We start from the raw sequence: 576,716 nt of genomic DNA, 5'->3' as shown, positions 1-576,716 counted from the left end.
TCAGTTAGCAGGATAAAGAGGCATGTATTCCACTCCTCTTTTCAGTATTGGCTTGAAAACCATAAAGGTTCCTGAAACCAGGGAAGAAGTTTGTAATGCAGATCCAATGAAGTGTCTTGTCTTCTGTAAACCTGACACACATTTGTGTCTGATTCAAACCTTCTTCTTCTGTTCCTTATTCTATAAATGGTACATCTGACACATAACTACCGGAAACCTCTAGTTTATGGTTTGACTGCTATGGTTTGTTTTACGGTGCATTACACTGAATTTGTCAGCCATTGTCTTATCTGACATTCCATGACCATCCCAGATATTTTCTAATACCTAAGGTTGCTAATGTTGAATGAGTGCTTTTACAACATGAGTACAGACTTGTTAGGATCTGTTTTTGCCTCCTACCCTCCCCAGGCTATAAATATTTTTCTCATAAACCATTGTTTTGTGCTATTTCTTACCCAAATTTCCACACTTGTTGCTATTACAAAATGTTGAGGGACCATATACATTGTACCCACACACATACATACACTTCCCTCTAATTCATGATGAGTTCTTGGTCCTCTTTGCAATGTGTGCAATTCAAAGTGTGTGTGTGTATGTCCCTTGAACTTCTTTCAGGTAGAGCAGGTAGGCAGTTCCTCCCTTGTCCCAAATCCTTTGCATCTCTTCAGCACCAACAGTTTCAAACTCTCACAACCAGTGGTAATTTCCTGTCTCTTTCGCTGGCTCCCAGTGAGATAGTGAGTACACCAGCTGGATGCAAATAGATTAGCACAGATTGGAGACCTAGACCTTGTAGTGGACGCATCTTATCCCTCTTTGGTTCAGCTGCTGAGTTATACCAGGCTGTCTCCAAACTCTCACTGAGTTATAGTTGGCTCAGCCTTCAGATGGTGACTATGATATGTCATGCCAGGTGGTCTGCCCACAAGGAGAGCTTCCTGTATAGCTTTAAAAGAGCTACTGAGCATGTTTAATGCCGCACCCCAGATTGTGGATGTTTTTGCTTCCTCTGGCAGTGTCATTTTGCCCAACTCTGGCAAGTCTGTAAACACACAGAGGCCCCAAAAGTAAACCAATAAACTGTGTCTCCACCTCACTATTTCTTCCCTTATTTACACCACTAAATGCTGAAATGCATGAGTGCGGATAAACCATTTGGCTGTTATTCTGCATATGAGAATGTTGGCATGAGTACCACAGTTTCTCTTTATGAAGAAACAAGTGTATCACTTTAGTTGTATATAAACAAAAGTAATTTAAAACATGGGCTCAGTTCAGTAATCCTTATTCTCATGGATGAGGCATTGAGAGAATTGGGTTTTAATCCTGGTTTGCTGTGTGACTGAGGCCTGGTCTACACTTGAGGGATAGTTGTAAGTTATGCAACTTCAGCTACGTGAATAACGTAGCTGAAGTCGACATACTTAGACCTACTCACCGCGGTGTCTTCACTGCGGTGAGTTGACTGCTGCCACTCCCCTATTGACTCGCGCGGCGGTGGAGTACAGGAGTTGATGGGAGAGTGCTCGGAGACTAGACGTGATAAATCGACCCCCGCTGGATCGATCGCTGCCCGCCAATCTGGTGGGTAGTATAGACATACTCTAAGATAACATTTGAAATAAAATTTCAAGCAGATTGCTGTGTTCATTGAAATAATACTGTTGCCTTTAAACATTTACATTTTTTTGTACTGTTATATATTGGATTGTAAGATTTAATAAAAATAGACTTTGTGGAGTTGTATCTTCTCATAAAAAGAACTGGTACATCTTGCACTGTTTTATTTTTAGGTATGTGTCTTTCACAAGTTGCTGCAAAATTATTGACAAGGGTTGTCACTTTCACTGCTGTTTCAAAAGATAACATGTTTGGGCTATGGTGAAAACAAATTACAGCCCCTTATCTAGAAAAAAAACATCTTTTAATGCTGCTGATACACAGAAGTGGGGCTATGCAGCTACTGAGGCTTCTCCCTCAAGTGGTTATTTCTCCCTCACTGATGTAGGGTTTTTTTTTTTTTTAATTGCTTGTGACTGCTCTCCCTTCTCCAGTTAGGAGTCCCTAGCCCATGGCTAAATCAATTGCTATTTGCTCTGAGCATTCTACAGAGGGAGTGTGGAAGGGGAAAATTATTCCCTAATTAACAGCCAAGGAATAATTTTAACGAGGAGGCCTGTCAGCCTGAAAACAGAACTCCTTGTGTGACAGCTGTGTTTTGTTGCTCAACTGTGGACAATAATAGTTCATTGGGCTACAGATTCTCCCAATTGCCTTTTCATTTTCTGTTTTGTGCATGTGTGTGCATTAGTGGGGGTTATTAATGAGAAGTGGTTATTGGGGTTGCTAAAAGGAAGTGTCCCCTCCCACACCTGGAAGTCTGGTCTGAAGCTGAGTTGAGACTATGTGGGGTAGGGCCTGAAGAAGAGACAGTCCAGGATGTATATAGGGAGTAGTGGAGTCAAGGAAGCAGAATGCTTACTTGATAAAGCTTTCTCCAGTCCCAGGCATTAGTGCAATTCCTCAGCAGAGTATGATTCGGAAGTGCAAATCATTGGTAGCTATAGCTGTATTCAGGCAAATCGAATCTCTGATTCCATCCTAAAAATCAGGATCGTTCCATCAAGCTAATTTGCCACTTGATAAATTGGGAACTAGTTCTCAATTGTGCAAAAATCACTATAAAATCATAATTGTATAACCCCCCAGTGTGTAATTATGGTCCATTTTGATAATATTATTTGGGGTGTGTTGAATCTGTAAACACAGTGCATGCATTTACAGTGTCAAGTATCAGGGTGTAGCCGTGTTAGTCTGTATCTACAAAAACAACAAGGAGTCTGGTGGCACCTTAAAGACTAACAGATTTATTTGGGCATAAGCTTTCGTGAGTAAAAACCTCACTTCTTCGGATGCATAGAGTGAAAGCCACAGCAAGCCTGGTGGCTGAGCTTTGTGACTTTGTCCTCACCCACAACCACTTCAGATTTGGGGACAACTTATACCTTCAAGTCAGTGGCACTGCTATGGGTACCCGCATGGCCCCACAGTATGCCAACATTTTTATGGCTGACTTAGAACAACGCTTCCTCAGCTCTCGTCCCCTAGTGCCCCTCCTCTACTTGTGCTACATTGATGACATCTTCATCATATGGACCCACGGAAAGGAGGCCCTTGAAGAATTCCACCTGGACTTCAACAATTTCCACCCCACCATCAACCTCAGCCTGGACCAGTCCAAACAAGAGATCCACTTCCTGGACACTACAGTGCAAATAAGTGATGGTCACATAAACACCACCCTATACCGGAAACCTACTGACCGCTATACTTACCTACATGCCTCCAGCTTCCATCCAAGACACATCACACGATCCATTGTCTACAGCCAAGCCCTAAGATACAACCGAATTTGCTCCAACCCCTCAGACAGAGACAAACACCTACAAGATCTTTATCAAGCATTCGTAAAACTACAATACCCACCTGGGGAAGTGAGGAAACAGATTGACAGAGCAAGACGGGTACCCAGAAAGCACCTACTACAGGACAGGCCCAACAAGGACAATAACAGAACACCACTGGCCATCACGTACAGCCCCCAGCTAAAACCTCTCCAGCGCATTATCCACGATCTACAACCTATCCTGGAAAATGATCCCTCACTCTCACAGACCTTGGGAGGCAGGCCAGTCCTCGCTTACAGACAACCCCCCAACCTGAAGCAAATTCTCACCAGCAACTACACACCACACCACAGAAACACCAACATTACAAAATGTTGAGAGACCATCCCTGTAGCAAACCTCGTTGCCTACTCTGTCCCCATATCTACTCTGGCAACAGCATCAGAGGACCCAACCACATCAGCCACACCATCAAGGGCTCATTCACCTGCACATCCACTAATGTTATATATGCCATCATGTGCCAGCAATGCCCCTCTGCCATGTACATTGGCCAAACCGGACAGTCCCTCCGCAAAAGAATAAATGGACACAAATCGGACATCAGGAATGGTAACATACATAAGCCAGTAAGTGAACACTTCAATCTCCCTGGTCATTCTATTACAGATTTAAAAGTCACTATCATTGAACAAAAAAACTTCAGAAACAGACTTCAAAGAGAAACAGCAGAACTAAAATTCATTTGCAAATGTAACACCATTAATCTGGGCTTGAATAGGGACTGGGAGTGGCTGGCTCATTACAGAAGCATCTTTTCCTCTCCTGGAATTGACACCTCCTCATCTATTATTGGGAGTGGACTACATCCACCGTGATTGAATTGGCCCTGTCAACACTGGTTCTCCACTTGCGAAGTAACTCCCTGCTCTCCATGTGTCAATATATAATGCCTGCATCTGTAACTTTCACTCTATGCATCCGAAGAAGTGAGGTTTTTACTCACGAAAGCTTATGCCCAAATAAATCTATTAGTCTTTAAGGTGCCACCAGACTCCTTGTTGTTTTTGCATTTGCAGTAAATCTCTGCAACTACACTTCCAATTAATTCTTTTTAATGAAAATACTTGGTATATTGCAAATTGATTGCTTTTCTAAGTTCAATGCTATGGTAATTTTTCTTTTAGCACCTAAAGAGTTTGGTCCACTCTTAAACACTAATTGCTTACAATTTTTTTAAAACTGAAGCCATTTTAAAGTTAACTTAAACTTGGTAACTTCTTAGCTTTTCTCTTTGCCAACATAAAATTAGCTTAAACAAATTATGCTCAACAAAATTCCTCTCTTTAGGCCTTGGATAACACTATTTCAGTCTAAAGATAATTTTAATGACTGAATTACAAACCATCTGAAAATAATGGTTTAATAGAGGTGCAAGCTAACCCGTAGAAATGGTAATATTGCAGTGGGTTTTGCTATACATATATAATGGCAAAAATAATCACGAGCTTCCAAAGTATACCACAAAGCAGTTGGTAACTACATGCCTGTACACTAACAATATTATTTGTTTTTTTTCTCTAGTTTCTCTGCTTGAAGAATATAAGAACATTCCTTTCAGCATGTTGTGAGATATTTGGGATGAAGAAAAGTGAACTTTTTGAAGCATTTGATTTGTTTGATGTGCGAGATTTTGGAAAGGTAATTTAAAATTTCCTGTTTACTAATATCTTCTTTTTTGGCTGGATAAAGTGGTTATTGGGTAATGCTTGCCATTAGTTTTATATAGCAACTACCTTGATGCAAAAGAGAGGTTTGGTCTGGTTTTGTTTTTTTCACACTTGTGTTGCATTTTTCTTTTCTTTAAGTCATAGTTGACAGAGGCCACCTGCCTGGATGTTTTAACCATTGTGTCCTTTAGATCTGCTCAGAGCAGACAACCCAGTGGCTAGAATTGCAGTGGCCAATGTACACTAGCACTTCCCATCATTGGTGCTACTGGTGATGCACTAGTGCTAGCACTGTTGGAAGACTTTAGGGGAAAAATGTAGTGTAGGAGAGGCCAAAGAGGTCAAACACCTAATGTTCTACTGATGGATTCACCTCTTGGTTCCTCTCTTGGTTTGGCTTGCTCACAAGGGCTGTTCCGTTGGGAGCAAGTTACAGGCAGAAAAGGAGCAATGTTATGGGGCAGTGAAGGACCATACAGTGGATTGGTGTCCTAAGGGAAAATGTGCACAGCTGGAGGAGCAGGGAGTAGCAGTGGTGGGTGATGAGAAGAGGAGTCTGGGCTGACTGTAAAGTCAAGTCACTTGGCGCTCCATATCTTTTGGGGGGAGCCTCCTATCCCATGCAGGCTCTCAAACTCTTGGAGTGACTCTACCTTCCTCTCCAGCAGTGGGACTTAGGAGGGGGAAACAGTAACTCTCAGACCCTTCATCCCCACCCCCTTGTGGTGAAGGGAAAGGGGTGGTAGGCAACTCCAGACTTGAATTCTGTTCCCCCACTTCTAGTTGCTTGAAGCCACTGTGTTGTCTGTGGGCCTGCAAATTGTAAGGCTTGGCACTTAGAGGAGTAATGGGAAGAAGAAAAGGATGATAAGAGTGCCTAAGCATGGGGAGGGAGAGAAAAGTGAGGTTTTTGTATGAACAACAGGTGGTAACAGTAGTCAGATGACATGACAGTGGAAGTGGGATGTCCCTAACCTGCAGCATCACCGTCTTTGCACCTATAATTTTTTTCATTGTCTAGGCTGGCAGAAATGGATGTACATTTAGTACAGACACTCTGTCTTTTCTCCAATATTTTCAAACCAGACTATCAGACAGCAGGAACATGCTGTGGCAGGCAAATGTCCTGGTGTTCAGGACTACGGTCTGTGGGAACAAATCTGTTCCGTACAGTTAGTGTGTCATAATGGATATCCCAATTGCATGACAGGACAAGCAGTCTCTGAAGTCTGGGGAAAGGATATAATTGCCAACTGTGTCCACAAATAGCAGGTTCATTTTAATAAGAAATACAGACATTAAGATTGTATACAGTGGAATTGTTTGAGCAAAGCCCTCTTTTGATGATTACATCTGAATGAACACTACATGCAGGCCCATGCCAATGTTCTAATAGGCAATTTAATGCCAAGACAGGTCAGTTTGGTTATAATTAGCACTCCCACAAGCTACTACATTCTCTACTTGTGCCACTCACAAAGGTGCAATTTGTGTTCTGCCTTTCAAAAACCAAATAAAGCCTTTTCGTCTGGTCCTTACAACTGAATGTTCATTGTTCAGTATAAATGAGGCCCAATTTATCACCATATGTAGGACCTGGCTTTTGGCAAGTATGGTTTGATAGATTCATGTAGCCAAATGCTCACTGAAAATAGTAATCTACATAACATAGTTCCACCATGTTGGCTCTTCATGTACCTTTGGATTTCTTATGTTTTTTCTACATTTTTTGCCCTAAAGCAAACCTTACAAGTAGTCTTCCTTTTGCTTGCTTTCTTCATAATAGCACATTTACCTTGCTATTTGGTGATGGAAGGACTTCTGTGCACAGGCGAAGTAGATATGACCAAAGGGATAGGTATTTAGTATAGGAGGAGGGTAGGAAAGAGAGAAGGGGAGGGTGAATGAGAGACAGAGAATAGAGGGTCAATGAAGTAAAAGAAGGGGCATGAGAGAGGGGAAAAAGAGGGTTGGGAACTGTGAAGAGGAAAGCTTGGCTTGAGAAGGAAGAGGATAGATGAGGGAAGATAATGGGTAAGAAGGATGTGAGAGATATGGGGTTATGAAGGAGTTAGGCTGGTTGAGCAGAAGGAAGGGAGGTGCTCCAAGTGTAGATATATCCATAGTTAAAAGGGGGGAGGGATAGCTCAGTGGTTTGAGCATTGGCCTGCTAAACCTAGGGTTGTGAGTTCAATCCTTGAGGGGGCCACTTAGGGATCTGGGGCAAAATCAGTACTTGGTCCTGCTAGTGAAGGCAGGGGGCTGGACTCAATGACCTTCAAGGTCCCTTCCAATTCTAGGAGATAGGATATCTCCTTTAATTTAATTTAATTTAATTTAAAAATAGTGGTGGGGTGCCACAAGCCAGGGGCCCTTCCAGTCTGGAACTGCTTGACAACTCTGGCATCTTTTTTTTTCAAACAGTTTTAAGTTTTAACTCTTAAATCTTAAAACTTATCCCTCCCTTGGGGGGGGAGGGATGGATAGCTCAGTGGTTTGAGCATTGGCCTGCTAAACCCAGGGTTGTGAGTTCAATCCTTGAGGGGGCCACTTGGGGATCTGGGGCAAAATCAGTGCTTGGTCCTGCTAGTGAAGGCAGGGGGCTGGACTCGATGACCTTTCAAGGTCCCTTCCAGTCCTAGGAGATGGGATATCTCCATTAATTATTATTATTATAATTTATTATTATTAACTCCCTCACCCTCCTTGTCTGTTTAACATGTGACAAAGCTCCAAAGTACCATTTTTACTGCTATGAGACTGAGACACAATGATGATTAGTTACTGTGGGCTACTCTGAATTATAAAGAGCTATGTATGTAAACCTGTGATTAGTTTTTCTGTGTGCAAAAGCTGACTTTCTCTAGTGTATTGTTTGTAACCTCCTACATACTTGTCTGCTCTCTGCCGTTGCCAGCATGTATTCAGCACGGATTTCTACTTCTGAGTCAATGCATCACTCCCCTAGTTTAACAGAAGAGCCTATAATTATCTAAAGATCATGCCATATTAAAAATATTCCAAATCAGAACAAATATCACAGTAATAATTTCCCCTTTTTAATATCTGAAGATACAATATTTCCATTACTTTTTATACATTGCACTTTATAATAGACAGGAGGCCTGATTCTTATTTACACTAAGGCCCCTTTAAGCTGCCTAAGGCTACGTCTATACTTACCTCCGGGTTCGGCGGTAAGCAATCGATCTTCTGGGATCGATTTATCGCGTCTTGTCTAGACGCGATAAATCGATCCCGGAAGTGCTCGCCGTTGACGCCGGTACTCCTGCCTGCCGCGTGTGGACCCGTGGTAAGTACCTTGTAGTTCGAACTAAGGTACTTCGACTTCAGCTACGTTATTCACGTAGCTGAAGTTGCGTATCTTAGTTCGAACTGGGGGGTTAGCCCTAAGTGATGTAAAGAGTAAAGTGTAAATAAGAATCAAGCCCATGGGGTTGCTTTCTGGTCCTGGTGATTGAAGTGGCTCACTGAGCATATCTAACTACTTTTGTTTGATCGTTTGTGCAATATAAAGAGATTGGCAAACCAAGCAATTCCACCTGTCCTTTTATGCTACTGTACATTTTTTGCCATACTAGGAATAGTTAAGATATAGCATTGTACTTCCAGTCTTTTTCTTTCAAACTTGTTATATTGCCTATTCAAAAATACCAAAGATTTTTTCTTGGTTCTGTGAACAGCAGAGGAATTAAAACAAAAAGTCTTTTAACAGCTACTGTTGCAGTGACTGCTCTACCAGGTATTCAGTTGTTTGCTATAATTTTAGGGTCCTTATCTAGACCTTTGTGTCAAGCCTTTGCTACTTGTTTAAATAGGCTAAAAAGTGCTTTATGATAGAGTAGCATTACTGTTGATTTCTAGTTAGTTGTTGAGAGAGATCCTGGTTCACATAGTTACTCTAATATGACCATAAAGGGCCTGATTTTTAAGACAGCCACTAATCTTGAAGGAAAATTTTTGCAGATTCAGTTAGTTACTGGTGCAACATTGTACCTGTGAAATAACATGCTGGATTGAGGCCTGTCTCAAAAATGTAGCTCACAATGTATCAATGGCTATTTGACACATGGCTTTTGTGGTTTGTGCTTTGTAAAGTTGTGTTCCAAAATAAACTTTTATCTTATGTAAAACGGAAATAGAATAATGTAAGCTGGCATTTGCAGAGATACTATCTCTTTCATGAAAGATTTTAACTATTGCATTTCTCTTCTCCCAACTCAAAATTAGCCTTAATAGTACATCATTTCTTTTATGTATATATTGTAGTGAACAACATGTGCTAGGTGCTGTACAACATATAGGAAGGAAGAGATAATTCCTGTCTTTACAGTATGTGACAATTTCATCGTCTGTGCTGCTCAGTGTCAGGGGCCTAACAATGTCTGAAAAGTCAGCAATTCCTGCTGTGCATGCATGCAAACATGCTTCCATAGTCTTAGTCAGATTAGTGACTAGTGACAAAGGCACATGGGGTTATTTAATGAGACTTGCCTCCCTTGAGTAATAACAGCTGTTTGAGCAAAAGTGGTGCTGCTAAACCAAACAGCAAAGATAGTGTAATACTTGCAGTGGCTTTGTGTGATGGGCATCTTTCCAGCTTCACCATTACTCTGTTTGCAGTTCATCTGTTTTCACTGCATGCAGGAATGAAAGCTTGTCACACGTGACTCGAGGTTGCTGTGTGCTCTCTCTAGTGGTAGATAAATTGACTTGTGTTTAACTAGGCTCTTTAAATGCCTGGGGACATAGTCGACTTTCTAGAGCAGATAGTGAATTTGAAACCATTAAAAAGGAGTGGAGCACTGGAAAAATATCACATATAGTGTAGTCTCAGGGTTGTAAAATGTGTAGGAGAGTATAACATAGTGTGAGATTTGAGCTAACAAGAGTAACAGAATATGCTTTATTGGTTTGGAAACGTCTCCAGTTACTAGAAGCAGTGGTGATGAGAAGGAAGCTTTCCTCTGATTAGTTTGATTTTTCTGTGGTCAAACCAATTTTCTTAAATTAATTATTTTTTCTATATATATAAAATTTTTTGTATACATTCCCAACCCTACAGTCTTTACTCCCACAAATCCCTTTGTGAATTCAGTAGGAGTTAGGCACGTGCAAAGGGCTGCAAGATAAGCACCACTGGATTTTCCTGTTAGTCATCAACTAAAAAAATTCCATTATGTTTTCTTTATTTTAAGAACCATTTTCTGAATCATTCTCCCCGCACATGTACATAGTTAATAGGAGTTTTGTGCACAAACAGAGAGAAGGTTGGTAGTGGTGTGATCACTCTAGTTTTGAGAAGATTTCTAGTTTAAAGAGGATCTTTTGGACCATAGGCATTTTCCAGACTGCTGGCCAAATGAGTGATTAGGTGGATGTGTGTATATTTCCACAGCTTCTAATGCACTAAAATCTTAAAGTAGATATTTGAGTTAGAAGAAACTGTAGTGCAATGCTGACCAATGCTTAATGCTTTTAAGGGGCTAAATTCAGATGTGTAAGTGAGGGCAACTCCACAAGCCCCACGTGTCTTGATTTTCACGAACTCCTTTTATTTAAGGAACCACTCTGGAAACCACATACTGTACAATCACAGATGTATTGAGTTTTTGTTGCTTGTACTGCAATTATATTTTTATAGTTGTTGAATTTTTAAACTTATTGTAATAGAAAAAATGTAGTCCGTTTTATACTATGGGTTTCCATGTTACCCATTTAAGCAAACAAATTAGGAAGAACATGTCAGATGCAAATGAATAATTGATTCTAAGGAAACGGATAAAAAGAGGAGAAACAAAAAGGAGACCTGGTGATTAGCATTTGAAATATTCCACAGTTGTGCAGTTATTTTATTAAGATCCTATTTTTTAAAATAAGTGGTGGGATATGACTTGTATGTCTAGTATTGCCTTTTTGTCCTCCCATGGAAAAAAAGGTTTTATAGTTTTGATCTTTTCCCTCTTGTATGTTTCAAGTCTTTCCCCTTGTTTAGACAATGGCAGCCACAGATGGTGGGTGCTAGCTGTAGCTGGATACTTCCTCCATGTTTTCTTCCCCATATAGCTATAAACTCCAGTAGCAGATGTAGTGCTGTCAGGGGCAGCCTGCATCCAATCCTTTAGTATACCAGGCTGTAACTACAGTACTTAAAAAAACTATTTGGTGCTTTTTAACTACGGTGAACAGTTGTTACAAACTGTTAGGTATAACAGTAAAACTAACACAGGTAGGAGCAAGTGAACTGTTTTTTGAACCCACTATGACATAATGAGATTGGAAATTTGACTTGAACCCTAATGTTATTGAACTTGTGTTCTGCTTTGCAGTGACTGTGTGTGTGTGAGAGAGAGCGAGAGTGTGAGTAGTGAGGGGAATGGAGATTAAAGTTCCTAAGGAAAAAGTTACGTGGATGAAGCAGAGAGTGAACAGCATGAAAAACATATACCGATGCCTTAATGCTGGGATCAAGGTGAGGGGAGTATTCCAAATACATAGCACAGATTTCCCTTTATTATTTTTTAATCTGAATCTGCCTTGAGGGGGGAAGGATTTTAAATTGCAGGAAAAAAAGAAGGTTCTTGAACTAGTTCAACAAAATCAGAAAAAAATAAGTTGAGACAGTTGCCAAGCCTCAAACTCCACGAGATTCATCCACTTCTAATCACAACTACCTATTCTTCTAGTAGATTTCAGTGCTGTGTATAGCTTGCTGATGTAGCATGAAAACCTCCACCCCCACGCACATTGGTGCCAGGCAGTGTTTTCATTAAAAATTCCATCTCCAAGACTCATTTTTCACCAACCCAGGACTGTTGGGTTCTTCCTCTCTATATCTGTGTGCCAGAATCAACAAATAATTTTGATACTTGTGCCTTCAGTTCTGCCAGAATTACATAGTCCTCTAGCATCCCCAGTCTTTGGTGTGTCTTGTGTCTCAGCAATTGCAGCTGTCATAGCTTCTCAAAGGTGATTTCAACCTACTATAGGACTCATTTGATAAAGAATAGCTCTGTGATGAAATGGGAACCTAAGGCCTGCTGTAGTCAGTGGGAGTCCTGTTGACTGGAGCTATCTTTACTCTGGTCATAGGAAGTGTAAGGAATAGAGAGCTGATCACAGGTGTGCTCCTTGCTTCAAGCAGAGCTCAGTTTTCTTACCTTGTTTAAATCAAGTCTGTAAAGTTAATAAGTTGGAACTTATTTTCATAATAGGTATTTGATAACATGCTATTATACAAGATTTGTGAATGACATCAAAAAGAGCAAAAGGGCATTAGATTTACTAAGCAAAAGTGGTGTAAACAAGTATTTGATCATTCAAAATGCTATATAAGAGCTAGGTTTTATTAAAAAGCATATAGTTCAGCTTCCAGTGCAGCTACATCCTCCATCACACTCAAAAGGCTCATTTGCACAAAGTACACAGCAAAGTGCTCTGAATATACTGAATGTGTAAGCAAGAGTCTTGTACTATATGGTCATTTTAGCTACTCTGTCACTGTTAAGGAAATCCTGACTCTGATTCAGCAGAACATCATGAACAAGCTGAAGTATCACGTTCCAAGTGTGTTGGAATTCCACCAAGTATGTGTTCAAAAGATTCCAGGAAGAGCAGACAGATGTGAGTATTCACATGCCAAAATCTACATGGCAGCTTGATGGTTATAAAAACAATGAAATTCACAGACAAGAACTAAATCTCAGTATATAGAAATCAAGTGCAGTTCAGGAGTACAATGATGTGATAGTCCACCACTGTCTTGGTCTCAGGAGGCACCTGTCAAATATTAGGACAGCATCGCAAACTGTGCTGAAGGATGCTTGAAAGATGTGGACACTTGTATAGAAGCAGCTGCTGTCATGTTTCAGGCCCTTCAGTGGCCTCTGGGGATGTTGTGACATCAGGCTTGCTACAAAGCTCCAGATCTATAGAACCATGGTTATACCACTCTATTGAATGGAAGTGAAACGTGGGCACTGAAGAAATCTGAAGAACACAGGACTGATGTGTTCAATTCTTGTCATCTTTGTCAGCTATTCCATGTCAAGTGGCAGGAAAAGAACAGAAATGAGGATATTCAAAGCTGAACCCAGCAACCACCTCCCTGAGCACTTGTTCAATTTAGGCAGCTTTGTTGGTATGGACATATTAGAATGGAAGACAAATGAATTTTGACGTGTGTGTACCATGGAACGCTGCTACACAGCTGACGATCACATGGGTACCAAAAGCTTTGGTAGCATGACAAGAGTGCCAGTGATGAACATGAACTAAATATACAGCCAGAATATACAGCCAGACCACCCAAAGTACCTTGCCAGAGATCAAGCCGAGTAGTGCTCGATCCGCAAGGAGGCTACATCCCTTTAGGATTTGCTATGATGATGACAGTCTTGTACATAGTTCTATATTTTTATTTAATGGTTTATGTATAAGTGTGTGTGAGTGTGTGTGTGTGTGTGTGTGAGAGAGAGAGAGAGAGAGAGAGAAAGTAAGGTAGGGAATGTGGCAGTGCATCAGAGAGAATTGGGTGGAGCACAGAAGTTTGATAGAACTGTAAAGAAGCTTGTGGGATGTGGCCCTTCTTTGTAAACTTAAACACAATGAAAATACACCCTGCTGTTAGTAATGCCTTGTGGATGTTCAAATAATACAGTTAATAATACCTAATTATGCTATTTAGTAAGTCCTGGACTATACACACATTTTGTATCAGTATGAAGAAAATCACCCTCCTCACTGAAATAGTTATTAATGTAGTTATACCTGGTATTACTTTTCATTGTGGTGGAAGTGCTGAAATGTGGGGAAATAGTTTGGAGAGAGTGAATTTATAAAGATAATGGAGTCATACAAAATATATACACCTCTACCCCGATATAACGCTGTCCTCGGGAGCCAAAAAATCTTACCACGTTATAGGTGAAACCACGTTATATTGAACTTGCTTTGATCCGCCGGAGTGTGCAGCCCCGTCCCCCCGGAGCACTGCTTTACCGCGTTATATCTGAATTTGTGTTATATCGGGTCACGTTATATCGGGGTAGAGGTGTATTATGTATCTCCACTAAAAACAAGATCCCAGTTATTTTAGAAGTGGATGTAGAAAAGTGGCTTGGTGGTTTGCTTCAGAAATTAGTTTTTTAGCTCAGTGATTTGAGCATTGGCCTGCTAAACCCAGCGTTGTGAGTTCAATCCTTGAGGGGGCCATTTAGGGAACTGGGTTTTAAAAAAAAAAAAAACTGTCTGGGAATTTGTCCTGCTTTGAGCAGGGGTTGGACTAGATGATCTCCTGAGGTCCCTTCCAACACGGATATTCTATGAACATTTTCGCAAGTAGTTAGCCTTTTTTTTTGTCAAATTCCTAAATTTTTAGGCTTCTCAAATGTAGTTATGGCTCAGAATTTTATTTTGATAGTTTATCAGTGAGATGTACTGATTTGTCTTGCCACATCACAAAATCATTAGGCAATCTGCAGGTGTTTGAGGTCTAATGAAGAGTTCTCATCCAGGCAGTGAAATGTTCTTGTCAGTATCTGAGCCCTTTAGGACTTTTATAATGTGGACTTTTGTTCAGTTAGATTCTTCTCAGTAAACATGACCTGCTGTCTGTGGAGCCTGGATTAATGGAAAAGTGAGCTTCCAAGCTCTCGTTTCCTGCCCATGTGTCTCTGTTGCTATAGTGATCTTACCAAAATGTTATTCAGCAATGACTCAGGTATCCTGCAGGGTAGGGTAGCATTATGAAATTCTGTTTGGGGTGAGGGAAATATTGAAAAACAGGTCTTTGTTTTTGGCTTGAATAGATTTAAAATGGTTAAAGGGGATACTTAAAGTCTGACCTAAAATTAAAATGTTGTTAAAATAAACTTTATAAAACCTATAGAAATGTTTCAAAAATTTAAAAAAAAATGTAAGTTTTGTTTTGTTTTTCATTTCCTGTAGTATTTGAAACCTAAACATTGCAGCACTAAGAAACTGAAAGTGAAACTGATTGTAAGCAAACATGAAACTGAAAAGAGAAATAAATAAAAGGTATTTGTGGTTGACAAGTACACTGGATTTTCACAATTCTTTCATTTTTTACAATTTAAGGTTGTGTAGGTACTTCAAAGGGACAATACCAAATTAATATCATATGTTGTAAACAATTGTCAAGAAATGTTTGTTTACAATATGTGACATGTGAGTAAATCTTTTTCTTTGTTTTAGCAATTTGTTTGCTATGAGGAATTGGAAGCCTCATTTTAATGTAACAGGGAACACTACATATAGGGTAAAATTTTCAAATATGTATGTAAACTTGTGTTTCACACTAATTCATATTACAGGTTTTGCACTTTTGTTGACCCAGTAACTGTCCAGAGACCTGTTCTTTCACATCAACCCAGCAAGTTAGGGATGCTGAGCCTAGGATGATGAGACTTCCAAGATGAAAAACTAAGGGCTGGTCTACACAGGGGGGGGGGGCAGGGGGGAGGTCGATGTAAGGTACACAACTTCAACTATGGGAATAGCGTAGCTGAAGTCGATGTATCTTATTTCAACTTACCTCGGGTCCTCACGGTGCGGGATCGATGACCACGGCTCCCCCGTCGACTCCGCTACCGCCTCTCGCCCTGGTGGAGTTCTGGAGTCAACGGGAGCGCGTTCGGGGATCGATATATCGCGTCTAGACAAGACGCGATATATCAATCCCCAATAGATCGATTACTACCCGCCGATTCGGCGGGTAGTCTGGACGTACCCTTAGACAATTTCATGGCAGTGGAGCAGAGCAGGCAAAAGGAGGGACTGATGATAAACTTTTCCACCCAGTATTTTGGTCACAGTAACAGTTGATGTAAAAACAAACCAACCAGTTCCCCCTTTCCTCTGCCTTTGAATCTCCTTACATCTGCTGACTTGGCTCCCTAGCTTCTCCTCTTGCCTCCCATATGTTCTGAGGTTGCAATGAAACTGGCACAAACTTCTGGTTTCCCTAGAACCTAATAGATAGGGACCTATCAAATTTGTGGCCATGAAAAATGCGTCACGGACCGTGAAATCTGGTCTTTTGTGTGCTTTTACCCTATACTATACAGATTTCATGGGGGAGACCAATGTTTCTCAAATTGGGGGTCCTGACCCAAAAGGAGATTGCGGGGGGGGGGGGGTCGCAAGATTTAGGGTTAGGGGGATTGCGATATTGCCACCTTTACTTCTGTGCTATCTTCAGAGTTGGGGTGCTGGAGAGTGGCGGCTGTTAGCCGGGCGCCCAGCTCTGAAGGTAGTGCCCTGCCAGCAGCAGCACAGAAGTAAGGGTGGCAATACCATACCATGCCACACATACTACTGGGCTGCTGCCGGCGACGGCTCTGCCTTCAGAGCTGGGCTCCTGGCCAGCAGCCGCCAATCTCCAGCTACTCAGCTCTGAAGGCAGTGTCGCCGCCAGCAGCAGCAAAGAAGTAAGGGTGGCAGTACCATACCATGCCACCCTTACTTCTGTGATGCTGCCTTCAGAACTAGGCACCCAGAGGCTGCTGACTGAGGGCCCAGCTGTGCAGGCAGCAGCGCAAAAGGATGGCAATACCATATCACGCCATCTTTGATTCTGCACTGCTGCTGGCGGAGGCTCTGCCTTCAGAACGGGGCTCCCGGCCAGCAGCTGCAGTTCTCCAGCTGCTCAGCTCTGAAGGCAGTGCCGCTGCCAGCAGCAGTGCAGAAGTAAGGGTAGCAGGACCGCAACCCACCCCTCCAATAACTTTGCAACCCTCCCCACACAACTCCTTTTTGGATCAGGAGCCCTACAATTACAACACCGTGAAATTTCAGATTTAAATAGCTGAAATCATGAAATTTACTATTTTTAAAATCCTATGACCGTGAAATTGACCAAAATGGACTGTGAATTTGGTAGGGCCCTACTAATACAGTATCATGGGACTAGCTCAGTAAACTGGGACCCCTCATCACCATAGTTGATCTAGTTGCCTCACAAATACCTGTGACTTGACTTTAGCCCAAAATGCTAAAGTTGCTGAGCTACTGACCTTGTGGCAACCTGTGCTTTGATATCAGACCAGAAAACTATATAGATGGTCTAACCCATAGAAGCCTTTGTCCTGAAATCTACCCAACAAATTAGAGGTGATTGGCCACTGACTTTATAGTGGCCTGTCCTTGAAATCAGACCAGCAAAGCAGAAGTGTAGAGCCATCATATATGCAGAAAAGTGGTTAAGGTACAGAGGAGCATTGGAGAGTGCAGAAGCTTCCCTTCCCCTCGCTCCCCTGGGATTGGGGAGGCTCAGTTCCCTTAAATCTCTCTCTCCTCATGCCTCTTTAGGTGGGGGAGTTTCAAGTGGTAGCATCAGTAGGAAAGGGTGCCTCTCAGGGAGGTTGGTAGGGCTCCAAGGCCTACCTGCCAGTAGCACCAGTATCTATTTAATGGAAGAAGAACTGTCCAAGCTGTGATTTGCCAATTTGTCTTCTCTCTTCTCTTTTTCAGGTATTTCATGGTAATTTCCACTCCTCTCAAGGGGGCAGAGAGTGGAAGTAGGGAAGCTTGTTGCCTTCAGTTTTCCCCTATTTCAGTGGGAAAAGGGACACCTTTTTACTCTTCTCTATCCAGGGAAACAGAACAGCCTTGTCAGTTCTATCTCCACTCCTTTCCATATTGGATTGTGGTTGTGGGAGCAGTGTTGCCCCTCTACACAGCTCCATGCTCTTTGTGTGTGACTGGCCATAGGGGGTACTGATTCCCCTCTGATATGCTTGTTCTGTTCTCCCTGTTGTGTCTCCTGTGCCATGTCTTATAGCACAAAGATGCTAGAATGTCACTTTGCTACAAGATCTCAACATCCATGATGAAGTATAACCATTAAAACTAGTGGGCTCCCCCCCCCCCCCGGTTGCTTGTGACCCAAGCAGAGCATACATTGTACAGTGAGGAAGATTACCATGCTTTAGGGCTTTACCCAGGCGGGGCTGAACTCCTCCTCTGAGGTGCCCTCTGTTGTCAGTTCTAAATCTTTTGTGTTTTTCATTTAGATACTAATTTTCCATAGCGGTGCCTTTTGGTAGGGTTGACTGCACATCCTTTGTAGATCATGAGAGAAGATTTACTCATGTTGCTGGAAAGTCATGTATTGGTTCAGGGCTCTCTTTGTGTTCAGAATTTATATTCGTGTCTCTGGTGAGGGTATTTCGTGAATGGTTTGGATTCCATTTTCAATATCAGGAATATTAAAATCTAATGTTCCATTAAGCCAGCTGGACTCAAACTTTTCAGTTGATTTTTGAGTGCTGGGCTAGTATTGCACACTCAGAAGCAAGACATTCTACTATTAAATGATGACAAAACCATGGCTCCAGAAAACGTTCAGTCATCGTGCATAAATTCAAGCAGGCTGAGAGCAATCCTCTGTGCCTTTGTCTATTATTCTTAGTGCCCCATCTTATGTTGCTTAAGAAGTAATGGGCAGCAGACTCTGATGTGCTTGGATATTGACACACTTTAATGTAGAGGATAATTAGGCTTGTAAAGGACTTGAAAAATGATGCCTACAAGCCAGGGTGAAAAATATCTGCTCTGCAATGTACGTTTAAAGGAATAAAACGTTTTCTTTGCTGTGTACTATATTTCATTGCAACATTGTCTAGTCAATGTTCTATTTTAATGATTTTAAAATATGTGACTTACCGCCTTGCTCTGCCTTTGTTAGACCTTCTTTCTCTTCATGGCTTTGCTCAGTTTTTCCTCTTTTCTATAATATGTCCTTGTCTCCCTCAATCCTTTATCTGTTTCTTTCTCTTCAATGTACTGTCTACCTCCTTTCTTATATTTTCTGTCTCTCCTTTCTTTTTCATTCCCGCCATGTGCATACATTAACATGCATGTCCCCTAACCAACACTGTGGGGCTTAAAGATTTTTACCAGATTTTGAATAGTCAGAGGGCCTAACCCTCAGAGCCAAAGACTGATAGAAAAGATGGGGACTCCCAATGTCCAAGGAGATGCCTGTGAGAAGCCAATTCCCTTCTCAGTGATACATTATGGACATGATTTTCAGAGGTACTGAACACTTGTTGCTTCAACGGAAGTCAGTGGAAGCTATGAGTGCTCAGTATCTTTGCACTTTAGGCCTATATAACTAGAAGATACTTCACAATGGATTAAAGTGTCAGAATCTCTACTACCGATGCAGCACCACATCCTACATTTGAGAGAATGACTCTTCTCTTTTGGAATAGATTCCCTTTTGCTTCCTGTGTCAATTCACAGAGCATGGAGTGAGTGCAAGTGCAGTTTATTTTGGAGAGACTGTATTCTTTTCATAAGCAAGGTTGGGACTAGCTTTTCAGTACAAGTACATTCTGGTTTTGCCCTAACTTAACTCAGATTGAACCAACTCATTGCAATGTTTTAGGTCTGTTCCTCTGTTTGAGAATTTTTTAGCAAAGTTTGCAGAAGAGGATCTGACAGTCTATCCAAACTTCTCTTCTGGTGGTGCTATTTTCCTGTGTTGATTGGGGAGACTTCCTGCTGTCCATCATCTCTCAGTAGGCCCCGGCTGAAGAGGCCCACCTCCCATCTGTTCAGGATCTGAGCTCAGGAACTCTGCAAGAGCAGGGCTTTGGTTCCTCCTCCTTCAGCTTGCACCATAATTGGGGACATAATTTCTCCAGACTCAGAAGTCAGTGCATAGTGTACAGAGCTGATATCCCCAATTACCTGACTCTGACTGTATTACAGTGATATGGGCATTACAATGCTTACAGGCTGTTCTTGTGGATAATATCCTTGATGTCTGATCCATGATGTCTGTTACTTGTAAGCCTCACAAGGTCTAACATGGGTGTTCACTCCATGTCTCCATGCAGAGATCTTTGGAGTTCTTCTGTCTTTGAAATCAATAAAGCATGCTGAAATGTCAGAGCAATTTGTTAAAAAAAATTGCATGCCAAATTCTCCTGTAAAACAAATTATAAAACAAAAAGAGCACACAGTTTTTTTTATTATGCTAATAGTAACACCTAGCATTTATGTTGCTTTACAGACATTGATCTCCATAACATTCCTATAGGTAAGCAAGTAGTAGTATCCCCATTTCACAGAGGAACAAATGGGAAAACGGAGGCAGAGGGAAATTACGTGACTTGTTCCCACAGAAGTTGGGAATTAAGAGCGCAGTTTTATGTAAATACTGAAGCTTAATTTGTGATAGAGAAATAGTGAATTAATAAGCCAATTTTGAAAAAAAAATCTGTAAACAAGCCTTAGTGACATTAGGTGTAAGGTATTATGATACTGATTCCAAGAGTAAAAGCCAATAGAGTATTAAACTTGGTGTCCTCTTTAGAATGGGCACCAGTTTTGCTACAATGTGTCAGGTGTGCCAGGCAGAGTAGTTTAATCCTAATATAGTATGTAATTGCACACGTCCAGACAGTCTTGAATGCAGCACTTACTTAATTGAAGTATTGTTTAGGGAGTTGTTAGCTCTTGCTTAGCTGTGTCTCATCTGATGTGGAATGCCTTTCCTCTATGAGTAATCTACTGCATGAGTAACATATGCTCTGACAAACGTCACTCCATGAAGTGGCTATCTCTTAAAAAGGGGATTAAAACACAAAAACATTTCTCATTTTAACTAACACTGCCTAGACATAAATAAAAAATTAAGATTTTCTTTTTGCAAAAAGTAAAAACTAAAAGCCAGGCACTATCTAGAGCTAGGCAACCTAGAGACCATTATTTAGTAGAACTGAGTCTAAGTATTGCCTACCAAATCCTTTTTTCTGCAGCTGTTAAAGTGTAGAATTCAATTAATCTGACACGGGTGATCTGCAAAGCGTTTTAAAAATAATTTGGCTTGTGCTCTTTTTGCTCTTTTTAATATATTAAGGGGGCCAGGATGACTTTTTAAGCTTATTTTTGTTTGTTTCTGCTTTACCTTAGAAATTCCAAGTCTTGTCTTCTCTAATTCTTGGAGGACTTCCTGGGGGCTAGATCTTGTATGTTGTGAACTTTCACATCATAATTGAAAGGGGTTGTGTGTGCTGAATCTCTAACAGACATCCGAGGCAGGATTCCTAGCTATGCCTGAGAAGTACAAAGCGCGTATTGAGAGAGGGGTTGCGAAGGCTGCTACAGTTGCACAGCATGCAGGACCAGAACTCACTGTTCTGAGTTACAGCAGTTCTCTCCCCTCCTCACTGCTCTAACACCATCTGCTAATGGCACCAAGGGGCCAAAACCAGAGTTGGGTGTTTGTACGTTGTAGGGGGTGTTGGCGCCGTGGCCCCTTTGCTCTGGCCATAGCCCTTTTTCCTTGCTACGCTGGCAGCAGGAAAGAAGAAGAACACAAGATTCTAGTGGATGATTCTTCTTGCACTGGGGCTGGATAAACAAACAAACAAACAAAAAACAACAACAAAAAAAGCCCAAAGCTCTGTTATCATCCAAATAAGTTCTCAGACATTTGCCCTTATGAGTTACACCTGTGCATGTACAACTATAGTAAGGCATTTATCTATGCCATGCCAAGAGTCCTAGATTGTCATATCAGAGATAACCAATCACTACCTTTACTCTGCAGCTAATTTGCACACAACAATATCATTGGTTGTATGAGGGAGACTGCATAGATGGTGGAGTACTTGGCCTAACTGCCACAGCTGGGCGACAGCGTGGGCTTTCAGTTACTGTACTAGTAAGCAGCATAAATGTTTTGCATATAATGACAATGGATGGGTAGTCAACTTGTTTAAATTTCAGCACAGTTGGAGAAGATTCAAACTTTAGGTTAATGTAATATTCAGTCTTCCCAAGAATGATAATTCTTTCATGCCACATTAGTATTTTATTTTTGGAAACAAACTGCAAAAATATGATGAGAAAACTCAGAAAAGTCTCAGGACACAAACACACAGTTTCCTTGAAATGTGTAGTACATGATGCCACTTAGAGCAAAATTTATTTCTTGGAGCACAGTATTTATACATTTCTAGAAGGTGCTATGCTTTGCACATTTTACACGTAGCTTTGGCTATTTTTTTAAAAGTAGGGTTAAATAAGGTTTTATTCATGGACATGGATATATCTTAAGTTGAATATGAGCAGCAGAAAACATTTTCTACTGTACATCTACTGTAAGTGACATTTGACATAACTGTTTAGGAAAACAGTTGAGAGCTAATCCTCTTGCATATATAATTAATCCTCCAAAAGTCTACTTCATGGGTTATTTAAAATCTTAAAAGCTTTAAAGTGTTTCTAATATATAACTGACTTGAGCAAAAGTACATTAGTAGCATCGTACGAGTGAATGCTGTGTGCTACCTACAGTAGCAAATTGATGTTAGAAAAGAAATTCTGTGCACGATGTTATCCAGCTTTCACCAAACTGTATAAATGAGTTTAGGGAATATTGGCTGATGGTGCTCTTATGGGAGAGAGGAGTAAAAGTATAATGTAGGTCACAGTGAAACAAGGATTTAGAAAGTTTACTTCCAATATTTGCTTCAGAAAAACCCACAATTCAGTTTCTTGTGTTGGTAGTTTGTTGTTCAGAATTTCAAAACCGGTCCAAAGCTTATGGACAAACATATTCATTATAGATAATGTTTACTCAGAAATTAGGGGAGGTTTATTTTCTAGCACTAGGTAAAAACAAGAGAACAGATTTTTAATTCTGCTATTTATTGGTTTGCGAGCAACGGGACAGGCCCTTAGAGGAAGAGGATTGGCAGGGGCGGCCTCAGGGGTCCTGTTACCAGCAATTAGAAAGGTGACAACCCTAGACTGAATTCTGCCCTCAGTTACACAGATTTGTGGCAAGTTCTGTTGAAATGAATGGGAGTTGTACCCATATAATTGAGGGCAGGAGAGGATCCTGTGAGTCTGATTCTGATCTAATTTAAAATGAGTTTATTCCACTGTAACTACATTGATTTCAAAGAAGTTAGTCCTGATTAATAATTTTAAATGACATCAGAATCAGGCCCTAAATGCTTAGATTTAAGTAAGGAATGTGAAAGTACTAGACAGCTTTCTTCAATAACGATGAGAGACAACGTATAGTCACTTTGCACCATGAGAGTGAATAATGTGGAGAATCAGTTGCAGTATAAACTTGAGAATTTTGGGTATTGATTTGGCATTCAGGCAATACAGCTGCTTCTGGTGTTAAGGATTTACTGGCAGCTATTTTTGAGATGAAATTTGATCCTTCTTTACAAACAGAAAAAGTTTAATCAATACTAGTGAAGATGAGGTTAGGTTAGACATCCCCGTTTAGTGTAGCTTCTGATAAATTGGTATGTATTTTTGATCAAGAGCGCATACTTGCACCCAAGAAAGGTATAAAGCAAGATTTTTATTTGAAGAATAAAGTTTATATTTTCAGATCTATCTTATCAAATGCAGATTTGCAGGCAGAAAATAAATATTGTAAAATCTGATTTCTCCTCAGCTGGAATGCAACTAAATTATCTTTGATTTTCTTGGATGCTGTTTTGTCTTCTGGGCATTATTATAGGATTTCCATTTTATTTTATTTTATTTTATTCAACCTGAATATTTTTAATTAATTGTAACAAAAAGCTATGTTACAAAGAAGAGTTCAGTTACATACGTGTGTGATGGGCTTGACTCACCAATTCATAAGCTTGCAAGATATCTTCACCAGTGAGACAATTGCCCTGGGGAGGTGGCAGATGACAGTGTTGTCACTTCCCTGTTTTGGAAGGTTTGCTATAGGAGGGAGAGTTGAAGTTCTGGATGGGACCCCATAAGAGCACTTAATCAGTGCATCTATAGAGTGCATGCTGTGGCAACCTTATGCTGCTGTGCCCTCCCTCTAGGCTAATATTCCATCCCTGGGGGCTCCATAGCCGGTTATGCCAGCAGTCGCCAAGGAATTAATTTGACCCAGCATCTGTCTAACATTGATTCAAATGTTTGTGCTCATACTAGGTAGCATGCCTGGCTCATTTATAACATTTTTAGTAAGCAGTCTGAATCACTGCAAATGCAAGCTCTGGGCTGGGTCTCCTCATCACTCCCACAACACATTGAGTCTTTGCAGTGTTCCACAGCCACCGGGATAGGCACTGTTGTTTCTGCTTTATACAAGGCAAGACTCTTGTTCCTGTTTCATTAAAACCACACTGGCAATAAGAGCATGTGGAAGCAAGGGACTGCTATGTAGAGGGTTCTCATGGGAGAGAGTTGCTGTGCTACGTTCATGTGGAGTACTGTAGCAGGTACTTTAGGAGAGCTAAAGGCGCATCCTAGCCACCCATGGTAACTATTACTATATCCTTGCACAGCTCAATTTGTTGCAGTCGTACAACTTGCAACTCCTCAAGGGCTCCATTTGTCTTTGGACTTTACGGTTCAGTCTCAAGATATCTGCAACTGGTTTAATTCCATTTACCCTAAACAATTCAGCAGAAAACAAGATCTATAGAAATCCTTGCAGTGGGAAAAGCTTATGGAGACCGTATTAGTTTTCAGGTCTTTCGATCTTTTTGCTTCCATTATCAAGTGTCTTTCCCATAATTTTGCACCCTGACTACGAAAATTTCTTAATAAAATAAAGTGATAAATTAAGTTTTCTGTGTAAGAGGTCTATTAAAACACAGCAATGATGTTTTCTGCTTCCTGAAAAAATTTGAGGTATTCCTATCCAGCAAACGTTAGATAATTTAATCAAAAGTTTGTAAGGAGTTACACAGGACATAAACATAGAAAAGAGCTGGAATACTAAACGCTTGATAGTAAAATGTCCCTTGGTTATGTGGATTTTATGGAGCAGTTGACATCTCTATTTCCTGTTTCTTGATGGAGATCTATACTAATCCCATCCTCCACACATACATAAGTATTAATGTAATTCAGGAACGGCAGACGCCACAACCAGAGAACATTCTGACATAAAAGTAACAGTTTTCACATCCACTTCATAGGGATTAGATTAACGATATATTCAATTTTGAAGCCTGGAGTTAATGCAGAAATTTAGGGCAAAGACCTTTTTAGTGGACAGAGCACCTCCTGCAAAAGGCTGGGCACAAAATTGAATGGGAGCTGAGGATATCCAGCACTTCGCAGAAGGTCCTTCATTTGAGGTTAGCCGGTATTTAGATCTTCTCATTGTTCTGGTCTTTGTGGGAACATTTCATTTCTCTCGAGACACGATACTCCACCTGTGCCTTGCACAGTTGCCTAAATCCAGTAGTTAGTTTACCAGTGTTGTCAATACCAAATTAACAATACCCCAGTAATAAGAGTGTTGAGTTCGAAAGGGTGGGCGTGGAATATAAACTGGTCTCTCCCTTTCTAGGTTGCAGCTTTGCTAGTGGTTCCCTGGTGGTTCTGAAGATTAACACCCTATTAGTCTGTATGAAATGAAAACGAAGGAAAGAGGAGAAATTAAGAAAATAGCAAGACACAGAAAGGAAAAGTATGAGGAGAAAAAGGCAGAATCGGAGCAGAGGGGAGAATCCATTATTATTAATAATTATTATTTGTATTATTGTAGTGACTCGGAGCCCTAGTCATGGACCAGGATCCCATTGTGCTAGGCACTGTACAGACACAGAACAAAAAGACCTATGCAGTGAGGATCTACAATAAATTGTGATGATAAAGGCATAGATGTTTTGATCAGTTAAGACTCATGTAAGCTAGGAAATCAATGTTATTGATGATAGTTTTCCAAATGATTCCTTCTGAACTGGAACTGAAAATGATTCTGATGGTTGTGGAAACCAGACAAAACCATTTCCGATACCATTTTAGAAAGACTTGCTGTCTTAATTGTATGTTTTTAAATGATTTTGCCCACATTAGCACTTGAACTGTTTTCTACGGTGGTTCAATGGGAACAGTTGTTGAAAACCATTTTAAGCTATGTTTCAATCCCCTAATAGGCAGAACTCTAATATTTGGTGTTAGATGGCTACTTCACTACTTGAACATAATTAATATTGGACCTGATTCTGCAATCCTTATTCATGTTGAATATGCTTTAGTCACGAGTCACCCCACTGAACTCAATGGAACTGTTCACAAAACCAAATTATGCTTATTGTAAGCGTTGTATTGGGCCCATTATATTTTTATTTTATATTCTGTTTCTACTCCTCCATGTCTCCACTCTTCAAACTGTGTAGTAAATACGTCAGGGGAATCTCTTGAATTGATCATTAATGGTTATTTTTGAATGAACTATGCATTTTTGATTCATATATATTTTAAATTAGAAATGAGGAAAAAGCTGAATCCTGGTGTAAATCTATTTTGTAATGTTAGGTAAAATGTTGAAAGCAAGGTTAGCATTTTCAAAAGTGCTATGAGCTGTGTGCAATTTCATTAAGCCTGCCTTGGCTTTGTGCAAAAGAATCAATTTGACAGAATGCCACAAACCGTCTGATGGCTTTACATTGATCGGTGTGAGTTCATCACACATTGGGCAGACAAATCCTCAGGGCAAAATCCTCTTCTGTGTGAAGCTTCTCATGGCCTGAGGATCCTGGTGCATTAGCAGCCCAGCGAATCTCATTTGGAATCCTTTTTCTTTCCTGCTCTTCTACTACTGTTAATAGGCTGTGGGAGGTTTTTGTAGAGCCATGCTCCACCTGTTCATGGTGTTAATGTCAGTAGGCCCATGTGATATACATCACCAAGTGTATTGTTCTAATAGCCATGCAGGATGGACAACTGAGGTAATTTCAATGGGCAAAGACCAAAAAAAATCACACTGCACCATGCAAACAAAATCTCAGCTCTTTGCATTATGTTTGTTCAGAAAAGCACTGGGCTGAGGACTGAGCCTTGATCTCAATGTAAATGGGAATAGATCTAGAACAGCATAGTTAAGCTGTAACAATGTAGTACCCAGTGAAATACAAATGGATTCAAAAGAGCTCTGTTTCTACCTTTTCAGTTTTCTTTCTCTTTTCCTCTTCATTCTCCTTATTTGCTTTTGTTTCTCATTTTTCTCCCTTTTATCTAGGGTTGCCAATTTTGGTTGGATGTATTCCTGGAGATTTCATCACACAACATAATCTTTAATTAAAGATTAATCTTTAATTCCTGGAGACTCCCGGTCAATCCTGGAGGGTTGGCAACCCTACTTTTATCTCACTCTTTCCTCCCTTGTTTCCTCTCTCTTCCTCCCTTGCACTTGGCTCCCTCCACTTCACCCCAGTAAGAAGGACCAGAATATTTCTTCCTGTGTCTAGTAGGCTTTTATACAATTCAGCATTGCGGTGACTTAGTGCTTTAGTCAAGTTTTGGAATCAATCCATTCCTGAAGTGAATATCGTTGAATGTGTGCAGTACAAGAGATTTCTGTTCTGATGGAAACAGAAGTGGGGAAAAATCAATGTTTGTTAAAATAAAAAGGGAAAATCTGTTAACTAAAGGATTTTTTGGTCAAGCTTGTAAAAGCATATTACAAACAGTGTAGAGTAAACACATACATACCAGTTGTTGACAATGTCTTTGAAGTCTTGGCACTGGACTGTTTCAATGATCTTACTTAGCATTCATTCATTCGTAGACCTGCTTTATTCTTTAACACATCTATTGTTTTTTTATGTTTGAAATTGAATATGTAGCAATGAATAGCATGAATCTGGGAAGTTTTAATTGCTTATTAACATGCTCCCCTCCCCCCAAAAAACAGTTAGAATATAAAAATCTAATCTGCTCAAGCTGTTGCCACACTTCCTGACCACGTTAACTGTATAATTGAATGACTGACACATATTTCAGTATTGCTCCCTAGTTAAATAAGACCATTATCATCTTCATAAATAATTCTTATTAGCACAGTTTATAGAAATAGAAAATGTTCTCATTGCAAACAATGTTTAATAGATTGTACCCCAAAGGGTTTCACATACAGTTTATATATTTCGTTTGAGCAAATGATGTATTAGCAGTTTGATAGCCATATATTTTCCCAGCAACCTTAGATGAAGGTTCTGTGTCCCATTACCAACCTCCTGAGACAGTCAGTCCTCTCCCTCATGTCTTGCTTTTCACAGAAACAGAAAATTATTGCACTTACCCATAAAATATATATTATGCTAAGAAATGGTCTTCTACAAAATGTCACTATGTATAATATGTGTGTGTGTGTGTGTGTGTGTAATTTTGATTTGCCTATATTGTATTTACCACAGTATGAATATTTAAATATATATTTACATTAAGAATTCAAAATATCCATCTACACTTGAAATGAAAACTGAAGTGGAATAGTCTCCTATCTGAAGCACATTTTGTAAAGGATGGGGTAGCAATATTAGAATTCTATCTTACTTTACTTTTCCGTGTTCAGAAATTGGCTTTGTAAGTTTGATCTGCCCTAACTCTCACCTGCTGTTGCAGTTCTTAAAATAACAGCAAACATACCAGTTGCCAGGAATTATCACCATGGACTATTGCACACTGTTGCAATAAAAGATTCTTGTTGTTTATGTCATCAAAACTAACATCCCAAGTAAGTTTTTTACTTCTAGGGGAATAAAGCCAGGGGATTTTATTGCCCCTGTGTGGAGCGGTGGAAGAATTGTGCTAGAATGGATGTGAAGAATGTTTTTGAAAATAAAATTCTAAAACCCACCAATGATGATAACCACCCCCCCCCCCATCAAATAAATGGGTGGGGAGGAGTGGAAGGGGGAGGAATTCAAAGAGGATGGCATCCATGTATCAAGTCACAAGGTAGTGTGCGTGTGTTCTTCCGCTAATTTCACTACATGAGTCACACTTGAAAGAGCTAGAGATGTCACATGATCAATTTCTGATGTATTTTGTTTTTAAAATATGATGTGCACAAATTCCAATAGTTAAATGCAAAATGGTATCAAAATGAGAGAAGGATTCTGTTGTGCCTGTACTGTTTTTACTTATATTAAAACACTTTCATGTTTCAATATTACTAGCAGGGCTTTGGAGCTGTGCTCCGGCTCCGCTCCAGCTCCAGGCAAAAACCTGCAGCTCCACTGCTCCGGAGCTGCTCCATGCTCCAGCTCTGGGCTCCGCTCCAAAGCCCTGACTAGAAATGAGTTTGGTCCAGTGGTTTCACAGAACCAAATAGCAGTGGTGTATAGAACAGATGTGAGTTAAAAACAGCAATAATTCAAAATCTACTACTCTGCATTTCCTGGTCTATCCTGCTTTTTTGTTGTTGTCATTGGATTGTACGCTCTTCTGGGAATTGTCTGTCTTTAATTTTCATGTCATATGCAGCATGAGCACAGTCTCAGTATAAAACAAAATACTGATACTAAGATACTAACCAGCACAGCGATTGTCTTTTGTAAGTAAGAAATTACACCTTATTTGTCTAGCTTCAGCTTCCAGCCGTATGCTCATGGACAGTACAATGCTCTGTTTGTTTTTATTACAACAGTGCTTAAAGTAAGGTCGCCATTCTTTAAACAATATCTAAACAACCTTAAGGCATTGTAAAGATTCAGAAGATATGCATAAGAGTCAAAACCACAAAAGCAGACAGGAAACTGCTGTAAAAACTCCCCTCCCCCATTACTTTCTTTTTTTAAACATCTCAGCCTTTTGGACTGAAAAAGAACTCTAGAGATCAGCAAGGATATACTGTTTCATGCAGTTTGGATTATCTGAGTCTCATACAACTGTCTAGAGAAGCTTTTGTACTTTAAAACTGGCAATCTTAATCTTGTCACTTGAAAATGGAAATAGATGTTAAGCACAACTTTGTTAATGAGTAAAATATATATATTGTTCATAACTGGATACTGATTTATTAATGGTTTACTCATAGTGTGTTTAATTTAGTCCTGTTCTGTTAAAATTGTAGCAGAACACTCAGTGTTGTGCATTTTTCAGCTTTTTCATAATTATAATGGTGAGCGTAGCCTTCCCAAGCTAGCTTGAATCCAGCTAGTGCAGGTAGCAATAACAGTGAAGACACAGCAGTGCAGGCTTCAGCATAGATGGTATAAGCCAGGGGTGGGCAAACGTTTTGGCCCGCGGGCCACATCTGGGTGGGGAAATTGCATGGAGGGGCAGGGGGTTGGGGTGCGGGAGGGAGTGTGGGGTGTGGGAGGGGGTGCAGTGTGCAGGAAGGGGCTCAGGGCAAGGGGTTGGGGCAGAGGAGGGGTGTGGGGTGTATACAAGGGGGCTCAGGGCTGGGGGTTGGGATGCAGGAGGGGTGCGGGGTATGGCAGGGGGTTGGGGTGCAGGCAGGGGGCTCAGGGCAGGGAGTTGGGGTGCAGGAGGGGTGCAGCGGGGGCTCGGCAGGGGATTGGGGTGCAGGAGGGGTGTGGGGTGTGGCAGGGGGCTCAGGGCAGGAGGTTGGGGTGCAGGAGGGGTGCGTGGTGCATCGGGGTTGGGGTGCAGGCAGGGGGCTCAGGGCAGGGAGTTGGGGTGCCGGAGGGGTGTGGGGTGTGGCAGGGGGTTGGGGTACAGGCAGGAGGCTCAGGGCAGGGAGTTGGGGTGTGGAGTGCAGCAGAGGGTTGGGGTGCAGGCAGCGGGCTCAGGGCAGGGAGTTGGGGGGCGGGGTGCAGGAGGGGTTCGGGCTCCAGCCCAGTGCCGCTTACTTGGAGCGAACGGTTCCCCGTTCCCGGCCAAAGGGAGCTTCGGGGGAGGTACCCACAGGCAAGGGCAGCGTGCAGAGCCCTCTGCTCCCCCTCCCCCAGGGGCCACAGGGATGTGGCGCCAGCCGCTTCTGGGAGCGGTCCGGGGCCCGCGGCACCATAGGAGTGGCAATCCCACGGACCGGATCCAAAGCCCTGAGGGGCCGGATCTGGCCCACAGGCCGTAGTTTGCCCACACCTGGTATAAGCCCAAAATGCACCCCGGGTATGTATGTGGCTCACTAGTTCATTCTGAATTTCACACTACGTTGTCGTCACTGCTAGCTTGGGGTGGGCTTATGCTGTGTAGACATATCCCTAGAGTGGATGTTAAGTTCCAGGGTGAAAGGTTTAAGTTTGGAGAAAAATGCTTCTTCTCTATGCAAGATGTCATTGAAGAGATTGTTGGAGAAAACAGATGCCAGACGAGACTTCTCCAAGTCAATGCAGATGTTGTGCAGGCTGCCTAAGAGATGTCGTAATTCAGAGTCCTTTTTATTTTCTTTTACATCCTTCCCGGCCCAATGTTAGAGCACAGGGTGAAAACCAGTCTCTTCCATTCCTCTCTGTCATCTGCTGCTGCTTCCATTTGCTGTATGGTGTTGGGATTGACTATTCAGCCGTCTCTGTTAAGGGGGGTTCTTAAGGCTGCTCTTGGACACCCTCGTTTCCTTGTACTAGTTGGTTTCCACTTGACAGCTTCGTCTGATTGTGGTGGACTGCTGGTTCGTGATTTCTTGGATCTCTTCATTGTTAATGAAGTCTTTCTAACCAATACCCAGAATCTTTTTTAGACCTTTATTTTCAAGGGTGTCTAGTTTTCTGTTTGATGTTTTAGTCGCTGTCCAGCTCTCGCAGTCATATGTTGCCACTGAGATTGTGTTTGAATTGAAAATTCTCACTTTTGTTCTGGGGCTGTGTGTCTTTGATTTCCCTACATTGCTGAGTTTAGTAAATGCTGAGGGTGCCTTTCCTATCCTTGATGTTGCTTTCTTTTTGAGATCTCTGTTAGGTTAATATGGTGCTGCCCAGGTAGATGAACTGTTCTACGTTCTTGATATTTTTGCCTTCTAAAATGATGTTACTGCTTGACGTCTGGGTTTCAGAGGTGTTTGTTTTAGCATAACGAATTTTGAGCCCTACTTAGCCTGCTATTTTTGCCAGGTTGTCAGTCTTTGTTTGTAACTTTTTGGGGGTGTTGCTCAATAGTGCAGTATCAGCAATAAAGTCTACATCTTCTAAGCATTTGCCATCTACTCATGCTGTCTCCGGTGTTTGTGCTGCTAATACACTTCTTTGTTATCCAGCCTATGGCAGAGCCAAATACAGTAACTCCTCACTTAATGTCCTCCCGCTTAATGTTGTTTTGAAGTTACGTCGCTGCTCCATTAGGGAACATGCTCATTTAAAGTTGTGCAGTGCTCCTTTATAACGTCGTTTGGCTGCCTGCTCTGTCCACTGCTTGTAAGATCCTGTGGAAGAGCAGCGACTTTACAAGGGAGCATTGCACAAGTTCCTCTTCTCCGCCTCTTCCCCCTCCCTCCCAGCGCTTCCCCCACCTGTTTGGCGGCGCTAAGGACTTTCTGGGAGAGAGGGGGAGGAGCGGGGATGCGGCGTGCTCCAGAGAGGAGGTGGAGTGGGGATGGGAAGAGGTGAGCCTGGAGTGGAGCGGGGATGGGAAGAGGCGGGCCTGGAGCATCCCCCGGCAAAGTCGGCGCCTGTTCTTCTGGGGGGAAGCGGCCGCTGCTGCTGCGCAAGGCGCTTCCTAGCGTCCTTGACTGCAGCGGGTTGTGCCTGTGCGGGGTAAGCCAGGGGCACTTCCCAACCACAGTACAGTACTGTACAGTATATAATGCCTTTTGTCTGCCCCCCCAAAATTTCCTTGGAACCTAACCCCCCGCATTTACATTAAATCTTATGGGAAAATTGGATTCGTTTAACATCGTTTCACTTAAAGTTGCATTTTTCAGGAACATAACTACAACGTTAAGTGAGGAGTTACTGTAGTGGAGATAAAATGCAGCCCTCATTCATTCAAGTGTTCACATTGAACCACTCTATTGTCTGATTGTCCACACTTATGTAGCACTTTGCATATCTGTACATGGCCTTGATTATGTTGATAACTTTATCTGGGATCTGTAGGACTGAAGAGCATTCCAGAACGTACATCTGTGTAGGCTGTCAAATGCCTTTTGAAAATCAGTTAAATTGATGAAGAGGGGAGCATGCCATTCTATACATTTTTCTATGATGGAATCCTTCTATCATGATGCAATCATTATCAGAAACAAACAAAAAAAAGGTGATCTCACTGATGAACTGGAGGGGAGTACCCTTTGTAGGGAAAGCCTTTTGTGGGGAAAGTGGTGATACTACACAGGATGAAAGAGGCAGTGGAAGAAGGTTAGAGAAGAACAGGCTGGATTCAGGTCCAAGAGATCCTGTGTAGATCAGATATACACTTTAAGGGCCATGATAGAAGAATGAAGAACTTGCCCTGTATTAATTTTGAAATATCATAATATTAAACTAATAATAAATATTAGTTTGAGAAATCCTCTGTCTCAACGGATGTGTCAGTTTCTCTGAAGGATCCTTGCAAATAAAAGCTGGAGTCAGATTTTTGAAAGAACCACAAGCATCTTGTTCAGTCATAGCTCTGCCATTGCCCTTTGTGTCAAGGCATTAGGCATCTGGCTTGTATCTAATATCATTGGCAGGTCTTTCTCAGTCACAGAAGCCAGGGCTCAGTGTGCAGTTAATGAATTTTTCTACCATGCCCTTATGAGCTGGCCACACTATTTTCTTTCCTTACCAGCAGTCTTATGTGTAGAGAAGTTGGCTGCCCATTGTTCTCCAGGTACATCTCAGGCAGAAGACAGGGAAGAGAGAGAGAATAGATATAGTTGAGTGGAGATCTGAGGCTGGATGTGAAGGAACGGAGGCTTCAAAACCATACTAAATGAGGCAGAGCTATTGTTGCTGATGAAATAGCTAGCAACCCACTATGAATTGGTGGTCATTTATGCAGAAAGTGTACAAATTTAAGACTAAAATCCTCCTCTATTTTGCTGCTATCAGAGCTCAACACCTGGTGCTCATGTATTGTTTTTATTTGAATGAGTTAAAATGTACCATGAATCTGTAAATGGTTTTAATTACAACTTTTTTCTTTAATAGTTCAAAAGTGATTGGAATTTCTTTAAAGGAAGTAGTTAATAAAGAAGGGAATGTGCATAATCTACTTATGTTCCATTTGTCATTTTAACTAAAGAGTAAATAGGAACAAAACAAAACTAGAGAAATCAAAAAGAGATTGTAAGGTGAGGGACAAATGAAATGATATGAAGGAAGTACAGACAGTATTAGAAACTGTTGTATGTTTGAAATAATGCTAAAAAAATGTTCATGTACCACATGAGGCAATATTGCTAGTAGAGCCTGAGAATCAGGACTGCTGGAGTCTATTCCTAGATTTGCCAGTAACTTATTGTCTGGGGTTCCTGATTTAACCTCTGTGCATCTCCATATACCCATGTAGAATTCAAGTACCATTAATCGTGTTATTTGACATTATCAGATTTGCATGGTTGGTGTTCCACAATTTGTATTTATTTATGTGTTTAAGAGCTGCTCTTGCACCAAAGTGAGGATCTGGTATTATGCTCACTATTTTTTTCTTTTTAAAACGATTTTTACCCAGATCCACATATCTTCTGTGTTTGTTTTTCAAAGAGCCCTTGTCCCTTTCCTCTTCCCCAAAGAATTGTGGTTGGATTGAAAGTAGGTTGAATTGGCACAGTATGCTAAGTCTTACATTATCAGGGAAGACAGACGGAGAGAAGTTTTCAGCATAAGTTAGCAGCAGCCTTTGCTGAAATAATGTGCTCTTCACATCAGCAGTTGAGTAGTCACTATGGAGTTATTTGGCTACAAGTTATTTTTCACATCTGTTAGCTAAATTAGAGATTCGAATGTAAAAGTAACACTTCCTGGAGAGGACTATGGGTCCAAAAGTCAACAAATGGAGTACAATAATACATGAATATATTTTTCCCCTTCTGTGTCAGATAAAATGTTGACCCAGTATTGTTTATGATTTGTAAAAGGAAACTCCAGCCTTCTTCCTCAGAGCAGCAGTCATAAATTTGAAAAGATAACAATTGTTTCTCAGCATGAATCAACTGAGAATGTATAAGTAGCGCAATTTGGCATTATCTTTTAAAGCTGCATGCTCCTGAGATGTGCAAAATGGGAACATTTCTCTAACTTTTTTCCCAACACCTTACGTGAGTGAACAGGACAGAACGGAGATGTGAGATTGAGTGGCAGCATTGGCTGTGGTCGCTTGCATGTTATCTGCATAAAGTGCATAGGAGGTCCTCAGACACTAGGGGGGATGAGGGTTGTATAAGTAGGTCGATCTATAGCTTGTAAACATCTTTGTTTCTTCACAGGCATTTGATTTTTCCGTTTTATTTTAGTTATTCCAGTGTATCAAGCATCTGACTAAAGCTCTAAACATAAAAGTATACATCCAAATAATCTCTTCCCATCAAACAATTATTTTCCTCAAACCACTGAACATCCCTAAGAATCTCCCTCCCACCATATAAAAGCAACAAACTCTCCCTATAGACCACTTGCTCCCTTTCAAACTCCCCCCTCAGGAAAAACCTAGGAAAACAGATAGAATGTAATGTGTGCCCTAAACATTAACACATCTGGGCTGAAGGAGAGGAAAAATTTCCAGAGTTGAAGGCTGTTCAGTGAAACGATTTTGCTCGTTTAAACCAGAGAGCTGTTTCTTGAAGTACTTCATCTGATTGCAATTACATGAGGAGAGAGGTGGTCTCTTGGTAATCAGGACCTAAGTCATTTAGAACCGCAGTTGTGTTTTTTACCTATAAAGTGTTGATTGTAGAGCAAGCAGAAGTATAATATGTTCCTTATCTAAAACATTGATTGCATATTAAACAGATGGGTAGATTCTTTGCTACTTGAAGTTTGAGTGGTCTTTGTGCATAGCCAGGAGTCGCGCCAGAGTTTTTGCCGCCCTAGGCGGCAGCTCTCCTCCTCTGAGCATTCAGGGGGCCTGGGGTCTTCGGCGGCGGGGGTCCTTCCGCTCCGCGTCTTTGGGGCACTTCGGCGGCGGGTCCCGGAGTGAGTGAAGGACCCGCCGCCGAGTTTCCGCCGAAGCTCTGGAGCGGAAGGACCCCCCGCCGCCGAATTTCCGCCAAGGGCGGCAAAATGCCGCCCCCCAAATCCTGCTGCCCTAGGTGACCGCCTAGGATCGCCTAGTGGAAGCGCTGGCCTTGTGCATAGCCCCATGAGGAATCCATGCATGAGGTGACTAAGGCATGGGTGATTGTTGTCAGGTTTGTAAGTAAAGAATGCTACATCCTTGCCAAGCACTGATGGGGAAAATGTGCTCCTGGCTGGGTAACAGAGAGCAGGTATGCTTGCTCAGTTGAAGGAGCACATAGCAGCTATGCCATTTTTTCTGGTGCAGACATCATTACCTGGGTTTTAGTGGTCTGACGCTCAACCTGATGACTCTCACCCATGCACTGACCTTGGCCTGACACTGGATAAGTCGTTCAACTGCATTGACTGGATCTGATGGAACTGAGATGTAGATCTGGGTATTAACTACATAGTGGAGTCATCGCTATTCCCTGTGACATCTTCAAATATAAATGGTCTGAGTAGGGTGACAGAATAGAGGTTTGTGTGAGAGTGTTACCCAGGGCAGACAGTTACCTAGTACTAACCTATAGAAACAAAACAAACAAACAAAAACCCACCCAAAACCACAGGGCACAACAAGAGGAAGTATCAAAAAGAGACGAGTGTATCAGAGGCTGGGGTCACTGCTCCAACCATAGACAGGAATTGAGGCAGTGGATGGGCTGTGTTGTACTCCTCTTGCCTGTCTGAAGATTGTGGCAAGTAGGGGTGACTTCCCAGTACCCTTGCAGTTAACTGCACAAATCCCAAGTTATTCAAGTTTTATGTGTGATGGAAATGGTGAAATTACTTATAAAATAGGGGAAAATGTATATTTACCTTTTATCTTCTCCTGAATCCAATGGTCAAAGAGGTTTTGCTCAAAACTTAAAAAAAAAAAAAAAACCCCAACATTTGGGCAAAGACCGTGGTGTTTCAGAAAGAGTAAAAATAGGTTTGTAAGGGAAATGTTTTGCAATGTTAACCATAGCAGTCGCTACTGAAATGGCTGCTGCATTACTGTCTGTCTGTCTGTCTGTCTGTCTATGCTGATTAAACTCATTTTAGGGGAAGAATTAAGGGTCAGGGCTTCAAAAAGCTCAGCATGTAATCTGGCCATAAATTACATAATGGTTGTTGCAGGGTGCTGGACATTTGTGAAAATCTCACGCTTATTTAAGTGCCTAAATAGGAACCATGCTACTTTGAAAATCTGACCCGATCTGTTCGTTCCAACTTGTTGCAGAATAACTGTACTTTTAGTCAAAGCTATTAAGATGTCAATGCATTAGACAACTTGCAGTTTATGAAATTACCACAAACAAACATTTAATTTATTATATAGCTAAAATACAGTATTTATTACAAACATGGGTCCAATCCTGAAAACAACCCTGAGTGTGTAGAGCTTACTATCATGTCTAGTTATATTGACCTCAGTGGGCCTACTCAGCATAATAAACACAAATCTGTAGTGTTTGCTGGATTGGGCCCAAAGATTACAGTCAACAAAAGCATTTAATTGCTGAGATACTGTAAATAGTAAATGAACACAGATTAATTGTACATATACTCTTCATGTGTGGCCAGGTGCTTCAGTGTATTTAAACTGTTGCCTGTTTAAAGGATGAATGTAGACTCAGTATTACATTGCAATATGGTTTATTTTTATAGCCGTCTTCTTAAATATCAGTGGGAAATGGTTTTAAGAAGACACTCTAATTCTGTATTTGAAGTGCAGGACTTGTAGGTTGACTGTGTTGTTAAAAATACACCACCATCAACACAACAACACTCATATTTGCCTTATCATAGTACAGTTAAACTAGGAGAAATCTCCATGACTGGAGAAAGATGAAAAAGAGTCACCCTACAGTACTGTTGCTATAACAACACATAGGAATAGCTGATGTGACTTAATGAGGAATATTGCTGCAGGAAGTTACAAAATAACATTTCAACAGAGGATACAGATGTGCATACACAAACAGCTAACAAGTGAATGGCTTCTTAACCCATTAATATACAGCTGTTTAGCACGTGTATCCAAGTTATTGCAGTTTTTGGTTTTGAATCAGGTGAAACAATAATAAATACTAAGTCCCCAAAAAACTATTGTCAGAGAACTTCATGAAGTAAAAGATAATGTTTCGTGCAAACCCATTCACTCTGCCAACTATGCTTGAAATATATGAATCAGGAAGACATCACCCACTGGGGAACACTCGAGGATACACTTCCTTTTGGAGTGTCCTGTGTTTGAATTTCATGCCCTATTTTGCATAAACTCACCATGCACTGAAAAACAGTCTTGGGTGTTATGCTCTAGAAATGAGAGTTTGGCTTTGATGTGACGAAGTGCTTCTGAAGCGGTGCATAACCTCATACTCAAAGATTTAGAGTTGCTTGTAAAGGAAATGTAGAAATAGCATACCGGCAGAGCTTCCTCTTCATTTGTTTGACTGTCTCTTTCTCTGAAGGCTCCCATGTTCTGCTAGAAAAGTGTCAGAAGGGGTTTTTTCTCTTGTGTAGTGAGCTGTAGTAAACTTAGCCTAATTAAATCTTTTCACCCAAAAACCTCACACACAAATATTGAAGTGTTTTAAAAAAACAACAGATCTAGGTTGTGCATTTGTGAATCAGCCCTGAATAAGGGGCAGTTTGTAGCTGCACTGTCCCCGGAGGGATCCCCTGAGTCATTGTGCCTCCCCAGTTATACTGGATGAATAATTTGTTACAGCCCTTTTAAGGGTATAACTTACTTCTTCCCCACACCTCCTGCAGTCAACCAGCTCAGAGTTATGACTCTGCTTTCTTCCGGCCTATTCCCCACCCACTTGTCTCTGAGGGGAGCAAAGTCCCATGCACTCCTGTTGTTGTTTATTAGTGTTGCGGTAGTGCTAGTAGCCCCAGTCCTAAATCAGAGCCCTGTTGTGTTGGCCATTGTACACACACAGAAAAAAAAGATGGTCCCTGCCCGAAAACGCTTACAATCCAAGTTAGCACCTAGAGCTAAAATCCAGCTAAGTCCAGTTGTGCAATGTAGCCTATTGTGCGTATGATTTGCTGGGAGGAAGTATTCTTCTGGGGAAGAAAGCTGAGAATCCTAAAAGATTCCTTAATTCCAGTTAAACAGAATATTCAGTTCCTCTGAAAAATAAGAATGAAGGACGGAGATAATATGAAATACAGCGTGAAATACAATGTAATGGGCATTAAAGATAGGGCACATTGTAATCCATGAGTGTGGAGCCTCTTCTAAGATGTATTGTAGCTTCCTGCACAACACTTTGAATAACCTACTATCATATGAAATATTGTAAAATCAGAAAATGTTGTGTGTGTATAGCAAGTACTTCTAACGAGCTAGTTGGAGAAGTTCTGATGAAAAAATTCTCACTGGAATTTGCACAATTGTCTAAAGTGAAATGTTTCACAGAGGTAGTATGATTTCAGCAAAGCTCTGATAAGGGCCACATCCCAGGCAAGTGTTCTGAGCTGTAGAGTTTTCTCTCTCTCACTGTCTCATGTTGAAGCTCTTCTACTTTGTATGTACAAATATTCATGGGTCTGAGAGAGAGAAACTGACTCTCTAGCCTGGTGTTCACAGCTCTACCTGATCTGGAGCAGAAATTTGAACCAGGGTCTCCCACATCTCAGGTGAGTGCCCTCACCACCTGACAGTTGGCTATTCTTGAGTGGGTGTCTCCCTTTGACCTGCGAAACCTTCTTGACTAAAGCTTAATTGAAGCCAATGGTTTCATGAAAAGCTTTGGTTTCAATGAATCAGCATTTTCTGATGAAAGAAGTTTTGTCAAACATTTCTCAACCAGCCATACTTACTAGCTATGGAGGTTTTTTTAGCTGCAGTGTGTGCAGTGAGTTGATAACTACTGTGTGTGTTTTAGCACATTGTTTTTCTCTCTAAACATTGCATTGCTGTTCTGTTGTGGGTGATGAGGTCTTAATTTGCAGTTTTATCAGCAGGCTACTGTACTAATTATTTGTGGAGGGTTATGTCCAACCAACGCCAGGTTTATAGAATGTGGCATTCCTAGAAATATATTAAATATATTTCCTCTGATATGTAAGGCTTAGCTTAATATGGACTAGACAATCAGCCCAATTCAGTCCTGGTGTAACTGGGTGCCGCTCTTATGGCTTCAATGGAGTTGCGGGCATTTACATTGGGTCTCATTTGACTCAATTTTTCTGGAAAACAATAATTTCTAGCCTTACAGTCAACAGTCAGTGCTCAAAGTGGGAGAACTTATGCGTGACAGAGCAATCTAAACTGGTGGGCAGACCACAAGGTGGCCTTGTATTGCAGATGACTGCAGAATAATTCCACACATACTATCAAATTAACTCTCCCTCTTTCCCCCGTATCCTTCTCTTTCTTGATGTATGTTCTTGAGCACCCTCCTTAAAATGAAACTCTAAGAACGTTTTCATTTTCTAGAGATGAGCTGGGACTTGCTTCCTGTCTGCTGCCAACTTCTTTAGCAGAAACACGTTAAGAATGATTTGTCTTATGGCTCCTTCTTCTGGTCAGTTGGTGGAATAGCTGGAATGAATATTCTTTTCTTTCTTGGTGGCTAAAAAACAGCCTTCTCATGGCGGTCTTCAGGATAACATCTAGTAAACATTTCATTCATGTCTAAATGCAAATTGAACCTGCTAGTTATGGATTTAAAAATATTATTTTATTGTTACTCTGAAATCTATTTAAATTGTTTAAACTTACTAACTCTTTATCAAGAGCCCATTTCTCCACTCCCCCACCCCGACCCTCCAAAAGTGCTAAAGACCTACTCTTGGGAGCTGCTGAGACCTTGGGAGTTAAGGGTATGCAGCACTTTGCAGGGCCAGATCCGGAGTGCTTACTATCTGTGGTGTATGATGCAAATTAAGCAGGATCTCATTACAGAATTGAAAAATAGAGTATAAAGTATGATATAGTTTCTGTTCCAGAACTAAACAAATATTTCTGTTCCCTTTTTCTGCAGGTCATAGAAACACTATCAAAACTTTCTCGCACTTCTGTGGCATTAGCAACAGGAATAAGGTATGACATTAGTGCTACTAAACTTCCATTTTATCATTTATAAAACAAGTACTGTAACATTTTCCATGATATACAATTAAAAGAAATATGATCTCAGTTGCACTGTTTTAGCCTTCTTTTTTCTGTGCTTCTAATTGTATATAGAGGTCCATTCTTGTCTAGAGTAGCACTACCAGTAGTTCTGACGTTAAAACTCTACATGTTTAAATGAAATTCTTATCACATAGCCTGCAAATCGGAGCTCCCTCATGCTGAATCTCCAGTGTGCTAATTCACGCTACTGTGCAATGTGCAGTGAGATTTTACATTTTCCAGAATTAAGAGCTGAAGGTGCCTCCTTCCCTTCCCCTGTCATCACCCGGAAATTTGTTTCTACCTTTTTTGCGGGTTTGTCTGAATTCTCTATATTTAGAAGTAAACAGCTATGTTAAGGAACAGCCATTTGTGCTGTTGTTGTATCTAAAGACCGATATCTATTTTTGTATAAAACACTTGCTTTCAAGAGTTTAAAATTTGTCTGTTCAAATTCACTTTGGAATGGAAATAGCAGCTTAAGTCTCACTCCCAGCTTTTTAAACCATATTTGAAATATATATTTGGCTCTTTATAAATAGTTGTAGATAAAACAAAAAATAAGTTATTAAAACATTTATTTCTTTTGCATGTAAACAACTTAAAATTTGAAATTGATCAAATGGCTTGTCTATAATATATAGTCCAGTTGCTCTTAATATTTTGACAAAAATATTTGTTTTAAAACAATATAACTTGTGACAAATAACTTTTTCTAAGGAATTGTATTGGGTTTCTATTGATAACCTGTTGTATGTGTGTACTCAGTTATACAGCATAAAGGAATTGTTGTGCATGTTTTAAGTATGTTATAATGAGACTTCCTCACAAGGTATTTACATATGTTGTGAACTAATACTCCTGCGTAGGGCTCAAAAATGGCACTCACCAGTGGCTATTGAGATGCTTTCTCTTACAGTATTTGGGGCCTACCTCGTTAGTTTAAAAAATATTAAAGCTCTCTTTCAAATAATAATAAACATATTTACAAGAATTATGGCTGAGAAGATAACCTTCCAAATGTCAGCTGAATGTAAACCAAATTCAGATGTTTTCCTGAGCCAGTAGGCAGCTCCCAGTGCCTCTGGTGCAGCTGAGAGATTTCTCAAGCAGCAGCAGAGCAAAATTTACAAGGTTCTACTCAATTTTCGTTACTGCTCTTTGGAACCCTATGGGCAGTAGTTAAAATATCAAGAATATCAATTTCATGCTACTGCTTGGGAAAGCTGTAAATGGCAACAAAGGCAAGCCTAGAGTTTTTAATGCCTAGGGAGGATCAGAAAAAGGAGAGCCTGGGGAAGAGACCTCCCCCTCCCCCCCTTGCAATAGCTGGGGAGTAATGAATGGGGAAAAGAGACAGAAATCTCCATTTCCTTTCCAGCATCTTAGGGGGTAAGAAAGAGAGTATGGAGTTTCATGTTCATCTGATACCTGTGAGTCAGAACTTGACACAAAGGACGGAGCCCTCAAACACATGACATTCTGGTAGAAATCCCTCTTCCTAGCATTAGGCACAACATGGCTGTGCTTCTCACCAGCTCATTCCCATCTCAAGGCCACTTTCTGGTGGGGCCCTCACCTTACATCCTTATCTTTAATGCTCTAACTATAAACTTACGAACTACAGGATAGTTAAGCTCTGGAATAGGCTTCTGAGGGAGGCTGTGGACTCCCCATCTTTGTATGTTTTTAAGAACAAGTGGGACAAACACTTGATCCTGCCTCAGTGCAGGGAGCTGGGCTTGATGACCTCTCAAGGTCCCTTCTATGATTCTGTCTCTGTCTGGTTAGTAGGCCAGCTAATAGGTGTCTGGTGAATTTTCAACATTTATCTGCTCCTGGTATTCAACACACTGGGACAGTTTGCCTCCTCCCAATGTACATTCTTCTACCCACCTCACCGTTAAAACTGAAAGAGCGTAGAGAAAGAGAAGGAAAGCAAGAAATACAGGGCATCCCCTAAAGCAAAAGAAATTTCCTCCAATAACTCAGACATTATTAGGCACCTCATGGATGATGACCTGGGTTCCCTCATTGGACAAGTAACCAAGGATCTCTGAACTTTGAACTGTCTGTGGAGCCTACTAGGGCATTTTCTGCCTCTCCTTTTGGTATGTTTGCTGAGGAGCATTAGGCCTTCCACATGGTGCTAAGGCAGAAGATGAACTGGTGAATGGCCAAAATTACAGAAACACAGTTTACGGTGGGGAAATAATTATATAGTAAGGGTCAAAAACTGCCTTATAATGCACACAGATGGCTCCCATAGATGTCAGTGATACGAGCCTCCTGTGTACATAGCCCACTGCCTATTGTTTCAGCCCTGTAGCAACAGTGCAGGAAACAGACAGGTGAGAGCTCTGCTGCTGTCCTGCCTCATTCTCTGCAAAGGTAGCAGGAGCAGCAGTGTTGTGCAGATTCCTCTTAACACTCTGTGTAAGTGTTTGCCGCGGGGGCACGGAGGATCTCACCGGCCCATGCACTGCAGAACACTCTCCAGCCACAGGATTTTTTTCTTCCTTTTTCTTCAGGGCTTCACTTTTATTTCTTCAAACCAAAATTGTTGAACTTGTGTTATACAATCAACCATGTCCTTTCCACCTGGGGGTCTTCTACAAAGGCCTATCTGCTCCCTGTAGGATTGCGCTTCACAGGACATCTGCTTAGAGTCTGGGCGAACCCCCTGACTCCCTTCTCCATCTTAGCCTGCCTGCTCCCTACAGATTTATGCTCTACATGCTGTCTTCCTCAGAGTCATACGTATCAAACTGGGTTATTTTCCTTGATCCAGGGACTCCTGCAGTTCTCAACTCAACTACTTGCTGGCTTTTACAAGGACCAGGTGATGTTCCAAGTTATCACCTGAACCCTGACCTCACAGCCTCAGCTGGAAGGCAGCTGATTAATCACAGGTGAGGCTGGGCCCAACTCCCCTAAAAGGCCAGCCACCCTGTGCCCGACAATAAGCTTCAAAGCCCCTCTGCTCGCCCCCTCCTAAAATTAGAATGGCATTTGGATACTCCCACTTTGACAAACTAGGAGCCATAATTATACCTTCTCTCACCTTCCCATGCAGCCCACACTTTGACTTGGTCACTTTCAAGCTTTTCAGATTCAATTCTCGATCATCACATTCACCCACCCAAAATATCAGAAGTCAAGGCTTTAAAAATAAACGAACAAAAAATCCTTTGAAAATCATGGAATTTAGACTTAATTGTAAATACAGAGTAGTTAACACTTGCTTTTAAAATCTCTGATTTATATTCATGATTACATGTAACAGTTCCATCCTGTATGTGTGGCAATTTTTTTTTAATTGTTAACTCATATAAACCACAATATCAAGGGAGAAAGAGACACACACACACAGATTGACAGACATATTAATCCAAATTGAAATTTCAGCAGCATACCACCCAAACTGAACACCCAGGCTGGTTCTGTCTTTGATTAATACTGTTGTCTTTTGTCTCTCTAGGCCATTCCCCACAGAAGAAAGTGTTGATGATGAAGATATCTACAAAGGCCTTCCTGATTTACTAGAGTATGTTGTAAATCTTTAAGCAGAATGAAAGCTTTTAGTTTTCTGATATGTAACTATTATTTAAATGACGTGATGAAATACACTGTTCTAAAATAAGTTATTTTATCTGATTGACTAAGGATTGATTAGAAAGGAAGAATTAATTGTCCAGAAAAAAGCTCCTTAGTTTAATGATTGATTTTCATACATATGAAAATAAGATTTCATGAGGGGGTCTGGTGATGAATTGAAGTATCAGTGCACTCTCTAGAATTATTTGTTTGTATCATCAGAATGCTTACGTTAAATGACAGCATCAGTGAATGCTTTTCCCTGATCCTGCAGATAATTATGTGTATATGTATTTTTATTCATGTAAGTAGTCCCACGGAACTCGTCACTTGAGTAAATTTCCACATGCAGTTAAGGGTTTGCAGGATGCTTGCTGTTTTGGGCAGAGTCCATTGCTGTACAAGGGAAAGTCAAAAGAAAAAGGGTTTATATTTTAGCCATCCCGCTTCTTCTGTTTGAGTAGCAGAGCAGGCTATAACAGACCTTGACATTCTCTCACTTTACAATGACTAAAATCTTGTGAAAAATCCAAATGACGTATAAATTTAGCAGTTAAAATCCCCGAGTCTAACAATTTACAATGCAGAAAATCATACAGCTCTGCCAAAATTTGTATTTATAGCAATATTATTAAACACAAAATCTTAATACAAAGGGATAGAAATATGATTTCAGCAAGAACAAGAAGTTTGGTATTACATACAAAAGTTACCATTTAAGATTTATAGTTTTTTGCAATATGTGCATCAGCATTAAAAATACACCTCTACCCCGATATAATGTGACCCGATATAACACGAATTCGAATATAACTCAGTAAAGCAGTGCTCTGGAGGGGGTGAGGGGGGGCTGCTCACTCCGGCGGATCAAAGCAAGTTCGATATAACGTGATTTCACCTATAACACGGTAAGATTTTTTTGGCTCCTGAGGACAGTGTTGTCCTCAGGAGCCAAAAATCCTGAGGACAACACTGGGTAGAGGTGTATAGTTCCTAAATATGCTTCTAAAATAGAAATCTATTACAGTATTAGGTGCAATAGCCTCTATTTTGATGCACTGTTATAGGATTCACATGTAAAAATTTACAATGGATTTATTTCGGATTGGTTATTATGTCAGGTAGCAGGTACCATATACTGGATTATAATAGTTAGACGCTCTCTAAAATATAGATCTGAAACAATTGGAAGAAGTATGTATTTCATAAGAAATATAAATAGTTCGAGAGAGCTGGGGTTTCTCCCTAACTAGTGAAGTTTATTTTACAAGAATAATTCCACCTTAATGATCTCTCTCTGGGTCCAAATGGTGTTGGAGGAACTGACAGTCCCATTTAGTACATGGGGATTCACTCGTTTTAGGATAGATTTTAATTTGACCTGACGCTGAGGCCCATCTGTAACTTAGGTAGCAAGAACTCAGTGCCCCATTTTCTCCTTAGAAACCTTACTACAAGTCCTGTCATGGTTCGAAACTTAATTCTTTTTCTTCAAACTTGTGTTAATTTTATAAAGTCAGATTTTAAATGTGTTGAGGTTAAAAAAAAAATCTTATTGATTGTATAGTCCCTTTGTGGTTTAGTTCAGTTTGAGAGTTCTTTTTCATTCATCTGTTTTAGATTTACTGTAAAAACCCAGACACTTGGTAAATTCTGTTTCCTAGTGTTGACTCTATAATCCCTGTTCAATACACTGATCCTTTATGTTGTTGCTTTTCCTTTTTTTCTTTTAGTGAAAGTGGTGGCGATGAGGATGAAGAGTTATATGATTGTGTCTATGGAGAAGATGAAGGTGGGGAAGTATATGAAGACTTAATGAAAGATGAAGCAGCACATCAACCTGTATGATTTCTATTTTTTGAGTGACTACAGACATATAAAGAAATAGTGGTAGTGTGAAAGTAAAATTTTTACTAACATTCATTAAATAACTGTTAGCTGTTTTCACTAACACTGTAAGTAATTTTTTTAAAATTTAGATATTTCAAATTTGCTTTGTTGTTATGGTTGAGTTCACATTTGTGTGCAGTAACCATGTAACATATGCAGTGGATCATAACATTATCATCCTGCTATGAAATCCAACATTCTCTTACATATAAAGGGTCAAAGATTCACTCTGGTAATTCTTTCTGTGAAAGAAATACTAACATTATTTCAACAGTAAAAAGAGAACATTAAAATAAATTGTTATTTAGTTAAGATCCAGTTAGGTATGGATATTAAGATTTGTTAGCTACTTGAGTTAAGACCATTTGAAAAAATACTCAAAAGAATGCTACTTAAGAAAAGAGAAAAGAAAAGTGTTCCCCATATAATTTTGGCCATTTTGCAACATTAGTCATGAACTAGTTAAATAGAGAGCTAACATGTATATTGTACATGTAGATATACATGTGTGTCAGTTTTACAAAACTGCCATGAAAATTTACATGCCCATGCACAAAATTTAGTCAATAGCTATATTTAATGGACTGGTAATTGGGAGGGGTGTGATGTCAAAACCTGTTCTAATAACTTACTATCCATCTCTTTACAAGCATTCATTTGGCTTACCTGCAAAACTTTAGTGTGCTATTGTGATGACACACACTTTTTCAAGGAAGTTGCGTGTTTTAAGGTGGAAGCTCACCATCTACATTTTCAGATTGAATTCCAGTGATATAGTAACTTGGAGAAGTGAGAAAATGAAAAGGTCTGAAGGTTGTTTTCCTGTGTTCTGCTGCTATAAAAGCAGCAAGTTGTAGGTATCTTGTGTGGTTCATACAATGTGTTTTTGTTGTGATCCTGAGAATTTACCATTATGTCGTGAGAAGACTATTTCCTTGGAAAGATTTTTTGACTTGTTTCAATATGATTCATGTAAGTCTAGACTCTGCCAATTACTATGCATCTTAATGACAGTTTAAGAGCATCATCACTTTTTCTAACACATTTTTATACTAAGCACATTTTACTTTAAGGTACTGATGTGATGCAAGTTTCTGAAAGTAAAATAAGTGATGTGTAAAATATTGTGAAACTTGGGAGCTTCAGTTTGTAGTGGTTTATGTTTTGTTTAGATTTGATCAATTCCTGAGGTTTGAGTTTTAGGGTACCAAAACTCAGTTAAAAGTACAAGTTTTGCATGATTTCAATATATAACCATAAGTCAGATCAAGCAATTGGGCCCAGTTGTTTGCTTGAAATGTGTGTGAACTATAGTGGATCTTTCGATGATCTTAGTCTGAGTTTGCAATGAAACTCAGAACCATGTGAATTTCAGGTATCATTATGGATATTTCTCCCAGTCCTAGCAGTTGATGACGCCTGACATATTTTCCACTTTGCCAACTCTCTGTTTCTTTCTTGCCTATTACAAATGAAATACCATCGGGTATGCAGCTTTAGTGGACATAACTGGGTGAGTTTAGGAGGGAATGGCAGCCGTAGTCTGAATTTGCTTGTGGGAAGAAAAAATAATACTAAAGATCTAAAAATGTTTAATATTAATTTCCTAATTAAAAAGAACAGTAGATTAAAACATGCTGCATTATGTCTACATATTTTTATACCTGATATGGTAAGAATGGATGTATTATGTTTGTTTCACTGGCATTGTATATCTTTGTTGGATTTGATGACTGTCTTAGTATGTAATCATTTATTATTAGATTTGCAAATGTGATGCACAGTAACATTACACATTGGCACAATTCTTTCATTTGAGTCCTTTAAATGAAATTCACTAGCATAGAGGACTTAGAGGTGACTTGCAATTGCAAATCAATTTTAAAAGAATGAAACTGCTTTAGAAATGTGTGTTTGGTGTTCTAAATAGTTAGAGAAGAATAAGTATCAGTTTAAAATGATACCTTCCTTTTTTATTTGATGTGACTGCCTCACAATGTAAACTAAGGTACCTAAGTTTCCTGTGCCAGCAGACTGCTGCCACAGAACAATTTTTTCAGTGTACTGAGCAGACTGTTGTTGTTTTTTCCCCCACCCTTTTTAGTCCCTTTGACCATTGTCATTACTTCCTGCATTCAAATTCCAAGATATTGTAGCATCTGCTATAGATGGCAAATTGATGTGTTAAATAGTAACACTCACAAAAAGAGCCCGCTTGGGCAACCCTAATTTGTGTTGTGTGAGCACTAACAGACAAGATCAGTCCTGTTGACTCAGGCTCTTCATTGGGGCTGCTCTCATGAATTAGTGCTCAGCAACATAAATAAGGGTTGGTCCCAAGCTATACAAACCGCTTTTGGAAATGTACTACAGTGCATACACGTTTTATTTACAAAAAGCTCACAAAGAAGAGATTAAAGATAGACTCCAATCAAAATAATAATTTGAAACCCAAAAACTTGTTTAAAAGGAACTGACATGGGTAAAGTGTGACACTCCCTCCAATACAAACCTTTGATAGCAAGGAAATACCACGTTTTGGGACAGCTCTTAATCATAACTTAATGTCCATACACCAGGTTGCCACTGACTGTGACAGACTCTGCATCCTCACAGAGAACTTCATTCTGCCTCAAACTGATAAGGAAATGCACCAAACACAGCATCTTCCCCACACTATCTAAATCTTTCTCACTAGGCTGAAGGAAATAGGTTTGAAGGAGGGATTTGCAGGAAGAGAATGAAGTGGTTTAGTGTGTGGGAGGGAGGAGGCAGATGTAGGGAACTACTTGAAAGAAGGCGTGGAGTGATAGGCAGGGGGGAAAAATACACAGACGACATGAAGGGGTTGGGGAATAGTAGTGTGACTTTTTGTGTCTGAGTGAGTGTCATTGCTCTTTAGTAACTAGACTATGGAGTGGATGTAGACTTTCTACTATGATCAACAGCTATAGGAGTCTTCCTTTAGCTCAAGGGTTAGAGGCTAGTGTGCTTTTTTTAAGCTAAAGTCTCAGGGTTCTAGTCCTGACTTCCTCTTTGTGAAACAAATATATCTAGTAATTGTCTTTGTCTGCTGCACATGGATTCATTACAGTAGGCAATGAGCTGAGATACAGGCAGGGCAACAGTCATGAAAATCCTTGGAGATGTGAATGAGGAGCTTGGATAGAATTTGGAAGGAAACAGGGAACAGGTGGGAAGACTTTAGGGGAGACAAGTTACATTATTATTGTTTTATTATTTGCTGAGGTTTTTTGGGTGTGGAGAATCCAATCATGACAATGACATGCACGATAAATGTCCATGCAGGAGCAATCCAGGAATTGTGTCCAGTCCCCAAGCTAGCCAACACCTGCCCAAATGTTTCTTTAAGAATCTTTCGAAACACATTATTTCATATTTGTCTGTATCCTGGAAAAAGAACTCTGATACCTTGGAATTCTGAACTCCAGCGCATGCATTTTGTGCTCAGCCTTAATAAGCCCGATGTTGCATTGGGCCCATGATGTTCAAATCTAACACGATCACCAGCTTCTGCTCTGTGTGATGCCCCAACATGCACTATAATGCTGATCTCACACCTGCAGGAAACTGAAGCAGGCCTGTTAGGGTGAGGCAATCCCAGAGTCCTGTAAAGAACAACAACAACAAAAAAATACAAAGATTGCAGGATAGAGCCCTAAAATCCAGCTACTGTCCTTGACTCAGAACAGATTATGAATATGGGCCTAAATGCAAGTTCCTTTCAAGGAAAAGGTCAAAGGAAAAATTATAAACAAACACAAAGAGTTAGATGCGAGCCCATTACTCACAGCAGTTACTGGCATGAGAGTCTCATTGATTTTAACTATTATGAGTAACTTCTCACTGTTGTGAATAAAGGCCCAAATTAAATAAATATGGATCTATATTTCATCTTAATCTCATTATATTATTTTTAAAAGTATATAAGAAGGATTAAGTTATTGTTTACCTTAAAATATAACATACTGAATGCCAAATTTTATCAAAGTTCAAGGACTACTAAAATTCTAGAAGTTGTGAGCTAATTGCACTTTTAAAAACTATTCCCTTTGTAGTTGTTACAATCTTTTGAAGCTGCAATACTGAGAAATTTCCAACAAGCAATGTGTCTTAGTAGCCAAGCAGTAAACAAATAAGAGTTTGTTGTACAAGAGGTGTCCACAAATGAATTAAACTTAACTTGCTTCTAATTGCAGAAATGTACTGAAAATGACATAAGAAGCTGTTGCCTTACTGAAATAAAACAGACTGAAGAGAAATACACTGAGACTTTGGAGTCAATAGAGAAAGTAAGCCACTGAACTTTATGCTAATAGAATAGTTATTTATATAGTAATAATGTAATTGTATAATGGAATAGAGAATATATTAATCCAGTCAATGTTTACTTTTCTTAACAGTTTTTCATGGTGCCATTGAAAAGGTTTCTGTCAGCATCAGAGTTTGATATAGTGTTCATCAACATTCCTGTAAGTAATCGTATACTTAAAGAAAAAGGCAGAGAATTTGTGTCTGGTTATCATTTTGTGCAGTCACATGCCATTGAACAAAGTGATGACTTGAAATGTGATGTGCAAATTCCCCTCAAAGCTTTTTTGAATATGCAGTAGGATACTGTACATCTTAGTGAAAATGATTTTAGACCTTATCTTTTTATAGTTACTGTGAGGGAAAAAAATGTTGCATACAGCCACAGTAGATTGTCAGCAATAGTATGGACCAGATATTCCACTGGTATACATTGGAGTATATTTGTTGATTTATACCGACTGAGGATCTGGCACTATAACCATACAGTAACTCTTAGAAGATCTGTTATATGCAAGTATTTTATTGATTGAATTTAAGTTAGACATTAACCATGTATGAATTTCCTCACATCCTTCTATGCATAATAGAGAAACATAGATCATATTTTGTGTAGATAAGATGGAAAACCTCTCTTCAGAAATTTACAAAGCACATGACCATCATCAGCCTTATACTTGAGCGTTGAATCAGTGTAGAGAATGTTTACACAGTACTTTGATTTGCAGGAATGCTTCTGAAGAGACTTTATAGCAAGCTTGCAGATTCTCACTGGTATCTGCCCTCGATGTGTTGTCACTGAAGACATTTAAAAATCAATATAGCTTACAGCCTTATACTCAGAATTTGACAGGGAAAGTTGTAAAAAAAAAATAAAAAAATTCTGTAATCTAAGAAACTTCCTATTGAGTTGAAATGTGTTGAGGTTACCTGTGTGAACTCCATATGCTTTGGGAAATCGCATTTACTTTTGGAGACTTTGCAATCCAGCATACTCACAAAAGAGGTGCAATTCATACTTTTTTAACTTGGTGCTGATAACTTACAGTTGCAGGAATTTAGTAACTATCTTAGGCCTGATCTATGGCCTGCTGTACATTACACAGTTACTTCGATGTAAGTCACCTTGTGGGGACCTATGTATGCATGTGTCTACACTTGAATTTGTCTCTGGCCAATGTAAGCACCCTGTTTTAAGGAGGAAGTAAAACCACCTCCCCAATTGGCGTAGAACCATGGTTGCCTGACTGAGGTCGACACAGTGCGAGTATTGGAACCTTTGTTGAACCTGGAGGTCCTCTAGCAGCTGTCTCATAATGCCCCATTCCCTGCGACAGTGATCGCTTTGGCCGCAATTTTAAACTCCATTGCCCAGAAGTCAGAGAGACCAGAAGCCTCCCTGCCCCCTTTAAAGCCGCCTGTGTGTTTTTTGGAATGCCTTTCTCGGATTGCCCACCTTGGTAAGCATACCTAGTAGCTCACCCTTCTTGCGTGCAACTGCCTAACTGACCACTCTGGCTCCACATATTAAATGCACCGCTGCCTGGAGTAGACAGGAAGTATTGGATCTCCTGGATCTGTGGGGAGAAGAGACTATGCAAGCATCGCTATGGACCAGCCACAGAAATGTGGACATCTACAAGTAGATTGCATGAGGGATGCAGACAAAGGGGTATGACAGGGACCAGCAGCAATACTGCATGAAACTTAAGGAATTTTGCCAGGGAGGCCACAAAGCCAGGGAGGCCAACAGTAGATCTGATGCTGTGCCAGAGACCTGCCGCTTCTACCAGGAACTGCATGTCATAGTTGGTGAAGACTCCACAGACTACTGTGGTTACCTCAGAGGAGTGTGAGAGACAGACCCCTGCCATGAACAGTGAGGAGGAGGAGTATGGAGTGCAGGGAGGAGAGTCCAGCCTTACTGCAAATCAGGACCTGTTTAAGACTCCTCCACAGTGTAGCCAGTCCTGCCAGGTGAACGTGAATGAGCCAAATGAAGGGGAAGGGAATTTGAGTAAGTTTGTGCATGCATTTTTCCTTACAATTTTTACCCTTAAAGATAGTGCCTGGCCCATCCCCAAGTGAACAAGAAAAAAGCATTGACTATTCACTGTTTTACTCATACAAGAAGTGATAGAGGTACTACAAACAGTGGTAGAATTGGCATGTGCTTTCATTCCCCCATGGATTAAGTGGGGCCATGTGGAGCACTTTGTTTACATGTCTAGGGATGTGCCTTTTATCCTTCTGAGCGATCTCAATACAAATTCCATGAAGATACTCTGCAATCCTTTCCTCAGGTTTTTAGGGATGGCTGTCTTCTTTCTTCCTCCATGGCAGGACACTTTCCAATGCCACTCTGCGATGAATTCAGCTGGCACCTTTACAGTCAACAGGCTTGAGGTGTACGGGCCTGGGTGGCTTCGGGATGCCAGTCACAGCTGTGTTCTCTGTGCCTTTGTCACCTTCAGGAGTGAGATATCAGCTAAAATCACCACCACCTGTGAAAAATAGTGCCAATATTCAGTGCCATTGCTCTATAGCTGTAACCATGGAAATAGAGACTGAAATTTTATAGCTTCATGCAATAGAAAATCCTTCCCCCGCCACCACCTTTAGCAGGCCATACTCCGTTTGTGCTGACGTGACCCAAAGCTTAAGTGTTAAAAGTGTCCATAGGAATAAGGGTAGGGAGTTTTGAAACATATGGTTCCCTTTCTGTTGTGACTGTAAATCCAGTGGTACCTGCCTATTTTTATCAGCAGCTTCTGGGCATGGTGGCCTTGAGAGGGTGCCCCTTCCACACCTGCAGAACACCTAACCCTGATGAGGAGGAGAAAGAAGAGGAAATGTTGCATTGGACCACGAAGAAAGGACTTGGGGGGTCAATATGACCAACAGAATGGGAATTGACAGGCAGAAAACCAAATGCTGCAGATCTTGGTTAACCTATATGTCCACCCTTTTCATTCTTGGAGAACTCCACAGTCACTGCTTCCTACACTCCCAAACATACCACATGGCATCACGGAGTGCATCAGTATCCTTACCACTCCATGCCAGGGAACAGCTAGGAAAACCACAGCTTCACATACACAGATTGTGAATCACAGTCTTTTTATTTGTAGCCCCAGTGGTCTATATCTGTGCACTCAAATGGACATAAATATTTAAATCCTTTCTAATTTTAAATTATCACCCTGTTAAGTTATGTTAAACATTTGTGTAATGTTGCCTGTAGTTATTTTTGCACATTGATTTTCTGCACAGTTTTTCCACCACTCAGTAAAGTTCAGTTTGTGGAGAATGAAATTTATCTTTCTTAGTTCACAACAAATATTGCAGAATGCATAGAGATAGTCAAAGCAAACTGTAATTGTAAATACACATCTAACACCACAGTATTCATAATTTCAGGAAAATACCTAGTCGTGTTTATAATTGTACAGCAAATGCTATACAATTCTTAACAGCACCAAAGCTCCAGGCCCAGAGAACACTGCTGTGGCTGACTGTTAAAATGCTCTTTCAAAGCCTCCCTCAGCAACACAAAGCTATATGGGTAAGAATTGTATCCACTTCTGCCCTCTACCCTGGTGGCAGCTTTGCCTCACTAAGGGCAGGTCTACACTAACCCCCCAATTCGAACTAAGGAACGCAACTTCAGCTACGTGAATAACGTAGCTGAAGTTCGAAGTACCTTAGTTCGAATTTACCTCCGTCCAGACGCGGCAGGCAGGCTCCCCCGTCGACTCCGCGGTACTCCTCTCGTCGAGCTGGAGTACCGCAGTCGACGGCGAGCACTTCCGGGTTCGACTTATCGCGTCCAGACAAGACGCGATAAGTCGAACCCAGAAGTTCGATTTGCTTGCCGCCGAACTACCGGGTAAGTGTAGACCTACCCTTATATTATGCAGGACACAGCAAGCAGCTATAACCATTGGGATATTTTTCTTACTGAGATCCAATCTAATGAGTAAATACTACCAGTGCCCCTTCAATCTAGAAAAAGCATGTTCAACTGTAATTTTGCATCTGCGGAGCCAATAGTTAATCTTTCCTGGCGGTATTGAGGTGGACAGTGTATGACTTCATGAGCCAGAGGTGCAAAGGGTAGGCTGAGTCCCCCAGAATCACTATCAGCATTTCAACTTCGGCAATGGTAATCTGCCAGCAGGGAAAGAATGTCCCTGCTTGCAGCTCTCTGAACAGCCTGTGTTCTTAAAGATGCGAGCATCGTGCACCTTCCTTGGCCACTGGTGATCCATCAGTGTTTGCATAACCAGAGAAAAATAGCGCTTTCTGTTGATGTATTCTGTAGCAAGGTGAGCTCATGCCAAAATAGGGATAAGCATGCTGTCTATCGCCCCAATGCAGTTTGGGAACCCCATTGCTGCAGATTCATCCACTATTTCCTGCAGGTTGCTGAGAGTCACAGTCCTGCACAGCAGATGATTAATGGTCCTACAGACTTGTATAACAATGGCCTCTCACTATAGATTTCCCAATTCCAAAATGATTTCTTCACTGACTGGTAGCAATCTGGCATTGCAGCTTCCAAATTTTGATCACCACTCAATTCTCCACTGAGGGGTGAGCTCAGCACACAGATCCAGTGATGTGGGCTTTTGCACCCAAAAGGTCTGCAGCTACTGCTCCTCATCCTAAACCTGCTTTATGATGTGATCCCACCAGTCAGTGCTTGTTTCCTGGGCCCAGAGGTGGCGCTCTACCATCTGCAGCTGCTCTATGAATACCAACAACAACCTTGAATTGTTTTTCATTATGCCCCTCAGCGAACTGTCCTTGAAGAAATCCTCATGTCGCCCCATTGTTGTGGTACTTCCTGCAGGCCTGCAAAGACAGGAGAATCATGCATCCTGTAGAGGGCAGACACTGAAAAGTGCTATAGAATCATAGAATATCAGGGTTGGAAGGGACCACAGGAGGTCATCTAGTCCAACCCCCTGCTCAAAGTAGGACCAATCCCCAACTAAATCATCCCAGCCAGAGCTTCATCAAGCCTGACCTTAAAAACCTCTAAGGAAGGAGATTCGACCACCTCCCTAGGTTACCCATTCCAGTGCTTCACCACCCTCCTCGTGAAAAGTTTTTCCTAATATCCAACCTAAACCTCCCGCACTGCAACTTGAGACCCTTACTCCTTGTTCTGTCATCTGGTATCATTGAGAACAGTCTAGATCCATCCTCTTTGGAACCCCCTTTCAGATAGTTGAAAATAGCTATCAAATCCCCCCTCATTCTTCTCTTCTGCAGACTAAACAATCCCAGTTCCCTCAGCCTCTCCTCATAAGTCATGTGCTCCAGCCCCCTAATCATTTTTGTTGCCCTCCGCTGGACTCTTTCCAATTTTTCTGCATCCTTCTTGTAGTGTGGGTCCCAAAACTGGACACAGTACTCCAGATGAGGCCTCACCAATGCCGAATAGAGGGGGATGATCACATCCCTCAATCTGCTGGCAATGCCCCTACTTATACTGCCCAAAATGCCAATAGCCTTCTTGGCAACAAGGGCACACTGTTGACTCATATCCAGCTTCTCGTCCACTGTAACACCTAAGTCCTTTTCTGCAGAACTGCTGCCTAGCCATTCGGTCCCTAGTCTGTAGCAGTGCATGGGATTCTTCCGTCCTAAGTGCAGGACTCTGCACTTGTTCTTGTTGAACCTCATCAGATTTCTTTTGGCCCAATCCTCTAATTTGTCTAGGTCCCTCTGTATCCTGTCCCTATCCTCCAGCGTATCTCCCACTCCTCCCAGTTTAGTGTCATCTGCAAACTTGCTGAGGGTGCAGTCCATGCCATCCTCCAGATCATCAATGAAGATATTGAACAAAACCGGCCCCAGGACCAACCCTTGGGGCACTCCTCTTGATACCGGCTGCCAACTAGACATGGAGTCATTGATCACTACCCTTTGAGCCCGACGATCTAGCCAGCTTTCTATCCACCTTATAGTCCATTCATCCAGCCCATACTTCTTTAACTTGCCGGCAAGAATACTGTGGGAGAGCGTATCACAAGCTTTGCTAAAGCCAGTTATCTCATCATAGAAGGCAATTAGGTTAGTCAGGCATGACCTGCCTTTGGTGAATCCATGCTGACTGTTCCCGATCACTTTCCTCTCCTCTAAGTGCATCGGAATTGATTCCTTGAGGACCTGCTCCATGATTTTTCCAGGGACTGAGGTGAGGCTGACTGGCCTGTAGTTCCCCGGATCCTCCTCCTTCACAGGTTTGGGGGATTTTTTAAAAAGGCACAAAAATTTTGGGGTATTGCTGGATGGAGAAAGTTACATCATGAGAACTTGACCTCTAGCTCCAGAGATCCCTGGGAAAGTCATTTCTTTCCCACAACACATTGTGAATGTTTCCCAAAAGGCATTGTGCCGGACGGTGGCATGTGGCACATTGGGATACAGACTTGTGATGCACCGCACTTTACATCGACACAAGCACACCTAGTGAGTATGCATAGCACTTATGTGAGCAGCCAAATATGCACATGAGTGATGTGCTAGCTTCAGTGGCTGTTCGCTGATGTAACTTGCGTCAAACACAGTTTATGTGTAGACATGGTCTAACAGTATTTCTTGAGTCCTTTAAGGAAAATAATGGGCCACTTCACCATGATTGGTCCCTTGAAATATGTGTTTACTACTTAGACTAAACTATCTGCTCCACTGTTTATTTAGCTGTTACATTCTGAGTACGTTTCCAAGACCTGAAGAAGAGCTCTGTGTAAGCATGAAAGCTTGTCTCACTCACCAACAGAAGTTGGTACAATAAAAGATATTACTTCAGCCACCATGTTTCTCTGATTCCATGGCAGTTTAGTTAAAGTCCTGCACAAGTCTGGGAAAATGTATCCCTATTTTAATATATTCACCTTGAAGCATTTCTATATATTGTATTTGTAGCTCTGACTGTTATCTTGTACTGTCATTAGGTACTGTTTTTTATATACTGGTCTTGAACTGAAAATCTTAAAATTTCTGCTGCAGTATAGCTTGTCTCAAATATTTCTTCAGCATCCTTGTCTTATTCCTGTGCCATTAGTGGTCCATTGTATCAAGAAACTCATTGCGATTGCAGTTAACTTAGCACCAGGATGCCACTAATTGACCAATGTAATGTACAAAACTGTTTTTTCACAGCTCAGGGAAACGAATCATTACTTTTGTCTTGTCACTAAAACATTGACTTGACTTGCTTAATTTTAAAATTATCATTATAAAATGAAGATGAACTAACAGTGCACATTTCAAATTGGAATAAATTAGCCTTTAATAGGTCTCTGAGTTTAGTTTCCCTTGTCATGTTGTATGGAAGATCCGGCATTTCAAAGCAAATGTTGAAAGTAGCAGCTACTCATAAGTGATCTGTGTCTTAGTTTGTTGGAATTAACAGATATACATGGAGACACTAATCTTCATTCTGGAAGTTATGGGGTTCTATTTGCATTTTAATTTTTTTCTTATATTACTGTTTTTAAGGAATTGGTGAAAACCCACAGAAGTCTAATGCAGGACATTTTTGACTCCATTGTAAACAAAAATGACCAGAACCTGTATCAAATTTTTATTAACTACAAGGAAAGGTAATATTTATACACTAACTTTTACATACTTTAGTGATAACCTACACTCAGTCCATTGAAGTGTTTCTCTATGATTAAATACTCCATAAGCATTTATATAATTGAACTGGATATCCATGGGTAACAGCATCAGTATATGTAATGGGCTTTGAATGTGGAAAGTACCAAGGAAGTGCTATTATTATTTTATAGAATGGATTGTTCATTTTCCTCCAAGTGTTTTTGTCACTGCTTTTTCATTTAAAAATAGCATCCATATTTTATATGAAATCATATAACTTATTTTGCACAGCTTCTGGCATAAAAACTATCTTCGAATGCTTTATAGAGCTAAACAATACAGGTACAGAGATAAAATAATCAGAGATGGGGAGAGAAATAAAATAAGGCAGAAAGATACAGGCAAGGCATTCCAGATGGCAGAAAGGAGGACAGAAAGAAGGGTAAAACAGGCTGAGGAGAAGAGAGGAGAGTCTGAGGGGGTCCATAGAAGGTGTTAATGAAGTCACTTCTGAACTGGAAATTGAAATAATTGGGGAGCCAACTGAGTTGTTTGAGAAGTGATGCAGTCACACTATGCTTGTGAGAAAGCAGGTATAAGCTAACAGAAAATGCCTGAATCTGGAAAGCTGGATTTTGGGGAGATGATGGGAAAGGAAGTTGCCATAATCACATTGAGTGGAAATGAAGCCATATATGAAGGTTTCAGTAGAGGAGGAGCTTATGGCAGTGGTATGTGTGTGTGGGTAGATGGTGACAGACTGAGGGAAAGGGTGATTATTGGAAGGATATGGGCAGTGAAGGCAAATGGCAGGTCTGAGTGTAGAGGGGAACTACAGGAGCAGGAGTTGGGTCTCAGGATGCTCCTTTTCTCCAAAAGAAGCAATGTAACTTAAGGAAGCTGAGAGGAAACTACAAGTTTATTTTGTCAAGGGAGGAGAGATACTGGGTCTAGCTCTATTTGTACTGCAGTATAGGTTTAAAATAATAATTAAAGGTGAAAGATGTGCAGTTAGTATCATCACTTTTGAAGTGGAAGCTAAGGGTATGTCTACACTACGAGAGTAGTTCGATTTCACTTAAATCGAATATGTGGAATCGATATTGCAAAGTCGAACGTGTGTGTCCACACTAAGGACAGTAATTCGACTTTGTGAGTCCACACTAACGGGGAAAGCGTCGACATTGGAAGCGGTGCACTGTGGGCAGCTATCCCACAGTTCCCGCAGTCCCCGCTGCCCATTGGAATTCTGGGTCGAGCCGCCAATGCCTTCTGGGTAAAAAAATGTGTCGAGGGTACTTTTGGGTAACTGTCGTCATCCGTCCGTCACTCCCGCCCTCCCTCCCTGAAAGCGCCGGCGGGAAATCAGTTCGCGCACTTTTCTGGTCAGTGACAGCGTGGACGCCACAGCACTGCGAGCATGGAGCCCGCTGCGACCATCGCTGCAGTTGTGGCCGTTGTCAACGCCTCGCAGCTTATCATCCACCTTTCCCAGAGGCAGATGCAGATAAATCGGGCGAGGAGGCTACGGCACCGCGGTGAGGGCCTGAAGTCTGAGAGTAGCACAGGCCTGTCAGAAAGCATGGGACCCAGTGCCAAGGACATCATGGTGGCAATGGGTCATGTGGATGTTGTGGAACGGCGATTCTGGGCCCGGGAAACAAGCACGGACTGGTGGGACCGCATAGTGCTGCAGGTCTGGGATGAATCCCAGTGGCTGCGAAACTTTCGCATGCGGAAGGGGACTTTCCTTGAACTTTGTGAGTTGCTGTCCCCTGCCCTGAAGCGCAATGACACCCGGATGCGAGCAGCCCTGACTGTCCAGAAGCGAGTGGCCATAGCCCTCTGGAAGCTTGCAACGCCGGACAGCTACCGGTCAGTCGCGAACCACTTTGGCGTGGGCAAATCTACCGTGGGGGTTGTTGTGATGCAAGTAGCCAACGCAATCGTTGAGGTACTGCTCTCAAAGGTAGTGACCCTGGGAAATGCGCAGGCCATCATAGATGGCTTCGCCGAGATGGGATTCCCAAACTGCGGTGGGGCTATAGATGGAACTCACATCCCCATCCTGGGACCGGACCACCAGGCCAGCCAGTACATCAACCGAAAGGGCTACTTTTCAATGGTGCTGCAAGCACTGGTGGACCATAGGGGACGTTTTACCAACATCAACGTCGGATGGCCGGGCAAGGTTCATGACGCTTGCGTTTTCAGGAACTCTGGTCTGTTTAGACGGCTGCAGGAAGGTATTTACTTCCCGGACCACAAAATAACTGTTGGGGATGTGGAGATGCCTACAGTGATCCTCGGGGACCCAGCCTACCCGCTAATGCCCTGGCTCATGAAGCCCTATACTGGCACCCTGGACAGTGAAAAAGAACTCTTCAACTACCGGCTGAGCAAGTGCAGAATGGTGGTGGAGTGTGCTTTTGGACGTCTCAAGGGGAGATGAAGAAGCTTACTGACTCGCTGTGATCTCAGCGAGACCAATATCCCCATTGTTATAGCAGCTTGCTGTGTGCTCCACAATCTCTGTGAGAGCAAGGGGGAGACCTTTATGGCGGGGTGGGAGGTTGAGGCTAATAGCCTGGCTTCTGATTATGCCCAGCCAGACAGCCGGGCGATTAGAAGAGCCCAGCGGGACGCGCTGTGCATCCGGGAGGCTTTGAAAGCTAGGTTCCTGAGTGAGCAGGGTAACCAGTGACTTTTCAGTTTGTGTACAGAGAAGCTGAACCTGCCCCCGTTTCTTTACCCAGTTAATGTTGACTATCCTCTCCAGTTACATACCCCCTTCACCCCCTTCCAAAAAAATAAAATCACTTCTATTTTGTTAATGAACACCGTTGTCTTTATTACTGTTTTCGCGGGAATGTTTTAAACCTGGGACGCAGACTGTGGTGGGGAGCGGGTGTAGTGTAGTGATGCAAATGACGCTTCTAAACTCCAGGAATGACAGGCTCCGCGGTGGTGGACTGGTTGTTGCAACGGAGCCTCCACCCCTCCTGATCGGGACTGTGTGTATGTGGGGACTATGTGACTTTGTGGCAGGGGGAGGACGGTTACAGATCCCCTGCTGTGTGGCTCTTTGATACAGGATAAGGACCGCTGCATAAGATCTCTAACTGCCTCCCCCGCCACAAAGTCACAGAGCAACCCCCCCCCCCCCCCGAACATGAAAACCACCTCCCATACTGACCAGCGTAACTGGTGACTGCACTGTGTATGTGCCCTGCTGCTGGACCTGCCCCCGCCTCTGTACCCTGCTAAAGGTGACTGTCCTGTCCAATTACCAACCCCTTCCCCCCCCTTCAGACAGACTCTCCTCCAAAAGAACATGATGGAAACAGTAATTAACAGAAACGTATTTTTTATTAGCAACTACACATGAAACTGGGGGGTGAAACTTGGACGGGGGCTTGTGTGAGGCGGGAAGGAAGGGACTTGTCAAATTTTGGGGAATGAGAGCCTTCTAGTACTAGAGCAGTCTGCAGGGGTGGAGTGAGAGTTTTCATGGACTCTGCTGCCCCTCCTTCTTTGGACTTTGTGTGAGGGGGGTATGGGACTTGGTGGCGGGGGAGGGCGGTTACAGATAGACTGCAGCGGGGCTCTGTCCTCCTGCCTCCGTTCCTGCAGAACATCCACAAGGCGCCGGAGCGTGTCCGTTTGCTCCCTCATTAGTCCAAGCAGGGTTTGAGTCGCCTGCTGGTCTTCCTGTCGCCACCTCTCCTCCCGTTCCATGTGTGATGGGTGCATTTGGGACAAGTTCTCCCTCCACTGGGTCTGCTGTGCTGCCTGGGCTCGGGAGCAGCCCATAAGTTCCGAGAACATGTCTTCCCGTGTCCTCTTCTTCCTCCGCCTAATCTGCGCTAGCCTCTGGGAGTGCGATGCCAGGCTGGGTTGGGAGACAGTCGCATATGTGGCTGTGGGAATGGGAAAAAGGGAGTGAATTCCTCAGAAAGATAAATTTAGTTGTGAACAAAGAACATAGTCTTTCTCTGTGAACAAGACCATGCACAGCACCTATCACATGCGCACTCAGGACAAGGTCGAATTTTCGGTCCTCGCATTCAGTGCCTGGGGTCTTGCACTGCAGATCTGAGAAGCGGGGCAGGACACCGAAATTTGTGTAGCAGGCAGACATGGTAAGCCGTAGACTTGTGGCTGCTTAAAACTTTAATAGTAGCACTGGCCTCCTTTCACATTGAAAGCAATGACAGTCCCTGCTGCCAGCAATCTGGCAAGCATGAACTCTGCCCCTGTCCCACCCCCTCGCGGCTGTCCCAGGGAAAGATCCCTGTATGCCGCCCCTCTCCCGCCTCCACCGCGTGGCTGTAAACCGGCGGTTACAGTTCTGTAAAGGAACGGGCAAGCAGTCCCAATACTAACATTCCCCTACCTAATTCAAAGCAGGTCACCATGAGCGACATCACCCTCATGAGGATCTCAGACAGCGATAAAGAAAGAATGCTTCGGGAAAGCCTGCAAAGACCAGGGCCGTATGCCGCCATGCTCTGCAGGGCAATGATCCCGGAGTACTTGATTGTCTCCTGGTGCGGGAACATTTCATACCACGGAGGACCCAATAAGGCCGCTCTCCCCAGGAACCTGATGCAAAGGCTTTCCAATTACCTACAGGAGAGCTTTGTGGAGATGTCCCAGGAGGATTTCTGCTCTATCCCCGGACATGTAGACCGCATTTTACTGTAGCTGCACTGGCAGGGACTAAACAGTAGAGCGGCTTGGGCAGAACAATCATGCAAAACCGGACATTGTTAGGTTTTTTTTGAATAGTTGCACTGCCCAGGACTGAAACGTTAAGCGCCTAGGGCAAACTAATCATGAGAAACCCATTGTTGTTATTGTTAATATTCCTGTTCTGTTAAAAATAAATGTTTAGATGTTTAAAACACTTACTGGTTGATCCTTCCCCTGATTCTGTGTCCGGGTTAACGGCTGGGGACGGTTGGTAGGGGATCTCTGTAAGGGTGATGAAGAGATCCTGGCTGTCGGGGAAATCAGCGTTGCAAGCGCTGTCGACTGCCTCGTCCTCCTCATCTCCTTCCTCATCGTCCCCGTCCGCTAACATGTCCGAGGAACCGGCCGTGGACAATATCCCATCCTCCGAGTCCACGGTCAGTGGTGGGGTAGTGGTGGCGGCCGCACCTAGGATGGAATGCAGTGCCTCGTAGAAACGGGATGTCTGGGGCTGGGATCCGGAGCGTCCGTTTGCCTCTTTGGTCTTCTGGTAGCCTTGTCTCAGCTCCTTGATTTTCACGCGGCACTGCATTGCATCCCGGCTGTATCCTCTCTCTGCCATGGCTTTAGAGATCTTCTCGTAGATCTTTGCGTTCCGTCTTTTGGAGCGCAGCTCGGAAAGCACGGACTCATCGCCCCACACAGCGATCAGATCCAAGACTTCCCGATCAGTCCATGCTGGGGCCCTCTTTCTATTAGATTGCACGGCCATCTCTGCTGGAGAGCTCTGCATCGTTGCCAGTGCTGCTGAGCTTGCCACAATGTCCAAACAGGAAATGAGATTCAAACTGGCCAGACAGGAAAAGGAATTCAAATTTTCCCGGGGCTTTTCCTGTGTGGCTGGTCAGAGCATACGAGCTCGGACTGCTGTCCAGAGCGTCAACAGAGTGTTGCACTGTGGGATAGCTCCCGGAGCTATTAGCGTCGATTTCCATCCACACCTAGCCTAATTCGACATGGCCATGTCGAGTTTAGCGCTACTCCCCTCGTTGGGGAGGAGTACAGAATTCGAATTTAAGAGACCTCTATGTCGAACTAAATAGCTTCGTGGTGTGGACGGGTGCAGGGTTAATTCGATGTAACGGCGCTAAATTCGACATAAATGCCTAGTGTAGACCAGGCCTAAGGCTAAACAGAAGATGATCAAGAGGGAAAAAAAGATTAAAAATAGAAGGCAAGAACTGAGGCTTGTAGATCCCCAAAGATGGAGCTTGCAGTTTAAAGAGGAGTCACCTCTAAAGATTTAGAACAGTTTGAGAAGAGTGGAATGAATTGTTGCTGAAGGGAACAGGAAGTTCCTGGTACAAACCTGGATTCTTTTCAGTAGCTTTACAAAAATCAACCAGTGGCTACCATGCTGATCTCTGACTGCTGTTAAGAATTTCTTGCATTTACATATGTTAGCTATTATCTTGACCCAAAGCCTCATGGAATGTAAACTCAATAGAAGCTGTTAAATCAGTTTGCAAAACCTACTGTTGCTGTAAAAAGAGTGGATGTAATTAATCCTGGGCTAATCCTATGTAACAGAATTTATTCATTGCATCCTTTGAAATCTATCTCTTAACGTTGTAAATACTAATGGCTCTGGTGCTGTTAAGGAGCAGTTACATTGCTTTGGAGCCTGAAACAAATGCTTTATTGTGTCAGTGTATGCATGTCAGTGTTAAAGTGAATTGAAATGATTTTACAGCATCTTGATTATGATCTTTAGTATTTTTTAAACATGCACCTGATCATATTCTTGGGGAAGCTTTGTAATACATATTTAGGGCCAAGTTATTATGTTTGGATATGTAGGTACAGCTCCCAATTGAAGGGAAGAATGTGACCCATATATTTGTTTGTGAAGTGTGAACAAAGACTGATTCTGTTTTTTTTTAAAAAAAAACACACACACTCTCCTGCTTGGTTTTTTTTCTCTTGCTTTGGTTTAGAATGGTTATTTATGGGCAGTACTGCAGTCAAGTGGAGACAGCCATATCCTGCTTAGACAACATCTCTAAGACAAAAGAAGATGTTAAATTGAAGCTAGAGGTACTGATATTTATTTTTTTATATACAAATATATATCTGCCATCCCCCCAAAAAAGAAAACTGTCCATTCTGACATGTGGGTCTATGAGTTTCTTTTCTTTTCCTTTTTAACTGGAGTAACTGATCAAATTAACGTGTCAGGTAGAGACAGAAGAGGTTGAATCCTGGTCCCACTGAAGTCAGAAGAAGTCTTGCTAATGACCTCAGTGGGGTCAGGATTTCACCCAAGAAGTGGTTTTGTCAATGAAACACTTTTTTCTCATAGTGTTTTAGGTGAGCGTGAAGGTAGCTGAGAGTAAAATATGTTAATGTTATAATTAGAATAACATTTAAAGACTAAACTCTGCCCCTAGGCACATCTCTGCACAAGCGATCATGTGTAAGACGCACCACCCCAGATGTTCAGACAACCTTGGAAGCACAGTTCCTCTTTGGATAATCAGCTACAGCCCTTTATAGGGCACAGCATACTGCCCATCAACTTTGGTGGGGAAGTGAATGTGCAGGGTGGGAGTTTGATGATCCCACCTGTAATAAACAGGATTTCTAGTTTTTAGGTTTACTAGTCACCTTCAATCCACACAGTTGTCATGCCTGTTGTGCTATTTATGCCTACATCTAATAAGAAAAAGAGTCTTCTATTTACCTGCAGTGTTGCACTTGAACTACCTGCTGGGCACTAGCCAGAGTGATTCCAACTGCTATCTCTGTTGCTCTTATAGACACTCACAGCTTCAAATCAACAAAACTCTGTGTGGTTTCTTATCTCTAATTACAGTGTTTATACCATAGTCATCTGAACACCTGAAGAATAGGATCTGGTTCTGGATCCAGATCTTGGAAACCTCAGAAATTCAGGGGTTTTGGTTCAGCTTATCACTATGGAGATGTTTTTTTCCTCATTATGGTGGTATTTAGTATCCTAATATCTGGGTGATCTGGCAAACTTATATGTCTACTTAAAAAAATTAGGAGTGTACTTTGTATCTTATTTTTATTTTGCAAGAATCACAGTTCAATCTTTTATTTTATTTTTAAAAACTAGGAATGTTCCAAGAGGGCCAATAATGGGAAATTTACTTTGCGGGATCTTCTAGTGGTTCCTATGCAACGAGTTCTGAAATATCATCTGCTGCTGCAGGTACTTTATTTTTGAAGTTTAAAGTGATTAAGTGCAAAGCTGTGATGGTTTATCATCAGAGGATTGTTATAATGAGGGTTCAGTGTCTTTATTAAAGGACAGTGATTAACATTTTTATTGACTTGAATTGCGACTTAGCTGTCTGGAAGTTAAATCCAGTGCAGTTCAGCCTTCTCTGTGGTGATCATTCCACACAGTTGAAGCATATCTGCGAATAACAATCACTCTTCATTTAATGGCTTATTTAAAAGTTAGTGGTGGCAAACTATGAGAATGGTGGTTTTGTAATGTAGACCACTACCCCCAAAGACTAAGCTGAACGAGACTATACCATACTTTAAGATATTTCCCTGCTATAGTAAATTATAATAAAACCATATTTATTTTGAAATGCTTCTTGTTATAACCCACAAAGCTCTTGGCTTCCACAGTTAGTCCTATAATGAGGGTGGAGAGTCTTATAAATTTAATTTGATAGCTGTTCCAGGAGACTCATTAGTTCAGCAGCAAAGAAATATATTACTGTATTAGATCGTCAACCTTGCTGATGCTTGTAAAATGTCATTTTAAAAAGAGCTACTACCTTTATGTGAAGCATAATTTTGACTCTGCAGTGCTTTGTGTAATTCAAACTTATTACATTTCTTGAAATATATCTATATAAATGCAAGTCATCAATATTCTGTTCAACAGAAAATCATGAAAAACAAACAAACAAACCAAAGCTGATGACAGAACCACTTTCTTAAAACATTTGAGACCTGAACCAAAGCAATATAATCAAATTGTATATTATGAAAAAATGATATGAAAGATTATGTCACTCATAGTGTTTTAAAGTGTGAGGCATCATAAAACTACAATCAGGTATGTAACGGGGTGTCAAAATATATTACAGTATTTTCAGGAGAAAAATATCCACAAAAATTGCTAGAAAAACTGCACTTTTAAGTAGAAGCATCTATTCCCACCATTTTCTAGTATTTTAGCAATATATTATTTTTGGTTACAACATATAGTCCTCTTCTTATTTCTCTCTGGATTTTCTTTTTTGCTTTTAACTAACCCATTAATTTTTCTAGATTCTAGAAGGGCTATGTATCTTTTAAAATATAGCAAATAGCTTAACATTCTTATACTGTCAAGATATGTCATCCACATTCAAGTCTATAAAATATTATATAAATGCAGCTAATCTTGTACTTAAGAGTAGTGACTATCTCATTATGCTTAGTCACATATTTTAGCTAAAGCTTTTGTTAGCATATATTCCTACTTCATCTTTGCAAACAAACTCATATTTTGGAGTTTCGACTATTCATGTTATTGCTAGTAACATGAAAACTATCTAATATTGTTTGCCTGGGCTTTCAGCACAGACTACCTCTCAGGGAATTTTGTGCCAAAAATTGTTAAAGGTATACACATAATATTTTAAAATTCTGCAAATTTTATTTGTCAATAAATAAATGTGGCTCCAGCATGGCAGTGGGGAGCACAGGCCAGTGGCTGCATTGAGGTGGGAGATCACCCTGAAGCCCCCACCTCCCCCAGTACAGGGATTCGGCAGTGAGGCTGCACCTGACCCTGACACAGTGCAAGGGCTGAGCCTGCCTCAGAAACACCCCAGGACCCTGCCTCTCTGCGCCAGGCGCACCGGGTGTGGGTGGGCAGGCTCAGCCCAACAGGATCCAAGTTTGGAGGGGCATAGTGTGGGGGGAACCTGGTGTGGGGTGAGAGGTTTCTGGGCAGGGTAATCTGGGTGCAGGCGGCTCAGTGGGAGATCTGGATGCACAGGGACTTGTTGGGGGGTTCTGGGTGCAGGGGCAATGGGACTCTGCAGTGGATCCAGGTGAAGATGGTTGGGACTCAGCAAGGAGGGTCTGGGTGTGGGGGCTCAGTGGGGGGACCTGGTGCTGTGGGAGTGGGGGTCCAGGTGTAGCTGGTTGGGAATCAGTGGGGTGGAGGTCTGAGTGTGGGGGGCTCGTCGGAGGGGTGCAGGTGTAGTGGGGTAGGGCTTGTCAGGGTGAGGGTTCAATGGGCCTGCTTAATGGGGGAGCCCCAGCTGCTGCTGATGCAATGCTGCATGTTGGGCTCCTGCTTCCCCCCATGATTCACCTATCCCGTTTTCTTCTCCATCCCCTCCCCTCACTCCCACATTCCCCTCCCCCTGCCCTATTTCACCCCCTTCCTTCCCCACTGCCTCTTCCCTCCATCTCCCCCTTTCCTCATTTCTCCACCTCCCCCTTTCCCAGCCCCACCGCTGGCACTCACTGTTGCATAGAAAACAGAAAGGCTGCCAGCACACAGAAGAGGGGAACGACTGGCACTAGGACCCAGGAGGCGGTGTTCAGCTGTAGAGTCAGCGGAACCCAGACACAGCCTCCTTCAGCTGGGCAGCTCTGCGCTTGCAGAGATGGGGGAGGGGCAGTGGCACGTAACCCTGTGTACCTCCCCCTGCCTCACCTCTGTTTGGTGGGGAGCAATCTCCCCCAAACACCTGTGCCCATGGTTGTACCCCTTCTTCCCCCCCATGCGTCTTCCATTTGCTTCCTTGCCGTTTTCTGCATGGAAGCACAGGAATTCTGCGGGAGGACAGTTTTCTATAGGCGCGCAGTCACGCAGAATCTCCCCAGGAGTAACAGATATGTACAGTAAGGATCTGAGTGGTAAATTTTAATTCTTACCAGAATAGAATTAGCTTTTACTGACTGTTCATTGTCAATATTGTTAGTATTTAGGAAGAACAGTGCTCACACTTAACACTTGCCATTTAACTATTTGTGGTAATCCCTAGTTGTGATACGTATAGGGAATCATAGAGAAAAATAAATAAATTCTAGGGCTGTTATCTATTTAAGGCAAAATTGGCAAGTTTTTAAGAGTGATCAGTGCACAGTAGTCATTTTATTTCAGTGATAAATGTGTAAACTGATTGGCAGCTGGCTGAGTGAAAAGTTGTTATAAGAAATATCCCTTCATTTTGCCAAATAGGAACTGGTGAAGCACACTACTGACCCAAATGAGAAGGAAAATCTGAAGCTGGCACTTGATGCAATGAAGGTAAGTGTGCCATGGCAGGTAGATGTTTACATCTTCGCTGCCAGTTAAAATGGTTGGGGCCTTTTTCAGAATACACAGGCATGCAGAAGTGAAGTTCACAGTATATTTTCTGCTGAAGGAGGTCCTGCAATTCACAATAGAGCTAGCAAATATTTGTTAACTAGCCACAAACTCTCGTGTAAGGAGGCTAAATCAAGGATATTGCCACAGGCTTTTAGTAACTAAGTCAATAGGTTTTATATGGTATGGAGTAGAGATGGCTGGCTTCTATTTACTTGTAATATCCTAACTTTTACATTCTGTCCCATAGTTTTCAGCCTCCTAACCAAAAAATTTGCCTTTCCCAGTTTTACTAGTCTTTTACAAAATGGGTAAAACTTCCATTACTGCAGATCACCTCAAATTTTGGTTAACAGTTTCCAAGTGAGATAAACACAATTCTCTTTCCTCACAACTTGTATCCTAGTAATGTCTTTGTTGCCTTAGGCTAGAAGGCGTTAATATCTCTCCTAGTGACCATTACTCCACATGCTACTGCAAATGGCACAAGCAAGTGCTTTTTAAAATAGCAGTATCTCCTTACATGTTTGGTGCTGTATCCCTTGGCAGTCTGCAATTCCCTCTGCAACTAGCTGTACTCTCTTAGTTTCCTTTTCTTCTGACGCTGTGCACTGAGTTCAGTTATTGTTTTCGTTATATTTTCCCATTCTATCCTTTTCCTGGTTAATATGTTAGAAAATTGTTCCATTTAGCACAGATTTCCTAAAAATTTTTTGCTCCAAGATATTACAGATTATATACTGCTGAGGACACACAAATGAGAACAAACACCTTATGTTGAATAGAGAAAGATAAGCGGCAAATTTACCAGCACATTCAGTGCACAAATATAGAAGATATACCAGTCCACGGCTTAAGATCATACCTAAACTTTTTCCAGATCCCAACACATAGGCGCAAGAGATTTATTTCCCAGTGTCAGTCAGGCACATTATTGTTCATGGGACCTGAGAAAGCTGGCTGTTGGCATGCTATGATATACCTTCTGTTTTGCTATTCAGACATTACTGCCCTCTTATTGTATGCCTGGGTCTTGAAGTTGTAGATATTTGGGCACCCTACTAAACCTAGCCATGATTACTGCATATAGGAGCAATTAGAGCCTCGACGTGGTTACATCTTTTACGCAGGCCTTGGCATCAGATCTCTGAAATCATGTGCAAATATCAAGACCAAAGGAGGTATCCCAATCCCTGACTGAAAGAAGCACTCCACCTTTAACTTAAACGCTGGTTCCTGTAGGTGGAGATGACATTCCTTATTTAGCTATTACATTTTTTTTAGCCCAGCTGATAGCAGTGCTTCTTTGTGCCTGGCTGATTTGGGGTAGGTCGCTCTCAGTCTCTCCAATTGGAGCTCTTTCACTTTGGATAAATAATTAAATATTTTTTGGAGCACAGCCATGAACCTGAGTCTCCCATATCCTAGGTAGTTTCCTGAACCATTGGGCTGTTGGCTATTCCGGGAGTCTTTTGCCAAAAAATTCCGAAGGTCTAGATTTCCTCTTAGTGCAGAATGTGAATATTTTTTTAATTCTCAAAATTTTTACAGGATGAGAATATCATTTTCTGCCCAGCTTTAATAGAGACAGTTTTTTAAAAGCTTGCATACTTCGGCAGGTATATCAGCAACTTCTGAACACTTAAAATAACGTTTTAAAAGCCTTATTTTGCAGATTAGGCAAAATAAGGAAGATAAAGACAGTTGCTTAAAATAATGTATTGGAATTTTTCTGACTGAAATATTCCCCCCTCCTTCTTTTTTTATGCTTTAGGACTTGGCTCAATATGTAAACGAAGTGAAGAGAGATAATGAATCCCTCCGTGAAATTAAACAGTTTCAATTATCAATAGAGAATTTGGTATGTGATAGGTTATATTTACACCCTTGTTTATCCCAGCTTTTCACCATTGTTCTACTTTACTGAAATCTACTGCTCCTTACCATCTTATATAATACTAGAAGCCTGGGTAAAATTCAGGTATGTGTATGTGTTGTTCTTTTGGCTGGCCTGGAATGATATCTGTATACAGTGACTTCCTATCCATTTCCTTAGATGCATGCAGCTAAATCAATTTTGTTGCGCAGTGCCCCAAGTCCCTTGGTGGGTGAATAAAAGGAGTTTATTTATGCCTTATCATCCTTAGTAGGACCAAAAAGTGCCAAGTTCTTTTTGACTCTTGGACAATCTGGCTTTGTAGTATAATGACCAACTGACACTTGAATGTCAGATATTATCTTTACTCTTTCGCTGGCATATATGTTAAATGATGAATTTATTTCCTTTTTTGTTTTTAGAACCATTCTCTCTTAATGTATGGAAGACCACAAGGTGATGGTGAAATAAGGATAACTACATTAGACAAACGTGCAAGGCAAGACAGGTGAGAATATAGATCCAGTACTTGGGTTGCTAAAGACAGAATTGGTATTAGATAAATGCTTGTAAAATACAGCATGGCATATGCCTGTGAAATTTGGTGTCAGTTCAGGAATTCTTGTGCATACATCCTCCTTTCAGTATACACACATAGCTCCTATTAACATTAATGCCAAGGAAGTAAATTTTCAAAGTGGTTCATGAGAAGTTAGCCATTACATTAACATCTAAATCCCTATGCACCTCTTGCAGAAGTACTTTAAGTGGTTCATGTTTTGTTACCCAATAGTTTAATTGCTAACATTCAAAATCGTAAGTGCTCCAGGCAATGTTTTATATGATATTGTATTATTTTAAAAGGATTAGTGTACTGGCATACAGACAATTTTTTTTAACCCTTTATATATTATGTTTTCATAGGCATATCTTCTTATTTGATTTAGCTGTAATTGTGTGCAAACGGCGAGGTGATAATTATGAAATGAAGGAAATAATAGATCTTCAGAAGTACAAAATCACAAATAATCCCACTACTGATAAAGAAAATAAAAAGGTAAATGTTTATAATACTACTATATACAAAATATATGCCACTATTAAATATTTGAAATCCGTAGGTCTTGAGTGTATGAAATATTCTGCAACCACTCTTCAGCAATTTGTATATATATATTTTTTTAAATTTTAAAGCCATATAGTATCAAAAACACACTGGACATTGTGGTTTAAAGTAGATGACTATTAAAGGGCTTCAACTATGTTAATTTCTGATGTAATGAAGGGATATGAATGAGCCATTATTAAACTGAACAGAGGTGCAAAATAGTATGACCCCATTTTTCTGAACTCAGGGTTGGTGTTATACGATGAATATAAAAATATTGTCTTCTTTCTGTCTGAATATTAAATTGTTAATCAGTGAATTGCAATACCTTTCACACAGTGGTCTTATGGCTTCTACCTCATCCACATACAAGGACAAAATGGGTTGGAATTTTATTGCAAAACTAAAGATTTGAAGAAAAAGTGGCTTGAGCAGTTTGAAATGGCACTGTAAGTATATACTTTTCTGTTATGTAAAATCATTTCCTTAAACAGTATATAGGACTATTTTAAACAATGCTTTAATATGCATTTTAAATCGTAACAATAATTCTGCACATGCAAGGAAACTATTTTATTTGATTTTTTAAAAACAGAACTCATAGCTGACATCTACAATGTAAGAGTATTTCCCTGAAACGCTTCTAGGAAAAGATAGAGGGCACTCTAAGCTATGTTTTGCTTCTAGCATAGCTGGTAAGATTGTTTTAAAAATACAGTCTGAAACACCTAGGGAAAATATTAATTGTTTTAGCAATAAATATTTAACATAATGGTGACTGATTTTTCCATCTTTATTTCTTGGTACATTGAAATACATTTTAAGAGATATGGGGATGTTGGCTTTTTTCCTAGTGGCTTTAAACTAATTTATTATGTAGCATTTGGATCAAGTTGCTTGGTTTATTAAGTTTGATTTCCATTGCTTGCTTGACATTGTGTGTGTGTGTGTGTGTGTATGTGTGTGTGTGTGTGTTTCTAACGTAAAAAAATAGCATGAATATGTTAGACTTCTCAAAAAGTAATGTATCAGAATATACCACTTCAGATTGTATTATAGTTATGTGCTTTCAGCTTTATTTTTATTTCCGATTCTGTTGGAGAAACAAACATGGGTATTGGTACTGAAAGTATTCTGATTAAATTTAAAACACAGGAACAAAGAAATCAGGTGGAAAAGAGACAGTCACTGCATTTTTTTTAAAGAGGGATACAGAGGGATATTCCCCTAAGAATGGTGAAATTAACAAAGACAGGGTATCACTTTATATTAATTTTTGGTTGAGTGAAAGGGTTGTCGTTAGCTGCACTCCATTGAAACACACTTACAACCTTAATTCCTGTTAATTATATTTTTTGTTTAATTTTTTCCCTTTTTTCTTTTAATGAGAGCCAAGAGTTTAAATTGGGTAGCATAGAAGGAATGCAAGAAGAGAGCCTTGCTCTGCCATATGTTCTGAGGCCCACCAAATATGGTTTCCCTTCCTGCTGACATTATCAAATCCGTAGGAATATGTGTGCTAGTGGGAGTTGTTCCTGGGTGTGATAGGTGGGGAGCAGAGAGGCTTTTAATTGGCCAAGTACATCGAAAACTAAGCTCTTTGCCATGTCTCTCTGGTTTCCTGCATATACTGCCTATGCTGTCATTGTTGATATTTCTTTATATTTAGATAACAATAAAAGTATCCCTATTAAAAGCCCTCAACATCCTAATAAATTAGATTTATAATGAAAAATAATGCCCACCCTGCCATAATTATACAAATAACGATTAGCTCAGCCAGCCAGCTAACAAATCAAAGCAGTAAAACAGCCTCCCCCACACACACCCGTCCCCAGGAACATATCTACAGCCTTGTCCCAGAACCTTTCCTGGTTCCCTGCATGCCTTTTTCATGTCCCCTCTCCCTATTCCCCTTCTCTGTGCTATTGGGATTCCCTGCACCCTCTTCATCCAATTCCCACCAGTGTCCTCCCCCAAATCCATGTGTCCCTCCTCTTGCCTGCCTCAGAGGCACCCTGCCAATACTGGGAAACATGGTTCCGTGCCGCATTTTCCTGTGACCCTCCCTCTTGCCCCATCCCAGGCCTATGCTCCCTTTCCCTCCCTTACCCCTTCCCAAACTTCTTTGCAGCCATGTTAAACCTGATTTCCAGCACCCCCATATTGTGATTCAACTAAAGAGCACAATGACTCCACTTTAAATGCCAGTGTATTTGATGCTGTGCAGGGACTTATTTAATTTTGGCCAATGTTTGCATGAAAGTTTTGATGTTTTCATATCTTCAAATTATCCTGTTTCTCTCTCTGTGTATGATGAGCTAATGCAATCACACATACTTATAAAAGTGGTAGGTGTTAGCCAAGGCACAGCGCTACTCATAATAGTGCTTTGGGAAAGGTAATTTATTGTTCCTGATTATCATAAATGATCAGAACACAGGGCTTGGAAGTTCAATGAGTTAATACAATAGCCTTTCACCTGGGTTCCCTTCTGGCCTAGGTCACCAGTGAAAATGAGATTTGGTGGTCTCAGCCTTGTCCCTTAGGATATTTGTCCACCTCATAAACCCACACCACAATTTAACACTATTCCACATGATTGGCAGTCGTAATCTAGAGCAGCACAGGGCTGGAATAGTAGGATTACTGCAGGTCAGGGCTGAGTTGTATTAGCAGAACTGAATTGTAACCTTGCATAGTAACATTCTTTGCTCTAGCCAGTATTATTGCTCCCTTATTTGTAGAACCACTAAAACTCACTAGATTTAAAAGAACTTGCAGCATTTAATCAATTTTGTAATCTCATACCTTTTTATTTTTTTCGTTACTTGTGGGTTTTGGCTTTATAGAATATCTCCCAAAAGTTGCACTCCCCTTGGTAGGATCCCTGATTTCCTACTTCCATGAGTTACCTCAGCATGTAGTGTGCTAATGAAATTATAAATGCTGAAGTGTGGAGTCTGCCTTTGGGAATAAACTAACCCCATTGTTTTTCCATATTGTTTGGTGAGTCTGTTTTTTTTCAGTTGTATTTCCTACTCTATAGGGTGTCTATTAAAGTTTGATTCTGTTCTGAAAAAATTACTATAATAAAATGACAGTTTCTTCAGCACATTCAGAATTGTAGTTGCTGACTTAACAGGCAAAGCATTTTAACTATGTATTTAGGACTGCAAAATCAACACAGCTGAAAAGGAGTGAGCTGGATTCTTTCCTGTACATCAGAAATAGCATTTTACTACCTTTCACTCAGTTATATCTATGCAAACCCACTGCCGTCTGAGAAGCTTCCTGAATGAAGATAGGGCTGCCCAGGTCTTACTATAAGAACCTAATTTGTGAGGAAATTCAGATCTCATTTACATCAGTTTAAATTAAGAACAGGGCCCAGTCTACCCTAGAAAAGTTTTACGGATATAACTGTCCATTCAGTTTAAACTAAACTAAAATATTTATGTGAGCCCTAGCGTGGAGGCAGAGGTACTGATACAAAGGTCCCTTATGTTGGTATACCTTATTTTGCTTCCCAAGTTAGAATAACCTATATTGGAATAAGCACATTTATAAGCTTTCTAGTTGACAAGCCCTAAATATACTGAAGTGTCAATAGAATTAAGCCTGATCTATACTGGTGTAACTGAGATCAGAATTTGGCCCTCTGTGTGCAGAGCCTGACATTACTGATGAAATATATAATGGAAAGAACCCGACTTCTCTCTCAGAAACCTAGGCTGAATTTGTAAGACTGGAAGAAAATGAGCAGATCTCATCCGGAAAACACTGAGGAAAAAATAAACATGGAACCCTGCATTGTCACTTTTCAGATTAGAACAGCTCTTTACGTAGAAAATTGGGAATACTTTTTATCCCCATGAGGATACTACAAACTCTAGGCCTGATCTATGGTAATATGACAGGTCATCTTGTGGGGGAAGCTTGAGAGCAATGGGCACTGCTGCAAGAAGATATAAAATACATTAAGATATTTTTAACTACTTCCATGTATGTGGCAGTTCTCCTGTCACTGTGTCTGTATTTACTGTTATTCTGAGACTATTATTTTGTTTAGAAAAATGGCTAAAATCTATGCACCTCAACTTTTATTACCAATAAGAATTTCCTAAGTATTTTTAATAAGAGAGCTAGTACAGATGCTCTACATCCTCAGTGACGAGATAAACTGCAACACCACAGCACTAAATTTGATGCTGTTGACCTATTCACACTAATCTACAAAATTGAGGCTGGCTCAGCTGGCCTTGAATCTAATGTATTGTGTACAACCTTTCAAAATTGTCAGTTAGTTCGGGGTGCTGGATCTTCTTGGCAGCATTAGAAAGAAGTGGGCCACTGGGGCAGCACACTAAAAATCACAATTGGCCTCCTAAAGCTGGAACTTTTGATAGACTAACATGCATGATGAGTTTGTGAGAGTGTTGCACGTGAATAAATGTAACTGGCAAAGAGTAGTCTGATGTGCTTTTAACAGTAGCTTTTCCATTTTGAGGGGATTAGGGTTCTCTCTATATATCTGCTTAACTCTCATTGATATTAATGGGAATTGTGCACGCACAGGGGGAGAACAAAACCATATGTTGTGTGATGGGTTTCCCCCAGGGTGCCACCTGGAATTAGGGTACCATTGAGCCCTCTGACCCACCAGCCTGGGCTCCCTCTCACACTGTGCTGCTGTGACAAGCTGCAGACACGTTCCTGTCCTTACACTTCCTCCAGCATTCACACAGGTAGGGACATACCCAGCTGCAGTTACATGCAGGCTCTCTGACTAGCCACTACACGAACCAACAGTAGAAAGGCTAAAGCCCAGGTAACTCTCAGCTCCCCAGGCACGCACACGCCCCTGGAGCATAAACCCAAAATTATGCCATCTTGTGGTATACAGGGAACGGTACAGCGTAAGCTCATAGAGTTCGCCTCCCCCGCCAACTTCACTCCAAACTCACTGGTTTAGATTAAAACATAAAATAAATGTATTCACTACAAAAGATAGATTTTAAGTGATTATAAGGGATAGCAAACAGATCAAAGCAGATTACGTAGCAAATAAACAAAAATGCAAACTAAGCTTAATATACTACATAGATTGGCTATGAATTAGCAGATTCTCACCCTAACTGATGGTACAGGCAGACTTGTAGATTCTAAAGGCACAAGCTGCTTTAGTCTTAGAGCTTGGGTTTCTCAGGTCTTCATATACAGGTCTTCATGAAGAAATCCCTTTAGTCTTGGTCCAGCACTTTCCCCAGTTCAGTCTTTTTTCCTCAGGTGTTTCCAGGCGTCGTCTTGTGTGGGGAGTGAAAAACAACAGATGATGTCAGTCCCTGCCTTATATAGTTTTAGAATATGGCAGGAAACCTTTGTTTCAAAACTTGGCTCCCAGACCAGTTTGTGGAAAAATACTGACATCCCAAGATGGAGTCCAGAGTCATGTGGTCTGGTCCTATGCCTTTGCCCTCTTATAGCAGCCATTGTTTACAGGGTGGCCAAAACGCCCACAGGAAGGTTAAGCTATTCCACAGTCCATTGTCTTTACTGATGGGCTATCAGCCCTGTCTGGCTTCTTCATTGTTTTACCTGAAAGGCTGGCTGTGGGTGTTTTCCAGAGTAAGCCCATTTGAAATACAGATTCCTAGTCAATATTCATAACTTCAGATACAAAAATGATACAGGCATACAAATAGGATAATCATATTCAGCAAATCATAATTTTTCCAATGACACCTCACCATAACTTATCTTGTACAAAATGCATCATAATTATGCCCTAACCATATTATAATATTACTATGATGAATATGGGGTGCAGTGTCACATGTTGTTTCAACAAAGTTGTGCTCCTTAAAAGCAGTTCTAATAAATCCAGTCAGTTGGTGTTTTGTTTTTGCAGCTGTGTTAGTAATTTTGGATTAGATTATAGCTATGTAGTTTAATGTGTACTGTTGTTTTTAAAAGAAAAAGTGCTACAAAAAGTGTTTAGTATACACAAAGTGGTAGGCTACATGCAATCTTCAGCATGCCTAATAATGTAGATGTTAATGGAAAGGCATTACATATCTAAGAAACTGTTGATACTGTGTTCAGCCAAATTATTACATGACATACAATGTAAGTATAGTAAAAGTAATAATAGTGAGCTTTGACCTAAGAGATAAGATCCACTGTTTCTTGTTATGCTTATAAAGCTAAAGTGTGAAGGCATTTTTTTTCTAGAATACACCAATTCCCCATCTAGTCCATTATCCTTCCTCCAATAGTGACCAGTGCTAGTTGATTCAGTGAAAATGTTAAATTCCCCATGATGCACCTAATAATTATGCAAAAGAATACAACATGCAGAGTTAAGATCCCTTCTCGTTAACAGTCAGTATTAAGTTTGTGCTACAAAGCAGGAGAGTCGATGGCTCTTTCAGCTTTATTCTAGCTATTTCTACTGCAGATGCCTTTCTTATTCTTACAAGCTAATTTCTTCACATAACCCTGTGGCAATGAATTCCAAAAGTTAACTGTGCTTTACTTAAAATGTTTTTCCCTTTTTATCAGACTTAAATGTGCTTTTCTTTATAATTGTATCAAGTTATCCTCTTGTATTCATAGAATCATAGAAATGTAGGGCTGGAAGGGGCCTCGAGAGGTCATCTAGTCCATCCCCTACACTGGGGTGAGATTAAGTAAACCTAGCCCATCCCTGGCAGGTGTTTGTCTAACTCGTTCTTAAAAACTTCAAGACCTGGTATTGTGCAACCGCTCTTGGTAGTCTATTCCAACTGTGACCCAGACCCTGTTAATTGGCTGTACTGGACTCACCTGATATGATCCAGGGGTGATGGGCCTACTCCACCCACAGGGATCAGCTACATAGTGATAGCAAGGCAGGGATGCACAATATTGATTTATATTGGCATTAGATTTTCTGTGCTATTCAGTGTTCACTTCTTAATGCAGAACTTATTTGCATTCTTTGACCACCACTGTGCACTGAAGTGTTCACAGTGACATCTAGATATTTTCCCTGAAAGACTACAATTGCATACTAGATTTACACATTGAGTTAGCAACTCAGAACCCATCAGTGTAACTACAACATGCAAAATCTTGCACTCCCGTCTGTGCTGAATTTCATCTGTCATCCTGATGTCCAGTTTGCTAATTTCATTAGGTCTTATTGTAGTTTCTCATTGCCTTTCTCACTGCCTAATCTACTGTAAATTTTTCCATCAGCAAACTTCAGCTTCACTATTCAAACCTTCTTTCAAGTCATTAAGAAATACGCTGTATAAAACAGTGCTGCACGGGTTCCAAGATGTATAGAGCCAAAGAATATTGCAGTACCTCATGTAACATTGTTATCTTCAACATTCTCCAAATCCATTGAGTCCTATATGCTAAGATCATCAAATGCTCTTTGTGGTGAGGAACGGTAGATTTTGAATTATAAGTGCTGTTTTGAACATTGTAGTGATTAGGGTATATTATGGGCCAGTTGTCCCCATGTGTAGTATTAATACGAGTCCAAAATAAATGTGTTTATGTTTTTACATAAAACTGACTTCATCTTATGCAGGACCCGCTTAGTATATTAACCATTTCACAAGACTATGGAATCTTGTTCCAGATAAGCCTAAAACTGGATGTTAAACTGTTTCTTTGTCCTAGGAAGAATCAAATATTTCACTGAGCTATCTTAAATCTCTCATTTTGGGCAGCATTCTTAAATATTTGAAAGATGTCTCTCTCATGAAAGAGAGTTACTGGATGTTGTGCTTTTAATTTTAACAGTGCCGTGTCCAGTTTTTGGGGTGATAATAGGTTCTTAAGTAGTTTGTGCTGCAGTAGAGGTATGATCTAGTCTGCTGGTTTTTAAAACTCATTCTTTAATTTGGACACCAGCTGTCATTCTCTAACACAAGAAAGCCAGAACAGTCCATCTGAATGGAAGAAAACAATCCTGAGATTCATTGACACACAAACCTGATAAATATGTGCATCACACCTTGCATAAGCACACACCTACATTTTAAACTAAGAAAGCTGCATAATGCATGGATATAGTCCTTTGGTTACCTAGAGTGGTTTTTTTATGATTATTTTTTAAACTAGTACTAGAGACAGGGTAAATGAAAATGATTCTCCTATCTATTATTATATCTCCATTTCCCAAATTTGCTTTATGCTCTGTGACTAATGACTTATTGGTCAAAGCCAACTCAGATAGACCTGCTCCCTCAGATACTGCATAAATAATGCATATGCATTAAAACTCCTTCTGAGAGACTATTTGAGCTGTGACATATTGAACACTGACATACTAAATTAAAGCTGTTGCTATCAATGCATTTTAAAAGCTTTAGCTACACACTGCATTTCCCAAACAGTATTTCACTTTTAACAAACTGGATCTAAGTTCACTTAGTTTACCAAAGCAAAACACAAATATGCCTGTCTGGATATCCTTGATATCCTGCCTGTTTCCTGAAGTGGTATGAAATGGAAGAAGGAATTGTGTTGTTTACCTCTGTAGGTATAGATGTTATTAATCTGAGTCATGCATTACAGCTAATGTACCACAAATGGTACCTTATTTGAAAAAACAGGAATCAATGGGGGTAGAGGAGGGGCCACAGAAAGAGAGCTCAGATGTCTTCCCAGTGGCAGAATAGAGGGTAGGGATTAAAGTGGCCCAGGCTGCAGCTACGTGCTGTGGAAAAAGGGAGAAGCTCATGTTGGCTTCACTGCCTGCTATCCAGTCCTGAACAGTACTTCCCTCCTGTGCCCTGTATCACCATCTGCTTGCCTAGCATCTCCAGGTTTGTCAGTTTTGTGGATGCATGGCCTCCTGGCATTTTGGGGACAAGGTAACAGGTGTTGTAAATGGACATAGTGCGCCTTCCTTCCCCACACCATAAGTCTTCTTAAAGATGATGCTTCTTGGAAGGATCAGCATCCTCTTGTCTTCAGGAAGTTCCTGGTGCACCTAGTGTTTCTGCTGGTCCCACACCGATAATGTAAAAAGGGGCAGGGTTATTTCTTCAAAATGGAAAATTTAGGCGATGGCCCTAAATTACCTGAACTCAAGCTAAGTGTTAGTTTTACTCACTAAAACTGTGGGGAAGAAAGAGGTGTTTTAAGTTCTTGAGTTACACATAATTTTATCCCCAACATTACTAAAAATGTAGTCTAGAGCTGTGGTTCTCAACTGGGGGTCAGTGGCCCCCGGGGGACCATGAGAGAATTTCAGGGAGTCTGCCAGAATAAACCAGAGAGCATACAAAAAATAAAAACTGTTTCACCTTGCATTATTTGGACACATTGCTTTTTTTTTTTTTTTTTTTAAACCAGAGAACATGTTAATTTTCCTGCATGATATGCTGAAACCTGTTGGCTTCAGCAGGGCCGGTGTAGTTAGGGAGTTGCAAGCAGGACAATTACCTGGTGCTCCACGCCACAGAGGGCCCTGGACGGCGGGGCTTGGGCTTTGGCTTCAGTCAAAGCCTGGGCGGCAGGGCTCAGGCATATTAATATTTGACCATAATATTTAGTTTTTTTATTTTGTACTTATATTATCCTTTTCTTTTTTATATTATATAGGTGCGTGGGTTTAACTGTATAACTATCAATTTAATACACCTTTTAATCTACTAGATATGCAGGAAAACAATTGTTGTGGCACAAGTGGGCCGTGGATAGCATGTGGAGGGTCGGGGGGGGGGGACGGGGACGACTCAGAAGGAAAAAGGTTGAGAACCCCTGGTCTAGAGAAACAAGAAATGGGAGGCCAGATCTTAATAATTGTCTCCCTTGAAGCAATCTGGGAATTTGACTCTCACTGTTTTAGTCACATAGGGTTCTTTCCATGCCTTAGTGGACACCAGAGTTAAAGACCAGCAAATAATTTTGATTATTAAAGAAAGGGGTGGGGAGTAAAAATAAGTACAATCCAAACAGATACAAATAATAAACAACGGTTACTTCAATTACAATTATTTTGTCTGTCTGTGGAGAGCTTTCAACAGGAATCCTACCTTTGTGAGTGGGTCTATACTGTCGGAGATTCTCTTCTCTAGGTAAACTAAAATGAAAGCATGTTAATTCCCAGAATCAATGGGAAATGGAATTTTGTTTAAGGGTTGGTGGATCCTGTTTGATTTAACATGGATTACTTAAACAGTTAATAAATGGGCAGTGGTTAGTAATCTTAACTAAGTCCTATGAAAGTAAATAAAGTTTTACTTCAGTTATTGAAAAGAAGCCCTTCAAGGAGAAATCTTGAGCAAATTAATTAATATTAAGAATCTTACACTATTTCTTTGTGTTTAACAAGATTAGATGTTGTCTCCTCTCCTGCAATAATCTAAACAATCTGGAGACTCTGTAAATGTCTTAAATTGCAATAGCATTTCAATATTCCAGTAAAATGATTAAAAGAAAAAATTAAATCTATTCTCTTGACAGTGTTTTTGCAAACTTTGTCTAACCAGTGATGAAGTCTCAGTGATGTTATAATGTAGAAACCACGCTGGGCTGGAAGGTTGCTTCTTTTAATGCTGTATTTTAGCTTCTTTTATTCTTCTGAGCTGTCTTGTTGCTGATGCTGTTCGCTTGCTTGCTTGTAGAAGTGTCTGCTTGAACAGGCAGAGCTGTGTTGAGTGTATGTATGCTGATGGCTCCATTCAGAGAGATTTATGCCCTTCTCTCATCTCTAGTCTTACTGAAGGTGGAGGGTGCGCTTCTTTCAGAGGCTTGGTTAGATTCAGATATCAGCCACTGTCACCTCTGATTGCCTGAAGTTCCTCAGTCCATATCTGGGGGTCTAATTAATATTCCTGATTTTTCAAAAGTGCTGAGCACACAGTAGCTCCCACTGCAGTCAGTGCTAACTTTCTGGGTGCTCAACACTTCGCAAATAAGGTTATTTACTTATTTAGGTGCCAGAGTATGATTGAGGTACCTAACTTAAGGCAGCCATTTCTGAAAATCTTGGCCCTTGGAAAACACCTAGTGCAGATCTAGATAAATCGCCTTGTTTCTTGCAGTGATACCTAGTATTAAGATAATAAGAAAGACCAAACGGAATGGAAAGTTTTGTTGTCTTTGGATATCAGGTTGTATGATCTGTATATGCTGCCAAAAATGATAGATATAATATCCAACTTCATATATCAAACACACTTTAAACTGCTTGAGCAGCTTATGCTGAGTGTGCCAACTCAGTATTCATCATTCACACCAAAAACGTTCACAGTGTTTTAAATTTGCATAAGCAAAACACAAACTGCAGAACAGAGCTCTTAATTGAGACGGTCTGACACAAGGTTGAGGGGTAGAGCAGAGTTCAAGGCAATGAGCTCTTTTTAACTCCCTGTAGCATTTCTTCTTCAATACTTGAAACAGTTTTAATTCACCACAGACTACTTGCTTGATACTTCATATAAATACTTATTTGATATGCCACTAGGGCTCACTGATTGGCATGTATTAAATATGATTCTTCTCAGTCAAGATTTAATCAAGTGAAGTGGCACAACAGTTAAAAAAACAAGATGTAATATTTTTGACAATGATTTTATTGATATGCAAATATCTATTAACTTCTTGAAATCAGATCCCAAGTTTCAGAGTATTTTCTGCTGAAACAATTAGCCTGACTTACTGGAGGAGCTGATGTGGAATATGTGTTTTTCAAAACAAAAACAAACAAAAAAAGCTAAATCATACCCTCCTTTGTAAATCTGACTAGGAAGAAAAAGTTGACACAACCTCAGAAAATCCCACCACAGCATCTCCTTCTAGGAGAGAGTTTTGCAGGCAAGTGTGGGGGGCAGGAGCCTAGCCCTCCAATCACACAGATGCCGCCAAAGATCTATTGGGAACCCAATCCTCAACCGTAGGTCATCCATATTTGAGGGCTTGCTGCAGCTCCTGTGGTCTTCCTATCCATACAGTAGCATGGTTCCCTGAGTCTCCCATGAGTGCAGGCTGCCATTGGGGTAGACAACTTTGAGTGGTCCCAACTGAATGGTATCCATATAGAAAGGAGGGGTCTTGGATGATGTCTCTGAGGTTCATCTTCTCTCTACCATGTGGGTAGTGGCTAGATTAGGTCAGTGTTTACACTGCTTTCATCCTCTCTGTACCTCTTAGCAGAAGAGATGGCTTATTCCACAATTTCTAGGTCAGTGGCTGTTTTTCTTGATATCCTGTTTCCATTTATGGCTACTTAGGATCCATGCTGGGTCATTCTGGGTTGCCTCAGCATTTATTTAATTTTAATTGTGAAGTATTTGTGTTTAGTTTTGTCACCTAGATTTGCTGTGATCTTTGCAGTACGACATGTGATTGCTCCCTTCATGGAAATCTGATACACAGAAATGTCCAAGGGACATATACCCTCTTTCTCTATTTTGTTCTGCAATACATTTTTCCTTGTATTATGAAGAAAATAAATTAGATTGAAGTTATTTGGAATCTTGGAGGGAAAAGTTGAGTTGTTAATTATGTGCCCCAGAGAAGCAATTTTTCAAGATTAATTGAAATGTTTTTAAGCAAAACCTCCACAATGGCCTTGACTGAGAGAGGTGAGAATCTGTACAGGTTTTAAGTGCGAAAACCTAGCTAGTATTGAAAAGCTGCCAGAGAAGCAATTAAAAGAAATGGCCCTTAAATGTGTGAGAGAGGTAGAGAACCAGTCACTGAGTAGCAGAGGACAGCACACGGCCAGCAGTTTTTGAACTAAAATCCTAACTGGTACCATTAATGGTAATGGTAAATAAGTTTTTAAACCCCAAGTAAAATAAGAGATAATATCTTCTTCATGCCCATTCAATACCTGGTCTTGCTCCTCTGCCCTCCTGCAGAGATATGAATTGTGATGTGGACATTTATCCACCACAAACTGGACTGAGGACCACAATTATTTTCTCATAGGCTGTGAGAGTTGTTGGATGGAGAGTAACTTTTGGTCATTAATAGCCTGTCAGACCTATAACAAGAGTTCAGAGGCTTCTTTCTTCCAGTGCTTTCTATTCTAAGACATTCACTTCTTTCTTTCGCTATTATATCATGTTATTGTCACTTTTGTCATTCCCCTTTTGAAATTTTAAGTTTCATACATCTGTAAGAATTTAGGAAGATTAATTACGGACATATCACTTTGCTTTACATACGTCTTACCATATTTCTTTTTATGGCAGATATGTAGGCAGCTGATATTCTTTGTTTGTAATGAGGGCTTTAGTGTCTAGTCCTTAAAGAAACAAATTTTCTTTATAATTTTGTTTGCATTATTTTTTGTAAATACTTATTTTAATAGCCTCATCCAGAACAATTTCAGACATGTAGCAAACAAAAGATCTTTAAGTCTGTCATGCTAATATTGAAATCTGTAGACTGAAATTCCTTCTCAGGAGTCTCTACTAGAAATATAACATGATTGGAGACATTTTCAGTATTTCAGAACTTTTGCAATAGGGATATGAGCATTTATATTTTTAGATACATGACCTTTCAGAGCAATGAAGACAGAGATTTTGATGTCCTTATTCCCACATTGTGGGGGAAGCCAGAATACTGTACGCTTCAGCCCTTTCCTTATCTAGCCTGTTGGGTCATGCTATCAATAATAATTACATATTTAGGATAGTGCATACTGGAGATATATAAGATGGAGTGTTAAGGCTGCAAGTTTAGTAGTAGTCTTGGTGCAATTTATTTATAAGATTTAGTGCAGAGGAAGTTTAAATTGATGGTAAGGAAAAGCATGTTTGTGCCTAACGTACTAGAGAAATTATTCAATAACAATTAATCTGTTTAGTCTGACCTCCCATTATGAAAGGTATTTGGTATTTTTTTCTTGTTGAAAATAAACATAAACCTAAAATTGACAATAAAAACTTAAATTGCCACTATGGAAGCCAAATGCTACTGTACTCCATCACTATTAGAACACTGTTCTCATCTTATGTTCACAGTATCTCAGATTATGGCCTTATTTAAGCAAAGAAATGTCATAACATGGCTGATCTGATATAGCTCTTGTACCGCTTTCATTGTGGCATACATTATGGAAAAGTTGTTGGACCTGAAATTTTCAAACTTGGGTGCCTAAAGCTAGGCACCTAAATAAGTGGCTGGATTTTTCTGGGTTCCTGAACATCAACAGCTCATATTGACTTGAGTATCAATGTTTTCATTTAGGCATGCATTTTTGAAGAAATTGCTTGGAGTGTCAGAGTTTGGAAAGTACCTATTCCCAGGTTATTAGAATATTCTCAGTATTTGAACCACTCTCCCACTTTGCCATGCCAGTGGGATAAGAATACATCATACTCACATTTGCATTTGTATTTCAATCAGCTATATTTTGTATATACATACATCATCTATAATTCTGAGGTCTTTGTTGCATGAAAAACTGAAGCAAAAGATTATGAATTGGAATAGTAGAAAAGAACAAACACATTATATTAGGCATTGAATGTTAAGTGTTAGCATGTTTTGCTGTCTCACCCAGTTTTCTTTCATAACCATGTTTAGACTACTGTATTTTTAGACATGTTTATCAATCAATTGGTGTAATTTCTCTTTCAGCGATGGCTGGGTATTTTGAAGTGGGTATTGATGATGATGAGAATTTATTCCATATTGTGTAGGCAGGTGAAGAATTAGAGTGTGTCCCTCTGACAGAGTAGTCCTGAGCTGCTTAAATAACCTATGGTATTACCTCCAGTCTCTCTCGCCCTTAATGTAGGGCAAAGTGATTGCTGGGAGAAACTCAGGTTGCAGAAGCTTGAGGGACTAAGTAACACTTTCTGACATGGTTTGGAAAGTGGCTGAGTTTTATGTGGGTGGCTAAGGACAGCATGGCCTATTCATTTGATTTCTCTCCTGACAGGTAAGGTTCAAAGAGCACAGGTAGTACTCAGTATCTGGAATTATAATTATTCTAAAGTGGCAGTATTTCACACAAGTATGATGTTGGCAAAAAGACTTAACACATGAAGCTCTGGTGGTATGAGGGTTTTGTCATGTGCAATATCTGGGAAGCTGATAGTACAGAACTATGAGAACTATGCAGGAAATGGATTTGTTCAAAGACTAAGGCTTTGGAGGAGATAATGGAGATTCTGATCCTAGAACAATTATTTATATGGTTGATGGAGAGGAGATTATCTGAATGACAAGGGAGGATAACAAGACAAGTATGTGAAGGTCCCCTGGGTTGATCAGGTAGCAGTGAATTGGTCCCAGTGGGGCTAATGTTCAGTAAGTCACTAGGGGAAAAAAAGGCTTTACCAAGAAGGCTGAGGGGCAGCCCAAGGCCATTAAAGCAAAGACGGGTGGAAGAATAAAGTTGGGAAGCAGAATGCAGCGATGTGCTGAAGAGAGCTCTCAGGCACTAATAGTTGTCCTTTGGAAAGTTTCTGCTGCTGATTGAAATGAGAATTGGGATGATTTCTCTGTTTATGGTTTCATCCCTTTTTTGTAAGTTGCTAATTCATCCCAGCAGGAGATGACATCCCTGGGACTCTTAGAAGACTAAAAACGAGGAATATTTTTCCTTTAGAGTGCACCAAATTACCAGTTATGTTTTTAAATATATTCCCAAGGTGGAATATCTTCACACCAATCTGCAAGGGTGTGTGTGTGTGTCTGAGAGAGAGTGAGAGGGAGAGAGAGAGTATGACATACTCTGTTGTATACTATATACTCTGTACATTTTTCAAGACCAAAATATTTCGAGAGACTGCAGTTTAATATGTTTATCAATTGATATTTCTTCTTTCTTTTGTTGTGGCTATTAGAGGGCGTGTTTGTCTAAATGAGAACATTAGAAACATGGCTCATTCCTTCTCTTTATAAGAACATGCACTATTACTACATAGGGCTCACAGAGTAAGGGAGAAATGTGTGAGCCCCCTTTAAAAACACTGATCTCATGTCACTGGTAAAATTTTGTGTAATCATATGATATACTATATAGGACGTAAAGCAGGGGGACTTAATGTTGGACACCTCACAGACACCCTATTAAACAGTTTCATAATAAGGCTTCCTGAAGTCAGGGGAGATGGCCTACCTTAGCATAACATTGAGGTTATCCTGGAGGAAACTTTCCAGCTGTGTTAGTCTGGACTCTTCCCTAATAGAAGTTTGTAAAGGAATTGGCTAGTTACCTTGTGGTTGGTGGAGGGGGCATATGTAATAAATCCCAGATTCTATCCCCCCCGTAGAGCTATGCACACAAATTATTGTTTTCACCATTAGTCTGAATTTTTGAGAGGTATTCTTTCATGTGCTGTGATTCCTGCTCTTCTGTTTGTATCAATACATCATCCTTCTAAGAAACCGAGTTTGACATTCACACTTGTCCATGTTCTGGGATATCATTGCCACTACCACATACCGTAGCCATCAGCTGATTCTACACTGGGAAGTAGAAGGGAAAAAAATCCGTTCAAGCACCAAAAAGCTGCAGCATCCACAGGTAATCCACTGGCAAGCCACCAGACAGTTTGTTTACATTTGCATGGCCACTCGCAGCTCCCAGTGGCCGCAGTCCATCGTTCCAGGCCAATGGGAGCTATGGGAAATGGTGCGGGTCGCAGGGATGTGCTGGCCGCCACTTCCCGCAGTTCCCATTGGCCGGGAATGGTGAACTGCAGCCACTGGGAGCTGCGGGCGGCCGTGCAAATGTACACAAACTGTCTGGCAGCCCACCAGCGGATTACTCTCATGGGCCGCATGTGGACCGCAAGGTTGCCCACCACTGCTCTAAGCTATTATAGTATGTGCCAAATGTCTGAAAAACTACACAATACATATTTTGAAAATCATTAGCAAAGAAGTGCATTGAAATCAAGAAACAGAATTCAACAAATTTCAGTTTAGGAAAGGAGACTTTTAGAAATTTTTGACTTGACATATGCTGTTGTAGTACCTCATATCACATTATCTCAGTCTCATCTGATGCTACATGTAATGTGACTACATAACTCACTGTAACATAATATGTTATGACTGGGCAGGATATTGATATGTGGAAAAGAGTTTTCATACCCACAGCTAGTGATGAACTGTATTTTGTTTTAAATGAGGACGTTTTGGGTTTTTTTCCTTGTTAAAGCAGAAAACACAATGGATAATATTTATACAGTAACTCCTCACTTAAAGTTGTCTCGCTTAACATTGTTTCGTCATTATGTTGCTGATCAATTAGGGAACATACTCATTTAAAGTTGTGCAATGCTCCACTCTTACGTTGTTTGGCTGCCTGCTTTCTCCACAGCTGGCAGCCTCCCTACGCCCTCCCCAGCGCCTCCTGCCCGCCGGCAGACCCCGCGGATCAGTGCCTTCCCCCTCCTCCCCCTGCCTCCTGCCCGTGGCAATCAGCTGGCTTGTGGCATTTTGGAGGCAGGAGGGAGGGGGGAGGAGCGAGGACTCGGCACGCAGGCTCCCCCTCCCTCCCCTGCCTCCTGAAGCAGCAAGCCAGCTGATTGCCCCGGGCAGGAGGGAGGGGGGAGGAGCCAGGACTCAGCGTGCAAAGTAAAGGGGGAGGAGGTGGGGCGGGGAGGAGAAGAGATGTGTCAAGGGTGGGGGTTTGGGGGAAGGGGTGGAGTGGGCGGGTTGAGGGTTGAGCCCCCCACCCCTGGTGCTTGCAGAGTAGGGAAAGCTGCCCTGGAACCTAACCCCCCCATTTACATTAATTCTTATGGAGAAATTGGATTCGCTTAACATCGTTTCACTTAAAGTCACATTTTTCAGGAACATAACTACAACGTTAAGTGAGGAGTTACTGTATAGCAGGTTTTTAAAATTTTTATTTATCCACAGTTTTTGTCTGAATTGTTACTGTATCTTTAGTTAGCTTTTCATACTGTGATCACTTTACCTCCTTATGTCATCAGGGTATGAACAACGTTATTTTTACCATTACATTGTTAATTGTCTAATATTGCATCTGATAAAGCATCCCTAAACTAAACTAGAAATTTTGTTACATGATAATTTCCTTTCTGGAAATGACCTCTTGCCCAATCTGAGACAGTTGGGCTGTGTCTTTCTTCCTACAAATACTGGAAGCAGTATTTGACTAGGACGCTTCAGGGAATGGCCATACCCCTTCTGCCATCACACCAGATAAGTCCTTCCAAGGCTGTATAGAAATACTAAATTTTTGTAGTTTAACTGTAAATAAACCCCGAAGAGACTATCAATCATGTAGCTGCTTGGGGTGAAATCCTGGCCCCTTTGAAACTTAATGGGGTCATGATTTCACCCTTTGAGAACTTATTTCAGGTGGGTAAGCTGGAGGAAATGTCAGTCCCAGGAAGGAAATTACCAAATAACAAATTCCTGCTCTAGAACCTGTCCCATCCCCATTCTGAGACAAATAGGATGCTGTAAAAAGTAAGGAAAATTAGTAGGGAGCGAGAGATAAAACAGAAGAAAAATGATCCCACTTTTCTAAAATATATCAGTATTCATCTATTTTGAAACTACTGCTTGGAAGTATCTTCCTTCATAGGGATGCTTCTGCAGAGCAGTGAAGGTCAAGCCTGGAGAAAGTATTAATAGATGACCAGGTTCCAGCTTTTCAGTATTCCTCTCTTTTCATATATGCCTTTTTCCTCACAGGAGGCCTCTCTGCAATGTGTCGAGTGGGCTCTGATCCCGTCTAGAATCACTGGCTACGTCTTCACTACAGGGGGGGGTCGATTTAAGATACGCAAATTCAGCTACGCTATTCGACGTATCGCAGCCGACTTACCCCGCTGTAGGGACGGTGGCAAAATCAACCTCTGCGGCTTCCCGTCGACGGCGCTTACTCCCACCTTCGCTGGTGGAGTAAGAGCGTCGATTCGGGGATCGACTGGACGCGATAAATCGATCCCCGAGAGGTCGATTTCTACCCGCCGATTCAGGCGGGTAGTGTAGACCTAGCCACTTAATCTGTGGCTGGATATACTTCAATGACACAGCACTTGATCCACCTAGTTATGGAGATTTTAGATGCTCTCAGGCTCAGGCATTATGTATGTGGGAGAGGAGTAAAGATGCTGTTTTCCTTAACTAACTGATTGTACTAACGTATAATTTATCTGCTCTTTTCACGTCTAGCATGTGTCATGCTTTTCCTTTTTGGCGTTATGGCCCTGGGCAAAATGAAAGAAGAGTGATTTCCTGTGTGGTAGGGAAGGAGAAGTTAACCTTGGTTAAAAGTTACTTTGGCTTACAAATAGCTGCCTTGTTTTCATAGAAGATCCAATGAGGCTCATGTCTTTCAAGAACAAAGATTTCAGAGACTCCTCTTGCCAAAGTAGTTGCAACCCAGAGATACATTTTTATGTAAAGGAAATACTGTGATAGCTTGTATTGCTGTGGGCAGATCTGACATAGAGAAGATAGGCCTAACTCTTGGTTTAGACAGAAGTGTTGATCTAAAGAACCTCTAATCTAGACCATTATGTGAGTTAAAAATAAACCTTGAAGAACTCACTTTCATGAAGCTGTTTAAAGCTGAGACGTGATATGCAATGGAAGGATTTCAATGGCCCAAGTCTAGTCCATCCTGTAAGAAATTCAAACAAAATACTTGGTTTTCTGGAGCTGATCTTTCTTCCTTGACACCAGTATTTGGGATTTAGACTTGAGCTTCTGGTGTATGTAGTAAAAAAAAAAAAAAGAAATATGATATAATATTTCCAATATGGTACTAATGTGTTCATTTCATTTGTAAAATTATTGACCTTTACACATTTGATTTTTGCTTTCTCTACTAACACGATAGTGGAGGCAACATTTTTTCTCTTACTGAGGACTGTAAAATAGGTGTTACTCATGTTAGAATTGACACAAAAACATTTTGGGATAATCAATTTTTATTTTAAAAAATAACAATGTAGGTCATACGCATAAGGTTATTATGTGTTCTGTTACTAGCTGGTGTGTTTTCAGCGGCTTGTATAAATTAGAGTCTTTGCAGACAGACTAAAAGGAGAGCGTAGGACAGTTGCATGTGTATCAGAGCAAATGGTAAAGCAGTATAATAATAGCTGACCTACTGCGTGTGTTACTGTCCCCTTCTCTGTTCACCCACTATACTTGTTACTTTGAGGCTTGATTCTGCTCAGTTGAACTTCATGGAAATTTTGTCCTAGATTTCAGTGGGAAGATGATCAGGCTCTTGGGATTATTTTGATTTGCTTTTTAACTTTTAGAAGTACTTTGAGTCTCTCTGGCTAGTCTACACTTACCAGGATCGATGCTGCTGCGATCATTGCAGCAGGGGTCAATTTTAGCGGGTTTAGTGAAGACCCACTAAATCGACCGCAGAGCGCTCTCCAGTCGACTCTGATACTCTACCGGAACGAGAGGAGTAAGGTAAGTCGACGGGAGAGCGTCTCCCATCAATGTGGCGCAGTGTAGACACTGCAGTAAATTGACCTAAGCTACATTGACTCCAGCTATGTTATTCATGTAGCTGGAGTAGCGTAACTTAGATTGACTTACCCCGATAGTGTAGACAAGGCCTGAGTGTGTGAGGCTGATACTCTTGAAATACCTTCACAAACTGGATCCTCCTCTGAATCCAAATGTTAAAGAAAAAAGTAGCTTTTGTTAGGAGCATAGTGTGTACTGTAAGTTATTCTTGAGAGTTTTTAATTCTTACATTATTATTAGCATGGCCTAAAATACCCGTGTCAGAACTGTGCCTCATTGTGTTAGACCTTATACAAACACACATTAAGACACAGTCATTGCCCATGAAGAGTTTACAATCTAAAATCACATTGCTCCACAGTAATTTTGATAGGATAGTGATCATCTCCAAAATGAAATAATATAATATCTGTATCTTTCTCCTCTAGGAGGATAATATACATGACAATTGCATCACTGTATCTTGTACACATAGACAACAAGAGATATTAGTCATATGGTGTAAAACAATGCTAAAAGTAAGGTCATTAACAAGCATAAAAGCAAAGAAGTCTCATTTGCCTTTAAAATTCAGTTTCATTTTCAGCACACTCATATTCAGGAGATGCGTTAAAAGACTGACCTTTCTGACACCACTGCATCAATACTTACTACTCAAGAGCTGCTTTGAATATTTTTCATAAGTGTTCACTCAGTAGTAAAGATCATAGAATATCAGGGTTGGAAGGGTCCTCAGGAAGTCATCTAGTCCAATTCTCTGCTCAAAGCAGGACCAATTCCCAGGCAGATTTTGGCCCCAACTCCCTAAATGGCCCCCTCAAGGATTGAACTTACAACCCTGGGTTTAGTAGGCCAATGCTCAAACCACTGAGCTATCCCTCCCCCCAAGATACTGGTGTTTGGATCTTTGCCTGTGTTACACATCACTGCAGTTCATTGCTAGAAAATATCTTATTCTGGGAATTGCTTATAATATAGAAAAAGTGAAATTTCATCTTATCAGTACCTCCAGCTTTACCAGCCAGTTATGTCTCTGATAACACCTTGGGTACTTCCTTAGGTGTTTCAAATTCTTAAATTTTCTCCCCTTCCTTTACTTGATTTTCCCCCCAATTCTAATTCTTGTATTAGTTTAGCAAACAAAGCACCAGAGACATACATAATCCTAAAGACCTCAGTGTGATAAGTAATTGGTTTTGTTAATAAAACATTTTAGTAAGGGTTAATTTCATTTTCCCTTATCCACGGGTATAGATTTACACAAAGGTTATCTAGAAACAAAGTATGTTCTTAGCATATCAATGATCTTGTTCTTTTAGCATTATATTAATCTAAATGTGATTTTTTAAAAATGCTTGTGAGCTTTATATAGAACATAAAAAGGAATAAAAATACTAATGCGGCAGCAACAAAGACAAAACAAAAAACAAAACCCTGTAGTGGAGAAAAATACACAGTGCAAACAAACTCCTTGAAATGGAAAGAGTTACAGAAGAAGAAAAACTGAACGAAATGCTAAATAATGTTCTTCTTCGAGTGACTGTTCATGTCCATTCCAACCAGGTGTGTGTGTGCCACGTGCAGGACAGCCAGAAGATTTTTCCCTTAGCAGCGTCCGTATGGTCGACCTTCATGGCGCCCAATATAGGGCCCTGCCGACCCTCCACCCCCTCAGTTCCTTCTTACCGCCGGTGACGGTTAGCTGGAACTTCGCTCGCTCCTGCAGTAAGCGCTCTAGCAGTGTCTGATAGCATATTGTGTATATAGTTTCTCAGTTAGTTAATAGTTGTTCCTTATAGTTATAGTTAGTTGGTTTGGCCCCCGCCCCCCAACGTTTCCCCTCCTGAGGTATGCCCGGGTCTCCAGGGTTTAAGCTCTGCAAGGCCTGTGGCAAGTTTATGCCCAAGAGTGATCCTCACTTTTCTTGCTTGCGGTGCCTTGGTGAGAGTCCCCAGAAGGAGAAGTGCTGTATCTGCAAGGGTTTCCATCCCTAACCCTCAAAGACCGGTAACTGAGGCTAAAACTTCTGTTGATGGAGGCGGCATTGAGGCCACACTCTGACCCGGGACCCACTGAACCGGCACCGACCACGTCCTCATCGGTGCGCAGCGCTCCGGCACCAACGGCACGCGAAACGGCCCCGACTAAGGACTCTAAGGCCCCCCCGGCATCGCCACGGCTCGGACCGTAAGAAGTCGGCCTCAGCACAGAACCGCTGTCCATCCCCGGTGCTGGTAAAGAAGAAGAGGCTGGTGAGAGGTCGATCACCCCTCTCGAAACCTAAGGGGTCTGTGGCGTTCACGAGTGTATCAGGACGGACCACCCCTTCCTCGCTTCTGCCCAGGGTCTCATCGACTCCTGCCCCGGCCAGGGTCCAGTTGAGTCCGAAACCTCCTCGGTCCCCAGACCACCAAGGGAACATACAGCTACCGTCGACACTGGAGGCGTTCAAGACAGCCAAAGACCTGATGCGCCTCCCGGTGCCATCCTCCCCACAGAGGAGGGACAAGTTGCTGGTGACCGCGCGCCCCCCGTTCCACTCCAGGGGCAAGCCTGCCATGATGGCCCACTGGTCTCCATCACCAGCACCCCAGGCACCGCCCGCGCAGACAGAAGGGCCACACCGTTCCCTGGCTTCGCGGCACCACTCGTCAGTGACCCAGGGTACTGCTCCTCCATGGTCCTCCTACTCGTAGACCTCGAAGTCAGAGGTGGACTCTTATCACTCCAGCAGATCACGGAGCAGGAGGTCCAGGTCTCAACGGAGTCACCAGCCATACCCGGCACCGTGGCAGCAACAGTGGCAGCGGTCTGCTCAAGGCTCTTCTGGACACCCTGGGCTTACCATCAGAGCCAGGGCCAAGTCCGTGGTCTGCGATCCAGGACTGCATTGGTGTCTTCAGCATCTTTTGTGCCAAAGACAGTGCAGGCACTGCCGCCAGTGGCACCGTCGTCCGAGGGAGCGGCACCGCTGGCACAGCCAGCTCCGGCACCGTCTCTCCAGACAACGGCACCACCAGGGGCTCCCACTTTGAGCCCGCCGGCACCGTTGGGCTCAGCACCGCTGGATTTGTCGGCCCCGGCACTAGCCGTGGTGCCAAATCCCCCATCAGCACCAGCATCGCAGCTTGAGTACTGTATGCTGAGGGACCTCAGAGGGGCCGAGGGTAGCGAACAGGGCCTGCTACCCGTTCTCTCATCCTCATCCTCGCCGGATGAAGTGGTCTCAGTGACATCGACAGCCACGGCTCTCGAGGACAACTGTGTTCTCCAGCAGCTATTGAGACGGGCCGCTCAAAGCCTGGGGATACAGGCCGAGGAGGTGGAGGAGGATTTGGACCCTGTTGTGGACATCCTGGCTCCCTCCGGCCCATCCAGGGTTGCTCTGCCATTGATAAAAACATTAGTTGACACATCCAAAAATCTGTGGCAGACCCCCACTTCTCTGGCCCCTATGGCCAAGAAAACCAAGCGGCGCTTCTTCGTACTGTCTAAGGGGTACGAACACCTATATACCTACCCTCCCCCAGACTCTTTGGTGGTTGATGCAGCCAATCAGAGAGAGCGCCAGGGGTTCCAAGGCTCCACCCCTAAAAACAGGGACGTCAAGAAGCTGGACCTATTTGGCCGAAAGGTCTATTTGACCGGGGGCCTGCAGCTCCTCATAGCCAACCAGCAGGCCATTGTAAGCCGCTACGGACATAACACCTGCTCAGCAATGGCTAAGTTTGTGGAGCTCCTGCCTCAGGACTCTCGGGTGAAGTTCTCCGCACTTGTGGAGGAGGGGAACTTGGTTTCCCAGGCCTCTCTGCAAGCGGCTCTGGATGCGGCGGATGCAGCCTCTTGCTCCTGGCTACAGGTCTCTGGACTGCCCCACGAGGTCCAGCAGACCATACAGGACCTCCCCTTTGAGGGATCCTCCCTTTTCTCTGAAAAAACAGATAAGAGACTTCACAGTTTGAAGGACTCTAGGGCTACCCTGCGCTCACTGGGGCTCCACACGCCAGCTACCCAGCGCAGGCATTTTATGCCTCAGCCTGCCCCTCGGTCTTAGCAGCCGCAGAACCGCCAGGACGCTCCGCGTAGGGGAAACGGGAGTGGTAAGAAGAGTCAACATTCCTCCTCTGGGCAAAACTCTGGCCAGCCCAAGCCTCTGCCCGGGCCTACACCACCCTTTTGAAGGTGCGGTCGAGGACGGCTCACCAGTACGGACTCTGGATCCTTCCCCTCTTACCTTGTCGTCCTGTCTATCCCCTTTCTACCATGCCTGGTCCTGAATTACTTCAAACCGTTGGGTTCTCCGCACGGTAGAGAGGGGATATTCCATCCAATTCTGTGCCCTGCCGCCCCTCCAACCCCCTTCCCCATCCCGCTTCTCACGAGCAACTTCTAATTCAAGAAGTGCAGTCCCTCCTCTAAGTGCGGGCAGTGGAGGAGGTTCCTCATGAGCTAAGGGGGAAGGGGTTTTACTCCCAGTATTTCCTAATACCGAAGGCCAAGGGGGGCCTCAGACCCATCTTGGACCTGCGGCAGCTCAACAAGTTTGTAAAGAAACTCAAGTTCCACATGGTCTCACTAACCTCCATTATCCCCTCACTGGATCTGGGTGACTGGTACGCTGTCCTCGACTTGAAGGACGCGTATTTTCACATCGCAATAGTCCCACTTCACAGACACTACCTCAGATTCATGGTGAGCAGCAGCCACTATCAGTTTGACGTCCTCCCGTTCAGACTGTCGGCAGCTCCCCGAGTATTCACAAAGTGCATGGCAGTCGTTGCAGCATTCCTGCGCAAGCGCCAGGTACAGGTTTTTCCTTATCTTGACGATCGAGGGTCGTTCAAGAGCCCAAGTGGAGGGTCAGGTCGAATTCATAAGAAGGACCTTCCTCAAATTAGGTCTCCTCCTAAACGAGACCAAATCTACTCTGTCCCCGGTGCAGAGGATAGAGTTTATAGGCTCAGTCTTAGACTTGACTCAAGCCAGGGCATACCTCCTGGAAGCCAGGTTTCGCTCACTAGGGGACATCATACGGGGCCTCAGACAGTTCCCCACGACCACAGCAAGGAATTGCCTAAAGCTGCTGGGACACATGGCTGCGTGCATCTACGTGGTACAGCACGCCAGGCTCAGACTGTGCCCAGTCCAGTCTTGGCTGGCGTTGGTGTATCGGCCAGCCCGAGACACTCTGGACAGCATCATAACCCTGCCCTGCCCGGTGCTGGACTCCCTCCTATGGTGGCTCGACCCACAAGTGGTTTGTGCGGGAGTGCCCTTTGCCAGCCCTCAGTCCTCTCTCTCATTGGTGACAGACACCTTGGATCTGGGCTGGGGAGCTCATCTAGGGGACCTCAGGGCTCAAGGCCTCTGGTCTCAAGCAGACCTCGCTCTGCACATCAATGTCAGAGAGCTGAGAGCGGTACAACTGGCATGCCACGCTTTCAAAATCCACATAGCAGGCAGATGCGTCTCAGTCCTCACGGACAACACCTCAGCGATGTTCTATATCAACAAACGGGGAGTGCACGCTCCTCTCCCCTATGCCGGGAAGCCCTTGCGCTGTGGGACTTCTGCGTAGAGCACTCGATCCACCTGCAGGCGTCATACCTCCCAGGAGTGCAGAACGAGCTGGTGGACAATCTCAGCCAGACCTTCCACGTCCACAAGTGGTCCCTCCGGCCAGACGTGGTGAGTTCAATCGTCCATCTCTGGGGCTCTCCCTAGATAGACCTGTTTGCTACTCGCGGCAACAGGAAATTTCAGCTATTCTGCTCCCTCATGAGTCACAGTCCAGGGTCCATCGCAGATGCCTTCCTCCTCCCGTGGGGGGGGCTGCCGGCTCTATGCTTTTCCAGCAATTCCGCTGCTCCACAAGGTGCTCCTCAAGATCTGCAGGGACCAGGCCCGAGTCATACTGATAGCGCTGGCGTGGCTGCGCCAGCACAGGTTCACGTCGCTCCTGGGAACGTCTGTAGCAACACTGCTCACTTTACCGCTGGTCCCAGATCTGATCACGCAGAACCATGGCTGACTCTGGCACCCGAATCTAGAGTTGCTCCACCTCACGGCCTGGATGCTCCATGGCTAAACATCGTGGAGTTGTCATGCTCGGATCAAGTCAGACAAGTCCTCCTTGGTAGTAGAAAGCCCTCCACCAGGGCAATGTACCTTGCTAAGAGGAAAAGGTTCTCCCTCTGGGTGGAGCAACGCAGTCAGTCGCCGTTGCTCGCCCCCAAACCGTTCATACTGGACTACCTCCTTCACCTAAAACAACAAGACCTGTCCCTGTCATCAATAAGGGTCCACTTAGTCGCCATCTCTGCCTTCCATCCAGGCACAGATGGCTTCTCGGTCTTCGCAAACCCTCTAGTCAGTCATTTCCTCAAGGGCCTAGACAGGCTCTCCCCGCAGACGCATCAGCCTGTCATGGCCTGGGACCCTAAACTAGGCCTCTCCAGACTTACGGGCCCTCCATCTGAACCACTGGTGACCTGCTCTATCTCTCGTACAAGGTCGCGTTCCTCGTGGCAATTACCTTGGCTTGATGGGTATCGGAGCTCTGGGCTCTAACGTCCGAGCCCCCTTATATAGTTTTTCATAAGGACAAGGTCCAACTCAGACCTCACCCGGCCTTTCTCCCTAAGGTTGTCTCCCAGTTTCACATGGGCCAGGACATCTTCCTCCCAGTGTTTTATCCCAAGCCACACTTCTCCGATAGGGAGCACAGGCTGCAGTCACTGGATGTACGTAGGGCCCTAGCCTTCTACGTAGAGAGGACTAAGCCATTCCGGAAGTCCATCCAACTCTTTGTGGCCCTGGCGGAATGAAAGGTCTCCCTGTCTCTTCTCAACGCATCTTGTCGTGGATCACATCCTGCATTCGGGAGTGTTATGAGGATGCCTGCCCCGCCGATTACCGCCCACTCTACTAGGGCCCAGGCCTCCTCGGCGGTGTTCCTGGCACAAGTCCCCACCCAGGAAACCTGCAGGGTGGCCACGTGGTCCTTGATATATACATTCACGACACACTATGCAATTACACAACAGGCCAGAGACCATGCGGCTTTTGGACACACTCCAATCAGTGCATGACTCTGACCCCACCTCCTAAGCTTTGGCTTGTGAGTCACCTGGTTGGAATGGACATGAACAATCACTCGAAGAAGAAAAAACAGTTACTCACTTTCTCGTAACTGTTGTTCTTCAAGATGTGTTGTTCATGTCCATTCCAATACCCACCCTCCTACCCCTCTGTCGGAATAGCCGGCAAGAAGGAACTGAGGGGGTGGAGGGTTGGCAGGGCCCTATATTGGGCACCATGAAAGAGCCACTCCAGGGGCGCCCAGGCCGACCCTTCCTACGCTGCTAAGGGAAAAGTCTTCTGGCTGGAGTGCACGTGGAGCGCGCACACCTGGTTGGAATGGACACGAACAACACATCTCGAAGAACAACAGTTACGAGAAAGTGACTAACCGTTTTTTTTTTTACAAAAAACCTCAAGGTAACAATGCAACAAAATGATTAATGCAATTTCTCTAAGCTAGTACTGCTTAAAGAGAAACAGTGGGGAAGATAAACTATCATATGATCACAACAAATAGTCCACCTGTGTTTATAGATGTATTAGTTCTGTAGGTACATGTTTCCCACAAGCAAGCTGATATTATAGCAGCATAACTAGAGGTCTTCCATTTTATTGGCTAAATTAATGTATAGAGAATCTGTAGGCATTCGGAAACTCATTCAAAGAACACTAGCTAAAAGAACAGTAAATATTCTATAATTACTTTTGAAATAGCTTTAGTCTCCTAATTTGTTGTTGGATAACTGTGACTCAACTCTGTCCAGCATATGCTGCTCAGATTTTCTAATGCGGTGGTTCTCAGTCTGTGCTACATGGTCTTTGCTGATGATCCACAGAACGAAACATTTTGAGACCCAAGCAGTGGAGAATTGGAAGGAGAGGCAGGTCCACGAGATGATCCTTGTCATATGAAGTGGTCCTCAGAATAGAAAGGAAAAAACAGACTATGGTTGTTCTGATATGCGTGGCTATTTTCCCAGTTACTATGGTCTCTAAGAAATGGCTTATATTGTACGTCTTTTGGGAACAGGCTTGGATAATAAAATATTTTGTTTCATGGTCTGTGGCACAGACTGTGTCTCTTAAAGAAATATCAATGCAAAAATAAGGCTCACAGTGTGTGGATTCAGATTTCCTGTTTAGATTTGGTGCACCGTATTCCCAAATTTCTTTAATTAAAAGCGTATTATCAAATAATGTAATTTACTTTTCTCTAGATCCAACATAAGACCGGACAATGCAGATACAAATTTTCATGAGTTCAAAATGCACACCTTCACTCGTGTCACATCCTGCAAAGTCTGTCAAATGCTTCTGAGGTAAGTCTTATAGTGTAAAGTATTGACTTTAATTTAATTCAAGTACCTTGCTGGGAAAAAAGAGTATGGAAATGACATGCATGGTGAGAGAACTGTTCAAGATAGACTATCTGTAAAAGAAACCTAACCTATGTGGGTTTTTTTTTTGGTATTGAAAAGTTTTACCAGACCTCAAAATGAGAGCAGAAAGGCCTGCAACATTGTGACCCATCACTACCAAGCATCTTAGCACCACTCTTTCCTCTTCTATTTCCTGATTCCAGCTCTTCAGCTTTATATAAGTTGTTAATAGGGCTGTCAAATGATTAAAACATTAATCACAATATATTACAAGATTAAAAAAATAGTGGCGATTAATTGCAGTTTTAATCACACTGTTCAACAATAATAGCATGCCATTTCTTTAAATATTTTTTGGATGTTTTCTACACTTTCAAATGTATTGATTTTAATTACAACACAGAATACAAAGTGTACAGTGCTCACTTAATATTCTTATTTTTTATTACAAATATATGAACTGTAAAAAGATAACAGAAATAAAACAATATAAAATGAGATCTTACATGCTGATGATGGGTTTTGCTCGATAATGATCCAAAGCAGTGCGGATGGACACACATTCATTTTCATCATCTGAGTTAGATGCCACCAACAGAAGGTTGATTTTCTCTTTTGGTGGTTTGGGTTCTGTAGTTTATGCATCAGAGTGTTGCTATTTTAAGACTTGTGACAGCATGTTCCACACCTCATCCATCGCAGATTTTGGAAGGCACTAAAGATTCTTAAACCTTAGGTCAAGTGCTTTAGCTATCTTTAGAAATTTCATATTGGTACCTTCTTTCTGTTTTGTCAAATCTGCAGTGAAAGTGTTCTTAAATTGAACAACATATAGTGGGTCATCATCCAAGACTGCTATAACACACTGGCATAATGCGGGTAAAACACAGAGAAGGGGACAAACAATTCTCCCCCCAAGGACGTCAGCCACAAATTGATTTAATACATTATTTTTTTAACGAGTATCATCAGCATGGAAGTATGTCCTCCTGGAATGGTGGTCGAAGCATGTACCAATGAACTCCTTACTTCCCTAGTGGGTCAGACTTGGAATAAAAGCCATGGGTAGGCTTGAATCTAAACCCCACTTGAAATTCAAAGGGCTTCAAAACTGAACTTATAATTTATGAGAGTTAGGGTATGTCTATACTTAGGGTTGCCAGCCATCCAGGTTTTACCTGGACAGTCCGGTTTTTGGCATCTGTGTGTGGGTGCCATTTAGAGTTGGAAGGTGCCCAGTTTTTGACCAGAAAGTCCAGTCGAAAAGGGGACCTGGCCGTCTCCGGTCAAGTGTACTGATTGGACACCAAAAGTCCAGTTACTGTGGAGTCGGGGGAAGCGCCAGGTTATTAACCTTCGGCTCAACCGGGGCGGCCTCCCACCTGCATACAGGCTCCTTGTCAGGCTGCAGCAGCTCCCCTCCCAGCCCCGGAGCAGAGGGAGCCCAGATGGGGGGGGGGAGACAATCCAGTGAGCAACAGGGGGAGGGGGAGAGAGGAATGAATGATGGGGGCACGGCCTTGGGGAAAGAGGTGGGGCAGGGGCCATGCCTCGGGGGGGGGAGGGGTCTGGTTACCAGCAATTAGGTGGCAACTCTATCTATACTGCAATTAAAAACCCACTGTTGGCTCCATGCCAGGTGACATGGGCTCATGGGGCTTGGGCTAAGGGGCTGTTTAATTGTGGTGTAAATATTCAGGCTCGGGCTGGAGCCTAGGCTCTATGACCCTGCAAAGTGGGAGGCTTCCAGAGCAGTTAAATACCTTCTTTGCTCAAGCCCTCTGAGTGCAAGTCAGCTGGCACAGGCCGGCTGCGGGTGTCTAATTGCAGTGTAGGCATACCCTTCCTCCAGGGGAGAGCGCAGGGCTCTCCGAGGTGTGCTCAGCGGCTCTTAACATTCATCAACGTCTTTCCTTATACTTTTCTTTTTAATGGAAGCAGTTTATAGTCAATAATATAGGTAATAAAATCTTCTATCCTGAAAAAACAATCCCTCCAAAATGAATCCTGTCCTAGTATGCATGTTCATTATACATTCCTATTGAAATCAAATGGAGTGTGGATCAGTGATAGTATAGGGACACTGTGGTATTTATACTTGGTACAATTTTGGCATGTACCATGCCAAACCCCATTTTGTGCCCAATTGATATGAAGTGTGTTATTCCACCAGTAAACCAGGGGAACTATCTGGCTCTAAATGGCTTGAAGTTCTGAAAGGGAGACTGGAGTTCCATGTTACCCATGATCTGTTGCCACTCTTCCTCAAGCTTTTAGGTACAATCATTGTGCAGCACAGCAAATGACTTCTACTGCCATCTGCAGTATTTTTTAAATTTTTCTTTATGCTAATTATTTCATATATGCAGCTTTTTATCACTTAATGTATCACTATCTAATTTCACTTTACAGAGGAACATTTTATCAAGGCTATTTATGTTCTAAGTGTGGAGCTGGGGCGCACAAAGAATGTTTAGGGAGATTAGACAATTGTGGCAGAGCTAATTCAGGCGGTAAGTCATTTTTATTGTTGGAATACTGTTTTTAATTAGGACATAAAACTTGCTAGATATAATTAAGGTTTAATTTACCTCTAATTTGTGTTTATTGTAACATGCATACTTTTGAAGCTACCATTTATAAGCACAATTAGAATTGCATTTAAAATTCATAGTGACTTTTATTCTTGCTAAACTGAAATGTAAGAGAGGAAAGGAGTGAGAACTGCTGTAGGACATAGCAGTGTTCCTGTACAGCAACAGATTGTTCTGGTTTTAATCACGAACTGCTCATAAGTAACATCTGTTATAAAGAAAACCATCCTTTGACACACCCCGCCCCCAATGTCTCCATCTCAATCTTCCTCTTTTGCTCTCATCAGCTCCTTGAGCTATTTGTTTGTGCTGCCTCACCTTCCTCTCCCTGTTAATTCTCTCTTCGATCTCCTTGGTTTCCATGGTTGCCACACACTCCACTCAAAATGTTCTTACTAACGTAATTGATGGCTTACTACTGTCCACATCTAAGGACTTCATTTCTGTTCTCATCCCACCTGGTGACTCCTTCCCCATTGGTTTTCTCCCCTACCTATGTCACTCTAGGCTTTCCTGATTCTCTTTCTACCTCTCTAATCATCCTTCAATGTATCTGTCTGAGGCTCTACCTTCTTAAATAGGTATATCTCCATATATTTTATTTATCTCATAGAGCTGGAAGGACCCTGAAAGGTCATTGAGTCCAGCCCCCTGCCTTCATTAGCAGGACCAAGTACTGATTTTGCCCCAGATGCCTAAGTGGCCCCCCTCAAGGACTGAACTCACAACCCTAGGTTTAGCAGGCCAATGCTCAAACCACTGAGCTATCCCTCCCCCCCCATTGAAACAAGCAATGTATATGATCTGTTCGCCATTAGAGATCTATACTCCCTGGGAACAGCTTTCTCTATTTCCTCTCTGTTGAGATCCTGCAGAGCTTCGTCCTCCTCTTTCCACTTTCATCTTATCCCTGGTACCTCATCCACTCTTGTGACTTACGCTACAGCCTCTCTCCTGCAACTACCAAGCTTTCCCTTCCTCTGACCTCTTCTCTCTCTTTAATATTGCATCTCTGTTTATCTGTCTGACATCTCCTCCTGGATGGACTACTGCTAACTAAATCTTGACCGAATTTTTCAACTGTTTATTTCTATAGGAACTTTACAGGTTTACAGATCCATGCCCATATAAATATCAGAAACAAAACAATAATCATTACAACGGTGAGCTTTTGCTTTTAGAGAAACATGATACAGTAATATAGTCATCCCTATTTAACACCGTTACCCTATTACAGAGTGAGCATCTTTACGTTGCAGGAGCATGCACAGGAATAAAAATTTGGCCACTTTTTGGAGGGGCACTTTCTGTGCCCCACATGGCTGGAGAAGCTTCCCTCCCACCCCCGTGGCTGGAGGAGCTGGTTTGCCCTGGGGCCGATGGAGCTCGTTCTCCTGGCCCCGGAGGAGTTCTGTGCCCATGCTGATTGGGGGGTGGGCATGCCCCTGCTTGCTCCCCTTTCCATATGCCCCTTCCATGACATGTCATTTCTAGCGACTGTATTAAATTGAGTGAAATCTCTGATTACACATTTAACAAACCAGGCATGTATATCAAATATCAATATTAAAAGTATTGGACAGGTGTACTAGGATTTTTTTGGTGAATATACTTTGAGTATTGAATAAATAGTAACCAAATGTCTAAGCATCTTTTTGTTGTCTAGAACTGGATAGAAATGTTAATTCCTCATCTTTCTTCCTTCCCTTTCTTCTTTCTGCCTACTCAGTTGCTGTCAGTAATTCTGCTACCCTCCCTGTCAACCAAGCTTGTAACTTTAGTGTCATATTTGACTCTTCCCTCCATCCAGGCTCTCAGCAAATACTGTCACTTCTTCTGAAAAAAAAATCATAATGTTGGGAAATGTACAGATGTTTGACAGAATTTTCCAAACATCCATAGAGCTCATTGAAACATTGGGGGGGAAATCGTGAAAAATTTTAGCTGATAAAAATTTCCCTATATTTTGTTGGGAATTTTTTTTTCATTTAAACTTTTCTGACCAGTTCTTTTTCATACCTCTCTAAATCTGGTCTTTGCTCTCCAGTCTTACTGCTTAAAACCTTTTCTGTTGCTTGTCCATCTCTCACTTAGGCTGCAGTAATCTCTTCTGCTTTCTGACTTCATTACTTACAACACTTGTCTACAATTTTTGAGAAGTCGTCTGCTTCAGAGATAAAATGTGCTATTTATTATGTATTTTGATGTGCTGAATTCAAATATGACAATTAAAACAACTGATTGGCTACTGTTTCTAAGATATTTAAGTTTTTACATTTGATGTCTATGTATATTGTGTAGATAGTAGAGTTTTAATCGTAAATTGTAAACCTAGGTCTTTTCATGTGTTTATGGTTGCTTTACATGATAATATTTCACCTGTCCTGTTTATGTAACACTTTAAAAATCAGCAAAAGGGTTATATAAATAAAATTTATTATGAAACAAAAGGCAAAAAACTATTATGTACATAGTTTAGTCCTATTCAGTGTCTACTTGGTGCTTCTTGGCTTGTCTCTTGTATTCATTAAATGGAGCATCTCTTGTCACTGTCCAGCAATAGTCTGCAAGCATTGATGGGCTCCATTTGCCCTGATAGCGTTTCTCCATTGTTGCAATGTCCTGGTGAAATCGCTCGCCGTGCTCGTCGCTCACTGCTCCGCAGTTCGGTGGAAAAAAATCTAGATGAGAGTGCAAAAAATGTATCTTTAGTGACATGTTGCAACCAAGGCTTTTGTATGCCTTGAGGAGGTTTTCCACCAACAACCTGTAGTTGTCTGCCTTGTTTCCGAGAAAATTTATTGCCACTAACTGGAAGGCTTTCCATGCCGTCTTTTCCTTGCCACGCAGTGCATGGTCAAATGCATCATCTCGAAGAAGTTCACGAATCTGAGGACCAACAAAGACACCTTCCTTTATCTTAGCTTCACTTAAGCTTGGAAATTTTCCACGGAGGTACTTGAAAGCTGCTTGTGTTTTGTCAATGGCCTTGACAAAGTTCTTCATCAGACCCAGCTTGATGTGTAAGGGTGGTAACAAAATCTTCCTTGATTCAACAAGTGGTGGATGCTGAACACTTTTCCTCCCAGGCTCCAATGACTGTCGGAGTGGCCAATCTTTCTTGATGTAGTGGGAATCTCTTGCACGACTATCCCATTCGCAGAGAAAACAGCAGTACTTTGTGTATCCAGTCTGCAGACCAAGCAAGAGAGCAACAATCTTCAAATTGCCACAAAGCTGCCACTGATGTTGGTCATAGTTTATGCACCTCAAAAGTTGTTTCATGTTGTCATAGGTTTCCTTCATATGGACTGCATGACCAACTGGAATTGATGGCAAAACATTGCCATTATGCAGTAAAACAGCTTTAAGACTCGTCTTCGATGAATCAATGAACAGTCTCCACTCATCTGGATCGTGAACGATGTTGAGGGCTGCCATCACACCATCGATGTTGTTGCAGGCTACAAGATCACCTTCCATGAAGAAGAATGGGACAAGATCCTTTTGACAGTCACGGAACATGGAAACCCTAACATCACCTGCCAGGAGATTCTACTGCTGTAGTCTGGAGCCCAACAGCTCTGCCTTACTCTTGGGTAGTTCCAAATCCCTGACAAGGTCATTCAGTTCACCTTGTGTTATGAGGTGTGGTTCAGAGGAGGAGGATGGGAGAAAATGTGGGTCCTGTGACATTAATGGTTCAGGACCAGAAGTTTCATCCTCTTCCTCTTCCTCGTCTGACTCAAGTAAGAATGATTCTGGTGCATCAGGAACCGGCAGTCCTTCTCCGTGGGGTACTGGGCGTATAGCTGATGGAATGTTTGGATAATGCACAGTCCACTTTTTCTTCTTTGACACACCTTTCCCAACTGGAGGCACCATGCAGAAGTAACAATTGCTGGTATGATCTGTTGGCTCTCTCCAAATCATTGGCACTGCAAAAGGCATAGATTTCCTTTTCCTGTTCAACCACTGGCTAAGATTTGTTGCACAAGTGTTGCAGCATATGTGTGGGGCCCACCTCTTGTCCTGATCTCCAATTTTGCAGCCAAAATAAAGGTGATAGGCTTTCTTAACCATAGTGGTTATACTGCGCTTTTGTGATGCAAAAGTCACTTCACCACAAACATAGCAGAAGTTATCTGCACTGTTCACACAAGTACGAGGCATCTCTGCTCACTTTGGCTAAACAGAAATGTGTCCCTTTGCCAAATCAAACACTGACAAATAAGAGAGCACGACACTGTATAATTTCTAGAGCTGATATAGGGCAATTTGTTCAGCAGAGTGATGTAAGCTTTGTTATGATTGCATCATCCATGACTTCTAGGAATAACATGATGCAATTCATATCATGTATGACGCAATACCAGCTTCAGATTGCATCATTCATTGTTTTGCCTAAAAAGCAAGTACTGTCCAAACCCAGTCATAGATTTATTCATAGATCCAGTCAAAGATGTATTTTAGTCATTTCTGGTTTAAATTGAGATCCCTTCCCTTTATAACTCACTTATCCTCCGCCATTCCCAAGTCAAGGGTCGTATATACTGACCCAATAGCATATCTTGAAAACTAGAGCCAATCAACAATTTAAAGCATCATTTTCGTTCTCAGTGACCCAGAATTAGTAAAGTTTGACTACATTTATTTCAGAAGCATTTTGGCTGTAGAGCAGTGCAATCTATGCAAAATGTGTTTACAAAAATAATCTCTTCCACTGCTTGGACCATATCATTTCCTTGTATACAACCTTTCACTGGCCTTTGCTTTCAAGGCTCTGCACAAGCCTGCTTCTACCTACATCTCTGCTCTCATTTCTTCCAACTTTCCACTTTGTTATGCAAAAGCCTCCTTCCAAACTGCTCTCCTTTAGTTTTCTTCTTCACTGTAAACTCCAGTTCAGGAAAGCATCCCTAATCAGGAGAGCATTTATGTAGGTGCTTACATGGGATTTAGCGTCTTCATGAAGGTTTTCCTGAATCCTGTGTCTTCTTACATGCTGTCCTAAGAACAGTCTCTCACTTCTTGTGTACCAAATGATCCACGTGCTTTTTCCATTCAAATCTCTCTCAGAAACATACTTCTTCCACAAAGCCTTTTAAGGATAAGCTGCCAAAGTCAGATTTTTAAATTATATCATCATTTTAAAATATATTTAAAACAATCGAATGTAACTAATTGAAACAAACAACGTATATGGATCTGTTTGCCAGTAGAAATCTATACTCCCTGGGAACAGCTTTCTCTATTTCCACTTTCTTCCCCACTCCCACCTTCACCTGTTATCATTTTGCTCGTATTTTTATCTTAATTAGATTACAAGCACCTTAAGGGAAGGGACGTCATATTTCAATTTGTCTGAAAAGTATTATATATACACACATGGTGCAATGTAAATCAACAATAATAGTCATAAATGTTTAGTTAACTCAGGTTCTCCGATTTTTCCTCAATTCTCCTGAATATACACTGAAGTAATGCTGTTCAGTTGCTGGAGGCAAAATAATCACACACATGCTACTTCATGAATTAATGAACTGAATACATTTTCATTTTACAACATCCAAAGATACAGTATGTTCTTTTTGATTTTATTTAGAATGTTTTACCCTGATTTTTTAAAAATAGAAGTACCATATGACTCTGTCATGAATCAGTGGTTGTTCAACACACTTCGATGCAATTGGATTATGTAATTATTGCATATTACTTTATTTATTTTCGTTTATTCTGATTGTTTAATTTTTTCTGTCTATGTGCACTTTTCTTTCTCACCATTTGTCCTTTCCTTGCCTATATGAAGGCTCCCATGTTTCTGTACTTACTATACAAACTACAAACTTGTTAAAACAAAAGTCCCCCCCCCCCCCCACCAAAGAATCAGAAAATTTGTTTTAAAACTGATCACTAAGGAACAGGATGTGACTTCTTTACAGTCTTCTATTTCTGCTATATCCTTTTGGGATGGGGTGACAAGAATTCAAAACAATAGTCCAGGTGAGGGTGTGTCATTAATTTATGTACTGGCATTCTAATATTTCAGTATTTTCTCTCTCCTTTTTAATATAGTTTAACATTTTGTTCTTCTTCGAGAGATGTCCCTGTGGGTGCTCCACTCCAGGTTTTGGTGCGTCCCTGCGCCTTTGCTCGGAGATTTTTTTGCAGCAGTACTCATAGCGGCCACGCATGCTCAGAGGCTGCCCCCCGCTGTGAGTCTAGGTTGATAGTACGCATGTGTGATAGTACGCAGTTCCTTCTCTACCGTCCCCGGCCTGAGATGGAGCTCAGCAGACTCGTTAGGAAATGCCTCACTCTTGCTACAATTACCCTTCTAGTAGTTAGTTTGTTGTCAGTTCTTTGTTAGTGCAGTTAATTACCTCTTTTATCTGTTACCAAAAAAAAAAAAAAGTTTTTTTCTGTCAGCCGCAGCCGCTTCGGCTATGCCTGGCTCCACAGGCTTCAAGCGCTGTTCTACGTGTAAGGAGGCTATCCCGCTATCAGATGGCCACTCAAAGTGTATAAAATGTTTGGGGGAAGCCCACATTCCCCAAAAATGTGCCCACTGCAGTAAACTCAGTTCCAGGGCACGGAAGGACAGGGAGCTCAGACTTAAACTGCTCCTCCTGCAAAAGTCTATTGGGTCAGTTTCAGACCCAGGCGCTGAATCCGGCTCCGCTGCCCGCCACAGCCCCCCCGCCTCTAAAAAAACTGAAAATATCTACAAAGAAAGGACAGCCTTCTTCACCAAAGAAGGTTATGAGGCACAAGGTTTCTTCAGGCAGATCAGCGGTCTCCCTGCCTGTGTTTCCTCGCCTCAGCAACTTTGATGAGCCGGGTTCCTCAGGAACCGCGCGAAAGCCGCCTGAGGCTGCGGCGGCGGCGCGAGGCTCCGGTGCCGAGGCTCCAGGCTTTCAGTTGCCTGCCTCTCTTATGGCACCGTTCGGCACCGCGTCCGTCGCGGTGCCGACATTCCATAACATGCCTGATCCCCTGCAGGCTGATGTTGCCCGCCCGACACCGACCGCGGCACCGACAACCACAGAGCAGGCTGACAGGGAGATCACAAGCAAAACCCCTGCTCAGAGGAATGTTCCCGCACGGCAACCTCCCCCTGCACAGCTTTCACCTCACGCAGGAGCCTCACCATTTCAATTTACTCAGACAGCAGATCTTTTGGTATCACCTATCCTGCAGTCTCCCCTGATGAATGCTTGTTTTCCTCCAATGCCTGAGTCAGGATCTGAACAGTCTTCCTCCAGTGAGGAGGAAACTGATCCACAGGAAGTTTTTTCTCCATATCAAGACTCCCACTCCCAGACCCCAGTCAGTAGAGGTTATAAGAAAACTACCTCATCCTATTCTCAGGATCCTGCCCCCTGGGGTGGTGAACCCCTGGATGACACCACCTATGCCCTACCCACCACCATGGCAATATTCGACACCACGGGCATCGTACCCTCGAGAATACGTGCGCTACGGCAATCCGACCAGGCGCAATACCGGTCTAGCGCCACCACCTGACGAATCTGCCAGTGACACAAGACACCTGGCAGCACAGTCACACTTCCAGGATCAACCTAGCCCTGCTCCTATTCCAGCAGAACCGGAGGTAACGCCTGAAGAAGCCTTACTTCCCCTTCGTCCAACACCGTCGGATGACTACGCAAAATTCCAAGACCTCTTTAAAAGAGTTGCCAGTGACTTGAGAATTAACTTGGAGGAAGTCACTGAACATCAGCATGAGCTAACGGACATCCTACAGCCCTCTTCTTCCTCTAGGGTGGCATTACCAATCAACGTAACCCTTTTAGAACCCGCTAAGTCCATCTGGCAGACTCCAGCTACAAGCCTACCTACCTGTAAACAAGCGGACAGGAAGTACTTTATCCCTTCAAAGGGTTCTGAATTCCTTTTTACCCACCCGGCACCAACTCATTGGTAGTAGACGCCGCGAACCAAAGGGCCAAACAACAGTATTCCCGTTCCATCCCAGCCAACAAGGACAGTAAACGCTTGGACCTCTTTGGTCGTAAAGTATACGCATCCTCGACCCTACAATTTCGTATAGCTAATTATACTGCAGTCCTTGCAAAATATTATCACAAAAACTATAATAAATTCATGGATTTTATTGATGACATTCCAGAACAGAAGAAACAACACTTCACAGCTCTGGTTTCCGAGGGACAAATCATATCACGTACCGCTCTTCAAGCGGCCCTCGATGTAGCCAACACTGCAGCAAGATCGACCGCCACAGCAGTGGTCATGCGACGGGGTTCATGGCTCTCCTCCTCTTTCTTTCCTCGAGAAGTTCAGAGCACCATTGAAGATCTTCCCTTTGACGGTGACAAACTTTTTGCTTCTACCACGAACGACGTGCTTCATTCAATGAAGGACTCAAGGGCAACCCTCCGGTCTTTAGGTCTCCAGACACCTATGACCAGAAGACGGCAATATAGATACCAACCGTACCAACGTCCACGCTATCCCGCATTTACACAACATTCCCATAGACCACAGGAGCAACAACAACAATGTCAAAGACCAAGATTCCAGCGTCGTCGTCCCAATTCTGCAGGGGCGCCTCAACCCCCTCCAACTAATAGGCAGATTTGAAGCCTTGGTCGAGGGTTTAGAAAACAGCGTTCCCACTTCAGCCAACACACCTATCTTTGGACACCGCCTACGACCATTCTCCCATCAATGGAAGAACATTACCTCCGACAAGTGGGTCATAGAGATAGTTACAATTGGATACGCCATCCCCTTCCTCTCCTTGCCTCCCACCCACCCACCCACCCTCCCCGTCCCTCTTCAGGGACCCCTCTCACGAGCAGCTACTCCTCCAAGAAGTGCAACATCTCCTTCATCTGGGAGCAGTAGAAATTGTGCCAGAACGACACAAAGGGAAGGCTTTTTACTCCCATTATTTCTTAACAGAAAAGAAAAATGGGGGATGGCGACCAATCCTCGACTCAGGCGGCTCAACAAATTTGTCAAAAAGCAAAAGTTCAAGATGGTTACCCTCACCACCATAATCCCAGCACTGGAGCAGGGCGACTGGTTTTCTGCCCTCGACCTACAAGACGCCTATTTCCATGTCACTATACATCCGGCCCACAGACGCTTCCTTTGATTTACCCTCGACTCGACACATTTTCAATACAGGGTTCTCCCCTTCGGACTGTCCACAGCCCCCCGTGTCTTTTCCAAGCTCCTAGCCGTAGTCACTGCCTACCTCAGGAAACAAGGGGTCATAATATTTCCTTACCTCGACGATTGCCTCCTCAAAGCCTCAACGTTCGACGAAGCTCTCTGGTTCACGCGGCTCACCGTCGATTGTTTCCTATCTCTCGGCCTACAAATAAACAAAAACAAATCCACATTACACCCCACCCAGCACCTGGAGTTCATAGGAGCAGACCCCGACTCCCGGACGGGGTTGGCATCTCTCCCACCCGACCGCTTCAACTCCATAAGCCAACTGGCCACAAAAATTTGCAACAATCCCCAGGTGACTGTCCGAGACTGCCTACAAATACTAGGTCACATGGCCTCGTGCACTTTTGTTGTCCAGAATGCACGCCTGTATATGAGGTGCTTCCAAGCGTGGTTGGCCACGGTTTACAGACCGAATGTGCACTCTCTAAACAAGACTCTCTCCATACCTGTCCGAGTCAAAGATTCTCTACACTGGTGGACAGTTCACTCCAACCTCTGCTCTGGAGTCCCCTTTCTTCAGCAGGCTCCATCCCTCATACTGACCACCGATGCATCTCTGACAGGCTGGGGTGCACACATGTCTCACCACACAGTACAGGGGCTATGGTCGTCAACCGAGACCTCCCTGCACATAAATGTCCTAGAACTTCGAGCTATTCACAATGCGTGCCGTCACTTCCTGCCACTAATCAAGAATCATCACGTACGCATAATGACAGACAACATTGCATGCATGTTTTATGTAAAAAGGCAGGGAGGAGCTCGATCCCATTCGCTGTGCGCAGAGGCTATGAAGCTCTGGAATTGGTGCATTGCGAACAACATCTGGGTATCGGCTGCCTATCTTCCCGGAGTAATGAACACCACAGCGGACGAACTAAGATAAACATTCCATGAGCCCAAGTCAGTTGACCCAGGCTTTGATACTCGCTGCTGTGGGGCTTTTTTTTTTTTTTGCAGTGTGGACATACCCTCAATGGCTACACTCTCCTGTTTGTAACCAGTCCATATTTAAATTAAAATTTTCTTATGTAAAAATTCTGCTGGTGGACATTGTGACCCGATTTTATATAGCAGCAGTGTAGGAACTGGTTTGTCTTGCTTTGTTGCCGGTTTGGATGCTTTACAAAAATAGTGTTATGTAGAGATTATGAAAATGCAGTGCTAAAAAGATGAGTCTTCAAAGATGTTTTAGAAGTTGAATAATAAGTCAGAGAATACAATTTGTTAGGAAGAATAAAATCCAAATCTCTATCAAATCAAATGGTACTGTCCTTACTCAAGAAATTCTCCAAAGGCCTTCTGAACAAGAGTGGAGGTTATGGGTCCCATAATATGGACCAATAATTTTTCCTGATATGAAGAATCATGCTTGTTAGGAGTTCTGCTACTGTGTAGGTTGCAAAATATTTTAAAGTTAGCATGCTGCCTCACTGAAGGCAGGTGAAGTTTTCTCAGCGTTAGACTAGAACGTCTACAGATCATTGTTCCTTTGAAGAGTCTAGAGGCACAATTCTGTGCAAACTGTGAGTACTTAAGGGAAGTAGAGGAAGATCCACAAATTATTAACTGCAATTATCCAGGAGAAATGTGATAAAAAGAATGTGGAAGCGTGTCAGGATCTTGGTCAAAAGATATTGGTGATACCCTGAAGGACGAGGAGTACTTGTGGCACCATAGAGACTAACAAATTTATTTGAGCATAAGCTTTTGTGGGCTAAAACCCACTTCATCAGATGCATGCAGTGGAAAATACAGTAGGAAGATATATATACACAGAGGACATGAAAAAATGGGTGTTGACGTACTAACTATAACGAGGGTAATCAGTTAAGGTGGGCTATTATCAGCAGGAGAAAAAAAACCTTTGTAGTGATAATCAGGATGGCCCATTTCAAACAGTTGACAAGAAGGTGTGAGTAACAGTAGGGGAAAAATTAGCATGGGGAAATAGGTTTTACTTTGTGTAATGACCCATCCACTCCCAGTCTTTATTCAAGCCTAATTTAATGGTGTCAAGTTTGCAAATTAATTCCAATTCTGCAGTTTCTCATTGGAGTCTGGTTTTGAAGTTTTTTTGTTGGAATATTGCGACTTTGAGGTCTGTAATCAAGTGACCAGAGAGGTTGAAGTGTTCTCCGACTGGTTTTTGAATGTTTTAATTCTCGACCTCTGATTTGTGTCCATTTATTCTTTTGCGTAGAGACTGTCCGGTTTGGCCAATGTACATGGCAGAGGGGCATTGCTGGCACATGATAGCATATATCACATTGGTAGATGTGCAGGTGAACGAGCCTCTGATAGTGTGGCTGATGTGATTAGGTCCTATGATGGTATCCCCTGAATAGATATGTGGACAGAGTTGTCAATGGGCTTTGTTGCAAGGATAGGTTCCTGGGTTAGTGTTTTTGTTGTGTGGTGTGTGGTTGCTGGTGAGTATTTGCTTCAGGTTGGGGGCTGTCTGTAAGCAAGGATTGGCCTGTCTCCCAAAATCTGTGAGAGTGAGGGATCGTCCTTCAGGATAGGTTGTAGATCCTTGATGATGTGCTGGAGAGATTTTAGTTGGGGACTGAAGGTGACAGCTAGTGGCATTCTGTTACTTTCTTTGTTGGGCCTGTCCTGTAGTAGGTGACTTCTGGGTACTCTTCTGGCTCTGTCAATCTGTTTCTTCACTTCAGCAGGTGGGTATTGTAGTTGTAAGAATGCTTGATAGAGATCTTGTAGGTGTTTGTCTCTGTCTGAGGGGTTCGAGCAAATGCGGTTGTATCTTAGAGCTTGGCTGTAGACAATGGATTGTGTGGTGTTGTCTGGATGAAAGCTGGAGGCTACCACTCTGAAACTTGTCACCATGCAAGGTGATAGCCTGGACATTTTTCCTGAAATTGTAATATGGGTTCATAGTCTGATTACTGTGAACTTCCAAGATAAAGCTGAAAGACAACTATGAGTCTAAGATGATAAACTATGGAAATGCTAAGAATGGAAATGAAAATGTTAGAGGCAGAAAAAAGAGAACTTCTGCCTAATAGGTATGGCATTGTAGGACATGAGTATGAATAATTCTGTGCAGATGAAGCAAGGAATCTACTCTTGAACTCCTAATCAGAAACCCATGGGGAATTGATTCACATAAGGATCTGATGCAAAGTCTCCCAGATATACGGAGAGTGAAATTGAATAGAGGTAAGGTTTTTCCTACCTTGAAGTAGTAATGATTTCACTTTGTTGGAGACTATAGATTTTGCTTTAGCAGTTTTCGTCTCACCATAATGAACGAGATTTGTGTATATATGCTGCAGATAAACAAGGCTTTTCTGGCAATATTGATATCAGGTGGTTAGTTTCACTGTGGTCTATAGACATGTTGAAGGGGCTTCCGGAGTTAAATGTCACATATAACAGTTCAATGTATGTCAAGGTTGGCAAAGTTTTAAGGTCTAATTCAGACATGGAGTAAATAGGTGAAATACTGTCAACTTCAGTGGAGTTGCATTTGCTTATGCTGAGTTTGAATTTGGCCCTCAGTCTTTAACAACAAAATCTCTGCTGGCTTGAGGTAATGGAGTAGTATAGTATTTACTTTGAACGCTAAATATCACTAATGTGACCTATTACCATAAATACTTCTCTCAGTAAAACTCATAGGTAGCTATCAGGGATATTTATAACCTTTCTATGTTACTGGTTTTTTGCATCTCTCTGAATACCAAATATTAGAAGTTAATCATTCAGCTTCTCTTTCTATATCAAATCACAACATTGGGATACTGAACTCACTTTATCCTAGTGAACTTTGAAACTCACTCCAAGATTAGTGTTTATGATATTAATAAAAAAGCAGCAATAAGCCACAGCAGCTATTAAGACAAGGTGCTTTCTTCACTCAAAAGCAAAATAGTTCACAGGACTTTCATGTGTCATCCATAAAGCCCAAGTCTCCTCCTATAAACTCTCCCACACCAGGACAGAGAGGCACCCAGTGCACTCTAATATTTGAGACATATGGGGACTGAAGATAAAACACTAACAGAACTGATGATTGGGAATGAACTTTTATAAAGATTGTAATACATAGTGATTGTAATATATAGTGATACTATACAGGAGTAAAGGCCAAAAAGGTAATTTCATTCTTACCCTCGTGCCCTTACCATAGGTTGGCATTTTCAAAGGAGTCCAAGAGAGTTAAGTGCCTAAATCCTATTGAATTTCAGTGGGATTTGAATACTTAACTCCCTTGGGATCCTTTGAAAATCTAAGCCTTAATAATCTCCTCAAAACTATTCCTTTGCTTCCCCCTCTCTCCCTGCTCTTTTACAACACAAAGATGAATGAATATTTTTGGGAAGGCTGAAAAAAAATCTTTACAACCTTTTTTTAAAAAAATTCCCTTAGTGTGACAAAATGATTTTTCCCTGGCATTCCATCCATGAGGGGAAAATTATACTGCTCCTACTTGGTAGCATTCTGTCCTTCCAGTCTCCTGCTGAGATTTCTTGGTTCATATTCTTATTGTCAACAAGTGTGTTTATCTTTAAATAAAATGTTAGTAACCAAGAGGTTTGTTTCGTATAATAAGAACCATTTTGGATGCATTTTTTAGCTTTAGCAAATCAAAATGTTTAGATTTAGAGCTTCATATTTGGCTCATTCAGTATATGGTCCTTGGTAAGAAATGCGTGTTTTGCCACTGGGATGCTCTCCTGAGGACACTCAGAACCATAAACCACTGTGTTCCCTAAGTGAGGGACAACTAGAATGTCTTTTTGCTCCCCTTCTGTTTTGCAAAGTCCAGTGTCTTTGCCTCAAAAGCCAGAAGACTTCATGGGGGTATTGACTCTGTTCCCCCTCTGTTGCTAGTTAGCTTGATTGCTTGATTATAGCTCATCTTAATTAATTAGCCTCTTAGAGTTGATATGGTTATTTCCACCTTTTCATGTTCTGTATGTATATATATCTCCTTACTATATGTTCCATTCTATGCATCTGAAGAAGTGGGCTGTAGCCCACGAAAGCTTATGCTCAAATAAATTTGTTAGTCTCTAAGGTGCCACAAGTACTCCTGTTTTTTTTTCTTGATTGCTTTGTTTACCCTATATGTAAATATACTTTCATAATCCTCTGCCTGTAATCAAGCCAGTCAGACAGATAAATCCACATTTGTCTGTCTAGGGCAGGTTTGATTTATGCACTGTTTCTAAAATACATTTTAAGAACATATTGCCAGGACACATACATAATTCTTTATACACAACCCATACATAGATCATGCAGTAATATCCACGACCAATTTATCACCAGTTTTTATGACATCTTATTCAGTACACTTTTATAGTACAATAATATTGTATACCGTCAGTTGATTCAATTGCTTATTCTTTGGGGTTCAGACCCCCTGAGGTATCTGGACCCTGATTGTCACACCAATGTTTGAAAAAGTTTGGAAATTGTCTGTGGTTGTAAACTAAACACTGGACATGTGCAATACATAATTTTCCTTACCAGACATCAGGAGTGGGCCTGGAGAATGCCACATAGAAATAAACACAGCTGTGTGATAAGGCAGTAAAATAAAATCTAGGGTGCAGTGATGTGTTTATTAGAAAGTATGCTGATCAGATCACACACTCCATAATCTCCTCCCCAATTCCCCAAACCCTTGCTGGGTTCATAGATATGTGTGGTGCTCTGTATGCACACAGCTTTAACACACTGATGCAGCCATTCTGATAACCCACAAGAGTACCTTTCTTTATCCTTTTCTCATGCTGCTTTTTTTTTTTCACTAAAAGAAAACAAGAAAACTCATTGCAAAAAAAACCCCTCCTACAGTATGTTAGTGCAGTGCTACTTGAGAATTTAAGTACATGAATCTCAGGAAACTTCAAAGCTAAGGTTCCCGCCACAACCAGTAGGCAAAACATTGAACTGATTATACAGCAATATAGAATATTATTAGGTGCAAAGGGATTAGAGGAAGTTTAAATTACAGTTGCAATAGAAATCTTAACTATAGAATTTCCCAAAAGGTGTATGCGGTTACATAGTGTTTTTTAAACTCAGTAGAACCATTTCTAAAGATTTAAATGATTTGATTGTTTGGCATACAACTGTTGGAAAGTTCAGCATAACTCAGAAACAGGCCATTTATAGCGTTAGTTCAGTGTTACCTGACAAGAGCCAATCAGCTCTAAGAACACAGTTTGCAAAACAATAACTATCTCAGCTCCAGGGCTGTCGGACCATATTACAGGTATCAGTTAGCAAAACAAAGCAGTAGTGTGTTCTCATGCAGCGCAGCACAGACAGAGATTACTATATAGAAGAACAAATTGACAGGCACTGATAATGCCCATTTTTACTTTTGTTTCAGAACACGGAACCCTGAAACATGAGGTAAGGATTCATTTTCAATTTTTATGCGATATTTATTTTGTTGATGGCTTACAAATTGTTCATTTACTGCATATGGCTGTGCCAGTGCAATAAATAATGTATTTTTCTGCAGCTAACTTACATTTATTTAGAGTTATGCAAACTCTAGCAGTAGAAGTGACTCTATGTATATGCACTAACAATTAGATATATCTGTATTAAATTGCAGGGGATTAACCTAATTTTCATTGAGATTTTTCAGTGTTTAGGATACGGGAAGAATGTAGGTTTTCTTAAATTATAGGGGGAAAGTAAAACAATGTTGTTAATTTAACTCAGAATATCAGTGATCACAGTTCTCTAGCGCTTCTAGGCCAAATTTGGCAACAGAGATAAAACTATCCTTAGGTAAATTTCAGCAAATTTTAAATCAGCAAATTCCCACTAACTTTGACAAAATACAGACTATGTTTTAAACCCAGGACACTACATTGCGTTTCCAGCATCCATTTTAGATCAGTGGATGTAAATTCATTCTGTAAGCTGGCAGTACGGTTATGAGCACCATATACTAATGATGATAATTTTACCTATTCAGTTTTGTGATTGTCTCTACTTGCATGCTGTCCTGCCATGACTCAGGTTGGCAATGCAAATCAAAAGAAAACTATTACTGTTATAAAAATATAATGGCAGATTAATGCTGACTGCTAATAAATGTTACATAATTAAGACTGTGTATTCTCAGCCTGCTCCTAGGATAGTGCACATTTTTAGCAAGTTTCCACTGTCGAATTGCTATTTGGAAATTCATATGTTAAGAGACCTGTTTAAATTTCCTTAAAACCTATTAGAGGAATTAATAGAACTCCACTGACAATTGGTTTTGTTTTACACCACTTACCTGAACAGAAGTGTTATATACAGGTCCGTCATCTTTAGTAATGTTAATGTTGCATGATCTAGTGGCTAAATGAATTGTAAAAGGAAATCTAGGACTGAAAATATAAGCCCTCTATACTGGGCAGGTAACAGGTTTTTTTACTCCCTTGACTTGTGGAGAATTTCATGGAGGATATACATTTCTGTCACATATAGCTTAGAAAACCTAGCGCTTTGGATAATTAAAGTGCAATGTTAGGGGGCCCGGATGGTTGAGGTGACTGGTAAATAGATGTGGAATCTTTCACCTGTGTGGCCCCATTAAATGTTAAGATCTGGCACAGGTCATTATTGACCATGAACTATTACCTTGTGATAAGTGTTCAGTGGCCTATATGTAATGAGATGGTGAATTCAGTTCAGCTCAGCCCCTAGTGGGCAGGTGTCCATATCATAAAACAACTCTTATAGTTGACATTAGTTTGCCCTATTTTGATAGGTTTATGGGAGGGGGCAGGATTTAATGGGTATAGAACTACTCGGTTTTCCTTGAGGGGATCACACATAATAAGGATAAAAAAACATTGCCAGAACTCTGAGGGGAGGAGGGAGGAGTGGTTGGCATGCGTTTATACATGTTTTATGGTTAAGTAGACCTCAGTTGCCAGTGCTATAAGCTCACTTTAAAATGTCTGTTGCATGTGCTCATTTTAATAGAATCCTCACCAGCAGCTTGCTTACCTTACCTTCTGCCATGTGCTGTTTGTTTGATTTACATTTTAAATCTCGCTGTAAACTGTTAAACATGAACATCTTAAACACCAAAATTATAGCATGGTTTGTTTGCTTAAAAGTCTGTTGATCATTACACATGGCATACAGTATTGAAGAATCTATAAACAGATTGCTTATGGTATGTTATGGACAAGGTTGCCAGAAGTGAGTAAAACTACCAATGATGAACATATGTGGCTGGATGAGATAATATTTATCCTAATTCTGTTTTATTCCTTCTCTTTGCATGCCTCTTCCTCTAACTTGATTCTTGAGATTTTTGTAAGAAAAAATCCCTTCTCCTGATGAGGTTTCTGTACCTTGATTTTATGTAGAATGTAAAATTGGAGCCTTATTCTCATTTGTGCCATGGCCCCTTTAAATGGTTCTGGCAGTATAAACGGGCCTTAAATGTATTTAATATGTCTTTAAGGTCCCTTTATGTTGCCAGAGTGGTGTAAAGGGGATTTAGTGTATATGAAATCAGGTTTTTAAGAAAAGATGGATTTATGTTACAGAAAATGTGACGATCTACTGATGATAATAATATAAGATGAAGCATTCATTATATTTTCACACCCTCCCAACATTTACTTCCTTGAATATTTTTATGCCCTCTTCTTTCCTTTAGTGTATGTAATTTTATTGTTACATTGATAAATTATCACATTTTTTTTTCCAGTTAAGCCATGGAAACATTTTGCAACCAACCACAATAACTTCCCCTCAGCTTTCCCAGCTTTCCCCTCACCCCAAGCTTATGGCTCCTCTCCTCTCTGTGTCAGTGTGAATAAACAATACAGTCTCAATTTAAAAAAAAACCTGATTGCACCCTTTGTTTTTGCTCTGCTTGGCTTGAGTAAAACATTGTGATTTGTATGAGCCCTCATGCAAGCTACTAATTAAAACAAGTAGCAGGAGGAGATGACTAACGTACAGATATACCTTATTATGCACTGAAGTTCCTCGGGGCCTATTTAAACGCAGAGGTCTGTGCAATTGTACAAATCAGCACTTGCCAAATAATAAACCATCATGTTTGTACAGTGTACTTGGGATTTCATATAGCTCCAGTTTGCCTAAACTAAACTTAAAAAAATAGAATAAAAGTTTACTACTTCATGTTTTTTAAAAAATTAAATACTCATTTGAGAGATGGGACAGGCATTGTTAACTATAAGGAGCTTAAGTACAAAGCAAGAACAGTGTAAGGATCCCACCCTATTGGAATTGCAACTTCATTCACATGCATTCTTGCTGCTGTTCTAGTCCTGGACCTTCCCTGAGGCAGACAATGCCAAACTGTGTGGTGTATTTTTCCACTATAAAATAGGTTGAGTTATTACAATCATTTTCACATGTGATCTCAGCAGAGTTTCAACCCAGATGTCAAGAGGTGACAGGCTAACACATGAACCTTTTGTGTCACTTGCACCCCAACAATAAATATTAACGCATGATATTTCTGTATTAACCCCACTGTATGATGGAAGAGAACTTTTTAAAAATTAGCTTTGCCTAATAGACTACAAACACTAGTTTAGTTGAGAGTTACGAACACCTTGGGAATGGAAGTTGTTCGTAACTCTGAACAAAATGTTATAGTTCTTTCAAAAGTTTACAACTGAACATTTACTTAATACAACTTTGAAACTTTACTATGCAGAAGAAAAATGCTGCATTCCCTTAATTTTTTTAGTAGTTATGTTTAACACAGCACTGTACTGAATTTCCCCCCCCCTTTTTTTTTTGTCTCTGCTGCTCCCTGTTTGTATATTTCTGATTCCAAATGAGGTGTGTGGTTGACTGGTCAGTTCGTAACTCTGATGTTTTTAACTCTGAGGTTCTACTGTACTTAGAAATTAAAACCGGTTTATACATGTCCTTGACTTGTATTTTTGCTTTGCAGAAAAGAACTAATGGAATTCGAAGAAACTCTAGACAGATGGACTCAGGTTTGTTTTATATCTTTTATTAATTACCCTTTTGAATAAAAAAGGCAAAAGAAAGCTTCAACTATAACATTATGCTGTATCATGATCAGCATTACACTGCACGCAGCGTTGAGAACACATTGCTTATTTTTCTGTTGGGAACCTAAATTCTTGCAGGTCTAAATCAATGGCTTGGCTGTGTTTTCAAAGGTATGGTCATATAACTGACTGAACTCCAGGTTTTTTTACATGCATGTTTATAAGCAGTGCTTGTTCAGCTTTGTTTGCACATTGAAAAGCCTCTGGGCTTTTGGTTAGCAGTTTCTCCACCCTTGTGTACTTTGCTGTTAAAAACAGGCAGCTGCGTATAAACCTTAGTTTCTGATCCTGCAAAGTTCTCGGTGCTTTCAACCTGCCTTGGGATTTATCTGTACCTTGCTGGACTGGACTTTAGCTGCTCTCCAAAAAAGCCATAAATAGTCTGTAATTTTATATACACCTTCGTAAAGGCTGTATTTCCCACTATAGTTGTTAGATTTCTCATTATAGTTTGTTATAGAATCATGGACACTGGCTCTTAAGAAAATTAAGGGTTTAATTACAAACTATGTACTAACTGGATGAGCATCTCCTCTGGAGACCAATTATTTGTCTGAATAGAATATTCAATAGTTCTTCTATTTAACACTGAAATTTTTTACAGTAATTATGCTTTTGTCTTTTGTATGTTTCTTTTCACAGTTTAATTACTGGAGATTTGTTATGCATATGGTGATAGTTGTTCTGAATAAAACTAAGTTATTTTAAATGTTTCTGAATGTAGATACCTGAGAACAATTTGAGTAGAACACTAAATGGGCTAGCAGCCTTGCACCATCTCAAAACCTGGTAAAGCTGTGTGTTTGCTGAGGAGTAAGTGTGGTGGTTAGGCTGCCATCGTTCCAAATGTTCAGCTGCACAGGTTCTAAATGTTGAAACAATCCACACCCTTCTTACTCATGTCAGATTATGAGATGTTTTAGAAGGCTTACAGTTGCTTTGTTGCCTCTAGACAAAACTTGCTTCACTCTGCACTTAGGTCAGCCTTTATGCCTTTTTACTCAAGGAAACTTGAAGCCATTTAAAAATAAGTTTAACTTTTAATGTGTACTGCTGTCAGAAGGGGCAGCATAAAGAGTAACAAGCCATTGGCCTAGTGGGGCTATTGCCTATTTACTCATTCAATTATACAAACTGATGTATTAAGCGTATTGTTCGTGTGTGTGAGCTCTCATTTAGGCCCTAATTTTTAAACTTTGCTGTCTACTGTTAGGTGCTCAAGTCCCTGTGTAGGCACTTAAATACAAGTAACTTGAGCATTTTCAGCTCCCATTGACGTCAGTAATTATTGAGATCCCTTATTCAGGAAGGTGGCGTAAGCCTGTGTTTAAATGCCATTGAAGCAATGGGATTTAAGCACATGCTTAAGTGCTTTCCTGAATCAGGGCCTAAATTATTAAGGCCCAGATTCTCCGAATAACTTATTCTGGAGGTTGAAGTCCATTCAACGTTAGTATTGATGGCAGACTCTGGTCCTCAATTGTTTTTTGGAAGCCAGTGGAAGTTCAGGACCTCTGAAAATCATTCTACTATTTTTTAGGTACCTAAGTTTATGTCCCCTGGTTGAAAATGTTGGTCTTGAATCTTCATACTTCTGCAAAATTGATTCTGCTATTACATATATTTGAAATAAGAGCTAACAAAACATAGCTGAAAACTACATATTGATCACATTCTTCTGTATAAGCAATGTGGCAATTTTCAAATTAATGGCATAATGGCAAGGCAATCTCTATCTTATTTGTATCCTTCTAGCACACAGTCTTGGAGGCTCCTGCAATAATTTGGTCGAGTTAACATTTTAAAACAGGGGTCGGCAACCTTTCAGAAGTGGTGTGCCGAGTCTTCATTTATTCACGCTAATTTAAGGTTTCGCGTGCCAGTCATACATTTTAACGTTTTTAGAAGGTCTCTTTCTATAAGTCTATAATATATAACTAAACTATTGTTATATGTAAAGTAAATAAGGTTTTTAAAACGTTTAAGAAGCTTCATTTAAAATTAAATTAAAATGCAGAGCCCCCTGGACCGGTGGCCAGGACCCGGGCAGCATGAGTGCCACTGAAAGTCAGCTCGCGTGCCGCCTTCGGCACACGTGCCATAGGTTGCCTACCCCTGTTTTAAAACAAGAACGTCTGTGGGTTGAATCCTGGCATCTTTTTTGCATTTTCTAAATGTACTGTTGACTGGTAGTGTTTCCATCAGATAGCAGCTTCTATCTCTCAAAGCAATGTGCAATCAAGAGAACAACACTTGTAAGAGACAGATCAATTATTTCAGACATGCATTACTACAGTGGTGCTAGTATCTTTTCAAGAACACAGGATCATAAATCTCTGAAAATCCTAGCACTACTGTGATATTTCTGTTGAAAGTGATAGTCAAGGTCAAAGTTACCAATTAAACTTTAATACACAGGCTTTAAAAATGCCTAGTCTAGTACGTGTTTGAGAGATCTGATGTGTTTTGCTCCCCACAGTGTTGTGATACTGAAGCCTGGGCCATATTTTTAACAAAGCTGATATTTGCTGTTTTTCAGAAGCATGTCCTTGCAATGTCCAAATATTAGTTGATATCAGCAATAGATACTCTATGTAATCATCACTTTTTTTTGGCAAATCTGCTGTAGCCTTCTTCTGTTCTGTGTCTGGCTATTTTAAAAATAAGAGTTGTCTATGGTAGGCCCCAACTTAATAGAAACTGAGTTGTCTTTGGAGTATAAGGACCAAATTCTGCCCCGGATTACATTATGCAATCCCCAGTGACAGGGATTTAGATCAATTGAAAGGTTGGAGGGGAGACTGTGGGCAGTATTTGGAATTTTCACCTGGCTTAAAGTAATTCTGCTTCTTTTCTGGCAAAGCTCTTACTTTGGTGAAGAAAGATCCCTAGCCCAGCTGTGCTACCCTATAAACGATAAATGGATAGTGTCTGTTTTTCTCTTTAAAGATTATGTGGTTGCATTTGGCAGATTCCTTTTAGAGTTAAAGATATTCACTTGTCACTCTTTCTGCTTCATAAGAGGAAAGGATAAGAGATGGGGCCAGAGGGGCAACAGATAAGGAAGGGGAGAAGCTGGTAGCCGCTGGAAGAGCCAGCAGAAAGGGAGTGTACTTGTGCAAAAGAAAAGCAAACTGAAAAGCAAAAACATATGGTCTACTGTTTGATTCTTTCCCTATGCCTTGTAGCTTCCCCATGTGGGTCCAGTTGAGGATGGTCTATCCACTGGTTTTTATAGGTACCAGGCTTGGGGCAACCATTCTCCACATTACACTGCAGTTAACAAAATGTGTGTGTGTGTGTGTGTGTGTGTGTGTGTGTGTGTGTGTGTGTGTGTGTGTGTGTTGCTGGCATATTTATGCATATCTGTGAAGCAAGCAAGAATTTGGCCCAGTGTTTGAATTTTCTTTATAATGCAAAAGATGAAATGAAAGTTTGTACCTAAGGGGATTTAAGATGTGATTTAGGTTTGCAGGAAACTTTGCCTGGAATGGGAAATCTGAAATGATAACTCTAATTTTTTGCATTCTGAAGAGGGATCCTGCAAACCCATATGCACGTTTTACTTGAAGCATGTGCATGAGGATTTGTATGACTCAGGGCTTATTTTGATAAAAACATGCACTGTGCTGAACATCTATAATGTCTTTCTTTTGTTACACTTTTTGTTAATAAGGAAAAATTGTCATAAATAGCTTGCTCCCCAGTATTTGTAAAAACACAATTATTCTCTTTGATATAGAAGTGGTATGTTGCAAGTTTGTCGGCTGTCCCTTTTATTTCCTGGTATATAGAGAGCTAAAATGTAATGGATTCACTGTTTAGTGTTTTTAAACTAAGTTTACCCTAAACATTTATGCTAATACAAATATTGGGACTTAAATTTCTAAAACTGTAAAAAACATATTTCATGTCAGTATGATAAACTTGGCAAAAATGGGAACACTAGAAGCTTGTACTTCAGATTTGTTGCAGAGAAACTTGAAATCTGATCTGTGAAAGAAGGCTATGCCGAACGTGTTCTGATTTTTAAAATAGCTGATTTTCTTGCAAGCATGGATTAAATCTTGGAAAACAACCTTAGTTTTGGATTGAGGGGCAAAATGAAGATATGTATCTCACAGTTTACTGCAAGAAAACCTAAAGAATTCACTGTAACATTTCATCTGATTTCCAAATATTTACAAAATTGTGTGTGTGTGTATATATATGTATGTATCTGGTCAATGTCTGGTCTATACATGCTTTGCAAAATTAGTCTTTAATACTGATTATACACTGTTAATAAAGGAAAGGAATTGAAGGAAAGTGTGAGGTTATTGCTTGAAGAACATACGTTGGGAGCTGTGCAATTGGAAATAAAGTAACAGAGATATGGTTATTTAAATAATAAGATATAGTGGGAGGTTGGATACAGCATGCTTCATGGTTTTTATGCACGTTAGACTGTGAAATCTCATAACCAGAGTGTGGTATTGTAATTCCCTATGTTATTTAAATATAAGCAATGAAAAGAAATATTCATCTATTTTTATGTGTTATAGTGAATGTCTATTTTTCATATTAGAAAAGTAGGAAATATTGCAATATATTCTGAATGATGTTTTCCCTTCCCAAGTATATGTCATACGCATACTACAGTGTTTGATACCATGTTTCAACATAATGGGACATATTTTTCCCTGTGATATGTATGTCTGATTCATTTTGATTCATTTCATTGGGAGCCTCACCCCAGCATGGTATAACTAAGAGTAAAATCTGTCTTATTCAAATGTTTAATTGTCCTGACTTAACTGTAACCTCTTGCTAAGCATTGACACAATTGTTAGGTGCATTGAAATTGCAGCTACAGCTGAATTCTATTTAATTATCACTTTTCATTACAAATACTAAATTTCTGCATATCTGATATTCTCATCTGCGGGACCTATCCAGGCAAAAATGTGCAAGCCCTTGAAGGCTCTGGATGATTGCTACATACAGACTTTTGTCATTTACCGCAAACACAACGCATTCCATTACAAAGAATTAGCTTATTTCAAACAGAATATCATTGGCAGAATATCATTGGATAGTGGTTCTCAACCAGGGATATGCAGTGGTCTTCCAGGGGGGTACATCAACTCATCTAGATATTTGCCTAGTTTTACAACAGGCTATAAAAAACCCACTAGTGAAGTCAGTACAAACTAAAATTTCAGACAGACTATGAGTTGTTTATACTGCTCTATATACTGTACACTGAAATGTAAGTACAATATTTATATTCCAATTGATTTGTTTTACAATTATATGGTAAAAATGAGAGAGCAATTTTTTAGTAATAGTGTGCTGTGACGTTTTTGTATTTTTAGGTCTGATTTTGTAAGCAAGTAGTTTTTAAGTGAGGTGAAACTTGAGGGTACATAAGACAAATCAGACTCCTGAAAGGGGTACATAGTCATAGTTGAGAGCCAGTGTCATAGGACACCAAGCACAGGATCTTAGCAAAGAGTCTGACAGGCTGGATCATAATCTTCTTGCCAGCCACAGATTGAAGTGGGGGTTTGTCTACTGCTATTTGCTATTGGATGCTCTTTGCTAAGATCCTGTGCTTGGTGTCTATCCCTAGTGATCTACACATTTATGACCTCTGGGTTTGATTGTTGCAACTCATTAGAGATAGAAATGAAGCCATATACCATTGAAAATCTTTAACTGGTACAAAACCTGTCTGGTTATTAACCTGGGTCATTGTGAACATGTTACCATCATGCTCCCCATATAATATAGAGTCGAGTTCAAGGTCTCTGTACTGATATTCAAATCCCTGCAAAGCCACACTGGGGTATAAAACCATCTATCTTACTCCCCTGTGCACTCAGCACTCCCCATACCCAGAACAAATGGGTGGGGAAGGGCAGGAATCTGGTGGAACCTTAGCTTGCTCCGTCTTCCCAACACTGGCCAAGTTAGCTGTTGTGGTAGGGTTGTGATTTGCTGCTGCAGTAAACCAGCAATAAATTACAAGTCCCTCTTCCCCTAAGCAAAGGGAAAGCAGCGAGGAAATTTTGTGTTAGAAGGTGGCTATATATATTATGCCTCAGAGGGCCTTGGGTGTGCCCCCCCAAAATCTGAAGTAGTCACACAGGACGCAGATAGGTGCTTGTTTTATCTTGTTTTATTATTTAAACCTCAAGAAAGCCTAAGGGCCAGATTCCAATCTCTGTTGCGCTTTTATAAATATATAGTAACATAACTAAAGCCTTCTATATGCCATTATACCAGTGATCAGAGACTGGCCCTAAGAGTAATAGCTGGGCTCAGCATCCTTACTGAAGAGTGATGGATTCTTCATCATTATGAATTTCTGTGGATCACAGTATGAGAATCATTGGTGTAGAAATCTGAGGCATTTTTAATGTTTTAAATTTTCTCAACAAATTAGATTGGGTCATGAATATGGATACTACTTTGTAAATGTATAGCACCTTTTAATAATGAATTTTATGTTCTTAACATTGTTGAAATGCTGCATTAGATCATTTGGACTTTCAAAGCACCATACCAGAAGTATAGTATTAAAAGACTATGCTACTAATTAGAAGTGCTGCTAAAACAAATTGCTGAATGAGACTAGTATTTCAAACATACTGTGTAGGTCTGATAATAAACAAAACCTTACTGCCAAAATATTACCAATCCAAACAGGGGAGACTAGAATAACAGGCGTCTTAAAAACAACCATTTTACTTTATTTATAGCATGGTAAACACAGAATAAAGTTAGGGCTTGTCTACACGGTGCAGCAAAATGTACCACAAGGTTGTGATCTGTAAAATGCTCTAACTGCCCCGGGTAGACCCTGCTGTCTAAAACACTGATACTCAGACTGAGTCTTGTGAGCCACAGTGGCCCTTCAATGTGTCTCTTGCAGCTCTTTGCAGCACATGATATTAAAACATTGTGTGATTTAATTATTAACCAATCAGGATGCTTTTATTATGTTATTAACCAATTGAAAAAATAATAATACTTGGTTAGACATTTTGCTGCGAGAATATATATTTACTGTTTAAATAAGAATATCTCGTACCATAGTAAAGGAAACAATGAATTCACACTACTGTGCCTCTTTTGGGTAGTGTTGATCGCTAATTTGGCTCCTGAACCACTGAGTTCTTAGTATCACTGCTCTAAAAGCTACCTAGTTCCCTTTAATGTAGTCCTGAACTAGGAGTACGTTAATGCAAATGAGGTACCTTTTAGAGCTAAATGTACACAGGGCAGTTGGACTACCACATGTTAGAGCACACCTTTAGTGCACTTTGCCAGCACTGTAAAGACAAGCCCTTGGAAAGCGCTGAAAGTATTCTCGAGGCCATTGTAGAGACTTGAAGGAATTCTTAAACTTCTACTGGTTTTGGAAGAGTAGGTTGCCTGATAATTAGCAGCTATGATTAAAAACAGAACACATACATTTGCATGTTTTACTGGAGATATTTTTTCACATTATGTAGCTTTATACTTGCTAAGTCTTCACTAAAATGTTTCATTGTAATAGATTAAACTATTAAAACTGAAAAGGGCTTTGATGATATACATTTAAGAAATTTGTTTAACTTTTATGGTTTATCCTATATACAACATTATTCAACTTCACTGTAATATTTCTATTGACAAGTCTAACAATACATTTTGTATGCATTTGTAAGCATGGATAGAACATCACTAGTAGGTTGCAATTATACATAAGGAAATACTGAATACTGAATGAAAGGTAACATGGAACATAATTATATTGTTGGTTTCAAATTCTAGGCAGTGATTTTCCTGAAAACCAGTCTGGAAGTAACACAGGAAGAAGTTTTCAAAATATCTAATTTTATTGAGGGGAAAAAGTCAATCCCACTGTTAATCTATTGTTGATCCTTATTTTGCTCCTTTCTCTTTTTTCATCCCCATGTTTATTTGCTACCTCTTCGATCTTCACATCTGCTTTTATTTCACCTTTTTTTGTAAGCTGGAACAGTGGGATAGTGTGTGTTATTTCAAAGTGATACTCTGTGAATACGCTTGGGCAATAGCTTCATTTTCCTCTGTCCTGGGGTACAGCTAGAGCTGGATGGGAATTTTTAAGTGACACATTTTTCCATTGGAAAAATACAGATTTGTTGAAACTGAAACTGTAGGAAAAGGACAGTTTCCACAGATCTCCCTGATTTGAAAAAATATTTGGGAAAAAGTTTCGAATGTGTCGAAATGTCCCTTTATGGCATTTTTGAAATTAAAAGTTTTGTTTTTTGCTTTGGAAAATCTTGCTTTGAAATTTTAATTTATACTAAAAAAAAGTTACAATAAAAAAGGTGAAAACTGAAACATAATGTTTTAATTGACCCAATCAGATTTTTTTTTTTAATCATTGGTTTGTGAAAATCTTTGAGATTTCAACTTTTTGTCCCAGTTCGAGGGGGCGGGGGATGTTTCGAAATAGAAAACTCTTTCTGGATGGGAAAATCATTTCCTGCCCAGCTGTTGAGGTGCAATACTCATGTCCAAGGATGATATGTCAGGGCATTAAACTCTGTGCTCTGGTGCTCCTAGATCTGGCCCTTCAGGTGTAACTTTACCAGAACATAGTAAGGTCAGCTGTCTTCTGACACATTTGTGTGTAATGTGGGTGGGATAAAATGGCTCTAAAACTGTTTAAGTGAATTGTTACAGTCCCCTTTCCTTGAATGCTGTAGCACAAATAGATTCCCCCAAACGGTTCTGTAACAGTTTTGTCTCTCACACACTGCAAACAAAAGAGGAGGTAGGATGTGTACCACCCCTAAGCATGCTGAACCCATCAGGTAAAAAAGTATCTGCTGTCCTACCCAATTAAATATTGAGCTAGATGGCTGCTAACCTATATTGTGATTTCTCATCTCAGGGTTTAATACCACTGCTACTTTTGCTGTAGCACTAATGCTAAGTGTAGGTATTTCCTCTCCCCAGAATAGTGTATCATGATGGCACAAGAACCAACTTGCCTAATGCAAAGGTATTTTCCAGTAAGTCAAGTTTTGTCTCCATGTGAAGTGTTTCAGTCTGGGTTTCTTGTCCTTTATTTGGGTTAATGTATTTAAATAAAATTTATTTTGAGATTCATGGTAGTGGGATGTCATTTACCTGAGCACAATGGATATATTTTATTTCAATATATTTGCATAGCTCCCATTTGCATTCATGTTACTTACATTTATGTATCTGCATTTTCAATGTGCCTGTTGCTTTAGTATCTAAGCAGCGATCTAGCATTAAGAGCAGAACATAGCCGCTAGGATACATCCTTTTCTTTTAATTAAACATCAGAAGACCCAGATGCCAAAAGATGAAACATATTTATTTTGTCAAACTCTTTCATTGTTCTCTGGTTAGATTGCAAGATTAGGCTGCAGGTGGGTAATTAATTTTCTCTAACTTTTTGGTTGTACTCCTTGGAGCTGTTACTTTGCTTTGGTTGACTAACAGATTTTAGTTCCCTCCCAAGGAATGCAATGTTTACCCTGTGTTCAGCATTTTTAATGTATGCCAAGGTCAAAGTTCTTCAAAACCCTTCTTTTACGTCCACAAGCACGCTATGTTAACGTAGATTGTTCAGTGCAAAATGTGATACCTAAAAGGGACTTGGCACATGGGGATGGGGGGTGAGGGATTAGAGTGAACAGGCACAAATGGACATACAAGTCTAATCAATGAAAACCATAGAATACTGCTTTTCAAAGAACAATACACTCCCTATAAAATTGCAAGTGTTCAAATTAAAGATGTCCCAGAGTTGCTTTTATTCAGTATTAGAGAGACAAGGTGGGTGAGGTAATATCTTTTACTGGACCAACTTCTGTTGGTGAAAGAGACAAGCTTTCCCGCTTACACAGAACTCTTCTTCACCCCTGGGAAATGTACTCAGTGTGTCACAGCTAAATACAAGCAAAAGTCGTTAACACATATTTCAACGGACCATTCAAGGTGAAGTTGCCTGTTAACACCTCTCCAGTCACTGTGGTCGGGGGAGCTTGGGAGGGTTTTTAAGTGGGTTATAGATTGTGGTAATAAGCATAAATCCAGTTTCTCTATTCAGTCCTTGATTTTTAGTAGCTAGCAATGTCATGAATTTAAGATATGAATTTAATTAGTGTTGTCAGATGGCAAGTAGAAGAGAATGGCATGTCAGCAAAACTGTTATTTACAGGGACTTGTAAATCTCCCATTAATTTGCAAGGGCAGAATGTCACTTACCTGTATATTTCCATGTCTGTTTTTAATTGTTAGAGTTCTAGCATTCTCAGAAAGCAAAACAGAGATAATAAGGCAATGAATTATAATAATCATAAAAAGTCACTGAATTTTAATATTACTCAAAAGGATATGGATTTTTTGTGAGTCATTCATTTAATTTGATCACTATTGAGAGTAATGCTTACACAAAGAATTTAGGAAACATTGTAAAAAATTCTAAGGGCTAAATGTTCCCCGCCTGTGGGAGAAGAAATACTGCTAAAACTCAATTAGGAGAACTTCGCAGAGTTGCTGCTGCACCCTTCCCTCATCAGGGGAAGGTTTTGTGGCCATGTGACAGGGAGAGGAAATGGCTTTCAAACCTTGGGAACCTGCTGAGAAATTGTGATGCTTCTCAATAGAGAGCTTGATCTATGCATCTTTTTGGGTTTCCTGCTGCCCATGCTTGTTGCAATAATACTCCTGCACTGAGTCTACCTTCAAAGCTAGTAGGTTTTGAGGGAAGCATGCCACGCAAGATAGTTACCCCCTATGTCAAGCATGGCAAAGGTCCTGCAAACCCATGGATTCTTAGCTGCCTGGTGTTTGTCCAAAACGGTTTTTGTAGGTAATAGGGGGCATGTAGAAACACCAGTTGCCCTTCTGGTGAATTTGGAGTTTTTCTGGCTTTAAAACGTCATTTTGTTTCTAGAGAAGTTACCAGTTCTGCCAGTATTCCTTGTTTTAGATATAGGGAATTGCTCTAAAACTGGAAATAACTTGGTAAGGCACCTAATATCCCTACCTCTCAGAGTTGGGAGACTGATTTGTTAAAATGAATAGTGTAGTGTAACTGATAATTGTTATTTAGTGTTTTTACTTTTCATATTTGTACTCAAATTTACTTATTTTAAAAAAATACTTGGGATTCATTATCTTTACATTAGGACACATTACATGGCTGTTCCTTCTGGTAGATGAACCTGTAATGTGTTAAGTGAGGCCTAGTTTCCATTGCATGATAGAGATATGGTAGACTATGTAACAGAATTATTGGTAACTAATTTCCCCTTCCATGGCACATTATCTGTTACCAAAAGAAAGAAATGAATTTCTGTACAGGTGCTAATTATGTAAACTGAAAACAACTATCAGAGGGTATCAACTTTGTGGTCTATGTAAAAGGAACTTGGTGCTTTCAGTTCAGATCATGGTGGATAAGTATCCATGTCACAAGAAGTACCATCATAATAGTCAAGGCCTGAAAAATGTACCTGACACTTATTAGCTAGTGCCTCTCTCTTCCTTTTGTTGGACCTCCTTCCCTTTCCTGGCTGCACTCTACATTTTCTGTCTTATTTTGGCTATAGTATATTAGGATGCAACTTTTTCTGGCTTGGTTTCTGGCTCTCTCCCTTCACTCCCTTATGTCAGTTCCTTTCCTTACATTGTGTTCTTTTATTCCTCCCCTATCTTTTTGTCTCTCCTTTTTTTTCTTTCATTTCTTCCCCATAATCTTTGTAAAACTGACTCTTTCTTAGTACCATACGTCTCAATTTCTATATAGACTCATCACACACACACTCAAACACCTCCACTCATTGGTACTACTTTCTTGGAAAGTGTACAAGATACCCCTAACAGCTAGAAGACTATTAGCCAGAGGCTGATATGGAAAGTAGTGGATGCCCTAATGTCCAGGGGCAATGCCCAGATGAGAAATCTGTAATCTTCTTACATCCACTCCTCTGGCTGCTGGGATTCCTACCAGGATGCTATCAATGGCCCTTGTTAAGGGGATCCATCTTTCATACCAGCTACTGAGTAGTAGCTGTCTCAGTATTGCCAAGGACAAGGATTCAGAAGTTACAAGTCAGCCCTCTTTCTTTCCCCTCCCCCCCACCCCCAATGCTATTGGAATAAAAATAATGAGATTTTAAAAATGATGCATTTTGTTTGTTTTTTTATTTGCCTTTTGGTTTTTGAGCTTTTGGGATTCACATATTCAAGCTTGTCTCTGTAACTGTAAGGGCTAGTTCCTTAGTACTTAGAATTTTTTCTCCCTTTTTTTTTTTTAAATGAAAGCTGAGATTCTCAGTAATCATTTGACTCTAGAAGCTGGAGCTTTAAGAAAAACACTAAATATTGACTTTCATGATAAAATCATGAGAGCTGGCAATACTGCAGGGTTGGATAAGTGTAAAGACCTCTGAAGAGCCTCATGGCTGTTGCACAGGATGTGCATATTTCACCTGCTCTCTTCAGATATGTTTCTGAAACAATGGGAGTGTATTCACTTCTCCACTCCTTTCCCAGCCTCAGGTTTTGATGACTTCTCCCCAGTGAATAGCCTCAACGTCTACCCGAACTGCTGCTCCAGAGCTTTCCCAAGCAGGAATAGAGTGAAATCGACCTGTTTCTTATTTCAGTAGTCATTGATTTGAATGTATGTGAGGATGGATTAATGAACCCTTTTATCCCTTCAGGATGGTACCTTCAGGTTAATGCTCGGGCACATTTGCAGGGAGGTGTGGGAAAACTAGTACTGCTGTAGCCCTTGCTGTTCTGTGAATAAACAGAAGACTTTGCTCTCCAGCTCTGTCATAAGTGTTTAACTTTTTCTTAATCTTTAACACACAGCACTGAATTAAAAAGTAACTTCATTATCTGAAGCATTGAGAACACCAGCCTGTTTTCACTAATCTTTTGGGTTATTCTTTAACCAACCCATGTGGGGGAGGGAAGCATTTGGAGTTGCCACTCTGTTAGTTCAGGTGGTAGACCTGCATTTCTAAAGCTGCTTTTGAATTGCTTCCCTAATTGAATTTGATGGCAGCAAATTGTATGAAGTATGATATATCAACAAAGCCTTCATAGGTAGATGACAGCATTCCTTCCAGAACGACATGTGACCTAGGCCAGTGAGGGTTTGCTTGAAAATGTACTTATCATTATAGTATGATTTATGATTACAGCACAGCAATCGCCTTGGATTCACGCCATACGATCTCCTTTCCACTGCTTTAATGCTTGTCCACTGTAGGACTCTGGGCCTTTGCTTTAGCAGAACATTGTATTAAATGAAGAGCAGGTAGAAAGACTGAAAAGGAAAAAGATCCCATAATCTAAAGATTTAAATCCAAAACTGATTCTGTGCACGTATGTTGCATATGCTACTGCCTACTTCCAATGGTATTGATTATGGACTAGATCAAGAAAAGTAAGAGACAGCCAATGATCAGCTGAGGTGTTCTTGCTGACAAATTCCTAGATTTGAACTCAGGACCACTTGAGGGGAGGAATGTTCTTGATGGAAAGATCTCTGGAGATAACTGCCATTGTTGGACTGCTGGAGTCAGTATATTGACCTTCGAGGCATGGTTGATGTTCCCTCTGATTTACCCAATGTTTGCTTGAGAGAGGGTAAGATGATAGTTTCTATTTTATTCTCCATAGGGGTTGAGTGGTTGATGGTGACTTTATCTTGTAAATTTCCATCTGTACAGTTGTGGGGTATTCCTTTATACTGCTTATTATTGATTTGTTACGTATTTTATCTTAATTTTCTGTTCTTTGAGTGGCTCTACATATTCCCATTTATGGGTACCGTACCACCTTGTGGTGCCTTATGGTAGAACTTCTAGCAGTGTCCCCTCAGCATCATGACACATATGAAGGGGCAGAGCTCCCTCACCACCTCAGTTTCTTCCATACTTGGATGGATGTGACTGCTCTTTGGAGTTGGAGTTTCTTTCTGCTTAGAAATAGCCCATTTAGTATAGGTAGTGAATTAATAGTTAGCAGTTCCAGATTATGGTGGAACCGAAGAAACAGAGGAAGCCAGGATTCAAGAAATGCACTTCCTGTCTGGCTGTCTTCCTGGCATCTGATGACTTAGGCTGGTGCCTCAAGTGCCTGGGAGAAGGACAGTTGCTTTCTGGGTGTTCGATCTGCCAGACCTTTACTCCCAGAGCCTGTAAGGATAGGGAAACTTGTTTGCAGATTATTCTTCTAAAGAAAGCCTTTGAGACTAGACCCTCTGGACCCGATCAGGCCTCAGATCCTAGGTCTAAGACGTCAGTCTCTGCCCCAGTGGCTACCAGTGTGAACTGACTGCAGGGTCCCAAGAAGTTGCAATCCCTGTCAAGGTTGGATTCCGTTCCCACAGCTCCCTCAGTCAAGCCCCCGAGGTTACAGATGACTGAACTGAGGGCCATGTGGTCAGGTCCATCTGCTCTGGTTCTGCAAGAGAGGTCAAGAGACAATTTGGCTACCTCATTTCCCCGCCAGTAATCCAGCCCTGACAGAACCCCTGCTGCTGCAGGACCAGGGCTGGTCCCGACTTCCACTTGCAGATTGAGGAAGATGGAATTGATCAGTGTGTCAGAATCTGGGCTTTTAGCACCTTCGGTTCTGTCTGTTGAGCTGCCAAAGAGAAAAAAGGCATAGAGAAAAAATTCTTAGCAGTGCCAGTTCCTGTGCATCAGAGCTGTTGCATCTGCATGATTCAGAGAGAACTGCTATGGTTCCGAAGCGGAGAGCTGTTCCACCCATCTATAGTAGCAAGGGAGATGGATTTTTGTATAATGTCGGACCGAAGTTGTTCAGATCCTTTGTTGATTACTGAGTCGGTTCCAATTACATCTGCAGTTCCAGAGAGCTCTGAAACCGTAGTTCACCTTTCAGCTCTGGTTCACCTTTCACTAGATTCACCTTTCAGCTCTGATTGAGTTGTCAGTTCTAAATGGGAAGCACAGGGTTTCCAAAAGAAGGTATGTTTCCCCAGTTTCAAGATCTTCTTCCTCATCCCCTGTTAGGAAGAAGAGACTAGAAGACGCTGCTGGACTTACTCTGGAATATCCCATGCTTCCTCCTTCTAGGACACCTACAGGGTCTCCAAGATCTAGTTCTTCCTCCAAGGATGTTACGCAGTTCCACAGTTAGATGGATTGTATAGTGTCCTCTTTAAATCTTCCAGCAGTGTCTGTAGAAGAGACTTCTCACCCAATGTTTGATATCCTTGGTGCTGCTTCAAGAAATAGAATATCCCTATCCAAAGTTTGTGGGTTTGGTGTATCCAGCATGATGTTTATCCTGTGGCCCTATGTCTAACAGGGGGAAACAATGAAGTCATGGATCATCTCAGCCGAGAGAGCTCCCAAATGCATGCATGGTCCGTAAAAAATCAGTTGGTTCAAACTATCTCCAGCTAGGGTTGACCAGATGTAGACTTGTTCACAACAAGGTCCAGCAAAAAGTGTCACCTCTTCTATTGCAGATTAAGCAGGGACAGTCAATTCCTTTCAGTTGCCTCCTTTCTGTACTGAGGGAAAAGCTTGATGTATGCTTTGCCTCCCTTTCCCTTGATCCAGAAGGTACTAAGAAAGATATGTCATGATAGGGCAAGGATGATTCACATTTCCCTGGCTTGGCTACATCAACCGTTGTTTACTGATCTCCTTCAAATGTCTGGCGGAGTCTTTGTGTCTTCTTCTGTCCCCAGATCTACCCCAGCAGAAGGTCAGGATCATTCATCTGGACCCACAGTCTCGTCATCTGATGGTATGGGCAATTGGACTTCGACTGTGTCTGCTCTTGAGCAGTCATGTTCTTCATCTGTACAGGGTATACCAATTAAATCTAGAAAACAGGTCACTAGAAGCTGATACAGTTTAAAGTGGACCAGATTTCAGAGTTGGATGAAGGGAAGATCTGATTTCTTTGTGTCTGCTTCCATTCCTTGTGTTCTAGAATATCTATTGTACATTACTTTGCTGGTGTGTTGCTGCCATGTACATATGGCAAAATCCATCTAGATCAGAATGGGTCCCATTGTGTGCAAGATAACAGCTATCAGGTATGTGGTAAAGGGCATGCATATCAAAATCAGGGTGGAGGCCACAGTAAAAGGTTGTGGAAGAGGCAGATGATAATATAATCCATAACTGAAGCATTCAGAAGCATTACTGAAAAGTCCAGTGTCCAAATGAAACCAGTTCTGTCATTTAGAATGTCTTAGATTTTATAAATATTTGCAAGAATCCTGTCCACTTTGTCAGGTTTCTCCCAACTTTTTTCTCTCCTGTGTTACGGCTACAACCCTTTCTCAATGGAGCTTGGTGGACACACACAATATGTTACTTATGAGAATGTATTTACATCAGCTGCTCATTAAATCTATTATTGGAAAGGCAGATGCTATTGTTAAGCACTGAGTGCAAAAGAGAAGAATTTAAACTCCTTCTAATACTTAGTTTTGTAATTTGTTCTCTATAAACCATCAGTGGATACATCTTCTGCAATATGTGTGTGTGTATTTGTGTAAATGTTATACATTGTAATTAAAAGGAAAACTAGTCCGAGAGCCTAAATGTCCTAAAACTGCATTTTCAAAGATTTCCTTGTGCACAGTTATTTAGGCCACCCCGCCATGAGTACTATTTAAATATCTGTGTAGTGCTGCCCATATGATGATTAACCACCCATTTTGCTGAACTGACATATGGAAAACAGGGCCTTCTCCCATTGTCATGCTTTTAATATACTTTGAGTCACACTGCACATAAGCCCTGCCTGTCATATTCTTGTTGTTACACATTTTGGAAGCCACTCCTTATTATCATTATACTTGTCTCCAAGCAAATAACCAACTTCCATCCAAAAGCATCTATCGCCTGAGTGTACCAGGATATTTTCTTCAACAATGTACACAAGTTTAGGCTGTATACAAGACCCACAGCATTGTACACCTCATGGTATTCAATGTCTTGTTTTCCACAGTGAAGTCTTCCATTCACATTCTCAAGATCCTGTCTGCCAAAGCAAAGCTTCTTTCCCCTTTCATCATATATCATACTTTTCTTTAAAATGTACATGTAAGTGAACAGCCCACAAAATATACTACACAAAATATAGGCAGGTCCTCTGGAATATCTGCTTAGTAACTCTTCCATGCTTCATTCCCACTTCTGTTGCCAAGTCTTGCGTTACTGATCATCCACAACTCTGTCTGCTCATGCCCTCATGGCTCATCCTTTAATTGTTTGAATTTTGTTTGTCCTACTTAAGTTGTGAGCTCCTCAGGGCAGGTACCTGTTTAAACAAAAGTGTTTGTAAAGTCCTGCACACCTATGCCACTATATTAGATGGAATAACAGTCAACATAACACCTTCTGTTTGTTCAGCATCTAATAAATGCCATTTTGTGTTTTCATATGCTATAGCACCTCAATAAACCACACCTATTAATTCACATACCACAGAAAAGATAGTCTCCTCACTTCTTAGCAAAGATTTAATAGCAGAAGTTTTTAGTGAAGGCTTATATTTCTAATACATCATTGGTTGTAAAACTATACTATACCAGTACAATATAAATTATTTAAATTACCTTTCAGTTGTCGAAGTAAATGAACAAAGTGCATGTTTTATGGTATTGTTCTCTTTTTCATTTGTGTGTTCTTACTTGTTAACTCCCAACAGTTAGTAATTTCCATTGTCAATTTAAAGTACTGAGATTCTTCAACATTTAGACATGACCCTGAAAACCCTTACTTAGACTCATTCAAGTCACTTGAAGTAAAAAATGGTTGTTTGATTGCGAGTTTGAAATGAAATATGTACAATGAAATTATTCTTAATACATGTCTATTGAAAGAGGAAATTTCATGAAAGAGAACGCATAGCCAATCAGCAAAGAAAATCTATGTGCTGTCTAATGTCTCCACCTTTTATACCATGCTCATCATTGTAATATTTGAATGCCTAGGAGTATTATCATTACCACAGCACAAAGGCGTGCATGTTATCTAGTTTTTCTCCTCTTTCTCTTGAAGCCAACCAGTATTGTATTGGGATTAACTGGGAAGTCAAAATACAAAAGAGGAATATTAGGATTCCAAGCACACACGTCTGAATGTTGAGTATAGACTGTCTACCCAAGTTTCAATTTTGCATGGATTTTCTATTGCTTTAACTTCTCTCTCTTCCTCTACAATCCACATTTATCCATATGAGCCATCTGTGTTGTCAGTGATTAGGCTGTCTAACCTAGATTCTCAAAAGTTAGTGGGCTAATGTTAGATTCCTATGGGCCAGATTTACAGAAGTTTTCAGCAAATGCAATAGGGGTTGCTTCATTCTTCCCCCCTCCCCCCAAATAAATAAATAAAAAACTCCAAAAAATCTTTACCTGTGCCAAGACTTTCTTACACTAGGAAATTTCACCTTGGAAGGGATTTATCTTGATGTTTTATAAATCCTAAAGTAATGTGTTGATGCAAACTAAAAGCTAAAATCAATGCTTGAGAGATCCCAAATGTTTCAATGTGTGTTCTAACTTTGGCTAAAAAATGGGGTGTATTCTTATGACAAGATATGCTCATCACGATATGGGTATGCACTGTACTCAGTTCTGTAAACTGAAGATACAATCTCTGCAAACTTGTTTGTTAACAATCAAATCTTGTAAACACAATATAACAAAAGGGCTTCTTGAAGTTGTAAAGTTTTTCCATTTCTGATAAAGACATGAATGCCGATCAGCCTGTGTTAGCAGAGAATTTTTCCCCTCACACCTTGAGCTTTAGTTGCTCGCTGATATATTTTTTTCAGAAGTTGCTACCCAAAGAGTAGCTGATGCAGTAAATGGTAACAGGTAGAAAATCAGTCCTTACAAAAGATCCAAGTTCCACAATTAGGGAGGATAAACTAGGGAGAGATTGGCAGGGGACCTAGAGTGCTGCTTCAGGGAGGAATTTAAAGAGATACTGTACTAGGAAGTGTTGAAGGAGAACTGGAGAGAGTAAATTAAAGATGAATCAGAATGTCACTGGGAATAGATTTAGGATTGCAAAGAATTTGAATTTCTCTAGTAGATTTATTTGTCCTGGGGGATGGAACTTTAAAAGATTTTATCTGTGTGGAAGTGGAGGGAAGAGAAATGTAAATATTTTTCAATTAGGCTTTGGAGCTACACCTCTACCCCGATATAATATGACCTGATATAACATGAATTCGGATATAACGCGGTAAAGCAGCACTCCGGGGGGGATGGGGGGTGGGGGGCTGCGCACTCCGGCGGATCAAAGTTCAATATAACACAGTTTCACCTATAACGCAGTAAAAAAAAATTGGCTCCTGAGGACTGCATTATATCGGGGTAGAGGTGTATGTTGTAAATTTGTCAGCTGAGGTGGGGGAATGGGATGGTGCAGCTCCCCTTCCTCCTCCCCCCGCCCCCATATCCCACTAGAGTATTCTGTGGTCAGACAAGAGAGCAATGCAGTGGTACAATGAGAGCCTTGCCAGGGGATCTTCTGTCTAAATGCCTCCATGAGTGGAACTTTAAACAGTTAATGGAGGAAAGCAGGAGCTGAATGTTAAATATGCAAGAAGCCAGATTTAGCAAATTTGTAGATTGAAAGGAACCATAATGAATGTAGGGCCAAGTGAAGGAGAACATGTGGTAAATGATACAAGTGGAAGGATAACTAATCAGAAGCAGAACAAAAAAAGGCAGATTCAAAACTGATTCTTTAGGAATTGTCCGTATTTCAGTTGAAAAGGCATCTTGCCTGGACATAGTGTGAGCTTATGAAAAGTATCTTACACATTTTTCAAGATACGTAGAAACAATGACATTTAGAATTGAGAGAACCAAACATCCACTTAATGCATCCTCTTTCTGATGCAGGAACACCCACATATTCAGTAGTTTTATCCAACATTAATTATATTCCTTAAATCCCCATTCTATTCTGAAAAGTACCCTTAAAAAGATTGTGTTGGGATGTTCCATGTATATTGGCTCAGTATCGTTAACCAGTGCAGTGTAAACAGAAGTAACATGTAGTAAGAACATATTTTTGTCACTGAAGTCAGCAGCCATGACTCTGAAGAGTCATCATCAGATCTGTGGAGTACAATAAGGCCTTGTTTTTGCATAGTCACCTTTCAGAATAGAATTGGGCATTAAATGTCCTTTTCAAATTGGATTACTGCACTTTAATGATAGTGGCTGGGTAGTTGGCCTCATAGAGATTATTGACTTTTATGTTTTATGTCTCAGAGCCATCAAGTTGTGAACATAGCTGTTCACTGTATTCACATGTGTGAATCTCTCGTTACTCTAATCATCCCATCTGCTTTCCCTCCATTGTTGTTATGCTCACTTGTTGCTTTTTTTAAATCTTAAATTAGATTGAGAGCTCTATAGGGCAAGGGCCATGACTTTATATGTGCTTGTACAGTCCCCACCACAACTGGGTCTTTGGGAGCTACTATAATTCAAGTGGTGGTGATCATTTGAAAATCAAAAGCTTAAACTCACAGATTTAGCTAAGTTCTAGTACTTGGTTCCCAGTATATCATTATGTTGGGTCTTCTACATGATTAGTAATATTCTGAGTCACATTTCTGACACTTAACCTCAATAGTTACATACTTACAAAATATTGGAATGGGCTTCTCTCCCCGATTAGTTGGTTTGTAGGTAGCTGTGGCTTGAGAGAGTTACCCACCTAGGGGACTAGGATTGAAACAAAGTCTTGTGGGAGGCAAAGCAGCCTGTCTTCAGCTCCAGGGGAGGCAGGTGCTGCTGAGCTAGGGCTCTGGCTGAGTTATTTTTTTTTTTAAAGAATGTGGTTTTACTTCATTCCTTCAGATACACTTGACGGTATAATATTAAGCACTTGATCCAAAGTGCATTGAAGTCTGTAGAATTCATTCTATTACTTTAATGGCCTTTGGATCAGACCCCAAATATTTGGATGATTCCAGAAAATTCATGAAACAGACTCCAACCATAAAGAAGGGATCATGAGACAATCATTGTCAACCCAATCCTCTTTCTGATTCTCAAGATTCAAATTAACTTGCACTGAACTTTCAGTGCAAATAGAACTCCCTCAATGAGCCCTGAAAGTACGACCTAGTGTGACCATAAATTCACCAATATGCCCCATTCTCCTATATTTTTGTTCCATCATTCTCTATGATAAAATGATCTCTGACTAAAGCCTAAACCAAACTTTTGATTATTCAGGAATAACAGATGCTGAGGTCTGCTCTGGCAGGGTTATCACTGGCATGAATGACTCCTGTTGTAAGAAGGGATAGTATTTACATATCTTATTCCTCCTGGGGAATCTTTGTATCTGACTATGATGGACCTTCCGGGCTGTTTATAGATATAGAGATGCTTTAATGCACAGATGTAGCTTATTCCTAATGTAATGGGTATTCTCTCTTAATACTCATTTTAGAACTAAAACTGTATGGAATATGTGAGCCTTCTTCCTTGTCCTGTAATTACCAGAGAACATATTCAAATGTGTCATACAAGTTTAAATAAAGGTAAAATCTGCACTGTAGCCAGATTGGTACTTTATAAAACACGACTACAACAGACCTGTGTTCGTCCCTTGTTTTTTCATGAATTGTGATTCAGCTCAGCCTTTTGTGTCATCCGGTCTTGGCTGCTAAGGGGCGTTCACCTGGAGGGTCGAGTTTAGTCTGGCAGACAGAGGGGACATGATTTCAGCCATTTGATGGCTTATGAAGGCCGATATTGTAGCTGTTTCTTTTTAAAGATCAGACGTTGGCACACTGATTTTGTTTGTTTGTATTGGGAAGTTTACTGGTATAGACGTGTAAGCACTTAGGTAAAATCCTGGCCCTAGAATGGCAAAACTCCAGTTGATTTCAGTGGGGCCATGATTTCAGCCTATCGCTTTTCTTTTGTTACAGTAATTCTATGTGCATTTAAATTCATTCACAAGCACCTATTTTTGCACCAGATATATACCTCCCAAACTGCTTTCTGTGAATATGCCAGATCTCTTTGGTACTGCAGCTGTAATACCTCACAGTGGTAATGTCTCTAGAACTATATTTTACATCATCAATTTTAGTTGTTAATTCTCTGTTTCTACTGAAGATGTTTTGTGCTTTCATAGTCCTCTCAGTGAGGTGTACCTGAGAATATGTTGCTGAAAATAATGGGCGTTACCAACATTTAGTTTGAGTTTATAGAAATTTGCCCCTGTACTACTGTGAAACTCAACTGAATTGTTTATACCTGCTAATCTACACTTTTAAAATTAGTGATAGGGTTCTATAGGGCATCTGAAAAGTGTCTGGTATAGCTGTTCCTGTTTTGTTATTGAGACTTTTCTTTGAAACTGCAATGACCTAATGAATAATATATTGAGAATATTTTCAGTTTGCCGAATTGTAAATGTATGTCTCCCTGTATCTGTCTTGTGTTAAATACATTATGTGTTCAAAAATTACAACAGGTAAAAAGCACATTAGTTTATATTGAACCTTCAATTTCAGCCTACTTTAAGGAAAATGTTTCATTTTCAATTTATATTTTGTTTTAAAATGCCAATATTCATAGAGCTGAAAAATTTCTTTTAAATTATTCTACTTTAGCTGCAAAGCAAATTTCAGAAGTTAAATTAACATGAGGTGTTTGTAAGTAACAACAAAAAATATTCATTATTTATATAAGCAAATATGGCAAGTAGGCTCGAGGTAGTCAGGTGACATGACTGAGTTCCCACAGCTGCCACTGAAGTTTTCAAGTGGGCAATGAGAGTGCTCAGTGCCTGTGTCACTGGGATCATTAATCCATGGTCCAGCGCGTTAGCCAGTTCTTTTAGGAAACTTCAGTTTTGGCACCAAAAACTGGGTGTTTTTCTGGTGGGGTCCTGCAGGGATCTGTTCTTGGCCCTACGCCATTCAACAGTTTTATCAATGACATGGAAGAAAACAAAATCATCATTGTGAACTTTGGGGAAAGGTAAATAATGAGGAGGACAGGTAATTAATACAGAGCAATGAGGACTGCTTGGTAAACTGTGTGCAAACAAATAATATATGTGAGGGGTAGTCCATAGGCGGACCACGGGCCAAATCTCGACTACCAGATGCTTTTAAACAGACCCTGAAATCTTTTTAACAACTTATTATCATTATTGGGGTTTTTTAAATTATTTTCTCTAGAGTCTGGACCTTTACTATACCTTGAGCAAGAAATTTGGACCTTGACAAAAAATAATTGACTACCCCGATATATGTTTTAATACAGTTAAATTTAAATTATACATCTAGGAACAAAGAGTGTAGGCCATATTGACACAGTGAGAGACTCTACCCTGGGAAGCAGTGACTCTGAAAACAATTTGGAGGTGATGGTGGATAATCAGCTAAACATGAGCTCTCCGTGCGGCAATGTTACTAAAAGAGCTAATTTGATCGTTTGATGCATAAACAGGGAACTCTCCAGTAGGAGAAGTGTGTTTATATTATCCCTGTTTTGGCACTGCTGCAATCACTGCTGGAATACTGTGTCCAGTTCTGGTGTCCACACTTCAAGAAGGATGTTGAAAAATTGGAGACCACTCAGAGAAGAGCAACGAGAATGATTAAAGGATTGGAAAATCTCCCTTATAATGATAGATCCAAGAAGCTCAATCTGTGTAGTTTAACAATTAGAAGGTTAAGGGCTGAATTGGTTACAGTCTATAAGTATTACATTGGAAAGAAATATTTAATAATGAGCTCTTCAATCTAACAGAGAAAGGTGTAACACGATCCAATGCCTGAAAGTTAAAACTAGACAAATTTAAGTGGCTTGTGTCTCAGGAGATGGCATTTTCACCTTTGAAAAAGACCACAATTCAGATGCAGCCAATATTGGTGCAATAGGGCCAAAATGCTACCATGAGTTCTGCTTTTTAAAATGAAATATTAACTATATATCCAATAACACTTAAGAGAAATGAGTTTAAAAAAAACACAAAAACAGATTGCATCAGAAGCATGGAATGTTTGTCACTCTGATTCTCATAGACATGTTCCATTTAGTGGCACCATTTTTGGAACATTGATTCGAGCCTGGAGAGTTTCTCCATTTCAATGTCTTAAGTATTACTTCATCACATCCATCACATTTTTGTTTTGGATTACAAAGATAACCTTAAGATATGAACCTTATACAAGGCCAGTGTTATATATACACAGAAAAGGATGAGCCTCCTTAGTGATGAAATCAGCTAGTGCCCCAAGAGGAAAGAAGGAGGCGGTAGGGATGGAGTTGATGGGAAAAATGATTCTTTTCCATTAAACTGTATATGTTGTGCTTTTTTGAAGTAAGCAGTAACCTAAAGAGAAATATTTTTCTTGAACTAAAAAAATATAGTGATGAGCTGAGAGAAATTTCTCATTTCATTACTTGTTCAAATATCAAATACAGTACCTGGTGAAATGTGCTTTTACTTCCTCCCCCAACTACTACTAGTTAAGCTCCTAACATTGATACATTATCTTTATTATTATTGTTGTTGTTATTATTATTGTTAATTATCTATTATATTTATTATTTTATGCACATTGGAATTTCTTAGATTGCCATGTCATTGACCAAAAACCTGTATTCAATTTTTGACAGGTTTACCAAAAATGCAAGTCGTTAGAAACTACAATGGGGTACCACAGCCAGCTCCACATGATGGCCCACCATTACACATCCAGACTGGAGACACTATTGAACTCATCAAAGGAGATGCACATAGCAGGTTTTGGCAGGTATGGAATTAGCAATGGCTACATTCCATTGCTTGAGAGAGAAAACTGTTATTTGCTCATTGCTGTTATACCCTGTTTTTATGTTCTTCATCATCAACAACAACAAAATCTTTAGTTTTTATGCATTTTACCCAAAATACACATCTAATGTAAGAATTTCACCTTTTGGATGCCAGCAGTGCTTACCCACTGCTCTTTGTATCTAAGGGATTGATCTTGCAACTGTATTCATTAAGTGAGGAAGTTTGCAAGATGGGGCCCTTGGTGTGAACCATTTTACTTAAATGATTTAAGATGAAGAAAGTGCATGGCACATAAGCAGCAAGAGTACCCTGTGTGCTTTGAATTCCCAAGTCCTCTCAGACAATAGAACTAAGGGGCATGCTAACCAGATAAAATATTTGACTTGGACAAGAATAGCGGATAAAATAGTTATCAGAGATTGAGACAGAATTGTTTTAATTTGTTTGGGGGAAGCCTAAATCAAATAATGACTGTTTTGTTTTTATAGGAAAACTATAATATATTGATTGGATAAAGGAGTTGTTTCCATGGCAACTCAATATCACATGATTCCAGTTGCTACTTCTGTTACAGAGATTGTTTTCTTTATTGAACACTCATACCAAAAAGAGATTCAAACTATGGCAGCTTTCACATTTTGCTCTAAAGACTGGCATAAGAATTTTAATTTTTTCAAATTATATTTTTGTTTGTTTGTTTTTAATTTGTCAAAATGGGGGGATTGTGTTTGTGTGTGCACAAAATGGACAATTTGAAAATTAATAACAATTGCCGGAAAGCTGATGGTAAAGAAAAAGGTATAAATGCAAGGGCATCTGAAAGGTGTCTGGTATAGCTGTTCCTGTATTTTGTTGTTGAGACTTTTCTTTGAGAATGCAATGACCTAATGAATAATATATTGAGAATACTGTGCAAGATTTTTGTGTGTGTGGGGGGGGATCTTTGGACATATTTGATTTTTATAGATTATATTTGTTCACTTAAGGATTGATTGATCCTGTGAGGTGCCAAAAGCCTTCAAGTCTAACTGGCTTCAGTGGCAGTTGATGTTCCTTGATTCTTTTTAGGATCAGATACATGACTCTTGCTTATGAGTTATCACAGATATCCTTATACAGCAGGAATCAGACGTTTTATAAACTGATCACTCAAGATGCTCAAGCATACTCACAAAAGAATACCCAGCAACCTGTGTATATCCATGCAGGACATTGTCTTTAGGACCATTGGACCACAGATTCTCGTGTGAAATGTAAACAATTCTAAAAAATACAGTTACCAGATAGACTATGACAGCTTCATGACATGATATACTATGTCAGGGGTAGGCAACCTATGGCACGCATGCCAAAGGCGGCACGCGAGCTGATTTTCAGTGGCACTCACACTGCCCAGGTCCTGGCCACCACTCCGGGGGGCTCTGCATTTTAATTTAATTTTAAATGAAGCTTCTTAAACATTTAAAAAACCTTATTTACTTTACATACAACAATAGTTTAGTTATATATTATAGACTTATAGAAAGAGACCTTCTAAAAACGTGAAAATATATTACTGGCACGCAAAAGCTTAAATTAGAGTGAATAAATGAAGACTCGGCACAGCACTTCTGAAAGGTTGCCGACCCCTGTACTATGTAAAGACATTCAAGTGTGTTTTCAAACATTGGCTTATGTACGTTTGTATGTTGGGAGTTTTTCAATTGTGTACATGTAGGGCTCAATCCTGCAAGATGCTGAACACTCTGGCCCAATCCAGAGGGGCTCCTAAGCACATTCTTAGCTTTAATCATGAAAGTAGTCCCACCTCATATGCTTAAAAGTTAAGCATATGCTTTAGGCTTCTCTGGATAGGACCAGAGTTCCCAGCAACATATAGGATTAATCCCATGGCCTCACACTGGTATATCTGTCATTTTTGGCTTTTGGAAAGTCTCTTTGATATTACTTGAATCTGTCATGTTAAAGGATTTAAGCAGAAACATGTTATGCTTGGCTAGTGGAGGGAGACTGGTAAGTGGGTGATGCTGTGTGCCAACAAGCTATCTCCACAGCAATCTTAATACTAGCCTTCAACCTTAAGGGGAACTGTCATCCCCATTAGCATCTTTGGGTGATTTTTTTCTCGGATATGTTGTCAAAGACATACTCTGATGTCTTGGTCAATTTGTAATGCATATTAAGAAGTAACCGAAAAACATAAGGTTTTATTAACATCTTGACGTTTACTCAAGGGACATTTTGGAATAGTTTATTTCTGACCTGAAAGACCATTGTGGATACTATAGATTCATAAATTGACCAGAAGCTCAGATGTTAGTAATAAATAAATGTTTGTATGCACAGTTATGTGCAATTTGTTTTTTTGTTCTTTACAGCATACCTAGAAAAAAACATAAAATAAAAAATATGGTTTCATCTTCTCTAATAACTTAAACCCAACCAAATACATTTTGATAAATGTTAAGAAAATCTTCCCAAGTGAAATATTTGTATGCTTGGTCTCAGTCCTTAGCAAATTTTTTATCGTCATTTTCTGTGGCTCAGTCAAGACTGTATACATCCTGGGTTCCTCCTCTTTACTCCCTCTCACAAGCAGGATAAACATGAATTGTCCTAGAGGATAGCAAAATTCTGGATTGTGATAGGTCATCTTTTGGCCTGTCTCCGTGCATAAGAAGGAGGAACCCAGCACCTGTACTCTCTCAGCTGAACCATCGAAAGCAAATTCCCAGGGAATATAAATTGCCTTAATATGAAACATTGAAAATGAGAGAGGGTGGGGGGGTTGATGCCACAGTGGTTTAGTCCACTACCTCCAGCTGAAGATCTGGGTTGTCACAAATGAAAATGAGTGAGGTGGTCTCATGGTAGTATCCAGGCACACCAGTTAGCATGACTGGCTTTCTTTGCTCAAGGTCCAGAAGTGGAATAGCCACAATGCTTATCTGTGTGTGGCTTGCGCTGGTACTACTGATCCTTCACTTTTACACGTAGTAAAATCACTCACAAAGTTAATTAAATAAGAAAAGGAGAGAGGAAAGAGAGAAAATTTGGTGTTTTAAATGGAAATTTCAGACCCTTATCTGGAACACTGCTGGTTGGTGCAGCTGTAATAATGCAGAGTCTCATTTTTATTATTGATGTGTTTTTTTTCTCTTCTTTTGAGTTTGTTCAGAGCAAAGTACTTACTTAACCTGAGGGTAAGCTTTCAGGGGTGACAGGATGTATCATATAAGGTGTGATGTAATGCTGGTTTTACAGGTTTCCATTGCAATTATACACTGTCCTCAGGGCAATCATGTTTTCCACGTATGCCAAAAGCATACAAATGTGCACTGTACTAGTTTCTTCCACTGTGAAAAACAACACTTCTTTGATACAGACTTAGACCTGTAGCAATTCATTGCTATTACAGAAGTCCTGGCTAATGCCACTGTTGTTGATGGTCCCCCTACATTTTCAATGTAACTCCCTAAGAACAATAACTGTGCTGTGAACATTTGTTCTTGGATGAAAAATTAAATCTTTACCTTTTGGGGGGAAATTTTCTATGTTCCAGTAGTAGATAGAACTCACCAGGGACTAAGATACAGTGCTGTTATGTGAGGTCACTGCAAGAAGGGAGAATAGATAGAGACCTGCTGGCTTGAAATCTATAGTAACAAAACAGTCTACATCAAATCTACAGTAACAAAACATCCAGCATAATAACATTGTTCACCTGGAAAAAAATCTTCCAGTATTGGGGAATTATATATGAAAATACATATACTATACTTAACAGGGGGAAAATGTGCATGTGGGGGTCTCTAGGGAGTAGTTACCTATTTGCTATGATTGACTATTCAGTAAATTTCCCCATAAATGACCCACATTTGGAAGAAAGTAACTGAGGATCCTATGCACAGTCTCATGAAATGTTTCTATTTTGTCTTGAAATTGAATTGAAAGAAATTTTGTAGAGAACCTGAGCCCAAAGTAGGTCTGCAAACTGCTTTTGTCCTAGTATGAGTTTGGTTGCCATCTGTTTGATATATATTGCTAGGGCTGATTCAAGATATATCTGAGGACATCTGTTGTGGTGTCAAATGAGGAGATGTGTCAGGGATTTTTCCCAAGCTCTGGCCCCATTTGTTGCCAGAAGTTATGAGACTCTGTAAATTCCTGTAAGTTATAGTAATAGTGTAAAATCTTCTTTGGTGCCTGCTGAAGAGTTGATGGGTAAACATTTTAAGGTGCAATTTTGCAGGATGTGTCAGTTCGTAAGTGTGGACCAAGTCATGTTAGTCTTTTTTGAAAATGCATTAGGTTGGTAGAGCTATTAGGCTGAGATTTTCAAATCTATCTAGGGGATCAGGACAGCCAAATCCCATTAAAATTATCCAAATCCTGTAGGCAGTTATGAAAATCTCAGCCTTAATGTTTAAAAAGAAGCTTAATTTTCATTGTCAGTGGAAATCTGTGCTATATGAAATTTATTATCCTTTTTGTATGTTGCTTATACATCACATATTGCATGTAACATGTTCTACACTGTGTTACCTCTGAAGGCCATTTGGAAACATCAACATAGAATGTGGGCATCACCTCATAGGTGGGATGGATGTATACTACATGAACAATGTATAGTACATGAATATATACCATCTGTCTTATACTCTGCCCTAGCTCTTAGTACACCTGCAGATGAAATTTCAGGTACCAATCAGTGTTATTTGCATATCTCTGAATGGAACTGGATCAGATTGTCTCAGAATTTACTTGTTACTATATGCCCCTTTGTAGCATTCAAGAGGAGCATTTTTGCTCTCTGTCCAAAATCAAACTTCAGGGAGTGGAAGGAGCCTTGATTCTTCCTCCTGTTGGAGTGCCATTTAGGTGACTTTTAGGACATGGTGCAGACATGTTCAGTTTGGGTCTTTCCTTAATTTGGGCCCATCATCAGAGGGTGGAGCGGGGAGAGACAGAGATAGGATGTGATTTTTTGCTGAATGTGAACAGCATTTGTTCATTTTAATTTTGGTAATGTGTCTACTTATAACTGTGCCAGGCATGATACAAGTAAACTAGATCTGAACATAGTCTAAAATTTTATGAACAATTTTTTTGTAAAAACAAAACCTGCCCTTTTCACAAAAAATAAATGTTTCATATTTTCATTTTTTTTACTAACCTGAACAAATTAAAAATTAAGGGTTTTTTTCAGCTTATCGTTTTCCATTTCCATTTCCCCAACCTTTTCAGTGGGAAAATGAGAAAAGGATGGGGGGCGGGAATGATAAACTAGATAAATAATGACTAAATTTTTCAGTTTCATTTAAATGTGAAAAAAACAAAAAAGGGGGAAATGAAGAGAAAAAAGCTGTGGAGGGAAGGTAGAAAAGCAGAAGAGGAAGGAAACCCGTAAACTAAATAGGCCTTTTCAATAAAAATGTTCATGATTTCAAATGAGTGAAAAATTATTCCTCTTCTCTAAACTTGCAGAATTGAAAATTGCTTGGAAATGTTCAGATTACAAGAAATGTTTTACATTTTTTGACCAGCTTAAGTTATAAATCCTGGTTTCTTTTCACTGTTATTGCCTAAATCCGTGGAGAGATTAGCAATTTCTCAATCAGAGGATGATTTATTTAGCCATAGCCAAACAATAAGATGGAAACTGGATACTGTACAAACTAGGGCTAACTTTTCAGCTGTGCACAGTCCTAGCTGTGGATGAGCCCATTGAAGTTAATGGGAGTTGCAGATCTAAACCTCAGGCAGCACTCTGGAAATTTAGGGCTACTGTGCAAAATGGTTCCAGGAAACCTCCCCATTAAAACAGGTTCAAGTATAATGAATCATCCTCTAGTCTCACTGACAAGTGTCATTTAAAGTAGCAATCTGAAGGTGTTCATTGCTTCTTTATACGCTGCAAGCATTCTATAATATAATTTCTTTAGCAATTTAGCCCAGACATTTACTAGTGCATTTGGGATGGCCTTTAAGGCTTTTGTTAGAAGGAAATTGACTACTTACTCATTGCATGAGAAACAGTTAACAAGGAAGAGACATGTGCAGTTGAAAGAAATGATTAGCAAACTTGAGGTGCAGCGGTGCGACAAATCCACTGCTAGTTGTGATGGTTTAGTGCCTATGCACTCAGAACAGAAATCCGCAGTCATATACCTGACAGCATGTATCACAGTTTTTTATACAAGGTGACATGAGCACCTTGAGGGATTTAGCAGGATATCTAAAAGTAAACAATAATCTAGTATTTTAAACATAATTAGGAATGAACATAAAATTATTCAGATCAATCCTATAATTAGCAAAGAATTTTAAAAACAAAAAGCTCCTTTCAGCCTGCTGTAATTTTTATACACTAGATTTTTGAGGATTTTAAAACTCCCACAATTATATGAAACATGCAAATCTTTTATTTAGAAGTGCAGATAGTCCTATAGGCAGTGCGGTGCTATGATCATGCTAATTTCCTGACATGTAAGACAGCTACCTTGTGTTGGCTAACTTTGTTGATAGTTGATTTGAAAAAGTAATCAGAGTGATATCCTCCTTCCATGCATGGATGACCTAGTGGGAAGATGACTGCTTCTCCACAGCCCATAAAATACCATGCAGCCGCACTAAGGTGGCCACTGGTGCATTCCCAGAATACAGGAGATCCCCACTCCCACTTGCATGGGCCTGCCCCTGCCTGTGCCACTCCTCACGGGATGCCGCTCCCATGTCAACTGGTGTCCTCCTGCATTCACATAGATTTGTATAGTTCACTAAGCCAGTGATCATCCCCTCCCCGCCTCAGGCCAGCAAAATGACCGCTCTGTGTAGTTGGAGAGAGAACTGCCATGGAGCAGTGTGCCATACTGCAAAGGGAACATGGAGTACTTCTCTAGGCAACCTAGGGTTGCCAGGCATCCGGTTTTCGACCGGAACTCCCAGTCAAAAAGGGATCCTGGCTCCGCTCAGCACCGCTGACAGGGCCGGCTCCAGGCACCAGCTGACCAAGCACGTGCTTGGGGTAGCACCTTGGAAGGGGCGGCCAATCTTGGGGTGGCGGGGGCGCTCAGGGTTTTTGTTTTTTTGGTTCGGTGGGGTGGCGCTCGAGGTTTTTTGTTTGTTTCAGCGACGCGGCACTGGGGGGGGCGGGGGCTGGTGCGGCACTCGGGATTTGGACGGCTCAGTGCTCGGGGGGGGGGGTTGGGCTGCCTGGCGCGGCTCGGGGTTTGGGTGGCCTGGCGTGGCTTGGGGTGAGGGCGGGGGTTTGGGCGGCCCAGCGCAGCCCGGCGCTCGGGGTTTGGGTGGCCTGGCGCAGCGCTCGGGGCGGGGACGGCAGTTTTGGCGGCCCGGCGCAGTGCTCGGGGCGGGGGCGGCGGTTTGGGCGGCCCGGCGCAGCGCTCGGGGTGGGCGGGGGTTTGGGCGGCCCGGCCCGGCGCTCGGGGTGGGCGGGGGTTTGGGCGGCCCGGCGCAGCCCGGCCCGGCGCTCGGGGATTTGGGCGGCCCGGCGCTCGGGGTGGAGGGGGTGTTGGGCGGCCCGGCGCTCGGGGAGGGGGGTTGGGCGGTCCGGCGCGATGCGGCGCTCGAGGGGGGGGCAGGCGGTTGGGCGGCATGGCGCTCGGGGGGAGGCGGGAGTTTGGGCGGCGCGGCGCTCGGGGCGGGGATTTCGGCGGCGCTGGGGGGGGGCGGGGGTTTCGGCGGCGCGGCGCTAGGGAAGGGGCGGGGGTTTCGGCGACGTGGCGCTCGGGGGGGGGCGTTACGGCAGGGCGGCGCTCTTTTTTTTTTTGCCTGAGGCGTCAAAAAAGTTGGAGCCGGCCCTGGCCGCTGACCGGGCTGTTAAAAGTCCATTTGGCAGTGCAGTGGGGCTAAGGCAGGCTCCCTGCCTGCTCTAGCTCTGTGAGGCTCCTGGAAGTGGCTGGCATTTCCCTCCAGCTCCTAGGTGGAGGCGCAGCCACGGGGGTTCTGTGCGCTGCCCCCGCCCAGAGCGCTGGCTCCACAGCCAGGGGGCGGTGCCTGTGGACGAGGGCAGCATGTAGAGCCGGCTGGCCGCGCCTCCTCCTAGGAGCTGGAGGGAAATACCGGCTGCTTCCAAGAGCTGCCTGAGGTAAGTGCCAACTCGGAGCCTGCACCCTGAACTCTCTCCTGCACCCCAACCCTCTGCCCCAGCCCTGAGCCCCCTTCTGCACCCAAACTCTCTCTGAGCCCACACCCCCTCCTGCGCTCCGGATGGCTCTGTCCCAGCCTGGAGCCAACACCCTGCACCTCCCAGCCCCATCCCAGAGCCTGCACCCCCAGCTAGAGCCCTCACCCTCCCTCGCACCCCAATACCCTGCCCAAACCCGGAGCACCCCCCCCATACTATGAACCCCTCATTTCTGGCCCCAGCCCCAAACCCGCACTCCCAGCCAGAGTCCTCACCCCCTCCTGCACCCCAGCCTGGTGAAAATGAGCAAGTGAGCGAGGGTGAGGGAGAGCGAGCATTGGAAGGAGGGGGGTGGAGTAAGTGGGGGGCAGGGCCTCAAAGAAAGGGTAGGGTGGGGCGGGGCAAGGGTGTTCAGTTTTCTGCATTCGGAAAGTTGGCAACCCTAGGGCACCCCCTTCACTCATCTCACAGCAAAGCTACCATTGTGCCTTCTGAATTTTGAGCCAGATATCAATTAGTCAGTGGTGCAGAATTTTCCCCAAAGTGTTTAAATGAGTTTTAGAAGTACTATAGGAAATAGCAATATTCGTGCTTTGTACTTATCTAACACCTTCCAGCTAAGGATTTGACAGAGCTTAGCAAATGTTAATGACTCTCTTTGAGTTAAATATGTATAATCTCCATTTTACAGATAAGAAAACTGAGGCACAGAGAAGTTAAATATTGTCTTCAGGGTCATGAAACAGTTCAGAACTTTTGACTTCCAGTGTTATGCTTTCACCATTAGGCAGTGCCACCAGTACCTGAAGTCACATCATGTGCCACCTTGTTAGAGGTATGGTGTTTAGCATTAAAGATTCAGTATTGACTAACAGCTGCCACATAGGAGTATGTTTTGAGAAGTGGATGGTTCTTAATAGTGACCTCACAGGACTGCTCTGGCACTTGTGGATGCATCCTACAGCAATCTGAATTTCGTGGGAAGACTTCTTGTACAGTAATTCACATGCAAGGATGTCCACTGACAGTGTGATCTCTTGTTATATTTCATAAGAATGTATGAATGTCTTGTGCCATTTGTACCACACATTCTGCTGAGTGCCCCACTGACTAGTTAAATGCGGAACACTTACAAGGAGAGATCAGAAGTGCATATGTGTGGTACTAAATTAAGGCAATAGGGAGATTATACATATCCCAGATTTGTCTCTTCCTCATTTGAGGTAATAGAACAATTTAGTTTAATATGCTGCAATGCTAGTTGAACCAGCCTAATACTGAAATGCATTATACATTGTAGCCGGACAAAAATAGTTTTTTGTACAAAAATCAGAGTTAAACATGTAAATATTTATTAGAGGCCTATCCTTTACCAGTGATTTGAAAGAGACCATACGTAGAGATTTCTGTGAAGATGTTTGTCTGCATTTTTAAACTGTAACTCAATAGTCTGTTCATGAGCTCATCAAATTTTGATTCTAGGCGCCTTTCTAATTGCCATGTAAGTATGTTACTTGCTGTGTCATTTTATTGTGTGGGTATCATTGATGTCTTTTGCTTTAGATAAATATTCCTTTATTATATATACTATCAGATTGTATAGCATGTGGGCATATGCAAAGTTGATGTTGTAGGGTTCCATTCCTGTAAATCCTTACTCACATGAATACATGTTACGCACTTAAGTATTCTCATTGACTGTTGTGGGATGAATAAGATCCTGCACTGTGAGTATAGTTTTCCGGACTGGGCCCTGAGTTAGTAACAGTCCTGGGTGGTTAGACATTGAAATCTGTAAAAAGGTTCACTTTGGGGTATAAACAGAACACGAGAAAATACATAAACACCATGATGAATAGCTAATACTTAGTAAGGAATGGGAGGAAAAATCATATTCTCATATGGGTTAAGAGATGCAAGAATTGCTTCCTTATGTGCCCCTATTTTGCATTATTTTAAATGCATATCAATAATTCTCTCACACATTATATTCTAACTAGTGCTCTTTACCCCTTCCTCACCTTCCTACACATTTCTTTCTATTTGGAATCGGTGACAGTTGCTGTGATCATTACCTGGGTGTGATAAATTGCATAGCAATCTTCCCAGGAAGATAATGTTCCCATTGAATATGCTTAGGGCACTTTAATTCAAGAAAACTTCCAATTTTTCAAGAACACTCATTAATTCTGCTCCTTTTTACATCCAGCTCCACCCTTGTTTTAAATTCCTGAATGATGGTTCATGTGGTGTGTTATGGTGCATTAATTTCAATGGGAGTTAGGCACCTCGGCACTTTCAAAAATCACACTAGGCACCTCTCTGGATCTTAAATTGCCTAAATACCTTTAACAATCTGGACTTCAAAGCCTAAATATGGATTTAGGAGCCTAACTTTAGGCACCCGTGTTTGAGAATGCTGGGCCTAGCCCAGTTCTGAAAAGGGCTGCCAGACCTGGTCACAGATGTGCAGTTTATGGATCTGAAAGGCATTTTTTTTCTAGCTTCCCTACCTTCAGAAGGTAATCAATCCATTGGTAAATGCCAAAGTATTGTGCTTTAATGAACAGTTTACATTTGGTTATGAAGAGTTGGTAAGAAAGTGAGTGGAAATATGAGGGGTTATGTAAGAGTTGAACTCCAAGGCGATTCTTTCACGTATTCCCAAAATATGTAGTTATAGCTGTACACACCGAGTGCATGTGTGTTGAGTGATTTGTGACTCTTAGACCACTTCCAGTATGTGGCTCAGGAGACATATACTTATTAAAGTTAGGTAAAGCCCATTATAAAAAGCGATCTTGATTTGTCGCTAACTAGTGGTGATACATGATGGGGAGGATAGGTGGTAATGAAATTGCAGTTGGGTTGTATAGGAGTCCCACCAGCTGATGCTGTGCTGAGTCAATACATTGTTTCAGTTGCCCTATGAATACCCGTTCCCTTGCCAGCATTTGCTCACATTTGGCCTTGCTTCAATATAACTCCATTCAAGTAGACTTTCCAGAAGACTGTGAACCCAGGGCTCAGTTTAGGTGGATTATCTTAAATTGAATTTTTCTGGTGAATTGACCTGTCCTGAATGTTGTTAAAAAATCATTGCCAGTGTGCATGGGATGTGGTCCCATTTGAATCTTTCTTCTAAACCATCTTTGGTCTATTAAAAGCTTTTAGATGTTAGGGCACATGAGGGATCTTGCTCATTTAATTTAATATAAATTAGGTCAGGATATTTTGAAAAGAAGCTTTGGTTTTGGGTTACTGCATCAATGCAGCTCTTAAACTGACTGTATTTATCCATCTGATCATCTGGCAAATTGAAATCATGCTGACTTCAGAAATGGTTTATTTTCCCAAATGAATGTGCACGCTCTTCCATCAAGAGGTTTTGAGGGTGGTGATGGATTTGAAAGGAAATGTCCATTATCTTTAATGAGGATTTCCTGCATAAATCTACCAGATCTGTATCAGGGAAGACACTCTGTGCCCCCCAGATCTTCTATTTCAGGCTCTCTGATTACTGAAAGGATTAGTGCTGGGACAACAAAATAATTAAGTTCTTCTTTGAGTGCTTGTTCACGTCCATTCCAATCAGGTGTGCGTGCACTGCGTGCACGATCATCGGAAAGTTTTCCCTTAGCAGCTCCCGTCGGGTCGGCTGTGGAGCCCGCTGGAGTGATGCCTTCATGGCACTCAATATATGACCCTGCCGACCCACCCCAACCCCCCTTCAGTTCCTTCCTACCGTCCGTGACCGCCGTTGGAACAGTGCTCACTTACTCAGCAAGTACTCCCTTAGCGTTCTTCTGTTAGTCATTACAGCTTATAGTTAATGTAGTATAGATAGTTAGTTTAGATAGTAGGTTGGGAGCGGGGTCTCTCCCCAATCCCTAACCCCCCTTGGAGTCTGCGGCATGCCACGAGCACAAGGCTTTAAGCCCTGCAGTGCTTGTATAAACCTATGCCCATCAGTGACTCCCACAACTCTTGTTTAAAGTGTCTGGGGGAAGTGCACCAAACTGCATGGTGCAAAATCTGCAGGGCTTTTCATCCAAGAACCAAAAAGGAGCATGATTTCCAACTAAAACAATTGTTAAGGGAATCTGCTGTCCGCTCACAGCCGGCTGCAGACCGCCAGGACCCGGCACCAGGCGCGTCCGTACGGAGTGCTCCGGCATCCATACGCGACACGGTGCCGAGAAAGGACTGTACCACAAAAGACCCTCAGCACCAGCACTCCCTGGCACCGCACTGAGGGATAATGGCCCAGCACCGCTCAACTTCCCTGGTGACAACAAGAGACACAAGAAGGCCGAAAGAGGGCACTTGCCGGTACTGATATCTGTGGGACCGTCAGGAGATGCACGGGCGCACCCCAGAAAGGACCCGGTGCCAAGTCAGCACGAGTCGGTGCCATTGACTTCAGTACCCCACAGGGGACCGTCAAGTCCGGCACGTAGCAACTCTTCGACAGGGCAGTGCCAGGTGGAGGTGTTAGAGCCACCCTCCACCCTGGACACTTTTGAAGCCGCCAGAGACCTCATCAAGATGACGGCTGGACAGCCCCCAGCTCTCAGGAACAAGCCTCCGGTGCCAATAAGACCAGTACGGTCTAGAGGCAAGGCCGCTATGATGCAGCGCTCGCAGTCCCCGGCTCGGCACCATACCCGGCGCCGCTCTCAGTCACCTTCGCCGCGGCACCGCTCACCGGCACCAAGCCCCACGAGAGCACCTCCGACACCAGCGACGCGACACTCCCCGTCCCCAACACTGAGGCCAGACCGATCCCCGGTGCCAGCAGAGGATCAGCACCGACCCGCAGCACGAGGCATTCAGCCTTGATCGCCGGCACCAGATATCCGCTACTGGTCCCCATCACTGGATCCCAGGCACCGGTCCCCAGCGAGATCATCCAGGAACTGGTCCCCCAGTTCATCACGGCACCGGTCGTCGGTGCCTGGGCCCTCGCACCACCATGGTCTCGCAATTGGTATCTGCTTCCTCGGAGTCTGATGGCAACTTGTATAACTCGATGGACAGTCAACATAGGTCCAAGAGGCGATGAAGGAAGGTGCCACCAGCCTGGCAGCTGCAGTGGCAGTCCCCGGCGCAGTGGCCCTTTTGGACCCCCTGGGCTTACCATCAGGCCCAGGGTACCTTTTGAAGGGGGTTGAGATCAGTAGCAGCAGAACACCGGTCACCCCACTCTCCTAGGGACAGGCCTATGCCTCGGGGATCCGAGGCTACTCTGTCCCAACTGCCCCTTCAGTCTCCAGTTTCAGCAGAGGCGACCCCAAAACAGGACCAGTCACAGAGTCAGGATACAGCATCCCAGGCACTAGCTAACCGCCACAGGGGCGTTCACTGACCAAGAGGAGGTCAGAGAATCGGAGGGGTAGGTACCCCCTCTGGCTTCCTTGTCCTCTTCCCTGACGAAGCTGTGGCAAGGGCGTCAGCTTCGGGCCTTCCTCCGATTGACCATAGGGCACATCAGGACCTCCTTAGGCGGATTGCCCATCACATGGGGTTGCAAGTGGAGGAGGTGGTCAAGGCCGAGGACCCCATTGTGGATATTCTCGCTCCCAAAGGTCCATCACGAGTAGCTCTGCCTTTGATCAAAACTGTTGAAAACAACATAAAGACCCTGTGGCAGACCCCGGCCTGGATTCTGCTGACTGCCAGGGGTGTCAACCCATTCACAACCCAGAGCAACAAGAAGTACCCAATGTTCTGCTCCTTCCAGAAACACAGCCTGGGTTCAATCATGGATACGTTTCTGCTACCCTGGGGACCGCTTCATGTATCCCTTCCCATCGGTCCCACTTGTACACAAGATGCTGCTCAAGATCCGCAGGGACACAGTGGAGGTCATTCTGCTGCCCCCTGCGTGGCCCGTCAATGTTGGCACACCACACTTCTGGAGCTGTCAGTGGACACCCCAATCATGCTACCACTCTACCCTGATCTGATCACTCAGGACCAGTCGCCTCCATCACCCAGACCTCCAGTCCCTCCACCTCATGGCCTGGAAGCTTCATGGTTAAACCCCATGGAGCACCTATGTTTGGAGCCGGTAAGGGAGATTCTACTCGGCAGCAGGAAACCTTCCACCAGGGCTACTTATCTAGCCAAGTGGAAGAGATTCACTTGCTGGTGTGCCCAGCAACACCCCCCCTCCCCACTCCAGGCGTCTATACCACTCATCCTGGAGTACCTTCTGCATCTCAAACAGCAGGGCCTAGCTGCAGCATCCATCAGGGTGCACCTTTCTGCTATCTCAGCCTTCCACCCGGGAACATCTGGACACTCCGTATTAGCTAATCCATGGTAGGATGTTTCCTCAAGGGCTTGGAACGCCAATATCCACAGATTAGGCAACCAATTTTTGCATGGGACCTTAATCTGGTCCTCACCAGCTCATAGGGCCCCCTTTTGAACTGCTGGTGACTTGCTCCCTGCTCTATTTGTCATAGAAGGTGTCCTTCCTGCTAGCCATCACATCAGCCAGACGGGTGATCAAATTAAAGCTCTGACCCCACCCTACACGGTCTTTCACAAGGACTAGGTACAGCTCAGGCCTCACCCAGCCTTCCTCCTCAAGTAGTGTCCCAATTCCACACTGGTCAAGACATTTTTCTATCCGTCTTCTATCCTAAGCCTCACACCAGTACCCGGGAGTAGAGGCTGCACTCACTGGATGTTCGGAGAGCACTAGCATTCTACATTGAGCGCACAAAACCATTCAAGAAGTCAAACCAACTGTTCGTGGCGGTAGCAGACCGTTTGAAAGGACTCCTGGTCTCATCTCAAAGAATATCTTCCTGGATCACATCCTGCATCCGCACATGTTACAAGTTAGCCAAGGTCCCAGTCCCAACTCTTACGGCACATTCCACAAGGGCACAACCCTCGTCAGCTGTGTTCCTGGCCCAGATCCTGACACAAGAGATCTTCAGCAACAACTTGCATACGTTTACCTCTCACTATGCTATCACCCAACATGCCAGAGATGATGCAGCATTCAGCAGGATGGTGCTCCAATCAGCGATTCCTTAACTCCGACCCCACATCCGGGGTAGAGCTTGGGAGTCACCTGATTGGAATTGACGTGAACAAGCACTCAAAGAAGAAAAGACGGTTACTCACCTTCTCGTAACTGTTGTTCTTCAAGATGTGTTGTTCACGTCCATTCCAATACCCACCCTCCTTCTCCTCTGTCGGAGTAGCCGGCAAGAAGGAATTGAAGGGGAGTCGGGTTGGCAGGATCATATATTGAGCACCATGAAGGCGCCACTCCAGGGGGTTCCACAGCCGACCCAACGGGAACTGCTAAGGGAAAACTTTCCGACGACCGTGCACGCAGCACGCGCACACCTGATTGGAATGGACGTGAACAACACATCTCAAAGAACAACAGTTGCGAAAAGGTGAGTAATCATCTTTTTGCAGTACATAGCACTTACAGACTGCAGTGCTTTGTCATTCAAGGATCACAAAGTGCTAGGTGGGTCAGTATTGTTATCCCCATTCAGTGGTGGGGAAACTGTCACACAGCAGAGATTATATGACTTGTCCAAGATCACATTTTCTTTGCTGCAGTGTTTACTCAAGTGTTGCCTCTAATACACGACTCTTCACTCGAGTGTGGTGGTGCTTTTAAATCAAGTTGGCTGAGGGTACAGGCTGCGTCTGGAGTTAACACAACTCATCAACTGCTAAGGACTTGTCTGCATGGGAAGTTAGTGCCCAGCAAGCTACAATGTGAATTTACAGCACTAGCTACTCTGCACTTACACTGCATGTGGACAATCTTACCATGCATCAGAAGTGCCTCTGTGTGCTTTAGATTAATATGCTTTAAAGTGCTAACCATCTTAGCTTGCTGCTCACTAACTTCTCTTGTAGACAGGCCCTAACACAATCACACTGTGCAGCTCAAGAGTTACTTTGCAGCGTGGTTGCTCACACTTCAGAGTAGTTAACTCAAGTTACCTACATTTGAGTTAACTCTGCAATGAAGATTTAACCACATGAGTCAGTGACATAATTGGGAATTAGAACCCAGATCTCCTGAGTCTAATCCTTTCACCCTATCTACCAGACCACTCAGATTTAACCATTTGTAATTATTACTTAGTTACAGAAGTCAAGAAATTATTACTTTACAAAATTTGAGTAAGACTGGCACTGAATTTTAGAACTTTTACTGTTCGTTTATTTAAATGAATCCCTGTGCATACAGGATTGCTTCCAATCTACACAGTCATTTGCTCACAATGGGAACTTTTTGTCTATTTCTAGGGTAGAAATCTAGTCACAGGGGAGCTTGGCTACTTTCCAAGTGATGCCGTAAAGCCTTGCCCATGCGTAAGTACAAATGTTTAATTGTGTTTGTCGGTATAATAGTTTCCTCAGGAACATTCATAGGAAAAGTTGCCTGGTTCATACCAGGGTTTCATTAATCCTGCCTTGTGGGAAGCATTATTTTAGTTTTTGTGTTTGTATGTTACATTCAATGTTGTTTAAAAATATAACATTCTAATGCTTTTGGTTATTGGATTTAAATTGTAAGTGTTAAGCAAACATGCTCAAGAGATAGATTTTAACTTTTGGGAGTTTAATAAATTAAATTGTCTAAAGAGTTTTCAGATAAATACAATCAGACTATAGAACAAATATATTGTGCAGTAAAGCTGTTGGTATTTTTTACAGTGAGATGAAAATGCTGTGGTTTTAATCTGTTTCCCAGTCACTTTGAATTACAGAGAGAGATTATACCATAAATAGTGAGTTTAAAAAAACCCCTGTAAAAGTAAAAATAGAATAAAGAACAAACAAATGAATAAATAAACCCTCCAACCAGATCTTTCAACATACTTCTGTGTCCCTGTATGCTTTGACCTGCCTGTGTTTTGTGTTGAGGACAAATACTCTCAAAATACTAAAAACTGCAGCAGGATAACGATAAGAAAAATTAATTTACAGTATGTACTCCTAATTTTTTGTATGAGCATGTTAATATATTGTGCACTCCTTCATTGTGACTTTCCATAATACTTTGGATCAGATCACCATTGTGTTACTCCAGATTTAATGTAGTATAACTCCATTGAAATTAGTGGAGTTACATTGGTATTAAACCAGAATAATACAATGATTAAGGGGCTCCCTTGCTTTGCTGTAAACATGCTTTAACTTGATTCAGAACTAAATTCAACTCTATTAATAAATCTACTTTGATTACAACATTCAAGATGTCATCATGATGGTAATGTTATTAGGTAGAGTCACCTTTTAATGGATACAACAGTTTTGACACATTATGATAGGCCTTTAAGGTTTAGATCAAACCTTAGCTCCAAAATAAATCTCTACATTAGTAATACATCATAATATTGTTTAACAGCAGATCAACATATCTTTTACCATTTATAATTAGGGCTGTCGATTAATCGCAGTTAACTCACGTGATTAACTCAAAAAAATTAACTGCAGTTAAAAAAAAAATTGTGATTAATCGCACTGTTAAACAATAGAATACTAATTGAAATGTATTAAATATTTTTGGATGTTTTTCTACATTTTCACATATATTGATTTCCATTACAACACAGAATATAAAGTATACAGTGCTCACTTTATATTATTATTTTTAATTACAAATATTTGCACTGTAAAAATGATAAAATAAATATAATTTTTAAATTCACCTCATACAAGTACTGTAGTGCAATCTCTTTATTGTGAAAGTGTAACTTACAAATGTAGATTTTGTTGTTGTTCTATAACTGCACTCAAAAACAAAACAATGTAAAACTTTAGAGCCTACAAGACCACTCAGTCCTCCTCCTTGTTCAGCCAATTGCTAAGACAAACAAATGTATTTACATTTACGGGAGATACCGCTGACTGCTTCTTATTTACAATGTCACCTGAAAGTGAGAACAGGCATTCACTTAGCATTTTTGTAGCCGGCGTTGCAAGGTATTTACGTGCCAGATATACTAAACATTCATATGCCCCTTCATGCTTTGGCCACCATTCCAGAGGACGTGCTTCCATGCTGATGATGCTTGTTAAAAAAATTATTCATTAATTAAATTTGTGACTGAACACCTTGGGGGAGAATTGTATGTCTCCTGTTCTGTTTTACCTGCCATATATTTCATGTTATAGCTGTCTCAGATGATGACCCAGCACATTTTCGTTTTAAGAACACTTTCACAGCAGATTTGACAAAACGCAAAAAAAGTTCCAATGTGAGATTTCTAAGGATAGATACAGCACTCAACCCAAAGTTTAAGGATCTGAAGTGCCTTCCAAAATCTGAGAGGGACAAGGTGTGGAGCATGCTTTCAGATGTCTTAAAAGAGCAACACTCTGATGCGGAAACTACAGAACCCGAACCACCAAAAAAGAAAATGAACCTTCTGCTGGTGGCATCTGACTAAGATGATGAAAATTAACATGCATCGGTCCGCTCTGCTTTGGATCGTTATCGAGCAGAACCTGTTATCAGCATGTCTTCTGGAATGGTGGTTGAAACATGAAGGGACATATGAATCTTTAGCACATCTGGCACGTAAATATCTTGTGGCACTGGCTACCACAGAGCCATGTGAACGCCTGTTCTGACTTTCAGGTGACATTGTAAACAAGATGTGGCCAGCATCATCTCCTGCAAATTGTAACCAAACTTGTTTGTCTGAGCAATTGGCTGAAGTAGCACTAAGTGGGCTGTAGGTTCTAAAGTTTTACATTGTTTTATTTTTGAATGCAGTTATTTTTTGTACATAATCCTGCATTTGTAAGTTCAACTTTCATTATAAAGAGATTGCACTACAGTACTTGTATTAGGTGAATTGAAATATATTATTTCTTTTGTTTTTTACAGTGCAAATATTTGTAAGCAAAAATAAATAAAGTGAACACTGTATTCTGTGTTGTAATTGAAATCAATATATTTGAAAATGTAGAATCATCCAAAAATATTTAAATAAATGGTATTCTATGATTGTTTAACAGTGCGATTAATCTTTTTAATTGCTTGACAGCCCTATTTATAATCTCACAATCCTGTTCACAGAGATACTTATCATTCCATTGTTACTTTAAATTTAAGGCTATGTCTACACTATGCAGCTCTTAGCGACACGGCTGTGTCGCTACCGCTGTGCTGCTAAAAGGCGCGCAGTGTAGCCGCTGTTTGTCGGTTTTTGTCGTTCAGTTGCCAGTTTAGACATAGCCTTAGTCCTGTTAAACAGAGTGACAATGCAGATGCCTGATAAAGATAATATACTACTCATCAAAATGTTATGTAACAGAGCTTAAACTTTTTTTGTAACCCTATTACCATATTTTATTAAGCATAAAGGCTGTGGCAGTTTAGTGTCCCACAGTCATGCTGGATGGTGTTGGGTACAGTCAGCACATGCCTTGAGCTAGTGTCAATCATTGGAGCTGCCCTGTGGATTTAGAAACGCCACTCTAGGGCAGTACCTAAAATAAATACAGGGGGCTACTGTAAATACTGTGGAGACCATATTTATTTATCGGGCAAAATCAGCTCATTTTGAAAAAGTACCACCGTTGTTTAAAGTGGGAAACTCACATAGTTAAGGAAAAACTCTTCTGTTAAAGCTACCACCGCAACACAAAGATTACTTAGTGTCTAGTGACATAGCTTTCTGCTAAATTTAGAAATATACTATTAAGCAGAGGATTGAATGAAAATAACATGATTTTACAGTATGAATAAATATTATTCATGACATGTTAGCAACCAGAGGCATAAACTGACAAGAAAGATGAATTGATTCTTCACTGCTAACTTGGAAGGGGAAAATATAAACATCTTATTATGACAAACAATGCAGTTAAAGATACCGAAACAGCTATCAGATTTTTAACGTATTATAACTTGTACTATTATTAAGTGTTACAGTCTTTACAACCGGCCAATATAAAAATGCCCAGAAACAGCATAAAATACATATATCAAAAGGCTTTAGGAATGAATATTGAATGAAAAACTGCTGAGTTCCAGAATATCAAATTCCAGTCCCTTCTCAGCTATACCTATAAATGCTTTATTCTTATTGCAATATGCAGTATTTGTCAGCAGACATTTTTATACCATATGAATAGTATCAGAGTCTGTGTCTTTTGTTCAGTTTTCTCATTGCGGTTGCTTGGATTTTGATGTATAATACAGTGCAAGCCAACAGCTTCTAGTACAATGTTTGATAGTTTTCTTTTTTCTCTGCAATGGACAATCTTTATTTTACAACTCAACACACTCGGGGTTGAAAAGGATTAATGATTGCTGGTGTTCTAGCCGTCTGCAACCAAAATGACCTGCTATGATAGATGAGCCAAACCAATTTAGAATTTCAGATTCCATCCAATATAGGACTGTATGGGAGGGTAGTGGTCTTCCTAATTGCCACTACTGTCTTGCCACTGGTACACTCACATCAAGTAATTTGAACTACTTTCCAAACTTTATTCTAACAATACAAAACATTCAAAATGTAAAATTCTGTAGGCTAACATAATTATAGAAGTATCTTACATATAAAGACTGGCTTTATATACACTGGGCTTTTTCCTGACAGTTTTTGAGTGGAGCAGCTTCACTAATGATAGGAAGGTCGGAGTGCTAGCTGTCAGCATTTTTAACATTTAGACCGTCTCTCAGCCAGGTGGGAATGATGCCTGAGCTCTATCTACTACACCGATGGTAGCAACGGCCTAGCTGGTTTCATTCTGATATAATGCTGCTTTATTTTCCTAGTGCTTGTCAGAGGTTCGTGTAGGGATATGAGAGAATGTGTCACCAACTAAATCTCAGCCCATGTCTGTTGTAGCTAAGCTTTGATGCAATGGTGTTACAAATGGACAGTATACTTTTTGAATTTGTTTAGGCTGTCATGGCTTTGGAGTCCATTATAGATTCACAGCTGCTCTCCTTCTTGTTCTCTTACAACATGTACTGACATGTGGCTAGCAATAATTCCATTCCTGATCTCTTTGCATTTTACAAAAGCCTTCCATTGTTCTGGTTAACTCTTGCCCTCTCTCCCCCAATCTCTCTGCCTAGTCTAATTGCTTTTAACACCATCCTGGGTGGGAGATTTATTATCATACAAATAAATAGGTCACACTATTCTTAGAGCAGAACTCTTTAACATATTGACAACAAATTCACACTAGTGGCGCCTTTGTGCTTTGGGGAAAATACAGTTTTTGGTGATAATGTAATACAGATTGTCAGCATTAAAATCATAGATTCAGATGCATTCAAATAAGGTTAAGAGGCTGGTTATCTGTCCAAAGTACCTTTTACAAAAGCACTTAGGAGGAAAAATTGGCAATCACACAAAATGCCAAGGGCAGTAAGCAGGACTCTGTGAGCTCTGCAAAGGTCATTTCAGAACCTGAACCTTACAATTTGGATCACAAGGGTTGGAAGCAAATCAACACTATGCAGGTTGGGAAGTTCAAGCTAGCCAAACTTATGCCCTCCAAGAGGGTCTCAGGGGTTTTGGTATCTGTTGGTGGAGAGCATGGAAGTCAGCTGGGGAAATATTCATTCAATTCACATATTGTATATGCATATATATACTATCCTTTTTTGTATGTTTGATTTTAGTTTATTTGAAATTATTTGAAAATTAAATAAAGCAGGAACACATTTTGAAAGGATAACTATTTAAATTCAAGTTTAAGAGTAAAACTTGTGTCATGCAAATGTATTAATAAATTCATACAATACCTCAGAAATGTATGGATTATTCAGTTAACCATCTCAAGAGATTATATAACATGCCACCTAAGCTTTTACTTCAACTAAGAATAGTGCCTTTTCAAGGCAATCTAATTCAAAAAGCACTTAGTGAATTTAGTGTGCATCATTGTACATTCAGTTGCACACTTTAATGATGCATTGCAACAATATGCCCTATTAGATGAGCATTTTATGGATGAAATGAGAGTGGAGGCACTGCCAAAATCCACTTCAGATAGATTAAGAAAAAAAAGCAATATGGAATTTGTAGCACTTATCTGTCCAAAATTTAAAAAAAACTCCCCCAACAACAACAACAAAATACATTAGCTTAATATTCTGTCCTGTTTTCGGACCTATACGAGGTATTCACACTATTAATTTATTCTGAATAAAGTAGACTAATAGATGAAGAAATGTGATCGATCTGATTCTTATCCCCCCCGGTTTGATGTAGGGTATTTGGTCATTAGATCAGTGCTAACTAATTTGTGAGTCAATTAGAAAAATATTCTTTAAATAATCATATTCTATGATATCTTTTTACACCCTAGGTGCCTAAACCAGTAGACTACTCTTGCCAACCATGGTGAGTCCTGGACTAGTCCTATGAAAATCATGTTGAAATAGATAGCCATAGAGAGAAAACTGTGTTTATCACAATCTAATTTAAATTGCTTTAACCTTTCTTGGCTTCTGAAGAAGGTATTGTGTAGCAGTTTTGGAAAACAATACTGAATATGCACTGCCTAAAAGCATTTCTCATATAATAATGTGCTTAATGATTTTGACATTTTGTTTACAAGTCTATATATACACAGTCTGTATCCCAGAGGTCTCTAAAGTGGTATAAGAAAAAATCAGTACAACATGAATTATGCAAGAAGATCTTACATTTTAAGTGGCTAAACAAAATGAAGAAAGTGATATTTTGTTTTGTGAATAATTCTGCTCAAATTTTGTTAGACAGAAAAGCTATCTATTAAGTGATGTAAATGGACAATGTATCAACTCTACAACCACTGTCAAAGTGAATCATAATGTAGTGTAAACCCTCTGCTCTGGAGTGAATTTGACTTAAAAGGATTATAAATGCACAGTGACTGATTCTGTTTTTACAAATTTATTCCTGATTTATACTGGGTTGCAGTAAGTGAAATCAAAATCAGATCCACTGATCCAAACAAAAACTTAGCTTTCATAGACAGTGAATAAAATCCCAAAGGGGAAAAGTTGCTGTTTTTAATTTGATTCTAGCTTCAATTATGCTCCTTATAGTTTTGACAGAAGAAAGGACAAAAATAGCATTGTGTTCAAAAACTAAAGTTGAGGTTCTTTCAGGATAAAACTTTATTTTCTAAGCATTTGTAACTTAAACGTGGGAAATTGCCTTAGGCTGAAACTTGCCTTAAAAAGTCTCAGCCTGGGAGCTCATATTTTGTGATAATTTGAAGAACATCCTCTCTAATACTTTCTTTTAAAACTAAAAGTAGCCCCAAAGTTGAAATTTGAATTTTTTTGTGATATTTAAAGATTTTTTAATGATAGATTAAGTAGTGTAACTATATATACAACTGGATTAAGAATCTTAATGTAGTATAGTTATATGTATTCATTTTAAAAAATTGTGCACAGTACTGGTTCCAAATATTGACTGAAATTATTCTGCTTTTAAAAAGTAAAAATAAGCAATTGTTTCATTTTAATAAATGCACATTTTCCCCCACAGTTAAAAATGTAGGCCCCAATTCTGCAAGCAGATCTCTGCAGGCAGACCCTTATGGAATCTTTTGTCTCAACCATTTCAGACCTGGCCATAGTTTAGGGCTGAAGTAGATTTTGAATCTCATCTGTTGGGGTTTAGTCTGCACATTTACATTTTAGCCTTTAGAGTAAAATAAATAAATATGAATCAAATGAAATTATTTTTGTTTGTTTAAAAACAAAATTAGTGCATCAGTTGGCTGATTCTCCAGTCTCTTACACCAACTTCACCTGAAGTCAGTGGAGTTACACTAGTACAAGACTGGTATAACATAGTGTATATACAAAATATTTCAAATAAGTAAATTCCATCACCTGGTCCAGGCCACCGTTTAATTATATTTTCAGTATAGGCCCCCAGTTCAGCAAAGTATTTCAGTATGTGCTTAAGTGCTTTTGAAGTCAGTGGGGTTTAGGCACATGTTTAAGGTTTTGTCTACACTACCACTTTTGACGGTAAAACACACCCCTAAGTTTCACCAGCAAAATTGCTGGTCCCAACATAGCTAATGCCGCTCATTGGGGGTGGTTTAATTATGCCAGCAAGAGAGCTCTCTCCTGCCAGCAAAGAGCAGCTATGTGGGAGACCTTACAGCGGCACACTTGTAGTGGTAGAGCTGTGCTGCTGTAAGGTCCGTAGTGTAGACATAGCCTAAAAGTTAGCACATGCATAAGTGCTTTCCTAAACAGGGATGAACTTAATCTTGTGCTTCAGTGCTTTTCTGAATAGAAGCCATAGTCCTTTGTGCCCAAAAGTGGGAGAGCGTATTGCACATTTTACCATTACTTATAAATTTCTGTGTTTTTTATTATTTTCCATCACAATCTTGAAATACAGTTCATTTACCAGTAGCTTTTGATGTATCTTTCATTCACCATCTCATGTAAAATATTGGAACATTAAATTGTGTATTGGAAAGACCTACTGCACAGCTTCAAAGATGAGCATGACTAGTATTTATTTGCTTTCCCTACAGGTATGCAGGAGCAATGGAGAGGCTGCAAGCTGAGAGTGAACTTATTAACAGGGTAAATAGAACTTACTTGGTGCGACACAGGACCAAAGAGTCAGGAGAATACGCAATAAGCATTAAGTAAGTGGGACAAGCACTTTTACAGAAATAGATTTCCTGTTTTCATTATTGCCTAGGCAGATGTTTGTAATCAATAAATACAGAAAATCATGAATCTCATTGCAGCTTAGATAATCATCTAATATCCTGTCACTTAGTGCATAAAAATATCAGTTGCTAGAAAAGTAGTTCAGGCATAGGACAAAAAGTGTAAATCAGCATAGCGCCCCTGAAGTTAATGGAAAGATACCAGTTTACAGTGGCCTCTTGGATACTAACAGGCAATTGTTTAGTCCTGATTCAGCTCCTGTTGATGTTAAGGGGAGTCAGTTCAAGTCTTTAGTTTCTAGGACATTTCAGTAAAGAGTGTGTTAGCAAATACATTTCAGTAGAGTGTGTTCGTTCTATCAGCACAAATTACTAAGCGAGTCTTGTTTGTTTCTACATCGATCCTCAATATGAACTTGAAAGCAAGCAATATATGGGATCCCCTAATTAGAAGTAACTTTTTTTTCGGCATACAGGCTACATCTTCATTCATACACTAATAAATATATTTGGTTAATTAGATGTCAACTGTGTATTGGCATGGATATACATTTCGTCTTTAGAATTTATTCATGTAGTGTTTTTGAGGTATGCCCTCGGGTAATTATTGATCACCACTGATTAAAAACACATTTATATTAATAAGTTATTAATTGCCCACAGGTACAATAACGAAGTGAAACACATCAAGATTTTAACAAGAGATGGCTTTTTTCACATTGCAGAAAATAAGAAATTTAAAAGTTTAATGGTAAGTATTGATTAGGTTTTTTCAGTGTGCAATTCCCATGTAACTATTGCTGTTAAAGTGCATGGTGGTTCTCTAGATTTGCAGAAATGTGGTATGCAGAAATACTTTCAGGTTAGAATCATGTCCATCATTCCTTTATATATTTGTGATGTTCAGTCTTAGATGTCAGTGAAGATGGTGTTGGTGTATGCTTAAAAATATTTGTATGTAAAATTAGAGCCAGCTTGGGGCCCTTCAGTGATATGCTTGAGAGGGGAAGAAACCTGTACATGGTCAGCAACTGGTGAAGTCTCTGCATTCACCTGAGAGCAGAGATTACTCCCTGGTAGTATTCCTCTTCATGCTAACCGCCCCAAAAAGGGCAGGGAGTAGGCTGGACAATGACCCCTGCACATCTAATAAGCCTTAGATGTCAGGGGACATTGTCCTGCCTGTTCCCTGGCCTGTGCTAATAGGGACTATGCTACCCCAGAAGAGAAATTTTGTTTTTCTGTCACACATCAATATAGGCCAGTGCCTGTCGAGCACAGTCTGGTGCTCGGGTTGTCTCTACCCAAAGAGGTTTTTTTTATTGTTGCTACCACTGGTTCCGCTCTTGCCGTGTAAGTAGTAGTGTTGATAAGGCTCTAGGTGGTTTCTGGCATTTTCAGTTTTGTGTTGGCTAACCCTGTTGGGACCAGCTCTGTCTAACCCTGTTCAGAATGTCTGGTGTATATAGAATAAACGTTGTGTCTTATCTATCATGGCACTCTCAACACTGACAAACTGTTCAGCTTTCAGCTGAGGAGTTCCACAAGCTGTATAACCAGCGTTGTGTCCCTCTATAGCGTGGGTGGCCAAACTTACTGACCCTCTGAGCCGCATACTACAATCTTCAGAAGTTCAAGAGCCGAGGCGCATCTGCCAGGGCTTGGGGCTTCTGCCCCTCGGGAGGCACCTGCCAGGGCTCGGGGCTTCAGCCCCACTCTGCTGAAGCCCCGAAACCCAGCAGGCATGCCCCGCGGTGCTGAAACCCCAAGACCCTCCTCCCCATTAGGTAGAAGCCCCTATCTCACCACCCCACTGCAAGGCAGGGGTCCTGAGCTCTCCCCTCCCCCCTCTGCCCAAGTCTGGTAGGTAGAGAATAGAGGGGGTTGTGTTCTTTACCTGTAAAAGAGCTGCATGCAGCTTGCGAGCCCCAGTTTGGCCACTCCTTGTCTATAGCAAAGGGGGCATATCCAGAGAATGGACCTGTGACTGGAGTGCTGACATACTAAAGAAAACCTTAGCTGGAGTAATGGCCCATTGGGATCATTGTCACCCAGCCTAAGTAAAACAGCTGCTCTAATTTATGATGGGGGCCAAAGTGTTGTGGATTGGGGGAATGCAAAAGTGGTCCCTCCCACCACCTTCAGGTCCTACACCAAGCACAGCTGAGCCACGCTCAAGAATTGAGCCCAAGTCGTCATAATTGCCTTGTACAGTGTGTTTTCATTTTGTTACTGATTTAAAATGTTTCCCCAGAATCCTCTGGTAACAGGGAGAAAACCTTTTGAATCCTGAAATCTTCTTTGGACTATTTTCTCAATAAGAATCCTGACCCTTTATTTTGTTAATACTTATACATATAAGGAGTCTGAATGAAGTACCTCAAATGCATTTGTAAAATTTCACCAAGCAAGCTTTTGCTGGTATGGTGTTAAGGGAAGCTAGTTCAATATATTATATTTAGATCAATCAGTTAAATAACACTTACACTGCACCTTTTCTGCATACCGCTTCAAAGCATTCTACAAACAATATATTCAAATGAAGGATAATGCAAAGCAAGAATGGGGAGGGATGTTGCAAAACAAGACAGTCTTAAGACTTGATTTAAATTTAGCACATGAAAAAAAAGGGTTCCAGTCTTTAAAGCAAGAATATTCTGTGCGTGACAAGGAGTTAAACCAAGATCTACACTCAGTGTGATCCTATCTCAAGAAATCCTCATTTGAATGCAAGCAGCATAGACCCCATGGCAAGTACACTCCAAGCTGATTTCACAAACTGATGTGTGTCTTCACTTGGCAGTGAAGTTCTCTTAGAACAAGAGCAGTGTGCCCAGAGATCTCAGTTTTGATAACAAGAGAGCTCAGTAGAACTTGCAAATGCATGAGGGAAGGGGTAAACAAACATTTCAGTAGTCCATTTGGGAAATGATGAAAGGGGTATCAATATCTTGTCAAGACATCTCATCTGGAGTCAGATCCTGCAGAATTTCCTTAGGTGATGGTGAGACAGTTTTACAGTGTGTTTGATACAGATCTCAAAAGAACGCTGCAAATCAGAAATAACTACAGGATTGCCAGCTTCGAAAGCAAAAGAATGGAGCTCCCATCAAAGGCGACAAACAGGGAAGATAACAGAAACCTATGCTGAAAAGGCCCATCAGTAGCAGTTTGGCCTTGTTAACATTCAGTTTGAAAAAGTTGCTTGATTCCCTAACCGTAGTATTATAAAGTATGCCATGCAATGGTAGAACAGACTGGTGGATCTATGTGAGCACCATTGGCATGTGCCATAGACCAATTACTTTGCTGTAGAGACCAAGAACATCATCAATACTGTCCAGAAGAAGCAAGTAAATCCAGTACAAACTTAGTTTTTAGAGTGGATCTATGAGTGGTAGGGAAAACCAAATCAGCTATCATGAGAGCCCAAAGCAATGACCTGCAATGGCACTGTATATTTCTTTTAAGGTAATAAACAAAAGTAGGAGCTCTCCAACCCTGCTTTTTATTTATCAAATATACTGTGAAAACTATGGCTGTCATGTGGAGAACTTAGGGTGCCTGGCTATAACATGTAAGAATCCAGTAATATAGGGCCAGATCCTCAGCCTGTGTACTCGTATCTCAATTGACTTCAGTGAAGCCTGGTTTACATTGGCTGAGGATATGACCATTCATCTCTCTCTAGACTTGTCACAGTAGATGTGTATATCAAATGTTTAAAGTCATCATTTTTCAAATCATTTTGGTGTAAATAATGAACACAAACAAAAGTTTTAAAACAGTGGTTCTCAAACTTTTGTACTGGTGACCCCTTTCACATAGCAAGCCTCTGAGTGCGACCCCCCCTTATAAATTAAAAACACTTTTAAATATATTTAACATCATTATAAATGCAGGAGGCAAAGCGGGGTTTGAGGTGGAGGCTGACAGCTCGCGACCCCCCAGGTAATAACCTCGTGACCCCCTGAGGGGTCCCGACCCCCAGTTTGAGTATTCCTGTTTTAAAAGTACACCTCTACCTCGATATAACGCTGTCCTCGGGAGCCAAAAAATCTTACTGTGTTATAGGTGAAACCGTATTATATTGAACTTGCTTTGATCCACCGGAGTGCGCAGCCCTGCCCCCCCAGAGCACTGCTTTACCGCGTTATATCCGAATTCGTGTTCTATCGGGTCGCGTTATATCGAGGTAGCGGTGTAGTTGATATCCTGTGATCCTGACGTAAAATTTTGCTAGGCACGGGGCCATTTCACTGATTTGTCAGTTAATAAAATCTGTCTTGTTATAGCAATAGACTTACTGTCTTAACCAAACATCATCAACTCCTCCCAACTAATCTGTACCAGGTTACACACCATTCATTTTGGTGTTCCATATACCAGGGAATCCATTTCCGAATGCTGCCTACAAACCACCCTTTCTAGTGCCTGTTGCCTTGGTAATTTGAATGCTTGGGTACTCACTGATTATTTGTGAAAGCCACTTGCAATGCTGACATTGTAGCATGCCTGCTGTGTTAATGTAAGATAACGGAATCCCAAATATTTCTTTTTGTTCCTGGCTTTTCTGTTTACTTGTAGTGCCTGGAGGTCAGTGATTGTGAACTACTAAAAGCAGGTGTGGATTTTACTTTTGGTTTAGACTCTGCCTTTGAGCCAGCTACTGAGACGTACAACACTGTACAACATGGGACTGAAGAGCTCCAAAATTCAGTTCAGAAGTTTACCAATAAGACTGTTTTCATGAACTTACACTTAGTGCACTAGATCTTGGCTAAATAATTTAAGGGTCATTTTATTCATTGGAATTAATTTATTGCATGGACCACTTTAGATTTTTGTAGGAGAGCCTAGGCTGGTTTTGGGGAGGCTTGTTTGTAAATCAGAATGAAATTATTGCTTTTTCCTTATTTGCACTGAAGCTTGGCCTGATTGATTTTGTTTTTGGAAACTTAAACATGGCAGAACAAAATGGGATTATTGAATGAATTGGTGACGGGAGTTAAGTGTTTACAATAAATGAATTACTGTATTTGATTTTGAAAAACGAAATGCCATGCTTGAAGGAACAGAATAATTAACTGAAGTGTGTTTGCTTTGATTTTCCTACCCAACGTTTACCCTCATTCCTTACTCTGTAGAGAAACTCTGTACTGAACTTATTCACGTAAATCTGTTGATCCAATCCATAGACTGGCTCATTCAAATCTAAGGACTTGTCTACACAGTAATGTGCACTGCAGGGGTATGATTTCTAAATCACACTAACGTGTCGCTCATTTATTGGTCTCCGTAGACCCTGCTGGTGTGCATTAAATGTTCACTAGTGTGCTTTCACAAACATACATTAAAGTGCAGTAGGGAACATCTTATGCACACCAGCAGGGTCTACATGGACCACTTAATGCACAGTATGTTTGTGTGCTTTAAATATCACAGACCCATTCTGCACATTGCCCCACCACGCAGACAAGCCTTAAGAGTTGCATACTAGATTTGAATACTGCATAGAAATATCATGAGTTCTTACTGTTTGGAGGTGTTCCTTCATATTTACAATGAGAACTGTATTGTATTGTACCTCCTTAGCTTTCATATTCTATTTTGGCAAATAATTTATGAAACATATGGAAAATTCTCAGATTGGATCCATGGAGAATGTGAAAAGCTGTGTACTCTGGACTTATTCCTGATGCCATCTGATACAATGCACATTATCTTATGAAATCACCTTGAAACCTTTACGTGGTCCATATACCTGAGGAGAAAGCACCTGTTGATTATAAGGCTCACACTGTTATCTGGTGTCTGTGTTTCAGAAAAAGATTTGTGGATGATCATTATTTATCACTGTAGTAAAAAGCTGAGAAAGTAAAGATAGGTACAGTGAGTAGTTAGCAAGCTGCTGACCTCCCCTTTTACCTTTGTTCCATAAGGAAAATATTAATTAATCAACCTGATTGAAAGGGGTAAATACTCCTTTCAAACAGAGAAGTGCAATTTTTTCTCCTATAAATTTGAATCAAAGCATTAGTAACTCAAGGACAACAAACTAAATAGAAGGCAGTGATACAAATAGGGTGTTGAGCTCATCTATGCAGGGAGTAGGTATTTTAGGTAACATGGCTTTATGTATATTTACTGTGCAGTTATCCATTACAAATAGAGTTGGGTGGAAGTTTTTCAGCAACTAATAATCTCACCAAAAACGCATTTTTCAGGGCACCGAAACTGTTCGTGAATCTAGGTAAAATTCAGCAAAAAGTTTAATCTGCAAAAAAGATTTTTAAAATGTCAAAACAACATTTTGAAAATAAAATGCCAGTTTGACCCAAGTGAAATATTTCCATTTCTTGAATGAAACCAAATGCAATTATTTTCAGGGTGTTTTTTGTTTTGTTTTGTGTTTGGCCCTGAACTGAAAAATCAATTATTTGCTCAGCTCTAATGATAAGATCACCAGGATAAGAAAACTATCATTAACTGTATATCTTACTGTTGAAAAGAATGCAAATTAAATTTCCAGTAATGTTTTATTCCCTCTTGCTCAAAGGAACTTGTAGAGTACTACAAGCACCACTCTCTCAAAGAAGGTTTCCGAAGTTTGGATACGACTCTTCAGGTTCCATACAAGGAATCTGAAAATTCAGATGAACAAAGGAGTAATAAAGCAAGCAGTAACTGTGAGTATGATCATTTTACATATTATTTGCTGTTATTTTAACACTAAAAGCATAATGATATTTATATAAACATCTTCATTTTGCATTTTTGACATGTAACTAATTAATATGGTAATGCGTTCAGCTAGGATTTTTCTACAGCTAAGCATAATCAGATCTGCCAACAGGTTTATGAACATGTCTGGTGAGACTTCCTTGCTGCCAAACTTAAAATCAGGTTAGTGTTCAAAAATCTATTAGAAATGCACGTGAGAGATTTAATTTGGAGGCTGCCTAGTTTTTGCAGATGTTTACATAGGCGGCACTGTTTTCAGTTACATGCATAAATAAGTAACCATTTCTAATCTTGTACTGAGATTTAAATAGATCAGTCATCTAATATAACTGCATTTTTGTAAATTAGGGTTTCAGTAAAGACACACACACAGTTTTTCAAGTAATATGTCATTTGTTGAATCATCTCATTTGTTTTTTTTATACCTGTCTTTTAAGGCCTAATTTGCAAGCCTGTACAACATTTCTAAAAGAGTTTTCAAAATACATACCATATAAATACCTGTTAAAAGACTTTGTATTTTTGGAGTAAATAGCTACAATATGTGTCAAGTATCAGAGGGGTAGCCGTGTTAGTCTGAATCTGTAAAAAGCAACAGAGGGTCCTGTGGCACCTTTAAGACTAACAGAAGTATTGGAGCATAAGCTTTCGTGGGTGAATGCCCACTTCATCAGACGTAAAGCTTATGCTCCAATACTTCTGTTAGTCTTAAAGGTGCCACAGGACCCTCTGTTGCTTTTTACAATATGTGTAATATTGGTCTTATGAACATGTAACATGTTCCATTTTAAAGGAAAGTCTATAAAATTGTTATTGCCTTTTTAGAAGTTCAATGCTATTTAAAACAACTGTTATGTGGTCTGTTGAAAATATTTAATTTTTCCCTGAAAGAATATTAGACTTCACAGCATTTCAGGCAGTGGCTTTATCTTTGCATTGCACCAGATAAGAAGAAGAATATAAAAAATAATGATGGCTTCAACAATATGAAGACTGCTGTGAATGAGGATACAGTCAAGCCCAGTGTCTTGTGGCAATGATTCTGACTATTCCATCATTTTCACTTCCTAGATTTCTTCTTGGATTTTCACTTGTTTAGCTATACTCCATGGACATGCATATATAATTTCCAAGAGACTTTCTCATTTTTATTTGGTAAAACAGGAGCATTAGGGGAATTTTAGGACACATTATTTTCAGAGTATTTTTCATCCATTTTCATTGTTTTTCTTTGTTTCTTCCTATCATCCTGTTTCCTCTTTTCTTTCTTCTCTTGTTTTCTTTCATTGTTTCCCCTGGGTGTATACAGTACAATTAAACACCTGTGGCTGGCCTGTGTCAGCGGACTTGGGCTCGGGCTATGGGGCTGTAAAATTTCAGTGTAGACGTTCAGGCTTGGGCTGAAACCTGAGCTCTGGGACCCACCCACTTCCCCAAGCCCAAACATCTACAGTGCAATTTTATAGCCGGGTGAGCCTGAGTCAGCTGATATGGGCCAGCCACAGGTGTTTAAATGTAGTGTAGACAAACCCTATGAGTTTTTTGAGTTTTCTCCCTCCTATTGTATCCCATGTTCTCTCAGGACTTCACGTCTGTTCCTAGTTATTCTCTGTCCTTGTCTCTTTTCAAATGATCTTTTCCCCCCATTATCCTATCTCCCTTCCTTTCCCCATCCCTCTCAATCTCTATGCTCTTTTCTCCTCACCCCTACCTGGCATGGAGTGCCAGTGCAGTGACTAGCATGAGGAGTGTACCTGCCTGCCTTACCTTTGTGTTTATTTTGGTTATTCTCCGAGAGGAGCAGAAAGGAAGCACTGCCTCTTCTTATTAGACCAGCTGATAGGAGGGAGGCATCTGTATCACATGTAAGAGTATTAACATATAGGAGAAATATCACAACTGTTGCAAATTCCTGCAGGATACAAGATTTTATATAGTGCATATTCCACTTCCTTCACTGCACTCCAGAAAAAAAAATCTGCATTACAGGAGTTCAAAAGGGATTATATGGAAGAACAAGAGAAATGAATGTGGGGCACTTTCCACTTAAGAGGTTTGGCAGGCTTGGCTTTGTGCTATGTTGAAATTCGAACATTTTTCCACTACATTTGCTGGTGGAAGCTGGAAAATTTCCCTCCGAGGCCAAATTGATGAAAAGTCTCTCAATTCTCAGATTCCCGGTGTAAAACCTAATATATTACCACAGTGCTAAAAACAAAACCCAGATTGTTTGATCCTGGATGACACTTTGGTTAATGGATTTGAAGGTTGTTATAAATCTGATTGAGCTTTTCCTTCTGGACACTCCAGACTTTAGTGCTGGACCCAAACCGTGAGTCTAGTGTTCTCTTGAGGCTCAGCAGAGTTTAGGCATTGTTTCTGACTTTGGGCCGCTAGGCACACACTCCAGATACAGACACCATATCTTGGCAGGCTCTGAAAATAGCTCCAGCTGTCCCAAGCCTCACCAGTAGCTGTTGCATGCTCTCAGAGTTCCACTGAAGCTGATTTACTGTTTCCCTTTTTGGGGACTATGTGACAGTGTAAGCAAGTAACACACAGACTCTGCAAAGGAATTTCTAAACGAACACACTTTATTCTTAGACAGCACAAATGGTACAGATGATGGAAAAACAACAAAACCTGCACACAAAACTCGACCTCACTTTCCTCGCCTCTCCCACAGTCCTTTGGGATTTGGTCAGTGACTTTTCTGGGGTCCAGGATTTTCCTCGCCCTGTTCTCCCCCTGCACAGCCTTGTCTGCCGCTCTCTCTCGCTCTCTCCCTTTCTATTGAATCAAGCCGTTTTTTCTGAAGTTGCAGTCCCCTTTATTAGGTGATCACTAGGAGCTGCTTCAAGTCCCTTTCTCAGGTGATCCACTGCTTGTTTACAAGGCCACTGGAGAAAAAGGGTTTCTCTGCCCCTCTCAAATATTGTTGGCAGATTATCTGCAACTCATGCGTTTAGTTTTACTGCTGCCCTGTTAGTTTTCACCAAGTTGGCATTACCCTCATAGTTAGGGTATGTGAACCCTGCAATGTTTGATCTGCAAAGCAGTTAGAGAATTTGTACCCTGGAATTTTGTTAGCAGGGATTGCAACTTGGAAGCAAACTAGCTGCTGCAGATTTTTTGGACATTTGAGTTGAATTCACTTCATTCCCCAAGGGAATCTTCACTCAGCCAGTTCCTCTCTGACCACCTCCTGCTCTCCTTTGAAGGCATCTCGTATAAGAAGGGATAGCTGTTGAGAGGGAGTCTGAATGGCAAACCTCCTTCCCCTCAGTTTGTCAGTTTTCCAGCTGGATGCATAACCTGAGCCCATGTTCACCAGATTTTCACAAGCACAGGCTGAGGCAATTAAATATGTCAAGCTTCCAACTTCAATCTGAGATTGAGTGGAGGTTTGAGAGAGACATTTTTCACTGCTCTGCTCATATGAACACCTGTTTAGCAGAGAGAGACATTTCTGACTTGGAGCATTTTTTAGAAATTTAGGAAGCTCTACTACAGACATTGCAAAAGTCCATCAAGTACTAATGCCAAATGTTTTGAGAAATCCAAAGGCAGCTTCAAATCACCTAATTGTCTAAGATGATAGGAAAAAGGGTTTTATTTTAAAGGTTTTATTTATTTCCCCTTTGAAGGTCAGAATATTAAATGGCTGTTAGGTTCTCCTGTAATTTTTTGATATGACTTTCAATACAATTTCCATATTATTTCTTAGAATTTCAGGCAAAGGGTGATTTGAAAGCTGGCCTGCTTGTGTCACAGTTCTCTCAATACTTAGTTGTTAGGACTGAATTATCATTTCATTCCTAAAATTAAGTTGACTTTTCACTTACTTAAGAAAATTGTCCAGTGGTTCTTTTTAAACTCCCAATGTCCCAGGACTTGTCTCCTCTTTTTAGATGTTCATTGCACACTTTCAGTAGGCATGAGGATACCTCGTCAGCTATCAAATATGTCAAGACATCTAGATGTACTTGACTTTTTTCTTAAGATGAATGTAAACAAACAAAGATGGGTTTTGGTGCTGTGGTATGTTCTTTGGTCCCAATTTTCATTTCAGACTGCTTCTGCATGCACAATGATTGCACCCACAAAAATGGGCATGTACTCTTTTGCGGGTAGAAAACATACTGTCACCCAAAGGAGAGCAATTGGGTGACCAGCAACCTGATTACTATAAATGTGTTGGAGATTTAATTAGTGTATCCTTAATCCTTTGATTACCTGAGGATACATTACATTTATCCATCAAAGCAGGGGCTAGCATACTGGCTGCACAAGTTTAAGTTCCTGAGCCAAATTCTGCCTTTTGTGTGTGCTCAGAACTTCCATTGAACTGAATGTGAGTATTATATATGGATCCAAAACATCATTTAGTCCTTAAAGGATACGAAACGTGCACCTAATTCCCATTGATGTTAAGTTATCAGAGTAGACTGCTGTGATCCCTACATGCATGGTGTGAGGTCCAGTTTAACAAGGTACTTAAGAACATGCCTAAGTTAAGCATGTGAATAATCCTATGAATACCAATGGCAATACTTATGTACTTGAACTTAGACACATGCTTAAGAACTTGTCTGAGTCAGGGCCAAAAGCATTTTAAAATGTACAGGTATTAAGAAAAGAAACCACTTTATTTGTAAGAAAAAACAGTTTAAAATTCTTTTCTGCCAAACCCAAAATGGATTTATTTTTTATTTTTTGTTTTTGAAAAATGTAATTGTGAAAAATTAAATCATAGATCTACATTTTCCACTTTTCACAGTCAATTTCTTTCCAGACTTCCTCAGTGAGGAACCGTAGTTTCCTTATTACCAATGACTTACATAATAGAAATACTAATATTTAAATATTTTGCCAATATTTCAACCTTCTTTTGCTTCTCTCTTTTTCTCTTTCTTTCTCTAAGCCCCCTCTTTGTTCTGTGGGTTTTCTTTTGTAACTCCTCCAGACTACAGCTTTGTTCCCCCTTCCTCCACTCCTTTCTGGTCAGGTACTGCTTACCGCTTTTATATTTCTTCTAAATTTGCTTCTGTTTGCAAATTCTTTCTGTGTGCAGCCAACTAGGGAAGGGACGAATCTACTTTTTCATTTCTTGACTAAATGCAGAATAGCACCTAATGCTATACCCTGAAGACTGACTCCAAATCTCAGTAACTGGTTAACATGATAAGCTATAAAGACAAGGTAATCAGAGGATAGAAAATTGTTATTCTTGCAGTCCAATAAAATCAAACTCTTGTAAAATTAACTTTTAAAAGTATACATGACTATAAGCAGAATTTGAATAGCCACAGCAGATCTCAAATGGCCCCTAGTTCACCATTCAGTAGTGGAATCCTATAGCAAGTATTATATTTTTAATTGATGTATTCATACAAATGTGCATACCTGAAAATTGCACTGTTCATGAATGAATCAAGTATTCGTCCCATCTCTACAGCAAACCATATTGTGGCAGCGTCGTAAAATGCCGTTGCTAGAGTTCTGTTGTAGCAAATGTTAGATTTTGCACTACCATTGTTTCAGTTAATTTTACTCATCTGTTTTTCAAATGTACTCACGTTTTCTTTATTCTCTTTTAACCTTCTCTTGCTTTGAAAACATGAAAACATAAAAACATTTTGAACTAACAGACTGTATAAAAAAATTGAAATTTACAGCCATGCTAATCTCAATTCCAATCACATTATGGCAAACTTGCACTCCATTAATAAACACCAGTAAGTAAGGATGCTGTCGTGACTTTTAAGCCACAGTTATGGTGGGGCTGCACCACTTTGCACCCAGTAATTTTGCCTGTGGCAGGCAAAAAGTCTCTGAGAACCCTGAAGGAGCATACACAACAGCAACTGCTACCCCCTCTAAAAGAGTGCAGCATTTGCTCTCCTTATGCTGGTTCACTTCCACTTATAGAGGGTGGATTATCTGGCCTAGGTAGCACAAGGTTTTGGAATGGAGGTTGGCCCCCCTTCTACCCTTGTGCATAGCACTAGTCCCAACAGAGCCCTTTATGTTGGTAATTAGTAAGGATTAACTGCACTCTGTCTCCTCCACAAAAAGAAATCCTGACAATATCTGATGTAAAGCATGTCTTTGTAACAATTACACAACAGCAACGGGGTGTCAGGTAGTGTTAGGTAATCTAATCATGTCGGCTTGGATGGCATTTCATATTCTGGCAGATACCGTGTGTGACTCTTTGCATTATTTATAAAATCATTTCTTTTTAAGACCCCAAAAGAGTCTTCATTAAATTCACAACTAAATGATATAAATGGAAAATATGATCCCAAAATATTATGGGTGGGGTTTTCAAAAGCACCTTCAATGTTGGCTTATCTCTGCTCCCTCTGGAAGTCAGTGGTAAAATTCTCATTGATGCCAGTGAGAGCAGAATTAAGCCAGCAATGTGTGAGCACTTTTGAAAATCCTCTCCATGCTTGCATACTGGCGAGAACTGATGTTCAGTTTCGTAAAATTAAACAAGTGTACATTGCTTCAAGACCCACAGAACCCACTAGCCAAAAACAACCCTGTATGGGGATAAAGTCATAAGTTAAGAGAAATACATAGTGTGAGATCAAACTGGTTACAGTGTGTATTAATGAGAAATTGACCTGAATGGAAGCAAAGGCAGAAATCTGACACAGACCAAAGTGTCCTAGTTCTCTGGGGCTACAAGAATTAGTGAGTCTTCTCAGGGTATGTCTATAGTGCAATTAAATACCCGGGGCTGGCTTGTGTCAGCTGACTAGAGCTTGCGAGGCTGTAAAATTGTGCTGTAGATGTTCAAGCTCAGCCTGGAGTGCAGGCTCTGGGACCCTCCTAACTTGCAGGGTCCTAGAGCTCGCGCTCCAGCCCGAGCCCAAACGTCTACACTGCAACTAAACAGCTCCTTAGCCCGAGCCCCACGAGCCTGAGTCAGCTGGCATGGGGCAGCTGCGGGTTTTTAATTGCACTGTAGACATAGCCTCTTTCCTCTTTAAAATCTCCCCTACTGCTTGTTTCAGTTCTTTCTTTTCTTATTTCTCTGATCCTCTCTTCCCTATCTCCAGATTCCATCCTTCTCCTCTTACTTCTTTCTCACTTTCCCCTGTGCTCCTCACTTTGAAAAGGGTTTGAAATATTCCCCTCCTTTCCTCCAATTCTGCCCCCTTTCCCCCAATATTTTACTGCCCACTATTCCCTGCATTTCTCCTCTCCTTAGTTCTTTTCCTCCCTCAGTTCCCCTTTCCCCTTGTTCTCTTCTTTCTTATCTACTTCCTTTTGTTCCTCCCCCACATCTCCCCCAATGTACCTTGTCCCTTTGACCTCTCCCGAGTCCTATCCTCTTTCTAGAGTCCAGAGCGGCTCTCTGCTTCCCCTCCCCCAATCATTTACTAGTCCTTATAACCCCCAAATCAATGATCCCCTTCCCCAAATAGTTACTGCTATTGCCATCCACCAATATACTGACCCCAAAATCAGTAAGTGCTGCTAGTGCCCTCTTCCCCCACAAAATGTCAGTTACTGCCTCTGCTGCACCCCTTCTCCTGCAAAATCAGTTCCTGCCCCATCACCACTTTTTCCTGCTGCCCAGTATGGTATTTGACATAATATTGATGTAAATAGGCAAATAGTCATGGCATTTGACTTGCTAGAGAGTAAGTAGTATATTTTTATTATAATATACTGTGCATGATTGTCTATATTCTTCAGCATCTTCATATTGTGCACATAAACAATATATCAAGCTGCTGATTCTCTTCTATATAACATATTTATATCCTATAGGCATATTCTCAGTGACTGTTCTCAGTGGTACCAGATGACAGAATAAGGAGTAATGGTCTCAAGTTGCAGTGGGGGAGGTTTAGGTTGGATATTAGGAAAAACTTTTTCACTAGGAGGGTGGTGAAGCACTGGAATGGGTTACCTACGGATGTGGTAGAATCTCCTTCCTTAGAGGTTGTTAAGGTCAGGCTTGACAAAGCCCTGGCTGGGATGATTTAGTTGGGATTAGGTCCTGCTTTGAGCAGGGGGTTGGACTAGATGACCTCCTGAGGTCCCTTCCAACCCTGATATTCTATGATTCTAAATACTAACGCTGAGTGTAAAGTTATAGTACACTATGATGTTGTGGAAAAATAAGGTCATAATTCATTTTCAGACATGATTTGACTTTAGGTATTTCAGTTTTAATCATTGATGTGCGCACAGTTGTAATGATTTGAATGCACGGTATCTATTATGCAAAAGTTGCTGTTCAGATGAGGTCACAATAAATATCAAATAAAAGTATATGCAGCAAGGCTATCAATTAAGTAGTTGATTTTGTCGTAGCTGTTTAGATTTTCTAGTTTATATGCCGTGATTCGTATTTCCCTGATTTTAAATCAAAGAAGGCAGCTTGCTCTGATTCTTTACTGTTAAATTTTGATTACATTTTCAAAACTAGAATGTTAATAGCAATTCCTAAAACTCTTTGGGAAACTCTAGTAATAATGTGCTTGCTCTCTTGTTCTCTGAATTATGACAAAGAGAATGGTTTTGATGATTCCTCCAACTCACGGTTGTTGGCCATACTCCAAATACACCCAGGATTTTTTCAGTAGGGATTTTAGTGTGTACATCTCCCTAGCTCCCTTTGTAAGGAGCTAGTCAGAACTAATGGGAGTCCATTTCTATCTACAGCAGCTGTTTACTCATGGAACCAGTTGCAAAGGGAGATTGCCTTTATTGAAAAACACTGTTTGGATGCCTCTTTGCATACCTTAGGCTTCCACCTTTGCCAGTTGCTGGTCTAACCTCTGAATCTAATGTATTAGCCAGTGTATATTTTTTCTAATATACCCAAATTATAGGTCTCACCCTGCAAGGTGCTGAGAACTTTTACCTCCTAATGGGAAATGACAGTCCTCAGCAGCTTACAGGATTGGATTCTATAAGACTTCATAAAAGGATTATCAGTTTGCTACAATTAAAGCCATTTTTGAATTGGACATATTAGAGACATGCAGTTTTTGCACTTGTATCATTCAGAAATGTTTGAAGTCATTTTTATATCAGTTTAAAAGATTTAAGCCCCAGTTCAGCAAGGTATTTTAAGTCGGTGCATCACTGTAAACCTTTAAGTGTTGATTTTGTTGGGTCACCTCACATGCTTAGACTTATGCTAATACTTAGGTACTTTGCTGAATTAAGGCATTTTTGCTTTGTGGTGAAATTTTGTGAGCCAGGTTCAACTGATCATTTTTGATGTTTGATTTACAGTGTAATCCCCAGAAAAATGGTGGTTTACATGATCCAGTGGCCATACAACAGATAACTCACACTGTAGAAATGCATTTCTTTTTTTCTGTTAGTTGGAAGGAGTTGGTCTACAGCAGCAGTTCTCAAACGGTGGGTCGGGACCCCAAAGTGGGTCATGACCTCATTTTAATGGGGTCATCAGGGCTGGCTTAGACTTGCCCAAACTGTAGAAATGCATTTCCGTTTTGCTGTTAGTTGGAAGGAGTTGGTCTACAGCCTTATATGGATAGTATTTAACTTGGATTGCTTCTCTGAAGGAATAGCACCATAATCTATTTATTTTGCCGCATTAGGGGTTTAAAGTTATATCAACAATAAATGCCAATAATCTGTTTGGAAACAAATTAGTGACCTGAAAAATACGTTGATGTGTGTACTTTGCAGTAAGTTTTATTATAAACTACAAAGGTATAATAAATTTTACAGTATTTTTGAATCCTTGGGAAAAATTTTGATTTAGTGGCATTTACATTCAAGCTCATGTAATGTTTTTTCTATTCCCCCCCCCCCCCAACCACATAAAATCCTCCAACCTTGTGTTGAGCCTTTAAAGAAGGCTTCTTGATTTCTTTGGGTGGTTACTTTCACATTTACATAAAATTATTGCCAGTTTATTTTGTAATGGAATCATTGCTATACATTTTACAGTATTGACTTAATTGATTAGTCTGCAATTAACAGATCATAATAACATTGATTTCCTGTGTTCAATTTCAGTGCTAAGTCCAAAAGCAATAGGCATAGCCATTGCCCGGTATGACTTCTGTGCAAGAGACATGAGAGAACTGTCCTTACTGAAAGGTGATGTGGTAAAAATTTACACAAAGATGAGTGCTAATGGCTGGTGGAGAGGTGAAGTAAATGGAAGGGTAGGTTTTTCTTTTATTTGGCATAATTTTGTGCTAATCTCATTGATAAGGCTTTTAAATGGAGTCTTCAGACATCATAAACCTTTTTCACATATTTTCTCTCACAGCATATCTGACACATCATCAGCTCTGTTTCAGACAATCCAGACAGTATGCTTGATCACCTTTCCCAGAGTCTAAATGAACTAGGGTCATGGATGAGCACTAACTGGCTGATGTCCAGAGTGGATAAGACTGTTTGGTGGGGGAAGTAGCAGAGGTTATAACCCTTAGCAGCAAAACATCAGGGTCTTGTTGGATCCCTGGTTGCTTCTTGGTGTCCAGCTAGCAGCAAAGGCAAGGAGTGTATTTTACTATCTTTCCTTTTGGATGTGCATTTCACCACTGCCTTCCATACCTTTGTCAGCATAAGACTGGATTGCTGCAATAGGATTTACATGAGGCTACACCTGAAGAGCACTCAGAAACTTCAGCTAGTACAAAATGTGGCAAGAGCCTTACGTAGCAGTGATTTTTAGAGGGAGCACGTTACGTCTGTGCTCGGAGATTTGTGCAGGTTGCTGGTAGTTCCCAGATACAATTCAAAGTGTTAGTTTTGTCATAGAAGCCCTAAATGGTTTCCATCTCTACCTTAGGTTGCTACCACTCTGCTCATGTAATACCTCTGCAGTGGAGATAAATTGAGGTACTCAAGGTCATGGTTTAAATGGGCTGGTTTAAACCACATCCATCCATGGTTTAAATTGGTAAGGGAGGGTGGATGTGGGTTGGATGGTGGTTGGAAGTGAAAGTTAGTCCTGTGGGATAGGGTGGGAAGAATGCTGGGATTTTGTGTTTTACATTATTTGAAGGGTTTTTTATTTTGTACATGTGCCTAGAGCATGAGACAGGCACATTTTAAAAAAGAAATAAGCATATAGTTTGGAAGCAATATAGAAACCTAAACTATTTTTGATGGTCCTGTGTACTGTGTGAAATAAGTTGAAGATCTCATTCCAGGTGTTAATGGACAGACAGCCACATCCTAAAGAAAAACATTAGGAACTGGCATTCTGTTTGACAGTCTCAGCAAGATGGGCTTTGGGACTTGAGTTCTCTTCTTTCTCTAGAGATAGTTCATCCAGAACAGGGTACATTGACAGGTCAGCATGAAGTAGCCTGCCCTTGTGTTGCACTCTGCTATAGATATAGGACTTCACTCTCCAAGGTTAATGGTCTGGTTTCTTTCATGAGCAATACAATAACTTAGTAACAATGCAGTATAAATGAAAAACTTCGGGCTCTGCCCTGCAATTCTTTCTCATTTAAAACGACTCCTGACTCCATTGAGACTTGAGTGCATGTAAGGACAAGAAAATCAGTTCCTATTTAATTTAGGCGAATAATGGTAATGGGGACTTGTGAGCCTGATGGTAGCTTTGCAGAATACTTAGATGTCCTTCACCTCCAAAGGGGGAAATAGCAGCTGCCTGCCTCTTGTAAAACTCCTTGTTTCTGCTTTTACTCTTCTTCTTCTTCCACGTTTTAGTGCTTTGGGGCACAGTCACAGCTAGTCGGTTAGTTCTGATCTTCCAAAAATAGGTTTTAATGTCCAGTGCTGCAATTTCCAAATCATGGGATCAATAATTTGCATCACTTGGTTGAGAGGTGTTATTCTAACTAAGTGCTGTAGCAGCACAATCAAGTTTATCTTTATAATTTTGTGTCCTCTTGTTACTAAACAGAACCATTATAGTTTTTGCCTAGGCAGGCCTTTCAAAGAACTGTCCCGTGTCATTAGCATCTTATCTATTATTTTTCTTCTGCTTTTGCCTTTTTTAGGTGGGCTGGTTTCCATCAACCTATGTTGAAGAAGATGAATGAATTGAACACTTACTATGCACTGTTGACCAGAAATTTCAGGGACTGTGGAATACAACAATCTGCAAAGCATTATTAGTCTTGTTAAGTATTTCAAAAGCAGCATTTTCTGTCTGTCCAAACCCTCCAGTTTTATTGTTGGAATTTCTACAGAAGTTTGTGCTGACAGATTAATGGTTTGCCCAGAGCTATGCAAGAAACAGTCTGCCAGTTTGCCATCATCGGGGACCAGTATAAAGCCCAAACCTCACCTTCCCAGACGATCCTTGCAAAACAGATTTCTTTATGCTGCTTTTCATGCGGTGGTACACAGCGAATGCTACCTATTGGTAAATGTTTAATACATCTTTTTTTTCTAGTAGCTAACATCTGTGATGGTAGAAGGAGGAGATGAAGGCTTATTACTCGTTATCACTGCATACAGAAAAAGGAAAGTTCAGTCATGCCAGTGGGCATGAAGTAAAATCAGTATTACCTGTCAAGTAACATTGCTTGATGTTTCAAATCACATAACAAACAGTTGTGCACTCATCAAACCATTCTGAGAAAAATAGAAATGTAGTAAATATTAATAGCCTTCTCTTCCAAGGTACATGTGTGGGATAATTATAACAGACTTGAAGTCCTGCCTAAATTTTCAAACAACTTGTTTTTATGACAGCAGTTTTAAAAAGTGGAGTGTTACTTAGTGTGGTTCTGTTAGAAAAAATGACTGTAAAAATGGGATTGTGGTGCTCTCTTTTTGTTTTGTTGTGCGCTCCAAAGCTAATTTTACTCAGTTTACAAATAAGCAACTAACTATGTAAACACAACTAGGAATCTTAAAGACAAAATGTGTTCTTTATAGCTCATGTATCATCAGTAGTTTAAACATTTTGTAGGTCATATTCTGCCTATAATGTGGCAGATTTGGCTTTGCAGTAGGAATTTAGTTAACAGTTCCTTTCCTGTGTGAGCACAAAAAGAATCCCGCTCACTGTCCCATAAGTGTATTGGCTCTGCAGGGCTGAAAGAATTCAATAGTAATAAAAATATATTTTTGGAGCAAAGCAAGGAGATTTCACCCTAAATACACACAGGAACCGATCTACTGGGAAAGAAGGTATCATTTTTAAGGGTAGTACTGCACTTACCTTAAACTATTGGCACTTTTGTATTTTGGTTTTGGAAGCTTTCTATATCAGGTCTCCATGAAGGGATTTTTCTCTTTCCCTTGCTAGCAAATGAGAACATGTATCATCCAGTGTATACCTTCTTGGTCATCAGGGCATGGTAAAAGAACCTCTTAAAGATTTTTTTTTTTCCTGTTGCCTGCCTTTCTGTTTTTCAGGACACTAACCCTGATTGTTACTTCTCTCCCAGAGTGGCAGTGATATTATGGCAATGCAGTGGTATGGACTGTTCCTTCCACAATGTAATGCATAAGTGTCTATTATCCTAAGAAAAAAAGCCCCCAAGTTAGCATGAAAGCCTGTAACCTTGGTGTCAGGTATGAGCAAGTGATATCTGTCCTTTGAGATCCAGAATTTTAATGAAGTTTGAAAGTCCTGGTTCACAGAAGAAAAAGTTGAAACAAGTGTTAGTGGTGATGTTGTACAGGTGTGAATATACAATTGTTAATATTTAGCTAATCTCTTACCTGTAAAATTTGGGCTAAACAAAATGTTCCTGCATATATAAAATTCTGAACTGCATTTTTCCTGTGTGTGACACTCTCCTCCTTCCAGCATAAAACGCAGGAGAATCCATTCCCACAATGTGCACACAGACCAGCAATACAGCCCCTTTGCAACTGCTATCCACCCTATAGACTAAATAATATCCAATGATCCTCCACAGAATGAGCACATACCCCAACTCCCCTTCCTTGGGCTGCTCCTCCCCTCCCCCGTGGTCCCCACTTTTATGCTGGCCTATTTGTGGCCAGCACAGGCATCCCATTCACATCCTGGGGGGGGTTGCAGAGACACACACATACCTATGCAGCCATTCCTTCCACACACTGCATCCTGCAGGCAGCCCCTTTGCAGGGCCGAGTGGTGCAGCGAGCCTCTCAGAAATTCTCTGCATATGGGTGAATTTTAACCTTAGGGATGAATCTCCGCCAAAGTAGCATCGTTTCAGGGAGTTTACCTCAAAATTATGTAACTGTGATTGAGTTGAATACATTATTTGATGGAACTGATTTAGAGCATTTGTAAATGTGTAAATGATTCCTAAAAGATATTTTATAAAGTGATCTGTACAGCAGTTTAGACTTGGGTATGTTGTCTGGTTATATTTTGCCATGCAATAGTAGTATGTGTTGTGGGCCTGATCCTATACTCCTTAAGTGGACAACGCTGGTTCTTTGGCAGCTTTGCCTGCTTTAGGGGTAAAGGAATAGGCTCTAGCTCTGTGAAATGTTTTGTGCTTAGCTATTAGCATATAGTTCTTGTATGAGGAGAAGCAGTTTAATTCAATACAGATTAAGAAACACATCTGTTATGTTCAGTAACCTAGGGTTTTTTTAACATTATTTTGATAAGTAGACTTATTACCCTAAATTTGTTGTGTGCTTTTTAGCAACTCAGGGGTCCAGCAATTTACCTTGGAGAAGAATTAAAGTAATCTAAACACTTTTTCATAGTATTCATACTGTATATCTTTGTTGTCTCTGTTTAATGCCCTGTATTGAATGAGTTAAACGCTCCATCTTAAACTATATTTCTAATACCAAAGACTTATGTAACTATTCCAGAGCCGCTGCTTCTCAATGTGCTTTCTTTTGCCTGTATGGAGACCTTGCTGTCATGCAGTGACTTAGTACAGTACTTTAATTTGTAATATTTTGTACATATGTGAATATAATAAACTGGTTAATTTCTTGTTTAAATTCACGTGTCAGAATTCATACTTGGTAGTGTAAAGGTATGGTCTGGCTCCTGTGTGGCTTTTTAAATAATTGCTGTTACTAGCAGGAATTGTTAATGGTCTGTTTATCAAACCCATACTTGTATAAACCTTGTTTATATGTAAGATTGTGTTGTCATCATATATAGGTCAGTATATCCTTCCTTCCTTTGAGGATTTCTTCTTAGACTAATGTCCCTTGTGCTATATCCTGAATAGCTTTGTATATGGATGGATGGATGGATACTCAGAATCAGCTAATATATTGTTGTTAATTGCTTATTTGTATGTTTTCCTCTATCTAAACCTGCACTTGTAATTTCTTGCCTGACCATATACTTTTAAAAGAGATTCCTCTTGTCCATCTTGTTTTATAGATGTGCCCATCCCTCCTCCTCTTTATCCATTCCCTCAGTGCTTAGACACACACGCACGTGCATTCAAGTTGACTTGAGATCAAGTCTGAAAATATGCTGTGTGCATAATTTCTTGGGCTGTTAAATTATCTTTTTATAATGTACCCTGTTCACATAAAATTTTGAAAATATAGCCCTTTATTTACAAACAGAATAATTCCTGTGCCAATTTATTAATTTAGCCAGTTCAGTGATAACACAATTCAAACACGGCTTTACCGTGTCACTTCTACTTTTCAGTAACAAAGCTTTTCTTTGTGGAGCCACTTTTATGATAATCATTAAACTTAATGAGGCATTTACACATCTCTACAGATGGAAGGCATAATTTTCCTGTCATATCATATATCTAAGAGTCACACCTAACTTGAAAGACACAGAATGCATTTCAATTAAATTCTGCTCTTAACATCTCTCTCTCTCACACACACACACACACACACACACACACACACACACACACACACACACACACACACACACACACACACACACACACACACACACATATATATGCAGGTCCCTTTCACTTATATGAGAGAGAAGAGAGGTGTGCCCTCTGCTGAGTGAGAAATTAAGAGAAACTGTTGTAATTGATCTGTAGGGGCTGTTCATGATGGGGTTTCTGAATGCCACAGTTTGCTTTGTAGGAATTAGAACTGAACCAACCACTGAAGGTTGATTTGTAGGTTTGAGTTAGACAAATTCCTTCCTCAACATGGAAAATCACCCCCACCAAGATCACTCCTTCCTATACCCCAAAGCAAGCTCTAAATCTCCTCCAAAGGTAAGGTGAGGTGGGGTTCCCAGGGCTTGTTCAGGATATGGGGGCAGGAGAGAGGTGTGCCACTTGGAGGGGAGGTTGCTGGCTTAACTTTGTGGACTTTTTCTTTGTGCAAACATTCTCTGCCTAGGTTGTGGAACACATGCAACCTCAGACCCAGGCTTGGTTTAAGTTCAGTGCAAATGTTTTGCATGTCTCTGGTTTCCATTGATATTGTCACCAATGGTATTTTGCAGTCAAGCTGCAATTGCAGTTTTAATGACTGCAGTAACCCAGGGCTCTTTCACACTCAGTTTCATGGGTTACATTAATACTGCAGCACAGTCATGGTTGTGGCTTTGCTATGCCCACTCAGAGATTCACATTGATGTTGAAGAAAGAATTCAGATTCTCCTGCCCTGAAAGCACTGGCTCCTCCCACTTGAGCTAAAGATGAATCACAGCAGGCTAGGGTTTATGACACACAGCTAAGTAGTTCTAATTCTATCTTTTGATTAGTGATTTAGAATTAGTGATCCGTATCATATGCGTGCACGCACACACACTGTTTTTAGCCAGTTTATTCTGATCCTGTTGAAGGATACTTACTAACAGAAAACAGTATTTTTGGTGATTATTGGAAAGATGCTATCTGCACAGCTTGTGCAAATAACTTTAGCATGAGGGGTGGATTAGATGACTTCTTGAGGCACCTCTAGCTCTACATTTCTCTGATTCTTTGATTGTATCCCAACAGTGCTTTAAAAAACAATGGTAGTGCAAACTGGGTAAGCAAATTCAACATTGCTTCAACCTCTTACAGCATCAAATATTAGAATCTGTTTTATTATGAGAACAAATGTTAATCTGTCCTCTAATACTCCATGAAAAGGGCTACAGAATTTTTAACATTTATCTGAATTTCCACTAGTGATCGGTAGCTGGTGGGTCACTTTAACATCACAGCCAAAAGCTTTATGAAGCTAATGATAAATAATATATATTTTTCACAATATGTTGAAATTTGTAATTCAACAACAGAATATACAAAGAATTCAGCATCAAAATTCCAAATGCAGAAGACTGATTCATTGCATATCTCAGCAACTTTCTTTTCAAGAGCTAGGAGCTATTTGTTTTTATAGCAAATTAGATTTGGGTTTTTAATTTAGTTTTATAATTCCTGATTCACTGTACAGTATGCCACCCATTCATTATAAGGATCTCTGCTGCTTACTCTGAATATATTAGATTTTATTTAGTAAAAGAACCCTCCTGAAATGTTTGAGACATCTGTTTCCTTCGCTTGTTTTGACTACAATTTTAATCTTGTGCTTTTGAAAGCTAGCTATGTAGTTACTTTAAAATGTTGCAGTTTAACCTTCAGTAAACTCGTAATTAGAACAAATGACAGGTTAGGAGGTGACTATTTGCTAAAAGGGTTGTTTGCGTCTTTCAGAAATTAGGTTTTGCTAAAATTGCTATGGCAAAATGTAGCTCTAGAGAGGACTGAAATTGTCTGAAAAGAAACAGGGGACCAGGAAACAAGAAGACCAAAGTTGATTGCAGGCCATGTGTGTTGTAATCCTACAGTCTGATGTGTAAAGTTTCACGTTAATACCATTTCTTACCCTGGATAACTTTTTTTAAACTATTGCCCAATATGTCAGATGCCTGTGCTAGCTTTGGCTTTGAACCAGATATCCTTTAATGCAGAGGTGGCCAACCTGAGCCTGAGAAAGAGCCAGAATTTACCAATGTACATTGCCAAAGAGCCACAGTAATAAGTCAGCAGCCCACCATCAGCTCCCGCTCCCAGCGCCTCCTGCCCACCGGCAGCCCCGCCGATCAGCGCCTCCCGCTCCCTCCCTGCACCACCCTATCAGCTGTTTTGTGGCCTGCAGGAGGCTCGGGGTGGGGGAGTGAGGGCACTGCAGGCTCAGGGGAGGGGGTAGGAAGGGGTGGAGTGGGGGCAGGGCCTGGGGCAGAGCCAGGGGTTGAGCAGTGAGCACCCCCCGGCACATTATTAACTTCTGAAGAGCCACATGTGGCTCCGGAGCCACAGGTTGGCCACCCCTGCTTTAATGCTTCAGCAATCTGAAACCTTCACTAATGCAGATACTATAATTGATTGGCTTTGGGGAATACTGGACCTGATCCTAGATGCTTTTGTTTGCTTGTAACCTTTAAGCTGAACCCCCAAGAAAGCTATTTTGGGTGCTTAATTTGTGGAATTGCTCTTTTAAGATCTAGCAAAAGCCTAAGTTCCAGATGTATTTTCTTTCTTTTTTGTTTTTAATAAAATTTACCAGAAGCACAGACCTCAGGATTTTAAATAGACACATTTTTCCTTTTGGCTGCTTGAAAACCAGGGAGGTTTTTTTTCTGTTTTCTTTTCTTTGCTGCCTGAGGGGGAACAGGCAAGGAAAGGGTTCAGCCTGCCAAGCCAGGGAGTCCAACAAGCAGTTTAATTTTTTTTCTTTTCTAGCTTCGTGGCAACAAAATAGTTTAGGCTAGAGTAGGGCAGACTGTGCATGAGGTTGAGGTCAGGCACCAAAACCTTAGAAAAACCAGTCTACCCAAAGCGGGACGCCACAGAGAAGACAGACCCAGATCAAGCCCAGACATCCAGCTCCATGACGGAAATGAAGGGAGCAGATGGGGGAATGGGGACTTCCCAGGAGGGAAGGGTCAGCCCTCCCCTAACTGAGATCCTGGTGCCAAGATGGAGGGATGCCCTTAACCCAGACCGAGTTCTGACTGTGGAAGACAGGGATTTCTTCCTACAGATGATGTGCTTGGAAGTGGAGGACAAAAGAAAGGCAAAGCGCTTGGAGTTGGAAGCTGAGGAGAGGAGACAGGCGAAGCACTTGAAGGTGGAAGTGGAAAAAGAAGCGAAGTGCTTGGAGGCAGAAATGCAGGCGAAGCGCTTGGAGGCGGAGCTAGAGCTGAAGCGCTTAGAGCTGGAAAGGTCTAAGCTGGGTCCACCAGGTAACCCTAACTGTCCTTCTCCAGGTACCACTCCCCATTTCAAGAAATTCCCCACATACAAGGTAGGCGATGATACAGAGGCCTTCTTAGAAAATTTTAAAAGGGCCTGCCTTGGGTACAACACCCCTACAGACCAGTATATGGTGGAGCTAAGGGCTTTATAAAGCCGCGCACAAGCGACCAGGGAGCTTTGCGAACAGGGGCTGCTAACAGGGAGTTTCGCAAGGGAGTTCTCCAGGTGAAGGAGGAGCTAATACAGCATCTGTGGGGTAAGTGACTGTCTGTAGTGTGTGTTTGTTTGTGTTTGGGGGTTACTTGCTGTGTGCTGAGCTTGTGTTTGGTTGTTTGAGGGACCGTGTGCTCTGGCTGGCAGTTGGAGGCAGGTTTGAAAGCTCGAAGCCTCTGGTAATTGGCTGAGCCTTAATCAGTGGGCGGGGCATTCACTCAGGCCAGGGCTTTATAAAGCCGCGCACAAGCGACCAGGGAGCTTTGTGAACAGGGGCTGCTAACAGGGAGTTTCGCAAGGGAGTTTAGAAGGGGAATGGGAAGGGAGTGGGAGTCCCTCGCCAGCCGTAACCCCATCCCCGTGGCCCCCCCCTAAAACCTATAAACCAAACCACATTCCAAAACTCCCTTCTGTAAACCACCCTTTCACTAACTAGGATACAATGCAGGCAGAAGCCCAGCAGCAGAGTGGGGGCTATCCAGTTTATTGCACCGACTGTTGTATGTATGATTACCTGCCCTGTGGGCGGGTGGCGTATGTGTGCAGTCGGTGCAAGGAGCTCCTGGCCCTCAGAGACCATGTACGGACTTTGGAGGCCAGGGTGGCGGAACTGGAGGAGCTGAGAGAGGCAGAGAGGTATGTTGATGAGGCTTTCCGGGACACTGTAGAATTGTCCCACCTCCGCTTAGACAGCACCTGTGCTGTTAAGGAGGAAGAAGGGCCCAGGGAAGTAGAGCAGTCAATGGGAGCAGAGGGAAACTTTCCCGTAGTTGGGACCCTCCTTCCAGATGGTTCTGGGGTTGCCTCTCGCACTGAGGTTGCCTCTCCGGGGGAGGGAACTCCAGTTTCTAGGAAAAGGCAGGTGTTAGTAATGGGAGATTCGATTATTAGAAATGTAGATAGCTGGGTCTGTGATGACCGGGAGAACCGTATGGTGACTTGCCTGCCTGGTGCGAAGGTTGCGGATCTCTCGAGGCATCTAGATAGACTTATGTGTAGTGCTGGGGAGGAGCCGGTGGTCGTGGTACATGTAGGTACCAATGACATAGGGAAGGGTAGGAGAGATGTCCTGGAAGCCAAATTTAGGCTGCTAGGGAAGAGACTGAAATCCAGGACCTCTATGGTGGCATTTTCAGAAATGCTCCCAGTTCCACGCGCAGGGCCAGGTAGGCAGGCAGAGCTTCAGAGTCTCAATGCGTGGATGAGACGATGGTGTAGAGAGGAGGGGCTCACGTTCATTAGGAACTGGGGAAACTTCTGGGATGGGGGGAGCCTATACAGGAGAGATGGGCTCCACCTAAACCAAAGTGGAACCAGACTGCTGGCACTAAACATTAAAAAGGTTGTAGAGCAGTTTTTAAACTAGGAGATGGGGGAAAGCCGACTGCTGCAGAGGAGCGTGTGGATCGGACACAGACTTCTCTTAGGGGAGAGTCTGATGATAGAGAATCTCCAGGTTATAGTCAGGAGCAGAGGACTGAAAAGTATAATGTAAGGGCCGGATCAGATGATAAACAGCCACATAAAAAAGAATCTGGCACATCAGAAAAAGGCAGGCTAATAAACAGGGACAAGTTTTTAAAGTGCTTGTACACAAATGCCAGAAGTCTAAATAATAAGATGGGTGAACTAGAGTGCCTTGTGATAAAGGAGGATATAGATATAATAGGCATCACAGAAACCTGGTGGACTGAGAGCAATCAATGGGACACAATCATTCCGGGGTACAAAATATATCGGAAGGACAGAACAGGCCGTGCAGGGGGAGGAGTGGCACTATATGTTAAAGAAAGTGTAGATTCAAATGAAGTAAAAATCTTAAGCGATTCCACAGGTTCCATAGAGTCTCTATGGATAGAAATTTCATGCTCTAGTAAAAATATAACATTAGGGATCTATTATCGACCACCTGACCAGGACAGTAATAGTGATGATGAAATGCTAAGGGAAATTAGAGAGGCTATCAAAATTAAGAACCCAATAATAGTGGGGGATTTCAATTATCCCCATATTGACTGGGAACATTTCACTTCAGGACGAAATGCAGAGATAAAATTTCTCGATACTTTAAATGACTGCTTCATGGAGCAGCTGGTACGGGAACCCACAAGGGGAGAGGCGACTCTAGATTTAATCCTGAGTGGAGCGCAGGAGCTGGTCCAAGAGGTAACTATAGCGGGACCGCTTGGAAATAGTGACCATAATACAATAGCATTCAACATCCCTGTGGTGGGAAGAACACCTAAACTGCCCAACACTGTGGCCTTTAATTTCAAAAGGGGGAACTATACAAAAATGAGGGGGTTAGTTAGACAAAAGTTAAAAGGTTCAGTGACTAAAGTGAAATCCCTGCAAGTTGCGTGGGCCCTTTTTAAAGACACCATAATAGAGGCTCAACTTCAATGTATACCCCAAATTAAGAAAAACAGTAAAAGAACTAAAAAAGAGCCACCGTGGCTTAACAACCATGTAAAAGAAGCAGTGAGAGATAAAAAGACTTCCTTTAAAAAGTGGAAGTCAAATCCTAGTGAGGCAAATAGAAAGGAGCACAAACACTGCCAACTTAAGTGCAAGAGTGTAATAAGAAAAGCCAAAGAGGAGTTTGAAGAACGGCTAGCCAAAAACTCCAAAGGTAATAACAAAATGTTTTTTAAGTACATCAGAAGCAGGAAGCCTGCTAAACAACCAGTGGGGCCCCTTGACGATGAAAATACAAAAGGAGCGCTTAAAGATGATAAAGTCATTGCGGAGAAACTAAATGGATTCTTTGCTTCAGTCTTCACGGCTGAGGATGTTAGGGAGATTCCCAAACCTGAGCTGGCTTTTGTAGGTGACAAATCTGAGGAACTGTCACAGATTGAAGTATCACTAGAGGAGGTTTTGGAATTAATTGATAAACTCAACATTAACAAGTCACCGGGACCAGATGGCATTCACCCAAGAGTTCTGAAAGAACTCAAATGTGAAGTTGCGGAACTATTAACTAAGGTTTGTAACCTGTCCTTTAAATCGGCTTCGGTACCCAATGACTGGAAGTTAGCTAATGTAACGCCAATATTTAAAAAGGGCTCTAGGGGTGATCCCGGCAATTACAGACCGGTAAGTCTAACGTCGGTACCGGGCAAATTAGTTGAAACAATAGTAAAGAACAAAATTGTCAGACACATAGAAAAACATAAACTCTTGAGCAATAGTCAACATGGTTTCTGTAAAGGGAAATCGTGTCTTACTAATCTATTAGAGTTCTTTGAAGGGGTCAACAAACATGTGGACAAGGGGGATCCGGTGGACATAGTGTACTTAGATTTCCAGAAAGCCTTTGACAAGGTCCCTCACCAAAGGCTCTTACGTAAATTAAGCTGTCATGGGATAAAAGGGAAGGTCCTTTCATGGATTGAGAACTGGTTAAAGGACAGGGAACAAAGGGTAGGAATTAATGGTAAATTCTCAGAATGGAGAGGGGTAACTAGTGGTGTTCCCCAAGGGTCAGTCCTAGGACCTATCCTATTCAATTTATTCATAAATGATCTGGAGAAAGGGGTAAACAGTGAGGTGGCAAAGTTTGCAGATGATACTAAACTACTCAAGATAGTTAAGACCAAAGCAGATTGTGAAGAACTTCAAAAAGATCTCACAAAACTAAGTGATTGGGCAACAAAATGGCAAATGAAATTTAATGTGGATAAATGTAAAGTAATGCACATTGGAAAAAATAACCCCAACTATACATACAACATGATGGGGGCTAATTTAGCTACAACGAGTCAGGAAAAAGATCTTGGTGTCATCGTGGATAGTTCTCTAAAGATGTCCACGCAGTGTGCAGAGGCGGTCAAAAAAGCAAACAGGATGTTAGGAATCATTAAAAAGGGGATAGAGAATAAGACTGAGAATATATTATTGCCCTTATATAAATCCATGGTTCGCCCACATCTCGAATACTGTGTACAGATGTGGTCTCCTCACCTCAAAAAAGATATTCTAGCACTAGAAAAGGTTCAGAAAAGAGCAACTAAAATGATTAAGGGTTTAGAGAGGGTCCCATATGAGGAAAGATTAAAGAGGCTAGGACTCTTCAGTTTGGAAAAGAGAAGACTAAGGGGGGACATGATAGAGGTATATAAAATCATGAGTGATGTTGAGAAAGTGGATAAGGAAAAGTTATTTACTTATTCCCATAATACAAGAACTAGGGGTCACCAAAAGAAATTAATAGGCAGCAGGTTTAAAACAAATAAAAGGAAGTTCTTCTTCACGCAGCGCACAGTCAACTTGTGGAACTCCTTACCTGAGGAGGTTGTGAAGGCTAGGACTATAACAATGTTTAAAAGGGGACTGGATAAATTAATGGTGGCTAAGTCCATAAATGGCTATTAGCCAGGATGGGTAAGAATGGTGTCCCTAGCCTCTGTTCATCAGAGGATGGAGATGGATGGCAGGAGAGAGATCACTTGATCATTGCCTGTTAGGTTCACTCCCTCTGGGGCACCTGGCATTGGCCACTGTCGGTAGACAGATACTGGGCTAGATGGACCTTTGGTCTGACCCAGTACGGCCTTTCTTATGTTCTTATGTTCTTATGTAAGGCCGCAACTCAGTGGACCCTTAGCAGAGGTGGCAGCTGAAATGCCTAAGGAATACATGAATGAATACAAACTTTTTAAACAAAAGGTCAGAATTAGAATGGGGCTAACACCCAAACATGCCCGTTGGTGGTTCAGAGTCCTAAGGTGAAAACCAGACGTGGCATTTTCCCAACACATCTACCACATTGTAAAATATTGGATGCCTAGATATCAGGAGCAAATGTTAAATCTCCGGAAGATCTGTCTCTCCTAATACAAATGGAGCAGTCCTTAGAGGGTGTTCCTGAGGAAACAGAAAGGTACATCCTAGATGGGAAGCCCAAAACCGTAATCGAGGCGGGGGAGATCGGAACCAAATGGGTGGAGGTGGCAGAGAAGAAGAAAGCTAGTAGCAGTTGGTGCGGATACCAGAAGGGGCAACCCGAGATGACACCCCACCATTGGTGTCAGCGAAGGCCCCATCTCACAAGGAGGAGCCCTCCACACAGCCAGGGAGACCCCAGATGCCCTCTCATCCTACCACCCCACTCTCCAACCACCCACCTTGCCCCAGCCCATAGTCAGCTGGGCAATGCTTTAAATGTAATGAGTTTGGGCACGTGAAGGTCAACTGCCCCAAGAGCACCAGCTGACTGCAACCCATCACCCCGGAGTCCCACCGAGAGCCTTCAGACCCAGATGCCTCGCAAATACCCACAGAGCGAAGGGAAACTGTGAGTGTGGGTGGGAGGAAGATTACTACAAGGAGAGACACTGGAGCACAGGTGTCAGCTATCCACCAATCCCTGGTAGACCCCAAATTCATCGACCCAGAGGCTCAAGTGATAGTGCAACCCTTTAAGGCCAACTCGTTTAACTTGCCTACAGCCAGGTTGCCTGTTCAGTACAAGGGCTGGTCAGGAATATGGACTTTTGCAGTCTATGACAATTATCCCATTCCCATGCTGCTGGGAGAAGACTTAATCAACCATGTGAGGCTAACAAAAAGGATGGGAATGGTCATCCGCAGCCAGGCTAAACAGGCATCCACACCTAATTCCATTCCTGAGCCTCCTACAGGAACCCAGCCAGAGGTGGTGGAACCAGACCCCAAACCAGAGTCTATGGCAGCAGTTGTAGATCCAGTTCCTGGAACCCAGCCAGAACCAGCCCAAGGATTGGAGCTGGCAGAGCAGTCGGCACCAGAGCCCATGCTTGCAACCCCACTAGAGTCAGGGGAACCAGCACCAAGGGGCACCACAGCGCCTGCACCCGCTGCAGCAGCTAAACCGGCGCAAGAGGCGCAACCAGAGCCTGAAATACCACCTAGTGTACCAGCCGAGAGCGGTTCACAGTTAACAGAAACAACCCCATCACCTGCATTGCTTCCGGTGGGACCAAGCCCAAGACCACAACCCAGCAAGGAACTAATGTCTCCAGCATCAAGGGAGCAGTTCCAGGCAGAGCAGGAGTCAGATGAGAGACTCAAGGGAGCTTGGGTGGCAGTACGGAGCGACCCACCACCTCTCAGCTCTTCTAATAGGTCCAGGTTTGTTATAGAAGGACTCTTATACAAGGAGACCCTTTCTGGTGGGCCACAAGGAGGACTGGCATCCTCAGAGACAGTTGGTAGTTCCAACTAAGTATAGGGAAAAGCTCTTGAGCTTAGCCCACAATCACCCTAGTGGCCATGCTGAGGTGAACAGGATCAAAGACCGTTTGGGGAAGTCATTCCACTCGGATGGAATGGGCAAGGATGTTTCAACCTATGTTCGGTCTTGTGAGGTGTGCCAGAGGGTGGGAAAGCCCCAAGACCTGGTCAAGGCCCATCTCTAGCCACTCCCCATAATTGAGGTTCCATTTCAGTGTGTAGCTGTGGATATTCTGGGTCCTTTCTCTAAGAAGACACCGAGAGGAAAGATGTAATACTGACTTTCATGGATTTTGCCACCCGATGGCCGGAAGCAGTAGCTCTAAGCAACATCGGGGCTAAAAGCATGAGCCAGGCATTGACAGACATTTTTGCCAGGGTAGGTTGGCCCTCCGACATCCTTATGGATTCGGGAACTAAATTCCTGGCAGGGACCATGAAACATCTTTGGGAAGCTCATGGGGTGAACCACTTGGTTGCCACCCCTTACCACCATCAAACGAATGGCCTAGTGGAGAAGTTTAATGGGACTTTGAGGACCATGATACGTAAATTCGTTAATGAGCACTCCAATGATTTGGACCTAGTGTTGCAGCAGTTGCTCTTTGCCTACAGGGCTGTACCACACCCCAGTTTGGGATTTTCACCCTGTGAACTCGTTTATGGCCCCAAAGTTAAGGGGCCATTACAGTTGGTGAAGCAGCAATGGGAGGGGGTTACATCTTCTCCAGCAACTAACATTTTGGACTTTGTAAGCAACCTGCAAAACACCCTCAAAGACTCTCTAGCCCTTGCTCGAGAAAACCTACAGGATGCTCAACAAGAGCAAAAGGCCTGGTATGATAAACATGCCAGAGAGTGTTTCTTCAAAGTATGTGACCAAGTCATGGTCCTGAAAGCGCTTCAGGCCAATAAGATGGAAGCGTCGTGGGAGGGGCCATTTATGGTCCGAGAGCGCCTGGGCACTGATAATTACCTCATAGAGTTCCCATACCCTACCCTAAAACCTAAAGTATACGATGTTAATTCTCTAAAGCCCTTTTATTCCTGAGAAACAAAGGTTCTCCAGTTTACAGCCCAGGAGAAAGACAACACTGAGTGGCCTGAAGAAGTCTACTATGAAGGAAAAAGCAACGGTGGCGTAGAAGAGGTAAGCCTTTCTGTGACCCTTGGGTGTAAGGCAGCGACAGAAAATCCAGGACCTGTGCACCAGCTTCACGCCAATATTTTCAGCCACCCCAGGATGGATGGAACGGGTGTACCACTCCATTGATACAGGTGATGCTTGCCCAATTAGAGCCCAACCCTACCGGATGGCTCCTCAAGCCAAAACCACAATAGAAAGGGAGATCAAGGACATGTTACAGATGGGTGTAATCCATCCCTCTGAGAGTGCATGGGCCTCTCCAGTGGTTCTGGTTCCCAAACCAGATGAGAAAATCCGCTTTTGCTTGGACTATCGTAAGCTGTATGAATTTAATGTGCTCCCTTTCAGACTGCGAAATGCACCTGCCACCTTCCAGAGACTGGTAGATAACCTTCTGGCTGGCTTTGGGGAATTTGTAGTTGCCTACCTTGACGATGTGGCTATATTCTCAGATTCATGGGCAGAACACCTGGAACACTGTCTTCCAGCGCATAAGGGAGGCAGGATTAACCGTTAAGGCCAAAAAGTGTCAAATAGGCCTAAACAGGGTAACGTACCTTGGACACCAGGTGGGTCAAGGTACTATTAACCCCCTACAGGCTAAAGTAAATGCTATCCAAAATTGACCTATCCCTAAGTTGAAGCAGGTCCAATCCTTCTTGGGCTTGGCCGGGTATTACTGACAATTTGTACCACACTACAGCCAAATTGCCACCCCACTAACAGACCTGACCAGGAAAAAACAGCCAAACACAGTTCAGTGGACTGAGAAGTGTCAGAAAGTCTTTAACCAGCTTAAGGCAGCGTTTATGTCTGACCCTGTACTAAGGGCCCCGGACTTCGACCAACCGTTCGTCGTAACCACAGATACGTCCAAGCATGGTGTAGGAGCAGTTTTCATGCAGGAAAGATCAGATCAACAATTCCATCCTGTCGTGTTTCTCAGCAAAAAACTTTGAGAGGGAAAGCCACTGGTCAGTCTCAGAAAAAGAATGTTACGCCATTGTGTATACTCTGGAGAAGCTACGCCCATACATTTGGGGATGGCGGTTCCACCTGCAGACTGACCATGTTGCACTGAAGTGGCTTCACTCAGTCAAACAAACTAACAAAAAACTTCTTTGGTGGAGTTTAGCTCTTCAGGACTTTGATTTTGAAATACAACACATTTCAGGAGCCTCTAGCAACATGGCTGTTGCACTCTCCCGGGAAGGTTTCCCAGAATCAGCCGGGTAAAAATGTCCCTGTATTCTAAGTCATTGTAGTCCTTAAAATGTAAGAAGTACTGTTTAGTTTTTCATGTAATTAGTAGTGAAATTAGAAGTGCATGTATCTTATTAACTCTGTTTCCTAAACCTCCAGGAAAAAATCCGAGTCAGTGTGGACCCGACCTAAACCAGGCTGGCCAGCACTGTCTGTGATTTGGGGGGCGTGTGATAAATGAAAGGGAGGGGGAGCTCCCTTTTATGGACACCCAGCCAGCCAGTCAACTATAAAGTCCCTCTTGGTGGTTGCTTGCTTTACCTGTAAAGGGTTAAAAAGTCCCCCAGGTAAAGAAAAGGGAGTGGGCACCTGACCAAAAGAGCCAATAGGAAGGCTAGAACTTTTTAAAATGGGGAAAAAAGCTTTCCCTTTGTGTCTCTGTTGTTCTCTCTGGGCTGAAGAGACGGGAGCAGCTGGAATGCTGTGTAAAGTTTGGACAAGGTATGAAAATCCACCGTCCATACCTAGAAGAATTCACTGGGACAGGGAACGTTTAGTTAGACGCAATTAGGGTTATTTCTTTTATTTTCTGTAAGGCTTGTGGACTCCTCTGTGCTAACCCCAGGTGCTTTTGTTTGCATATAACCTTTAAGCTGAACCCCCAAGAAAGCTATTTTGGGTGCTTAATTTTTGGAATTGCTCTTTTAAAATCTAGCAAAAGCTTAAGTTCCAGATGTATTTTCTTTCTTTTTGTTTTTAATAAAATTTACCTTTTTTAAGGACAAGATTGGATTTTTGGTGTCCTAAGAGGTTTGTGCATGTTGTTTAATTAGCTGGGGGGCAACAGCTAATTTCCTTTGTTTTCTTTCTCAGCTCTTTTTTTTTTTCCTTTTTTTTTCCACTGGAGGGAGGGAGGAGATGGAGACAGAGTGGAGGCATGCTGGTGCCGGGGGGGGGGGGGGGAGGGGGCAGGGCGTGGAGCTCCGGCGGACGTTTTTTTGTTTGTTTTTGTTTTTGCTCCGCTGCCGGCTTCTTTTTTTTGCTCCCCACCCCCACCCCCCCGCGTCCCGATATTTCACCTGTGTGATCTGGTCACCCTAGCTCCTCCCCAAAGGAAGGAATTCTGAAGTGCACCTTCCTGAGTTTCAAAAAAGGGGTTTTGCATTTGGGTGGTGGCAGCGTTTACCAAGCCAAGGTCAGAGAGAAGCTGTAACCTTGGGAGTTTAAAACAAGCCTGGAGTGGCCAGTATTAATTTTTAAAATCCTTGTGGGCCCCCACCTTCTGCACTCGAAGTGCCAGAGTGGGGAATCAGCCTTGACAATATTCTTGAACATTTTACTGCCATTAGCCCTGTAGCCAGTCAGTATTATTATTATTTGTATTGTGCTAGTGTCTAGAGCCTCAGCCCCATTGTGCCAGGTCCTGTATAAAAACAACTCTTTCCTCCTCCTACCTGCTTTCACAGACTTTTCTGTCTTCCACCTCCCTGGCTGTATGTGAATCTTCCCCTTTTGCTTCTCTAGCCCATTTCCCCTTTCCTCCATTAGTCGTATGTAACATTTATATCCAGAGACCCCAGTCATGAGCTGGGCACCATACAAACACTTGGAGCTTATCTAAATGGAGAGTTAGTGCACAGCAAGTTAGGGTGTCAATCCACAGCACGCTAGCCTGCTGCACACTAACTGGCTCTGGCGACCCTGTCTACTGCACACTAAAAGTTCCCTAGTGCATTTTGATCTATTCCTGTCAAGAAGCAGAAGGGAACTTTTAGTGCATGGTAGCTGGTCTACATGGCCAATAAATGCGTGGCAGGCTAGTCACAAAGGGCTTATCTATACAAAGAGTTAGTGTGCAGCAACCTGGAGTGTAAATCTTACAAGGCTGCCTTGTAGATTTACACTCCAGCTTGGTGCACACTAACTCTTTGTATAGATAAGCCCTTTGTAAAAGAGAGTTCTTGCCAATCGAGCTTACATCCTGCTTCCCTGTTTCTCTCTCTTTCTCCTTCCTCCCTTGCTCTGTTCCTCCCCATTACTTAAGATAAACTGTGTAGGGCCAGAGGGAAAGATTTCTCCTAAGAAGGAAATGTAGAACTATTGTTAAATGTAAGAGAAGGATAAATACATTTTAAAGTGAATCAAGATCTCCGAGAGCCTGGCATGAGATCTACAGTGTCTGGTATTGCATGTCAAGCAGTGACCATGATCTCTAACGAGGGTAACACATAAGGCTAGATTGTGTGTCAAGGGCACCCAGCCCACAGTAACAAGCAGCATGTAACTGAGTTATCTCAGGAGCAGTGCAGAGCAGAAACTGTGACCCAGGATGCCATGATCCTTTCCCACCATTACTTTGCTCTAGGCAGGTAGTAATGTGCCACTCATCTATCCCATGGGAATTGGGGGTGGGAGGACAGAGACAATACTCTGTCTATTCCTTAGGCCTTGGCTACACTTGGGGATTCACAGTGCTGCCGCGAGTGTAGTCGTGCCGCCAGCGCTGCGAGAGCTGTCTTGCAGCGCTGCAAGTACTCCACCTCTCCGAGGGGAATAGCTTGCAGCGCTGCAGGCGCTGATTACACGCTGATTACACTGGCGCTTTACAGCGCTGCACTCGCTGCGCTCGGGGGGGGGGCATTTTCACACCCCTGAGCGCAGCAAGTTGCAGCGCTGTACAGCGCCAGTGTAGCCAAGGCCTTAGCTGCCTTCTTCAGGAGGCTGGAGTATAAGTGGGTGTGCATCTCCCCTTATGCCCTAAGTTCCAGGTAGTAAGCACAGGCGAGTTAAGGGTTTTTTACTCCCCTGTGCAGGCATGCACTCTGTTTCAGAATTTCACTCATGGATTTCTGAATGCCTTACATAATTGCTTCCCGTAATTAAGCTGTAGCTTCACTAGACCAGGAAAGGCTCTCAAGTTAAGGGATTAAATTTTTTTAAATTGTATGGTTTTTGTAGTGTTCCATTCACTGACTATCTCTCGGGTTCAATTCAAGTTAGATAAAACTGAAGTGTTCTGTGTGAGGGAATGCTAAGTGTACTGTATTTAGGAGAGGAGTGGTAATACCTCTCAGGGTGAAGGTAATAAAACCCAGCTGAGTAGGCCCAACTCCGAAATTGTATTGGCTCAGCCAGGTTGGCTCTGGAAAAAGGGCACTTAGATTGTAAGGGGCAATTGCACTTCAATCCTTTACTAATAATGTTCATCCTTATTGTTGGGGAGAACCTTTGTTATAACTCAGCACACCAAGTAGACTTCCAAGGACAATTCTAGGAAGATGATGGAATTTTCATCTTTAGTGTTTGCGATGTAACAAACCTTTAAGTATTTCTAAAATTAAATTAAATCATAAGTATAGTGAGAGTAGGTGAAGAAAGGAATGATAATATAAAAAGAGAATCACTGACAAATGTTACCTATATGAACTTATTGGGCCAGATTCTGATCTCACACTGGTGTTAATCTGGAGTAAATTCATGGACTCAAAAGAGTTTATCCATGACATATCTGAGATCAGAATCTGGCCTATACTGAGTATTATTATAATAAAATACTTTACCATAAATATTTAAACAAGTAAAAAGCTATGGTTAATTCTGTATGAGATATGAAAGTAGATCTTTCTATTGACTGACTATCCCGAGAATTATTAACATAAATTAATATTCAAGCTTATGGGATCGTCTTTTCTGCATTCTGAATGTGTATACATAACTACAGTGGCTTATCTAGCAGACACAAATGAATTTTTTCTTGATTTTTGGACTTGTCCTGAATATATTGTAGTTATCAGTGAAATGAATCAATAAGTACAGAAAACAGCTGTACTACAAATAACATGCATCCAGTCAGTATGACACTAATAAAACTAGATATTTTCTCTTTCTGCCTCTTCATCAGTGTTACACTGTGAACATCAAGAAGCTTTATTTGAATGTCACTAGAAGAACAGTTTTAATTACCAGTAGAATTCATCAAAACATTTAGTGGAGAAGTGACATAAAGTAATAATTAATAGACTGTGTGATATGGCTGTTGTGTAAAATGACAATGATTAACCTGTGACATAACAGAATGTGACTGCTTCCCATTCAAGCACCAGTTATTCTACAATGTAGCTATGTCTAGGCTGCCCTGTGCCACTAGACCTCTGCCTATCTCTATACACAAAAGGAAATTGGGTTAAAAAAACAAAATTTGTTATCTTGACTAGCAATCTGGAATTTTGGGTCAATTACTTGTCACCTTAAACTGTGATGCATGGGCTTATTTGTAGCCACTAACAGTAATTGCTCTGCTTATTACTACTCTGGTTGTTTATTACAGAGTAGGTGCTGATGCTAGTATATATATATTTTTTCTCCCCATTGGGTAACTGTTTCTTGCTGTGTATATGCTTGAGAACATATCTTGGCCGAAGTCTTAGCTCTCTGAATGCCCAGATAAAAGCATTGTACAGAAGAAGAATAAACTCTAGATTGATCTGAAGTGAACTGATCTCAAATGCACAGGTAGGTGAGTATTAGCAGCCTTATTTTACAAATAGAGAAATTGAGGTAGAGGTTAAAGGCCCAAACCAATAGATTGCTGAGTGCCCTCAACTCCCATTGACTTCAGTGGGAGCTGAGGGTGCTCTCCACTTTCCAGGACCGGGCTTTAATTAATTTGCCCACAATATTTTCTGTTAAGATCCTGTCCAAATGACAAGTGAATTGTTCCATATGTTGGCTGTTATGTAGATTGACCCCAGTTGCTTTGACGAGTGTTTCCTTTCCTGGTCATAGTCGAGCACATTGTACCTATTGGGATCCAGGAAGTGGGCGGGCATAAGCTACACTGGGCATAGCCCGCCCACTGCTAAAGGACCCCCCCCAGCCTAAGGGGAGGATCTACAAGACCCGGAAACCAACTAATTTTGGGGCACATTGTAGAAGGGCAGACTTCTTTCTCTATGGAAAACTGCTTGTGATCAGAGAGTGCTGTAGATGGTTGGTTAGTAAGTGTTGACATACATCTGAGGTAGAGAGCTGTAGTTCCCTGGGGCATTAATGATTGTATAGTCTCAAAATACTATAGCTTCCATTTTTTGTATCGTGTACTTTACTGTATGGTGTTTAGAACTATATTACAGGGTGTGCCTGGCCTTGGCAGCTCCCTACTGGAGGCCACATGGTCTCCCCTAGAAAGGAGCAGTGAAGGTGGGTCTTCCAAGCCTGTCATGGGCCTTAGCAGGTCAATTCCAGGCTGGAAACCAGAAGTGTACTCTCTGGCCAAAGGAGCTCAGCAACTAGCCAGAGGATATCGCTGGTTGAATTTACATAATTGGGATTGCTGAAAGAGAAGAGCCTGAGTACGTTGGCCCTGAAATAGGACTGGAGATAAAAGGGCCGGCAAGAAGAGGCTGAGGGAAAGTGCAGTGAAGGATTGAGGTAAGCAGTATGTGGCTGCGGTGTATAGGGTCCCTGGGTTGGAACTGGAGTAGTGGGCAGGCCCAGGTTCCCCTACTAGCCACAAGTAAATGGGGCATAAACCCCACGAAGGAGGAAAGATTGAGCTGGGAGCCCCAAAAAAGGGCTGTATTTAAAGGGACTCAGAGCTAGGCTTGAAGGCCCTAGTAAGGGCAAATAGATAGTTTTGTTATTTGGACTTGTGACTCAGTCCCACTAAGACCCACTGAGGTCATCTGGCAGCCTGCAGGGGGCGCCAGGGTTGAGAAAAGGACTGTGGTACCACACTCAGCCACTAGGAGGCACTCAAGAGTGAGTGCTCCTATCACATGGGGCAGTCCTGAGACATATCATTCTAATAAGATTATACAAGCCCTGTTCTTCTGCTTACATTTCTCACTAATAATGTCATGTTTGATTTCTATATTTTACTTAGCTGGATAAGTGTTACATTTTAACATTTTGGTGTTGAAATCAAAATTATTCTTTGTCAGAACCTAGCCATTCTTCTTGTCAAAAAGACATATGATGCATTAGCTTAAGGGCGATTGCTAATAACTACATAAGTGACATTTGGCTATATAGAATGGGCAAGGCTACATATATCTTTGTCAAGCTATCAAGATTTGCATACACTGCAGTTCGTGCTGTTTAAGAGAGCTGCTGAACTAATGCAAAACAAAACAAAACAAATTCAGGTTTGGCCTTTATACCATTTCATTGCAATTAACATCTGCTCTCTCCCAGGTTCACAGAATATACCTTTTTTTCGTGTTTGTGTTTATAATTGAGCAAGCAAAATGAGCTTGCTGCAGTTGGAGTGAAGAAAGCCATTTGATTGCCATGTATTCTAAGGAGGCATTGGTGAAGAGAAAGGTTTCTGTTTGTTTGGGGGTTTTCTCATTGAGAGAAATGCAGCAAAGTGGGTTTTTTGCGGGGGAGGGTTGCATTGGATTAAGTAGTATAAGATTTCCTATATGCTACATTTTACTGCACCCTTCTAATGTGTTTGATGTAATACTCACTTCCACTTGTCACCTCTCAAAGACATAAAATAACAAAGATGGTTTATGGTTGTTCAACACCACAAGACATCTTGTGTCTTGTTTCATCACTAGTGGACAAAAGGCCACATTTCTAAAGGTATTTAGATGCTTCTGAAAAATCCCACTTGGTGCCTATCTGCATTTTTAGATGTCTAAATACCTTTAAAATTCGGACCATAGGAGTATAAGCAAAACAGGACAAATCCTGCTCTCATTCACAGTGACTCTCGTGGGAGCTTGTAGCGGTGTAACAGAAGAATTTGGCCCCAAAACTGTATGATGTAAGCAGAGCAAAAATATGATAAAATATTTTTTCCTATTAATACAAACAGTTTCACAGCATAGTTAAAGATTAAAAACCTAGACCCAGATCCTCATAGGGTATAAATTGGCATAGCTCCATTTATTTGCACCAGGTTAGGATCTAGCTCAGTACACTTATAAGGGTACGTCTTCACTTACATCCGGGTCCGGATGTAAGCAATCGATTTTCTGAGTTCGATTTATCGCGTCTGGTTAAGACGCGATAAATCGATCCCGGATCGATCCCGGAAGTGCCCCGGATCGATCCCGGAAGTGCTCGCCTTCGACGCTGGTACTCCAGCTCGGCGAGCGGAGTACACAGCATCGACGGGGGAGCCTTCCTGCCGCGTCTGGACCGCGGTAACTTCGGACTAAGGTACTTCGAATTCAGCTACGTTATTAACGTAGCTGAATTTGCGTACCTTAGTCCGAAGTGGGGGGGTTAGTGTAGACCAGCCCTTAGGGTGAAATTCTGGCCGCATTGAAGTCAAACTTCAGTAAGACCAGAATTTTATACTTAAACTCCAAATGTCCATGCCTATTAATTTACATTTAATTATTGAAAGTGAAAGAATGTTACCATGTCACTTTTGCACCGTTTGCCCTCTTTCACTTCATTGAACCTTGACAAAGAAAACAACTGGTCAGTTTTCTTATCTTTCTGGTCTGCTTCACTGTTACTCTGGCTCTCATGCACCTGCACGGTGCTACACTGCTTGGGCTGCAAATACCCCAGGAGAATGTTTAACCTCTAAAATTTAGTGACATGTCACGCCCATGAAAGCATTTCTGTTAAATGGCACCACTGTTGTACCAGATTGCTTGGGCAGGTCCTGAGAACAACTTCCCCTTCCCCAGGAGATTTTCATGTGGTGCTCACCAACCAATAGCACCGGGGCTGGCAGCTGGGACCGGGGCCGGCAGCTGGGACCTGGGGCTGGAGGCAGAGCCCCCAAGCATGGGACTGGTGGCCGGGACCCCATGCAAAACCTGGGGGTGCTGCAGCACCCCCCACACCCTTAGTTCCCATGCCTATGCACCAGTGCGGTTCCCTCGCTGGCCACTGGCAGTGTGCTCAGACACAAACCATGCTCTCCCTGCTCCCTTTACCCCACTGTGCTGCTCTTCTCTAGCCTCTCCTGCCCCTTAGTATGGCAAGTTAGCCATGATACTGTGACTAGGTAGGCCAGCCTCTCTCTTGCCCTTACCACAGTACTAGTGGCACTGTCCAGTAAGACCCTCTTCCTTTCTCTAGGCTAGGGGGCATCCCTTCAGCTATTCTCCCTGGTGGCCCACTCCACCATCTGCCAAACCCACATTCTTTGCTATGCAGCTGCTGTAATTTTGTTGCTCTATCACCTTACTCATCCCACCAAAACCACTCTACTATTGTTATTGCTGTTTGGTGATGGTAATCATGCCCCCTGATTTGTCTGTCAAACTTTATGTAATAAACTAGCTAAGGTCGCCCCTGGGCATTTAAAACTTTGCCCTTCACTGTGGTTAGTGCTGACTAGCAGCCCAGGCTGTCTCTCCTGCTTGTGTTTGATGGTTCTACTCTTTTTTGGTAGACCCCACGGGTGGGCAACAAGAGCTCTGGATGAGTATTGCTGTCTGTAATAGGGTGGTCTGCCCCTTTAAGGGCCAGAGGGCTGAGGCCAGCCAGCCAGCCCTGTTTACTAATGAGATGTAGCTGAGAAGAGAACAGGTGCTCCCTATAATGAGCTGCAGGTGGGGTCTCAGTTGATTGAGGGGGGAAGGGTGTGGCCTGCCAGAGTGTCCTGGTAAGGGAAGCAGTAGAAAGGTGCTGGGGAAAAGAGCTCTGGGAGCAGAGTATGGGGGAAGAATCCAGGATGGAGTAGGAGGATAAGCCCAGGGGAGTGGACACTAATTGTATGGGACTTTCATTTTGCTCCAGGACAGGTGGGTAGTGTTTGTCTGACTCCTTTGTTTGGGATCTATTAAGAGCCCCTGGGGGAAGCCCAGGGGCCATCCACTCTGAAGGATGAGTGGGCTAGAAGAGCTTGGATTGGCAGAAAATGACAGAGCCAAGTAAGAACTTTTGAGTTATGATATTGGACTTTATTTTAGGTTATTTTGAAGTCTCTATGTTAACAAATAAGCCTGCAAGAAAGGGTAGCTTTAGCCTATAGCGTGTTGGTCTGACGCAGGGGTTCTCAACCTTTCTTTCTGAGACCCTCCCGCAACATGCTATAAAAACTCTGGGGCCCAGCAGTGCCACAACAACTGTTTTTCTGTATATCCAATAGATTAAAAACCACGATTTGTGTTAGGGGGTAGCAAGCAGGGCAATTGCCTGGGGCCCTATGCCACATGGGGCCCTTCAAAGCAAAGTTGCTCAGGCTTTGGCTTCACCCCCAGGCAGCGGGGCTCAGGCTTCGGCTTTCTGCCCTGGGCCCCAGCAAGTCTAACGCTGGCCCTGCTCTCTGGTTTATTTTGGCCGACTCCCTGAAACCTGCTCTGGGCCCCCAGGCTCCTGGTTGAGAACCATTGGTCTGAGGGACTTTTGACAGGGGGAGCTGAGGCTGGGGACCTGTGGGGCATGTTCCTGCGATGGAGGGGGTATCTCAGGTAACACTGTCCCATATGAGTTCCTTCCAGCTCCACCTGTTATGCTTCTATACACAAAAACACACTAGCCTATAAATAGTTTTATTTTGGATAAAGGAAAACCAGAAAGAACTAAAGTAAATTCTTCATGAAAGAGACCGTGTGTCTCACGTAGTAGGTTGCAACAACTCTGAGAATTAAATGGCTGTTGTTTCTACAGACGTGCATAGCTCCTACAAATATAAAGGTGCATAACAGTTACATACCCCTTTTTTTCCAGAACTACAAGGAGAGATCAGGGGGCTAGCAGTAGGGACAAATCTTCCTTTCAGCCACTCTTGAGCCTTGTAGTTTCTGTCATCAGCAGCTGGCCACCGAAGACTTAAATCCAAGCAAAACATACATAACAATGCTTTTAGTACAAATACAAAGTCATGACAACACTTCTATGAAGTGTTATTTTGCTTTATTTTGCTTTATTTTAAAATGATGAACAAGAGCTAACTTGGAGTAAATTAGCTAGCATTGTCCCTTTAAAGGCCAACAGCCTGATTCTCAATTGGTGTACACACTGGTGTAGTTTCACAGAAGACAAAAATGCAGATTTTTCCAGTTTACGCTAGCTGAGGCTCTGGCCCCAAGTATTGTGTGTAGTCAGTAATATTTCAGGTTATTCAGGATGCTAATGAGATGCAGCTTTGTAGTTGCCATTTCTTGAACTTTATGCTCATTACTAACATAAAACTAACAAACCCACCTGTGGTTCTAATTTGAATGTTGCAATTATTTTTAAAAAATCTTTTCCATGCGGGCCTAATTTTAAAAAAAATGAAAAGGGGAGCTGGCCAGTTGATGAGCTGCAAAGCCTTATGGTGCCAGCTGGAATGCCAAGGGAATGCAAGTGAACCTGAAATCATTGGCTGGGGCTTGGTGGAAGAACAGGTGCATTAGCTAACTGATGCCCTTGCTCTCCAGCAACTTTATCCCGCTCCCTCTAAAGACCATGAGCGTTTTGCTGTTAACTTCAATGGGAACAGGAGCAGGCCCTGGGGAGAAGTGCAGTTGGATCTGTCATGTAGCAATCTCCAGCTAGCAGATCCATTAACCAGCTTTGGTGTTGACTTCAGAAGTAACAGCTGCTCACTCTCTTGGCTGGAGAAAAAGACTTGGGGAGATCTGAATAAATGTGGGAACATCTGGTATGGAAAGAAATCAAACCGCATAAATTATTTTCAGTGTGTTATTGCTTAATTGTTCTTTGCTATGCCAAAAAGGAGAGGTCGCAGCGAGCGTCAAACCTCTTCAGGCAGTGCTCCAAATCTTCCCAGTCTGAGCCCCTCTCTCCCTTGCACCCCCCACAAGATTAAATGTATTTTTCTTTAAATTGAATCAATAGTCCTCTCTTTGGGAAAAGCAACACAAGCTACTCATCACTGGGTTCCCCCTACCCCCAACTGTTTCTATGTTTGTAGTCAAGAAAACTATTTTTATTAGCCATTTATCATCCTGTCTGAGAGGGATTTTTTTTTAAACTCCACTGCAATAAAGCACTGCATGTTCTAGTCTTGTTGCAGAGAGCAATTCAGTCCCTATGGCAAAAATCAAGGCAATATTAAAAGTCACAATTTCAAAGGAAAACTTTCAGATGCTTTGGCCATTTACATCTCACATTAGATAAATAATAGTTTTGAATGTATGTGATCAATTTTTAGGATTTCAAAATATTACCTGAAATACTTTAGAAAGACAAGGAGAATGAGGTAATATCAGAGACAAGCTTTCTCACCAATAAAAGATCCAATACTCATCCATCTTGTCTCTCTAATATTCTGGGACTGACATAGCTACAACAACACTGCATACTGAAATAGTTTAGTTAACCAAAACTCCAGATTATTTGTAATGCATTTTGTCTTTATAATTATGTATCAACTTGTCCCATTAACACACAAAACTGAGACCTGTACCACATCTAATTAGATGAAATAATTGCATCTTGCATTGCTCCAGAGCTATTTTGTTTTTGTGTAAATTATAATGCAGTCATTAGCATGCTCATGTGCATCAATGACAGTGTACAGATGCTTGGTTTGCAGAATGTTATGTTCTTTGTGGCCACAAGATGTCAGGCTAAACTGAGTGTGGGAGAATGTTTTACATATAGAATTTAGGTGTTTATTAAATTATGACAATTGAATAACTAGAGCTGGGCTTTTTAAATAAGCCAAAAGTTAGGTTCCCAACTCCTATGAAGTTCAATGAGATTTGGGCACCTAACTCAGTTAAGATGCTTTGAAAATCCTACATCTTGTGGCTGTTGAAACTGTTCTGCAGAAAAACCCTGTGTAGCAGGGTTAAAAGTAAAGTATAAAGTTAAGTTACATGTACTAGCCACAGGCAGACACAGGTTGGGATTTTCAAATGGTCACGTTGGGATCAGAATTAGGCCAGCAGTGAGTGATTTTGCAAATCTCACCCATACATGCTAGATGTTGCCCAGAAGATATTTTAAACTGTAAACAACACTATTACACATACCTGTTCACAAATTTACTGAAGTCATTCTACATTGCTTTGATTATATATTACCTTCAGCAACCAGAAATGCTGTTTTACATTATACTTATGTTAGGGTGACCAGACCAGACACCCCAATATTAGGGGATTTGTCTTATATAGACAACTATACCACCCCTTCCCCCCCACCCCCCAAAAAAAGAAATGCCCTGATTTTTCACACTTGCTGTCTGGTTAGCCTAACTTCTGAAAGCTGCTCCAGAGTTCTGTGAGCAGGAAGGTTTATTAACATATCAACTACCTTAGCTGATCTAAGAAGCTGTGATGTGCTGCCAAATTTTAACAAGGGGCTCCTCCAAAAATTTTCCACATCACTCAGTGATACTTGTGACATTTTCTGGGTAAAACACACTCCTCTCCCTCTCCACCCTGAATACACTCATCAATTCCATGTTCTTTTCTTATGCAGATTCACTGATCCTTCCACCTACCCCTGTCCAAGCATCTGTTGATTCATCCTGCGTCTCCCTCCTTAGCAGGCATGCAGATGGGTGAGTTGTCCTTCCTGTGCCTTCTGGCTGCAGTGGTGGGAAGCAAGTTGTCCTGCAGACTCCCATTGTTGGGCAATTAGGCAGGTATGGAGTCAGCCCGTTCTAGTGGTTGGGTGACTACGCTACATAGCACAAGAGCTAGGATGCTGAGTACTGTCCAGTGTTCCTCAGTACAGCATCACTTTTGTGTTTACTACACCTGAGTCCTGTCTCTTTTTCATTGCGAGAGACACTGCAGATAAAAGGCTGATTCTGTTAACAAAGGGCACTTCGGAGACCTCCTGGTGCTCCATGGTAAGGAGCAGGGTGAAAAAAAGTCCTTTAGACAAGAAAAGTGCACAAAAGAGAAGATTGGTTAGGTTAAAAAGCAATGTGCTAGCAAAAATACCTTGCGAATGAGTGGATGGATAGAGATTCAGTTATTCTCTGTGTATGTTTGTGTAATGCATATAAATACTATTTCATAGAGGTGTGAATATTTGTAAGTCACTTCGAGATCGTCAGATGGCAGACAGTCCAAAGTATTGATGGGTTTGTAAAAATGCGCACACATAATATATTAATATGTATGTATTATTTGTGAAGGTCTTTACTCTGTCCTCATTTTAGTTCCTTTTAAAAGGCGATTTCTGCCCTGCTGTCAGTAGTGAATCTAATTAACTGGTATTAAAATATTGCTGTTCACTATGCCTCTGGCCATAACTTTTGTCCACCTGCCTCTCTGTCCTGAGTTTGTGCACAGGAACCATTCCTTCCTATATGTCTGGAAAATTCCCAGCACATTGTGAGCACTTTCATACAAACATAGTGGGAGACCCATAGAAAGGTAACGTGTTAAGGTTTTTTTTTTTTTTAATATGTTCACAGTAGCATAGATCCTGAATAGAAGTGGATTGGTAATGGGATCCAGAGCATTTGATAGGTCATGAAATCAAATCCAGTGCAAGGTAGTAGTGACTGAAACTTGGTACTGTCTACTGGCTGTTTGGTGGCATGCATGAAATTAATTCAGTGCTCAGAGTCCATTTCCCACTGGCAGGTGTTCATGTCAAAAACACCAACATTTGGTACTAATTGACTTGGTGACAGTCTGTTTGGGGTGTTTGTTTCCTAGATCCTGACGTTTCTATAATCTTCCTGTATGTCTCTTTCCTCTAGTTCTGTGAGAGTACAGACAGTCCATTCTGGGTAGCCATTAACTGGCCAGGTAGGCGCCACCACCTTGTAATGCTGTGACTATTGTTACCTCCTCATGGATCTGCTGTGAGCCAGACTTCCTGTTGACATGGAAATTGGCTCCCATGTTTGCAGTCTCAGCAGAGATATTGAGAGCTTGAATGGAAATGCAGAGAGAACTATCTGTTCTGTACAGCGGCTTTCCTTTTACTGCTCTGGGCTTAAACACCTTAGTAAAGTAGTGGTGGCAGGGAGGAAAACATGTGAGTTACTCATTCTAGGTGTGTGTATATATAGTAAAAGTTCATCTCCAAGGCTGTTTGCTTGTGGAAGGTCCCATAATGTATCACTTAGAAAAGGTAAAACAGGAAATAAATTCCAGCCTCCAACTGAGTGTCATGGTAAGTGATCATGTGAATTTGATTTATTCTCAATTTGTGTACATCTTAACCATGCAGCGATACAAAGTGTATAGGCGTCAGAAGGACTTCAGTGCTTTAGTAAGTAAAACAATTACAAAGACTGGTGAGCTTTTAGTTCCTTGGCAAATGGAGCTTTCACAGAGGAAAGAAAACTGGCCATCTAGACAGTGCACTGTGCATATGAGTGTGTGTTTGGATTCAGACTCTACAGTTGGTTAGATGTTTTTCTTTAGAGACAGATGTCTACTTCACAGTATACTACTGGGACTTAGTGAGTCCAGATATGTCCATTAGACTCCTAGACATCCAGTCATTGGTGGATGTTGCTGAGACTGAGACCAGGCAGAAAGAACGATGTTAATAGTACTGTCTCCCACTGTGAAACGGTCCCTGATTGGATGAAGGGAATGACCATGAAGTGGAGTTCATGAACACCTGGCAGATCAGGTGAGATGAAATGAGTGAGGCTTTCCAGCAGAAACCATTCAAATGAAATTGAAAACCATGACAAATTAGAGAAAATTAAAATCTTCCCCCCCCCCCCCCTCTTCACACAAACGCAATCTTAAGTATGTGGCTAAATTAAACAGATTAGACTTCAGTCTCTCATACTTTCAGCTATACATTTGATTCATATTATGAAATGCACGTTTAGTTCATTTAACTGTTGAGACGTGATGAATTGGGCCTAAAAAGGAGAAAGTTGACTAATATGTTAGCTAAAAAGCCTGAAATGGCATTGGTTTTCCTGTTGTTCTGAACACTTACTACTTCTCTACCCCTGCTCCCTGTCCCCACTGGAGTCCAAAGATACACCATCAAGACTTTTACTAAGTTTTATATATTTCTGTAAGAAGACTGAATTAGGTTTAAAAGCATGTGCTGGTACATGTAGGAAAGCAAATGTTTCCCTCTTGGCTGTTTAGTTGTCTGTAACAATAACGTCATAAATAATGTTTCTGTATAGAAAAAAAGAAAAGAAGGGGATGTTTATCAGATAAAATACATGCCAGTTAGGATAACTGAACAAAATGTTAACACGGATTAAACAGAAAAACATGCTGCTGGCAAACAAACAGTAGGTGAAAACAGCTTCAGCTAGGGAGTTCCTTTTGTCAGCTACATAGAAATGGTTCCTGCCATATAGGTGTGATTTTAAAATGAAGATGTTTGTCACGAATAGTGCTGTGGCTGTGAAAACATTCAGATGAGGACAATTTCAGTGTTGAAGTAGGATAATGCACAATAAATGGACCTGTACAAATGTGTATAAAATAGCATTCGTGGGATAATGCTTCTTTGGTGGTGGTTTAATCTATTCTTGAAGTTGTTATTGTTCAAGTTAATTTAAGGCCTGATTCAAAACCCGTTGTAGTCAATGGAAGGCTTTCTATTGGGTTCAATGGACTTTGGACCAGATCCTTGGTGAATGCAGATTAGCCAACCTTTGGAAAATAAAGGGTCTGTTTTTCCACAGAATTGAAACAGCAGGGACAGTGGGATTAAATTTTCCAACATTGATGGAGCCTAAATTGATCAGCTGAGCCCGTATAAAGAAACATGCCATCCATCAGGAACTTGTATTTGTAGCTTTCATATCTCCTTTCACCTGCTTACCGAGAGATGCTTTTGCTAGAGAGCTGAAGATGGAAAACTATGGGAGTTTTCACTACAGACTCAGAATGCTCATTCTGTGATTCTTACTATTGATTATTGCTTAATGGTTTCACATCAGGATACCACAGAATACAGAAAATACTTGGAGCATGTTTAGTAATGATTTAAAATTGCTTGGAGTGGTGCATGTATTAGGATAAAGAATGAAATGGAAGGAAAAAAATAGGAATAAAATTTTAGGAAGTAGAATGAGAAAATGCAGAGGCACTACTAAATGCTTACTGACCAGCTAAATAGGTACAGAAAAGTTAATAGTCTGGTAAGAAGTATGCACTAGAGAGAGGTAAAAATCTGAAGAATTTAGTTATGTTCAACCATTTTTGCTGGCTTTTGGATAATCTGCACCATACTGGGACATATTGATTTATGAACTAATTAGTTGTACACAACAAAAATATTTATAGAAAATGTTTCTCTCAACCAGCCCCCAAACCACCCAAATACGAGGAAAATGGTCTTTGTGTCTTAGAAAATTAAATTTAATATATATTTATGAGGCCATTCAAAATGTAGAGTCCTTCACTACCAAGTTTCTAGTAAGCAGAAACATCCATGTATCAAAACCTAATTGTGTCAGAAACCAAGGCATTTGGGAATAAATTTAATTCTACAGCTGCAAAAGACATTGTATATTAATTTATAAGCTTATTATAGAAATGATTATATAAGCGCTAATAAATCCAACAAAAAAATCCAAGTGGCAAATAATATATAGCCATCTTCTTTATTTTGCAAAAATTTGGAGCATTTACTATTATTTTTCTAAAGTACAAAAACAATCTGCATTACTTTGGCTCTTACCCCATTTCTGAGTGGATGCCGTAACTGTGGATTACCCCCCCAGCCTTAGATTCAAGAGTAGGATGGGAACCAGCAAAAGAAGAATAGAATCACATATATGAAGTACTCCGAGCCTCTTGTGATATGTATCATGAGACTCCACGCGTTACAGGCAAAGATGACATTCTGGAAAGTGTAATGTAAAATGGATTTGGAGTAAGCTTATTTGAAGTATTTTTTGGCTGGAAAATGCTTGTAGATGTTTGATTTTGGACTTTCAAGAATTTGGTGAAGCAGGAAGCACTGTGCCCAGTAGTTAGGGGAAGGGACTGGGTGTCAAGACTCGTGTGTTCTTCTCCTGATTCCCTCCCTGACTCACTAAGGGTATGTCTACGCTGCCCGCCGATCCGGCGGGCAGTGATCAATCCAGTGGGGGTCAATTTATTGTGTCTAGTCTAGACACGATAAATCAACCCCCGAGCGCTCTCCCGTCGACTCCTGTACTCCACCACCGCAAGAGGCGCAGGCGGAGTCGACTGGGGAGCGGCAGCAGTCGACTCACCACAGTGAAGACACCGCGGTGAGTAGATCTAAGTACGTCGACTTCAGCTACATTATTCACATAGCTGAAGTTGCGTAACTTAGATCGACCCCTCCTCCCCCAGTGTAGTCCAGGCCTAAGTGACTGGGTAAATCACTTAACCTCTCATTGCTTCACTTTCCCCATCTGTGAACTGACGACAATCAGTAATGTTTGTGAGGTGCTCAGACAATGATTAACGCTGTGGAAAATTATTCACCAGTAAATTTTTCCTGGTTTAGTCACCACTTTATCATACTCTACCCAACAATTGCAGAGATTATTATGGCTCTGCCTACCAGAAGCAGGGAGGCAAAAGATCTCTGTCAAGGCAAGTACGTAAACACCGATCCACCCACTTCTTTTCTAGTTGAAGACGTCTAGAGCAAAATAATGAGGGCATAAAAAATATTCGGAGACAGGGAGGCAAGAGGAATGTAGGATGGGATTAGAGAGGACAAGAACAAATATAATTACCCATGCATATTTTCTGTTGTACTTCCCTCTTCTCCCATCCTACTGAGCAACAGCAATTAGAGACAGCAGATGTTGCAAGAAATGAAACAAAGGAGTCAAGCTAACCATTCAGTGGTGCTTGGTGCAGCTACTGGCCAATAAATGGCAGCAGATAAAGACAGGTCTAATTGGTATTGCCAAATGTGAGGGTGCGAGCAACTGACCAGGTAGCTATCTCACAAGTTCTTCCCTATGAATCCACATGGAAATCTTACCAGCAATTTAGAGGGTTGAACCAACAATCTATAAAGAGCCCTGGTGCAAACAACTCAAACAGGCTAGAGGTGCTGGGTCAGTCACATCAGAGTCTGTCTTGACAGCTGATCTGCAAACTGCAGTTGCTGAGCAGGATCAAGGTCGGGGTAACATGTTAGGAGCACAGTTCCCCCTCCTTTGCTAAAAGCAGAGTGAGAGTTTTCCTCCTCCTCCTTTCCCTAGACTTGAAGGTCTCTCCGGGTATGTCTACACTACGGGATTAATCCGAATTTACAGAATTCGAATTTTGGAAACAGATTGTATAAAGTCGAATGTATGCGGCCACACTAAGCACATTAATTCGGCGGTGTGCGTCCATGTACCGGGGCTAGCGTTGCACCGTGGGTAGCTATCCCATAGCTATCCCATAGTTCCCGCAGTCTCCTCCACCCATTGGAATTCTGGGTTGAGATCCCAATGCCTGATGGGGCCAAAAACATTGTCGCGGGTGGTTCTGGGTACATCCTGTGACGGGTTCGATCACAGAAACCCCCTTGGGAGCTGCCACCCGATGTGCCAAGACTACTTTTATTCCTGTTTTCCCTGCCAGCTCAGGATTCCAGCACCCTGTCTTGCCAGGCCAGACACTCCCGTCTGCTCCAACACAGACCCAGGGTCTGAATCGCTTGTCCCAGAGCTGCAAGTTTACCTGAAAACAGCTCACAGAAGTGTGCTTGTCTCTAGCACTCAGATGCCCAACTCCCAATGAGGTCTAAACCCAGATAAATCCGTTTTACCCTGCATAAAGCTTATGCAGAGTAAACTCATAAATTGTTCGCCCCCTATAACACTGATAGAGAGATATGCACAGTTGTTTGCTCTCCCAGGTATTAATACATACTCTGAGTAGATTACTAAACAAAAAGTGATTTTATTAAATACAGACAGTAGGATTTAAGTGGTTCCAAGTAGTAACAGACAGAACAAAGTAAGTCACCAAGTAAAATAAAATAAAATGCGCAATCTATGTCTAATCAAACTAAATACAGATAAGTTCCTCACCAGTTCCAGAATGCTCCCTTTTACAGGCTAATCTCCTTTCAGCCTGGGTCCAGCAATCACTCACCCCCCTGTAGTTACTGTCCTTTGTTCTAGTTTCCTTCAAGTATCCTGGGGGGATGGAGAGGCTCCTTCTTTAGCCAGCTGAAGACAAAATGGAGGGGTCTCCCCCGGGTTTAAATAGACTCTCTCTTGTGGGAGGAGACCCCCTTTCTCCCTCCTATGCAAAGTCCAGCTCCAAGATCGAGTCCTGGAGTCACCTGGGCAAGTCACATGCCCCTGCATCACTCAGTCTTTACAGGCCGAAGCCATTGTCCACATGGTATCTTGCCTGTCTCCAGGAAGACTTCTTATGTGGATTGGAGCATTCCAAGATGCATTGTTCCCCAAGTGTTTCCTGATCAGGTACTTAACCTGGTGAATTCCTTCCTAAAGAAGCTGACCAAATGCCTCACAAAGCTTACTTAGAAACCAAGCAAGCATACAGCCCATATTCTTAACCTCAAGTAGAAAGTGATATATATATATGTACAAATAGGATGAATAGATATAGTAGACCATAACCTTTGCGGAGATATGTTACATGGCACAGGCAGCACAAAACATATTCCAGTTATATCATACATACATTTATAAACACCCCCCCATAAAGCCTTATGGGGTACACTGTCACACATCCTCCCCCTCTCTCCAGGGAAGCAACGGCAGACAACCGTTTTGCGCCTTTTTCCTGGGTGAACAGTGCAGACGCCATACCGCGGCAAGCATGGAGCCCGCTCAGCTCAAGACAGCAGTCATGAACATTGTAAACACCTCGCGCGTTATCTTGCAGTTTATGCTGAACCAGAACCCGCAAAACCAGGCGGCAAGGAGTAGGCTACAGCAGCGCGGCGGCAAGAGTGATGAGGACATGGACATGGAATTCTATCAAACCGCGGGCCCCGGCACTTTGGAGATCATGCTGTTAATGGGGCAGGTTATAGCCGTGGAATGCCGATTCTGGGCCCGGGTGGGACCGCATAGTGTTGCAGGTGTGGGACGATTCCCAGTGGCTGTGAAACTTTCGCATGTGTAAGGGCACTTTCATGGAACTTTGTGACTTGCTTTCCCCTGCCCTGAAGCGCCAGAATACCAAGATGAGAACAGCCCTCACAGTTGAGAAGCGAGTGGCGATAGCCCTGTGGAAGCTTGCAACGTCAGACAGCTACCGGTCAGTCGGGAATCAATTTGGAGTGGGCAAATCTACTGTGGGGGCTGCTGTGATGCAAGTAGCCAAAGCAATCGCTGAGCTGCTGCTACGAAAGGTAGTGACTCTGGGAAACGTGCAGGTCATAGTGGATGGCTTTGCTGCAATGGGATTCCCTAACTGTGGTGGGGCGATAGATGGAACCCATATCCCTATCTTGGCACCGGAGCACCAGGGTACCCAGTACATAAACCGCAAGGGGTACTTTTCAATGGTGCTGCAAGCACTTGTGGATCACAAGGGACGTTTCACCAACATCAACGTGGGCTGGTCGGGAAGGGTTCATGACGCTCGCGTCTTCAGGAGCACTACTCTGTTTAAACGGCTGCAGCAAGGGACTTACTTCCCGGACCAGAAAATAACCGTTGGGGATGTTGAAAAGCCTATAGTTATCCTTGGGGACCCAGCCTACCCCTTAATGCCATGGCTCATGAAGCCATACACAGGCAGCCTGGACAGGAGTCAGGAGCTGTTCAACTACAGGCTGAGCAAGTGCAGAATGGTGGTAGAATGTGCATTTGGACGTTTAAAAGGTCGCTGACTCGGTCAGACCTCAGCCAAAGAAATCTCCCCATTGTTATTGCTGCTTGCTGTGTGCTCCACAATCTCTGTGAGAGTAAGGGGGAGACCTTTATGGCGGGGTGGGAGGCTGAGGCAAATCGCCTGGCTGCTGATTATGCGCAGCCAGACACCAGGGCGATTAGAAGATCACACCAGGAAGCGCTGCGCATCAGAGAAGCTTTGAAAACCAGTTTCATGACTGGCCAAGCTACGGTGTGAAAGTTCTGTTTGTTGAAAACCCGCCCCCTTGATTGACTCATTCCCTGTACGCAAACCACCCTCCCCCCTTAAACCACAGCTTGCTTTTAAAGGAATTAAAGTCACTATCGTTTAAAAATCATGTATTCTTTATTAATTGATTATAAACATAGGGAGAGAACCGACAAGGTAGCCCGGGTGGGGTTTGGGTGGAGGATAGGAGGGAAGTAAAAGGCTACTGAAAATTCAATATAATGACAGCCTTTTGGTTGGGCTGTCCTCTGGGGTGGACTGGGAGGGTGCACGGAGCCTCCTCCCCCCCCGGCATTCTTACACGTCTGGGTGAGGAGGATATGGAACATGGTGAGGGGGGAGGGAGGTTATACAGCGGCTGCAGCGGCACTCTGTGATCCTGCTGTCGTTGTTGAAGCTCCACCAGACGCCGGAGCATGTCCGTTTGATCACGCAGCAGCCCCAGCGTTGCAGCCTGCCACCTCTCATCTCGAGCATGCCTCATGACCTCACGTTCACTGGCATCTTTCCTGTACTTAGATACCGTGTCCTTCCACTCATTCAAATGAGCTCTTTCATTGCGGGTGCATTCCATTATTTCCGAGAACATCTCGTCTTGCGTCCTCTTTCTCCGCTGCCTTATCTGAGATAGCCTTCGGGACGGAGGAGGGAGGCTTGAAAAATTTGCAGCTGCTGGAGGGATGGAAAAAAGGAGAGAAGTTTTTAAAATGATACATTTTACAGAACAATGCTTATACTCTTTCACGGTGAACAACACTATTCACATTACATAGCACATGTGATTTCAGTACAAGGTCGCATTTTGCATCTTAATATTGAGTGCCTGTGGCTTTGGTGTTAGAGTCACAGACGCAGGTCCGGGCAACAGAATTCGGCTTGCATGCAGCCATGGTAAGCCATTGTCTTTCGGCTTCTGCGCCCTCCTTTCCCACATACCAAGCAAAGCCCGTTGAGTGCTGTGGTTTTCCTGTTAACCTTCAGCAGCAGAAAACAAACTAACCCCAGCCCCTCATCCAATTCTCTGGTATGATTGCTGTACCCCTCCCCCCCCCCACCGAGTGGCTGGTATCAGGGAAGATCCCTGCTAGCCAAACGTGAAAAGCTCAGCGCCAGTTCCCCCCCCCCCCCCCGCGCTTGACTAACTGCAGGGAAGGATTTCTTTTCAGCCACAGGCAAACAGCCCAGTAGGAACGGCCACCTCTGTCCCCTTAATTAAATTCCTGTATTTCAACCAGGTTACCATGAGCGATATCACTCTCCTGAGGATTACACAGCGAGATGAAGAACGGATGTTGCTTGAATGCCAACAAACACCGGGACCATACGCTGCCAGGCTTTGTCATGCAATGATACCAGATTACTTGCTACTAGCATGGCGTGGTCAAGTGTCCTACCATGGAGGACGGAATAAGGCTGCACTGCCCAGAAACCTTCTGCAAAGGCTTTTGGAGTACCTCCAGGAGAGCTTCATGGAGATGTCCCTGGAGGATTTCCGCTCCATCCCCAGACACGGTAACAGACTTTTCCAGTAGCTGTACTGGCTGCGAATGCATCCCAAGTCCTCAGGGCAAATTAATCATTAAAAAACGCTTGCTTTTAAACCATGTTTTATATTTTCAAAGGTAAACTCACCTGAGGTCCCTTCCATGGGGTCATGGTCTGGGATACCGGCTTGGGAGGGTACTTCAGTCAGGCTGAGAAAAAGATCCTGGCTGTTGGGGAGAACGGAGTGCTGTGTGCTCTCCGCAAGCTCGTCGTCATCCTCCTCCTCTTCCCCCATCCGCAGAATCCTCAGGTGTGGCTGATGAGATTACCCCCGCCTCGGAATCCACAGTCAGAGGTGGGGTAGTGGTGGCGGCCTCCCCTAGAATTGCATGCAGCTCAGCGTAGAAGCGGCATGTCTGCGGCTCTGACCCGGAGCGACCGTTTGCCTCCTTTGTTTTCTGATAGGCTTGTCTGAGCTCCTTGACTTTCACGCGGCACTGCTCTGAGTCCCTATTGTGGCCTCTCTCCATCATGCCCTTGGAGATTTTTTCAAAAGTTTGGGCATTTCGTCTTTTCGAATGAAGTTCTGCTAGCACTGAATCCTCTCCCCATATAGCGATCAGATCCAGTACCTCCCGTACGGTCCATGCTGGTGCTCTTTTTCGATTATCGGCCTACATGGTTACCTGTGCTGATGAGCTCTCTTTGGTCACCTGTGGTCACCTGTGCTGGGCAAACAGGAAATAAAATTCAAATGTTCGTGGGGCTTTTCCTGTCTACCTGGCTAGTGCATCCGAGTTCAGATTGCTGTCCAGAGCGGTCACAATGGTGCACTGTGGGATAGCTCCCGGAGGTCAATACCATCAAATTGCGGCCACATTAACCCTAATTCGAAATGACAATATCTATTTCGGCGCTACTCCGCTCGTCGGGGAGTAGTACAGAAATCGATTTTAAGAGCCCTTTATTTCAAAATAAATGGCTTCGTTGTGTGGACGGGTGCAGGGTTAATTCGATTTAACGCTGCTAAATTCAAATTAAGCTCATAGTGTAGACCAGGCCTCCTATACCAGAGCTCCTCCTGCTCTTGCCTCTTTTTACTAGCTTCCATTGACTTCAATAGGGCCAGGATGACACCCTGCGTGTGGCTTACAAACACATGAACTGACAGTAGTTACTGGTATTTGTGAATATAAATGTTATACTGTGCAGCCCTATGTATATTTCCAGCTACTGCTGCTCAGATCTTGTATTTTTATGGCTATTTTAATGTTTTTATGCTTTCTTCGTTGCTTATTTTAAAAGCAGCTCATGAAATAAACATGGATCTATACCAACCTAATGTAATCCTGACTCATCTAATTAGAACAATCATTTAGGATGATCTTTCTATTTCTACTCAGTTGTGTCCGTTAACAAGGTATTTTTGTGTTGTCTACAGAATCTCAAAGAACTTGCCCACTCCAATTTTGTTTTGAGTTTAAAAAAAAAAACCTTCAAATTGTTAACTGGTTCATATTTGCTAAACTGTAGTTATGAAGAAGACAATCACAGAACCAGGCATCAGGAGATCTAAATTCTATAAATGGTTCTGCCTCAGACTTTGGGCAACTTAGCCCCTCTGTACCACAGTTTTTGCAAACTATAAAATGGGGATTAATAATCTTTACCCTTATATGGGACCACACATTGGTGTTGGGCAATTTTAGGCATTAATATTTGAAGTTTTTGAGAGGTTCCAAAGTACTGTCTAGCCCCTGATGAACAAACCTCAAATTAGGACATTTTCTGTTTACTTTTTTGCTTCTGTATCTTATTTTACTTTCTTGTTATGAACACTATCTCGTGGGATAAGAACTTGCTGATTGCAACTATTTTTAATTTATCCTTGGATGGAAGATGCTATAGATGTGCAAAACATTTTTTAGCTCTTTTTGGGTCCTCAGAAATGTAGTGATAAATCAAGTCTGTATGTTTCTGTGAAATGTACAGACAAACTCTAGTTTTTGACCTTTTGTGCACATGAATCTCTTAAAACCCAAATTATTTAATGGGAAGACTAGCTGCCATGCAGTGGTTTATCTGAAATTCCAGAGCTCACTCATTCTGTTTCATACATCTCCAATTTTTTAATGAAAAGTAACACTAATGCATGGATCTCTCATTTATACTATAGCAGCTTCAGTATTTTCCCATGCTAGAATTTGGTGTCCATCGAGGAAAGCTTGTCAGCCATGTGAGAGTAGGTGAACATCTACAAAAGTAGATGGAGGTAACTTTAAAACAATTGCAGAATGTTAAAAAGTGCAAGGGAATATTTATATTTCTGTCTTCAGAACACCAAGTTTCCAAAACTAAGTGCATGAATGAAACCTGTCTGTAGACCAATTTGTTACTACTGTAGATCTAGCTATGGCTCATGACACTTGCATTACCTAATATAATTCCCATTAAACCAATTTAATTCAAATTATCTTAGAAAATATCTAACAGGTAAGAGAGAGAGGGATATTTACCCATTAGTGATATGATGAACTGCTTTACCTACAGTCACTTGGCAATCCATGAAAGTCAAATAAAGGAGATTCCTGAATGATCCCAGTGTAGGAATGATATTCCTAAAAATGGTTCATAGCTGCTCTTCTAGACAGTTAGTTAATGTAGTGCAGAGGGATACATCTGGAGGACAATAATGCTAATAATGGAAACATTATTGCAAATCTTTTAACGGAGAAAATTGACATTTAGTAAAATAATCCCCATTTCAAATTCTGCACAAGAATATGAACATACTTTTGGGGATTTTGTTGGGAACTGCCTGGTTGGGGAGTTCTTTTCTTTCCTTTACTCCTTGTTTAGAGAGCAGGATTCACCTCACTTCTGATACCATGTAGTGTGAGGATGCAAACACAGAGAGCCATGCTTTAAGCAGTAATTAGAGAACTCCATAACCAGGAAATTCCTATATTTGTTAAGCTCCCTGCTGCAACACATCCTGATCTTCTCTGGTAACTGTGGAGGATCAGGAACTCTTTACCCACTCTACACACATGATACTAGAGTACATTCAGGGTGAAATCCCAGCCCCACTGAAGTCAGTGGCAAAACTGCCATTGACTTTAATGAACGAGGATTTCACTGTCCGTCTTCAACCATCCCACAACAGCTACAGAGTCAGATGAGGCGTTGCCATCATTGTGGGTATCCTTGAACAGCAGGTAGAGAATGTAGAGTGTGATGCTGAAGCCTTCAAAATTGATGCAAAAATTCTTTGTCATTAATAGCGACATGTTTCCGTTATAGTATAAATTGTATTGGTTAGAGCTATGATATGACATAAACCCTAACCATGCCTAACATGCACCACCGTTCAGACCCACATCTTTCACACAGGCCAGCATGGGGTTCCAAGAGAAATATCCCTTCTTTACTAAGACAACAGCAGGACATAAAAATGAATGTGTCCATAAGATTTCCCCTGCCCCACCCTCTGAAGAGGCTGTGTGGATTTACAGGATCTGGGTTATAGCCTGGGCTGTCGCACACTAGCACTCCTTATTTCTCACAGTGGCTCACAACAGGAGTCCAACCAAGATCAGATTCCCGAGACAGGCTTTTCCTTCTTAAGGAGCAATGCAAATAGTGAGTATCTGCAGTCATGCAAGGCAGCCTTTTCAAAACAAGGTAGCTTTTCTTATTGACCTGGAATACAGCATTGGAGAATCCTTAGGCTAGAATGGGAAAGGTAAACTTAAGACAGAGTCCATATGGGTGGAGGCCCTAGCACAAGATCTGTGCTGTTTTCAGATCCCAGTTGGCTTTCCTAATCCCTCTGTCCCTGCTCTGTCTGCACCACCAACCTTAACATCCAGTCACATGATACATCTTGCCTTTTTTCTCTGGCTAGGGAATTTTTGTTCTGCTTCCCTGCAGAGAGGTGAGGGGGAAAGTAACTTTTTCTGAGAGTAAATGTGTGGTTATTGAGGCTTCCATTGACTCTGTAAGGTCTTCCATTCAAACGTGTTGATTCCAGCCCAGACAGACCTAGTAGATGTATGTCTCAAATGCTAGCCCTGATCTCTCCATCTCCCAGGGAGAAAATTAATTCCCCCCCCCCCCCCCCCGCTCCCCACTCCAATGGGCATTAATGCGAAGTGGATAGGTACAGAGTCATACAGATAGTTCATAAAAATATTACAGAAAATCCCCACATTTGTCACATCAGTATTGATCAATTTTCATCCCATTGGTGGTGATAACAGAAGTCATGGGAGTACAGTGATCAATTTTTCTCGATTAACTATTGACATTCACGATGCTTAGGATATATGCATCTATTTGAAATGTTAACTGCATAGTGAATTAGAGAGCAGAGTTAGCAATCATATTTATAAATTTCAGCATAAACTTTAATGGATTTCCTGAGCACAATAAGATCGTGTGTTTGATGCTAGGAATATATCATGAGTTTGACTGTGACAGTATATCTGAACCTCTCCAGTTAAAACGAATTTAGTTGCTTATTTACCTTTTGCAATTTTACAATTGAGCTTAAGAATAGTGAATCTATTAAATTCTCCCTAGAATCTGCAAAGAAGGACTCAAATAGTTAGTTAAAACTAGATTTACAAGGTCAAGAGTCTGTAACCCAAAAATTGGTGCAAATCATAAAGCCCCCAAAGCAAGATTTGCAGGACTATAGTAATAAGATCAGAGAACTGGGAAGAGTTCACAAGAAATAGGAATCAGACAAACAACTCTTGGACTTCTAAATTCCTCCTCCCTGAACGTCAAATGTAGAAATGCAAATTGAAATCCAGGCTGCAGAAGCTGATCTTGCTGAGAAGAAAACTGAAGGCCAATAAAAGAAAATTAACCCCCAGAATAATAACCAGCTTCCATCAACAGGTTAAAGATCAAAAACTGGCCCAGGCACAATCAGAAATCTAACATTTAAAGGCTTTAGTGGAATCCAAAGGGAAAGAATTCAAGCACAGATAAGAAAACTAGACTATTGTAGGGAACTCCAAGACTCCGATATTGGAAAGAAAAAAGGAAAAAAATGGGCTGCTCATGTGTGAAGTGTATGCTAGGAAAAAGGAACCAGCAAGGACAATACAGAATGGTCTAAGGAGTCCAAGGAATTACCAGTTTCAGTGCTTGTCATGCTAGGTGTTACAATGTAGTGAAGTGACACCATATTATCTTGTGTGATTGGACATGACATGAGGAAGACAATAGGGACAAGGGAATAAATGTATCTGAAAAGAGTACATGTCCCCAAACATGTCCACAGCCAGTCCAAATATATACATGTTCATGTGCATATGTGATAAATGAAGGGGAGGGAGTAGCTCCCTTTTATGGACACTCAGCCAGCCAGTAGCTATAAAATCCCTCTTAGTAGCTGTTCTCTAATTGCTCTACCTGTAAAGGGTTAAAAAGTCTCACTGCTCTGCCTCGGTAAAAGGAAGTGAGTGGGCACCTGGCCAAAAAAGCCAAGGGAAGGCTAGAACTTTTAAAAATTGAAACAAGACTCCCCTTTTATCTGTCTGTCGTTCTCTGGAGAGAGGCAGACAGGAATGCAACTATGATGTAAGAAGCTTGGGGCCAGGTATGAAAAATCATCGGTCTCATACCTAGAAACTCCTCATTTGAAACCCCAGATATGTAAGTAGGTCAGGAAATGTCTAGGAAGACGCGATTAGGCTTCTCTTTTTTTTATTTCTTTATGGCTTGTGAACTCCTCTGTGCTAACCCCAGGTGCTTTTGTTTTGCTTGTAACCTTTAAGCTGGACCTCAAGAAACTATTCTTGATGCTTAATCATTGTAGTTGCTCTTTTTAAATCTAGCAATAGCCTGAGTTCCCAGATGTATTTTCTTCCTCTTTTTAAATAAAATTTACCTTTTTTAAAGAACAGAATTGGATTTTTTGTGTCCTAAGAGGTTTGTGCACATGTTTAATTAGCTGGTGGCAACAGCTGATTTCCTTTGTTTTTCTTTCTCCGCTCTTCCCCGGATGGGGGTGAAAGGGCTTGAGGGTACCCCACAGGAAGGAATTCCCAAGTGTGCCTTCCTGGGTTCCCAAAGGGGTTTTGCACTTGGGTTGTGGCAGCATCTACCAATCCAAGGTCTGAGAAAAGCTGTAGCCTTGGGAGTTTAATACAAGCCTGGAGTGGTAAGTATTTTTAGAGTCTTTGCAGGCCCCAACCTTCTGCACTCAAAGTGCCAGAGTGTGGAAACAGCATCGACCGCATATATTCATGCAGCATTTGTACCTAGTTAGGGACAGCCCTTGTGTTTCCAACAATTCTCCTCACTATGGGGTATGAGGGGACTGAACAGTTTCCCCCAGAATCAGGCTAGGGAAATAGAAACTGGGGCAGGGTCTCACTTTTCCCCTGCCTGGAGGGAGAGCCTAGAAGCAGCAGGCTCTCTCTCTCTCTCTCTCTCTCTCTCTTTCCCTCTGTCCCCTTGGAGGGGAGGGGGAACCTGAAGGGGTAGAGATCTTGCAGTATAAAAATCTAGAGGACGATACAGCCAAAGGCAGAATTTTTTTCTTTAATTTTCCAGTGTCAGCATTTCTCCCCCCCCCCCCCCGCCCCCAATTCATAGCTCACTAATTAAAGAATACTAAAAGTGACATCCAAGGAAAATTCTAGGACTTGGGTAACAAAATGAATGTTATTTTTACTTCCAAGTCTCTCTCATTTTCTTCAGCAGGTCTGGTGAATCTTTAGTATTAGCATAATTAGGTATTGCAAAATATTGGCCTATTTCGCCAGCAATTATTGAAAGCTAATAAAATATCTCCTAATCTTAAATGTTGCCACTCTGTTCAATTTACCATTCTATTACAACTGGTTTTTAGGTGATGGGAGAAAGCAAAGAGGGAATTAATGTATTAATTATATACTGGACTATTTATGTCTAAATCATGCCCAAAGAAATGGAGGAAGTCTTTCTCCTTTTCCCACTGAGGGACCTAGTTTTTAAAATGTCGCCCAGAGTCATTGTTATGCCATGTAGAATGGAAACAATTATATTAATGTATTTAAAAGAGGGTCTCCACTAATAGTAAAGCAGCTACATTTCTTTCAAATAGTATGTCAGGTATGTGCATCCCACAATACAGAAACACTTCATCTACCAAGTTAATCTTGCATTCCTAAAACTCCTAGTTGCCTTCAGTGAGAGTTTTGAATGCATTGGGTATGCAGGATCAGGCTGTGGGTGTGCAAAGTGCTTAAGCACATGCTTAACTTTAAGCATGTGAATAGTTCCATTGATTGCTGAATTGGGGCTTTAATATGAAATCCAAATTCTATTTCATGTTTATGATTTATTAGTATTTATTTTAAACTCACCTTGCAGTAGTGCCTGGAGATCTCCATGGGGCCCTGTACAAACATACAGTAAATGACAGTTCCTGCTTATCATAACATCCTATTGTATGTTAATGTCACTCTTATCCTGTGCATACACCTACCTACAATTAGGAATGATATATCATTTTTGTAACTAATAGGGTTGTGTGGCTTTTGGGTTAAGACTCCTCAGAGTATGACAGCCAGACTCATTGTGGGTTTTGTTGCACTTTATAAATTATAATAGGACTTTATTTTGATTTGTGTACCAAAATAGTGCAAGTTGCAGATATATCTTTTGGCACACTAAAGTCAATGTTTTCAAACATGGGTGCCTAAAGAAAGGCACCTAAATTAATATTTAGTAGAGCTGGTAGAAAAATGTTTGAATCCATGAAGGAAATACAGATATTTCAAAATTTTTCTTCTTGAATCAGGACAAAACAAAATATTGAAAATTTTCAAGGAATGGAGAGTCCAGAAAAAATTTGATTGGTTGAAAGGTTTTGTTTTGGCTTATTTCAACATTAATCTGTGTCCCCTGAGCTGTCACGGTGACTCATGTCCCCATTCTCCAGTATAGGCTGAGTTCTTTGGCCAGATTTAATTTCCCATAATGTGCTGTGGTCATGAGACTCCCATTATGCATTACTGCAATTCACCCAGAGGGGAGACTGCAGTGTACCAGGGGAAATGTAGTCCAGTCAGGAAGCCTTGCCCATAGTGGAGAATGGGGGGCATGAGTTAGCTGAACAACTGCTCCCATGAGGCACCATGGCAGCTCAGGTGGACTCAAATTAATGTCAAACTGAGCTGAAATGAAAAGTTTTGATTCATTTAAACAAACTCAAATGTTCTGATGTGGTTAACCTGACCCAAAGCAGAATATTTCATTTCAATTTTCCCAACAGAAAATCAAAAAAATTCTGAAAAATCAAAATTTTTCTTTGGAAATTTTGATATTTGTGGAAACTGCTTTTTCTGTCAAACATTTCATAGTTACTGCTCACTTTAATTACAAATGGCACGTTTCCACTGCTGATAATACTTTATCAATATATTGCAAACATTTGCTGATGTAGCATTTTGGAACATGTAGTAAATATTTTAGTTAATCTAATCCACCTAGCACTTATGTTCTGTCCAAGACACACAATTAAGTACTCACTTCATGTCCAACTCTATGCCTTCTTCCATACGGCCTTCCATGACTTGGAGCACAATGCATGTTCTTGAGTCCTTTCTTCAAATGCACTTCTTCATTGAGGGGCCTGTATCCTAGTTCTTTCAAAGCATGTATTGGGTAAGCAGAAAACAAATGCAGAGGTGTCTACAAGGTGCTTGTTTCTATTTATTGCATCATATCAGTCTTCTATATGGTTCATTTAGATTGTAAAGCTTTTGAATCTGTGACCTTGTCATATTTGTCTTAAAAGAGCCTAATGCACATTTGGTTCTATATACATAGTGCTGTGATGGCTTTACCACAAGTTGGGTTTTTGTCTCTAGCACACCATAACACAAGCAGTGTGCCTTCCATTTCATTCAGGGAGATGCCACTGCTACAAAATGCTGCAGTATGCTCTCATGTTTTGCACAAGTAATTTCCATTCTCTTGTGCTTTCTAGTACATAGCATCCAGATCCCCAGGCCACTGACCCCCAACTAGCTGTACCCAGACCCCCACCCCATGAAGCCCTACTCCTCCAGCTTCCAGACCCCCCTGCTGAGACCGCCACACCCAGATCCCTCCACTAAGTCCCAACCGCCTTCGCCTGGAAGCCCCCACAGTGTCCCACTGCCCCTGCACCTAGAACCGCCCCCCCTCCAACAAGCCTCTGTGCATCTAGATCCCCCCTCACCTAGACTCCCCACTGAGCTGCCTGCACCCAGATTGTCGCACCCAGAATCCTCTCACCCCTCACCTGGATGCCCCTGTGACAGTGTACCCCATAAGGCTTTATGGGGAGGGGGTGCTTATAAATGTATGTATGACATAACTGGAATATGTTTTGTGCTGCCTGTGCCAGGTAACATATCTCCGTAAAGGTTATGGTCTACTATATCTATTCATCCTATTTGTACATATATATATATATATCATTTTCTACTTGAGGTTAAGAATATGGGCTGTATGCTTGCTTGGTTTCTAAGTAAGCTTTGTGAGGCATTTGGTCAGCTTCTTTAGGAAGGAATTCGCCAGGTTAAGTACCTGATCAGGAAACACTTGGAGAACAATGCATCTTGGAATGCTCCAATCCACATAAGAAGTCTTCCTGGAGACATGCAAGATACCATGTGGACAATGGCGTCGGCCTGTAAAGACTGAGTCATGCAGGGGCATGTGACTTGCCCAGGTGACTCCAAAACTCCATCTTGGAGCTGGACTTTGCATAGGAGGGAGGAGGGGGGTCTCCACCCACAAGAGAGAGTCTATTTAAACCTGTGGGAGACCCCTCCATTTTTGTCTTCAGCTGGCTAAAGAAGGAGCCTCTCCACCCCCCACCCCCCCAGGATACTTGAAGGAGACTGAAACAAAGGACAGTAACTACAGGGGGTGTGAGTGATTGCTGGACCCAGGCTAAAAGGAGATTAGCCTGTAAAAGGGAGTGCTCTGGAACTGGTGAGGAAATTATCTGTATTTAGTTTGATTAGACATAGATTTGCGCATTTTATTTTATTTTACTGGGTGACTTACTTTGTTCTGTCTGTTACTACTTTGAACCACTTAAATCCTACTGTCTGTATTTAATAAAATCACTTTTTATTTAGTAATCTACTCAGAGTATGTATTAATACCTGGGGGAGCAAACAACTGTGCATATCTCTCTATCAGTGTTATAGAGGGCGAACAATTTATGAGTTAGCTCTCCATAAGCTTTATGCAGGGTAAAACGGATTTATCTGGGTTTAGACCCCATTGGGAGTTGGGCATCTGAGTGCTAAAGACAAGCACACTACTGAGAGCTGTTTTCAGGTAAACTTGCAGCTTTGGGACAAGTGATTCAGACCCTGAGTCTTTGTTAGAGCAGACTGGAGTGTCTGGCTCAGCAAGACAGGGTGCTGGAGTCCTGAGCTGGCAGGGAAAACAGAAGCAGGGGTAGTCTTGGCACATTGGGTGGCAGCTCCCAAGGGGGTTTCTGTGATCCAACCCGTCACAGCCCCCACACTGAGCCCCTCCACATTTGGATCCTACCTGGTTGAGCCTGCCTGCCCCGCACCTGGCGCAGAGGGGCAGGGCCCCAGGGTGTTTCTGGGGCAGGCCCAGGCCTTGCGCTGTGTCAGGGTTGGGTGCAGCTTCACCGCTGAGTCCGTGTCTGGGGGGGGGGGGAGAGCTACAGGGTGATCTCCCACCTTTTTACAGCCAGTGGCTTGTGCTCCCCACTGCCATGCTGGAGCCTCAGAAGTCATTTATTGACAAAACGTGCAGAATTTTTAAATATTGTATGCAGGATTTTTAATTTTTTGGCACAGAATTTTTTGTTTGGTGCAGAATGCCTTCAGGAGTAATGGGTCTCTGAGGACTAGAATGGTATCTCCAAGTTAGCTGAAAGATATATAAAACTATATCCAGACAGGACAGCTCCTTTTGATTACACATTTGAGAAGATTTTGTGTGGTGCTTTACCCACTTACATGGAGTATTTTCTATTCATATGTGCTCTGCCCATACTAATATATTGCTTACCCCCTTTTGACTTGAGTGGCTACTCAAAGTTTGGACCTTGTGGTGTGCTTGCTGCTGGACTGTGGTCCGTTTGGGGGACTGTGTGCTGACCGTGTGGGTGTTGAGCCTACCAGCCTGCTAGGCTTGAATACTGCACAGCGGCGGCTCCAGGCACCACTGCTTCAAGCGAGGGTGGCAGTCAGGCAGCCTTCGGCAGCATGCCTGCGGGAGGTCCACCGGTCCTGCGGATTCGGCAGCAATTCGGCGGCGGGTACGCTAAAGCCGTGGGACTGGCGGACGTTCCGCAGGCAAGTCGCTGAATCCGTGGGACCGGGGACCTCCCGCAGGCACGCCGCTGAAGGCAGCCTGCCTGCCATGCTTGGGGCGGCAAAAAAGCTAGAGCTGCCCTGATACTGCATGCAGATGTGGTCATGCCATTGCAAAAAAGATACATTGGACTTTGAAAAGATTCAGAAAAGGGCAACAAAAATGAGTAGGGGTATGAAATGGGTGCCGTATGAGGAGAAATTAATAAGACTTGGACTTTTCAGCTTGGAAAAGAGACGACTAAGGGGGGATATGATAGAGGTCTATAAAATCATGACTGGTGTGGAGAAAGTAAATAAGGTAAGAGGTTGTTTATTCCCTGTAACACAAGAACTAGGGGCCACCAAATGAAATTAATAGGCAGGAGATTTAAAACAAAAAAAAGGAAGTATTTTTTCACACAACGCACAGTCAACCTGTGGAACTCCTTGCCAGAGGATGTTGTGAAGGCCAAGACTATAACAGTGTTCAAAAAGAGCTAGATAAATTCATGGAGGATAGATCCATCAATGGCTATTAGCCAGAATGGGCAGGGATGGTGTCCCTAGCCTCTGTTTACCAGAAGCTGGGAATGGGCGACAGGGGATGGATCATTTGATGATTACCTGTTCTGTTCATTCCCTCTGGGGCACCTGGCATTGGCCACTGTCAGAAGACAGGATACTGGGCTAGATGGACCTTTGGTCTGACCCAATATGGCAGTTCTTATGTTTCAGTTAGGAGTAGAAATTGATGACCGAGTCTGGCATTTTCTTTGATACAATCTTGTTTAATTACAAGGATTGTACAAAGTCCTGCTTCTCCAAATGCAGGAGGACCCAAAATCAGGGGATAGCATCTTTGCTTGCAGTCCTAAGCCTCTTTAGCCAGCATCTGATCCCAAAGCTCTCTCTTTATCTTCTCCCAGGGTCATGCTGTGCTTCCAGGCTTCTCCTTGCATTTCTTGAGTGTCTCTGCCCCCTCTTCCCCAATGGTTCTGTGTTAGACACACAGAACCTTAACCAAAACAACAGCAACCCCCCCCCCCCCCCACACACACACACACAATCCAAAACTTCTGAGTAGGTTCACGTACTCCTTTTGTCTGAAATTTGTCCTTAGTTATGCTAAGTAAAGGGTGAATTCACACCCCGTCAATCTCAATGAGGTTTTACCTCAACCCATAAGAAGGTTGAGATAATGGGTATGTGAAGGTATTAGTTTGGGTGAGTCAAACTGACCTTTTTTTGATTTTTACAGCACAGAGATATGTTAGACATAAATATCTTTCTTGATGCACCTTTAGGAAAATGGTAGTTTTGAGCTGAAACTGTTGTTAGACTCTCAAATGTATAACTTGTTCATTATTTTTATTATTATTTTGTGCATGTCTCTGAGTCTGAGATCAGAACTGAGTCCATAGTTAGTAGAAAGGAAACCTGGAAATTGTTCAGAAATAACTAAGTTTGGATTGTTTTGTCAACTAATATACCTGTGCATAAATTTTGGATTTAGAGTTGCATTACCTCAGACTGTAATCATAGAAGCTAAGCAAGGCCAAGTCTGGTCAGCACTTGGATGGGAAAACTTCAAGGAATGTCTATTGGATGCAGAAAATAATAATGATAATTCAGCAGCAGGCACTATACCCTCTGATCTAGTGGCGAACCATAGCCTCAGTATGGTGGTATTCTAAGTTCCCTCTAAGCTGTGTGACCGCGCAGCAGCCTATTAAACGCTGTGCAGGGCTGGCTGGCTGCGGGGAGCGCGGCTGGGGAGGGTGCCGAGCCCAGCCGGGGCCCAGCTCTCCCTGACCGGCCGGAGCGCCGGGGGAGGGCGGCGAGCCCGCCGCGGCCCCGCTCTCCCCGACCGGCCGGAGCGCCGGGGGGAGGGCGGTGAGCCCCGCCGGGGCCCCGCTCTCCCTGACCGGCCGGAGCGCTGGGGGGAGGGCAGCTGTAGATGCTGGATTTTATAATGTACTATAAGAATTAATGTATAATTTGATTTCATCTTGTCAGCCACCCTTTTTGAATAGCAGAAAGGAATGACAGACCAGAACAATCCTTATGAGTGATTATGGTCACCCTTTTGTTTTAAAATAAGTTATAAAGCTACTATGGTTTCCTATATGTATTACAAATTAGGACTAAGAGACAGGATTCTCTATTGTATCTATGTTAAAAAGATTAGAGGAATGTTGAGGGCCTGAAGCCCCAGTGTGAATTGTTTTAGTTATAAGATTTAGCAAGGCTTGATTTACAATGTATTCTGCTGAATATACAATACTGCTGTCTGTATACCTTTGAAGGTTTCTGTAAGAGATTGTTTGTGTGAATGAGGCATGCATGCATCAGAAAAAGATAAGGTGTGAAAGCCGTCACAAATGTCCAGATGGTCAAGAAAAAGTGAGAGACTTGAAAAGACCAGGAGACAATCAGAAAACATCCATTGTATCCGATGTTAAACATGTTAGCAGCATTGAGGACCTCAGAGGTGAGGCAGGCACCCCCGAAGGCGAGACAACAAATAGGAGATAACGATGGGAAGCCCGACAATAACCATCAAATGATAACACCACTTAAGGACTAATGATGACAGGATGACATTGCAAAATGCATGGACTCAAATGGAAATTTACAACTATAAAGCTGGGGTGTTTTGCCATGGAACTCTGGGTTCAGTCCTGCAAAGCCTCGGAACATCGGATCGCGACCGACAGAACCCAGCTCCACACTCGTGCTCAATCTAACTGGCCATTAGATTGACTTGAGTTACAACAGACTGGTAACTATGAACATCACTGGCAGGTGTGTGTGTGTGTGTGTGTGTGTGTGTCTAAAAAGCGTATGCTAACTCTGGTATTCTCAATAAATACTGTGTATTTACCTTCCTCTCCAAAGATCCGGTGTGCTTTGTATGAGCATAACACGGCGAGCCCGGCCGGGGCCCCGCTCTCCCCGACCGGCCGGAGCACCGGGGGGAGGGCGGCGAGCCCGGCCGGGGCCCCGCTCTCCCCGGCCGGCCGGAGCGCCGGGGGGAGGGCCGCGGCCCCACTCTCTCTGGCTGGCCGGAGCGCCGCCCCCCTCCAGGTGCCGCCCCAAGCACATGCTTGGTAGGCTGGTGCCTGGAGCCGGCCCTGACGCTGTGCATGTGCTCAGGGCTGCGGTGGGGAGAGATGAATTCTCCCCCATCCCTGGACCTGCTGTGGCACCCCTCCCCAGGCACCGACCCAGCCCGGCCTGGTGCTCCACTTCACATGCACTGCGGCCCAGTGGCCGCAGCACTGGCTCCTCTCTGGACCTTCCCCCGCGCTCTTCTCAGCCAGCCGGCTGAGGGCTCCTCTCTCCACCCCCGTCCTCCATCACCGGCAGGCAGTAGCCGCCGGCCGGCTGTGCACGGGAGGGGGAGGGAGGGAAGGAGGGAGCGGAAAGGAGCCCACAACTGCTGTCATTCCTCCGGGCTGCCGGTGACAGATGATCTGCCGCTTTGGGCTCCCCTGGGGTCCAGAGACTGAAGCAGCAGATCATCACTGTCGGCCAGGACTGCAGACGGACCTGCCGTGGCCTGGGGAGTGGCGACCCTCCCCTGGCCCCAGCCCAGCCTCCCAGACCTGCTGTAGATGGGGGAGAGGCACCCTAGCCCAGCCCCCCTGGACCAGATGCAGCCCGAGGAGAGGTGCCTATCCCGTGGCCCCAGCCCCAGGGCTGCTGCGGCAGGGAGAGGCACCTCTCCCCCCGAGACCAGGTGCTGCTGTGGGTGGAGAGCGCTGGATGGAGTCCTCTCTCCCCACCATAGCCCCGGGGCAGCCTGCACCCCAAACCCCTCACTCCCAGACGGAGCCCTCACCCCCTCCTGCACCCCAACCCTCTACCTCAGCTCTGAGCCTCCTCCCACACTCCTAACCCCTCAGGCCCACCCCTGCCTCATGAATTTTATGTGCACCAATATTGGTGCACATAACAAAAAGTTTCTGCACACGTGTGGGGAAAAATTAGAGGGAACACTGGTGGTATTATTATTACAATTTATGTAGCACTAAAGAAGTGTCATTTTTAGTAAAAGAAGGGCAAGGTTCCTGTGCCAGGAAACTGGAAGGTGTGCTTTTTCAGATAAGATATAAATCAGCGGTCATGACAGTTCTGGACAACTGCTCCTGTATTTCCCCTCTGTGGTCCCTTAAGGGCACCAACTCTAGGCTCTTGGCTCTTCAGCCATGACCTGTCTTGGACTGAGACCAGTGTCTCTCCCTCCTGACCAGCGTTTTTCCAGGCTGCTCAGTTCCCTGCTTATACTGTGATGTTCCCAGCAAGCCAAACTGCCTAAACAGGGCTGCATCCGTGCTTTGCTTTCTCTTCCCAGGCTTATGAACAATATAACTGCCAGCAATTATGAGTTACCACATAGCCCTTTATAAGCAAGCACATTTATTTTTAAGGTGAAAGCATTACAGAAGTTAGCCAGCGTGTATGTTAGGTGTAGTATACACCACGTTAATAGGTGTTATATGCATGATATTAATTTAATATTCATAAGTGTTGTGAAGTTAATCTAACTGAATGTAGTATTCTCTTCTCACAGTTCTGTTCACTCATGTCAAGTATCTCTCAACACTCTGCAAAACTGAAGTCAGCTTTGGAATTAGAAAATAAGAAACTTGTAAAAGCAAAGATGCATGAATATTTTGTACCACGTACAGTTAAGGAGTACTTTTATGGCTCATCAACACTTAGACTGTAGTATTCAAAATAAGAGCTGGAAATTTTAGGGAGGTACCTTCACAGACCGGTACCTGGAATGCTTGTTTCCAAAATAAAGATAAGAAAGGTACAGAACAAGAAGTTAAGGAAGGATTGGGGCCCCCTTTCGACAGAAAGTCCTGTCTGTTTGCTGCACGAGAAAGAAGGCCCTGAGTTAGTTTAGACTCGGGCTCTTTATTCAAAAGTTTTTTGTCTGTTGGTCTCTGGAGAATCCAGTTTGAACTAGTATATGTGAGCCTGTCCAGGTGGTGGTGCTTCTCTGGAGGTGTACCTAAATACATTTGCCTAATCACCCCCTACTGTTCTTAGTTCCTGGAGGAGCTGTGGTCACCCTCTCCCATGGAATTATGTTGAATCCCTGACCCACAATGATACATAAACTTCATACAGTAAGTTCTCCCCGAGATATTGCAGGAGATTGCCACATTTTGCCCTTAATGAACTGGATGTAACTACTGTGTTTGACCTACATCCTAGGGAAACCCATTGACTTATTTCCTGGACAGGTTTATTTGTGTGGATGGTGTTTCTGTCATTACTTTTCATAATTTCACATTTCATCCTGGTCTGCAGGCACCTGGACCACCTCTGGCAGTGATGCATTAGGGCTGGACAGAATGTGGTTGCTGCCTCTGTCAGCTTCTCTCTGGCCTTCTTCCCGGGTATCGGCTCCAAGATTTCCCCTGGTGGGCTGGATGTGTCCTGCAAACCATCATTCTCTTCTCTCCCCCCCCCCCGGTCATCAGCATACTGCAAGTTCACAAGCTGTACTGTTGTCTGATCCTTACTGCTGAGCTGCCTTTCTTTGCATAGATCAAGCATCTGACATGTCTTCAACTGTTCATAATTCATTCTCTTTGTCTCTCTTTTCTCTCTTCCTTTCCCTAAAAGACTGAGACTTTTCTTTTTGCTTTTCCCTTCCATGGTACTTGCTTTCACTGCTGTTGGGACTTATGGTAATTCACCCAGTCATAGATCCCACACATGCTGACACCCTATATGTCACAGTTCAGGGCAGTGGCACCTATATTCTCCCCTTTATGGTTCCTTGAGGGCGCCAACTCTAGGCTCCTTAGCCATCACCTCTTTTGGGTAGAGACCTGCATCCAGGGATTTTCCAGGCTGAATAGTTCCCTGTCTGCACTGTGGTATTCCCACCAACCCAGACTGGCTAAACAGTCCAACATTTGTGCTTTGCTTTGTCTGCGAAGTCTTACAACAATGTAATTGCTGACAGTTATGAGTTACCACACAGCCCTTTATAAGCAAGCACATTTATTCTGATGGTGAAAGCATTACAGAGAAAACATATAAAATAATAAAAGTTCCTATACGCAGTATAATCTGATGTCACCCATCAGTCTTATGCGGCCTTAGTAGGCCAAAGTCCTTCCCATCCTTCCCAGGAAGGACTGGGGTATCCTTTGGACAGAAGGTATGGTCCAGTTGCTGGATCAGAAAGAAGGCCCTGAGTCAGTGTAAACTCAGATTCTTTACCCAAAAGTCCCCACCACACTGTTGTTAGTTTCTGGAGGAGCTGTGGTTCCCCTCTCCCCCATGGAATTACACAGAATCCCTGGCCCACAATGCTACTTCTTAATAGAGGAAGATCTCCCACAGATATTGCAGGAAGTTGCCATCTCTGTCACAATGACTACTTGTGGTCACTAAAAGATCCCATGGCAATTTCAGCAAGATGTCTGTTGTTCTGACCAATTTTCAATATGAGAAATACACTCTGCCTCCCTAAATTCCTCATTGACTTCAATGGAAACGGAGTTAAACCAATACAGAGCAGTGTGGAAATCTCATTGTGTGTATGTGCATTATATAATTATTCATATACTCTGAATATTATAGCAGAACTCACGCTCAAAAATCTTCAGGTACTGCAGTTCCTTTACAGTGTGTACAATGGCAAAAATAATGAGGTTTGATGAAAATGATAATTGAAAAGAAAATTCACTTTCCATTGGATATGTACCTAAAATTGGCATTTTATTAAAAGCAGGCTGACCTATGTGGTGAAATGCAGAAAATGCTATATAAATATATGGAAAGCTGTGTATTCCACATAGTTTTAGATGATTGTACCTTCATGAAATTGAAATGCAGATGAGCTGATTAAGATCTGATATTCATTATACTTTAGTATTGTCTAGCAGAGTTCTGTATAATCAGACATGCACAACATGCTTCCTGAGCACTTTCACAAAGCCTTGACTGTATAATGACAGTTAAAGTGCATCTTTTCCAATAATTACATGGTCTGCATTCGGTCTGGGCTAATAAACTTCAAGACAACTTAAATTCCACATTTTAATATTAGAAATCCATTTAATTATAAGTAATCTTCAGATCTGTATGTCACCTATATTTGCATTTATATTCCGCAGTGACTCTGCAATATAATTTTCTGTTTATTGTCTTGAGTATGCGTCTAATATAAATCTACAATTTCACGTAGGCCATGCTGGCACACAGCCAAACCTTTAATTTATCTCACCCTTGTTTTGTAAACTAAAAGAGACTGCTGGTGTGATTAGCAAACGTTCCATAGGCAGGGCTGAGGTGGTAGCTTGAACAAATACTACCTGTTTACCTGTATTGTCAATCTCCAGATGAGTTTTTCTAGAAACAAAAACTGTTAAGATATGCTGTTTCCTCATGTAATATTCCTACAAGGTATCTGCCAGCAATGGGCTTTTTCCCCACTGGAGTTGGAGAGGCTATCAAAGAAGGTAATTTTCAAATTCACAGTCTGTTCACCACAGGGGAGTAAGTAGCCAAGTAGAATCTATTGCCGTTAGGATTTTTGCCTGTGCTGATTAATTATTTTCCATTCTAGGTTATCATATTGGTAAAATATTTACATTATGTATGATGAAAATCTGCTAGGAAATGAATCCACACAGTGTTGCTGCTTTTTGATTTTCCTTGTCTCTGAAACATTGCCATGGTTTTGGTTTATTTGTACTTTTCTCTCTATCCCTTGCTGTCACACTCAGTAATTGGCCTAATAAAAGGTAGCAACAAGAATTTATTACACCTCCAGCAATACTTAAAACAAACTTTTATTTGCTGGAACAGCACTTTTTATCTACTTGCTGCTGTATATTTTGATACTCCCTCTAAATACTAAATCTGACTTTATTAAAAGTTGAATCACTGCACTTTTTTTCCTGTGTGTAGGGGGTTGTCATTGCTTTTGCGGTTTCTGAGGCAGACTAATATTTCTATATAAATAAACATTTCATTTTAATGAAGCTTTAGGAGACACATTTAAGCAGGGGCTATATCGACTTCATTACTGTCAATCCACAAAAGTTGCATGATTTAAAGAAAATATTCTTTAATACTTTTGTAAATTACCCTTGGAATAATTCTGGCGATGACTAAGGTGAATACAGATTTAGTGTTTTTATAACATTTTCCTCAAACAAAAGGTATATTTTTATTCAGAGTGGTTTGATAGAGAAGAAAACATGTTAGTCAGACTTCATTGTGAACTAAATTCTGACGTTGAATTTGTATTTCATCCATATAGCAGACAGTAAAATGATCAAGGAAAATAATTTTTAAAAATTGTCTTAAGAAATTGCAATACAAATTCCTGAAATTTTTTATGCAGGAATTTTTATTTTTTTTTATCTTCCAGTGTTAAAGCAACAAGAAAACATTTAGAACGTCCTTTGGTGGAATCTTATTACACTTGTTATATATGTAAACTGATATTCTTTGATGCCAGCACGTTGCCCATACAGAGAAATCTCTGCACAATTAAATGAAAGGAGAAAAGAAAAAAAAGATTAAATAAAAAGTAATATTTTTCTTATCCGATTAGAATTAAATACATTAATAAATTGTCTGGTAACACAAATTGTCAATAATACAAAAAATCTACATTGTACATTATTTCAAGAAAAATAACTTCATTTGAATACAAAAGGATAAATACACTTTTTGTCCTATAGCCACTCTTGTACAGTAGATGAACACAGCATCTTACTGATGCGGTGCTGCTAAAATATACAAGGATATGACTGTCTTGAGTTTTATTGGGGGGGGCTGTTATACATGTGCATCACTAACATCAGACAAAGAAACCTTTCAACCAACAAGGGTTACAGAGCAACGTTCACTAAAGCACAGGTTGGAAGGGATTTAGGGACTGAAGCAGGCCAATATGGCAGCTTTAACAGATTTCCTTATACCCACAATGCACTGACAGCAAAGAATGCCTCTATTTGGTTGGTCCACACACTGGGCAGAGGTACAGTAGCGCACCATATCAAAGTGGCAAATGTTTTTTATTTTCCATTTTGGGGGCTTGTCAAAGCCTTTTCAATCCTGTGTACTCTTTGCAGCTGGCATTGTTGTTTGTAGTAATAGACTTGGCAGCTGCCAACTTGTCTTGAGTCAGAAATTAACAGTCGTTTGACTCAGAGTGCTGTCCACAATTGATTAATATGGCTTAGTTCAGTTGGGCCTTCTTAGTTTATACGTGGTTTTATTCTTTTTCTTTTTTAAAATTTTAGTAGCAAATGCTTGGGTTTTGTTTTGTTTTTTTTTGTGGCACATTCCTTCTGAAGCAGTCTGAACGCGATGCCATCAACCAGACGGAGCCTAGAATATGAAAAGCCCAGTTACTCCTAGTAGAGCAGTCAGCGGTAATAGAGGGCCATGTGATACGGCCATGTTCCCGGAGTTTTGGCTGCAACCTCCTGGATCCCTTTCACACTTCAGCTTCTCACACAAAATGCCAGTGTAGGCTGGAGGGCACTGGCATCGCATGTTTTTGAGGCATGTTCCTCCATTCTGGCATTGCAGTAGTTCTTTGTCACATACATTTGCTACAGGACAAGGGGAAAAATAGAAGAAGAGCAGAAGAAGCTTAAGTTCATTTGTTACAGAAAGCTTTGAACTTACATTTTTTTCTCCTTAGAGATGTAAATAGATATGTGATTCCAGTTTCCCAACAATTGCAGTTTACAATTTTTTATCATTTAGCTATTTTCCCATACATTTTTCTTGCTTTAATCTTAAAGAATATGATCTTCCATTTCAGATAACTGAATACTAAGTTACTTAATATCTACTGTTTGTCAGTGTCTTTACTATTATTGAACTGGAATGCTTGGTGAGTGCCTTGTTTGAAAGGACATTGTGTATGCTAGCATCACAGAGCTCTTGAAAAACATTAATGGCAATTAAAAATGCAACACAATGAGGTGAAATGAATAGAACTGTATGAGAAATCTGACCCTGATACGGAGTGACTTTTATGTATTAATGTTCTGGAAGATCAACAAAAAGAAGTAGGGGATATGGCATGGGAAAGTCAGCATGCTCTATGGGTATTAAACGATGTTAGTTTAAATTCACACACCATGTCAATGTGAGAACAGAGAAAATGGGCACCATTTTCATTACAGACCTACGTATTTCTTTTTAATTGTGTCTGGTGCTTAGGTACCAGGGTGAGACAAAATTTAGAAATACCTAAGATAGCTACTGGAGAAAGGGTCACTACTCTTTTGCTTTCCATTAATTAAACAAAACTGGATTGAAACATTCCCCTATAAGGGCGTGTACAGGCATACCGTGCTATTGTCTCACTGTACATTCTAGATTATATTATAGAGTAGAATATGCTATAAATTATATTCTCATTTTAATGGAATATTTTCATAGCTTCAAAAGCCAGAAGGGTCCATTGTGATCACCAAGTCTGACCTCCTGTATAATACAGACCATAGAGCTTCCTCCAAATAATTCCTAGAGCAGATCTTTGTTTATTTTAGTTTTACTTTAAGGAGGACAAAGGGACTGACCCTGCACTTCTAATTTGGGCAGAATTCCCATGCAATCATTAGGAATTTGCCCTGAATAAAGGAAAACATGATTGGAGCTAGTGTAAGGCCTCCGGGATTTGGAACAATATTATATATTGCTTAAGCAGGGAACATCCAGAGAACACCCTAAAGGAGGCAAAGTAGAAAAAGAAATTATTCCCAGTCTTTCCACTGTGAGATATGCTAATTGTTCTTTACATTCATAGATTTATAAATGCTTCACTTTTTAAAATGTATAAATACCATGAAAGCTAAAATCCAAACAGGTGGCCCAGATTCTCAAATGTTGTTGTTTGGTAAAGCTCTACATAGCTTTACCAAGGCTGTATGGTGATTTACATCAGCTTTACAAATGTCTGGCCCAAAGCGTTTCTAAAAATGCCTTAGATTTGTCAAAAACCAAGTTATGTTTTATCTACCCCCTCTTAACACCATCCTCTTGAACCAAAACAACAACAAATAAGTCCAACCATCCTAAACACCATGAGTTGTTTTCACCCTTAAATATCCTTTCTCACATATAACCACTTTCTAATTCAGTTCATACAAATGAGTCAAATGTTCATGCGCTTCCTCCCTAGCATGTAATAATATGAAAATAACCAAAAGGCAACATCTACCCAAGTTTCTCACTTGACACCTTTCTCAATTATTCTTTCTTTTTGACCAATTAATATAACATTGACAAGCATCCACAGTTTTTGTTCAATAAGTGTCTCAACTGATTATCAAAGTTCAACTAATGCAGTATATTCAGGATATTATGACAAGGAAGACCGTATGTCTGCATTTCAGTGTTCTTTAGTATAGTACATTTGGCTATTTTTACATGATGAATATAAACTAACTGGAATAATAATAATAAAGTAAATTTGATGAGATTTACAGTTTGGGATAATACTGAATACAATGGTACCAAATCCAGAATGGTAAACTAAATTTTTCCGTATTCAAAGTAAAATTGAATATTTGGTTGTCTGTTATAAATATTTTTGGTCTTCATTATATATAACCATACAATTTATGTAGTATTAACTTAATCATAGCAATAGCAAAGATCAAATACAAAATACTGTCTTATTTAAAGATAAAGCTGGTGGACTTTGCTTATTCTAATGTAACAAGCCTGTAACATTTTCTTTGATTTGGGCAATAGTGGTGGTGAAATATCAATAAATACATATATGGAGATATACCTATCTCATAGAGCTGGAAGGGACCTTGGAAGGTCATTGAGTCCAGTCCCCTGCCTTCACTAGCAGGATCAAGTACTGTCCCTGACAGTTTTGGTTTTTTTTTTTTTTTGCCCCAGATCCCTAAATGCCCCCCCCCCCCCCCGATTGAACTCTCAACCCTGGGTTTAGCAGGCCAATGCTCAAACCACTGAGCTAGCCCCTTCCCCCCCCCCCCCCCGGCCTTGAATAATTGAGTAGAAATCAATAGTTAATTAAATACTCTTTTTAAATAGAAGATGAGATCTTTTTTCTTAATGTTTGGATTTGAATCCAAATTAGATATATACCAAAGTTTGCCTTTTCCAAGTAGCCAATTAAACAAGTTTATTTGCTAGTACATTTTCTATTTAAAATTTTTGTTTTTGACAGACACACTGATTTTTAAGATAGTCTCTGATCTTTTATCCCTAGTTTTCTGCGTGTGAATATTGTGGTAGCATTCCACAGTACATTCACTGCTAACTCTACCTGATCTACAGACACAATAAAGCACTTAGAAATCTAACTGCTATAAAATATCCCCACAATAATTTGCACCTACAAAATTGCAGATGCAACATCACATAGGATGCTTTTTAAAATTAGGCCCAATATCTTTCATTATATCTGATGTTTTCTTAAGTCATAAAAAGAACTGCTGCATAAAAAGTTTCAACATCAATGCTTTTTTGTGTACTCACAAAAACCACATACAAAGGCTAATGAAAGTAGACAAAGGCATAGTTTAATGCCTGAGCAAAGTACTAGGAGTTAGTCATTCTGAGTTTCTAATCCTTGTAATGTCAGTGACTTCTCTTATGAACTTGGCAAGTCATTTAATTTCTTTCTTAATTTTCTCATCTGTAATATATAGATAATAATTAGGATTGTTTTGGAAGATGGGGGCAAACAGTTGTGAAAGTTTTCATGAAATTTCATTGCTGGTTTCTAATAATTTTATATTTGTTTTAATTTTCCAGTCAGTTCTAATACCCTAACCTACATCACAGCAGTGTTGGAAGGAAAGATGCATTGTTTGCAAATGGCTATGAAAATGACAAGTCCTATCTACATTCAAATTACCATTATTTATGTTGCTACTATTTTATTGACTTAGAACCTGCATTAACTTCAGATAATGTTTCCAGCACATAAGTAGCACAAAGCTATGTATCTGTACTTGAATTGTGACCAAGTTGCTCACTTAACTAAGCCTACTCAGCTTGCTGCAAAGACAAAGAGAAGGGCCGATACGTTAGTTATAGTTAGGAAAAAAATTAAGAGATTTTCCAATCTACTACGTTTTAAAAGTTAAATGCAATATTTTGTCAGGAGAGTTTACCCTGATACTTGTATTATTATGTACTTGCTCCCTATCAAACAAACCCAATGATAAACAATAATAAAAATTTAACATCCCCCTTCCAACATTGTGAAATGAACAAGGCTCTATTTGTTCTTGTTTCTATTAAAGAAATGTCAAGGTGGAAACAACTGTATGTATTAGGCTAGGAATAAGATCCACAAAGTACCCATCCAGCTACTTTAAATTAGTGGTGGTTATTTTCAGAGTTTGTGGTACCATCTTTTGCTTCCATCTATTGACACCATTCAGATAAGCCATGCCTTAGTAAGAGGTCTGCAGTCACTCCTGTAGTGAGAAAAGGACTATATGTAATGTCTTGAATATAACTATGTAGGGCTTTCAGAGTCCAGAGTCAGCTGTGCCTGAGCAATGCATTTTAAATTTTATTTTTTCTTCTAAGTGTCAACACAAATGTACCTCAATAACCTGGCAGATATCTGCTGGGCTGCCAATTCTGTCAAACTATGTGGTGGATTTTTTGCTAATGCACATACACAGGACAAAGATGATCCCACCAAACTTATATCCTTACCCAGAACTGTAAACCAGGGAACAAATTCACTGCTGGAGTAATCAGACACAACTCCATTGACCTTAAAAGATTAGCTATTTGCTTTTAGTGTTGGAGGCATGGTGCAGTGTGTGTGTGTGGTTAAAAAAAAATATAATATTAAAATGAGTCATTTTAGGCAGCTTCAATACAGTAGAAGCTCAGAGTTACTGACACCTGGGGAATGGAGGTTGTTTGTAACTCTGAGCAAGCCATTATGGGATGCTCCTCAGAGCGGACTGCTTGGAGCGGGGGCTCACAGCTCTGCAGTGGTGAATTGGGGTGGGGGGGACAGGCAGCTGGTTCTAGCCCCTGTCTGCAAGGGTGATGAATGAAGCACTCTGGGGCACCGTAGTGTCAGTGGGTGCGGGGTGCAGGCTGTGGTCCTTTAAAACTGAGCTGCTCCTCCCGAGCACAGCATGCAGGCACTGCCAGGCAGGAGCTCGGGCTTCGGCTCCAGCAGTTTATACTCCAGGCCGGGTTTCAGTAGCAGCTCGGGAAATTTCTTTCCTAGGCTCTGAACTTGCAAGCTTGTCCCCCTCCCAGCCAGGGGGAAGGGAGAGGGGAAAACAGCAGTGAACCTGGCCAGTAGGGGGTGTTTGTGGGGACAGGCAGTCCAGATGTACCTATCTTTAAGATGCAATACAGGCACAATACAGTATGGTGTTTTTTTTTTTGTCTCACTACAATTACTTTAAAAAAAAATCACGTTCAGAAAACAACCTCCAAAAGGCAAATAGGTTTGTTTTTCTGTTTCCCCACATCTCCCTCCTCCTCTTCCCCCCCCCCCCCCCCAAAGCAAGCTTGTTTTCCACCACAGAGCAAATGCTCTCAAGATGTAAGAGAAGAAAAGGGCCTTTTTTCTCTGCAGGACCATTTATGGGATCATATACTGCTAGTATATCCATCCTGAGGCACAAGTGTCTAGCCTAATATGTAACAAGGAATGAGATGGGCAGAGCAGGATGGATTCTAGGGGGAGGAGTATTGGATGTATGGTGTGCTTTTGATCATCCTACATGGGATTTTGTGCCCAGTGAATCCACACAATACAGAAGTCCACTTGTCAAATCCCTATCCCATCCTGAATTGGAGAAGGGAAGTTTTGTGGTTGAAGCCCTGGACTGACCCTTCGGAGATATGGGTACAATTTCTGGCTCTACTACAGATATCCTGTAAGATCTTGGACAAGTCACTCAACATTTATGCATCTCAGTTACTCATCTATACAATGGGGATACTCTTTTGTTGTTGTTGTTGTCTGCTTTGTCTATTTACATGGTACATTCTTCAGGTGAGGGATTCTTACCTTATGTGTATATATAGTGCCTAGCAAAATGGAGCACCAGTCTCAGTTGGTGCCTCTAATCACTACTGTAATACAAATAAATAATAACCCTTCACATCGGAGCTGCGAAGATCTATGCTGGAGATCTCTGCAGAATTCAGGGGTATTGATTACTCCCTCTCAGCAGGGTCTCCATGGTTTCTGAGGAAATGACCTGCATATTTAAAGCTGCTTTTGGTGACTCAGAAATTAGTATTTTGCTGTGGTGTTATAGCCGTGTTGGTCCCAAGATATTAGAGACACAAAGTGGGTGAGATCTGAAGAAAAGCTCTGTGGAGCTCAAAAAGCTGGTCTCTTTCACCAACAGAAATTGGCCCAATAAAAGATAATACCTCACCCACCTTGTGTCAGCAATTAGTATGTAGACTACACTACAGTCTTCTGATTATGCTATTCTCAGATCACTGCACTAGATGGATGAAAGCCACCTGCAAAATTGAACAAAGTTTGCAAGCTTTGCCAACCTAGGGAAAAGACACTGCAGTTAACTTAGAGAATTAATTCTCTAAGTTAAAACTAGGCATCTTTCCCAAAGTGATCATTAATAAAATATTGAAAACGTTTGTAGGTTAAGACCTCCATAAATACTGAAAAGATGATTTCTTGTGAATATTTTGTGACATCCAGCAAAGCATTTGTTTTGTAATTCCGATGTCATTTAAAAAAAAAAAAAAGCAATTTTAAAGCCAGCCCTGTTCTTCCAACCAGGTCAGGCAGTTCAAATGGCAGATGGTACAATAATGTTTCATACAATTTAGTTGGACACTTAATCAAACATATTGATTTTGCATTATTGTTAATTATCAGGAGAGAATAATTGATGAGTTTTAATGAATTCATACTGTATTCTTAAATATTCACATATGAATAATGCATGGAGGAATGTCTCAGTTTGTTTAAAGCTTAACTTTCAGGCATTTGCAAGTTAAAAAAAAACACCAAAGATTTTATCAGGACTGCTGTTAGTTACGAAGCAACTATATAGATGATGTTACTACAACTCAGAGGAAAATTATATACAAAATTACTGTGTTTCTTTCAAGTGGGGACCGCAGCATCCAATTATGAGCTCTTTGTACCCTTATATCCTGTCTGAAGGTCAGTTCAGGGAAGAAAATGTGTTCCCCTCCTTTTTCTGGGACACTTTCTTCTACTTTTGCTATATACAGCTTACTTAAAATAGCATCATAATGCCAAAAAGGATAGGCCGGTGGGTCAGAAACGTAGATATGAGAGAGAACAGTCCGTTTTTCAAAAGGAAAATGAAGGTGATAACAAGGTTTGAGTCAGGAAAAAGGGGAGTTGCCTCTCCTCATCCGAAACTAGGACAATCTTCACATTTTGTGTGTGTGTGCTAGAAACATTAAAAGGACCATTAAATGACAGAGTAAAAAGGTTATGGAAAGCAAACTTTTGATAAAATAGAGCTAGTGTCTCATTTTTTTTCTTTCTCTTCCCTTTGTTCTTTCTATATCCTGATTCATCTTTAGGCCTCTGCAGTTTTTCCTTATTTTTTTTTTTTTAGAATTTTTCATCCTTTTGAAATTTTTCAGTTCACATTTTCTCTACAGCCTCCCTCTCTCTTTCCTACAAGATATTTTTCTTTTCTGATCTGTCTCTTGCCTATTTGTATTTTTTTCAGTATCTTCTCTCACTCTCTGTCCTGTCTATTACAGCATTCCTTCCACAATCCCTTCCCATTTCTACCTCCCTAAATTATTTCTCCACCCTGAGGTTAGTCCTCTCTTCTTCATGCTCCCCTTAGTTTTCTTGGGAGCTGGAGTGCAGGTATTGTTAATCCTCTAAATGCATGTGATGAGTGAGTTGTAGAGGGTAAAAGCATGACAGAGTAAATATATGAGTATCACCTTTCAAGAGTGGATGGATTGACAGCCCTGATTACACTGTAGGACCTATCTTGGTCAGCTTTAATGGTTTTGACTTCAATAGGCTATGGATCAGGCCCTGTGAATGGTGGAATACACCATTCCTCAACCAGTCCAAATGTGAAATCCTGGATCCACTGGAAGTTTGCAACTGACTTCACCTGGCCTAGGATTTCATGCCTGGTGCATATTTTGACAGCATGCATATCCACTGGGCTGGGAAATATGAGTCCCACTTGCAAGGTTGTGCACATCTGTCCCATGTTCACTGGTTGAGAATGATATTTAACATCATCTTTGCAGAAATCTAAATAGTTTAATTTACGATAGGTTTTCAGTATGCTGATATACTTACCTGTGTGCACGTGTCCAGACTGATTGTTCTGTTAAACCATATCACGTGGAAGAGGAGCAGTTACAGCGGAACCCAGATTTAAGTAAAGGTGTTCACAGACAGCTTCAGAATGTGTGTGTGTTTGTCCACATATAGAAAGAGCAGTTGGCTCTTGTGTGGAACTGCAAATAGCACATTTACATGCAGTGAAAAAATTAGGGACATTCATTTCACTTTGGCATAACAATGTCACTGTATCAAAGCGCAATATAAGAGGTTTAACTTTACTGCCAAATGCAGATCAGTGAGCAACTAGAGGTACTGTAAAGGCTCTGTTACAAGCATTCTTCTATAAAAAATGTGTTCACTTAAGTCAATAAATTGGTGGTGTTGGAATCAGGGGCGGCTCCAGGCACCAGCGCACCAATCGCGTGCCTGGGGCAGCAAGCTGTGGGGGGCGGCAGTCAGGTAGCCTTCAGCAGCATGCCTGCGGGAGGTCCGCCGGTCCCGTGGTTTCGGCGGCAGGTACGCCGAAGGCACGGGACTGGCGGACCTCCCGCAGGCATGCCGCCGAATCTGTGTTACCAATGGACCACCCGCAGGTGCGCCACCGAAAGCCACCTGCCTGCCGTGCTTGGGGCGGCAAAAAACATAGAGCCGCCCCTGGTGGGAATATGGAGAAAGGAGAAATCAACCAAAAAGAAACTGTCTGTCTGTCTTTCTCTCTATTATAAACATTCTCTCTCTCTCTCTCATATATTCAGGTGAGCCTCTGCAGGTATGGGCAGAAGCAGAATTTATCCATAAATGATCAAATTGATACTAGTTTAATAGGGCCACGAGAAATACCTACACTGATTTAGCTAATAGGTTTTAATTTTTCCCCAGCAAATCACATATTAAGACATAAATTAAAAAACTTACCAAATGATTGTAGATACCTTAGTAAGATTACCTTGGTTTCTGTAATATTTCCTAGGTGTTCTGTATAGCAATTATAGGCCCAGTCCTACAACCTGTTGTGCGTGGTTTGACCCCTCTGCCTATGCAGAGTGCCATTGATTTAAATAAGACTCTGCCTGAATGGCGTCAATTGCAGGATTCAGGCCATAGGAAAGTACAGGGAATACTTTGAAAACCTGGGCCATCATAACAAAGGCTAGGTCTACACTACCCGCCTGAATCGGCGGGTAGAAATCGATCTCTTGGGGATCGACTTATCGCGTCTTGTCAGGACGCGACAATCGATCCCCGAATCGACGCGCTTACTCCACCAGCGGAGGTGGGAGTAAGCGCCGTCGACTGGGAGCCGCGGCAGTCGATTTTGCCGCCGTCCTCACAACAGGGTAAGTCGGATCTGATATGTCGAATTCACCTACGCGAATTTGCGTATCTTAAATCGACCCCCCCCTGTAGTGTAGATGTAGCCTAAGATAAACTTGCCTAGTTTTTGAGAGTGACCATTGTTGTGTTTATCACTTCAGAAGTTACAATGATAGTCCTTAGTCAGGACTCTGCAATTAATGTTGCTTTAGCTACAGCTAATTTGATAAACTCGGAATTTTGAGGGTTTAATATCTGAAATTATACAGGGCAGAAAACTGATTTAGGGTTCTTGACTTTAAGGATTTTTACAAAATAGGAAAAAACCAAAAATATAACTTGGGTCTAGTTTTGGATTAAGTGGTTTTTTTATGTTTTAATTTTTCTGATGCCATATATAGAATTATTTAGTAATTCTAAATGTTGATTAGGCTTTCTTAGGGGGTTTAAGTGGAGAATAACTATTGCTCTTGCACAACAGTAACTATTGATAATTATGTATATTTGTAGTGACACTAATTCACCGTTTGCTGCAGTGGGCATATCATTAAAACTCCCTTATGACAATGTCAAATCAAGTCAAGGTAGGTGATTTGATAACATGAAAACAAAACCATTTCTGTGCAAATCTATCAAGGCAACATTCCAAAGTCAAGTCAGAAATAATCAGTGTTCATAAGTGGAAGCCTATGGAGACAATCTTACATCATCAAGATAATGGCCATAAGATGACAAACTGTAGAAGGCGGTCTCCGGTGCAAATATGAAACAATGTCCTGACTAATTACATTGCATTAGAAACAAATCTGGGAAAATGAATACTAATTAGATGAGAGTGGCATGCGAAAACTGATAGCACCTGTCTTAGAGATTCCTGCTGGACACTCCATTGAGTTGAAGCTGTTTTATTTACCAATTTAAGAACATTGCCAGGGTACGTGAAAGTGTGGGCTGCAGAGTATAGGGTGACCAGACAGCAAGTGTGAAAAATTGGGACGGGGTGGGGGGTAATAGGAGCCTATATAAGAAAAAGACCCAAAAATCAGGACTGTCCCTATAAAATCGGGACATCTGGTCACCCTAGCAGAGTAGGCTGTTTTTATTGTTTGTTTTATTGCTGTTCTATTGTTGCTCCACTGATCGCCGGCAATTGGTTTTTAGATTATTCCCTAACTCACAACTTTTGATGTCACTGATTCCTATTCACTCCCTAGTCACACCGGCATTGACCAGGCTTCAGGCAAACTCTTGGCAGCAAGTTAGACAGAAGAAGGGAGGCAACATTACAGAGAGGAGAGGACTGGAGCCAGCCAGCACAGCTCCAAAAACAGCCAGGTGCACCTAGCATTCATAGCTTCTCCTAGCCAGGGGAGCTCGTGTAGAGCCACAGCTACTTTTCAAAGTTATCCTTTCTCCCCTGGTCCAAGGATGGTGGTGGCACTGGGGCAAATTGCACTCTCTGGCATCCATGTGGGTAAATTTGGCCCATTATGTCCCATTCCTGTAAGAACAAAATCCTCTGGAGAGAAAAGGTGGATTTTTTTCCAATTGTGATGTAGGGTCAGCAAAGATGATGGCTTATTCTTTTCCACAAGTACTGTCTGTGTCTCCATTCTCTCTAAAACCCCAGGTTGGACAATTAGAAAAGATCCATACAATCTATCAAAACTACAGTGCAAGGATTCTCAGGACTTCCTTTTCACTGAGTGGAACAAATAACTGAAATTCTGGAATCTACAGTTCCACATCATAGAGCTGTTGTAACAGGCCTGATAGAAAGCAATCTCTTGTTATTTCCTAAAATGGATGACACTGAAAATAAATCCAAGATTACTCATCTAAGAATTACTGTTGTTCAGGAGTGGACAGAGCACTCCCATCTCTTTCAGTTTAAGGAAATGGGTAATGGAGCTGTATGATTGTCTGACTGAGTTGGTTCTGATCAAGTATTTTCAGTTAGAAGGTTCCCAAGGGGAGGGAAAACCCTCAGCTGCATCCATGCTATTTAATGTTTTGATTATATGAGGATCCCTGTCATTTTGTAATAAAGTTCTTAAAGCTGCTATAACTTGTGTATTACTCTTTCAGAGCTCTAAAACAGACACGTATACTTGTCTCATTGAAAGGAAAAATATTTTGCTTTGGTCAATAGGTTATTTTGAAAAATAAGACTCAAAGCCATAGTTGTATCCGTCTGGATTTATGTGGCGGTAGATGACCATTCCTACAGCTGTAAGTCTGTGGAAGAGGTAGATAGCTTTGCTTCAACAAAAATCCAAGTATGCATTTGGATTCACCATTCAATGAGTCCAATATGAGTGCAACACAGGTGGAAGAACCACAAACAGCCAATGTGCCCCATAGTGTAATTTAAAGCAGCTTCAGGACTGCTCTAAACAATGCCCCAGCTCAAAAGGGACAAATGGATAACTAGGGCATGCCAGAGGGCAGTATTGTGTTCATGCCCCTTATTTCTCCTATCTCACCCACAATGATGGAGACTGGGAAAGGGGTGGGTGTGCCAGCTTTAAGCCACTCAGAAATTCCCTCTAAACTGGGAATCCCATATGGCTGTTTATCTGGAGCACAAAGGGGCTGTAGCAGGGCTTAGGAATAAGCCCATGAAGTCTGAGTGACACCAGCTATTGTTTTGACCCTATCATGAAAACTAAGTTGTTTCGATCTTTGTTTTGCCCCACGTATGCAATTAATATATTTTGAATGTGCAAAGCTTGTTCATTTTTGTTAGATTTTAAACTTTGGTCTGTCACAAATCTCCAAACAGTACTGGAAAATAAGTTTAGTTTGTATTACAAATGTCTTCAAATTCTGTTTCTTCATTATTAGTTGCTAACGCTTCCAAAAATACTACTTTACTGGGTTTAGGCCATTGAAAGACACATGGCAGGGCTCATTTGGGCTCTGAGTTAGCAAAGTACTTAAGCATGTGCCTAACTTTTTACGCACATGAATAGTTCCTCTGGGAATCAGTGGGGCTCCTTACATGTTTAAAGTTAGGTATGTGCTTAAATACCTTACTGAAATGGTCACACTTGTACTGCTCCTGGTTACTTATGATACATATATGTATGAAGACTAGTATTACTGAGCTTTAATAGTCATGGCTTACAGTGTCTTTCTATACCACCTTTTGTAAGAAGGAATCTCTTATTTCCCTAAAGATTACAAGGTGTAAATAGTTTATATCAGTTTATAAATGTTTAATATCACCTTTCTCGTTTTTTGAGTGGAATTTTCAAAAGCACCAAGTGACTTAGGGCATAAGTCTTACTGAAAGTCAGTGAAACTTGTGCTCATTAGTCAATTAAGTGCTCTTGAAAATCCCACCCTTAAATAATATCTGAATACAGCAGTACTTAATTTGTGCCAGGGCTGAGCCCCGGCACCTCTAGGTTTGGCAGTTTATAGCCCCGGCACCTCTGGGCTTGTCACATCAGTTATGAACGTAAAGAAATTGCGTAAGCCCTGGCACCACTTTATTACAAATAAAGCACTGGAATACAGTCAAAAGATATTCAGCTCTGAGAAACACGGTAATGTTGCTAGGCCAGGATTCTGTGGTGTTTTCCTCTTTTTAGCAGCAACTTAGCAATTACACTTGTATGTGGTGGCGGTGTCATTATTTCCATCTTCTTGGAGGAGAAAGATATGCCAACACCATTATGTAGGAAGCATGAAAGTTAGAGGATAAGAAGAGCCTCCCCTAAAGCAGAGTTTCTCAACCCATGGTTGGGACTCAAAATTGAGTCGCCAAAATGTTTCAAAGGGTCGTGTGGTGGCTCCTGTTGCACAGGGCTGACCTGGCTCACCTCCCTGGTCCAGGGGTCCCAGCACCACTGAGGCTAGGCCCAGCCGTCATGATGCCAGGAGTCCAGGTAGGCCAAATCTGAGTGAGTGGCATTGCAACCCCATGAGCCAGATCATAACTCCACTCCTGGTCCAGTGATTGGTTTATATTTGCCAGGCTATTTACAAAAGGTAAGGGCTAGAAGTGTACTTAAAAAATAAAAGTTGACATTAGCATTGCCACTTCTAGCTCTCAGAATTGATATGGCACCAGTGCCACAGACTTTACAGATGTCACAGGCTGTCTCAGTGATTAGCATCACTTCAACTGATGGCTCCACAAACCCTTTGCCTGGAATGGCAGGAAGGGATTGGCGGTGACTGGGAGTGCATAGGATTGACCTGATGACAGAAACACTGCTGTTGATACTGACACAGGCCCCATAGCATTCATGGATTACTGTGCCAGAAGGAAGAAGCAACAGATGTCATGGCAGGATTCACGAAAATGGTCACTTAAAAATGGTTCTCTGCCTGCTCTTGTAACAAGCCTTTATTACCCTGCATGTTGTAATTCCTATTCTACCCATATTTATTTCCATTGTTTTTCCAAATCCAACTATTTCCTGAATTTGACCCCTAAAATAAATATAATCCAAATATCAGCCCAATTGCCCATCATTAGTGAAACAGTATGAAGGATATCACATCTGACAAAAATTTCGTAGCTAGGAGCAAGAGGAAGTGTCCAGAACAGGGCCGTCCTTAGGATTTATGGGGCCCTACACAGTATTATTAAACTGGTGCCCCTATGCCTGAAGGCAGCCCGGGCTTGCAGTCCAGGAGGTGCGGGGGAGAGATGCAGCAAAGGATACCGAGACACCCGGCCCACCTCATGGCAGCAGAGAGTCACAGTTCCCCACAGTGATTCCCGTACCCTCTCCCACACGCCGAATGCGCAGCACCGGTGCATTCAGCTCTGTGAATACGGCCCCTGCCTAAGGAGACTGCAGTGCACACTAGGTGTGCGGGAGCCCACCCGCTCTTACCTGCTGTCATGGGTGATGGGTGAAGCTGCTGCTTGGGGAGGCTAGCTCCCCAGCCAACCTCTTCTGCCTGTGGCCCTGCCAATACTCCATCCCTGCTCTGCCCCCACTCTGCCCAGGCCCCGCCCTCTCCCCATTGTCTCCCTTCTCTCTTCCCTCCCCCACCCCGCTCACCCCCTTCCAGCCAAATCCCTAAACCCAAATGAAGCAAATGACATTTGAAAAACAACACTCTTCTGCAATTTCTTTCTAAAGAAAATGGAGCATGTTTTCCACTGCATGCCAGAAGGTGAAGACTGGGCATGCAGAAGGTACCTAATTAAAAGCACTAAATTTGGGAATAAAATATGTCAGTCACAGGTTTTTTGATATACCCTGAAGTTTGTCAGAGATTTATTTGCAAAAACTTTGTAGTAAGGGCGAGTCAGCTGTCCTGCTTAATACAACATTAAATATTATGGAATACATCATGCAGCTCTTCTCTGTTTTATGTTTTCTTAATCAGTATTTCTAAGCTGGTTTTATATTTTAAATGTACTCTTAAGCCTTCATAAAGTAATCATTCCAGATTACTACATATTTAACTCACTGAAACAAAGACATTATTTTAAATTAATCAGTCAGAGGTTTAGTGTGTTCATAACAATGTTCATTGCTTTTAGAAACCGGGAATACTAATTTACTTTGTGTGATCTCCATAACAATAGACATTTTTTAAAGTTGGTGAAATTTCATAAACATGTTTCCAAAGATTTTAGGCATAACAAAGGATTTTATATCTTACTAAGGTACTGATTTTGCTGGAGGGTTCTCTTAAAACTAGTTAATCAAATAGTCAGAAGTAAAGAAAGGGAAGCTCGTTTGTCCAGCTATCTGGAAGAAAAGGGGTGTTGTCCCTTTAAGGGCTCTCTTCAGTAGGGGGGTGAAGGGAGAAGGGGATGGACAGAAAGGACAGGAAGACTTTGGAAGCAAGTTTTTTTGAACTATAGTAATTAAAATGTGTATTTTAGATAAGGATGGTCCTTTGAAGGATTTATTTAAAAACCATATGTCTGAAGATCCAAGCATTTAAGGCTAAAGATGAATACTCAGATTGTGCATCTAAAAATCTATGCAAGGATTTTTTTAGAGATGTGATTTTATCATCTTCAGCAACACACTAATGAAATATTTTTAAAGCAAATTTTAAACTAAGGTCCTGTAGACTAACATGTTCTGAGTAAATATTATAGCAGGGGTCGGCAACCTTTCAGAAGTGGTGTGCCGAGTCTTCATTTATTCACTTTAATTTAAGGTTTTGCGTGCCAGTAATACATTTTAACGTTTTTAGAAGGTTTCTTTCTATAAGTCTATAATATATAACTAAACTATTGTTGTGTGTAAAGTAAATAAGGTTTTTAAAATGTTTAAGAAGCTTCATTTAAAATTAAATTAAAATGCAGAGCCCCCCAGAGCGGTGGCCAGGACCCGGGCAGTGTGAGTGCCATTGAAAATCAGCTCGCGTGCCGCCTTTGGCACGTGTGCCATAGGTTGTCTACCCCTGTATTATAGTAATGCACAACTGTTTTTGTCAGTAAATTCAGAAACTGACAGTATATACCTGGGGGTTGGCAAATGCCTGTTAAATGGCTTCATTACCACTTGAATGGCTCTTTAACAGTTTCAGTGTTGTGCTAATAGGTCTGGCAGGCTGGAAGGCTTTTTCACTTTTAAGTTACTAGATCCCCTCTGGAGGAAGACTCACCAGGCTGCAGCAGCCAGCTGTGGGAGCCTGCAGGAAGGGTCAGAACAGGGATAGGAAAAGGCGGACGGCTGGACACTAAGACCCAAGGGTGCCCCAAATTTTCGGATGCCCTAAGCAGCCACGTATGCCTAAAGACAGCCCTGGTCCAGAATGTGTTTGCCAATAAAAAGTTATGACATGTCAGTTTGAAGGTAGAATCTGGGCCCTGCTTGTGCATGCCTTGGCATTCTTCTAGTTTACTTTAAAACATTCACGGGCCTCAACCTTCAGTGCTTTGCAGATAAAACTTCAACTAAGGTCATGTCTACATTACCATTTATGTTGGCAAAACGTATGTTGCTCAGGAGGGTGAAAAAAACACCCCCTGAGCAACATAAGTTTCACCAGCGTGAGTGGTAGTGTACACAGTGCTATGTTGGCGGGAGAGCTTCTTCCGCTGACATAATTACCACCGCTTGTTAGGAGTGATTTAATTATGTTGACGGGAGAGCTCTCTCCCATCAGCATAGAGTGGCTACATGAGAGATCTTACAGCGGTGCAGTTGCATCAGTACAGCTGTGCCACTATAAGGTCTCTAGTATAGACTAGAGATAATTTCAATGAGATTTGTGCAGAGAGAACTGTAGGATCGGGCCCACCTCTTAATGCTGTTTAACAGCAGTGGGCTTTTTCTGCCCCCTTCTGGTTTGAGCCACACGTATTCCGGTAGTTTTAAACATGCTTATTATGTTAATAAACATGAAGAATGTCAATCAAACTAATAAACATTTTAAATCTGTATTGTTGCCTGAGAGGCTAGAATAGTTCTGGCTTAACTATGTATGCATTTTTTGTTATGAAAAAGACACATTTTAATAAGTGTTTAGAATGGCTCCCAAGGAAAAAGTCAGGTCTGTTATGTAAAATTTTGTTGAGGACACATGCTGTGCATAGCAAAACTGCTTATGAAATTTCTTTGAAAATAATGACTGCACATTTCACTAGCCAGTTTTTAAAGCCAAAATCCCTTGGATTTATATTTTTACACAATAAAAAATGCATCTGATTCCAGTATAGATTTTTCATGCCCATTTAAAATTTTAATCATTGGCATTCTTTAGTTATATGTGAGCAAAAAATCATCTGTTGTTGGCAACCCTTCACTTTTTAATGTTTCTTTAGCTTAAAAGCAACTGAACTAATTGTTTTGAAAATTAGTAGCAAAAAAATTCTGAACTGGAAATGAGTCTTTATGGTCAAACTATAAATCACATATAATAGGGGTGTATAATGGAAACATCCATAGATCCTTAGCTACAGGGTCATGAACAGAAAAGCTGTTATAATGGGAAAGGGCCGAATAACCTAATGAAAGGAAACACGTTTTCAATTATTTTAAACATTTATCACTATATTTTACAGGGATGAATCATAATCTACTACATTAAAATGACCAGATACATGGATAATGACATGTTTCTGTTGATTGCCTGTCTGTGTCAGAAGTGTGAAGATAATTTAATGATAATGTTCTAGTACAGAAGACCAAAATCCCATTGCCAGATCTTTTGGGAATTTCCATACAGATCATTAATAGTTACATGTTTTACATTAGTAATTACATTGTATTTGTTCCCTGTAAAACAGGAATATGCTGAAATGGAATGAAGAGCAATCTCTTGGTTAGAGCAAAGTTACCAGGACTCATACATTCTATTCCTGGTTCTATCATTGATACATGGTGTGATCTTGGATAAGACTCTTCTCAATGCTTCCGTTTAACCACTGGTAGAACAGGGATAATAATACTTCTCCAGCAGGTCTGAAAATCCTTTTCAAAGGTTGATAAGAATTATTATCCTCACTTAACCAGTGGGGAAGCTGAGGCAGAGGAAACTTACATTACTTTCCTAATGTCAGTAGGAAAACAAGGTAAAGAACCCAGTCTTGAGACTTGCAGTCTGTTATTTTATTCACTGGATCACACTGCCTAACAGGAGTGTTGGAAGGGTTAATTAATCTTTGCAAAGTAAATTTGAAATTCTCAGATGACAAATGCCATATAAGTGTAAAGTACAATGTGAAAAGAGGAGTATCCAAATCTTGCCCATTTAAAGCATTTGCAAATGGTTACAGGTAGACACCCCTGTTTGATAAAGAGTTAACTACAGGATCTAGCATGCAATGTTTTAGCTTGACATGGGCAATCAGAGCTTCAGCATCTCCATACTTACCATAATAAGGACACTGTACAACTTCCACTGGCTGTTTTTGCCCATGGGCTGCATTTTAGCCTTCTCTGTGTTAAAATATTACCTAACCTTTCTTTTTGTAATATTACAGTGGAACAGAGCATTAAGAATGAGAATTAATTATACTGTAGTCTCTCCATCAAAATAAAGGAAACCTCTTTATTTGCTAAATCTATTGGGCAAGCTCATGAGCTGGTACATGAGTGATGTACACTGATCTAAATTAGTTGAGGATCTAGTCCATTAAATTTAACTATTAACAGATTTTTAAGGAAAAGGAAAGTTGTAGGGTTGTTTTAGTTTAATTGTACCACTCCTGCTGTGAACAACTTTTTCTGGATGCTGGCACAATATACTGTAAATGGAGTCCAATTTGGGTGGATGTATTATTCCATACTGTCTTTTACCAGAATAGTGACAGGATATCTTAACCATCTGTAGTTAAACATTCAATGAAAAAAATGAGAAATAATAAAATAATGCATCAAATAATTAAAGCTATTAGCCACTTTGGGATAACTTTTATCAGCAGCATTTCTTGTTACATGCAAGATTGCTCTAGGGTGCTTTGTGTGCTTAGCCTCACTAGGAGAAGTTACTAGAGGCAAAAGATATGTGGGATGCATTCCAACGTGATCCTCTATGGTCATACTAACCTCTTTTCCAATATGGTGTGACGATGTCCCAAATGAGATCATGATCGTCAATGTCTTAGCCCTATATTTTCTACTTTCTCATAATCTGAGGATTATTCAGCATTAATATCCAAAAGAAGTCTATATCAAAGCACAGACCTTGTATTACAACTTTATTAAATTATATCTATCTAGTCTACTTTATTCCTTTCTTCAAAAATACTAATTATTGTATTTTCAGAGCAAGTTACAGATGGGTTCACAGTTAAATTTATAAGGTTGCTGCATACATACAAAAAGGTAGATATCTTTATGTAGGATGCTATATACAAGCTGCTAATACAGCAGAAGGGCTATGTTGACCTGGTTCTTGTCAGTTTCACTAGTGCCCTTAGTTTACAGATGTGCTGACACAACACTGACAGGTCAGTTTTTGCAGTGCTGCAACTTGGGAAAGCTCTGAGGAGCTCCATTTAAAATATTACTAATTATTGGTGCTTTTTATAGATTCCAAAGCCAGAGAGGATGACTGTGATCTGCCCTCTTGTAAAAAACAGACCATAGAACTTTCTCAAAATAATTCCTAGAGCATATCTTTTTAGAAAATCATCCAGTCTTGATTTTAAAATTGTCAGTTATGGAAAATCCACCATGACCCTTGTTAAATTGTTCCAATGGTTAATTACCCTCACTGTTAAAAATGTACATTTTATTTCCATTATTTTTTCCTAGCCTGGCAGTTCCTAATTTTAGACGATTGTCATTGGGTGTCAAAGAGTTGAAGAACAGTGTGACCATTATATCACCCCCATTAATCTAGTCAATAGACAAAAATAAGAACATTTTCAACTGCTATTAGAAATATGTTGAAGGAAAAAAGATCAATGATTTAATGTTTAAAACACTGCACCAATACCTTAGATGTTATGATGAAAATGACTAATTGTTGTATTGGAAATGTCTCCCACTCGCACCTTCTAAAAGTGTGATTTTGAGGATTTTTTCTTATACCTCCAACTAAAGAGCTTTAAATGAGAACTAAAATACTCATAATATTTTCTCTCTAAACTACTCATAATACCATAGATACAACATTAATGCCTTGTCTTCTTTCGATATTAGTGGCAAAGTATTAGGTTAATAGCTTCAGAACATTTCAGGAGGTATACACGTAGTAACACTACAAACTTCTGTGACTACTTTATCTTAACTTAGGTAAGGAAGATTCACATCTGAGCATTGCTATAAGAATGTTGTACTTGTCCCAAAAATACTCTCTGAAAAAGAAATGAACATAAGAACATAATAATGGCCGTATTGGGTCAGACCAAAGGTCCATCCAGCCCAGTATCCTGTCTGCTGACAGTGACCAATGCCAGTTGTCCCAGAGGGAGTGAACCTAACAGGTGATGATCAAGTGATCTCTCTCCTGCCATCCATCTCCACCCTCTGACAAACAGAGGCTAGGGACACCATTCCTTACTCATCCTGGCCAATAGCCATTAATGGACTTAACCTTCATGAATTTATCTAGTTCTCTTTTAAACTCTGTTATAGTCCTAGCTTTCACAACCTCCTCAGGCAAGGAGTTTCACAGGTTGACTGCGCTGTCTGAGAAGAACTTCCTTTTATCTGTTTTAAACCTGCTGCCCATTCATTTCATTTGGTGGCTTCTAGTTCTTATGTTATGGGAACAAGTAAATAACTTTTCCTTATTCACTTTCTCCACACAACTCATGATTTTATATACCTCTATCATATCCCCCCTTATTCTCCTTTTTCCAAGCTGAAAAGTCCTAGTTTCTTTAATCTCTCAATGGGACCTGTTCCAAACCCCTAATCATTTTAGTTGCCCTTCTCTGAACCTTTTTCTAATGCCAGTATATCTTTTTTGAGATGAGGAGACCACATCTGTACGCAGTATTCAAGATGTGCGCGTACCATAGATTTATATAAGGGCAATAAGATATTCTCCATCCCTTTTTTAATGATTCCTAACATCCTGTTTGCTTTTTTGACTGCTGCTGCACACTGCGTGGATGTCTTCAGAGAACTATTCACAATGACTCCAAGATCTCTTTCCTGATTAATTGTAGCTAAATTAGCCCCCATCATATTGTATGTATAGTTGGGGTTATTTTTTCCAATGAGCATTACTTTACATTTATCCACATTAAATTTCATTTGCCATTTTGTTGCCCAATCACTTAGTTTTGTGAGATCTTTTTGAAGTTCTTCACAGTCTGCTTTGGTCTTAACTATCTTGAGCAGTTTAGTATCATCTGCAAACTTTGCCACCTCACGGTTTACCCCTTTCTTCGGATCATTTATGAATAAGTTGAATAGGATTGGTCCTAGGACTGACTCTTGGGGAACACCACTTGTTACTCCTCTTCATTCTGAACATTTACCATTTATTCCTACCCTTTGTTCCCTGTCCTTCCCTCTTATCCCATGACAACTTAATTGACGTAAGAGCCTTTGGTGAGGGACCTTGTCAAAGGCTTTCTGGAAATCTAAGTACACTATGTCCACTGGATCCCCCTTGTCCACATGTTTGTTGATCCCTTCAAAGAACTCTAAAAGATTAGCAAGACACGATTTCCCTTTACCGAAACCATGTTGACTTTTGCCCAACAATTCTTCTATGTGTCTGACAATTTTATTCTTTTAATTCTTTACTACTTTACTAAATAGCTACATCTTTTTAGATCTTTCTCTCACACATAAAAGTTGGAAATAAAATTGTTAATATTTGGATCATGCTTTCTCCTCAGCCAGCCAGCCTATCCGCTCCACCCAGCCACGTTCCTTTTTCACTCGTACAGCCAGCCTCCCTGTTTATCCTCTCTCAAAGAAGTAGCACCACCACCTGCTCCAGTGTGTGACTTCCCTCCAGTGGGTTCAGTAGCAATGCCCATGCTGGGCCTCAGTCTGTTCCTTACCAAAATCACACTCCAAGATCCAGTGTGGCAATGTGGTAGATTTGATTGGGATGGTGGTTTTCTGAAGAATCATAGAATATCAGGGTTGGAAGGGACCTCATCTAGTCCAACCCCCTGCTCAAAGCAGGACCAATCCCCAGACAGATTTTTGCCCCAGATCCCTAAATGGCCCCCTCAAGGATTGAACTCATAACCCTGAGTTTAGCAGGCCAATGCTCAAACCACTAAGCTATCCGTCCCCATGGCTGCTGGAGAGAGAGACAGTGGAGGAATTTAGACGGACCGGAGCTGGGGGGAGAGGGAAAAGTGTGTCAGATACCTTGGCTGGCATGTTGGGATAACATACATACTGTTCAGTGGTAAAGTTTCGTATCTACAACACAATCAAGATCCTTCAGTGGTGTAGAGTTGACAACGCAGCCTTACACTACTGAGTCTGCATGGGTGTCTCTATGCTGGAGCTGAAAGGTGTGACTCCCAGCACAGGTAGACAGACTCGTACTAGCTCTGCTCAAGCTAGTGTGCTAAAAATAGCAGTGGGGGCAGCAGTTCAGATTAGCCTGTGAACTTGCACTCTGAGGGGCTTGGGCAGGCTTGGATTTATGTGGGGAGATTGAGCTGCCATCCAGCTGCAACATTCACCCTATTTTCTAGCATGCTAGGTTGAGCAGAGCTAATGCGAGTTTGTCTAGCCATGCTGGGAATTGCACCTCCCAGCTGCATTGTAGGCTACCTTATGCTGCCAGACAAGGGAACAGGGGGCATGGAGAGAATGAGGTGCCCTAACTTATCCTTAGTTGTGTTTTCACCCCATTGCAGTCTGGCATGAGTTAGAGAAACCCTGAGGCTGTTCTGATCCAGTACATGGTAACCAGGCTGCACACAATATTTGGCCCTATTTCTGTGAGAGGTGCAAATATCGGGCCATATTTTCCAAACTTTGCACATACACAAATTCTGCTGCATACATGCTTCCCTTGTTTTCCATATGCATATAGGGATGCAGAGAGAGGTTGTGCACCAAATGGGAGTTTGTGCACGTGCAAATTGGGCAGATGCATTTTGAAATATCTGAGCCATTATGTGCACCAACTGTATGTGATGCAGCATTACAATCTATTGGTAAAGAAGCTCCCAGGGATGGAAAGTGTTTCTGTGAACTGAAGCTTGATGGCACAGAACTGCAGTGTGTTGCATAGCACTGATGCAGTGGGACTGATTTTAGTGTGCTGTGTCTGCTCTAACAATTTCCTTGCACTAGTGACTCCAGTTGACATCCTATTGTGAGCACAGTCCTGCTCTCCTTGAAGTCAGTAGGAGGTTAGCCAGTGGAAGCAGTTTGGGACCCTGTGATATGAACCTGTCCTCACTGTAGTATTCAGTTTCTATAGCCTCATTATCCAAATTCAGTGTTAGTTCTTGAAAGGAAGAGCTACATGTGATGAAGCTCTTTTCCTCCCTTGGAAATAAAACTCTAAAGTTTTCAAAGTAAGAGTTCCATTTCAAGGATCTTTTGGGTTAAAAGAGAAATTCATTTTCTTCTTAAAATATGTACAATATTCAGAGAACTCTGAGGCAGCATCTCGTTATCAGTACACCCTGCTGAACTGTCTCCTGTGGACACTTTTTTGTTTCCTTTTAATGAGGATGCTGTTTCTATTTGTTGTTGCCTGTCAATGCGAATGAAACTGAAAATGGTGAGCACCTGTCAGGTAGCCTGTGGCTCTTTAGCTTACAGGCCCAGTGCTTCCCTTAGGGCTGCTCAGCACTGCTTTCCAAAGCTGCCCTAAAGCCAGCACAACGAGTCAGTGAAGGGTCCCCCCATAAAGGGAGGTGCTGCTGGAATGACTCTGTGGGTCCATTAAAGAAGTCTTAAAGTTGCTCTAATTTAAGCAGGGACCAGACCAAGAACAGGATGGCCGACTGATGGAAAGTAAATGTGGCTTAAAACCACCTTTGTGTTCCCTGTACTGAAGTGCAGCTTAGCTGCAGCTTCAGGGTGTATGTTCTGTAGCTTTGAAACACCAGCTCCACGTTTGCAGTTTATATTCAAGCACCCCAGAGCAGATCAATATTTTAGTTTATTCGCTCATAAATGAGTATTAAGATCTGGCTTTCGTGCTTCTGTTCTTTGTAGACCAGGAAAATCTGTTGGGTTTTATATTTGTCTGAAAAGTGGGAAAGAACCGGTAGGGTCAAATTGACCCAATGGATGATCATTAAAATAATAGAAATATAAATCTAAACACTGTTTCTAGTTTCAGTGGGTAGGCATTTGTGTGAATGTTAACATGCTGCTCTGAAATACTATCTGCAGAGTTTGGTCCACCAAGAGGGCACAGATAATCATTGGAAAGAAAGAATAGCATCTATAAACATGTAGCTGTCCAATGTGTAATCATACAGCAAGAAATGGCTTTGGACACAATGCGTTAAACACTGCAGACCCTTTACTGGGCTCCAGACATAAACTGAGATACCTGATATTTGAGGACTGTTCCTTTAATGTATTTTACCAAGCTGATCTCAACTATTAGGGCAGGTCTATACTTAAAATGCTGCATCGGCACAGTCTCTGTAGCGCTTAAGGGAAGATGCTCCTATGCTGATGGGAGAGCTTCTCCCACCGTTGTAGTTAATTCAGCTCTGTGAGAGGTGGTAGATATGTTGATGGGAGAAACTTTCCCACCGAAGTAGCGCTTTCTACACCGGGGTATAACTACATCGCTCAGGGGTGTGGATTTTTCAATCCACACCCCTGTTATACCAATATAAGTCAGTAGTGTAGACTTGTCTTTAGTGATCTTCAAAAAGCACCAATTTCCAGTAATAGGTTCATAATCAATCAATCTATCTCCTTCCCTTTCTCTGTAGAAATCCTGTAACTTCTGTAATGTAGTGTACTGTACTGTAACTCATCATCCCCTTCTCATCTTATGATCATAGGTTAAGGTTTTATTTTTGATTTAATTATTTTCTTTATAAGAGAAGATAATGGTAGTGAAGGTGGATCTGGCTTCCAGTGAAGTCTCTTTTAGTCATTCTGCCACTAACTTTGGTCCAATGTAAGAAAACAGTAACTGGTAATCAACAGATGTGTATCTTGAAATCATATTGATGAAAGAAAATGAAAGGGGGTAATACTATTAATATCTTGTAGAACATTTTAACAAGTATGTGCTGTATGGATGCCTGCAAATCTTTATTCATGTGAGTAGTCCTTACTTAGATGAAGAGTTCCACTGAAATCATGGGAAGAATGATAGTCATCCTGTGATCAACCAATAAAAAGACTATGAGCTGTCAATGTGATGCGGCCATGAAAAATGCTAATGCAGTCTTAGGATGCACCAGGCTAGGTATTTCCAGAAGAGATAGGGAAGTGTTAGTATCATTATACAAGGCACTGGTGAGACCTCATCTGGAATAGTGTATGCAGTTCTGGTCTCCCATGTTTAAGGAAGATGAATTCAAACTGTAACAGGTGCAAAGAAGGGCTACAAGGATGAACAGAGGAATGGAAAACCTACCTCATGAGAGGAGACTCAAAGAGCTTGGCTTTGTTAGCCTAACCAAAAGAAGGCTGAGGGGAAATATGATTGCTCTCTGTAAATACATCAGAGGGATAAATACCAGGGAGAGAAGAGAGTCCCTTCTGAAGGAGAGTCCCTTCTGATCTTAAAGTCTATGAATCTATGAGACTTTTGGTGAAGACACTGGACTCCGGCACTCAAGAGATATGCCTTTGGTTCCCAGTTCTGTGGTTGAATTTCTGTGTGACTTTGCCTTGATCCTGAAAACACTCACATGCTTAACTGTCAGCAAAACTTAGTCAATGAGATTACTAATGTGCCTATTTCAGCGCAGTGTTGTGATGATGCATTCATTAAAGGTGCTCAGGTACTGGGGCCCAAATGAGTTTGTAGTTAGACAGACTTCTTGCATGAGTAAAGGTTTTCAGAATCAAGTCCTTAAAATAGTTTGGTTTAGATAGGGGTTCTGGGGAAAATACATTGAGGTAGGAATCAGATAAGGATATGTGAAAGTTAATCTCTTGTGTTCCATAAAGGAAGCAAATAATGACAGGCCTTCATTTATTTACAGGAGATCATTTATATATAAAGTAGTTAATCTACTGACACCAAGAAATAAATCCTTTAGCTCAGATTTAATAAAATAGGTATTCAGTTTCAGAAGATTTTTTGGGTATTCATAACATATTGTGCATGGGTGAAAAAGTCCAAAGTCTCTCAGAAAATGCCCAAAATGGAAGTAATATGGTTCATCAACTGTTCAGGTACCGCAGTATTGGGCCCAATATAAATATACTGTATAGAGAATCTGCCTGGGAAAGGTATTGCTGGATACTTAAGGACTACATCCTTTTAGTATGTTCAAGTCCAGTCAGTAGTCAATGCACCGTAACATTAGTTATGCCTCCTGAACTTAAAAGAACTTAAAAAGCCAATTGCAAACCATTCAGTTTTCAGGTGAACTAGTCCAGATAGTGTCTTTTGGAGACTGCAGGAATGTAAAAAGTATAATGTTAAGTGTAAAAACACTGGCTTCAGCAAGAATTGAAGGGAGCTCATCTCATCTCAGGAGGCCCTCAGCACCTTGCACACTTGAACACTTAAGTGTGAGAGAAACATCATATATGAGAATACAGACCTTGTACAAACTTTAATTATTTCTATTTTAAATGGGTTATTTTGATAAGCTTTAAAGTAACTTGCTGCTCTACAATGGGAATTCCAGACACAAGCTGTGTAACCTCTGACACCGTTTTAGAAGATGATGGTTGCCAAATTGTCTTGTTTGCAAGAAAAGATGGTGACATCTGTCATGAGATGTCCATATTAATTTTTAGTATTGCTGATGGATGCATGTTGAGTGGTTGGTGTTTTCTCTGAGGTCTTCTGCAACTCGTTATTTTTATAGGATGTTTAGGGCTCTTTCCCCTACAAGTTGGGGGCAGATGTTCGTGTCACCCTAAAAGGAGCAGGGGCTATGGCAAGTACCTCAAAACCAGGCTTGTGCCTTTTTATGTTGGGGGTCACAAGCCCACAGTGCATATGGTGTGCAACAATGAATATTTTTTTTAAATGCTTCCTGAAGTGGGACTTGAGGGGAGATTGATGCTTCTGATTCCTGAGGAGAGCCTCCTGAGGGGAACAGGAAGGCAACAATGAACAAGTTACGCCAGTCTCTGACAAGTCTCCCAGCACCTGAAAGGCCCCACTAACATGAAGCACTGTTCCAGCCCCGTCACCATATAGTTTCTTGACTGTCACTCCAGATCCAGCTCCTACACCATGTGAATCAATAGACTCTGAATGCTGAAGCAATAACCCTTATTATCTTAAGTATATTATTTATCCTTTTGCTATTTTTGTCCTTTGTTTTATTAATGGAGACACATCCCAACCTTTTATTAATTTAGGATGTGGAAGGGTGGTTGTCTGCATGCATGTGTGTGTGAGCACTTGTAAAATCCACAGAGGGAAGGCACCAGTAAGAAAGTTTCCCAGGTATAAACAGACCTCATAAAAATACTTGCTACGAGTGTTCTTCATTCTGTGCAAGCCTCCAAAAAAACCTTTAAATTGTCAGCTGTAAGCTGTTAAGTAAGATTTGTTAAACTTCTGCTCATCAAAGGGTCCTATTAAGGCTTCCATTGTCAGTATTGTAGGGAATGAAAAGAGTTAGCCATCACATTGCAGTAAAACACACTTAAGCTTTCACTGGTTGTGAGGTTGTGATTTAAGATATTACATTACAATTTGGTTTTAATATTAAATATAAAACCAGTTAAATTTTTATAGTAGTGCCACAGGGAAAGTTCTATAATTTGGTTTTGGGACTTATAAGGATTGATTATCTGCTGTATTAATTTGAAGATTTGACTAAATTGATGATTTAATTCTAATCCAATCTTACTGTTAACTTGTTGATTTTACCTTAATTGTAACTTGATGACTGTATTGCTTAATTCTAAGTTTAGGAGTGTTAACAGTTTAGTTATAGTGATATGTTTTCTTGATTTTATTTGTTTATTAACATTCATAAAATGTCATATTTCCTCAATAAGAAATATGGTCCAGAACCTTTCAGAATCAGCTGGAGGTCAGCCAGTCCATCTAGGAGCCTAATCAGCTCCCTTTAAAAATAACAGGAGTACTTGTGGCACCTTAGAGACTAACAAATTTATTAGAGCATAAGCTTTCGTGGGCTACAACCCACTTTAAATTAACCTTTGGTTCTCACACAAGTGTTATCATGAACAGGAAAATCTTGTTGGCGACATTAGGCACTGATGGAAATATTTGTGCATGTTAGTGTGTACTTGTGTCAGTATTGCATCAATAACATGGATGGCAAGGAAATGTCAAGTACCTTTGATTAACTCAGGTCAATAATCTTTTTTTGTCTCTAATTAAACATGACGATTGTTTTATTTCAACCTATATTGTCCCCTTTAGACCCATGTGATCAAAACTTCAGTACTGGTTGAATGGATCTTTTCTTTTTGTTCTCATGAAATGGTAGCAAGCAAATTACACAAAGGTTAAGGCCACTGAGTAGGTTTAAAAGAGAAGCATGACAGGTTTTCACAATAAGAGCAACCCTGTTCATCACAGTTGAAATGAACAATTAATAATTCATAACAATTAACTGAGTTATATGCTTCCTATTCAATATGTTTCCAAACATGAATAGATTAAATGGTAATTGCTATCAAGCTTTATGTTCTATTTCATGTGCCTAATAAAAGTTTATCTTTTGGAGCTTACTTTGTATCTCCTTTTGATCTACTCCTGACTGCAATATACTATATTAAAATATTTATTATTAACCTATCAAATATTAACCATTTTAAAATTATACTGACTAAAGAAAACAAATAGGATACTTTAACATTTTATGAATTTCCTAATATTTAGATATGCAGAAAACTTCCATAATACACCGCCAACAAAAACTGATGAACCAAAAAATTGTATGCACACTCTTTAAAGAGTGCTGCTTTGAAATGCACTGCTATTATATCCATCAGCATGATTTATTTTGGCTCTTTACATATACAGTAGAAACTCAGTTATGAACATGCTGGGAATGGAGGTTGTTCATAACTCTGGAATGTTCATAATTCTGATCAAAACGTTATGGTTATTCTTTCAAAAGTTTACAACTAACACTGACTTAATACAGCTTTTACTATGCAGAAGAAAAATGCTGCTTTTCCTTTATTTTATAGCAGTTTATGTTTAACATAGTACTGTACTGTATTTGCCTTTTTTTTATTTTTATTTTTTTGGTCTGCTGCTGCTGCTGCCTGATTGTTGTACTTCCAGTTCTAAATGAGGTGTGTGGTTGGTCAGTTCTGAGGTTCTACTGTAATACTATGTAAGTATTCAATAAAAGGTTAATAACTTCCCGTCTGTACAATATAATTCCTGCAGCACTGCCTATTTTTATTAAATTAGTATTTTAACTTTTTTCAGTATTTAGGTCTTGTGAGCCTCCCTATTTTTTGCATTTTGCTTCTCGACCACTTAAAATGGATTGAGTTAGTTTGGTCAAAATTCCAATAGCTAGCTTGACAGCTGACAATACTGATAACCATATGATGGAATCCGAAAAAAATAGTTGCTACCCTAGTAAGGCTGAAAGACCTGAAAGCTGACACCTTTGTGAAGGCAATTGGAGTAGAAAAAAACATAGCATCATGATGGTAAGGGAGCTCTTTCCCTTTCTTAAAGGGCCAGATTGGTGCTGTGGTTTTATAAATGCTGTCCATGTATAATGTGCTCTGATTTTGGGGGAAAATACACCAGGTAATCACACTAGCCCTTTTAAAAGGAGAGTTATTGCTCACTAGAACCCAATGGCCTAGCAGTGTGATGCAAACTCTTTACTCTGTTCCCTCTCCAGTTGTTTGTGGGCTGTCATCTTCCTGGGACTTTCTTCAAAATGCCCGTAGACATCACTAGCTGTTGACCACTGTGTTTACAACCAATGTCTTGGTCATGTGTTGTTATGGAAACCTTTCCTCCATGGAGAGGAGCAGACACAATTCCCTCCAGTGCCCATCAATGCCACTTTCTCTGTAGGTCAGAGTAGATTGCTAACAAAATCATTGTAGAGTGGAAAATGCTGTTTCGGCACCGCTCCTTAGCCTATGCCAGCACTACCAATGCTACCAATATATATCCACTGATTTCATTACATTCTATGCTGCAATCTCAACATTTGAAACATCCTCTCACCTTCTTCATGCTAAGCACACTCCCTTTCCCTCGTCAAATCAAATCCCACACTAAAACACGCTTCTGTCATGAAACCATGCTTTGACCTAAGTGCTTTTGTCCCTTATATGTTGTTGCAACTGTATAGTTATCCCATATATTATATTTGCCTGAACCAAGGTATGGATCTTGTCTTTTCTGTCTTTAAAGATCCACAGTGATAGGGGGCTGTATGGAATTATGAGGCATATTTTCTGCTGGTAAACTGATAGACCTCCACTGAAGTACATTGATTTATACCATCTGAGAATCTGACCCAATACCTCTGTGGGGATTTATAATTTTGCCTTGTTTGTTCTTGGATTGCACATCCTTACATGTTTCAATAATAGTATTCCTTGGGACATCAGTGTGATTCTGAATTGATTTCAGTCAAGTTACTCTGAATTTAAACTGGTGTAATTTGGTCTGATATATTCAAAGCACTACCTAATGAACCACCACAACAGGCTTGTGAGGTAGGTTAGTAAATATTATCTCCATCATAATAGATGGAGAAACTGAAGTAGAGAGGGTAAGTGACTTGCCCAAGGTACATAGCAGGACCATGTCAGAGCTGCATTAGAAATCAAGGCTTCCTGATTCTGAATTCTGTGCTTCTTCCTCTTCAGTATAACTTCCTCCTATGCATAAAATTCATGTATATGTATTTAGGGTGATGTACAATGTGTATCTTCCTACACAGATATATACATGTTAAGTATCCCTGCAGGCGAGATTTCTATAGGACAACTGCATTTATTTATTTCAACTATTTAGAAAGAACAGAAGGCTGTAATATGTCTTTTAAGAATGACATGTTTGGAAGTTCTCAGTAGCAAAAGATTTTTTTGTTGAATTGCAAATGTTAACTTCCTACAAGCAATGTTTATATAATTCATTGGCTCATGGTTTCATGTTTGATTTTCTCTGGAAATTCATCCTGTGTGATGATTTTCATAAAATGCTTTAGCTGCTAACGCTTGTAACTCATGGCAAAATTCAGACAATAAAAGAAGCTTATTTATATTTAAATAATCAGGTAATATATAGAAGGCATACTGACAGAATAATCTAGCATTCTATGGAATGACATAAGTTCAGTCTACAAGACAGATGCAAGCAGTTTGTATAGTTTGAACATCAGAGATGAGAATTTAAGTGTAATCCTCTGCCTGCCTTAATGAAAATTATTAAAGAATGGAAAAAGGAGCAAAATCAAAGACTATATGAAACGGCTACTTACTGTAATTGTGGTTCTTCAAGATGTGATGCAAATATGTACTCCAGGTAGGCATCTTTGTGCCCTGCACACCGGAGCCAGAGGCTTTTGCCTAGCAGTATCTGTAGACGGGCAGCATTCACATCTTGTGTGTATCGCCTCTTCCTTGACTATATGAGGCACACTGCCTCCCCCCCTCAGTTCCTTCACATTGAACATCCAGGGTAAGGCTCCGATGCAGAGGGGACGGAGGGCGGGTTATGCATCACATCTCAAAGAACCAGTTACAGTAAGTAACCTTTCTTCTTCGAGTAGATGCAGACGTGTATTCCAGGTAGGTGACTCAGAAGCAGCACCCCCTGTTGGAGTGGGGCTTGGAGTCTATGTGAGTAGGAATTGCAGGACCACTTCTCTAACGTTAGTGTCTGTTCTGGAAGAAGCAGTGATTGCGTAAACCTATGTATAGACAACCATGTGGCCACCATTCAAATGTCCAATATGGAAATGTCTCACTGAGGAATGTTACCAATGTAGCCTGTGCTCTCATTGAAATGAGTCAATATCTGCTGAGGAGGCATAGCCCACGCTATCTCATACACTGTCTTGTTATAAGACATTATCCATCTAGAGATGGTCTGCGCAGAGACCGCTTGTCCCTTCATGTGGTCTGCATGTGATTCGTGCTTCTCCTTTCCTGTTTGCAACTATTCAGTCCTGTTCAGATAAAAGGGTAGGCAGCATCTAACATCTAACGTTGCTTCTCTGGAGAGGAATGCAGCTTAAGGAAAAATACAGGGAAATACACCGCTTGGTTCAAATGAAACTGAGACCATCTTGGATAAGAACTTCCACTGTAATTGGAATGTTACCTTGTCCTTGGAGAGCTGCATGTAAGGAGGCCCTGCCTTCAAGTGCCTGCAACTCACCCACCCTCCTAGCAGAGGCAATGGCTATGAAGAATGTAGTTCTTTGAGACAGGAGGGGCAGTGGACAGGATACAAGGGGCTCAAATGGAGGCCCCATTAGAGCTGCAAAAAACATGTTCAGGTCTCAGAAAAGGACTGGCTCTTGGACCAGAGGATGCAAGCAAAGAAGTCCTTTCAGAAATCTCATCACTGTGGCATTGGAAAAAAACGATTTCCTTTGGATAGGGGGATGAAATGCCAATACTGCTACCAACCCCGATTTTGAAGGTGTAGCAGGTACTCCAAGATGTCCTGGATTGAAGTTCCAGCCAGATAGGCCCCATGGGCCAAGGACCACACTGAGAACCTCTTCCACTTAGTCAAATAGGCCATCTTATTGGAAGGCTTCCTACTGTTAAGTAAGAACAGTTGGTCTGCCTCCAACAATGCTCTTCTTCATTCAGCTATGCAGTACCTCCTCCATAAGGTGCAGGGAGCTGATCACCAGATTCGGGGTGTGGTCGTAATCCTGTGTGAGGAGGTCAGGAAGAAGAGGAAGCAGTATGGGAGGATGAATTGACAGGGTGAGGAGGCCCAAGAACCAGCTATCATGGCCACATCGGGGTGATCCACCTTGAACTTTCTGCTGCAGTGGAAAGCGTTTGGTGATGGAGCCCAGGCTGAGCCTCCCCATTAAAGTAGAATGGCGACACTTCTTGTTTTCCCTGGTCGCAAATAGGTCAATTGTGGGAATTTCCCATGCTGCAAAAACAATCCTCCTTCAGGAGCCATTCCAAGGGTGATCTGTGACCCGAGAAAGGCCTCAGTACTGAGTCAGGCCACATGGCCTGTCCAAGCAGATGCTGCTTGAGGCGAAGGTCCCGCGTCCCCTGAGCCCTCTTTTTGAATGATCTACAGATCGAACAGCGCACTTTAAGGTATGCTTTACCAAGGCAGAGCAAGCATCTTGTGTAGGAGTTGGGAATTGCCACTCCACAGAAAAGGCAATGCTTGGGCCCTGGTGAGGGCATCACTACCGCTAACACTACTCTCGCTTTTTTTTTTAAACTAACACTAATTACTAACTATTAACTATGTACAATGAACTAGGCTAAGAAGGATGAATGCGAGTTTGTGAGACAACAACCACACTGAGCTCTGACTCCAGCTGATGGGTACTGAGAAGGAACTGAGAGGGGTCAGGGTGGCCCTGCCTCATATAGTCAGGGGAAGGGCTATAGACACAAGGCACCCCTCTACGGGTACTGCTAGGCAAAATCTCCGGATCCAGAGGCGCGCACATACCTACCTGGAATACACGTCTGCATCTACTCGAAGAAGAATTAGTTTAACATTAGGTATCTGACTGAAAACCCACACTTCTGAAAGGAATGTTATGCTTGCTAATTGTTTAAGATTTGTACTGTTAAATCAACAGATGATAAACAGAGCTGATCCAATACTTCACAACAATAATGTAATCAGATCTGCAGAGCGGGACCTCTACACCTCCCCAAATCCCCCCTTGGGCTCAGTGACGAGTCAAGGATCTGCTTGCCAGGATCTCATTGCAGTAGCTGCTTTACCTGCTCTCAGAATATCTGGGAGCAGATTGCTGGTTTTTTTTAAAACTGTATCCATTGTTTGATTTTTATCTGACTTTTTCAAACTCTTTTTTTGTAACTCTGTGAGTTGATCAAACTGTGTTGCTAAGTTGTCACTGGTAGAAAGAATCACTACCAAAGTATTCTTTCTGTTACCTGATTGCAAACATTTCCAGCATAACTCCTTGCATAGGGGAAATTAAAAACTGGTTTCTGTAAATATTCCTGCATATATCAAGTAAAATCCCTTGAAATTGTATGGTAATTGAACACAAAAGAGGTGAGACTATGGCAAAAGAAAATATATGTAGAAATGTAATGTGGAAAATGCTCTTTATTATTCACTCAGCTTTAATTTTAAAACTGACAGTGCCTTTGTCTAGATGCAGATGTGTCCCCACTCTGATTCAGGCTCCTCTTATCACAGGCCATTAGGGTGACCAGATCACCCAAGTCAAATATCGGGACGTGCGGGGGATGTTCCGGGGGGGGGGCGGGGCAAAAAAACCCCCCACCCTTCCTCCACAAGCGCTGGAGGGAGGCCCCGGAAGACGCAGGGGAAGCGCGGGGCCGTGGTGAGTGAGAGTCCAGCCTGGCCCCGAGCAGGCAGGACTCAGTTGGGCGGTAGGGAGAGGAGGGGGGCGCCCCGCGGGGCCAGGCGGCGGCTGTTCTCCCCCCCTGGGCAGCGGGACTTGGGAGCAGCCGCTGCTGCAGCTCCCACTGCCGCGGGGGGAGGAAGCGGCCGATGGCCAAGCTCGGCAGCTGCGGCTCTGGCGCCCCCGAACCCGGACCTGTTGCGGGGACCCAGCAGCGCGCAGGTTACATGCGCCCAGCCCCTGGCCAGTCGCATCTGGGCTGCTGCCCAGCTGGTGCTATCCCGCGGCGGCCCTGGAGTGGGGGCAGCAGGCCCCAGCCCCCCGTCCCGCTCGGGTCCCGCAGGGGAACGAACGGGGCTGGGCTGCCGATGCCTCCGCCCCGGGGCCGCCGTGGGATTGCACCAGCTGGGCAGCAGCCCAGACGCGACTGGCCAGGGGCTGGGCGCGCGTAGTGTGCGCGCTGCTGGGTCCCCGCAGCAGGCCCGGGCTCGGGGGGTTTGGGCCCGGGCGCCAGAGCCGCAGCCGCCGAGCTTGGCCATCGGCTGCTTCCTCCCCCTGCGGCAGTGGGAGCTGCAGCAGCGGCTGCTCCCGAGTCCCGCTGCCCAGGGGGGGAGAACAGCCGCCGCCTGGCCCCGCGGGCCGCCCCCCTCCTCTCCCTACCGCCCGACTGAGTCCTACCTGCTCGGGGCCAGGCCGGACTCTCACTCACCCCGGCCCCGCGCTTCCCCTGCGTCTCCGGGGCCTCCCTCCAGCGCTTGTGGAGGGAGGAGGAATGGTGAGCCTGGGGAAGAGGCAGGGATTTGGGGAGGGAGCCAATGCGGGGAGGAGGGGGCGGGGGGCGAGCACTTCCGGGCTCTGGAGCATTTCCTTGTTTGTCCAGTGTCCCGACTGCACATCGGTCGGGACGCGGGACAAACAAGGAAATATCGGGACAGTCCCGATAAAATCGGGACGTCTGGTCACCCTACAGGCCATTAAGAACCCACTCTGGACTGATCCCTAATGTGCAAAGATGTGGTTGGTCTTCTTGCTTTGTATGTATGTATTTATTTATTTTTATTCAAGATTATTTAATTCCTAGAATTGCAAAATAAAAAAAAGGCTCTCTGATAATCTGGGTCACTTTCTCAAACTCTAAACAAGCTTAAGGGCTAGACTGTTTTTCACCCATTTCCTAGACTTTGGGGGAGGAGAGTGAGAGAAAGAGGGGAGGTGGTGTGTGTGTGTGTGCGCGCACCTGAGATGGAAATGGGTGATTGGCACAAAGCAGTCACATCGGCTGCACCCTTTTATTTAGTACAAGCATTCTCCTTGAACCAGCACACCTCTGCTAGATGCTATGTCTGTGTGGTGGAATCCCTGAACTCTGAGGTTACTGCTGCTAATGTTAGTACTTATGATCTGGAAGGCAAGGACCAAGATTGTATCTGGCCCCTGTATGAACAGGGATTCAAGGGGTGAGCTAGGTGTGTCTATGCCTTCTTCCCACTTGTGTCCATGCAGTACTAAGAACAATCTGGACCTTAATTTATAAAAAATATTGCAGCACCTTGGTCCATAAAACAGAATAGGCCCTTGTATATAATTTTTTAAAGAAATGGATTAACAACTGTGGAATGCTATCCACTTGGTATGTATACCAATGTTTTTTAGTACTTTAAATCTACACTATGAACTGACATGGCATAGAATATGGATTTGTATGATAGCAGGTCAAATTTCTGGCTCCAGTAGTTCAATACTACACACTGGGAAAGCTCCCTAAACATAAATATGCCTAATTTTGTAAATAAGCCATATTTTTTTAAAAAGGAAAAAGTCCCATTACATATATATATATTTCTGTAGCATCATGGCTCAGAGAAAGCTGTTACAGGGAATTAGATCAACACCACCCTTGGCATGCTCAGGCAAATAATCCCTCCAGAGTCTTGATAATGCAGTGCAGTGATTTGGTTTTCATGTAATTTTCTAGAAGAAAATAGTAAATAAAATCTTCCAGACAGAAAGTAATTGGAAAAAAATGGGCCAATTCCAAAAGCAACTAGATCACGGACTCCTCTGCTGCACACTGAAATATCAGACAGCGGATTTTAATCAGTGTGTACTCAGCTTGATATGTTGAATACATGGCAATCTGATGTCCATCCTATAACCCTGACAACTGCATTCAGAAACAAGTTTTTTCTGACTTTTGAATAGATGAGCGTTGGTATTTGTTTCTTTTGTGCCAAGTAAAGAAACTTATTAAATATCCCTTGCTGCATTTTAACTTTCTGAATATATCAGTCTTCTAGTGTTTTAACTAGATATCCTGAAAAATATTTTGCGGGAACTTTGATTCAACAAAATTTAGTTTAACTACATATTACACACAAAAACCACCAGGAAGAAGTCTATTCTGACCAAGGACATGAGACAGTGAACAAAGCATGAATTGACAGCAGTGTTCACAGTACATATAAATATGTAACTATTAGATAAGGGAATAGTAGAGTAGTGATTAATGTGTAATGGATGGCAGATGTGTGGCATGTGAACAGTTCATGATTCGTATGGAGTATGGTTCCCAGAAATTAATGAACCAATCACAGAGTGCGTGATATGATGTAAAATAAAATGTGCACACGGCATTCTCTTTTGGGAATGTATATATAATTAGATTGATGATTATGTACTTTGGACTTGTGTCAACCCCCGTGCTAGCAGAGTCTGATCAACTCAGTGTAGTTTTACTGTATACCGGTAAAGAAACCTAAATGACTAGTTCAGAGTCGAGCTGAGTTGCTGGGAGGTTAAGGTATCGGAGGTAATGCCAACACTATGTTAAAAGAAAATTGAGGTTGCAAACTCAGGCACTCAAATGGTAGGAAATGCCAGAAATAAGGTTTCCGGTTTAATCCTAATGCTGCCTCTTGGGCATGTGCATTATGATACATCTTTAATTACATGAGCACATAATATTTTTTTCCCCACAGGACTCCTGCCTCATTCAGTCCATAGGATGGGCAGTGCTCATTTAGGCCTTGTCTACACTTGAAATGCTACAGCAGCAGCTGCACTGCTATAGCACTTCAGTGTAGACACTACCTATACCAAAGGAAGGGGTTCTGCCATCGCTGTAGTTAATCCAGCTGCCCAAGAGGCAGTAGTACTGTCTATATCGAGGGTTAGGTCAGAATGCCTACGTCTCTCAGGGGTGTGGATTTTTCACATCCCTGAGACCGCTATGCCAATGTAAGTTTCCAGCGTCGAACAGCAATTCAATAGTTTTGTTTTCTCCTTGTTGTTCAGCATGTGGCCTCATGCTTTATTTGCTGCACTAACTATTCCAATCCTGTTCTGTGTTCAGAACATAAGAATGGCCTTACTGGGTGAAACCAATGGTCCATCTAGGCCAGTATACTGTCTTCCAATAGCAGCCAATGCCAGGTTCTTCAAAGGGAATGAACAGAATAGGGCAATTATCAAGTGATCCATCCACTCCCAGCATCTGGCAGTCAGAGGCTCAGGGACACCAAGAGAATGGGGTTACATAAGAACATAAACTATACATATATCCAACTATACATACAATGTGATGGGGGCTAATTTAGCTACAACTAATCAGGAAAAAGATCTTGGAGTCATCGTGGATAGTTCTCTGAAGACGTCCACGCAGTGTGCAGCGGCAATCAAAAAAGCAAACAGGATGTTAGGAATCATTAAAAAGGGGATAGAGAATAAGACAGAGAATATCTTATTGCCCTTATATAAATCCATGGTTCGCCCACATCTTGAATACTGCGTACAGATGTCTCCTCATCTCAAAAAAGATATACTGGCATTAGAAAAGGTTCAGAGAAGGGCAACTAAAATGATTAGGGGTTTGGAACGGATCCCATCTGAGGAGAGATTAAAGAGGCTAGGACATTTTAGCTTGGAAAAGAGGAGACTAAGGGGGGGATATGATAGAGGTATATAAAATCATGAGTGATGTGGAGAAAGTGAATAAGGAAAAGTTATTTACTTGTTCCCATAATATAAGAACTAGGGGCCACCAAATGAAATGAATGGGCAGCAGGTTTAAAACAAATAAAAGGAAATTCTCTTCACACAGCGCCCAGTCAACTTGTGGAACTCCTTGCCTGAGGAGGTTGTGAAGGCTAGGACTATAACAGGGTTTAAAAGAGAACTGGATAAATTCATGGAGGTTAAGTCCATTAATGGCTATTAGCCAGGATGGGTAAGGAATGGTGTCCCTCCCCTTTGTTTGTCAGAGGGTGGTGATGGATGTCAGGAGAGAGATCACTTGATCATTACCTGTTAGGTTCACTCCCTCTGGGGCACCTGGCATTGGCCACTGTCAGTAGACAGGATACTGGGCTGGATGGACCTTTGGTCTGACCCAGTATGGCTATTCTTATGTTTATTGTAGACCTGTTGCCTACTAATTTCATTGGGTGACCCCTGATTTCTTGTGTTATTTAAAGCAGTGAACAACACTTCCCTATTTACTTTATCCACACCATTCGTGATTTTATAGACCTTGATCATATTCTCTCTTCCAAGCTGAACAATCCCAGTCTTTTTAATCTCTCTTCAAAGCTTCACAAATGTTATTGAATTTATTTTCATGGCATCCCGGTGAGATAACGGAATTGTATTATCCCTGTTTTACAGATGTGAAACTGAGTCACAGAAAGATAAAGGTCAGAAGTATCCACTAATTTTGGGTGTCCAATCTGAGATGCCTAGAACCTTCTTTTTCATTATATAGCTCTTTATGTGTTCAAAGCACAACTCCCCACTGACTTCAGCTGTAGATGTGAGTGCTCAGCACTTCTGCAAATCAGGCCCTAGGGTCTCAGGACAAGCACTCAGGAAATAAGATATACACAATTACTGACCATGTGAGAAAAGTTTGATATAAATGACTTGACTAAAATCACATAAGCACTCTGGCAGAGGCAGGGAGAGAATCCATTTCACCAGGGCAGCAGTCAACTGCTTTAATCATGAGATCATTCTTTCTCTTATTGTATTCCCCCTGGCTCATTCACTATACAGCTTCCAACTTCTGCAACAAATTAAGCAGGGGTTGAACAGCCTCCTTTCCTTCCCTCCTGTATCGTTTCCGGAGCAAGTCCATCCTGTGCACTGAGTAAGGCAGGGATCCCATGGAAAAATAGTACATGATCACGTAATTAAAGTCTGTATGATAATGTGTATGCAGAAGGGGGGCAAATTAAGGTTTTGAGTGCTTGACTTTGCAGCCTCAATTTTCCTTTATTGGGCCTAATTTCCTAGGTTTTCAAAAAAAGCAAACTGAGAAAACAGAAATTCCATCATGTGGCACAATTGACACCCAGATAATTCATCAAGAGGGTTTGTACCTTTAGATTCACTGCACAGACCTCTGGTACTTGAGCTAAAGGAGTAATTGAAAGCAACAGTAGGTTGTCATAATCTATGTGAACCAGCACTAGAGGGATGAGGAAATTGAGCTCTTACATGGTTCATAGCCTGATAGGGAACTGGGCTAGGATACAGGAGACTCAAGTCCCTACTCAGCTTGATTCACTGCAGGTTTTTTTTTTTTTCATCCTGGACCTCTCTGAATCAGGCAGAGCAGGGACTTGAACCAAGGCATGGGGGGACACACTGATTCCCAAATCAAAAACCTCAGGTTTCAGTCTCAAAATGGACAATTCGACACAATTCTGTTTTTTCCTTAAAAGCATTTGAAAAATTTTGTTTTAGTTCCAGTGAGGAAGGAAACCAAATTTCAAAACCTTGAAAGTTGCTGTCAAATATGTTTGCATAAACCAGTTACTGAATAACAAACATGTTAAAATCAAATCTGTGTGAATATAATTCACAAATGTAGAAACAGGCCAAATTCATTGAATAAAATGTTTACTGTGAATAGGTCATTCATCTCTATAGACTGCCTATGGCAAACCTTCAGTAGCTGATACTTTCTATTTTGGGAATTATAGTCTTCGTACCTGCAATTCCTGATTAGTTTTTCAAGTTCCTCGCTTTGGAACTGTTGTCTGCTTGTTTGAAGACCAAGGTCTCTCTCTCCCTCCCCCCCGCCACGTAGTTGTATTTTAGGAGGCGAAGTAATCTTAGGATATATCATTTGTATTTGGTTTTAGAGTATTTTAGAATCTATAGCTAAGACACTATGCCAGTAATTCTTCTTCTTCTCTTTCATGAGTTTCTAGATCTTACTAACCAGGAGCAAGTGTTTCTTGCAGAAACTGTCGTGTGTGTGTGTGTGTGTGTGTGTGTGTGTGTGTGTGTGTGTGTGTGTGTGTGTGTGAGAGAGAGAGACAGGGACACAAATGCTGAGAATCAGGGAGAGAAGGTGAAAGAAACAAATAAAAGGATGTTCAAGCGTTTGTAGAATTAAATCCTCAAAAGTAGTAGTTATAGAGATTAGAATATTAAGGAGCTAATACAAAGAATCCAGCAGCAGCACCCTAGCTCAATATGTAATGGTGTGGCATTTGCTTGTGTTATCCAGAAAAGAAGCTTACTGTATAGCTAAATATTGATCATCATCGGCTACTAAAAGTTAATATTAAATGCTATTTTTGTTAAAATCTTTAGATTTATTAACTCTGGTTTAGACTGTATTTTTGGTTTAGGTGCTATAATACTAAGTAATGAGTTAGTACGCTGTTCTCTATATATTATATAGATGTAATTTAATTTATGAACTCAGATTTTTAAGTTACTCAAAAAGGCAGAAGTTCAGTCACAGAAATATGTTAATACACTTAGATATCACCTTTTGTCTTTCAGTAAGAATTTTTAAGTTTGGAAAGTTGCACTTGTGGTTTAGCTCACACAAATTAATTGATAGCGGGCAAGACACACAGATCTGCATATTTCAGTACAAGCTCCTCCAGGCATTAGCACAGAAAAGGGGAGAGGGCACTAAAAGCATAATGAAATAAATGGACTGCACAGTCAATTTACTGCCCTCATTTGGAAGTATCCGTAAAGGTTCAGGCAGTAAGGCATTTTTAAAGCTTGTAAAAGTTTTGCTCTTTTTCAACTCTAAGTAGCTGCACATGCTGGGATACAGAAGCACAGACAGCAAAGGTGCAGGAAAAGGGCAGCTCTCAGTTACTTACGTTGACAGCCTAAGCTGTGCCAGATATATCCCAGCAGACACTTATCACATTTAGTCCCTGATGTTCCCTCCTTACACTCACAGAATCCTGTGTCATTACAGCGATCACGGACAGAGCCAAAAGGGTTACAATTACAGTCTGCAGAAACAAGACAACACACATACGCTGGCCATAATTCAAACAATAGCAATAAAGGAAGCAATTCTAGTGTTTAAAAGTAAAGGAAGACTGTCTATTAATGATATTTGGAGGAGAGAGAATAATTACCACAGGTCCACTTTTCATTTGTTTGGTCTTTTTAAGAGCAGACCTCTGACTGATTATGTGAGGGGGGAAACTAAACAGAAAAGATGTAAAAAGGTAACTGATCATAATGGATATTCCATTTTAGTAAGGAGGTTTTGTATAGTTTAATGAACAGAAGGAGATATTTGTATAGCAAGGATAAATCGATATGCCATCAGGATGAAATCTGTTTTAAATTATTAAAATAGGTGTAGCTGTATCACTCAATACTTCGAGTTCTGCTGAATATTTTTAAAGTGCTATATAAATGCACTTTACTTATTTCCAAGATAGTCTTCCCTTTATATTTAGGAGTAGTATGTTAATTTATGTAGGTACTTGCCATTGTAGTGATGAGAATTTACAATGCACCTTTCACATATTCCAAAACAACCTTGAGGTGGGGAGCAAAATACTACAAGACTTGGTCAGTACTGACTTTTAGCTGTCATTTTCATTCTACCGTTCTTCTTTCACTCCCATGGGGGGTTGGGGGTGGATGTGAGGATGGAAGATCCAGTGAAGCACTCCAGCACCCAAATGTAGATTTTTTTTTTTCTCACATGTGCCTGAATCTGACCAAAGACTGTAGTAAATTGTGGTGGTTTGGGTTGACCCCTTTATTTCCACAACCTTTATTCTAGGGTAATACAGTAACTCCTCACTTAACGTTGTAGCTATGTTCCTGAAAGTGCAACTTTAAGTGAAATGATGTTAAGTGAATCCAATTTCCCCATAAGAATGAATGTAAATGGGGGGGTTAGGTTCCAGGGAATTTTTTTTTGCCGTACAGTACAGTAGTATAGTTGGGAGGTGCCCCTGCCTTACCCCACACAGGCACAGCCCACTGGCACTGGAGACAATGAGGCAGGCAAGGAGGCTGAACGTGCTGTAGGCTAGGAGATGCACGTTGTGCAGCAGCAGCGGCAGCTTCCCCTTCTCTGCAAGCACCATGGGTGGTGGGCTCAACCCTCAGCCCGCCCACGCCACCTCTTCCCCCAAGTCCCCATCCTTAACCCGCCTCTTCTTCCCCCTTTACTTCACACGCCGCGTCCTCGCTCCTAACCCCTCCCTCCCCTGCCTCCTGCCCGTGGCAATCAGCTGGCTTGCAGCGTTCAGGAGGGAGGGGGAAGGAGTGAGGACACAGCGCTCAGGCTCCCCCTCCCTCCTGAACATTGCAAGCCAGCTGATTGCCGCGGGCAGGAGGCAGGGGAGGTGCGCCGTGTCTCATAGACTCATAGACTTTAAGGTCAGAGGGGACCATTATGATCATCTAGTCTGACCTCCCGCATGATGCAGGCCACAAAAGCTGACCCACCCACTCCTGGAATAATTCTCTCCCTTGACTGAGCTGCTGAAGTCCCCAAATCATGATTTAAAGACTTCAAGTTGCAGAGAATCCTCCAGCAAGAGACCCCTGCCCCATGCTGCGGAGGAAGGCGAAAAACCTCCAGGGCCTCTGCCAATCTACCCTGGAGGAAAATTCCTTCCCGACCCCAAATATGGCGATCAGCTGAACCCCGAGCATGCGAGCAAGATTCTCCAGCCAGACCCTCCGGAAAAAAGTTCTCTGTAGTAACTTTTAATATCCCATCATTGACCATTGTTACTAATTACCAGCGATGGCACGTTATTGACCTATTGACTAAAATCACGTTATCCAATCAAACCATCCCTTCCATAAACTTATCCAGCTTAATCTTAAAGCCAGAGAGGTCTTTCGCCCCCACTGTTTCCCTTGGAAGGCTGTTCCAGAACTTCACCCCTCTGATGGTTAGAAACCTTCGTCTAATTTCAAGCCTAAACTTCCCGATGGCCAGTTTATATCCATTTGTTCTCGTGTCCACATTAGTACTGAGTTGAAATAATTCCTCTCCCTCCCTGGTATTTATCCCTCTGATATATTTAAAGAGAGCAATCATATCCCCCCTCAGCCTTCTTTTGGTTAAGGTGTCCTCGCTCCCCCCCCTCCTGCCCGTGGCAATCAGCTGGCTTGCGACATTCAGTGGCTGGGGGGGGGGAGGAGCGAGGACTCCGCTCTCCCCGCCCTCCCCTGCCTCCTGCCCATGGCAATCAGCTGGTTTGCGGTGTTCAGGAGGCAGGGGAGGGAGGGGGAGCCTGCGCGCCGAGTCCTCGCTCCTCCCCCCTCCCTCCTGAATGCCACAAGCCAGCTGATTGCTGCGGGAAGGAGGCGGAGGGAGGAGGGGGAAAGCACTGATCCGTGGGGTCTGACGGAGGGCAGGAGGTGCGGGGGGGGGGGCGTAGGGGAGCTGATAGCGGGGCTGCCAGCTGTGGACAAAGCAGGCAGCTAAACGATGTTATAGCGAAGCATTGCACAGCTTTAAATGGAGCATGTTCTGTAATTGAGCAGGGACGTAAGATTGAAACAATGTTAAGCGAGAGGACGTTAAGTGGAGAGTTACTTGAACCACAGACTTCTCTCTTTAACACCATCACAAATTCAGTGCTCAGCTCTGGGCTCCACGGCAGGTGAGAGCCCTTCAAGGAAGGAAGATAATTGACAGCAGTGTTGAGTTTTCTGGCACTGCTATGGATCAGCTGTATATTTTCTCTAAGCCTAAGGACCAAATTCTGATCTCATTTACACCAACATAAACCTACAGTAACTCCACTGTTGTATCTGAGGCCACACCCTACCTCTAACAATAATTTTGTCCACACACCTGATCTCTGCTGCTATCAAAGGCAAGAGATACAAATCCATTGGCAACCTTGCTGGGTGCATTGTTTATTTTTTTCCCTTTTAATCAAGCTACCTTGCTGCTATTGTTTGCTAGGACTATATTAAATTGCAGCAATATTACAAATGACAGAAGAGGAAAAAGCATTAAAATATTTTAAAATCCAATGGACATTTTTTTTATGGGGAAAGGAATATTACCAGTAACAAATTTGTCACCTGTTGCCTTACTGCTTATTAACTTTAAATTAAAGAGGACATTTCAAACATTTGGCATGCTGGAGAAGAATAGTTACCTCTGGCAAACACAGTTCCACAATAATAATCCAGTCAATTAGCCAACAACATTAATTAATGAAGTTGAATACTGACATACCCCCAAAAAAACATTGTGGAACATTGAGCACAGTTATGCCTCAGTGGGTGCCATATAAAAAATTGGCACTCCTGATGTTAATCAGACATTCAAAACCTTTATGTAAATAGGCATACAGTTGAGGTACTAAATGCAGACAGTCACATTTATTTAAAGAAGTGTAAGTCAAAAGCTAACAGCACTGAATATTATAAGGAAATGGACTGATTCTCCTCTCACTAAACTGAAAGTAACTCAACTGAACACAGTGGAATTAAACTCATGTAAAATGAGTATAAGTGGGAGAAGAGTCAAGCATGGAATAGACTATCTGTATATAATATATTGCCCCACAAAATGGAAAGCCTGATCTAAAGGTCAACGAAAAACTCCCATTGCCTTGAATCACATCAATAAGTAAAGAGTATCAGACTTATATTTTGCGACTAAAGGGGACAATATATACTGGATTAAAAAAGCTGTTATGACAAACCTCTTTATAAATGTGCTGTTCTGACAAGCCTCTTTAAAAAAGATACGTTAAAGGGGTATTACCAAAAAAAAAAATTTAAAGTGCAGCTCAACAAATTATTACCCCAATCTTGCAAACACTTAGGCATGTGCTTAACTATGTGCATTTGCATAGTCTCATGGAGGTTGTAAGATTACTCCCATGTGTAAAGTTAAGCATGTGCCTAATGTCTACAGGATTGGCGCCTATTTGAGAAAGTTTAAAAAAATCATCATTTCAGTATCTCTTTCTGAGGCAAAAGAAATGGCTATACTTGGTGTCTCGTCTGTAACTACACTGTATGATATGGTTATGTATGCTCCATGGTATCATGTATGGAACTGCATATTTTATGTAGCTCACAGCTTCTTGCTTACAAAGATTCATTCACATGACACTAAATGTGTTACCTTCATGTAATTACGGTATCACACCACAGAGTAATTGCATAATTCAAAGACCTGGTACTTGTATTTGAAGTTTATATAGAAAAGCCAAGTGCTTCATCAGTAATTACAAAACAACTAATCACCATGTACATGCAGTACAAAGTAGCCAATGGCCTCTGCAAAATAAAGCATTATATGGCTTTTGAGACCTTGTGCAAATTATATTTAAGTGTAATTCTTCAAATACTGTTACTGTTCCTTCAGTGTAAGAGCTTGTTGATTCAGATGTAAGCCCACTGTATAAAATGTTCTTATTTGAGTTCACAGCTAAAAACATTCTCAGTATCTCAGTTATTTGTATCTCTGTCATTTCTAAAAGCAACACATTGTATGTTTCCTCCATTTGGTCTAATCTTGACTAATGTATATTATGTAGCTGTCATTTTTTTTATCCATACACTTACCATGTATATTTTTTACTTGGTTTGAATAATGTCAATAAATATTTCCCTTGATAAAGCTAGCTTAGCCAAACATTTTTAATTTTCCTAAACACTCTGTCTGGAAATGGGAAAAACCACTGCACTGGAAAAATAAGATATTCATACGTAAATATCAATGCAAATCTCCTTATTAGCTTGTCCACCGATCTACTAAATGTGTAATTAAAACCCACAACACTGAGTGGCTCTCAGGCTCTGGGTAATCAAATGAGCATTTCCAATAGAGTGAGACACATTGCAGGCTTGAGTCTCGGAAGTGTTGCGTATCTTTAACTCTCACTGAAATTGAGGGGAGTTGAGAGTGCGCAGCGGCTTGCAGGATCAAGTCTCTAGAGCCCCAACACAGGAAAGCACTCAGGCACACACTGCAAAACTTTCCTGAAAAGGGTTGGATGTAAGCATGTGCTTAAGGGCTTGTCGTCTTGTACAGTACTAGAGCAGCACAGGTGCCACTGTAGCGCTTTAGTAAGATGCTCCTACACTGGTGGGAGAGCTTCTCCTGATGGCCTCTACCCCGATATAATGCTGTCCTCGGGAGCCAAAAAATCTTACCGCGTTATAGGTGAAACTGCGTTATATTGAACTTGCTTTGATCCGACGGACTGCGCAGCCCCCCCACCCCGGAGCACTGCTTTACCACGTTATATCTGAATTCGTGTTATATCGAGGCACGTTATATTGGGTAGAGGTGTACTGCTATAGGTCTGTAGTGTAGACTTGGCATTAGTCAAACTGACTTTAAGGATGTTTTCCTGAGTCGGGGCATCAGTCAGCATACGTAGATTTTGTATGCAGTATGATAAACTGCAAACCTGAGGAACTGTTCTATATTTGATTTATATTTTTTATTTAAAATGACATTGTCTGATAGGTACTATTTTGCCCTTTTTGCAGTCATCCCACAGGGTACAATGCCGATAGGAGCCCATGAGAATTTTGTTTACATTAGGGTGTGAAGGTCAGGAAATGCTCTGTATATTTTTATTTTTTGAAGAATCTTCCTGATTAAAGTTTTTAAAATTTTATTTCTGCTGAGTTTGAGGAATGCTGAAATCTGCTCAGTTGTTCATTTTGTGAACTAATTCTAAACGTATTGCTTGCAAATTATTTTTAAAAGTCATCATTTTTGGCTCCTCCTTTATTAACCCCTCCATGCTGCCCACACTGCAATAACTATTGATTCCCGCACCCCCCCCCCCCCCCCAGTATTTCAATGAATATTAGGTGACAATCTAGTGAATGTGTCTATGGAAAAAAAAGGAAAGGTTACTAGATATCTTTCCATATCTCTGAGCTTCTTTAGCCAGTTTAAAGTACACAACCCTGTTGTCATAAAGACAATGTCCCTTGTCCACAGCAAACAATTACAAGGAAGGGATAGTTCTGTTCAACAGTACTATATATGGCATATGTTTATTTTATTTAACAGGATAATGTGAGCTGCTGACTTTCTAGTTGTCATACTGAAGTTCATATTAGCTCCGTTTAATTAATGTCAAAGGGAATAATGCACTTTATTTCACATGGTATCAACCAGTGTTAAAAAGGACACATGAAATACAGTATGCCTGTGTCTTGTTTTTCATTAAATAAAAAATATATTGATAAATTGCAGATTGGAACAAATGATAATCTAAATAGGTTTTGGCTGAATCTTTCCAATTAATTAAAAAAAGTCACATGAAATGTGACTTACTATGAAAATGTGTCCACAGTCTATTTTTGAATTGCACAAAAATATTACTTTTTTCAGTCCTGTATTAACTCTTTGGTTACTCTCTGATTAATGACAGAAAGCATCCTGCTTTGTAGATGGGGTGAATGGATATAGTTGAAATCCATGACTGACTGTAATGAGGATCATAGTTATAAGCAATATTGTAAAACACACTCTAGCTCTGTTTATAATTGGAACAAGCTTTTAAGGCCATTTGTTAACTAATGGCCATAGAATGAACCTGTACTTTCAACATACTATATGTTAAATTTTCATCCAGATAGTCCAACCTCTTTCTCACTAAACAGTATTTGAGATAATGTAAGTATGCCTCAGTGCAACAAATGTCTTATATTCTCTTCTGTATGTCATTCTTATTAATGGTATTCTGTTCTGGCATTCTCCTGGTTTTAGCTGTTTGGAAGTTTTCATGGGATTATAGTGTATACCTGTTTGAAGCATCATTGACCCTCAGGAGTTTTCTTCAAAACTATCAGATATGGCTCATAGAATTTTTTTTTGTGAGTTTTGGCATCTGACTTATTTTGTTGGATATAACTGATTGGAAAAATTATGCTCTCAGCTACAAGGGCATACATTAAAAGTGAAGGGAATTAACAGTGAATTTATACCCTTTTATCTGAGAAGACAATTGGGCACAGTATGTTTATTTTTGAAATCTGGATGCATAAAAATGTTGTTACAAATACAGACACTGGTCTTGCGCTCAGATTAACTCTTATGGGTCTCCCTGTAGGTGCAAGGGTCTGTATGCATTGGCCCAACTGCAAGATCTGAGCTTATAACTTAAGGCTCAGTCCTTATGTTTTGCAACTCCCGTGTGATTTCTTCTGTGTGGAAGCACTGCACAATCAGTTTATCCCAGAGCTCCTGTGAAGAGCTTCCTAAAAGCTTTAGCAATGATTTTGCTGCTTTATATTGTTCTTATAGACATTCAAAATACAGCCCCAAGGCCACAATTAAAACAGGGGCAAATGCATACAATGTCTACACAGGAGATGCTCTTATCCATTGAAAAAGCTCATTCTGGGTCAGCTGGCCAATATATATAGCGGTGGTACAAATTGCTAGCTGACTCACTAGTAGCTCCCAATAGCTGAAAAGGCAAAGAACAAAAGCCGGAATTATAATGAAACTGACCTATGCATACATTTTCATCGTCCAGCTCTGCAGAAGCATTTCTGAAGTAGCCCAGCCTGCATAACTCACAGTGCTGCCCTCTAGTGTTGTGTTTACAGCTCACGCAAATGACTGTATTTAGCAGCTCGATGTAACTGCACCGGTTGGAGTGGCCGAAGCATTCACAGTCTTGCAAGGAAGAACAGAAATGTATACAAAATGTATACAGTAGCAGAGTAATAGCACATTACATGCGTGGTTAAAATGAACTATGCATAGAAGATGAATGGGAGCACATACATGTTAGTCAGTGTAACACATGGACAACAACAGATGTTTGACTGGCATGAACATGACATCTGTTTCAGGCAGGTTAAAATGATCAGACATTCATGACTCTGAAGATTGCTTCTCCTCAGTAGATCTGATGGAAATGATGCATTTGCAGTTGTAAACCTTTCAAGGATTTTGTAGGCTCGGTTTACAAATGCATATCTTTTGCACATTTGATATGGAAATACTCAAAACACGTGCAAAACTTTCTTACACTTAAAAAAATTACAAAATGTTAAATACATAGGACAAAATTGTCAAACTTGGGTGCCCAAAGTCAGGCATTTAAATCCACAGTTAAGCACCAAAATAAACCACTCTGATTCTTAGAGATGCTGAATAAGCATAACTCATGCTTAAGTAAATAAAAGTTGTGGATGTTGAATACCTATGAAAATCAGGCTATTTCACTGAGATGCATAATGCACCCGAATTTGAAAATTTTGGCCAGCATTCCCAAAACAATTAACTTGTAAGGACAGAAAGGAACAGAGATGAGTGCCATTTTAATGCCAGTTAAACTGTCATCTTGAGTCAATACCCAACCTATCTTTATACCGATGAGAGAACTTTTAGCATTTCAAAAATATCATGGAAAATTCTTCCGTTTGTGTAGAATAGGAAGAATGGCTACCATAGCCATCTAACTTGTAGTGCCCACTTTAGCCACTATAATTATATTGAAAAAATATAACAGGCATTGGAATTCTGTCTTTATTTATAAAACCAATTTATGACTTGGGCACAAAAAAGTCATCCTAAACTTTTATTAGCAAATTTTTGTTGTTGTTGTAACTAAGCATGACACATAAGGCTAAGATGTCTGATCAGCTTGTCCTTAGCTTTTGTAATGACCTGCTAGCAACACAAGATTTTGAAGCAGTCCTGTACCCTTCTCTCTGGTCTGACAGAGACTCTGTGGTCTGCTATTGGGGCATAATTAATTTCTGGGATGAGGACACCAAACATACTGAGCCTACAATCAAGCCAACTGGCCAATCAATGAAGTCATATTGTAGGTGGATTTGGAAGAAATAATTTACCTTGCTTTGCCAACTTCCAACCAGCCGTTGTATAATATCAGATCATTAGGTAATGAAAGTATGTTCATTATAAAGGGGAGGTAGGGAATCTGACGGTACAATTGCTAACATCTATTAGTGAGCAGAGAGGAAGCTAATGAATGTGCTATGAATGACCAAAACTCACCCGCATGGCCCTGTGATGTAACCTTTCAATACAATAATATCATAAACTCTTACAAAGCTAGGAAAAACAAAGCTGCATAAAAATTCATTAAATTGTTGTAACAGAACTTGGTCCAAAATATAGTTTGGACTAAAGAAGCACATTCTGTAGTTATGGCTGACTCAGTTTTCTCTCCCTCTTTTTCACACACTCTGACAGACATATCATAGTAGGTGACTCCACGCACTTGTTCTTGTTTCATCAGTACTAAAGAAAAAATGAAACTGTGTCTTGTACTTAACCACACTAACATGGACCCTGATACTTCTATTACATGAGAGAAATAGCTTTGTGAGTTAAGGCTCCTCCTGTCAACCCAGCTACCGCCTCTCGGGGAGGTGGAATACCCACATCAATGGAAGAAACTCTCCCGTCGGTGTAGATAGAATCTTCACTAAGTGTTCCAGTGCTGTATGTGTAGCCAACCCTGATAGTTTACTCCATTAAGGTTAGGTGAAGATTTGGGAACCTTGGCCATTAGACTGATAGTGTTACTTGATATAAATTAACGTCAGAGACAGTCTAGTGTCTGATTAAGGGTAAGCTGTGGTGGAAAGTGAAAGAAATAACCACAGCTTCTTTATCATTAAATAAGATAATTGCTAATACGATAATGAGCGTTCTGCCTTGGCCTGTAGCCATTGGGCTTGATTTTCATTTACACTAATTCTCTTTCACACTGTTCTGGTGCCCTAAAATGAGCTTACATTGTGACAATGGTGTAAAGGGGTTTTCATGTAAATGAGGATCAGGTAATTTCTCCACTGGTAATATTAGGCCTGTTATCACAACCCAGTAGAACATAGTACCTAGAATTGCATGCTACATCTTACAAGCTGGGACGATAAAACAGGGTTGGCAGAATTCTATTTTTGTTTTTTGATATTTTTGGTGGATAATATCAATGTTTATTTTAAAGCATTGTTCATTTTTTATCAATTTAAATGTTCACAGTTGGAAATTATGGGGATGAGTGTCAGACAATAGGAGGGTCAGACAATATCTATTTAATGGTAGTAGACACTGAGATTCCAAAAGTTAAAACTTTATATGCATTAAAACACAAATTGTCAAAATCACATGTCAAAATATACACAGTAAATATCGTTACATCAAACTTTAATAAGTTCTTAAGCAGCATTTTTCTGACTTTGCTTATCTGTATATTTCCATTATTGTTGATGGATTTTTTTTGTATGTGTATGTACAGTGACATTGAAGTTTACTGATATTTGGCAATAAACATTTAATCTGTCCAGGTCTAAAGATAATGCATATTGCCACTGTTGCAGCTTTCTCACCTTTCTGGCATAGGAACAAGTGAGTCACCCTAACCCTTACACTGAAAGACCAGAGTATGATATTATTACCCTCTGATTAGTATAGGCTGAAATACAACTTTAGTTTCTTAGACACACAGGTCTGTCTGGCAGCCAAGGCAGAATTCCATCATAGGCAAAGCCATTCAATCACTGATATAGAGGGGGGGGGGGGGCGGGAAGGTGGTAAAAACTAGTGTGCTAAAGCACTAACAAAAAAAATATGAGAAGTGCTTACAATGTTGGCATATGCTGCTTTCAGTTTTGAGCACCACATGTCAGAAAAGACAGACAAATTGGAGAGAGTTTAAAGCTGAGTAACAATAAATGGTAAATGGTTTGGAAAATAAAATCTCAGAGGAAAGGTTAAGATAGGTGGGTATATTTAAAGCAAAGAAAAGGAGCGCAGAGATAGTCAAGACCAGATTTGATAACCATCTCTCTGGATGAATCAGGAATTATCAAATCCCTTATCAAAATGCAAAGGGATGAACGAGAAGACCCATTAAAGGTGCTTTTCTATAAAAACAATCCCATCAATATTGTAAAATCAAGATACAATTGCAGTTTAAAGGAGATGCATAAAATAATATCAACCATCAATCATTTTATTCTTCTCTGCTTCTAGTTTTAATACCTCTCATTCCTTTATGAGGAAATGCAGCTATGCAGTCACATGTGTGAAATGATACTGTCCTGTGCTGTGGAGTCTAGCTCCAGCTCAGGATTGAACCATTCCCAGTGAAACTGTCACATGAACAGCTGTAGAGGTATATGGAAGAGAATCATAATTTTTGAAAAAAGACATTCCTTAGGTGATGCGTGAGACACCTGTTGCTTCCCTATTTTAATTAACAGAATACAAGACTCTTTCAAGAAGAGAGAATTTTTAAAAAAGTCTCATTTTTTCATTTCCTGATGGATCTCTGTCCCTCTTCCTCCACTACACACTAGCAAATTAGATTTTCATTATAACTTTAGAAATAAGTTGCTTCAGTTTCATAACAAACAGTATGGTTCATTATCAGTTTCATTGACTGGGTCAAACTTAATTCAGATTTTTGTTAAATAAACCTATGCCTTAGTAACTCATGTTTCATGAATAATGAGCTGTTGACAACGATAAATGAGAAAAAACAGAACACCTTTTATACATACACCAGACAGATCAAATGATGAGGAAAAAGTTCTCAGATGGATTTCAGACTGTGAATGACAGATATTTAGCTACAACTGCTTGTCTTTAAGTCATCAAGGCAATATTGCTATCCTTTCAAAATGCCAATATAATTCCGCGATGTTTATATTAAAATCATATCTGTTGATATGTAAACCAATGCATGCCTATAAATTCAAGTTTGTACTATATTAACATACAATGGAGATGTATGGTATACTACCAGTGCAATAGGAGACTTTTTTGAATATCATATCCTTACACCAGATGGTATTTGTTTTATTCTAGAGGATATGAACAAGAGATCATTTCCGTATTGCCTGCCCTCAACTAATTCATTTACATTTCCTCATTTACAGTCTATGTAAATTAGTGACAAAGATAATCGTTAGGCTAACATGTTAGTTTTCTAAACAACAACCTGGACTGCCATATTTTTACTCACATTTAATTCTTTCAAAAAACAAATGCTCCACTATTTTATATACAAGCAGAGATTGTCTATAAAGCATATTTATTCTGTTCTTCGCTATGGCTTATGTTGTTTGTGATACTTAATGCTTTTATTGCTGTCAATAAACATGCCTCACCAATAAACTGATACACTTCACAGATATTCCAGATTCATACAGTGCAATGTTCTCACAACACATAACACTAGGAAATCACTGTATGAATCCAAGAATTCCTACCTCTCTTGTGGTTTGCAACTTGAACAGAAGAAACAGTTGACAAAGCTAATTTGGGAGCAACTGGATAGGTTTAAAAACATGAACAATAAATTAGAAAGGTATCATATAGGAACAAATAAAAAAGCTTAAAAATGAATTACTTTAGTCACTACGTTTTTAATTAGCTTTAAAAAATTCAACATAAGTGAGTATTTTTTAATTGTTTACTGTTCTGAAAGGGAAGGTTGATATTGAGGTGAAAATGGGTGAAACACTATCAATGATTAAGGTATTGGAAATAATGAAAGGTTTTAAAACAGGAAGGAGAGATGGTTTTAATAGTCATATCTGCATTCTTATTTGGCTTTGGCTCAGATGTTATACATGACCTAAGGAGTTTCTTCCCAAGTCCATAATTACTGACAATACAATATGCCTCATGGTCTATATAGTTTTTATCAAATTTATGTACAGATGTTGTTCTAATTGTACCATAAAGAAAAGCATAATAAATAATGTACAGGTATAGGCAGCATTCTGTAATCAGGATGTGCATATATTATACTTCATATACTTGACTCAAGGATCTTAATTCTGATAAATATTAAACTCTTAACAATATGCTCCAAACAAGTAATCTAACCACAAAATAGTTGAAGTTTTTTGTGCTTTGTGTTCTCTCCTAACGTAAAAGCTAAAGAAAAACTTTTTGTGTGTGGGAACAATGCATAATCTTGTACTGCTCAAGATGCATTGTGAAGTGATGTTAATCACTTGCAGTATAATTTGTTAAACTATGAAATCCATTAGAAATGCTAAGTGTCATTTTGTTGAGGATGTTTTGATTGATAATGCATATGAATAACAAACTAAACTTTGCTGCTAATCCTTAAAGAAAGCAGAAGAGCAGAAATCAATTTGTTTTTCTTCTTTAAGGAACACATGCAGAAACTTGGAAAATATAACATGGACTAGCTGATTAAGATGATTCTATTTGTTAGTAATCTATGTGTATCTAGGGCAGTCTCAGTTTCATCACCATGATCAAGGACTAATACTGTAGTCCTTACAATCTAACTCCCCAACAAATTGCTAATGTATTTTGTTTAGTTTAACAGCTATTTCCTGGATCTTCCTCTTGCTCATTTCCTCCTCCTCCATCTGTATTCATTAAAGTTTTAAAAGAACATCCTGTGCATAACTATGGCAAGCTGCAGGCCAGAGTTCTGCAATTCTGGGGGGAAGGTGTAGGGGAGGTTGGGGAGAGCAAGGGGATTTCATGTTAAATAATGAACGCGTTTACATTTGATTGTCAAAATTTGCAGCATAGAAGCTAGTATGAACACAAATTCAAATGAAAAAGCATTTTACTTTATATTTTATTACTCTTAAAAATCACTCTATCCCTTTCTGCAGTAATCATCATGCCACAGTCTGTCACTGTAATTTTTTGTATGTCATTGGAATTCAGATGCAGAAGTATTGCACTAGGGATTTCAGAGAGATTGCTGTCAATGCTAGAGGAAATGTAGCTTATAGAGCACAATGAAGAATACTTAGAAACATCTCTTCTGTGACCTGACCTGCTTAAAAAAAAAAAAAAATGGAAGAAAACCCAAATTCTGAAAATACTGTATATAAGATTGTTAAAATAAATTCCAGGAGACTATGGTCCAACTGTCTTGGACTATGCAGCTGAGCTCTGAATACAAATGGGAATAACATTCAGTTCACTTAAGAAAACAAAGTGAAAGAGAGACATTAAGATATGGGTTTGATGTAGACAATGGAAATCTCTGGCACTCAAAAGTCTTGAAACTTTCTCATAAAGCAAACGGTGATGTCTATACAATTCCAGGCTTCTCCAGAGACTCACTTTAAATTTAATCTGTGAAATTGCTTACAACTTTGGTGGCTTCTTTTCCATACTTTTTGCAGTAGTGTTTCTAGTCCAGAATCTATATATTAAAAAAAGCCTTTTTCATGTAAAATTTCATTTACGCTAATTCTCAATAGATTGGTTTTGACAATACCATTACTTAGTACCAAGAGAAAAAGGAGCTGGATTATTATTATTTTTTGCCAACATGTGGGATTTTATTAAAGCAATTTAAGTAACTTTCGACCAGTAGGAATTTTACAGAATCCTACCTTGATTTGGTTTAGAAACCTCAAGGGAAGAAATATTCGGCCATATCCTATCAAACTTTGGTGGATCTGCATGCATCAGGAAAAATCATGATTTGTTATTTACATATGTGATATTGTTCTAAACAGAGAAGTGTATGGACAAAGACATAAACCACAAACATCTGCTACTGGACTTGTCTATGATGCACTTGAACAATATGTTACTCCCACATTGAACAAGAACAAGCAATTGATGATTCCCAAAACACTGAATGGACATTAAATACTGTATATAGCAATTTATCTTTCAGGATTTTAGATATTAACTGCAGTGTTAAGAAATATATATCTATATATAAAACACTAATCCCAAACCAGGAACCTTTCTGTTCATGCTATTATTTTAAACCTAGCGTCCAGAGATAAAATGACAATATAATATAAATACAGTAATTTCTTACCATAACATCTCATTTTAAGGACTTTAAACCTACATATACTTATATTAAAAAAAAAAAAAAAAAGCTTCTGCTATCAGCAAGTTATATTTACTAGGGGAGTGGGTTATTTTGTTCTTAATTTTGTATATTGTATCTCTTTCCCATTGCCCCATCAATATCTTATATAGCTTGATTTCTTTTAAATAAATAAGGAAATTAATTTTTTCTTAAAAACGTTAGATAAAGGGAAAGATTTCTGAATTAGTTGGGTAGGTTCCCAAACCACAGATTTTCCAATAAAAGATGAATCCCCCCCTTCTCTTCGTCAGATGCACCAGTTCACACATATAGAAAGTGCATGGCAGCAGCCAATGGGAAAGAGAGCACACCTGAATGAAAGGTATCAAAAACGTGTATTTGTAGAGGTAGAGAGATCACCATAGCACTTGATGAAAGAGTGGCTAGAATTGTATGCACCTGTGAGATAGCTTCCCTTTTTCTAGAGTACTGACATAGCTCTGATAAAGGATCACCAAAAGCAAGTCGACAAATTACTTTATTTGGTCTTGTGTTTGAATAACTGAGGATTGATCTAAAGATGTTAAGGGACACTGAATATAGCCTCTGTATGTCTCGCTCGCACGCACGGTCTGAATAAAGAGAATAGGAATCTCCTAGCTGTCTTACCTGTGGTCTGATAGGATCTGATCCTTTTACTCCCCTAGCCACTGTGTAATAATAAATCAAAAATCTTTGAGACAGACTAAAGTTACGTCTAGCAGAATGGCTCTCTTCTTGGCACATACCCTCCAAAAATTAGAATAGTAAGGTGGCCATCAGCTGAAATGGCCTAGGCATTATCAGCAATAACATCATACTATGTCAAAGCTCAAAGGAAATCTGCACAAAACTTTCAAAAGACGAACTTGGGAGCTTAAATTCATAACTTTGCTAGATACTAAAAATCATGGACTGAATAGACACACTGGATTTATGGGTTACTACAATGCTCTCTCTGTCCCACTAACGACCCCCCTCCCAGCTGCTTTCCCCCCTTCCCTTCCTCCCTATGACTGGAGGAGTGTTAAAGGGCCACTTTACCTTAAATGGCCCCTTGAAATATATGTTAACTACTTAAGCTAAACAATCTGTTCCACCTTGTTTTTAGCTGTGACACAAGTACCTTTCCCAGACCTGAAGAAGAGCTCTGCCTAAGCTCAAAAGCCTCTCTCCCCCCAACAGAAGTTGGTCTAATTAAAGATATTACTTTACCCACCTTGTCTCCCTAAAGCTCTGTAATACATTTAAGACCAGCCCTACTGAGGATCTGTCACTAACTAAAATATATGCCTTATCATAGTAATCAGAGCAATTCCTACTTTGAGACCTATATTTTCAGTCTCTTGTCTGAATGAGACTACTAATCACATGACTAGAGCTATCAACCAATTTACAGTTCTCTCAGCAATATTGCTGATAGCCGTACAGGATGTTTTCACTCAAGTGCTGTAGATTATATTATGAAAACTTGTTTCAGAAAACCTATTTAAGCTATGGACCCCATATAGGGGATGAACCAGGATAGAAAATACAACTCTAATGACCTTTCAAATTTATTTACAGTAAGATGAGTTTGCCAAGGGGACACACAAGAACGTGATAAATGTGTGTTTGTATTATAACTGAAGTAATTTTGAACATTTTTGTGCCTGGAGGTTACTCAGTGTTCAGGCATACACACCTGATGTGTACAAGTAAATATAAACCTTTTGGACCTTGGTAATGTAGCTAATGCATTGACCGGTTTAGTTTTCCTACTTAGAATTTTTTCCTTCTCTTCTAGGAAAGTCTCTTTTGACTACTCCGTGATGAGTAGAAGGTTTATTTTGTTACCTCCCTGTCTATTGGTGGAACTTGTCATCACCAAGATTTTCAATTTCTCAAGAAGAGCCGTTGTTCTCATCTCTGAAACCCAATGTTTTATTTTCTGGGTACTATTTTTATTGCTCTATCAAAACTTTCATGTGAGACTCACCTCACAAAGAATATAGACTGTCCTCCTTATTATCTGGTACAGACCTTTAACATCCACAGGTTAAAGGTTTGTGTTGACTGGGCTTGAATGTGTTAGGGCTGTATTCCATGATGTGAAAGTGATATTATTTTATGTATGTTTAAAAATGTAGATGTTAATTCTAGAAACTAAGCTTTTAAGCCTACAGGATCCTTCTATTATGTATTTTATTGTGTCTGTGGCTTTATGCAGTAGGAGCACATTCTTGTAATTGCATATTTTCCTGTGCAGTTAGGTTCTCTCTTTTTAACCTCAGTTCTAGAAGAGTTTGAGTCATCAAAGGAGCCCATTGCATGCATACTGTAAAAGCTAGATACTGGAACAGATTAGTCAGCCTCTGAACAGCCACCAGTCAGAATTCTTTAATAGATTATTTAATAGCCAGTCATTCATTTACAGCAATTTGTGAAAATCTTTTTTTCCCTGAGTTACTAATAGGCAGGCCTTGTCTACACAGGGCAATTGACTGGAATAGATATATTCCAGTATAGCTCTCCATGTGGGCACTTTAAATCTGGAATAAAAATCACATTGTTATGAAAGAATTACTTGTGGTTAAATAATTTATCCAGAATACAGTGACTTTTATTTCAGAATAGTGTGTCCACATAGGGGCTATTTCAGAATAGTTCACTCTACAATAGCTATCCCTGTGTCAATTTTCCTGTATAGACAAGACCTAACAGTAACAGTTCTGAGAACACAAGAGGAGCAAAGTTTAGCTTAAGAGGAAAGCTATGGAATTGTGATCTCAGAAAGTACATTTTGAATATATCTTTTTAAAAATGTAAGTACTTTAGGCACATTTAAGTGTAGAGGGATATGAGACATGTAGCTTAGCAGACAATCCATTTTAAATATTACTTGAAAAAAAATTCTGTACTGCTGGTTAATCCATCTAGGTACAGACAGTGCATTGCTGCAAAATCTTGCTCAGGTAGTAAGGAGAAAACTATTGTATGATGTTTAACAAGTGTATAATCACTTACTCCTAGACTTAAAGGCCAATAGGAACTTTCCCTATTGCTTTTCTTTTCACTGGATTCTTTTATAACAATGTTAGAACAATCTGTAGTGCTAAAGGAACGGAGGGAATATGTATCAAATGGCCATTGGAAATCAGAATTTGGACCAACTGGCACAGTATGGTCTTAATTTGGAGGGTTTATGTGAAACGAGTTGGTAGTTTCAGCCCAATTCCAACTGGACGGATTGGAACACAAAAACCACTGCCACAGTCAGCAGAAATAAGCATCACCCTTATTGGCTGTTTCAAGTGGCCAAACACTGAGTTGACATGGTGATTAAACTGTGCTCTCAATCCAAGGTGCTGTCCTTCCAGAGGAACGTTGAGGAACGTTGTTGATGGAGTGTGTGGAAGAGGATATTACTGCTCCATGCTATGCATGTTCTTTGCCTAACCAGAGTATTTGTCTCCTAAGCTATTAATATTACACAAAGATTGCATTTGCTTACAATTATTAATAAAAATAATTAATAAAAAGTAGTCTTGAGTTTAGTTCACTCTGAAGGTTGACAGGGGCCACTTGAATGACCAAGTGATCATTTGATTGGTACATAATAGCAGTGACAAAAATTTAGAATTTTGTGATTGGGGAAAATTTGTTTTAAAGTCTTCAGCTTTTAAACCACTTTTATTTAAAAAGTAAGAAAAGCATGAAGGCTTAAAAAAATCACAATCCAATTTCATGTAAACCATTCCAAGTTGAAGTAAAGCTTCATTTAGGCTTGGCCCTGCTATTGTCGTCTTAGACTGTAAGTTCAGTTAAAGGCATGTCTCTTACAGTGTGTATGTAGAATGCCTCGCACAAAGGGGCCTTGCTGTCAGTTGTAGCCTCTGAGTGCTACTGTAATACAAATAATTAATAAATGAAACTATATGTCACTCCTATTTAAATCAGTGGAAGATTTGTATATGAATTGCTGGCATAAATGGGTATAATTAGATCAGGTGATATTTTTATCACTCTCGGGGAGTAAACTATGACAAGGAGAACACTATTTCTCCCTCATTGTATTTCTTATTAGGGTGATGCCTACCTCATGGGATAAGCTTACCTTAGGGATGAAATCAGCTTTTTCTCACAGGTTAATAGAATACTATAGAATAAAACTGAGCAAAAAAAGAAAGGTTACAAAATTTAGTCTAAATCTCCCTCCTTTTAGAAATTCAAAAATTTAAAATTAAAAAAATGTAAACCAGTGCTAGCTAGACTGTTTTTTTTGGGCAATGTAGGACATCTCATACCTGTTCCTTAGACGGATGAAAATTCTGAATTAAAGTGGAGATGGAGTTGTTTTATTTGGCCTGGAAGCTCCTCAGCCATAACAGCTTTTACAATTGTTGGAAGAATTTGAATTGAATTAGGCTTGGGTGTCCAGATATTCTCTCACAGAAGGAGAGCACTCTTCTGCAGAAGTGGTTTCAATGGGCCCCGATGATCCTGTGGTGGAAAGTTTTCATAAATCAGAAAAAATCCACTGTTTCTAACCAGCAGACTGTCTGGGTCTCTTCAAACTCAACAGGCTTGATGGCATTTTCTAGTTATCTAAAGGAAAGTAGTAATAAGAATACATAGTAGAGCTAAATACTTCATGGAGGAGGAGAGCGCTGAATCTTTTCCTATGGAGTAGTGTTATTTTGGTCTCTTACAGAACTGGTGAAATTGGCTGTTAAGTGTTGAAGACCTGGTGTATCAGACTGTGGTGCAGAAGATCTCTCTTGCTTGCTCTGTAATCAGGATCTGATTAAAAGTCAGAGCTGATTATAGAAGACTGAACTCTCCAACTCTATGGAATTCACTGAATATTGTTAGGAAGGAGGAGGAAGAGGGGGAGGTGGGGAAAGAGGGGTGGAGAAAAATTTCATATTCTTTTAGTCATTTTAGCTATACATTTTTCTGTGGCTTTGCAGTAAGAACAGCCAGCACTGCACAGGTTAAATGCTTGCTGACATTCTCATACTTTCTCCAGTGTCTCATCATTTGATTGCTTTTACCTCATTAACAATTAAACTGAAGACAGCAGTGCAGTTCCTATAGTGTAGGCAGTTAAAATAGTGCTGCAAAAAGAATCTTTCTGACATGGTAACTTTGAAATTAGCTGGAGGTGATAAAGATGGCACCTTCAAAAATAGTGAATGTAAAAACCATTGAAGTGCCATTGGCTATGTCTACTGGTGGCTAAAGCCAGGCTGTTCAGATGTGTGATGTTGGTGGATCTGGTGAAAATACTTTTTTTGTTGTTGTTGTTGCCCCCAATGAAAACTTTTGTAGTTTACCTTTCACAATGTTGCAGCAAATACATTCTCCTAAACTACTGTCACCCCACATGGGAATTTTCTCTTCCAGGGTTAAGTGGTTGTTAAGTTCCCTTGCTCATACAATTTCAGGAAGTGCTGTAGGTTGTACAAATGTGAAATAGATTTGTGATGAGACTTACTGAAGAAATGGTATAAAAGACTCCCAAACTCTTTTCATATGGGACATTAAGGTTTTCCTCCAGATCTGGAGTTCAAATTAATGCTCTACTTGCACAATGCATTTTTTATATTCTAGAAAACCTAATTAGTTAAAGAGCAATTAAAATTAAACTTATTTTTGGGATTTAGAAGTATTAAAGCAAAGGCAGAGGGAGTGTGGGGACAAATACTGTAGCTTCCTTTGATGTTATGACTATGATGATTAATAATAATGCTTGGCTAAGAAGATGATTAACCTTGTTATTTTATTCACAATTCACATTTGTATCAAACAAAACCTAAATCAGAATATGTTGTTGTTGTGTCAAAACCAACAGCTGTATAATATCAAGCCAGTTTCAAATGTCTTCAAGGAGAAAAACATCTGAGAAGTCTCTTGACAGGGTGATGGATTTCTGGGAGAAACTTTTTCTTTATGCACTAATAGATCAACTCAAATAATAATAGAGATTAATAAACAAGGGCCAAATTCTGCACTTCATTATGCACGTTGAATCTCCTACTTAAGTAAATGGGAATTGCATGTGTCTATTCAGGACTAGAACTTGGCTCTACAAAAAGGGCTCAATCGTGCAACCCCTAAAGTTAATGACAAAACCTCCTACTGACTTCAGTGGTGCATGATATCAAGACCATAATATTTACAGTGATGTAAATAATGAGAGAACTGGAACTCAACTGTTTGTTAGCCAAAACCTTGGGTAACATGCAAATTCGTATAAGCATATCTGAGACCACTAAAAAAAGTGTTCATCCTGACACTGTTGCCAAGCCTGAAAAACACCCAGCTGATATTTTAAGGTTATGAAAGCAATGCATGAAAGTCATGCCAGTACAATCTTTTTACTTTTGTGTCTTGAATTGGTTATCATTCCAAGAGAGATTTCTGTTTATTTGAAATTGGCAATTAGAAAAACAAAAAACAAACTCAAAACAAAACATAAAATGCCATTTGATTATCTTGATTGCATCTTGCATTTCAATATATGGTCTGTCGCTAAACTCTGACTCATCTGCCACCAGCAGGCTTCAGAGGTGATAATCACCCACACAAAGCTATTTGCACATCATGTCAATCCTATCCCATGTCTAATTATACTCTTTATAACAAACTGTTTAGCATAATTAGTGAAATTATGCTCCACAGGAATAAGGATAGAAGTTATCTGATAGAAGATTAAAGTTTTTTAAAGTCAGGCATACAGGTACAAGCTAATAACTTTGCTATTTGGTCACAATAAAATACATTTTGATATATTTGCCTACATACAATTATTGTTTAAAGTAAGTCAGAGTAACTTTTTGTATAATATTTACAAATTTGGATGAAGGCATAACTGATCATAAAAGCTTACATAATTATGAAATGGTTTTGGGATTCATAAATTGCTAACAATCTCACCAATATTTTTCCAGCCACGGCTGAAAAATGCTGTAAAGACCAGCACTGGAATCAAGTATGCTGGAAATGACCAAAGAACCTATTACTCAATTGATAGACAACAGCAGGTACAAATGACCTTAATGGGAAAGCTCTGGTTTAATTTTTTTGTGTGTGTAGATGATCAGAAAGGATGTTTACTTAATGACCACTCTTTCTTTGTGTTTAAACTTCAATGATGTGCTGCTTTAATATGAGATGCTTTGAGATCAAAGAGAACACATATTATACATATATGTACACAAAGATAAATATATACATCGTTGATTTTTCTTTGGGCATGCTTTGATCGTAAAAGTCTTATGGGTGTTACATGAACATCTGTTGCAGTGACATTTTCTTTGTATGTTGGCAGTTTTGTGTTCATTTTTTCTGTATTAAACTGGGAAAAGCTTGAAGCATACAAAAGCCAATACACCAGTTTATTGTTTCATAGCAGGCAAAAAACGGTGTCACCTGAGAATAATTTCCTGTCCCCAGCTGAGGACAGAAATCTACCCTTATGAACACAAATATTGTATTAGCATAGACAAAAAGAGAAGAAATCATGCAGAATCCATTAAAGCAGCCTCAAGTAATTAATCATGTTTGTTTTTTAAGTATTGATTGTAATTCTGTTAAAACATAGTTACATAGTGGAGTAGGATCAAGAAGTCAAGGGCTCTCCATTGTTTAACAATAATTCTGTTATTTCTATCATATAGGAAAGGCCTTTAGAAAATTGTGCCATGAACAGCCACTTTTCCCCCCGAGCTACTCAATACCCCTGTCGGGGAGGAGGAATGTAGTGGGTAGAAGCCAAACAATGTAGTCATCTCTTTGTGTACTCATAAATTGGTGCTCATGCTTCATGCATTCCACATGGGTAGGAAAATTTGTTGAACCCTGCCTCATCTCATTCAAAGGACATCTATACCAGATATATTTAAGATAATACGCAGACTTGCAGTAACTACTGTATTTCCTAAGGGATGTTAAACTGAATGTTGTCTATTTTAATAAGCAAATGACACTAATCACCTCACTGTAAAAGTTCACAGAATTAAGAGGTCAACAATGCATCCTTTCAGGTCACCATTGATTAAAAAAATATTTGAGTTTCCCTATTAAGTATTCAAAGGCCAACATCTGCTGATGCTCAGAGATGGTGAATGTGGTGAAGAAGGCTGTATGGAGCGTAAAGTGAAAATCACAACGATGTAGTCCATGCAACACAGTATTGACAAACAGTAGCACAACTGAGCTCCAAAAAGCTATTTTGCCATTTATCCATTTCTGTTACTTACAACTGTGGGATTCCAGATAATAATAGTCCGATAATCTCTTTTTATTGCCTTTTATTTAGTTCCTTTTTTGGATACAAAATACATGTGCAAATGCAATTGTCAAGGTTGTGAAAGTAGCACATCATTGTGCATTTGCAGTGAGGCAAATGTCGAGGGAGACACTAAAGCAGAAAAATTAGACTCTCAAAACTGAAGGCTTTCATTGGCAAGTTGTTGTTGATGCTGTTTTGCTATTTAAGGTGGCAAACTGGATGCCATAGGATTAAGCTGGCATCTAAATGGACATGAAACACTACTCCCCTTTACAAAGAGGCTAGTTTTGATGGCATTTAATATGCTGTCTAGTGCTTAACAAATCAGTGCCTAAGCCTGTTCATGCGCTTAAGTAAACTGAACTGATTTATAAATTGAAAGACCTGACCACGCATTTATAAGAAGCAAGGCAGCTGCTTTATCCAAATTATTAGAATATTGCTTTTCAGCCAGATATCAGGTATTGCAAATCTTTTTTTGACACTGCTAAAATTGTGATAGACCTGCAGAGCACAAAATCTGTGCCTAAAGCCTATGCAAAGCAGAGGCTGTGCAGGAACATTCTTTCACTCAGCTACTGAATGATACCTTTTCTGCTTCAGCGCTTTATTTCTAATTAGCTATCATTCCATGACTATACCCGCTTCACAACTGTAGGATGGTTTGACTCAAAGACCATATTCTTATTTTTTTGCATTGTTTTTATTTATAATAGCTGATTTTTTTAAAAAGGCAATTTTGTATTTTATTAGCTGTTTTAAATGTTTTCATTTTATACAATAAAATGAATCTCAACAAAGAACCTATTTATTCTGTTCAAGGCCTGAGCTAGAGTCCACTGATGTCAATTAAAAGATATTCTCTAGTTTAGCTCTATGGCCTGTGTTATACAAGGTCACGTTAAATGATCACCATTGTCCCTGTCTGGCTTTGGAATCTATGAATCAATTCATAGATTCATAGATTCTAGGACTGGAAGGGACCTCGAGAGGGCATCGAGTCCAGTCCCCTGCCCGCATGGCAGGACCAAATACTGTCTAGACCATCCCTGATAGACATTTATCTAACCTACTCTTAAATATCTCCAGAGATGGAGATTCCACAACCTCCCTAGGCAATCTATTCCAGTGTTTAACCACCCTGACAGTTAGGAACTTTATCCTAATGTCCAACCTAGACCTCCCTTGCTGCAGTTTAAACCCATTGCTTCTTGTTCTATCCTTAGAGGCTAAGGTGAACAAGTTTTCTCCCTCCTCCTTATGACACCCTTTTAAATACCTGAAAACTGCTATCATGTCCCCTCTCAGTCTTCTCTTTTCCAAACTAAACAAACCCAATTATTTCAGCCTTCCTTCATAGGTCATGTTCTCAAGACCTTTAATCATTCTTGTTGCTCTTCTCTGGACCCTTTCCAATTTCTCCACATCTTTTTTGAAATGCGGTGCCCAGAACTGGACACAATACTCCAGCTGAGGCCTAACCAGAGCAGAGTAGAGCGGAAGAATGACTTCTCGTGTCTTGTTCACAACACACCTGTTAATACATCCCAGAATCATGTTTGCTTTTTTTGCAACAGCATCACACTGTTGACTCATATTTAGCTTGTGGTCCACTATAACCCCTAGATCCCTTTCTGCCGTACTCCTTCCTAGACAGTCTCTTCCCATTCTGTATGTGTGAAACTGATTTTTTCTTCCTAAGTGGAGCACTTTGCATTTGTCTTTGTTAAACTTCATCCTGTTTAACGCAGACCATTTCTCCAATTTGTCCAGATCATTTTGAATTATGACCCTGTCCTCCAAAGCAGTTGCAATCCCTCCCAGTTTGGTATCATCCGCAAACTTAATAAGCGTACTTTCTATGCCAGTATCTAAGTCGTTGATGAAGTTATTGAACAGAGCTGGTCCCAAAACAGACCCCTGCGGAACCCCACTCGTTATGCCTTTCCAGCAGGATTGGGAACCATTAATAACAACTCTCTGAGTACGGCAATCCAGCCAGTTATGCACCCACCTTATAGTAGCCCCATCTAAATTGTATTTGCCTAGTTTATCGATAAGAATATCATGCGAGACCGTATCAAATGCCTTACGAAAGTCTAGGTATACCACATCCACAGCTTCACCCTTATCCACAAGGCTCGTTATCCTATCAAAGAAAGCTATCAGATTGGTTTGACATGATTTGTTCTTTACAAATCCATGCTGGCTGTTCCCTATCACCTTACCACCTTCCAAGTGTTTGCAGATGATTTCCTTAATTACTTGCTCCATTATCTTCCCTGGCACAGAAGTTAAACTAACTGGTCTGTAGTTTCCTGGGTTGTTTTTATTTCCCTTTTTATAGATGGGCACTATATTTGCCCTTTTCCAGTCTTCTGGAATCTCTCCCGTCTCCCATGATTTCCCAAAGATAATAGCTAGAGGCTCAGATACCTCCTCTATTAGCTCCTTGAGAATTCTAGGATGCATTTCATCAGGCCCTGGTGACTTGCAGGCATCTAACTTTTCTAAGTGATTTTTAACTTGTTCTTTTTTTATTTTATCTGCTAAACCTACCCCCTTCCCATTAGCATTCACTATGTTAGGCATTCCTTCAGACTTCTCGGTGAAGACCGAAACAAAGAAGTCATTAAGCATCTCTGCCATTTCCAAGTTTCCTGTTACTTTTTCTCCCTCTTCACTAAGCAGTGGGCCTACCCTGTCTTTGGTCTTCCTCTTGCTTCTAATGTATTGATAAAAAGTCTTCTTGTTTCCCTTTATTCCTGTAGCTAGTTTGAGCTCATTTTGTGCCTTTGCCTTTCTAATCTTGCCCCTGCATTCCTGTGTTGTTTGCCTATATTCATCCTTTGTAATCTGTCCTAGTTTCCATTTTTTATATGACTCCTTTTTATTTTTTAGATCATGCAAGATCTCGTGGTTAAGCCAAGACTCCGATTGATACACTACATTCACTAGATTAAAAACAAAAAGAAATACATTTTAGTGCATTCTTCCATTTCCCCTTATATTTATCTATTTGTATATATAGCTTTAAGGGCTCTACTCTTCTTGGGTATTAATAAAGTTTGGTGTTTTAGAAAATGTACTTGATAATATTTTTCTACCCAATGCCATCCTGATGTTCCAATTTGTAATGCTAATGCTTTTATTTCCTGATCAAGAAGCTGTGTTTTCAGACAGATGTACTGTCATGAGCTACATATCATATTCTCTTTGATCACATAATGCAGTTACATGTAAATGCAGCATTTCAAAGTCAATAATATAGTCCCCTTACCGTAAAGCACATTTCAGTGAAACATTATCTACAACAGAAATGGATGTTGGGAAAATAGAGATAAGAAGCTGAATAACATAGCAAAGCTAGTCTAGATTTGCTTTTTATTACTTACTACCAATACTGGAAATACTGGGAATACCTGTAGAAAAAGAGAGCAAAAAGGGCATAGTTAGTGGTTTACTGTAGGTGTCTAAAAGGCTATAGCATTACATCAAATATTTGGAACTTCTTTTCTCATACTTCCATAAACTTCAGAATACTGTATCAATTAACAGCTAGAATCAAGCACTTGCACATACATCATGCAAGCCTTCTATTTCTAATTGTAGAGGCTTTGGGTTCTTTAATATGAGATTGCAGGGAATTTTGGAAGGTATTTGTTGTGTTCAAAAATGACATTTGGAGTATTTCTGAGACATTCAGCTTTTTTCTGCTCTCATAACTTCATGCAGTTCAGAACAATTCTGTATTCATACTAAACAGTTATTAGGTTTCTGTTCTGGACAATAAATACAGGCCATGATGTATCCGGTATATCTAGGAAACTATTTTAATTCAGGGCTAGATGCATTATTAGCTGCTTCAGTTGGCTGCTGAAAATCATTTGGTTCTTTATTAGATTAACTTTATCTAGCTATCATTTTTGTTCCTCTTTTACCTGTCAGTTGTCTGGATTAAGCTATGTAATAGAAATTTAATTGAGCAAAATAATACAACACATTAGGTCACTCATATTGATCATGCCCCTCATTGATTTTTCTGCTCTCACTTCAATTCTCAAGTTGAATTAATGTGGGAGAACCACTCTAGAGTGTGACTGGACTTTGTAGAAAATGTGGATGTGCAATATTCCTTGCAATATAGTTCTCCTTAGCTAAAGTGAAACATGTCTATGAGACTATTTACAGGACCATAGGCTAAAGCCACAAACTGCAGATCAGTATTTAAATCCCTGCTACTTGCATCATCTCAGTTAAACAGTTTGCCTTTTATAAGTTTTATTGACTTTTGATGGCATGGTATTATAGTGTAGAAATCTATTTCTCCATTAGCATCTACTATCCTTTTAAATTCCTTCCTGAAATTCTTAATGCAGAGAAACTATGGGATGGATTCTGCAACCTTTACTCAAGGGAATGACTTGCAGGAGTATGCATTTCTCAGTGTAGACTAGGGTTGCAGAATCAGGCTTATTTTATTATAATTATTTTCATTATCATATATTAGGTAGTAACCTACTCTGCATTATGGCTATATCCTAGGCACTGTCAGATTCTTTGCACCAGTAGAGACTTGGGCTTCTCAAGTCTGCTGGGGATTCTGCCAGGGTGGCAGCATCACTGGGGATGTAGAATACACAATCGAATACAGGCAGTCCTTGGATTTACGACATAATTGGTTCCTGAAAATTGCGTAGTAAGTCGAAACATTGTAACTTGGAACTGCAATACACATTATTGGGACTGAGCATCGAAACCAATGGTCGTAAGTCGAATCAGGATGTCAATTCAGAAACGTTGTAAGTGGTGTTCATCTTAAATCGCACATCATAAAGTTGAGGCCTGCCTGTACATTCTACACGGCAGTCTGGTTTAGGAGCATGGCTGGGAGGAAAAGGAGTACATATTGAGGCAGCTCTAAATTATGTCATGGCTGGGGCCATGTAGCACTACTAGCTCCAGAGTCAGGGAATCATAAATTGCTCCTTTGTGACTCCCCACCTCAATTACAGATAGTGCTTTTTGGGCACTTGTAAGAATTGTGCCCCAAAAGTCTTATATTCTGTTTGGAAACTCTATGTGCTCAGTCATGCGAGGTGCAGAGTATCACCTTACAGAAGGCTCTCAGCAATTTTCAGGACTGGGCTCCATATGCAAACACTATTTATAAAATAATGTATTTTACTCCTCCTGAAAATAAACTGATGTTTAAAGGGAAACTCCAGCAATGTTTCAAAATTTCAGAATCATATAATTAGTATCATAGACTACAACACTGATATTTTTAAAGCAAAAATTAAAATTATATTTATAGAAATAAAAAACCTCTCATTCCACTGTTGCCATCTTTTCTTGGAAACAGATTAACAATGATAGAATCTCTTTCCCATTGTTTTAATAGAAAAGGAACTCAACTTTTGAACATTATTTTTAGATGAGCTTTAGTAACATATATTTACATTTCTGTGTGGCAGTTTAGTCATGTTTTTACTTAACATGTTTTATTTTCTTTATACACAGATGGGACTTGTACAGATAAAAAGGCAGGTAATATTCTCACAGCTCCCCTGTGAAATGGCATTTAATATTCCTTTTATGTGTACACACGTACACACACACAAAAATATACACACATACCCCCCCCCCCCACCTTCTCTTCCTCTCCAAGGCAAGTTGCAAGTAGGGAGAGGTTTTCTTATTAATTTGTACTTCTCTTCCTTTACTGTATCTCAAAAATCTCAATGAAAAATAACAATGAACATTTCCTTAGCAATGAGGAGTAATGAAAACAAGGTAACTGCTTGCCTGAAGGACTTTGCATTAATCTTGTTAGCTTGTTTTCACATTCCCTATTTGAGAAGCTTCTTTTGCTATTTCCATACAGATTTCTCAATAAGGAAAGAGAAGCTCTGAGTGACAGTGTACTTTTCTCTGTCTCCTAAAATATGTTTGGCCCTGGAAGGAGACAGAAAAATAAATTGTGCACATAACAGGAAAACGCTTTATAGCAGCAGTTCTCAAAGTGTGGGTTGCAACCCCAAAGCGGGTTGCTACCCCGTTTTAAGGGGGTCGTCAGGGCCAGCGTTAGACTGGCAAGGAGCCAGGGCAGAAAGCCCCACCCTGAGTCCTGCAATCATGGGGCTCAGACTGAAGCCACAGGGGGGGCATTTAGGGAGGGTGGGGGGCACCTGCCCCCCTGAGTTTCATACCACAAATTTCAGCTCTGCACACGGCAGGGCTGACAGCCAGAGCCCAAGCTCCTCCACAGCAGGGCTTCAAGCCTGAGCAACTTAGTTGCCCTGCTTCCCACCTCTTAACCCCAGCTCTGTGCATCACTTCCTCTACTCAGCACCTAGCAAGGAATCAGCACGTTTTGTAGTTCAAGCCAGTTTGAAAAGTTGCTGTAGAAATAATTTTAGCAAGGGACTGTTTTCTGAAGAAAGGTGGAGGAAAGGGAGGCAATGAATGGGAGTCAGTTGCCACTTGCAGCAAAAGAAGAGCTCACAATGAGGATCTAAGCAGCAGTAAAATACCAAGAAACCGAAAAAACAATTAGAAATATTTGGAATAGGGATTTACTGGGCTGATTTTGAGGGGGAGCCATGGCCACAGTGTCTGGTGTATGGTGAAGTTCTGGCAAAGGAGAGCTTAAAACCATCTAAAATGTGGCACCCATTTGGAGACATGGTGCAGTTCTATTCAAACAAAACCACTTGATTTTTTTTTTCCAGCGAAAGCTGAGAGAGCTACAGGGCCAGAAGAGAGTACTGAGCTTGGCAGCTACAACAAATGAGAGAGCCCTTGAGGCATCTTCTGCTGTGTCATACTGGATAAGTAAAACTGGGAAACCACACTCTACTGGAGAAGCTTGTTTTCTGCCATGTGCCAAGGAATGATTTGATTATATTGGGGCAAGGTGCAGCGACTCAACTTGATTCAATTCCCCTGTCTAATGACACTATTGCCAGGTGTATTCACAGTATGGCAAATGATGTGACTGAACAAGTGATTGCCAAAATCAAGCAAACTTCTTTTTTTCCCATTCAACTTGATGAAACAACAGATGTGTCGGGGACTGTTCAGGTGCTGACATATGTAAAATTTGAGAACGATGAAAAACTCCAAGAGGAATTTCTGTTCTGCCGGCCATTACTACAGCGTGCTACATGGGAACAGCTCTTTGCACTTTTTGATGCTTTTGTTTCTGGTTCTGGCTTGGAATGGCAGTGCTGTGTAGGAATTTGCAGTGACAGTATTTGTGCAAAAACTGGAAAAAACAGCGGGCCAGTCACCCGAGTGCAGGCTGTTGCCCCGCAAGCAGTTTGGATGCACTGTTTTATACACAGGCAAGCCCTAGTTGCAACAACAACAAAAAGCCACCTGTTCTAAAACAAGTTCATGATGAAGCTGTTCGCATAGTCAGCTTAATCAAGAGCAGCTCAACAAGTGTATATCTGTTTGGAGTTTTGTGTGGTGAGATGGGAGCTGAGCACCATCAGTTACTTCATCACAGAAAAGTTTGGTGGCTGTCTTGGGGAAAGGTTCTCAAATGTTTGTTTGAGTTCAGATGAAGATTCCCTGCTGGCCGAAAAGTTTGCAGATACCAAGTGGCTTGCTTTGCTAGCTTACCTGGCAGACATTTTTGAATGCCTAAATATTTGAGTTCAATACCTCACTTCTCTCACTGACAAAACTGAAAGCTGGAGCAAGAAACTTTCCTTATGGTATGTGTGTGGATACTGGCAATTTTGAAGGGGTTTTTTACTGGATGACTTTTTGGATGAAAATGCCTTGCCAAAGCATGACTTGCAACCCATTATCATCAGCCACCTGGAAAGCCTTAAACTGCAGTTTCAGGAGTACTTCCCTGAAAAGGATCAGAAAACAGAGGTGTGGATTAGAAATCCCTTTAATGTAGAAGTGCTGTTATGTCACTTACAGTGAAAGAAACATTAATGGACCTTTCCCGTGATGAGACATTGATGCTGAGATTTCTGAACAGCCTCTTGCTAACTACTGGATTTCTGTGTGAGAAGAATATCCAGAGCTGTCATTTGCAGCATTGAAAGTGCTTAGGCCATTTTTGTCCACCTACCTGTGTGTAGCTGGCTTTTTAGCACTGACCTTACTGAAAAACAAATACAGGGCCTGTCTCACTGTTGAAGATGACCTCTGTCTTTATCTCAGCCACACAGGGCCCCCTTCGAGGATTTGTGTTCATCAATACAAGCATACCCGTCCCCTGAGGTATATATTTATTTTTTACTGCTGGATATAAAGATTATCTTGTGAATTTAAATATTTAGTGGCTACTTTTTTGTAGATATGGTCTTGTAGTGCATTTTTTTATTTAAAATATTAACTGTTTCAGAGTAACACAGTGCACTGGGGTCCTGTAGTAATTTTTGTTTTCAGAAGAGAGTCGCAGTGCAGTGAAGTTTGAGAACCCCTGCTTTATAGTAACATGAATTGTCAGGAGTTCTGGAGGCATATATTAGACTTGATTTTTTGGTTGAGCTGTGCTTGCTGCAAGCACTTAAGGTGATGAGCAAAAGGAAAGTTTAAGGTACCTTTTTTGTGTGTGTGTGTGTGTGTGTGCTGATCCTGGGGTTATGTAGGAGTTTGCACCTTATGGCTGCTCTACTATGCACCTGTCTGTGGCACTAATGGGCCATTCTGGCATCCAGGAATAGCTGGAGTGGAGAGACAACCACATTCCCATGGCAGGGCTTCTGGGGAGAGTCTGGCCTAAAGCTTCTGTGTCACTGGGAGAATATTTAGTTGGTCTGATTCACGGGGATTCTGGCCCCTTTACACCAGTGGAATGGTGCAAATAGGCTGTAGAGTGATGGAGAATCAGACCCATTATCTATCTTGATATAGAACTCCCACTCCTCATCTAAATATAAAAAGTAAACAAAACCAAGTTAATTTATAACAAAACTGCATTTTCCTATACACCGCTTTAAAACACATTTAAATTTAACTAAATACAGTGTTCATATCTGAATGCTTTCCCCTCTGAAATCAATGGGAAAGAGATTCTCTCTGTCAGTTAATCTGATCACAGGGAAATTAGCAACCTCCATAAGTAAAGCTCAGAACCATGTACTGCCACAGATAGCTCTCTAGTAATATCTATATTTTTAGATTTGACCTGTGTTAGAAGCAAATTCACTGTAAATATATATACATATACGCACAATATTTGATAGAAAATATCTGGAGTTTTCCTTTTAAAGGCTTATAACTTGGATTTCTCCAATTATCACTCATCTGATTTTTATGAAATCTCAAATTTTTCTCTATTGCCTATCGAAGAAAAATTATACTTAACTTTTTTAGCTACACAGTAAAGAAAATGACAACATTTAATAAAATCAGATGCTCACACAGAAAATAAGTTTTAGAATTCTTTTGCAGGTTTGTATAAAGTATATATCAACCAATAAACAATTGTTTTCAAAGATGGATTGATTAGGGTTACCATTTGTCCGGATTCCCCTGGACATGTCCAGATTTTTGAGCTAAAAATAGCGTCCGGGGGGAATTTGTAAATGTCCGGACTTCCCCTCCCCCCATGCAGAGCGCGCGTGGCTAACAGGACAGCCGGCCGGATGGTGCCACTTACATGAGGCTCCGACAGCCAGAGAGAGCCCCTCCTTCTCTCCCCTGCAGCAGAGATCACTCCCTCCCTCCCTGCATTCGCAGATCGCCTCCGGCAGTCTGGAGCTCCTCTCCCACTCCTCCTCCCCTGCCAGCCAGCCTGCCGGGACGAGCGTGCTGGGACGAACGGCTCAGGCCATTCCTGAGCAAGTTCACAGAGACATTAGGCGAAGGCCAACAATAAGGGGGCCAGGGGGTCGGAGAAGGGGCAGGGAGGTTTTGGATGGGGCAGTCAAGAGACCGGGGGGGGGGGGGTCGGGAGTTCGGGGAGGGCTTTCTGGGGGAGGGTGTGGATAAGGTTTTGGGCAGGTAGGGGGTAGGGTCCTGGGGGGCAGTTATGGGCGGGGTCTTAGGAGAGGGCAGTTAGGGGGTAAGGAACAGGGAGGCTTAGGTAGGGGGTGGGGTTCTGGAGGGCAGTTAGGAGCAGGGGTCCCAGGAGGGGGCAGTCAGGGGACAAGGAGCGAGGGGGGGGGGGTTGGGAGTTCTGGGGGGGGCTGTCAGGGGGCAGGAGTGGGGAGAGGGATCGGAGCAGTCAATGGGACAGGGAGCAGAGGGGTTTAGATGGGTCGGGAGTTCTGGGGGGGGGCTGTCAGGGGGTGGGGAGTGGTTGGATGGGGCGTGGGAGTCCCAGGGGTCTGTCTGGGGGTGGGGGTGTGGATAAGGGTTGGAGCAGTCAGGGTACAGGTAGGGGGTAGGGTCCTAGGGGGCCAGTTAGGATGGGGGGAGGGTCTCAAGAGGGGGTAGTCAGGGGACAAGAGGCAGGGAGGCTTAGGTAGGGGGTGGAGTCCTGGGGGGCAGTTAGGGGCAGGGGTCCCAGGAGGGGGCAGTCAGGGGACAAGGAGCAGGGGGGAGGGTTGGGGGTTCTGAGGGGGGCGGGAAGTGGGAGGGGCAGGGGCGGGGCTAGGGCAGGATGGGGGCGGGGCTAGGGCTCCTCCCGTCCTCTTTTTTGCTTGCTAAAATATGGTAACCCTAGATTGATAGTAACAGCTGATTATTAACTATATCAGAATCTTTCTTGAAAAGGATGCTTTCCTGTTATTGGAGCATTCCACAGTGCATGTTTTAACACCTGGAGGTGAACTAAATTTGGATCCTGTACCAAGGAGTCAGTTCAGGGCTGTTAAGTTCCGCATCTGATGCTTTGCTAGAATATCTGTACTGCAGCATGACCTGGCAGTGAGTCTTTTTTCCTTTTTCAAATCCCCTGTGGAGGTATGATTACAGCATCATAACTTCAGCATCAATTTTAGAAGCTCTAAATTTCCTAGTGATTGAAAATCCTGAGATGCTGTAAGAAACTTGCCTCTTCTAATCCTCCAAGGGGACTGATTAGTTATGATCATGTGTTTTCAAACTTCTATTGAGCCAGAGGACTACACACAGCAAAACATACATTTCTCAGGAAACCTGGCTTATGCGTTTCCCTGTAATAGCCCTAGAACTCCTGCTACTGTAAAAATTGCATTTGTTTGCTTTAGAAAGTCACAATTTTTTAATTCACTGCAAGAGAGTGGTGTATGTGAAGATTATCACTTATTTTGTGTTCATGCTCCTCCAAGAAATATCACTAGAAATGTGTGTCTATTTCATTTGAACAGGCATGAGAAAATATTTGAGCAGTGTTTTAAAACAGAGGTGGGCTAACTACGGCCCGCAGGACCGTCCGGCCCTGACCCGGGAGGCTCGCCCCCGGCCCCTCCCCCACTGTCCTCCCTCCCCCGCAGCCTCAGCTCGCTCCCCCGCCGGCGCAATACTCTGGGCGGCGGGGGTGTGAGCTCTTGGGGCAGCGCAGCTGCAGAGCCGGTCCTGGCCCAGTGCTCTGAGCTGCGTGGCAGCAGCGGCGTGGCTGGCTCCAGCCGGGTGGCGTGGCTGTAGCGCTGCCAGCCACCGGTGCTCCCGGCAGCACAGTAACGGGGCAAGGGGAGGGGTTGGATAGAGGGCAGGGGAGTTCAGGGTCGTGGTCAGGGTGTGGGGGTGTGGATAGGGGTCGGGGGGGGGGAACAGGGAATTGAATGGGGGCAGGGGTCCGGGGGGGCTGTCAGGAATGAGAGGAGGGGTTGGATGGGGCGATGGGAGTCCAGGGGCGGACAGGGAGAGGGGGTGTGTGGATGGGGCCATCAGGGAACAGGGGGGGTTGGATGGGGCAGGAGTCCCGGGGAGGGGGGGCAGATAGGAGGTGGGGGCCGGGTCACGACCCCCTCCCCTAACCGGCCCTCCATACAATTTGTGAAACCCGATGTGGCCCTCAGGCCAAAAAATTTGCCTGCCCCTGTTTTAAAACATAAGCCCTTTTCCCTTGATGGTTCAGTCTCTCAGGCCCAGTCTTTCAGTCTCTATATGTAGGAAGCTCCTACTGAGGTTAATGGGAGTTTTGGGTGTGTAGAGGCATACTTTATGCCTGGGCATACTTTATTTCTAAGAAAGCACAATGCATGAAGAACTTTTGGAAGCCACAAATAAAACACAATCCATTCTCGAACTCTTAATAATTTGTGCAACAGTTACCTTGCTTTCTTATGCTAGAATTTAGTGACTGTTTAGTGCTGCAGTTTATTTTACCCTATGTAAACAGATTTGTTTCAAGTCAGTCAGGGAAACTGAAGTATTCCATCTCCCAGCAGTAGGTGTCACTATAACTATCAAAAACAACTGCAAAGGCTTAGTGGAGAGGGAACAGTGCATTAGAATAATTTTGCAAGTCACACTTTAAAAAAATATAGCAAATGTTACCTACAGTGTATCATTTTCAAGTGTGAATCTGGAACCTTTTATTAACCACTAAAGTTGATGTCTAATATGAGGGAAGGCAGTTTATCAACTGCAGTTTATCCTGACATTTCTCTTTCCCTGAATGCCCCAGCTCAAATACACTGCAATTTATTTTCTTTTCCCTTCATCAGGTCTTCCAACTTCTCTCTGCGGCTTACTACCTGCTCTAAGTCCTCATGAGCTAGCCAAGTTCAGTAAGTTGTACATGCTGAGAACAACAGGAAGCATTTCTATTTTGTAACATTTTACTCCACTTTTCTCATCTTTCCTGCCTATCATGGATCTATCATCATTGTACAACACTGCTCTTCAAGCAGGCGTGGTTCCCATACTTCATATCAGTATCATACCACAAAGGCTTCTTCCAACCTACAGATCGAAGTAGGATCTCTTTAGAAAGCTACTTCCAGTCACTTGAGCCAACCTCAGATACTAACTTCAGTGAAGCTAATTTAGCTTTGACAAGGAATAGGAATGGGATCTTGCTCTAATTGTGGGCATGCATGAACAAGATGGGTAGCTATTTAGGGACATGACTAGGAATCCTGCTAATATACAAACTCTTGGCCCCTTTCACTCATATCACTCCATTAAAATGGCACTATATCATCACATTTTAATAGGAATGGGTGCCAAACAGATGAGTTTGGATGAGAAATCAGCATACTATCTCAAGTGTCATATCTTCTGCCAAAACCCCTCTCTGTGACAGCTGTGCCACATTGCAAGTAAAAAGAGTTATGAGGCAGAGAAGGATTAAGGCAGTATTGCTGACATCCAGGTCCTATTGTCAGAGAGAGTCCCAGTGCAGATGTAATTTAGCAAGCTGCTTATGGCTGGCTGTTGCCTGGGAAGGAACCTAGGTCCATGTTGTCCTGATCAATCCCTCATTTCATGTGACACTATGATCTGGGAGAAGGACTGGCAGAAGTAGGGAGATGTGTAATTCTGAAGTGTCCAGACTGTTTGGTGCAGTTTATTCACTGATGGGATAAATTTTGGTGGCTAGGACCCAAAATAGTCTTAGATACCATTATTCAACTGAGCAAAGTAGGTAACACCTGAATGTGAAAGAAAACCTAAACAATTGGAGAAAGAAAAGACCAATGGCTGTCAGACGTTTGTGGCTGCTGACTAGAAAAGCTATTCTATAGCAGGCATGTGGGAAATATGGTAAGATCACTTGGAGTGTCAAAACATGTTGCATAACAAAACTGACTATGGCATGTGACAGCATCAGGAGACACAAAAGAGTCAACAGGATGGAACTCGAAATGTTAAGCAGCAGTAAATACAGAGTTATCAGTCATTCCAGTAAGTGATGGACTAACCAATGCCCTTTCACAAGGAACAAAAGCAAAGAGGGGAAATATTTTTCACAGTCAAGAAAAAAACCCAATTGATGATAATTAAGAACATAGAAAACAGGATTATCCCAAAATTCAGACTATGGTAGACTGATCTATTAAGTTTCATGAACAAAAGCTGGCTGTGATGGTTTCAGCAGTAGAGCTAAGTGAAGGACAGAAGTTTTATTTCATGATGGATTTAGAGATTTTCAACTTTGCATTTGTTCCAAATTGGAGCAAAGATTAAAAAAAACTGAAATTCTCTTCGAAGGAAAATTCCATTTTTTTCATTTCCAGCCCTTCAAAACATTTCATTTCAATTTTAACTTTTAAATTTTGTATTATATACTAATAATTCAAAATAAAAAAAATCAAAACAAAAGATGCAAATGTTTTGTTCAGAAAATGTCAGCACAGGATTTTTTGACACCTGTTTCTGTTGGAATTTTTGGGACTTTTTTTTTTTTCCAAATAAAATTGGGGGAAATTTGACCCAATTTCAAGAAACATTTTGATGTAACTGCACATTCTGATGGAATATGATTCCATCAAAGTTTCTCCAACCAGCGCTAGTCAGTAATCTATACCAAGTGCCAATGCCATTGTTTTGCTGGCACATGCTCAGTTGACGTACAATTACATAAATGGCACAGCAAATATGGAGGTAGAGGGAACACTGATTTCACACACCGATGTATTTTACCCCTAGACTCAAGCACAGCAATTTTATTTTGGAGTTGGGATGCTGAATGAAGCCTGTAGAGAGCGTGTGATCAAAAACAGTGGCTCTCAAAATTTTGCCGGACATAGTTAGACCATCACTTTTTCTACAACATGGAAAAATGAGAATATTCTTACAAAGTACCCCTCCCCTTTTCTTTTTGAAGGTTCATTTTTTCTACCTGGTAAGAATTTTTCATAATTTCATGCCTCACACTTCATGGTTTGTTACTTGGTCTATTACTCTCAGGTTTAACTTGATAAGGTCCTGCTTCCTGTGATATTCATTTTTGAGTTTTGATTCCTCCCTGCTGCTGCTTTGAAGTGTTAGATAACATTTGAAGCATTGCACATTGCTGCTGATTTTTAAACTTTTCATTCAACTGCAGTACATAACTCTATTTCTTCTAAATAATTTTTCAGTGAATGGTTATATTCTAAAACCAGCTTTTTGCTTTTAATCGGGGCAAAATGCCAGCCTTTTTTCTAAAGCAGCTAGTAAGTGATGTCCAAAAGGTTTGATGATTTCGTTTATTTCTTTTCCTCATAGGGATTTAAGTGCATAACTTGAATTAGAGGAAACTGAGTTATTGTATATTTCCAGAATGCATAAATAGGAGAATAGATGCCTGTATTTTTGTTTTCATGCCCCTTTTCTCCATATCCTGTCTACAGTCTGTGCACATGACTCTCAATAACATCAAGCAAATAGGAGTAGATGGCCTATAAAGTTGTATCGTAATGGTGGTTAAGCATCTTACACTGGCAATTATGCCAGTGTAAGATGCTTAACCACCATTACGATACAACTGGCATTACGATACAATTATGCCAGTGTTGAGCTAGAAATATACAGACACAACTGGTCACATTCTGCCTTCACTGCCTATATCCTGGCAATCCCACACAAATCAAAGAGGTTGCATGTGTATAAATGAATCTGGATCAAAGCAGAGAATATAGCTCAAAATCTGAAATTTTCCTTCACAGTGTTTAAAACCTATTATTATACCCACCAAGGTCACAAAGACTTAGTCTGAAGTTTAACCTTAAAAAAAGGCTGACCTCACGAGCCAGGGTGCATTTTTATGGGTCTGTAGGCAATGGGAATACCCAGCCCTTCCCCCCCCTCACTGCTGGGTGGAGGAAGTGGGTCCAATGTGAGGTCCCTATAACCCATGGGCCAAGAGCACAATGATGCACCATAAGTGGGTACGCTTCCACCATGTCTCACACAATGTAGAATGTTCCCCTTATCTCATCTCTCTTACTTCCTATGTGAAGGAGGAGAATGGTCTGCGGCTTTGGCTTCCAGCCCGAATCCCTGGGCAGGGATTCATGTAAAGCGTTATTGCCCTCATGCCTTCCAGGATTGTAGTACCGGGGACATTGGTTCCCAGCTGGAATCTGCACTGATACAGTCCTGCTGGGTAGTTTGGGGAGTGGTTCCTCATTGGTTAAGGATTTTCAATAAAGTTGTGACCTTCAAATTGCACCATACTATGGCATACTTATCTTATTGTATCCATGTTTGCATCAAAATTTTTGAAGAAATTTATTTATGAAAACATCTGCCCCATTCACAACACAACAACAATCCAAAATCTCCAACTCTGTCATTTCAATTATTTTCTACATATTTAGGGAAAAATTCTCTCCAGTTTACACTGTGTATCTCCTACCCTTCACATGATCTCTAATGAAAATTCCATGCGCGGAAACAGAGTGGAGAACATGCAACAAAGATCCGCAGTGTGGTACAGGGAGGGACCAGAAGGCCATGGCCCCCCACTTTTTACTGGCCATGAGGGAGGTAGTGTGGGGGGGGAGAGTGAGGGAGGTAGTAGGGGGAGAAGAGTGGGGGGGGCAGGGTCTTGTGGAGAAGAATGAGCAGGGGACAGGGCCTCAGTTGATGGGGGCCACGGTTCGGGCGCCAGTGCCCCCCCACTTTTAGGGTGCTTCCGCCACCCCGATAGCACTTAATTTTATTGTAGGGGGCCAAGTTCTGCCCTGGAATGCAAACACACCGTTCTCATGCAGAGTTGTTTACGTGCATATGAGGGCAGAGTTTAATCCAGACTTGCAATTAAATATTTTTATCTTTCCATCAAATTATAGACATCGATTTGTTTCACATTTGGATCCCAAATAAATGACAAACTTTGGCTAGCACTATTTTTCTCCCCTCACAATCAATATATGGACCAGAATTATAATTATATTGACGTATAGTGTCTTGTTGTACAAAACTACTCACAGATATTTGCTGTGCCCTTAGGAATAGGCAGATATGAGCCAGGACTCCAAGGTCGACCCTGATAATTCTTCTTGCATTTCCCGCAGTCTGGGCCTGTAGTATTGTGCTCACATTCACAAAACAATTTTTTGTTTTCTTCTTTACAGCCAGTGGCATGAAGGTTACACTTGCACCTATCAGAGAAAAGGTAGGGTGTTATGTCAAGTTGACATTTGATGTCAGACTACTAAGATCGTACTAAAATACTCCTTATGGCAACCAATATATTTCTCTCTAACTTTGCGGTGTTATTGTTTTAACATGTCTCCAAAGAAATCTATCTAGCTTAAATTGGTTTCATGCATAAATGCCACATTGTGGAATCCTGCTGTTTGGCAGCATTTTGACAATAATAGCTTCACCTGAACTCCAAGGGGCCGATCTCCTCTTATTTACACCATTTTTACACTGGTGTAGTTCCACTGAAATCAATGGAGTTACTTCTAATTTTCACTGGTCTATCATCCTGCAAAGAGTTCAGTGGGACTAGTCACATGGATAAAATTAGTCATGAGCTTCAATCTTTGCAGGATCTGGCCCAAAGTGAGATGAGAGTCACATCTCAAGCACAGGTTTTCCATTAAATGTACTCTACAATACCCATTCTTTATTAATAAGGAACGGTTATACAGTAAATGCAAACATTTTTAGATGTATTTTTTTTATACATACAACCAATAAAATGGTGCTTTAAATGTACCAGAGATGCCAGAAAAAATGTTCTCAGAGAGCTAGTGTGAATTCCCAGGTTCTGAAACACAGATTCAGTGGATGATAAATTAGTAATTAGAAAGTCTCGAGGAAATAAGCCCAATTACTCTGAAAGAAAATGTTTACACAAAACAAGAAGTACTGCATTACATATGTTTGGAAAACTTTTGCTAAGGTCCTGCTTTTATGGCTGTGGATAAGATAGAGATATATAGCAGGTACCAACGGATATGCAATATCCACAAAAATATGTTACCCACATCATATTTGAATGTAAAATTGTAGAAGCCAACTTACTTGTTGAAGAGGCAAGTTATTACTTTGTATTGTACTAAGCACTGTCCAATTGCTCAGAAAGGACAATTAATTTGACAACATTATAGTACCTGAAGAGCAGAAAAAATAATTTGGTAGAAGTGTTTTTTTCAAAATGGGAAATAAACTAACCGCAATTCTTATAAAAACCATTAAATGAATTAGAATTTGAACGACATTGTTTTTAAAATAGTTGGTATTTTCAGGAATGGAAAAAGCTAGTTTCAGAGACACTAAGGCATCGTTATTTCTTTCCAGTAGATGTCAGAAATGGGTAAAATCTCCTTGTTATTGGCCCTGGAAAGGAAACTAGTATTTAGCAACTCTGGTTCTTTGTTTTCCTAATGATTATAAATCCAGTGATTTAAAAGGTTCTAATGTGGGCATTTGTTACCTGTTCCATACAGTGCCCAGTAATTAGAGCAAAGCAGCACATGGAATAGCCAAGATTTTTAACAAGTGCAAATTAACAGCTGCCAAGCTGACTTCCATTTAAAAGGCATATGACCTGAAGCAAGTGGCCCCACACACACACATCCCCAGGGTAAAACAAACTTGCAGTTGCCTTAAGTGGCAGCTGGAGAAAAGCCACTAGAATTTGCAATACAGAAGATGCTGTATGCATTCTACTCACTGTTAGAAAGGAGACAGAGTGAATTGCTTGTTATTTAAACAATGCTCACTCTAGCTGGAAATATAATCAACACCTTTTAAATTAAAATTTGCAAAAAAATCTTTTTTTAAACACGACTGAAAAAAGAATAAGAAGAGAGACTGTTAAGCAAACAGTATTTAATTATGAGCTGTGTCCTGCATATACATACTGCATGCAGTGAATTATTGTAGTGCTAATTTGCTTAAGGGACCTTTTTTCATACAACATTAGCACCTTTCTTTGATGGTGTCCTCTATATATGTAGTACATCCAAAACTGCTATGTTAAAAAAATGTTTAGGTTACAAAGTCAAGCATTCAAGAGATAGGAAATGCTGTGTAGCCTTAATTTGGCCCCTTTGTGTACATGCATTACGATAGAGTCTTTAATGACATACTATTATTCCACAAAATTCCTGCCTCTTTCAGTGAATGAGCAGTTATTTAATATTTTTTATCCACCTCATTCAGTGTATGGCACCAGGCCTTATTTAATGCACACCATCCAGCCCCTGTACTGAATACAAAATTATGCATTTCCTCATGGACAGTTCTATGGTGCTCTTTCCATAGTATCTGAGTGCTTCACAGACACTAATGAATTTACCTTCATAACATTCCTCTGAGATAAAGAAGTATTATTATCCCCATTTCACAGATGGGGAACTGAAGCCCAGAAATATTAAGGTCAAAAGTGTCCACTAATTGTTGGGTGGCCAATCTGAGCCTATCTATGAACTGATTTTTCAGAGTACTTAGCATTTTTATAGCACTTACATGTTCATGGCACAGCTCCAACTGATTTTAGTTATAGTTGTGAGTGCTCAGGACTTCTGCAAATCTGGCCTTAAGTATCTCACACTGGGTACCCAGGCAATAAGGAACACATAAGTATGGGGCAACTCTGAACATTTTAATTTAAGTGACTTTCCCAGCACACACACAGGAACTCTGGCAGAGGCAAAGAGAGTGCGGCATTCAACTGCACTAACCATAAGACCATCTTTTTTCTTCCTGCAATTCCTATTTCTCATTCTCTGCACATCTTACAACTCCAGCCCACCACCTTCTTTTCCGACAAGCCTCCAGCTCTGACCAACTCCCCCCCTGCAGTGTTGGGCAACCTTAACTATACGTGGCATTACAATCTCTGCCATAATACATATATAGGTGCCAGATACAAAAATGCAGATTTACACCAGCTGAGAATTTGTCCAGTGCATGTGTTTAAAACCCTCATCGTAGAATCACCCACAAAATCACAATATAATAATGTAGTATCTACATATGAAAGAAAATCTCAGACAAGCACCAAATGATTACAGGAAAAGGGAAGAGTAGAAAATAGGAAGAGAGATAGTAAAATTCTAGGATCAGTGATTCTAATTGGATTACAGAAGCAGTAACAAATTTGAATGTTGAATGACTGGAAATGAAAACTGTCTCAAGAGTGCTGAGGGGGCTGAGTGAATATATGGGGGCAGAGCGGAGACAGTCATAAAGACCTGTGATACAGATAACATTGATAATTAAACATAAAGCGTAGGCAATGTTGAGGAATCCTGAAAACCACAGTTATTCAGACAGAACTGTCTACAGTTCCCTTGAAGAAGGCTGCAAGGAACAAGAAGTGGCTAATGTGACTTCATGAAGGATTACTTAAAGATCAGAGGTTAAAAAAACAACAACTGGTATTATAAAAAGGAGAGTCAAAAAGATGAATATTCAGAAACAATTAAGGCTTTCAGGAAAAGGAGAAAGGCAAAAAAATAAAAGAAGAAGAAGAAGAAATGAGTTAGTGCTCAGAGGATAGCCCAAGTGAAATACAGGAACAACTATCACATGAAAAAGATCACCACCTCATCTAGAGGATAAAGGAATCATGACTGCAATAAGTAGCAATACGTTTATAAAGGATAAATCATGTAAGAAAAAACTGACTGCTTTTCCTGCCACAATGATACCATAAATATGAAGGGGATGAAGCAAGTATAGCATATTTGGATTGTAGAAAATACTTTCTGGTACACTTTCACGTGATTGGAAAACTAGCTGAAAAACTGTACCAGAAACAAAAGATAAAGGGCTTGTCTACCCAGCCCCACATTGTGAACTACTGTGGTGTGAACTGTGACTGCGCTAAACTTTTGTGCTATAACTGCCCTGTGTAGACTCTGCTAACAAGAACTACAAGGTATGTTGTTTGCATTAATGTAGTCCTGTTTGAAATTGGACTACATTATCACAAATTAGGTATCTTTGAGTTTGCGCTAACAGGATCTACACAGGCCTACACAACGCTTTTGTGCCGCCTGCAGGTCACACCCCTGTAGTCCATGCTGTTGGGCCACGTAGAGAAACCCAAAGACTAATGGCATTGTATTGCTCTGCGGAAGGATCTTTAATGAAGTACTGTTGCAGGGATAATGTCAGTGTTGAGTCTGATCTTCTGGAACACCATTGTTAATGATCTAGAAATGGGACTAAACTGTGTGCTAAATGAAATCTGAAGAGGATACTAATTTGGGAGTAGTGAATATCAATGAAATCATACAACCTGACCCGGACAGTAGAAACACTGGCAGAAAAATAATAAATTGTGAGTCAGATAATCTGAAAAACATAAGGTCTGATTCTCTTCTCCTTTATGCCAGTGTCACCCCACTGATTTCAGTGGAGTTACTCCTGATTAACAACCAATGTGAGAAACAGGCCCCTACTCAGTGAGAGGGTGAAACCTAGATAGCAATAATACTAAAAGAGACCAAAATATAATAGTGGACAGCACATTAGACATGAGTTTTCAATATATTATGCTTACCAAAAAAAAAAAAAAAAAGCCAGTGAAGTTGTGTGCTGTACACAGAGAAACATCACATTCTGGAGAAGGGGTCTATATTCTCTTTCTATGTTGCTCTAGTGAGACTGCACTTGGAATCCTGCAGTTAGTTCTGGGCATTTCATGATGCATGCATTGATAAACTGCAGGGAATTCACAGAAGAGCAATAGGAAAGACTTGAGTGCTGGAAGGAGAGAAGGGAGGGTGAAAGTGTTTCTCGGACCTACTTCCTTCATGAGTATTTGTACAGATACAGTTGACAGAATATGTGAAGACATGTAATAGAAACTGGAAAGTCTTTTCCCATCCTGTTTACAAAGCAAGTGTTAGATGATTATAATAAAATTTCATGTCTACAGTTTTTTTTAAGTCCAAAGAAATCCAAAGTGCTTCACAAACTTTTGTATATGCACATAACTTTTTATATAAAGAAATCCAGCTACCTCTGGCACACCATGCAACAATGTGTTTGGGTGTGTTGGGGGGAGGGGCAGAGCGAACAAACAAATGAGCTATCAGAATGTAGGTAAAATGCTGCAAATGGACCAGGATATACTCAGTAGCCCACTGTACACCATGTAAGAATAAAGCAGATGTTAAAGACAAAACATAAGTCTCGTACTGCATATATTTAAAATAAGAGGTTATGGCAAGGTTTAATGCTTTCCCACATCTTCATAACCCTTCAATAAGCTATTGACTGCTCCACCAGCAATTAGAAGAAAAAGGGGGAGAGAGAGGCCCCACACTGGCTGTCTGCCCAAAGGGAGTGGTTTCATCTGTCTGTTACATCTGATGACAAAGCAGTTTTCCAAACTCTCTCTTTATCGGTCATTATGGCAGCCACCTTGTCAGAGCTGAGCCTGTGAAAGTGAATACCAACTCTCCACAACGTTTATCTATATTTGGAAACTTACATCCTGATGTTTCTACAGCTCAGCTGATTTTCATCTTTCCAATCCAACCTGTGAGAATGTTTACTGCCTAAATGTCGTGTTTAGGGCATACACAAGAATACAATTCTTTTCAATGTGCAAATTTAATTCTGAATAGCCAGAGATTGATATCACTGTCCAACACTATAAACTCCACTCTAATTGTGTAGGAGAACAAAATTGTTTTTCTGACCACTCATCTTTGACAGACTCATTATTTTGTCATAAAGCAATTTCAAACAAATGATATTTTTGGCAGTTATATAAGGTGTAGGAAGCGTTCTGGTGCGTTCAAGGAATAGCTCTGCTTTAGTGGGAGAAAGAAGCCTTGGCATCCTGAGTTTCTCACAAATTCTATTTACATATAGACAACTGACATTAAAATGCTGTAAATATCACTGAGGTAATTGCTAACAGCATGCTGATTCACTTGCATGTAAGTGCCAACCAGCAGACTGGAGGTCACATGAGGGGATCATTCATGTCAACAAAAGAGAGAGAGGCTCTTTGATACATTTTTAATGACAAGCCATATGTTCCTCACTTAAACACATTTTTGGATCCTTTGATGTCATTGCCAAAGTTTAACAAATCAACTTAAAAACAACTTGCTATGCAAAATGAAGCATGCATAAAATAGATCTGCATCAGCCAGTTCTTCACCCCAGGTATTCTGTCAGCCAACCTCGAACTTGAACAGGATTCTGTATAGAGCCCTTCTAATGCTACAACTCCAACCATGACAGAGACACTCCTGAACCCAGTTTCCACACAATTCCTTTATGTAGTGTAGTCAGGATATAAATACTATCCTACTATGCTAAAGCTTTGGAGGCATTGTCTACATTAGGGAATTTTTACCAAAACGACTGCTTGTTAGCAGCATTGTGCGTCCTCGTATAGGCAACTCTTCAGCTCCAGCAGCTATTTACAGCACCTTGCTGGTTACACTTGCTCTGAAAAGGGTGAGCCGACACCATGCTGAAGATGGCTGCCAGAGTCTGAGAGCCATTTATATGAATGCTGCCAAGGTTGCAAACAATGGGGCAACTTCACCAGTGTTAGCAACACTGGGCTTTCTGATCTTGTACAACAATCACTAATGTAGACGAGGCTGGAAATTCATGTTGTAATGACGTAACAAGTTTCCCCCTGTCATGGATGAAGATGGAGTATAGATGGGCCATCATTTTAAAGGAACACTGTCAATATTTTTTTTTTTAAAAAAGCTCAAAGTAGTTTCAGATAAACACCTGCCCCTGAACTCCCTGCTATTTTCTGTATTTTACAATTACAGGGTTTTTTTTTTAATTTTGTTTTATATTTTCCTCTCCTCTGTTGTGTTGTGTGGGAAACTCACTCTAACAACAATGGAAAAGAATGGTAACTTACCTTATAGTAATTGGAGTTCTTCGAGATGTGTGGTCCCTATCTGCATTCCATTGTAGGTATGCATATGTTCCATGCACCTGAGACTGGAATATTCTTGCTAGCAGCGTTTGTTGGTCTGTGCCTGTGCCTCTCTCCTACTAGCTAGGTCATAAGGGACAACATGGACCAATCACCTCTCCAGTATCATTCTACTGCGAATTAACCTAGGATAAAGTATGCAGCAGAGGGATTGGAGGGCAGGTAGCGGAATACAGATAGGCACCACACGTCCTGAAGAACTCTAATTATTGTAAGGTGAGTAACCTTATGAGTCTCACTGTGGGTGACTCACAAGCAGTATTTATTGAGGAGGAGGAGGGTGTGAAGACCCCTGCTGTACCACTGAATGGAAGACTGCTCTGCCAAAGGCTGCATCAGCTATAGAAGCTTGCACCAGGGGCATAATGTCTCATGAAAGTGTGAACAGAGCCCCCTGTTAAAGAGTTTCCAGGAGAGGGACTTCTTAAAGGGAGGCTACTGATGCAGAGTGGGATCCAGATGAATGGGCCCTCAGCTCTTCTGGGGGAGGGGTTTCTGTTAACTAGTAATAGAGCTGGATGCAACCTGAAATCCGTGTAGACAGTCTTTGGGATGAGATTGCTTCATCCTTGCTCTGCAAAGGATATATATAATTTAGGTGATTTCCTAAAGATATCTCTGTAGGTAGAATACCAATTCTTGAAGGACATCCAGAGAATGAAGCTTCTTATTCTCAGTATAGGCCTGTAGTTTTGGGAAGATGACAGATAAGTGAATAGCCTGATTTACATGGAGTCCCGAGATCACACTGGGGGTGAATTTTGGGTGTAATTTCAGGGAGACTTTGTTTCTACGGAAGACCATGTAAGGCGGACCAGCTATAAGGACTCCCAGACGTGCTGGTCACCAGAAAGGGAATTTTCATCAATAGGTTGGCTAAAGAATGTGTGGCTAAGGTGCAAACAGAGTTTTCATTAACTCTGATAGGACTAGACTGTGGTTCCAAGTTAGGGTGAGTTTCAGTACTGGGGAAAGGGTTCTAATGATACTCTTTAGAAAATGGACTGTCACAGTATGGGTGAAGATAGAATGGTTGTCAACTGGAGGGTGACTGGCACTGACAGCCATTAAGTGCACTCATATGGAACTAAGATAAACCTGAAATCTTTAAGGAGAGGAGATTTTCCAAGATGACAGGAATGTTGGAATCCTCTGGTGTTATCCAACAATGTTGACATCAGATAGAAAACTTTTTGCACTTTACTGTGTAATACTTTCTTGTGGATGCTTTCTTACTATTATTAAGGATGGACTGAACTGCTTCTAAGCATGTCCTTTCTAGATTCATCACCCTTTCAAATACCAGGCTGTTAGGTAGAGGGATGCCAGATTGGAATGCCTGATCTGGGCCTTTGTCCTGGGTCAATTGGTCCAAGAAGAGTTGCATATGGATGGATGTATCCAAAGATTGACCGCTTCTATACAAAGAGGGGTGGATCTTGCTCCCCCCTTGTTTTTTGATGTAGAACACTGTTGTCTGACTTGACTTGGACATGTAGGATTCAAATGAATGGTGGGAATCGTTTGCTGGCTTTATGGACTGCTTACAGCTCCAGGAATTTTAGGTAGATCCAAGACTCTTGAGAAGTCCATGTCTGCTTTGCTACATGCTTATCTTGATGGGTGCTCCACCTTAGCAAGGAAGTGTCAGTGATCAGTCTCTTCTTGGGTAGTGAAGGAACAAAGGGGACCCCCAACATACACCCCTGTTCTCCTACCAGAAGAGGGAACCTTGCACTCTGTGGGGGAGCAAGACTAGTTTATCTGCACTCTGTCAGCTAGGCATGTATACGCTCCATAGCTAAGCCTATAGACAATGAAGGCAAAGTCTTGCAAACGGTGTCACACATTGGTACAGAAAGCCATGTGATCCAGAAAGATCAGACATGAGTGGACTGACATCCGTGGGCTCACCCAGCTGTGAGTAGCAAGCTCCTTCATGGATTGGAACCTGTCCTAAGGAAAGTATGCCTTGGCCTTGATAGAGTCCAGGGTTCCCCAAAACGCTGTACAGGCAGAGTCCCAATGAGCACAGAAGATTGAGCAGTTATAGAGTTGATGTCCACGCCTCCCGATGAGATTTCCCAGTCAGTAACCAGCCATCATGGAATGGGAAAACTGATGAGAAAGTATTTCAAGTAAAATCCTTTTCCCCTGTGTTGAGGAATATCGGTTCTATGACTCCCAGATGGAACAGGGAGACTACTTCTTGATGGAACCTCCTCTCATCAGAGAGGTCTTTCAAGAGAAAGAGGGGTTGGGAGGGGAAAGAGAGAGAAATTCTGTGGTGTAGCCAGTATCAGTGATCTCCAGAACCTCTTTGTCTGTTGATATGAGATGACAAGTTTGGGATAAATGAGCTAGGCAGCCACCAAATTAGGTACTGGAGTTCTGAACAGAGGGATGTGGTAGAGGGATTGATTTGCAGCTCCTGAAAGTCCCCTCAAAAGTGTTTTCTAGTGGAAAGTTGGGATTGGAAGGAAGGTGAAGGGAGGACATCCTGCTTGTCATGCTGCACCCTCTGTTGTTTCCTGGGTGGCTCATAACCCTTTTGATGATAAAAAGTTTGAAGGGCTGGTCGCCGCTTGTTGGGTTGAGATCTGTGGTATTTCCTCAGTGGCACTGGAGTGTAGATATCCATTGATATCTACACTCTTGAGTTTAGGGTTGCCCTTGACTCATTTGACTTTTCACTGAACAACCTATTTCCCTCAAAGGGCAGATCCTTCACCATGGATCGGACTTCTTTGGGAACTCCGGAGGATTGAAACCATGATACCCGACACATGACTATAAATGTTGCCATCAAGCAGGAGGCTGTATCTACTGCATCTACTGAGGCCTGGATGGACGATCTAGCAAGCAATTTAACCTCCTTGACGAGCACTTTGAACTGCAGGCTATCCTCCTGTGAGTTCTGCTAATTTAGTATAATTAATAAAAGCATTCTTTGACATTACTGCTTGATAGTTTGCTATGCAGAACTGTAAGCTGGTTGAAATAAAAATCTTTATCCAGAAGAGATCTAAGCATTTAGCTTCCTTATTGTAAGGGGTGGATATAGGGTGATATTGTCTGCCTCTTTCAATGACTGAATTACTAATGAATCTGGAGCAATGTGTGTAAATAAAAATTTTACTCCTTAAAGTTTAGCTGGTACAAAGTATTTCTCCATTCTTTTCAGAGTGGGGGTGCACATGGCTGGCCAGTTCTAAGATGGCCTCATTAATAGAAAATGCCACTTTGCTTGGTCTGGCACTTTAGAGAATGTCCAGGAGTTTGAGGAGTGTCCTGCACTTCCTCCAGAGAGATTTGGAGGATCTGTGATCCTCTTTAGCAGGTCCTGAAATTGCCTATAGTCATCAAGTGGTAAAGGTGGTCTCACAACCCCTTACCATGGTGTGAAGGTACCGTCAGTTAAGGAGGTGTGTACTTCTATTTCTTTCTCACTGGTACTGGGATGGTCTTGCTCCAATGGTTAATGATGGTTTCAGGTGCTCTTACTTGTTGGAGCTGGGAGACAGGTACCATGTTCTTCTGAGCTCCTGATACTCCCATAACTTGGGTGTGGCGTTTCACTCAACTTGGAAGTTATCAAAGAAGAGGTCTTCTTCTTGGAGGAGGACCTGGAAGGGGATTTCTCTTGCTTCTTGTGAGAGTGTTTCCCCACCCTCCTCATGTCCCTGTTTGGAGAGGTCCTTAGCTCTGCTCTTCTCAGCCCCAGGGCTGGAGATCACAATGCTCAAAGGGGTGTTTTTCAGCACCTCTACCTGTTGTATGGGGGGGCCTCATGGGCCACGGTCAGATTGGAGCCTCATTGCTTGATTTATCAGGCGTCTCTGAAGTTTATACTGATGGCTTGACAGGTTCAGCTTGGGAAGGACTGGCAAATAGTACACTTTAATATATGAGCTACTCCAAGGTAGTAGAGGCACTTGAGGTGGTCGTCGTCAGGAAAGTCTGGGGGCAGAAAACGTAGTTCTTGAATCCCGCGTGTGACGGGTTGGATCACAGAAACCCCCTTGGGAGCTGCCACCCAATGCGCAAAGACTACCCCTGCTTCTGTTTTCCCTGCCAGCTCAGGATTCCAGCGCCCTGTTTTGCTGAGCCAGACACTCCAGTCTGCTCTAACAAAGACTCAGGGTCTGAATCACCCGTCCCAAAGCTGCAAGTTTACCTGAAAACAGCTCACAGTAGTGTGCTTGTCTTTAGCACTCAGATGCCCAACTCCCAATGGGGTCTAAACCCAGATAAATCCGTTTTACCCTGCATAAAGCTTATGCAAGGCAAACTCAAATTGTTCGCCCTCTATAACACTGATAGAGAGATATGCACAGCTGTTTGCTCCCCCAGGTATTAATACATACTCTGAGTAATTTACTAAATAAAAAGTGATTTTATTAAATACAGACAGTAGGATTTAAGTGGTTCAAAGTAGTAACAGACAGAACAAAGTAAGTTACAAGCAAAATAAAATAAAATGCGCAAATCTATGCCTAATCAAACTAAATACAGATAAGTTCCTCACCAGTTCCAGAATGCTCCCTTTTACAGGCTACTCTCCCTTTAGCCTGGGTCCAGCAATCTCTCACAACCCCTGTAGTCTGTCTTTTGTTTCAGTTTCTTTCAAGTATCCTGGGGGGGTGGAGAGGCTCCTTCCTTAGCCAGCTGAAGACAAAATGGAGGGGTCTCCCCCAGGTATAAATAGTCTCTCTCTTGTGGGAGGAGACCCCCCTCCTCCCTCCTATGCCAAGTCCAGCTCCAAGATGGAGTTTTGGAGACACCTGGGCAAGTCACATGCCCCTGCATGACTAAGTCTTTACAGGCCGACGCCATTGTCCACATGGTATCTTGCATGTCTCCAGGAAGACTTCTTATGTGGATTGGAGCATTCCAAGATGCATTGTTCCCCAAGTGTTTCCTGATCAGGTACTTAACCTGGCAAATTCCTTCCTAAGGAAGCTGACCAAATGCCTCCCAAAGCTTACTTAGAAACCAAGCAAGCATACAGCCCATATTCTTAACCTCAAGTAGAAAATGATATATATATGTACAAATAGGATGAATAGATATAGTAGACCATAACCTTTACGGAGATATGTTACCTGGCACAGGCAGCACAAAACATATTCCAGTTATGTCATACATACATTTATAAGCACCCCCTCCCCATAAAGCCTTATGGGGTACGCCGTCACACCGCGATCTTGGGCATGCTAGTCACCCCGTACAGGTTGGAGGGGTTTACATAGTGGCAGACCCCCGAAGGCCCTAACTACACTTACCTAATTATCTAATAACTATCTAAAATTACCTAAAAGTTATTTACAAATATTTACAGATAGATGCAGAAGAAGCTAGCACAGGGGTGGGCAAACTTTGTGGCCCAAGGGCCACATCAGGGTTGCACAACTGTATGGAGGGCCGGGTAGGGAAGGCTGTGCCTCCCCAAATAGCCTGGCCCCCGCCCCCTCCCACTTCCTGCCCCCTGACTGCCCCCCTCAGAACCTCCGACCCATCCAACCCCCTCTGCTCCTTGTCCCCTGACCGCCCGTCCCCTATCCAACCCCCCTACTCCCTGTCCCCTGACTGCCCTGACCCCTATCCACACCCCCGCCCCCGACAACCCCCCCGGGACTCCCACCCCCTATCCAACCGCCCTCTGCTCCTCGTCCCCTGACCACCCCCTCCTGAGAACCCCGCTCCTAACTGCCCGCCGGGATCCCACTCCTTTATCCAACCCCCCCGCTCCCTCCTGTCCCCTGACTGCCCTCCCAACCCCTATCCATATCCCTGCCCCCTGACAGGCCCCCCGGGACTCCCACTCCCAACCCTCTCTGTTCCCCATCCCCTGACCGTCCCCCCAGAACCTTTGCCCCATCCAACTGCCCCCTCCTCCCTGACTGCCCCCCAGGACCCCCCGCTCCCTTACCCCTCCCGCCCCCTTATCAGCAGCAGGAGCTCGCAGCCGTGACATCCAGCCAGAGCCAGCTGCACTGCCCAGCAGGAGCGGCGGGCCAGAGCACGGCCCGCACGGTGGCGTGGCTGCGGGGGAGGAGGGACAGTGGGGGAGGGGCCGGGGACTAGGCTCCCTGGCCGGGAGCTCAGGGGCCGGGCAGCAACTGCTGTGGTCACTGAAGAGGTTTGGTCTCAGACCACTGGCAGTAGAAAGGAACTGAAAAGGTGGTTGATCTGCATTGCTCCTTATGCCCTCCATTCGGCGCACAAGGTGAGGGGCACAGGCATGGATGAAAGGACACTGCTAGTGAGAATCTTTTGGTCTCAAATGCATGGAGAGCCTGTGCACCCACAAAGGAATACACATAGGGACCATCACTTAAAAAATCGACTATAGAGGGAAATAGTAAAACTGGCTATACATAAAATACTGTCAAACGCACAAGATACACAACCCAAAGAACCCCAGAAAATTATTCTTCCCCTTAAACCTCTCTAGCAAGTAAAACATTTTCAGACAGTGGTTCATTTATACACAGAAACTTCACCAGCCTACTGAATAATATTATGCATTAAACCATAGGATTTCCCATGTCATGTAAAAAACGGCTCATCCTAATTTCCAAAGTTTACTCACTGTCTACATCGCTTTGCTACTAAAAAGGGATTTTGTAGGGATGAAAGTATAGAGCATATTACTGTTGTGATGGGGCAGCATATCGCACCCCCATATTTTCCATGACTACTGGCTGCTCTAAGACATTCTTGCTGGTAAACACCATTGTGTAGTTTATTTACAATGTTTTAATCCCTCTACTAATACATAGCAGTGCCTCCACACCTTTACACTGTATCTCAACTTTTTAACCCCTTCTCCAAAAGGGGAGGGGAAGTAAGGTACCTCTACTCTGAGGACTCTCTTTGTCAGGCTCTCCTAGCCTTCTGTCTCTCTATTTCTCTCCTTCTCTTCCCCCCAAGCCCACCTTCCTGTGTCCTTTTATAAAGCTTCCCTGTTAATGGGCTAACTGGCTCATTGACTCACTAGCCCCAATCTGTCCTGGTACACCTCTGTCCACTTAGGCCTTTTCCAGAGGCATCTAATTAGTACTAATAGTGACCAGAGTGCCGGCTCAAGTGCTTGCTCTCAGCACTGTGTAACAACTGTGAAGAAATAAAATCATCTCTCACCAATTTACAGATAACTTTTGGAGAGTAACAGGGGAATACAGAGATAAAAGAGGCAACAAGATAATTCCTGCAATCTACACTGCCGCTGCTCACTTCAGGACCAGTCAATCTGAGGACGTTCTGAGCTAAAAGACTCAAAACAACTAAGGACAACTGGCAATCAGCAAATGACCCTGGTGGTCATCTGCTATAAGGACAGGTCTAGTGAACTACTGTACTCCATTTGAGTTAAAAAGCCAATTTGGACTATTCACTATTTTCAGAGCCATAGGATTGTCTCAGGGGCAAATTCAGACCTGGTGTAAGAGGTGCAACTTCTATTAAGCCAATGGTGTTACATCCTTCTCCAGCAGTTCTGAACTTGACCTTCATGGTCATATAACCCATTTTTAAAAAATAGCCATATTTAAAGATCTGTAATAAATGCAGGCTATTTTTATAAATACACTTGGAAAAGTGGGTCTTTATATATATATATAATCTCATTTTTTCACTGGTCTTTTCCCCCCCATGTCCCCGTGCCTGAATGCACTTAAGGTATTAGAATCTCTCCTCTTAAAAGTGAAATTCTTGGTAGAAAGGGTCTGCATCCACAACTAAAGAAAAAATTGTTTCACTAATAATAAATATAACTTTATATATAGAGATATATTATTCTTTCATTTGCAAAGCAAGGACTAATGTTGGATCAGCTTTTTAAGCTTCTTAAATCTGTAAGTAGCTTTGTGCTGGAAAAGAAGTTTAACCTGTGCTCAATAATCCTACTGCACCTTAGTACAGTACCTTAGAATCCAGTGATTTACAGAAGCCTCTTCAACCTTATTCTTTACTGCTTAGTTTTCACTGCTAAATTTGGGTGGAAATTGAATTAGATTCCCACAGGCAGTATGGAAAATTGGGGAAAATAGCTTTTTTCTGATTCCCCCTCTGTGGAGTTTAATATATCTAGCAGGGAACGTATAACCCAGGCAAAGGGAGGATACTTTCCTTTCTTGATGGCCTACTTTTAACTAGTTCGGAGAGCTTGAAATTTTACAAATAAAATCCCAAAGGGCAAGCACGATCCACTGTACTTCATGAGTAAAACTACTCCTGGGCCTCCTATAGCTAAAAAGGTGATTCTGAAATAAAACTTAATGGAGATTGAGCTGCTGCACCTGATTCAGATCCAACCAGCACAATAACATGGCTGTACAACGCTGAATTTAAATACAAATAATATCTCTCTGTGGTGCTGGTCACATTGGTGAACACTTACATGAGTTCTGCTTACAGGAACGGAGAAACTTTCCTGAGTTCAGTGCTTACCAATGTGAATAAGGGCTCAGTCACATCTCAGGGCAACTGCAACTCTGTTTCCCCTTTGCAGTTCAGCAAAGGCATCCACTCTCAGGCCTTCAGCTCTGGCCTCAGAGACAGTACACAGTGTAATTGCTACCGTTATAAGTCAACATACAGGTTTTTAAAAGTTTTTTATTTTATCCCTACGATAAAAGCACTACAAAGAAAACATATTAAAAACAATAAAAGAACCTACATGCATTCTCAAGATCACCCCCAGCCCATTCTACAAGGGCTCTGGCTAGTGTCAGTCCTTCCAACCCTTCCCTAATGATTGGGGCTCTTCATGGACCGGAGGTTCTGTCTGTTTGCTGGGTCAGAACAAAGGTCCCGAATCAGCTTAAGATCAGGCCATTTATTCAAAAGTTCTTTCTTTGTCTGTTGGTCCCTGGTGAATCCAGATTGGATTTTTAAACTGTCCTCATATAACAGGTGCTCAATAGACAAAAGGTCCGCTGTCAGTGCAAAGCTTCCAAGGCTGAGGCTAGGTCTACACTACAGGGGGGGAGGGGGGTCGACCTAAGATACGCAACTTCAGCTACGTGAATAGCGTAGCTGAAGTTGCGTATTTTAGGTCGACTTACCTGGCTGTGAGGACGGCGGCAAGTCGACCGCTGCCGTGCCGCCGTCGACTCCGCTTCCGCCTCTTGCCGCGGTGGATTTCCGGAGTCGACGGCAGAACGATCAGGGATCGATTTTATCGCATCTTCACTAGACGCGATAAGTCGATCCCCAATAGCTCGATTGCTACCCGCCGATCCGGCGGGTAGTGAAGACGTGCCCTTAGTCCCTAGGTGGGGGGTTGCCATTCCCTCCTCCCCTGTACATCCTACGAATTCCACTTCACACATATTGTCCCAAAAGATGAATCATATCTGCTGTGTGTTCAACTTAGTCTTTTGCAGTTCAGATTATCTCCCAGAGAGTGTATTAATCCTTGTCCCCAGTAAAGAAGTTCCATACAATCCTACAACAGTACACAAACACTTGCATTTTCAATACAATGGACCCAAAAGGTATTAAAAGTAATGCAATAAGGTTTAATTTAATTCCATAAGGTTTGCCCAGGATATTGCAGGATAGTGTCATATCTGTCACAGGCTGAACAATCGTGCCCCCTATATCTGCATGTATATAGTGATGTCTGTTGTGTGCAGGCTATTTTACCTTTCTGAGATCAAATGATACCTACTGATCTTTCTTTGACACTGCTCCATATTACAGATTGCAGTATTCCTCATGTAACTGACAAGTAGAGAGATTGCCTCCTTTCCTGTCTTCCTTAAAGTGGGTAGAAAGAATATTCTGTTCTAAAATGCCACCCAATGATTCCCCTTCCATATACTGTAACAGTGAGAGTCAATTTATCTCAGATCAAGCAATAAAAGTGTTTACTGGAAGATACAGCAGAGAGAGAGAGAGAGAGAAGGAAAAAAAGAAGCAATAGATTCTGAACTCTTGTTCTACCCTGAAAAGTTATTCTGTAAAAAGGGCATAGTAGGTTCACCACTGTTCTTTCTCAGTGGTCCCCAAATCAAATTAGCTCAGTGAACAAGTAAAATAAAAACTTTTTCTATCAGCCAACTCTGTAAACTTAGAATCTGAAAGTCAAACTAGGATATTTCTAGTTTGCACCTCAGCAACTATAGAGATTGGCAGCACTGGAACTCTGAATCATCCAACCAGATGCAAAACCTTGAAGAAGAAACATCTCTGCTTTTGGGGTTCAAAAGCAGAAGTTAGGTGCTGCTCCTCATCCCTTTACTATGTCTGGCAGTGGTTTCTGGAATGTGGGCCTACCAGTCTCCAAACCAGATTCTGCAGGCTGCTTCCTTTCACAGTCTCTTTATAGGGGGCTTCCAGAACAGACCCGACTCCACCTAATACAACTGAGTCTTCTGCGGGAATGGCAGCTGGCCTGACCAAAAGGACCTTAAGGAACAGCACAATCCATTTCTACAGTTCCCAGCTGAATCAGTTGATGCCGCTCATTCCCTAGTAAAGACCCATGTATGTTATGTCCATTATTCTCCCTTGTTGTGAACTTCTTTGCACTTTTGGGTTTTAGCTAGGACCAGAACTGAAAGTGGCAAAATACCAAAGGTCATTCTCATGATATTGCTGGCTATGCTGAAAATGGGAACTACCTACATCTTGAAAGAAATCTTGTTACAGCAGACCCAAGAGGTTCAGATAAGCTTTGGCTAAGTAGGCATCCTGAACTTACACTTCCAGCCTTTTGAAGTACACAATTCACTAAACAAAATGATGACATCCAGTAGTCACCCTGAAATCAGATAATGAGGGCCAGATCCTCTGCTGTAAATTGGCATAGCTCCATTGACTTTTCCAACTGAGGATGTGGCACAAAGTTCTGAAACTCCACAACTTCAACTCCTCTAACTTCCTCTCCATCCTCTTAAATATGCTGTACAAACACAGATGAAACAAATGGTCTCTACCCCAAGAGGCTTACAATCAAAATACCTTCAGCCTCTCCCTTCATTATGATTGCACCAACCTTTCTTGGGTATTGATATTAGTACAAACGAATAACTTACTTAAATATGAGTGGCATGATATGGCCCATATTTAGAAGACTGCAACAGTACATATAGCGTTACTAATCCTCATATGAATTTTTAGCTTTCCTGTTTCAAAATGTGACATTCAAGTGAGACATCTTTTTTTTTAAAAGGAAGAATTGAAAATGTTTGATAGTGCAAGTGTTTAGAACCAGCAAGTGTAGAACTACTGCAAAACACAGGAGAGACAGTAGCATGTTAGGTAAACTTCAAAGGATCTAAATACTTAAGCATTTGAAGGTACTCTGATTTATTGATTAGATAAAAAGCATTTTAAAAAATTAGAAATACATTTTACCAATAGAAAAGAACAGCTTCAGAGCCATTCCAGTCTCTTAGGTAAGTAAAGAGCATTTTTAAAAAAAAGCTATCCATGTACGCACTAGACCAGAACAGCTAGTTCAGAGCCATTTCAGGTCTACCATGTAGAAAATATGTATTTTCACATTAAATACCGACTTATTTAACAGAGTTATTGAACCCAATGACTTTTCAACTTTTCCTTTTAGTTTCTCTTTCCTATTAGTTCCCCAACCCTATTTACTAAAGATTGTAAATGGGTGCTTAAGTTAAGTACATGCATAATTCCCATTTAGGCTGTAGGCCAGTGGTTTTCAAACTTTTTTTCTGGCGATCCAGTTGAAGAAAATTTTTGATGCCCGTGACCCAACAGAGCTGGGGATGAGGGATTTGGGAGGGGCTCAGGGCTGGGGCAGAGGGTTGGGGTGCGAGATGAGGGCTGCGGGGTGGGGCTGGGAATGAGAGGTTCAGGGTGTGGGGGGGCTCTGGGGTGGGGCAGGGGGTTGAGGTGCAGGAGGGGTCAGAGCTCTTGGTAGGGGGTGCAGGCTCTGGGGTGGGGCTGGGATTGAGGGGTTTAGGGTGCAGGAGGAGGCTCTGGGTTTGGGTGGGGCTCAGGGCTGGGGCAGGGGATTGAGGCATGGGCTTACCTTGGGCGGCTCCTGGTCAGTGGCACAGCCAGAGTGCTAAGGCAGATTTCCTGCCTGTCCTGGCACTGCGGACCGCGCTGCGCCCTGGAAGCGGCCAGCAGCAGGTCCAGCTCCTAGTGTGGAGCCGGTGCTCGGGGCGGAGTCAGTGCGCAGAGGCCCCCCCACCTAGGAGCCAGACCTGCTGCCGGCCGCTTCCGGGGCACAGTAGGGTGTTAGAACAGGTAGGAACTAGCCTGCCTTAGCCGGGCAGCACCACCGCCGCGGCGACCCAGTGCCTTACATTCCATGACCCAGTACTGGGTGGTGACCCGCAGTTTGAAAACCACGGCTGTAGGCCCATTGCAGTGCTTAAGTACTTTCCTGATTTGGACAAGTGAGGGAGTGTCTCTAAGCAATGGACTGGAATCATGGTTCCTGGGTTCTATTCCAAATTCCGTTACTGACTCCTCTCCGCTTTTTTATAATGCCAATCATTACAGTATCTAGGTGCTCAGCTGGTAAAATAGATCAGCATGGAAGTGTCCATTGTGGATCTTGTAGAGAATTCTGCTCTTTGGCTTTCCAAGGATCTAGGAAGCTCTACTGGGTATTATTTTTTGTTTTTCCTTAAAGATTTCAGTTCTGATGGAAAAGCAGCACACTGTAAAAATCAGTCTGTTTTTGCTGGCAGCTTTTTTCACAAACATCTTTAACTTAGAACACTTTGGGCCACATTCTCAGCTGGTGTAAATCAGTGTGGCTCTATTGATCTCAATGGAACTAATTCAAAGGAGAGAGTCTGACGAATGTATCTGCAGGTTTCATACATTTTCATCCTGGGCTTTGGTAGCTGCATTGTCTCAGTTGAGCACATTTTTCTTAGTGGGCCATGGATGGAAAGATGATCTCTGATTATTCTTTGATGGCTTTGAAAGTCAGGACCAAGATCTTGAACTAACACAGGATGTGAACTGGGAGCCAGTGAAGAGTGTGAAATCCAAGAGTGATGTGCTTTTGGGAGTTAGACTACTGAGAAGGTGGGCTACTGTGTTCTGCATTATTTGGAGCCTCCTTGTTGCTCCAAACTTTAAACCCAGGGAATTACAATAATCTAGTCTGGAGGTGCCATATTTGTGGACCACTGTGGTCAGATTTCCTTCTGAGCAGAGGCAAAGTCTCCTAATAAACTGAGAGTGGATAAAAACATTTCTTGCCACTGTAGCTAACTAGTCATTCAAGGTTAATGATTAACTGGGCAAATCAGACCTTATATCATTTGCCAAACATTTGCCCTCAGTATAAGGGCATTAGGTCAGTTTCTGAGCTAGTTCCTCAAAACATTTCTCCCTTCTCACTAGAATCACTATGATCCTATCCAACTCAGTATAAGCCACCGGTCTTCATCCACAGCAATGGCTGCATCTATTGCAAAGGAAATATAAAAGCTGATGTCATCAACATATTGCTAACAGCACAGCTTCTGGTGTCTAACTGTTCTCAGAGGTTTCATATAGGTATCAAAGAGGAAGTGGACAGAAAAGAACCCTGTCAAACTTTACAAGTAAGGACTCTTGGAGAGTACCCATTACTGTTCTGTGGGTTCTGTTTGAGAGGAATTACTATTGGAACTGTAATGTTGTGCTGTTTACACAGCTATATCATGTAAACAGGTCGGTAGAATCCTGAGATCAACTGTTTGATTCTACAGAAAGGTCAAAGTTGCATGGGAATTGAGATTTGCCCTCTATCCATCATCATGAGGTTATCCATTTGTGATATGTTTGTTGTTGTTTGCCATAATCCAGTGAAACTTCTGATTGCAAAAGGTGGTGGCAATCTAGGCAAATCGCCTAATCTGTCTGTGCCTCAGTTTACCCATGTATAGAATAGGGAAAATATGGAGGTCACCATTAAAAAGTTAGTGTTTGCCAATAGTTATCACATATTTAGATCCTATTTTAAGCACAAGGCATTACTGTAGTATCTCAGATACCATTGTGTGCTAAAAGTTATGGACTACAGTACCAATGAAGTCTGTATTATAATCTGGCCAAACTGTTTGCAAATGTGATTTGAGATCCTCTTGTGAAAGGTATTGTATTAAGTCAGTAAAGAGATTTATTATACCCTTAAATCACAGCTTTAAAAAATCCTTAAGTGTCACAGTTTTTGCTTTGGAAAGGAAGGACCAAAAGTGAACATTAGAATTTAATTTTCTGGATTAAGATCAGTGTGCATTACCACTTTAATTTTATTTATTGACACATTTTTTCTTTAATTAACACCAGTCTTAATCTGCTCAGCAGCAATCCCAAGAAAGTTGCTCTAAGATGCAAGTGATTACACTGAACTTCCTATCTTTATTTGCAAGTAGTATTCCCCAGCATCAACTGTCAGCTGGAATCCTGTACCCTTTCCCCCACTGCGCCACTAAAAAGGAACAATTTGTTGTGTGGGAGGTCTAAAATTGCGGAGATTATATTACCATCTGAGTGGACATGGTTACAGCACCATTCAAAAATGTCACTTAACTCTCTGTCAGGGGAAAATTTTGTTCTTACATGCAGAGAGACCCAAGTGAGTTGTTATATATCTGTGTCAACCATAATTATTGGACAGATCTGACTGAAGTGGCAGTATCTTTATCTGTCTTCTGCTTAGAGAAGAGCCATGGAGTAGCAACTACTGTGTCACAGTAGGGAATACAGTACATTTGTGAACAGAAATGAAAATCATTGTCATGTGAACTGTATTCATGCTACAAGAGAAACAAGCAAGGTTAATTTTAAACTGGTTTATATAATTTCCTGAAGGAAACAAAAGGAAAAAGCTGTGTTGGAGAATATCAGTGGTGTGTTCCCACACTAGGGAAACTAGCTTAGTGAAGCAGTACATCTGTTGCTCTTTTCAATAGATTTTAAAGCATTTCTGTGTAAGAGCCCCCTAAGTATTGATATTAAAGATTAGATTGGGCCTTAATAGCCACTGCTGCAGTAAGGGTGTGTAGAGAGGCACTTTGCTAGCTACAATGACTCATGATCAGCCTCCAGAGGAGAGACAATGCCTTTGGTGCTCTGAAGGAACCCTTTCAGGAGTGGCATAGGATATCCCATCTTCACGTCACTGCCCCCCTTGGGTGTCTAGCACTACTGCTACCATTTGTGTTCTTCCCTTTTCACCCCATTTTTACTTTATACCCTAACAAGGAGACTTCTACCTTCCATTTAACCAAATACACAGCAGCTAGGAAGTGACTTGTTTCTAAAGAGATAATGAGCCATGGTTACGAGAAAAGAAAATGCAAAACAGAACCATTTACTCAAGTTGACTAATCCTGTCAGAGAAACAAAAATTCAAATGCTGAGCAGTTCATTCAAGGGGATCTTATGAAAATATCTGGCGGGCCAAACTGAGCAGGCCTCATATGTTAACAGGTGGAGAAAAATATGGGAACTGCCAGGAAAATGCAGGCAGAACTGGTGTTAGGGGACAGCACCAAAGCTGCAAGCAGTTGGTGAGAAACGTCCATGCCTTCCTCTCCTGGAAGGTAGCCAGAAAAAAGAGAAAAGAAAAACTGAATATATCAGATTTTTTTCCTCATCCTACATATGCTTGCCAGCTTCTGCTCCAGGTGTACCAACAATACACAGCCAGCAACAAAATACCACTCAAGTACCAAGGCTGAGTCCTGGCACCAATTAATGCTCTGCAGTAAATATAGTCATACATGAGCTGTATCCAGGCAATGTTCCTGAAAAGCCTGGGATTGGAACTCTCCCAGAAAGAAAATGGACTTTTTTATTTCTTTTGGGAATATTCAAATGGTAAAATCACGCTCTAATTTTCAGTGAATGCCAGCGTGAAAGGTCTAGATACTGACAAGATACTTGGGGCAGAGTGTGGGGTGGTGGAGGCTTTCCGAGTCTTAATTCGGACAAGACAGCTAATGGCACACGTGCCTCCTAAGTGACTTGGACTGTTGATTTTTTTTCATTTGTGTATTTAACTAGTTTTATATGAATTATACTCAAATAAATGTATAATCTCTTTATTTTTTCTAACTGTATCAGCTATCTTATTTCACAGTCCCCTCTTCCAGTCCTGCTGGTTATTCGTTTGTACTAATATCAATACCCAAGAAATGTTGGTGCAATCATAATGAAGGGAGAGGCTGAAGGTATTTTGATTGTAAGCCTCTTGGGGTAGAGACCATTTGTTTCATCTGTGTTTGTACAGCACCTCTGATAATGCGGTACTGGTTTATGACTAGGGTTCCTAGTTGCTACTGCAATACAAGTAATAATTATTAATAGTAATAGTAAATATCCTCTTCCTGCTCCCCACAATGTTTTGCTATCCCAGTAATCACTATTTGTGTTACAGTAACACCAAAAAGGCCCTGATATCAGGGACATCTTTGCTTCTCTTCCCCATGCCATAATGCCACAGTTGCAGTCAGCACGGGCATCCGAGCTGGATCCCCCTCATTACAAAAATTAGGGGGTGGCTGACAGGGCATTGTCTGAGGGCTCCAAGACTTGCTCCACCTCCTGACCCCCAGCCTGAAATAGCCCAAATTTGGTGACTTTCTGGGCACTTTTCAAAAGACACCTGTTTGACTAGGTTGTCAGACAGGGCTGAGGATTTGCTTCCCATAACACTGCCAGGATGGAAGAGTGTCACTGTAGGCAACTGAATTCCTGTTGAAATTATTACGTTAGTGCTGCTGGGATTTTACTGTGTTAATGTTAGGGATAATGGTGTCATAAGGTGCCCACAGTCTTGGACTGGCATCCTTGATATAATCTTTAATCTTAAAATAAATAAATACATAAATAAAAGTTGTGCTAAACATGGTACACATACATAGTAAGGGACAGTCCTCTCATCAGTTTTACACAATTTATATGACTGATGAAATACTCTTCAAATTAGCATAAATTCAAATAGTCAATGGGAAGATGCTCGAGAACAAAAGGCCACAACAGAGCCCTATATATGTGTTGCCAGTATGAGGATTTAGATACATTTCAAAAGTGGGTTCTCATTTGTAGTGCCTACCTTGAGTTACCTTTGGCCTGGTTTTCAGAAATGCTGAGAACCTTTAACTCTATTTAAAATTAATGGGAGCTCTCGGTGCTCTTTCCTCTGATAATCCAGGCACTTTTGAATATTTGGGCCTTACCTTCTTTATTTTTAAATCAAAACAAATAAATAAACAGACAAACAAAAACATAAAAAGAAATTTAAAGAACATTTCTGACTGCCTATCATGCTAAAGTAGCCATCTTCAGTTTTTAATTTGTTAACTCCAAAGTGCTGAAGTTTCTTTTCACAGTGTAATTCCTTCTGAAATAACTGTGATAAGAATTATTTGCCACTGAAAAATTTAGAATGATACAAAAACAAAATGGCTTTACTTGGTGTACTATGCACAGTACATTAAAATCAACCTAGTATCATAGAATCATAGACGTTAGATACAGAAAAGACTGATCAGGTTGTTTTGTTTCCTAGCCCCGCTACTGCAGAAATACAGCACATTCAAGTTATTTGTTTGGTCTACTTTTAAAGCATACAGGAAGTAAGGCTTCCACTATGTCTTTTTCTGTAATTTGGGGAACCAATCCTTCTTTCATTCACTCTTTTTCCATGACCAGTTTTGTCCCCATAGCTGAAAGCCCATTTTGTTTCTTTTTCCAAAAATATATGTGATTATTGCTTAATTTTAGACATAATTTTGTTGCTCCCTACAGTAAGGTATGGAAGCCTTGAACGTGCAAACACTTAAGCCCATATGCAATCTTTCTCATCAATATAATTCTGTTGAAGTCAATGGAGTAAAGTTACAAATATTGAGTGTTAGCAGGATTGATGCCTAAGTTGTTATGGGTCAAATTTAATGGCATTACACTATGGATAAATCTGGCTTTGTACATGATAGCAAATAGATGGTCTGTGGTCTCTGTATTTGAGGAAGGATGGTCTTGTGGCTACAGAATTCCTGCTTCTGCCACAGACTTCCTGTGCAATATCATACAAGTGTCTCTGTGCCTCAGCACCCTGTCTGCAAAATGGGGATGCTATTATTCCTTTAGCTCAAGCGATAGACGCCTATAATTTGGAGCTGAAGGTTCACGGTTCTGTTCTGAGATGAGACTGGAGGATCATAATGATCCCTTTTGGTCTTAAAATCCAGAAACACATTTGTTATTTATTATTTCATTACAGTGATCATGTTTCATTTTTAATAAGTCATGAGTAAATCAAAGAATGTTTGGAAGCAGAATACAACGAGAGCTGAACTGCACTGTCCACTAAGGTGTTATAAGCATGTTCTTCTTGTCTCTGAAAACAGACATGCTGGGAGGTTGAATCTGATCCAGTTGCTTTAATATTCCACTACTAGAAGAATCAAACAACTTCATTTATATTTAAAAAGTTTCAAATCAATATCTCCCTTCATTTTGTATTGCCCTACCAGCATAACTATAGCTAACTGAAAATTTTAGGAATAGATTGCCTGTTATGAATAATTTATTCCAATCATAGGGGAAAACAAATTGTAAAATACTGCTGACAAAAACAATGTATATATATTTATATTAAGGAATAAATCTTTCTATCTCCATCTTGCCTAACTTAGCTTTTAAAATCCTTTAGCCTCTTTTCCCTTTTTAAATGTCATTCAGGCTTCCCACAATCATACTCTCCAATGAAAAATGTAAAGGCTGTGTCTGTTCTCAAAGAACATTTGAGCTAACCTGAAGAGGAAAAAAGCCGAAAACTCCAACCACTCAAAATATTATACATGGTATAAACATAAAACGAACCCTATAACTGTTTTACCCCCACGGTTACTGAACTCACTGCCCTGAGGCTGTGCACATTCAAAGAGGAAATAAACACTTCCCTATGCCATATGTAGCGTAGTTGTAGTTGTGTCGGTTCAAGGATAATAGAAGGACAAAGTGGGTGAGGTAATAACTTTTATTGGACCAACTTCTTTTGGTCACAGAGACAAGAAGAAGAGCTCCGTGTGGCTCAAAATCTTGTCTCTCTCACCCACAGAAGTTGGTCCAATAAAAGATAACCCACCTTGTGTCCCTATGGCATGGCATTCTTTTTTAGCCAGGGACGAAATTTAAGGAGACTGCAGCAGGCACTCTTTGGCTGAGCTCTGCAGCCAGAGAAAAGAAGAGAGGATGTGTTGTTCTGAAGACTGTCACAGATCTGCCTCATAATGGAGAGCAAACGGGGTGATTGGGGAGGCTTACAGCAAATTTTCCGTAGTCAAGCCCCTTTATACAAGGCAGCACATCAGCTCTAAATTATGAGAACAGGTTTATGCACCAGAAATCCTCTGAATTGTGCAGCACACTGGACATTAGGCAGTAAAGTTAATTGATTAGGAAATATTCTGATAAACTTAATTTTGTGGGATGAGGGAGTTGGCATTTGCTACTGATACATTTTAGAGACAGTTTTCTGTCTTGCAAAGGCTAGGGGAATGATGGAACAGCAGGCAAGCAGCTCTGACAGGATTTAGGAGCTCCATGTGGCAGCCATGTTCTCCTATCCCCACAAGTACTACAGACCCCATCTACAGCAGACTGGCCAGATTTACCCACACCTATAGCCAGCCAAAGTGTTCCCTCCTGGAAAGCTCCATAGGCCAGGTATGTGCTATCTGGACTTCTTAAACCCCAATGGAGCTACTCTTTCTGCGTCTCTTAAGGGTGTAGAGCACCTCAAGAGCAGAAAAGGACAGCTTTTAGTGGATTTCATGATGTACAAAGATTAATCATTATGTGAAGCAAATTGACCAAAAGAAAGTTTGGGATGATTTGTGTGGCCACATAATCCCATCACACATGGGGAACAAGCTGCTATGGTCTGGCCAACCAGTTAGCAGAAGACTCTTACTGTGTCTATTCATCTTTCTCTACATACTCATGGTTTTTAGTCTATTTAAGCCTCAGGTCAATTTTACCCCTTATTACATGGTTGTCTCTGTGTTTTCACCTGCCCAACTACAGTAGAACCTCAGAGATACGAATACCTCGGGAATGGAGGTTGTCCGTAACTCTGAAATGTTCGTAACTCTGAACAAAACATTATGGTTGTTCTTTCAAAAGTCTACAACTGAAAATTGATTTAATACAGCTTTGAAACTTTACTATGGAGAAAAAAAAGCTGCTTTCCTCTCAAGTTTTTAGTAGTTTACATTTAACACTGTACTCTATTTGCTTTTTTTTTTTGGTCTCTGCTGCTGCCTGATTGCATACTTCTGGTTCCAAATGAGGTGTGTGGTTGACTGGTCAGTTCATAACTCTGGTGTTTGTAACTCTGAAGTTCTACTGTATCTCTAAAGACAAAGAGCGTGTTTTAAAAGAAGTATTTTCAATATATAGCAGATGCACAGATTCCCCTAGAAACAAATGTACTCTGGATAGAGAACTGTGATAACACTCTTGACAAAACAGTCGTCATGCCTCTCACTGTGACACTGTCACCTGCTCAAGGGGCTTGTCTGGCTGACAAGTGCCCTTGGCTGCTGTCTTCAAGTCTCTGAGCTTCAAGCCTCACCTATTTCTCTTAGGGCCATTCTTTCTCTGTCCTCTTGATGTGTTATAAGTATATCTGTTGTATCTCTGAAATCCATTTTCTTTTAAATATATAAAGAAGATACGTATATCTACGTGTTATGCCCCAGGCTACTGGAAAGCTCCTTAATGCAAAGCACTGGGATTTAACTAGCGATCAGGTTTACACTACATGAATATTCATTCACACAGCACTGAAAAAAGAATGCATTGGTGTCAGTATACACCCTGGAATGGACTATTGGGGAACAGTCTCTTCTTTGGATGTTCTAAGGACCTGGTCTGGAATCTGGAAGGGATGTCCCCAAAACATTGCTATAACAAAACACAAGCATAGACAAGCATACAACAAACAAAAACGTCTCTAAGTACTTCATGACCAATATACAACCTGTAACCACAGCAAGGCTCCAGACGCTGTTCTAGCTCTTCTCCCAGCTCACTAGCAGCACCTCAGTTTTACCCAGATTATGCTTCAGCCAACTCCCAGCCAAGTCCCAGTCATGGCCAAACACGGGGAAAGCAAACACACTGCACCAGATACCAAACTAGGTTTAGGGTCTGGAACACCTAATCTACTTTTTGGGGTCAAGAAGTTAATTGAAAACCCATGGACATTTTAGTGGTAATTCAGGCAAGTTAGAAAAACCATCTCTACTATACAAATCCTAAAGAGTGTTTTATGCAGCAATAACAAAAAAACCAAAAACCAACCAAACAAAAAACCAAAACAACAACATAGTCCACAGTGGCTTAAGTATAAGGTATTCTCTAATAGTAGCCGCTGAAGTTAATGGATAATACCCATTCCATCTCCAAAACTACTGGATCCCAGGTTTGTAAAAATTGAAAGAACAGGAGAACTGAAACACGAAGACAAATATTTTAGGAGACCAAATCTAGAGCGTGAAATGTTTATAAATTTAGAGAACTAGGACATCCAATGTGGTTTACATAGGGGGATTAATTGAAAAAAGAATCTCTGATAAAGACTTTACTACTTGAGTATAAATGCTGTAGGCAGTTCATTTACTAACTGAGGTGAAGTTAACCCTGTGCAAACAAACCTTCAAAATCTGCTATGTTCTCTTTCAGGGAAGGGGAGTACACTGCCATAACAAACACCTTCCAATTGGTTAGATGAGGATTTCTTCACTTTATGGCTCCATGTCCCCTCAAAGGGTTATTAAATAGCCTTAGGTGCTTCCATCCAGACAAAACACTTTTAGAATAGAAAGTAATTTTTTTTTGCCTCTCCATCCCATGCAGCTGTTTCTCTTTTACTATATTCCTCTAGTCACCATTCACCACTACAGCAATCAGGCAAATACAAAAGAGGGGAGAAAAATAACACAGCTTTGACAATCACGGTGTGGGGTGGGTTCAGATGCAGGACAAGCTTTTTCACTTGTAGAATGTTGGAAGTTAAATGACATTCTTATACTCTCCCTTGCCTACCTATTCATTTTAACAAACAGTTCCAAGAAGAGAACTCTGGCCCCAGCTCAGACCTGGCAGCTCTCTTCCTGTGGTGCAAAGGGGAAAGAGTTGTCCTCACAGGGAAACTGGCCGTTCCAGTTGCATGGGGGCATCCCAAGATGTCTTAAAGTTCTCGTAGCCAGCTTTATGCTGTCTAGCTCCAGTCCCCTCCTATTAGAAGGGGTGTTCCAGGGGCATGCTACGGTCTGGAGGGGGCGTCTAGACATCGTAGATGCTAAGTAAGAGAGATGGACTGGCCCACAGTTTCATAAACACAGTGAGAGAATCTAGAACCCATTACAGCATGACAAGGCTATAGAAATAAAGCCACAGCAGATAGAAATTAAAAAAGTAACCCCCAAAAACAACAGTTGGAAAGCATCTGATTGCCCACACTGCCAGGGTGTATGTGTCACAGTGAGCAGCAGCAGGCTCTCTAAGGAATCCTTTTCAGAGGCAAGGACTTTAATGCACTCTGCTGTACAAAAGACTCAGCACATATTGATGGATTCCAACTCTCTGCAATTCCTGTTTGTTTGGTTTCCAGTTCTCTCTGCCTTTTCTGGATTGGCCTAAGCAAAAACACTAAAGCAGTAACACCAGCTCAAGGAGGTTAAAATTAATATGCCTGTATTAACTTCAGTAAACACCATCCTGAAAGCCTACAGATTCCTAATGCACAAGACAGTTAGAAGGGGAAATAAATAAAATCAGCATTATCAAAAATAAGAGTCAGAAATAATATTCCTGCTGCTGATCTATCCCTGGTAACTTGCATTAAAATATATATACAGTGTTCTAGAAACTGAAGCAGTGCTACAGTTCAATAAAACTAATGCAATTAAAAGGGTAGGAAGCCTGGTTTTTCCCTTGCTTGCAGTTTAAAATGAGAACTTCCTAAGACACGTGACCATTGTTGGAATCCAATTCAATACCCCAGCTTATCAAATTCCTGACTGTGGCATTATGCCTTTAAGGTATTGAAGTGCTACTTATTCCAGGAGCTCTGTCTCTGAATGTTTCTGTGTAACTTTAAAGTGCAGCCACTCCATTTTGAAACCAAGTGTTCGTTTTGAGTCAAAATGGAGTTGCCAGATGCGTGCAGCCTTCAGACAGCTTTTCTTTTCATGTGAGCCAACAAAGGAAAACGTGTTCAGTACAAAAATCTCTCCTATTAGCAAATATAGTTATTTTTAAAAAGCTTGTATTGCTTTGCAGGACTTCACACCTACACAAAGCTCCAGGTTCTCGGGGATCCTGAGGAGCAAGCTTTGTATTGTGCAATTCATCCAGGGACACAGAATCTGCTGGGCTAATGAGCTCTCCTGCAGCCTCTTCTTCTGCAGGTGATTCCCTAAAAGCACAATCTTAACTCAAATACTGTAACACACACATAGCCTTCCAAACGGAAACCAACAACAACCAGGGTCAAGAAAGGCGCAGTAGCGCTAGTATCTGAGTTCAGTGAAGTCATGTGCCTGCTGATTTTATTCCGTCAATGTGAACTGAATTAATTTCTGAGCTTCTTCTTTTATGGTCAAGGCCATGTTTTGAGTACAGTATTAATCATTTGAACAGATCTATCCCCCTGATAAGGTATTAATGCAATGGATCACTAATGTAGCAGCTTGCACTTAAGCATCATGATAGTGACCCTGACCAGGAAATGATTGGAAAGGCAAGGATAAAGGAGCTGTTCCTTTAGCTTGAAGGTGCAACATTAGCCTAGGCAGGTAGAGTCCCTCACTTTTGTCCCACTACTAATTTCCCCATGCATTACCTTGTCACTTGTGTCCCCAGAGGTGTTCATTAGGAAGGCAAGTGACAGCCTCCAATAATATATGTCTATCTTAAAATAATCAATCCTCTCTTGCAGTGGTGCTGTTTAATACTAATACTGTATGGTAGATTATTAGATGGAAGGTACACTTAGATTGTGTCTAGTGTAATACATTATCAGTCAGCAACCTACTGATGATCTGTCACTTACAAAATAATGTCATCCATGGAAAAGGGCCAAGCAGCAGGGGTAGGGGAGAAAGAGGGTTCAATTATATTTGTGGAAGAAACGATGTCCTGAGGAGAGTATATAATGTATTGGCTGTTCAAAAGCGCTCAATGCAACTTGAGAAAAAAATCAGGCTCTGAGAGATGGTGGTTCAGATTGCTGTAACAAAGGATCTGGCCTTGAAGTCAAGTTCAAGCTGAAGTATAAAATTATCTTTTACAATACATAGTTTGCTTGTGAAAACGAAAAGGGTAAGAGATGTATTAGTAATGTTGGCATTACCACAGGCAGCTGTTTTTAGATATTTGGTATTTTGGGGACATGAGTTTTGCATCATTATTAGAATTAAGGCTTACTACATTCTTCTGCAAACTTTCCAGCATTGAGCAGATGGTTACCCTATTACCAACCATTTGCATTTAACATATTGTAATGATTTATGTACCACATGTCACTGAGCAAAGAAAAAACAGTCAGTGGCAACTAATTAGTTGAGTGTGAAGACACATATCTTAATGTACATATCCTTGTTGTAACCAAATTTTAATTTTTTGATAGTTTACAGGTTTAATGTGCAGTGTAACAGAAATACTGACAGCAATTAAACCTGAACCATGACATCCCTCTGTCACTATGATAGTGCTACTATAATTACATCTGTACCAGCATTCCCATTAAAAGCCTGTAATTTGGGGGATGGGTGGGGAGGGCAGGTTATAATAATTCTTTGTACTTTTATATAGGACCTTCCTTCAGAGGATCTCAAAGTACTTTGTAAGCACTGATATCTCAGAGCCTAGCTCAAGTTATGGGCTGGGAGGCTGCTGGAGCGTAGCGTGGGGGTGGCTAGCAGGGAGGGACTATGGTCCAGGATACCTCTTGGAAGACTGAAATGAGTCTAGGGATGTGGACGGGAAGAGGTGGGACACTTTGAGAGGGGAACCAAGGTCTTACTAGAAGTTTGCAGGGAAGGAACAGTCAGCTGTGGGCAACTGGATCACAATCAGTCAGGATGGAGTCAGATACAGAAGCAAACTTTGGAAGGTTGACCATTATTATTTCAAACATATCGTAACTATAAACCATATGTTTTGCATTATCTACAGTAGGCCCCATGATGGCAATTATTGATGATCAGCCTCATGTTTGAATGTTGGTTTTAGGTTTGTGTTGCAGTGGTAAGGATTGTCACAAAAATGTCTGCAAATAAGTCAATGAGATACATCTGTAATGCAATTCCTATGTGATTTTCTGTGTGCCAATATTTCCAGATCCAAATAATGCCATTGGGAGTTTTACTTTTCTACAATATACCATTTTTGTTTGCTAAAAATCTAAATGAAGTACCAGGGGAAGAAAACTGGCAGAAGTGTAGCCCCTCTTTCCCCATTCTCCTAGCATGTCTCTACTTGCAAAAAACAGAATCTAACCTAAATTCATAGCACTGACAGAGGTCTTTTTACCTCTGCAGCTCTCGTTTTCTATAAACATTATTTATAGTTAATGAAAGCAGGATCAACTTTGTGTTGAAAACTGAGCTTGTTCATTCAGCCTAGTTAAACAAGATGAGGAAAGCCTTACTGAGGATCTTTGGAACTGATTCTGTTGCACTCAGGCCGCTGAACCAGGCTAACTGTGTTGAATTAAGAGTCTGACTCAAAGTTTCCCTTTGACTGTGTGTTTGCGTTATTGTTGGGTGATGCAGCGATCAGACTCATAAATCCCTGGACTGGACACAGGAGTGAAGGCTAGGAAGAGCTACCACGAGCCACAAATGTGATGACTCTGCTGAGTGAGGCAAACAGAATTTGGCCCTTTTTGATTAATTTTACTGACTTCTGAAGTGCATGACTCTAATTCGCTCCTATATGATTATATAGTCAGCACAGCTCCACTTAAGTCAATGGAATGATGCCAATTTACAGCAGCTTAGGATCTGGGCTACTATCTGGGGATCATAAAGTATAGGAAGGTTAGAAGCTTTGTTTTTGTTTATTTGAAATAGAAACAGCATTAGCTTGCTCCATCTGGATTATTTTTTATAACATTTTGACTAAAAATTTCCTGCGTAATTCTGATAGTTTTATGGCAGTGCATCAACTTCAGTGCAGTTAACTCTGACTTACATGGAGATTAACTGAGATCATACTCTCTTATTTCAATACTTCATTTCATATAATTTGTACAGAATGATGCACAACTTTTACCACAGCAGAGTAACAGATGAAGAAAAGTGGCATCAGGAAATGAAGAAAAGTTAACTGGAGTAACTTTTTCTTTTAACCATTTGAACAATGTAGATACAATTAAAGATGAACTCAGATAAATTAGACTTTTTTCATTAGATTGATTTTTTTAAAGTCCCTTAAATATTTCCATAAATCACAGTGGCAGAATGATACCTCATTTGTTACAAGTAACAAAGAGCTTAACAAAGAGAGATAATAATCATCTGTGTCAAGAAAAACAAGTGAACATTCTGGGCTCAACCACTGATGCACTTCCTGCACTGATCAGTATCAGGAAAAATCGACTCCTGAGCATGTGTAATTCTCTCCCTAATGAAGTGCACAAAAATAACTGCATGCACACTATCAGTGGTGACTGGGATCACAGATTAGCAGCTGGGAAGAGAACCAGAGTGCTAATTATTAGACAGCCTCTCCCTCAAGGGGTGATGGTATAATGACAACACACATACTCAAATACTGTGTGTGATTTTCATTGCGTGTCTCTTTGACTGAGATTCTCAGATAATCTGTCCCTGTGCTCCATGTATGAACAAAGGGTGGGCATAGAGGGACAAGGTTAACTTTGACCCATCTAACTTACACTCTGTTTCTCATGGCCTCCTATGGGCCATGGGCAGCAGGGAATAGCTGGAGCACTATACCCCAACAATGCTCACAAACAGGGAAGAATTAGTAGGGGAAGCAAAAGTGGATGGGAACCTGGGAGGCAGTGACCATGAGATGGTCGAGTTCAGGATCCTGACACAAGGAAGAAAGGAGAGCAGCAGAATACGGACCCTGGACTTCAGAAAAGCAGACTTTGACTCCCTCAGGGAACAGATGGGCAGGATCCCCTGGGAGAATAACATGAAGGGCAAAGGGGTTCAGGAGAGCTGGCTGTATTTTAAAGAATCCTTATTGCGGTTGCAGGAACAAACCATCCCGACGTGTAGAAAGAACAGTAAATATGGCAGGCGACCAGCTTGGCTTAACAGTGAAATCCTTGCTGACCTTAAATGCAAAAAAGAAGCTTACAAGAAGTGGAAGGTTGGACAAATGACCAGGGAGGAGTATAAAAATATCGCTCAGGCATGCAAGAGTGAAATCAGGAAGGCCAAATCGCACTTGGAGTTGCAGCTAGCAAGAGCTGTTAAGAGTAACAAGAAGGGTTTCTTCAGGTATGTTAGCAACAAGAAGAAAGTCAAGGAAAGTGTGCGCCCCTTACTGAATGAGGGAGGCAACCTAGTGACAGAGGATGTGGAAAAAGCTAATGTACTCAATGCTTTTTTTGCCTCTGTCTTCACAAACAAGTTCAGCTCCCAGACTGCTGGACTGGGCAGCACAGTATGGGGAGGAGGTGACCAGCCCTCCGTGGAAAAAGAAGTGGTTCGGGACTATTTAGAAAAACTCGATGAGCACTAATCCATGGGGCCGGATGCGCTGCATCTGAGGGTGCTAAAGGAGTTGGCGGATGTGATTGCGGAGCCATTGGCCATCATCATTGAAAACTCATGGCGATCGGGGGAGGTCCCGGATGACTGGAAAAAGGCTAATGTAGTGCCCATCTTTTAAAAAGGGAAGAAGGAGGATCCGGGGAACTACAGGCCAGTCAGCCTCACCTCAGTCCCTGGAAAAATCATGGAGCAGGTCCTCAAGGAATCAATTATGAAACACTTAGAGGAGAGGAAAGTGATCAGGAACAGTCAGCATGGATTCACCAAGGGGAAGTTGTGCCTGACTAACCTAATTGCCTTCTATGAGGAGTTAACTGGCTCTGTGGATGAGGGGAAAGCAGTGGATGTGTTATTCCTTGACTTTAGCAAAGCTTTTGATACGGTCTCCCACAGTATTCTTGCCGCCAAGTTAAAGAAGTATGGGCTGGATGAATGGACTGTAAGGTGGATAGAAAGCTGGCTAGATCGTCGGGCTCAACCGGTAGTGATCAATGGCTCCATGTCTAGTTGGCAGCCGGTTTCAAGCGGAGTGCCCCAAGGGTCGGTCCTGGGGCCGGTTTTGTTTAATATCTTTATTAATGATCTGGAGGATGGTGTGGACTGCACTCTCAGCAAGTTTGCAGATGACACTAAACTGGGAGGCGTGTTAGATACGCTGGAGGGTAGGGATCAGATACAGAGGGACCTAGACAAATTAGAGGATTGGGCCAAAAGAAACCTGATGAGGTTCAACAAGGACAAGTGCAGAGTCCTGCATTTAGGACGGAAGAATCCTATGCACTGCTACAGACTAGGGACCGAATGGCTAGGTAGCAGTTCTGCAGAAAAGGACCTAGGGGTCACAGTGGACGAGAAGCTGGATATGAGTCAACAGTGTGCTCTTGTTGCCAAGAAGGCTAATGGCATTTTGGGCTGTATAAGTAGGGGCATTGCCAGCAGATCGAGGGACGTGATCGTTCCCCTTTATGCGACATTGGTGAAGCCTCATCTGGAGTACTCTGTCCAGTTTTGGGCCCCACACTACAAGAAGGATGTGGAAAAATTGGAAAGAGTCCAGCGGAGGGCAACAAAAATGATTAGGGGTCTGGAGCACATGACTTATGAGGAGAGGCTGAGGGAACTGGAATTGTTTAGTCTCCAGAAGAGAAGAATGAGGGGGGATTTGATAGCTGCTTTCAACTACCTGAGGGGGGGTTCCAAAGAGGATGGAGCTCGGCTGTTCTCAGTGGTGGCAGATGACAGAACAAGGAGCAATGGTCTCAAGTTGCAGTGGGGGAGGTCTAGGTTGGATATTAGGAAACACTATTTCACTAGGAGGGTGGTGAAGCACTGGAATGTTTTACCTAGGGAGGTGGTGGAATCTCCTTCCTTGGAGGTTTTTAAGGCCCGGCTTGACAAAGCCCTGGCTGGGATGATTTAGTTGGGAATTGGTCCTGCTTTGAGCAGGGGGTTGGACTAGATGACCTCCTGAGGTCCCTTCCAACCCTGAGATTCTATGATTCTATGAATGCACACCCTTTACAAGCCAACTATGACAGAGCCTGGGAGCAGAGCAGTTATAGAGCTGCTCTTGCAGCTTTACACCAGTGCAGAGTGTGTTTCCAGGGACCATCCTGTCTCATTTAAGATCCCTCTGTGCCACTAGCATAGTCTAAAGGGGCCTTAGTGGAACAGAGAATCAGTCCCTTTATTTCTGGATCAGTGTGTTAAGTTTAGAATTGGTTACCATGGCATTTAAAGTGCTGAAAAAAGACAATAGTGTGAGTATGAAAAACACTATGCTTTGCTTCAGTACAGAAGATATCATTGCTGTTGCTTCCTGTAAAATAGTTGAAAGATTTTAAACTTTTAACACAGTAATAAACTATCCTGCTGTAGCTATAACCTCAACTTTGAAGAACACTTAGTGCCTTGAACCTTTCAGACACATGGGCTAATAGATTTGTAAGGTTATTTAACTGTTTGTGTTTGCCTAAACTCTTTGAAATAAAAAGCTTGAAGAAAAGAAAGTTCCTGCCTGAAATGATTTGTGTTGGAATCCCTGAAGTTATTCACAAAGGCTCTTTGAATGCTTTGGACCATGAATTCGACTCCAAAGTAACACAGTAGGGATACTTCTATTTCATTTCATTAGGATTTTCCCCTATGTCTCTTTAACGTTGAATGACAAAGTGAATTATACAACGAAAGTGACTGGTTCCACTCCTCACAAAAACATCGATCCTATAGGATGCTGAGCACCTTCAAAAGGGAGCTGATGGAGGTCAGTAGTTTTTATGGAAACTCTTGACTCCTCACAAAATCGGGCCAAAGAAGATGATCAAATAACAAAGGTGGTTAGTGGAGATTGAAGTTTTAAATACACCTGCACTTAAATTATACACTAGAAATTAAAGACCCAATTGTACCCTCAGTTTCATAGGTTCCCTTTGCAGTCATTGGAAGATTGGGGCCTGTCTGATTAACCTTTGAGTTAACTGATAGTACTTAAATACCAGCATGGAAGTTGAGAACAAAAACTATTTGAGAACATGAGTGGTAGTACACAATAAATTGATGTACCTTTGGAAAGACTGTTTATCTAGGTGAATGAATACTGAAATCATTTAATTACTTCAATTCATGATGTTTTGCTTAAAAAAAACCTCAAAGTGTTTACAGAAAATGAAGGCTCCTTTTAATACATTTTACAGTAGACATACAAAAAGCATTTTCTATTGGCACTTGGGAGTTAAGGATAAACTGACAAGCTCTTAAGTACATAAGCTGTTTTTTCCTGTCCTCTAATGAAGTTCATAATTTAATTGCAGGAATTATTTGATATATTCACTCCAATCACTTGTGAAAACCTCAAAGGAAAACAAGTTGTTCATACAAGTATTCTCTTTGTAAATCAAGAAATCCTCAAGTACAGTAAATACATACAGTACTCCAAAAAAGAATGGCATTCAATTGTCCACTTAAAATCTTGCTGTTAGCATATCTTTATTTTGAGGGTTTGAGGCTTGAATTGAAGCTTAATGAGAAAATTTCCTGTTAACTAAAGTACCTCTAAAATTTGAAAGTTCTGTGGGGCCCAAAGTCTGCTTTTGGGTAAAATACAGAGTAATGCCATTAAAGTAAACAGTGTTATCCAGATTTACAACAATGTAACTGAGGGCAGGATTTAACCCACTTGGGGACAAATTCTGAAGCATAGGGCACTTATGCATAAGCCAGAAAATACAAGCATTATAACCTGAGCCATTTCTTTGTGAACATTCACTGCAATTTGCACATCAGGTCACAGACCATGGATAGTAGAATCTGCTCTTTTCAAGTGGCTGTTTAAGCCCTGTCACCCACTTCCAAAACAGTGAGGTCTTATAAAAAATGGACACTTTAGAGTCATAGCAGATTTTGGGGCATACTGACTGAAGAAACAAAAGAGAACAGGAACTATGCTTTCCCCAAGAGTAATTTATTCAGACTCTTGGGTGGATTACATTTAGCACAGACAATGTAAGGGAGAGAAATTGTTAAAACTGAGGAAAATTTTCACTTACGTAATGTAAGACAGAGGTTGCTATTACTGCTGAAACTGGAGCTGAGACAGGGTCAGATAACCTGGAGCTCAAATACAGAAGCCTCAAGCAGAGGAAGAGTCTAAAAATAAATTCCAAAGGGCGTAACAATACATATTGTATAGAGTCTGGATATTTTAGCTTTTAGAGGAAAGTATTGGCTCTTAGATTGAAAAACTAACCACCAATGAGCAAAAGTGTCCTTCACCTTAACCTGCCAATCATTTTTCAGACCATGGGGCCAATAATTTTCCACTATTATTAACCTGAACTTTAGTCAATATACAGCATATAACATACATACCTTTAAAAGTATAACAGTAAAACTGAACAGTTATTTATTCTTTACTCTAAGAATTAACATGGTTACCCTTCTGGATCCTGATCCAAAGCCCCTTTCAGTCAATAGGAGCCTTTCCCTGGGCTTCAAAGACTTGGTATTAGACTCTTAATGAACATTTCCTACAGAAAGCATAAGTGACTGTCACTCACAAGTGACTGTCAGGACATAACTTTTCAATTAATCAAAGATATTCAGAGCCATAAAATCCTCCTCTTCAAGCAGCGTAATAAGAAAAAATTTAGAGTTTAGTCTCATGGACCAGCCTTTGATTCTTTCTGCTCAAAAAGAGATGAACAGAGCAAATGTCTACCCTCTCTTACTTTCCCATCTTGACAGGCTTTATTTATTCATTAGTCGACCTTTCTAGACATTAGGACCATCTTGCTTCAGCAGTTAATTAACACAAGTGCCATAATTTAATACAGTTAATGCTACTTGATGCCCTTTAATGTACCTTCCATTAGTGATATTATTGTAGTATTACCCTGTAAATTAAAATGAGATCAAGACTAAGAGAGGCTTTCTTTAATTAAGGTACTGGCACACTACACTTGTCCATTATTCACCAGAGAAAATCACCCTGATTTAGTGAAGCAGATCATCCATAAGTCAGAATTAGTTCATGAGGATTATTAGGTTTCTTGAATAATGTGCATGCAATGGGGTTGCTGAAATTGCTAACAGCCATGTTTCCTCTTTTTTCATTATCTTAACAAACACACAATGAAAGCTGAATAAACAACTGGTAATAGAAAAACTGAAGGGTTTATCAAGAGGTTTTCATCTCTAATACAATAAACATCAAGCTCATTTCACAACAAAATGCAACGGAATGAGAAAACAAATTGTATATTAAATGGGCAAATTTCCTAGCTTGAATATGTTGCGAGGTATTAAAAAGCTGCATATTTAACACGGCAGTTTTCAGACAAATACTTTTCACAGACATTGATCCCTAAAATTCAACAGGAAACAACTTACATAGAAACTCAGCTTCCTTTAAAAATATGCTGTTAAGATGATTGGTTATTTTAACCATCCTCAACCTACAGATGAATGTTACAGCATAAGCTACAGCATTAAAAAGAGTCTATTAGCATCACTCTGCCACAGCATGTCAAGTTACTCAGTAACCTCTCTTCGCATGTTATCCTTATGGAATAGCCCAGACTAGCTCTTCAATATCCAGAAAAAATTCTAAGCCCACAATATCAAACATCATGGCTAAACTTTAAGGCCCAATTAACTTATTGGATTCAGATACTACTGGTGGAAAATCCACCTGGATTAGATATATAGTGGAGTAACACTCTGGGTTCCGAGTTGCCCAGTGAGGCCAGCGGTCAGGTAAGAGACAAGGCAACTGGGAGTACTGCTGATTCACAGAATCTTCAGGCCAGCCTCTGTCAGTGGTCTTCTGCAGAGCACTGGTGATGTTTAAAGCTGTCTTTCCCTGATGGAGGATGGCAGTGGTACTACAGTAGGGTTGCCAACCCTCCAAGACAGTCCTGGAGCAGTGGTGGGCAACCTGCGGCCCATCAGGGTAATCTGCTGCCGGGCCGCGAGACTGTTTGTTTACATTCACCGTCTGCAGGCACGGCCGCCCACAGCTCCCAGTGGCTGTGGTTTGCCGTTCCCAGCCAATGGGAGCTGTGGGAAATGGCAGCCAGCCCGCAGCTCCCATTGGCTGGGAACGGCTAACTGTGGACACTGGGAGCTGCGGGCGGCCGTACCTGCAGGCGGTCAATGTAAACAAACTGTCTTGTGGCCCGCCAGCAGATTACCCGCATGCGGCCGCAGGTTGCCCACCACTGTTCTGGAGTCTCCAGGAATTAAAAATTAATCTTTAATTAAAGATTATGTCGTGATGAAACCTTCAGGAATACATCCAAGCAAAGTTGGCAAACCTATACTACAGCCTGCTCTTCCTTGGAGTGGCCAAAGGTTCACAGGGTGCTGAGAGCACCCTGACATGTGCATGGGGATGGATCAAGCCCTAATTTTTTATTTATTTATTAATTTATCAGCATACTTTGGGGGGAAAACAGCCCAGCAAGAGGTGTTTTTTTTCATTAGCAACAGAGTGATAAAGGCACTCACATGAATTTAATCTACTAGGATAGGATTACATAGCAGATAACCCCTGGTAGCTGGTGTCTGATTATTGTAGTTTAGCCAACAAGCATCACCATCAGATAAATTCTCTGTACAGTCACACAATTTTTATAGACAATTTGCTATGGGATAAGAACATAAGAACATAAGAAAGGCCGTACTGGGTCAGACCAAAGGTCCATCTAGCCCAGTATCCGTCTACCGACAGTGGCCAATTCCAGGTGCCCCAGAGGGAGTGAACCTAACAGGCAATGATCAAGTGATCTCTCTCCTGCCATCCATTTCCATCCTCTGACGAACAGAGGCTAGGGACACCATTCTTACCCATCCTGGCTAATAGCCATTTATGGACTTAGCCACCATGAATTTATCCAGTCCCCTTTTAAACATTGTTATAGTCCTAGCCTCCTCCTCAGGTAAGGAGTTCCACAAGTTGACTGTGCGCTGCGTGAAGAAGAACTTCCTTTTATTTGTTTTAAACCTGCTGCCTATTAATTTCATTTGGTGACCCCTAGTTCTTGTATTATGGGAATAAGTAAATAACTTTTCCTTATCCACTTTCTCAACATCACTCATGATTTTATATACCTCTATCATGTCCCCCCTTAGTCTTCTCTTTTCCAAACTGAAGAGTCCTAGCCTCTTTAATCTTTCCTCATATGGGACCCTCTCTAAACCCTTAATCATTTTAGTTGCTCTTTTCTGAACCTTTTCTAGTGCTAGAATATCTTTTTTGAGGTGAGGAGACCACATCTGTACACAGTATTCGAGATGTGGGCGTACCATGGATTTATATAAGGGCAATAATATATTCTCAGTCTTATTCTCTATCCCCTTTTTAATGATTCCTAACATCCTGTTTGCTTTTTTGACCGCCTCTGCACACTGCGTGGACATCTTTAGAGAACTATCCACGATGACGCCAAGATCTTTTTCCTGACTCGTTGTAGCTAAATTAGCCCCCATCATGTTGTATGTATAGTTGGGGTTATTTTTTCCAATGTGCATTACTTTACATTTATCCACATTAAATTTCATTTGCCATTTTGCTGCCCAATCACTTAGTTTTGTGAGATCTTTTTGAAGTTCTTCACAATCTGCTTTGGTCTTAACTATCTTGAGTAGTTTAGTATCATCTGCAAACTTTGCCACCTCACTGTTTACCCCTTTCTCCAGATCATTTATGAATAAATTGAATAGGATTGGTCCTAGGACTGACCCTTGGGGAACACCACTAGTTACCCCTCTCCATTCTGAGAATTTACCATTAATTCCTACCCTTTGTTCCCTGTCCTTTAACCAGTTCTCAATCCATGAAAGGACCTTCCCTTTTATCCCATGACAGCTTAATTTACGTAAGAGCCTTTGGTGAGGGACCTTGTCAAAGGCTTTCTGGAAATCTAAGTACACTATGTCCACCGGATCCCCCTTATCCACATGTTTGTTGACCCCTTCAAAGAACTCTAATAGATTAGTAAGACACGATTTCCCTTTACAGAAACCATGTTGACTATTGCTCAAGAGTTTATGTTTTTCTATGTGTCTGACAATTTTGTTCTTTACTATTGTTTCAACTAATTTGCCCGGTACCGACGTTAGACTTACCGGTCTGTAATTGCCGGAATCACCCCTAGAGCCCTTTTTAAATATTGGCGTTACATTAGCTAACTTCCAGTCATTGGGTACCGAAGCCGATTTAAAGGACAGGTTACAAACCTTAGTTAATAGTTCCGCAACTTCACATTTGAGTTCTTTCAGAACTCTTGGGTGAATGCCATCTGGTCCCGGTGACTTGTTAATGTTGAGTTTATCAATTAATTCCAAAACCTCCTCTAGTGATACTTCAATCTGTGACAGTTCCTCAGATTTGTCACCTACAAAAGCCAGCTCAGGTTTGGGAATCTCCCTAACATCCTCAGCCGTGAAGACTGAAGCAAAGAATCCATTTAGTTTCTCCGCAATGACTTTATCATCTTTAAGCGCTCCTTTTGTATTTTCATCGTCAAGGGGCCCCACTGGTTGTTTAGCAGGCTTCCTGCTTCTGATGTACTTAAAAAACATTTTGTTATTACCTTTGGAGTTTTTGGCTAGCCGTTCTTCAAACTCCTCTTTGGCTTTTCTTATTACACTCTTGCACTTAAGTTGGCAGTGTTTGTGCTCCTTTCTATTTGCCTCACTAGGATTTGACTTCCACTTTTTAAAGGAAGTCTTTTTATCTCTCACTGCTTCTTTTACATGGTTGTTAAGCCACGGTGGCTCTTTTTTAGTTCTTTTACTGTTTTTCTTAATTTGGGGTATACATTGAAGTTGAGCCTCTATTATGGTTACTTTAAAAAGGGCCCACGCAACTTGCAGGGATTTCACTTTAGTCACTGTACCTTTTAACTTTTGTCTAACTAACTCCCTCATTTTTGTATAGTTCCCCCTTTTGAAATTAAAGGCCACAGTGTTGGGCAGTTGAGGTGTTCTTCCCACCACAGGGATGTTGAATGCTATTGTATTATGGTCACTATTTCCAAGCGGTCCCGCTATAGTTACCTCTTGGACCAGCTCCTGCGCTCCACTCAGGATTAAATCTAGAGTCGCCTCTCCCCTTGTGGGTTCCCGTACCAGCTGCTCCATGAAGCAGTCATTTAAAGTATCGAGAAATTTTATCTCTGCATTTCGTCCTGAAGTGAAATGTTCCCAGTCAATATGGGGATAATTGAAATCCCCCACTATTATTGGGTTCTTAATTTTGATAGCCTCTCTAATTTCCCTTAGCATTTCATCATCACTATTACTGTCCTGGTCAGGTGGTCGATAATAGATCCCTAATGTTATATTTTTACTAGAGCATGAAATTTCTATCCATAGAGACTCTATGGAACCTGTGGATTCGCTTAAGATTTTTACTTCATTTGAATCTACACTTTCTTTAACATATAGTGCCACTCCTCCCCCTGCACGGCCTGTTCTGTCCTTCCGATATATTTTGTACCCCGGAATGATTGTGTCCCATCGATTGCTCTCAGTCCACCAGGTTTCTGTGATGCCTATTATATCTATATCCTCCTTTATCACAAGGCACTCTAGTTCACCCATCTTATTATTTAGACTTCTGGCATTTGTGTACAAGCACTTTAAAAACTTGTCCCTGTTTATTAGCCTGCCTTTTTCTGATGTGCCAGATTCTTTTTTATGTGACTGTTTATCATCTGATCCGGCCCTTACATTATACTTTTCAGTCCTCTGCTCCTGACTATAACCTGGAGATTCTCTATCATCAGACTCTCCCCTAAGAGAAGTCTGTGTCCGATCCACACGCTCCTCTGCAGCAGTCGGCTTTCCCCCATCTCCTAGTTTAAAAACTGCTCTACAACCTTTTTAATGTTTAGTGCCAGCAGTCTGGTTCCACTTTGGTTTAGGTGGAGCCCATCTCTCCTGTATAGGCTCCTCCCATCCCAGAAGTTTCCCCAGTTCCTAATGAACGTGAACCCCTCCTCTCTACACCATCGTCTCATCCACGCATTGAGACTCTGAAGCTCTGCCTGCCTACCTGGCCCTGCGCGTGGAACTGGGAGCATTTCTGAAAATGCCACCATAGAGGTCCTGGATTTCAGTCTCTTCCCTAGCAGCCTAAATTTGGCTTCCAGGACATCTCTCCTACCCTTCCCTATGTCATTGGTACCTACATGTACCATGACCACCGGCTCCTCCCCAGCACTACACATAAGTCTATCTAGGTCCTCGAGAGATCCGCAACCTTCGCACCAGGCAGGCAAGTCACCATACGGTTCTCCCGGTCATCACAGACCCAGCTATCTACATTTCTAATAATCAAATCTCCCATTACTAACACCTGCCTTTTCCTAGAAACTGGAGTTCCCTCCCCCGGAGAGGCAACCTCAGTGCGAGAGGCAACCCCAGAACCATCTGGAAGGAGGGTCCCAACTACGGGAAAGTTTCCCTCTGCTCCCATTGACTGCTCTACTTCCCTGGGCCCTTCTTCCTCCTCAACAGCGCAGGGGCTGTCTGACCGGAGGTGGGACAATTCTACAGTGTCCCGGAAAGCCTCATCAACATACCTCTCTGCCTCTCTCAGCTCCTCCAGTTCCGCCACCCTGGCCTCCAAAGTCCGTACATGGTCTCTGAGGGCCAGGAGCTCCTTGCACCGACTGCACACATACGCCACCCGCCCACAGGGCAGGTAATCATACATGCAACAGTTGGTGCAATAAACTGGATAGCCCCCACTCTGCTGCTGGGCTTCTGCCTGCATTGTATCCGAGTTAGTGAAAGGGTGGTTTACAGAAGGGAGTTTTGGAATGTGGTTTGGTTTATAGGTTTTAGGGGGGGGCCACGGGGATGGGGTTACGGCTGGCGAGGGACTCCCACTCCCTTCCCACTCCCCTTCTAAACTCCCTTGCGAAACTCCCTGTTAGCAGCCCCTGTTCGCAAAGCTCCCTGGTCGCTTGTGCGCGGCTTTATAAAGCCCTGGCCTGGGATTACTTTCAGAGTAGCAGCCGTGTTAGTCTGTATCCGTAAAAAGAACAGGAGTATATGTGGCACCTTAGAGACTAACAAATTTATTAGAGCATAAGCTTTCGTGGGCTACAACCCACTTCTTCGGATGCATATAGAGTGAAACATATATTGAGGAGATATATATACACACATACAGAGAGCATGAACAGGTGGGAGTTGTCTTACCAACTCTGAGAGGCCAATTAAGTAAGAGAAAAAAACTTTTGAAGTGATAATCAAGATAGCTCAGTACAGACAGTTTGATAAGAAGTGTGAGAATACTTACAAGGGGAGATAGATTCAATGTTTGTAATGGCTCAGCCATTCCCAGTCCTTATTCAATCCTGAGTTGATTGTGTCTAGTTTGCATATCAATTCCAGCTCAGCAGTCTCTCGCTGGAGTCTGTTTTTGAAGTTTTTCTGTTGTAAGATAGCCACCCGCAGGTCTGTCATTGAATGGCCAGACAGGTTAAAGTGTTCTCCCACTGGTTTTTGAGTATTATGATTCCTGATGTCAGATTTGTGTCCATTAATTCTTTTGCGTAGAGACTGTCCGGTTTGGCCAATGTACATGGCAGAGGGGCATTGCTGGCACATGATGGCATATATCACATTGGTAGATGTGCAGGTGAACGAGCCCCTGATGGTATGGCTGATGTGATTAGGCCCTATGATGATGTCACTTGAATAGATATGTGGACAGAGTTGGCATCGGGCTTTGTTACAAGGATAGGTTCCTGGGTCAGTGTTTTTGTTCAGTGATGTGTGGTTGCTGGTGAGTATTTGCTATAGGTTGGGGGGTTGTCTGTAAGCGAGGACAGGTCTGTCTCCCAAGATCTGTGAGAGTAAAGGATCATCTTTCAGGATAGGTTGTAGATCTCTGATGATGCGCTGGAGAGGTTTTAGTTGGGGGCTGAAGGTGACAGCTAGTGGTGTTCTGTTATTTTCTTTGTTGGGCCTGTCTTGCAGGAGGTGACTTCTGGGTACTCGTCTGGCTCTGTCAATCTGTTTTTTCACTTCAGCAGGTGGGTATTGTAGTTTTAAGAATGCTTGATAGACATCTTGTAGGTGCTTGTCTCTATCTGAGGGATTGGAGCAAATGCGGTTATATCTTAGAGCTTGGCTGTAGACAATGGATCGTGTGGTGTGTCCTGGATGGAAGCTGGAGGCATGTAGGTAAGTGTAGCGGTCAGTAGGTTTCCGGTATAGGGTGGTATTTATGTGACCATCGCTTATTAGCACAGTAGTGTCCAGGAAATGGACCGCTTGTGTGGATTGATCTAGGCTGAGGTTGATGGTGGGATGGAAATTATTGAAATCATGGTGGAATTCCTCAAGGGCTTCTTTTCCATGGGTCCAGATGATGAAGATGTCATCAATGTAGCGCAAGTAGAGTAGGGGCGTTAGGGGACGAGAGCTAAGGAAGTGTTGTTCTAAGTCAGCCATAAAAATGTTGGCATACTGTGGGGCCATGCGGGTACCCATAGCAGTGCCGCTGACTTGAAGGTATATATTGTCCCCAAATGTGAAATAGTTGTGGGTGAGGACAAGACAAACTTTGCCTCTCTACAAAGGAAAAAGGACACTAAACTATCTAAACTGCTACATGCCACAAGGAGCCACAACAGTAGTTCCCTTAACCCACCCAGCAATATTGTTAATCTTTCCAGCTATACTCTTAGCCCAGCAGAAGAGTCTGTCCTATCTCGGGGCCTCTCCTTTTGTCCCTCCAGACCCACGAACATGATACAGTTCTGCGGTGACCTAGAATCCTACTTTCGACGTCTCCGACTCAAAGAATATTTCCAACATACCTCTGAACAGCATACTAACCCACAGAATCCCCCCTACCAGCACTACAAAAAAAAAGGATTCTGCGTGGACTCCTCCAGACGGTCGAAACAACAGACTGGATTTCTACATAGATTGCTTCCGTCAACGTGCAAAGGCTGAAATTGTGGAAAAGCAACATCACTTGCCCCATAACCTCAGCCATGCTGAACACAACGCCATCTACAGCCTCAGAAACAACCCTGACATCATAATCAAAAAGGCTGACAAAGGAGGTGCTGTCGTCATCATGAATAAATTGGAATATGACCAAGAGGCTGCTAGACAGCTCTCTAACACCACATTCTACAGGCCATTATCCTCTGATCCCACTGAGGATTACCTAAAGAAACTACACCATCTGCTAAAAAAACTCCCTGACAAAGCACAGGAACAAATCTGTACAGACACATGCCTAGAACCCCGACCAGGGGTATTCTATTTGCTACCCAAGATCCATAAACCTGGAAATCCTGGACGCCCCATCATCTCAGGCATTGGCACCCTAACATCAGGCTTGTCTGGTTATGTGGACTCTCTCCTCAGACCCTACGTTACCAGCACTCCTAGCTATCTTCGAGACACCACTGACTTCCTGAGGAAACTACAATCCATCGGTGATCTTCCAGAAAACACCATCCTGGCCACTATGGACGTAGAAGCCCTCTACACCAATATTCCACACAAAGATGGACTACAAGCTATCAGGAACAGTATCCCCGATAATGTCACAGCTAACCTGGTGGCTGAACTTTGTGACTTTGTCCTCACCCACAACTATTTCACATTTGGGGACAATATATACCTTCAAGTCAGCGGCACTGCTATGGGTACCCGCATGGCCCCACAGTATGCCAACATTTTTATGGCTGACTTAGAACAACGCTTCCTTAGCTCTCGTCCTCTAACGCCCCTACTCTACTTGCGCTACATTGATGACATCTTCATCATCTGGACCCATGGAAAAGAAGCCCTTGAGGAATTCCACCATGATTTCAATAATTTCCATCCCACCATCAACCTCAGCCTAGATCAATCCACACAAGCGGTCCATTTCCTGGACACTACTGTGCTAATAAGCGATGGACACATAAATACCACCCTATACCGGAAACCTACTGACCGCTACACTTACCTACATGCCTCCAGCTTCCATCCAGGACACACCACACGATCCATTGTCTACAGCCAAGCTCTAAGATATAACCGCATTTGCTCCAATCCCTCAGATAGAGACAAGCACCTACAAGATGTCTATCAAGCATTCTTAAAACTACAATACCCACCTGCTGAAGTGAAAAAACAGATTGACAGAGCCAGACGAGTACCCAGAAGTCACCTCCTGCAAGACAGGCCCAACAAAGAAAATAACAGAACACCACTAGCTGTCACCTTCAGCCCCCAACTAAAACCTCTCCAGCGCATCATCAGAGATCTACAACCTATCCTGAAAGATGATCCTTTACTCTCACAGAACTTGGGAGACAGACATGTCCTCGCTTACAGACAACCCCCCAACCTAAAGCAAATACTCACCAGCAACCACACATCACTGAACAAAAACACTGACCCAGGAACCTATCCTTGTAACAAAGCCCGATGCCAACTCTGTCCACATATCTATTCAAGTGACATCATCATAGGGCCTAATCACATCAGCCATACCATCAGGGGCTCGTTCACCTGCACATCTACCAATGTGATATATGCCATCATGTGCCAGCAATGCCCCTCTGCCATGTACATTGGCCAAACCGGACAGTCTCTACGCAAAAGAATTAATGGACACAAATCTGACATCAGGAATCATAATACTCAAAAACCAGTGGGAGAACACTTTAACCTGTCTGGCCATTCAATGACAGACCTGCGGGTGGCTATCTTACAACAGAAAAACTTCAAAAACAGACTCCAACGAGAGACTGCTGAGCTGGAATTGATATGCAAACTAGACACAATCAACTCAGGATTGAATAAGGACTGGGAATGGCTGAGTCATTACAAACATTGAATCTATCTCCCCTTGTAAGTATTCTCACACTTCTTATCAAACTGTCTGTACTGAGCTATCTTGATTATCACTTCAAAAGTTTTTTTCTCTTACTTAATTGGCCTCTCAGAGTTGGTAAGACAACTCCCACCTGTTCATGCTCTCTGTATGTGTGTATATATATCTCCTCAATATATGTTTCACTCTATATGCATCCGAAGAAGTGGGTTGTAGCCCACGAAAGCGTATGCTCTAATAAATTTGTTAGTCTCTAAGGTGCCACAAGTACTCCTGTTCTTTTTATGGGATTACTGTTTCCTTTAGCTGTGTTTTGGAAGGCTTCTGTTTGGATTCCCTTACAACACTCTCTTTCTCCTTCAGATTATTTATGCGATGAGACACTGATAGTCTAATTAGAGACAGACTGCTTGCCGAAGTTCAGGGGTTTTCCAATGTGGACCTGCACCTTCTCAAAGTATGGTGTTTTTTTAACCCTGGGTTTTGTTCTGGTCCATCTCTACATCTAGTCTACTTGAGAGTGAGGAAATGACAGAAGAAAGGATACAGGAGAACTGAACTATATATTGTAATTCTGATTACTATAGTAGATATCCAAACCACTATTACAAGCTTCCCATGTTCCACTAAGCTTATTACAAGATTCATGAACAATATTAGTCTATGGGCAATATTACATATATGTATTACATTAAAATTCTTAATGCAAAAGCAATGATCCAATGTTTTTGTATTTTTAATTAATCATCCTGTATCTATGTATTTAGATTTGCACAGTTCTTGCTCATTAAAAATATATTTTCATTGAGAAAATGCACTGATAAATCCAGAGCCATGTAAATAGCAGATTTTCTGCCTTATATATTTTAGCTGAATATTAAAAATATAAGCAAAAATTGATACTAAATTGTATTCATTTAATTCTGCCAGGAATTTTTTGCAACATATAAAATTGATTTCCTTGCATGTATGAAAATGCTTAGAGACATGCAATGTCTTCCATATAAAAGAGACTAAAAATACCCACTTAAGTAATCCACTAAACAGCAGTAACAAACACACAGTCAATAGCGTGCTAGATAATCTCCTTGTCTACTGCATTAATGTCAATTATCTTTTGCTTACTACAGAATGTACATGATATTCTTTACCCTTCCAGTAAGTTAAGTGGATTTTTGTTTGTATGCAATCAAAGATTATTGATATTGCATCAGTCCTCAATAAACTCTGAAAACAAAGTTGTTTAAAAAAGACATTTTGGACTCTTTAGTTTAAAGAGGATATGGATAAGAGGCACAAGGTGCATGAAAGAGGTAAGTAAAATAATAAAATATATGGAAGAGGTCCAATTTATCTCATCTGATAATACAAGTACAAGGGGACACCTAACATATTTAAAAATAACACACACAAAATTGCTAAAAAGAAATACTTTTTTTTTACACAATGGGAAATAAATCTGTGAAACTTGCTACCACAAAATATAATAAGGTCAAGAGCTTAGTGGGATTCAAAAAAAGGTTTAGACAGTCATGGCGGAAAAAATGTATCTCCAACAACTACAGTACTGTAGCAATGATTAACGTTTTCAGAGGATATCAGTCCTCATGCTTCAGATAATAAACTAACCCCTAGCTTCCTGGTATTAGGAAGACACTTTCTGCATAGGCACTTTTTGCACAAATGTCTATTTCTATTATGAGACATTTATACCTGGTACTAGCCATTGCTGGACACAGGATGGCCACCTGTCTAAAGCAGCAGTTCTCAAACTTCATTGCACCATGACCCCCTTCTGACAACAAAAATTACTAAATGACCCTCCCCCCCCGGGGGGGGGGGGTATGAGGAAGAGGACCAAAGCCCGAGCCCTGCCACCCCAGGTGGGTGGGGGAGGGGCCAAATCTGAAGCCCAAGAGCTTCTGCCCTGAGTGGGGGGCATATAACCTTAGCCCTGGGCAGTGGGACTCAGGCTTTGGCTTCAGCCCCGGGCAGTGGGGCTTGGGCTTGGGCCCTGGACCCCAGCAAGTCTAACACCAGCCTTGGCAACCCCATTAAAATGGGGTCATGGCCCACTTTGGGGTCCCAACCCACCGTTTGATAACCCCTAGAATCATAGAATATATGGGTTGGAAGGGACCTCAGGAGGTCATCTAGTCCAACCCTCTGCTCAAAGCAGGACCAATCCCCAGACAGATTTTTGCCCCAGATCCCTAAATGGCCCCCTCAAGGATTGAACTCACAACCCTGGGTTTAGCAGGCCAATGCTCAAACCACTGAGCTATCCCTCTACACCCCAGTCTAAAGCAATGTGGCAATGCCTATGTTCCTATCCAAATTAGTCTTGTGTTATTCAAACCATTTGTTTATTTTTTACACTTAATCTTCACTCCATTCTAGAACAGTCTAAAGCATCTGTAAGGGACACTAGTCTGCATGGTCTTCATTCTCTCAAACAGAACTATACCCTGCAGAAAGGGTGAAATTCACCCCACTGCAGAGGCCTCATCCAAGGCCCTTCAGACCAATTACACCTTACAGCAAGGGCCTGAATTAAAGCCCAGTGATTTCAATGGCTTTAGGCCATAAAGGCACCCTGGCCTGGAGAACCCTGTGGAGTGTCCCTTAAACTGGGATCAAATATCAGGAGGTAGCCGTGTTAGTCTGTATCCACAAAAACAAAACATCTGTTAGTCTTTAAGGTGCCACAGGACTCCTTGTTGTTAAACTGGGATGAATTTCACCCTCAGACATAAAAGGTTGGACATCCCTGACCTAGTGTAAGAAGCTGTTAAAAGTATTCCACTCTTAAGATGTACAGAGATTTGTCAAGTTTAGTGACAGTAGAACTTTGATGATTTAGAATTGCTGAATCAAAAGTGTCTAATGCTTTCAGAAACTGGTTTTTACTGAGCTACATTTCTGGGAAAACATTTCAGTAGAAATTGCTGACATTTTGAGGGAGGATAGAAAATTGTGGACATCCTTTAAGGCCAGACATATTTACCCATTCTTAAAGACTCATATTCTCTTACCTTCCATATACCCTTATGTCTGAAATTGCATAAAAGTAGCGTGCCAAGTGTTGCTCATCAACATATATTTCCCCAGTTGCTGGTCTGAGCAATCTGATTCTCAGGTCTGTGATGGTAAAGAAATCTCTCAGCTTCTTGGTTGTGTCAAGCTGGCCATACAGGGAAGCCATATTATGAAGCCGAGGTCCAGCAAAAAATGCAAATCGATCTTTGATCTCGAAGTGGATGATTTTACTATTTGTCATGTACCCAGTGGAGTATTCTTCTGTGCAAATGATTTCTAGGACTGTGTGCTGTGATAAATCCTTCACTGATTTGGGATCCATATGGAAAGCGTCTAAGCAGTCTGTGGCATAATACTGGTATGGTTGCCATGTTCGCCCATAGTCAAGTGATTTCTCCAGGATCATTTGGTCTGGACGGCCAGATTCAAAGGTGATAACTATGTTATCAGTTAGTTCAATGGTTTTGTTCCAGGAGAGGGTAATGTTAACCTGGAGAGGTTTGGGATAATCTTTCCAAGTTGTAGACTGCCAAAATGTGGAGGGATGTCTTCCTTCAAGATCAAACATCAGTTCAGGTGGATGTGCCAGTTCATTGGTAGTTGCATCACATTCATTATTGCACATGTAGGGATTCCCCTATGAACGAAGAACAAAACAGTTTTACAAGCAGCATTATATGAATGACTACAGTACATAAAGGCATTCTTTGCTTGACAAATTAGAATTGCCTTTCTATTGTTTATGAGCAAAGCTAAGAAAGAAAATAAATGTTTGTAGGGAAGATCTTTGTTTATCTTAACTAGATTTCTCCCTCATACACAGATTCTTTGCCTTTGTAATTTATGTGGCTTTCTCGGTGGGTTTTGGAGAAAGAAAACAGTTTATTTCTCCTGAATGTGTTGGGCCAGTAATCTAGTCACAAAAGCACAAGAACAATGAGCAAATGTCTAAAGACTCAATAACTCTGATTCTTCTTAGAAAGATGTAGCAGCGAAGCAAGGAGAATTTCTTTTTAACACAAGTACATTCCTCAAGAGCACAGTTCATAAAAAAAGTCACTTTTAGGAGAAGTGCTTTAGAATCAGCAATACATTCTCTATGTGTGCAATATGAAACAATACCCACTACAGCTTTCATGCTTCCTTTTCCCCTGGCCTCAAATTTATCACGCTTAACTGTGCTCCTGTTTAGTAATGTCTTCCCTTAAAATGTTTACACTGTTCACTACAAATCATTAGAAACACAGTGCACTACAAGCCCTGGAGTTTGATCCAGACACCTACCACCCTATTAGCTACAGGCTAGCGAAGCACTTCAGGAAAGACTTTTTACCAGACACGGGCTCCAATTTATCAGGACAAGATAATCCACCACTTGATTAGGTGGGAGATGTCACGTCAGCAGGCCCAGCTGGAAGGCTGCTGAGGTGGCTGGAGGTTTGAACTGTGTGTCAAGTTTAAAAAAACAACTCCACCACATAAACTTACCAATAATGTGTAGCTTTTACTAGTACTTGTCCTCTATAGCAAGGTGAAAGTGAATTATTCTGCTCTGGGCCTTTTGATGCACTAACTTGCACACTGCAATCTTCTTCCTCCTCCTCACAAAAGCTACTTCATCTGGAGGCTGGGGATAACTTGATAAACCATTGCAAGCTATTGGCTACTTTAAGCTGTCCTGGATCATGTCTACCTAATCTAGAAGCTTTCATCAGTACATTAATATTTGGCTACTTAATCATTCATTATTTGTTTCAGAAAACAATTACTGCTCTGTATTTTTTAGAGTTAAATTGCAGCAGCTGGGCATCTATACTGTCCCATCTATGCACAAAGGTTCCTCTTCCTCACATTAACAGAAGTTCGACTCACATATTGATGGGAGAATAGACCCTTATGTAATTAATTTTCTTTTTTCCCCCTTATCATTGCAATTATGTTTCTTTCCATCTCAAGACCTTAGGGATCTGAAGCTTTGCAATCACACCCACTGAATGAGCTAGGTCTCAAATAATGAGTTTCCATCTTGGTCACTGCCACAGTCCCTGACATACTCAAGTTAAATGCAAGAAAAAGGTCTTAAGCACTTACTCTGACCTCCCTAGAGGCAACTTTCTCCTTCCTACTCAGAGAAATACTCTCTCTCGTTCTTTCCCATTAATGTAGCTGAATCCCAAAACCGACAACAATTCATTGAGACTCAAATATAATGCAAGAGAAGAAAATGGGTTATTTGAAAAACAGAACACTGCTTATTAAAGTGACAGACTCTAAACATGTAGCTGTAACTGAGAAGACCCTTGTTACAGCTTTCCTGCTTTCAAGCTCAGGATCACTATTTCCATCATAGAATCATAGGGTTAGAAGGGACGAAATAAAGCAGAGGGAAAAATAACAATATAGTCTAAGCAGGATGGATAAGCCACTAAGTTTTTTATTATTTAAACTCAGTTTAAAAACATACTCAGAGACACAAATGCAAAGATCTGCAACCTTGCTCGGGCTTTTTTCAGAAGCCTATAAATACTGTGGAATCTGTAAGGATTTATATATTTTAAATATATGTAAATGTGCACTTTACAGAAAGAGGTCAGCGTTATCACTGGAAATTTACTCAAACAATATGGTCACTTCAGTCTGTCCACATGAAGCTATCAGTATAGCCATGAACATGCATGCTACAATCTCCTTTCTGGCAAAAGCTACTTCATCTAGAATTCAGGAATATCAAAACAGAGAAAATCAAAGCTACTGGATAGCAAGTTACAGACATTTATATTAAGCAGAACAGAAAGATGGCTTTGGTCTTCTACAGCACAGCCACAAAACACACATGTGGGTCTGTTGTCATTTTTATGTTAAAAACTATCCACTGGTCCCAGGATACCAGCAGAGACTATGTTTCATGAACCAGAATGGATAAAGGAAGGCTATTTACCTTACAGTAACTGGAGCAGACAGTAACTGTACAATGAAATTAACTAGATGATTGGGTGGGAAAAGATTGAACTTTGCTTGTTGTTTTCAGATCAATCTTTGGGCAGGTGAAGAGGCTTCACAAAACTGTATGATTGCTAATGATGTATGTAGCAGATGTAGTCAGTGAATGCAACCTCCTTCCAGCGACAGGGCTTGCCTTAGGGACAATCAAAACAGGTAACTTCAAGGTAGTCAGACAAACTTTACTGGAACAAACTCTCCCATCTCTACATTTTAGAGATCAGCATGGTCTAATGTGGTTGGGCCACCAAAAGATTTAAGGCTGATCTTGTTTGTTGGCAAATACTGTAATGTGCTGCTGAGACCAGGTTTATGCTACAGACTTCTGCCGGCAGAGCTATATCTGTCAGGGATGTGAAGAGGTGTGGTTCTCTAACCAACACAGCTGTGTTGGCAGAAGCCAGTAGTATAGATGCAGTAATACCAGCAAAACTGTACTTTACTATACTGGTACAAAGTACAGCTTCTGGTATTGCTGCATCCATACTAGGAATACTTTGCCAGTACAGTATATTGGTATTCTCATATCAGTAAAGTGCTCCTAGTGTAGACATAGTCTGACTGCTGCCAAGCCACCCTAATCCTGTTTGTGAGATCTCTGATTGTTGTATTATTGCTCTCTCCAGGCTTCCATGCACAATGCAAATGAAATATTCCATAATTAATGAAACTCTATGTGTCGCCAGTGCTGCTATTCTTCACAAGAGAGAGTGCTGTATTTTAATTCCTATCTGTCTATATTGTGCTTTGGGATGGAAGATGTTGTATAAATTCAAGTTATTACTGACCTTATAAAAATCCACTAGATATTAAATATTGGATCTTTTGGGTTTATACCAAACAGTTATTGATTCTGTGAAGAGTCCAAATGAAAACTCAATTCATTGGGGATGAAATTCATCCTGAGCTGAGGGTCAGCACAAATCCTATGGACCACTTCATATTCATTAAAACCTATTTTCAGGCAAGCCTGGTCCAATGGACAGGGGTAGATTTCACCCCCTCTGAGTTTTTTCACTGAAAACAAAGAGTAATCATTACCGCTGTCAGAACTGCCAACTCCAAGTGTTCAAAAATCATGGCCTGAAGAAAACATAAGATTGACTTAAAATCTCCATCCATCCAACCTTTGGCTTCTTTTTATTTGCCTTTTGGTTTTTGAATCTTTAGGGTGCACTTGGCTCACATTTTCAAGTTTTTCTCAACAGCTATCAGGGCTAGGAGCTTACTCTGTTTTAAATGAAGGCTGAGAGTCTCATATTTTCACAAGATTCCAGGAGTTGGGACTTGGAGGAAACACAAAATACCATAGGACTTGGAATAAAATCATGAAGCTAGCAACAATAAAATATCTAAATCAGCAATTCTCAAACTTCATTGCATCGCGACCCCCTTCTGACAACAAAAATTACTACATAATTGGAGCTATTTAAGAATATAAGAATGGCCATACTGGGTCAGACCAAAGGTCCATCTAACTCAGTATCCTGTCTTCCGACAGTGACCAATGCCAGGTGTCCCAGAGGGAATGAACAGAACTGGTAATCATCAAGTGATCCATCCTCTGTCACCCATTCCCAGCTTCTGGCAAACAGAGGCTAGGGACACCATCACTGCCCATCCTGGCTAATAGCCATTGACTACTTTGGGCTAGATGGACCTTTGGTCTGACCCAGTATGGCTGTTCTTATGTTCTTAAATAGCTACAATCATGAAATTTACGATTTTTTAAATCCCATGACTGTGAAATTGACCAAAATGGACCGTGAATTTGGTAGGCCCTAGTTATATTGATATCCATTTTAAGGCCCCTTTACACAGCCAGAGCAGCGGTTTAAATGGGCATTAGTGTAAATGATCCTGGATAGCTATAGTTTCATGAAATATGAATATCCATTTTCCCTCACTCCCATTCAGGCAATGGGGAACTTGCCTCTGTTTGTGATTTGTCTTCCTGTCCCTATGTTTTAAGATAATGTTAAAATTCAGGGTGTCTGATTATATTACAATAAAATAGATCTTTTTCTAATTTACTCTCAGTGCTGTTATAATCTTGGCCTTCACAACATCCTCTGGCAAGGAGTTCCACAGGTTACTGTGCGTTGTGTGAAGAAATACTTCCTTTTGTTTGTTTTAAACCTGCTGCCTATTAATTTCATTTGGTGACCCTTAGTTCTTGTGTTATGAGGAGTAAATAACACTTCCTTATTTACTTTCTCCACACCAGTCATAATTTTATAGACCTCTATCATATCCCCCCTTAGTTGTGTAACCCCTGTTTGTGTTTTTTTCTGGGGAGCCTTGGAATTTCAGGGTCTTGGGTTGCTCCTTCCCCAAGCCCTGTTGGTGTTTCCCTGAAGCTTCCTAATGGTCTGCTGCAATCTCTGAGATACCCTTGCATGATCTGTCTTGTTTTGGCAGTCCAAGGCATAGTGACCATCTCTTCCACAGTTATAACAGAAACCTTCTCGCTGGCTATCACCCCTCCTGCTACTCTCCCCTCTTGAGGATGGCACAGTATGTCCCTGAGCCTTCATCATGGCCACTTCTCGGGTCAAATCTCTCAGTGCTGCTGCCACTGACGGGGCATCTTCCATCTCTCCAAGCACTGTGGTGGTGCGACTCCCTGCCATCTTCGGCTGCACCATTGCATCCACTTGCAACAATCGCTCCTCCTCTTCATGTATCTCTCAAATGAGATTGTGGAATGGGGGTGGGTTTTGGGCCCGCTCCCTCAGCTGCAGTCGCCACAACATCAACCCATCTTGTCAGGTGCCCCGAAGGATTTGGTCCAACCTAGCGGAATCAATGCGCTTGGTGGGGATGCCCTCCTTCCGCACTACCTGCTGTAGCAAATCCTCTAGTCTCCTGATGAAATCCGACAATCGTTCGTGGGGCTCTTGATAGGTATGGCGGAAACGATAATACAGGTCTTCACTGCTATCAGTAGTACCGTAGACACTCTCAAGAGCGGTTAAATAGTCTTGCACTGTGGCAGCTGGTTGTGAGCCTTTCAGGGCTCGGATAATTCACATGGCAGGTCCCCTCAGATTCTCAAGCACACGTTTCCGCTTCTCAGCATCAGAGCATTCCCACTCTTGGACAAGTGGCACCGTAAAATCCCTCCAGGTCTCATAATCCTCCTCCCCTGGGGGTACAGGTGACACCCCCAAGAATGAACGTACCCGCTTGTATGGAGCACTTTCATATACCGGCCTCAATGCATCTTTGAGAGTGTTTCCCAGCTCTTTGGCCCATCCCACCAGGCTGGGTGCTGCAGGTGTTGGAGCCCCTCCTAATGCCAAAATTAATTCTTCTCTTGTCCGCTTCTCATCCACCATCAGAGCTTGCAATTTCTGTGCTAAAGAATCCACGTCAAGTGACACAGGCACACTAGGAGGGGACCGCTCTGCCCCCAGAATTGTCCAGGGAATACCTTCTACTTGCACCTCTTTGGGCACTTTATCAAGATCTGTTTCCTTGGAGTGAGTACATAGTGCTACCATGCCCTTCACTTTGCGGTTGTAAATACGGGTGTGGACCTTTACTCTCCCCAGTATTTCAGCTGCATCTAAGCTCTCCTCAATTTCATTTGGTTCCATCTCTTCTGGGAACCCCGCCACCAGCACAGCTTTGGTTACTGGGATTCGTGCCCCTCGGCACAGGTCTTCTAATAATCCTCTCTCCATTTTTTTTTTAACCGAGACGAAAGTCACTCAGGAGTTTCTTTGCTCTGTGAAGAAGAGCCCAGGGTGCACAACGTAGGGGTGTGTGTGTGTGTACTGTAAAGTCCCAGTACGGGCCACCAAGTGTAACTTTAGCGCCCTCGTGGCCAAGATGGAGTCTGCTCTGCAGGCAGCTCTGGCCAAGAGATGGTGCGCGCAGGAATGCAGCAGGAGAAATCCCTTCCACCCCAGGGGCACCTGTTCCAAACCCCCCCAGAGTGAACACACCCACCCACAGGAAAAGTACAGTGGATATAACAAGGGAAATATTTATTTACAGAGGGATGAGAGGAGAAAAACAACAAGGGGAAATATAGAGGAAGCAGTAAAACAGGGCTGCATCCGAGCCAAGGCCCCACAGGCCCAGTGGTAGCACAGTCTGGAAGGGCAGACACTGAGCAATGTGTCTGCACACAGAGTTCAGGAGCCCTGAGCAAAGTTCCAGTCCAGTGGTGAGTCTTGGGTGCTCCTGGTCGTCTTCGGCGCCAGTGAACTTTCCCCCAACAAACCCCTCTGGTGCCCTCTTCTGCCGCTCTCTGCAAAGCCACACAGAGTGACCACCTCCCCACTTAACTATCTAGCAACCTCCCTCCTTGTTCCCAATGCAGAGTCCCAAGCCCCAGTACTCACAGCCCCATGCAGCTCTGGGCAGCAGTGATACTGGGTCCAGCTCCGGCCTGTCCTTCTCGGCAATTCCTCCCTGGCACAGTGCTCCTCCTGGCTCCTGTCCTGGGGTATCCCCGATCGGCCCTGTCCGTCTCAGGCCTCGGGCAGGTTCTCTGCTGCTTCACTTTTCCAGGGCCTGCAGGCTGCCTCCGCCTCTCCTTGGAGCTCCAGCGCTGCCCCCTGGCGTTTCCCTCCTTTTTCCTTACTCTCCCCCACCCCCCTTAGGAAAAAGATTTAAAGGGCCATGCTCTCTAAACCCCAAAGGGGTTACAGTTGTTTCTTTTCCAAGCTGAAAAGTCCCAGTTTTATTAATCTCTCCTCAGATTGCAACCGTTCCATACCCCTAATAATTTTTGTTGCCCTTTTCTGAACCTTTTCCAATTCCAACATATATTTTTTGAGATGGGGCAACCACATCTGTACACAGTATTCAAGATGTGGGTGTACCATGGATTTATATAGAGGCAATATGATATTTTCTGTCATAGTATCTATCCCTTTCTTAATGATTCACAACATTCTGTTCACTTTTTTGACTGCTGCTACACATTGAGTGGATGTTTTTAGAGAACTATCCACAATGACTCCAAGATCTCTTTCTTGAGTGGTAACAGCTAATTTAGACCCCATCATTTTATATGTATAGTTGGAATTCTGTTTTTCCAATGTGCATTACTTCACATTTATCAATATTGAATTTCATCTGCCATTTTGTTGCCCAGTCACCCAGTTTTGTGAAATCCTTTTGTAGCTCTTCACAGTCTGCCTGGGACTTAACTATCTTGAGTAGTTTTGTACCACCTGCAAATTTTGCCACCTTACTGTTTATCCCTTTTCCCAGATCATTTATGAATATGTTGAATAGGTCTGGTCCCAGTATAGACCCCTGGGGGACACCACTATTTACCTCTCTCCATTCTGAAAACTGACCGTTTATTCCGACCCTTTGTTTCTTTTAGCCAGTTACCAAACCATGAAAGGACCTTCCCTCTTATCCCATGACAGCTTACTTTGCTTAAGAGCCTTTGGTGAGGGACCTTGTCAAAGGTCTTCTGAAAATCTAAATATACTATATCCACTGGATTCCCCTTGTTCACATGCTTGTTGACCCCCTGAAAGAATTCTAGTAGATTAGTGAGGCATTATTTCCCTTTACAAAAACCATGTTGACTCTCCCCAACAATTTATGTTCATCTATGTGTATGACAATTTTGTTCTTTACTATAGTTTCAACCAGTTTGCCCGGTATTGTAATCAGGCTTACCGGCTGTAATTGCCAGGATAACCCCTGGAGCCCTTTTTTAAAAACTGGCATCACATTAGCTATCCTCCAGTCATTTGCTACAGAAGCTGATTTAAATGATAAGTTACAGACTGCAAAACTCTTGGGTGAATACCATCTGGTCCTGGTGACTTATTATTGTTTAGTTTATCAGTTTGTTCCAAAACCTCCTCTAATGACACCTCAATCTGGGACAGTTCCTCAGATTTGTCACCTAAAAAGAATGGCTCAGGTTTGGGAATCTCCCTCACATCCTCGTGAAGACCAATGCAAAGAATTAATTTAGTTTCTCCGCAATGGCTTTATCATCCTTGAATGCTCCTTTATCATCTCGATTGTCCAGTGGCCCCACTGGTTGTTTAGCAAGATTCCTGCTTATGATGTAATTAAAAAAAAAAATTCTATTACTTTTTGAAGACTTTGGCTAGCTATTCTTCAAATTTTTTTTGGCTTTCCTAATTATATTTTTTCACTTCATTTGCCAGAGTTTATGCTCCTTTCTATTTTCCTCACTAGGATTTAACTTCCACTTTTTAAAGGATGCCTTTTTGTCTCTCACTGCTTCTTTTACTTTGTTGTTTAGCCACGGTGGCACTTTTTTGGTTCTCTTACTATGTTTTTTAATTTGGGGTATATATTTAAGTTGAGCATCTATTAGGGTGTCTTAAAAAAGTTTACATGAAGCTTGCAGAGATTTCACTTTCGGCACTGTACCTTTTAATTTCTGTTTAACTAACATCCTCATTTTTGTGTAGTTCCCCTTTCTGAAATTAAATGCTACAGTGTTGGGCTGCTGTGGTGTTTTCCTCACCACCGGGATGTTAAATTTAATTATATTATGGTGACTATTACCAAGCGGTCCAGTTCACCTCTTGGACCAGATTGTGTGCTCCACTTAGGACTAAATCAAGAATTGCCTCCCGCTCCTGTGGGTTCCAGGACCAGCTGCTCCAAGAAGCAATCATTTAATGTGTCAAGAAATTTCATCTCTGGATCCCGTCCTGAGATGACATGTATCAAGTTAATATGGGGATAGTTGAAATCCCCCATTATTATTGGGTTTTTTATTTTTATAGCCTCACTAATCTCCCTGAGCAGTCACTATCACCATCCTGGTGGTCAGTAATATATCCCTACTGCTATATTCTTATTACTAGAGCATGGAATTCCTATCCATAGAGATTCTATGGAACAGTTTAGTTATGCTTTCTTTCACATATAGTGCCACTCCTCCTCCAGCACAACCTGTTCTGTCCTTCCAATATATTTTGTACCCTGGTATTACTGTGTCCCATTGATTATCCTCATTCCACCAAGTTTCTGTGAAGCCTATTATATCAATATCCTCATTTAATACAAGGCACTCTAGTTCACTCATTTTATTATTTAGACCAATGGTCTCCAAAGTGGGGTGCACGCAAGAGGATCCTTCGGGGTGCACGGCAGGAGGAGTGTCGCCGGAGCGCGCCGCTTTTTTTTTTTTTTCCCTTCGGCAGTTCAGCCGGGAGTCCGAGCGGCTTTTTTTTTTTTGCTTCGACAGTTCGGCTGGGAGCAGGGGGTGCGTGCTCAAAATTTTTTTACTGATGGGGTGCGCAATCAAAAAAGTTTGGAGACCACGGACTTAGACTTGTAGCATTTGTATATAAGCACTTTGTATATAAGCACTTAAAAAACTTGTCACTTTTTAGCTGTCTGCCTTACATGATGTAATTGAATGGGACTCTCTTTCATTTGACTGTTTCTCATCAGATTCTACCCGAATTTTATCATCTTCCATCCTCTCCTCCTTACTAGAACATAGAGAACCTCCTTTAATAGATCCTCGCCTAAGGGATATCTCTGTCTGAACCACATACTTTTCTGCACCTGTCGGCTTTTCCCTGGCCCGTAGTTTAAAAACTGCTCTATGACCTTTTTAATTTTAAGTGCCAGCAATCTGGTTCCATTTTGGTTTAGGTGGAGCCCATCCTTCCTGTATAGGCTCCCCCTTTCCCAAAAGTTTCCCCAGTTCCTAATAAATCTAAACCCCTCCTCCCTACACCATCATCTCATCCACGCATTGAGACCCTGCAGTTCCCTGAACATGGAACTGGAAGCATTTCAGAGAATGCTACCATGGAGATCATGGACTTCAATCTCTTATCTAGCCACCTAAATTTGGCCTCCGGGACCTCTCTTCTACCCTTCCCTATGTCATTGGTACCTACATGTACCACGACCACCGACTCCTCCCCAGCACTACGCATAAGTCTATCTAGATGTCTCAAGAGATCTGCAACCTTCGCACCAGGCAGGCAAGTCACCATGCAGTTCTCCTGGTCATCGCAAATCTAGCTATGTTTCTAATGATCAAATCCCCCCTAACTATTACCTGTCTCTTCCTAATATCTGGAGTTCCCTCCCCCGGAGAGGTATCCTAAGTGCGAGAGAATACCACAACATCATCTGGAAGGAGGGTCCCAAGTATGGGATTGTTTCCCTCTGCTCCACTTCAATGTTCTCCTTCCCTGAGATTGTCATCCTCCTCAACAGCGCAGAGGCTGTCAGACTGGGGGTGGGACCATTTTACTCCCTCACTCTAAGCCCCCTTTATGCTGCCAGAATGGAATAAAGGGGTCCTAGTGTAAATGAGAATCAGGTCCTTAGAATAAGTTAGTATGAAAACAATCACCATTAAAAAGATGAATTACAAAGTTTAATATCTTCATCTCGGTGATAATCCTCCTTAACACCACTAACAATAAAATGGATACATCAAAGAGGAACTTTCTCTTATTTGTCAAAACTAAGAAAATTCTTTGTTACCAACATCTAACAGACTATGGCATTGAGTAATTATTTTGTGACCAACAGGCAGCATTAAGTACATTGTAATGTAAGTGCTCCATGCAACAGCTCTTCAGCTGGACAAGGTGGAAAATACTTACAACTTTTTAAAGCAATATTTAAACCATTAGAATTTTCTAAATAATTAAACAGATAATGCCTCTAAATACTTCCTGATAATAAGAATAGAAGGATGATGGTTTTCCCTACATTATCACCTTCTAAAGGAAGTGTATTATTTTACAGTACCTCTCTGAGGTTGTTATTAATTAGCACCTGAAAGCCAGTTGCACAATGCTGGTATTATTTTGCCTCCTGACACTTTGGGAAGTCAGGATGTTAGCAAAACATTCTGACACATTGGAAAAGTTTTAAAAGAGCACTGGACTTGTTCTATACTGCAGCAGCACTCTTTGGGGCTTCTCTCTCTCACAAAATATGATCATGTTCAGCCATGATTGAGAAGAGCTGGGTTAGCTGACACAATGTTGTCCAGGTCTGACTGGTCCCAGCAGGGTTTCATCATGTTTAGCTGAATACAATTTGTTCTGGTCTACACTGACTGGTTAGTTTTGGTCTGTATTGTGTCAGAGAACTTGAATCTTCACAATGGTGTTTGAACACAATAACATTTTGTGAAGTAGACAAGGCTGAAAAAAAACCCTCAGGTTGCTCTGCTTGGCTGCACAGACTGTAGTTCACAGAAAGAAGCATTGAGAGCTGAACTACAGCTGACATTTTATTCTTCTCATTAGAAAATTTCCACGGCTTGCCATTGGTAACACTAGAGAACATGGCAACAAATGGGAAAATGACCTTGAAATAAGTATTCATGTTAAAGGCAAAGATCTACAGCAATTCAGTAGTGGAGCTATAATGGAGGTACCAGTGAAAAGGGGTTTTGCAATTGCTGCTCAAGGGTTAAAATCTGATTGCTCCTTCTCAGATGAGGGGCCTCTCTCCTCTCATCACAAAGATTCTTCTGTGGCATATACACAGGCTTAGGACTTGATTGAAGCGGTTGCTTGTTTCAATCTGCTCCCTGTACACACTAACACCTTTTGGACTTTTTTACTCAGGAACAAAGACAGGGGGGCTTAACCTTTCTGCAGCGTGAATATTGGAAGCTGTATCACAGATTACATGCTGTAATAGACACCTGGCTAAATCCCTACAGAGGATTATGGCTTGGATTTTTAAACTGGTGAAGGCCGCAGAGGTCAAGCAGGCCAAGATTTTAGGAAAGAGCAAAATAAATTCTCAAGAAGCCAGTCACAGAAACTGATTTTTATACTGCTGTCTCCAAGTAGTTAGCTCGGATATACTAGACAAGGAATAAATATAGACTGAATCAAGCAAGACTTATAGTCAGGTCCTGTAGTAAAATATTGCATTAAAATAAATAATAGGGAAATAATAGGACAGTCATTATTTATTACTTTCCCGAAAGGTCATCACAAGAGAAAGACATTAAGTATCATGCTGTACCTAGTGGATGATTAATTACTTAATTAATAGCAACAATTGCACTTATGCAGCACTTTACATCTTCAAAGTGACTATAAACATAGATAATATTTTCAGTTTTATAGAGCTAGGTTATGATACCTTCACTCAGGCTGCATGATACATTACTCACAGAATGAGGTAGTACTCAATGTGAGTAAGGGGATCAGAATCTGTCCCATCATGTTTTACATTTTCAAAGCACCTTGCAAACATTAACTAGTTGATAGTACACTAGTGAATGTGTGTCATGAGCTTTCACGAGGAAAAGTGCTATTTAAGTGCTAAGAATTATTGTTGATATTATGAAAACAGGGATGGTTATAGATAAGAACACTTCAGCATCAATAACCTTTTAAACACTGCACTGGTTGTCAGCATTTTCAGTTAAAGTGATTTAAGTATTAGAATCTCAATGGAGGATTGATGCTTTTCCACAGAGCTTCCAAGTGAGAAATATTTGGAGGGTCAAAAAGCACTTTGAACTTTGAGCCACAAGCTGAGCCACATAAATTCTTCAAAACCAGGGGAAAAGAAAGTTTCTACATCAATAGCTTCTACAGAGATTTTAAAAGATTAAACTAGGGAAGACTGGTTTGCTAAATATTAATACTTATCACCTCCATGCACTTTTTATCTTCAAACTGTATTACAAACTAAGGCTCTAATCTTACAGTGGAATCCATGTGGGTAGGTCTGGGGGGAGGGCAGATATTAAACATATTTAGGTGCCTAAAGATCTGGCCCTTGGGTCCTACATCCTGCAATATTTAACTAATTAATCCTCATAACACCCCTGACCTCTGTGAGGTAAATGTTATTGTGTGACACAGGCAAATATGTCTTATGCCAAATTTACATAGGAAGGAGAAAGAAGTAAAGAGATTAAAATCAGTGGAAACTAAGGAGCGCGCATCACCTTGCAGGTTGAAGTCTGCATCTTTCCAGATTAGATCCTAATGATTTGCCCAATGCCATTCAGTTGGAAGCATTCCTGGCTCCAATGGCCACTAGACCATGCCTCTCTTGAATATTACGGGCCACAAATATAGCAGCAACCTTTTAATGTTTGTGTTTCCATTTAAGAAGATTAAATATATTTCCCTCTCATTGTGCCTATTCTGCGATGCTAAATAGTAACTAAGGGTTCTAGTTTGTCAGGAGAAAAGACAGAGCAAATGTTAATTGAGTGAGTATCTTGCTCAGTCTGAGTCTGCTTAGACTTCTGAAAACTTCTAGTTCACACCAGGCATACTCAGAAATTTAATACAGATTAGCAGTGTCACTCCCACATTAATATACATCAGGGGTAGGCAACCTATGGCTGATTTTCAGTGGCACTCACACTGCCCAGGTCCTGGCCACCGCTCCGGGGGGCTCTGCATTTTAATTTAATTTTAAATGAACCTTCTTAAACATTTTAAAAACCTTATTTACTTTACATACAACAATAGTTTAGTTATATATTATAGACTTATAGAAAGAAACCTTCTAAAAACGTTAAGATGCATTACTGGCATGTGAAACCTTAAATTAGAGTGAATAAATGAAGACTTGGCACATCACTTCTGAAAGGTTGCTGACCCCTGATATACATCATCACACTAGCATAGCCACTTGATGCCTGTCTGTACATTCTCTGATTTTAGCTACTTTAATTGCACTTCTATCTTTAAAAAACCCATGGATAATAGATTTTGACACACTTTTCAAGTCACTTGATTAGACAAAGAGACTGTTTCACTCCCAGGTCTCTAGCTGCTTTCTCAGACACAGCCTACTCATTCCCAGTGGATTGTACTGTGTGTAGCAGTCCTAACTTTTACTTGGCAACCTTGCTCATTCTATTCCAGCCATGATTTGCCACTTGGTGATTTTGGAATTATCGGTGCCTTTTAACAAATCTACTGGGACTAATACAGATTCTGCTATGCTCTTTTCTGTTCCTTGAAGAATGAATTATTTGCCTTTTCCTTTTGTATCAGCAAGTATCTGAGATGATTATTAACAACGTTTATATTGGGGTAATGCCTAGAGGCCAATAAGACTGGGACCCTATTGATAGGTGCTGGCCAAACGTATGTCTCAACCGTGTCAAGAAAATCTTCTATGATTTCTCTGGTTCCTCTGTCCAGTGTTTGTTTAAGTTTGAGTAACCAAAGTAATAGAATCATAGAAATGTAGGGCTAAAGGGGAACATGAGAAGTCATAAAGTCCCGACTCCTGCACTATGGCAGGACCAAGTAAACCTAGACCATTCCTGATAAGTGTTTGTCCAAGCTGTTTTTAAAAACCTCCAATGATGGGGATTCCATCAGCTCCCTTGGCAGCCCTTGGCAGCCTATTCCAGAGCTTAATTACCCGTATAGCCTGAAAGCTTTTCCTAATATCTAACCTAAATCTCCCTTGATGCAGATTAAGCCCATATCTTCTTGGCCTACCTTCAGTGGACACAGAGAACAATTGATCACAGTCCTATTTATAGCAGCCCTTAACATATTTGAAGACTGTTATCAGGTACCCTCTCTCAGTCTTTTTTTCAAGACTAAATATGCCCAGTTTTTTTTAACCTTTCCTCATTTTTGTTGATCACCTCTGGACTCTCTCCAATTTATCCTCATCTTTCTTAAAGTGTAGTGCCCCAAAATGGACAATACTCCAGCTAAAGCCTCACCAGTGCCAAGCAGAGCAGGACAGTTACCTCCCATGTCTTACATAAGACAAGCCTGTTAATATACACCAATGATATTAGCTTTTTCTCAACTGCATCAGATTGTTGATTCATATTCAATTTGTGATCCACTATACCCTGCCCCCGGATTCTTTTCAGTGGTACTACCTAGCCAGATATTCCCCATTTTATAGTTGTGTATTTGACTTTTCCTTCCTGAGTGAAGTACTTTGCATTTGTCTTTATTACATTTCACCTTGTTGAGGATAGATGAATTCTCCAATTTGTCAAGGTTGTTTTGAATTCTAATCCTGTCCTCCCAAGAGCTCGCAACCCTTCCCAGCCTGATGTCATCTGCAAATTTTATAAACATACTCTACACTCCATTATCCAAGTCATTAATGAAAACATTGAATAGTACTGGTCCCAGGACTGATTCTCATGGGACCTGAGCCTGACTAGATACACTCTTGCAGTCTGACAGCAAATCATTGATAACTACTCTTTGAGTACAGTCTTTCAACCAGTTGTATACCCACCTTATAGTAATTTCATCTTGACCACATTTTCCTAGTTGACTTTTGGGAAAGTAATGTGGGACTGTCAAAATCCTTACTAAAATCAAGATATCTCACATCTACTGCTTCCTCCCTATTCACTAGGTCAGTAGCCCTGTCAAAGAAGGAAAATTATCTTGGTTTGGCAGATTTTCTTCTTGACAAATCCATGCTGGCTATTCCTTATAGTCCTATTATCCTCCTAGGGCTTACAAATTGTTTAATAATTTATTCCAGTATCTTTCCAGGTATTGAAGTTAGGCTGACTGGTCTATAATTCCCCGGATCCGCTGTTCCCCTTTTTAAAGATAGGTATTATGTTTGCCCTTCTCCATTCTTCTGAGATCTCACCTATCCTCCAGGAGTTCTCAAAGATAATTGCTAATGGTTCCAAGGTTGCTTCAGCTCATTTCTTAAGTACCCTAGAAAGAATTTCATCAGGCCCTGCTGATTTAAATACATCTAAATATTCTCTAACCTGTTCCTTCCCTATTTTGGCTTGCATTCCTTCTCCCTTGTTGTTGATATTGTGTTGACCTTTCTAGTAAAGGCTGAAGTAAAATATGCATTAAACACTTCAGCATTCTTCATGTCACCTGTTATTAGCTCTCACTCTGAGTCCACACTAAGTAGAGGACCTACACTTCCCTTCATCTTTCTCTTGCTCTTGATGTATTAAAAGAACCTCTTCTTATTGCCTTTTATGTACTTTGCTCGGTGTAACTCATTTTGTGCCTTAGCCTTTCTGATTTTGTTCCTACATGCTTGTACTATTCTTTTGTACTGCTACTTAGCAATTTGTCCATGTTTCCAATTTTTGTAGGATTTCATTTTGATTTTCAGGTCATTAAAGATGGAGCCATATTGGCCTCTTACTATTCTTCTTATCTTCCCTTTGCATCGGGATAGTTTGCAGTTCCTTTAATACTGTCTCTTTGAGAAACTGCCAGCTCTCCTGAACTTCTTTTTCCCTTAGATTTTCTTCCCATGGGACTGTACCTACCAGTTCTCTGAGTTTGTTTGAAGTCTGCTTTTTTGAAGTCCGTTGTCCTATTCTGTTGCTCTCACTCCTTCCTTTCCTTAGAATAATGAAATCTATCATTTCATGATCACTTTCACCCAAATTGCCTTCCACCTTCAGATTTTCTGCCAATTTCTCCCCATTGGGCAGAATCAAATCTAAAATGGCTGTCACCCTGATTACTTCTTCCACTTTTTGGATCAAAATATTGTTCCCAATACATTCTAAGAACCTACTGGAAATTTTGTGTTTTGCCATATTATTTTTCCAACAGATGTCTGGATAGTTAAAGTCCCCCACTACTACAAGATCTTGTTTTTGGAATATTTCTAATATTTATTCTAGAAATGCCTCATCCACCTCCTCTTCCTGATTTGGTGGTCTATAGTAGATCCCTCCCAAGACATCACCCCTATTTTTACCCCTTTTATCTTTACCCAGAGTCTCTCAAATGGTCTGCCTCCCACCTCCATCTGAACTTCAGAACAAGTATATATATTCTTGATGTATAATGCAACACCTCACTTTTTACCCTGTCTACCCTTCCTGAACAAGTTATACCCCCTCTATACCAATATGAGACTTATCCCACCAACTCTCTGTGATGCCAATTAAGTCATAATTTATCTTATGTACTAATACTTCCAGTTTTTCCTGTTTATTCCCCATACTCCTTGCATTTGTGTATAGACATCTAAGATGTTGAGCAGATTATCCCTATTTTTGCTCATACGGGACAACATTATTGTTTGTCTGTACATTAGCATCTGTGATGGGGAAGCCAATCCTTCTACTGGTGCATTTATTAAACCAAAGAGCAGTGGATATTGATCTCTATTGTTATGCAGTTTTCTTTAATATATTTTTGTCTGAATAGCTTTCTCAGCCATTCTGTTATGCTGTGGGAATTTTGGCAAGGAGATGAAGGAGGTCTTGGTGAATTCTTGAAATTCTGCAGTGGAGAACTGGTTCCTTTGTCACTAATAAGAATGTCTGGTATTCCTTGCTTTACATTTTTGATTGGATACGAATAATCACAGTACTTGTCTTGTTAATTTTAGAAATATCCATGATTTAGAATGATAATTAACAGGAAATAGTTTTCTTTGTGAAATTCCTTACCTCAAATTTGGGTGGGGAGAAGGAAGGAAATTGGTTGAGTCTAGAACAGGGATGGAAAAACTATGGCCCGCGGGCCAAGCCGTTTTAAGCCGGCCTGCGAGCTCCCACTGGGGAGCGGGGTTGGAGGCCGCACTATGTGGCTCGGCCCTGCTTCAGTGCTCCGGCCGGGGGCCACACCACATGGCTCCCAGAAGCCATGGCCCCACTCTGGCTCCTACGCACTCCAATGGGAGCTGCAGGGGCGGTGTCTGCAGATGGGGAAGCGTGCAGAACCACCTGGCTGCACCTCCGCAAAGGAGCCAGAGAAGGGACATGCCACTGCTTTCGGGAGCCGCTTGAGGTAAGCGCCGCTCAGAGCCTGCACCCCTGAGCCTCTCCCCACGTCCCAACCTCCGTCCCAGCCCTGTTCCCCCTCCCGATCTCCAAACCCCTTGATCCCAGCCCAGAGCACCCTCCTGCATCCCAAACCTCTCATCTCCAGCCCCACACCAGAGCCTGCACCCCCAGCTGGAACTGCACCCCTTCCTGCATCCCTGCCCTGATCCCCCTCCTGCCCTCCAAACTCCTTGGTGCCAGCCCAGAGCACCTCCTACACCCCAAACTCCTCACCCCCAGCCTCACCCCAGAATCCGCACCCCCAAATAGAGCCCTCACCCCCTCCTGCACCACAACCCCAATTTTGTGAGCATGTATGGCCCGCCATACCATTTCTATTCCCTGATGTGGCCCTCGGGCCAAAAAGTTTGCCCACCCCTGATCTAGAACAATGCAATTGGCAGGAATCAATGTCTGAGGACATAGCAGGAGCAGCAACAGGGAGAGCAGGAAGCGGAGCTGACATTGGCAGCAATATTACTGAGAGATGATCTCAGTATTGGAAGAGGGAACTGGAACATTGGAGGAAGTACTGAAAAAAACCAATCTTTTTTTCCTAAAAAGACAGTGTTCTCTGTGTATTTGATTCAGATTATTTGATAAACAATAAAGGTCTACGGATGAGAAAAAAGCCAGGGAAATCTTTTGGGGAATGGGGAATTAATAAGAGATGGAAGTAACAGAAATGGAAGAGTTAATAACTAGATTTAGGAGACAGCAGAAGGGTTCAGAATAGTAATGTACTTCATAGCATAGTCAATGAAGAAAAAAAGTAGGAAGAGAACATAAACAGAGAGTGGAGAATGAATGAGCTAGTTTGCCAGCAATCATTCTAGAAAAAGGGATAGCCTTAGTGTAGATTATTCAATTCTGTTCTATTCTATTTTATATAGATTTTTAACAATGACTGAGCAGCTCACAGTGGTGCATTTAGCAATGTGAGTAATATCTGTCATATGGTTCATTCTTTTGCTTATCCTCTCCTCAGGGGAAAAATGTATGCAGAATGGAGTGTTTTGGTTTGGTAGAGTTTTTTATTATTATTTTAATGTACGTGCTGCTATATGTTATCGTAGAAAGAGAAGACAGGTTGAATAAATGCCCCTTGTTTTCTGAGCAGAGCATGCTGAGGTTTGTGATGGTCCTTAGTTCCTGGAAGAGTTCATTCCACAATCTTGGACCAGCTCCTGAGAAAGTTGTCTTCCAAATAGACGAGCTCTACCCTTATGATACAAAGTTCCATTGTGTCATAGGAGCAGAGTGGACCATGCCTCCCAGAGGTTTACGTGGTCATTTAGATGTCCTGTGTCCAGGCCATTGAGCACCTTGAAAATAAGGACCTAAATCTTCAAGGTCACTCATTATTCTATGGGAAGTCTATGCAGTGAGCAAAGGACAGGTTTGATGTGGTCAGAGTAACCTGTATATCTGAAGAGATACAAAGTAGAGGCATATATATAGCAATATGTATATAGCAACTTGGCTGGCACGCTATGGTTAACAGCCAAACTTTTATGAAAGTGGCCAGGGCCTATATTTTACCTCTGATCTGAAGGATGATTACAGTAAAGCGAGGGCACTTTAAACATTTGTTTCCATTTGAAAGGTATGGCTGCCTTGAGAGATATAATGTGCCCACTACAACCTTTATTTGAGTAGGTCATTGTGCAACTAACTGGAAGAAAAGAGTCATTGCCCCTTAAAGGGCTCCCTTACAGTAGATGGGGACAAAGGGAGAAAGTTTACCGGGATCAACAGGAAGCAATTGGAGCAAGTCAGGGCAAGGTCACTGCATTGCCCTTCCTGCTGACTGGAAGAGTGTGTATGGGGGAGGTATTTATAGCCCATGCAGCCACAGAGTACCAGCAGTAGCATGGATTGCAGGCTTCCAGTGTTAGCAGCATCTACATGTGTAAGCAGCCTGCCAGCAATGCCAGATGCTTGCTTTTTGTAACCGAGTGGTGAGATCAGAAAGGGGGGAAAGCAATCTCCCTCTCCCAGCAGGTGGGGCCTGATCGAGAAGGGGAAGAAGAAGTCCCCCCACAAGCATGTGGGGTTGATGGGGGGGGGGCTGTAGGCAGCATGGGGAATGAAGGGGAGATGAACTCATCTGGAGACAGGAGACCCCTTTCCACATGTGAGTAGCAGGGGTTGTCAGGGGACAAACCCTCCCTGTGCAGCACAATGAGCATTAAGGATTGGGGAGGCAGGACAGGAATTAATTGACGTTATGTGTGCTGTTACAACACAAGCTGTTTCAGCAGCAGTTCAGAAGTTACAGGGTGCTACAGAACAAGCAGAACAAGACCACAGGAATGAGGGACCACAGGAGGCAAAGTATGAGACTGGCAAGAGACCCAATCACTGCTGGTGGGGCCGAGTTGGAATGACACAAACAAACACACACTTTTAATTGCTCCCACTAAAGACAAGCCCGTGTTAACAGATGCAAATAATATGAATTAGAAAAAAATGGTTTTCAAAAGATACCCATTTAACCTTTATGCCGCTGGCTTCTGTGCCGCTTTGGAATGTGGTAATGTTCCTCTGAAGTGCTAATGTCCCATTAAACGACACCCCTTTAAAATTAATTTACAGTACCTGGCACAGGTGTCAGCACTGGATGTGCATTGTTTTTGGCTTACAGATCAGGTACATGACAGTGCAGCAGCTAATATTCTGTCCAATTAGTATTTTTTATAATGTAATTATTTTACATATTTAATGAAGCCCAAAATATTTATACAGAACAGTAGCACAGAGTTTACCATATTCCTATTAAGTTATGATTAATTGTATGTATATTGAGGGTACATATTTAAAGTGGCTACACATGCAAAATATGTGTACGGGATATCCTTTTTTCCTGCAATATGAACATCTGCACATAAAAATGGTTAACTGTGTGCTCAAGTGCCATTTATTGTGTAAAAGACTGTTTTGGGGGGCACAAATGCATTATATAATGGATTCTCAGACATCAATGGGAAGAGTGTTTTTGTAAGGCCGAGTGAGATCTGCAGGATTTGAGTTCATAGGTTAGAAAACCTTCATATTTTCAAAGACAGACATAATGATTGTGACCAGAAACCATGGATCTGTGCTCCCAAAACAATCATTTTCACCGCAAACGTCCCTTTGATGCATCACTAGGATTTTGACCTTACTAAGGACTGTGGGATTTGACCCTACGACATTGGGGTCTATTCTTCCTTACATATGCAAACATAACTCCTGTCAGCACCAACAGAATTTATATGTGCACTGCTAGGGGAAGAAACCCAGTAATATCCATGCAAACTGAATTCAGCTGTAAAGAATCCTAATTTTCTCCCTCTGTATTGTGTGTTCAGCTTTTTTCTTTTTGCTACCTATGAAAATTTTTCTCTTTCTTAAAATGAAAGAAATCTGGAGACGCAGAATGCACTGTAGCTTGAAAGTACATCTCTTTTGCTGGCATTTCCATTATGTTATTTTACATAAATGTAATTCTGGGTTTTATATTTTGCTTAGTGAAATATTTGTGAATTATCATGACAAAAATTATGATGTGTCATAATGCATCATACCAACCTATACTGCACTAAATGTTTATCTTGAACCCTTTGCATGCAATGAAACCAAACAATACCAACACTGATAAAACCCCGAGCCTTTTCAAAGATACATACTTTGTTTAAATATTCACCCTCAGGAAGCAGACTCTACAATTTATTTTTCACTTCTACTTCCACCAATTCATAAAATCCTATTTGCTTGCTTAAATGTGCAGCTACAAGTATTCATACATCTACTCTGCATAATCCGTGGGATACTGGATATAAATTACAGAAAGACAACGAACAGAAAGGCATGCAATCCTCCGTGGTATTCATTAATGGCTGCTTGTGACAAGCCAGTGTCAGCCTTAATTTACTAATTTTTCTTGGGATGGTTCCTGCTTACTCAGTGGGAGGTTTTTAAGACTGCTAGGAAGGACTCATGAGTGGTGGCAACAGTGAGATGACTTATTTGTCAAATCTGATGCAAAACTGACAGAGACACTTAAAAAATCCTAGAAGTGGCCCTCTACTTTAATTATTTATATTAAAAGAAAAGTGTCACCTCAGAATAAATGACCCAATCTAATACCCTCAGCAGACTATACTCAATAGAGGACATCCCGTTCATAAGAGCACTACTTAATTAATAATGAATGAACACTTTACTAAACTGCACAGACACATTCCTGAATACTCAAGATAAAAAATAAACAGTTCCCCAAATCATAAGGTTCCTTCTCTTTGGGATTATTGAAAGTGGATTACTCATGACCATATATTGGGCCAAATTGGGCCACCCTTCCTCACGCTGAATAGTACCTAATACACACATAGTCCTATTGATTTCAAGAGGACTCCTGCTTGTGTAGTATGGGTGAATAAGAGTGGTAACATTGGGTCATTATAAGTCACTGGAAACCCTTTCCAGTACATTCATTTTAGAAAGAATATTAAAACATTCATTTGTATAACTTTTAATCTGTAGCTCTCAAAATGTTTTACAAGGAGGTAAATATCATTACCCTAGATGTAGAGATGGGGAAACTGAGGCATGGAATGGTGATGTAGTTTGCACAGGGATAATCAGTGGCTGAGCCATGAATGGAATCCAGATCTCCAGACTCCCATTCCAAGGCCCTATGGGGCTGTTTCTTTTAGGAGCAAAAATTCGTATTTATTCTTTGTTGTTAATTCTATTGCTAATTCCACAGAGAAGAGAAACTGCAGAGCCAGCCAAGAAATGAAAGATGCTAAAAAGACAAAAGAAGTTCTTTTCTTGTTGGGGATCTCTCAGCTGTGCTGCTGGGGCTGTCTGCATCTGTAGGCACTATTCATTCTACTCCGGTGTATTATTGATTCTATGCCTGTGGATTATATGTAAAATCATATTTCTACAGCATCCATTATTTTATCTCAGATTCTTAACGTTAGTATTGTTCTTGACAATTTCTGACCTGCTCCTATGCTACCAATGTGTCTGCTGACATTTTTAATAAACTTTAGAGCCAGTGGATTAGCACTGAATGTCAAGCACCACAATTAGAATTGCTGATGTTATGCGGAAACACTGTTTTTTAATATAAAAAACCTCTGTCTTCTTATTGCCACAGAATTCAACACTTGTTTCTGTTGTATTTGATCATTTTTGTGCAAAATTTCCATACTCAGAGGATCCTTGTGGGTATATGAACCATTTAAAGGGAGAAGGAAAGGTAACATAAATAAAAGTGACAACTGTAAATGAAATCCAATTTCCTTTTCACTTCTCTTAAAAGGTGAGGTAGATTATTTTGCCTCCATTTGTGTTTGTCTTGAGGATAAAATAAATATTGTTTTAATGAATCACAATGAACACCTATATAATCTGGGATTTCTATAAAAACAAATTTAAAAATTGTATCCCATCACACAGACAAATGATCTCTTATTAGCATGCACAAAGAATAGTTCGCCATCTCTACATGTTTGGATTATAGAACACACAGTTTTCAAAAGGAACAAAGGCACTCATCAAATCCACATTAGATTACTGCAGAAATGTGACTAAATTTAGTGAAAGCCATTCAATATCCTTGGAGCAAGGATGACCAAACTTTGTGACACCCAGGAACACACTAGTAACTTTCCAAGAGGCTTTGAGAGGCATATATAGTTACATGTACATTCACATAGAAGTATAATAAAAATAATAATTGCACACCCTTGATTATATTATATAGTAAGGACCTAAAACAAAACAGCTTGCACTAGTGATATGGTTGTATTTTGGAATACTGGTATAGAATTTTATATTCCTGGGTTGTTGTTTTTTTGGTTTGTATTATCCATTATGCTTATGAATAATTGACTAACATTTAAAACACATGCAATCGTGAAAATTCCCATGGGCCAGAATGGGTGCTCAGCTACTACATGGGAAACAGAATGAGGAAGAACCTCCCTTCTTATGCTTCCATGCAGAAACCAGGTATATCTGCAGTCCAGGTGTTTCTAAGTCCCTACTTGTACTCTAGGGCAGTGGTTCTCAAAGCCGGTCCACCGCTTGTTCAGGGAAAGCCCCTGGCGGGCCGTGCCGGTTTGTTTACCTGCCGCGTCTGCAATCGCGGCCAATCGCGGCTCCCAGTGGCTGCGGTTCACCGCTCCAGGCCAAGGGGGGCTGTGGGAAGGGCAGCCAGCACATCCCTTGACCCGTGCCGCTTCCTGCAGCCCCCCTTGGCCTGGAGCGGTGAACCGCAGCCAGTGGGAGCCACGATTGGCCGAACCTGCAGACGCGGCAGGTAAACAAACCGGCCCGGCCCGCCAGGGGCTTTCCCTGAACAGGTGGCGGACCGGCTTTGAGAACCACTGCTCTAGGGCACTAGCCACCCTAGAGGGATAAGGTAGGAGTAGCAGGAGGAGGTGACCAGATAAACAGGGCACTACATGCAGTCAGTTCCATGCTGCCTCCAATGATGGTTATGCCCCTTAGTAGTGTCTACATTACTGGCTAAATCGGCACTGCTGTGATTGATGCAGCAGTGTCGATTTGGCGGGTCTGGTGAAGACATACTAAGTCAATGGTAGAGCGTTCTCCCATCAACATCTGTACTCCACCTCCCCAAGAGGAGGCAGCTATGTCGATGGACAATGTCCCCTTCTGGCTGGATAAGGCAGCTTTCTGATGCCAGAATGGTACAAAATAGCTGTAACACACTGGAAGTTCTGGGCCAATGTATTTCTACTACTGCTCAGTAATTTAAACCAATATACTGCTATATAACATTTATCTCTGTAAAGTGTTTTAGTTTGCATGAAAGGTGCTACACCAAATAAATTTGTATTGCACTGTATTTATTAGATTGAAAGTTGGCTGTCTGGAAAAGGGGTTATTTTATTTATAAGGGTGCAAAAATAAAAGCAATAGGGAAAGACAAGCAAGTCTGTCTTCGGACCCATAAATTAGTCCTATACTATCCTGTAAACCAAAAGCTTGTGTGTCTTCCTTGGAAGATATGCCGCATTAAAGGTTTATAAGTTATCTTTATACAGAGATACTTGTATTTAACCTCTAAGAACTAATACATTGCAACCCTAATAAAGCTGTTTTAAAAGAAAGAAGATGTGTAGATTTACTTTATGTTTATAACAACTCAGAAGCTTTACATAGCATACAAAAAATTCCTAATGAATGTGGCCATCTGTGATCTGTTAATGCAGCAAACTTCAAAAGATTTATGGTCTTAATTGCTGTTAATTTTTGATAGGGCATCTACTATATGTGCCTCACAGAAATCAATGTAAAAATATAACTTTAAATCTAGTTGATGGCTGAAGTCAGCACAAAACCCCAAGTCATCTCAAACAGATTTAAAATTCCTTCTGTGAATTTTATTCTGTCATCTGAAAATGCGATATTTCAATAAATAATAAGTAATAAATAGTTATTCTGTGGGAACATTGTGAACTGTAAAGGCTTGATAAACCATTAAAAATTTACATAAAAAGATAAAAAGTTTTTAATTTTCTGCAACTGTTATAACTGATATCCGCTTATTAAGGTGATTTTAAATAACTCAGCGATGTAACTTTACAATCAAAGCTGAAAAAATGTGTCTGTTATAGAAGCTATTTAAAAAAAAATCTATTGTTTCATTCCTACCCCCTCAAAAACAAACATTTGTGTCTCCATCAACATATATCTATTTTTATTTATATTTATCTATATACTGTAAAGATATAGATGTTGAGGTTAAAGTGATAACTAGCTTTCTATAATTAAAACCAATTCTTCCACTCCCTCAACTTTCTACCTGAACTTTCTCATGCAGGTTCTCTACAGACCACACCCCTCCCACCCCAAATATTGAGATTAATCAGGCATGGTATTTTGGAGACAAACATTTGAAAGCCAGGAAATTCAGAATTAAGGTTCTGCAAAGAAGCTTCATTTCTGCTCTTGTATTAACTCCCATCTTCTCCCTATTCATTAGGCATCCCAGCAAGACTGAGATTGACTATGTGTTCAAAGAGGACTAGAAACTGACCCAATATCCAAATTTTGGTTTCTTCAAAATAAGAAACTGTTGACTTTTTCTTGTAACATTGCCAGCATACAAAAAGAAAGCTATTGTTAATCAGCAACCATGGTGAATATATGATGAGATATTCAAATATTTATCATATTGTAAAATGGTAGCATGCTAGAAAATACTTGTATTAGGTCTTTATGTTCTCGTTATTTCAGCAATCTGAAGGTGCTTACAATGAGTGAAATCCTGAAGTCCATATTGAGATTTAATTCATTGCTTATTCAAGCAAAAATCCATTGATATCAATGGTCATTCTGACTGACGAAGAATTGAACTACTAAGGGCTCCAGGACTTGTCCCATCATTTATGAGGGCCCATATCTTCTAGTGCCTAAGGGTGGCTTTGTATTGCTCCAGCAGCACAACAACACTTCCCTAAAACTTGGCGAATTTGCCAGCAGCGGGTGTCCCCAGCATAGGGAGATTCTCAAGTGTCACACTGTCACTGTTGCAGCTCCTATGCCAGTTCCCATTCCTACAGTCGGTACAGGGGGGTTGGTTGTGAGAAACGAGTCCTAACCAGGACTCTCCTGTGCCCTAACCAGGACTCTCCTGTGCCCTAGTAATCCCCAACTGCTTTAATGGCCCTTTGGGGTCATTGGCAGCTAGCACAAGTTAGAGCAGCATGAACCTGGGGGACTGGTCTATCACAGACTGTCTCAGAACCAGAGGAGCACAAAGATGCCTAGTTCACCCTGGTCTTGACTCAGTATGACTTATTACTTCATAATTACTTACAGGAAGTTTGGGATTACCATAATCTTTAGCTGGGGATATATGCTAAACACCTTCTTCCCCACACTCCCTTCCACAGTACACTCAGCCCCAAGTTATTCAACCTTTTTTTCTTTAGTTTACAAAAGAAACAAAAAATAAAAATATTTCAGACTATTTAATCTCTGTTATTGTGATATCTTTTAGTTCATTAAAAAATTATCTAGGAAAAGCCCTAGAAATTGAAGCCTAGGTCAAACCGTAGGTCAAATATGAAGTGGATTATCATACTGAATGTTCACCTGTGTTATTCCTGCCAATGCCTGTGTTATCCTGTCAACTCAGGCAGACAGAGAGTTTCACTGTCTATACAGAAAGCAGTCTTCCCGTCTCATACACTACCATGATGACATCACTCTCATGTGCTGCTCTTTGAAGAGTCCATGAGCATGCACTTTCCCACGCCTTGCAAAAGGGTGTTTAGCAGTGACCCAGCAACAGAGTTGGAACTGAAATTAAAATTCCAAATTCTCAAGCAGCAGAAGCAACAAGAAAGCATACGCACAGAGAGGAGTAGGAGGGAGTCTGAGCCTGTACACATTTGGTATGGTTTCTCTACTACTGGAGAGTCAGATACCTTATTCTAAGGCAGGGGTAGGCAACCTATGGCACGCGTGCCAAAGGCGGCACATGAGCTGATTTTCAGTGGCACTCACACTGCCCGGTCTGGGGGACTCTGCATTTTAATTTAATTTTAAATGAAGCTTCTTAAACATTTTAAAAACCTTATTACTTTATATACACCAATAGTTTTGTTATATATTACAGACTTATAGAAAGAGACCTTCTAAAAACGTTAAAATATATTACTGGCATGCGAAACCTTAAATTAGAGTGAATAAATGAAGACTCGGCACACCACTTCTGAAAGGTTGCCGACTCCTGTTTTAAGGTCTTACCAAACTTCTACTGAAGTCAGTGGGACGCTTTACACTGACTTAAATGGAAGTTGAATTGGGCCCCAGTGCTGCAATGTGCATACATAATGGTAGGATTCTTGGTAGTTGGGAAATCTTCTTTTGGATAAGTGAGGTAATATTGCTAGGAGGGAAGATACAGTGCTTGTGTTAAATAGGAGTGGGGAGGAGAACAGAGATCTACTGAATATCAATCCTTTAGTGGTACATAACCCTAAAGGTTAAAAGAATGATATACTGATAAAAGGTGATGTGTCCCTTAATTAATTGTAAATGAAGACACCTATTCCACTGCCTTTTATTGCTTGGAATTTACTTGACTTTATGTAAAATTAAGTATTCCTTATTGTTCTATTTGCATTTTTAAAAAATCCACAAATGATGATGGATGAAATTTAAAATAATTCAGCAAAATGTGTTTAATTAAAATATGAACAGACAAAATGTTCTGCAAATATAACTAGTACTCTGTTAGTCTGCTGGATGCAAATGTTAGTAAAATAGATGCTAATGATGAATCTGAGCCATATTTTGGATATTAAACTTTCTGACCTTGTGAAATAGCGAAAAGTAATCATTCAACATAAAAAAAAGTGTCCTTGTAAAATTTTTATAGTATTCTAATAATAGCTTCAAATGCTTCCTTATATCTACTGTTTTGGGGCTCAGAACTTTTTAAAATAAGAGTGTGGACCCAATACAGGAGAAAACGTAAAAGTCAAGAAAATGCGGAGAGGAATATATGAGGGTATGTGTACTGTTTTTTTAAAACTGTAGCAGGAGGCCATACAAGGAAGGAGGCTGGGGAAGATTACATACAACAGCTCTGCAATGAAGCAGCAAGGCCGAGTAGCTTTAGGGATAATACTGTTTTCCTTATACTGATAAAGTTCCTTGTTCAGTTTTAAATGAAAGTGATGCTCTACCATTGTCACATGACAGAATATAGCAGAAATTATATGTAGAAATGGGTCTGAACCAAAACACCAAATATTACCATCTCCAAACTGTGGGGAAGTTCAGATCTGAATCCAAATCTGGACTGAAAGTTTACAGCTGGCTTCTCCTCTATAATAGCTGAATGAAACCTCTGGATTTGAACATCCCCAAGTGTTGGGGAAGATTAGATCTAAATCTGGACTGTTTTGCTTGCATTCATTTTTAGTTAAATGCTATTAGATACATTGGTGTAAATCTGACAATTTTTTTGACTTCACTGAATGAGTTCCACATTAGAGCTGGTAAAAAAAAATAGTTAAAAATTCACAGGAATGTTCATAATTGAAGATTTCTGGGGGGAGGGTTTCCTTGGAAAATAATTTTTCCTATGAAAAAATTAGTCAAAAATTCAAAATTCAGAAAATTTCAACCATCTCTACTTCACACTGACACAGGTGCAAACAAGAACACAATTTGGTCTATAGTCTACACTGTCCTTTAGCACTCAGAACTTCTACTGATACCAGTGAACTAACATCAACATTACTAACATCATTTAGATTTCTGTTTGTGGAAGGACTATAGAATAGGTTCCTCAATATGTAAAACTTCATGGACAGTGGATCAGAACTCAAAAGGAGTCATTTTCAATTACAATAAATAGGAGGTGCATATTGAAAAATGCTGCAGCAACTCCTGTGCCCCCAAAAAACTATGGCCCAAATTGTGAATCCCCTGTTCAAAATAGTGAGCATTAACTCACAGGATTAGCCTCATTGAAATCAATGGAGCTACTCCTGTGAGCAACCAGTGTGAACAGGGGGTGAGAGTATTCACAAATCCAGTATGGGCTCAGTTGTCTAAGCTTGGTATTCACATTTGCTCATTGCAATGCAGGTTTTAGCCAGCACAACCTGTGCTCAAGGATATTTACAGTTGCAGTCGTGCCCTTTTTTGAAGGTTTAGCCTGAAAAGAAAGTTATTGGGAAAGAGTAGAATGAGGTTCCGGAACATAATAGTGATAATTGTAGGCAACTTTGGCTAAGACTAAACTAGAGAGGTGATACTGGTATGAAGCTGAAAAGGGAAGGTGTGAAGAATTGAGGGGGTGAGAAAAGGGCAAAAAAGGACAGAAGTTTTAAAAACAGAGAAAATGACTTCATGGCAATTCTGCTTGTCTTTGTTTTCCTCCTTCATCTTATAACACTTACAAGCCATTGCTCTCAACATTATGGTTTTATCTGCTAGGAAGCTATTGTTACCCCTTTTGACCTGAGCCAAGTATTCTATGTCTTGTCTGATGTTTCCGTGAGGAGGAGAAATTGATGACAGAGTCAGGTATTTCTTTGTGGCAATCTGGTTTACTTACAAAGAATGTACGTAAAGTCTGTTCCCCAGAACACAGCATTAATTAAACAACAGCAGGCAGTTTCTTTGCTCACAGTTCGAAGCCTCTTTCCAGCTAGCACTCTGCTCAAAAAGCGCTCTCTCTTCACTTTCTCTCAAGGTCACATTTCCACTAGCTGTCCGATTGGCTTTTTCTCTCTGCTTGTTGTCTGGCTGCTTCTGCTTTCAGACACAAACATGTCCATCAAACAATATCCAAAAAAACTCTTCCTTCTGTATAGCTCAGTTTCTGACCTGTCTAGCATGTGACTTGTCTTTTGGATGGTGATTCCTACTGTTTTAGCTATCTTACTCCAAAAAGGAGCTTAACTATTTGTTACATTCATCCTGAATGAGGGGCAGCTATTAGGCCCACCAGCTTCAGTGAGGTTTTAGCCAACCTTCACCATAACACTATGATGCAAAAGAGCTGCCAGTCAAGTCCAGCAAAAACACCAGCCTTCCCACTTCTACTTCAAACAAGAAATTTCTAGTAAAAAAAATAAGTATTAAGAAAATAAAGGGCTCACAATCTAAAAAAAAACACCTTAGAGGAGTGGTTGGATGAACTAGGACGGGAAAAGAAGACTACACGAGAGAATTACCATTAAGTTATTCATCCCTACGCCCTTCACCAATATCTTTTCTTTTCCTCATCCTGTAAGACATTGTGCTAAGTGGATGTAGCAAGCACTAAGGAAGAGGATTTCTCTCACAGTTGCCAGGAGCACAGCCCTTATCCAAAGGCTCTTTCTTCCACTCATCTCCCCGCCCTCAAAAGACTAGATATGCCTTTATATAGTGTAGTGTAGTGTGCATGTCTGAAGCATCTATGGGAAAGAATCCTAAGGGAACCTGAGCACACATTATTTTCTGAAGTCTTGCATTGTAGAGAAAGATCCCCACAATATGCCCCAAACTAATAGCATGGAAAAAGAAGAGCGAAAGATACAGTAAACATGGTTAAGAAGATTTATGTGTTTCCACTGAAACAAGAACCAGTGGCCTGGCAGTTACAGTCACTGACACAATGTTTTTCCAGTCTGAGACAACTCCAGGGTACAGCAGGGCTGTTCTTAAGGAGTCTGACAAATTGGCAAAACTGAGCTCCTGTTATATAAAATTTTCAGCACAGAAAAAGGCAATTCATTCAGACGGACAAGTGTCAATGGGGAAACACTAGGAATCTACAACTTTCAGAACAGCTGGGCTGTCACTCCATGAGATTGATTTGCAGTATATAGGGATTTAATATCTATGGTCAAAACAAGTCAATGTTATCTATCTATTTTAGGCAGCTATAGCATGCCCATCACCACAGCATCTGGACATCTCCATTCTGGTGACATCTATCAAATAAGGCTATCTATCTTTAATTTATGAAGGAATAAAATATAACAATCCAGCTCATCAAGCTGTTAATAAGAACAGTGGCATAATATACTAGGGCCTGATTCTATAAACATTTTGTGACTGGAACTTCTACTCACTCCACTGGGATGGGTCTGTAAGGTCAAGGCTTATGTCAGGGTCTCTGGGGTGCTAATTGTTTGCTAAGAGCTTTCAATTGGATAAATTTTTAAAATTAACTTATTTTATTCTTTCAAATACAAGAGGTGTGATCAAACACCAGTTGCATTGGAAACAAAGAAAGGTGAATGAAAAGCAGGAAAGGGAATAAACACACACATAAATACAAAATGAAAGTTCATGGTTATCCCTGGTTTCTTACAAATTAGTCTTATATCCTGAAATGACAATAGACAGTCCTTGAAAAAACCTTGTTCCCAAGGCCATTTAGACCATGTAGGGTCTAAATCTCCTTTTCTGTATTTATTGTTTTCTTTTCTCCTTCCTGCCTTCCATTGAACTCTTCATATTTCCACGGTGGTAAGTGGTTTGTCATGATCAAATATCTGTTATATGAAAAAATATATCAAGGAGATGGGGTTGCTGTGTTCTATCCCCTTAAGCCACAGATTTCAGATTCTCCAAAGGCGAAAAAGGGCATCCATGCAGATCCTCTGCTACCCAGATTCACCATATCCTGGGGTTCCCCCTACTCTGGCTTTACTGGAATCCCCTTGAAGTTATCACAACTTCTGAATCCCTCTTGCTGCCTGCAAATGCTTTGTTACATGGGAACCCCTTGCTTATTCCACAGGGGGGTCCAATCCTCATAGAAGAATTCCAGGAAAACTGAGAGTTAAATTTCACTGAGTTTGCCCTCAATAGCATCAAAAGGTGAGACTGAAGGGTCAGAGGTTTGGGTTTTGGTCTGTGCAAAGGACATGGCAGTGGTTCTTATATGAACCAAACCACTTTGCCCATCCTCAGTGGACACAATGTTGACCCTGCCCATTCACTGTTGTCTGTATTTTAATAGCATGTTTTTTAATTTCTCTTCTTTCCCAATAATTGCTCTAGATACTGCAGAGTCTAAAGGGTACATTATTATCTCTAAGCTTGGGCACATTTAAAAATGTGTGCTTCATGAGGCCCATTTTCCATTTTCCTGCTTGATATTAATGCAGTTATATGTTAAGAAATGAACATCCGCATCTCCCTTTTCCCTCCCTGCCCCCAGTATATTTTAAAATGATGAAATCTAAATGATGTTTTCCCCGCAGAAACCACAAGGTAAATGTAACAAGTAATCAATCTACTGAACAGCAATCAGGCAATCACTTAAACATACTACATAAACAAAATAATTAATCTAAGCGCTGACCTGAATAGCAATTAATATAATCAGCTTCAACAGGCATGCTTACTGTACATTACTTTGTTTCTTAGTTGTCATAGTTAGGATGTCATATGCAGCATAAATATGTTGGCCCATTTTGAAGAATACTAATTTTAGGAGGAAAAGGTGACAAATGTTTATGCAGAGCAGGTTGTTTGTTCCTTTGTGTTCAGACTAAAGCAAAACACAATGTCAATGTCAAAGCAGAACAAAAAGGACAAGTGCTCTGAAACTAGACTTCTAACCACAAAACATCAGACAAGCCATTGTGGTCTCTGAACATAAAATGGGAGATTAATGGTGGGGAAAGCTTTTGCTTAGCCACAGTCTCAACACAGGCAGATGCACATTTTTTTCCTTTTTTAATTAAAGGGACCCTGTCATTTTAAGAATCATAGGTCAGCTCTTCAGCTGACATAAATCAGCCTAGCTCTGTTCATTTCAATGGAGTTATACCAGCTGAGAATCAGCTGCATAGATTTTGAAAAAGAGACTGCAAATGTCCTGTTCTGAATGATATAGTAATACCTTGGATTTTTAAAAGTGAGCAAAAAAGTCTAGCTTACTTTTCACTATGACTGGACAATAAAAGCAGTTTCTTTTTTTGTTCTCCTGCATTAGCAGGCACAGGAGTGTTTGTATTGCCTGAAATGCAGAGGGTTCCTTAAATATGAACAATACAGTTTGAAAATACAATACGAAAATATAGTTTCCATGAGTATTAAAAATAGGAACAATAACCCATGGAAACATGTTGCTTCAATTGATCTTAACTTTTATAAAACCTTTGTTTTCAGAAAATCTAAATACTGGCCTGAAATCAACCTGACAGCAACCTTTAAAACAAAACAAAACAAACAACATGTTGCCAGAGCAAAGTGCCTCCTTCCATGAGTTTAGGCAGCTCTCACTGCCTTCCAATGTTGGATGCATTCAAGAATGGGATTTACTTCACTGCGCTTGTTTCTTTAGCTTGCCTCTATATTTGAAGGTGAAAAAAAAAAAAAAAAAAAAAGAATCCCTTGCCTTTTCCTTCCTGAAAGCTGGTAATAGTTGGCAGTAGGCAGACACTCCCTAGGGGAATCTGGATAAATGTTCTTCATGACAGTCTTCTCAACTTACAATGAAAATTTGTGTCATGTGGTCCATTATAACCATGGTTTTAAATCCAAGTTCACCTGGAGCATATTATACCAGTTTGATACTGTACATGATAGGGCAGACCTGGCCCAAGGGCCAAGAAATCTGACGGGTACACCTTGAGGAGTCACATTTCAATGGAAAATCAATTATTAATAACAACCTCAATCACTCACAAAGAAAGAAAAAGCAAAAATTGTATGGTGACTAGAGGAGAGAGCATCTGAAGACTGAAAGAGGATCAGAGAAGGACAGCCCTCCAGCACAAACAAAATAATAAAGCCCACACATCACCTTAGATATTTTTCATTACAATTATTTTTTCTTCTATCTCAGAGCCTCTCTCTTTTCTTTCTACACTCATATGCTCTTTTCTCACTCTCAAATCCCCGTCCACTCTTCTCCACAGCTTCAGAGCACTCCCCTTCCTTCTCTTTCATTCAGCCTAAAAAAAAATTCAGTTTTCCTCTTCTCCACATGGCATGACAGACTAATTTCCTTCCCTCCTACTTCTCAGCCATAGCAAGAGTCCCTGTTAAATTCTGTTGTGACCCAGATTGTAAGCTCTTTGGGGCAAGGACTATCTTTGTAATTATGTGTTTACACAAACTTAGGGCAGTGGGACCTGGATCCTTGACTGGGGCCCTTAGTTTTATTACTTTTATTATTACTGCAATAATAAATTAAAATAGTAATAAAAATAATGGAAACAACAAGTGTAAATCTGGAGTAACTTTACTTAGTCAGTGGTGTTCTAAATTTATATTATGAGAGCAAATGAGAACAGAATGTGAACCTGAATAACTAGAAAATAATACTTACTGATCCAAAAGGCAGTTTCACATCATAAAGGATAAAACTAAGAATTATAACAGTTCCTTAATTCATTTCTCTAGTTCCAAGGAACGTCTATATTTCAAACATACACCTCTACCTCTACCTAACGCTGTCCTCGGGAGCCAATAAATCTTACCGCGTTATAGGTGAAACCACGTTATATTGAACTTGCTTTGATCCACCAGAGTGCACAGCCCCCTCCCCCCCGGAGCACTGCTTTACCGCGTTATATCGAGGTAGAGGTGTAGTTACAATTGTGAGGAACTAATGAAGTATGTGTTGTAAAGATTTCAGGTATCAATTAATAACATGTATGAACAAAAGTTGAAACTATAATTTATGTTTATAATAGGATTATTTAGATTTTTATAAGCATATGCTTATGTATCTGGAGAGGCTGCATAAGCCTGCCTGATGTCTACAGCTCTTGAAATGGAATAGGTGGAAGCTCCTTCATCTCTGGCCCAGAAGTTCTTAGGTTTGCACCCAGTGAAAACACTGCTATGGAGAATACAGGTCAGGTAGGAGGTGCTGAAATGAGGTACTTTCCTTCAGCTGAGATGTGAAAGGGAGGTCTCATGTCCAACTCTAGTGACAGCTCAGGGGAAAAAAAAGCTCCTATGACAATATGAAAAAGAGTATGCAACAACCCTTGTATCCTGGCCAACATCCCTCCCCCTCATCGAAACAGACTCTAGAGGGTGGAGCTGTGTGTGAGCTATTCAGGAGTGCATGATGATTGCTTCATTTGCTTACGCATTATGGGCCAAATTAAAGCTAACCTAATGGAGGGGAGAAGAGAAGGCACAGGGAGTTTATATGCCAATGCTGCATAATTTGGCTAAGAGTCCAGCCTAGCATTGAATGAGCTGGGGACTGTGCCACCTGTTTCAGTGGCCCCAATGGGGTTGTAGTTGGGCAGGGCCATGGCTCCTGAGATGAGGGAAGTACTGGCAGACCTCATATACTTTGAGGTCAGAAGGGACCATTGTGATCATCTAGTCTGACCTCCTACACATTGCAGGCCACAGAACCTCACCCACTCACTCCTGTAATAGACCCCTAACCTCTGGCTGAGTTACTGAAGTCCTCAAATCACAGACTTCAACTACAGAGAAATCACCATTTGTACTAGTGTAAACCTGCAAGTGACCTAGGCCTATGCTGCAGAGGACGGAGGGAAAAAAAACCAGAGTCTCGGCCAATCTGACCCAGGGTAAATTTCTTCCTGTCACCAAATATGGTGATCAGTTAGACCCTGAGCATGTGGGCAAGACCTGCCAGGCAGATACCTGGGAAATAATTCTTTGGAGTAACTCTGAGCCCTCCCCATCTAGTGTCCCGTCTCCAGCAGTTGGGGATTTCCGCTACTGGCAGTTGCTGATAGGCCACATGCCATTGTAGGCAGTCGTGTTATACCATCCCCTCCATAAACTTAACTGACTTCAAGACTGAGTTTGATACTTTTTTGATCCCACTGCACTCCTTGGAAGGCTGTTCCAGAACTTCATTCCTCTGCTGGTTAGAAACCTTTGTCTAATTTCGAGCCTAAGCTTATTGATGGCCAGTTTATAGCCATTTGTTCTTGTGTACACACTGCTGCTGAACTTAAATAACTCCTTTCCCGCCAGGGTATTTATCCCTCTGATGTATTTATAGAGGGCAATAATATCTCCCCTCAGCCTTCTTTTGGTTAGGCTAAACAAGCTAAGCTCTTTGAGTCTCCTCTCATAAGATAGGTTTTCCATTCCTCTAATCATCCTTGTTGCCTTTCTCTGCACCTGTTTCAGTTTGAATTCATCTTTCATAAACACGGGAGAATTGCACACAGTATTCCAGATGAGGTCTCACCAGTGCCTTGTATAATACCTTGCCTGATGCATCCTAGGACTGCTTTAGCCTTTTTCACGGCTGCTTCACACTGACGGCTCATAGTCATCCTGTGACCCAGGCCTTTCTCTTCCTCTGTCGCTTCCAACTGATAAATTCCCAGCTTATAGCAAAAAATCTTATTGTTAGTCGCTAAATGCATGACCTTGCACTTTTCATTCCATTTCTATTACTCCAGTGTACAAGGTATCCAGATATTCTTGTATGATATTCCGGTCCTCCTCCACATTGGCTATACCCCCCCAACTTTGTGTCATTTGCAAATTTTATTAGCACACTCTCACTTTTTGAGCTAAGATCAATAATAAAAATGTTAAATAAGATTGGTTCCAAAACCGATCCCTGAGGAACTCCACTAGTAACCTCTCCCAGCCTGACAGTATAACCCCCTGTAGTCACCCCTTTAACCAGTTCCTTATCCACTTTTTAATTCTCATATTAATCCCAATCTTCTCCAATGTAACTAATAATTTCCCATGTGGAACTGTATCAAATGTTTTACTGAAATCTGGGCAGATTAGATCTACTGCATTTCCTTTGTCTAAAAATCAGTTATCTTCTCAAAGAAGATCAGGTTGGTCTGGCACAATCTACCTTTGTAAAACCATCTTGTATTTTATCCCAATTACCGTTCACCTCTATGTCCTTAACTATTTTCTCTTTCTAAACTCTAATGTAGACCAGACCAAAGTCCCATAGGAACGGAGGCACTTTCCAGGCACCATTATTAGGATGGTGCAGCTCCTCCAAGAGTCCAGCCAGAATCATGCTCTATGTTTGACAAGTCTCCAACTTTTAAAAATCTGTTACAGTATGAGTAAATATATTTTAATAAATTGAAGACAAAACTTTTTCAATGAAAATAAATTTTTAATTTCAAGATTTCTGTGTGATTCTGTGAATCTAACATTGTTGCATTGATTTATTTTACAAGGACATCAACATTTTACTACTGCTTTAGAATTAGAAAATGAAACTAACTTGAAATGTATTTGAAACTGAGCAGTCTATTTTTATTACCCACATTGAATAAAAAGCAAAATGGAAACATAAATCATAGTGAAAAGTAAATTAGATTAAAAACAATTCTTTCATTAATCATCTATGATTCATAGATTCATAGATTCTAGGACTGGAAGGGACCTCGAGAGGTCATCGAGTCCAGTCCCCTACCCGCATGGCAGGACCAAATACTGTCTAGACAATCCCTGATAGACATTTATCTAACCTACTCTTAAATATCTCCAGAGATGGAGATTCCACTGTGGGGATGTAAAGTTCCATGATAGGGTAAGGGTCACGATGGGACACTTGCCTGGCAATAAATCATGGCCTTATGTAAGGCCCCCTGGTGGTTACATAAGATGAGGCCTTATGTAAGGCCCCCTGGTGGTTATATAAGATGAGGCCTTATGTAAGGCCCCCTGGTGGTTATATAAGATGAGTCCTTATATAAGGAACAATTGAACCAATCGGTGTGGGGCTATACATGTGATGAACACATGATTCTCCTTCTTGTCCAATCGGTAGATGTGTAATTATAGCCTAATTGTGTTACGTAATGTTAAGAAAGACTATAAAAGAAAGCTTGTAATAAACAGAGTTGGAGTCAGCTTGAGTCAGCTTGCAACCACATTGGTCGTGTGCTTTATCCGTGCCGAATGGAACCCCACAAATGGTGACCCCGACGTGATTCGGCATGGACATCAAGGCAGCCGATTAAAGCCTAAGAAAGAAAAGGAAGGTACTGAAGATGAAAATGAGGAAACTTCCAAAAGCAATAATGCAAAGAGGAAAAAGAAGAAGAAAAAGCATAAGAGGAATAATACAGCTCGGGTGGAAATAAATGGAAATGGTAATCATAATGAAGAAGAAAAACAAACACATATAAAGAAACAAAAACGTAAACATGCAGAAGAACCTTACACCAGAACAAAAAGAATGAAATATATAAAAACATCTGCAGCCACAGAAACTGAAAAAAGTGAGGATGCAGCCATGGAAACTAAAGAAATTGGGGATGCAAATAAAGACTGTCCAAATTCTCCTATCACGTATGCAAACACAGCCGACTGAAGCGTTCGGTGAAAAAAGGCGGAGATGGCAGCCGCGGCAGGAGGTACCGGAGGATACCGGCTCCTGGTCGTCCGAGAGAGACGTTCGTGAGCTCACAGGTGAGCGGCTGCATTCGATGGCAACCGCGGCAGGAGGTACCGGAGGATACCGGCTCCTGGTCGTCCGAGAGAGACGTTCGTGAGCTCACAGGTGAGCGGCTGCATTCGATGGCAGCCGCGGCAGGAAGTACCGGAGGATACCGGCTCCTGGTCGTCCGAGAGAGGCGTTCGTGAGCTCACAGGTGAGTGGCTGCATTCCATAAAATGGGCTCTGCTTTGTCTGCAGAGGAGGAGACGGTGCATGATTTTTTATTACGCATCGCTGAAAAAAAAAGGGAGAGAAGCTTCCCTCTGACGCGTTGTCCCGATTGCTGAAATGGGGACAAAGACGCGGGTTTTTTGTTATACCAGCAACTTCAATAGAAAATTTTAATGAAGTCTATCTTGTGACAAATTTAATGGGTGCTGACTTGAATAACATTGTAAAGTGCCAGAAGCTAACAGATGACCATATACAGTTTCATCCGATGTTTCCACCCTGCGACATGCTTCGAACAATATCCCGGGCGGCTCGGGCCCCCCGGACCCCATAAGGCGTTGGTACGGACTTATTAGGGAAGCCCATATAGATGGGGAATTTGCGCCTGAGGCTTATCCAGTAGTGACACCGGACCTGCACTTATTGTTTGTCACAGCCTAGACACCTGATAATGCTGTACTTCCTTATTTAAGAAAAAGGGGGGAGGTGTGGGGATGTAAAGTTCCATGAGAGGGTAAGGGTCACGATGGGACACTTGCCTGGCAATAAATCATGGCCTTATGTAAGGCCCCCTGGTGGTTATATAAGATGAGGCCTTATGTAAGGCCCCCTGGTGGTTATATAAGATGAGTCCTTATGTAAGGAACGATTGAACCAATCGGTGTGGGGCTATACATGTGATGAACACATGATTCTCCTTCTTGTCCAATCGGTAGATGTGTAATTATAGCCTAATTGTGTTATGTAATGTTAAGAAAGACTATAAAAGAAAGCTTGTAATAAACAGAGTTGGAGTCAGCTTGCAACCACATTGGTTGCAAGCTGGTCGTGTGCTTTATCCGACCCGCATCGGTTCCCCACATTCCACAACCTCCCTAGGCAATTTATTCCAGTGTTTAACCACCCTGACAGTTAGGAACTTTTTCCTAATGTCCAACCTAGACTGCAGTTTAAGCCCTTGCAGCAGTTTAAGCCCATTGCTTCTTGTTCTATCCTTAGAGGCTAAGGTGAACAAGTTTTCTCCCTCCTCCTTATGACACCCTTTTAGATACCTGAAACACGTAAAGATGACACGTAAAGAAATTAAAAAATATATTAATATGACATTGACAGTATCCCTTGAATTTTAAAGTAAAATTCACTTATTTTCCCCAACAAAGATGGGCTGTATATTTGCATGAATGAGGAAAATATGCTTTTTGTGTGAATTGAAATGGTAAATTATGTATGCTCAATTAATCTAGACAAACTATTGCATACGGTTTGCTTAAGGTTCTTGATGCATTAGATGCAAGTGCATATTACAGGCGCAGCTAATAATTAAAACCCTCAAATGTACAGCAATCTACTTAAATCTAACACGTTCACAAAATGTTCAGTTTCTAAAATGAAGATTTACAAAGCTTGTCAATTAAAGAAATTACTTGTGGCCAATAGTTGATTATTAAAAATATAAGGAGGTGGTGGGTATTTCCTTGTATATGTAATGGCAGATAAAAGATTTATTGTGTATTGACTACATTATTTACTATTTGTCTTGATAAAGCTCTATCAATATCAGTGGAGTGGGGGGGAAAAGAAGGTAGGACTTTATTAGCAAAACTGCTTTGATACCACGCACTTTTTCTTAGGCACAGCATGCATAATTTTTGCCAGAATCCAAAATGAAACCTTTAACATCTCAGTACTGCATACTAGTTCTCTAGGAACCATCAAACAAAGTATCCTGTACTAATTGTTTTAGATGCTGGTACAGGCTTAACCTTTCCTGCAACAGCTGTGGAAATATTTTTTTGATTCTGGGGGGAAAAAAAAAAAAGCCACAGATTTCTTCCTCAAAACGTTCCAAAAAACAATAATATGACCTTTTGCGGGATGGCACAGAAAATTAGAGAGAGAATGGATCCTTCAAAACAATGAATCAGTGGAGAAAACTGAAAAAGAATTTTTAAGTGAAAATCCTCTTATATAATCTATCACACTGAAAAAGTAAAGTCTGCACTTGTATTAGGAGACAAACAGGGTGTCTTTCTGTGGTAAGAAAGCAACATCAGTTTGTATTGTAGTCTCTGATGTGGATACAAAATTCAAGACATTTTGAGCTATGCCAACTTACACCAGCTGAGGCCTTGGCTACACTTGCGAGTTACAGTGCTGTAAAGCCGCCCCCAGCGCTGTAACTCACTCCCCGTCCACACTGGCAAGGCATTTGCAGCGCTGTATCTCCGTGGCTACAGCGCTGCATGTACTCCACGTCCCCGAGAGGAAAAGCGTGTATTGCGCTGCCGCTGCAGCGCTGTGGCAGCAGTGTGGCCGCCCAATGCGCTGTGACTGGCCTCCAGAAGTATTCGGCAGTATCCCACAATGCCTGTTCTAGCCACTCTGGTCATCAGTTCGAACTCTACTGCCCTGGCCTCAGGTAACCAACCATGTGACTCACCCTTTACATTCCCCGGGAATTTTAAAAATCCCCTTCCTGTTTGCTCAGCCCCGCGTGGTGTGGAATGCTATCAGCGAATCTTTCCAGGTGACCATGCCTCCACGGGCCAAGCAAGCCCCAGCATGGAGCAATGGCGAGTTGCTGGACCTCATCAGTGTTTGGGGGGAGGAAGCTGTACAGTCCCAGCTGCGCTCCAGCCATAGGAATTACGATACCTTCGGGAAGGTATCAAAGGACATGATGGAAAGGGGCCATGACCGGGACGCCCTGCAATGCAGGATTAAAGTGAAGGAGCTGCGGAGTGCTTACCGCAAAGCCCGCGACGCAAATGGCCGCTCGGGTGCTCCCCCCGCGACCTGCCGATTCTACAAAGAGCTGGATGCAATACTTGGGGTTAACCCCACCTCCACTCCGAGCACCACCATGGACACTTCAGAGCCGGGGGGGAGGGGGGAGGAGGAGGAGGAGGAAAACGGGAGTGAGGGTGGTGGGCCGGATGGAGACACCCCGGAATCCCTAGAGCCATGCAGCCAGGAGCTCTTCTCAAGCCAGGAGGAAGGTAGCCAGTCACAGCGGCCGGTACTTGGTGGAGGACAAACAGAAGAGCAGGTTCCCGGTAAGCGGTTTTTTTTTTGGGAAGGAATTTTTTCGGTGCGGGCTTTTTGGGAGAGGAGGGTTAGGCATGCATGCTTTGATGCGGAATAGTGCATTGATGTGGTTTATCACATCGCGGTAATCGGCCTCGGTAATCTCCTCGAATGTCTCATCCAGAACATGTGCAATGCGCTTGCGCAGGTTTAATCAGGAGAGCCACTGTGGTCCTTGCCCCAGCCAGGCTAACGTGTCTGCGCCACTGTGCCACGAGGGGCAGGGGGACCATTGCTGCACACAGGCAAGCTGCATATGGGCCAGGGCGGAAGCTGCATTGCAGTAGAAGACCCCCCCTTGCTTCCCGGGTCACCCTCAGCAGCGCGATATTGTCCAGGACGAACTCCTGTGGAAAATGTTGGGACAGAGTTCAGTGTAGGTGCCCCCTGAAGCTGTTGGCTCTCCCCAAGGCACAGAAACCCAGAGGACAGTGCAGACCTGAAACAATCAGTCCCCCTTACTCACCATTTTGAGGCTCCCATGGGATATGTGCACTCTGTTTCGGACGGGAAAATTATGCAATTGTGTAGACCCTGTGTGTTTTCTACTCCTTAAGTGCAGGGGAAATCATTACTCTGTCTGGTATAAACAATTCTGCCTCTGTTAAATGTTGCATTTTGCCTATTCAGCTGCATCAACCTTGAGACCTCAGCCGTCCCTCTCATCACCTGCTCAGAGACTGCAAAGACTCAGGAAGAGACCACGAAAAAGCAAAGACGACATGCTGCAAGAAGTGATGCGGCAATCTATTAAAGAGAATGAGAAAGCACAGAACTGGAGGGAGAGAGAAAGCAGGATCCGTCAGGAAAACGCAGCGCACCGGCGGCAAAGCACGGAGCACCGGCAGCAAAGCACGGATCGGCTCATAAGCATCCTGGAGCGCCAAGCAGACACTATCCAGGAGCTCGTAGCCATGCAGAAGGAGCAGTACCACAAACGCAAACGCCACCCCCCCCTACAGCCCTTGTCCCAAAACTCTTTCCGTTGTGCCCCACTATCACCTCCAACCCACTTTCCCCAACTTCCGTGTTCTTCACGCCACCAGCTGCCTCCAACACCAATATCTTCACCACCCAGCCCTGAAAACCAAGACCCTTACCCTCTGCACTCAACCCCCATCACCATGCAGTATAGCTATCCTGAAGTGCAGCACTCACTGCACAGCACACCAGACAGGACATACGCGAATCTGTGATTGTACCGTCCCCCACTCCACCCCCTTGTTTCTTTTCAATAAATGGATTTTTTGGCTTTGAAAACATTCTTTATTATTGCATAAAGTAAAAGACTCCTTAGCCCAGGAAATAAACAGGCACTGCAAGTCTACTTGTCTGCTTAGCAAACACTGATTCCTAAAGATTGGAACTACTGCACTTCACTCCCCTGCAGAGCACCAGATATCACTGCTGGTTTTCAGCCTCAAATTGCTCCCTCAAGGCATCCCTAATCCTTGCAGCCCCGCGCTGGGCCCCTGTAATAGCCCTGCTCTCTGGCTGTGCAAATTAAGCCTCCAGGTGTTGAACCTCGGAGGTCCATGCCTGAGTGAAGCTTTCACCCTTCCCTTCACAAATATTACGGAGGGCACAGCACGCGGATATAACCGCGGGGATGCTGTTTTCGGCCAAGTCCAGCTTCCTATACAGAGATCGCCACCGGGCCTTTAAACGGCCAAAGGCATACTTCACAGTCATTCGGCACCGGCTCAGCCTGTTGTTGAACCGCTCCTTGCTGCTGTCAAGGCTCCCTGTGTAGGATTTCATGAGCCACGGCATTAACGGGTAAGCGGGATCTCCAAGGATCACAATGGGCATTTCAACTTCCCCTACCGTGATCTTCCGCTCTGGGAAAAAAAGTCCTGGCCTGCATCTTCCTGAACAGCCAAGTGTTCCGAAAGATGCATGCGTCATGCACCTTTCCGGGCCAGCCTGTGTTAATGTCAATGAAACGCCCACGGTGATCCACAAGCGCCTGGAGAACCAAAGAGCAATACCCCTTCCGATTAACGTACTCGGATCCTAGGTGGGGTGGTGCCAGAATAGGAATGTGCGTCCCATCTATCGCTCCTCCACAGTTAGGGAACCCCATTTATGCAAAGCCATCCACTATTTCCTGCACGTTACCCAGAGACACGGTTCTTCTGAGTAGGATGCGATTAATGGCCCTGCAAACTTGCATCAACACGATTCCAACGGTCGACTTCCCCACTCCAAACTGGTTTGCAACTGACCGGTAGCTGTCTGGAGTTGCCAGCTTCCAGATTGCAATAGCCACCTGCTTCTCCACTGGCAGGGCAGCTCTCAATCTCGTTGCGCCACAGGGTGGGGGCGAGCTCCTCACACAGTCCCATGAAAGTGGCTTTTCTCATCCGAAAGTTCTGCAGCCACTGCTAGTCATCCCAGACTTTCATGACAATGTGATCCCACCACTCGGTGCTTGTTTCCCAAGCCCAAAAGCAGTGTTCCACGGTGCTGAGCATGTCCGTGAATGCCACAAGCAATTTTGTGTCGTACGTGTTACGCGGCTCGATAGCATCGTCGGACTCCTCACTCTCACTGTCACTTTGGATCTTAAGGAATAGTTCGACAGCCAAACGTGACGTGCTGGCGAGATAAGTCAGCATACGCCTCAGCAGTTCGGGCTCCATTTCCCACAGACAGATCGCGCTGCACAGAAACCGTTGAAAGATGGTGCCAAAGGTGGACAGAAACAAAGAGATTTCTGGGATGCGAAGCGATGCATCACGGGGCGTTGGAACAGGATCCAGAATGCCCCGCACCCACGCCCCCTTCCCACAACCCACGGCGCCAGAATGGGAAGAGGTGCTCTGTGGGATAGCTGCCCATAATGCACCGCTCCCAATGGTGCAGCAAATGTGGCCACGACAGTGCGCTGGGCAGCTGTCAGTGTGGACAGACTGCAGCGCTTTCCCTACTCAGCTGTACGAAGTCAGGTTTAACTCACAGCGCTGTGAGTTACACATCTGCAAGTGTAGCCAAGGCCTTTGGATCTGGTCCTTCGTGTGAAGAAATTCAAGACCATTGAAAAAAATGTAAGCAAAGAAATAAATCAAGCAGCCACCACTCCCTTGTTTTGCCAAATGAAAGAGAAAATGATGGAACTACTATATTACAAATTAATGGGGGTAAAATGAATGCACCACGTTTAAAACATTTTTCTTGTTTACTAATTGCTCAGTGTTAGCACTTTAACAGCACAGAGGTACAGAATGCAAGTTCACTCTTTGCCTGACTGCTCATATGATGTCTCTGTCTCTCCAAATACGCAAACTACACCTAGTTCAGGAATGTACATGTTGCCTCTAGTGGATTGGTATATCCAGTAGATCTTTATTGCAGTGAAATATAATATGTAATATCCCTCCCACCCCAGGATGGTTCCTTTGAATTAAAAATGGAGTTTTCTAGGCCTTCTAATGTAAAAATTTGGGGATTGATTCTGAGGTGCTGAGATTCATAGGACACTACCTCTCAGGATCAGACCATTATTGCACACAGGCTGGAATTCATACCTGATATGAGCATATTAGAGTCACTAACTACTATGTTGCTTTCACATTTGTGGGTCAAGTTAGCAATTCTGACAATCATTAAAGAAAACCTTGTTTCTCTGGTATGTTCTGACCCTCAATTTGTAGGTCAGAGCTGTTTGTGGTCTTGTACATAAGAGTTGGTGTTTCTTTAGCACAAGTTTAGGGAATTAAGTAGGTGTTAATGGAAACTCCGACAGTTAAATGGCTGTAATAAGGGGTGGATTATGGCATAGACACTGCAATGCCTAGGGCCCCAGCTGCTGAAGTCCTGTGATTACATCAGAATCTCAACTTTCCTTTACAAAAAATTAAGTTGTTAGCCCTGATGGATGCAAAGAAAAGCTTGAGACTAGGCCTTGTCTACACTGCCACTTTACAGCGCTGCAACTTTTTCGCTCAGGGGTGTGAAAAAACACCCCTGAGCGCTGCAAGTTTCAGCGCTTCAAAGTGGCAGTGTAGACAGTGCCCCAGCTATTCCCCTCATGGTGCCACAACTACACAGCCACGTTAAAGCGCTGCCGCGGCAGCGCTTTTAACATTGCTAGTAAAGACAGACAAGTGAAACCAACACAGGGACAGAGTATCTGCCTAACTCTGCAGAGTGCATGAAACAACAGCTCTGAGAACTATGCACTGTCCCATGCATCTCAGAGCGGCGCTAGCTCCAACACTCATTGCTCTGCACCCTCCTCACACCAACACCATTCCAGCAAAGTAGAAAAGGGCACAGGGGCCAGCCCACACATCTGATAAAGCAATACAAGTGGCAACCCCACCTCTCCTGGGGTAGGAGGAGGAGTCCCTGCTGCTATATCTGTCATACCACTACCTCTAGCTCCTTGGGATGGAAGCCATCCTCCAAATGGTGGGGCAGAGCCACAGTGCAGGGGTGGAGTTACAGGAAGCCCTTTGTGCTATGCCTAGGGCACTAGGGACTGCTTTCATCAGGACCTGAATGTAAATGGGAATTCTTAAATTTTCAGCATCACACTAAGGGAGAAATCATGAGCTCACTGAAGTCAAGGGGAGTTTTGCTATCAACTTCATTGGAGCCAGAATTTCATCATAAATTCTTTTTCCCAAATGGATGAGGCTTCCATTCATGTAATTATTATTATTAATTATTGGTATAGCTGCCCCAACTGAGTGGGGCCCCACTGTACAACTCCACTCAGTCAAAATGATATTCTAAAAAGGGCCGGCATTGCAAAAACAGCTGTAAAGCGACAGTGAGAAATCCACCTACATGCATGGATAAGTGGAAAGGGGGAAAATACTGTGTAATTTTTCTAAAGCACAGAACTAGAGATTGCAAGATAGCAGGAGTAATGGGAAATGGAATTTCCAACAATCCCCATGATGCTGTGATCAAGCTTTAGAAATTTAAATCAGAAGCCCTCTGGCAACCTTAACTCTAGGTAATCAAAATCTTGCTATGCCTGTATATAATGCATTGATGTATAATAACCTCTCACTGTAAGGGGTTATTTCCCCTCACATAAGGTTTCTACTCATTTTATATCCCAGATGCATTTAACCCTTCAGTGTGAAAAAGTGTTCCCTCTCACATATTCATTTGAAAATGCACTAAAACAAAAGAAAATATTGCTGATCTTCTAATTAATTTTGAAATGAATCTATTTTAAATTTTCTATCTGAGATGTTGCAGTGTGAACACCACTCCATAGCAAAAACTTAATGATGTCTAAATTGAAAGTCAAGGAAAATGAAGTAAATGTGTGTAAAGAGGAAAGTGTAATTTATTTCCCACTACTGAAAACTTTATATACACAGTAGAAAACATTTCAATCAAGTAAAATTTGCTCTGGAAAAAGGTTAAGAGGGTTTTCAATTCTTCTAAACCAAACCTATTAGATGTGGCTACATTATAGTCCTAACAAATCTATAAAATATGATGTAAACCATTTTCCTAGTTTAATTAAGGAACTACGCATAATCAATTAGTATAAAGAATGAATCCAGCGTGACAAGCTTTTCCTACCGCAAGATCAAAGAATGCACTCTGCCAAATATTTATTAGAATGCCATACGGGGGGGGGGAGGGGAGGAGAGGGGGAACCACCCTCACTACAATCTTCTAACATGTTTAGCAAACCTGGAATCACTGGGGAGCCACAAATCATTTATGCTTTTTAAAATTGTTTCCAGTTTAAAAAGAAATCATACTACAGTATTCCTTTTAGAAAAATCTCAGAACTAGCGTTTCAAATGCTGACATCACTTATTGTGGTTTTGTAGCATAGCTAACACCTATGATTTATGTTTTACAACAGAATTATTAGCAATGATACAATTTACCAAATACCCCCAGGGGATTGGACTAGATGACCTCCTGAGGTCTCTTCCAACCCTAATATTCTAGGATTCTAAATGAAAGAGAGATTAGAATTTCCCCCCCCTCCCAAGTTTGTTATATAGTGCATTTGATAATACTTTGAATATAGTAGGTTTCATTGTTTCCAACCTACAGTCAGGCAGTTTCCCCTTGTTGTTAGTGTGGTTCCCTCACATATCAACAGGGAAGAGAAACAAATGTAATAAAATAGGGAAATGTGATTGTAAAATGACAAAAATTGTCAGGAGGACAAATGTAAAACTAATTTTTAATTAATTAGATTTCAAGTTGATTTAAACAAAAAAAGGCTAATGTTTACTTTCAGAAAACAATTTCTGTAAGATTAAAGGAGTAGCTTTACATTTTATTTAGACTTTTTAGAAATTGAATTATTCATAATAGAGAGACGCAGCATGTGTAGAATGCCCTATTGTTTGCTAGGAGTAAATAGTGGTAAATGCAATAACAGCACCACTATCCCAGCCCTACCATTTATATCCTGGACTTGGCTGTTCTGCCAGTTCTTCTGTCCAAGAACACATTAGCAATTCATCAAAAGAGCAAATGTCATTATACACAGGAAGCCAGGGGAATTATTTTGCATTTGATTTCCAGTTCCGATAGCATTATTATTGATTTAAATATTCCCCAGAATGACATAGGCTAGACACCACAGATCATTGTATTTTTGAACTGTCAGTCACAGTAATTCTTGGTTGCCCAAATGCTGATGGCTTTAGAAAACTTGAAAATATAAAACTCTGAGGTCAGGCTCCCAGCCCAGTGAATATCAAACTTCAACAAATGCGCACAAATGAAAATCATAATTTCTGAAGTATGTGAAAAGGCAATGATAAAATAGCTTTATCAACAATGCTGTATGGCAGAAAAGCTTTACTGCAAAATGCCATTGTGGATAAAACTAGTGAAATGAGGGAAGAAAGTGTTTGTGTTGCACAATCCAATTAGAAAAATGCACAATTTAAGACTAGCATAGTGAACTGTACCTACATGTACATATGCATCCTAAGATCATCATAGGGATTGATCCCAGGGTTTTCAGCCACAGAAGCACAAGCCCCTACCACTTACAGTAAATAAGTAATTCCATCAGCTGAGAGACAGTAACACGGGGCCAGGCAATAGGGAGATAATCATATGCCTAGGCCGGTGTATTACAACAAAAAAGACTTGATATGGTATTCCTTAAAATGCAAGTTCCAGGTTCACTTTTGTTTCACATATGTTGTGCAAGGCACAACAAGCCACGATTATGAAACCGTGTTGGCATCGAGATGGGTCCACAGGCATCAGCAATGTGCTTTCAGCTGCCCAAAAGCTCACTCAACCACCATTCTGCAACTACTCAGCCTGGAGAACTCAATTTTTCTTGAGTTGGTAATGTCAGGATAAGACTTCGTGAGCAAGTTAAGAATGGCTATGTGGGGTCCCCCAAAATAACTGTGGATACAAAACTATGTTGTTTTTGGAGAATCAAGTCCCTTCTTCCCCCCATAGTACAATCTTTACTGGGACTTCCCAATCCTGTACTGATTTGCAACTGACTGGCAGCTGTCAGGTTTACCAGCTTCCAAAGGACAATAGCCACCAGCTTCTGCACCGGTATGGGCTTCCAAAAATGAGTGGTGAGGCACTGGAAAGGTTGGTGCAAGCTGCTCATGCAACTATATGAAGGTATGCTTCCTCATTCTGAAGTTCCGCAGCCATTGGTCATCATCCCAAGTTTCCAAGATGATGTGGTCCAACCACATCATGCTGCTTTTCCAGAACCAGAGGCAGCAGTCCATCCATGGGTATAGCATTGCAATCCTGGCATTGAAGACATCTGCTCCATGAGACCCCACTGGATTTTCATTCACCCTCTTGGCCAGCATCTCAAATATTTCTGGACCAATTCCCCCCAGTATCTGGAAAGGCACTGCATGAGCACGAGCAGCAGAACCTCATCTTCATGGACTTGCTCCACGTCGTCCACACATTTTGGCAGAATGGAGAAGTGAGTGGGAGCTGCCATTGCCAAATGCGTGAAGGCAATGTACAGTTCCAGAAGCGTGCAGCAAGGTGATTCCCAGAATGTCTCCTGTGATGCATAGTACTGCGATACTGTCTCTGAAATGGTAGTGCTAACATTGCATAATGAAAAGGGGCAGTGTGGAGGTGGGTATATCCCACAGTGCAAATGGTCTCATGAACTGCAACAGAATATGCAGGCTCACTTATGCACATAAAAGATTGAAGAAAAATTACATCTCCTATTATATTAATAGGGCTGGTCGAAAATTTTCTATCAAAACAGATATAATTGAAAATTGGGTTTTTGACAAAACTAAAATTTTTGTGAAAACTGTCTGCTTTTTGAAGGAAATATTGATTATTCATTGAAAAAAACAAGAACCCCAAACTGGAAATATTCCATTTTGGTATGCTGTCAGGGTACATCACAGGAGTTGTACTTTGGTTGCCTCATATCCACATTCTCCTTTATGGGTAGGGCTCTGTGGACAGACTACATCTCCCATGATACACCAGAGCTAGGGACTCCCATGATGCACTGCCTCCCCTCATCAAGAGGGAAGATCATAGTGCACAATGAAAACTGTGGTCTGAACAGAAAGCCTGGGCTATAGAGAAGAATGGGAACATGAGGAACCGAAACTACATATGGCACTGAAGTGGCATTTCCAAAGATAAATATTTTTGTTTACAGTCAAAATATTTCAGTTTTGATTTTTCACCAAAAAGTTGTAATTTTCCCTAGGAAATTTTTATTCCCTACCATCTCTAATTACTAATTATATTGAAAGTTCTTAGTTTATACAGAGAAACAGACAGGCTATTCTACAATAGCTACTTTGGAATAGCTCACCATGTGCACATTTTTTTCTAGAATAAAGGTGATTTTCATCAAGAATAATTAGCCTGCTTGGAGGAACACTAATTATTCTGGAACAAAGTGACTTTTATGCTGGAATAGAATATCCACGTGGGAAGCCAGAATAGCAGAATACTTTACTCTTTAATTGTTATTTCAGGCAATTTCCTCATGTAGACAAGCCCTTATTCCTTAGTAAACTTGATCCCTAACAAGGGTGCCCCTGGTACTTGAAACTTGCCTACAGAAAGGGGTTCTATGTGTGGGTTTAAAAAACAGCAAGAGATTGTGCTTGTCAGTGAGTGTTCTAAAAGAACTTGACTACCATACTGAATGTTTTCCAGGATGCAACAAGCATATTTCTCTCCCAATAAGGGATTAATATATATCAATTGTTAAAACTGATTTTCTCAGAAAAACTCCTTCCTTGATGGACTTTGAAAGTGTTCACGCTATTTCATTTAATATGTATTACCAAATACCCTTAAACTCCTAAAACTTTAGATATTATTAAACAGTTTTGGGAATACTTTCCAGGGTAAACTCAAGTGCAGAGACGTTAATAAAAACCCCACGTAGAACAATATCAGGCACAATGAAAACCTTTGCTTAATGTGCAGTAGAGGTCAAAAAAGCAAACGCAATGTTAGGATGCCAGAGAGATGGGATAGAAAATAATATTGAAAATATTGTAATGCCACTATATAAATCACTCAAATGCCCTCACCTGGATTGCTGTGTACACTTTTGCTTACTTTATCTCAAAGAAAGGACATAACAGAAGTAAAGGAGGTTCAGAGACAGGCAATGGAAATGATTAAAGGCATGAATGGATTTTCATATGAAGAGTAACTGAAAAGACTGGTTCTGTTAAGAGAGGAGATAAATAAGAGTGAATATGGCTAAGGTAAATTGATGGAATGGTACAAAGAGGGTAAATAGAGTTCTCCGATTATCCTTTTTCATAATACAACGAGGCCCCATTCACTCAAAGGCAACAAATTTAAAAATTATAAAAGGAAATACTTTTTACTCACTGCACAATCCACCTGTGGAACTCATTGCTACAATATCTCATTGAGGCCAAGAATTTAGTAAAATGCTCTGGGCATAAACCAATCAGTAGCAGGAAGGAGAGAGTAACTCCATTTAAGGCGGTACTCTGGATTTGCACTAAATTTAAAGTTTAAATGAAAGTAGAATTTGGCTCTAAAATAGTTTTAAAATAGTTTTTAAATATCCCTTTAAAATAGCTAACTGTCTTTAAAAACAATGTACAAAGTCTCTGAGGGCCAAAATCACACCTGGAGTAGCAAGTAGGAAAGATAGAAAATGTGGCAAAAGACCACCTTGGCTTAACCACGAGATCTTGCATGATCTAAAAAATAAAAAGGAGTCATAAAAAATGGAAACTAGGACAGATTACAAAGGATGAATATAGGCAAACAACACAGGAATGCAGGGGAAAGATCAGAAAGGCAAAGGCACAAAATGAGCTCAAACTAGCTACGGGAATAAAGGGGAACAAGAAGACTTTTTATCAATACATTAGAAGCAAGAGGAAGACCAAAGACAGGGTAGGCCCACTGCTCAGTGAAGAGGGAGAAACAGTAACAGGAAACGTGGAAATGGCAGAGATGCTTAATGACTTCTTTGTTTCGGTCTTCACCGAGAAGTCTGAAGGACTGCCTAACATAGTGAATGCTAATGGGAAGGCGGTAGGTTTAGCAGATAAAATAAAAAAAGAACAAGTTAAAAATCACTTAGTAAAGTTAGATGCCTGCAAGTCACCAGGGTCTGATGAAATGCATCCTAGAATACTCAAGGAGCTAACAGAGGAGGTATCTGAGCCTCTAGCTATTATCTTTGGAAAATCATGGGAGACAGGAGAGATTCCAGAAGACTGGAAAAGGACAAATATAGTGCCCATCTATAAAAAGGGAAATAAAAACAACCCAGGAAACTACAGACCAGTTAGTTTAACTTCTGTGCCAGGGAAGATAATGGAGCAGGTAATTAAGGAAATCATCTGCAAACACTTGGAAGGTGGTAAGGTGATAGGGAATAGCCAGCATGAATTTGTAAAGAACAAATCGTGTCAAACCAATCTGATAGCTTTCTTTGATAGGATAACTAGTCTTGTGGATAAGGGAGAAGCTGTGGATGTGGTATACCTAGACTTTAGTAAGGCATTTGATACGGTCTCGCATGATATTCTTATTGATAAACTAGGCAAATACAATTTAGATGGGGCTACTATAAGGTGGGTGCATAACTGGCTGGATAACCGTACTCAGAGAGTTGTTATTAATGGTTCCCAATCCTGCTGGAAAGGCATAACAAGTGGGGTTCCGCAGGGGTCTGTTTTGGACCGGCTCTGTTCAATATCTTCATTAACGACTTAGATATTGGCATAGAAAGTACGCTTAAGAACATAAGAACATAAGAAAGGCCGTACTGGGTCAGACCAAAGGTCCATCTAGCCCAGTATCTGTCTACCGACAGTGGCCAATGCCAGGTGCCCCAGAGGGAGTGAACCTAAGAGGCAATGATCAAGTGATCTCTCTCCTGCCATCCATCTCCATCCTCTGACGAACAGAGGCTAGGGACACCATTCTTACCCATCCTGGCTAATAGCCATTTATGGACTTAGCCACCATGAATTTATCCAGTCCCCTTTTAAACATTGTTATAGTCCTAGCCTTCACAACCTCCTCAGGTAAGGAGTTCCACAAGTTGACTGTGCGCTGCGTGAAGAAGAACTTCCTTTTATTTGTTTTAAACCTGCTGCCTATTAATTTCATTTGGTGACCCCTAGTTCTTGTATTATGGGAATAAGTAAATAACTTTTCCTTAGCTTCTAAGTTTGCAGATGATACCAAACTGGGAGGGATTGCAACTGCTTTGGAGGACAGGGTCATAATTCAAAATGATCTAGACAAATTGGAGAAATGGTCTGAGTTAAACAGGATGAAGTTTAACAAAGACAAATGCAAAGTGCTCCACTTAGGAAGGAAAAATCAGTTTCACGCATACAGAATGGGAAGAGACTGTCTAGGAAGGAGTACAGCAGAAAGGGAGCTAAGGGTTATAGGGGACCACAAGCTAAATATAAGTCAACAGTGTGATGCTGTTGCAAAAAAAGCAAACATGATTCTGGGATGTATTAACAGGTGTGTTGTGAGCAAGACATGAGAAGTCATTCTTCCGCTCTACTCTGCTCTGGTTAGGCCTCAGCTGGAGTATTGTGTCCAGTTCTGGGCACCGCATTTCAAGAAAGATGTGGAGAAATTGGAGAGGGTCCAGAGAAGAGCAACAAGAATGATTAAAGGTCTAGAGAACATGACCTATGAAGGAAGGCTGAAAGAATTGGGTTTGTTTAGTTTGGAAAAGAGAAGACAGAGGGGACATGATAGCAGTTTTCAGGTATCTAAAAGGGTGTCATAAGGAGGAGGGAGAAAACTTGTTCATCTTAGCCTCTAAGGATAGAACAAGAAGCAATGGGCTTAAACTGCAGCAAGGGAGGTCTAGGTTGGACATTAGGAAAAAGTTCCTAACTGTCCGGGTGGCTAAACACTGGAATAAACTGCCTAGGGAGGTTGTGGAATCTCCATCTCTGGAGATATTTAAGAGTAGGTTAGATAAATGTCTATCAGGGATGGTCTAGACAGTATTTGGTCCTGCCATGTGGGCAGGGGACTGGTCTCGATGACCTCTCGAGGTCCCTTCCAGTCCTAGAATCTATAAGTGCAACTTACACCAAGGCTGAATATGGCTCTGAAAGTTTATGTGTATCTTTTATCTCCAAGGTTTTACTGATTTTAGTTCAAACAAACAGAGTTGTTATTCTCAGTACATTCCCATGTGCTTTAATATGACTAAATATTATATTTGTGCATTTTAGTCAAACACATTAATCATATCAGAGATGACCTTGCAAGAGATAACTTTGTAGAGAGTAGGAGAATATTACTATATTATAATTAAAATGATACCAAGTTAATAAAATTAGAACATTAAATATCAACCAGCAAAAACACATGTTCTTAAGTGATTTGAGTAGAATATTAATTCTAAATGGAACTACTTCCTTAACAATTTTGTTTCAGACATGAACTTTCTAAATTTATTTTTTGCATGATCAGGTGCTGCATTTTGTAAAGTGTATAAAATATAAGACTGAGCAATTTTACATTTACTCATATTGATTTTGAGTAGGAAGCATGCGATCAATAGTGATTACAAAAATCAAAGTATCCAGGGGAGAAAGAAAATTAAACTTGATTAATTACTTCTTCTAACTATTCAAATATAATGATTCTCCATTGCCTCGCACCATGAGTTGTCATACTCCTATGCAACCTGAGTGCACGAGTATAAACTCTCCCAGATCAGAACAGCACCATTTACACCCACTTTGCACAGGTGTAAATCACTATATAAGGTGAAACGGAGTTGAAAATCCGGCCCATTATTTTTAAGATAAACTGCAAAAAGGGAAAATAAATTCCATACAAAAGAGGTGCCTAAGTTGGAGCATCTAAAGCTAGGGTGACTAGACGTCCCGATATTAAAGGCTTTGTCTTATATAGGCAACTATACCCCCGCCCTCCCCAAAAAGCATCCCGATTTTTCACACTTGCTATCTGGTCACCTACCTAAAGCCACGTGTAGGCACCGAACTAAAAATGGCCTGATCTTTAGAAGTGCTAAACAACCTCATGTCCCAATAACTTCAGAGTTGAGGGTGTTCAGCACCTCTGAAAATCAGAATTTACGGTAAGAGAAGATTAAGGGCTTAATGTGGGTTCATCACAAGCCCTGTGTAAGGGGCAGCGTGTCATTGCTCTGCCTCAGGAACAGACAAGGAAGCAGGCTGTTACTCAAGAGTCACAAAGCTGCCTTACCATCCCCTTCCGCCCTCCCACTACATACAGACTTACCCTGCAATAGCCACATACCTGGTGCAGTATACATCTCGTGGTGTGCAGGTATGTATGTGGGGAAAACTGAGCCAAGGCTCCTCTCATTCCATGCTCCTGCTGGGTTGGGGGTGTGGGAATAGCGTTCCCATGGAAGCTACGCTCTCCACCACTCTGTACAGCCTCCTACGGTATGGGGAGCAGATACCAGGGAGTTTAGGGACAAACCCCAGGGTGGACAAACAGAATGGGTCACAAGCCGACCCTCACAACATTCAACAGCTAGAAAATGCCACTATTAAGGTTGTACGCGTAACTTGAACTCTCCCTCATGATGCAAACGTGTGACAATCTGACCCAAAATGTCCCCTGGTAAATGTGTGATTATTCTGACTAAATAAGAAAGCATAAATACTAATATAAAAACAATATAGAAAAACCTATAAACAGAGCAATATGTAAAATTCTGCTGATCCGCTGCTTTCATTGCAGGGGAGGGAGCTGCATATGCAGAAGCTCTACGGTGCCTTGAATAAAAGCTCAATCTATTTAAACCACATATGGTTAAAGTGAAATGGTGTTATCCACTTTTTAGCCTGCATTATGGAAAAACCTTGGCATATGAAGCCTGGGTTTGGAAATGTGCCACCTGCATGTCACTACCTCTTTGCAGCAATGCTCTGATTTCGATTAACACACTGCGGTGAGAGTGGAAGGCTGAGCTAAAGAATAATAGGAATTATTCCATCATCTGACAATAGCTAGATGATGAAATCTGTTAAACAGATTGAAGAAGGAAGGGCAATACCTCATTAGAAAACATAGAACTGTCTACTTAATTACTTGAAAAATGTCTCAGCCAGTACATTTTATGACACCTGGAGGGGATAAACATGTCGACAGTTTTAATTAATTTTATTTCTTTCATTGCACCTGTATGGCCTGAAGAAACAGAATCCTAATGGAAGTACAATCAAGCCCTTCTATAGGACTCAAACTCATTTTGGCAATAACCAGAAAATGAAGCATTTCCATGGGTTTAATTAGAGAAAAGGGGTGTATTTGGGGAAATACAGCCCTATAATTGTAATTATTATAACTCAAGCCATGGTGCAAACTCCCTCATCTCAAGTCATACAACACTGCCTTTTCATAGTGTTTGTTTTCAATTTAAAAAGATAACAAAACAGTTTTGGTTCCCGGGCACACCAAGTAGATTTGTAATAAAAATCACTTTCTTATATTTTCCAAAACTAACAGCATAAACTAATATCTTGACCTTTTAGTCCCAGGACTCATCTAGAATTGAAGACTCAGCTCCTTCAAATTATCACATTGAAAAAAAAAACTGCCTAAAATTTGATTGCAAAAACAGGTCTCTTGACTGTGCTATTAAGACACTGCCCAAAGGAAAGGGTGATACAGAGCCGTCCCATCCCAGAGAAGCTCCTGGAAGAAGTGTGCCTCAAGGAGTAATTCCTGGAGCACCTGGGTGGTAGGCATACTGCACTGTCCATTATAATTGTGCAGCATGCTCCCCATATCACCCCAGGCCAGCTCTGCTGGGCATTGAAGGAGGAGGCAGAGATCATAATCCTCTTTCATCCTTGCCTCTTCTAGGGTGATTTGTGTCCAAGAGAGTAGTTTCTGCACTGCCTAAGTGCAGGGCCTGAGCTTGTGCCTAGTTTCTGTGATCATGTGGAATGTGAAAAAAGGTTTCATGCACCCTCCACTCCCATTTCTATGTGGACCTATGCAAGAGTCAGGCACAATCTGGCCCAAAGCAAGTAAAAATGGAGACCTGGATAGGGTCCATTTACTAACTGAACATTGCATTTGACCTTTCTACAATTTATGCTCTTCACTGTCCTAAACTACGGTGCAATGTTGCTGTACACTTTTAAACAGCTGTCCTATTTTACCCCAGCACTGGCTGCATTTCAGTAGTGCCTGGTGAAGTGACTGACTATTATATTACAGAATACAGACAAAACTGTGAGCATTCAGAGTTTAGATACTACATTACAACAGACAAAAGAGGGAAGGGAGGACAAGACCTACAATTAAGATGCAGGGATTGTTTGTTTATCTACGTACATGTTTTATTGGCAAAGACTAGGTTGAAGGAAGTTATCCTTTGCAAGGAGCAGAGAGCAAACAGAATGAGGAAGTTAATGAGAGAAAGCAAGAGGCAGTGGGGTCATCACTATGGAGGTTGAAATCCCCAAGGATGAAGATTAGAGAGAGAGAGAGAGAGCGCGCACACACAATCAAAGTCAAAGAGAAAGAAGGAGGGGAGGGTGCTCAGGAGGTGATATATGACAATACAATGGAGGGCAAGAAGAAAGAACTGGATACTGGGTATTGTGAGGAAGGAAAAAAAGAGTGGGAGGAAGAGATAGATATACATACTCACACTGCTCATAAAGGGCCAAATTTTGCCCACTGTTCAGCTGCAGCGTCCTCAGATGCAGAAGACCTGGTACAATTCTGCTCTGCAGGGAAGAGGAAGTATTTGAGAAATCCAAACAAGGTTCCACACCCACAGCATGATGCAGAGCCAAAGTCCACTGGAGCCTCCTCTGTTTCTTCAAGAAGGCAGAGTGGAGGCAGAGCTCGGACAGGCCAAGGAAGAAGTGAAGCTGGTAGGTTTACCACTATCTCCTCCCAACCCCGAAGTATCCCCCAGGCATTGCTCAGGGCAGAGTGGGTGTGTAGGGGCAGTGGTGGCTTCCCCATCAGCCTCTGCAGAGCTCCCTTCTGTTAGGGTATGTCTACACTACGAGAGTAGTTCGATTTCACTTAAATCGAATATGAGGAATCGATATTGCAAAGTCGAACGTGTGTGTCCACACTAAGGACAGTAATTCGACTTTGTAAGTCCACACTAACCGGGCAAGCGTCGACATTGGAAGCAGTGTACTGTGGGCAGCTATCCCACAGTTCCCGCAGTCCCCGCTGCCCATTGGAATTCTGGGTCGAGCCGCCAATGCCTTCTGGGTAAAAAAATATGTAGAGGGTGCTTTTGGGTAACTGTCATCATCCGTCCGTCACTACCGCCCTCCCTCCCTCCCTGAAAGCGCCGGCGGGAAATCAGTTTGCGCACTTTTCTGGTCAGTGACAGCGCGGACGCCACAGCACTGCGAGCATGGAGCCCGCTGCTACCATCGCTGCAGTTGTGGCCGTTGTCAACGCCTCGCAGCTTATCATCCACCTTTCCCAGAGGCAGATGCAGATAAATCAGGCGAGGAGGCTACGGCACCGCGGTGAGGGCCTGAAGTCTGAGAGTAGCACAGGCCTGTCAGAAAGCACGGGACCCAGCGCCGAGGACATCACGGTGACAATGGGTCATGTGGATGTTGTGGAACGGCGATTCTGGGCCCGGGAAACAAGCACGGACTGGTGGGACCGCATAGTGCTGCAGGTCTGGGATGAATCCCAGTGGCTGCGAAACTTTCGCATGCAGAAGGGGACTTTCCTTGAACTTTGTGAGTTGCTGTCCCCTGCCCTGAAGCGCAATGACACCCGGATGCGAGCAGCCCTGACTGTCCAGAAGCGAGTGGCCATAGCCCTCTGGAAGCTTGCAACGCCGGACAGCTACCGGTCAGTCGCAAACCACTTTGGCGTGGGCAAATCTACCGTGGGGGTTGTTGTGATGCAAGTAGCCAACGCAATCGTTGAGGTACTGCTCTCAAAGGTAGTGACCCTGGGAAACGCGCAGGCCATCATAGATGGCTTCGCCGCGATGGGATTCCCAAACTGCGGTGGGGCTATAGATGGAACTCACATCCCTATCCTGGGACCGGACCACCAGGCCAGCCAGTACATTAACAGAAAGGGCTACTTTTCAATGGTGCTGCAAGCACTGGTGGACCATCGGGGACGTTTTACAAATATCAACGTTGGATGGCCTGGCAAGGTTCATGACGCTCGCGTTTTCAGAAACTCTGGTCTGTTTAGACGGCTGCAGGAAGATATTTACTTCCCGGACCACAAAATAACTGTTGGGGATGTGGAGATGCCTACAGTGATCCTCGGGGACCCAGCCTACCCACTAATGCCCTGGCTCATGAAGCCCTATACTGGCGCCCTGGACACTGAAAAAGAACTGTTCAACTACCGGCTGAGCAAGTGCAGAATGGTGGTGGAGTGTGCTTTTGGCCGTCTCAAGGGGAGATGGAGAAGCTTACTGACTCGCTGTGATCTCAGCGAAACCAATATCCCCATTGTTATAGCAGCTTGCTGTGTGCTCCACAATCTCTGTGAGAGCAAGGGTGAGACCTTTATGGCGGGGTGGGAGGTTGAGGCTAATAGCCTGGCTTCTGATTACGCCCAGCCAGACAGCCGCGCGATTAGAAGAGCCCAGCGGGACGCGCTGTGCATCCGGGAGGCTTTGAAAGCTAGGTTCCACAGTGAGCAGGGTAACCAGTGACTTTTAAGTTTCTGTACAGAGAAGCTGAACCTGCCCCCGTTTCTTTACCCAGTTAATGTTGACTATCCTCTCCAGTTACATACCCCCTTCACCCCCTTCCAAAAAAATAAAATCAGTTCTATTTTGTTAATGAACACCGTTGTCTTTAGTACTGTTTTCGCGGTAAAGTGTTGAAACTGGGACGCAGACTGTGGTGGGGAGCGGGTGTAGTGCACTGATGCAAATGATGCTTCTAAACTCCAGGAATGACAGGCTCCGCAGTGGACTGGTTGTTTCAACGGAGCCTGCCAGCCCTCCTGATCGGGACTGCGTGTATGTGGGGGCTATGTGACTTTGTGGCAGGGGGAGGAGGGTTACAGATCCCCTGCTGCGTGGCTCTGTGATCCAGGATAAGGACCGCTGCATAAGATCTGTAACTGCCCTCCCCCGCCACAAAGTCACAGAGCAACCCCCCCCCCCCCCAGAACAGGAAAACCACCTCCCAGACTGACCAGGGTAAATAGTCACTGCACTGTGTATGTGCCCTGCTGCTGGACCTGCCCCCGCCTCTGTACCCTGCTAAAGGTGACTGTCCTGTCCAATTACCAACCCCCTTCCCCCCCTTCAGACAGACTCTCCTCCAAAAGAACATGATGGAAACAGTAATTAACAGAAACGTATATTTTATTAGCAACTACACATGAAACGGGGGGTTGAAACTTGGGACGGGGGCTTGTGTGAGGCGGGAAGGAAAGGACTTGTCAAATTTTGGGGAATGAGAGCCTTCTAGTAGTAGAGCAGTCTGCAGGGGTGGAGTGACAGTTTTCACGGACTCTGCCGCCCCTCCTTCTTTGGACTTTGGGTGAGGGGGGTATGGGACTTGGTGGCGGGGGAGGGCGGTTAGAGATAGACTGCAGCGGGGCTCTGTCCTCCTGCCTCCGTTCCTGCAGAACATCCCCAAGCGCCGGAGCATGTCCGTTTGCTCCCTCATTAGTCCAAGCAGCGTTTGAGTCGCCTGCTGGTCTTCCTGCCGCCACCTCTCCTCCCGTTCCATGTGTGAACGGTGCATTTGGGACAAGTTCTCCCTCCACTGGGTCTGCTGGGCTGCCTGGGCTCGGGAGCAGCCCATGAGTTCCGAGAACATGTCTTCCCGTGTCCTCTTCTTCCTCCGCCTAATCTGCGCTAGCCTCTGGGAGTGTGATGCCAGGCTGGGTTGGGAGACAGTCGCAGATGTGGCTGTGGGAATGGGAAAAAGGGAGTGAATTCCTCAGAAAGATAAATGTAGTTGTGAACAAAGAACATAGTCTTTCTCTGTGAACAAGACCATGCACTGCACCTATCACATGCGCACTCAGGACAAGGTCGAATTTTCGGCCCTCGCATTCAGTGCCTGGGGTCTTGCACTGCCGATCTGAGAAGCGGGGCAGGACACCGGAATTTGTGTAGCAGGCAGACATGGTAAGCCGTAGACTTGTGGCTGCTTAAAACTTTAATAGTAGCACTGGCCTCCTTTCACATTGAAAGCAATGCCAGTCTCTGCTGCCAGCAATCCGGCAAGCATGAACTCTGCCACTGTCCCACCCCCTCGCGGCTGTCCCAGGGAAAGATCCCTGTATGCTGCCCCTCTCCCGCCTCCACCGCATGGCTGTAAACCGGCGGTTACAGTTCTGTAAAGGAACGGGCAAGCAGTCCCAATACTAACATTCCCCTACCTAATTCAAAGCAGGTCACCACGAGCGACATCACCCTGATGAGGATCTCAGACAGTGATAAAGAAAGAATGCTTCGGGAAAGCCTGCAAAGACCAGGGCCGTATGCCGCCATGCTCTGCAGGGCAATGATCCCGGAGTACTTGATTGTCTCCTGGCGCGGAAACGTTTCCTACCACGGAGGACCCAATAAGGCCGCTCTCCCCAGGAACCTGATGCAAAGGCTTTCCAATTACCTCCAGGAGAGCTTCGTGGAGATGTCCCAGGAGGATTACTGCTCTATCCCCGGACATGTAGACCGCATTTTACTGTAGCTGCACTGGCAGGGACTAAACAGTAGAGCGGCTTGGGCAGAACAATCATGCAAAACCGGACATTGTTAGATTTTTTTTTCAATAGTTGCACTGCCCAGGACTGAAACGTTAAGCGCCTAGGGCAAACTAATCATGAAAAACCCATTGTTGTTATTGTTAATATTCCAGTTCTGTTAAAAATAAATGTTTAGATGTTTAAAACACTTACTGCTTGATCCTTCCCCTGATTCTGTGTCCGGGTTAACGGCTGGGGACGGTTGGTAGGGGATCTCTGTAAGGGTGATGAAGAGATCCTGGCTGTCGGGGAAATCAGCGTTGTAAGCGCTGTCGACTGCCTCGTCCTCTTCATCTCCTTCCTCATCTTCCCCGTCCGCTAACATGTCCGAGGAACCGGCCGTGGACAATATCCCATCCTCAGAGTCCACGGTCAGTGGTGGGGTAGTGGTGGCGGCCGCACCTAGGATGGAATGCAGTGCCTCGTAGAAACGGGATGTCTGGGGCTAGGATCCGGAGCGTCCGTTTGCCTCTTTGGTCTTCTGGTAGCCTTGTCTCAGCTCCTTGATTTTCACGCGGCACTGCGTTGCATCCCGGCTGTATCCTCTCTCTGCCATGGCTTTAGAGATCTTCTCGTAGATCTTTGCATTCCGTCTTTTGGAGCGCAGCTCGGAAAGCACGGACTCATCGCCCCACACAGCGATCAGATCCAAGACTTCCCGATCAGTCCATGCTGGGGCCCTCTTTCTATTAGATTGCATGGCCATCTCTGCTGGAGAGCTCTGCATCGTTGCCAGTGCTGCTGAGCTCGCCATGATGTCCAAACAGGAAATGAGATTCAAACTGCCCAGACAGGAAAAGGAATTCAAATTTTCCCGGGGCTTTTCCTGTGTGGCTGGTCAGAGCATCCGAGCTCGGACTGCTGTCCAGAGCGTCAACAGAGTGCTGCACTGTGGGATAGCTCCCGGAGCTATTAGCGTCGATTTCCATCCACACCTAGCCTAATTCGATATGGCCATTTCAAATTTACCGCTACTCCACTCGTTGGGGAGGAGTACAGAAGTCGAATTTAAGAGACCTCTATGTCGAACTAAATAGCTTCGTGGTGTGGACGGGTGCAGGGTTAATTCGATGTAACGGCGCTAAATTCGACATAAACGCCTAGTGTAGACCAGGCCTTAGTTTAGCTACTTGGGTTGATGGACATGGCCATAGTTTGTAAGGTCATTTGAACTCTTCCAGGCTGAAAGACTTTTCACAGGCAGGGAGGATTCTACTTTCATTTCAGCCATTACATTTCTCATATTTTGCACTGAACGTAGCTTCAATCTCTTGTAAACTCATTGACTGTTAATGTTTAGCAAATTTATATACTCATTTGAATTGGTCTTATTTTGCACAATCGAGCACATTACACTTGTTTCAATTTTTTGCTTCAAAGATTTAACATCTGGAGATGGCATACTGAACATTCCACACAAGTAACCACATGAAATATTTGAAAGAAAATACTGTAACATTGGCCATTCACAGGAATTCATACTTACTGGTGATAGCCAGAGGCACAGGAAAGAATTTTGGTAAAATCAGCAAGATTTCATCATTTTCAGGGTGGTTTTGTTTAGATTGCTTCTCCATTTTACCTTATTCCTAAAGATATCAACTGATATCAATGTAAGGCTCAAGCATTCAAATACAGTAAGATTATTTACAGTGAACAGATTTGGTTGCTGGGGTCTTTCTACTCTAGCAAAAGAAATTGTTTGTACCAACAGAGATTGTGACCACACAAAAATGCCATCTTAGGCAGCGTTGCCACCACCTGGAAGCCAGTCTTTAGCGTCAGTCCAGCTGAAGCGGTGCAGTCTACACCACTTTCCAATCATGGGAGCAAGAAAGCTCAGCTATGACAGCTACTGCTGTTCAGTCAGTCCCTTCCCCCTCCCCCAACACCCCATTTCTTAAAGAAACATCTTACCTTTCAGCAACTGCTCTGTACAAGGGAGCGATAACATCCTGTGCCCCATGCCCCAGACATCTCATAGAGCAATTGTTCAGGAAGCCCCTTATTTGTATGTAATGCTCAGCACTCACTGCAATTAACTATGCCATGCACCCACTTCTGTGAGGTCACTAACTCCTGTGCTAACTGCTCTGCTTCTAGTAATGCCTAATTTCATTGAATGCCTTTGACCAGGTTGCCTGCTGGCCTTGCTTGGAATCTGGAGTGATGAGGTGATCAGATCCAAGAAGAGTTCGTATCTACAACACGCAGATCTACATCCAACTGTTTCAGTGACTCACTGAGGTGGTAGCACTGAATGCAGTGCCCTCCTGTGAAGACATAAATTAAAGAGGCTGAAAGGGGCCATCCACTTCTATGAGGAGCTGGACTTGATCCCCACAGGCAGGCCATCCAGTGAGGTGACTGTCTACGTGAATACGAGATAGGAGGAGCCTGACAAAGAGGAACAAGTCACAGGAAGGGGCGGTCTCAGAGACTGCAGACTGGTCAGCAGAGGACCCCAACGAAGAGAGAGCCAAACTATTGAGAGATATGGGGCCCTCATGACACAGTATAAAGGAGTTATTCATTTTATTTCTCAGTGTTTTACTGTGGATATCAGAGGTGAGGGTGGGTGAAATCAGGTCCCTGGGGCTAGAACCACTGGTCACCACTATTATTCATATTGAAATGGTGGATTCTACTGCTAGTAAGAACTTAAGTTCTCTGGCTCTCGAACATGGACAACGAGAGCACCAATTACTCCCTGGCTGCTTTCCCCCTTACCTTAAAATGCTGTATTAATCCAGCTAGACATAATGCTCCTATTGCTGGCAGTTATTTTTCCACCTCTGCTGTGAACCTGAATCCTGGCTGCTGTTACTGTTCTGAAGGAACCGGTGGCCCGTGGGGGCAGATGCGCCATGGATACCCCACTCCCACTGGTCTTCAAACGGTGACCAAACTCTGCCTAATTTGATAAACAGTATTATCAAATGGACAAAAAGAGTATTAAAGCCAATCAAACAGCCAAATCTATTTATTGCACTAAAGCCTATAGGGGGCATCAGTGGCACAGGCAACAAATTACTAATCTGTGCAATAAATCCATTACAGCTTATGGGCAAAATCGGGACAGATGATTGGCATGGATAAAAGTGATCCTGGATTTATGATTTCTTCAATATCCCACTGTCAGTAAGAGTGGTGATTCTCTCAGCCATTCACTAAGCCAACTTCCAACTCATGCCACTTTTCTCTAAGTCACCTTTGAACTGCCATATTCATTCCACTGTGCTAGGGAATCAGCCATGATCATCTATTATTTTATATGTTTGAGTCCAAATTTATTTTGATCACTGTAAAAAGTAACTCTGTGACAGGAGTGTCAGAGGAATAATCCTCACTGAAGTTTGTGGGAAGGGCCTGTTATCTTCCATTCAGTTTCCTTGGCTGATATCTAAAGAAGAGTTGGTCAGACCCCATTGTAAGGCTCACATCACCCCCAAAAGTAAAACAAAATATGATTTACTTGATTTAAGGCCCCATACTATCTTATTAGAGTATAGTTCTATGGTGATAAGAGCTTTGGAAATACAGTAAATACGTCTTGCCTTAAAACTGTGGAAGAATTCAGGTAAATGTACATTGAGTTTTCTTGGTGATCCTTCTGGGGCCACACCAAGCAGTGGCCTCTAGAAAGCCCTCTCTCTGACTAGCACAGCTGCAGTACAAATTTGCAACTTTCTGCTGTACTAAACCTTAATATAATCTTGATTTTGCTTTTCTTTGGTAGTCTGTGCAGTCACAACTGGGTTCCCTGAATACAAATGATCTTGAAGATGCCATCTGAGTGGCCTATCTGTTCCTCCAGAGATGTATCCAATGGACAAAGGAAACACAACTTGAATGTTGAAGGATGAGAGCTTCTTTGATCTTCCATTTAAAATGTAGAGAAAGCTCTGTCTGACCCTGGAAAAGCAGAGAATGTGGCTACAGAGGCAGCAGGGCAGTTACCACAGAGACTGCAAAAGGTGAATGAGAGACAGACTACAGTTGGAGCTTGAGGAACAAAGGGTGGTGCTGCAGATGAAGACGACGACCAAAGGAACAGGAAATGTGTGGTGCACAGAATGAATTAAAACAAGCAGAATCCCATGATTCTTATGCACATTAGGTGATGGATTTGGAAAGCAATGCATCATCTTAACTGCCAGATGATTTACGGTTTCCATGCTACCATGGGAACTGCTCACTGAATACGCAGTCAGGCACAGCAGTTTAGCATTGACTACCACTAGCCTCCATTAAGCTCACTCTATTGGTGCCTCTTTAATACCATTTACACGCTTCATTCAGTCCTTACCCTACCCTGCAAACTCCCACAACCCTTCACATCCCACTGTAGTCAGTCCTCCTAATACTACTCTGATTGCTCAGACAACTCAGATTCCTTTCTAAAGCTGGGTGACAAAAATCACTAGAGGCATTGAAAGACTCTAGATGAAAAGACTAGGACCGTTTAGTTTACAGAGGAGACATATAAGAAGTGATAAGAAAGAGGCATTAAAAATAAATAGCTTGTAAATCAATCCTTTTAACTATAGCTTGAGCATTGCCTGATTTTTGTGGTGTTTACTTAAAATCTTAATATTCTTTTAACTTTGATTCCTTACATGGCAATTAAATAAAGGTACTCTGAGAATTGCTGAAGGGGTTGTGAGCTAGAAGCATCACATAATGAGTCAGGGGCTTCTATGCAACAGTTGCTTCAGAATTTAAAGAATATTCCTTAATTTTTTTAACATATATTTAGTTTTGTAAAGGAATTGGAAGTGAACAATGAGTCAGTAGGGGAGCTGAATTACAGTCTGCCATCTTCCTTTTATATTAATTTTCCTTCATGGAGACCCTAATCACAGCATTCACTAGCGTTTTGCATATTGTAGGCCTGCTTCTGAACTCTTTAATAAGGCAAAGATGCCAGTGATTTCAATGGTAGTTTGCATGAGAAAAGATGTAGGAATTGGCCTTCCAGTCACAATATGCTGCATACTGAAAATACTGTGAATTTGCAAGATATGTCTGTTTACATCAGACAAATATGATGTGAATTGAATTATGACAATGTAAATCACATTATAAAAAGTCCCATGAAAGCGATGGAGTTTTATACCACACATACAATCCATTACATGAATTGTAAGGGTAATAAAAGTCATTAGGAAACCTAGAAATTGTGTGCACACTGTAGCTGCTCTTCAAAAGTAGCAGCTTTATGCTTTTTGAAAAACATGAGAGGCTCTGGCTCACTGTAAGTGATCGGCTGCCACTTTTAGATCCACATTCCCTGCCTTTGTCCTTCGGCTTTATTTATGCATTTATCAGTTACACAAATATCAATTGGCCCAAAAAGGTGTGCATATCCAAATGCTCATGTCTTCCACATATACAGGGGTTTTGCCATCCCAAATAGTTTAGTTTGACCCAAAGTGGGTGAAATGAGCCAAAAGCAACACTTATTTATATGCTCTAAACTGAAACAGGGAACACATGGAGTGTATATTTTGAGTTTAAGATAATGCTAGTCTTAGCTTGAAAGACTTGTGCTTTTGATCCTTCTTAGATGTGTAAACATTAGGGAGCTCTCTGGCTACATGAATTTTCTTTCCCTCCTCCTCCCCATCAGAGCTCCAAACGCAGAATATGGCACTCAGGCACATTATGTGGATTTCCAAAACACTGTAACAGATATGCTCTGCCTGCAATGTTGCTCCTATGGTTTCTCTCAGATGAGTTCTCTGAATTTTCTATAGATAAGAAGCTCCTCTCAGAATAAACTGAAAAATATATTTGAAAATTAAATTTGGAATCAGCTTTCAAAACTTCCAGCTTTTAGGGTGAACACATTGGGGACAGTTTTCGATAATACAGTACACCCTTGCTAGAATGCCCTTCATAATAATGAACCTCTGGATATAATGAACCTGGCCCCTGGATCCCACCTCGAGACCTGTGGCTGCAGCAGGGGCTGACAGCTATAACGAACAAATGGCTTGGATCCCAAGGGGCTTGTTATAACCAGGATGTACTGTACTAGTAAGGCACAAGAGGAAGTGCGCTAGTAGGCAGGTGTACTATTGGGTATTCAATGAACACAAGGCTGAAGGTCAGGTGCCTTCAGACAGCCAACAAGTGACCTATTTATGCTCTGGCATGGCTTACTGCTACTAGAGTATGGTGCCTTTATTCCAATCCTCATTTTCTTTAACTCTGGTATAAAACACAATTTCATGGTTCATTATTTGCAGCATATCTATTTATTTTATCAAAAATATGGCCTCTGTAACGTGTCTTTGGTTGTGAACCCAAAAAAATGAAGACCCTCAAAATCACTAGTCACTTTTGAAAATTTTCGATAGTATCTTTTTTTTTTTTTTTTAGTCCTTGGACTATTTTCATCCTGGAGTGAAGGGATATTCTCTTCAAAATCAGGGAATACCAGAGTTAAGGCTGCCTATGCAGCTTGAACTGTGCCCCTTTGTGTGCGTGTAGAAGAGAGGATTCACCACTAAAGCACCCTCTTGTGGCTGGGTGTGGCACAGCAGTTCTCTCCCATGTAGGACCCCCTTCTGAGCCCAGTCGTGCTGTGGTCTGCCTCTTTGCATGACTCAGCCCTCCAGTCAGGTCACATTTTAGTCCCCACCCCTTCCCTAGTAACAAAGAAAAAAGCAACCCCCGCAAAAAAACAACAAACCAACTAGCCAAAAAAAAAAACCCCAAACCCCACCCATGGAATGTCCAATCCCTTCACCTGCACTTCCACCTACAATTCTGGTCTCAGAGGTTTGTACCTTTTTCTCAGGGCTTCCTATAGTCCACATCCCCTTCTGAGGGGATTCATATCACCTTACCAGTGGCTGGTAGAGGAATCCAGGCCCACCATCTACACTGGGTTCCAGTCCAAGGACTCTAGTACAGGCAGTCAAGATGCACTTAATTTGATTGCTTGCTGCCACCTTCCTGAACTTCTTCCTGCCAAGATTTTCTCTGGGTTTTCTCCTTGCCCTGCCAGAGCCTTCCTATTCCTAACAGATCCCTTTGCCCTACTATAGGGAGAATGACTGCAGAGTTCCTCCCTCGCTCCTTGCAGATCCCTTCTGCTCCAAGCTTCCTCTGTTAACACCACCCAGCCCCTCCCCAGCTGGGTTTCATCATTAATTATGCATGGCTCACCCTCCAGGTGCAACCAGATGGGCTAACTGAGATCTCTGACTCATGTTAACTCCTTTGCTACTCCAGCTGGGGTAGACACCCCATCACAGTGTCCTTTACAATACAGTCATTAACTGCATGATTATATACAACTCTCTCTGCCTCATTCAGTGTACAGGTTGGATAAGACTGGCTAGGGTGTGAAACAGCCTCTGGCATAATTTGGAGCAACCCTGTGGGATTGCCGCATTGACTACAGATCTGGCAGGATGCCATGTGCTCTGCCCCAAATCTTCCCACTCTGGCATGGCCCCTACCCTGACATGCTTCCTAGGTGGAGAGAAACCAGGCGAACAGATGGTAGAGAAATGGCTTTGCCAGCTCTATGCCACCTCAGGAATCTCCCTGGGACAGGAAGAATCCTTTGCTGCCTCTTTAAGGCTACTTTCCAGCTACTTCATGCTGCTAAGGCTGCACAGGGCAGCCAGATCAGGGGCTATGGACTGAACATGCGTCTGACGAAGTGGGTATTCACCCACGAAAGCTTATGCTCCAATACATCTGTTAGTCTTAAAGGTGCCACAGGACTCTGTTGCTTGGGACTGAACCTAGTTACTTCAATGGACTTACTCCCAGTTTACACAGGTGTAGCTGAGAGCACAGATAAGGCATCAGTGGACAGGTTTGTAGCAAATGAGGCAGGGCTATTCAGTAAATGCAATAAAGGTCAAGGAATGGGCATTAGATGAGGCAGAGATCCAACATTCATTGAAGAGCAAAGATAAAAATAAATACTGAACAGCTGCTTTGCTCACTCTGCACTGGCCAAGCTGTGATAGGACATTTTGTTTTTGATAAATATTATTTGGAATAATTCATTGTGGAAAAGCCTTTGGAGAATATGCTGACTTCAAAATATGCTTCAGAAAACTATTCTTAGTTAGAAATAGACTTTACAGAGTCCCGTCAGTTAAAAAAACTGCTTGGAACCCCATTCTACATTTTGAAACCCGAACTAGGAACCGCTATAAAGTTGTTAGGTATGGATATGGAGCTAGCCATTGGCTGAATACTGACTATGTGCTTCACAAGTGTAGCTCTGCAAGCACTATCAGGGGGATCTGTGTTCAAGAAAAGGTATATTCTAATTGTGGAAGAAATGTTATTGTTTATATAGCACGTAGGTCATCACAACTTCAGTTTAAGCACTTTTTATCTTGTGAAGGGCAGCATTTAGCCCTAAGTACCTGACAGGTTTAATTATTTAAAACGTAGACATTTCTAAGAAAAAAAGCATGACAAAAATAGGAATCTTGAACTGATAAAACCCTATATTTTCAATGACCTGGCTTAAGCTGCTATTACTTACAAAAAATACAATCCAATCTCCTCCAGGATTTGTTTGCCAACCTTCAGCCTGATACAAACTAGGACAGCCTCAAACACAGAGTTTATAATGGAAATGTCAGAAGACCCTTAAATATAGCACTGGTGCCAGACTCTGCTATAAAGAAGAGAAGTATCTACTTTGCATTACAGTATTAATCACAGAATCCAGACAGTACAAACAGCAGTTAGGGAAGAACATTCTGAGAATGTTAACACAAGTGAATAATAAATGGTTTAAATCACTTCTTGGCCAAACCTGGTATTCTATGTTACCAGAGTCAGTATAAAAAATAAAGCCCGTACACAGGTATTGAGATTTTCAAACAAACTAGGAGATTTCACAACACACTCTCATTGCAGTTAATGGTATTCCCTCGCCCTTTCCCCTGGTTGGCTTCAACAAGCTCAGCCATGTGCTCTATGGACCTGATCTTGCAACAACGACATCAATGAGAACTTTGCCATTGACTTAAATGGGCCCAAAATCAAACCTATTTGCTGCCTCATAGCATACTGCCCTAGCCTAGAATTCAGAAGTCCTGTTATACCATCCTTTTTCTTTCTCAGGCCCAGTACAACCATGACCGCATCAGAAGACCCACTCATAGGGTTGCCAACTTTCTAATTGCACAAAATCGAACACCCTGCCCCTTTCCTGATGCCCTGCCACTCACTCCATTCCCCCCCCCCAGCCCCCATTGCTTGCTCTTTCCCACCCTCACTCACTTTCACCAGGCTGCAGCAGGAGGTTGGGGGAGGTGAGAGCTCTGGCTGGGAGTGCGGGGTATAGGGTGGGGCTGGGAATGAGGGGATTGGGGTGCAGGAGGGGGCTTATGGCTGGGGGTATGTGGGGGAGTGGGATGCAGGCTCTGGGAGGGAGTTTGGGTGCGAGAGGGGACTCTGGGCTGGGGCAGGGGTTGGGAGGGTTTGAGGTGCAGGGTCCCAGCGGCACTTACTGTGGCTCCCAGGATGTGGCCGCTAGGTCCCTGTGGCCTCTAGGCTCATGGGCGGCCAGGGAGGCTCTGCGCACTTCCCTCGTGCCCACAGGCGCTGCCCCCGCAGCTCCCATTGGTTGCGGTTCCTGAGCAAAGGGAGCTGCAGAGCCGGCTCTGGGGATGGGGGCAGTGCATGGAGCCTCCCTTGCCGCCCATGCGCCTAGGGGCCATAGGGACCTGGCCTCCACTTCTGGGACCCGCAGGGAGCCTGCCTTAGCCCTGGGCCCTCACTGCGCCACCGACCGGACTTTTAACAGCCTGGTCAGCGGTGCCGACCGGAGCCGCCAGGGTCCCTTTTCGACCGGGCATTCTAGTCAAAAACCAGACACCTGGTAATCCTACCCACTCAACAAAAACGTTGTTCAGTTAGGTCTATATAATGCAACTGTGCGCCAATTGTATTTGTATGTCCACACCTACCACAAGGCCTAACCCTGTTTGTATCTGTACGTTCTGGACAAATCTGGAGAGCTATCCCATAGTGCCCCAGTATACTCTGCACACCCAGAGGACTAAGCATGGAATGAAGGACACACACCAGTACACAGAGGGATTTCCTATAGCACAGAGAATTGGGAGAAAGACAGACTGGCCAGCCTGGATAGACAGGAGTTCCTTCTACACAGCAAAATAACTGTTTTGCCCTGGTTACAGAAAGAGTCACGTGCCAGCTTTGGTCATTGACAAGAACTGATGCAGTTACTAACCATGTATTAACTATGCTGTGTGTGGATATAAACTATGTTTAGATTCAGACAAGTTACTAACTAGAGGCAAATTCAGTTAAAAGATACAATGTAGACAAGGCCTTAAAGTAAACCTGTCTCATTTTGGGATTGTATCACTGCAATGTATTTGCACTCTGTGCTTTCTACCACACTGTCTCGTACACTTGAAATGCCCTCCTTGAACTCATGTGCAAAGGTACTATCCTCTCCTCTTTCAAATTCTTCCTCCAGATTCACTTCTGCAGTGACACCTCCAAGAAATCAACCATCTGATGATAGAGAGGTTGAGTGACAGTCATGAATACATATTATTTTCTTTTAAAATCTTGTAAATAATGTGGAACTCTCATATTGTGCAAATAAATAGTCTATGTAACTGCAAGATCTTATGAGTCTTGCCCTCATCCTGCTGCCCCTTCCCTCCTTTTGCTTGTTTCATTCGTACTGCAGTTTGTTTCAAATTAGACTGTAAACTCTTTGAGGCAAGGATACAGTCTTCCTGTGTTTTTGTACAGAGCCTAACACAATGGAGTCCCAACCCAACTGAGGTCTTTGGTGGTAATACTAAAACTACTAATAATAAATAATTTGTTTTAGCCATGTGAGCCACTATCCGAGGAGGTGAATGTAGGTTATTAAAGGTATGTCTACACCAACGGTTCTTAAAATGTGGGTCGAGACCCCAAAGTGGGTCACGACACCATTTTAATGGGATCACCGGGGCTGGAGTTAGACTTGCTGGGGTCTGGGGCTGAAGCCTGACCCCACAGCCCGGGGCTGAAACCCAAGCCCAAGGGCTTCAGCCCTGGGTGGTAAGGCTCAGCTTATAGCCTCCCATTGCCTGGGGCTGAAGTCCTCGGGCTTTGTTCTCCTCCCCCGCCCTGGGCAGCGGGCTCCTGTAGTAATTTTTGTTGTCAGAAGGGGGTTGTGGTGCAGTGAAGTTTGAGAACTCCTGGTCTACACTGTAATTGGGAGGTGTGATTGCAGCAAGTGTAGGCATACCCGGGCTAGCTTTGGTCTAGCTAGCTCGTTAAAATAGCAGTGACATTTCAGCAGCACGTGTGGCAGCACAGGGTAGCTACCGGAGAACAATCCCACCTGGGACCCTGGGTACATACTCAGATGGCTAGCCTGTGCCACTGCATGTGTGGCTGTAGCAGCTTCACTGCTACTTTTAGCACACTTGATTAAAGCTACCTTGGGTAGACCTATGCATGATGAAATCATTAGCTCCTGATGGAGGTGTAAAAAGGAATGGCACAGGATATCCAGAGCCTTTCCTGGTTAATTGTATTTTTTGTACTTTTTTAAAAGAATATATACCAAATAACTAAACCTGCTTCAGTTCACTAGGGACATATCACTCACAACAAAAGACCATTTTCTGTGTTTAATACCTTAGGATGACAGAGCTCATATAATGCTGCTGATAATGAAAACACACAACATACTGCAGACAGAACTGTGAAACCTGTTAGCTCCTCCTTTTTGAAATCCAGCTTTCTGAATGAAACGTTGAGAGAGAAAGCGAAGTATAAGGCAAATTAGTTAGCAAGAATTAGAGGGAGAGAAGAAAGCACTGATGAAAGTTATCTGGGTTACTGTGTTTCTTAACAGCTGTGTTATTTAACAGAATGAATAACATTCTTAACATGCTACTGCTTCAGACTACTGAATGGCGAAAAAACCTTCAGATACTATCAAATTATACACAACCATTACAGCTATACAAGCCTCTGCATCTGAGCTTTATAACCTTATAAAAATAGAAACCAGACAATTACAATCTAATTACAATTATTGACTACATATGGAATTATGCTTCAAATAAATAAACTTTTAAAATTGTAATGATAGCAATTTAATACCTTTCCTTGAATAGTAGAGATCTATATTTTACTATTAAAGGACCAATGCAGGGGTGGGCAAACTACAGCCCGCGGGATGGATCCGGCCCCTCAGGGCTTTGGATCCGGCCCGCAGGATTGCCCCCCATGGCGCCGGGTCCGGCGCTGCTCTCAGAAGCGGCCCCCGGGCAGGGGGGGCAGAGAACTCCGTGTGTTGCCCTTGGCTCCAGGTACCTCCCCCGCAGCTCCCATTGGCCGGGAATGGGGAACCGCGTCCAATGGGAGCTTCGGGGGAGGTACGCGCACGCAGAGCCCTCCGCCTCCTCTCCCCCAGGGGCCGCAGGGCTTCCTGGAGCGACGCGGGGCCGGGGCCGGGGATGCAGGGAACCTGCCCTGGACCCAGTGCACGCCGCTGCCACCCCGGAGCCGCTTTAGGTAAGCGGCGCCGGGCCGGAGCTCGAACCCCTCCTGCACCCTGCCCCCCAACTCCCTGCCCTAAGCCCCCTACCTGCACCTCACACCCCAACTCCCTGCCCTGAGCCCCCTCGTACACCCTGCACCCCAACCCCCTGCCCTGAGCACCCTGCACCCCTGTGCACCCCAACCCCCTGCCCTGAGCCCCTTGCCATACACCGCACCCCCTCCCACACCCCACACTCCATCCTGCACCCCCTCCCGCACCCCAACCCCATGCCCCAGCCCTGCATACAATTTCTCCACCCAGATGTGGCTCTTGGCCCAAAAAGTTTGCCCACCCCTGGACCAATGGCACATCATTTTTGGAGGCATTTAAGATAAGTGTAAGACAAAATATAGAGCAGCAAACAATGGAGACTTATTCCCACATGAATGCTGTTAATATAATAAAAAATTAGCAATCTTGAGAATTCTCCTGCATCCTCTGCCTGGAAATTGAGACAACCAAAATGAGATGCAAATCAGTGCCTTTATCTAATGAATAATGCAAATGAAGGCTCTTCTTAAGGCGAGTCAGTCTGCAGGAATCCTGCCTTACCTCACATTTCTTGTGGATTTAAGCACCATGTGTCACAAGAAATTAGAGAAAGGAATTGCCAAGTAATGACAAAGCCTTGGAGCCTCAAGTCAGTACAGACAGCAAGGTACATTAAGATGCATGGTACAGCGAGGGAGAGACCTGACATCTCATTAAAATGAAAATGTTGCTATTTTTTCTTCACCTAGTTAATGGAGTTGTATGACACTGTAATCTGCGATTATTTGTACAGCTATTACTTAGAAGCATCCTCCACAACACTTCCAAGATGGGAACTGAAAAACTTTATAAAACCTCTTCTCCCCTCTCTCAAAAACCCACTAGTGCTATTTTACCTCTCTGATTCAAGTCAACTGCATCATCATTTTTTTCAGCAGTGCCAAACAGCACATTGTATATAGCCATTTGTCACAAGCTTTGCCATAACTTAGTCTTAGCATCTAATATTAACTTCCAAAAATAAACTTGTGTCAACAACCCTACAGCCATACAGTCCCTAAAAAACTAACTCACTCTTTATACAATCATAAGTTATTTCCCCTGAATGAAGTATCCAGCACAAACTTCATTACTCTCATCAGAAAGCAGTCCTGGACCTGCACACAGAATTTCTTACATGGAGTATTCACATCTTTCATGGCACACATTATTTTGCTTCCCAGCTTTTTGTCCTTGAATCAGATGCCAAGATTGGGGATCTGCAGATCTTACTTTAGTCTGAGAGTGTCCTCTAAGGTGCCACAAACTGAAGGTCCTACCAAAGTACAATAAAGGTAGATTTGACATAAACATTCACTTCCAAAATAATTACCCAGCCATCTAGTACAGGGTGGAAAAAGTGAAGCCCAAATGTGGAATGTATGCCTGGGAGTTCTACAGTGCAGTTGCTCGCTGTCCTCATCTTAAAGAGAGAAATGGGATATGCAGAGTCTACAGGATCCTGCATGCCATGGTCCATATTAATTTGAATAGCTTTCTGCTTGTGTAGAGATGGAACATTGCATGCATGGACTCTTTGTGTCTGCACTGATATATTAAATATGAGGTTGGTTGCAATTTGTCCCATTTTATTTAACGTGCAGCTCTTAACAAATTGCTGATGTGGTTTTTGGTGTCAAACTGTGTATGCCCCTGACCTACCATTACTGTATTGGTGTTGTATGGACTTTCAATAATATCACAGGCAGAAGACACAGGAAACGGTTTTCTTTCAGTATTGCTGATTGCCAGCATTTCAATGGCTGCAAAAACACACAGAAAAAAAAAAATCCATCTGCTCATTTGAAACGATAATAATACCACTAAGTCCAGAATCACAAGGCCAAGAACTCAGAGTTAACAAAACCACTGACCTCTGGAGTGCCAGAGTTGATGAGGTTTATCACTTACATGACATGACCTTGGTGCCATGTTACTTTTGTTCAGCTCACAAGTTTGCAAACCAATTGGAGACAAATCAGTATTTTGGCTTCAGTAAACCATAAAAAGGTTAATCTATGTAAGGAACAAAAAATGAGATTAGAAAGATTTTATCAGGAGTCCTTTATGGGTCTGTGGAAAAAAGAAACCTTTTTATTACAAGCTGGCAAAGACATCATTGCTGAAACAGTGTCTTAAAGCTTATTTTCTATTTATAGTTGCACTTCAGTTCATCTTTTGGATTTGTGCTAGAAAGGATGCAAAAGCATTTGAAGTATTTTTCCCGTTGTTATAAAAACAAACCCATTTTTAATTGTACACCACTGCTGAAAATTTCACATAGTTTAAAATAAAAAGGTCAAATTCTGAGCTGACTTATAGCCCAGGGATTGAAATGGGTGTAAGTCAGAGAATTTGGCCCAGTAACTTTAAAAAAAATCAGTGAAAATGTGACTAGTAATCAATATGGCATTGTCACTCTCTTAAATTGCATGCACACTGAGACTTGCCTCACAGGTACTTGGTTCTGCTCCTGCCAGCAGTAATCATGCCAGGAAGGTATACAGAGCTTAGGTTTCCAAAAGCTAGGACAGTCACAACTAGCAGGCTATCTGGGAAGAAAGCTTTCGCTAAACCAGACTAAGCAGTTGATTTGAAGTGGGGAGACAATTAAAGCATGGCATTTCTGAAACGGTAATAAAAATGTCACTACAAGTGATTGATTTGTTACAAGTCCTTGGCTTCCTACTGGCACTGCAATAGGATTTGGTGCTAAATCAGTTCTAAAGGATTATTAGTATCATATGTTATTTTCACAAACTCAAAGAATTCAGCATCATTTCATAAATCAACTGCAAGTTAAAATTAGATTTCCTTACAATTTCAATTGTGTCATGTTATATCACATTCATACACACACAAACATACACACAGATACACAAAATTTATAAAAATAGTGCAGTCTGATTCAAACCTAGAAGAGTAAATTTTAAAATGATTTCTTAAAAATAATTTTAAAAAACCCTATTCTGACAAAGGGCTCTGTTGTATGGCTGCAGCTGCATGTTCACCACCCATGGGATTTCATAGGAGTTCCAGAGCAAGGAGACACTGTAGGAAAGGACTCTAATTTTTTGTTCACTTACAGTCCCTGAACATTATTTGTAAAGTCATTTCTGATATTCTGGGTTGTGTTATGTGTCTTTATTTGCAGCACTACTTTTTCTGTGAAAAGCTTTCTGAACCGCGGGGCAGAAGACTCTATAAAGGAATAAATAATAGCAACCACAGTATAAGACCACCGTTTGGAGACCTCTGAAATACGATATTTAGGCATCGGGGAATAATATAAGGCAAGAAGGTATTTCAGGCTTAACTATGAATTTCTTTGCTTTTAAGTATTTATGAGCTGGATCGTGTCCTCCAACAGAGTTTCCATGAGACAGCACTGCCAGAATTTCTGAGGTATCCTGCACATAAGACAAGTGGGGATTTGACTTCCCATGGAGATGAGAGAGCACACCTACAAACTCTTTGAGATCTGTAGTGAAAAGTGTAGATCTCAGTCCCACTGTTCTGAAGGCTATAACATACACACTGATGGCACCCACCCTCCAGCAGTACAGCTTGCTTAGGAGCGGTGTTCTCATTGGATCCCCTACCTGTACTTACTCCCTGTATCCCTGATGTGGGAATAGAATGCAGGGAACAGGCTATGGCAGAAGGATCAACATTAATCTATGCACTGCTATCATAAGGTTTGAGCATGCAGGCTAACTTATCACCAAGCTCCCCTGTATCAGTGCTTTACCACTCCTGACAGGAGACGGAGACCAAAGACCTCTAAGGCTAACTGCCTAGGAAGAGAGCTATCTAGTACTCAACTCCCAAAGCAAAAAATTGGCAACTAAACTTTCTCAGCAATTTACTGTTGACCTGAACATCTTCACAGCAAAGTATTTTGCAGATTTATAAGATGCTGCTAAACACCTAGGTTATTTTATCTTTTTCTAAAAATATGTTTTAGTGCTTATGAAAGGTTTCATACATATGGCATAAGCCCAGAGCTGATCCAAAGTAAAATTAGCAATACCAACAGTTTTCCCAACACTTCCCAGGCAGTATTTCAATTCTAACCTGTGGGGAAAACCCCTATGGGGTGAAGACTCCCTCACATGCATTCAGTTTTTGGGGCTTCTGCTAAGATGGCTAGCAAGGGCACCAATTAGTGACAACTGTGATGGTGGTTGAGAACCTCTGCTTTAAATGAGGTTTCAGAAGGAAGTGCCCTAGGGGAAGAACAAGACTCTGGAAAATAGTATTAGCATACTCTACCTACCTTGTATTACTCTGAAAGTGGGATTGAGAAAAAGGGACAAAAATGTCAGGTTTCTGTTGGACTCAGTGCCGTCTTGCTGTTCACTGATGTATGTCTGATATTATGCAGTAATTTTATCATTCCAAATTCACCTTTTAGCACTAATTGGCACTTGACAAGATAAAACTACCAGAATGATATTTGCTCCAAATTCTTCATCAGATTAGTGTTGATTAGAAGAGTCAAATATTGCCTATTAAAAACCCTAAACTTTCTGGGCCTTTCCATGTACTTTTGCTGCACAGCATGTTTACTTCCTCTGAGTGTGCGTACGGGGAAGGTGGCTGCTTCACAGATGGCATTCTGAGAGAGATCTCATAATACAAGTCACATTTCAGTGCACACTTCTATCATATTGCCACTGAAGTGTTTGACCTTAAGATTTAAGTACCTGCCACTGGTTGACAACCTGGGTATGGAGGGACATAGAGTTCCGAGGGTGTAGATGGAAGCCTTTCCATCTGGTGGAAGCTTATGTTGTCCAATAGAGAGAGGGAAGAGGATAAGGAGGGAGAAATCCTTTGGTTGTGGCTTCTTCTCAAACTAGTATGTCGTAGGAAAAATTCTCAGATCCAGAATCCACCATGTACAGTCGGGGGGGCACAGGTAATATCACTGCGTTCTTTGAAGCATCTCCAGCTTTCTGTCTTTTGTATTCTCTGCAAGGACAGTTTTTTTTAATTTTCACCACTTTGAAGAGGATACTATTTTAGTGAGGCCAAAGGAAGAACTCGTGAAGGGCTGGTACCCAGGGAAGAATGCAGAGACAGATTGTATCAGGCCTGAATCTCAACAGAAGCAGCAGATGTACAGGGACAGACCCTCTGCTGATGTAAATTAGCATAGCTCCATTCAAGTCAATGGAGCTATGCCAATTTACCCCAGCTGAGAATCTGGCCCACAATGTCTGAGAACACTACACGGAGAACCAACCCAACGGTAGCATATTTGTGAGAGCTAGCTGGCTCTATTCCTATGCTGCAGCTCAGCAAAACTGGTACCAGTTCAGACAGCAAGGTCTGAGTCCTTTGCTGGCACCAAAACCAAAGCATATGGGAATGATCTCACTCCAAACTTAGAAGTTTTCTTTCTCTGCCTTTTGCCAAAGGGGGACTTTGTTCAGTTCCCTGAAACAGTGCAAAAGAGGAAAGGAAATGCGTGGATGGTTAAAAAATTTGGATATGAAAAATACCCAAGCATTTTCACACATCAGTAACTTGGCCATTATTTTACTGTTAAAAAGGACACAGTTTACATTATTAATAGTCAACTAATTATGCTAAAAATACAACTGTTTTTTAATTTTAAAAAAGTATTTTGATTTACTCCTGTTCTGAGACCTATTTCTAAACCCATGAAAATTGGGGCTTATAAAGGATGAGCTTAGAGATACTTAACTACTATACAGTGCCACAATTAATGATGGCATAATTATGGAGAAAAATTGGGAGATTATTCATTAATAGGTTCTTCTGTTCTTGTTAGTTATTTATAAACAAGCTGTGGGACTCATAAAAGTAAAACAATATATTTTAATATCCAGACTGTGATGTGACATTTTTGTTTGCAGTGATGTCATAGCGGTGTTGATCCCAGGATGAGAGAGCGAGAGAGAGCGAGAGAGAGGGTGGGTGAGGTTATATCTTTTACTGGACCAAAGGTGGAAGAGACCAGCTCTTGAGCTTCACAGAGCTCTTCTTCAGGTCTGGGCCTAACCCACCTTGTCTTTCTCGGATGTGTGACATGGCACTTTCCAGTTAAAAATTGTTAAAATATACTATCTGAGCATTCTTACTTGCCCTAGAAGTGCAGTAAATGTATCAAAGAACAAAATGTATCCCAGTAATCAAATCTTGTCCAGCCACTGGAGACTTTGACCCTTGCTTTCAACAGGTCTGTAGGTGAGGAAATCCAAAAACAAACATTTACACAATAAACAAACAGGTTTAATATACTGAAAAAAAGCTTTTTAGTGAAAGTACTCATGACATGGAATGTAAATACACAGAAAGCATATTCCTAATTGTGCTTTTACATAAGATAGATTAGAAATAGGAGGGAGCGTGGGCTATAATGGCAGGAGAAAGGAGGGTCAGGGCAAAACTGGGAGGCAACATCAAATCAGGATCTTAGATGCCTATATACAAATGCGAGAAGTATGGGTAATAAGCAGAAAGAACTGGAAGTGCTAATAAATAAGTACAACTATGACACTGTTGGCATCACCGAAACTTAGTGGGATAATACACACGATTGAAATGTTGGTGTGGATGGGTACAGCTTGCTCAGGAAGGATAGACAGGGGAAAGAGGGAGGAGGTGTTGCCTTGTATATTAAAAATGTACACACTTGGACTGAGGTGGAGATGGACATAGGAGACGGAAGTGTTGAGAGTCTCTGGGTTAGGCTAAAAGGGGTAAAAAGCAAGGGTGATGTCATGCTAGGGGTCTACTACAAGCCACCTAACCAGGTGGAAGAGGTGTAGGAGGCTTTTTTTTTTTTTTTTTTAAAAACAACTAACAAAATCATCCAAAGCCCAAGATCTGGTGGTGATGAGGGACTTCAACTATCCAGATATATGTTGGGAAAATAACACAGCGGGGCACAGACTATCCAATAAGTTCTTGGACTGCATTGCAGACAACTTTTTATTTCAGAAGGTTGAAAAAGCTACTAGAGGGAAAGCTGTTCTAGATTTGATTTTAACAAATAGGGAGGAACTCGTTGAGAATTTGAAAGTGGAAGGTAGCCTGGGTGAAAGTGATCATGAAATCATAGAGTTCACAATTCTAAGGAAGGGTAGAAGGGAGTACAGCAAAATAGAGACAATGGATTTCAGGAAGGCGGATTTTGGTAAGCTCAGAGAGCTGATAGGTAAGGTCCCACGGGAATCAAGACTGAGGGGAAAAATGACTGAGGAGAGTTGGCAGTTTTTCAAAGGGACACTATTGGGCCCAAAAGCAAGCTATTCCGCTGGGTAGGAAAAATAGAAAATGTGGCAAAAGATCACCTTGGCTTAACCATGAGATCTTGCATGATCTAAAAAATAAAAAAAGGAGTCATAAAAAAAATGGAAACTAGGACAAATTACAAAGGATGAATATAGGCAAACAGCACAGGAATGCAGGGGCAAGATTAAAAAGACAAAGGCACAAAATGAGCTCAAACTAGCAACGGGAATAAAGGGAAACAAGACGACTTTTTATCAATACATTAGAAGCAAGAGGAAGACCAAAGACAGGGTAGGCCCACTGCTTAGTGAGGAGGGAGAAACTGTAACAGGAAACTTGGAAATGGCAGAGCTGCTTAATGACTTCTTTGTTTCGGTCTTCACCGAGAAGTCTGAAGGAATGCCTAACATAGTGAATGCTAATGGGAAGGGGGTAGGTTTAGAAGAGAAAATTAAAAAAAAAAACGAACAAGTTAAAAATCTCTTAGAAAAGTTAGATGCCTGCAAGTCACCAGGGCCTGATGAAATGCATCCTAGAATACTCAAGGAGCTAACAGAGGAGGTATCTGAGCCTCTAGCTATTATCTTTGGAAAATCATGGGAGACAGGAGAGATTCCAGAAGACTGGAAAAGGGCAAACATAGTGTCCATCTACAAAAAAGGAAATAAAAACCCAGGAAACTACAGACCAGTTAGTTTAACTTCTGTGCCAGGGAAGATAATGGAGCAAGGAATTAAGGAAATCATCTGCAAACACTTGGAAGGTGGTAAGGTGATAGGGAATAGCCAGCATGGATTTGTAAAGAACAAATCATGTCAAACCAATCTGATAGCTTTCTTTGATAGGATAAAGAGTCTTGTGGATAAGGGAGAAGCTGTGGATGTGGTATACCTAGACTTTCGTAAGGCATTTGATATGGTCTCGCATGATATTCTTATCGATAAACTAGGCAAATACAACTTAGATGGGGCTACAATATGGTGGGTGCATAACTGGCTGGATAACCGTACTCAGAGTAGTTATTAATGGTTCCCAATCCTGCTGGAAAGGTATAACGAGTGGGGTTCCGCAGGGGTCTGTTTTGGGACCAGCTCTGTTCAATATCTTCATCAACGACTTAGATATTGGCATAGAAAGTACGCTTATTAAGTTTGCAGATGATACCAAACTGGGAGGGATTGCAACTGCTTTGGAGGACAGGGTCAAAATTCAAAATGATCTGGACAAATTGGAGAAATGGGCTGAGGTAAACAGGATGAAGTTTAATAAAGACAAATGCAAAGTGCTCCACTTAGGAAGGACCAATCAGTTTCACACATACAGAATGGGAAGAGACTATCTAGGAAGGAGTATGACAGAAAGGGATCTAGGGGTTACAGTGGACCACAAGCTAAATATGAGTCTACAGTGTGATGCTGTTGCAAAAAAAAAAAAAAAAAAAAAAAAGCAAACGTGATTCTGGAATGCATTAACAGGTGTATTGTGAGCAAGACACAAGAAGTCATTCTTCCGCTCTACTTTGCGCTGGTTAGGCCTCAGCTGGAGTATTGTGTCCAGTTCTGGGCACCGCATTTCAAGAAAGATGTGGAGAAATTGGAGAGGGTCCAGAGAAGAGCAACAAGAATGATTAAAGATCTAGAGAACATGACCTATGAAGGAAGGCTGAAAGAATTGGGTTTGTTTAGTTTGGAAAAAGAGAAGACTGAGAGGAGACATGATAGCAGTTTTCAGGTATCTAAAAGGGTGTCATAAGGAAGTGGGAGAAAACTTGTTGTATCCTTTAGAGGCTAAGATGAACAAGCAGCAATGGGCTTAAACTGCAGCAAGGGAGGTTTAGGTTGGACATTAGGAAAAAGTTCCTGTCAGGGTGGTTAAACATTGGAATAAAACTGCCTAGAGAGGTTGTGGAATCTCCATCTCTGGAGATATTTAAGAGTAGGTTAGATAAATGTCTATCAGGGATAGTCTAGACAGTATTTGGTCCTGCCATGAGGGCAGGGGACTGGACTCTATGACCTCTCGAGGTCCCTTCCAGTCCTAGAGTCTATGAACCTATGAAAGTCATTGATTGAGATTTCCAAAGCGATCTAGGGCATTTAGACACATCTTCATTACACAACTGACATATGCAAGGAGATTTTTGGATCCAGCCATCAATGGGAGTCTTTCCATTTACTTCAATCAATGTTGGTTCAGGTCCTTAAATGGTGCAAATTAATTTTAATGAAGGATATGTTTCCAAGGAGGAGATTTTCAATGCTAACGCCTATTTGTGGCTTTGAAAATCTCCTTCTAGAATTATACCGTCATAGAGTTTAAAGACGGAGGGAACCTCCAGTTTCCAGTCTGACCTGCTCATCACAGGCCACTAAACACCTAATTACCTCTGTATTGACCCAAGTAACATGAATTAAACTAGAGTATTACAGCCCTTAGGAGACTAAACGTGTGTGTGCCAGAGTCCTCTATAGACCACATAAAAAATCTCAACCACTTACTTTTAAAGGTAAAGTGGAGGTCATGCTTTACTCTTAAACATCTTTTTCCATAGGAAAAAATGAGACAGCATTTTTTTTAAAAAAATCAAAACCAATGCATCACCAATAATATTCACTTTACATGGTTGCTTCTAAATCATCTTCCCCCAAACCCAAGCTTTTCTCCCAGCTTCAAATGACAAGTTTTCTTGCTGATGGTAGCGAATATAGATATCAACAGAAGCACAACATTTTCATCTTGGTTGCTTGAAAATATAAAATTTGAGATGTCCAAACTGAAGAATGCATGGGTGTGGGCACAAAGCTTGTACGTAGCCCCTATTATTTTCAAGAGCTACTTTTATTTCATCATCTAAATGAGGAAAAAAACTGGCTTTCTACTGAATAATGAGCTTCCCAGATTTTTAGACAGGGAAAGGGGAGTACACTGTTTAAATTTTGTGTAATGGCACTGGAAATTTGAACATACTCCTGTATAGGAGGCATCTTGTTAGAGTTTCTCCAGGATATTTCTGCAGGCTATCCCTACAGTATTGTTTCTGTTTGCTAGATCCATCTGGGCAATGAAGCCGAGGGGTCTACCAGACTTCGGAAGTCTCAGATAAAAATAGAAGTAGAAAATGGAACATATAGTAAGAACTGTTTTAGTAGTTACAAGAATCACATTCTGTACTTTTTGGTTATACACAGGGTGCTTTTTTTAAAAAAAAATGTTGTTTGCTATTTAGTTAGGTTTTTTTGCAGTCATTTGTAAATGTCATCCATAATCGGCTCTGTTTCTAGTTTTCACTGGAGGAAAGTGCCTTATGAGCAGGTAAAGATGGCAAAAATCAAACTGATGAGTTACAGTGATGGCTCTTGACAGTTTTTCAGATAAAAATATAACAAGCACAGGAAAGACACTGTATTTACACGTAAGAAAATGCTCTTATATAACGCTGTCCCCTTTTAAAGGCCTTACAACTACTTGGCAGTAAAAATTCTCTCTGGTCTGGAACTTGACAAAATGTCTCAACCAGGGAACTGTTTTTTACATGAAGTAAACAATTAAAATTCACTTCAGCTAATTTCTCTTTTTATTTATAAAGTCCATGTAGAAAAAACTGTTTAAAGAATTAAATGATGAGAAACAGAAACGTTCTATAGAAAACAGAACATGGAAAACACCACAGCACTGATGTAGAACTACTTGCATGCATAAGTATTTGCATGGTGAAAACGCAAGGCCTTTCCAATATCCATGCAATAGAGTGTTCACTGTGAAGAAACTGGACTGGACGAGGGAGAGGAGCAATATAAAAATAAAACAAAAATCATGAAATCATTGGCTTTATAGGACAAAAATATTATTAAAATACACTCAGACTACTATCCATAGCCATATTCACATCTACATATCCAAATGGCGTCACTGCATGTGACTGTTGTGGATACATTAAACTGCAGAGGAAAAATGTATACAAAATCAAACTGTATAAATCTAGATCTGTGGACATGGTCTCTTCAGGTAAATTAGCTCAGAAGATTGTGTTGCACTTCTCAGTCTATCGAGACTAAATTTTTAAGTGCAAAGGCCCCTTTGCCTCATCAGTCGAAGAACATAACAGCATCGAGGGCTATTATCAATTTTTCAGGGTAGAATATTATGGCCTCTGCACTGATAGAGGAAACAGCTGGCTTAATCATTCCAATATCCGGGGCCTGCTTTTGGCTACTTGCAGGACATCTGGAAATACACACACTTATTTTCACATACAGGAAATTTCAGTCTCCATAAAACAGTTTCTACCTTGAATCACAATAGAAACAATGAAGGTGAGTGGCACTAACTCAGAGGAAAATTTAACAGCACCTACAGTCTCACCATTTCCTAGTCCCCTTAAGCAAGGCAATGTAATGAATTTTTTTCTCCACATGGAGTAAAGGATAACTTGCTTAAATGGTTTCAAACACAACCTGTAACTGCCAGCAGGGGATGCTAGTACTTCCATGCATTTCATCCTCTCTGTTCCGTTCCATGACGCAAAGGGAATGAGATGGCTCTTAGGCTCTGATCCTAGAAAGATCTATGCACATGTATAACTCCTCACATAAATAGCCCCATTTAACGCTATGGGGCTATGCATGTGAATAAAGATATGTACACAGTTACGTGTTTGCAGGAGTGAGTGCATGGAACCTTAGTCTATGCATTGGACTGGTCACTTTATGACTAAAAAGAAAAAAAAAATCAAAAACTAAAGTGTTAATAAATGCTAATATTTGGAAACTGTCTTATGTCATCTTAAAAGTGAACCCATATGAACATCCTACTATGATACAGTGTAACAGTAATGGTTCTTTTGACTTTGTACAGGACTTGAAGAATCCACAGATGCCAGATGAGTTCAGTAGGTATTGTAATCCAGGAATGGGCTTTTATAGCACAAGCTTTTCTTGGCTGGCATGGCAATGGAATAATGTCATAAAGCAAGTATTGTATTGGGATGCAGTTCGGGTTCACCCACCCCTTGCAAAAATAAAGTCTACAGTTTGCTGTGTTCTAGCGCACCTGCACACAGTAAAGTAGGGGTTCCTAATGATACATCATCATAACACAGTGTTGCCATATAGTGATGTTACGCCATAATAACAACCTCAGACAGTGAGCGTTTGTTGGGACACTACTATATAGATTATACTACTCTATTACAGCAAATCCTGTTCTTAGGGGGTCCCTAAAACTTGGAATCCATGAGCCATCGCCTCATGATCAATTGCACCTTAGCAGCAGCAGTGCAGGTTGCAGTATATTACTAGAAATGGGTTTATTTATATATCAATTTTTTTTATTACAGCTGATATTAAGATTTCAGGGGACATTCCTGACAGTTATATTGACAGTGAGCCACTATAATTCAACTGTGAATGGAATTCAATCGGTCAAGCATGTTTGTTTTTTTTAAATAAATATTATTTTACTAGGAATACATTTTATTTATTTTAAAACTGATGTTGTGTTTGCAAATCCATACCCACCATGATACATAATGCCCCAGAAGGTAAGAGTGCATTCAGAGCTGCACCAGCAACATGCATTCTGGGATGTCCTGTGTGCAGAAAACTGGGAATAATGAAAACCAGCCAACATATTGGGGGTGGGAGGGTCCTGCCCACACAGCAAAGAAAATAGCATGCTGGTTACAGGAAGACAATTCTGTGCCACATGACAAGGTTGAAATGCTGTTTGCATCCACATACAATGTGGTTATAACTCAGTTCTTAGGTGTGGCAGCTAACTATGGGTATGTTTACACTGCATTTGGAGGTGTGACTGCAGCATGTGTAGACATATGCAAGATAGATTTAATGTAGCTAGTGTGAGTACCAACAGCAGTGAAGCTGTGACATCATGGGTTGTACAAGCACATCCAGGACCCTAGGTACTTATTTGGACAGCTAGCCCACGTTAGGGTGACTAGATGTCCCGATTTTATAGGGACAGTCCTGATTTTGGGGGCTTTTTCTTACATAAGCACCTATTACCCCCCCACCCCAGTCCCGATTTTTCACACTTGCTATCTGGTCACCCTAGCCCACACTGAAGCCTCTGCTGCCCTGGTTTCCCGGCTATTGGTACTCATGCTAACTCGATTAAAGCTAGCTCAGCTATGTCTACATGGACAACACTCAAACATTCGACTGCAGTGTAGACGTACCCTATGTTTGGAACCAACCACGCTCATAAGGTTGCAAAGATGGTTGAAAGCTTGTTTGTGGACAGAGCCAAACTCTAGTTATAGAAACTAGTTCCCTATGGGTATTTAAGACAATCTGAGTAAGAATTAGGTGCTTGTCCGATTAAGTCTACCAAAGAAAATCTGTGTGTCTACCGCTATCTCTCTAGTAAACTTGTTACATTATACAGTTGTTTCCAGGTTGTAAGACCCATTATAATTTTCTGCTAATTTTTTCTTATTACTTCTGAATGTTTACATGGTGACACTACAATTCCTTATCTTGTTCACATCTACAGTTATTGCAGTAACCATCTACTGACACTGAAGGGAGTTGTTTGAATATTCGATTGTAGCTAAGTTAATTTGACATACTGAAGAAAAACAAAAAACAGGCATAAACAAACATTTAACACACACTGTACAGTACTTGTTTATGCACTTGGTACATTGTTGCAGTGGCTGCATTGCAAACATTGCAGGAGAGTGCAAACACTGCAAGGGTAGGTTTGATTCAGAAAATTCTGTTTCCACTGAAAGACAGTTTAACACATTAAAAATTTCATTGGCACATTTCTGCTTAGCTTAGTTTTTACAAAATGTAAATTTGGAGCTAAATTCAAATTGACAGATTCTTGTCAATAATTCACAAGTGAGCCTTCAAATGGGTTAATAAATGAAATAAATCTAATTTCACCATAACCTGAGTCTTAAATTTTGACTTATGAGGATATTTTTTTTCAGCTGCCTTTATATTGCAAAGGAAACAAGCATCCTGCAGGTTCCACCAAGCCATCTTTTGTTTCTACTGTCATTACATAGATTTACTTTTTTCTCTTTCATAAGACTAAAGTTGCACTTCCACATTGGGAGCTGAGAGAAAGGCACATCACCACTTGGGAGTTCCTTTGCATGTGAGGGAGTGCCACCTCTGTCATCCCTGATGAGGCTGCAATCTGTAGTCCCTGTACTGGTTAGCCAACTCAGGACCTGCTGGACAAGTGTAAGGTCACCTTCTTCTCATCCACTCCAAAATGGCTAGCCACTCACCCTGGCACAGACCTCATGCTCTAGTGAATGCAAGAAGTGATATTGTGATTGGTCTCCACATGAGGCTGAAAGATGGGACAGGGGTTGGCAAAGGTTCCCTACAATCGCATGGTGCACATAGTGTATTTCCTAATTTTATTATACTATATAATAAAATATTTCTTAAAATAGGAAATTCCAAGGCAAAAAACATTGTTATCTGAACTTAAGATACCCTTGCAAACACTGCTAACTTTAATTACTGTTAATTAAACCTAAGCATTAAAAAGGTATGGAAAATAGATGGATTAATTCAGGTAATGTAGGTAAAGACTGCAATACCTTTCACGTTCATATAGTCTCTTCAAATGTACATGTATGAAGATTCACATTAAGCAATCCACTACAGCCTCAACTTTAGCCAAATAAACCCATACAATCTCTCGCTTATTAACAGAATAGCACAGATGTAACAGAGTAGAATTTGTACCTTAAGATTTACAATCCATAAAAAAAAAAAAAAAAGAACACACACCTTTCACAATAACACATCTGCTAGGAATTCTGCTAGGTGGAATTATACTTAATAATGCTTCTATACCACTGCATTAAATTGTTATACTCAGTTATGCTGCATACATAAGAGTGTTTCCATTTTCATTGCACATTTTGACTTATAAGTTACTTAGAAGAATGATATCCCTTCTTTTAATTATTTCAGTAAACATAATAATGGTATTGCTAACTACACCACAGAGTACTTTATTTCCCCTATTTTTTAGTAATATGAGCCTACTTGTAATTAAAGACATGCTGCATTAATGATGCTGAAAGTCTCAGAGGGAAACATTTAATGTCCACCTCATAATATTATGCCAGAATTACATGCACAGAAGACTTTTTAATAATCTTTGTTTCTTAATTTAGTTTTGATTGACTATGAAATCCAGAGGAGCACTCTAGGGCTTGAATTTCTACTGTCATCAGCACTTCTGCTCCATAAATTGTACAAACGCGGATGACTTCTTCCGTCTGTAGGCTTCTTTTCAAAGCTTCTGTTTAACCTATCCAGAAAATTAGCTGCAGGCTGCAGATAATTGCAGATAATTTTACCATTTTTAAGCCACTGGGGTGTTGAATTGGGCTATGACAGCCAAATTTGTCTAAACACAAAGAGCAAATCATATTTTTATGTTGTCATTTCAGCTTTATACGCACGTTCATAACAATCTCAGTTCTGTATGCAAACTACAGCAGCAGCCACTAGGGGTTTCCTAGGTAAGAGTCAGAGGGGTTTCATTATGAACCAGGGATTAGTAATGGAATTAAAAGTTATATTAATAAGGGTTAGATTCTAGCAAATCAATCAGCTCTCAGGAAGGGGTGGTATGTAGCTGTGCTGCCCAACCTGATAGCCTGAGTAGGAAGAGAGAAGGAAATATTACACTGGCAAGTTATGTTTATTAAAATAAAAATGGTGTCTGTTTGAAACAATGTTAGTTGAGATAGATTAGTAGGCAGAGTGCAAGTGGTGCAATCAAAAGGTACAAAACCAATGTAATTGCTTCACATATCAGCGCAGTGTATGTGGTGAGTGTATGTGTGCATGCATACAACATCCTAAATGTGTGTGTGATTGGACCTGAACACCTTCAAGAGTTCTGGGCATTGAAACTGGTGCCATAAGTTAATTTTCCCCAGAATAGACCTGTTTGTCACAGAGTAATAATAATCTCCATACGGATAATATACAGGCAAACAAATATATTTAGTAGTTTATTTCAATTTACAGTAAACGTATTTATAAGAACTCATTAATTTCCCAGAGCTAAAATTATTAGCTAAAATTACACAAATTTCTATTGCTTTACTGATATCATAATAAAATGAACCATGTATAACATCATATATATGATTTATACTTCAAAACTATATTTTCTTATCAAGGAATAATAGTTTTCAACAGAAATTAACATTCTAGTGAAAGAAAATAAATTTTCTATATAATGCAAGGAAAAAGTCCTCTACAAGCTGAAAATTTCTTCCAACATTAAAAATCTCCTAGGACCTGACCTGGCAAACATTTATGCATAAAGCTTTACTCAGGTGTAATGTTTTGACACATACAAAGTGCCTAGTTCTTTACAGCTGGCACAACTATTTACCAAGGGCAACATTTTCACAATCGGCCTCTAATTTTAGGGACCCCAGATGCAGAAAGTCTGGCTTAAGACCCTTGGGCATGATTTTTAGAAGTGCTAGGCACCCGCAAATCTAATTAAAGTCACAGGAAAATGCAGGTACTCAACACCTCTGAAAAATCAGACCCTAGCTAATGGTGTTTCTTTTAATGCTGCCCATAAATACAACTGTGAACATTTATGGCTCATGATAACGAAGCATTAAGTAACAACGGTTAGAGCTGTGCATACTTCCCTGAAAATGCTGTCAATGCACCCTCCCCCTTAAACCTGCAATAAAGTTTAAGTATTCTAATTGTAGGCTTCTATTGGACAAGGACACCTAATTACACCACATTATGGTGGTTTCATGATGTGAACACACTAAAATCAAGCCACCAAACTCTTTTTCACAAATAACCCATGCAAAGACACCCAGGTGAAAGGTTAGTGCACTAGAAGCTTGATGCTGCTTTCATTTAAGTCCACTGCAAGCATTGCCATTGATTTCAATTGAAACAGCATTGGGTTCTAACTAAATGAACCATTTATCCTACAGCCTAATGTGTTTTAATGAAGATTGCTTATTTCTTATTGCTTTGTTTCTCAGAAGCCTTTCACATTTACAAGCTCATAATATCACGTAGCTTTGCCTGGATCTTAACTGGGGATTTCCACTTTGCCTCTGCCTATTACAGAAACATCCTGAAACTATCTAGGAAAGAAGCATTGAAAAGTTTGCCTTACCATTGCACAGAAGGTCTCGGGAGGATCTCCACATGTTATATCAGGGGGATCCAGGGTCACTTTTACATATTTGATCATGTCTCTGGCTTCCGGCTGACAGGCCATGTAATCCCAAATTTTTCCTTCTTCTGTGTAAATCTGAGTCTTACACACATCATAATGTCCCCACACCGAAGGATAATGCTGCATCACTGAAGATACAGTAACCCAAAGGGCATGAAGTGACAGGAATCTTGACAAATACATCTCTAAATCCTTTGAAATTGCCTTGATAATTATAACCAGTATTGATTTAAGGACAGTCTATAGATTATAAATATATGTACACATATATTTATGTATGTATCTTATAAAACAGGTTCCACAACTGAACGTGAAGCGTTAGAATATGGTACTTGCTTTACTAAGTTGAAGACTTTGGTGGAAGCCTAACATATTCAAAGGACAGCTTTTCACAGAAATCTGAAGCTTGTCCTTTGTCTTATCATGTGTCTATCCGGGCTTTTTGTAAAAGATGTCCGAGAGCAGATAATAATTTAGCAAAGTTGTAGGTCTTCACTTGTACTGTCGATAACCCCGAGTGATCCTCCGTGTTCAAAGCTCACAAGGGATACCTAGACGCACTGATAAATCAGCATCTGAAGCAAAAGGATGAGTGTCTACAGCCTGGTGTCTGTTTCCCATCAATCATTCTTTTCTTCTGGCACCAACACCCTTTTAGAAACAATAAGAGTAAGAGTTATTGTCCAAGAATCAATGCATTATAAAATATATGATATGTTGACATTTTGGAGGTCTGATGCAATATAAAGCAAATTGGTGTAATATAGATAACCTTTACTGTGGGTGCTTTGCTAGAATGAACAAACTACCAAAATCATTCACAGTGAAAAGTATTTCAACATGAAGGATTTAACTCTTCTCTAAGACAGACAGATTTATAACATTTCAGGTGAGCTACAGGTTTTTGCTTCAAAAATGACATTTCCATCTTAGCAAAACCTGAAAGGCAAACAACAGAACTTAAACATTTCTCATATTTTATAACCAATGAGGCAGGGGAAACCTAAACCACCAAGGAGAACAGCAGAGCGGATCTTTTATTACAGTGACAAAGATGACAACTACCGGTGTGCTTTTTGTCTCTTGGAACGAGGACCCCGGAGAGCTCACAATGCCTCGTATGCTTCTATGCTTTTGTTAGCTTAATAAGAGAGTTATTAGGAGCACACATTTGTCTGTTCGGATTTTCTCATTAGTATTGAAAAAGCTTTGCTCCTTTTTTTTAAATTGCATTTAACGATAAAGATAACAACTGGCTCATCTGTAGATTATATTAACAATTTCCCTTTTAACATGGGTCCCATGTTTTCTTAATTATTTTTACATATCTACCTCTTGTTTATTTCTATAACAGAAATACCCCCCCAAACAGTTCTGTATATTGTTGTAAGATGTAAAATACCAGGACATAAAATCATAAACCTTAAAAACAACATGTTACAAATTCAGAAGTCATTTATATAAGTCAATGTAGTTTTCTCTAATTTTGCAATCAATCCTGTTCCAATTGAAGATATTGGAAGTTTGGCCACTGACTTCAATGGGAATAGGATCAGCCCCTTTGTGGAAAAAAAGGATGCATTCAGCTACTACTGTACTTTTCAACTCTTTAGCTGACTTTTACAATCTAAACAACCTCTTAAATTTCATGTTTACAGACAACTATAAATCATAATGTTGCATAGCTCAATTAATGTCTGCAGTCTAATATTCTAGTTAGTATGATGAATCTTCCTATGCCATAAAAATATGAAAGGAGCTCCATCACACTCACACCTTGTTTTATAATACACATTTTCAAGGAAGAGCAAAAGTTGTCTTCAAACCAATTTCACGAACGGGTTGACTATATTTAAATACTGCACCATCTTAAACTGAAATAAGCCACACACACTATGAAATGCCAACAGATGGCTGAAGTGTGTTTCCATAGCAAAGTAATTTACAATAATTGCCTTATGGACACAAGTGCAATTTTCCATTATATTCATTTCATAAAATGTTATCATACAGCTGTGATTTGTGATGTATTCTATTGGAAATTGTGTTAATATCTGAATTTTCATGTAGCAATAATTAGCTGTCTAAATACATGTAAACTTCAAATCTGAATTTGCTACAAAACCAGAAACTTCAGATACTTTACAAAAATTAAATACATTTTAAAATCAGACCATTAAGTATCATGGCTTTTTTTAAACACCTTCCATTCTTCCTGTTTTCATTGGCAATATATAACTTGTTATTTTGGAATTAATTAATTCAAATAACTTTTTAAAGGCATGCAAATTACACTGTTTCTATCCACTTTTTCCAGTCTATTTTATTGTTTTGGAGTGGGAAAAAACAGCTCAAATACAAAGGTCAACATCTATAAGTAAGGAATTGACCTGAAAAAAAAATGTTCTTTGTTTCTAAATAAAAACTTACAAAGTCTCTTAAACGATCATGACAAATCAGTGCATATTCAGTATTGAAGGATGAGAAAAACTATTTTGAGCTTAGGCAAAGCTGGTAAAACTAGTAAGTGAATGTTAAGTTACTGTATAGAAACAACAACAACAAGTTACTATGTTTAAACAGCCTTTCAATTTAGCCTCTCATTTAGTCAGAAATATACTCTTTATTAATGTTTTCTTTGCTAGTTTTTCTTTTCCTCTATAACCTGTTGTCACTGCCAATCTACAAAGAAGTGGGACTAGATAGGGCTGTAAACAGATGTATTAACTGGAATTGAGAATATAGCTATTGAGAATGAATGCGAAGCTAGCTGTTATCTCAACACCCACTGTGCTACAACTCTCACCATATAACCAATTCTCATTAAAGAAAGTCAGCATCATAATGATGGTCATTACACAGAATTATAGACTATAACATTGATCAAATTTAGTGCACTGACAAGGAAAAAGTGCAGAGGAGTGCGAGATATTTGAGTATTGGGAAGATATAGGACTGAGTGATGGACAATCCTGACAAGCAGCAGCCAATTATAGCTTAAATTTCTGGCACATAACCAGTTGTGATTAATAGTCTTCCATTATATTACAGATATATTATTAATGTATTAAAAATGTCAGGCTTTGGCAAGAACTAATATGGCATGGTTCAGTTACTCTGCAGTATCTTCTTTTAATGAGCTCCCATTGACAGAGAAAGATATTGACCAAAGCACATTAAATATCATATGCTATGGGTCACAGAGGCTTTTATAATAGAGCTACACAATTTGTTTTTATTATATTTATGCCTGCAGTGTCATTCATTATGTGTATTCTAGTTCCTGGTTGTCTATTCCCAAACATATCTAATTTTAAAAAAAATTACCTTGCAAAAATTTTAAAATTACATTTCTGAACTTTAAAACAATACCAATTGTAGCTCTAAACTGCATGGCAAACTGTGGGTAATATAAACCAAGATTTGTTTTCATGAATACACTTACATTTGGCCCTATGGAGTAAAACGCACCAAACATAATAACCGACGCATTTCTTGTGCCCAAATCCTCTGTACCCTGTAGTCCTCTCTTCAGCAACTGACCATGTGTTCTGCTGTGTTAAACTGAAACGATCCATAGGGTCTGACATACAGAGACTGACATCTTCACTGACAGAAGGAAAGGCGACTGCAAACTACTGGAAAAATTGATTATGCTAGCTGTATTCAATAAAATTGTGGCACATGCTATACTGGAGCTAACATTTCTTGGCAATAACTGTATTAATTGTAGAACATTTAGGCCTTTGAATTTTCACATGTGCCTTAACTCCTGCCTGAAAAACAGCAGGCATTCCCTGGGCAACTGTGGAGCAACAATGCTGAAGTCCCTGTTGTCTCTGCTTTCTTCCAAACTATTTCTCTGTATGTAAAGTAGTGGATATATACCACATAATATAAATTCATGTATACCTCTGTATCAGCAATTCTACATGAAGGGCATTAGTTGACCAAGACTAAAATCGTCTGTAAAAATGGCTTTACACGCATGAATCTGTTTCCAGGTGGCTAACTTGAGTCAGGCCAACATCACACAGCATTTTAATTATGTAGACTGCTCAGTTACCCTCCACCCCCACCCAACTCCAGCCAAAAAGTATATTCCAGCAGTAATTAATTATGGTAAAAGAAGCTGTCAAATCTTATTAGGATATGCTAGTAAACACCGCTCCTTGTATCTGTTTTGGTCACTGTGAATATTTCCCTCCTCCCACACACACTATGATAATTTTCTCATTATAAAAATTGTCACCTAGCAGCTTAGCATTCGCTGTGTTGCAGAAGTCTCTTGGTGAGAACTTGCTGTACTTACATTATAGATTTTCTCCCAAAAACTCAGTTATGCAGTAGATTTCATAAAATGGCAACTAATGATCGTTTCTTGTACAGACCATGAATTAGAAAGAAAGGTGAAAAGTCAGTTATCTGATAACATATTCCAGTATCTGCTGGTGTAAGAAACAACATTTAGAGGTATAAAAAAACCCTCAGTCAATGGCAGTTGTGTATGATAATAGTAGGACTATATAAAATAGTTTAAAGTGAAATCTATTGTAATTTTGCATCTACAATCAGAGTACATTAATATTTCCTATAAAATACAAGTAAAGGTGATTTTTGGTTGCTTTGGTTATAATTTCTAAATCACTTTTTTCAAAGATGAATAAAATATGGTGTATACTACAAAATACAACCGGTATCTGATATATATTTTCACTGTTACCACTTATGAAACTTGTCATACAGTGGTATACTGACATATTGGGATATTAAATCTGAGCATTTCATAAATGCAGTTATTCATCCATGCAAATTAAATATGTTCATGTGTTTAATTATATTACATCCTATCTTTGATTAAATGTAGCACCTAAAAATTCTTAGGATATTTCAAAATCAATACTTATACTAGAAGAACTTCACATTCTTTTTCTATTAAGTAGTTAAATACATTTGATGAAAATGGAAAAATTTTCTTCTCTATTTTAGGAGAAAGGAGTAATAAGACTTCTAAGATCTATTAACAGAAGACAACAGAATATGAAGTTCTAAAAATAAAACTAGGGATTCTAAAATACCCTACAAAAATTTTAGGTTGCCCTAAATCTTTCTTTGTCCTGTAAAATAGCACATGAACATTACCACTTATGCTGTATCATCAACATTCAGCGTGGAATGAAAATACTTCATAAACTTTCATTTTTAACTGCTGTAAGTTCTTAATATAAAACCTTTGTAATTTTTTTAAACCATCTTTTATTGGTTAAGTCAACTCTGTAGCACTAATTACATTATTTTGCAAGTGTTATGCACTTATGATCAAAACAGTTTACAGAAATAAGATTCCTAACAGAAAAAGTAACAGGCTCTTGTCAAAAGCTACTCATAGATCATCTATTGTGTAGTGACAGTAAAGTCTTCAGACTGTGGTGTAAACTCAATATAATTTTAGCAGCTTTAGAAAGTTATGTTAAGGACTTACCATTGGGGGCGGGGGGGGAACAAAAAAAACAAAAAAACCCCACTAAAATACCTCTATTTTGTTTTGTGCTGTTGCCAAATTCTGCACCTCTAATCAGGAAGTTGGTTCCACTCCTTATCAATGCCACTGCGGTGCAGGGCAGATGACAAGGAACAGGAAAGATCAGGCTACTGACATTAATTGGTGGAAAAATGTCTGGGAAACATCCTTTAAAGCACCAACAGTCACCTTTGATTTTTTTCCATGTAAATTAAAAAAAATGTGAAGTCTTACCTATGAAGGCCACAGTGTCTAAACGTTGGGTTGCATTATGCTTGAGGCAAAACTGTAACTTGCTGCCTCTTTAAAAGCATCTGTACCACTTATTTAATTCACTTCCTCTTTTCAGATCTTTGCAAAAAATTAGGCTGAATACAAAATATTGAAATGCCTAATGCACAGCAATATAAATATGTTCATTAAAGCCAACAAACATACGAACTTTAGGAGAGAATACAGGACCATTCATTTTATTGGCCTTAGCTATTCAGCATGTAGCAAATCATTTGTTTTGTGTTTGTTTTTTTGATGAATGATTTTTCATTTATTTTTTGAATGATTATGTAAACTGCTTGTCATTTCTAATATGAAGCAGGGAATTATTCCTAGTTGAATAAGTGAACTGTCAATTCCATGGGATTGGGGTTATTCTACAAACCATTAATTCCACCCTTTTTATTAGATTTCTGATCATATTTTTCTGCAGAAAAATCTTTATTCATAGACTGCAAACTGTTTGAAGCAAATGACCCCCTTTTGGCAGAATCCTCCTGAATTCACTTCAAAAACTCATTCCCTCCTTTGCTAGTTTGGTGGCTTATTTAATACTCTTTTAATTTTAAAAAAATCGGAAGTTATAACCAATCATTTCCACAGTTCTGTAAAATCCTGATGTGTTTCAGTTTGGGTTTTTTTTTTACTTCCCGGTTTGAAGTTAATGCCCTCCATCTTTTTTTTAAGTGCACAGCTGATTTCCATGCCGGGAAACTGATGAGAACAGATTGAAGGTTTGTATATGAACCAAAATGTAATTCGATGTTTGAGGTAGGAGGATAGCTCATTTGGAAAACAATCCAGAGAGGAGTTTCAATGGCATGACAATGTATCAGAAATGGATTAATCGACTTGTAGGTTGGGGGAGGGGTGGGAGCAATACCTGTGTCTACAGGTGCCCATTCAGGATGCAAAAACAAACCGAGCAATCGCCTGCTCTTTTAACGAAAGCGCCTTTGAAATACGCGCTAGTAATTTTCCTCCCTTTGCAAAGCACAGGGGCAATGTACTGGAAACCAGGTACAGAAATGTGCTCCCCAGCGAGGAGCCCACAGCAACAGCAGAGGGCGCAGTTTCTATTTGTATCTAAATTCCACCCCCACCCTCCTGCTAAATCTCTTAATTGGTTACGTGGGGTCCAATAAGATGGCAATAGCTCCACCTGATCCATGTAGATCTGTTCCGAGGGAGAGCCCTATAGCGGTATTCAAGCTAAACCCACCGAGAGGCAGAATTACCAGTGTATGCAATTCTCCCTACCCTCCCATCGCCTATCCGCTAGGAGCAAACCCAGGGACACATACCACTCCACCATACCCCGGCCGGTACCAGCCCTCTGCCCCAGCGCGGCGCGCGGGATTCCCACAGCCCAGCTTCCAAGACCCAGCGTGTGCAGCCACCGCGCCAGCCCCCGGGGGCTGCGGGCAGCCAAGTTTTTCAAAGCAAAGTCCAGCTTGCCCAGCCCCAACTCTTCCCCCCAGCCAACCACAGCGGGCGCTCCCGAGGGGCTGGGCAGAGTTCTTCTCCCGCCCGCAGCCATGGCTCTTGCCCGCCCGTTGCATGGCGATGGCAGGCAGCAGCGGTTCGCTAGCGAGGCAGGGAAGAAGGAGCTGTACTCACCATGTGGAGCAATCCCTCTCGTTAGAGCGGGGAGGAGAGCGGACACCGCGCTGCCTGGGACCTTGCCAGCCTCATCCCCCTCCGGCAGCGGGAGCATGGGAGCCAGCGGCGCAGGGGTGGGAGGCTGCTCCGCCCGCTGTGCCCCGTCCCCCAGCCGCGGGGAGCCTGGCAGCCGTGTGCCGCACGCCCAACAAAAGTTCCTGGGAACGCCGAGGAGTTCAAGGGCTGGAGAAGAGCAGCCCCCGCCAGCCGGCAGGTCGGAGCCCCCTTCTCCGCCCCTGCCCCGGGAACTGTACACTGCCCTGGAGCTGCCCCGCGGAGCTCGCCCCGGGGCGAAGGGGGAGGAACTCCTCCGGCTCCACTGCAAAGCTCGGCGAAGGGCAGATCAGAGAAGGGGAGCCAGGACCCACGCTCCCCCTGGAACAAGTCAGCAGCAGCCGCTCAGGGTTTCCTGCCAGCCCCGCTGCACCGCCGGGTCTCCCGTCTGCCCAAGCCACTTCTTTGCATTAAACTTTTACTGGGGCTCCGGGAAGCTGCAGGACGTTCCCTGGCTCTCCGCGACGAGACGCTCTGCAAAGGCTGCGCTCCTGGCTGGCCCCAGCTTTCGTTTTATTTTAGATGAAGCCGTGGAAGGTACTCGGAGGGGACATAAATCACGACAATTAGCAGTGGCGCCGAGGAGATCCTTTCCTACCAGTTTCGCCGGAGCTTCCTCCGCGCATTCCTCTGCTCAAGTCAAAAGTGTCACTGCATATAGCGTTGATGGCAGGGAGATGAGACACATGGAAAGTCCATCGGATGAAATATACATGCCAGCGATTCTTCTAGATTGGAAATCTCCCGTGCTCCCTCCTCAGCGCTCGCGCGGACCCTGCATCGCAAAAGGAGCTCTCAAACTTAAGGGCAGGACACTATTAAGGGGGATGAAACCTCAGAGGTGGCAGGGACGTTTCACTTAAAAGCAATCTTCTCCTGCAACTGCCAGCAAGTAGAGGGATTGCAAACCTTATACCACCTCCAGACCTGAGCGCGCCGAGCGGTCCTAACGCCGTTTAGATCTCCATCTCTCTCTCCCGCATTTCCGTGCCTGCCACTCGCACAAGTCCCTTATTAACTCATGACACCGATTATATCTCCTGCTGCATTCCCCCCTTGCACCTCCTTTTTGTTTCTTAGGAAAAGCCTTTAAGATCTTGGGCTTAAAAGACACTAAAGCCTCAGCCTTCAATCAGAAATGGACTAAAGGGTCAGGGTACAAGTTGGATCTTGACAATTTTTAGTCCAGCCTTCCAAATTCCATGAAGAACAAGCCTAGCTGTTCCAATTGCACCAAATACCCTGATACATCCCACCTCAGTTGCATTGCCAAACCCTGGATCCATCAGGTGGGTCCTGCTGGATCCTGGCAGTTTTTAGCCCCATCTACCTATGTTTCATGCCTGATCAGAAAACATGTTTAGCTGTTATTAGTGCACCTTAAAAACACAGACCCTGAAGCTTCCCAGTACAACAGTACCACAAAACTCAGGTTCAGCATCTGGATCCTGGCAAAATTTGGTCATAAAACAAGACATTGAAGGACCACAAAATATTCTGGTACAAGAAAGAATCAAAAACTATAATTTGGCACCCATCGCCTTTTACTGGGTCTGCATAGTCCCCAGTTTTACCATCTAAATTTAGGTCACATGCAGCTTCTCCTAATCTATCAAAATAATCCAGATCACAACCCACACCCATCCCGACCTCCCAGTATCTGGCAACTGAATCTGGCTGGATCTGAGCTCTGTTGAACACGGAAGTCTCAAGAACTGGACTTTTTCTGGAATAACAGGAGCAGCTAAACATTCTCTATTTCGGCAAGGACCCAGCAGGGAGGGCTTCAAGATTTTTTGTGAAGGAGTCAGGAAGAGCCCTACTGCAGCTAGAATGATTGCATTTTTCCTTATCTAAAGCATCGGCTGAAGGCAAACCTGAGGCTGCATAAAGTATAGTTCTTTGTCAAAACTGCATGCAAGTTGTGATTGTGATAGGACAACAGGTGAAATCCAGTGGTTTGGACTCATTTTCCCTTTGAGTTTTTATATTTGTTAGAACTAGAAGCTCAAACTATACGTGATTGAAGACCCACAATGAAAAAGAAACTGCATAAACACCAGTGAAACAAAACTGCTGAGTTTCACACAGCTCCATTGTGAATAGTGCCTAACAGAATGACCATAGCTACTGAGACTGTGGAACTCATTGCCACAAGACATCAACACCAGAGTTTAGCAGGATTCAAAAGAAGATGAGACATTTATATATGTCTAACAAGAAAATATCCAGAGTTTTAACAAATATGGGGGGGGGGGATCCCAACCCCTTAAGAGCTTTGGATGTATATAAATGTGCAAACTTTAGGGCTTAAACCAACCTCTAATCATGGGGGGATAGGGTGAAACTTCCCTGCAGATTAGGTTCTCATAATTGCCTACAGCAGGGTTTCTTACATCTTGCTCTGACGCCTTTGGTACTGGACTGTCGGACAGGATACAGTAGAACCTCAGAGTTATAAACACCAGAGTTACAAACGGACCAGTCAATCACACACCTCATTTGGAACGTGAAGTACACAATCAGGCTGCAGCAGAGACCCCCTCACCCCCCAAAAAAGTAGCAAATACTGTACTGTGTTAACCTAAACTACTAAAAAATAAAGCGAAAGCAGAATTTTTCTTCTGCATAGTCAAGTTTCAAAGCTGTATTAAACCAATGTTCAGTTGTAAACATCTGAAAGAACAACCATAATGTTTTGTTCAGAGTTACGTACATTCCAAAGCTACAACCTCCATTCCCGAGGTGTTCATAACTCTTAGATTCTACTGTACTGAACTAATTAGACCACTGGTCTGACCTAGTATGGCACTTTTAAGTAGGGTATTTATCCACGGCAATGACCTAACTGCAACAACACACACCTCGACTATAGAAGCACTATCCTTGTTTGCAAACCTTTCAGTGAAACTAGGCCGAGTTTGGAATTTGTAACAAAACCCTAATCAAGTTTTGCATGATTTCAGGCTGTGTTGTGGCCATTGCACACATCTCTAAATGTCATCCCATGGGCCATTATGAATCTCCCATTACCTGAGCTATCCTGTGTCTTTGTCTCTAAGGAAACTGTAAAGGTATTTGTGTATTCCCCATGTCCAGTTACCTACAACTCTCCCAGTGGGATGGAGCAGAGAGTTACTGTGCCTATAAGTATTTAGGGACACTGGGAATTTTGTCATCTGAAAAATACTGATAGCATTTAAATCTATCAGTATTTGAAGCCCAAAGCTCCATGAAAGAATTAGACATTGGTGTGACAGGGTACCTGTATCTTGGGTGCTGTCCTCCTTCACACTGGAGGAGGGCTGATGCCCGACTGACCCACTGCACAATGGCAACTGCTGCATACATTTTGGGCTTGATTTTCCCCCTCCCGCACGCTGTGCAAACTCAACATCCACTGAAGTCAATGAGAACTGAGAGCACTCAGCACTTTATAGGAGGTGTGAGCAGCTTTGAGGGGCAAGCCCTTTGTTGGAAGAATGGCTCAGGTGACGGTCCTAGGGTCCTTTGTGCAGTGCAACTTTCTACTCCACACTCTGCTATGCAAGGAGCACACACTATTCCAATGCGTTGAGCACACACTGCTAACTCTCCAACTGGCAGCTGAAATAGACTTTTTTTGAACAAAGTAGCAGGCAGACTGTGTGCGAGAGAGCAGGAGGAGGGTTGCTAACCTGCTCCCCCTCCACAACCACCCAGCTATAGTTGAGGCAAAGGGTGCAAATCTCCAAACAGCAGCAGATTTCCCCAAGGGCAGAGCTGGCCTGTCTGCTTTCTCATTGCTTTGCCCGTAGTAGTTTAACCTCCAATACAGTCAATCGATCAGTGATGATTTGAATGTTGATCTGGGCTTGCACCTTTACTACCTCCAGCTGCTTCATTTTTAGCTCTCAGTGGAAGAGGAATGTTTGAAAAATTGCACTGGAGATACGTGAACAAAATCAAGAGGTTACTACATTCAGTAGGAAGGGCACAAACCCCTAAAACTGTTCAGTGAAACAGCAGAACAGACAACACTCAAAACTACATTTACCACCCCACTGCCACCACAGGGGCAGGGGACGGAAAGATATACCTCATCTCTGCCTGTGGAAACCTCCATCACACAGGTATGCTTTGTAAAAAGTTTGCTCTGAGAAGGGATAGATGACAATGACAAATGCTGGAGGCCACAAATGCCTTCTGTAGAATAGGGCTCCCATCTTTGCTACCATTGCCAGAGATGACCAGTGTTAGCAATGCTGGGAAATTTTAGTGGAAAAGGCACAGAGTGCTATTGAAAGCCTTCTAGCCAATGTGTAACTTAATCTGTCTGGCCAGCTGGGAGTATGATATTGCACTGATGCACAATACATAAAGAGGTACACGCGAGTCTGACATTTTACTCCTGCCTATATTTTCATGCAGTTTGATAATGACTTTTTCCCCTGAGAGGGAAAGGAGATCTTTCCCAATCTTGTTTCAGGGATGAGAGTTTCTGTGTGCTGGACATCTTGGTGTGAGATCTCTACATTAGGTATGTACAAACCCCAAGAAAGACTGTCTAATAAACCTTATTTTTCATTCCAGTCCCATTGTTTCTCATTGGGACAGCATGGAACATTATTATTCATTTCTAGGGTTTGGGTAGAAAATGAACCATTTCAGACCTATTGGAAGGAATGGTTTTTATTCTTATGCAGTTCACGGGAGTATAAGGCCCAAGGAATTCCATAAATTAAACTTTTAGAGAAATGGAGAAATCAAGCTCAGTGTACAAAAGGGTTAAAATTAAGTATCAAATTTTTGATAAAAATACATAAAGATTTGATTTCTATTCCCAAAATATGAAAAAGTGTCTTGTTCTAATAATAAACACTGGATCCCTGCAGTGTCCAATAACAAACACATGACACTATGTACAAAGACTTGACAATTTTTCAGATTTTGCTTTAGCAGTTTGTTTTCCAGTGAATGTTAACATTTTCTGTATATATTGCAACAATTAATAAAATGTCACATGCCTATAATTGCGAAATCAAATCCCAGATATACATACATGTGTCTTCTAAAGTGGCATTCCTGTACTATACTTGACTTAAGCAAAGTGGTAGCATGTATTCTATTTTCTGTCTGTGGTGGTTTGGTGTCTCATCTCACCACGCATGTATTCTGTTTTCTGTGTGTGGTGAGATGAGACACCAAACCATCACAGACAGAAAACAGAATACATGCAACCACTTTGCTTAACCCATGTGTAGTACAGGAATGCCACTTTCAGTGGGGAGCATGGATCAATGGGGAGCATGGATCAGTGTTCATATCACACTCCCCGTCAGTACCCGACCAAAGCCGGGGGGAGCTAATGATCCAACCAGCGGAAACAAATTTGGTGATGAATCCTGGTCACGTGCCACCTGACACATGTTGCACATATACTAAGAAGAAGGTGTCTCAACAAATATTCCATTAATCTGACTGTTTTTCTTTTAAAAGAGTGAATTCACCCTTCAATTCATCTTTTAAAAAACAAAACAAAACAGTCAACCATCATTTTAAAAAAAGATCATGCTCGGAACACAGTCTTTGTAACTAAAAACAGGATATAAATCTAGGGATTGTAGCCCATACTGTGCACCTGCATAGAGGAGTAAAGAGATATAAGACAATCCTTTGTCTACTGGACCAAATATCTGCTAGGTGGTGAAGAAACAGCCTCCACAGAGCCACACTTCACCTCCTGGACAGGTTGGTTGGAAGTGGACAGGCAGGGGCTCCGTCCTTCCCATGCGCAGGCCCAACTGTACCAGGGATGAATGATATTATGCTATGTGCAGGGCTTGCCCTTCCCTTCTCTGGAATTAGGGGAAATCAGGAAGCAGATTGAGACACAATCTACTTCTCAGTCTGCTGCTAGGTAAATGCAATTCTGTGCTGCCTCACATACAGGGCTTGTGCCAAACCACAGTCTACCTTATTATTCTGAAAGTGAAAAAAGTTCTTAGCTGGTGAAACTTTGATCTTTCACCCAGTGGCTTTACTCTGAGTCTACATTTCTAATACTATTTATTGCTCTATTTTAGTAATTATTTATATAATTACATACACGTACACACATTTTTAACCCTAATATGAAAGGCAACACAAAAATAAAGGGAAAACCCCCCTGCTAAAGATATCCAATGATTTAACTCCATTTCAGCATGCTTGTGCATGATGGGACAGAAACACCCTATGGCCTCATCTACACTAAAAATATGTTACTGGTATAGTTATTTTGGTAAACCTATACCAGCAGTGCCCACCAGTGTAGATGCAGCTTATGCCAACAGAAGGCATTTTTCTGTTGGTGCAGTAGCACCACTTCCCCGGACTACATTAACTATACTGATAGAAGCACTCATCTCAGCCTAATTTTTTTTTTTTTTTTTTTTTTTTTTTACTTTTAGCAAAAATGGTTCAGCCATTTCTTAGAACAAGGTTAGGGGAAAATACATTGTTTTCCCAAGTTAAAATGTTTTTACAACTGTACTGTTGAGAAGCTCTAGCACTTCCATGCTTTAGAGCATGCTTTGACATTTGGCCCGGTGTTTGCCCTAGCATCTGGAATGTACCTTTTCCTTACCAACCATGGCTGGACCATGGTTTAACCTCAGTTTCTGAAACAGAGCTGACTGCAGTTTTTTTCTGTCTACATCTGCAGCTAAACTATATTCAGCCGCACATATCACGGAAATCTGTTGTTTATAGATTCATAGATTCTAGGACTGGAAGGGACCTCGAGAGGTCATCGAGTCCAGTCCCCTGCCCGCATGGCAGGACCAAATACTGTCTAGACCATCCCTGATAGACATTTATCTAACCTACTCTTAAATATCTCCAGAGATGGAGATTCCACAACCTCCCTAGGCAATTTATTCCAGTGTTTAACCACCCTGACAGTTAGGAACTTTTTCCTAATGTCCAACCTAGACCTCCCTTGCTGCAGTTTAAGCCCATTGCTTCCTGTTCTATCCTCAGAGGCTAAGGTGAACAAGTTTTCTCCCTCCTCCTTATGACACCCTTTTAGATACCTGAAAACAGCTATCATGTCCCCTCTCAGACTTCTCTTTTCCAAACTAAACAAACCCAATTCTTTCAGCCTTCCTTCATAGGTCATGTTCTCAAGACCTTTAATCATTCTTGTTGCTCTTCTCTGGACCCTTTCCAATTTCTCCACATCTTTCTTGAAATGCGGTGCCCAGAACTGGACACAATACTCCAGCTGAGGCCTAACCAGAGCAGAGTAGAGCGGAAGAATGACTTCTCGTGTCTTGCTCACAACACACCTGTTAATACATCCCAGAATCATGTTTGCTTTTTTTGCAACAGCATCACACTGTTGACTCATATTTAGCTTGTGGTCCACTATAACCCCTAGATCCTTTTCTGCCGTACTCCTTCCTAGACAGTCTCTTCCCATTCTGTATGTGTGAAACTGATTTTTTCTTCCTAAGTGGAGCACTTTGCATTTGTCGTTGTTAAACTTCATCCTGTTTAACTCAGACCATTTCTCCAATTTGTCCAGATCATTTTGAATTATGACCCTGTCCTCCAAAGCAGTTGCAATCCCTCCCAGTTTGGTATCATCCGCAAACTTAATAAGCGTACTTTCTATGCCAATATCTAAGTCGTTAATGAAGATATTGAACAGAGCCGGTCCCAAAACAGACCCCTGCGGAACCCCACTCGTTATGCCTTTCCAGCAGGATTGGGAACCATTAATAACAACTCTCTGAGTACGGCAATCCAGCCAGTTATGCACCCACCTTATAGTAGCCCCATCTAAATTGTATTTGCCTAGTTTGTCGATTTGTTGCCAATGGATCATCTTTCTAGTGTAGGCCAAGCATATGACTACTGGAAAACTAGTGAAATAGTGACATTACAGGAGACATGAAACCTGAACTACTGAAAGAGGACGGGATTTTTGACTTAAAAAATAAAATAAAAAAAAAATCAACCAAAAACCAGTTTTAATTACTATCTATTGAACTGAAATGAATGTTTTGGATAAAGGATGTCTTTGTTAAAGATTCAACTTCCTTATCCCTTTCAATTAAGACATAAGTGCTAACAAATATTCTGAAAACCCCATACAGTTCCCCAACAAAACTAGGAAAGGTCAGACTTGACATTCCTAAGGTAAAACCCCACTAAAAACAAAACCTTTCCAGGCCTTCTTTATGCATCATAAAAGTGCACCAGCCCAATTTTGCGTGCTATATTTAAGGGATACACATGGACCAAACCCTGTTAATTGAGAGAAAACATGGTTTGACAGCAAGGATGGTCTTGTGGTCAAGGCACTGGACTGGACATCAAGAAATCTTGATTCAGTCATTGCTTACAGTCACAGGCTTGCTGTTTGACCTCAGCCAAGTCACATGGGGGAAGATTGTGAAAGACCTTAAGTGCCTCCTTTGAAAAACTCCTCATTAGTCTCCTTGTGCCCCAGTTCACCAGTTGTAAAATGGAGAGGACAGTATTTCTGTTCTCTAATCTTGTGTCCGTCTTGTCTATTTAGGCACTAATTTTGTGCTGAGCTTCATGCTATCAGACCTCCGTACCAGTGTGGCGCCTCACTGAAGTTAATGGGGCTCCAAAGGCAGTGCAGTACAAAATTGGGACCTCACATTGTACATAGAGATGATCCACATTTTTCACACAATTTTTTTTTAAAATGGCCTTTATAAAAAAAAATTGTGAAAATTTATCATCTTTAGTGAAATTCTGTTTTTGTGACATTTTCCATGGACTTTCCTATTCAACATTTTATCAACATAACCAAAATCTTTTAACATTATTGAAATTTTTCATTTACTGAAAAAACAATTTTCAGAAAGAAAATGTGTTTTTTCTAACCAAGTTTTCAATAATGATTTTAATAAAAAAAAAAATCAATAACTTTTTGATAAATATTTTGACTAAAAATATTGATTTTTTTTTCAAAAACCAGAAAATGGATCAATTTTGAACCCTGCAAAAGAAATTTTCAATCTTTTGAAATATTTTGTGAAATTGTTTTTCAACCAGCTCTAACTGCAAGTTCTTTAGGGTGGGGATTGTCTCTTATTATGTGTTTGTACACTGCCTAGTACAATGAGATTCTGATCTAATTTGGAGCATCTAAGTGCTACTGCAATATACTGTGACAGACCCAGACCAGTGGGGTACAGGAGTCTGGTCGAGGGCAAATATACTGGTCACTGGATGAGTAGTTTTCTGTTCCCTAAGTGACCAGAGAAGGGGCTGCACTAGAGTAATCAGGAACCTGCTAGAACCAGTTAAGGCAGGCAGGCTAATTAGGACACCTAGAGCCAGTTAAGAAGAAGCTGCTAGAATCAATTAAGGCAGGCTAATCAGGGCACCTGGGTTTTAAAAGGCGCTCACTTCAGTTTGTGGTGAGAGTGTGAGGAGCTGGGAGTAAGAGGCGCAAGGAGCTGAGAGGTTGTGCTGCTGGAGGACTGAGGAGCACAAGCATTATCAGACACCAGGAGGAAGGTCCTGTGGTGAGAATAAGGAAGGTGTTTGGAAGAGGCCAGGTGGAAGTAGCCCAGGGAGTTGTAGCGGTCATGCAGCTGTTACAGGAGGCACTATAGACAGCTGCAGTCCACAGGGCCCTGGGCTGGAACCTGGAGTAGAGGGCGGGCCCGGGTTCCCTCCAAACCTCCCCATTGACCTGGACTGTGGGCTCTTCCAGAGGGGAAGGTCTCTGGGCTGTTCCCCAACCCACATGGTGAATCTGAGGCAAGAAAATCCCCCAATAAGCGCAGGACCCACCAAGATAGAGGAGGAACTTTATATATTGTGACAAAAAGTAATAGTAATTGAACAGGTCCTTCTGTCATCCGGTGTCACTTGAGTGTAAATGGCATGCATAACATCTTTCCTTATTCTAAATAGCACTTTTCAATTAAAATGTCCCAAACTTATTTTATCATACTGATAGCTAGCTAAAAACCAAGAATTTAACTGCCAAATCAAACTCAGTAATACTGGAATATAATAAGGTTTGCATTTTCCATTTCTTTTTAAGAATTCTTTAAAAATGTGTGTTATGTATGGAAAGAATTAAAAGCAGAAGTGGACCTAGTAATGTTAGGTATTTACACATGCACAGGACATGGACATAAAATAAAAATCTGTTACTATCAAGTTAACAGAATTAAAAAAATACTTGGGAATGTTTTTCATTGTTCTATTAATGATGAGTTTCTTTAATGAAAGAAAAACAATTTAATCTCACTGGTGGGTTATAACACGATGGTGGGGTGGGATAAGAACATTAGAAGAATCAGTGAAAGCCACTATTTGAAAAAGTTTTACCCAATAAATAAATAAATAAATAAAAGTAAGTAGTGGAGAGGCTGGATTAAGAAGAGAGGTTTTGTTAATTTCTGCGAGGGGTTATGGAATTGCACTAGACAAATACATAATACTCATTTTGTAGATCTGCATAATATTTTGTCAATTAACCATTATTTTTGATTTGTGATATACCATTACAAACCAGTAAAGGGCAGCACTAACCAACTGTTTTAAGTAACTAAAAAAATACTAATTGTTTTCAAGTTTTAAATAACATACCTCTATGGTTTGACTGGATTTACAATTAATTTAGTGTCTTTCCATTTTAGTGCTGAATAAAGATTATAGAAGACTCTTAAAATTGATAAACAGAAAAACTAAGGCTACAAATGAGCAGTTTAGTTATAATGAACTTTTGTTAAGGGCATTTCAGTTACTGAGGAGTTGAAGCTCTCTTATTACAACAGAGTGGTAACTTTAATTGCTTTATTAGATTATGCCATAACATCTACATAGCAAAAAATTGTACAATGGTTTAGATAGGACAGTAACTCAATCTCAAACATCTGAAGACTAAATGTGTTTGAAATGTTGCTGGTAATCTTTGTTTGCAAGTAAACTGGTAAATTAGATTAGTGTAATTGTCTTTGAGTCTAAGTTCAAATAGCTTTTTTTTTTTTTTTTTTTAGAAAAAACGACTTGTACGAACTTAGACATTGCATATATTGTAGAATACACACATGCACTCTTGAACATGAATTACGTTGTAAAGAATTATCAGTCCTTGCATATTTTATTCATGTTTGTAAATGATTAAATGAATTGGTGTGAACTTTTAAAATGCTATTTTCTTTATCCTGGTGTTTGAGAAGGAATAATGAATTAAATATACAGAATTGTGATAAGATATCTTTTGGGAGACAAAGTGGCTCTTCTTCCATGTAAATTTTATAAATTCTTTTAACACAGGAATATATGAAAGGAGGCCCTTGGTTCTAACACAAGGAGGGCTGTTTTGTTTTGTTTGTAATTTTAGGTTCTTCATAATTAGCTGCACCTATTTAATTGTAAAAATAATAAATATGCACCATTCTAAAAATAAAAAACATCATTTGAAAGATTTGTCTTGAGTGTAAAATGTAGAGATATAAAAGTCCTATTAGAGCCTTAAGTGCATACATGGGATAGTCCCCATATAAAAGACACATCAGATATTAGATTGATACTGTATTACACTTGGCAGAAAAAAAAAAAAAAGGCCAAGACGTGATCAAGTCTATGGCTGCCATCTACTTTCAAACTGCTTTCAGTAATATTACATCGTAGCACAGTTTCTTTTACAACCAACAATATTTTATTCTATCACTGGAAAAAAACATTATTAGAGCTGAACAAAAAGTTGTTGTGGTTCAGTTCATGTATACTGAGCACTCACACACTTTCATTCTTACTTTCTCTTTTCATGTTGTCCTTTGTAGCTTTAGGAAACCCAACCATTCTGAGGTAGAACCACATAGAGTCAGCATTGTCCCCAGATATGGAGAGTAAAAAAGATACAGCACCTCCGAACCCCACAGCCAGTTCTGACTAAATAATTTCTACTGAGCCTTTGGATGGCATGCCACAGATTAGCATTTTAGACACATTATAAAAATTAGCGTAAAGCCCAACCACAAGTCAAGCCATTGCCTATTAATCCAAAAGGTTCTACTTTAACCTCAGAAATTCTGGCATATAATAGACTTATGAGTAGTTATTATATGTCTGTTGTGAACACAAGGAATGCAACATTCACTGCATACCTACTCTCCCACTGAAGTCAGTAGAAACTTTTGCTACTTGGTGAATAAAAGCTTTTTTTTTTTTTCCTTACTTTTATGTCTAAAACATTTACATTAAAAGTGAGTTCACATCATGCAGTAAAATTGTACTTACAACTTTTTGAAGCAATAATTCTCAACTGATTTGCCCAATTTAGTATTTCTAGTGGTATTTCTGTAGCAGTTTTTTCTGATTCTTTATTGGCATTTCCTTCTAGGAAGACCTAAGACCAGATCGTATCCCCTGAATCTGCAGCTAAGGTGACCCTCCACAAACAGATCTGCCCCTGGCCGGGTAGGTAAAGGGCACCTGGATTTCCAGGAGGAAATTGCAGATCCAGGGAGCAGAGGTCAGAGGGAAATGCATTAACCCATCAGAGTCCCTGGAAAATCCATATTAAAGTTATATACCCTTAACATGAGGCTGTAGGGGCAGCTGCCAGTGGAGTATGCCTGGCAGTATGGGTCTAATGGAGTTGCATTCCTCAGTCTTGGAGTATGAGCAGAGTCCCAAAAAGTGGCTCAGGCACATGAACTCTACACCGATCCCTGGTTTCCAGCAGCCATGGGGTTGGGGTGGGTGGGAGGGAGGGAAGATCCACAAGGTCTGTGGGCAGGCCCCTCCTCCCCTTAATTTATATGGGAAGCTAACCCCCCACCCCAGAAGAATACTATGGGACAAGCTGAGAGGAATGGTGCTGATTTGGGTTTTCCCATGGGAATGGTGGAACTGGCCCTTTATTAACAAAAAGGAAAAGGAAAAAAATAATAGATCGGGCCATGCATTTACTAGCCAAAAACATCAGGATTTCTAGCTTGCTTTAGTTTGTAAATTCAATATAACAGACCGCTGGGAATAAAAGTTATTAAAAAAGAAGCTAAGATGATAGTGTAATAAAAATACTTAATAAGGCTTTGTCTTCACTACCCGCCGATCTGGCGGGTAGCAATCGGTTTATCGGGGATCGACTTACCGCGTCTAGTGAAGACGCGGTAAAATCGATCCCTGATCGCTCTGCCGTCGACTCCGGAAATCCACCTCGGCAAGAGGCGGCAGCGGAGTCGGCGGCAGCGGTCGACTTTCCCGCGTCCTCACCGCCAGGTAAGCCGACCTAAAATACGCAACTTCAGCTACGGTATTCACGTAGCTGAAGTTGCGTATCTTAGGTCGGACCCCCACTGCAGTGTAGACCTAGCCTGAGTTGTGTATAATCGGTCAATAGTGGAGCAATAAGTGGATGAATGGACACCTGGAATGACACTGACAGAGGTTAGATTTTCTCAGGTAGAAATGGCAAAGAAGTGCAACCAGCAGACTGCCTCATTACAGTATTCACTCATTTGAATGATGCTAGAAATTTTCAGATCACAGTATAAAACAAATTCTTTCTTAAGTGGCTCATGTGAAACTTTCCTCTCAAGTCTGCAGGCATCTTCTCTATACAGAATACCAGCAAAATTTACAACAGAAATCTGCCGTGCAGAATGGAGAAGAGGAGAAGTTTGCTTTAAAGGGTGAAATGTATCCCTCTCCATATAAAGCCATATTAAAAAGGGAAATTTAGTGAGGATTAAAATGGGGAAGCATCAACTCCCCAAAAGCATGGATAAACTATGGGATTTCAATCCAGCCTCACATTGGGTTCTGTTCCAGCCTAGGAGTTTCCCCTACATAACCCCTCCACAGGAATCCCTGACCACTGTCTTAGTGTAAGTGTGATCACCCTCTTAAGAGGGTATAGATGGCTTGGAAGGACCTGCATGCTGTTTCTTTGCCAGTCCCTCTCACCTAATGTGAGAGTACACGGCTACCTCAATATAATGCGACCTGCTATAACATGAATTCGGATATAACGTGGTAAAGCAGTGCTCCGGGGGGGGGGGGGGGGGGGCGGCGCGTGGGGCTGCGCACTCCGGTGGATAAAAGCAAGTTCAATATAATGTGGTTTCACCTATAACGCGGTAAGATTTTGGCTCCCGAGGACAGCGTTATATCGAGGTAGAGGTGTACTACATAATTTTAATGGTGTGAAGGGCCTTCAGTGATGGTGTCAATTCCATGGTAGTGCCACAGTCAGTTACAGAGAGTGCAAAGTGCTCAGTTTTGAATGTGAACCATGGTAAACGCTGCTCTTGCAACAAATCATTTGAATTTAATCATGTGTTCAAACTTCATTTACATTCCAAGCTACAGTTTAGTTCTTAACTCAGATCATGAAACTCATTGGGGGGGCGGGGGGGGAAGAAGAGGATAGTGGTTCTTTGGAAGGTTTAAAAGAAGATCCTATAAAATTTCCTCAAGACTTCTTGTATTAAATTAAAATGGCAACATTTTCTGACCGACTGATGGACAGATTATGGTCCGTGAAGGGAATATTTTCAGATTCCCAAGCCAGAGAGACCATGTCAAAAATCCTAGAAAGAGTAAACCAACACAGACAATAAATGGAACTGAACTGAAGGGCCAGATTGGTATTTAAGTTTCATATTTATACTCTCACAGGAAAGCTATTAATAGATGCAGAGATCTATTATTATTATGTTACACCATTATTATTTATTTCCATTACATTAACAGTGTGGTACATTATCTGAATACATAGCTGAAAAGGCAATTTGAACTCCCATTACCCAAGGGAACTTTCTGTTTTCTAAGGGCTTGGTTTCACTTCCACTGACCATGAGTGTTGGATTGGGTCCCAAGAGACAAAAATTTAAAATTGCTACCTTCTTTTCTAGGACTGACACAGACTAGAAAATGGAGCTCTCAGGACTCTTTGTTGTTTCAAAGATCTTCAACTCTCAAGTGCTTTCAAGAGTAGTTTCTGTGATTGAGGAATTACTTTGCCAAGCCTGAGTTCTTTGCTTTCCTGCCACAATGTCCTCACAAGGGTTAAACTTGAAGCTCAGATTGCCCACAGCTCTGAGGAAGCGTGTGTAAGCAACCAGGAGGCTTCATAGGCCTCAAATACTGATTTCAGGGTCTAGGATGGCTGAGCCCTAGAGTGCGCCATGTAAACCCAGAACTAGAAATGTGACTCAGTTCCATCTAGGCATAATTGGCATGGAAGCATATAGGGCCCAGTGACTGGGTCCACCTGCAGCAGACCGCTGATTGTACAGTGGGATATTGGGCCAGGTTATAACAAAGGCGTCATTAACTGTAGAGGTTTATGGGTTAGCCATAATTAATAAAGAGAAAAGGGAAAGGACCTGTAGAAGAAAAATGACTGATCATAATTTAATTTTACTTAGAATCGTGCATCATACATAAACTTTTAAAGAGAAAGGTTTTGAAACAGGAATTTTGGAAAATAAGAGAAAGAACTAAATGCCAAGGGCAGGGCTACATCCAGCATTCATTGCAGTCAATGCCAAAACTACCAATTATTTAAATACATGCAGACCCCGTATTTGTCTCTTTTGAAGATCCAGAGACTCAACTTCCACATTTCAATGGATCTACTATCACATTTTATTTGATATTTGAAGCTTTGTTTGCAAATCTGGGGCCAGATCTTCACCTGGTGTGAACTCCATTGACATTAATGCCATTTACACCAAGTGAGAATATGGCCTTTACTTTCCATATCTCCCTTATTACAAAAATGGAGAATTCATACCAGATTCCACACAAGTGTTTGCAGTAATTTTTTAGTGTTGATCCACGTGCATCTTTCTGGTTGTCCCGTCCATAATGATGGTTTTAGTCATTTCCCTCTCCTCCCTGCCAAAATAACAATAGTGAATAAATTATGTGAGGAACAAACAGGTGCTCGCTGAAACTGCAGAGCCCAAAGAGCTTAGCCAAGATATGTGGAAACATTAACTAAAATATTGTTCCCCATTTTTCATAGTCTGTGCCTTATTATTCAAACCACAAATTGCATCCAGAACAGTAATACCATGTGGTTGACATATATATTACAACATTATTCTACGCATTATTTATACAGCACCATAAATATATATTTTTTATTAAACATTTGTATCTATTTAGCACCACGGATGTGAATGATGCTTTACACACAAGACACTATGGGAAATAACAGGTTAGTGGGGTGGGAGGGGGGGGGGAGAAAATAGAGGGCAGGAGAAGAGAATAACCAGAATAGGCTTATGGGATTGTTTGGGTGGCACAGTATATATCATAGCCATGATCCTGAAAGCACTTATGCTTGTGGGTAACTTATTACAGTAAATTAATGTTAGTGGTTTTTATAATCATATTTAAATGTAATTGAACGTACAAGATACTTAAAATCAGACCTTTGGCAATGGGAATTGCAGCTTTTTGAGTCAGTCACAAAGTCAACATCTGAGGTTCCTTTTACTTCTGAGAAACTTGACCCATACACGATGAAATGGCTGCCTACCCATCTCCCATTTTGTATAAGAAATTCTCATTGAAGCTTTGGGATCTGAAACAGTTAAAAGAAAACTGGCCCCATTTTGCTCAGCCCAGCAGTCTGAGAGTTCAAAAGATAAGCATTTCTCAGCATGAATAACCTGAAATGTGTTTTAAAATAAAGTCATTAAAAACATTGTTTCCCCAATACATTTCGCAGCTTATTCGTGCTGAGCAGTGCAGAAATTGTGAGAAAATGCAAGTAAGTGTCATTTCATCACTGGACCATCTTAGAAATTGTGATTAGAGTCTGGTAATGTATAATAAACAATATGTAGCTGAAACTGCATGATCTAAGCATATATATGACCAGAAAGTGTGATCTCATATGGTAATTATGACTGTTAATATCCAAAACAATAGTGCCAGAATGAATACCTGCACAGTATAATGACAGGTTTCAAAGTAGCAGCCGTGTTAGTCTGTATCCGCAAAAAGAACAGGAGTACTTGTGGCACCTTAGAGACTAAAATTTATTTCAGCATAAGCTTTCGTGGGCTACAGCTCACTTCTTCAGATGCATCTGAAGAAGTGAGCTGTAGCCCACGAAAGCTTATGCTGAAATAAATTTGTTAGTCTCTAAGGTGCCACAAGTACTCCTGTTCTTTTTGCACAGTATAAGCCATTTCTATTTTGTATTCTCATGTACACAAGGTCTTGAACTTAATATTATAGGGGGATCAAGATGCCTCTAACTGATGAAGATAATAAGTAAGATCTTTGGGACAAGGACTGTCTGTGTTGTGTGTTTATACAGTGCTAGCAACTGGGTCCCCATTGTGCTATAACAATACAAGTAGTCATAATTTATGCAGTACTGGAATCCATGTATTGATTTATGGATCCCAAATCTGAAGTCATAATGTATCTGATATCCCCATCTGTAGGATTTTGTAGGCCAGATTCTCCTCTCCCACCTGCAGTGGGGAGCGCGAGAAAGATCCACACAGTGGATCGGAAAGGACAACTTTCCCTCATATTTGTGAATTAGTCAACAGAGGTATAAAACCACACGTAGCAGGATAGCTCTTTAGTAGTTCCATGACAGAAGGGACTTGGCCCAGCACAGGAGGAACCTCAGGTGGTACAGAACTACCATAGCAAATCCTATGCCATCCTCCTCCTCCCCTCCCAGATTCTGGAAGAGGGGGTATGGTCAGGAAAAGGGCAGCATAGATGGTGACCCGGTACCCTGGTGATCCCTGGTCAGCAGAATGGCTTTTGTGGTGGTTACTCTAATTTTCATTGAGTACTGGGTTAACAGATGACTTCAGGATGTTGGGGGTGTGCATTTGTGACTCTAAGCCACTGCGGCACTTCCTACTAAGCTGTGCCAAGTACACCTCAGACATCTCTCCAGAGCCAAACCTCTATGTCCTATTATCAGTCACCTGAGCCAGCTAACCTCCATTATTTATTAATTACTTTTCTGAAATCACTCTGATTATTAAATCACTACTGCATGTTAGCACCCATTGCAGGCTCCCGTGCATGATAAATAAATTGTATTAACTCCAGCTCATATGAAATATTTATAACTATTATGAAAAGGGCTCACTCTCTGAGCATAGTTATTAGACATTTTAGATTATGGAGGATTGCAAATGGTCAATTACATAAAATTATGAGAATACAGACAAAACTAAAGCTCCTAGTGAAAACATGAGACATACACACACAACTTGGATTCCAACTGGGTTCAAGAAGAGGGACATATTTTATGTTTCTTAATTATCTTTATTTCCCAATTGTATTGTTGTTATAAAGGTTCAGTTACTATATGCCAATGAGAGAATAATAAAATGTAGAGATGCTCCTTTTTCAGATGAAAGTTTCACTCTTTCGTACATTGTCAGAATATAAACTCACAAAGGACAGATGATTTCAGGATTTACTTGGTTCTACTCATAGCCACTTAAGAATCTGGGCAAAATACATTTATTAAATACAAAAACAAGACAGGGCCAAAATGCATCCCTTTTATCTTACTTCTCAATCCAGGTTCTTATATTGTGCCCATCACCATCACATCTGAGCACTTTGGAGGCAACAGGGCAACACCATGGATAGATTTGGTCCAATATGATTAAACATTTCTAATGGGTGAGATTTTCAAAGGCAAAAAGGGATAATAGCTGCCCAACGCCCATTGAATGTGATTAACAAACACCAAATGAAGCCAGTAATACTGAACAGGCTACTGCTTCATTGTTACCTCATTGTGTTATAGAGTGAAGGGAGACATAACACAATGACACAAAAGACAAATGGGGGGGTGGTGTAAGAGGTCGGACTCACCCCTGCGGCGCCTCCTGCTGGTTGTCCAGGGAATTAGCTCAATCCAGCCCAGAGCACCCTCTGCAGGCCAGTGATCCGCCTTGTCCTCCTACTGGCTCCCGTGTCCCTCCCAAGACCCCAGTGCCCCTTGCTCTGGGTGCTGCCCCCTGGCAGTACACACACACACACACACACACTGGGTCTCCCTTCCCAGGGGAGCCCTCACCCACTAACCCCACCTCAGTATCAGGCTACTGCCAGTCATTGTCTAGCCCCAGGCCAGACTGCAGTATCAGCCTACTCATCGCTAACAAGGAGGGTTTGGACCTGCTGCCTTGGCCTATACCTGGGTTGCCCTCTGCAACCCCCAGTACCTCTTGGCCTAATATTAGGCCACAGCCTGGGGCTTTCCAGGCTGGAGGTCCCCAGCTCCTCTGCCTTTCCCCAGCCCTGCTCCACTCAGGTACCCGGTCTTAGCTCCCTGCAGTCAAGCCCTTCTCTCTCTGCATTGAGAGAGAGAGAGAGTTTCTGAGCTCTTGGCTCCCAGCCTCTTTATACAGGCCAGTTGGGCTCAGATTGGGGCATGGCCCAGGTGCAGCTACTTCCCCAATCAGCCCAGTAGCTGCTTCCCTGCCCCAGCCTTCTCCCAGGGCTGTTCCAAACCCCTCAGGGCAGGAGCGGATAATCACTCCACTACAGGAGGTATTTTCAAAAGTGCTCATCCCCTGGGCCAAAGCTTGCCCTCACTGAAATCAATGGAAGTTTTACTTTGACGTCAATGGGAGTAGAATTGGGCCAATGCTGGGTGTTTTTAAAATCCCACCACTCAGATGTACAAGCTCATTGGTGTTGGCATCAGTGAATAAAAGCTCCACACCTGGTTACAGTTTAAAGTCCTTCTCCAAAGCTCATTCAAATTGAGGACAATCTCTTCATCAACTTCAATGAGCTCTGAATCAGCTGTTTTCTGAATGGCTGCAACTTCATTAATTTTTTATATTTTAAATGCCTGTTCCACTTACCATTCTACTGTGGTTACTTTCTTGAACAATGCCATAACAGGCTATAGGCAGAGATCTCAGACAGCCTCCCACAACAGAATCTGGTTCTGAACTGAAGTCCTCCAACTGAACTTTTGCTCCCATGAAGAGCTGCGCATTACCCCAGGATGGCTTTAATCTGTGCCCGATTGCAAAGACCCCACTGTCCCTACTCTTACTGAATGACATATTCCACATCCCACCGATTTCATCTATAGATGGATAAACATTGGAAAAAAGTATTTTCTGAATATTATATTCAACAATTGCAAAATGTGTTAAATTACCCTAGGAATATTCCTTGAGCAGCTCTTCCCCTAATTCTGTACTTGGATTGGAGATGAATATTTAGCTTTGGCAACACCAGGAATCATTAGTAGAGAGGTCTGCTGCCCAATAAAGTTGTGGCAAGTAACCATTTGTCAAATGGAATAGAAATTCCATGAAGAAAGCCTGGGAAACTGGCCACTTTCAATTTCACCCAAGTAAGACCAAGTAAGGAATGGATTTGTGATCAGGTACAGTATTTAATATATATCACTACAATGTAAACTGTGTGTTGTATATAACATATTCTACTCCAGATATGCATGCATAGGTTCCACAAATATATGTTACTGCTAAGTGTTAAAGCTTTATACTTATACACATGGGTATAGTTTGGGGTGGGCAGGCATGGGGGGGGGGCATTGTCCCCCCCCCCAAATTGCAAATCTTGGGCAGATGCGGAATTTGCCTCCCCTCTCTTTCCCCCCCCCTTCGCGTGGCCAGAGATGCCCCCTCAAATACAGAAGATAAACTACGCCTATGCTTATGTATTGAGACGAGAATATAACTTAAACAACAAAAAGTTTGGGCCAAGTCTTCAGCTGGTGTAAGCCAGCATAGCTCCATCAATTTACAACAGCTGAGGATCTGATCCCTTTATATTCAAAAGACAAACACATGGGAGTACTTTGTAAACACTAATGACACCACATTTTGTTCTCAAAAGTTGTCCCTAGGTTGATGAAAAGCAGCAAGTGTCTGAATCCCCTTTTTGGTGTGGCTTCAGGTTAAAAAAACAGAACTTGTGTAGGTAATAGAGCTTTTGACTGCAAGCATTTGAGGCAGCATTTAGCCTTTTCATGTGTAGAGCATGACTGTATTTTTCATGTATTTTAATTTTATATTCAGTGATTCTGCAATACAGCAAGTAAGGGCCCAATCCAATGCCCATTGCAGTCAACAGCAATCTTTCCACTGAGTCTTTCACTTGACTTAAATAGACACAGTATGAGGCCATAAGTGATTTTAGCGACCCATTTTTTCTCTACAGAGTGCTAGGTAAATCCAAACCTTACAAAAAGCTTTTTAATTTTTATATGACTGATTCCTTTCAGCTTCAACACAACTTCTTCAGAATCCAAAACTTCTAAGGACAAATCCTACCCTTTTTCATCCCCAATTGCGCGGACAGACCTAAGTGCAATGGAATCAATGCAGTTCCACTGTAACTGGGGCGCAACATTCAGCGAGACTATTCAGGGAGACTCCATCCTTTGCATGCTACTGAACACAAATCTGCAGGTGGTCCCTACTCTCCATGTGTGTTTGGGAGATGGGGTGAGAGATGAGAAGGGCAATTGTTTAAAATGCTGTAAAGCTACTATAGCCATTCAACATTTGCTTGAATTTTTTTATTCTACATTTTAACAAAAATCTAGAGAGAGAGAGAGAGAGAGAGAGAGAGAGAGAGAGCGTTCATTTTCCAGAGGTTATCTGTGAAAATTGCTACAGACTTTGCAAATTTAGGATCCATACTTTCCTTAGACTGTATATGCATCATAATTTACACATGTATTTTTTCTCTCCTCCTCCTCCCCCCGCCCAAGAATGCCTGTTGTAAAAGTGGACTGACAGTTTTTAGAAATTCATGCCTGGATAAGGCCTGTCAATAACTATTTGTCAATGTATCTTACCGGTCAGTTGTTTTTAGCATTTGTAGTTCCTGTAAATATGTTGTGATAATGTTGGTTTAAAATAGCTATGGTTCCAATCAGTTCACATTAGCACTAAACAAGCAGACAGCTCATACTAAGAAGGAAATGCTTATACTAAAACTCAGAAACACCATATGCACCAATTCTGGAAATGGACAATCTTGATAAGAGGTTCACCTTTCTGTTCTGTAGGGAAGTCTTTTTAAGAAAGCATAATATGCACAAAATAAGCCTGTTTAAGCAAAACCCCTTCAATTCAAAACTTTCTCCTATTAAAATCTAGGTTATACCCCCAGTTAGAAAATTTATATATTAGTTAAATGTCTGTACAGCACCTTGAAACGGTAAAGTGCCAAGTAATATTACATCTCTCAATCATATACAGTATCCTGTTATCCAAATAGATTTGATGTCCCCAAAATATTTTGGATAAATGCTGTTGTACTGTATATCTCCTACTGAGAACAGAGTTCACTGCTTGAAAACCAAGCCTAATACAAATGCAGACTTCCCCTGAGAGTATACAATTCAGAAAAATGACAGCACAAAGAAGAATAATTTACAGTATAAAACAATTAATTTTCTAAATATTTGGAAACATGAAACAATATTTCAGTAAATATTAAGAGGATTTTCACTTCTACCATTCTAATTATGTTGCTATGTTGATTACAGAGGCATCTGGAAATGTTATTACTGCAGCGCATTAATTTTACTATAGTTCAAGGCCTGATGGTATCAGAATACTACAGACATTTTGTGACAAACCTGTCAGGATGAGCAAGATTTTTTTCCTGTAATATTAATACTCTGTACTATTATGGTGTGTTTCAACCAAAGTGCTTCACAAACTATTTCCACACAATACTTCCACTCTGGAAGTGGCAGTAGTAACAGTGAACTCTACATTTTGTGACACTAGAGAAGAAAGAATTTTGGCCAAGGATACCACGGTAAAGGAGAAGTTACTCACTTTGTGCAGTAACGATGGTTCTTTGAGATGTGTGTCCCTGTAGGTGCTCCACTCTGAGTGTTGGTGCGTCCCTGAGCCGGAGATTTTTCGCAGCAGTATTCGGTCGGGGGAAGGGCGGGTACCCGAGCTGTCTCGTGCAGCCGTTGGCATCTCCTGTAGCGTGCGCACCCCCGACTGTCCCCTCTGTGCCTTCTCCACCGCAGAGCTCGGCTGTGTGAACTCTGAAGTAGAGGGGAGGAGGGTGGGTAGTGGAGCACCCACAGGGACACACATCTCGAAGAACCATTGTTACTGCACAAGGTGAGTAACTTCTTCAAGTGGTGTCCCTGTGGGTTCTCCACTCTAGGTGCTTGTAGAGCAGTGCCCCACCAGGGGTGGCAGGGGTTCAGAGTTATGTATAAGTGTGTGATGAGAGCACTGTGAAGCCAACGATAGAATCTGAGATAAGGCCTTGGGTGATAACCTAATGCTTTGCAAAAGTGTACTCTGATGTCCAGGTTGCAGCTCTGCAAATGTCTATTAAGGGGACATTGTTCAAGAATGCGATCGATGTCGCCATGGCCTGTGTTGAGTGGGATCTGATGTTCACAGCGGGTTCTTTGTTATGTAGGTGGTAGCAAGTTTGAATACAGAAAGAGACCCATTTGGAGAGTCTCTGGATTGATATTGTAGAGCCTTCGGAGTGCTCTGCTGTAGAGATGAACAGTCTTGGTTACTTGCGAAATGGTTTAGTTCTGTCCAAGTAGAAGGGTACAGCCCATCTGACATCTAGCATGTGTAACGTTGCTTCTTGAGAGTCCTTATGTGGCTTGGGATAGAAGGCAGGTAACTATGGTTTGGTTAATATGAAAATGTGTAGTCACTTTGGGCAAGAATTTTGGGTGAGGACGTAACGTGATTTTGTCTTTGGTAAATACCATGTACGGTGGTTCAGCCATCAACGCTTCTATTTCGCTTGCAGACGTGATTGCCACTAGGAATGAGACCTTTATTAACATATGAAGGAGTGAGCGGGTTGCTAGAGTTTCGAAGGGTGGTCTTATGAGACATTTGAGCACAAGATTGAGATCCCATGGTGGTGTAGGTTGGCGTACTTCTGGGTATACGTTCTGTATACCTGCGAGAAAGCGCCGTGCAATCGGGTGAGCGAATATTTAAGCCCCTTCTATCTGCTCGTGTAGGGCCATGATGGCAGCCAGTGTACTTTAATGGAACGTATGGCTAACCCTGTTTCCTTCAGTTCTAGTAGGTTGTCTAGGATCATAGATACAGGCGCCTTGGTCGCGTCCAGCTGTTTTTGCTGGCACCAAAGGAAGAATCTTCTCCACTTGTGGCAGTAAGTATTTCTAGTGGTGAGGTGATGGCTATTTAGTAATACCTGTTTTACTTTCTCTGAACAGTTAAATTCTCCATGTTGGAACCACACAGGAGCCACGCTTTGAGATGGAGCTTCGCTGGGTCTGGATGGAGCGTCAGGCCCTTGTTCTGGGACAGGAGGTCCGTCCGTAAGGGCAGCAGTTGTGAGGCACAGACTGCTAGATGTGAGAGGTACGGAAACCAAGTCTGTCTGGGCCATGTGGGGACAATGAGAATGATGTATGCTCTGTTGAGTCGTATCTTGCGGATGACCCATGGGATCAGTTGTATCAGCGGGAAGGCATACATGAGCGACACGTTCCACGGGATGAGGAAGGCATCCCCTATCGATCCCGGTGCCACGCCTGCCCCGGAGCAAAAGAGTAGACATTTGTAGTTTGTCACTGAGGCGAACAGGTTGATTACTGGGTGACCCCATTTTTGGAATATCGTGCTGAGAACACTGCCATGGATTTCCCACTCATGTTCCTGTGAGAAGGGCCTGCTGAGGCTGTCGGCTGTAGTGTTTTGGCATCCCAGTAGGTATGACGCTGTGATTTTTATATTGTTGCAGATGCACAAGTTCCATAAGTTCATGGCTTCTATGCATAGCAAGTGAGACCTGGCTCCCCCTTGGCGATTGATGTAAAACATGCACACCACATTGTCAGTGAGAATAGAGATTGAGTCGCGGACCACTGCCTTGAACATTGTGGTGACCAAGTGGCTGCTCCAACCTGTCAGGGAGGCGTCTGTTGTAATAGTCACTGACAGGGGGTCTCGTTGAAAGGGAATCCTGGAGCATACATTCCCTGGTTGTCTCCACCATTGTAGGGAGAGAATAACCGTTGGTGGTAGTGTCACGCACCTGTTGAGAAAGTGTTTGCTGGGTGCATTGACCGTGCTCAACCAGTGCTGCAGACAGCACATATGGAGTCTGGCATACTTTACTACGAAAGTCGTAGCTGCCATATGTCCCAGAATCTGAAGGCATGTTCTCACTGAAGTTTGTGGGCTGACGGTCACTGTGGAAATAAGATTGGTCAATGTAGTGAATCTGTGGTTTGGTAATATTGCCTTGGCTTGTATGGAGCCTAGGTCGGCTCCAATAAACTCCAAGTGCTGAGTTGGTTCCAGGGTGGATTTCTTTTCGTTTATCTGTAGACCTAGCTGGTGAAACAGGTCTATTGTGGTCTTCAGCATGCCTGCCATTTCTTGTCGATTGGCACCCTTGAGTAGGCAATCGTCTAAATAGGGGAAGATTATGACTCCTTTGCGTCGTAAATCTGCTGCGACTACTGCGAGTGTTTTTGAGAATACTCGGGGAGCAGTGGAGTGTCCGAAGGGAAGGACCCTGTATTGGTAATGGTTGGGTCCTACTGTGAACCGCAGGAACTGTCTGTGGGCAGGATGTATTGTAATATGGAAGTATGCATCTTGGAGGTCGAAGGCTGCAAACCAGTCCCCCTTGTCTAGCGCTGGGATTATTGTGGCCAGAGTGACCATTTTGAACCTGTGGTTGGTGTACACATCTGTTGAGGTTTTGGAGATCTAAGATTGGTCTCCATCCCCCTCCTTCCTTCTCTACCAGGAAATATTTGGAGCAAAAACCCTTCCCTTGGTATAGGTGTGGTACTGGTTCTACAGCACCCAGCAGTAGGAGGTGGTCTACTTCCTGTTGCAGAAGGTGGTCGTGAGAGGAGTCCCTGAAGAGGGATGGGGAAGGGGGGAGGGTAGATTCATAGATTCATAGATTCTAGGACTGGAAGGGACCTCGAGAGGTCATCGAGTCCAGTCCCCTGCCCGCATGGCAGGACCAAATACTGTCTAGACCATCCCTGATAGACATTTATCTAACCTACTCTTAAATATCTCCAGAGATGGAGATTCCACAACCTCCCTAGGCAATTTATTCCAGTGTTTAACCACCCTGACAGTTAGGAACTTTTTCCTAATGTCCAACCTAGACCTCCCTTGCTGCAGTTTAAGCCCATTGCTTCCTGTTCTATCCTCAGAGGCTAAGGTGAACAAGTTTTCTCCCTCCTCCTTATGACACCCTTTTAGATACCTGAAAACAGCTATCATGTCCCCTCTCAGTCTTCTCTTTTCCAAACTAAACAAACCCAATTCTTTCAGCCTTCCTTCATAGGTCATGTTCTCAAGACCTTTAATCATTCTTGTTGCTCTTCTCTGGACCCTTTCCAATTTCTCCACATCTTTCTTGAAATGCGGTGCCCAGAACTGGACACAATACTCCAGCTGAGGCCTAACCAGAGCAGAGTAGAGCGGGATAGTTGTGAAAGGGATGGTGTAGTCAGACTGTATGATCTCCAATACTCATTGATCTGTGGTTATCGCAGCCCAGGCACGGTAAAATGGGCATAGGCAATGACCAAAGTAGTGGGATGGGATATCTGTTGACGCTAGAGGTGTGGGGAGGTCGTGCATACCCTTGACCAATACTGTGGAGCTTGTCGTCTCTGAGCCCATTGTTTGGGTCTGTTCTGAGAGAGGTATCGTGGTTGGTGACAGTTAAACGAGGTATCTCGTGACCTCTGGTATGGTGTAAAGCGTGGACATTTGTCAGGCGGTGGGTGTATGCCTAATGTACGCAGTGTTGCTCAGGAGTCCTTCATGGTATGGAGCATGTCGTCTGTCTGAGACATGAATAGTTTATCCCTATCAAAGGGAAGGTCCTCCACTTTTAGCTGTAGTTCTCTCGGAATCCCCGAAGCTTGCAACCATGATGCTCTTCTCATAACCACAGCTGTTGCAGTTGTTCGGGCAGCTGTGTCTGCTACATCCATTGAGGCTTTCACCACTGTGCAGACTATTATCTGACCCTCATTAATAATGGCATTGAGTTGAGGACGTTTGTGCTCGGGGAGGTCTTCCACAAGCTCTCGTATTTTACTATAGTTAGAGTAGTCGTAATTTGCTAGTAGAGCAGAATAGTTGGCAACTCTAAGCAGAAGGGTGGCTGATGAGTAAACTTTATGCCCAAAGAGGTCCAGTCTCTTGTGTTCTTTTATTTTGTGGTGTGGAGCGGAAATGAGGCTGTTTACTGCGCTGATTAGCAGCCTCTACTACCAGAGAACAGGCTTGAGGGTGTGAAAACAAAAATTCCATGCCTTTGGCTGGAACAAAGTATTTCCTGTCAGCCCTTTTGTTGGTGGGTGGTGCTGATGCTGGTGTTTGCCATATCGCCTCCGCAGGCTCCATTATAGCCTCATCCATGGGGAGGGCAATCTTGGCCAATGATGCCGACTGTAAGATTTTTTACAACTTATGTGGTTTCTCCTGCACCACATGTACAGCAATTTCTTGGCTGTTTGCTACTCTTTTGAAGAGTTCTTTGAACTGTTTCAGGTCATCTGGTGCCGTTGGGGTAGACGGTGTCACCGCTTCCTCTGGTGCAGAAGATGGGTGTGGGGCAGGTGATGAATTATCCAGGTCTGCCTGTGATAGTATCTCTTCCTCTTTTATCTCTGTCTCAGGGGGGTCAGAGGTTTCTCTGAGTGGTAAGGATGGATGTACTCTGAATCCTCTTCTGGCTGGGCAAGTGGGGCCAGAATATGGGTTCTGGTATGTGGCCCAAGGACCCCATTGTGGCCATTGCACGGGGTAAGGTGGTAATGGGTAAGGCCAGTGCTGTGCTGTGCATACCAGGGCTGTGAATGCTCGGAGGGATGAGGCTTAGGCTTCATAGTGTTCCATGTAGGTCTCATCTGTGATGGCGATGAACATTGGGAGGAGAAGCGGTTGTTCTGCACGTCTCCTTCCTCGCCACTCTGCATGGAGATCGGTGCAGGAGATGAAGGATAGTATCATACTATGTAGCTCGGGGAGTATTCGGTGCCGAGCAGTGGTGATTGCGGTGTGGAAGAAACTGCTATGTCACTATGATGTAGGAGTTGTGCTAGTCCCGCCTTGGGGTTGCAGTCAACCATTGGAGCACTGACCGGTGCCGGATTCGGCTTGTTAGCCGGCATCAAGTCTGGAGTTGGTGCCGATGGCGGCAGCATTGATCGCGGTGCCGCCGCCTGTGTTGCGCTCTGCTCTGGGGTAGTCGGTGCCATGGAGGAGACTTGACATCTCGACTCCGGTGCCGCGCATTGGGGCTCGGCAGAGGTCTGCTGAGGGACGGTGCCGGAGGAGTCCAGTGCCTCATAAGTGCTCTCTTTAGATGAGTGAAGCACTGAAGCTAAAGACCTCGCTGGGGAAACTCTCTTTTTGTGAGAGTCCCTTGTTGGAGAGGTCGAGGCTTGCTTCCTGACAGTTTTGGAAGTCGGAGCCTTATCACCACTTAGGGATCTCAGTTTATGAGACTCCCTGGAGGATGTCTCTTGCAGAGGTTGCAGGGATTTCTCCATCAGAAGCATTTTCAAACTTTGACTTCAAGTTGCTGCAGTGTATGCATTTCTGGGAGATATGAGTTTCTCCCAGACAGCGGATGCAGGATATGTGGCCGTCAGAGACCGGCATTGGTTCACGGCAGGAGTCACGCTTTTTAAACCCCGTTGAGCCCGGCATGACTTCAGTTAAGCCTCCCCCCCTGCAATACATGAGGATGGGAGTTAATTGAAGTGGTAAACCATAGAGCTATTCCTAAATGGAGAACTAAGTAAAGAAAAAAGTTTTTTTGTTTTTGTTGAAGAAATACCTCTAAGAGGAACTAACAAAACTATGTAACTATGTATAGACTAATAAGAAATTCCTATGTAACTTGTAACTCCCCCCCCTTCCACCCGAAGCAATCAAGGAGAGCACTGCCGCGGAGCTCTGTCTGCAGCCGAGGATGGTTGAAAAGGAACTGAGGGGACGGTCGGGGGTGCGCGCTACAGGAAACGCCAACGGCTGCATGAGACGACTCCTGTATGTGCCCTTCCCCCGACCGAGTACTGCTGTGAAAAATTCCGGTGCAGGGACGCACCGACACCTAGAGTGGAGCATCCACAGGGACACCACTCGAAGAAGAAGCCATATTCTTAAGAGAAATGCTAGGAAACCTCTAATGTCCATGTAGCACAGACAGCACTTTGATTTTTGAGAAATCATTCCCAAACTGCCTCCCACATGGTAAACTACGTGGTACTTGAGTTATTTACCTTGGAAGATGAAGGGCAGAACCAAACCTGTTAGAATTTGAACCTAGAATAATTCCAGGGAAGTCTCGATAACCAAGCCTAAGGGATGCAATAAAATATGCTATGTGACTAGTCCTAGAACCTCCCTACTTTTACATGTGTGATTTTCCTCTATGTACAACATACACATCTGAGAATTGGCAATGGTTTCGATTTATTTAGCAACAGCGTAACACTGTTTTGCTATCATATTTGCTACTTTCAAGATCAGCCATTCTCCACTTAGCTCCTGCATTGTTTGCTATTCTGCCTGAGGTATATAATTTTACATATACGACATGCAATTTCATCTCTCATCTGGACTAGATTCCCAGTGCTGATCTAATGTTTCATGGTGATTCCCCATGTTCCCAGCCTAGCACTTAAGATAATTACCAAACACTGAGATGTTTGTGGTGTGTAATTTTCTTCTTGAGAATTATCAAGACTCCTAAAAACTGAGAAGAGAGACTACTGTGTTTGAGGCATCAGCACAAAGGAGGAAAGGAAGCAGATGTCTGGAGTGCTTCCTGACCCTGGGGATTAACTATGAAAGATGTTGTCATCGCTAGTATCTGAAGAATCTGTTTTGCTTGATGGGTAAGTGATGGAATGACAACATGGATCATTTCCTTTCTTCTTCAATAAATATTGAGATTTCCCCCCCACAGGATACTGTGCCAAATTCTGCTCTGATTTACATCTACACAATCCCAAGGAGGTCTGTAGGATTGCACCATTGTAACTGTGAGCAGAATTTGATCTACTAGGTTTTCTCTTGCTAAATTAAATGTATAATTATACAAAAATAGTTGTTGATACAATATTTCATCACATCACTGTCTGGTGTGGCCTTTTTTTTAAAAGAAGCACTACAGTACATATTGTATTGGTAACACACTTATCAAACAGCACAAGGGTTTCCAGAGCAATTGCTTTTATTGAAATCTACAGTAAATAGTAGATTAAAATCCTCAATAAATGTTGTTATATAGCTACCCATAGCACAGAAGGGAGTGCTATGGGAAAGCAGCCAATTCTACACCAACTTTAATTTCCAATTCTAGTTTTCCAGTGGATGTACAGATTATCTGGCCTTGGGAACAGAAATACAAAGTAGGAGTTTTCACACAGGGAAAACGCTTTCAGAAACACTCCTTTCTGATAGGAGTTTGGCCTGTGAATGAAGTGTTAAATAGGGTACTTAATAAATACCAGAACTGCTACTTTGTTAACTTAAGGTGAAGTTCATCCCCTGGCAGAGGTCATGCATAAGACTCAAGTTATTGATGAGGAGGTGGGTTCCATTCCATTCTGTCTAGATTCTTACGTCCCCACCCATCACCTACCTGTAAACAGGCTGGCAGGAAGGGAATATGGAGGATAGGCACTGGGAAGGGATGCTGGATCCATGCATATGTGGATTCAGTGGTTGGGAGCCACCAAACTGAGGGCAGTGGCCACTCATATAGTGCACAGGCTGTAGTGATCAAGTACCGTAGGAGGTACTACACTGCAGCTCTGAAGCCCGATCCTGAGTTGTTGGGGCTTTGGTTTCTAGATTTCCTAACTTCCGCATAGCCCTGCAATGTCACTTTGATTTGGATGTGTGTACAGGGAAAAGGAATAAAAATGGGTGCTAAGGGTTATGGAGATAAAGTAAATTCTGTATCTATATTTTACATCATAGAGATAATCTCTAACACATTAAGAACAAATTATTTCATATTATTTTGTGTAAAATCTAGATATTAATGTATTTACAATAATTTAAACTTTTGACAAATTTAGTCATTGGAGCAGCCCAACAAAATATTTTAAAGGGGAACTCTGTACTTAAAATTGAGTCATTTAAAAAAAAAAACCAACTTAAAAACACTTTCAAATACTATTCATCCTCTTAGGTCCCCCTGACAATTTCTGGGGGTGTTCCAACCACATTTTCACATTTTTAAATGTTTTTCTTTCAACAAAGTTGTATGAAAGCAAGCTTGTATGCACTCCAACAAGAGACACTGATCATAATGGAACCAATTATGTACAACGTGCTGTCAAATGCACAAAGTAAACTGAAAATGTAGGGGAAAATGTACATTTATACTAATCTTAGATGAATGGCTGACCAAAACAAACCCTGACATACTGTATATTTTGAATCATAAGCTTACAGGGATCTATTAAATGAGGAGATTTAAAAGGGTACCGCCAGTGCAAGCTCAAAATATAGTTATTCAGGGAAAGAATTTTTACAAAACTTAATATTCAGACAGAGGGGTTTCATGAATTTTTAAACAATATTTTTTTAAATATTAAATTCCTCTGCCATATTTGCAGCACCGCACTAGTATATAAATACCAGGATCTTAAATGGACTATAAATAAAAATAAAACTAAGTTGTCTATTTTCATTGTCCAAGCTGAAGGCCTTATCCTACAAGCTAATGAGCAGAGCCATTTCCTTACATCTGTGCAGAATTACACTAAAGTCAATGGGACTTCAGGCAGGTGCAGGGGTCCACCTACTTAGATCAGATTGCAGGATTGCTGCCTTCTGTCCCTACTGATGGGTACTCAGCATCTTCCATTGCTTTAAAGTGAGCAAAGGGCTCGCTAAGAAGACATAAGCAGTAAACAAAAAGTAAAATAGATTTGTAAAACATTCTTTCAGTGTTAGTAAACTAAGTTGTTGTTTGTAACACAGCTAAAAAAATTTGTTCTCTCTCCTGCTGGTGTGATTTTTAACCTGACATTGTGACAGATTCACCAATGTGGGCTGCTATAGGGGCACAGAATCAGAGGGGCTCAGATTGGCCCTGGACATGCTGATAAATTGGAGAGGGTTCAGAGAAGAGCCAGGAGAATGATTCAAGAACTAGAAACCCTGCCTTACAGCATTAGACTCAAGAAGCTCAATCCAGTTAGCTTAACTGGAAAAGGTTAAGGGGTGACTTGATTACATTCTGTGAGTACCTAAATGGGAACTGTGGCAGGGCAGACTTGCTCCTACCTACTTTCTAACCCCTTAGACCTTTGGGTAAAACAGCTTCTGTGGTTTATTTACAGTGTTCTTTTCCACCACCTGTACAGACTATGCTGCCTCATACCAAGACTAACGTGGTGCTCTCAGCTCCTGAGGCAAGGAAGGGAGAGAGTTCTCATGCCTCTGATGCTACAAATAAACCAGTCAGCCTGCGCCCTCCCATTCCTCTCTCACCACAACCCCCCATTCACTCTCACCTTCCCCTTTTTCACTTCCTTTCTGTGCCTTTTGTACCTTCTGGGCTAATGAGTTAATTATCTTTTTTAACTGTCTCCATCCCATCCCAATCTATCAAGTGGGCAGAATTTCCATAGTCAGGTATGCTCCAGGGCAACTAATTGGAGTTCCAGTGATCAGAGTGTTGGCTCAGCTGCTGTTGCCCAGCCCTCTGTCAGAGGAACAAATATGTGATAATGGGCTCTTCGATCTAGCAGAGAAATGTATAACACAATCTGATGGCTGGAAGCTAAAGAGAGACAAATTCAGACTGGAACTAGGTGTAAATTTTTCACAGTGAGAGTAATTAACCAGGGGAACAACTTACCAAGGATCAGGATGGATTCTTCAATACTGGCAATTTTAAAATCAAGATTGGATGTTTTTCTAAAAGATCTGCTCTAGGAATAACCTATGACTTGGATTATGCAAGAAGTCAGACTAGATGATCACAATGGTCCCTTCTGGCCTTGGAATCTATGAATCTCACCCCTGGGCTTTGGCCCACGCCTGCCATATCTCTTGCTCCATCTTTGCCTCTCCCTAGTATGCCCCCTTAATTGAAGGCTCCTGTGGAGACCTTTCAAGTGTTCCACGCCTGCTATACATCTGATGGGCACACTGGGGTTACTCTGGTTCTGTCTGGGGAGGGGGGTAATCTGCACTAGAGACTTGGCAGGCTTATTCTCCATGCCTGATAGCCACCATTTTCAATTTAAAGGTAGGATGCATAGTAGTTATCAGTGCATATGCTCCACATGATCCAAGCCCAGATGCTGAAAAAGATGCTTTTTATGCCATGTTAGGGGACTTTGTATTAGTGCAACACCTTGACTTCATATTGACATTTTAGGAGATCTGAACATGAGAATTGGCCGTGATAGAACTGGATTTGAGCTGGTATTGGAACTACACAGCTTAACAGAAGAGAGAACAGACAGTGGTCAGCATCTATTAGAATTTGCTTCCACACACAGACTATTTTTAATGGGTATGTGTTTTCAGCACAAGAACTGCCGTAAGAATATGTTTCAATATTCATCTGGTGACGATGCAATCTTGGATCATATTCTAGTTTGGAAACACTTGATTAAACTCATATTGGATATATGTGTATTTAGGAGTGCTGATCTTGCTCCAGAATCTGGTCATTGGCTCCTAATAGCAACAATGATGTTCCATTTGATAAAGTTCCAGAGATGGGTTCTATTGCATCAAAACGCTTTAGCATTGATAAGCTTCATAATGAAGCAATCACTAAATAGTTACATGATAGTAATTTCCAACAAATATTCTATATTGGATGACTGGATGTCTGTCACAGAGGAAGAACAGACTTTATTTTGGGGGGTAAGGAGAATGAAAAAGCAACATTGGATTACAGATAACACCACCAAATTGTGGGAGAGAAAAAATGACTGTGCAGAATGGATGCACTGGAAGGTCAGAGTTGAGAAGTGAAGAGGGGAGGAAATGGGCTATAGAACAAAAGAAATGTCTTGAACGAGTCAGGAGGGCCTGTCACAATGAACATAATCAATGGTGGAATAGTATGGCACAGTGCATTGAGGAAGCCTCTGAAAGACATGACCAGAAATGTATATTTGAGACTTTGAATGTACTAACTGGATGTCCATTCTCATGGTTTTCACCAGTTAAGGACTAAAATGGAAAATACTTGCAGGATATTGATACACAACTTATGTAAAATATAAGCTACAACTTAATTAAAAAATGAACCCTCCAGAAAACAAGCTGGTGACATTAGAGGAAGTGATGCTTGCAGTCACACATAGTTATGAAATAATAAAGCACCTGGTCTTGACAGTATTTCATCAGAACTGTTAAAGAGTGGAGATCTGGAGTTAGTTCACTGGCTTCATAGAGTTGTCTTAAAAGTTTGGGAAACTGTTCAAATGCCATAAGACTGAAAAAGGAGCTACATCATTCCCCCCCCTCCGCCCCCCCCCAAAAGAGGAGAGAAATCAGCTTGCTTAAATTACAGGAGAATAATGCTATTGTTAACCCCAAAAAAGGAGAAACAACCAGTGTTTCTGTACAGGTGGTAAGCCATACAGTGTCCAGTGTATCTTAAAATATATAGTAAATTGTTCATTATTATAATGGCAATTTTACATGACTAGCAAGAGCACTGAAGTGTACATAGTGTGAGGCACAGTATAAAATATGTGCAGATAAGTTTCATATTTTCTTTTTTAAATGATGTGTGTATGGTGGGATTAAACTGAGGCAGAACTAGGCACTGTGACTAGTGGTTAGAGCACTGGACTAGGACTCAGGAGACCTGTATGCTATTCCCAGTCTGCCACTGACCTTCTGGGTGACCTTTAGCAAGTCACTTCACTTCTTCTGTTTCTCCCTTTGCCCATCTGTAAAATGAGGATAATGATACTAACCTTCTTTGCAACGTACTTTGAGAGCTATGAATGATAAGACCTAATAATAACATAATGATACTTATTATTAGGGCTGTCAAGCGAATAAAAAAATTAATTGTGATTAATCTAGCTGTTAAACAATAATAGAAAACCATTTATTTAAATATTTTGGATGTTTTCTACATTTTCAAATATATTGATTTAAATTACAACACAGAATACAAAGCGTACAGTGCTCACTTTATATTATTATTTTTGATTATGAATATTTACACTGTAAAAAACAAAAGAAATAGTATTTTTCAATTCACCTACTACAAGTACTGTAGTGCAATCTCTTTATTATGAAAGTTGAACTTAGAAATGTAGAATCATGTAAAAAAAAAATCCCTTCATTCAAAAACAAAACAATGTAAAACTTTAGAGCCTACAGGTCCAATCAGTTCTACTTCTTCTTCAGCCAATTGCTCAGGACAACAAGTTTGGTTACATTTGCAGAAGATAATGCTGACTGCTTCTTGTTTACAATGTCACCTGAAAGTGAGAACGGGTGTTTGCATGACACTGTTGTAGCTGGTGTCGCAAGATATTTACATGCCAGATGCGCTAAAGATTCATATGTCCCTTGATGCTTCCACCACCATTCCAGAGGACATGCATCCATGCTGATGATGGGTTCTGCTCAATAACGATCCAAGGCAGTGCGGACTGAAGCATGTTCATTTTCATCATCTGAGTCAGATGCCACCAGCAGAAGGTTGATTTTCTTTTTTGGTGGTTTGGTTTCTGTAGTTTCCACATCAGAGTGTTGCTCCTTTAAGACTTCTGAAAGCATGCTCCACACCTCATCCCTCTCAGATTTTGGAAGACACTTCAGATTCTTAAATCTTGGGTCGAGTGCTATAGCTATCTTTAGAAATTTCACATTGGTATCTTCTTTGCATTTTGTCAAATTTGCAGTGGAAGTATTCTTAAAATGAACAACATGTGCTGGGTCATCATCCAAGACTGCTATAACATGAAATATATGGCAGAATGCAGGTAAAACAGCAGGAGACAGACAATTTCCCCCCAAGGAGTTCAGTCACAAATTTAATTAACGCATTATTTTTTTAACAAGTGTCATCAGCATTGAAGCATGTCCTCTGGAATGATGGCCGAAGCATGAAGAGGTATATGAAACTTTAGCGCATCTGGCACGTAAATATCTTGTGATGCCTAGCTACAACAGTGCCATGCGAATGCCTGTTCTCACTTTCAGGTGACATTATTATTAAGAAGTGGACAGCATTATTTCCCGTAAATGTAAACAAATTTGTTTCTCTTAGCGATTAGCTGAACAAGGAGTAGGACTGAGCGGACTTGTAGGCTCTAAAGTTTTACATTGTTTTGTTTTTGAGTGCAGTTATGTAACAAAAAAATCTACATTTGTAAGTTGCACTTTCACGATAAAGAGATTGCATTATGGTACTTGTATGAGGTGAATTGAAAAATACTATTTCTTTTGTTTATCATTTTTACAGTGCAAATATTTGTAATAAAAATAATATAAAGTGAGCACTGTGCACTTTGTATTGTGTTATAATTGAAATTGATATATTTGAAAATGTAGAAAAACATCCAAAAATATTTAATAAATTTCAATTGGTATTCTATTGTTTAACAGTGCGATTAATCACGATTAATTTTTTTCAGTTAATCACGTGAGTTAACTGTGAGTAATCAACAGCCCTAATTATTATTATGTTGGGCTTGATTCTGTGCCACCTCTACATACAAAACTCTCAATGACTTTAAAAAGATTGAAGTCAATTAAAAGAGAGTTTCATAGGAGCAGGGCTTACAAGATCTCAGGCTGATATTTGGTAAGATAATCCTTTTCCATACTAAAAACTCAGTCCTGCAATGAGCTCCACCTGAGTACAGTGAGTCCACCTATACCAGGGATTGGCAACCTTTGGCACGCGGCTCGCCAGGGTAAACCCCATGGTGGGCTGGGCTGGTTTGTTTACCTGTCGCGTCCGCAGGTTTGGATGATCGCGGCTCCCACTGGCCGCAGTTTGCTGCTCCAGGCCAATGGGGGCTGCGCGGGTTGAGGGATGTGCTAGCCACTGCTTCCCACAGCCCCCATTGCCCTGGAGCGGTGAACCGTGGCCAGTGGGAGCCGTGATCAGCCGAACCTGCGGATGCGGCAGGTAAACAAACTGGCCCGGCCCATCGGGGGCTTACCCTGGCGAGCCGCGTACCAAAGGTTGCCGATCCCTGACCTAGACAGTTCATTGCAGGACTGGGACCTAAATAATTCTTTAAAGTATGCTAAACATAAAGAAATAGGTTGTGGCATTCATGCAGAGGACATAAGGATGATAAATTATAATAGTTAATACTTTCAATTTTTATATCTGCCTACGTAACATGGTTTAGTACTTTTTCATGCAACTTTTAAGAAACTGCTAATGCATAATTTTACACTTAGACCCTTTTGATGTGATGACAGGGGCTCAAGACTGGGGTTGGTGTCATAAGCTAAAAGGATATGAATATTCAGCATATGCAAATATTCATTAATGTCTCCTTGTGAGCCTGTAACGCCTCTGGATATTAACTGCAGTTCATTGTGCATGAGGATTGCATATATGGGCCCCATAAGATGTAGTTGGCATTTCCATGCTGCAAGAAATACCCCTCCCATGGACCCAGATCATACACCAAAGTGATAAAAGTCCTTTATTGAAATGCTTATGCACAATACACAGTAAACCCTCTAGTCTGGTGGCCTTCATTTTAGTACGGTGTTGATTAAAGTCAACTCTGCCTTTTTCCATTGCCAAGCTACATTTTTCTCTTCATATTTTACCTGCTGATTCCTTTTCTACAATGCAACTAAAATCTAGTACATTTACAGAGTATTGAGGTGCACTATCAAATACACAGAGTTAACTGTTTTACTCCGTCATCCTTTATTTTATAGGGACTGATCCTGAGTTCTTAATGCACTTGAAATTCTTGCTGAAGTCAAAAAACTGTCAGGGAGTATCAGGTAAGTGATACTCTATCCACTGGACCACTCTTCCTGAATTCTGTGTATTGACCAGATTGTGTTGCCCCTTACAGCCTGGGAAGTGAAACAGTAAACTATGAACCCAAACTTGCAAAAGAATAACTTGAGCATGTTATAGTGCAAGGACTCCTTGTGCACCTGAAACTCCCACTGACTCCCTGACAGCTTTTTGACCTCAGTTTGAATACCTAGGATGCATTCCTTGGCTCTGCCACTTTGTGACTGCATCAATCCCATGAACATCTCGGTCCGTCCGTTTCCCCTTCTGCACAGTGAGGACAATAATGCTTACCAAGTTTTGCAAAATGCTTTGAGTTTTACTAATGAAAAGCTCTATGTAAGTGCTAAATACTATTATTAATATATAAAGAAAGTGAGAATTTTTCCTTCCTTTTGTTGCTTTTTCTCCCCTCAAACCAGGACCGTCACATTATTTTAATATTTTATTGTCCTTATTTAAGAAACCGATAATTATATCTTCACCCATTTAAGGGACATAGTTATACAGACTTCAGAGGAACAGATGTGACTATCAGATCACGTAAGCATTGATTTGTTATTTAAACTCCCTCTGCTTACTCTGTATTCTGAGTTAACAGGTGGAGATTTAATACTTTCTTACTGACAGAACCACCTTTTATCCTGCTCCTACAAGAACAGATTGATCTATTTTTTAAGTTAATAAATATGCCATTGACCCTGTCTGCTAGGATACTTTGGGAATATCTTAACGCCTCCCTATGTTGTATTATTTACTATGCAGCTATGCAAAAGAGAAATTCAGCCAATGTACTGTTAATTAATAACTTTAAAATGCAAATTGAAATTGGTTGCTGTTAGACAGCTGACCCATCACTCGAACTTGACTGAAGTTATACAAATGTAATACGACGTGCAAAAAGCTTCTGAACAGACTGAATTTGTATATTTGTTTAGGAAAGAAATGGAGGTGAATGGTTGGTGTGGTTAGCTGGACACCCACCTACAATGCCAGCTCTTTTCAAAGAATGGAAGGGAAATTAACTCAGACGTCCTTTTGATTAACCAGCTTTTTAAAGACTAACATAAGCTCTTTAGTCTTTGGAAGAAAATGCTTCCAAGGAGGATAGAGAGTTCTTTTTAATAGAGGTAATCTTCTAATAAATTACTCCTGACCAAGGGGACACCTGGAAGGGCAAGGTAATCCCAGAGTAAAGTTGATTTAACTTCCTCATTATCGTCAGCAAGGCTCTGGGTTTGGAGCTTTGAGTCAGTTTCATGTGATGTTTTTAAAAGGTTTCAAGATGGCTTAACTCCCATCATGTTAAATATGTTTTGGGAAGTGCTGAGGCTTTCTATCCCTAGCGAATAGGCACTAACAGAATGTTCATGTACACTAGGTAGCTGGTGACATTTGCTTTTTGACGAGTTTATGACAAGACACAGACACACACACAAAAATCAATCCCTTCCTGCCCCCTGGGAACAGTTTTATTGCATTGCCAATGAGCAAAACCAAATGGGTTCCCCCTTCCCCTCGCCCCATCCAATGACATGTGTAGTAAGTATGTGATCTCAGTTAATTTCCTAATGGGCATGATTCCTCATCAAGTCATAGTTGGCAGCCTTTTCTCTCCCTTTGCTGACAGCCTGAGGGAAACAAACAAGGACAATAAGCAACCAAAAGGAAATACCCTCTCACTGCATCCTCAGGTCTGGGTTGAAAACATTGACAGGGTCAAGCAGGGAAGCTTGCATTGTTGCTGCCCCTACTCTTTCATTCTGTGGATAAAAAGAGTTTCAAGGCTCTCAAACCAGCACCAATTGCACTCAGATGCAGAAATAAAACCTTCAGTTTTTAACCAGGAGACCCTGATTTGCATCACAAAGTTGGGGGGAAGAGGGAGAAAATGTCCATTCAGCTTGTTATATTTCCTGGCCTTGTGAATTTCACACATATGGTCAGTGGCACTGACTGTAACAGTGTGATAATCTTTGGTAGGGAAGGAAGACAGGCTGAGTGCCACTACACTTAATGCAGAATAAGCAAAATTAATGTCTTTTTTTTGTGTTCCTGCCTACACTTCACTTGCACTAATAAGAGTGACAGCTGAGAATTAGTTCAGCTATCGCTGGCTAAATTTCACGTGTCAGTGACTGGGAAGGGTATAACTTTTCAACTCTGTTTCCCGCACCCTCTCCATGTGGCAATTTTGTTACAGGTCAGAAAAACTGTTGGAAGCAGATGCAACAGTGGTCTTTGGCCTCTGCAGGATGCTGCTACTGTATCTTCCTTTCTAATTTTCTTCCACAGTTATGTTTCCATCTGTAGTCTGTCTCCTCAGCCTCGGCAAGTGGACCCCTCCTTTACATCAATATGTGGTCATGTTGTGAGATAATGAAGATTAAAAAGCTGAACACCTGGATTTCAGCCTTCTAAGAGTACTATGGCTCACCCTGATTAGTTGTTGTTTTGGGTGCTAATAATGTTTCTGGCCTTCACCCAAATTCTTTGATTTATTTTTCCTGATGTGCTACATTACGTAATGAATGATAATACATGCCTGCGAGGTTCCCATAGTCCCTTCACGAATCTTCTTTTTCTTATTAAAAAAAAAAAAAAAAGAAAAACGTCCTTTATTTTAATATGTTTTTAGATTGTGACGGGGCAAGGCCAGATGGCTATAGGAAAGTAGTGAGAAACCGGTATGTTAGCCCCAGGCTAAACAAATCCCTGTTACCATGGTAACCAAATGGCAGTTGCTGCAGGTTAATCAAGACACCTGAGGCCAATTAAGATCTTTCCAGAGGCAGGGAGGACACTAGGTTGATTGGGACACCTGAAGCCAATCAGGGGCTGGCTGAAACTAGTTAAAAGCCTCCCAGTTAGTCAGGTGGGTGCACATGGTAGGAGCTGTAGAAGAAAATTGTGCTGTTGGAGAGGCTGAGGAGTACACACCATATCAGGCACAAGGAATGAAGCAAGTCCTGAGGTAAGGGTGAAGTGGAGCTTGAGGAAGTGTGGGGGTGGGGGCTGCTGTGGGGAAGTAGCCCAGGGAATTATACACATCCTGTCTCTAAAAAGTCAGCTTCCATAGCTGATACTATTAGGGTCACTGAGCTGGAGCCTGGAGTAGAGGGTGGGCCCGGGCTCCCCCCTTTGTCCCCCTGATTAATCACTGAGACTGGGAAACAACAGAGACTGTGCAAGGGAGCATAGCTTTTCCTCACCTCCCTTGCTGGCTTATGATGAAAATGGCTCAGTAGCCTGTGACCCTTGCCTCTAGAGAGAGAAAAGCTACATGGAGGGTTACAGTGAGCCTCTGAGGCTAGCAAAATCCACCAGGAAATGCGGGATCCACGGAGACAAGGACAGAGATTTGTCTCAACTGGTGTTAGGGGCAGGATAATCATTCACAGCGTGGCAGAAGAAAAGAGATGTGTTTTTTGTTTTTTTTTAAAGTGCACTGGGGGTTTGGATTTTTGTTTTGTTTGTTTGCTTTGTACCACAATGGAGGAGGTGGTAAGAGCTCTGGTACAAGCCACGGCAGCCCAGCAGGAGGCCACCCGGGTTCAGGCAATGTCGCAACAGGAGTCTATGTGTCTACAGCAGGAAACCAATCAATTACTGATGGGCCAGGCGACCCAAGATTGTGCCCTCTTATGAGAGGTAGTGGGCCAGCTGAAGATCCTCACCACCCAGGCCTGGGGGTCCAGGGCCACTGGTTGTCTGCCAAAGATGATGTCGGAAGATGACATAGAGGCATATCTCCTCTCATTCGAGAGGACTACTCAGCGGGAAGCGTGGCCCCAGGAGCAGTGGGCCAGCATTCTCACCCCCTTTTTGTGTGGAGAGGCCCAAAAGGCCTACTTTGACATGCCTGCCACGGATGCCACTGATTATACCTGGCTGAAGGCAGAAATCCTAGCACGATCAGGAGTGATGGCAGCGGTACAGGCCCAGAGGTTCAATGAGTGGAAATACCAGGGGAACAAACCCCCGAGGTCCCAGCTATTCAACCTCAGACACCTCGCGTGGAAGTGGTTACAGCCCGACATGTGCAGTCCAGAGAAGATTTTGGAGACCCTGGTCATGGACCATTTCATGTGAGGACTGCCACCAGATCTCCGCAAATGGGTAGGCCAGAACGATCCGTCCACCTATGATGAGATGATCATGCTGGTAGAAAGACGCATGACAGCCAGGGAATTGACCCGACTACCCAAGGAAGGCCCCTTTCAAAGCAAGCACCCGACCCCAACCCTGGAAGGTTTGGCAGCCAAACCCCTGGGGAGTCCTAGGTGGAAGAAGGGGGGGCGAAAACCAGCAGGGACCCCAGAAGGAAGGGATTGGCCTGAGTGGGGGGGAAACCCTGGGATGAACCCCCCTAGCCCACATGATAGGGGAATGATTAGAAGCAATTATAGATGTTATGCATGTGGGGAGGGAGACACACAGCAGCACAGTGTCCCAGCACCGAGGAACCTATGCAATGTAACTTGGGGGATTGGGAGGTCCCGTGCTCCCTTATCCACCTTGAGGGCGTCCCATTAGCCCCACATAACTACACCAGGACAGTGAAGATAAATGGAGCAGAGACTACAGCGCTTGTGGACTCTGGAAGTACTATCACCCTTATATCGGGTAAGCTGGTAAAAAGTAGCCAGCTGCTACAAGCCAAACATGTAGCAGTGATGTGCGTGCATGCATGGGCCATGAGCCATTACCCCACCATCCCGGTGGAGATAGAGGTTCAGGGGAACCCCATTGAGGTGACAGTGGGTGTAGTTCCTAAACTCCCATATCCTGTAGTCATTGGGAGGGACTATCCAGGGTTTGATAATTTACTCCCCCTGGAGAGGCTGGAGGGAGGTGGGGACTCGTCACTGGGGGAATGTCAACCCCCAATGCTCACTGAGATTTCTCAGGATCTGTTCTCAGTCCCCCAAAAGACCCGGAAGACAAAAAAAAGAGGAAGGCTGTGAAAGCTTTGGGAACCCAGATCCTGACCCAGGGCCAGAAGACTGCCCTAGTAGGCAGATGGACACGAGCAGCTATCAGAGAAACTACCACCCCGGAAGGTGAGCCGGAGGCTGGTCCTAGCCATGATGGCAGCGAGCTGTTGGAAGAAGCAGAAGCCAGCCCCTAGGAGCTCGGGCAGGTTAGTCCCAGGAGAGAGACTTTTGGGCGGGACCAGGTGGAGGACCCTAGATATGATAATAGCAGGAAAGAGGTGGATGAGATAGATGGGATACCCATGGACGGGAAGGTCTGAGGTCCAGGACCTTACTTTATAGTGAAGAAAGATCTCCTGTACCGCATGGTGCAAATGCAGGAGCAAGAGATGCATCAACTTCTCGTGCCACGAAAACATCAAAAAGCCATATTGAGCCTCGCCCACAGTCACCTATTTGGAGGACACCTAGCGGTAGAGCAAACCCAGGCATGGATCCTGCGGAGCCTCTTCTAGCCAGGAGTACACGAAGTTGTCCGGCGATACTGCACCTCTTGTCCAGAGTGTCAGCTACATAGCCCTCGCCCACACTTGTGGGCCCCTTTGATACCTCTTCCAATAATAGAGGTACTATTTGAACGCATAGCCATGGATCTGGTTGGGCCCCTAAAGAAGACAGCTTGGGGCCACTAACATGTGCTGGTTGTACTAGACTATGCAACCCGGAAGCCGTCCCACAATGCAACATGGCTTCCAAGACAATAGCTAAGGAGCTAGTACAGATCTTTGCCCGGGTTGGGCTACCCAAGGAGATATTGACTGATCAAGGGACAACTTTCGTGTCCAAGCTGATGAAAGAGCTCTGTTCATTGCTCCATGTACAAGCCCTATGGACCTCTGTATACCACCCGCAAACAGATGGCCTTGTGGAAAGGTTCAATAGGACCCTCAAGGCCATGATGAGGAAAGTGGTGAGCCAGGATGGGAAAGATTGGGATACAGTATTGCCTTACCTCATGTTCGCCATCCGGGAGGTTCCGCAAGCCTCCAGGGGTTTCTCTCCGTTCAAAATACTATACGGGCGCCACCCCCGGGGCATATTGGATATAGCTAGAGAAGAGTCGTCAAATCCTGGAAGGAACATAGTCGAGCATGTACTGCAGGTGAGGGATCGGATAGCCCAAGTTACGTCCATTGTATGGGAATACTTGGAGAGAGCACAGGAGACCCAACGAATCCCTTATAATTACCAAGCAAAGCTTCGACGGTTCCAACCAGGGGATCGGGTGATGGTACTGGTGCCCCCAGCAGAAAGTAAACTGTTGGCCCAGTGGCAGGGACCCTATAAAGTGATCAAAGCTGTGGGAGAGGTGAACTATAAGGTGCGGCAGTCTTCTAAAACCTTGGCACGATTGAGAGGCATGCTTAGTCACCCAGGAGACCCTACCCCAGGAGGATAACTTACATGAGCAAGTGAGGATATCACCCAACTTGATGCTGATCCTAAAGATCGAGGCAGCCGACATGATTAATCGCAATTGAGATGTGTTCTCTACAAAACCGGGGCAGACGACTGAGACCTATCACCATATCCGCACGATCCCCAGAGCCAAGGTAACATTGAGACCCTACCGTATCCCAGCAGCCAAAAGAGAAGAAATCAAGGCCAAAGTAAAGAAAATGTTAGAATTGGGGGTAATGAATAATCTTACAGTCAGTGATCCAGTCCAATCATTTTAGTGCCTAAACCTGGTGGTACCACGAGATTCTGTAATGACTTTCGCTGACTGAATGAAGTATCCCAATTCGATGCATACCCCATATCACGCATCTTGTTGATCGACTGGGTAGTGCCCGATTCTTGACTACACTGGATCGGACAAAAGGGTATTCCACTGACTAAAGAAAAGACAGCGTTCTCCACCCCGGACAGGCTATTCCCGTACACTGTCCTCCCTTTCGAGTTACATGGGGCCCCGGCCACATTCCAGCGCCTCATGGATAAACTGCTGCGGCTGCATACTAGTTATGCAGCCGCGTACCTAGATGATGTCATCATCCATACGCCAGACTGGGGAACCCATGTGGAGAAATTTGAGGCAGTACTGCACACCTTAAGGTGGGCTGGCCTCACCGCTAATCCTGCTAAATGCACCATAGGGCTAGCAGAGGCTAGGTACCTGAGAGAGATTGTAGGAAGGGGCATAGCGAAGCCCCAAACGAATAAGCTAGAGGCGATTCAAAGCTGGCCCCGGCCGACCCGAAAGAAGCAGGTCCATGCGTTCCTAGGCATGGTAGGCTATTACAGATGTTTTATTCCCCACTTCGCCACTAGGGCAAATCCCCTAATGGACCTGGTGAAGGCCTGAGGTCCAGACATGGTGAAGTGGACCGACGCATCAGAGGGGGCATTCATAGCCCTTTGGACGGCCCTCTGTAATGACCCCATACTCATAGCACCAAACTTTAACAAGGAATGTATTTTACAAACAGATGCTTCCGAGGTGGGGTTGGGGGGGGTTCTGTAACAAATGGTTGGAGAAGAACACCACCCGATCCTCTACCTAAGCAGAAAGCTGCTCCCAAGAGAACAGAAGTACGCAGTAGTCAAGAGAGAATGCCTTGCTGTCAAATGGGCTACGGAGACATTGCGTTATTACCTCTTAGGCAGGCGATTTACTCTTGTGACCGACCATGCACCACTCCAGTGGATGCAGCAGAATAAGGAAAAGAATGCAAGGGTCACCAGGTGGTTCTTATCCCTCCAACTGTTCCAGTTCCGCATACAGCACAGGGCTGGATGACACCACGGCAACGCTGATGGTCTGTCACGAGCACACTGCCTGGTGTCCCAAATTGCCCAACTCTATGGTGTTGAGCAGAGTGGGGGGGATATGTGCCGGGGCAAGGCCAGATGGCTATAGGGAAGTAGTGAGAAACAGGTATGTTAGCCCCAGGCTAAACAAATCCCTGTTACCATGGTAACCAAATAGCAGTTGCTGCAGGTTAATCAAGATACCTGAGGCCAATTAAGATCTTTCCAGAAGGCAGGGAGGACACTAGGTTGATTGGGACACCTGAAGCCAATCAGGGGCTGGCTGAAACTAGTTAAAAGCCTCCCAGTTAGTCAGGTGGGTGCGCATGTCAGGAGCTGTAGGAGAAAATTGTGCTGTTGGAGAGCCTAAGGCGTACACACCATATCAGGCACAAGGAATGAAGCAAGCCCTGAGGTAAGAGTGAAGTGGAGCTTGAGGAAGTGGGGGTGGGGACTGCTGTGGGGAAGTAGCCCAGGGAATTGTACATGTCCTGTCTCTAAAAAGTCAGCTACCATAACTGATACTATTAGGGTCCCTGGGCTGAAGCACGGAGTAGAGGGTGGGCCCTGGCTCTCCCCTTTGCCTCCCTGATTAATCACTGAGACTGGGAGACAACAGAGACTGTGTAAGGGAGAACAGGAGTACTTGTGGCACCTTAGAGACTAACAAATTTATTAGAGCATAAGCTTTCGTGGGCTACAGCCCACTTCTTCGGATGCATATAGAGTGAAACATATATTGAGGAGATATATATACACACATACAGAGAGCATGAACAGGTGGGAGTTGTCTTACCAACTCTGAAAGGCCAATTAAGTAACAGGGGAAAAAAAAAAAACTTTTGAAGTGATAATCAAGATAGCTCAGTACAGACAGTTTGATAAGAAGCAAGTGTGAGAATACTTACAAGGGGAGATAGATTCAATGTTTGTAATGGCTCAGCCATTCCCAGTCCTTATTCAATCCTGAGTTGATTGTGTCTAGTTTGCATATCAATTCCAGCTCAGCAGTCTCTCGTTGGAGTCTGTTTTTGAAGTTTTTCTGTTGTAAGATAGCCACCCGCAGGTCTGTCATTGAATGGCCAGACAGGTTAAAGTGTTCTCCCACTGGTTTTTGAGTATTATGATTGTAAGGGAGGATAGATTTTTCTCACCTCCCTTGGTAGCTTATGATGAAAATGGCTCAGTAGGCTGTGACCCTTGCCTGTAGAGAGAGAAGGGCTACGTGGAGGGTCACAGGGAGCCTCTGAGGCTAGTGAAATCCGCCAGGAAATGTGGGACCCATGGAGACAAGGACAGAGCTTTGTCACAATATACAATCTGTTTTGATTGAAATTTGAATTTCTCCACTGTGGTAGACACAAATAAGTTTTCATTTGTTAGGTATCAGTCATGCAAGTCTTCTCATTCTAAATCTTTCTATAGTTGTGGTCCCAGTTTGCACTTCATTTAATACCCCCACGGTACTGTTACACTAAGATATTTTCCTCCCAAACCCATTTTTATCTTTTTAGATTTCCCCTTTGCAACTTAAATTCCATAGAATGTCTTGCACTAGATACCTGGGTTTAATAGTGTTATTAGTAGAATGGAACAATCTTATTTTGTAAACTTTGGGTTCCTGCCATGGTAAGAGAAAAGGGAAATGGAAAAATATTTTCCCTCATCTGATCGGTCACAATAGAACTAATTTCCTTGGTAAACTTTGGACTATTTGAGAATGATCTATTTATGGTTTTTCTGTAGCATCCATGGGTGAAAGTAATTTAAAGGACTTACTGGTATGCTGGAGTCCTGAGAGGGCGTGGCCTCAACCGGAAGAGGCGTGGCCTCTATGGGAAGAGGCGGGGCCTTTCAAGATTTAAAGACCCTGGAGCCCCAGAGCCTTTAAATCACCCCGGAGCTACCAGTTGCAGAGGCAGCTGGGAGCCCCGGGGCTCAGGGGCGAATTAAAGGGCCCAGGACTCCGGCCGCCGTGGAGCTCCGGGCCCTTTAAATCACCGCGGGAGCCCTGCCGCCGCTACCCCGGGGCGGCAGGGCTTGGGCTAGGGCTGGGGTAGCGGTGGCAGAACTCCGGCGGTGATTTAAAGGGCAGGGGCCGGAGCTCTGGGACCTTTAATTCCCCGCCCAAGCCTGGCTGCCGGAGCTCCGGCGGTGATTTAAAGGGCCCGGGGCTCCCTGCAGCAGCTGGAGTCCTGGGCCCTTTAAATCACCGCCAGAGTAGCCGGTCTGGCATGGGTATACCAGCTCTTGCCGGTACACCAGACTGGACCAGCTTACTTTCACCTCTGGTAGCATCCATAAGCAAAGTTTTTGGTCACAATACGAGTCGCTGTCAGTTACTCAAGAGAACATCCCTTCATGTAGCCAACATCCATTTTTAGCTCTGGAGGGAAGGATTTAAAGGCTTTATAAGGGTAATGCCTATTGGGGGAGGTTTGAGTAGTGCATGCAACAAATAGTGGCTAGTTATAGCTTGAATTGTGACTAGACTTCATGGGTACAGAGTTAAATTTCTACAAACAGACCCCTAGCAATGTCTCAGATGTGATTAATTAATACAAAATATTAGGAGCCCGATTTTCAGAGGTGCTGAGCACCCAGAGCTCCATATTTACTTCATCTGTAGATTTGGGTGCTCACCACTTATGCATATTTTGTAATGAGTGACCCTAAGAAACAGGGAAGCCAATGTCTTTTTCCTTTGATTTTATAATCCACCTTGGGTTGATAATAAAGATCAGCATGTCAAACGGTGTTCTTCAAGCTATAACATCAAAACAGTAAGAAAGGCAGGAATCATTGTGCTCCTAAGAGCTGTAAATATCTTCCAAGATTGAATATCAATTTAAAAAAAAAAAAAGCCTGCTATAAAAAGGAAACTCTTGGAAGATACATTTTACGGTAAGATTTATTTTATGAATTTCTACTGACTACAGTGGTTTCAAAGCTTGCCAGTCTAAAAAATATTATTTTTTCAGCTGCAAGTGTTTTAATGACCCTCATTCTTCCTCTGTCTTGCTTCCAATTCTGCAAAGCATGGTCATTGCTGGCTTCTGTGCCGGAATGACCTACCGCACTAACAAATACTGAGTCAGCAACATGGGCTTAACTCCCTAGTGTAACATTGCTACTAATTCCCATCTGGCAGAAGGTACCTGACTGGTACAAGGTTGAGCATGTTTTGTCCTTCTAAAAACTACTGGGTCCTGGTGGTGTCAGGAGCTAGAACTTTCACTCTTATGTGGCATACTGTACTTGCATCACCTTCATCTGCTGAAATTCTGCAACTGATTTGTTTAGGAAGTCCATTTGTTCCCACTTAGGCCACTGTCCTCATCACATTTAATTCCAAACACCATTCTGGGGATTTTACTGGTCTTGCTCCTCGCTTCTATAATACAGACTGCAACTTAGTTTAAATCATTTGCACTCATTATCTCTAGGTTTTTTTTTTTTATAATAAGAAAAAAGGAAAGGGTGTTTTCTCTCTGCAAAAACTGGCAACCTATGAGTAAATCCACTCAATGCCTCTATGACAAACACACTTCAATCCTGATTCTAAGTTTTATCGTGTGTTTTGGGCATGTAGAAAGCCATCTTCTACATGGTTTATTTACTTTGTTTCAGAAAGTCAACTCAGCTGACCAAATGTTTTAAGGGGGGCCATTTCCTCAAGGGACACTGGAAAACTGTTTATATTTTTAAATAGAGTTTAGGATAGCACACCATTTAAGTGGTACATCCCAAAATTAAAAAAAAAAACCCATCCATTTAAAATGGACGCTTCCCTATTGCTCTACATAAGGGTCTTTTTGGCAGGGGAGAGCGAGTGGGCCTGAAAATATCAAAACTCCTGCAAGGGACTTACTGGGGGGTCTTGGGGAAATGTGGCTACTTCCTTGCTGCCCAACTGCCATTGTTCCCTGACCCCATACACCGATCTGGGAGTAAAGAACGATCTGCCCCGAGCTATACCCCTACCAGTCTCCCTTTGCTCCCTGGCCTTCTTCGGGGGGGGGGGGGGGGTGAGAATGTCCCCCAGGTTTTAGCTCCTCAGCCCTTCATATTGGGGTTCATTCAGAATAAGGGCTCATCCACCCCTCAAGGCTCTTATTGCTTCTTGGGACAATGCAGGTATCTGGAAATTAAAGAGAAGGCCACCTGTCTACACCCAAACTCTTGTCTCTTCCATTGTTTCTTGGTCCTAATCAGTGGGCTAGGGAAGGAAGAGTGAGTCTCTACTAGCCTCTCCACAAGTTGCAGTAACTCACAGGCCTTGTGAAAAGATTCAAGGAACAAAGGGGTTCTTTCCCAGCCTCCAAATAAGGCCTCTCTCATTGCTCCCAAACCATACACATGGATCCTGGGAGAAGGAGACACCTCTCTAGTTGCAAACTCAAAAAATGCAGCCTTTCTGTAGCTAAGCTACTAGCAGGTAAACACTCTCTTACAGGGCCTGTAGAAGAACAGCATGTTCTCCCCAGACCGTGCAAGAGAGTGATTTTTTTTTTTTTTAGTGGATAAGACAGTTAATGCAAGTGACCATCAACAAAATATTGAGTAGAACTGATGGAAAATTTCAACTTTTCGTCAAAAAAACCCTAACACTGCAAAACCAAAAAATATAAGTTAGAAATGCTGTCACAGTGCTTCATGGGAGTTGTAGTTCTGATGCCTAGTGCCCCCATTCTCCACTATGGACCAGGCTTCCCCAGCCAGATTACATCTCCATGAGGCGCCATGGCTAGAAACTCCATTGATGCACCACTGTGGCTCAGCAACAGAAGAGCCTGTGGGGCATCATGGGAGACACAGTCTGGCTGAAGAACCCAACCCAAAGGAGAGAATGGAGGCACCAGAACAACAACTTTTATGAGACACCACTGTGACTTTTCCAAATTGAAATTCTTTAGTTTTCAATTTTTCAATGAGAAGTTGAAGTATTCCATGGAAGATTTCAACTAAAATGATTGCCCCATGCCCATTTTCATCTAATTTTCCAAGCAAACCCTCCCATTTTGGAATGATACTGAAATCAGGTTGTAAGCACCTAGAGGATAATAGAGTGATAAGTGATAGCCAACATGGATTCATCAAGAACAATTTTCATGCCAAACCAATTTAATTTCCTTTTTTGACAGGGTTACTGGCCCAATGGATGGGGGGAAACAGTAGAGGTGCTATATCTTGATTTTAGTAAAGCTTCTGACACAGTCCCACATGACCTTCTCATAAGCAAACTAAGGAAATGTGATCTAGATGAAATTACTATAAGGTTGGTGTACAACTGGTTTAAAAAAAGTACTTAAGAGTAGTTATCCATAGGTTGCTGTCAAACTGAGAGAACATACCTAGGGGTCTGTCCTGGGTCCAGTACTATTCAATATTTTCACCAGTGACTTGGATAGTGGAGTGTATGCTCATAAAAATAGTGGATGACACCAATCTGGGAGGGGTTGCAAGCATTTTGGAGGACACAATTAGAACTCAAAAGGGCCTTGATAAATTGGAGAATTTGTCTGAAATCAGTAAGATGAAATTCAATAAAGAAAAGTGTAAAGTATACACTTAGAAAGGAAAAATAAAATGCACAAATATGAAATGGGGAACTGGCTAGGCCATAGTACTGCTGAAAAGGATCTGGGGGGTCATATTGGACCACAAATTGAATATGAGCCAACAATGTGATGCAGTTGCGAAAAAGGCTAATATCATTCTGGGTGTATTAATAGGAGCATTGTATGTAAGACATGGAGGTAATAGTCTTGCTCTACTCAGTACTGCTGAGTCTCAGATGGAGTACTGTGTACAGTTCTGGGCTCCACTCTTCAGGAAAGACCCGTACAAATTAGAGAGAGTCTGGAGGAGAGCAACAATAACAGGGTTAGAAAACCTGACCTATGAGGAAAGATTAATAAACTGGGCAAATTTAGTCTTGAACAAAGATGACTGAGAGGGGACCTGATAAGTCTTCAAATGCATTACATTACAAGCTGTTATGAAGAGGACAACGATCAATTGTTCTCCAGGGCCACTGAAGGTAATGGGCAGCAAGGGAGACTTAGATTAGATATTAGGAAAAACTTTGTAATTATAAGGGTAGTTAATTACTGCAATAGATTATCAGGGGAGGTTGAGGAATCCCCATCATAGGAGATTTTTAGATTAGACAAACACCTGTCAGGGATGGTCTAGGTTTACTTGGTCCTGCCTCAGCACAATGGGCTGGACTATATGAGCGTTCAAAGTCCCTTCCAGCCCATTTCTATAATTTTCTGACCTGCCTCAATGCTGAAGATTGACTATACACAAAAAACTAGTGCAGTCATGGGCATAGGCATTTCCAAGTTTTCAGTGTTTTTAGTGTTTTTTTTTCTCTCTCATCCTCCTACTTTGACCATTGAAACTTTTACACCCACCTGGGTGTTGTGCAGATCTAAAATTAATAGACTTGGGCTATAATATATAACACAATTAAGAATTCTGGCAGCAAACTTGAAAAGTACTAGAGGTTTTTTATTTTGTTGATCTTATTACCTTAACTTTATCTAGTCTTTTTAAAAAAACAAACAAAAAAAACAACAACCCTCCTCTTTGATGGTTTAGTGCCACGTTCATTCTCCACCCTGTTCCTTTAAAGCATAAGCCAATTAAATATGCTTCCAGATAAAGCATGATATCAATTTAGTTAATTTAACTCTTTTAAGATCACAACTATAATAATATTTCTATGCTTTCATTTACCTGGTGATCTAAAAACACTGGTGTTCTAAAAAAAGTGGTTCACGTGAATGACAGTTGCTATTCATGTTCTATTTCACGTGTTTAGAATTCGGATTAGAACTACAGGAACCTCATTGGTTTTGGTTCACATAGGTTTGTGATGAAAATCATCATTGGTTCCAATTTATCTAGGTTCACACATATATGAAAGTTTGTTTGTTTCGGGGTTGGGCTACCCATTAAGAAGGTTCCAAGGACTCCTGGGCAGCACCCTCATAGCCTTAGACTGCAGTGACATCAGAGGAGACGCTTCATAAATGATCAATTTACACTCTAACTTTTGGCACGTGACACCTGCAGGGACTGGGCAGCCACAAAGAACCCTGGGGGTGCTGGTGGCATTCCACACCCATGCAAGCAGGGAGATGCAGATTATGTACAACTCCTGGTAATGTAGCTAATATATGTGCTGGTCAGCTTCTCCTTCCTTTCATCCCCCTGCTTGATACCTTAAAAGGTTACTAATATATTAAAAGTCCCACAGAAATGCCCCATCTAACCTTCCTACAGACATCCATTGACATGGGCTATTGTGCACACTGTGGTTAAGGCCTTAATGCAAGAATATGCCTTCCACTGAATACTCAGCATTCCTGTGCTCCTTGTTATTTACATTTGCTGTTTTGTTACTTTTGCCTGGGTACTCTATCTGTGTATGGCCAACTGGCTGCAGATGCTTGTTCTCTATTATGAACAGTCTCTTAATATTTCCTGTGGGGAAGGAAGTCCATGGCAGTTGCTTCCTCTTCCGAGGCTTTTCCTTAGATTGACATACTGCTATTCATTTTTCATAACTGGATTTTGCTTGCGGGAGCAGTCTTCCCCAAGCTTGTAACCAATACAACAGGTAGGAGCAGTAGCAATTTGCTGTTGCTTTCTGCCAACATTCCGTTCCCAATGCCCTCATTTCTCTGCTGCTCTTCCCTTCAAGTAGCAGCGTATCTGCTTTCAATAGAGGAGAGGTGCCCTCTCATACGGCTGCAAGAACAAAATCTTCTATGGATTAGGATGACCAGCTATCCCGATTTTATAGGGACAGTCCCAATATTCAGGGCTTTGTCTTACATAGGCACCTATTAACCCCACCCCTGTCCTGATTTTTCACACTTGCTATCTGGTCACCCGACTGTGGATTCAAGTAAACTAATTTTGAGTGATTTTAAAAATAGCCATGGCTTTTGGCTTAGCTACCTGGATGGCTTTCTGATGCTGATACAAGACTTGGGCCAGCTTCACCTTCCATGTCAACAAGGGACATTAAAGTCAATTGCCTGCGAGAGGAACCAGAGCTGGCTGTGCCACTATAATAAAGGTGTGTCACACAGGAGTGTGGTTAAGAGTGCTGTTACTTGGCACTTTGTACCTGATGTATCAAGGCTGCAAAAGGTTAATATCCCTGTCATGAGAAAGGTCAGTATCCACAGTCTCCAGTGGTTAGTATTATAACCAACACTCTCCCTTGCATTCCCATTCATTCTCTTCACACTCAGACCCACCTTTATGACCCCTTTCCCTGTAAACCAACATGATCTACATTAGGTTATTTTAGCCCCTACACTGTTTTAATGAAGTCTTGTATATAATGCCTGAAGTAACAGTGGATTCTTGATGCTTTAATAAACACCTATGGCACAACCACTGACTCTAAAACCTCCTTGCCCACCAGACACTTCTCTTTTGCCCCCACCATGTTTTTATATATACACACCTCTACCCCGATATAACGTGGTCCTCAGGAGCCAAAAATCCCTACTGCGTTATAGGTGAAACCCCGTTATATCGGGGTAGCGGCGGCAGGGCTCCAGCGGTGATTTAAAGAGCTCCAGGCTCCGGCCGCTGCAGGGAGCCCGGGCCCTTTAAATCGCCGCCTGAGCCCCACTACCGCAGCCCCGGGGTAGCGGCAGCAGGGCTCCAGCGGTGATTTAAAGGGTCTGGGGCTCCCCGCAGCAGCCGGAGCCCCGGGCCCTTTAAAGCGCCGCCCGAGCCCCGCTGCCAGAGCCCCAGGGTTACCTGCGCTATATGCGAACCCGTATTATATCGGGTTGCATTATATCGGGGTAGAGGTGTACATGTGCGCGCACACACACACACACACACTTTACTTCTTTCCAAAGAGAACACCATAATTTAGGAAGCACAAAACTGGCAGGTAGCACAATGATTAAGATTAAACAGCTTAATTGTCTCCTAGATGGAGGAAGAAATCAATGGTAGAGAAGCCAGTAATAGATGCTCAACCCAACCAGTCACATTTTGTCTTGCTTTTCATGATACAGCGTAAAGTGTTTTGAGATTCAGCATTCCTGCATAGAATAATATTTAGATATTTTATTTTGCATTTCTATAGGACCTTTCACCTGAGGGTCTTCCAAACATTTATTTTTCCTCAAACTCTTGAATTCTATTTTATAAATGGGTAAACTGAGGCACAAAGAGCTCATGTGACTTGCACATGGTCATCTTGAGAAATGATAGCAGACCTGGAAATAGAGCTCAGAAGCCCTAACTCTCAGTCTCTTGCTCTAGCCACTACACATTATTTCCTCTTGCCCCGTGTCACAGTTGATTTAAATCACAAAGAGTCAGAAACTCAAATTCAGGCAACTGCTTTTAACCTACAGTCTCCTGTTCCTCAGAACAGGAGTATCCATTTATTCAGTACCCAACCTGATAAATAACAAAAACCACTAAATAAATAAGTAAACAGTGGTCTGAAAAGGAAAAGAAGGTGATGCTCTTTGAGGATATATTACAGACAGGTCAGCTTTTCTTATATATTTTTTTTCTTGCTTGTTGTTTACATTACAAACACCAAGAATTTTTGGTCCTGAAATTCAGGTCCTTCCAGAAGGACTCTGATAATGTTTGGAGAACTAGGATGGTGACATCACAATAATTGGAAACTACAGATTTGCCTGCACAGAAAAGTTGCCTTGGTTAACTTAAGGTGTGAATTTAAACAGATGCAGTTAAACCAGTGCCAAAGGCTGTGTGAACACACTTACTTTGGTTTAAAAGTGGCGCATTTTGTTTAGCTCAAAGCAATTAGGAATAGGTTTAAGATAAACTGAACTACAGGTAATTGTGCAGCCTATTGCACAAGTTTACTATATTCAATTAAAAACCAAGTTAAATCAGTGCAATTGTCTCATACACAACCCATTGTTTATACATTATTATAATGTGGTTAATGAAAAAAAAAATATGGAGATATACCTATCTCATAGAACTGGAAGGGACCTTGCAAGGTCATTGAGTCCTGTCCCCTGCCTTCACTAGCAGGACCAAGTACTGTCCCTGACAGATTTTTTTTTTTTTTGGCCCCAGATCCCTAAATGACCCCCTCAAGGATTGAATTCACAACCCTGAGTTTAGCAAGCCAATGCTCAAACCACTGAGCTATCCCTCCCCGCTAAATGAAGACTGATGAATAATAATGGCCTGATATATTTTTTTAAAAGAATTAGCTATTTCTGATTTATAGAAAAATATTTTTCACTGAAAAATAAGTGGTTCCAAATTCAGCTCCCTCTTTATATCTGAACTGTAACATCTGGGGGAAAAGACCATATTATATATTTTACCTTTTTAGTCTACTTATCATAACTTACTAATATTTAAATAATTTTCTTTGAAAAAAATATGCATATTTCAATAAAAGTATTATTTGTAGTACTTATTGGGAGACCACCTCATAATGTCTCTCCTCATTTTTTGTTCTTAGGTAGGAGTAACTCAATGATACTTATTTGTTCTCCAGGAAAAGTTTTGCTGGATAATTCACCAGAGAGCTGAACATTTAACATTAATGCTACTGAGAAGCTAGTGTTACACTTATGGGGGAGGAATCCATTGTAATGGGAGTTGCCATTACCTCACTCTTTTTCGGTTTCCCATTTGAATTATATTTGATCACCTGAATAGGCAAGGGACACTGTACACCACAAGGCATAATACATACATTCAGTTTAATTGCTGCCTGGAAGTCCTAGAAAATATAGATAAAGCTAAATTGCTCTATTAACAGATACCATGTTAAGCTTACAGAGAGTCTTAATTAGAAGTATTCTCCAACCCCATCACACATTTACCTGACTACTTGCACAAACAAGAATAAAATATACTCACAGTATTAGCGTTCATGGTATGATATCTAGTCATTATATAAATAGAACACCTTTCATCCTAAAGGCAGGAATAACCACTTACTTCTGGAATGAAACATGATAGCTCCTTTAGTAGCACACAGTAAGAGTGCACAACAATTTAGGACAGTGAGCAAAAAATAATACGGCATCTGACTGAAGATTCAGAAAGAATTTAATTTATCCAAATGGACTATTTCCCAGATACCATTGTGTTTAACACCCCGCTCACACACATGCAGAAAATGTCATGGGCTCTGTAATGACCACTACATCCAGGACCTTTGTTTCTTTATCCCTTCTTTTTTCTCTCTTTTTTATTAATTATTAATTATTATTATTATTAAAGAGGCACGTCTAGCAACATTGTATCCCTCAGCACCAGGCAGGGTCTTCTATTTAGTATTGCTTCTGAAGGAGCAGTACTTGCTAGTGCATCTTTGCTTTTTTTCTTGAGGATCAGGGACTGTCTCCCACCTTAGGATTGGCCCAGCCTGACATAGTTTTACTTGTGATATTTGACATCACCACCAACCAAACCTTGATCACAAAAGATCAGATAAGATCATTTAACACACATTACTATAGTGTTCATCATTGCCCCTCTGTAATGGTCAGGCTATGTAGGAAGGTAAGAATCTACAACAGCCTCTGACTACAGACTAATGCGCCTAGCATTAAAGACTCCTGGTTCAAACCCCATGGTGAAACCAGCCAGCAAGGAGGGCTGTCACTCATTGCTATTGGAGCCCAGAGCCCACAGTGTAACTGTGACCAGAGACTATACCTGGTTTTGACTCCAAACTCAGAGCCTAGCTCCCCTGCATCTAGGGTGCGCAGAATTCACCTATATGCCCACGCCACAGTTGCCCACACCCCAGTGCAGCAGTTACTGCTGAGCTTGGGGGCTCCTGCAATCTTTACACCTGTGGGTGAATTTTATCATATCTGATTTCTTATAAAAATTAAACATGAACTCTCCCATGGGGTGAAAATATACTTAAAAGCAGCCCCTTGAAGGGTTAATCCACACTCCCCTCCCTCCTTCTCTGCCTTTCTGAGCCTCAAAGGGGAAAACCTTTACAGTGATCCTCTACTGCCAAGTTCCTACCCCTTCCCAGCCTTCTTGATGCTCTAGCTATCTACACAATGAAATAGTAATGCTGTGGCCTCATTCCAAGGTTACCTTATGGTTTCAGCTCCCGTTCTTGGAACAAGCTGAATTTCCTGGTTGCTCAGTGGCACAGTTTTCAGGAGATGTTTATGCTCTCCCCCGTCTGCCTTGTGAGTCAGTGAACCACAGTGAGTTGGGGAGTGCTGAGGGGACTGCTTGCCAGGTTTTGAATTGCTGGCAAAGCTTGCTATAGCTCTCTTTCAAATGTGCATTGAATCTGACAGGGTAGGTAGCCAGATACAACTGGGCATAGTTCCCCTTCCTTCGCAGGGATTTTAGGATGCCATTAGCTCCCTCACCTTATTTACCTCCCATATCTGTACAAAAATTAGATATACTGTGTAAACCTGTGCTTTTAAGTGCAATAAATAAAAATAATCGTGTTAGCCTAAAACAGCATAAGGAATTCTATGGATAGTTAAAAAATAAATAAAAAAGCCCACGTGCTCACATTTAAGACCCTCCAGGTAAAACACAGGTGAATATATAAGCAGGAAAATGCAAGAAATGAACTGATCAAGAGTGCGAGCGTGCACCTACATCTGCAATTTACAGAAAAATTAGTTTGAGGTTGTTGGAAAAATGAAATTTTTCTTTCATGGGAAATTATGACATTTTGAAATTTCCTTCCATTCTGAATCAAAACAAAAAGTCAAAATATTGACCATTATTGGAAAACAAAAAATTCCAAAAAGTTTTGAATCAAACTGTAAAAACAAATTTTTGATAGTTTCAATCACAATGAAACAAACAAAATAAAATCTTCATTTTGAATTGACATCAAAACAAAATTTTCACTTCAAATTAACATTTCAAAATGAAAAAGATTGACATTCCAAGACAAACCATTTTGAAATGAGGCTTTTTGTTCTGATTCTCCTGACTGGAAAATTAAAAAAAAAAAAAAAAAAAAAAAAATTCCTGCAGAAAATTTCAAATTTTGACAAAAACCACATTTGCAACAGGAAAAATTTTCAGTCAAAATTTTTTGACCACCTTTAACTTTAAGTGGGAAATAAGTAAGTGGAAGACAAACACTGAGGGCTAGACTTTCTCACTGCTTTTTCACAATAAGTGTAGATCCTTCTGTGACACTGCACCCCATATTCTTCACAGAGATATTATGATTATGGCATAAATATGATGCATTTTGTACAACATGGATCATGTGAGGTATCATTGGAAAAGTTATGATTTGCTGAATAGGATTATCATATTTGTATGCATATATCATTTTTGTATCTAAAGTTAGGAATATTGACTATGTATCTGTATTTCAATCGTGCTTACTCTGGGTGACACCCACAACTAGCCTTTCTGGTACAACAATGAAAAAGCCAGTTAATGCTGATGGCCCATCAGCAAAGACAATGGATACTGGAAGAACTTAACTTTCCTGTGAATGTTCCAGACAGCCTGTAAGTAATGGCTACTATGACTCAGCAAGGTATGCAAGGGCATGTGACCAGGCCACATGACTCTGGACGCCATCTTGGGATGTCAGTATTTTTCCACAATCTGAGTTTGGGACAAAGGGTTCCCACCATATGCTAAAACTATAAGGCAGGAAGTGACATCATCTGTTCTTCATGCCCCACACAAGAAAACTCCTGAAACACCTAAGGAACAAAAGACTGAACTGGGGGAAGTGCTGGACCCAGGCTAAAGGGATTTCTAGCCTGTGAATGAAAAACCTGGGGATTCAGAGGGCTCAGTGGTACCCCAGTTCCAGGCAGCACCCTAGAGGGAACCTATCACACCTTCTTCATGTTTTCAGTACACTGTTTAAGGCTTTACTAGGCTAGGATTTAAAGATGTGTTGTTAGAACATATTAGGACATGCCTTTAAATCCTAGCCGAGCAAAAGCCTTAGACTGTGTTCTGAAATCTGTTCTAAAAGTACGCTTTGTCCAAGACACTGCATGTGTTAATCAGGTCAAGTTAAAGATTAGGTTCCCCTCACAGATTTGGAGATCCCTCAAAAGCATGTGAAGAGCAACCTAGACCTTCCCAGATCAACTGGCTTTAACTATCTGCAGAACTTTTTTTTGCAGTTCTATAAAAACATTTTTTTACTAGCTTACCAATAAAATGTTGCAAGAAAAAATTAATGCAAGAGGAGTAGTAAAGGATTACTTTGAATTTACCAGTACTGCTAAACTTTGGCTTTCCACTCTGACTAGGTTAGTTTTAGCAAACAATCTGAATTGCTTTTTAGCAAGTGGTAAGACTCCCCTGAGCTACAATCTCACTCATAGAGCATAAAGGGACATAGTGAGGGCAAATCCCTATGTGGGATCACAAAGCTATAAATTCCAAAGAATTTTAAGTTAGCAAAAAGATAGATTCATTGTGACAGTGTATTGTTTAGGGTTTACAGAATAGGGAGAAGAGGAGGACAAGAGACCAATTAGTGAAGGACAGGAGTAGCTTTTAAACTATGTACCCATAAATTAGCTTCTCCCAATATGCACATATATTATGGGTGTAATTTCATCTTGAAATTCTGGTGATATGAACAAATCTCTTGAGCTGCACTATCATTGTTTGTGCTCTTACTAGAATCCCTACAAGGAATTATAGCCTTTTGTAGAATGAGTATACTTTTCTCCTTACACACTATAAATTGTTCAAAAGGAAAGCAAATTATAGAAAATAAGTTTTTATATGTAGTCAGATCCCATAAGAAATACTTTGTACCACCAAACTGTACTTTGTTTGCACTGCACTCATTTAGAGTTTGTTCAGATTTTAAGGAATATACATATTTTGTATTATTGATGTGTTGTATATTAGAATGAAACATTGCTGAATAAATATAGGATGAGATGGGAGAGGTTTCTTCAGAACTTACTGACTCTGAAAACAATCTTACATTTTAATTACCCCCTGTAGTACACACATTTGCTTTGTCACAGCATACATTTATTGTATCACGACAGAGTAAGTACAGTATGTGCACATTAATTTAATTTGTCGGTAGACATTCCTTCAATCAAAATTAGAAAAGGAGATGGACACCAGAAGTGGGGCCAAAACACCAGGGAATTGGGAGTGGGATCTCCAGCTTAGTGGCCTGGGCGAAGTTTTATAAATGGATATGAGTCAAATGCCAAGAGCCTGACTCTCCTACTAGTTGTGCCAGGGTAAATCAGAAGTAACTTCATTCAGGTTACACTGGTGTTAAAAATGGTGTAAGGCAGAGGAGATTTAAGCCCCAGAGCTGAATTTCCTCTAATTATGGGGAAGTCTGGAGATTAATTTTAGTTTTGTAGTTAAGGCTCATCTCTAGTCAAAATAGGTATTAATATGGTTGTATTTAGCAGGGGTCCAAGGCTTAGGTTAAAATGAAGCCCTTCACTTTGGATCCAAAGTCAATGTACTGATTTTATATGAATTTACTAGTGATGTTTTAAGCTAGAAAAATAAATGAAAATTTGCTCAAAACCATTTAGTATAACAGTCTTTACTTGAACTCTTGCTTTGATGTTGTGCATATGAATTTGCATCCTCACAATGAAGGTTAGGTTTTCAAGCAAAAAAGTATTGTGGCCAAATCATTTGCTTTCAGCTAGAAACCTGAATGAATGAGTGAAAACCACAGGTAAGAAAAATATGCATCTTCTAGTACAGAAGCCTAGCCACTTCCCCAAGATAATGTCAGCTGTAGTGCTGATGAAATGTCACAATGCACATGCACATTTCCCTTGCTTTTCATTGTCATTTGTCAGTTCAAAATTGTCCTTTCCCTTTGTGCTATACTAGCTTATTTCTCTCCCCTTTCACCCCCAGTCGTGTGTTTTTTCTGTCCTTTTTTATACTGCTCCAGGAGACTCCTCTTAGCCTGCTCAGAACACTTTGACTGTGTTAGATCTGATGGCCTCTTCTGTCCTCCTTCATCCAGAGATTTAACACTTATGTCCCAGTTCTCTGCGATTATAAATGTTTTTTCAAAATCTTTCACAGACTTAAGGGAGCACCTGGCTGCGTGTGGGGGAGTGGACTGAAACCTGAAATCCTATTTAGGGATGATACTTATAAGACCTGTCCATTGAATAGCTGAATGAATTTGATACAAAACCATAACTGGAAATACACAAAACATTTTCTTAAGTAAAATTCATGTTGAAGACATTACTTGCTGCCATACCATCTCAGGCTGTGATCTGATCAGATGTTATACAAGTTATGCAGGGTCAGTCCTAGTCAGGGCTGGGATGGGAAAGCCTATGGAAAACAGAAGGTACTGCAGAAAGTGGTACTGTTGATTCAGCAGGTGTCACTCTTTTAAATCAATATCCCAAGCTGGTGCTGCTGCTGGATGTACCATGTTTTGGAAGAGAAATAAAACAGAGGTCATAGACCATTATAGTTTAATAAAGATTTCATAGCACTTTTTTAATGTAGGGGTGCTTCCTCAGAAAACTCCATTTAGATAATTACAATACCTTGCTTGAAACTACAGAGGGAATTTTAATAGCATATAGTACTTTCATATTTTGTCTTAAATAGTCGTGTAATATTACTTTGTGCCAAGATATAGTCCCCACATTCCACCTTGGAGATAAGTGTGGATATACCCGAGTACAATGGAAAGCGGAAAAGCCTGATATATTGCTTCTGAGTGAGACAACCACCAAGATTGCTGCCTGCATTATTATGCCCACAATACACCTCTACCCCGATATAACGCGACCCGATATAACACAAATTCAGATATAACGGGGTAAAGCAGCGCTCCGGGGGGGGACTGCACACTCCGGTGGATCAAAGCAAGTTCGATATAACGCAGTTTCACCTATAACGTGTTTGGCTCCTGAGGACAGTGTTATATCGAGGTAGAGGTGTATATTCCCTTTAAGGGAATCCAGCCAATGGTAGGAATTATCCTCTTTAGGCTGCTCTGGACAGGACCCAGCTTTCTTTTTCCTCTAGTCTACTTTAATGTCACCTTCATGATTGCAGCAGCCACCCACAGCAAGACTATATGCTACCTTCAACATGATAGTCAAAGAAACACCAACAGTCACAAGATTTTGGAGACAGCTCTAAGTGCTTGAGAAATTCCCACCACCCCTCTCCCCCCAAAGCCTCCAGGAGACATGTATAATGGCAGGTAAAGCAGTTCCTGTGGAGAAGAGGTAGTCAAAAATCTTATCTCCAATTCACACAAAGAATCTTCCTTTCAATTTTCTGCTTTCTCTGCATGTACTTAACTCCCATTATTCTCAACACAAGCGCCACACATGCAGTAACAGCAGAATACTGGAGTTGAGAGCTACCTTAAGGATATAAGAGCAAAACGTTGCCAATGGCTTACAAAAAAGGTTTGGAATCCTTCTGGATGAAAGGCTCTGTATAAATGTAAGATGTTATTACTAATAATACATTTTATACTCCCTTAGTTACAATTACTTTCACAACATGACTTGAGAGACATACTGCTAAGAATAAACTTGATACTTGCGCAGCATTACAATACAATTGAAGATAATTTTCCATAGAGAGTAAAAAGAAATAAATCTTTTACCTGTGGCAAGGCAAAATACCAACTGTTTAGCCTACTTTGATTTCAGAGTTGATAAGTCACCTGGGAGGGAAGCAAAGGTATCATGAACTTTGGAACATTTACCCCATTGACTAATAAGTCAGTTTTGCATTATTCGTAATTTTACACATTTCATGGCTTGTCACAACCTTAACTGTATACGAATGCAATTTCTGTGTTAAATATAACCTTTTAAAATAAGTGATATTTCCCATATTTTACACAATAACAAATTGAAACGGTCAAAGTAACGGTCTTAAAAAATGCTGACGTGCATATTAATTGCCTGAAAAATGGGTACCTCAGAGTATCGTTTCTTCTAAGAGACATGCAATACGTAATCAGAGTAAATCTTTACCGTGGCAAAGAAAATACCAAAGATACCAGGACAGGAAGATTTAGAGGGATTAAATAACTATAGACAGTTGGCAGAGAAAAATCACTCATGTACAAGGCACTTTGTTTTATATCTGATGCCCAAAGGGACATGCATTTTGATCAGCTACGATGTTTTTGGTATAGAACATATTTGAGCATCATTGTATTATCATCCTCATTGTTTATTTGTGCTGCAATCGTGTCTAAGAAACCCAATCATGAACCAGCGCCCCACTGCAGTAGGCACTGTACAAACACAGGACAAAAAGACTATCTTTGCCCCAAAGAGCTTAGTCTACAGAATGTTTACCTTAACTGTAAAGTGTAGTACATATAGGACTAAATCCTACCGCCATTGGTGTAAATGACAATTTCCACTGATTTTATTGGAGCAGGACTGGGCACATAAACTGAAACAACTTAGAGCAATTAACTCTAAAAGACCTGATCCTGTAGTTTGGAGTATAGATCTATATGATAAGATAAGTAAGGAACTATTGAGAATTAGAATACTACTTTACCCATAGTTTGTTATAATTTAAGAATCACTGAGCCAATTTCTTCCTTCAGTTATGCCCAAGCAACCACTCTGATATCAGTTACTTCACTAATCCCATGGACTCGTGTGGAGATCAGGACAGAATTTTGCCCAAAGTTTAGCAGTACTAGTCACTGGCTATCCATAATGTTATGGAAATAGGTTGCATTTATTGAGAAAAATACACCAGAATTGCCCACAGCACAGCCCTCAAGTTCTATTTTCTGCAGCACAGGCTTACACAGCACAGAAGCTGGATATATTTGTTTTTTAATGACTATGACCTTAAATTGTTAATGTTCACCTGAGAGCATCCCAGGTAGATCCATCTGCAAAAGAGCCCTATATGTGAGGATCTCTTTGTTCTGTGCAGAATAGGGGAGTGCTACTTCAGCAGTATTGTGCCCACTTCATGCAGAAGCCCCTCCAATTGGGGTTAATATGGCTGCCACTCCAAGTGGATTTGGAGGTGGTTTGGGAGTCGGAGGGGTGTGAAACAAGATGGATAACGCTCTCTGTCACACTGTCCTCTAGTCTGCACTTGCCCATTCACAAAATCCTAGTTAGAAGAACTGTATTACTCCCTCCGGGTTCCTTCTGAGAAGCCAGAGTGGGACTCAGCCAGTGACAGTGTGGCTGTGAGATAGCTCCTTGCTCTGCACAGAAGGGGGCTGTACCCGAACCCTAAAAATTAAATGGCAACATTGCCACTCACTTTTGGAGAAGCAAAGGGGGAAAATCTCTTCCCCACAGGAAATGCCTGTGGTTAGGAATGGTTGTGGCCTCAAAAAGTCAATGCCTAGTAAATACTATCACATGATGGAACTGGGCTTTTTTCTCCATTTTTCTCTTTAAAAAATAGATCCTCGAAACTTCCATACAAAAATATTACACTAAAAGAATATTATAAAGGTTGCAAAAATTAGGAAATGCCAGAATTAAGGCAGTCCAAGCAACCTTAATTCTGTCTACTTGTGTGTATGCGCATGTGTTATAATACAGTCTTTAATTACATGATCACATATTATTCCACAGCACCCCCCGTGTTACTCAGTGCAGAGGATGAATGGTGAATAAGGAATGGGTGTGTGGAAAATAAGATGGGAGCTACACAAAAAGAAAGGGATACAGCTCTGGATTAGGATAAATGTGATCTAGGATCTTCTCCTGGCTTTGTTGCCCAACATCACATAGAAAGTGTGTAAGTCATTATAGCCAAAGTTTGTAACTTCTGCTTGTATGTGTCTTATTTTCTGGATGCCCAGCTTGAGACACCTCGGGTTTGAGTTTCAGAAGTACTGAGCACTCAGCTCCAAATGAAGTCCATACAAGCTATGGATGCTCAGCACCTCTGAAAAATTCGGTGTTTCAATTCGCTGCCCAATTATTGTAGCACCCAAAGTCTGGGGAACGTTTTTGCAAATCTGGGCTCTAGTTTTCCTGTGTCTCAGTACCGTTCTGAGAAATGGGGATAACACCACCTTTCTACCTCAAAAGGTACTCTGCAGATAGGTTCATTACTGTTGGTATGAGGCACTTGGGTCCGCCAATAAAGAGCTCCATAGAAAAATCCATGAAGAATTAAAAATTCCTTATTCTGTGCATGTTTTGGATGTGTGCAACTAATAAGGTATGGGACCATACACTGACTGATGAGGATAGAAAGAAATATTGAACATCTGTCATTCCCTGAGCACCAACCATACTGTGCACTGAATGAGGCAGGGGTCCAGTGGGAAAAAAATAGCATGAGATTATGTAATTTAAGACTGCATCATAATGTATGCACACAAGGGGGCCAAATTAAGGTAGCACTAATTCTGGCATTTTGTAATTTTAAAATGCTTCACTTTTCAGTCTTTATTTTTTTTAAAATGTCATTCTTCTGCATGGAATACAAGTGCTATTTAGGAGGTTGTGATACAGTCTGTAACAAACGAATATAGTCTGATGTAACTAATAAAAGTCTTAAACTAATAAAAGTCTTAATAGACTGCATGAGTATAACAAAATATCTTGATCCAAAAAACCTGATTAGAACAGTGCATTTACCAGCTGCTCACATGGGAATGGGCCAGGAATCATCATTTGAAGTAATATCTAATTAATCCTGCTTTGCAACAGATGTCAGACTTATTCTCTAGTCTTCTGCACATGAATTTGGTTTTAGTAACTTTCATCCTAGTTAAACATGGTCGGCTCAATCCTCAGCCCCTGATCCAGTGTTGAACACTGAAAGCACTGGCCTAAAAAGGTCACTGAGGATCAATTTATGCACCTGATCAGCAGACAGTGTAAAGCCAGTGTATCCAGCTCTATGCCATTTGCTCCTCACACTCCACATTTGGAGCATCACTGGGGACAGGAGGGGATGGACTGGCAAGCCTGTAGCTCTGCCCAATTCAGAACCAGTGCACTGGTACCTAATTTAGGTGATAAGCCCTTGGGACCCTAGGATTGAGAGAGGCAGAAAGATAGCTCAAAGCCACTTTCTCCTTCCCTCATCTTTTTTCCATCTTTGCCTGTTTGCATGCCAGCCAGCTGGCTTGTGCCCCCAACTAGCTTTTGTACAACATGTATTACTGATAGGGGACAAGAAGCTGGTCAATGTCTCAGCCAGACAGAGTAGAGCGATTCAGCTACAGCCCACAGCACCTTGCTGAGTTGTGTCCTGATGGACCCAGTCATAGGTCCTGTGCTGCCCACATCAGTTAATTCAGTTCAAATTAGATGATGAATTTAGCTTTTCTTGTACCCCCTATAGTTGAGAGTGTCTCTTGTATTTTTCTCCTTAAAAATATTTTGTTATATTGTCCTACCCCAATGCCATAGTATTGGCATTGGCTGTCCTGGTCTGTGTAATGTCCTGCACTGATGCTCAGAAGTAGCTTAGGAATGTCATTTTACATACACTTTGCCCAGCATTATTACACAGCCTGCATAGTTTATGCAGTGTGTATACCTTTCTGCCAAACTGCATTTATATGGCATGCCTGGCTATTTATATAGTATGCATGGTGCATTATTCATATACATGTCCATGGCACTTTACAGAGAAGTCCAAGGAGCTTTCAGTCTCAGACAAAGAACATAAGGAGAAATGAAAAAAGATCATGAGGGGAATGGAAACTGGAGAGACAACAAAGAACATAATGATAGAGAAAACATCTGTGAAATATTACATTTTCTTGTGTTCTCTTGGTCTCCTCTCATCCACTTTCCAACCTGCAGAGCTTCAAAAAGAGGTGAAGGGAGAGTGCCCATAGGCCATGGAAATTGGGGGTTATATGGGTAGGAGGTGGATGTGGCTCTGTACTGATTATTTTACACAGGGCTCCAACAAAAACAAGAGATGGCTCTGTAATCTGGAGGGATGACTGAGCAGAAATGAAAAACAGACAGGCAGCAAGGTCTGTTCAGCAGGAGAGAACACCTATACATTCTAAACAAGGTACATTGGCAAAAAGAGTAAGCAACAACAAACTTTGCCAGTCTGGGGATCAACTCAGCCCTAAATGTCAGCTAAAGAATCCCACTTTCTCCCCTGAGACTATCCAGCAGCTCTTTTTATTCTCCCTCCCTTGTACACCTTCCATAAGGAGAGAGGGAAGGGAAACTGGAGTTAACTCCTTGTGTATTGGGGCCAGGTAGTGCCACCATAAGATCAGTGTTAACACAGATGGGGCTAGGTAGTTTCTTATATTTTAAGTCTCAAAAAAAATTATTTACACCCTTATTATTTTTCTAAGAAAAAGGGACCAAGAGTTTTGAAAATGACTAGTGACTGTGGGAGCATCAATTTTGGGGTATCTTATTTGAGAGTTACCTAGATTTTGCTACAGAGTAAACTCTATGGCATGAGTGGTAGCCTTAATTTTGAGCTTCAGTTTTTGTAGGCTTGTTTAATCTTATAACACATTCAAAAAGTACAGTCATCAAAAATTGCCCTGTAGGCATAACTTTAAAATAAAAGATTGGCATTAAAATATGCAAAGTAATTAATTTACGTAAAGAACAAAAAATTTACTTGTATAAAGCAGGTTGGGTTTGAGTTATGTGCGCACAAGGAAAAGCTTAAAAATAGCAAGTTTGATAATTTCAGCTGTTTTTCAAGTTATTTTCTTCTACAAAAATCGGGCTCTTGGACTCAGACGTCATATGCCAATTTTCAGCCTAGAGTGAATTTGTATGGACAAGTCATAAACTCCTAAAAGTTACAGTTTATAGTAGAAAGGCTGACACAGCCTTAATGATAGTGTTGCAAGACGTGACATGACAAAAAGCACATTAACTCCTTCAGTAATACATGGCAAAGGAGTTCTAATGTTCTGTGAACCGCCTTTTTGGTCACATTCTGAAAAATGTGACTGTGAAACTTGTACAGAGAATACTACTCATTATATCAGTCTAAATTAGCATCTCTGTTAAGCACACTACATCACAATCTCCTAAATTCCACAGACACATACCTATTTCGCTAAACAATTTACTTTGCCTTTATGAATACATTGTATTTGATTTGGTTTGGGCAGAGGAAAGCTCTATTTTTTAGAATAAATTTGGCATTATTGGGCCACTTTAAAAAAAACAAAACAAACAGCCAATTTTCCATTTGCAATAGTACTGCTAACTCTAAACATTCAAAGTTCATAAATCAAGCCACCAAATTCATGAGTCTGGCTTAAAATCAGGATATTTTAAATATAATAGACTTTGAATTCCTTTTACTTGCCTTCTAGTTTTTGAGCTTTTAGGATTCACGTTTTTGAGCATTTCTTCACAGCCATGAAGACAAGAAACTTAGTAAGAAAAAAAAAGATTCTCACTTATTCACATGATTGCAGAAGCTGGGACTTTAACAGAAACACCAAATATAACTAAGACTTGCAATAAAGTTGTGAGTTCACAACACTATACATTGTGTGAGCATAAAATTGTGGACATGATTAGTTGTGGGTGTCAAACTACAGACTGGACTGAGACCTATTTAATTTTTTAAAAATTATATCTGAATTTAAAATTTGCCTCTACCCTTACCTAGAGGGTCCAGCTCTAGGAGGAGAGGGTGTTTAAAACTTCCTTATCAAGCTCTCTGCTCAGACTGCCTATAAAGATGTCAATTGTTGCCATTTGTGCTAGCGTGTTAGTGATGGGGACACTGATCTATTCAAATCTGAGTTGTGTTGGCCAACTCATTTCTCATCATACTCATTTCTCTCACTGTGACCATTAGAGGATAATGACCTTCACTATCAACGTGGGGGCTGTTTTTAGGCCACTGAAGTCAATGCAAGTTTTGGCATTGACTTTAATGGAAGTGAGCCTTTGGCTAGATATAAACGGATGGCTAGAGGCTATCCAATTACCAATATCCAGAGTCACCCACTTCCCCTAAAACTTTTATTAGGTAGGTAGGAATGCCTGGAATATACTCTGCTTTTTAATACACCACCGGTATTTTATGGCTTTGATACACTGAGTATCCTTTAAAAACCAAGATAACCCTGGTTATGAATGTGTTTTGTTATTTACTAGTAATTATTTCTATTATTGAGATTTTGGGGAGAATTGTGCACCCTGCAAGGATTGTCTCCTGAAGTTTTTTCTGTTCACAATGTGAGCATCACCTGAAGGATGTTTTTAAAAATGACTTGGGACCATACATTCTCTAAAAACAGATGCACAAGTGAATCTTCAGACCCTTGGAGATCACCTGAAGATGAACCAAGTGTAATTAACTGATCATCAGAATGTGCAGAGTACATTCATAAGACTTTTGCAGCAAACTTATGCTGGACTGTCTATGACATTTGGTGTAGAGTGAGGTCTATAGGAGAAATAATTTCAGAAACAATTCAGTGTATTCAGCATGTAGAATACATTCATTTCTTCACATGCTTGTGATACATAGGAAAGGAGAGCCACTAAAACAAAGAATTTGTAAGCTACTTGGACCAAGGCCCCATCTTTTTCGCTATGTGTGCACAGTCCATAGTACAAAGGGGCACTGGTCCTGATTGGAACTTTTAGCAGGTATTGAAATACAAATAATAAATTATTATATCAATGGATCCAAATTGCCAGATATCTGGGAGGAAACTCATCCAAAAAAGAGATGGGAGACCAGTTCTAAAACACTGGCATTGGTTGAATTAGTCCTTGCAATCAGTAATTATATTAGTACATTAGACTCTTTGGTACCCAGCTCACAAGGAGATGGGTATCTTAGAAATACCATAGCTAGGTGTTAGATCATACCAGCACCCTTGTTTGTTGCTGGAGAAGCATATTAATCCCTAGTCATCCTGCCCCAGTGCTTTCCCACTAGTCAGAAACCATAAACCTCTGTGTTGCAAAGCTGAACAGACTATAACTACCTGGAATTACTGCTTATTTAATAATGCCAACAAAACTACTGACCAGAGAAACCACAACCCAGCCAATTTAGGCTGAGTTTGTTAGTAAACATTTAGTTGAAAAGAAAGAAAAATCTGCAGGCAGTGGAAGAGTAAACGCATGGGAATCTTGGTTAAAGTTAATACCATCTTGGCTGATGCACAGCAGCTTCAATTCTCTTTAATTAGTTCAGAGTTAAGTGACAAAGTATTTAATCAGCAAACTAACAAGTGCAGCAGCTGATTGCTCTGTGTGCGCTTGTGTGGGGATGTGACTGAAAAAAGTAAATAAAATTACTATCCTTGCTTTAAATGAAATGGAATCCCTAATTTTATTACAGTAGCAATCAGTTTAGAAGCATGATCAAGCAATAAAAATTGATTCTTTCCTGGTTTATTCCTTTAACAAAGTATTTCATTTAAGAGGAGACCATTGTAATTTAACTCTTTGGTTCCCCTGCAGATGAGTATGGGCCTTATTCCAACATATCAGGACACATCTTGTGTGATGGGGATAATCCAACAGCTATATCCTGTCACCTGTTATTTTTAAAGCACACCCACTTTTATTTGCAACTGACCAGATGAATGAGCCCCACTTTTTTTAAACTGATCTAGCCACGGTGATCCATACAATCAAGACTTCCAGCTTTGATTATTACAATTCATATTTAGAAATCAAGCCAAAACACCCTGAAAGTGATCCAACTGCTACAAAACACAACCACCTACCTGCTTAGTAACACAGATTGTCATCAACACATCACCCTTGTGCTCTGCTCACTGCTCTGGCTCCCCACTGGACAAATTCCAATTCAAGATTTCTGTTTTCATATTCTAAATCCTCTATGCATATGCCTCTAGTTACCTGAGAGATCACTTCTCCCGCTGCAACTCCCTTAGACTCATCCAAAATAATTTGTGTACACACACTTATACAGTCTTCTGCTGCAGCGTAGAGCCCAGCTGCCTATTCCTTTCATTCTTAGCAGATTACATTTCCAGGACTATCTTTGCAAGAAAAAGGACTACAGATGTTCATAATAAATAAAAAGAGTGATCCTTTACAGGGCCCAAGGGTCAGCAATGTCAGTAAGCAGCTCACATGAGTTCCCAACAACTCATCAGTGCATGATAAAGACAAAAGTAAAGTGTAATTAGTACAGATATTTTTGTAATGCTTCCCCCCACCCCCAGGAAAATGGGGGCAAAGATGAAAGGTTAGGCCAGATCCTCAGCTGGTGTAAATCAGCAGCTTTCCAGTGAGGTCAATGGAGCTATACCACTTTACTCCAGTTGAAGATGTGGGGGGAAATTCTGGCTTCACTGAAGTCAACAGCAAAATACCCATTCACTTCAATGGAGCCAGGATTACACATCAGCTCATTCAGTCATTCAAGGAACATACACCCCATCTCTCTCTATCTCAAAGAATGGAGGTAGCCCTAGCCCACATATGGCGCCATGTGTGAAGGGGCAATTTTAGACTTCTATGATAAGGTCATTTACACAAGACTGGAATGTTGATACATTAGATAGTGTCCCTGAATCAAGATTGGGCTTTTCAGATTGGCAATTATGAAATTCAGTTTTGGATAACTAGATTTATGGGGTAAAATCTTGGCCCTACTAAAATCAATGGCAAAAATTCCATTGACTTCAATGAGGTCAGGATTTCACCCATAGTAACTAATTTACAGCAAGGGGCTGCCCAGTACCGGGCAGCTCAGGATCAGCATAGTGCAAAGGTGGCTTAAAATGACCTTCAGTGCCCCTAAATAACAGGGTCTGCACTGCTCCATCCCTTGAGTGTCTTTTCATTTCCCAGTGACCTTAGGAGGAGGGCTTGATGTTGAGAGTGTTTTCAATTCAATAAAATTCCTTTGAGATCACAAGTTGAGTGGTCTGTACCCTTCATGAACATCAGGTTTGTCCTCAGCTATAGAGAAGTATGAACATATTAGAGACATATGATTGACAGAGGCATGTGTTATGAACCTTCACTCAGGCCCTAACTCATGAAAGCATCCCTATTCAGGAAGGCACGTAAGCACATGCTTATGTCCCATTGAAATCAATAGCACATGTCGAATTGTTTTCCTGAACAAGGATCTCCTTCAGCACATGCTTAAGCACTTTCCTGAATGGAGGCCAATGAAATACCTATAATATTGGTTGTAAATCAAATTATAAATTGTAGGGCTAGTTTAAGAATCCATAAGACAAATCAGACAGATTACTGAGAGTGACATGCTGTTCTCAGAAGTGCGTAGCATGTGGAGCTATATCAAGGCATCTGAAGGGTGAAACCATGAACCTGAGGAGTTGACTTAACTTTTCTTGATTCAGTAGGCCATGAACTAGTATAAATGCAGTGGTATATTTACAGCATCCTACTCTAAGGGTAAAAAAAAAATGATGGTAACTGCTAGCAAATGTTATCTTTTAAAATAGTTATTTCTGTATTTGATTAACAGAGCTGGTTTAAACAAAGGTCACCCTCTAATAGTTGACTGGAAATCTCCATCAACTATTCCCTTAACCCTCCACAAACATATACACAAATTCTGGTGACAATGGTCCTGATTCTCCACTGCCCTGAATCTTAGTCATTTACACCAATGCACAGTGGATGTAAACTGCTGCCATTCTGATTTGGTAGTGTTTTTACATCCACTTTGCACTTGTGTTAATGGCCACAAAATGTGCAGCGTAATGGAACATTAAGGCCCACTGTCTATTTCCACCAACACAAATTGTGATGTTGAACCTTTCTAGCAGCCTTACCACAGGATATTGGAGCAGATGATTGAGAGACTATTGCATGTGGAGCCTAAGATTACCACTGAATGAGTCTGCAGGGTGCCCCAGATTTACTTAAACTGGTCCTGATGATTCACTATTTGTAGAGTTAACCAAACAGCGATGTCTGCTTGTAAGCGTGTGGACTCACCCCGTGGCTCACCTCCTGCTGGTCTCTCAGGGAATTAGCTCAATTTCCAGCCTGGAGCACCCTCTGCAGGCCAGGGATCCACCACAATGAGGCCCCATGTCCCCCCCAGCCCCATTTTCTCTGGGGTGCTGCACCCTGGCAATACCCCAACAATCTCTGTGGGTCTCCCTTCCCCAGGGAGCCCCCACCCACTACTCCCACCTCACCTCAGTCTGGGCTACTGCCAGTCCCCTCACCTAGCCCACTCACTGGGGCAGACTGCAGTATAAAAGCCACTTATCACAGGCAAGAGGGTTTGACCTGCTGCCGTCTTCTACCTCCCAGTACCTCTATGGGCCTGGGTGGTAGACCCTGCAGCCTGGGGAGTTGCCAGGCTAGAGCTCCCCTGCCTCTTCCCCAGCCCTGCTTCACTCCCAGGTACCCTCTTATTCCCCTGCAGTCAGTCAGGCCGGTCTCCCTCCACAGCTAGAGAAGAGAATCTGCTTCTGGCTGTCCTGGCCTTATAAGGCCCAGCTGCCCTGATTGGGGTGTGGCCCAGGTGTAGCTCCTTTCCCAATCAGCTTGGGCTTTTTCTCCTAGCCCTCTCCCAGGGCTGGCTTCTACCCTGTCAGGGCTGGAGCGGGTAACCACCCCGCTACACTGCTGTAAAGAAATAAACAGAGGAATCCACTTCCAGTTGGAAACAATGAATCAAATTTAGAGGTAAGTAAAGACAATATGTTGAGGAAATCTAAGTTGGTATAGTTTATACCTTTTTTTGCCCCCTTCCAGCCCAATGTATGTGTTACATCAATTTAAGATTCCCTTTAGGCTCCATTTACTTAGACTCACACTCACTTTTCAATGTATTCTGTAACGTATGCTGCCTTCTTACAGATCCCCTCTGAATTTGGCTTACTGAGTTTATGTTGGTGTAGAAAGAACACAAAAGAGAAGTACAGCAAAAAGCAGTTAATAGGAAGGTGTGAGAATTAGGTATTTGATTATGGGACATAAGTGCCTTTAGGGGGAGAAAGTACCCGTAAAGGACTCTTTAACCAACCAAAGAAAGGTATAAAAAGAATTAGTGGGTTGATGTTAAAGCCAGACAAATTCAAATAAAAAATAAAGCATCACTATTTGAACAGTGGGTGTGTTTAGCAATTGGAACAAACTACACAGGGAAGTGGTGGATTCTTCATCTCTTTAGGTCTTTTTGAACTCAAGACTGGCCGCCTACCTGGAAGATATGTTTTAGGTAAATACAAGTTACTGGTCTCAACACAGGAGTAACACTGACATTTTATCACAGGGGTAGTCGTGTTAGTCTGTATCCACAAAAACAACAAGGAGTCCGTTGGCACCTTAAAGACTAACAGATTTATTTGGGCATAAGCTTTTGGGTTTTTTACCCACAAAAGCTTATGGACTCCTCGTTCTTTTACTGACATTCTATGGCTTGTGTTATACAGGAGGTCAGACTAGATCATCTAATGGTCCCTTTGGGATTTAAAATTTGTGAACCCACAAGTAAGTGAAAGTGAGCTCACCTACTTTACCTTACAGCTTCCAGTGCCTTAGCATGGAAATTATACCAGGTTAGATTTCCTACACGTGAATAAATTGACACACCGTGAACAGCTCTATCGGGGCCTAAGTGTGAGGAAGTTTAAATTACATTACCCACATGTCAACTCTGAATTTGGCCTAGTAAGTTTATGTATACATTCAACTGCTTAATCCAATTCTTATCAAAACTACAGATGAGGACTATTTTGCTAGCGACTTAGTACTTCATGCACCCATTTTCAACATTAAATGATTTTCTACATGATACCAGGGAGCCTCACATCATTCATTGTTCAGGTAAAAACTTTAAAGTGCAACAGGCTTTAAAGTATAAAAATATTTTAAAACAGGAGGAGTGGACTGCTCAAGCAATTGCTAAGGGAGCTTTTAACTTCTAAGTGGCAGGTTGGAGGCCTTCCCAGATGAGTAGTGATAGAAAATTAGTACTATGTGATAGCTGATTGCTGACCTGTATGTGAAATGAATAGGTTCCTAGTAGACAGGCATCCAGCTGATAAAACCAGCTACCAGAATTGGCACCAACACCCCTGCTAGTCTCAGAAGAAAGGAAAGGATTGAATAGGCATGATGATTGAACTATCCTCTTGCCCTTAGACTTGACCCCTCCAGTTCAGTAGCGAGGCACAAGTAGGACAGGTAGGGGACAAGGATGGCATTACACAGGAAACTTCCACCATTTTTGCACTTGCCATACACACATTCCAGACCACCAAGTATTATCTTTTAGCCATTACTGAAAATCACTCTGAATAAGACCAATAAAATGAAATTCTATAGACAATCATTTTAGCTAATTGTGTTCCACAGCTTTAGTTTGCTTTGAATTTTTCAAGTTTTTGTTTAAATGAGTCCATCCAGGCTTATGAAGAAGAGCTACCCTTCTCTCTGGCAGGAGATCAAAGCTTCTGGGGAATTCTGGACTTTAGTCCATTGGAGAAGAACATATTTGCACTCCCTTGGCTTGGCACAGTATAGACACTACACACATCTTGCATGGGCTGGCTGATTTCTGACTGAATTAACAATCAGGTGTGGAGCCAATTTCAGCAGCTTCCACGGCACTGCCTGCTCTGGAAATATTTTTCATTTGAAACTGAACAGAGCAGTAAGATGAGCATAAATGTAAATGAGAATGATGATGAATGCTCGGAGAGCTCTTACTTCAGATTTTAAGGTTATTATGGTATTAAATTGACATATGGTCAGGATGTAGGAAACATTCTAAATATACCTCCCCTCCTCCAGTTAAAATGAACTCTTCTGGCTACAATGTTTGTACGTGGGGGGAGAAGGATGGGGGAATAGAAAGAGAGACTACAAGAGTTAGTTGAGGCGCTTTCCAAAGAAAATATAGTATCAGCTACTTTGTGGTTAAACTGATTAGCTCTCTTATAATCGCATCTCAGCTGATGAACCTTGAGATCTTAAATCTGTAAGAGTCCTTTCTAGCTTTTTTGTTTCATTCTTTAAGTAGATTAAAAGGGTGATCCTTAAGCTGTACAAACCACCTGTTGTTTGGGCCCCAGCTAATATTGCTTTTGATGCAATACTTTGATAGCTCAGGAGTTTGATTTTCAGCAGGCCTACCTAATTGTGTACCTGAACATTTTGCATGTATAGAATATTCAGAGCACTATGCACCTCACAATTTCCAACAGCACACTTAGAAGGCCCTTTGAAAAACTGGGCCTTTCTTTCCAGCTGACCCAATATTCCTCTCTCTCTCTCTCTCACTTGTTCAATTCCCTTTTAAAATCCATCAATAGTGACACTGATTTCATTGCTATAGATGTCCTTGCTGGGAGATGTCTCTTACCATCTGGGTATTCCCAGATTTAAAATAGACCCTTCCACCTGCACACTCAGTTCATCAGAGATCATTGCTAACTGAATGCTTGGGACCAGCAGAGAGGCATCTGGGGCCTGCAGCCCAGATCCTCAAATGTTTTTAGGCACCTGACTCCCATTGAGCTCCTGTAAATAAAGAAAGAGGTTTATAGATGTTTTCTGAGAATTACTGGTACAGGTTTAGCCTCCAAATCCATACAGAGTATGACCCTGGTGCATCAGCACATAAACAACATCCATGGCAGTCACAGTCTTCCGCTTCGCATACTCGGTGTAAGTAACAGCATCTCGGATCACGTTCTCCAAAAATACCTTCAGCACTCGGAGTCTCCTCGTAAATGAGACCTGAAATACGCTTCACACCCCCTTGACAAGCCAAACGGCGAATAGCTGGTTTCGTAATGCCCTGGATATTGTCCCTCAACACCTTCCTATTGTGCTTAGTGCCTCCTTTTCCGAGGTGAAAGGCAGATCCACTGGAAGGGGAAAGAGAGGGAAACAGGACAGCCAGTCAGTGGCAGGCTGGGCCAGCCAAGCAGTCATACTAAAACTGTGACAAAATCCTAGTTTGACAATCTGCTGGGACATTGTGGCAGCCACTTCAAATTAGGATGCATTCCTGAAAACCACACTGCCTGGTCATCCTACTCAACTGTCACTCATTACAAGTGAAACTCCTAAATTTAGACCCACATACAACATTCCATATGAATGTGGGATCCTCTAGTTATTTTTAATTATTCACAAACCTGAGGTGATAAAAAAAGGTTATTTTCTATAAAATATGAGTTAACCGCCCGTCATTCTGAATTTCCTGAACACCTTTTCTTGTCTCTCTCAGACTTCAATATGGCAAAGCATTTAAGGAATTTCTTAACTTTATGCAGACGGGACTACTTTAATGGGACTACTCAAGTGCTGAGAGTTAAGCATATGCGTAAGTGCATTGTTTGACTGCGCCCATCTACTCTGTATGTAGAGAGATTATGACGAAAAACAAATATGAAGAAATACAGAAGTATTTTCATCCACAATAAAAACTCTCTAAACCCACTAAAATGAAGTCCTTCTTATTAATCCATTTACCCTACCCCCTTGGAGAAGCCTGTGAGAATAGATAAGCTTTGCAGCATGACTTGAAAGTTGAAAATCCAGGTGAATAGCAAGCACACAGGTCCCTGAGTCAAGGGATCTTGTATTGAAAATACCCTGTCATTATTAGCCTTCTCATGTTTAATCGTGAGAAGCTGGTAAATCCTTTTCTGATGTGTTGTGCATCCAATATTCTTCACAAGCTTCTTTGCATTTCTCAGATAATTTAATACTTTTTCGGTCACAATATTTTCCAATGTACCATGACTACATTCTCAGAATGATAGTTGCATATGGCTTCTGTGTCCTCCCTTTGAGTTAGATGGTTTGGGAGAACCACAGATTCATTATAAGCATGTTTTGTGCTATGGAAATTAACTAAAAAAAAAAAAAAATCAAGCATCAATTTATCAGCACATTTCTGACTGTGGAAGGATGATTACCAAGAAACATCTGTAAACATGTGGCCATTGTTCTTGATGAATCTGTTCCTTCATATCCCCTGACAAGGAGTGAGGAGGTCACTGAATTAGAGTATGGATGAATCACTTCTGGGTGCCCCTAGTTCTAACCTCTAGTAATCATCATTCACATAGAGTACAGCATAATTGAATATTTTATATTGGGAAATGGATCAGTGGAATTAGCATTTGTGGTACTGGGAATGGCTCAGTAGAAAAAGAATTGCCTGAAAAAGGTATCCACATGGGTGGTTTAATTGACAAAGTGCAGGACGAAAACAGAATAGATTATAGTTATGAGAAGCAAATTTTATTGGTTATGGTAGCAGTGGATGAAAAATGGATTAATCACCAGGTTCCTGACACTACAACACAGAACAAGTGAACAGCATAAGAGTTCTTCAATACTCAGCCTATTGTGCAGTTAGCCATATGGCAACCATATTTCTGAATGCTCGAGACATGACTCTTATTGACTACTACAAGCCATCTTAAAGCTGAATTGTAGGAAACAATCAGCATCTTGATAAATAAACTATCAAGAAGGACAAAGATCGAGATAAACTCCTGAATGGTATGATTCCTGTACAATCTCATAGAGCACACATTTATGGCAGGAGGCATTCAAAATGTAAGCCTTCCATGCACTTGTTTTGCGTGGTTCTGTATTCACTGTTCTTTTCTAAAAAGGCATATAGTCGTTATAAACAAATCTTTTAATCTTGGAGAATACAGTTTATATTGTATCAGGACATTTAAAGTGCCCTTATTTTTATACATTTGCAGAGCATAAGGGTTCAGTTTAGCTTTGGTCCTTGTCTACACTGGAATTTTAGTCCCTGGTGTTGTTACATTGATGTAGCTGATCCATAAAGTCTCCAGCCAAGCACCTTCTGCTGCCCCTACTCCAGGATCTCCCACCTCATGAATCCTCATTTCCCCACTCAGTGAAGATATAGAAAAAAGGAGAGCTCTGGGGGAGGTGAGCTCCTCTAAAGCCACAGAGATCAGGGGTATTTTCTCTCTGCTTTTAGCACAGGAGAGGGAGTTGTACTCTCTCACTCTCAACTTCTGTTAACTCCTGGAGAAGAGACACAGCTACCAGCAGCGCAGGGTTGCCATAGTTCGCTGAGAGGTCTGGGCTGCAATGTAGGTGATGGCCATTTATAGTACTATTGAAGAGTGCCCTCAGTCAGAACCTGTGAGCAGCAGCAGCCGGAGGCAACCACTTCATTCAATGTGCACATGTTGGGCTGGGAGTGCAACTGTACTCCAGCCAGATGGACCAGCCCATCAGGCAATTACCTGGTCACCTGGAATGGCGCCCAGTGCAGGTCTGCCTGCCCCTGTTGACTAAATTCATATTAAGTTGAAACAGAGAGGGACTTGGCCACTACTAATTCTGTATACAATTTTTAGTATAAAGTTTAGTATACCTTATATTATTACTGTGTGCTCAATGAATAACTGCAGTAACCTATTTCCCAACCTTCCTACTCCCCAAACCAATAGACATTACTGATGTGCTATTAACCAGGTATTCACCATTTTTTACAATATACTTAATGAGGGCTTTGTCAGTGGGTTTGCATTACACTGCAAGAATGAGCAGGACCCACTCAGATCTCAGTGCTTCTTCTAAATACATTTTTCAATTTTAGTATGTTGATCTTTAATAGTTGCATGAGTACTAAATTCCCAATTATTTTATTTTCAAGTCTTACTTTATACTTACATTAATGCTGAGTAAACAATTTCCCCCCTTCTTTTATTTTGACCTATTAGTCCACATGGCTCTTGTCTTATTCAGTAGTAATCTCCTCAAATAAGTCAGTAAATAAAACCTCTCCTCAGCAAGAACTCTTCATTGCATCTTATGAGCAATTATACTGCAGCTGAGTGGCATTATATTACTAAGTACTGACACACAGATATGACAGCCTCACAGGAGAAAGAAAGAGCTCTTGAGTACATAAAGAGTGCTAAAGAAAGGTAGACTTTTGTGAATTACTAGTCCCTGTTCTTTAGATGGCAATAGCTATATTTCTTGTTGCACTAAAATATAAGAATACAGACCCATGAGAACAAAAGTGATTGCAACTGTATTTAATGCAGCTATTTGCATATTCTAGATGATAAAAAGATCAAATGAGACTTCCTTTAGTTCAGTATAAAAGGATTTTCAATATTGTAGTCATTAATTTTGTACTTTCCATAAAATACTCAGAAGTCAGACAATTTATCTTCATGTCAAAGTATCGCTAGAAATTAGCTGCAGCCTCATTGGAGTGATTATTAGTAATGCAAGGCAAATAGAAGCTATTGAAAGTTGTAGGAAAGTTTGAGAGTTACCTGTATTGAGGCCAGAACAGAAAAGGAGAATTATTTACTAGATCTAAAAAGGGAGGAGGATAGTGTAAGAAATAAGTGGCCAGCTAGGTCGTCATGGCTCACTCTATACAGTGTGGCCATTTTGGAATTTCCCAGGGATAATGACATTAGATGGCAGATCCTCCTGCTCCAGAAGCACAGGCCCCTAGCTGCACAGGGCCTATAACACACAATTGAGCGGTTCTGGTCCTATCCACTAGAGGGAATTGCAACACATACACATTTTTCAGTGAATTACAATATTAAAGGCAGCTTCCCCTGAAGAAGACATGAAAACTGAAACTCTGGGGAACAAACCATGGAAAGAACTGGAATTGCACAACTGGAAATCCCATATTTTTGCAGAAAACAGACTTCATCCACAAGCATGGCAGCCAGAATATTTCACCAGATTTAGAGATTTCACTAATTTGAATTATGCAGTTTTGATTATGTGCTGCCGAAAGCAAGTTTGATTTAATTCAAAATCATGGTAGTGAGTGTTTTGAAGAAAAACTGTTTTAAATCTAAGGATTAAAGTATGTCAAGCAGAATTACTTGATGACAGCCTCATTCTGATATTTCAGACCTGTATAAGAGTGCCCCATCCCATGGGCACATGGCTGATTTAAATCATTAAAAGCAGTCATTAACAATGAAATAAGCTCTTTAAACTATAGACTTAATAACACCAATTAAATAAAGTCTTAAAATAAAGACTTAGTAGCTATTACCAGGGCTGGCCTTACAGGTGGGTGACATGGGTGACCACCCAAGGTACTGTGGTTGGGGAGGGTGGGGGAGTCATGGTCAAGAAGCAGGGTAATCCTGGGGTTTAAGGCCACAGAATGGAGCTTGAGGCAAAGGGTGGGGGGAGAAGCCCAGGGAGGCAGCAGGGGCCTGGGGTTCCAAAATACAAGTTTGCATTCTTCCCTAAGGCCGGCCATGGCTATTAAACTGATGTACTAGTAAGACAAACAAAGCCATGACCAAACAGATAGTTCTTAGGCTCAAACCTGGAGCACGCCAAACGTAGACTCTTGCAAATATAAGAATTACATAGAGAAAGTAATGCCAATACTAAAATTGGAAGAAAATTATCTTTTGCTAAGTGGTATATTAAAATTAATGCCAATTTTACTTCCAAGCAGAAATTAACAACTAAAATACTGCCTCACCAGCAGAGGGTCAGGCTACCACTAACACAGAAACCCATGTTTGAGGGGGAGAGAAAAGAGGGGGTTCAAACCTCAAGTAAGGTTTGGTTAAAGCTTCACACAAAAGGTTCAATTCATTGCATATTTTAGACAAAATGATTCGCCCATCACCCCAGCAGTGCCATTCAGGAGTGAAAGCACATGTGAATTAAAAAAAATACAGTTGGCATACTGATAAACAAACCTTTTGTCTCAAAGCTCCTATGATAGAGAAGACCATGGGCCAGATCCTTGGCTGGTGTAAATCGATTTAGCTTTATGGACTTAAAGGGAACTATGCTGATTTACACCAGTCACAGGTCTAGCACAGTATGTCAATTGATGCTTTGCATTGTCTTTTCCTCCCTAGTCATAATTTTAGTTGGAAAAATACTTCACTGATGTTAAAGTGAAAAAACAAAGAACAGGACAACAGTGAATGACAAAGCCAAAACCAAAACCTCTAGGACAATCAACTGCTGGAAGAAACACAATCTTACAGAACAATCAGGTCATCTCTTGTCTTGTATTTTAAGGCACAAAAGAACATCTAATTGTTTATTTTTTATTCTTGATTTACCAAGGCAAGTCCTTTATAAAAACTTCTATGCAACTTGTTTTGTTAAGATCTAAATACTGATTTTAGTACTATTGTGCCATAAGCAGGTAACTGTTCCTAAGCAATTTTTCTAGGTGCATTGTACATGTTCAAAATAATTTCCATTAGGATGTTACAAAAAAATCACAAGTCTATAGACAGGTTGAGTGTATAATTTCTAAAGTGAATTTAACATTCTTTTCTATTGCCATTTTCTCTTATGAATGTGTAGAATACTCACCATGTAATTGAAGCATATGTATATGTTGATCACTTCTAGAGTATACTGTTGCTGAATGAAACTAATATGGTGGTATAAATTCAATATTTATTCCTTTATTTTTGCCTACCCCTTAAATTCCCTTGACCTGCTATATAGCTGACACTTGCAAGACGCTATTCTGAATGAAGTTTCTACATATGACTATTTCAAGAGGAGAGTGCTTTCATGTTTAGTGATTTCATATCTATTCCTTTTCCAGCATTTAATTAAAATTTAGCTCACCAAGATAAGTTTATGACTGACAGGATCTCATTTGTTCCCATGAGGCACTCGAGTGACAGCATGTATATATTTATATATGTGATATCCATACATATACTACTACTAAATGCTGGGAAAACAACAAAAACAAACTTGGTTACCTCTTTCCCTCCAAAACTTTGAGGTTTGCAAAACAAGGCATCTGAAAAACAAAAGATTTGCAGTAGTATTGATGGGTTGAATATATTCCAGAATGGAAAAGGCTTGGGAACAGGTGTAAATGGGTTTCATGCATTCATATACCCCCACTCTGCAATGAAAGACCTTTGGGGTAAATATAGGCCCCAGTCCTGCAAGCTACTCCACATGGGTGCAGATGGGTTAGTGGTGGTCAGTTGCTGGTCTGGGGCCAAAGGATTCAATCTTGCAACTGATGTGCACAAGAGGAACTTGGACCTGTTTAGAGCCATGTCAAAATCAGTGGAAGCTCCATGCTTGCGGGGATCAGACTACAGGATTGGGACCATAAATTAAATTGAATACAAATTACTTATTGTATAAAATATATTAATAGTTTGCATTTCATAAGTCTGAGATCATCTTGAAACAGAGGGGAAGGGTTTAGTTTGGTTTAAATGTTCATGTCAACTGTGTCAGTAATAAATCATTTACACTTTTTTCTTTTTTTTTTTTTCCTTTTACAATGGGAGGGACAACTTTCACCATGGTAACACTTTATATTCAGGCTATTTATAAGCTTTTTTCTTTTTATATATTATATTACACACCACCACATTATATGCTGCAGTTAATAAAGGTGTATTTTGCCTTTCACACATCAAATGTTATTATGAACAAAAGCTAAAGAAACTCTTTAAATTGAAGTGTCCAAATCCAATTTCTCCATCATCAGCATCAGCATTAAGTTCAGAAAAGAACTTAAGAGAGCCAGAGGATACAATATTAGGTATGAATGCATCTGGAAAGGTAGATTGTGGCCTTTCCTAAAATCATACTGCAACAAACTTCCAAGTCCAGGCCCTGATCCTGAGAAGATGAATGTGTCCCCAGGCCAACCAATAGGCTGAATTAGCGGTTTAGTTTTTCTTTTTCTTTCTTTCCTGGATTTAGAGTAGCAGCCGTGTTAGTCTGTATCCGCAAAAAGAACAGGAGTACTTGTGGCACCTTAGAGACTAACAAATTTATTAGAGCATAAGCTTTCGTGGGCTACAACCCACTTCTTCGGATGGGTTGTAGCCCACGAAAGCTTATGCTCTAATAAATTTGTTAGTCTCTAAGGTGCCACAAGTACTCCTGTTCTTTTTCCTGGATTTGTGCTTCTTTCAGTATAAATTGCTGAGGAGATGGTGGGAGAAGAGATCTTGCCCCAGGAACTGAAGTCTGATGGATATGCGTTCTCCTTCACCATTGGAAAGACATGGCATGCCTTATCCAAGTGGGTTTCTTTGGTGACAGTATAGGGAGGGCAGAAAAAGTTGAGCTTTTGACTTGGGGTTTCCAACCAGGCTGAGAAACCCGAGAGATTTCTTTGGCCCACAACACAGTTGGATTAAATTTTTTGTCAGTCAGCTAGGAAAAGCCGTGCCCTTATTTAGACATTAGAGAACACAGTATGATCTTACTATGGCATCATATTTCTCCTGAGCCCTATAGATAGGAAAGGGAGTGTCAGAACCAGCATTTCAAAGCAGTTATTAAGAAGGTAGTACCCCCTGCCATAAGCAGGGAATATTCTTGGTTTTCTGACCTTCCAGAGTATTCTCAGAAATATAAATAAGTACATCTCTTAGCTCACCTACATCAGGAATTAAAAGTTATATTAATTGCAAAACAGTTAATATTTGCTATTTAGAAATTCTCATTCCTAATCAGTAATGGGTCTAAGAGAGTAAGCTAACCCAGAAAAGTTTCTTCTGAGCTAACTGATAAAGGCAACATTTCTAGGATATGGGATCCTTATTTCTGGCTCTGAAGGGTTAATTATTTAGTAAACAAGAAGCCACTAAAGAATTCTTGTATGTTTCATAAGTCATCTCACATTGACCTTAAATATTTTGCTTTGTTTAAAAAAAACAAACCCACCTAGCTGAACCCAGTCATTTTTCTTTGCTTTCTTACCATGCTAATTCTGTTTCCTCCCCTCTGGAAGCCCCACAGCTGCACTGGGGAGAAGAGGATTTGAGGAGCCCAGCCCATGCCAACACAGCTGCCCCGTGTACAGCTCCCTGTGTGAGGCTGCGTCACATGCCAATTAGTTCACATGCTGTTTGGAATATTGCATAGCCCCATAAGCCTCAGTCAGTGGCACAAAACTGTGTGGCTGGGGAAGAGCGCGCGGGTGTGAGGGGAAGCTGGGGGCTGTCTGGGGCCAGTGAAGTGGGTGGGGAGGGCACTCAGAGAGCTGGATGCCGGTTGGACGGGGCTCTTGGCCAGGCACTACCATGCCTGGGCTGGCAGGTGTGGAGGGCATTAGCTGCCCGGGTGTGTGGGAGGATGTTTGTGCTGGGGGAGCCTAGGGTAGGTCGCTGGAGGTTGAAGGAACCTGGGGCCGGTGCTGGAGTCCTCACAAGCTGCTGCTGCCGCCGCCACCGCATCACGTCCCAGGGGCTCCTTCCCAGCTGTGAGCCAGCTGCGGGGGAGTCAGACTGGCTGCCCGCTCAGCAGGTGCCACATGCGCCCCACGTGGCCAGTAGGTGCAACTGCAGAGAAATGCCTGCAGCCTGCTAACACCTGAGCGGGCCGCGTGAGCGATCCTGGAGCAGAACTGAATATCCTTGCTGCGATCTGGCCCACTTTGAATCCTGTCCTACCCGGTGGCCACTGCCTGCGGCGGAGAAGAAGCGCCACGAGGGCACAAACCCCAGCCACTGCTATGAGACTGGTCTGCAGCTTGCGGGAAGGCTACTTTTCCTTCACCCCCACGGATCTCCCGAGTACCCAATCTGATTCCTGGGGCTGTACGCCGAACAGCCACGCCATGTAAATAATAAATTAAATGAATGGAGATATTCTATCTCCTAGAACTGGAAGGGACCTTGAAAGGTCATGGAGTCCAGCCCCCTGCCTTCACTAGCAGGACCAAGTACTGATTTTGCCCCATATCCCTAAGGGACCCCCTCAAGGATTGAACTCACAACCCTGGGTTTAGCAGGCCAATGCTCAAACCACTGAGCTATTCCTCCCTCTACTGCCCAGTAGGTATTTTATCCCCAAAGGGCTCCGTCCTGTGAAGAAGTAGAGGAGAGATTGCACTTAAATTATACACTAAATAGTTCCAATATTCAATCCCAACAATAAAGGAACCTTTTTATACATGCAATACCGCACAGACTATTCAGGTGCGAATAATTTATTATGGTAATTATGGCATAAACCAACGTGTCAGCAGCTAGCTGTTTAAATTGTGCCCCCTCCCCGCTCCACTCTTCTCAAATCTCTGGGGAAATCACTGGACGAAATGACCCCTCTGCCTTTCATACTCATCAGAAACATGATGCTATACATGAACACTTTGCTGTGTGATGAAACAATTCTCATCTGCGGTGATCCTGGAGCTACACAAGGTCAACGGGTGTTCTGGTAACCAGGCTTACTCTTACCAGCCCATGACATTAATTAATAATACCCACACACCTTTCATCAGCAAAATTGGAATAACATTTATGCACATAATTATGAGTCGTTTGTTTTCTAATGCTTTGACAGCCATAATTTTTACTTTGCATGCACATCATTTTACTTCACCAACCATAAGATACAGTACGGGGCTTTATTTTTAGTGGCAAAGATGTTTTAGATTACATTATGACATTTTCTGACCCACATTTGTGCTTTCAGGCTTACCTGGGCTCTGTCAACAGCACATTTTAGAAACAGTGCAATGTTAAAGCTTGCCGCTAAACTGTAGTGTAAAAAAGTCTCCTGAATATTGTTAAGCTGATATTGATGCCCGTGAAAGGTGTCAAAATAACAAAACTGGAGGTGGAAGTACTCACTATATTCACTGAACAGGCACAGCTTTGTCGAGCTCCTCTTCACCTCAACTGTATGCTTCAGCTCTGACCTGAATAGTCTTTTTCTAGGAGTTCATTCTCCATAGCAATTTAAGGAGCATGCAGAACTCCCACTGACTTCAGAAGGTGCTCAGCACTTTGAAGGATTAAGCCCTCAGTCCCTAGCCTCTCTGCAGAGACTGCTGGCAAGTGTGCAAACTGGGATGGTGTTTTTTATGATGTGGTTACTTGCTCGCTGGGAACTGGATTGAGACCATCAACTCATTTCACATAGGCCACCAAATAATTTTCAAATGCTGATGACTTTCTTTCACTGCCAGTTAGGGATGGAATACGTCTGTTTTTGTGACACAACAAAATATTAAATGTGCCTATTCATTTACAAAAATGTATGTGAATATGAATGCTGTGAGCAACTGAACAATCATGGATAGGGTAAGGGACCCAGTGGGGTTCTCTGCAAGAGAGAGGAAGTGGTTGATGGGTTAATCCCACCAAAGAGGAGAGGTAGAAGTCAGGGAGCAGGTGGAGGAATGTAGCTGCAGAGAACTTAACAGGGCCATGGCCACTAGGCACTGGCCATTATAACTACTTTCTATTCAAGTAATGTCTTTCGGTTTCAGTATGGTTGAATATGAACACTTGCTTAATGACAACATTCATGTAGAAAGCTGCTACAAATGAAAGGTTTATCATCTGTACTATGAACCTAGAGAACCTGTTAATTTGAATTGAAAATTTCTATCTCCCATTGTCAGCAAATGATGGAAGAACTTGTTTGCATAAAATAAGAACCAGTTCAAGAGCTCTACCAAAATATTTTTAGAGTTCCAGAAAGTTTGATCAAACGGTTTTATGAAGTAGTTTTACGTTTTGCATGTGCCTGTGGTTTTAGTCATGCTCAGGATTGGAAGTCCCGAAGGATGGTTCTTCTCAGAGGGTTCCCTTTCCAGTACACCAGCAGTGCTACTAATCTCCACGTGGGCCCATATGACAAGATTTCTAGCCCCATTTTGCACATATAAGAGCTTTAGATAATACAGGTAAATACCTCGATGTTTAGCTGTTTCTCCAAACAGAACCCCCCTGGCATGTGGAAGGGATACATATGCTCCATCATCCCTCAGGATAGTGAAGCTTGGTCCCCTCCCCATAGCTAGCCAGCTCTGCTGTCATTGTAGAGAGGTGAGAGATAGGACTTAGTCTCACCAGCTGTCTGCCACTCTCCACCCTCCTAGTGGTGACTTGCCCAGAAGAGTGCTATGAGGGAGAAGTGCCTGTAATCCCTGGCGTTTAGGGACTGTGATTATTCTTGGCCATGTCGACCCCTTTACCTCTACAATCCGGGAACAATCTAGTACATTGTGCAGGAAATGGACTAGATAGTTAAAGAAAATGGTTTCTTGGCAACAGCCTTCTGTGATTGGAATTTTATTATGTGTAATTTCTTCTTGTGAAACAAACCAGCTCTCCTGATATTTGACAGCTTTGTCATTATGCCTTGTGGAAACATGCTGCCCCTTATACTTATGTCCTGACAGGGTAAAATTAGTATGAGAGTAGATGAGTAAAGCAAGAAAGTCAAGTGTGTTAGGGATTGAGAGCTGTAGATTTTTGAGATTTCAAATAAAAATCATCTGTAAAGCTGTGCAACCAGTAACATAAACACTAGAACACATAGAAATGGACAACTTCCTCTTTCTGCCTGATAATATTACACCTGCAGATCCTGAGTTTCAGTAAAACTGCTGTGACCATTCTTGCGGAAGTGCTATATGCCAGAGTCTATACAACTTGCAAATGATCATTGTGAAAAAACAAGGAACCTCCATAGGCAGTGGTCAGGAGAGACCCTGGCAGTATAGTTACTTCCACCAGAACTGCCTTGATAGGGGCTGGATGGGGAAGCAGGGCGTGCTGCAGCCAGTGCAGAGGCTTGGGCTCTGTACACAGATGAGCAACAGTGTTACTGGAAATAAGGATGGTGAGGGTTCTGCCACACCCCCTGGCTTGAAGTAGTAAAAATACCAAATACATGGTTTCCATCATTAGCACCTCCACTGTAAAAATTGTTGCAGCACCTCTGATGAGCAATGCCTCCAGTAGATCTCTGAGGATCCATGGGTTCTGGGAGCTGGTCAAACCGACTGCTTGCAATGTGGAGGAAAAGAGGGGAGAGTGAAGTGAAGGACAACTACAGAATTATCTGGTGCAAACTGAGCTTGTCGTCACTATGGAGCTAAATCGGTGCTGCTGCAATTGATGCAATGGCATCAATTTAGCGGGTCTAGTGAAGACATGATCAATCGATGGGATAGCACTCTCCCATCGATTTCTGAACTCCATCTCAACGAGAGGCTGAAGCAATGTTGGTGGGAGAGCATCTCCTGTCAACATAGCATAGTGTGGACCCTGTGATAAATAAATCTAAGCTACGTTGACTTGAGTTACGCTACTAACGCAACTCAAATTGCGTAGCTTAGATCGACCAGCAGCGGTAGTGTAGATCTGGTAGTGAGAAGGACATGATGACATTTTCTTCTGCCGGGGTCAGGTTTATCCATGGGAAGGAGCAATCTGACCCAGAGCACCTCCTGTTTTTTTTTCTTTTCCTAACTAGCATATCACACTATTTTTATTGTCAGCCTGATGTATATGGACTCATGTGACCAAGATAATAGTTTTCTTTTTCAGAGCCTTGAATTCCCATTGAATGAATTTGATAGGTTCAGTTTAAAGCCCCAATGGACAATAATGTATATCTAACAACTAATATAGAATTCTATCTTTTTACTGAGGAGAGGCCTAGGATCAAGGCTATCTAGAAATTAATTAATAATTTGTCCCTGGAGGATGATTCCTGTTGGACAACGTGGAGGTCAATGTAAAGAAGATTGCACTAGTGACCTTTCTAATATTTTCACCCCTTATGTTAGGGGGCTATCATCTCTGGGGATGGTTTGTTAATCACTTGCCTGTGCTAGGTTCAGTTTATGGATAAAATAAGACTTTGTAATGATTATGTCTCATTCACATTTAAACACGCATTGAACAAACTCAAACATTTTAATTGCATATGTTCTCATTACATCTTATGCTGGTGGTTTTTCAGTGTAAAGACTAATCCTCACTGTTGGGGGTATATGGAATTCAAAGGTTGTGAAATTAATGGGGTCAACCACTTTTAGCTTTTAAGATTATATATTTGAAACCAGTTAAAGAATTCCAGTGACTACAAACCAGAAAACAATTAGAATTGTGATTTTCAATATGCTTTCCCCCACAATGTCAGTTAACCCCACTTGTGCAACCGGGGTAAGGAATTAAATGTAACTCTGCATGGAAATTCTAGTTTTTCTTGTATTAAAATCTGTACTATTCCTCTCCTATACCTCTCTTGATAAATTACTGAATTATCACTCATGCTGAAATAAATTCTCCTTAATCTGTGATGGTGAATAGCACATATTGACAATTCTATTTGTATAAGACCTAAGACCAATTTCTATTTCTGGTGTAAGTGGAGTCACTGGAAGGTATGGCTGAAGAGCCCACCACCTGATATTCACCCTAACTGAAAGCTGGGTTTCTGGAAAATTGTGCAAGAAATGATGACAGATGATGAAACTCAGCAATCCTTTGGAAGTTGAAGTTGAGGAGGTGGAACAAAAAGCAGGATCTGCTGAGCACCCAATCCAGTGCAGCACGTGAGAAAATCCATGTTTGGGGGACAGGGCAATCTATGGAGGGTCTGCCAACTGTTGATGAGGCCAAGGAAGGTCAAGAATAAGGAAAGATGACAGTGAGTAATCCTGTAGTTAACGTTCAAACTAAAACTGGCACTCAAGGCCACACCCAATCCATTTACTAGAGAAGCATCATGATCTAGTCATTAGAGCTTGAGACCAGGATACTGGAGACTTAGGTTCTAGTTCCAGTTCTGCTTCTGACTCTGAATAATACTACTGTACTTAGTTCACTACATCACAGGAGTGTTGTGTTGGATTAGTTAACATGTATAAAGTGTCTGCGTAAGTCATTGTTTAAGTACAAAGTTCTATTATGGTTATTGTTTGGAGGAAATGGATACAAAATATTGCTCTTTATCTAAAGAACTGGAACAGCATCTTTTAGATGGCTGGAGCAGAAAAAGAAATACAAC

General features: G+C 41.5%; 2 protein-coding genes across 3 annotated transcripts in view; one reads left to right on the top strand and one right to left on the bottom strand.

The window, feature by feature from the left end:
- The window catches only part of VAV3 (vav guanine nucleotide exchange factor 3), a 238,636-nt gene extending 46,580 nt beyond the window's left edge, over positions 1–192,056 (top strand). Inside the window, exons 2-28 of one of the 2 annotated variants that reach the window (XM_065410114.1) lie at positions 4,998–5,114; positions 41,031–41,089; positions 44,643–44,708; positions 46,492–46,600; positions 50,869–50,961; positions 51,073–51,141; positions 58,496–58,599; positions 65,293–65,392; positions 66,438–66,533; positions 69,528–69,596; positions 71,431–71,517; positions 71,955–72,040; positions 72,457–72,589; positions 72,980–73,089; positions 101,401–101,502; positions 103,975–104,075; positions 119,761–119,783; positions 123,328–123,373; positions 148,155–148,291; positions 164,762–164,827; positions 170,804–170,838; positions 172,991–173,107; positions 173,798–173,885; positions 179,694–179,823; positions 184,803–184,886; positions 189,905–190,056; positions 191,878–192,056. In XM_065410114.1, the coding sequence (XP_065266186.1) occupies positions 4,998–5,114; positions 41,031–41,089; positions 44,643–44,708; positions 46,492–46,600; positions 50,869–50,961; positions 51,073–51,141; positions 58,496–58,599; positions 65,293–65,392; positions 66,438–66,533; positions 69,528–69,596; positions 71,431–71,517; positions 71,955–72,040; positions 72,457–72,589; positions 72,980–73,089; positions 101,401–101,502; positions 103,975–104,075; positions 119,761–119,783; positions 123,328–123,373; positions 148,155–148,291; positions 164,762–164,827; positions 170,804–170,838; positions 172,991–173,107; positions 173,798–173,885; positions 179,694–179,823; positions 184,803–184,886; positions 189,905–190,056; positions 191,878–191,919 (2,421 nt within the window). In that variant the 3' untranslated portion in view covers positions 191,920–192,056. The remainder of the gene's footprint in view (positions 1–4,997; positions 5,115–41,030; positions 41,090–44,642; positions 44,709–46,491; positions 46,601–50,868; positions 50,962–51,072; positions 51,142–58,495; positions 58,600–65,292; positions 65,393–66,437; positions 66,534–69,527; positions 69,597–71,430; positions 71,518–71,954; positions 72,041–72,456; positions 72,590–72,979; positions 73,090–101,400; positions 101,503–103,974; positions 104,076–119,760; positions 119,784–123,327; positions 123,374–148,154; positions 148,292–164,761; positions 164,828–170,803; positions 170,839–172,990; positions 173,108–173,797; positions 173,886–179,693; positions 179,824–184,802; positions 184,887–189,904; positions 190,057–191,877) is intronic. The other variant, XM_065410115.1, reaches the window with a different exon arrangement.
- Positions 192,057–250,857: 58,801 nt separating this feature from the next.
- On the bottom strand, positions 250,858–477,879 carry NTNG1 (netrin G1). The gene is made up of 7 exons (XM_065409665.1): positions 477,634–477,879; positions 384,420–385,060; positions 332,280–332,452; positions 318,911–318,937; positions 306,762–306,827; positions 292,262–292,399; positions 250,858–251,084 (listed from the first exon to the last, which is right to left on the bottom strand). The coding sequence occupies exons 1-7, from the start codon at positions 477,877–477,879 to the stop codon at positions 250,858–250,860; spliced, it is 1,518 nt and encodes a 505-aa protein (XP_065265737.1).
- Between the last annotated feature and the right edge of the window lie 98,837 nt (positions 477,880–576,716).

This window comes from Emys orbicularis, chromosome 8, assembly GCF_028017835.1.
Source record: "Emys orbicularis isolate rEmyOrb1 chromosome 8, rEmyOrb1.hap1, whole genome shotgun sequence".
NCBI classification, from domain to species: domain Eukaryota; kingdom Metazoa; phylum Chordata; order Testudines; family Emydidae; genus Emys; species Emys orbicularis.
The sequence above is the reverse complement of the archived record's forward strand: the minus strand, read 5'-3'. Positions and strand labels throughout refer to the sequence as shown.

Coding starts and splice junctions, on each gene's coding strand:
- NTNG1 (XM_065409665.1), bottom strand. CDS start 477,879: ATGTATTTGTCAAGATTCCTGTCACTTCATGCCCTTTGGGTTACTGTA. Junction 332,453..384,419: donor GACATAAGGGTATATGGAAG/GTAAGAGAATAT, acceptor TTTCTCTGATAG/GTGCAAGTGTAACCTTCATG. Junction 318,938..332,279: donor TAAGGGCACAGCAAATATCT/GTGAGTAGTTTT, acceptor CTTTTTCTACAG/GTATTCCCAGTATTTCCAGT.